The sequence below is a fragment of the Falco peregrinus genome, chromosome Z (assembly GCF_023634155.1).
Source record: "Falco peregrinus isolate bFalPer1 chromosome Z, bFalPer1.pri, whole genome shotgun sequence".
NCBI classification, from domain to species: domain Eukaryota; kingdom Metazoa; phylum Chordata; class Aves; order Falconiformes; family Falconidae; genus Falco; species Falco peregrinus.
In genome coordinates, this window is record NC_073739.1 from 1346235 (window position 1) to 1851892 (window position 505658).

The 505658-nt window shown below is 41.0% G+C and overlaps 5 protein-coding genes and 1 long non-coding RNA gene across 11 annotated transcripts; 3 read left to right on the forward strand and 3 right to left on the reverse strand.

The window, feature by feature from the left end:
• Positions 1 to 28371: 28371 nt before the first annotated feature.
• Positions 28372 to 160347, forward strand: RASGRF2 (Ras protein specific guanine nucleotide releasing factor 2). 2 transcript variants are annotated; one of them, XM_055791362.1, is made up of 27 exons: positions 28372 to 29191; positions 71323 to 71429; positions 79203 to 79350; positions 79960 to 80049; positions 81730 to 81983; positions 83438 to 83517; positions 83999 to 84192; positions 85772 to 85881; positions 87824 to 87942; positions 92936 to 93096; positions 94055 to 94121; positions 94967 to 95103; positions 98796 to 98878; positions 100926 to 101174; positions 101487 to 101875; positions 105061 to 105189; positions 106462 to 106551; positions 127390 to 127496; positions 138881 to 138993; positions 147546 to 147606; positions 148278 to 148381; positions 149002 to 149086; positions 149708 to 149905; positions 151810 to 151889; positions 153967 to 154084; positions 154835 to 154903; positions 155611 to 160347. In XM_055791362.1, the coding sequence occupies exons 1-27, from the start codon at positions 28907 to 28909 to the stop codon at positions 155701 to 155703; spliced, it is 3720 nt and encodes a 1239-aa protein (XP_055647337.1). In that variant the 5' UTR covers positions 28372 to 28906; the 3' UTR covers positions 155704 to 160347. The 2 variants fall into 2 exon arrangements, with proteins under 2 accessions (XP_055647337.1, XP_055647338.1); XM_055791363.1 differs by having other exon boundaries at positions 105064 to 105189.
• Positions 160348 to 167004: 6657 nt separating this feature from the next.
• Positions 167005 to 194047, forward strand: CKMT2 (creatine kinase, mitochondrial 2). Its single transcript, XM_005236179.3, has 11 exons — positions 167005 to 167109; positions 172105 to 172178; positions 175843 to 176015; positions 178044 to 178242; positions 179453 to 179548; positions 180383 to 180604; positions 182978 to 183063; positions 185547 to 185670; positions 189230 to 189364; positions 189720 to 189845; positions 193519 to 194047. The coding sequence occupies exons 3-11, from the start codon at positions 175864 to 175866 to the stop codon at positions 193636 to 193638; spliced, it is 1260 nt and encodes a 419-aa protein (XP_005236236.1). The 5' UTR covers positions 167005 to 167109; positions 172105 to 172178; positions 175843 to 175863; the 3' UTR covers positions 193639 to 194047.
• A 9879-nt stretch (positions 194048 to 203926) lies between these two features.
• On the reverse strand, positions 203927 to 205082 carry LOC114011802 (uncharacterized). Its single transcript, XR_008744838.1, has 2 exons — positions 204899 to 205082; positions 203927 to 204228 (listed from the first exon to the last, which is right to left on the reverse strand). It is a non-coding gene; the product is annotated as an uncharacterized LOC114011802 (long non-coding RNA).
• A 1167-nt stretch (positions 205083 to 206249) lies between these two features.
• ZCCHC9 (zinc finger CCHC-type containing 9) lies at positions 206250 to 212727 on the forward strand. The gene is made up of 5 exons (XM_005236197.4): positions 206250 to 206955; positions 208108 to 208258; positions 208521 to 208613; positions 209738 to 209806; positions 211731 to 212727. The coding sequence occupies exons 1-5, from the start codon at positions 206623 to 206625 to the stop codon at positions 211844 to 211846; spliced, it is 762 nt and encodes a 253-aa protein (XP_005236254.4). The 5' UTR covers positions 206250 to 206622; the 3' UTR covers positions 211847 to 212727.
• Positions 212728 to 216170: 3443 nt separating this feature from the next.
• ACOT12 (acyl-CoA thioesterase 12) lies at positions 216171 to 247549 on the reverse strand. 2 transcript variants are annotated; one of them, XM_055791386.1, is made up of 15 exons: positions 247299 to 247548; positions 244593 to 244662; positions 240385 to 240445; positions 239243 to 239344; positions 236901 to 237033; positions 234830 to 234980; positions 231343 to 231462; positions 229815 to 229965; positions 227983 to 228038; positions 227530 to 227590; positions 225962 to 226045; positions 221021 to 221154; positions 219508 to 219636; positions 218270 to 218396; positions 216171 to 217437 (listed from the first exon to the last, which is right to left on the reverse strand). In XM_055791386.1, exons 1-15 carry the CDS (start codon positions 247432 to 247434, stop codon positions 217303 to 217305), a joined length of 1650 nt encoding a protein of 549 aa, XP_055647361.1. In that variant the 5' UTR covers positions 247435 to 247548; the 3' UTR covers positions 216171 to 217302. The 2 variants fall into 2 exon arrangements, with proteins under 2 accessions (XP_055647361.1, XP_055647362.1); XM_055791387.1 differs by lacking the exon at positions 239243 to 239344 and having other exon boundaries at positions 247299 to 247549.
• A 4719-nt stretch (positions 247550 to 252268) lies between these two features.
• On the reverse strand, positions 252269 to 442928 carry SSBP2 (single stranded DNA binding protein 2). Of its 4 annotated transcripts, none has more exons than XM_055790187.1 (17): positions 442721 to 442927; positions 399267 to 399339; positions 394955 to 395016; positions 393204 to 393288; positions 319289 to 319378; positions 301028 to 301087; positions 297622 to 297688; positions 297360 to 297430; positions 293659 to 293750; positions 288357 to 288405; positions 286376 to 286411; positions 281677 to 281731; positions 278456 to 278526; positions 277191 to 277269; positions 274120 to 274148; positions 269133 to 269231; positions 252269 to 266303 (listed from the first exon to the last, which is right to left on the reverse strand). In XM_055790187.1, exons 1-17 carry the CDS (start codon positions 442777 to 442779, stop codon positions 266274 to 266276), a joined length of 1107 nt encoding a protein of 368 aa, XP_055646162.1. In that variant the 5' UTR covers positions 442780 to 442927; the 3' UTR covers positions 252269 to 266273. The 4 variants fall into 4 exon arrangements, with proteins under 4 accessions (XP_055646162.1, XP_055646163.1, XP_055646164.1 ...); XM_055790188.1 differs by having other exon boundaries at positions 293659 to 293726; positions 442721 to 442921; XM_055790189.1 differs by lacking the exon at positions 319289 to 319378 and having other exon boundaries at positions 442721 to 442928.
• Between the last annotated feature and the right edge of the window lie 62730 nt (positions 442929 to 505658).

The window sequence follows — 505658 nt, forward strand, 5'->3', positions numbered from 1 at the left end:
TTTTTATCATCAGTTACAGAGTACAAATTTTAAATGGGAATGTGGTATCCAGATTAATTTTCCTTTATAAATACAGCCAGGTGAAGTACCTTGCTATGGAAAGGAAGAGTGATGTTGACATAGTTAAACCTTCCCAAATCGTTTTGTATTAAAAAAAAAAAAAAGTACGTGTTGTGCGCGGTGAGGTGTGGGTGGCTGCCGGGAGCCCCTGGGGGGCAGCGCGGCTGAGGAGGGGGGGGAAATGGCCCACGGAGCTGCGGGAGAGAGCAGAGAGCCTGCCCGAGAGCAGCGGCCCTGCAGCCCCCGGGCCGGGCAGGGGGAGGCCGGGGGGGACCGGCCCGGAGCAGAGCCCCCCCGGCAGGGCAGGGCAGGGCAGGGCCGGGCAGGGGGAGGCCGGGGGGGACCGGCCCGGAGCAGAGCCCCCCCGGCAGGGCCGGGCAGGGCAGGGGGAGGCCGGGGGGGGACCGGCCCGGAGCAGAGCCCCCCCGGCAGGGCCGGGCAGGGCAGGGCCGGGCAGGGGGAGGCCGGGGGGGACCGGCCCGGAGCAGAGCCCCCCCGGCAGGGCAGGGCAGGGCCGGGCAGGGGGAGGCCGGGGGGGACCGGCCCGGAGCAGAGCCCCCCCGGCAGGGCAGGGCCGGGCAGGGCCGGGCAGGGGGAGGCCGGGGGGGACCGGCCCGGAGCAGAGCCCCCCCGGCAGGGCAGGGCCGGGCAGGGCCGGGCAGGGGGAGGCCGGGGGGGACCGGCCCGGAGCAGAGCCCCCCCGGCAGGGCAGGGCAGGGCAGGGCCGGGCAGGGGGAGGCCGGGGGGGACCGGCCCGGAGCAGAGCCCCCCCGGCAGGGCAGGGCAGGGCCGGGCAGGGGGAGGCCGGGGGGGACCGGCCCGGAGCAGAGCCCCCCCGGCAGGGCAGGGCAGGGCAGGGCCGGGCAGGGCCGGGCAGGGCAGCCCGCGGGCAGCCCAGGGCCGGGCAGGCCGTGCCCCCCGCCCGGGGAGGGCCCCGCGGGGCAGGGCAGCACACGGTGTGTGTCAGGGCCGGGGGGATCTCTCCCCGCCCTGCCCTGCTGTGGCCGGCCCCAAAGGCCCCCGGCTTCCCCCGGCGGAGCCCGCTGTGCCGGGAGGGAACTGCCGAGCGCTCTCCCTGCCCGGGCCTCGCCCCACCAGCCGGGGGTTACAGGGGCTCTGCCCGGCACCGCGCGGGGGGCGCCGGCGGCCGGCAGCGCCGGGCACCGCGGGCGGCCGGGACAGCCCGGCACAGGTGGAAAGAAGTCTTATCATCTTGATTTTGCTGTAAGGAAAAGAATAAAATGAGGTTTTGTAATCTACGAGATAGCTGAGCCTTTCCAATTTTTCCAGCAAATGAGGGATTTTTTGCAAAATTACGCATGTCAGATGAATATGAATTGTAGGAGATTGCATTAGCCTTTCCAATATAGAGAACTTCGTGCAGAAAAGGATGTAATTTTTTTACCTGTCATAAACAATTGCTAACCTTCAAAGATTTTTTCCAGATTCTTCAGATGACAAAGCATCATTTAAACAAAGTTTCTCTGCCACTCAAATAGCAGCAGTAAATACAAGCACCTCCTTCCAAAGTGTGCAGTATATTTATTTAAACTGTAAGACCCAAAGAAGAAAACCAGGCTTTCAAGGTGTAGTTACACATGCATGTTTATCTATCTGTGCCACACATTGAGGCATAGTGAATCTAATACTCCATTATTAATGCACACAGATGCAGTGCATTGAATCTAAAGACCTCTGACCATAGTGTTCAAAGAGAATAAATGAGCCATTATGAAATTTCTGTATGTGCTAACTGTGCTTGTAGTAAGACTGTCTTTGCCCTTAAGGGAGCATTCAGGCTACACTCTGACAAGAAAAAAACACCTGGATGCAGCCTGAAAAAAACAAAGAAGAAATAGCATTAAGTGTGGGGAAATTGACATGGGATTACTGGCCTGCTCATACCCTCAAGTACAAAGCAGTTATAGCAGGCTTTTCTCTTAATGTCTGTGATCATTTTGGAAATAACTTTTTATTTTAGTCCTGCTCAGTTCAACATTGGGGTTTATGTTGCTATCCTGACAAGGTGTACTTTAGAAATGCAAGCTAATTATTAAAGCTACTGTTTTATTCACTGCTGATGATTATAATTCCTACCAGATACGTAAACAGTTATCACCATTGAGAATACACTATAAGGAGATGCGTAGTAATATTAGATGTGTTTACTGCCAGTTTTGGGATGTATTTCTACCGAACCATGCAGTAGAGTGCAGATTTATCTAGACCTTGTTCTGTTGATGAGGAGCCGCCGTGCTCATTAGCAGAGTGTGTGCCATGTGAGGGCAATCGCTCTGGGATGTGACAAGTTTGGAGCTCACTTGGGTATGTTTGTGGAGCGTGAGATTAGGCATTGTCTAGACAGGCAACCAGATGGACATTCCTTGGCTTTTGGTAGCATGGAGTGCAAGAGGGATCTAGAGAAACAAAGACCTGCTGGAAAACAGGGAAAGGCATTAATTTTGTAGGAGGTTTTTTTCGTTTCTTTTACTGTGGTAAGTTGGTACTTCTGTGTGTGTCACAGCAGGAGGCTTAAGAGAGAGAAAGATGAGAGGCTTCTCTTCTGTTTTCCCTTTTTTTTTTTCTATTCTTTTAAATTCCAGCACGCTTAAAGACAATTGTCTTAAAGGCACTTTGAATTACAGTTTTTGTAGTGGTACAATCTTGGAGATGTGCCCTATTTTTAAACCAAAGTAATAAAATTTGGTCTGTGTGCTGAGTCAGCAAGTTTGATCCTGCATACTGATGTCTACTATGCTAAAGAGGAGTGACCCGTACTTAGATGCTCCTTGGTTGTAGTTGGAATTCATGCTAATCTTGAGTTTGCCTTCAGGAAAGGAATGTCTAAATCTTTGTCTACACATTAATATTTTCGATACCTGCATAGAGTATTGGCTCTTATTGCCTATGCCCAGGTTATTGATATTGTTAAAATTTAATATTGATGTGTAAAATACAGCTATCTGCCATACCTGAAGGTACGGTCTTCAAAGTAATAACTTTTGTAGTTTATGGCTTTTACCCGTTTTCTTAAAGGCAGTGTTTATTGCTTTCTTAAGCTTTTTAATTGTTTTCTCTCTACTTAAAACTTTTAATGCCTTTGTGCATCTTGCCTGAATGTGTTGCCTTTAGAAATCAGTGCCACAGGTTAGCAACAAAAACTGGTAGACCACTTTGATAGAAGAGGAGAGAGGTCTGGGTACACTCTCTCTGCCTTTTTGTATTTGGTTATGTAAGAAGGTTATTATAGAATCTGCAAAGTGAAATACATTACCAGTAGCGATTACCTTTCTTACTGGCATACATCTTTCACTGAAGTAATTCTCAAGAGGATATTTCTTTGTATTGCAAAGTTTTCCAGAAGTATTTATAGAAATGACATGAATTTACCTACCATGTAAGTTTACAACATATACAAGTGAATTTAAAGATCACTGAAATGTCAGCTGAGTCAGGTATTGCAGTAAGTCTGTTCACTGCAATGAAAGTAATGTTTTATTTATTAAAATCTAATGGTAAGTAAATCATCCAAATATTTCTACTATATGTAAAATTTAGTGAGAATTTCATTCAATTAATTTAACTTCTTAATAGTTCTGATATAAAAGCGCTTTTCATAGGGAAGCACGGGTCTGGTAGATTGCGTCGCACTGAGAGAAGCAGGACTCCATCCCAGACCTTGGACCACACTGTAGGATGCCTATTGGAGGGGCTCCCCTAGGCTCACTCCAGGTGGCCATCGCAGTCTCCTCGAAAATCCTGGCAACAGTACCAAGTCTTGGACAGCAATCTGAATTCTGAACTGCCTGTCTCCTTCCCCCCTCTCAGATTCTAGAGCATATGAATGGAGTGGATGGTTCTTGTCGCTGTTTCATTGTTCCTAAACAAGAAGGCAAGCTGAATTCCACAATCTCAGCATAATTTCCCCATCTGTTTTCAAAGCTTTTCTCCATCTCCATGCAAAATCTCCAGCAATCAAATCCAGATCAAATGTCTGTCAAATCTAAATTCAGTTCTGGGGGACAAATTTCATTCTGCTGATCTGAATTGGGAATTTTAAAAAACCATGCAGCCACATACAGCCAGAACCCAGGAAGGGATTCACGGCTGAATAAGGATGAATTCAGGACTTAAATTTCAGCTGGTAGGTAAACACAGGGTTCAGTTCTGGGACTGCTTATTTGGGTCTTTGGCCTGTGTCAGTCCAGCGCTGTTGACTGTTCTCATTCTGTAGCTCAGTGTAGGAGAAGCTGCAGATTTGCCCAGCTTGGAGGGGTCCTGTACTAAGAATTCTCTTGCCAAAATTATAGAACTCTGCTTTTCTTAACAGTGTACAATTGTCATTGTACATGGCTAAGCATGTCTGGTGTGGAAATCCTCCCCTTGCTCGAAATGTTAGATCAGTTTCATCTTCCTCAGCTACAGATGGACAAAGTCGATGGCTTCCTTAATTACATTATACATTTTTCTCCTTGTCTAGCCATAGAGACAAGTAAGAAACAAAGGATGTTTTCTTAATTTCTTAAAAATCTTTTCAAAAAATGATTGAAATGATCATCTTGTTTTATAAGGTGTGAGTCCTTGCAGGTCATGCTGTTAACTGTGAAATGGTGTGTTTGTCAGAGGCTAAACTGCTTTAAGTCATAAGTGAGCTGTAGAGAAAAGGATGACTGCCTAAGATACTATTCAGGGGAAATAAACAGTGAACAAGATAAAACCAGATATAGAAATCTAAGAATAATTAGCTGTTCTAAGAATAATGGCATTAGGAAACAGGATGGTTTCCTCCTACATGGTGTCAGGATTTGTTCAAAAGCGAGCAGGCACCAGTTTGATTGATACTTTGGCTACAGTCTTGCTAGCCAGCAGGTGCAGATTTAGATATAAGATTTAGAGGGTTTGCCTGAGGCTGAGTTCTGCAGTGAGCCCTTGCGCTGCTGCCCGGGATGTCAAGCGCTCAGTCCGCATACGGTGTCAGGAGGATCAGAAGTAGTCACAGGAGACGGAGGTGGTGCCTGGTCTTGCGATCTACGTTGTTGCAACCACAGCTTACGAAAGCTGAACCAAGTCTAGGGCAGGAAGCCCTGCTGCTGATTTCCCACAGCAGCCCTTTGTCAGCTGGTCCTTAGCAGCCAGCACACGCATCCAGTTTGTCACCTAATTTGCTCGCTGCGCTGTGGGAGAGGGCAGGAGGTAAGTCTGGTGGCCCTTTGCAAAGTTGTGGGTCACATGCAGGGCTGGTCGTTTTGCCACTTGGGAAGAAGAAATAAGGAATTCTTGCCCCATCCTCAGTCCCGCACAGGGACAGTGAAGAACAAAGTTTAGCCCTGAAATATAGAAGTTAGCCAGTCTTTTATATACATATATGTAAAATAATTTCCATTGGGACGGTTTTCAAATACTTATGTTCTTTTGAACTTGCAAGGAATCTGTAATAACATTTTGACTGCCCTCCTTCCAAAACTTTGCTTGTAGGTAAAGGTAATTTTTCAGATATTATAAAATAAGGTAATTTTTATTTAAAACATTGGTGGCTGCACCTAGTAACAATCATGAAAAAGACTTCTGATTTTAATGAAGTTTCTAACATTTTCTTCCTTTTTTTTTTTTTTTTTAAGCAGTCCGTTAGTTTTTATGACTTTGCAATATGGTATAAGAAAAAGGGTGAATCCTGGGAAAGAAGGAAGTGGAAAACACAATGCAGAGCAGATTTTAAATATATAAATAAATATAAATAAAATGCACAATCTGCAATAAGGAAGTAAAAATCAATGTTGCTTTTTACATATAATAATCCAAATATCTAGAGTGACTTAAAACTCAGCGTGTCCTGAATACCGGGAAGATTACTAGATATAATTATCTCACTCTTATGTAACACAAAATAAAAGTTGCAGTCAAGTACTGAGCCTTTCCTTCTGCCTACATATTGAAAAATTTCTCTTTACATATTCCTCTCTGCACCAAGCACTAGAAATTGGCTATCGTCTTAAAGCATTTAAGAATATCTCGTGCATTGTATGAGCACATATTTATAATTCTTCTCATTCAGAGGGGGGATCATAATCACAGGGCCGTGATGCTAATCACGAGAGGCAAGTATCACTGAACTTACCATGAGGGACTTCCTTTTGCTGGAAGGTTTGTCAGGGTGGTGGACCTGTAGCTGCTTTTACATGGCTGTTCAGGACCATCTCCCTCAACTTCCCCCAGGGCCCTGCTCCTCTGGCGGGACCACACCACTCATCAGAGGAGAGGGAGAGCTGGAGGGGAACGCTGTCCCTCCCTGGACATCCACGTGGTGAGTATGCGGGATGCACGGGGGCAGAGGGACCAGGCTTGTGCCCTCCCAGGTTTGGGTTGTTTAGTCAGCTGAGATTCCCACTGCGGGGGAGGAAGGGAGAGGGGAAATGTCTTTTCTGGGGTATAGAATGAGTTGCTCCACCATGGGGAACAAAAGCACAGATGGGATCCACAGGGCAAATATTTGTTTTGCGGTGAGAAGGCTAAAGATCATTCCTTAGATCTCTATTTGGATGTGCTAATTTGGGCAGCTTGTCAGCCCCCCTGTGTGTTTGAAACATCTCACTCACCATCAGTGTAAAAACAAGTGCTTCAGTGAGAGCAATCAAAGGGGGGAGTAGAGGCAGGGGCGGGCGGGGGGTAGTGGTGGGTACTTAAGGAGAAGGCCTTGAAACAGCGTTTTTGTCTTGGCTGAAGTCAGCCAACCCAAAAAGTGCATCACCGGGGAGCAGTAAGACTTGTAATTTGGATTTTTTTCAAAACTGGTCTCAAAGCAAGGAAGTTTTAATAATGCTAAGCACAGAACACCAAGGTATACCGGGCTGGCTTTTCTGTGCAGGCCAAGAATATTCCCAGCTATTAGACTGTCACATTGCAAGCAGCGTGGTGTCCCGCGGGACCACCCTCTTTCCAGCTGGTTGGGATCTGTGGTGTTTATATTCTCCTTGGTTATGCTTTATGCGCACTTCAAGTTAATCTCATTTCATTGTGGCTTGCTGTGAAAGTATTTCAGTATGAAGTGAAATACACTGTGCTCTATTTGCAGGATGTTACTTGAGCAAAGACTGTATTAATGCAATGAGTAGCTATATTAAATGAGCTGATCTTCTATGCAAGTTCTTATGCTCGATAGCTTCCACATAGGAAAAGAAAACTTTGCTAATCCTTTAATTAAATTTGCAAACTAAAGCTGTGTAAGCCTTTGACACTTAATTTTTTCGAGAAGCAATTAAGTCTTAAATGTAAGCTCAAGCCCGTGGCCACCGATACATTTAGTCTGTCACTGTGTTAGGCCCAACCAGGCAGCAGGCTGAGCAGCTGTAGCTTTCCCCCCCCCTCTGCCCCCAGCAGCAGGAAAAAAATCTCCACCACTTTCCCAAGTGATCTGTAGCATGCAGAGAACATGTATGCAGCTGTGTGCATGGCGCGCAGATTTTACCCATTCCCACAGAGCTTCATACAGGTGTGTCTTAATTCCCCTGTGGATCTCTTCAATGCACCTTTGCATCTCTCTACCATTGCTGCCGGATTCCCTTAGGACATCGCTTTACTCCCCCTTTTAACACTTCTCACCGACTTTGCAGTCTGTTCCTTATACCCATGGGTTGTTTCTCAGCCGGTGTGTGCTACAACCACTTCATCTATCGTTGCCTATAATTTTCCTTCTTCCTGATAAAGGTGGAGGATGTCCAACAAGAAATAACAAAAGCCCTTGGTCCTAGACGTAAACTTTCCTTTATACAGCAGCAGCCCGCAACTAATTAATTCTCCCTCCAGTAACCAACTACAGGTGCTTCAGTGGAGGCTGCAACAGTGCTCTGACTTTCATATTTCTGATACTTTAATGTAAAAATATTTCAGTACATTCCTTCATTTTGCTGTTCTTCAGTGTGTTCTGCAGCTTCTCCTCTCTCCCCCAGTTTCTGTGAAGACCTGTCCACATGCCTTATAATCAGATGCAGGGTTGATGAGACCAGTGACACAGTAAACAAGCTTCTTGGCTGCAGGGATCTACTCCCTGTGGACTGGGAAATGCTGGACCACAGGTGTGTTTCCCTCTTTCCAGGGTGAGTGACTTCATTGCTACCTGCAGCTTCTTAGCAGACCCTCAGTTCTGAAAGTTTAATATTCAGGGCCCCTTAAAAACGTTCTTAGAGACTTTGGCAAAAGTTGATTTAGATTCTAGGTTAGAAATTGGTTTGTTATTTCCCCTGTGTTTCACAAAATCTCAGCTAGCACTGTCTATATAGCTTTTTCTTTTTTTAACTTACGCATTTAATCATGACTTCCTTCTATATTTTTGACATGTAGGTAAGAGAACCACAGGGAGAGGCATTTTGACTCTTCCTCTATCTTTATATAGTAATCCTTTAACACTTTGCTTCTTTGTTTATCACCATCGTATTGGAATAAAGGATTATCTGAAATTGTATTTTCAAGTCTCAATCTCACTTGGTTTCTTAGTTTCAGATCCACCAGATTTTGAGGTAAGTTGGTAGCAGGTGCCCTAGTGCTGTACATTGCTTTCCCTTAACTTGCTTGAGAGGTCTCTGTGGGCACTGTTAAGCATTTAAAACTTTCCGCTTTCATTTCCTGTCCCGTTACCTTTTTGCATCATAGACGGCTGCCTTGCCAAGCACTCACTGAAAGTTGATTTTTGGTTTTCTAAGTTGTTACCATGGCCAAAAGCTGGCTAGCTTCCTATAGCAGACCTCAAAGTGAAGCTGTCTATTAACGTACAAATGTAGCTGCCTGGTGTTAGGGAGGGGGTGGGCTAGGTGATGGGAGGCACCGTGTTACACTGAAAAAGCAGGAAGGAAGCTCTGAAGCTGACGAAGCACACCAATACTGTGCATCACTTATCAGGGAACACTGCTCCTACAGAGCTTTCTGCTTAGCACTGAGCAGGTGGGCACTTCACTAGGCTTAGACACAGGCACAGCCGTGGAGAAGGGGAAAAGGTGGCTGTGGAAGTGACATGCAAGTTTATGAGGTTGCTAAAACCCCGTCTTTCCCTTAGGAGATTTGCAGTGGCTTTATGTGTAATTCATTGCATGTAGAGGATATGTTTTCCCCAGTTAAGACCACGTATCCTGATACAAGATCTGTGCATTGTATTCTGACTGGATTTGCAAGTGAGGAAATGATTGCTTCTTAAAGGACGTAAGGCGATATAACCTTTTCTTTGCTGGCAACACAAGGCACAAGTATCAGAATAGTTTATAACATTCCAAACAGGGAGAGGAGGTGAATTATTTGGAAGAACAAGTACTGGTCCTGCACCAGTGTCAAAGTAGTCTTGTCACAGGTTATGAGCTAAACAGCGTATGTGCTGGTGAGTACTTGCCTTAGAGGTTTACAGGCTGTTGCAAAGGAAGTTATTGACGTACTTAATGGAAAAGTGCACTTTTTGTCGGCCGACTCCATTCTTCTTTCAGAAACTGAGGGCTCTACATTCTGTACATGGCTTTTCATGGTCCCAAGACAAGCACCAACTTTGGTCTGTGTTATACTTATGAAGAAACCGGTACTTTAGGTAAGAGTTCACACTGCTTTGGAGTTTACAGTTTTGTGACTGGAAGTGATTCTCCTGAAATAAATGGGATTATAAATGAACTGAGAGAACTGCCTTTAAGGAAGATACTGCATTTTCAACAAGTGCCACCAAAAAGCCATGAAAACAGGATATTTGTATCGTACCTCTATTAGACTCTGTAAGTCCCTGCCTTACAGATGAGGCTGGGCAATTTCAGCCTGGGTCAATCTTCTGACACTCGTTCACACATTGTGAATACGTCGGTACATTGGATCACAACCCTTCACATGCGAAGGACCACTCACAAAAAGATTTTTTGAAGGTTAATTTCTAAGGCTTTTGCTACCGTGGTTCACTTGTGTTTCAAAAAGTAGACATCTGTGTGAAAAAGCAAACTAGATTATACTGCACTGATGGATTTATTTACGCAGTAAAATTCATACTCTGTCCCCAAGACCTGCAAGTTTTGTTTCAGTGTTGTGACACATCACAGCAGCCAGAGGTGGCAAGGATTTAGTCATCTGTGCTTCTCGAGTCCATTCCAGAAAGAGGACAAGGCTGAAGGTTCCTTTTACTCTCAACAGACCTCCATGTATGCAAGCCTTTTATGATAAGTTTGTCCCTGCCTCTCCAATCTGCTAAGTAGCTTCAGTGCATGGCACATTGATGTATAACATTTCTGAGCACTGCTGCCTGCTTTAAGCTGTGTCATGGACAATACTCCACTCCTCGGCTTTAGGGGCCCAAGATCCCTACTGCTTCTTTAACATGGCCAACAATAATTCCCACTGAGAGACGGCTTGTCTATTCTGATTGTTACCAAGGCTGCTTTTTTCCACCCCCCCTCCCAATCACTAAGAATTCATATTGCACTGTAAACAAAACATAGTTCAAGGATTTTTTTTTTATTCTGAATGGCAAGCAGTCTTGTTGCTATGTACAAAGTGAAAGCTTTAACAGAGCACTTCATTATGACCTTCACAGAAAATACTAAACAATTGTAGCTAACTCTCGGCTGAGGGCTGTATATGTACTGCAGCAGCTAACTGTTGGCAGAAGCCTTCACCTCGCACACAAATAGTAGGCAACAGTCTGTCAGTCACCTACTTTCAGAGTAGATATTGTTTGGATAGCATTGGCAGCAATTTCATATTTGTGCAAACTTGTCAGGGTAAATCTCTCCCAGGTGCACAGAATGAGTATTTTAAACATTCATGTAAGCAACAGCATTACTGACTGCTTAGAGCCCAGAAATGGAGTTTGCCATCAGAAATCTAGATCCTTTTCTCAAGACTGCTCTTCACTGCTCATTCATCTTGGCTTCATTTCCTCCATCTACAGAAAGGGAGACAGTGCAGGCCTAATTCAGGGTGGCAATGCAATGAATGTTTAGCGTATGGTTTCTTGTGGCATGCCTTGCGAAGTGGAAGGAAGCAGCTTGTAAAGGCAGTAGTGTGCATGGATAAAGGTTAATCGGGTAATTATTTTCAGCTGCGAGCTAGCTTACATAAAAGCACGTTATAACAAAGAATACTTTGCGTCTTTATCTCGTCTAATTCTTCCACATCACTTTTCATGTACTGAATGATAAAAAACTGGGACAAGATCCTCAGAAGAAGAAAATGTTCAAACATGCTCGCTTGGTGTCTGCTCTTTTCTGCATGTAAGTTATCTTTGTAGGTGTAACTTCTTTCCTCTACCAGCAAGTGCAACAGTGCAATGTGCTTTGACCAGTCTAACAGTCAAGAGGACCAACGATCTTCTCCAAAAGACTGATCTCCAAAACCAGTTGCAGGGTGGGAGTAAGGTATGTAACATGTAGCATGTTAGAAGAAACTTCAGGTCATATTCCCTGCCTCTACATTCTGTCTCTTCTGCCTCTTTTTGAACTTATTTCAGTGAATACTGAGGGTGGCAGAAAAAGGGGGCAGTCGGGGGGATGTGATTAGTTGTGACTGGCAGGAGCAAATCTCATTCTTCCTTCAGGCTAGTTCTGCCAAAGGGTCAGCGTTCTCCCCATGGTGCAGTGCTTTTGACAAGAGTCTGTATTATGCAGCAAGTAATTTTTGTGCTGAACGAATGGCTTTTGTGCCAGTAAAAATGCATGAACATAGACAAAGGAATGTAGGAGGAAAACTAGGACTGAATGAGACTTGAAATCAACTGTCCTGTTGTAACAAGAGTCATGGGCTTGGTTTGGTCCCACTGAGAAGGTCAGATGGGACCAGTTTATCTCACTATTCCTGCTGAAGTATTGTCCCTGATATCACCTTGCGTGCGGCCCACCTGAGCACAGCTTGTTTCCTTCCACGATAAGCCATGTTCTAGCTTATTTACTTGCAATGAAAGTCAAGATTTAATCACCACTCATATCCAAGACCTCCTAAGTGGCATAGTGAGCTCTTTGCTCCTGTCACATCTAGAGAGTTGGCCCTTAAGAAGGACCCAAGGCAAAGGCCTGGTTTCTCTGGGAGGTGGATCAGGAGCAGCTCTGAATCATGAAGTGATGGGGAAACAAGGAATTCAGAATGCTGCTTAAAGGGTCCTGCTGACATCCACATTTGTTGCACAGCAGCTCCATACTGCTGGAGAGAAGATAAAACTCATTATCTCATTGCTTTACATGAGGATAAAAGTCCTGTTGTTAGGTCTCTAACTTGCATAATTAGATGTATGATCTGTTGTGTTCTCAGTAATTTTGAGAGCCTTACTCTTATTGATGTTTTTATATATATGAATGAAAGAAAGCCTGCCTCTGCTTTCATGCCTTAAAAAAAAATTGTCATATTCATCTCTTGGGAATGAAGTCACTTCTCTGGATTTGTGGAGTGGTCAGGACATAAAGCAGCAGCTTTTCAAGGCAATAGCTAATATAACACCTCACTTGTCCCCACTCCTCAGTCATGAATTGTGGTGAGTGCTGTGTAAATCAGGAAAGAGACAGCTGCTATCATGGCGAGGAAATAACTGCAGGCTGAGCCAGCCTGAGCCCACGGTGAAAAATGCTGCTTCTAAACAAGCTGTTTCAAGCAGTCCTGGGTGACAAAACTTCCAAGGAAAGAAAGGACATTCATGAGAGGACAATCTGCTTTCTTTAGTGCTCAGGACAACCACTAAGGAGTACATCGGGAAGGATTTATCCAGGATGGGACTAGGTGGAGCAGTCCCCTTCTTCCCAGAACTAAAGCTAATCCATGTTATCAAAGCAGCACTTGAAAAGGAAACTCACGACATTTCTTTCCTTGGTGCCTCTGTCTCCTCTTGTCGTGCATTTAGAGCATCAGGTGTTGTCTTTGCCGGTAGGATCAGAAGATTGGACTTTCTTGTGCAGTGCTACCTCCTTCAGGGCCTGTACTGTTTATATTGTGGTCATGTATTTTTTGCATGTGAATGGATGCTCTTGTAGAAGATACAGAAATTTATTCAAGGTGGTGTTCTAGATTGTGGTATTTTTAAAAAGCACACTGCTTTTTCTGCAGAACTGAAATTGTGATTAAAAAATACAGGTAACATCAGTAATAAAGTAAACAATAAATACAGAAGGGGACAGCTGGAAGCTACATATGGGCAAAGTACATGAAATTAAGTTTAGTTTAAACAGACCACAGCACTCATGGAGGAAAATTTCTGTAGCAACTGAAACTCCAATAAACATTTACAATACTGTTTAAGCTCTACTACAAGAATATATGCTGACATTTTTGGTTTTTCACTTTTCTGGACTTATCTTTCTGCACAGCTTTAGTTCTCAGATTTCAGATACCAAAACCACATTCCCCCAATTAACAAATCAGCTTGTTTAACTTGCTGAGAAGATCCACAGATGGATTATTTCAACAAAAGACACAATAACGAGATTCATTATAAAGGTCACAACTGAAAAAAATTTACTCTTTCTTTCTCCTGGTCTCAAAGCAGAATCTCACCACTTCGGTTAGCAAAGCTGATATTACTAAATCATGGAGGGGAGTTTTCACAGCGAATAAAGGGCTGTTAACTTTTTTTCAGCATACAGAAGATGCAGCATCTTATAACTCAGCTGAAGTTGTTAAGAACTGAAATCAGCTGATGCAATACCATCTCAGGGGTTTGAAGATGAGTTTTTAATGCAGTCTGCAAATAGAATCGTGTTGATTTATTTCAGAAACAATGAAAAAAATCCATCTACTCTTGCTAATAAAACCACAGTATATCCCACTACAGTTATGGGCTTCAAATTATATTTATTTTTCACAAAATAAATTATGTCATGTTGTTAGAGTGAACAATAGTTATTGTTGGGAAGTAGGGTTCAGATAAGTTGTACAAACAACACTTCCTCCCTTAGATTTTCCCAAATTGGAATTGCAGATTGTGGCCTGGGGACAAAGTGTACCCTGAGCTCTTGAAGCAATGGGAGATTCAGTTCTGTCTTGTTTCCTTGAGCTCTCAAAGGGTGTGAAACTGCCTTCAGCAGACCAAGCCCACAAATGTTCCCCCGCTTGCTTTTGTCCTGAGCCGGTCCTGCAGGAAATCAGACATTGTTTTTAGTGATGCTGCCCACGGGTACTTTGCTGTTCTTCAGACAAGGTGTCTGCGCAGAAGCAATTATAGCGTGGGTTATACAAAATCATCTCCCCTACACAGTCTCGTAGCTGCAGAGCTCCTAAGAGGGGAACTGTGCCCACCAAAGCCCTGACAGAGCACCTTATACTCTCAGTTCAACAGCACAAAGGGCTTGGGTCTTTCTTTCTGTGTGGTCCTCAGCAGAGAAACAACCATTGAAACAGTGTCTGCTGGACAAGGCAAAACATCTTCTGGATAGGCTAGTCTGAGTACGAGTGTAAAGCGTAACAGCAACACCGTGCTCTCCACTTTTATCACTTTCTGGTTTCCCTGTGGGCAGGGACCCTCTGGCTGACAGTAACTCTGGACTCTGCAAAACTCTCCTCTGCATGTACTGCTATGAAACCAAATCAGCAGCACAAGCCTTTTCTTATTTCATGAATAAAGCATATCAGTAATCAGATTTTCCTTTCTCCCCATACGGCTAAGCAAGAGTAACAGAAAGCAAAGAGTGCTGCACAGACAGGACAAAAACCAGTTTCTAATGAACATCTGATATGCAAAAGTGTCAGGTGGTCAGCTGGAGGCGTAAGGCTGTAGGAGGAGTCCAGCCACAAAGGGACTGTTTAATTTTCTAGATCAGTTTTTCAAAACCTGCTTGTGCATTTAGGGAATTTCCCAGAGGGAATGAGGAAGAGGAAGAGAAGCTGTTGGAGAGCATGGCTGCTTCTGCCTGTCCCCTCTTGCTGTCAGGTTTCCAGATGACGTGAGTGTCAGGAGTGTCTTGGCACTGCTGCTGGGCTCCAAGGAGGAGACAGACACAGACACTGTTACTCACGTTCCTTGAAATGGTTATTGGGGTTCATTTCACCCCCCATCTATGTGTCCGTCTCCCATCTGCTGCCAGAAACATGCTGGAGAAGAGATGGCACAAGCCAGCCCGCCGTCATTTTTCAATTCTTCAGACACCTGAGGTCCCTTTCCTTATGCCTTTTCTTGTCTTAGGCATGTGTCCAGCTGAACAAAAATCAGTCAGTGCAATGGTTTCTTCTGCAGATATTCACAAAGCTTCTGCAGAACTCTATAGTGTGGTTGGTTGTTAGCCATTGCCCTGTAGTTCCAGGAAGGCATTTTAATCAGTTAATAAGTAAACACTGTTCCTTAAGTAATAGTTACTATCTAAAACCCCTGTGGACCAATTATTCTTGCTGTTCAAAGTCACCTTGAAAGTTATTGGCAAAAGAAGGTCATATACCAACATCCTCTCACTCCAGCTGTAATTTGACTGTCTCATGCTCTTGGGCCTACATGAGACAAACACTAAAGTGATGTTACAGAGACTTATGCCAACTTTCTTCTGGAAAAGCGTTATTATTAAGTCTAAGATACGCCTTGTGAGCTGAATTCACTGAGGTTTCCGAACAGAAGCTTTTATTTGAAGATGAAGCCGGTGCAGCCAACTGTGTTTGGACACCGTTCAGACAAGAAGGAAGAGAGACAATAAGGTCGGGTGTGGAACTGCAGAAGTCACTCAGTCCTGCACGTGCTCTGTGGCCAGAGAGTGCTGAGTCTTCAAATGTTTTTAAAATTTATATTTGGCAGGGAGGTTTTATTGGTATTTTGTGCAGGTAAGGGTTTTATTTGATTAAAAGCAGTGGTGTCCCCTCCAGAAACCTACTGCTCCCATTTCAGAAAAGGTGCAGTTGCACAGTTGACTTAAGATCCTGTAAGACACGTTGCGGCTGGTGGAAGGTGGTGTTGTCCTCCCACCCCAAGCCCTGAACTACCTCTTTTTTGCATCAGTGCTAACAACTGAGTGACTGCAAGGTAAGAATTACTAACAGTTTTATTGCTTCCTTAATTTTCAGGCAGATGAGCAAACTGGACCAACTTACCATACAAGCACGGGACTGCTATTGCCTAAATAAAACAACTAGTAAAAATGTGTAGCTGGGGTAGGGGAAAAGAAATGGGCTAAAATGAAGGTAAAACCACTCTTTTAAAAAACAGTGCAGTATTATTTCAAGTTATGTTGAATGAAATGTTATCTCTTAAGTGACCTGCCAACCTTGGTGGCCTCAGGCTCCAGTCGCACAAGCACATTTGCCAGAAACACATCTGTGCTGCCAAGAAAACTGGTCCTACTCTTCTCTTGCTCCCTTGCAACGGCCAAACATTTATTTGAATTTGGGGGACATGAATTGCATGTCCCCAAACCCAAACAGTTTGGAAGTTGTTTTTTTTCCTTCTAACGTTACAGCAACAGTTTATTCTATAATCTGTTTTAGGTGGCAGTTTGCAGAAAAAAGATCCAGAGCTCGTCATCAATCATAAACTGAATATGAGTCAACAGTGCCATGCTGTTGTGAAAAAGGCAGACGTTAGATGAAGCTCTGTAAGCAGGAGCGTATACTGCAAGACAGGTGACGTCACCCTCCCGCTCTCCTCAGAGCCGTCAAGGACTCGGAGCGAATGCCTTGTCCAGTTGTGGGCACCATATCAGAAGAGACATGGACCTGCCAGAGTGAGACCAAGGTAGGGATGCGAGTTACCTGGAAACAGGTCCAAGGAAAGACCGTGGTGTAACCTGGAGAGAGGCAGACATGGCAACAGTCTTCTGAAAGGTAAAAGGCAGCTGCAAGAAGGGACCAGCCTGCTCTCCATGTCCCATTGTTGGTATGGAGGGACAGGGACTTAACGTTTCAGGAAAGAAGATGGAAGTTATACGTTAAGGGATAACCCCTAAAGGTAAGGTTAGCTAATCACTTGAATAGGTGGTGTGGAGCATCTGGGAAAAAATCCAAAGTCTTGGAGACCTCTGAAGCTGGGGAGATAAACACCAGTAAGGGATGATTCTGGCTTTGCTGAGTCTGCCTAGGGAAGAGAGGGGATTAGCTTTTTAAGTCCTTCTAAGCTCTGTGAGTTAATGGTATCCTAGTTAGTGTGTACCTGTGGGTGTTTATACATGCATGGATGAACAATATATTCCTACATCATGTAAAATAGTATCTCTGTGGTTTTGCGAGTATTGTAACAAGCCCTGTGATTTCTGTAGTCAGAGAACATTGCAAAGCCCCTTCTCAAAGGTTAGAGAGTATAAGTGATCTTTTTTTCCTTTTTTTTTTGGTCACAATAGGCAAAAAGATTTTTTAGCTGCTTAAGGACAAAAAGATCATAGGGTAAGACAGGAATGTGATGATGTGCATCTTTTCTGTCCCTTACAACATTACCTAAATGATAAAACTGCCTTCTGAACTAAGTTACCTGGGTCTTTTCAGCACAAGCTTCACCCCTCCCTTCAAGAATTTGAAGCAGAGAGGTTGAGAGGAGAGCCACACGGTCTATTTTTGCTAATGAATTTTATGTTTTTTTGAAAGATAAAAATGAGAGGAGGACAAGGAGAGCACTGATAATTGAATGCTTTAAGTCAGGACTAGCAGTTAGTGACAGACAGCATCCATCATTAATAGGCACTCAGCCTGCCAGCGCTACAGCAATAGAGAGTCCTCATCGAAAGGTCTTGGCAAACACAGTTCAGAAGGGCCACCCTCTATTCACAAGGTTGGTGAATAGGTCTGTTTGGGGCTGTGCCTACAGATTATTTAAGGCCAAGCAGCATAAGCCATGGCAGGGTCATGCTTGCAGAGACTTGCACAAGTTTGTAATGTGCAGAACCAAGGAAGATGCCACTGAAGATGCTGCTTTTGTAAAAGAAGGGGGGCAGAGTTGCCACTTGCAGTGACTGCCTTTGCCAGCTGGGTTACCTCCTCAGACATGGATGAACAAACAGCACTGCCTTCCACCCCAAGGATGACTATGATCTGGCTTTTCCACGTAACCTATAAACAGGCTGCATCAAAAACAGTATTTTATTTTCCAGGCCCTTGGAGTCTTTATGGTCTCCTTCTCAAAAACAAACCAAACCTCTCCTGATGGAGGAAAATGTGTTACGAAGTTTGTACACATGTTTTGTGGACGTGTGCCTAAATGCTACTACATACTGACTGATTCATTTGGGGGAGGCAGGAAGCAGTTGTAGCTCTTCCATCCATACGTGACACGCTTTGCTGCATTATGACATTACACCTCTACTGGCTGCATTTTTTTTTTAATTCTTTTTAGTTTGAGCATATGATTGTCTTTACTACAAACTGCATTTAGCCAAAACTTTCAATATAATTGATTACAATGAAAAATGTGTTTGGGGAATAAACTCTTGTTTCTAATGCAAATAGATTCATATTTCTGCTCAGTTTTTCTGGGTAGATAAGCACTGCAGGAAATCTGTGCATAGCTGTATTTTTGTTTAATTAAGAAGATTAGCTCAAAAAAGGGTGTTTCAGAGGTAGAAGAATAAATGGACACTTTGAGACTTTACTATCTTTCCTGAATATTTTCTTTCTGAACTGTTTTGCTGTATCTGGGAAGAAAATAGCAGAGAGAACAACAGTGACTATCACTAAGAAGTCCGAATGAAACCAGCGTGCTGTCACTTAGTACTTTTGTTTGGTCCTTGCCTTCCAAACTCCCTTACCTAACTCCTTTTCTTGTCTGTTCCTTAGTTATGCTAGTACTTCTAATTTTAACAGCTATTCTGATGTATATATGTTAATAGACTTACATAATTTATATGGTACATCCCAGTAAGGCTGACAATGTACAGCTCACAGCTCAATTCAAGCTAGAGCAATAATTCAAGAAAGTACAACATAAAAATGGTGTGAAGAGAAATGAAATCAGAACAATACTTTTTATATAAATTATATAGATTTCATCTATATTTCATATCATTCTTATGTAATAATGCAATTCTAGTCATATCTGATGGCTCTAATTTTAGGCAATTAATATCTTTTAACTGTTATGGAAGAATGGAATTTTGACACAAAAAGACAGAGTGACAAAGAATAATAAAGCCACCGTCTTTATCTATATCTATCTGTATATAAATGACATATCCAAATGTCAGTCAATCATTTATCACAGTTATAAAGTATTCCCGCAGCCACAGATGAACAGGCAATTGCAACATGATAAAATTAGTCCAACTGTGATGGCTGCCTAAAGCTCCTGCAAGCACGTAGGTAGGATTAATCATGTAGGATTCATTTCATTCCTACCTACAGAATAAAGAGCAAAAATCAGCAGGAAAACACTTAGCACATTTTGCTTTTCAAAATTAAGTACTGTCACTAGTACCATAGATGGGCTGGAACAGGGACAATGAGATGCTAAATGCACCAGCCTAAGCCTGTTCACACTCGGAGGACTGCCCAGGGGAGAGTTTCTCCCTTTTTTTTTGAGCTTTACACCAGAGGAAGATGGCTGTAAATGGAAGGGAATGTGACTGAACAGATGTATGGGGCATGCTGACCTCTTTCCTCTCATTTCTGTTTCCCCATCCCATAGCTGTATGTGTTACCAAACTTACTAAAAATGGACAGGCTGCATTATTTACATTGCCTACTGACCAAATACCAGATAACAATACAAAGATAAATGAGCAATCATTTACTCTAGTGGAATTTTTTTAACTTAGAGCAGGATTTGTCCTAATTACTATCTTTTACTGAATATGAACCAGTGACCTGAGGGCATAAAGCTCTCTGTCCCATTACTAATTCCATGAGCCATTCACTTGCCTCACTTACAGCATTTTAAAAGCTTTTCTGAAAAAGAGATTGGAAACCTTTCAGTATGTGGCTGTTGGAGGAACTGAGAGGAATAACTTGGCATTATTCTCCCCTCCTGCACAGACCCCAAACTCTGCAGCTGAGCTGGCTGCCTTCTTTTGATGCTACCTGAGAAACACATAACAAAACTCTTATCAAAACAAATTTCAATACATCTTATGTCTGCCAAGAATGTGTTCTATACTCTAGACCTCTCATTTTCCTGTCTTTTGATTACACTGCTTGTCAACTTGCATTACAGATGAGTAACACAGAAATATAAAGACATACCCTCCAGATGAAAAAAATTCAGTTTTATAGGATGAACAAGCTTAATCATACGTAGTAATAACATCAGTAAGTGATAACAGCTATACTATCCTAGAATGTTTCTTAAATCCACCCGAAGTAACATTTAAAAGAGAAATATATACATGAACAATTAATAAGAATAACTACAATCCATACTGAGGAAGTGTATATAATACACATACATAATAGAAAGCTTTCTGCCAAGAATCTTAGAAGCTGATTCTTTAGGATGCAAATTAAACTTCAACGGAAGTGCCCTGGAGAATTAGATGGGATGTATTTTCCTTCTACAGTCCAGCAGAATGGGACAACCTGTCATCTGAAGCTCTTCCAGTGAACTCTCACTGACATAACTCAAAGTGCTTTACAAATAAGTTCATGTTGCTTATTCCCACTGGACTGAAACTAAAGCGCAAGGAAATGCTATAACATCTCTAAGGCCAGTGGCTCCCATTTTGGGGGAGAACCAAAGTGTCTTGAATTCTTTATACTGGAACTGACAGTATTTTTTTCTAAAGCTGTGTTCATAAAAACAAATTAAAATCTGTTTGCCTAGCAGCAAACATTTTAAGGAAAAGATAGTGTTTGGCACATGTTTGACCTCAGACATTTTGGAAGAATTTTCAGATTTATAAGACCCTTTGACTTTTGCAAAACCAAACCAAAAATGCCTAGATGTTCCAAGCTGTTTAAATGGATGAACAATTTCCCTTACCCATTTCTTCCCCAGAGTTTTGGAGAAAAACTTTTTTAAAGATTTCTGCACTGAGCACAATTAATGATGGATATTTTTTTTTATTATTATTATTTTTAAACTGGGCAAATATTTCTCAACCACTCTCACACTGTAGGCTTCATTACCTTACTTTACCTGTATTGTAGACTCATATACCTATAGGATATGTTAATTCCAGATCTTTGTTGCTTTTCCTGAAGAAGACTCTAAGGCATTATCTAACGAGCCTTTCCTAAATTCTGTCAAATCAAATGTGATAGCTGTACCTGATCTATATATCTACACATATGTCAGAAATTTAAAATTATTTCCCCAAAGCCATTATATACCACAGCAAAAAATAGAAACAGTATAAATCAGCAAAAGAAATGTTTCATGTTGCCTCTTTCTTTGGTAAAAACAGAAATAATCTTACTGAAAATTCTCAAATACTGTAGTTCTAACTTTATCATTGAGATAAGAAAATAGGATGTAAAACTGGAATCAATATACCTTTCAGCTCCCCTCACTACCACTAGTATTTAACACAAATATTGTGTTAATGCTCAAAACAATACAGCTGACGAAAGAAGGCGAAGAAATATAACAGTAACAGGAATGGGTGAACACAAGTTTATTTTTTAAAATGGTAAAATTATTTTTCTTTTACTTTCTTACTACTTGTTCAAGAGCAATTTACTAATGAAATAAATCATTACTTATTTCTGCACTAAAAAAGACCAAATGTATTTTTACAGGCCTTTTTCACTTCAGCAGGTAACAGTAGTGACTTTGTGACAAGTACAATAAATGTTACTTTTTGTATTCTGTTTAACAATATATGCATTCATATGAGGTGCGATTCATATACTTCTACCTTGGAAAGCATTCCACTGTAACAGATGAAGTTACGAATTTTCTGTATGATGTTGAATAGAATTGTAGCTGGATGTTGTTTTGACTTTTTAAAATTTGTATTAAGTTTCTCTGAGCTATTTTTTCTCCTTTGTTCTTTTCCTTTTTTTAAAAATCTTTTTCTTCTTTTCCCTGGAAAAGTATACTCTAAAGCTCCCAAGCAGCTACAAAGGTTATCAGCTCAGAATCAGAACATTAAATCTGGACCAGGAGGAATGTGCATTAGCAGCAGTGGATCAGCAGCCAGAAACATACCTGCTATCCACTTCCCACCTGACCAAAAATCCCTAAAACAAACAGCGGTTGATGTTAACCTTAATTTCTTTACTCTTGTTAAGCAAGACTGTTACTTGGTATCTTTTCGTTTGCATGAGTGGGGTGATAACATTGGTGCAGATCACTGTTGTCAGGGCTGCTCTGCCTACAGTCTTTTTAAGATACTTTTTTCCTGCTGTTACACACATTTTTCTCCAGGCATTTGTACAGTCCCAGCTGCATCCAAATGGATTCATTAAAATGGTTTTCAATATATTGCATCTGTATCAAATACAAATGCAATGTTCTCATAAAAAGGCATTGTCTCAGAAATTTCACGATCTTGAGATAAATGTGGGTACCCTGCAATGTTTGATTTCTATTAAGAGAACAGTGCATTCCATTTCCCATAAAACTGATTTTTATGGTATATCGGTCTGCCTACCTACAAGGTAAGGTGCTGTACTTCTGAAAGCTGCTCAGCTGCATAATACATTAAATGTCTCTTTCAAGGTGACTATGGGGAATGTTACTTCTAGTTTATCAAACCTGTTTCTATTGAATTATGCACCCCTGTGGCAGATTATTTGCAGGCTTTATGCCAGATGGATACAATTCTCTGTATCAGTATCGAGCCTTGTAAACATCGCAAATTCTTCCCAGGGTTACTTACTTATTCCAGATGGCACCCGCTGCGCTCTCTGTATCTTTCTTCCAATCTGTGTGGCTTACTTTTTCCCAAGAAATGAGAATGCTTTAATATTTTACACATTTTTCCTATTTTTATGCCAATATGTGAGAATATCTTGACAGAATAAGCAAAAAGTGATTTGCATTTATACTCAGTTCACATTGAATACCAAAAAAAGAGAAATCTTATCCTACTATGTCTTTTTAATTCTGAAGTAATTTTCCCAGTTACCAAGGGCTTTCTGAAACTTAGAGTAATCATAGTCTAGTGTCTGCTGAACCCTTTACTTGCAAGAGCTCAGTCATCAGGCTGTCTCTCTTGACTCACATTTGGAGAACATTATGAAATCTGTGTTATGACATGCCAATGTCTTTGGAACATTTAAAGTACTAATTTAAGCTGTCTCCCAAGAATGTCGAGACAGTTTCATGCTTTGGCTATCTGTGAGCTGTAGGACAATACTGTTCTTAAGGATACTGCACTAATCATAGGGTCTGTGAAATTCTCATTACACAGCTCTCAGAATAGGGAAAAAGGGAGTAATCTCTACTAGCTTTAAAAATCAGGGCTCAGCTCTGACAGTCATATTCCCACCTAGTGAGTGCGTGTCTCAGTATGAAAGTTTTAGTTGTGTGAAGAAAGTTTCAAAATACTATTTTCACTATGCTTTGCATCATAAATCTGGAGCTTAGTTTACATCTGTTGTATTATATGAAGTACTTCTGGAGCTTTTAATTAACTGAGTATGTCTGCATATCTTCAAACCTTCGGTCAGCAAGCTGAATACTGGCTCTTCCATTTTAACCCCAGCTAGCAAAACTGCTGTCTCTGGAGTGAAGGAACCAGCTGAAAATAGGCTTATGGAGAAAAGTTTTACTTCTGTCTTTTCTTTCCTGTGTGATTTTAGCACTGATTTGGACTATCAGCATTTCCACATGTGAAATACCTCTTCCTTTTGCAGTGTTATTCTTCACCTAATCCTTTCACTTCATGTGCTCTGTTGAACTGACCCTGCCCAGCTCCCCTCTCCCCCTCCCACATTGTCGTGTACCAGCTTCCTCAGTCTGCCCTGTGTATTGGTCTCTTCGTATTGCAGAGTCCCACCCGTACACCCAGGGTCTCTGTGGGTGATTTCCACCCCTTGCCAGCCACCTGGTTTGCCAGCCTTACCCAGCAGCCACGACTCTCATGCTCTCTCACTCCCAACTTTGTCTCCTCCACCACTCTCTCTCCACCACCACCTCCCATAACTCCTCGCTCTGCTCCTCACTGCTGGGATGCTCATGCCACCTTCCCCAATTCCCCAGCCATTCTTAGCCCTCACTTACACTGGCTTCCTCTGCTTTTTACCTACCATGCTCTCATTACCATCAGTCTGCCAACCAGGCTGAATTCTTCCACAACCCGCCTGCTTCTGCCTCCTGCCTAAATAGTGCTATTTCTTCAATTTAATTGAGTCCCTTGGTTCCAGCTTTTCTGTGTTGTTTTTTTCCCCCTGCTTTTGATTTTCTCCAGCCTGACTGTGAGACAGCTTCTGCCATGCAATTTCTTTTTCCATTTTTTTCAATAGTCCTTCATATTTTTCCATGCTGTCCCTGACCAGATGCAAGAATTCCCCAATGACCTCTACAGACACACCGAACTGTTTCTTTCAAAAGTTCCTCTAAAACCTCCTTGTGCTATTCTTCTCCCAAAATCTCAGCAACAAATACGCTAGTTGTGTACTGAGGACGCTGCCTGTCACAACAGGCAGTGCATTTACTAGTCCTTGTACTTCCCCTTTTGACTGGCTCTAGCAATCTAATCTTACATTTCGACTAAGTTGTTCCTGGCATGGATCCTTTTCTGGCATTTATGCAGCATTTAGCACAAAGAGGCTAACACATTAAACCATGATGGTAACATCCTCACCTGCATAATAGGTAAGTGGTGTGCAGTTATCTGCCTTCTGCTGAAATCTCCCACTGAAAGAAGTGGTTTCTTTGTTCCCCTTCAATACGGCAGTAAAAATCCTTTCCTCAGAGTTTTCAAATCATGTGAATCAGTGTGTGTGGAGCTGCAAAACAGCTAGACAGCACAGTGTATGTTGTAATGAGATGCTTCTGCTATGTACAGAACTACCATGCTCCTTTTTCCTAAAAGGAGTGCAAATGCTCTTCCTTGGAAAGATGTGCAAATGGTATCAGAGGTGCTACCACACTTGGTGTGGAGTCGCTGTGAAATTATCCTTGCTGCCACTTTGTGGAAGACCTGGGGGGAGGGTACTGGCCTGAGATTCCTGAAGGAAGGAATCTCATGAACACTTGTTCCACCACCTTTCTTGTATGACTGAGGGACATGTGTAGTCACATCTCTTCCACACAACAGCTGACCCCAACATTTGCTTCCAGTTGCTAAAAAATAAGTAGCCGTGGGGAATGAACTACTATGACCTGGTACAGCCAATGATTTAAAATCGGTTAGCCAAGACAATTCTCCCCAAAAATGTCTAGGTAAAATAGGAAAAGGAAATCCTCTCAAATGACATCAAAAGTTAGATGCAAGCACAAAACTGTTTGTAGTCATTTAAGAGGAGAATGATGAAAGGTAAATGACATTTCCATACACATGAGAATATCCCATGATTTTCAAGATATTCAGGACTTCCTATACCAGTGGTGTATAATGTGTTTGAAAATTTTCCTCCTTTGTCAGATAACTAAACCTTAGCTGAATATTATAAATAACTTTCAAACAGCCAAATCATACTCTGTGCCTTAAAAAGTAAACCATTATGTCAGCAGAACTGTGTAAGTAAAATTACAAATAAGATATTCACTCAGTTCTACTTTTCAGACAATATGTAAGAGGAGATATCTAAGTATATCCTTAGTGAAACCCGGCTTCTTTCCCGTAAGATATTGTAGCAGCTGTTCAACAGCTTAAAAAAATTACTTTGGTTTTGATACATTACCTTGACATGAAAAGGTAAATAACGATTTACTATCCCAATGTAGTGAAAAATAAACATTCAAACTGTATAACATCAAGCAAATACGTACAAACTCAGACATAAAAGTGGTAGCATAACAACTTTTTCCCGTTTTAATCTATTTTTATTACCATTACATTAATAGTATTTTTTTCCAAGGTGTTTTTCACAATACAGACCTAAATTTTACATATTTCCTGAAACAGATTTTTCTGTAGCCTGTCACTCAGAAGAGTGACAACTCACTGACTCGCCCCCCAAGCTCTCATGGTCACTTCTGGGTAGCAAATCAACAACGGCACTGTCACACGACGCTGTGTATTTCGCTCCTTATGACAGCTTTGAACAACATGCAACAGATTAGTTTCCAATGGAAATTTCAAGGTAAATGTAGGCTAAATCTGTTGAATTATCTCAGCTGGTATGTGACCACAACTTTCCACCACAGTTTTACAGAAAGCTCTCTGGGGCCGACAATGACACAACACCTGGGAATGTGGTTTTATAAATGAATCCTCTGGAACAAAAATACACAAAAAGCAAGGGTTAGTTGAGGAGGATATAAAGTACGCTTATCTGTACATTCTTTTTTTCAGAGGCCTATGGAATAATTTACATCAACATATTCCTTTACATCTGTTTGCACATATAACTCGACCATGTTCATACATATGAATTTGGTCTAGAATTTCTTTTTAAAAAAACACAAACAACATCTTTTTTATTGCTCATAATGAAAACTTTTTTTAAAAAAAATCATATTTACTTACATGTGTTTAGCTGTATAGCAAAAAAACCTAGGTTGTGCTTGTGTAAGAATGATCAAGGAGTAAAATATCATTGAAAGAACTAGATCATACTTTGAACAATAAGGCACAGGAATTCATGACAAACTGATGGTTACACAATCAGTGCTCACCGTAGTGAAGGGGAACATCACATACTTCGTAATTCCTATGGATTGCTATGCAATGACATGGTCAGCCTTTTCAGCTTAGGAAAAATGCCTGTGTGTCTAGGAGAAAATGATGTTGTAAAAAGAAATCCTCTCCTTTATTTAGTAGTTAAAATTTAACTTCTGTCATTTATTTTTAGCATGTGTCTCAGGTGTTGTGGTAGAATAGATGGTGTGCAATCATTTCTGATTTATGCAAAAGCTTTATTAATGTACACATTATGTAAGTTGGGACAAAAACTTGGCAAAGATAGGTTCTTGCTATAGCATTTGGTAGTGATATACGATGTGCTTGTTTTGGAAAGCACTAACTATCCACTTAAGTGTCAAGTGTCTGAAAACTCTTTTGAGTTGCAGTCTGTTTCTTTCCCTGTTATCTCATGAAATTTCACACACTGAATTAATACTGACTTGCATAGCACTAGCTGAGTGAAACTGAACTAAAGATGCACTGTAAGAGGCAAGTAAGAACCCAGTCACTGAGATGCATAAATGTGAGTTACTTCATGCATGCAAATCTTCCAAATGATCTCCAATCCCTGTCCAAAACCTGGACTTCTCTGGACACCATGTGTTAACCTCAAGTTCCACTGTGTGAAGAAGCCACAAGGCACACTAGTTAGTTCCAGCAGGATTTGTGCATCTGTTTTTTCTAATATGCTGTTGTCTGCTGACAGGATGAGAGCCTTAAAACTCCACATGGGTCCGCAGTTCCTGTAAATAACACTCAAAACCATAATCACTGACAGAGCTCACATTGGCAGTGTTTTCTAGCCAATTCTGTGCATTATACAGCACTCCCAGTACTGTAATTTTCACATTTTTGTTTGAAGAGTTAGTAAGAGAATCAATTTGCTTTCTCACCTGTAAGACTTGTGAAGCAAAACAGGCAGAAAGCTACATATGCAAAATACATTCATAAATGAAAGAGTTTCAAATGCCTGTTCGTGAAGGAAGCCTAAGAGGAAGTTTAAATAATTCGGTAATTAAAGGTGCAGGGTCCTCTAGTTGGTAGAAATTTCCACATCGCTTATGTTTTATACCAAGCAATTCTTGATACCAGCTCCTTTGCCAGTGCTTATTTTTTATAATTAAGGTCTGCTCATACCTCGTTCCATCATCCTGACTGCAGGAACAAACCCATGCCCGCTGCTCGCCTTACTAAACTCGGTGTAAAAATAAACCCGAGTAACTCCTCTCCAAGCACAGTGCGCACAGATTTGCTTTTCGGCATGTGACGAGCCACCCTCTTCCCTCGGCTGTCCTCGCACACTCACCCTCCTCCACCCTCGGCAGCTGGCGGCTGTCCTCACCCGCGGGGCGGGCTGGGCTCTAGGGATGCTGGCTGCGCAGGCGGCCTGCCCGGGGTCCGGGGATGCTCGCCCAGGACGGTGCGGGGATGTAGTTGCTCGGGGTGAAACCTCCTACGGCCCTCACCCCCCCCCCCCCCCCCCCCCCGCTTTTAATCAATGCGAACACCGGGTTAAAAGTAACCGGTCTCTGGTGTTTCTCTCTTGTATTTCACTTCTTGCTTTTGCTTTAGCTCGCCACGCAGCTCGAAAACGAAGTTCCCGACGCCCGCAGCCGCGCTCACCCAGCCCTGCCGCTTTCCAACATTTTCGCTCAAAGAATCCGAAAAGCGAAAACTATCGGGAAACCAACCGCAAGTCCCAAACCACCCGGCGGCTCCCGCCCGCCCCGTCCCGTCCAGCCAAGCGCCTCGCTGCCTGCAGGTGCCCCGTCCGACCCCCCGCCCCCGCATCGCCGGGGCCGTGCGGTTCCTCCCCGCCCCCTCCCCACCCCCCCCGTCGGGCGGCAGGCGGGCGGCCCCGCGGCCTGCCGGAGGGAGCGAGGGAGGGAGGGACCGGGGCGCTGCGGCGGCGGCTTTGCTCTTTAAATCGCTCTCCAAAGCGGATTACAGCTGATCCCCCCACGTCACGCCGGAGCTGCCCGGGGGGCAGCTCGCCGCCGCCCGCACTCCTCCCGCGGGGCGTCGGCGCGGGGGGACGGGGACGGGGACGGACGGGACGACACAGACGACACGGAGGGGATGCCGCGGCGGGTTTAGCGGCGGCCGCCCCCGGGGGGCGGGCGGATCGCGGGGCGGGGGTCGGGTGCCGCCCCGTCGGTGCGTGCCGGCGCCCATGAAGCGCTGCCGCGGCGCGGCACGGCCGGTGCGCTGAGCGCCCGCGGAGGCAGGCGGGCGGTGCGCGGTGCGGTCAGCGCCCGGCGGGCGGCCGCCGGCTCCCGGCCACCATGCAGAAGAGCGTGCGGTACAACGAGGGGCACGCGCTGTACCTGGCGCTGCTGGCCCGCAAGGAGGGCACCAAGCGGGGCTACCTGAGCAAGAAGACGGCGGAGACCAATCGCTGGCACGAGAAGTGGTTCGCCCTCTACCAGAACGTGCTCTTCTACTTCGAGGGAGAGCAGAGCTCCCGGCCCGCCGGCATGTACATGCTGGAGGGTTGCAACTGCGAGAGGGTGCCGGCTCCCAAGGGCTGCGCCGCCGGCAGCGCCAAGGACGCCGCGCTGGACAAGCAGGTACCGCCGCGCCGCGGGCAGCCCGACGGCCGCCCCGCTCCCCCTCGCCCGGCCCGGGCTCGGCAGCGGGGCGGGATGGAGGGGGGAGGCAGGAGAGGGGTAGGAGGCAGGCGGCGGCGGGGGGGGGGGGGGCGCAGCGCGGCGCTCGCGCGGGGGGGGTGAGGGGGGAGTCGGGCCCCGGCCGTCGGTGACGGCGGTGACCGCCCCCGGTCCCCAGGCCCCGGTGAGGGGGGTCCGAGCCGCTCCCGGAGTGCTCGGAAGAGCAGCAGCCGCTTGGAGAGTGGCAAGGCCAGCGGCTTTCCCGTCCTGTCTTAATGACTCTTCCTTTCTCCCCATCATTTTCTCCCCAGTGTCTGCACGCCTTATTTCAGTAGGGTGTCCGGAGAGTAGCATCTCACAAACTAGGTGTTAATCATCTTGATGCCGGTGCTTCTGCGCTAGCAGCTACACATTTCCGGCCAAACTCAGTGAACAGAGTGTGCGAGGGGCCAAAGTACCAAAACGGTGCAGGGGGGCTCTAAGGAGGCACCGAGCCCATCCCTGGGCAGCCGTGGTGCTGCTGCCTCTCTTAGAGATGCTGTGAGGGAGGGGTAACGGGCGCTCGGCTCTCCCCTGGGAGCCCCTCCAAGAGCCGGGCTGGTGGCTGGGAGGCGAGGATGCGTGCATGCCCTGATTTGCAGCCTGCGCCGTTCAGCAGAAGCCGGCAGGTTCTTCGCCGCGCAGGTGTTGTGAAGCCGATGGGGCTTGTGGTAGAAATGGTGGCACAACGCTCGAGCCAGACCTTGCGTGGCTCTCATCAGGCGAAGAACGCTGAAGGCTTTGGTGGGGTTCGTTCCCGTGAGGGGTGATGACGGCTCAAATCACACCACCCGCCCCGAAAGCTGATCGGTTTGACATGTGTGTGCCTAACGAGCGAGGGGTTAAATACTATCTGTGCGTTACATAACCAAGAAGGAGAGGGCACTGTAGTTGTTGAGGGTGGATATAGATCGGGTACCTTAACCACACGCCTCCTGTTGCCTCATGTAAATTCTTGATCTTACTCCCTGCCAGGTTGAAATTTGTCTGGATCTGCATCTGGCATGCCCTAGTACCTTTCTCCGTGAACAGGAGAAACCAAACAGGTGTCAAACTGGTTTGGAAAAGTTTGGGTGGCTGGCTGCAGGCATTTCCTGCTGATTGCGAGAAAGGGACACAGCCCTAAGTCAGCTGCTGAAAAAAACAGAGACATCTGCATGCTGCATTAGCATGACAACGTCGCAAGAAGAGCTCAGAACCTTGTCTCATGGTTGTGCTTTTTTTTTCTCACGTAGAACAAATACTTGTGTGCTCAAGCAGCCTTTGAGACTGCTTAAGCAAGGGAACTTTGGGAAGTTGGGATGGTTGCAGTTATGTCACATTTGTCCATCACATTCTTGTGGCTTTGAGGCATATTTTTATAAGCATTGATAAATGAAATACTGGAGGATTCCCTAGATGAAATTAAACATGACTATTTCTCTGTCTGCTTTATATTGGCTTAGTATGCTTGTTTATCGGTAGTGTAGTTAAACTATGGCTCGACTAAGAGAACTGTGTGAAAACAATCCCTTTCCGTATCTGTTCCCCAGGAATCTTAAGTTGTGCTTTTATAGTGATGAATGTCTGAGTTGCTTGTAATTACATTTAGTGCTGCAGAGGCACAATAATTACAGGGGGTGAAGCTGAATTTTGCTTTGCTTTGAACATCAACTATATCAATGTTTTTAACAATAGTAGACTGCTATTAAAAAAGGAGAAGAATGCTTCATTATTTTTTTTTCAGGGGATCCTAGTTTGCATTCTCAACACAGACCATCAGAAAATGTCTCTTTACCATTCACCTTTCACTTGATGCAGAATAAAGTTTTGAGTGTTTGTAGTTTTTACAGATGTTTACAGTGCAGCCTTGTTTGTATATTCATATAGACATAAACCTTTGCTAAAGTGTACAGAAAACTCCCTTAGCAACTGAAACGGATCAATTGCAAGAAAAAAGAGAAATATTTGAAAATTAGACAGCTCTTTTTATTATAAAAATGTCCTCATATTCTTACAGGTGTAAAGTAATAAGCTGTGAATGTTCAGTTTATTAACAGAGGAAGACAACGTTATTTTAAGCAGATGATAATGAAAACTCAGTGTTCTGCATGGTAACTATTGGCAGTGTGAAAATACTGCCTAGGTTTAATTTGCTTTGATATAACCACACAAATGTAATAATGAAATGGGAATAATAAAAAAAAAGAGCTCTGTGTCGCTTTTTGAAGAATCAGAGCTCACTTGTCCAAAAGAGAGAGAAGAAAAAGAGAATCTCTTTTAGTTTGGGTTCTATTTACCTAGGTAATTTAGACATTAAAGTGATACATGCTATAGAGTGACACAGATGAGGGAGAGAGAATTAATCACAGGGGAGAACCTCATCAGCATCCTTAGAGTGGATATTTGAAAAAGCAATGCATTTTCTTTAAGGTATGAAGATTATGGAAAAAGCATGTAGAACAGGTAGACTTTGTTTTCCATGTTTGCAAATCCTTTTAATTTTAGTTTGAGTTGTTTAAAGGTTGCTTGTCAAGTCATATGCCAGATAAGTACAGTGCTGAGAAATTGTCAGAGCTCAGTGGGTAGGGTGTCGGAGCTGTGCTTCCCTATACAGGAGACCGTACTTTGGTCAACAGATGTGTTTAGGTTTGGGTGTCTATCTCCCCAGAAGCCCAGCAGCTGAATGATTTCACATTTAACTACTACTGGTGCTGTTGTGCCCTTCCAGCAGTCAATCACAAAGGGACATTGAAGCATCACAGGAGACGTACCACCGTTTTGTGGAAAACATCAAATGCCTTTGTAAGATTTGCTGAAATATTGAAGTATTAAGAGCTTGAAAAAATGCAATGATAGAATGCACTTTTTTTTTTTTCCATTAAGATATTAGTGGGTTTTTTTCTTTCTTTCAGGATATTTACTTCAAAGCAAATTCTTTTTTAAAAGTACAGTACCTTTCTCAATATTAACAAACTGCATAATGCATGAATTAGCTGATATTCTGGGAATATGGGATGAAATTAAGTTTGTTGCAGATATTAAATGATTTGTAGGGGGAGATTTTATTTTTAAAGAAAAGTGTTTTGATCTCCCTCAGATTTTAGAAGAGTTTTTGTAAATGCCGAACAGGTGTTGCTGTCCTCTCTGGTTTCATATTTTAGAAAAAAGACAGGTTTATTGAAAGAACAATGGGGAATAAGATGAGTTGCAAACCAGAAGATTAGGACATGAAAATACTACATGTGAAAAGCTTAAACTTTTATATTAGTTAAGCTGCTTCTTCCCATAGGAACCTTAGGCTGTAAACAACTGCAGCTCCCAAATCCCTCCGCTCCAACAGTGGCAGAGCTGATGAGAGTGAACTTCAGCTTTTCTTTCAGAAACTCTGGGAAGAGAATGGCTTTGTCTCAGTGAGTGGCTAGGCTCTTTCAAAACCGAAGTAAAATGCCTAAAAAAATATGCTTTCTGCAGGGTTTCATAGGAGACTGGTGCTTGTTATCCCGCAACTTCACAGGCAGATATTTTTTTTTTTTAAAGACTATTGGAAGCCCGTGAATAGAGGAATGTAAATATTATTACTATTGTTGTTGTTGTTATTATTGTCTGCACTGGGAGGAGATCTGTATGTTTAGTTTCTTTCATAACTGTGGATTGAATACATGGAAATACTCTGATACAGTTATTAATAACTGTCTTAGTGTATTTAAGCTTGTCAATGTTATACAATTTGAGCAGAGACTATTCTTTGTATCTTGCCTGCAATAATCTTCCTCCCACTTAGCAAAATTAAATGCAGTATTAAGTCCATGCCCCCACAGATTAACAGAATCCAATTATTTGAATTTTTTCTGCTTACTGTAGCTTTATTTATTTTATAAAGGACACGGTGATTTTCTGGTGTTTGAAACCTCTTTATTTTACATACATTCCTTGAAGTGCTAAGGCAGGCACATGCCACCACCAGCTTTTGCTGAACCTCTCTGCTAATTCAGGGTATATAAAACCTAGCAACAGCGCTTAAACTCTTCACTTTTATTGGGCACCCGCCACCCCCAGTGTTGTTCAGCATCCTGTGTCTGTTAGATGTAGTAGTGAGTAGCTGGTGAATAGTTTTATCTTTCTGGTGAGATAGCTTGCCACCTTCAGGTGTAGTATTTTTCATAAATCTTACTGCGTGTGTGTGGGCAGGTAGCTCCCCAGGATATTCCAGTGCAAGGGTCCACCAGAGATGTCCATGTTTTAGAAATTCCCTGCAGCATCTTAAAAATAATAGCTGACTTTGTCTTCTCAGTGCCTGAGAACAAAAAAAATTGTTGGATTTTTTTTTTCCTCCAAACTTTTTTTTTTTTTTTCCTAAATGAACTACCTTCAGTAGAGGGAGTGAGTTAGAAAAAGGTGGCCAGTGAGAAAGTTTTAAGATAATAGTGCTATTGGGGTTAGTGTTTTTGTAAGACCTCCTCATGAAAGAGTGCTTAAACAGTTCTTTCGTGGAGACAACTTCAGGGTAACTAGCTCTTGTTTGCTTTCCCAGGTAATCCCTGTCCCCCTGCTGTTGTTCAGTCACAGTCACGAGACAGTACGGTTTGTGCACACATCCACCTAATACATCGGTTCAAGCTGTTTCAGCATGCATTTAAGGAGTAACTGAAAAACATGTCACTGACGTTGTGCTTAAGGCAAGCTGCATTGAGTGGTGGCCTCTGGCTCTTTGTGCAGAACTGTGAAGTGAATTTACAGTGTGCTTTCTGGGCTAAGGCAACACGTGGTAAACAAATAGAAAAGTATAGCCCTTGTGATCTTTCTAGGGACTGAACTTTGCTGTTTGATAAATGTGTTGTGTTTACCTGCTCGCTTTAAGTAATGAAACACATTTGGGGGATAAAAAGAAGAACAGAAAACCTGATGGTCATACCGATTGCTATTTTACTAAAATTTCAAGGGTTAGAACGAGATGCTTAAAACTTATGTCTCTGCTGTAGTGTTATGAAATGGGCTGTTTGTAACTATGCAAAATTGGGGAATGAACCCAGCTGACCTGTGGGTTTTGGGTCGATCTTGCATGTTTTGGCATGCCTTCCTCTTGAAAGGTTAGTTAAATCCACACAGATGTAGCTGGGAGAAAATATTGGTGCTGTTCAATAGTTTAATACTAAACCTTTGACTACCTTAATCCATGTCAAGTGACTTTAGTCAGGAGCTGGAGACTGATCTGTTGTCTTCTGTTCTGGAGTGTCGGTCAAACTTGAGTGCAGAAGGCAACAAAAGACACCGCCTGAATATGTGAGACTAAAGAGTAATTAGTAAAGAACACTGGGACTGGTGGTAATAAGACCAGATTTTTGTGAGTCAGAGTAGTATTGAGGAGAAACCAGAGGATGAAGTCTACTTAACATTTCTCTGTGAGGTGTTGTAAGGTCCTGAAATACTACAGTATGCTTTAACAGAAGTGCATACTCCTTAATTGAGTTATTGGAAAAATAACTGGATCCCAAGGCAAATGATATTTGGCAAAGGCTTGTTTGCGGAGTTGCTGGGAAATCTTTAGCTAACAGGTGAAATGTCAGCCAGGGAAAGACTGGAAGCAGGTTAGAGCTGAATTAGAAATGTATCCCAAAGCATAAAGACCAAAAATGTCACACAAACACATTTTTTGTCACATCTTACACATTTTGTAAGATTTACATGTTCCACCTTCTCAATCTTGCATGAAGGCTATGCAAAGTGACTGCAACCTATGTACAGCAGTGTAGCTCACACTGATAATGTGAATATCCAAGTTACATTTAAAATAAAGTATCATAACATTTTAACACAAATTTCATTCTTCCACCAGTCTTATAGCCAATGCTGCTACTTTTTAAATTGTGTCTCCTTTCTTAGCAGGGTTGTATCGATTTGGCTTGGTCTGTTTAGTTCCTCAAATCGAAGAGGAAACTTGTAGAAAACAAAAAAATGATGAGGATGAAAATAGCAAGTCAGTCCCTGATCTACTGAATTATTATACTTCATTTGTCTTATTTTGCCTTTGTTTAAAATAGATTTGGTTTGTTTCTTCTTTATCATCTGAGCAGACTGGTAAGGCACGTGCCTGGTTTTCTGGTTGCATGTTATCCATATTAATTTCTCACCGTGTACCTGAGTAGAAGATGCAGGCAGACCTGGTTCTATTTCTGTAGTAATATGATATCATTATAATAGTCTTTACGTATTCACATATTATGTGTTACGATGTCATCACTAGTAATATAGCAGCATTTTTTTGATCCACTTGCTGAGGATTTTCCATCCTGAGAGTCTGTGTGTGCAGTAAAAGCTGTCATGGTTGCTCAGTTTGGCCACATACGTTATAATTACCAGTTCTGTTTTGCCACTTGCAGCATGTCTACAATATTGAGCAGTTTGTGCAAAGGGGGAAGGGACAGGGCATGTTTTGGTGCAGCCTATTATGGTTCCTGGCATGTATGTCCATACTGCATCTGGAGCAACAACAATGTCCAACCTGGTTGGTAGTGCATAATGCACAGGTGGAGAGCCAATGCTGCAAGACCCTCTGCCCGCATTGCGAGTGGGGCACTCCAGGCAGTGTCGCGCTGTATGCCTTCCACGTACAGTGCAGCAGATTCACACCAAAAAGAACAGTTTTCAGTGCAGTGGATCATTCACATAGACCTCATGGAGCTGGTGAAGAAAGATAGAGAGGTCTGAAAATATCAATCCACTGCTTTTGGCCATTCTTAGCAACAGATTTTTGCTTCTAGCAGTAGCACACTTCTCTAGACCCACCACTTCAAAGCAAGTTTGGTACCACGGCTGCTGCGGAGTCTGAGGCAACACAAACCTGTTTTTCAGTGTGAATGTTCCAAGTGTTCGTACTTTGTGCTTCCTAAAGTGGTGATGGACTGGCCAAATTTAGGTATTCTTTCATAGACCTGCTGGTGGGGGGTGGGAAGTGGGTAGATTTCTGGATTGAAAACAATGTCGATATTTGTTTGTTGCCCGATTGTTGATCAGCCACAGCAATTCAGAAAGACAGTGTTATCCGCCTCTTCATATACTTGAAGGAAAATGAGATTCCACATAGTACCTCTTCTCATTTTTTTTTCTGTCTACCAGCCATTACTGATGCTGAAGATTGATTGAGGGACAGGTTTTTTTTAACACTGTGCTTCTGCACTAGATGTCTAGGAACATATGCTTGCAATCTAGCTTCCAATGGTTTTTTTGACTTAGCAGTCCCATAAGGTTTTCTGTTTGAGGTACAGAATCAGTATATATAGAAGCAGAGGCTTCCCCAATTCAGTGCAGCCATTTCAATATCTCTGTTGTATTTTCCATGAGCTCAGAACTAACTGAATTTTATTAGGAAGTGTTTATAAACTGCCAGCTTTTAACTGAGCTATATTGTAATAAACAATTTAACTTCCACTGTTCTACAGTGGAAGCATTTTATCCCGCCAGATCTAACCAATTCCACTACTTCTTTTGAAAAAACTGATTGTGTTTTAAGCATTAAATGCTGTAACTATTGAAAAGAATCTGGAATTATATTCTCATGTTTCTTCTCATGGCACTCTGGAACCATGACTTTTGCCTGTTTTTGCCCTTTGAGTTTTTGACTGTCGTATGATGGCTGTGTAACAGAGATTACCCGCTGCTTGAGTTCTGCAGTTTTCACCTAGCGCAGCTTGAGTTCCTAAATGGCTGCAAGATTTCCATTGCGCTACAGCTTGTCCTTTGCAATCTTTTGAACTTGGCAAGCTTGTTATATTGTTTTTCCAAAAATGTTGTGCCTCTATTTAGCATTCTTTGAATAAATTATAAATTTTTTGTAAATGTCTATATACTTTTAGTAGTGTAGGATGCTGCTCCTGCAACTTTAGGTGACCCATGTCATCTAGATCCCACTGCAGACAGTGAAGTCCTAGCCAGTACAGTCAGTGCAGTCTAGAGAACCAGTCACCCCATCCTGAATTAGGTGTTGGCATAGGTTAAACTGAACAGACCTTACTGACTGTAGTGATTGAATCTTGGTTGATTGTCATGTGAACTGAGGTGCCTGGCTCACATGTGGACACCTGCATTCCAGGCATCTCGGGTAATGTGTTCTGCTGCTGTCACAGTGAACATGTGTTGGTTTTTCACCCCGCCAACCATGGGATTTGAGTGTTCATGGTAGACAATGTTCTGAAATTTGCCATGCTGGATCCTAAAGCATACTATGTTATTGGTGGGGTTTGTTTGATGTTTTAGGTGTATGGTGGATCCTGACATGCTGGAAGTTTAGGATGATTGCAGGTGACCTCTGTTTCTTTTTCTTTCTGCTTTCTGTTCACTTCCTCTCCCTTACACAAGTTGTTTCTTCTGTTTCAGCAAATGCCAAAGATTTTATAGCCTCTGAAATTGTGGAGATCATGTTCAACAACTTCAGTAGAGTCTCCGTGATGTTCTCCAGAATAAAACCAGGAATATACTTTAACCCCATGCATCCATGGATGCTCATATATGACAAAAAAATTGCAACCATCTTTTGCACTAGTATTCTCTTCCATTTGGCAATTACAGAATGATTTAAGATAAATATTAAAAATTATTCTTCCTAATAAGACTGTTGGGTAGAATTTAAAATTTAAGGGCCACCTGCAAAGCTGCCTTAAGAGAAAGGTGGAAGAAAAACTGACAGGAGAGTGAAGGAGTGCAACATTGATATCTGTGCAATGTCATCACTAATCATGCAGGTATTTGTGTGTACAGATGAAAGGAGCAGTAGTAGATGGCACTGACGTGTTAGTACTGCTACTGCATTTGATATATCTTAATTATTTTTACCTATTCTTAGGGCTTGACCAGGAACACTGAGCAAATGAGGACTGCTGGGATGGTACTGAGGCTTGTATGTGTAGTTTGCTGGGTATGTTTGTTGGTTTTGTGACTGTCGGGTCTTTTGGTTGTAGCTTTCTTGCCCCAAGAAGTATATGGTGACTGAAGGGAATACCAGGTGAGCTGAGGAACAGTGACAGGGAGCCGATTCATAGATTCATAGAATGGTTTGGGATGGAGAGGGCCTTTAAAGGTCATCAGGCTCTGGAATCTTCCAGACTTCCGCAATCCAGGAATCTCAGTGTTTTTGTCACAGCAGATGTGAAGTGTCACACTGGCTGGAGAAGTACATCCCTTCTCCCTCTGGTGGTTATCCCACAGCTGGATACTGGCCAGCTACTGCTGCCAGTGTCAGCTCAGTGCAAGGTCCCAGGGCTGGAGCAGAGTCTCTGGTCCTGCAGCTGCTCCTTACAAGCATGTGTGTGTTTCCTGGCTTTTCTGCTTTTCTGCAAAGTCCGAGCAGTTGTGTGCACGGAGTATGTGAATAGGCTGTAGGGATGCAGGATCGAGCACGCAGCAGCCAGAGAAGGACAGAGTTAAGGCTCCTTGAGCAGCCCAGCAGTCACTCACTCACTCCTTCTTTGCTGTGATGTGCTATGCAGTTTCAGGAGATCTGTTTCTTTCCTGGGACTCCTTTCTCATGAAGTATTCTAAAGATGAATGGTGAAGGAGGTAATTTTCTGTAGGTCTTTTCTGTTCTCTGCACACACACCCCCCCAACATTTGTCATACATGAGGCATGAAGGTGCAGGAAGAGAAAGATGCTTTAATGGTAAAATCGGAACACCACCTGTAGGAACTGGATTCTGTCTTTTGCTTGGGATCTCCTGTGAAAAATTGCACAAATCACATCCACGAGGCGTTTTACAGTAATTAATCATTCCTTGTTCAGGGGACCCAGCTTGGCACAAGAGTTAGGCATGCAAAAGTAAAACTATGAAAGTAGTGGTTAAAACAAAAAAAAGTGCCATTTCAATACCAAAGGCCAACATTCTTTCAGATTAGGCATCCGAACTGAGTTGCATCTGAAACTGCTGGTTTATGTCCTAACCATATTTGCAGTAATTCCTTCTTACCTCACTGGCTGTTGTGAAAATAAATGCATTAATTCGAAGGAAGCATCTGAATGACGTCGTGAGAAGTGTCATAGGATATCATGTAAGAAGTTTCTGAAATCTGCTGATTTGTGTGCGATACATAGAACGGGGAGATGTGCATTCAAGGACCAAGATAAAGCAAAATATGAAATCGTGTCTCATATGTGGTAACTGAACTAGGATCTCCTGAAAGAAGAATCATATAATAAAATACTGGAATAATTATGCTTGCACACGTGGGACTAAATTAACAATGCACAAGGCACCTCAGATGTGTACCTGGCTTGGTAATCTAATGCCAAACCCTAGAAAACCAACAAACAGACAAAAAAACAAACCCCAAACCCAAACAAAACAACAAAGACAAACACAAACCGCCACAAAATCAAAACAAACAACATGAAACCGAGGTACAAATGCATGTGAAAAAGTGAAGCTTTTTGGCCCACATGCTTTGTGTTACAGAAACAACGAGATAGAGACAATCCGTTTTGGTGCAGATTTGTTACTGTAGTAGGAGTAAGCTTTCAGGCCCCAGACTAGCGTTTTTCTCATAGTTTTGCTGCCTACTGCGGGTGGAAGTTTCGTAAGTGCATTACTTGGTGGCCTGGGGGGAAGCCTAGCTAGCTGATGTCCAGTATTATACGGCCCAAAATGTGCAGCGACCTGAGAGAGCTCCGTCATCAGCAGTCTGAAAATCGCGGACCTGCAGAGAAGTCATGTCTGCACCACGACCACTAATGCTGATCCACTTTAAAGAGAGATGCTCTTCCCTGAACGCTGCACTGCATTCTTGTAGCTTAGCAGCAGATAACTTGGCTGCATGCCAGCGAAGTGAACAAAAGTAAAGGCAGCCGCTCAGATGTACTTGACAATTCAGAGTAATGCCAAGTGGTTCCATGTGAAATAAATAAATAGATTTACCTTTCGTAGAAGGGAGGGAAAAAAGAAAAAAAATTTTTTTTTCTTCCCAGCTCTTATTTTAAATAGTTTTACTTAAAGATCATTGACCTTCTGCAAACACCTCTTTGATTTTTTTTTTTTTTAGTTTTGTTTTTACTTTTTTGAAGACATCTGAATGTGCATGTGTCTTGCGTGTGTTCATAGGCTGGGAGACACAGAGTAGAAGGATGGTTGTTTGGGTTGTGCACGTCCTGGGTGCATTTGTTCGCCTGGCTCCCTCGCTCCCTGTGGCCTCCTGGTGAATCGGTTAGGTGACTGCCTTACTTTGGCAGAAGTAAAACAGCCCTAATGATGCTTCCCATCTGCTAGCGTATGGATAACACATCTGCATGGGGATATCTGCTTATCCTTCAAGTATTTTGGGGTGTTCACCTGCAGCTTAATGGGTGAATGCAGTAGTGGTTACCAGGTTAGTCATGAGGTACCATGTGCATGTTTCTGCACACAGGAGAAGCACATGGTAGGACCTGAGAAGTGCCTAATCCTGGAATTTACAGCTGGGGTATTCTTTATATAATTAATTACTTCATTTCCCTCTGCTGCTGGGATCTGTCGGGTACACCTTGCGCACTTGTCCTTCCAGGCAAAATGCTCTTGACCTCAACTGTACAACTTACTCTTTCAGGCAGTTCAGTTTTGATGAATGTAGGTGAAACTGGAAGGAATTTCTTCCTCATATTTTTTTTTGTGAATAACTTATTTGTAATTATAGCAGGTCTTCTTAATACTGCTTATGCTACGGGGGTATTTCTCCTCTGTCAAGACCTACAATTTTTGTAATCATTGAAATGCATTGCTAGTGTAATAGTATATGGTTGTACACACATTTTCTTCATCTTTCTGGTGCCCTCCTCTCTGAGCCTTTCCCTTTGGTGTTTGCTTTGCCTTGTGTAAATTGCAGACTGCTTTTGTGTTGTCTTCCTGGTCTGGTTTCTGCCCCACAAATGTTAATGAAGTGCTTCTAAGCTGCCTCATGTGTGCAGTGCTGGGAACACTGTATCAGTTTGATTAGCCTCTGTGCACCTCTCGTTCAGATCATCCTCGGAGATGAGCTAATGGGGTAGCAAGAGGGAACACATGAACAAAAACAAGTACGTGTGTACGACTTACTTCATCGCTTGTGTCCTTTCTCATGACTGCTTAAATGCATTGTGTCCTACTTGTGCAACTGCTTCAGCAGCTTCCAGGGTAACAACATTTTATTCCATGGTCTGCTGAGAGATCCTGATTTTCTACTGTTGTTTTCTACCTGGGTAGAGGAGTGTAAGCAACCAAGTTGTCTTATTCTGACAGTGGCGCAGTGCACAGGAGGTTACTTAAATAACAAGAGTTCATGTACTTGACTCGGCTTCCATGCAACAAGCATGGAAGAAAGTACTGTGGTGTGAGCCCCGAAGAGCTGTTGTCGAGTGCGCTCCAAGGTGTGGATTATGCCTGAGAGACTATAGCCGTAGTATTTGTAATCTCACTGAGAGTCATTCACCTTCACGTGGCTTCTCACCTGTCTTGTGCTCGCAGGATGGTTTCCCATAGTGGACAACATTGGAACCACAGTCCTTTGTGATTTGGCCCCTTTTGTTAGCTCATGTCTTAGCTACTTGGTCTTGCTATTGCCAGTGTCCCATACCTTTAATTTTCTGGGTCAGGTACTAAATTTCTGGGGTGTAGGGAGTGTGTAGGACCTGAGGTGGTGACATGATGAATTGGCTGTTTGACAAGTGTAACAGTAAATGTTGGGTCTGCTTGAAATGGCTTGTAGAATAAGCTGAATGTCCAGAAGGAGCTGTAATGATTTGCATTGCAAAGGTCACACAGCAATTCCAAGTAATTTTGAAAGCAGTTCTGATTTTTCTTTCTAGTCTTGTTTTTTGACCTCTCTGGTGGAGTGTGAGATTTGTTAAGTAAGAACAGCAAAACAATGCCGCATCCCAAGGCATCTCATCTATTTGAATTGTGTTTTTTCATCTTTCATGATATGTGTAGATGTTTGGACTTTGCCTTCTGAGTATAATGCCTCTATTTGGTAGTTATATGCAGTAAAAATAGTTTACTCAGTTTAATTTAAAAATTCAAAATTTTCTGAATTCTTGAGTGACTCAGGAACACAAGCTTCTTTGACTTTGAATCCATCCATAGCCTTTAATGGTATCTTGATACAGTCCAGTGGTATCCAAGCTTTTTGCATGAGTGAACTTCATGTCAAAGGCTTGAAGACTTGAAGGCCGTAGAGTGGTCATGGTGACTAGAAGAAGTTCTGAAGACTGTGAAAGAGCAGATACCACTCATCTGTTCAAAGAGGGCAGAAAGGAAGATCTAGGGAAGTACAGGCCAGTCAGTGTCACAGTAGTGCCTGGGAATGTGGTGAAGAAAATCCTCCTGAAAAGCATTTCTACACGCATGAGGGCAAGAAGTTGACTGGGAGTGGTCAGCATGGATTTACAAAGGGGGAAATCATGCTTAACCAACCTGATCTCCTTCCACAGTGAGGTGACTGACCTGGTGGATGAGGAGAAAGCAGTGGAGGTTGTTTACCTTGATTTTAGTAAAGTCTTTGATGTTGTCTCCCATAACATCATCATCGTAGACAGCTGACAAAGTAGGGGTTAGATAAGTAGACAGTGATGTGGACTGAAAACTGGCTGAATGACCAGGCCCAGAGGACAAGTAAAAGATGTTGTCAAACCTTACCCAGGACATTTAGTTCTAAGACAGAACTGTTGGCCCAAAAAGTAGGATTTGGTCTTGTTTGTTTGGGTATTTTTTGGGGGGTTTTTTGTTTTTTTGTTTTTGTCAGTGAAAACTGCAAGGCTTCCCATTTCACTTTCTTACATTTTCCTTTCTGTTTGTTGTCAGGAAGGAAAATTGTGGGTGAAAAGATACGTGCCAGGACATTGTTTGAAGTTACTCTACAGTGATCGGTCTTACCTTTCTTTAAAAGAAATTTACTATCAGCTCAGCACTTTAGCTGAGTGTATTACAGCTCACCGTAATAAGAATCTGAATTCAGGATTTCTACAAGTTTTCTGGAAAGTAAAAAGAAGAAGAATCTTGCTGTGCTTGTGATGTGCTTTTTTTTTCTTTTTGCACACATTGGTGCAGTGTGCATGTGACATGTATGTTCTACTTCAGTTCTTTCCTGTTTTCTGGGGGTGTAAGAGAGGTTGTTTTCTTTTTAATCATTTCCCATCTGATTTAAATTTGAAGTATTCATTCTGGTTTGGCAAATATTTAAATTGTAGCAGGAAAAATCATGCAACCAGAATAAATTTAACTTTAAACTTTTTGCAATAATGAGCAGAACGTGGTATAACTGTTGTTGACTAAAGCTGAAGCCTTTTTTCCTTCTCTTGAGGTATTTGGAATATATCCATAATTCAGCATTTATCTACTTTTGTTTGTCTGTTTTCTCCTTGTGTTGAGCAGGAATAACGTTTACAAAATGCTTAGTTTTGCTGCCCTGGGAAATGTAGCATAACTTGGGGTCTTCTTCAGGCTGTGTTTATTATAGAGACAGAAGGAAAGAAGGGGAAGTAGTTGTTAAACTTTAGTATATTTAAGAAACTGTCAGAATGGCTACTCTTGACTCTAGTGCATATCACTTTGTTACCCTTTTTCTTCCTGAGTTTCCCCTTATTTACTTGTCAATACTGTTCATTCAGGTGGCTTTTTTTTTTTTTTTTTAAATCTTCACTCCCACCCCCCTGCCCCCAGGGATATATTTGGGGAATTACCTATCCAGTAGTGAAGCTGCATAATGTATAAAAACCAGAACATCCCTCAGCAAAGCTAAGCATTGTGAGGGTTTATTCCTGCTCCACTTTTATAAAAATGCATGACAGGCAATTCTTACATCAAAAGCATAGAAATAAGTGTTTCTTCTTTGCTGTGTGTATATCTGATATAATTTGACTGGAGTGGATTATTTAAACTAAGTGACTTCAGAGTTTAGACTCTTCTAAATATATCAAGTGGGACCAGGTGCCTGATCTGCTTTAATACTATGTACCTTTTATTAGGGGTTGATCAGCTGCCATTTCCATTTATATTTCCTGATGTTCTTTCTTGATTCAAGGTTATTTTTAAGTAACCCAGCTCAGGAAGGATATGAGTGGGGTGGGGTGCTGTGGGAAATGTGGACAAGTAATGGAAAACATATTTGGAAGAGAGTTTTGGGAGCTTCCAAAAAAAGTGTATTCAAAAGTAATTGACTTGACTGATTAAAAATGCTTATCAGAATCAGGCTGCCCCCCTTAACCTCTTAAAGCCCCCTGAATATAGCTACAGCAAATTACTTAATTATCACTGAGTGATACTTACATCGCTAACAGTATCCAGTTCTGCATATATATATATATAACCTGCAGCTTTTATTATAGGTTACTCATGTTGTGAGAATGTCAGTGTACGTTAATTTTTAGCTTTGACATGGGGTATGTCAAATCTCCTTAGAACACCAGCAGTCTTCCATGAACTGTTTGAGAAAAGCACAAGGCTACTAAGGTAAAAATACGGAAAAGTTTCAGCCTCAAATTGTGTGTGCCCTCTCTTGTATTTAACTTCGGGATTACAATGTGGCACAACAGAGGTTTTTTTAAAAAATAAGGACAAAACCAGCAACTAGTATAGTGAGACATTTAAACCCAATTTTGTCACCAAGAGTGGGCATATCCTGTTTGCAGTATTTATGCTGAACAAAAAGTGTCTCATAGAACAAACTTTTGTGGTTAAAAGCTGTCATTAGACTATAAAACCCCTTTCTACCAGAAAATCAAGACTGGCCTAAAAAGTCTCAATTCCTTTTCTCTTTCCTTGTCTGGCCCTTTTCCTCCATCAGGTAGCTGTACTGGAAATCTTTGATCTCTCACTGCCTTAATAAAGCCTTCTTTGACAGGCAAGAGTAACTGCAGGTTTTTATTATGCAGCTGGTATTAGCTGTTCCTGATGCTATTTCGTCCCAGTAACTGAGAAAATATGTGGTATTATAAACTGTTCTGTGATGAACGGATTCATGTGTTGGTCAGAGCCTTGCTACCCCTGTGCTGCTTTGATGTCATTGTTCCGTTGGGCAACCTGTGAGTTCATCCCTGTTCCTGGGCGGGGTGGGGGTGGGGGCAGCGTTGTTTGTGTATATGTCATCAAAATAATCCCAAGTACCCTTAGCAAATAAACTCTTCCTGTTAGATAGCAACAGCAAATTTATTTAGCAGGTTGGATGCATTTAAACCTGTAGCAGCCATTTGGGTATCCAGAAAGCCTTGATCAATTTCAGTGCCCTCTGTTAAATAGTCAGAGAAACTAAATTAGAAGATATTGCCTGTACGTGGAGAAGCCAAAGCTGTGTAACTGTAGGCGTCTTAGAGCTAGGCATGCCTAGGTTACCATACATAGACACAGGAAGGCACAGTAAGATACAGCAGACATTCCAGATTGGATTAAATGGAAGTGTTGGCACCTGTTAGCATAATAAACACAGCGTAGACGGCAAAAGTCCTTGTCATCAGTAAAACAAAATACGCAATATGGACTTAAAACATGAAGAGATGCACTTTTTCCGTTGTTGACATTGTTACTGAAAACTGCTGAGGATATCCTTAAACTTCGCTGTTGAAATGCTTTAAGAACTTATGCTGAATTAACTGTTCTTGTGTACTGGTTAAGCAATATTGGCTTAATTTTTGGAAACATTTGCTGATACTGGCTTGAAGTTGTTTCTGGAGCTGGAATGTACTGGGGTCTGTAGGTGAATTCAAGTGTTTTAAAAATATCTTTTTGTGTGTGTTACTAAATATGACATAAAATTTAATATACTCTGTATTATTAAATATATTAATATTTAGAGCTTGGCAGTAACCTCCAAAGTTTTGGAAAAGTTCTAAGTTATGTTTCCAAAGTAAACCTTCTTAACTGTCTCTCATCGCCTGGAAGAGCTCCTCCTTGCAATCCTGAAAGGGACTTCGTTGAATGTGCTTCATTAAATGCATTTTATGAAGGTTTGCCTAAATAACTCCTGTCATCAGGGACTTCCAGATGTGCTAGTAATGATGCCTGCTTATTGTACTTGTCACCCATCACACACTCAAAGTTGTGCAGTGTTTTTCAAATTAATATATAACTTTTTTATCCCTAACAGAGGTCTTGTTTTAAAAATAAATGCTTGCACATCTTCTTTATGGTTAGCCACATTACTAACAAGCCAACCAGGTTTTACAGAATCAGTTGACAACCAGCAAGAGTAATATGATTGCTTTAAGTATATACTCTCATAAGTCTTGAAAACTTACATTAAAATTGGTTTCCTAGTCACGCACCTACACTCAGATTGGAAACTGATGTCTGGTGCCTTGCCTGAGATGTTCTGATGGTTGCAGAACATAGATAACTGACAATTACGGCACTCTTACCTAGCTAAACATTTCACAATAAATAATAAATCTTTGAGGTCCCCCTTCTGATTTCCTGTATTCTCGTGAGGTATCCTTGTCTTGATAGAGGGAAACACTGCTGCCTTTTCTTAGTTCAGTGTGAACCCTTGCTATTTTCTTGAGACTGTATTGATACCCGAGCCATTAAGGTACTGACCTGCATTGTATATGAGAGCCTTTCGGTGCTGAGGGTTGCATATGACTAGAGACCTTCCATTTTAGAGTATTTTTTTATCATAATAGATGATTGCCACGTTTCTGTGGTGATGTCATGTGGTGCCATTTGTTGTTACCAGATAATGTTTACGTCTTGACTTCATAGCCTGAAAGATGGATGAGGTCAAGAGTACCAACAAAGCTGTGCAACTTGGTTGTGTTTACATGGCTCAAGGCAAAACGCGGTGTATTTGGTTTAGCTCTGTGAGCAACGAGATTTATCATTGTGGTGCACAGAGGACTTCTTTTAGAAATGTTTAGGAACAGAGAGCGCTGGACATCTTCTGAAGAGATGGCACACATTTCAAATATCAACCCTGGGCTATAAATCAGACTTAATTTCATGCCATTCATAATTGTGACGTAATTCATTTTACAGAATGCTAGCTTCGTTCTTGTAACAGTAGCAAGAATTGAGTATTGATTATGTCAATGTAGGCTTGACCACCATAGGTCAAAAGTTCGAGCCCAATCTCCATTCTTAATGTTGACAGCTGGTGGCTGGGTAAGTGTATTGTAACAGGGGTCTGTGATGCTTTACACAAATGCTGCCTTAAGCTTTAGCAACTCGCAGTCCTGAGCTTGAAGCTCATGCCTTTGCAGTTAATAGACATTTTTGTTCTCAGACTTTGCCAAATGCCTTTTTGAATACCTACATACTAACTTCTGAAGTCTCCAGTGGCTGTTGCAATTAGTTTGAGGGCTCATACATGTTATTGTAAAGAAATACCTTTTGATTTTTATTCAGCACCTTAATGTTGTACTGCTCGGGGCTGATGAATCTCCTGCAGCTTTATGCTGCCGTGTCTGACCAGTATCAAGGCACACAGCGTCATGCAGCAGCGCACGCGCTAAACCTGGGTGTTTGGTGCACACAGATCAACCAAAATGCTCAGCACTGATGTAGAGAGAAACAGCACTGATGGCCTCATCCTGTTTCTCACTATGGCTGCTCAAGATGAAGGCCTGTTAGTGGGAAATCCTATCTCTTTGCAATGTGGATCCCTCGAGAAAATGGCCTGGACGCAGTTTATCCAGTGGCTGGCTCTTGGATCCTCTTGCCTGCAGGTCGCTCAGGCACAGAAACATGGGCACACCCAAGTGGGTCTCTCCACAGACCCCCAGACTTTATGGCCCTGCCAGTAGTTGGCCTGGACCTTCTGGCCCCTTCAGTATCTTAACTGCTGTGGTTGTCTCACTCACAGAGGCTCACCTGTCCTGCCCAGGTCACTTCTGCATTGATAGCTGGCTTGGCTGGTGTGGGTCAGTGCTCACTGGCAGTCATGTTAATCCAGCTGCTGGCATGAGCCCCTGTGTGGTCTGTCATCCAGCTGACGGCCCTTGGAACTCGATACGCACACGTGCGCGCAGATACGGTCACCTCATCCAGGAAAACACTTAGAAATGGAGTTTAAGGCAAAACCAGGAGACACTGTGGTGATCAAACACAGCGCATGGACAGGCAGATGTACTGGCCAGACTCACCCCTTTTAGCAGCTTATTTCTTTATTTTCCCATGCTTAGTCATCCCTTTCCCTGCCTCTGGTTCCTTCTGCAGTCATCCCATAATGAGTTGTGTACAATCCCAAAACGCGCTTCCCTGCGTCCCGTAACAAGTGTCCTACTCCTGTAGGCACAATTCTCATCCTGCAAGGTGATCTGGACGGCCTTTCCACTCACTTGTCTGGAAGGGTTTTTCACAATACTCTTTCCAGGCTGCAGTATTCCAGCATGTGTAACCATAATTGTACACATCCTACACCCTTCAGTTTCAGTGTTTTTCACTGCTGTTCTCTGTAGCAGCTCTGCCCTGTCCTTTCTGAGGTGGGGAGTCATAGAATCACAGAATGGTTTGGGTTGGAGGTGACCTTTAAAGGTCATCTAGTCCCACCGACCCCCACCCCCTTCCCCCCCCAGCCCAGGCTGCCCCCAGCCCCGTCCAGCCTGGCCTTGAGCCCCCCCAGGGACGGGGCACCCACAGCTGCTCCGGGCAGCCCGGGCCATCTCACCACCCTCACCGTACAGAATTCCTTCCCAGTATCTTACCTAAACCCACCCTCTTCCAGTCTCAAACCGTCGCCCCTCGTCCTGTCACTACAGGCCCTGGTAAAACATCTCTCTCCACCTTTCTCGTAAGCCCCCTTTATGGATCAGGAGCCCACCAGAAGGTCTCCCCGGAGCCTTCTCTTCCCCAGGCCGGACAAGCCCAGCCCTCCCAGCCTGTCCTGACGGGAGAGGTGCTCCAGCCCCCTGACCATCTTCGTGGCCCGGCTCTGGACCCGCTCCAGCAGGTCCGTGTCTGTCCTGTGCCGAGGGCGCCGGGGCTGGGCGCAGCGCTGCCGGGGGGTCTCACCACAGCGGAGCAGAGGGGCAGAGCCCCCTCCCCCGCCTGCTGGCCAGGCTGCGGGTGACGCAGAGCCCGGGGTACAGCCGGCTCTCTGGGCTGCGAGGGCACGTTGCCGGCTCAGGTCCAGCTTGTTGTCCACCAGTTCCCCAAGATCTTCTCCTCAGGGCTGCCTCAATCCCTTTGTCCCCCAGGCTGCACTGATACTGAGGGATGCCCCGACCCACGTGCAGGACCTGGCACTCGGCCTGGTTGAAGCTGATGAGGCTCACATGGGCCCACTCCTCCACTGCCCAGGTCCCTCTGGATGGCATCCCTTCCCTCCAGTGAGTCAGCTGCACCGCTGAGCTTGGTGGCATCAAGCCAGGATGTGCCTAGCACTGAAAACTTAGTGTAGCCATTTATATACACTATGGCATAGGGCCATATTGTGTGTTCCTCCCATGCTGTGCCCAGCATGTCTTCCTGATCAGCACCAAGGCACAGACCTGGGGTTTCTCGTTACAGCCCCAGGGCCTGATTTGTGCATAGTCAGCTCAGGGCTTATTATCCTGCATGTGAAGCACAGATTGTTTTCCACCATATACCTCTATTCCTTTTTTTTTTTAATTTCAGCTGCAGTTTTAAGACTCGATTGGTTGTACCCTAAAGCTTTCCTGTAGGCATACAGAGGCAGTTTTTTTCTGTGCTACCTTAAATAATCCACTTTGGTAAGAAAACTTTGTTTTGGACATAAGATGCTATGTTTGTTTTGGGGTTTTTTTGTAGAGGAAGGATGACGTATGTGTTAAGAAAATACATTATGGTGTAATTAAATTATTAGTTATTGGTTTTACTATTTTTTTTTTTACTATTTACATCTACATTTCCATAGCATGACTCAAGTTCATTATATCAAATAGGTCTTAAACTAATTCTAGTTTAGGTAGCAGTCTAGCCATAACATTACTAGATTTTGTGTGACTAACTTCCTGGGCATTCATTCAGTGTCAATATGTGCTGATTTACTTTTACTATAGATGGCTATTCTGAGCATTTCCTATTTTTTAAAGTATGTAACAAAATTTGGCAGAAGTCCACTATGAAAATTTCTTGAACCACAACACGAAAACCTCACTGCTAAATGGAAAAGCTGCTAGCATGTAGTTTTCTGTGTGTTTTTAAACAGAAATAAGGTTAAATGCATGTTATGCACACACAGAAAAATGTATTTACCTGAAAAAGTAATGCACCCTTTTGTTATGAAACTATATTGTGTTTAAGTAAGTCATGGTGTGGGAAAATAATTCTTTTGTAAAACTGACATATTTCAATTTTATGCAATGTGTCTGATTCACGTAAATGACTGGAAGAATCTTTTGTCTGTCATTGCAGTTCTGAATAACGGTCCTGTGTGTGCAAACAAGCACCAAAGTGGCGGTAATCCCATGTCAAAAATAGTTCATTAGCTACAGTGCTAAGTCTTAACAGTAATCATTACTAGTCTGACAAATGATATGACATAATTTTAGTTGTGAGCCGAAAGCCTCAGCGTGTCATTCATGTGTGTCTAATACATGAGCAGCAAAGTGCTTTTTCTGAGGTGAATGGTGAGGAGCCTGGGAAATTTGAACTAATTCTAGTTGAAAGTATAAGGCAGTTAAGCAGCCCCCTCAGGACCAGATTTTTGTTGCTGTTGTTTCAGTTACCTGCTGCAAGAATTTTATGATCTGCTCACCTGAAGCGGGCTTTTTTTCACAGTGCCTTTCAGGTCAAGGCAGCGTCAGTGAAGGAGAAGTTTTCGCCACACCAGCATTACAAACTCTGCCTCTGCCCCATAAATAGTTGGTTTTTTCAAGCTCTGGCACTGTGCATGCCAGAGTGGAGCAGCATGCCCTTCTGCAGTGGCATGAGAGCGCAGGAGTGCTTTGAAGTACTCTGTCTTAATTATGGCCAGTATCTGTTCAGCTGCCCAGTACCTGTTCAGCTAGTGCGTTTGGTGTTCCTCCCATGCTGTAGCAACACTGGCGTGTGGGGATTGTAATGGGCTAGGAGTGGCCAAGCAAGATGCTAGCATGTGCTTGCTTCACAGGCTGCCCTGCGTAGTCCTGTGGGGACTGAGTGGCGTGAGTAGCGAAGCCTTGTTGGTCTGGGAAGTGCTGAGTAATACGGTCCCAAGTGAGGGAAGGAGATGAAGCTGCAGAAGCTGCTGAGACCACCACTGTTGACTGCTTTATGACTTGGTGTCTGTGATGAACCCAGCTGCACATCCCAGCTGGGTATGACATGTCTGATGCTCGTGCTCTTCGGATATTCTGGCTTATGTATCAGCTGTTAGGCAGCGCTGGAGATGGGTTACTGACCTAGATGAATACTTGCTTTGGTGCCAGTACAGCCATTTAATTACTAAATTGACTCAAACCACCAATATTTTTGTCTTTAACAATCTTAATAAACTGATACCCATTTTTTTTTAAATTTCTGTGATTTGTTTTATGAGTCAGCCTAATATGTAGCATATATCGGTTACTTTAATATTTAAGAAGGAAAAAATATTATAGCATGTGTAAGATACAAAGTTTCTTTTCTTTAATGATGCATATTGCATCATAATTATAAAACATGTCTATTGATCTGTGTTTGCAGTTGTTAGATGTTTTGTGGTTTCTTTTTTCCAGAGGTAATACATAAAATATTTAGTACCTTTGAATAATGGGTTTTCTTTCTTGTACACTGAATAAATAATGAATGTGAAGTTTTGGCACTTCCTTTTTAGTTTTTGCAATTCAGCACGTGGTGTGAACCGTGAGCTCCAGGCTTTTTCCTCAAATCTGCATGCAGGTCGTGTCAAAACCTTTGATGGTAAGTAAGGGCAGGGTAGAGCGGAGGTGGTGCATGGAAGGGGTTGAGCAAAGAGAACAGTCCTTTTCTGTGCCAGGACCTTTAGCATGCAGCGGATTTTCAGTGTCTAGAAACTTGTTTGGGAGTTAATGCAGGGAGTAGGAAGACCGAGAAGAAATAATGGGTGATGCTAATTGGAATTGCATCATTTTAACCTCAGGGTAAGTGTAATCAGGGTCAGATCTAAAGGCCCCAGATTCCTCTGCATTTGGTTGAAGTTTTGCCGTTTATTTCACTGATGATAAGGTTTCAGCCCAGCAGTCATAATTTAGCCAGCTAAATAAGAGGACAGATTGCAGGAGTTAAACACCCACTATTCTTAATTATTTCAGTACAGCCAAAAGTGCTGTATGATCAGTGTTTAACAGAGACATTTTCTTCATCCCAGCTCTCCGTCTAGCTATGTAAATAATAGCTGTATTTGGATTACTGACCTTTTTAGCGGGACATGGTGTTTTCTTGTTTGCAAGCCCCAAATTATACTGGGACATCTGTCACCTTGTTATATTGCACACTTGCCTTCAGCTTGTTTTGTTAGAACTCTGCCGTTTAACTACTTTAGCTTAATGACATTATGATTACTTTGCTGTGTACTTTAGAAGAGCAGGAATAAATTGCTTTGCAGTGTTTCAAATCTAAATGGCTGTCATTTAGCTGGAGCAATGGTATAGACTGGTACTAGTGTTGTGGAAGGTAAAAAAATGATCCGATATAAATATTTACAAGAGGTAGGTCTCAGTGGTAACTTGAAATATTTAAAAAGCAAACCTTTAAAAATGTAGAGAGCTGTGACACTGCTTTTAATGTTTTGCTCAACAATCCAAGTTGCTGTTGTAATAGAAAAACATCACCTTTTTAATGATAGAGAAGTAAACATGGTTCACTGTGCTGCAAGAACAAATTAGGTACATTCCTCTTGAGAAAAGAATTGTCTTCTTGCAGCGGTGGTGGTGCAAGTAAAGCATTCACATACTGTGTTTCATAATAGCACATGCCTTTGTTTTAGAAGTATTGGAAGGAAAGTAACTTGCATCTCAATCACAGAGTAGCCACTGACAGCAGCCACTAATGGCAGCCACTGAGAGTTGTGTTTTGGTGATTTTATTGCCTGTTTTCTGGATCAGCTTGTTCTTCCCCATTTTTCTGAATCCTTTAAGAACCTACAGGTAGGTGCGATCACAGGTAGGATAATAGATAGGTGGCTAATTTCAGCCAGGGTGGCAAAGCCTGTAACCACAACATGCGACTGCTTGCTGCGCCCACAGTAACAGTTTTGTAACAGTTTTATAAAATGTCTTTTTGCTCAGCAGTTTCTGAGACAACTGCAGCTTGACTTCATAGAGCCAACAATGTTTTGTTGTAAAGAGAAGGAGTGGGAGCAGAACAGAAATGATCCCCTGGATCTTGTCGACTGAGTTAAAACTGGGCTGTGTGCTTATTGACTGCATTTTGAATAACCTGGAGGCAGAAGGTGTGAAACAAGCTTTCACACATCACAGCTTACACTGGAGCTCTTCGCTTACAGCATCATGTTCCCAGGCTCACAGGAGGCTTGGGTCACTTGGTTTGCACTCACAGTTCTCTGTGTCCCCGTCCAGCACCATCCACAACTGAGCCTTGTGGACTGCAGCATGCTGTCTAGTTCGGCATCTTGGTGAGGATGGTTCTCTCTGTATTTAAGCAGTGAGGAATTAAGGTATAATTGAAGGTTTTGTTCCCTCAAACAGTTGTACAAGGGTGATTGCCAAAATCAGAGTGGTACCTTTGCTTTGGGTAGCATTGTTCCAGGTCAGTTCTCTACGGTAGGATCCTGCAGAGCTTCATCACAAAATTCTTGAGGGAAATTTGTCTATATATGATGACAGCGATGGGAATGCCATTTGAAGCTGGAATTCTGTTGAACCAGTATTCTCCCTCTTCTCATTTTTCTCCCTGACAGCAGCTGGCAACATCATTCATGTTTCTGCATCGGGCAAGTAAATTCACGCAATAGTTACACCACATCTTTTTCTTACGCAGGAATACAGAACTATAACGCTACAAGACAGTATGTACAAGAATGCACTGTATGCATCTCTATGAAAACAAATGTTTCCCGAGTTCAGTGTTCAAAATGTGAACTTCAAGTCTTCTAGCTGTAGTTATCAAAAACACTGTAGCTAATTCTGCATTGTTTTCATCTCTGGAATGATAATTTTAAGGGCCTGACATGGATCGTTTTGAGCGTTTCTTTCTTCTCTTTAAGAAACATGAATGAGGTTATCTTTCTGACACCATGTCAGGCAGTAGAATGGCAGTCTCCATAATTACTACATCTGCAGTAGAAGTAGTATCCCATTTTTATGCAGCTGATACAACAAAGAAGGTTGTTAATTTTTTTACATTACAAAAGTTAGACGCAAGGTGTCAGAAATAGAAGTGTAAGAACAAAAGCAAGCAGGATAGGAATCCAGGGAGGGTTTCTGTCGATGCTGGTCTTCAGCTTTTTGTTAAACTTATTTTGCATGAGAAAGGTAGTCGCAAAAGACCTGAAAAACCCTCATTCAATGTACTGCATTTCCCCCCTATGTGACTGAGTACATAGCTTTTGGCTGGTTTGATTTCATAAATCAAATTATCTGCTGACCCACAGTGAAATGTTTGGCTTTGAGCTGAGTTACAGTAAATGCCATTGGTCTGTAGGGCTATGGTGGCTCAAAGAAGCCAGGTGTGGTGCCTCTTACTTTTTCTTGTATATCTTGGCTCCCCACTGCTTCCTCTGCAGCGGAGAGCCATGCATCCTGGCAGACATGCGACTGTACACCCATCGTGGAAGTACAGCCTGGATAAGGAGTACACCTGCGTGGAGCAGGAGCTGCGTTACAGTTCCCTTTAGGCATATACAGGTTGATGTGGAGCAGGCTTCGAACAAAGTGGGTTTTGCTTGGTACATCACAATTAGCTGGTTCAACACAAAGTGCTAAAAGCCTTTGTTTTGTTTTGATTTTATGTTTCTGAATAATACTTGGTATGATAAAACATTAGAATTTCCTATAGGATAGAAAGGTGGGGGGTTGCCCTGTTACTACCTTCCACCCCTCCCTTGGCCAACTCTGGTATAAATCAAAGCAGAAATCTAAGCAATATTTTTCCTATTATTATAAATATTCTTCAGGAAGAGATGACTTAAGGAATATTTTGTCCGTGCTGCAGAAAAATGTGTTTTCAGTAAGAAAGTGGGTGAGGCTTTTAACTGACCTGAAAGCTGTAGCTGATTTCTTACTGTATTTTGATATTATGCCTGTTAGTGCAGAAAATTATGTTCTTTTATAGTTTCCTTAGTACTGGAAATGCCTGTTTACTTGTAATCAGTGGCAAAACTGGATAGCTTTTCAATCCTTATACACTGCTGTATGTTTCTATGCCTTTGAAAAGGATAATATTCATGTGGGCTACAAAGCTCCAAACATGAGAGGATTGTGAGAAGAGAAATTGAATTTCTGGCATAGTTTTCCCACAACACATTCCAGTGAGTTGAAAAAAAAAACAATAGAAACTGTTTATATTTAGATGCAGCTATTGGTGGTAAACTGCTGCTCAGATGTTTTGGTTGAAACTGATGGCTTAAAGACATGGTGGTGGTTTTCAACGTGTATCTTTTTTTAAAAAGTGATCAGTTTTGGTTAAAATTAAAAGGAAAAGAGGCAATTTATATTTTGTTTTAAAGGAAAAAGAATTTCAGTTAAAAATGAGCCATTTATGTGCAAATGGGAAAAAGAAACGTAAAGCAAATTGAATTTCAGCGTTTGCCATGTGAATACTTATTTGATTATTCAGGCTTTACTACTGCATTACATAAAAAATGTGAATCATGAATATAATTTTGAGAAGCTCCAGTAGAACAGCAGAGATCATAACGTCTAAAACTTAATATTGGCAGCGCTAAAAGAAACTGCAATAACATCCTTTGAAATTATTCTGTATGTATTCAAGCTGAAGCTGCTTTAGTTGCTCTGGTTTATTTGCTGTGCTAGATTTTTCAGCAATTTTTTATGAAAAGTGTTGTGAAACAAGCCTAGTAGAAAGCAGAGCTTTACTTAAAAGTTTCTGTGATTGTATGGCAAGTTCAAGGTTTAATGAACTGAGCATTTCTGTCAAACTGGCAAGAAATCAATAACGTTTGGCCATTAGTCTGCTGCAAAGGAAGGATCAGGATGCTGTTTTGCATTTCTCAAGCCAAGGCTTCATAGGATTTATTGTGGAATAGCTACAACGCTGCCGTCATGGGAGGGTTTTCCTGTTCAAAGATGATCTCCCTCAGGAACTCAAAATCTCTTTGTTTATTCAGGTTAGCTTGAGAATGGTATTGCTGCTGGGGATATGGCTTGGTACAGGAAGCAAAATTTGAGGTTGCATAAGAAGGAGAAACATAAAGTACTTGCTTTGTGGAAAATGAGCAGAAAATCCTGTTGTTCTGCCTACAATTTACTCTTTTCTGGGGGAGTGAAAGTGATGCCTGTACTTTTCTGCCCCCTCTTCCTCAACCATTTTGTAGCTATCTTCTCCACAATGAAGATGCCAGCTCAGAATTGCTCTCCGTTCTCACTGTCACCTGCTTTGCGCAGGGAAGTGGCGTTTGACCAGCCGTCCTGTGTATGCTTTGGAATTCTCGGATCCTCAGCAGGACCAGGCTTTACTGCTACTCAGGGTGTGTGCAGGACAGCCTGACAGTGAAGTGGCTGGATGGAGGTGACAGGGCCATGGTCACTGAGCCCGAGCAGCACCTAGGACTCTGAAGCAGAGCTCTGCTTTGCCCATGGCAGCTTTGTTACGAGTCTGCACTTGTAGCTGGTGACTTCCTGCAGAAAGCATTTAAGGAAGTCTGTAAAAGAAAATGATATTAATTTAAATGTGTGTAATACAAAATGCCTTAACAAACTGCATTCTGTAGAGAATTAAAGCATGCTGCATGCACCTTGTCCTGAGTAACAAAACAGAGCTTGATCTCAGAAGAGCTAGCAATGACCCTGCTCAAACGCTGATGCAATCCAGGAGTTGTGGAACATCTGGAAACGGCTCAGTTATCAGAAAGGTGCTTCCAAAGGTCAGTGTTAACCAACACAGTGCCAGAATACTCTCATCAGATGGAAAGGAAACTCTTGCCTAGCATGAATAAAAAGGTTCTTCAACTTTCCTGTCAGGAATCCTTTGGTAAACACTTTGTGCAAAAAAAACATCACACCTGTTTGCTTGACATCCAGAATTGTCATAGCATCATAGCCCTAGAGGAAAAAAGAGCTGATGAAAGTGTATTATCAGTAAATGGATTTTTGCAAGTAGTTCTGTAACTCCTTTTGGTGTATTTGCTTTAAGCCCATTTTATTTCTACACAGGCTAAAACCTGTGTAGCACACAAAAAGATTTGCTTCACGCTTACAGCTTTGTTCATGTCATCTCTGAAGGGGGGAGATGCCTGCCATCATGTTACACAGCTGGACAAAGATAGCATTTATTCGAGTAAGTTGAACAAGCTGTCTTTTCCTGAAGAGGTGGCATTGATAATGAAATGATACAACCTGGGCATCCCTAGCCAAAGAGGGGCAGTGGGAGAATTAATGTTTATGCCTTTTGCAGGTTTTTGCCAGGATACATGTATCTTGCAGTGCTTTGATGCAGTTAAGGGCATGACAACTCTAGCATCTTTCTGAAAAGATTTTGGTGAGCCTTTCTTCCCCACGCAGACTCTCCTCAAAGCAAGCTGCAGATAATATGACCCCTGTGTTAATGAACCTGGTGAGTTTTGGGGTGTAAACTTCCTTATTGGAGGATGCTGTCACTCGAAAGAGGGAGAACAGATAGGGATCAGTTGGGAAACGTCCACTTCCTTGTTTCCCTCATTAAGGCAGTCCTTGATGATGGTGTCTTTGAAGCACTTGACTTTGGAGTGGAGGGGAGGAAACACTTTCTTACACTCAGAGGTTCAGTTAAGGTGCTCTTGATGTTTGAATGGACAGGAATTTTTGAATTGTTTGAACAAACCTGCCAATGGATGCTAGCGGTGGTCCAGTAAAATCTGTGGCCATGTGTGAATAGAAGTGTGGGTTCCTCCCTGCCTTGCCACTGCAGTTTAAAAGAGTAAGAAATACATCATGGTTACTACCCTAAGTAGCTCCTGTTGCTCTCTTTGTACAAACCTTGCTCTTTGATTAGTGGTGGTGGAATGAAAAGTGTGATTGAAACGAGAGCATTCACAACCGATGTTTAGGGGAACCAAAATCCAGGCATTCTCTCAAAGATGTGAAATGTTTCTATCATCACAGAATATGAGTAATTGTTTAATTACTTAAAAAGGAAACTTTGCCATGTCCTTTGCTATATGCATGACACTCATTTGGGTGAAAAATTGGGTATAATGTGTGACTGAAGTACTTCACATTGCATAAACTGTGAAATTTTTGTAACTAGCAGCCAATTTATTGAATGTATCACAGCTAACATGATTTGAGAGGTATTGGTGAAAACCTGAAAAGAAAATGTACTGTAGTTGCAGCTGGGTAAATTGTTGAAAACTGTATGTTTGCTTAAGTGGGTCTTTGACAGTAAATGTTATAAAGTATGGATTCCATCTTATTACTATTGGTTTTATAGCCTGAAAATAATTTTATTTTACACAAGCCATGAACACATTTCAGCAGTCTCCAGCCAGATTTTGGAAACCAGTTTTCAGCTCCCTGCTTCTATAATACAATTCAGTTCTTACACTTCATATAAAGAGCTAGTGAATGGGACACTTGTCAGTGTGAGATTTTAATTTATATCTGCAAGATGGGTTATTTGATTAGATTTTTTTTTCTTTTATTGGCACAATGTCTAAACAGCTTCATCAGTTAAGGAAATTTCAGTGAATCCTTGTAGAAAACCAAGGGCTGACAGTGGATAGTCAGAAGTTGAAATAATGCCACTGAGGATTAGGGAAGAATTGTCTTATGGACGGAATGATCATGACTGTTGCTTGGCCAAGGTGAGGTGCGTTGGATTTTATTTTTTTTTAATTGTCATTGATGAAAACTTGGTCAACTTGGAGGATAGCAGTTACAAGAATATGTACAGAAATGTCACAGAAATTTGATCCAAACGTTTCTTAGTGGGTGCAATATGACAGGACTCAGCCACTGGATCTTTGATGTCCTGCGACGAGGTAAACATTTTCTTGCTCTCTGTATCTGAGTGTACCCCATTGTCCTGGTTTCAGCTGGGATGGAGTTAATTTTCTTCTCAGTAGTTAGTACAGTGCTGTGCTTTGGCTCTGATGTGAGAACAGCGTTGACAGGGCACTGATGGTTTTAGTTGTTGCTGGGTGATGTTTCTACTAAATCAAGGACTTCTCAGTTCCTTGGGCCCTGCCAGCCAGCGGGCTGGGGGGGCACGGGACATGGGGAGGGGACACAGCCAGGACAGGTGACCCAAGCCAGCCAGAGAGGGATTCCATACCGTGGGACGTCATGCTGAGTATATACCCTGGGGGAAGGAGAAGGAAGGGGGGACATTTGGCATTATGGCGTTTGTCTTCCCGAGTACCCGTTACGTGATGGAGCCCGGCTGCCCTGGGATGGCTGAGCCTGCCTGCCCGTGGGGAGTGGGGAAGGAATTCCCTGCTTGGCTTGGCTTGCGTGCGCGGCTTTTGCTTTACCTGTGAAATTGTTCTTACCTCAACCCTGGAGTTTTACATTCCTTTCTGATCCTCCTCCCCATCCCTCTGGGTGAGGGGGAGTGGGCAAGCGGCTGCGTGGGGCTGGGTTGCTGGCCGGGGTTAGACCACGACGCCCGTACATTCAGGTGATTTTGAGACAGAGCAGTTCAGACCCTTGCCTGGTGGTTTTGGATGTCCAGGTGTGCTAATAAGTTTTGTTCCCTCCAAACGGATACTTTCTTTCTACTTACAGTCTTTAGGGACACTGTTGGGAAATGTAAATTTAATACAGAAATGTTTCTGTGTGAGTTGTGGTGGAATCCATGGACTTCTTGAATGCCGTTCCTTGGCCTCCTGAGTTTGGTCCATGTGGGTAGACCAGCCAGCACTTCTTTTGGTGGAGTATGGTGGAATATGAGTAAGCAGAACGTGGAGGTCTAGGTAGGAGAACACGCCTCTGGTGTTGGAATGATGTCCTGTTGATTAAAACTATATTATGTCACTTTCCTTCCCAAGTTTTTTATTAGGTTATATCCAGGCTCCAACCCCTAAGGCTAGCTAACCACAGGGTAGGGCTGTCAGTGAGCGTAGTGGCACCAAAAAGACATTTCTCCATGTCATAAAATCATTTGGGTTTGATAGGGAGTTTTGAAAACGTTGTATGTGGCTCTTTTCAGTGGTTTTTCATTTTCCAGCAGAGCCTTGGCAGACTTTGGTGCTGGTGTGTGACTGTACCAGTCTTGTCCCTCATCTCACAAAATACTGCAGTTGCTTGAAATTTTGAATGTTTGGTTTTTTTCTGAAACTGTTTATAGATAGAAATGATTATATATAACAGAGATATAACAAGGTCTGGAATGTGCTGACTTCTTATTCTTGCTTCCTTATCATATGTTGGCTCACTTCAGGGAGAGAAACTCTGTTTATAGCAATCTTGAGTTGAACTCATTTACAGCAGATCTATATTTGGGCATCTTTGCACATATCCTTGTGTCTAAAATGGGCACCATAATTCTTACCTGGTAGAGGAGTTAGAAGATTAGTTGCTGTCTGTAAAGAGCTTTAAAAATGACAAATCCTGTGTTTGCATGTATTCAGAATATATTAGGAAGCCAGCCAATTAATCTGCTTCCTAGAAATTAATACTTGCTCTGTAAAAATTGTTTATGCGCATATGTACGTGATATGGGGTGGGTATACCTTTTTTCTGGGTTTTATTTTTGCATATATTAACTGAGAAAGCCAGGCTCCATTCTTGAATTACATGCTGTATGGATGCAATCTCCAAAACTGAGGACTGTTATATAATTTCATTGTTTACCTGTTTACTCATTATTTAAAATGAAGCTGCATGTTTTTGCAGTAAAGGTAATTTAAAACCTAGAAGAACTGAATGGAGTCAGGTGGATTTTTCATGACATTTTATGTTAGGATTGATTAAGGAAGGTCTGTGTCTCACCTTGATCCTGTATGCTTGATGCAGGAGCTATCTAGTGAGCTTTTTCTGGCCTATATCACATAAGTCATCAGACTGGAAGGTTATAAATGTCCCTTCTGGCCTTTAAAGTCTGATCTTTTAATTAAAATACAGGGATGTCTTTTGCAGGGCAAGATAAATACTAAGATAGTTCATAGCTGAATTCATGTGGAGGAGCTGTGCATCATTGGATTTCAGACAAGAAAGTTGGGTAGCAGGTGCTTTGTCTGGTGTTTGGACAAGGAGGGAAAGGCTTTCAGAACATGGAGAAAGGTTAGGGTTGCTAGGAATGGTGAAGGAATGAGACGGGGTAAAAAAAGTACAAACACAAAAAGGCTAATTCCTTGTTGTAGTTTAGCCTCAACCAGCAACCAAGTACCATGCAGCCACTTGCTCACTCCCCCTGCCCTTCCCCCCTGCTCTGCCTGGAGGGGGAGGAGAATCTGGTAAAAAGTTAAAACCCGTGGGTTGCAGTGAGAGCAGTTAAGTAATTGAAATAAGGTTAAAAGAGTAATAACAGCAACAACAGCAGCAATTGTAATGAACAGGAGAAGGAGAGGGAGGAATAAAATCCAAGGGGAAGAAAAAGACCGGAGCGATGCACAGTACCATTGCTCACCACCCACTGACCGATGCCTGGCCAGTCCCACAGAGATCAGCAGCTCCCGGCCAGCTGCTCCCAGTTTATATACTGGGTGTGACATCCTATGGTAAGGAATAATGTCCCTTTGGCTAGTTTGGGACACCTGTCCTGGCTGTGTTCCCTCCCAACCTCTTGTACCTCCTCAATGGCAGAGCATGGGAAACTTGGAAGGTCCTTGATTCAGAGTGAGCATCACTTCGCAGCAACTAAAACATCAGTGTATTATCAACATTATTCTCATACTAAATCCAATACACAGACTGTGCCAACCTATTAAGAAAATTAACTCTGTCCCAGCTGAAACCAGGACATTCCGCAAACATACATAAAACTGCCACCGATTACAGTATTCCCTGTTGTCTCTTTCTCTCCATTTCCCTCATCTGTCCTTTCTTTGTCACTGTAAACAGCACAGTTTTCTACTAATACAGCTGTATTGTGCTTAGTTATGTGGTAGGGCTGTAATCTCAATACCCTTTGGCTGTGCCATGCCTGAGGAGGGAGCAGAACTTGGATTAACTTGAATGTTCATTCCCTCCCCCTTGGCCCCAGTGGAAAGGCAGCTAATGACACGCAGGAGAAATGGAGGTAGCAAGTGAGGAGCTGTGTCCCCAGCCTCTATGCTGGAAAGGGTATCAGGCAACAAGTGGTAGCTAAAATTTAGAGGTTTGATAAACAAGTGGGATCTGCAGACCTGAGTGCTGTGTCCTTTTCCAGTGCTTGGGAAGGTGAGAATCCTAGGAATGGGATTGAGGGCATACAGTGGTAAGCAGGATGCCTCCACTGTTAAGGTCTTGGGAGAAATTTCTTCTGTCCCTTGGTTTAGGCAGGTTTGATTTGGCTGTGGTTTATAGAGAATACTTTTCGCTTTATAGAAATTCAGTCTACAGAAAGTATCTTCAGGGCACAGCTACTGCATCAGTCACCTAAGGAAGTCTGATGTAGAGATGTATCGGTGTCAGTCCCAGAAGACCTTACACATAGGAGAAGGGTCTAAGGATATGCAGGAAAGCAGCAGTTCTGGGAAGGCTGTGAATGTTTACTAGTGAATATACTGCTGTTAGGATGCAGCTTTTTAGGTCCCCAAAAAGTTAAATGAGGGGCTTTGTGGGTTGCTCTGCCAGATGCGAGAATGGTGATACAGCGCAAGTCCCAGGGTGGCTGCTGAAAACCTTTTAGGAGACCTGTCTCCTATAGACTTCCCAGCAAAATGAGGTGCACTTAACCCGACTGACCCGACTGTCCTCAGTTCCAGTCCCGTACCTTCATTACGTACCTTCTTTCTGTTCAGTGCAAGGCACTGGAGACAGCAGCAGTCATGACTGTTGCAAGAAGACGGAAAATGTCCTGCAGCTAGGTGATGCACGAACTTCTAGGCAGGCAGCTTGTTGTTTCTGGCAGGAAATTCTGACTGGACAGTGTCAAATGCATTTTGAGACAACAGTACCCATATTCAGTTTATTATTAGCAAATAGTTTAGCTGTGCTTACTGTGTTTTGTCAGTTCTTGTAGGCTTTACTTTGTGAAATTTCCTTTTGTGTGTCAGAGTTTTTCCCTGTTGATAAACTGTTGCTGAAGTACAAATGGTGTGATTGCAAATAGAGCAGATGGGGCCATATTAGCTTGATTCTTTCATCCATGAAAACAAATGCTATAACTGTTGTAATTTGGCATGATTTGGTCAACAGAGTTGCAGGCGAATTAAGGTCTGCAGTGACCTTTCTGTATTCCTTGATTTCTGTTTTACATGTGCGTTGGGTATGGTATTTTTTTATTGATATTGTAAGAGTTTATAAAACGGTACATTCGTGTATAATGTCCCTAATCCCTAAACTACTGATTGCATGTTTAAATATAATGACCTCAGAATGTTGTTGCTTTAGGCCCAGACAGCATTTGCAGAATGGCTCAGGAAAGTGATTCACTGTCAGATGGCAGAATAGATTTTATGGAGCAGGTTGTGACTTGATTAATCCAATATTGGTTAAAGAGAGAAGACATCAAGCCATCTCATCTACCATGCAATATAGGGCTTGTATACATATATCTATATACACACAGTATATATTTGGTCAGCATTAAACCAAACCCAGAACAGATACCTCAGCCCATCTCTAAATCTCCTCAGTGTGGGAAATGGAGTTCCAAAACAATGCCTTCTAATGTATACTTGAGCCTTGGCAGATAAAAGCCCTGTTGTCATTTACCCCTAGAATTTTTTTCCTGTAGTCCTGTTCAAGACCAGATTTCTATCTGTCAGGGGTAATGGAGTAATATTAAGATGATAAAAAACCCTCAGTCCCTGGGTGCCACCACAAGGGAACACAGAAGCTGAAATACTGCAATGGCTCTCTACCAGTTTTGCAGATTACCTCTTTTTGTTTTTTTAAAGATACGCAAGAAAAAACCAGACAATTAGTAGTAGCCAGCACTTCATGAAAATGCCAATGTATACTGTTTATAATAAAGTGTGAAGCAATTTGAAGAATTTAAGACTCACAAAATATCAAGTGGAGTTTTAATTAGCTCCCATAAGACTTAGAAAGACTCTGAGTGGACCAAAGGTCCACCTAGTCTAATATCCTATCTCATATTGTGACCATGAGGACATGCCGAAGAAGGCATCAACTTAGGTTCGTATTTTACTTTTCCTTTCCCTCTCCTCTGATACGACTTTAATGTTCCAGGTATTTTCAGCATCCAGACTGCTTGAATTCTGAATCTGTGAAGTCTGAGTGTTCACTAGCCCACAATGTCTGTACAGTGAACTCTTTTAAGGCTCCCTGCATGCCATTGACACTTTCTGCATTTACCACTTTCTTTGTCAAGGAGCAACACTAGTTTACTACCAGTTGCATGAAGAACCACTTTCTCCTGTTTATTTTGAAGCTGGTTTCTATGAAGTTCATTTAATAGATTATTTATTATTATTATTGGAAGAGAAATAGAGCAGTGGATCCCTATCCATCCATTCCATATCTCGTGTGATTTTGTAGACCCATGTTGTATCCCCAGAGTTGTTCCTTCCATTGTACTGAAGAGTCTCAGCTTTAATTTTCATTTGTATGGCTGATTTGGACAGATGCAAGCCTTTCCATACCGCTTTAATCTTTCCCTGAACCTTTCCTATTTTATGGTGCCCTTTCTGAGATGGGAGGTCCAAAGCTACTCACAGTATTCAAGATGTTTTGTAGCATAACAGCCTTGTCTGCTTTGTTCTATTTCTTTCCCATTTGTCTCTAGCTCTCTGGTTTGTTTTTTTGGCAGCTGCTGGCATTGGGCTGGTGTTGTCATGGAACTTACTCCAGGATCTTATTCCTGAGTGGTAGTACCAAGCACAGAGTCCGTCTTTTTCACATGCAAGGCTTGAAAAGTTTTTCCTCATGTATGTCACTTTACATTTGCATACAGTGAATTTCATCTGCCATTTTACTGTCCAGTATCTCAGGCATGTTGCAGTTCTTCATAATAGGTTCTCATCGTTACTATCTCGAACAGTTAACAAACTTTGTCATTCTTTGTAATGCCTGTTCCAGTCCTCAACATAATTCGCTGAGGAAGTCCTTTGGTGACCTTGCTCCATTGTAAGAACTGACAGGTGATCCAGTATTCCAGCTGTTGTTTCCTAGTTTTTTATCAATTTTTCGCAACCCCCCCCCCCCCCCCCCCCCGATTTATCCATGGGGGGACATTTTCCTTCTAAGTCCTAGGTGCTTAAGAGTTTCCCTGAAAATCTGTCAGAAGCATTTTCAAAAACACATCATTGTAATCCAAATGCTTGGTGACCCCTTCAGAGAACTTCACTTGGTTTAGAGGGGTTGACATCCTTTTACAAAAGCCATATGGACTCTTCCCAAGTACATCGTATTAATTCTGATGTCCGCTAATCCTGTTCTCATTATAGCTTCTCTAATTGGTGTGATGCAAACATGAAGTGTATTGGCATTCACCCTCCTGTCATTATTCCATTCTCATGCTAATTTAACAGCAATGGGCTAGGGATTTCCTGCCAGTGCTAATGGTACAACAAGTCTCTCATCAATATTGATGGCTGGAATTTTCTTTTGAAATTACTCTTAAAGTCCTGACTTGGATGATTAAACCAAGGCTGTGCAGTAAGTCACTGAAAGATCAGGAAACTTTCAGTGATCTAGCGAGGTCATGCCACATTTAAACTTTAAAAATAGTATTTTTATAGTATATTATGAAGAAAATTAAATTTGTTTTATGCTTAGTAAAAAAAGTTTAGGGAGAGGTAGTTCATTGGCAAGTAGCTATTACCACACTATAATTACTTACAACCCACACTAAAACAAAATTTGGTAGTAACCTTGGAGTGCTTTGAAACGTAATTTAAATGTTAATATACAGTGCTGATGGAAGGATAAGGTAACAAACCCACTGTTGACACATGCATAATGTCTCCAGTGACATGCATAATATCTCCAGTGTGAGTTTTTCCATCCGGACATTCAAAGCTCACCAAATTTACAAGGAGCTGAACGCAGGAGCTTGCAGTAGGAATTGTCAAGCAGCGTTATTATCTAGGGTGGCAGCTTTTCTGCCGGTGACGGGTAGCACCACCACCATGGGAAGATGAGCACTTACTCCTCTTGGCCCTTCAGTGTTTCAGTAACTGAACTGTTGCAAGCAACACCACTAATTCAGAAATGGAAGACACGTCAAGTTACTACAACTGCTGGGAGGTGAAAAGGAGTAACTAAAGAAACAGATGCAGTGATAAAAGTTATCAAGGAGCAGGAGTTAGGAGACAGGATAGGAGATTTCCTTTGCAGTTTCGATGTGAGGTGAAGAGAACGAGCTGTGGGACCGCCGCCGTGCGTTGGAGAGTGCAGTGCCTCTGTCAGTGTGACTCTGACTTCATAAACAGCAAATGCTCATCAGTCGCAAAGTCACAAGGACAACGACATTCTGCTGTCGGGAGATTTAGTCTTGGGGTTTCTGTGTTGGTGGAAGCTTTACCTCAATATGCCCTAAAATCACTGTTTCTGTTATGATTGGCATCGCTTTTTGTATTTGGGGGGGTTTGGTTTTTTGTTTGTTGTTGTCTGGTTGGGTTAGTTTTGTTTTGTTCTGTGGGTTTTTTTTTTTGTTTTTTTTTTTTTTTTTTAACCAGAACAATGCTTGTTTTTCCCCTTGGAAAGTGTGACAACTTCAGAGCTTTTCCTGTCTTATTTTGAAGACAGCCATTATTTGGGCAGTTTTATAAGGACAGAGTTATGGTGTGAACTGCTGTCAGTGGGGAGCTCAGATAATAATCAGTGTACTCTGATATAGGATTTCTGTCACCCAGGGTCTTAATCTTCTTCCAGTCTTGTCTCTGAAGTGGAGGTGACCATCAGCCCATTCCTTAGTCTTTTCCTTTTCACTGTAGGAAGAAACTCTGATTAGCATTAGATAATGTCAGAGAACTGATACACAACAATAGTTTTGATGCATCTTGATCCTGTTGTTCTTTCCTTGACTGTCAGTCAAGACAGTGCCTTCATACCCGTGCAAGGTATATGAAACTTTCCCTCCTTTTTCCAAGCTTTACTTTGGAGAAATCTGCCAAAGACATTGTTATTAAAATGAAGTCTTACCATTTTGCTTGTGCATGCCCGGTTACTGAAAAGACACCTTAAAATGAAATGACTGAATTTGTTTTATGTCAAAATAGAGAATGTTCATTTATCTTCTATGAGTTGTTGTGGTTTAAGCCTGGCTGGTGATTCAGTGCCACGCAGCCGCTCGGTCACTCCTCCCTCACCCAGAGGGATGGGGGGGAGAGATGGAAAGGAACGTAAAACTTGAGGGCTGACATAGGAACAGTTTAATAGTTGAAACAGAATAAAAACGAAAGAACAGTAGTAACAATGATGACAATAACAGTTATAATGGAAAGGGGAAGGGAAAGAATAAGACCCAGAGGGGAAGGAGGAAAGGAACACGTGGTGCACAGCTCAGCGGCTCACCGCCCGCTGACCGATGCCCAGCCAGTCCCCGCGCAATGGTGCACCTCCCTGGCCAGCCCCCCAGGTGCATATACCAGGCGTGACGTCCCATGGTAGGGAATACCTCTCTGGCCAGTTGGGGTCAGCTGGCCTGGCTGTGTCCCCTCCCAGCTCCCTGTGCCCCTCCGGCCTTCTTGCTAGCCAGGCCTGAGGAACTGAAAAGTCTGACATCAAAGCCAAAACACAGCACTGTGCTAGCTCCTAGGAAGATAATTAACTGCATCCCAGCTGAAACCAGGACAATGCATCTGATGATTTTCAGAATAAACAATAATAAAAAAATTGTCCAGCTGAACCACGGGCTTAACTTGAAACGTGAGTACCTGCCCGCTAGTCCAACAGACATGATGAGTGATAGTGAAGGTAATTGGTGTGAATGTATCCTATAGTTCTTAAATACTTATTGTCATCACTTCAAGAAACTAATAGTGCATATGCAGAAAGGTGGGGTTTACCTGTTACTGTGCTGTGGGGATATGGAAACCGATCTGTTTAGCAAATTGAATGACAGTGCTAAAATTATATAGGTCTATAAATATATATACATGTGTGTATAGGCCCACTTACATACAACATCAACTTGAAAATCTAATAATGCTTCACAGGTGTCATCTTATTTTCTTGTAGTAAATTAGTTTTGTAAATGAGTAACATTTATTTTAAAAAGAGAATTCAAGGATGACTTAGAGATGAGATTCTTTTTAGAGACTTATGATTTTTTGCTTACTCCAGGGTTTACTTCTGGCTAAATGATGCAATAGTTGATACTGATGCTTGAGTGCAATAGGCATGTTTGAAGGGGGTGGAGGATTTAGGTTATTTTTAAGTTAGCATCTGAAAACAAATGCCTTTTATGATTTAGCTTTGGGTCCAGTCCTACTGTAGTAGCACTCTAAGTATTATTTGAAATTGTGCATTTTCTAACTAAGCGTTTAGATCACACCTATCACCATAGTAAGTGCACACCTCTAGGTCTAAACTCTGTGATATGGGATCACTGCAAGTCTTGCTCAAAAGATGTCTGAGTTATCTCACTTTAAAAGTAGGGAGGATTGTGATATCGTCTCTCCCTTCAACTTTAATCCCTACACAATGGGATTAAATGTACTGCTTGCCTACACTTCTGTCTTCTAATTTTATATGTAGCAACTTTCTGAAACGCAAATAACTTGTTACATAAAATGTGGCTCTGAACAGTGTGATTTATCTTTAAATATGCTTTTAAAAATAGGATATTCCAGACTATAAACAGAACACATTTGTGTGTAATTTTGCTGCACTTTTTACTGTCCTGTAGGTTGTTTTCAGCTGCAATGTATTCTAAAATTTTTTATCTGTCACTGCTGTAGAGCAACCTGTGGACCTGATTAAATGTTTCTTTCTATTTGTGGCATTCAGGTTTAAGTGATATGTGCTGTCAAAACCCCACAGTTTTATAGGATTGTCTTTTAAATGATTTATTGATCTTTGTCTGTGCTTTGGAGTTGCTTCATTTCTGAAACTTGACAGATCTGAGCCTGAACTTTCCTTGTGTAGCCTGTTAAATGTGAATGCTGCTTCTTATTTTGCCTTGTTTCAGTTTTGTTGGTCTGTTGCTAATCCTGCAGTGCTTGTGGTCTTCTGTATTAAAAGTGTTTTGTATATACATAACGATGCTTAGTAAATCAATATAATGCACAAATGAATAGTTTTCCTCTTTATGGAATGCCATCATACATAATCATGTTACCTGAAAAGAAACCAAACATATGAATGTACTCCAGACACACAGAGGCAGCTGGGTTTGGTAAATGTGAGGTCCCTAGGCACAAACCTTGATGCAAATGCAGGTGCGCAGACAGTGCTAGAGCCATTGCAGTGAATCCAGTGCACCTGGGGTGTATTGAACCTGCTCTGTGCACACTGCGCAGGTTGTGTGTGTGCAGCAGGCTGCCACGTGTTTCAGAAGGGGCTAATAAATGGCTGAAATAATCTCTTTTTATATGGACAAAATTAATTATTGGCGTTGGCAATATCTGCAGCCAGTTCTCTGTAGGTAAAATTTCATGCCTTCTGTTTCTGTTTATGCTTGTGTTCCTCCTGCCTTGGAAATGGCTTTTAATTCTGAGGTGGTTTATATTTGCTTTGTCTCCAGCATGGTGTTTGGCTCAGAGAGGCTTTTTCAGCCGAGCTGTAGGTTTGATGAGGAAGGCAGAATGTTTGTTGAAATCACTTCAGGTTTCTTACTGCTGTAAACAATGGCTAACGGTGTGGGGGAATTCAAATTACATACTTTGCTTGCTGACTGGAGCGAGTTCGAAATTTGCTCTTAGACCCCAGGAAGTATATACCCAGTTATACTTGATTCCCTGTTAACTGGGATGAGGGTGGAAGAGGAGTTGAGAAGTTCTGGGTAGTGAAGAGAACTGAGTGAGCTGGTGCAGAGATGTTTAGCTGTAAGAGCTCCCGAATCACATCGTAACCAATAACCAGCTGGTTTTGTGTGTGGGCAGGTCCTTCACTGGTCCCTCTACCTGTGAAACAGCTGGCTTACTGGTTAGTGCTATTTAAGGTGCCTATGGAAATTACAGGTGTGCATTCAGGTAGAACATTTTCTCACCTATTTTCTCCTGAGTTGGAAGAGTTTCATTTTCTGCCTGGCTGTAAATTAGTACGCAAGCTATGCAACATAAGGTTGTAAATGACCAACCTTGTGAAATGGGTTTTAAGATAGATGAATGGGGGTTCCCCTCTCACCACTAGGTATTACTATTTTTACTGCATTCTGAAAGTAGCGAAACTTTCCTGAAATTCTGTGTTCTGTGGAACACACCATGGGCAACATCCTGCATGTGAGAAATGACATCAAGAAATCCGACACTTCTTGTGTGAATCACATTTTCTTGGGAAAACAAAAAGTTGTTGCAATGACAATTATGGGTGAAGCTTCTTGAAAGAAGGGCAGAAACTGTTTGGGGAGTGTGGTGAATGAGAAGGCACACTTCCTTTGTTCTTTTGGAAAGGTGAGGAGATAAGCTAGAGCCAGTGCACAGCCTGCATTCTTGTGAGGAAGCGGTGGCAGTTCCAGACTTGGTATCCCATGCTGGGCATCTAAGAAAAAATTTAGGTGAAAAAATGCAAGGCAAAAAGAACTATAGACACCCCACTACAGTCACACTGTTCTATTTGACTGTGGAAGCTGCCTAGGGAATTACATACCGTTGTCTTGTATGTGGGAGCTTAAGAACAATAATGGTAACTATCATGAAAGCTATTACCTTGATACACAGGGGAATATGTTAAAGATACAGTTTCAACTTCAATCCGTGTTTCATGACTAACAGCCTAAAACACATCTTCATAGGCTGGCAATGCTTTGGGCTGTGTTTAAAAAGTCACACACACACATATATATATATATTCTTAATTTTATGTGTCTACTCTCTTTAAAGGAGTTTCTGAACATTTTTTCCCTTATTCTAATTTGCAGCATTACTTTACTGTTCTTTTTGGCCATGAAGGGCAGAAGCCGCTGGAGCTCCGTTGCGAGGATGAAGTTGATGGGGATGAATGGGTAGAAGCTATTCACCAAGCTAGGTATGAAACCTGATTTTTAATCCTTAGCTCCATTTTATTGTAAATAAATTGATAACAATTTGAAAATCTAAGTTCACTCTCTAAACAGAAATGAACGTTACAGTACATTAGATGTGTATAGCTTCAGATCATTGGTGTGTTATAGGAAAAAATGCCTTTATCATTCATGCTCTTATATCACTGTATTTTATTACTCATGAGTGATTGTGTTCCAGTTGAAATTAGCTCAAGAAGAGTTAGTCCTGTGTTAGAGGAATGAAGAAGTAAGTGATATGCCAAATGAATAAAGGAGTGTTTCTTAAAAAGCTCTTATACAGAAATAAATGTAGGAAAGAGGAGGTCAAACCATTACAGTGCTAAAGTGCAACAAATAACATTTCAGCTTCAAAACTGAAGTCCTGAACAGCAATCAGTCTTGTGAAAAGGGACGTGTTTATGACTTCCAGCCATGCAGTAATCTTTCCCTGAGAAAAGGTCTGTGTGGCAAATGGGCAAGGTTTACCATATAATCTAAATGAAAATCTTATAACTGAAGGTTTGTGAGGTGGTTTGTGAAGAAAAATTTCTTTGCTGAAATGCACTTTCTCCAGCCTCCTCTCATAGACGCTCACCTCAGCTCATCTGCAGTGCCATGGTAACGCGTAAGGAGCCAGGCAGTTTCTGAGTTGCTTAGGACATGAGCCATGTAAACAGAAGTGATTTTGCGTTATAACTAAAAATGAACACCACCAGCTAGTAGCTTTTAATTTAGAACACATGAATTTTCAAGGCAGAACTTAACAGAAAAGTAAGCCAATGCTAAACAAGACACAGCTGAAAATATTAAGGACTTAAACTTGCTTAGAAGGAGCTAGTTGTGAGGTCCCAGGCAGGGGTGATTGAATTTTGACTCCACCAGAAAGATCATGGCAGCCTTCAGAAGGCAACTGGGTCTCTGTTGTAAGGAACATCAGTATTTTTATCTCCATCCCTTCTGCTATTGGACTTTTTCCTCATTAATTGTGTCTATCTGAAATGACACTACTAATAATATCAAACTGTGGACATGACTGTGAGAGATGTTCTCAGGGCCCTATGTTATTTTTTGAGATTTTCTTAATCTGCTTTTCTGTATAGGTCTCTAAATTTCTTGGGGAAATTTTCCAGGGATTTGGACATGCCTTTTCTTGTTCTAGTATTCTTTTCAAATACCAACAAGTGACAAAAAGATTTTTGAAATGTAGTTGCTAAACATAGAATGTTAGTACACTACTGGTGGTTACCCCATTGTTCTGATGCTTTTCTACTTGACTGAAAGCTGCTTTTGTTTGTTTACATGGTGTTTAGCAAAACAACTTGGAGTTGCATAATTAGTTATTTAACTATTGGGTCTTTTACCAAAAATACATAACAAAGAAGTGAAAACAGTTTTAGACTATTGCAAAAGATTTTTCTTCCTAACTTAATGAAAATAAAACAGATTTGCTTCAGGGATCAGATTTCGCTTGCATCATAATTCAGACTTTTCCTGAAGTTCATCTGCATTTTTGGCAACTTCTTCAGTGTCACTGTTCATTTGAGGCTAGCCTAAGACATTTCTGACCCTTCTCTCGGGTTTCTGTTTTGGATTGCTAAATGATATTTTGTGTAGCCGTTTGAATATATACTTTTTTGTAGTATCTCAGGTGTCTTATGTAAAAGTTCTAGAAGTTATCGAAAACATCCCCTCTACCCTTAAATTAAAAACAGGCCTGGGAACATCCTGTTGTGTGTTGAGTATGATAACATTTGCAAAATGGAGGTATTTAATTGCTTTCTGGTGGGTCTCATCTTCATTAGTAGCTGAGACAAAGTAGTTGGGTTTGGGTTTTGTTGTATTTTTTTTCTCTCTCTCTTTTTTTTTTTCCTTAGATTGACATATACAAAATCTACTTTTGGATTGCTTTTCATGACTTTTTGCCAAATACATTTTTGCAGCCATCAAAATACCTTCCTTTTTTTTTTTTTTTTTTAATTTTGCAAGTTATAAACTGTTGGAAAAATAACATGATCTCACTGTGCCCCATGTCCCACTCTGGATAAAAAAGGTATTTTATTTGGATGCAGATGCGTAATTTCTTACTTCTGCTGTGGCATTGTCCATCGTTTCTTGGAAGATTTCACTGTGGGTGGGATGCTACTGCTTACCATTTGGGGGGTGTTGTGCACACTCTTTGAGAGCTTGACAGGCTTTTGTGTGCTGCAGGTAGATGCTGGCATTGCTTACGTTCCTGCCCATAGTGTCCTCTCCTCCTTTAGGAGAGATTGTTTGGCTTGTGAGCTTTCAATGGGAGGTGCAATTCAGGATATTTTAATGGGACTCCATTGTGAGCTTTACATGCATACCTGCTTTTCATCTCTTTCCATTTTATTTGAATTCTCAGTGCTTTGAGTTCTCAGTAATATCCAGGGTGGCAGAGCAAGTTTTGCTTTTTCTGAGTTACATTTCTGGGCTGGAGGATTTATTCCTGGCAAATCCTAATTCTTCCATCAGTGACTGCATTTGGAAGTCCTGTTTTGGGCTTTGTTCCAGAACTTGTTCTCTTATGAAAAAATCTGTTTCACCCTTGATACATGGAGGTGGACTTTTCACCTTTTACAAATTCTATGGTTTTAATGGGGTTTTTTGCTTTTAACTCAGAAACTTTTTTGCTTCTTCTTTTTTTTTTTTTTTTATATGGATGCAGTACTCATCAAATTTCTCAGCCTTTTCTACTGTAGCTTATTGGAAAGTCTTAAATTAAGTGCTTCGGGCTGTAGTTTCATATATGCTTCAGTCCTGCATAAGCCCACATTGCTGCTGAAGGAAGCAGCTGTCATTCTCGTAAGTCAGCCATTCATTCCCACACCTTTACCAGCCCTTCTGTCATGCAGGCACAAGTGTGAACTTAATTGGGAAACTAATTTGCACTAAAAGGAATTTAGTTTTGTTTATTTTTTGCCAGCTTACTTTTAATCTGTCTCATTCCTCCAGGTCTGTTCGCTGCACATCCACGCAATACACCTGTGTTCGCTGCACAAGGGAGAGGGAAGCGCATGGGTGGGATGCGGGAAAGCACAAGTGCTGAGCAGAGGGAAAGGTGGGAGTGCTGCTTTCAGCTAGGTCTCTGTTTAAGGCATATGAAGAACTACTGCCCTCCAACCAGTCATTTAAAAGAAAAGGAAAAAAAAAAAAAAAAAGAAAGGCTTGCTCTCAGGTTTGTTGGCACACTTCACTTGCTAATGCAGGGTGTATTTCACATAGTATTTTGCAGGCACTTGTAAGCTCAGTATGGTAGCTCAGAGCTGCCTGGAAGCTCAGAGCAAATGCCTTGCTGCTAATGCCTCGCTGTTGGAGAAGCTCCATTAGCTGAGGCTTGGTGCTATAATAACCAAAATTTTATAGTTTCTAGTTTGCTGGGAATGAGGCAGAGAGAATTTGAGTAATGCTCAAAACATGGGAATGCAGTCTTGTATCTGCCTTCCGAATGCTATCTAGCTAGATGCACAGAACAAAGTGATTGGGGTTGCCAGAGCTGGCAGCTTTGTAGAGGTGAAGCTGTCACTGCTCGCTATACATACCCGGGTTGAACCAGAAGTGAGCCTGGGCATGTAATTCCAATGCAAACAAACACACAAATGTACACACAAAAACAGCTGGCCACATGGGTTCGCACAGGCAGAAACATTCAGCACTCATGCAGGCACAGACAACACCAACAGCCTCATCCTGTTACCCTCTCTGACTGATCAGGAGGAAAGTATGTTAGTGGAAAAAGAAGACAGCATTCCCCTCCACACCCACGTGCTCCTGGAGTAAGCCATTCCCCAGCTGACAATGGTTTGGGTGCACAAAACCTCCCGTGCTTGTTGGGGCCACGCCTCCAAAAGACCCTTTATTCCAGTTTGTATTTCCCTGTGTCAATTAAAAGAATCTTGTAGTAGAAATCGTTTGGGGTGTGGACTTCTCATGCTTCTTCATGTATCACGCAGTCCTACACCCACCTACCCACCCTCCAGTCCCTGTTGCTGTAGTTGTTCACCAGTCCAAGTGCCATTTCCCACCTGTTTGACTGGAAATCAGCAGACACCTCTTTTACACCCTTTCTAAACAGTTGCCCCTGCGTATCTGAAAGCCCATATAAATTCTGTATCTTGTCATAAGCCCCAGCCCTGCAACCCTCACCATAGCTATCCTTTGATATCCTTTATCATGTTGGAGTTCATTAAAAGTTAATGGTACTTGTGTACAGATGGTCTCCAAAGTCACCTTGGTTAGAGTCTTATGGATGGATTGCATAAGTTCTATTGCAACTTTTACTGCTTCCATTCCTACAGTGGTTGTTAATATGCCATTAGACTTTAAAACGCGTCTGGAGACTGTTTCTCCTCTGTTAAGGAGTCCTATAGCTGCTTGAAGGTGGTTAGTATGAGCAGATCTAGACAATTTCTTTTGCCTTCCAGACCCCCAGAGCCATCTTGCCTGTTTTTCATAAAGAGCTGGTTAGGTTATGCATTTTGCATTTCAAAAGGGTGATTTGATATGACATAAACAGTTCTGGCCAGGTCCACTGCCTGGTTCTTTCAGCTGCCTGAGCAAGCTTTAGTAGAATTAGCATAGCGTGATCCAGTGAACCATAATTCTGGTCTGAATTCAGTGCAAAAATGAACTACGTTTGCTGGTAGCACTACTGGAATCTTTGTCTTGGTCTGCTACCACAACCAAAAGACCCTAATAATAAGGCACTGGTTAAACTTTTTCCAGTTTTCCTACATTTTCTGGGCATGTCAGCTTTCATGGGGCCTAAACAATGCATAATTTTTCTCAGGAATTTCTTCATTTCTTCCAGTCTCTGTGTGGTAGGCAGTGGTCAATCAGAGCTCAAGGTTGTTGAAGTACCTGTTTTGGGTCCTGTCTCTACAGATGATAGTAGGAAACTGGAGCAGCCTCAGTTTTCAGAATTCTCTGTCTTTGCGTCTCACTACATATTATTACAATATTACAAACACAAATTTGTAGAATTGCTTCTCTTGATAAGATGTTAATACCGATCCATAGAAAGCTGTGATTTACAGCAGTTGCTTCTTTGTATCAAACAATATCCAAGCCACAGAACTAGATCCAGGCTGGCTGCTTACAAGTTGTTTTATGAATTTTTCATCTTCCTTTGACATCTGAACACTTTGGTACAATTTTCCCTAACAAGGGATTTGTATACATGTGCAATCGAGTCACTATTGAAACTGCCCTCTTGGAAGGCTCCTGGCATCGTGCTGGCGTACAGGTTAGCACTTCAGGCATGATGATCTTTAACTCATCCATACAGAGAGATAGATGAAAAGGGCTGTTGGAAGTATGTGAAGCTGATTCCATAATCCTATAATTTTCCTTTCCCAGAACAAGTAGCAGTTTTGAAGGAGAAAATGGATAGCCTATTCTAAGTTAGTGTAGGTGTACACAGGCTTTTCTAATTAACTGCTCTTCATACTGCTGCTTATGGGAGTGAAGGAAATGTTTGGTTTCCAGGATAAGACTGACATTCTAGACAGCCAAAGGCACCAATTAGGCAAATTGCTCTTTAAGTACCTCTCAAAAGGACAAAAATTTTTCAATCTTCCATAGCAAAGTTCTGGTTCTGTTCCCTACTAAAGCAAGACTGTGGAAATCTGGCTTAATGCATTTAAAGAAGCTGAAAAATCTAAATGAAGTTTCTTCCTTTAAAGGAGGAAAATAAAAATCAAAAAAGTGAAAGAAAAACATTATGTCTTCAGTCTTACGTCACCTCTCCACTGCAGCTCTGTTCACCCTTTGTGATTCTGTATCATACTATTTTCTTCAGTCTCCAATAAAAGTAAAGCCAAATCAGTCAAATTCTGTATTGGAAGCATTTAGTAGAAAAGTTTAAGAAAATTTTGGAAAGGATAAATAGGAGAAAAGGTCTTGTCACCTGTCTAGATCTGGTTTTAGGTAGAAGAAACTACTTTTTTATATTAAATGTAAATGAAGGTGGTGCTGTAGGAATACGTTTTCTTATATATGTGACATGTATTTTTATCTTTGTAATATCTCTAGTCATTGTAAAACAACTAGTGCTAAATGTGTTTCTAACTCAGACACTATATATCATATGCCAATGTATTTTAGGGTGCAAAGAGATTAAATACAACATTCTTGCAAAACAAGTTCATTATTGAAATCTCATGCTTTATTACTGTTTATTGCACAGTTAAGATATATGGATGGCTTCATGACAGCTTTTTTTTGATGTATGTTGTTTTACTTGTTAGAAGAGATGCCCTGAGCTTTTTTTGCTATTTATTGTTTACTGTTGCAGTAGTCAAAATATAACAATAAATGCAATATAATTAAATTCATTTCTTATTCTTTTTATAATCTGTTCAAGGAGGATAAACTTTTGCTTTATGATAGCTGTGGGAACTAACTGTAATTATTTTAAATCTAAGCTTCCTTTCCAGGTTAAAGAGTTGAATTTAATAGCTGTTCTCAAGATTGCCCCCCTCCAGTATATAACTGCACTAATACTGATTGACCTGGAAGTAAATACGTACAAAAAAAGATCACCTGGAGAGGATACACATTATTACATTTTTAAAAGCCTCACAATATTTAATAGCAAATGTTCATTTTTTTAATGAGTGCTGTAACAAGCAGAAATTTAAAAGGAAAAGATGTGTAATTAAGAAATTCCTTCTGCCAAATCCTGTGCTAACTCGACAGTGGAAAGAGATATGATAGTCAGCGTTTTCCCTGATAAATTGTAAAATAGTAAGAGGTTCTTTCTCAAAGATTAGGGCTTCATTCTGCTATGTTTTGTTGGTCTTTATCTTGTAAAATTATTTAACTGTCAGAGGGGCAAGCTTTCTGAAACCTAGGCGAAGAGGCAGTGTGTGTGTAGATTTTGCTGAATCAAGGCCAGTAAACAAGCACGTGGCAGAACTGTCTGTCTTCTGCTTAAATTACCTATGTGAGAGAGACTGAATCGCGTGAACGAACAGTCTGATGAAGATGTTGCCTAGGAAGAAACTAATTTCTCTACCTTAAGCTGGAAACAGTATTTCTAGTGTGATCCCTGTCACTGCTCTGATTGTGACATCTAATTGCATTAGGGATACTTTCCCTTTTCAGGAAAATACAAATCAATGATGGTTTGCCACCAAAGAGCTAAAAGAAGACTGACACCACAGTTCCTGTTACTAATCAGAACAAATGCATTTATCTGAGTCATCTCAAAGTGGCCTAAACAGTAAACTCGGTGTAGCAAACTAAAACAACAGTTGTGGTGGGAATCCTCCCATAAAGAGATCTGACAGGTGGGGAAAATTATAAATAGTTCTGATGGAGGTGCCAGATGCTCCCCTCCAGTCGTCCGAAAAGAAGGGGAAAAAAGCAGCCCTTAAAATAAATAAAATAAATTGAATTAAGAGAATTCTTTGGCTTAGCCTGAGAATTAGAGGCTCATAAAAAGATCAGTGCCGTTGTCTTGTTCTTGGTAACTCGATACTGGGAAACTGGGTACCCCTAGCATCTGTGTCTAAAAAGGATATTGAACACTGTCAGTTTGGTTGATTTACAACCAAGCTTTATTCATTATATATTAAGCCAAACAAACACGGTTTTGCAGGTTTCTTATCACTGGTGCAGTGTTTACGCTGTCAATATCTCATAAGGGGATATGGAAGAAAATACTTGGCTATTTTTACTAACGTAAATAAGTAAAAACATATTTTTACTAACATAAATGTTTTCCCTCATAGCTATTCAGATATTCTGATTGAAAGGGAGGTGTTAATGCAGAAGTACATTCATCTTGTCCAGATTGTGGAGACTGAAAAGATTGCAGCCAACCAGCTCCGACATCAGCTTGAAGATCAAGACACAGAAATTGAAAGACTTAAATCTGAGGTATGTGCCACAGCCATCAAGAGATCATTGAATTATAACATTTTGCTGTGTGCGTTGCAATAATGTTCAGTATTTCTGCAATATTTGTGAAAATAACAGAACCCAGTTAGTATGTAGTAGACCCCTTGTGAACCCTTGGCTAAATATTTTTCTTACAAATACTGGGGACTGTTAAACTGAAGAGACTTGAAGATGACACACTCCGTTGCAGTATGGTTGCCGCTGGCTGCACTGTTTCCTACTGGTTGTCACACCAGGAGCTTGATCCTTGACACATTGTCTTTGGCTGTGACAGTATTGAAAACGATTTCAAACTGCTGTATTGCACTGAATGTTAAAAATTTTCTTGCAGTCCTGAGCTGATAAAGTCTGAAAGGAACACTTGGTTTTGAGAGGAGAACCAGCTCTCTTCTGTTCCTTCCTCCATCTGCATCAAGAGCCTTGCTGGTTTTCAGAGAACTGTATTCAAGTCCCTGTGACCAAATACATGCTTGTCATTCCGTGCAGCTTTAACAGGCTTGAAGAAGGGAGAGATGTTTTTCTGTTAGGTCTGTAACTAAGAGTTTCATTAACTTAAGAAAGCATTTAATGAATGGTTGTTTTTGTCAGATTATAGCTCTCAATAAAACGAAAGAAAGAATGCGACCTTATCAAGGCAACCAGGAAGATGAGGATCCAGATATTAAAAAAATTAAAAAGGTAAACATGCAGTCTTCTGTGCTCAAGAGGAAATGGGTGGGGGTTGCACTCCTGCATTTTAATCTGTCTAGTTTTTTCCTCATTTATTTATATTAAGTACAGTCAAATAGCAAGATTGCCTTTGCCCGGCCCGTAATTAAACCTTTTAAATTACTTCAGTTTCCTATGGTTCAGTGCCACATTTATCCCATAGTGTATTTGTTACTTAAGTATTCATTTTCACTTGCAACGTATATATTTATTTTCTTAAAGAAGCTGGCACATTGCATTCAATTGCCTGTGTTTGCAAAGACTGAAATTAAGCCATGGGTGATACCCTGTGGGAGTCAAGTGTATAGTGACTTTATACTCCTTTCTTACAAAAATACTTATATATATTTCTAGTAGGAGAATAATATATATTCTGTCAGTGCAGCTGGAATATTGACAATGCAGAGAGTAATCTTGATTTAAGTTGTCAGCTGGTCTGTTTGATGGTGATTGTTTCAGGAGACGATGGCCAGCATTTTTAATAACAGTGACAGAATTGTCCCAACCTGTATGGCATTTACATGTGCAGCTTTTGGTAACATTGCTTAAGGCTGGATTTAACCAGTCTCCAGAGCTGTGCCCGTCACTGGAATTCATGCTTGAAAATGTGGTCCTGTATGTGTCACCCTTATTCTCACAGTGTTTGGTCTCTTAAATTGCACAGTATTCTTTACAGTATGTGGACTTAGTTTCTCACTTTTTCTGGGTCACACAGTCTGAAGGTCAGGGTCAGCACTAAGCTGGTACCCTTGTGTGAATTTTCCTTTTCATGTAGATTAAACTTTGTAATAGAGCTGGAAATGTCTCTTTTAGTAGGAGTGCTCTGATTCTGTACATAATTCACTGCATTCTACATGTTGATTATTTTGACAGATGGGCTCTTTTTTTTAAAGTTGTTTATTCAGATTAAACTGCTACCAGTGAGATTTTGTGTTTCTCTCAAGATGAATGATCTTCACATCAAGATCAGGGCAAAGACATACTGAAATTTTCTGTGACCAGATGCAGACCTTTTCTCTAAACTTTAATGCACTTGTAACTTCAGTGGATATTATGCTTAAGTAGATTTTCCCGTGACATAGAGATACTTTTTAAGAATGCCAAAGGTTTCAGTTTCTAAGCAATATATTGATACTTAGCTTTAAATACACATGCTAAGCGGTATCTATTCAGAACAGAAAGCAAACTGACTTTAACAACTATTTTAGAGTTATGTCAATAATGATATTGAGTCTGTCTTGGAATGTGTTACCTGGAAGCATTGCACAATGCTTTTGGGGGTATAAAATAAATGTGTAAGAGGAGGTAAAAGGAGTTAAAAAAACGGCACAGTGCATAGGACAGTTGTGCTGATAGGAAGAGTATATGCAAAAGCACACCATTTGAGCTTGCAGTAAAAGGTACCTTGATATGTACATGATATCTTTTTGATCTGTTTCCTGGCAACAAATATGACCAAGTGATTGTGGGAATTTCATTAACAATGAGAAATCTAAAAAAAATATAATTCAGGAACGTATATAGATCGATGAGGGCAACAGCCTTTTTTTTGAACACAGGCATTTCATTTAGAGGTTTATTTCTACAATGAAGAGCTTATGATAAGTCACGTTTTTTCTCATTCTTCTTTTCTGCTTGGTCTGTTTTTAGGTCCAGAGCTTTATGCGGGGCTGGTTATGTAGAAGAAAATGGAAAACTATTGTCCAAGATTATATTTGTTCTCCCCATGCAGAAAGTATGAGAAAAAGGAATCAGATAGTTTTTAACATGGTGGAGGCTGAATCTGAATATGTACATCAACTTTATGTTCTTGTGAACTGTTTTCTGCGGCCCTTAAGAATGGCTGCAAGTTCAAAGAAGCCACCTATCAGTCACGATGATGTTAGTAGCATTTTCCTTAACAGGTATGCGTTTTTTTGTTTGCTTTCAGGAATTCCTCTGACCGCTTCTTCCCTGCTTCAGTTTGTAGTAGTGAGGTCTGACACTTGGGTTTTTTGCTGTGGTGTAAACGATGTCACTGAGGTAGACCACGTTTCCAGGGGTAAAAGGCATCGTGCTGTCAGTGATGCTGTTTGAAACCAGCAACACCTCTTTGCCTCTTACATTCTATTTCTTCCTCTGCTAGAGGAAGAAAAGGACGAATCATGCCTCTTGGGGCTGTTCTCATAATTTTCTGTCACCTTCCCTGTTATTTTTTTTCTCTTAAGAGAGGAAAATTTGACTTAGTGGCCTCATATGGTCCGGGTAAGACCCTGAGGATGAATAAATCAGATATTCTATTTTCTGTTGTCCTGCCTAAGGACCTCCTTCCCTCTCACTTGTCTTTTCATATCCTACAAAAAAGAATTGTTCTTTTCATTAAGCATACAAATACTATTGTGATGAGTAAGTACAAATAAACCAGCAGGCATCTAACATTTGATACAGGGCTGGGGTTGCATCCAAGTCTACCCCAAACTTCTAAGACATAAACCACGTTCCTTTAGTTACGAGACTAGTTTCCCTTTCATAGCTCATTCACAATCACTGTACTCTTTATGGTTTTTCTTACAGCTGGCATGTCCCCTGCTGCTGTTGACCTCATAAACTAAAATACAATATTAAGGTTTGTGTTGTAGGAAAGTTGTTAAGCTTCAGATTTTAAACAGCAGCAAGCAAGAATGTAGATGACTACCACTGACTTCAGGTTTCTGCATCTTACTGGTCCTCTTAAACTATTGAATGCATTGTCAATGATATTCTTGGAAAACCTATTAATTAAACTGTGTGGAAAATGTTATTTAATAGGTGCTTTTATTTAAAAGAACTAAAAAGAATATGCTTTCTACACCAAATACTGCATATTTTTTAGACTATTGCGCTAAAAATTGTGAACAATGCAGTAAAAGGGGGCCTGCAAGAAGGCTGGAGAGGGACTTTTTACAAGGGCATGTAGGGATAGGGCAAAGGGCAACAGTTTTAAACTGAAAGCTGGTAAACTTCAATAGGATTTAAGGAAGAAATTTTTTAACACAAGGGTGGTGAGTTGGCCCAGGCTGCCCGGAGCAGCTGTGGGTGCCCCATCCCTGGGGGGGCTCAAGGCCAGGCTGGACGGGGCTGGGGGCAGCCTGGGCTGGGGGGGGGGGGCTGCCCGGGGCACGGGGTGGGACTGGGTGGTCTTTAAGGTCCCCTCCAACCCAAACTGTTCTGTGATTCTATGAATAAGAAGCACTTACTTCCATAATAATAACTGTCTTCTGTTTTACCCTAGCAGAGTGCAAACCATACTACTAACCAGGAAGAGATGTTTCTCTGTGAATCATTAATCAGAAAATAAAACCTGAATTGTCTTTTTGTCTGTTTAATACTTGTTTTTCAGTGAAACAATCATGTTTCTTCATGAGATATTTCACCAAGGCTTAAAAGCAAGAATAGCTAATTGGCCTACCTTAATCCTAGGTAAGTTACTTTATTTTCTCTAGGAGGATAATGTTCATATTTATTTGAAATTACAGTAAGGTTGTGTTCTTTGGGGTTTTTTTTTGAAAGACAGGACTTTTTTAAAAAAGTCCTTTTTGAATGGAACATATTTCCACAACTAGTATTAGTTGTGCAAGATCTGGTGTAGTGGGAGTCCCACATGGGCAGTAACGACCACCTTCCAGTCCGTATGTGAGAATGCCTCTGCCCTAGGCATTGGTTAGACATGGGCCCCTGAATTTTTGGTGATATTTTCTGATTATTAGCTAATCAGAAAAAACATGTGTTGGCAGGTGAAAGAGCCGAGTTTAATGTTTCTAAAATCTCAGTATATTGGAAACAGCAGTAACAGAAGTGATCATAGTAATTCACTTCCATAGAACATAGTATTTTCTTTAAAAATATGTTTCAAGTGATGGGTAGCTGGGAAAAAAAAAAAGCATTTCTTGACTTTTTCTAGCTGACTTATTTGACATTCTGCTGCCAATGCTGAACATATATCAAGAATTTGTTCGGAATCATCAATATAGTCTACAAGTACTGGCAAACTGTAAGCAAAACAGAGATTTTGACAAACTCTTGAAGCAATATGAAGCCAACCCAGCATGTGAGGGGCGAATGCTGGAAACTTTCCTTACTTACCCCATGTTTCAGGTAGTCTCTGTATATTTTTTGTGACTATTTGTTTTTAATGTTTGATTGCTTAATTTTGTGTTATTGACATTGCGATTGATTGAATATTCTTCTTGCTAGAATAAAAATACTCTCATGTAAAATAGTTTTGTTTTCATTTGTTTCATTATTATACTGAAACTCTGCCTGTAGAGGTCTTTTCTCCAACAATACTGATTCATCTCTCTTCAGAATCTTATATATGTTGAAGGGGAATGTGGGATGAGGACTAATGCCAAAAGAAAAAAACCTGAGAAACAATTATTGGACTTCTGCCTGCTGCAGGATTACGAAGTGGTCCAGAGAGGGATAGTATGCCTGGTATAGCAAGTTCGAGCAGCCACAAGTATTTTACTAGGAACACGTTTTGAAACTTTCCTCCCACTTTGCTCTCCAGTGACTTGGTCTTTAGAAAACAAAAAATACATTGCTAAGGTTTTGAAAACTTTATTTATCCTCCAGATATTTTTACTTGATCTGCCTAGATTAATTATTTGCAGCTGTTTTAAGAGGTCTGTGAAACACTGGTCTGATGGTTTTGTGTCTTTTACATTTAACGTACATTTTATGTGTTTTTTTACATTTTACTCATCAAGAGAATAGCGAATCCCCTCCATTTGTTCAGTTACTAGCAAACTGTGTTTAACAAAACGGGGGGGGGGGGGGGGGGGGGGGCGGGGGGGGGCGGGGATCAGTGACACTTTTATTACTGCTAGTTATTCATATTAGCCTAAAGGGCCATTAAGCCCTGTAATAATATATTTTTTTAGCTTTGAGCTTGTGTATTGTGAAGTTTTGGGATTTTTTGGCTGAGTTGAAACAAGGTCATGGGATCTTAGAAGGGAGAGAGAGGGTCTTAGTCATATGAGATGGAGGGTATCCTTGCTGATGACTCTTCATTTCAGCTTAGTAAGAATTCCTGTCTCCTCCTAAATAACTTTGATTCTGTAAAGACAAGGTATCGTGCAGTATCACTTGGTTCTGGTTACAAGACCTGAAACTGCTTTAAGTAATAATAAATGGATCAGGGTCCTTGTGCTGCCCTGTGGCCTTTAATAGTCAAATGCTGCATGTTCTTCAATGTCTATTAGTGCAATGTGAATTTTATCTAAATGCAAACAGGTCAGCTGACATTTTCAAACCCACAAGAAATTTAGATGCACATATCCTATTAACATTTAGGGTAGGTATGTGTGGATCTCCCAGTGAGTTGTGAAAATTTTCTGTATTGGCACTTGGATAGCGGCATGAAACAATGAAATTTAATGGCTTATTTGTGGCTACCTCTGATCTGATCTTTTTCTTAAAATGTAATAAATGGATTTTGTGTTTCCTCAGACTGAAAACATCCATATGCATATACAGTCTCTGTCACTGGAAAGTTCAGTATTTTTGGCGGTTGTTATATTTAGAATGTATGTATAATCATTTAGCTCTGGATATTAATTTATAAAAAGCCTATGTTTGCAAAACTTTTTTGACCAAGGTAATATTTAAGAAAAAGCTGTATTGGAATTATTCCTTTAAGGGTTTACTGATTTTATATCTAATTTGTTTTAAGATTCCTAGATATATTATAACACTTCATGAACTTCTGGCTCACACACCACATGAACATGTTGAGCGAAAAAGCCTTGAATTTGCTAAATCTAAACTAGAAGAACTTTCAAGGTAGGATTTTTCTGCCTTATGTTTGATAATAAAAGTTTTGAAATGAAAATATATTTTCTTTATTTTGGTTTCGTTTTGTTCTTTTATATTATTTTAAAGAGAAGGATCAAAACCAAAACAAAGACAGTGAAACAAACCAAAAATACTTCAATCTAATATTTTGGCTCTCTCTCTTTTTTTTTTTTTTTTCCTCCTTCGCTAACATACATCTAGAAGTGTCTCCTTGTGTTTTGGGTAGGGGAGAATAGGAGTTGCTATAGGAACCACCTACTCTTGAGTTATGAGCAAACCAATTTTCTTTACATAGAGAAATATGTATTTTTTTTCACAGTTTAAAGAAAAAGGGCTTTTCTGATACTCTGTAACAATGGAAATCAGTCAGGGTCCTGAAAAGTACTAAGTTCTCAGTCTGTATTATACTTCATGTGTGTTAATGAAATAACTGATTTTGATATATGCTTCAAATAATGTCAGATAAACAGGACTAAAGATACATTCTGAGAACTGGTCAGCAGTCCCTGTAGAAACCTGCAAAGTGAAGCTCTTCCTTGTCTCAGATGTTCCCCTCTGTCAGCCCAGTAAGAAATTTGGTTGTTCTCCCTGGGAAACACAGTTTTCTTCTGTGAACAAAGAAATGCTGCATAAGCTCCAGGATATAAATCTTGAGTTTCTGGATTGTTCACCAAAGATGTACCTGGAGAATATTCAGCTGTAAAAGAGGAATCACTTTATAGCTTTTGTTAATTGCATGCTTTTGACTGCTCACTTTTCTTTTTCTGTTAAGACGAAGTTGCTACCTTGTGGAAACTACCCTTTAATTTGGAGTTTGTTATTCTTCCCTTTTTGTCCTGCTGTGTCTTGGGACAGAGGCAGCCTTCTGAGTCAGGTCATGTCCCACCTCTCCAAGCTCTAACTTCTTACAGAGTTGGGCAGGCAGTATCTTTTACAGAAATGTCTTGTGTTCGGCTCCTGCAGTGTTCATCAAGTTCTGCTTGGTTCTGAGGCCATCTGAAGCAGAAAGAAGTAACATCTCCTTTCCACTCAAGCAAAGGAGAGAATTTCTCTGGGCAGGGTTATGTGCCTGAGCAGATCAATTAGCTTTGACTTGGCTTTACCTCATGAGTCAGAGTTCATTGCTGATCCAACTAATTCATCACTGAATGTTCAGAACTGGAGTCTGAGACTGATGGATCCTCCTGTGCTTATAAGGCAGGCAGTGTAGACCATAAGTATAAAACTCTGGACTCATTTCCATCCCTTTAAGATAGTTCTGAGGGAAGAGCTTTCAGGGACTGCACTCTGGTCCCGGTTTGGGAAAGTATTATACATTGTGACACCATATAAATTTCTGGATTGGTTTCAGCCTTGAAAAAAATCTGTATTTCTCTGTTTAAGGGGTGGATGCCTATGAAAAAAAGCAGAAGAAAGTAGGTGGTGAGCCGTCAAGGCTGTGGTTGTTATAGGAAGCAAGGGGGAAGTGAACGGTACATTGAGATGTAAACGGAAGCAGAGCAGGATGGGAGCCCAAGGCCATGGGCAGGGACTCTACAATGTATTGTAACTAATACAGAATTCCGGGGAACACTTCCAGGTTTTGGAAGCCTAGTCCACGAAGGATCAAGAAATAATATTCTATCAGCTGTGAAGGGTTTTTAGCTTGGTGGCGTCTGTCAGATATCTTTAGGAATAGCCTAAGAACAAGTCTGGTGAAATTGGTTCCAGCACTGGAAAAATGAAATTATTTGAAAGGGATGGAAAAAAGGCAATAAACTTCCTCTAGAGTGATAATGTGCTTCATGGGTATATCTGTTTTGTAGCAGGTGGCAAAGGACATCAGCTACCTTCTGTGTCTACACTGTGTAAGTGCAAGCGAAAACAGATGCAACAGGTGCAAGATGCATTTCAGGGGAATTTAAAGTGCATTTTGTATTGTGTCTAACAGGGTGATGCATGATGAAGTGAGTGACACAGAAAACATCCGGAAGAATCTAGCCATAGAGAGAACGATAGTAGAAGGCTGTGATATATTACTAGATACCAGTCAAACTTTTATACGCCAAGGTAAGATATTCATCTTTAAAGCTATCTTCTGTTGTAATCATGAAAAAATTGCGTTAAAACCAGCAGGGTTCATGTTGCCATCACTGGGCAGGTCACTGCACTGGGGGGCACAGCTAACATCCTAAGACTGCTCATGGTCCATGGAGGGTAAGTCACAAAATGTCCTGATGACAAGTAATTTGGGGCTGTAGTTGAAACCTCACTTCTGTGCTGTTTTCTTCAGGAACCGTGAAAAACAGCAGCACATGAATGGTAAAGCACCCATGGGACAGTAATGTACATTCTGCTTGAGCTGTGATCTTCAAAGGGATGGAAATTACCTACAGCTCCACAGGGACCAGGACTGCCTGGTCAGTTAACGTGGCAGTCCCAGCTGATACCAACATTTGGGCAAAAGTGCAGGAGAAGCCTGAAGCTTTGTCAGTGTAAAGTGATTGCTAGGAGAGAAAAGATCTGTCAGTTGTCCCCATTTTTCTGGGTACTTTGGAAACATCTCAAATTGATAGTGCAAGCACAGATATAATACCTGAACATACTCACTTTGCCTCTTGAGAGATGCATTTTTGAGCTTTAGTGGAAGTTCAGAATAGCTATAAAAAACATTTCTGCAAGAAGAGATCATGAAGAAAAGGCATTCTGTTCTGCCGGGAATGTAGGACTACTTGTAATATATAGTGGTTACCAAATGAAGAGGGGAAGAGCCATACTGTGTCCTTTTCTGTCTATTCTTGATGGTTTTGGAAACTCTTTCTATTGAAACAGTTGTAGCAGAGGTGGAATTTGTTGTTAACTTCCACAAAATTGTGTTACAATAACTTCTCCATTTCAAATAAGTGTCACTTTTTAACAGGAACTGGTTGCGGTTCTTGTTTGGTAGGGTTTAGGTTAATGTTAAACCAGCAAATGTGAACATTTCATAATTGAAGCTTATTTTTCTCCTATCTAGATAATAAATTAATTCTGGATCATTTAAAACATGTTAGTGGGTTCGTATACAACTAGTACAGGTCTATAGCATAGGGTAAAAGCTTCTTTATGTCCGAAAAGTGTTAAATGTATTTAGGAAAGGTTAAGAATATAAGTCAGGTGCATCCCTTCATGAGACCTTTTCTAGATAGCCTCAGCAGAATATTTTGCCTTTAATAGAGCCATATACAGAGCTGGTAATTAATAGACTTTGTATACATTTTGAAATCTGTTCTGCGGTGTTTCTGTAGTCATGTGGCCAAGCTATGAAACTTTCTGTAATAAATTCCATGATTGATTGTACAAGTCACTGTTAAATTACTTGATTCTTCAATAAATATCTGCATTTCTTATAACTGAGGTGTTTAAAGCGAATATGGCTTTAGAGAAAAATACAGATGGACTTGTTCCATGCATTTTAATTAAATTTGAGAATTTTTTCCAAGATGATTACAATATTTGGTGTTTATATATTTGTTGGTTTTTTTCCTCTTAAGATTGACTGGTATTATTTGTGCCCAGTGTTTCATCAGTAAAAACTTACTAATTTTCTGTAGGAATTGGTCCGAAAAAGTTTATTGTTGGAGTGTTAGACCCAGGTCGAACCCATAGTTTAAGTAAATTCAATTCAGATTTATTTCTGGGCGTACATTCAAAGGACAGTGGACAAGACTGTATGTCACAGAAGGCTGGATCACAGCCTTTTGGAACATCCACTGCATGTGATTTTGTGTAAGTGCAGAAACCTGAATAGAGCTGAAGTAATGCAGAGCCCATTTTCCGTTCACCTCTTGACAGCAGGGTCACTTTTACAATGATGTCCATCTCTAATTTCAATTAGGCTCCTATTCCGTGTGTCAATCAGTATAGATGGATACAGGAAACCTCAGCTTAAGAAATGAGAGAGGTGCCTTTACCTTTGTTCAGGCTTTTCCCGTGAGGTTAATTACAAGTTGGCCATATGTTACATGCTTCGCTTCTCTCAGAAGAGATTGATTCTGTTGAGTTTTGCAAATTGAGACCATAGGAACTATCTCTGGCAGTGCTTTGCAATGTAAATTGTGGATTCCCCTTCAGGTTTCTTGGGGTCTGCTTTTCTCTGTCTCTTAGATGCAGACTTTATTGTCAGGCATACTATAAGTCATGGCAGACAATTAAGGAACGTTTTCTTTAAGAGTCTAAAGGAAACACAGGGAATCTCAGTTTTCAATCCAACAGTGGCTGATAACCAAGACAGCTGGGCATCTCAAGGCCCTTTAAATGCTTCCAAACACTCTGTCTGATGTTCCTGCCATCAGCTGCTATGAATTTACCTCTGTGGATAGATACGTAACAATTACAAAATCATAGACTAGTAGAAGTTGGAAGAGATTTATGGAAATTATCTAGTCCAATCAGACCTGCACAAAGCAACATCAGATAGAGCAGATTGCTCTCTACCACGTCCGGTGAGGATTTGGTTGCTTCCAAGGATGGAGGCTTCACAGCCTCTCAGAATGAGCAACCTGTTCCAGTTTGACCATCCTTATGGTAAAATAGAAAGACCTCCAGAACAGAGAAAACCAAACTGAATTTTTAAATCAATCAATAATAATTATTTATCAAGCAATAATAATAATTAATAACCAGAGGCTAAAAAATATTTTCTTTTAATAGAATCTTTTGTATTTTTTGAATTGAGCAAAGGCTGATAGAGTGACTGTTCTGGCAGTTTGAAGTACTGAAAGTGCTTAGGTCTGTAGCTGGATAAAAATTCCTGAGATGGCGCTGACTGTCCAAACTATACTAACAAATGTTCTAGCATTAGCCTCACTTCCTTCTTGCAACTGTACATTGGCCAATTGTGACCATTTTTTTTCCTTAAGAGGAAAACTGTAGTAAAATGCATGGTGGCCAAATGCCAAATGCCATTAATCGCAAAAGCTTGATGAGAATGCATGAGGTCCTTGTTTGATGAGCCATACAGCACATATAGGAGATGTGTTTCTCCTGTAAATACTGAGTATCAAAGAGAGATAATGCAGTCCCTCTTTTCTGCATTTAAAAAAGCCCTAGTTTATTTTGATTTACCTTATTAAATGATAACATTCCAGCTCCATAGAAGAACACCATTTAACATTCTGTCTATTTTAGCAGCATAGAATATGGTATTCCTGAAAGCATTCTAATGAAAATTAAAAACAAAAACAAAACCAAAAGGCTATCTGTAAAGCTAAATTTGTAAGCATTATCATATTTATAGATACTATTATTCTAAGAAACAAAACATACAGGTTGGATATTGTTACCCTAAATGGTGGAGGAAATTTCAGGATTAAAAAGACACTGAGAATTTTCTGATGAGAAGTTTCTTGGGAGTTGCTTTGTGCACGCTCCTTGGTCCTGCAGTGTGACCTAGGGACAGTCGGTGTAACATGGAAAAGTCACCATTCCAACACATGGGAATGATCTCCTTCCCGTTTTTCACAGCTGAAGCATGTAGGCTGTTTTGTCCAGGGGAAGTGTACAGCAACCAAGAAGTATTTGTGGATGTTGGTCAGAATTTAAGTGAATCTAAAAATGTTGCAGACCTTTGGAAATTAGTTCTAGAGTATAAATTTACTGCACTGTTTTGTTGCAGTGACACAAATCACGTTGTACACACTTAGTTTAAATGTGAAACAGCTGTCAGAGAACGCTGTTCTGTTGCAGGTTTACTGGTATGTATATTGCTATACCAGACAGTAAAAGTTGTAAATATATTAATAAATTAAGGCTAATTAAATACGTAGAAGAAGCTTAGTGCAGAAAAAAGTAGAAAAACAGTAGCTTTCTCAGTTACCTTAATTTCTCTGTTTGTTCGCTTAAGATTTTGTATGCAAACTTGGAACAAGATAATTTTTTTGACAATGTAGAGTAAGTATTATTAATTTAATATTTCACGGATAATTTTCTTGCATTGTGTCAAGAAGCTGCCACTAGTCTGAGCTTTGATATAGCTCTGCTAGTCCAGTATCTTGGTGCTTCTGGAAGAGGCAGGGCAACATCCATCCCCTCATGCTTGTTTTGCTGCTGTTGCTTTCTTTGCATCACCACTGGTGCTTTTTCAGCCTTGCAGTGAGGCGTACCAGGGAGCTAAGTCAGCTGCTGCTTTGCAGCATTAGTTTCCCGCTGGTTTGGATCTATTAGCTAGCTAATGTTGGAGTAAGGCAAGAGCCAGTGTAAGGGTGATAGTAAGGATAGATGTGTGGGAATGAGATTAGGAGGTCTCTTGGCTGCCCTGTCTGGTACCAGTGAGTTGTATCATAAAATCCTTCTCTTTGATACATAGAGGAATTGCACTTCACCACCAAATTTAACTCCAGATCCAAATTCAGAAGTGATACACATGGTGATATCAATCTGGAAAAGTTGGTCAGAGACTGGTTTTGGAAGAAGCAAAGCTGTCCCCAGTCTGGAGTTCTGCAGAGCACAAATTCAGACTTATGTAAGCAGGTTCAATTTAGTTCAGAAGTGTTTTACTGGTAACACATCTTAGATGAGCTGTGGAGCACTGAAAATTATGCAGTACAAGATAAGAAGAAGAAGTATGCTTCATTTCCATCTCTCTTGCACATAGGCACACACATATACACAAACTCTTTTCCTTCAAAACCTGTTTTTTTCATGCTCTTGCCTTTTTGGCTTCTAAGTATATTTGGCAAGTCTAGCCGCTGTCAAAAGTGCAGTGTGCTGTTCAAGTTCATCTTCTGATCAGTGTACTATTAGTGTGTTTAAACTGCATAAGAATTTGCCCAAGATCTAATCCTGCTGTGTACGTAAGCATTAGTCTAGACTGTACTTGTTTGAGTCTATCATAAAAAAACAAAGTGAACTTGTGCAACAAAAAGATGTTTGAGTTGTGCTTAAAACAGATGCTGATGTATACTGATATTTACTAGAGTGAAAAGTTGCATTAATTAATAAGATAATATTCGATGCATTAACGCTTTAAACACTGCCTACTAAATATTACTGTAGTACAGTAAATTTGCATCTTTATTATCAGGTTCCCTTATTCAAGTCCCTTCAGTTGAGAGGGGAAAACTTAGCAAAGTTCGTCTGGGATCATTATCTTTGAAGAAGGAAGGAGAAAGGCAGTGCTTCTTATTTACAAAACATTTTTTAATTTGTACGAGAAGTTCAGGAGGAAAACTGCATCTTCTCAAGGTACAGACTTTACATTGTAACTCGATTTACAAAATGAGAACAGCTTCAGTGATACTATTTTATGGCTTTAACCTGAGATGTGCATGTGTTGCTATAAACAGAAGTGAGGTGATGCACAGTAGTTAACTGCTTTGTCTTCTCATTGCATGTAATAGAATTCAGCCAAAGTTCTTACTAACTACAATTTTTTTCCTAGAACCATGTAATTCTAATAGGCTGGGGGTCAGAAAGAGCACATCTGCGTGTATGTTTGTATAAGCTAGTACTGAATGTAAGTCAGTTTTCAATGCATAAATCAGCCAGTACCACCCTGTGGAATTATCAAAGAATTTTTTCTAGAGCTTTAATAAAATTTATTTTTAAAATCAATTCTCTTTTCCTGAACAGCACATTCTCTTAAACTGAAAGCTGTTCTAAGAACACTCTTGTTATATTTGCTGAGAATTAGGCTTTTGTAGTGTTGGCTTATGAGTTGACAGGATGGATTATGTTGAATAGAACTTTAACTTGGCAAAGACATTTCTGACTGGTTATGTGCTCTCTCACTTTGCACCCCTTAAACAGTTCAAGTATTTTGCAAAGTAAATAGAGTATAACTGAACCTTTAAAAAAAAATCTTGTATGTATTTGATTTAAATTCAGGAGAGGATGAAATTCTAGTTACCTTTTTTGAAACTTGTGAACAAGTCTGTATGTGGGATAAATTATAGTGTGGTAAAACTGAAAGAAATTTTTTACATTTGAGTATATTATTGATGTTGGATTAAGCAAAACTTTATATTTCATCTATCTGAGTTTAGTTCTTAGGCAAAATATGCATCATAGAATTGATGAATCTTCCTCAGAGCTCTGAGTAAGGTGAAATCTTAGACTAAGGTATATCAAATTTTAAAGATAACTGTATTGACAAATGTGAACAAATGTCAAAATTTGTGAAAAATGTACTTTGTTTTCATAGACAGGTGGCGTTCTGTCTTTAATAGAGTGCACACTGATCGAGGAGACAGACACGAGTGATGATGATTGTAAGTTAAATTCAGCTGTTTGCAGTAATTGCAGTTTCTAGTTTCTTAAAATTGGTACCCTTTGTTTACTTTTCATAAGAGCGAATTGGTATGTTCTCCACTTTCATGAAACCAGAGGAACACAGTGTTAAACTGATAAAGTAGAATGGGTGTTTTAATAATGGGCATGGTGGCTTGGCTAAGGGTTTGTTGTTACGTTCTTGCTCTTGACAGCCCACATAGGATTTTCAAGTACACTGGCCGAAGGAATGTGACAAATTATTTGCTGACTTTTGTATACAACTTTACCCAGAGGATCTCAGAAAGAAAAAAATATGCCTTAAAAGAAGAAGCAGATAATTGCATTTCTTAAATACACAGGGGTTGAGAGAGTTGGCGGAATTAGTGGAAAGTTTTTCTTTTGGACTCCTTACAAATCTCGATGGCAAGCTTGTTCAAATGAAATAACAAAACACAGTCCCAAGCTGATTTTATTATTACTCATTTTGGCTTCCTTCCTGCAGTTCTAGGCAAGTTTTACAATGGAATTGTGGAAGTAGTTTCATTCATTTCAGTGATACTTCTAGTATGCTGAGAGTGTATCAGTGAGAGTGTTAGAATGACTTCAGCCGTATTCGGTATCTTTAAAACCAATGTGTAGCAACTCCCAATATTGCATGTTTGCAACTGTTTTTCTGTCTGGTGTATATGAAAAACAAAAGGAGCTTTGGATCCCCAATTGGATTAGCTTTTTGTCAGAGAGATATTTTAAAGTAACTACCATTTTAAATCAAACCACTAATTTCTTTGTCTTATAGTTTGAAGTCTCACATTTTGACTTTTTCTCCCCTGCTCTGGCTATAAAGCAAAAGGTTCTGGACAAGTGTTTGGACACCTTGATTTCAAGCTTGTAGTTGAACCTACGGACGCTCCTCCTTTTACTGTTGTCCTTTTAGCCCCATCACGACAGGAGAAGGCTGCATGGACAAGTGATATAAGTCAGGTAGCTTAATGCATTCTTTACCTTGTATGGAGATCTTAGTTTATTTTGTACTTCTGAAAACTAATTGAAGAGGATTGTTGCTTTCTTGAGGGCTGAGGTGCTGTAATACATATGAAAACCCCTTAGTGTTACCTGCTTTCCTCAAAATTCTGACTTTACATTTGAGTCATCGGTGAAATGTGTTTCTCAGTGAGAGAGATGGATATGTAATACAAAATTGTCAGTTCACAAACGTAATACTAATGGTAGTAATTTTTATATCTAAGGAGAGCCCGTCCAGATATGTATTTTGATTTGAGAAGGATAGTACTTGCTTGTTCATAACTTAAACAATGAGAGCCCTGAATGTGAAAATGATAATCTACCACTTCAATAATCATAACCCATGCAGTGAGAAAATAAGATCACCAAAAAGAGTACTAACAAACTATTACATATAATTACTAAGCATTCTGACAGTGTGCAGGAACTGTCTTTATTGTGAATGAATAAAAATGGGGGTTTAAAATACTTTAATGTCAGGGATAAAAAAAAAAGAAAATTGGTGCTTTTGGCTGAAGTCTTAATAGACAAACTTTTATTGGAATCTCTGGGGAACAAAATTAAATGCATTATGAAAAATCTGAACTTTCAACTAATCAGATCTGAATTAAAGCTCTTGCGTTTTGTTTATGTGTGCAACTAGCAAGTACATAGGTATCTCATAGTTCTGAATTTGAGTGCTATCCTCTATTAATGTCAAGAGAAATAGTTGATTAGACAAATATCACTGTGGAATTTTGATAGATTTCTAAAGATGCTGCCATTGCTGGCAACATCTCCAGATGAATTATCTTCATAATGAGTAGAAATTGTTTACAAATAAGTATTCTGAGTTACTTTCTTCTGGACTAACTTTTTCAAAGGACGAAAATACAAAGATAAAAATCTCAGAATATGATGCAGCTTAGCGCGTACAGACAGATCTGGTTGGAGAAGTTTTTACAAAATGGATTTTCAGTAAATTATGTTCCATTGCAACGCAGAAGCATTGGAATTATTTTCCTGGGGAAGAAAGACTGTTTTAAGAGCTGCCCAGGAACATGTGACACCCAGGGATAAGTCCATTCTTAGCCTAAACAGTAATAAATTTAAATGAGGTCATCTGCAGCCCATGTAGACTAGAGATCACAGTTCGGGTCTGCCGTCAAAGGTCAGCTCTTCTCCAAACCACTGCAGCTCCAAACAATGCTACTGTGGTGTTCAGGGAAGAGCTGGAAAGCTCCACAGCTGACTTGAAAGCTGCGTGTCTACAAAACTTGGAAGTGTCTTAGCAAGGTGGATGGTAAGCACGACTAGCTGCATACAGCTGAGAGAGCAAAGGGTTGGCCAGACTGCCAGGGAAACGGAAGGGTTTCTCCCTTGATTCCTCTTTGAGGAAGGGGAGATTGCCCAGCTTTTGAAGACAGGGGTATTCTGAAGAGATACAGGGCTGACAATTAACAGGAGCTTATAAGTAAAAGCCTGAGAAAATGGAGAACTGTTAGCATTGTGAGGCTGGAAAAGCTTCTTCAGCCTTAGAAAGGCAGGGAAGCAAGAGAAGCTGAGGGGCTAAGCAGCAGCATAAAGAAAAAAAGGAGTAAGAAGGGGCACAAGATGTGCAGACTGAAGAGACATTTGGGGCACAAATGGGTACCACTGTTTACAAATAGCAATCAAGTTGGTTGACTTAGTGTTTATATTGCTTCTGGAGAGCAAGGAAGAGGAAAGTTAACGCCTGACACCAGTCTTCTGCTGGAGAAAGAAAACCTGGGGTGAATATTTGGATAATCCATGAGAACAATTGAGCCCACTGGTCTCTTGAAAACCAAATTGTGTTTCTGACTGAACCCTTTGCCAGCAGAAACGTTGCCATAAAAAATTACTGAATTGCCTGCCCAGAAGGATTTTTTGGTTTTAACCCTGTCTATAACCCTCAAGGAGAACATAGAAACTATGCTAGCAAAAAGGGCATACAAAACGTATTTTTAAGTAAATGGTATTTTCCTGTGCTTACAAGTTAAAAAAAGTATACATGTAATTGCTGTTCAGTCACAGCACTTGTCTTGGTGTCCAGAATTCTGCATCTTATTACATTATATATGCATCAGACATAAAAATCATATTTATGTATCTTTTCCTAGTAAGGCTTCTTGAATTTATGTTTCTTTTCATGCAAACCATACAATTCTCATGAAAAATGCATGGGTTTTGTTGATGCTGAAGAAGCCTTCCCTATTCCAGGTTGAGCTTGCTGTCCATCGACCCTAGATCCCCATTACACTCATTCTTTAGCTAAAATAATAGTGTCTGTCAGGGAAGTGATAAATGCCAGGCGTATGCAGGCTGGGGATAACGGTGCTGAATTACCTTGGGCAGTTTCATGACTGGTGCTAAGGGCTTCTTTACAACATTTAAAGTTCACATGGGAGAAATGATGTTTTTATTAGATGTGTTTTTCTCATTGCTTTTAGGTAAAAATTTGATACAACATAATGTGAAATGAGCTGCACCTTTCAAATAATCTTAAATACCTGAATTTAAAACCACATATAGCTACACAGATAACATTTTAAATGTATAGCTATATAGATATATTTTAAACCCAAAGAGGCCTCTGATTGTATTGTTTGACCGATCTAACATAGATTATTATTTCGCTGTGAGATGTTCCAAAGCCAGCAGACTCTGTTTATGTATGTTTTTTGGAAGCTCTTTTTATTGCTGTAAAGAAATGGTGAGTTTTTTTAAAAAATACATATGTAGGGTACTTGATAACTAGAACTAGAAAATATTATAAAGACAAGAGTCCTGCGGTATTAGGCAGAAGGTACTTGTTGCAGAGTGTATAAGCCCGGTTCACTGGCAGGCTCTCTGCTGACTTCAAGAGCAAGGCTTGTGGTGCTGTGTTAACTACATGAAAATACAAACCAGAAAATAATGGTGTATCAGCACTGAGCTGCTTTGAGGCTTGAAGAACGGCTTGTGTGCCCCTAGTCTGTAGGCTTCTACTGGCCACAGGACAGCCTGTAGTTTGTAAAGCAGTATGTGTTGCAGCTGTGACCCAGAAGTGTCTTTCCAGCTCCTGAAGCCCAAAACATTTATACAGGATTTCTCAAGGGAGTCCTTGGACAGTATCCTCATTGCTATATTTCGCAGCAGTAGCACCACTGGAATTTGTTTTTATGAGTGTGTCTCTAGAAGCTGTTTATATTTCTCTTTGGTCTTTTTGCACAATGTAAAAGTTAAGGTATTAGTGTATCCATTTGTGTATAAAGTATTCTAACTTTCTTCTGGTATTGGTTTTTCAAGCTTAACACTCCCTCAGGAAATGCGAGACATTATTTTTGTTCAGTTTTGAAGGAACTCCAAAGGAAGTTTTACTGCTAACTCAAAATACTTAATCATTTGGAAACAAGGACACTGAGCTGTATACCCGGAGTGTGCTGGTGAAGGTGCATGGACTTGCAGATGTGCAAATCAAAGGCAGAAGACTAGAGAAGCAAGTCCACCATGTCTTGCATGTCTGTTTTTAGTTTATGAAAACACTTTGTAACCATCAATCCATAACCTGTAAAAGCTATGCTTTAACCTTACAGAAAAATGTGAAGTGTGAAAGTAATCCCCTTACCCTGTGTTTTGATTTTAACAGTTTTCAATGTTCGTTTTCACAGTGCATTGATAACATAAGGTGCAATGGTTTAATGACCATAGTGTTTGAAGAAAATTCTAAAGTCACAGTGCCACATATGATCAAGTAAGTGCAGCACTTTTTTCCCCAGTGAACAAAATAATTTGTTGGGGTTTTTTAATAGACAACACAAAAGAAAATATGTGTTTGGAAAATAAAACCTTTTAAGTTATTTTTTTCATCATTTTTGTGGAAGGGAGTTAATCCTATCCCCAAATATATTTTTTCAAATCCCTTTCTTGAAATGGTAGGGATGACTCAAAGTGGTAAACCCAATTCACAGTAGTAGACTACATAAGATCAAAGCTCAGATTTTTCTATTATTTGTGAAGTTGCATTCAGTTACACTTCAGATGAGTAATTTTATTCTCTGATAGCTTTTCTATGTCATACCATCCATAATTTTATTGAATATATTTTAAAATGTCTTCAAAATTTAGATTACTGCAGACAGGTTTCATTTTCCAAGGTATTTTTCATATTAGTCGAAATTTTTCTTCTCTTTGTTTCTCTTATTTTTAAGAAAAAAATATTTTTTCTCATAATTTTAACTCATCACATTAAGGTAGCAACATTATTCATAAACCTGCTTCCTTCAGCCTTGGATTCTTTAATTCATTTATTGTAAGAAGTGTTTTTTATTCATAGACAGCAATTTTCTGTACATGATTCCAAGTTTTTAACACTGTTTTACCTCTTGGACCCTCTACAGGTCTGTATTTACATGAGTTTTACACTATTATCTAATATAAATACTAAAGAATAGAACAATAGGGATAGAAATCTCAGTGTTTTCTTGCTTACTGTTATCTGTCATTAGGCTGTTTCTCTGATTTTGATGTACTCTGTACATGAAAATTTCTCAAATGCCTCTTCTGCAGTTGTTGCGTCTCCTCTCTTTGTATATATTTAGAAATGAAAGGGAGATAACATCGCTGAGTACACTGTTAGTGCATGTACCTTTGATCCCTGTAAAGAAGGCATTTTATTGTCTTCAGTTTCATTCCAGGAACTCTCCAGTGTGTAAAGACTTGTTACCTCCTGAATGTTAAAAACACATTAATCTGTTTTCAGATTGTAGAGTACAGCAAGGTCTTAATCCCAACGTCAGGAGAAGGGAATCTTAATTCTAAAAACCATATGGGATCTCAACCACAGACACAAATTTGGTGTTCTCTTTCTGAGAGTCTGCTCATCTGATTTTTAGCACATATTGACTTTTAGAGTCAGATGTCTTTGGATGAAATAAAAACAGTTTGTCATTTTATGAGGACCCAACTTAACAAAGAATTTTCTTGTTGTTTCTTTTATGTAATGCAGAAGTGTGTGGAATATCTTGATGCTGTATTCTAAGAAAATCCAATCATGTTTAATGAAAACATCAGGAAGCATAGAAGGATGCTTTACTTAGTAACTGTCCTCTTTTCTTACAAACTAAGCCTTCAACTAGATAAAATTAAGCAAAACTGAATTCGGAAAAAAACCATCATGAGTAGTGTTATGTAAATGATTGATTTTTGTTTTGATGTCCAAACAAAAGTTCACTGAAACAAATCCTCTCCATGGTTTCTGCTTTGAAATTTTAGATGTTTCATGCTGTCTCCTTTTCCTTTTTCAAATGAAAAGTAATTCTTGGAGCCTGAGTGCATGTGTTATCTTGCAGGTGGGCCTTAAGTTTACCTAAAGTTGTTAATTTTGCTGTCTTTTTGCTAGAGTCCATTAGTTTATTCTGTATATCAGCAGAATAGATGCCAAGCAGTCCACTATTATTCTATAGGAAGCTTCTAGTAATGTTGGACTGCAGGCCACAATAGCCTGAAGGAGGTAAGAAGGGACAATTGTGCCTCTTGTTCCATTTAAGAAATTTAAGCATCATTAATAGTTTCATAGACTTTGAAATGTAGATTAGTCATTTGCCTCAGTTATGGCATAAAATATAACTGAATAGAAGCCAGTATCACCACAGATTAAGAGCTTTCTTGTTTTGATGAGATACAAGAATGCATATATATATGCTGCTTTGATGTTGACGGGAGCAGCTAAAGTGATACTACTACTGTACCATAATCACTCTTTCTTTTTGGTAAAATTTCTACATTTGACTTTTTTATAGATCCGATGCTCGTCTTCATAGAGATGACATCGATATCTGCTTCAGCAAAACACTTAATTCCTGCAAAGTACCCCAGATCCGTTATGCAAGCGTTGAGCGCCTTTTGGAGCGGCTGACAGACTTGCGATTTCTAAGTATTGATTTCCTGAATACTTTCCTACATACTTACCGCATATTTACTACTGCAGCTGTGGTACTGGAAAAACTTTCAGACATATACAGACGGCCCTTCACTTCCATTCCTGTCAGGTGAGCTCTGGGGTTTTTCCCTTCCATCATGGATTTCTTATGGAATTACTATGGTGTCATTTGTTGTTAGGGTTTTTACCATGATTTTCTGTTATATAAATAATCTAAGAAGAAAGTTCTTCCTTCGTAAATAGGATGTAAGTTTTTAGGTAAGTCTATCTCGGCTTTCTGCCCAGGTTTTGATGACTAAGCATCATACAGATTTTGCAGTGACATGCAGATTTGCACAAAATATGTTAGTAAGCATTTTCACTTAAATCTGTTCAGCGTTTGTTATCGTCTGTTGCCTTTTTTTTTTTTCCTTACTCTCAGGTCTTTGGAGTTATTCTTTGCCACCAGTCAGAACAACAGAGGAGACTACCTGGCTGATGGGAAGTCACCGCATCTCTGTCGCAAGTTTTCTTCTCCTCCTCCGTTGCCACTCTCCAGAACTTCCTCACCTGTCAGAACCCGAAAACTGTCATTGACCTCACCACTGAATTCAAGGATTGGTGCCCTTGACCTGTCTGCTTCATCTGTGGCAAGCAGTCCTACCTCGACCTACAGCCCAGCCACCTCCCCACCACCAACGGGTAGCAAAGTACCCCTGGACCTTAGCAAAGGGCTGTCCTCACCTGAGCAAAGCCCTGGCTCCGTAGAGGACAGCTTGGAGAACCCTCGTGTTGACCTCTGCAACAAGCTGAGGAGAAGCATTCGAAGAGGTATTATATACCCACAAAATACTGAATGTTACTTTTGAGAAATAGGGTAGCCTCTAAGGTAGGCTTGGCTTTTATCACGTTACCACTGAGAAGTTCTTTCTCATGCCTTTTTTTTACTCCTGATCACCCTAAGTTGTGGTGTGAAACCAACTACCCTGTTTTCTCTTTCTTCTCTAGTAGAAGCTGCACTGTGTTGTCCGTTTCCACCACTTTGTGGCTTCTCTGTAGGAAAAGCAGTATGGCAGAATAGCCTTCTCTGTTGTGGTTCCTGAGGTGAAAGGTTTTCAAGTTGTACCATACTACAGGGAGTAAAGTATGAAGTTAGTAAGAAATAGGGGTATGAAGACCTAACAGCTTTAACTTGTTTACGTAACAGGGCTAGATTTTCCAGGAAGGTTTCATCACTAATCCAAACAAACAATTTATGTGATACACTTGGTACATTGGTGACATTCATGCCACCTGGTTGTTATGTGTCCAGAAGTTAAATTTCTAAAACAGATTAATGTGCAAATGCCTGTTTTCCTCTAGGGTTTGTGTAAGGCACCTTGGAATAGGTACTGCTTCCAGTGTGCTAAAGTTTGTTGATGCAGACTTCAATGTAGGCATCTAGAATGGGATCGTTGTACTTACAGATAGCAAAGCAAGAAAAGTAGCTCTAATCCCATAGGATGCATAAGTGCAGGCTTATTTCTCATTGCTGTTTGGGGATGGAGGGATGGTGTTCTGAATTGGAATAGAAGCATATAGTAATTTTTTGTGTTGTTGTTACATTAAACAGAAAATGAGGAAATAAAAAAAATGCTATTTTATTCCTAAAATTCATGTTTAGAAATGGTCTTACATGACCTGGCTTACAGTCTGAGGAATTTGAGCTGTAGGTCTGAAGAAAATGTTGCACAATTTTACTTGCAAGTACTGTAACAATGAAAATTGATATAGCCCAAGAGGAAAGAAGGAAAAGATTACCAAACATATACTAAGAAAAATATGATTGAAGCATTAGGTCTGCTGCTTACTGATGAATTGAATTAAGTGGCCTGGTAAGAAATTTGATGTTGTATTACGCAGAGGAATTGTTTGAATGTGGTCTACTGATTAAGAAAAAATCTTTGTAACAGGCAGGTTAGCCAGGTTACATTATAGGAGTCTATACTTGCCCATGCTTTATGCTTTCCTAAAATGCCTGTTGGCTTACACTTAATCATTGTATTTCTGTATGCTGGATGTTTTCAAATTAATAGCATAACAGATTATTTGTATGTAGAAAATACAGTATTTACTGTGTAGAGTTGGGCAAATTCTTCTTGTGCACTACTGTAACCACATTTAAATCAATGTAATAGCACAGCACATCCCAAAATACAGGCCATGCATTAAAATTAATTCTATACAGGCAACTGCAGTCTTGGGTGTAACTTTTTTGCTCTACAGCGTAAAGTAAACCAGTAATGAGTAGGTTATTCTGGACTAGTATTAGCACTAGGCATTGTTGCAGAGGTATTCTGATTTTGCATTCTAGTCTGTCAAAACTGGAGGTGTCATCTGGGCAGCATGAGGAACATTTGCAAAAGGCAAGAGCCTCATATAAATGCTATATTGCTGTCTGTACAGTGTCTCCAGTCCCTTTGGGGATCTCCTGCTGAACAGTTTGCACTCAGGTTGGAGGAATTTGCAGCTAGATAGCTCTGTATTGCAGGGGTATGTCCTTTTGTCACCCAGCTGCATGTAGCATGTTGAGGAAGAGGAGCAGGTTTAAAAAGAAATGTACGAGGAGAACGGAAATGTGTAGTAGGAGAACTACACAATGCTAATCTGCATGTTTCCTATGATACATAGTGAGTTTCTAGGTTTGGAGGCCAGTACTGCTTAATTAGGAGCCACCACTCCATCATAGTTAATACTGTTGCTCTAGTACTGCTGGATTTCCAAGAAAACAACTATGTCTTTGTCTAAATCAAATGTAACTGTACAAATCCTGTTCCACAGGACATATTGCTATGGTGATGGTTGCTCTCCTTGAATGTTGTCCATTTACGTCCTGGAATTTCCACCTTCTTTGCCTACTTCCAAAGTTATTGTTGGCTTTCAAAGTTTCTGTTTTCCAAAGTTTTTCTTTACATATGTTTTATACGTTCAATGCTTATGCTGCAGGTGCAGTTGTTGTTCATATCAAATGTAGGATATATTTTATGAGCTTGTTTTCCCTCATTTCAGAAATAGTATTTCTACCATTTATTTTTTATTCTTCTGGTAGGAGAACACCTCCATGGAGTAATCTTCTCTCCAGTGCTGTTGGGCCATTTCATGGGGCAGTTTTTGATTAGATGTAGTTTATCTATTTTGAGAATAATCAAAAGGATTGTTTTCCCTAGCTCATATAAAACCTGTGAGTTCAAGTATCTGTATTACATATGCATTTCTCTGCATATTCTGCTGACTTAAAGTGCAGTCTTATCCAAGTTATTTTTAAAACTGACAGCTTGGCTGGTTTTCACCAAGTTCTTTGTTTATGAGCTTTTGTATGTTTATGTCATTGCTACAAAACTTTCCCAGACCTTTAACTCCATCCAGAGGAAAATCATTGCTGGGTCTTCTTAATGCAAAAGTTTCATGGAAAGATCCAGAAGCAATGCTGTCTAAAACAACTACAAGCCACAGATTAAATATAAACAACTTTGTGTTAAATGGTATTTAGAGGTATTAGGTTGGTATTGAAACACTGGTATTAAGTGCTATTAATTAATGGCCATTTTTCAAACAATTAACTTTCAGTGAAGCCCCCTTTCATGTACAGATTCTTTTTTATTAATGCAGTACAGCTCAGATTGTTCAAAGCCAATAATTTGCAAATTTTTTATGTTTTGATGGTTTGATGTCTGTAAGCTGGGAGTCCTGAATCACACATATACTCTATAATGTCTGCAGAGGGACTCATACCAAAAACAAACCAATGACTACACTTGGTGTTTTAAAAAAAACGTATCTTAAAGACCCGTAGTTCTCTATGGCCTCTTGATATTTTTAAAGAACATTTATACTTTATAAATACATTCATAAGAAAAATATTGGTACATTAATTAACAGAGGTTGTTACATATTAATTTAAAATATATAATATACTTTATAAAGAGTTGTAAATTACGAATGATCATACCAGTATTAATATATATTCTCTTTTAAAGCAGCAGTTCTAGAATCTGTGTCAGTGGACCGGACAATTCCTGAAAGCACTTCAGCAGTGGATACCACAGAGCTTTCCCCATGCAGATCCCCTTCAACACCACGTCATCTCCGCTATCGCCCACCAGGAGGTAAGAACCTGATGTTTCTTGACTCTATCAGTCACTTTAAAGAGGTTAAATGCTGTAGCTGTAATCTTTGCAGGATACTAGAAAAGAATTAACGCTTGAATAATGTCAGGTATTAAAAAAACCCAGCCTGTTACAATGTGAATTACGCTGGTTAATTTATATAGTAATAACAAGAAACTTGGAAGTGTATCGGGACGTTGGTGTGAAGAAGTGTTCTTACATACCTTGAGCAGGATGTGCCCAAATTCAAGACTAATATTAAATCAGTCATATTCTCACAAAACTCTCAAGACCTTGACAGATTTTTTTGTGGCTACCAAGGGGACGTATTTTGGGCACCATACATACATACGCAAGACCCGTTATTGTCAATGGGGAGTGACTGTGTCTGTTTCTTTGTATAACACTGAACATTTACAGATGGTGTCACATTATTCACTTGAAAATCTGAATAAACTGCTCAGTTGAAGAGGAAAAGTGAGAGCTGGAGCTCCTCATACAGCTCTCACATGGCTCTTTGAAGTCATTAGCTGAGCTGTGAGCTATGTCTGTGAACACTGAAAATGCTGCCATCTCATGCAAACCAGGTTTCTAGGCACTTATTTCATGCCTGGGATTAAAACAACAAAAACAGACCGGAGTCTTCTCGACCGTTAATAAGTTGCTGAGACACTTTAATTTTAACCAATAGTAATCTTCTGTTATTGGGCATGTTTATGGTGAGATGGCAAGATTTGGGAGTTGGAAACTGGAGGGAACAGTGCCATACTATCTGAGTACTAGTCAGAAACAATGTTCTCAGCACTCCCTGTAGAGAAAATTTGATAAATTTTGCCAAACTGCACTCATCCTAGGCAGTGACCTGGGAAAACATGTGAATCTAGTTATCAGAAGTTGGTTAACATGCTTAGTTCTGTAACATGATTTTTTATTTAGGTTAATTTTCTGCCATTTTTGGGGGGGGGGGTTTGTGTTTTTTTTTTTCTTTTTCTCTTTGATTACTGCTTGTTCCTTACCTTGACAATGTCATAGAAAAATTTTTTCCATAGCAACATTAATTATGCTGACCTGGAAACAACGTAAATCATGAATATGATTATGGTGTTTTTGTTTCTTTTAATATAAAGTCCTCTGGCAATGAAAACATAAAATGTTCACAAAGTATAAACATTAGTGAGTATTTTAAGTACTATTGAAGTATTATTGTTGCTTAACTTGAAAAACACAAGTATGTAGAAGTTGTTAACTTTTATCTGTCTGTTCCCTTCACAGTACAAACTGCTGACAACAGCCACTGTTCAGTTTCTCCTGCTTCTGCTTTTGCTATTGCTACAGCTGCAGCAGGGCATGGGAGTCCACCAGGTGAGAAAAATGTGCCATATGAAATAGAAGTAACAATAACATATCTAGGTCTCAGAAGGCGAATATTTCGTAAGAAATCTGAGTCCTAACTAGCCTCTGTTTTTTTACTTTAATCGGCTGGTGTTTTGAGTCTGAGATCCTGCCCCTTGCGTGGACATTGCAGTACAGCATTCATAGATAATTGGAGCCTTGGCTCCTAGTTATGTGGTTATTATGAAAATATTTTTAATGCAGCACATTTAATTAATGGTGAAACTGACCCATAAGAATGACTAAAACAGCTTAAGACAGGCCATTCAGGTACGTCCACCCTGTTGCATTTTCCACTGTGGCAGTCTGGAAGTTTTGGCCGATGAAGCAATTTATGTCCCGAAAGAGTCAAATAATCTTTTAGGCAGTTTATATACCATCCTGTCCTGGGGAGTTGCCAGCAACCATCACCATGTGTACTTGAAAGAAGGAAAGGATGAGAATGCGTTCAGAAATATCTTCTAGAACAAAACATGAATCCTAACAGATGAAGACTGCATACTGTACTACATAACCTTCAAGAAACTCATATGAGCTCTGTGCCTTTGTTTTGTGTCCTCTTAAGTTGATTGCCAAACTGTTCAGTGAGATTTTGAACTGTCATGGTATAAACCAATGATAGTTTTTCCTCTGACTTAAATCAGAATTATCTGCTCATCATCTATTGGTTGAATTCTTGTATTCTGTCCTTAATGTTAACCTGAAAGATCAATATGTCACACATATGTAATCTGCTAAACAACTAGATATCATCTTCCTTTTTTTGTATTTTGTTGGGGTTTTTTTTTGTATTCACTTACAATTTAAGATTTTATTTTGAAAATTGAGCTTTTTTATGTCCAAGGTTGGTATACATAAAAGCAGTGGTACTCAGCTAAATTACTGCAAGTGTGGACTATATATTCCTTGGAAAACAGCAATGTTGTCTACTGACTGGAGGTGCAACTTAAAATATTTCATTTAAGTTTAGAATTTGCTTGCTGTCTTGCTGTGTACCCTTTGCCGTATTAATATCTTCCACGAACTGAGTCCTGTCCGAGATCATGTTACAAATAAAAATCAACTTTTTTAAAGTCCACAAAATCACTTTCACTTTGCATTGACACTCAAACCCCACAGTTCCATAGTTCTGCATAGTCCAACTGTAAATTAACCCCTGCCTTTTTTCCATTGTAACTGTTGGAATGTCAAGAAACTGCTTTGAAGACCCTAGTCTCAAAATCAGTCATGAAATTCTATGCAAGTCAGTACTTCATCACCAGTGAGTTCAGTGGATTTTGTACCCAGTGTGTCTAAAGCTGTGGTCATTTGCTTGATGGGTGAGTAAGCATCATGAGAAAATAATTTCTGGATAAACACAGATCAGTGCTCCTGTTACTCTTATGTACTTCCTGTGATCTTTAGGAGATCACAAGAGAGTAAAGTTCAGGTTTAGGAACTTTATGAACCTGTCACAAACATGTATTTAGTAAACTTTTTTGAAGTATGAATATCCTTTGCCTTTTGAATCAGATGACACTGCCAAGGAATCAGTGACACATTTTGCTTTATGAATTAATTCCAGTGTGTTTCCAAATTGTTCAAAAACTGCAGTAAGAGTGATAAATAGTTTTTTCCCATGGGACCAATTCAGTTAAAAACTACTGCTTTTGTATTGTTAATAGCACAGCTTTTCAATATTTGTCATATTGAAGTATGAGAGAAAATCTACAAGTATGCAATCAACTGAGGGAGTATCAAAGCATGAGGATGTTGAAAAAGGAAAAAACATGTCTAATATTCTTAAGTACTTTTTTGTGTAGCTGTTTAAGCTGGTTCTGCATAAAAGGTCATTCTCCTGGGTGATGTGAAAAACAAGGTTCTGCAGCAAATCTGACAAGAAAAGTGGGTGGTGGGGAGACTCAGGAGACTGGCAGCAGCAAGGCTGTCCACCTGTAATCAGTATGAAAATTCAAGGCTACAAACCACAGCTCAAGCCGCTGAATCACCTGTTTTGTAACTTGATGCAATTAATCATGCTAGAGGTGGTATTACAGTTGCAGAGTCATGCAGTTCAAATTTGGGTAATTCAAATAATTTTATTTCTTCCCCATGTATCTGTTGTCATTATTATGTGGGTTTTTTAAGTAATGTCTTTTTTTCCCAGTGGACTCCTGTCTCTTTCACTGCATAGGATGGACATGATTCCTCAGTGAATCAGGTCTGGGTAGTGAATGAGATTTATGCTTTTTTTTTTTTTTTTTTCAGCTGCTCCTTGGCCTCACTGCTGTAGACGTGATGTGTGCCATTTAATATACTCCTACATGGAACATAAATAGAATGGCAGGTGAAATTTAGTGTTGAGGAATGCTAAGTGATGCTCATGAGGCAAAACAGTCTGAGCTCTGCACCTGCAAGGATGGGCTCTGTGCTGGGTGCTATTGCTCAGGATGAAGATCTGAGGATTACAACAGATAGTTCCCTTAAGTGATCTTAGTGCTCAGCAGGAGCCAAAAAGGTGAAGGAAACATCAGGAATTACTAGAAAAGGAACAGAGAACAAAGCAAAGAAGATGATTATGCTACCACAGTACAAATCCAGAATTTGCGTGCATCTTAAAGACTATGTGCAGTTGTGATATATCCTGTTTGAGATGAGAGGATGAGAGCTAAAGAAGGCTGAGAGTTTGCAATCAAGGTTGAGTGGAAGTATGAAGTGGCTTCTGTGCATTTTAAGTTTAGAGAAGAGATAACTTGGAGGGTTGGTGAGAAAGTTCTGCAAAATCATGAAGGTCATAGGGAGAGTCAGTAGGCGTTGCTTGGTTTTTCTAATGCAGGAGGTAGGAGGGATCAGGTGAATTTCATGAAGCCAAGGTTCAAGACAAACACAAGTTTTTGGTTCTTTGTGCAACAAATAGTAGGCCTGTGAGATTCTGCTAAGGGTCATTGTGAAGAGGAGAGACTTAGCCAGGTTCAAAAAGTGTACAGCTACCTGCAGGCAAGAGTCGTTAGTATTTACTAGACCCGCAAACTAGAACAGGTGCCGGAGCTGAAATTGGTTGTAGCAGAGTATTAGGAGGTGAGAGTAATCTGTGTGTCTTCTGTTCTCTCTGTTTCCTGAAGCCTTCTGGCTTCTGGCTTTTTTTTTTCTTTTGTTTATTTGTTTGTTTGTTTTGTTGTGTTTTCCCAAGGTGTGCTATCTTAGCTCTTCTCAAACTTTCCATCTTCCAGTTCTGACTGTTCAGGGGTGCATTGAGGCAGTCAGGTTAACAGGCTCATTGGAAAGCCCTATAGTCACACATTCTACCAGAACCAGACATGAAGAATATTTAATAACTCCCATGGAAAGTGCTGGCCATAACATTTTAGAATTGCTGTCACCACGCATGTGGTTAAGTTTGTATACTGGTAAGTATGCAAAGCATCCCAGTATGATGGCTTTGCATATCTTGTGACAAGCACCTAGGGGAACACTGCCCATGTTGTCCTGTCTGCAGGCTGCATGACACCGCAAGTCACTTGATGGGAAGCCAAAGTTGAAGGAGTTGAGGATTTTGCTCTGCTTTAGGTATTGCTGCACTTACCCCTTAGGATGCATCCTGAGTGCAGTGCATATTGGCGATGTTCTCAGTCTGCTCCATCCCCACTGTGTGGGGATCAGTGCTGTGCTTCAGGGACCTTGACGATTTTTGGGGCATCCTTGTCTGTTGGGCTCATGTGTTATGTGGGTGCACGTGAGGTATACATGTAGGGCTAGCAGGGTCCTAAGAACAGCTCGTGCTTGGGTTGCCCTGCCACCCTATATGGTGCACTAGTTTATTAGCTGCTGAAAAGGAGGTGCTGGGCACTACAGCATTGCTCTGCAGCATGCAGAGCTTCCTGCACTATATGGAACCTTTCTCTGAATCAAGATGGTTCAGGTTCTTATGCCCTTCAGCAGTTTCCTTTTAACTTACTGGTTTTGTTGCCATTAATTTTAGTTATTTTACAGGTATCTGCTTTTACGATACCAAGCTATACTGTTTGTTCTATTGTTTAGTCCATCTGTCTAGTTAAATATTAATCTCTACAAATCTTAAACATGGTTTAGTCTATTCTTTTCCAGAAAATCTGCATATTACTTGTTTATTTTAACAGCATGATAAATAAAAATAAGAAGTGAAAGTATACAAAGTTAAATAAGTCAAGCCAGTTGCACAGCTTGGTGCCTGCATGAATGATTATGCACAGTAGGGATGAATAGAGCATGCTGTGTCTTTTACATGTGCTTTCTCTTTTGAGGGATGTGAAGGATGGCTGCATGGCTTATGGCTTGCTGCCATTGTAGTGCTCTGTCACCATTAATAAGTTGCTGCACATCTTCATTCTCTTCCCAGTTAATAAAAATAGGATAATAATACTAACACTAACACTTTTATAACATAGAAATAACAGGTCAAATCATCTTTATTCTCCAGTATTCTACAACTTTCTTTCACAGCAATAAACTGATTCTTCAGCAAAGGGAAGCGAACAAAGTTATGCAGGCACCCTCCTCCAGAACAGTGAAAGGTACCCAGTTTTCATGACTGAATGTAAAGTAGTATAATCTCAAATTGTTGATACAGGGACATGTATACCTTACTTACTGTGAATTACCATCTCCCTTCTGATGACTATCATTGCTCCTAGCACTCCTGTTCATCTGCTTACCTCTCAGCGTGGTAGATAAGCCCTGAGAAAGCACAAACATATGCCTGCTCAGAGGCATCACTTACTCGAGCTGTTTCTTTCCCCACTGTTCATATACCTCTAGAAAATTGGTTCTTGATTTCTGCTTGAAATCAGTGACAGCTTCCAAAAGTGGCACAGAAGTTATCTAGCAGTTCTGCTCCGATGTCTGTCTTATAATATGGAAAAGTCCTACAGAAATTTTAATGATAATGGTCTCATCCTAACAAATGTCCTGCTAATCTCTTCCTTTGGCTTTGCAAAGACAGTTAGGTAGTACTTAAGTGGAACTCCAGGGAGCTGCAGTGAGCACCATCTCTTCAGGAGTGATTTCCTGCTCTTCTCTGAGAGTCTTGTCACACAGCCAGTGTCAAAAAAAGGAGTGAGACTGGTAATGTGGGAGAGGAACCTCCTGCCAAAATACTCACCAGTCATTTGTAGTTTTGCTGCAAAAATCCGACAGATGTTACAGGAATTCAGTAACAGCATATATATATCTCTATATCTATCTATATCTATATATCTATATCTATATCTGTATAATGTATACAGCACCCACACAAACTCTAGCACTAGATAAAAACAATTTATATGGAAAAGCATTTCTTTCATCTGTGGCTGGTAGAACTTGCAAATTTCCCTGGCTTCTCTTTGTACAGTTCTTTCAAACATGTTATGGCTTTTTATCCTCCTTAACTTTTTATGTCTGTTGCGCACAGAATTGGAGCACTCTGTCAGGATCAGTAAGGTATCATGCACTGGTTTTTAAAGAAAAAAACATCTTTTGGTGTTCATTTAGGGGAAGTGCTTGCCCTGGGTCCAGGTCCTCATTAATACTCATAAACTATGAAGGTGCTTTGTTTGACTAGAAGAGATTCAAGGTTTACTTAAAATCTCCAAATAGTTGTGTGAATGAAGCCAAATTAGCAAAAGAATGCTGTGTTGTTTTTGTAAATAATGAATAAAATGAAAAGTACTTACATAATCTTAGCAGCCATACAAATTTCTTCTCTGTCTGACACAACTTGAAGAAAAATAGATATGTTAAATCGATTGTTTTATTTTGAAACAGTTCTGCTGAACATGGGCTTAAAGGAGATGGTTTTGACAAAAACTTAAATTCAAGATCTAAACTGATTTTGTGTACTTTTAATATTTTTTATACTTGTAGCAGGAAAAGATACTGAACGAACTTTGATAAGCTTTTTTCTTCCTCAGCTCCAGTTAGAGACCAAAAATCTCCCAACATGGAGAGTAAATGTGAGACAAGAAGCAAATACTTAAACCCAAACAAAGGGATTGTTCCCTAATGAACATAGCAGCTTTATTTCAACAGCTCTGTCATCCGATTTTGAGCTGGGTATGTCAGTGTTTTCCAGCACGCCACATGCTTCAAAGCTGCCTTCCTCCTCCTACAGCATGCTGATCCACACTGTGGAGAATGTACCATTTCTCACAAGAACAAGGTGACATGTTATGGGAGAGGGTGGGGGTGGGATGGAAGCTTGTGGTTGGCAGGAGGGCCTGGCTTCTTTAGGATAAGCATTTGTTTTTTAAAACACATGTGGAAGGGAGAGGAGAGAGTGAGAAAGAAGTAGGGGGAAAGTATCTCTGACAAATATGATTTGCACGTAGGAAAATCTGCCCCATGCTAGCAAGGAGGAAAGGTGGCTTTATTGTCTCTGATTTTAGTGATTTAAAGGAGCAATCCAAGTAACAGCTTGAAGCTTTGAAGCATCTACACAAAAATGAATTGCTTGTATACTATCCCTTTCAGTTAATTGACTGCACATATCTTTGCTCCTAAATTACCTTTGACTTGAGTTATTTACCTGGGTATTGTTCAGGAGAGAGAATTTTTCTGAAAGCTTCTGCATTTTGCAGCTTCTGCCCTATCGAGGAACATCTCAAAAGGTCTCTCAAACAATCAGCCTGCAAAACCTTTCTTATGCAGAGAAAGTGCAACCAGCTCCTTCTCTTTTCACAGATCCACACTGGTGGTTCAGGGAAGCAATCTTAATCTAAATTGCCCTTGGTTTTAGGCTAGCAAAACTGATCAGCCTGTTTACCAGACCATTTTCTGGTATCATCTGCTCTTTCATAGCTCTTACAATCTGTCTGCAGAAGTGATCAGACTGTCCTTTGCAGCTGGAGCAGATTCTCAACAAAGCAAGCGCAAAAACTGCTCTGTTAATCTACTACTTGCAGCTGCTAAATGCCAGCAGGATCTTCCTTCAAAGCAATTCAGTATGCCTGGGCATTCCAAAGTACCTCCTGGTGCCACTTCCATGTGCTGCCACTGAGTAGTTTCCACTGTTGAAAATGCATTTAGTGCAGTCTGTGCGTTCTGGATCAATGGTCCTGCAGTCATGTCACTGTCTATGGAGGGATCGAATTCCTTTCTTAGTCTTAAACCTTTTATAAAAGTTATTTAGATGTTGCTTTCCACTGATGATCAGTTATGCATTAGTGCATTAATTATATGCTAAGTTATGCATTACTAATGGAAAAAATACAGAGGGAAGTGTGTAATCCTTTTACAGTGTAAATGTCTGATTTATTTAGACTTAACTATTTTTGTATCCTTGATCACTCTCTGAGATAAAACTTTGTAGACCCTTTTTGAACTTTGTTGGACCATTTCTGATGTAAACCTGCCAAACTTCGATTTTAGAGCAGTTAAATATGGTTGAGAGTAAATGGTGCGGAAATACTTACACGAAAGCGTCAACTATAAGAGCCAGTGATTGATGGGAAAGTGTCAACTTCAGGAGCTTCTGAAATGAATATGGGAAGTCCTTATCTCCTCAGAGGTGCTGCAGGAGTTTGTCTGCTGTAATATACCCCAACTGTAACAGCAATAACAAGAATAAATGGACTTTTGTAAATTACAGCTATGGTTTCCAGAATGCCATACTTCTTGAAAGCTGCATAAGCACTGAAGCTGGGCATGATGAGTCCTGTGAGCTCTCAGTCTGACACACTTTACCCCTGCTTGATTACTGTCACAGTATTAGGTGGGTAAAAATTAGCTAAAACTAATAATTCATGTTTCGCAGAGATCTCGATTACACAGTGGGCCATGTATAGGCCTCTCCATTCTGGTAAATCAGGCACAGATTGGTAAAGGCTGACTGCTTATTTTAAAAGACCAAAATGAGAAAGTTTCACAGAAGTTTTTAGCGAGAGCTACTGAGCTTATTTTAGGTTGTGACCAGTGGTGCTATACTGCAGTCATTCAACTACTCGCCAGCTCCCAGCGTGACAGTATTTTTGTTTTGTTTGTTCTGGCATAAGCACTAACTAGAGTAATGGAATGACACAGCTTGTGCCAAATGATACAAGGGAGATGAGAGCCTATGTGCACGTTCGCGTGTCCCTGTGCTTGTAGCTGTGTCTGTGACTGTGCCAAGGGGAGGCACTCTAGCTGTATGTACTGCTGCGAGGTGCGTTCAGCACTTAAGCTGGATAATGTGACCTGGGAGATGTACCATGCAAAATAATGAATGCATACACTCGCAGTGGGATCCTCTTGATCCCTGAAATGGAAAAGCTCGTAGAAACACACATTATGCTTTAAACTGATACAGTATTTCCTCAGTCGTTACCGTCTTGCACACGGGTTGATGCAAGTACATAGTTCCACATTCAAGGATATCAGCTATACTGTTCAGGGAGTATTTCCCTAATTCTGAACAGAGGAATAATAAAGTGGCGTTACACAATTATATTTCCTGAGGCAGACATTCTGGAGTAGGCAGCTGAGTTAATATGGAATTTGGTGAAGATCAGAATTAAGCAAGGTTTGTAAAGGAAATTACTACTTTCTTTTTTCCATCATGAGACAGCAGGCAGAGATTTCCTTGCTAAGATGAATGTTATGTGAAGGGTGAGCGGTGTCTGACGGTGATGTTGAGATGGATTCTACATTATGGGGGTAGCTGGGTAATGCACTTCTATGTAGTGCTGTACGAAATGCTTCAAATTACATTAGTGGTTACAAGCTAACCTTTGGAAAAGTAAATATTTCTGTCTGGCTTTGTACATAAGTATCCATATTTAAAGCAAAATTGGAAAATGTGTGTCTTTTTCTAGTTGATTTTGAGCATGATGCCATAAACACTACTGTTAGTTACAGTAATTTTGCACTCCAGTAACTTTCTGGGTTATAACATCTCATTCTCTGTAAAAGCATTGTGGATTTTTTTCCTTATGAAGCCAGACCTGAAAGAAAAGAATTGTGATGGTGACACCCCAATCAATAATCTGGATGCAAAGAATTTCATCCTTTTGAATCTGCAGCTTATCCCAATGCGACTACTTGTCACAAGTAACTTGGCACACCTGGGTCACAAGTATCATGAAGACTGTTTCTGAGCGGCTGGAAGCAAACCTCAATTCTAACTGTACTTCTTCAGGTCATGGGTTCCCACATGGAACTTCGGGATTGAAGTTGAGAGCATCTAGCCTTCTGTTAGAGATAGGAGATGCCATCAAATCATGCCTGAAATTGCTGTTTCAGGCATGCTTATCGATCCTGCTTGTGGCATGACCCTCCCCAGTCCCTGCTTTCTATCAGGAATCTCAGATGCCTAGTTCCAAGAAAGAAAAGAGTTGTTGTAGGCTTTGTTAACCTCCCCTTTATGCAGGACAACCGATTTTTTTACTTCTTGTTTTTGTTTGACTAGTGGCTCTAGCTGGGAACTGGGAAAGTGAGTACTAGTTCCCTCTTGGGAATAAATTTTAATGAGATTTCCAGACATGCAGATTCAGAGAGGTTTGATAAGCATTGAGGCTTGAACACTGAACCTCCTTGGAGTTGCCCATTTCAATTAAAAAACTCCAGGTGGGAAGTACTCATTGACTTACTCTACAGCTAACACTGTTCCCCATTGAAAAAGCTTGTGTAACAGGTAACTGCTGGCGTAGACCCAACCAGCTCTCCGTCGTGGTGGCTGGACGGTTGTCAGGAGTTGCCCAGATGTCGTTACCAAAGTAGAGATGGCCAGTGCTAATGTTGCGACCAGCCCGATGGGCCAGCTGTGGTATGTGGTATCAGCGGGGCTGGTGATGAAGCCCCAGCACAGCAGAGAGGCAAACTTGCTTTCTGTTCCAGGCTGCATTTTTAACACTTGTTCAACATGTTGTGTTTATGAGACATTTGTGTATGTTCTTCTCCTGACTGAGGATATTTTATTGAGAAATTGCTAGCAAAATGAAAATAGAGATTAAAACTACTTTGTTTGGAATCAGCCTTCTAATTCAATAACCCTCAATGTTATTCCTTTCCTCCGTAGTGCATTTGAAGAGTCTTCTATTTTTGTTCCTGAATTAGGAGCCCTTTGAATTTAAAAAAAAATTGTTGCTTGGCAATTTTAGATAACTGGCTAGACATTCATGTTCAAACTAAGTTGAATCTTCCCTTGCAGTTTTCTTAGAGCAATAACTTTGAATTAAAATGATGGCTTAAAAATGAAGGCTAGTTTATGTCTCAAGTGATCCCTGCGCTTGGGAGTTAAGAGCCTGGGGAAGATGATTCCCACCCCATCCACCCCCCCTGCTTTAGCAGAAATTTAGGATTCCCTTATTTTTTATGTATTCCTCTCTCTTGAATTAATTTCTTACTTTAGTTTATTAGAGGAGCTGACTACTCAGGAAAAAAGTATTTGCGCTGGACATTTCCTGAGTTGCGACGCTGTGAACAATGGGTTTCCTGACCTATTGCACTAAGTCCTGAGCAGGTGAAGGGAAAACTCTCTGTTTCATAGACATGTGCAAGCAAACTGGCACTGAGAGAAAAATTCCTTCTTCATCTAAGAAAGGAAACTAGTACCGTCCCTATTCCTGCCCCCTGCCCCTAAATAGGTCAGAACAATCCTACTGCAGCTGACGAGATGGGATGTGTTGCACATGCATTTTCCAGTGGTTTAATTGAGCTTCTCTTGCAAGCTCTTTGGTGGTATTTCCTTCTGCTCTCCTACGCCAAGGAGGAGAGAAGCTGGAATGAAGCTGTGACCACTGCATGCAGGAAACTAGCCCTCGTATGTTGACGTTGCAAGTAGGGAGTTCAACCATCTTTGGGTTCCTAGCAAGGGCAGGTTTGTTTAGCTTCCCTATTGTCTTACTTACATTTGGTGCACCAATGGAGAGCATGGGGTTGGGAGAGAAGTTTTGGGAGGACATTTTTTTTTTCCTTTCCTTTTTTTCCCTGAGTCTAAGCATTGCTTGCATAATTAATACTTGTTTATGCTACTATTGAGTTGCTTGATTTGTGGCCCAATCATAAATGGTCTGGAAGCTGCCTGTGAGATGGACATTTTGTTCAGAGATTTTTTGTTGACAGATACACATCCTGCCAATTTTTGTTTTGCATGACGGTCAACTATCCATTCACAGATGGTCTGAAAAATGATACATTTGGCTCATTGCAATTATCACCTCCTTTCCATTTAAACTTTACTCCTATGGTCATAAAAAAAGCTAAATAATTTTGCACACTACTTCCTGTAGCTTACGTAAAAAGCCCAGACCAACTAAAGGAAAAAAACTCGAAAAGCATTTTTTGTTGTTTTCTGTTTCTAGCTACTTTGCCATAGACTTTATTTTAACCTTTCCTTTGTGGCAGGGGACATTTTAAAGGTCTGAAAGCTTACTTTGAATAGTTCTTAAAATGATTGCAAGAGTTATGCAAAAAGTAATCTGCTATACTCTTCATATTGCTGATAGAGCAGGTTGAGAGTATAAGCCACCTGTAATTAAAGAAATCACGGGCTAGGGATCACTTGAAATGCAAAAATACATCAGCAGGTAAAAACTGCTTTTGTGTTCCCTGAAGGCTAAGAGACAGCAGGAACATGGTCAAATGCATTTGGCTGATGTTCAAATTCAAACAAATATCAGCTGCAGCGTTGCCATTCTTGTCATTATTCATAGAAGATAATGCAAACAATACTGCAGTAAAAAAAAAGTGTCCAAGGTATACTAGAACAGTCACAAATATAATTGTTAAGATAGGCTATTCTAAAGGCTTTCCTTCTTTGTCAATTGTTGCCTGTAGTTCTTTGATATAAATAAGTCACGGGAAAAAATTCTGCTGTCACATTCCACATTTGTCATGATATTCTGCAATCTGTAAACACAACTGGCAACAGCAGCCTTTTAAATTCAGGATCTGTTCTTTTCTTGGGATGTATCTATAAATAAAGGAACACGATTTGGATGTTTTCGCCTAAGACTTCACTAGAAGAACTAGGACTAGGGGTTTACACATGCATGCACACACATACGTGCCTTGTATGCAAAGAAATATGATTTTGAAGAGGTGTGCAGGTACACCAAAATTTAACATTAGGTTTTGGTGATGACATTAACTTCTTGTTGGCTCTCTTCGTTGTGGATGAAAAAGGAAAAGAACAGGATACTGTCCAGTGGTATGGAGTTACTGCTACTTAGATTTGTGAAAAATATATCCTACAAAGTGCAGTAGTCTAAAGCTCCAGATACTCATCCCTGGTGTTGTTACAACATACATAAATGCTAATGCATGCACATGTTGGTTTTTTCTGTCTTTAGTAGAGAATTGAGCAGTGCTGTTTTCTCTGAGCCCATGTATTTATCACAATATGCCAAAAATAAAAATGCAGTCTTGTATTGCTGCTGAATTTTAGTTTAAAAAAAAAAAAAAAAAAAAGCAGACTCTTTGGTGTTTTTTACTTGTAAGATGAGTTACAGATTTTTTATAACAATTTGTGTGACTTGTAACTGCAAGTGTGTTTTCAGTTTTTAGCAATTTTTAAAGATTTTCTTCCAAGTGTGAGACTGATATGGTCTCCTGAGACAATATCTCACTTAAAAAAATAGAGAATTCGTGAGTGTGTACCAGTTATAGCTATAGCAGTAACCCTGTTTTTAAGGATTTTAAAGAACAAATTTTCAAACTTGAACAGTTCTTTGAGTTTAAAGGGATATTTTCAGTCTTTGTGGTACTCATGTTTTAACCATATCATCTCATAGATAACTGTAATTCTCAGAGCAACCTTAATGTTATTATTAGGAGTTAGAATAGTATCTTCATCTTAAGCATATTCTTTAGCCAATTGCCTTTTTTTCCCATCCATTCAACTAAAATTATTTTGCTGGGCTGTACATTTTTAGACTTTTGGATTTAGTTCAGCTTTACAGCATAATCATGACATAACTGCTTTATCTCGATGTTGTGTTCTTTAAATTTCTCTGATTAGAAAAAGCCTTTCTAAAGCAAGAGTCATTTAAAAATAGTTTACCAACCTTTCCCTTAAATATTTTGCAGAAATTAAACAGTCACTCTAGCTCTATCTGTGTTACACTATTGTACATCAGCTGGTGCATGTGAATCCATGGGATTTACCTTACTAAGACTATAATCCCTTGACTTGATTTGATAGTTAGATTGTGTTTGTGGTGGAGGCTTTAGGTAGAAGAATCAAATACCTCCTTGGAATTATTTCTGACGTGCGTGGTTACAACAGGGATTTTCAGTGTCATATTTCTTAGAATAAAATAATTTCATATGTCGCAGGGACCAGTGAAAGTGAAATTAAAAGCCTGAAATGCATTGGACATTGATTTCTTCTGCTTTTTAATAGTCACTTCTTCTGATGCTATATAGCTTTATAACACCTTATGAAACAAACTCAAACCTTGGCACGGTCAATGGTTACATATACTTCTTTCTTAATCTGAGGTAGTCCAAAGATCATGGCTAGACTTGATAGCTTCTACTTTCAAGCCTCAAACTGCTCATACAACCTGCTCCATTGTAAATCTGAATGTGTACACTTGACAATTACTAAAAAAAAAAAGGAAGAACTGTGTTACTGACCAAAAATGCTGTTTTGTATGCAGTCAGTGGGAGTTCATCATCTTTATGCTTTTTTTTTCATCTCATTTAACATGGTCTTCTTTTCTAGCTCTGCTGGAACTTCTCCAGTTCGTCAGTTGGCTAGTGCATGGCAACCTGATATCATAATCAAAGAAATGAAAAGGAGAGCAGAATCACTGGCAGTTTTGATTTCTTATCAATATTAGGCCACTTGCTCTTTTGACGCATTCCTGTGAAAATGTGTGAAACCCAATGACTTGCTAGGGAACACATGACCAATTAAGATGGGTATCTTTAAACAGTCATCCAAACTTTTGTAGGTATGTCAAGGAAAACTTTCCATGATTAGTTTTTTTGTGCTGCATATATATTAGCGAGGCTTTTATTTTGTGCTGCATATATTGAAGAGGCTTTTTCAGTTTTAATCTGTGGATGAAAACTGCTCTGCGCCAAGCCTAGGGTTTGTATTTATTCTTTATCCAGGTCAGAAAGTAATGTTGGTGTTTGCCAAGCCTAAGCTTTCAGGATTTGAGCCAGGCTGGATCATGAAACTGGCCTACAACCCATAAGCATATTTATCAGAAGAAAGGAAAAAACCCCAGAAAACATTTGACACTTTTTTTGATTATTTGTTGTCTGTCTTATAATCTGTGAATGTTCCCCTTCCACTTCCTTGGGACTTCGTGGGGTTTGCTGTGACCTCCTCAAAGGCTGGAGTGCAATTTTCTCTTATGTTAGATCCTAATGCAGCTTCAGTGCATGATTCCAGAGTATTTTAGTGAAATTGGCACATAAAATCTTCTGAAATAAATCTTTTTGCTAAGGAAGACACCAGAAACTTGTTGAAGTCACTCTTCATAACCTCGAACAACTTACTCCTAAGTCTTGTGAACAGAAAATACTTTTTGTGTAGATAAACATTTAAAAATAGATGTTTCATCAAACCTTTTGACAAATTAATTACTGTGGACAGGAATTGTGCGCTGCTGTATTAATATAGGAAAACAAAATGCAGAGAATACTGTAACTAGACTGAGGGGTTTTGACATCTTAAGTGAAATAGAAAAGCAAATGTGGATAATTTAATTTCTTCAACATACACAGTGCAGAATTTAACATAATACAAATTTACCTCTTGTGGGAGGTGGATTTTAAAGAGGAAATAATGTAAATTGCTGATAGAGTCAGGTTTGTTCAGTAGAACAAGAAAAAGTGCAACAGGATTTTGCTCTATGGATTTCTTAGTAGCTTCTGAGGAGAGGGTCTGTCTCACACTGACATGTGATGAGACCTTTGGATCTGGTCCTGGGTGCAGCAGTTCCAAAGGTGGAAATGCTGATGCATCCTACCTGCAGGCATTGATTGCCTGTGGTTTTTTGCTTTATGAATAGGATAGATAATGACAACTACCAGTGAAAAATGCTTTAGGCTATCACCGAAGAAGAGGTATCTATGTACAAGGTATTGTCATAATTTGTCTGCAGATGTTGAGATTTATGTCTATTCGGTACCTTTTTTCTAAATCTTTGGTAATAGTGGAAGCTATAAGAATATTAATTTTCATTATAATGCAAACAGGAAAAATGTCTCAAGGTGAAACTGGATTTTGCATAACATAATCTGAAGCCAAGTACATGAACAGTGATGAAATTATATTGAAAGAAGTAATTCACTGAAACTAGCAAAGCTGGCAGGTTAACATTGTGTTTGACAGACTGTGGTAGAAGTTCTGCATCACCGGTATGTGAAGAAACTATTTGTGGAAGCAGTATGTACTAACCTCAACAGATACTGGGGAAAAACATTACTTAAAAGCAGCACCTACTAAAGCAGCTGCCCACTAAGATGATTAACGATTGGAAATACTGCTGATATTTCTAGTGTAGAAGGATTATTTCCTTCAGGAGAGAAGCAGATATTCACCGTGGAGTATTTCAGGTTATTTCACCATGGGGTCGGGATGTGGGCAGTTCCAACCAGAATCCTAATTAAAATACTGCAAAGGTTGGCATCCTAGTAGATGGGACCCTTCACCTCTCTCCTTCCCTGGAACCATAGCAAAGATGAACTTAGGAGAAATCATGCCTACTTTCCTGCTGATTTAAGCGTAATTTGTGCAGTTAGCCCCCAAACTGCTCGGTGCCAAGGGTAACACGTGATGGGAAGGACCGTTCAAAACTGCCCCTTTTAAAGATTCATTCCACATTTGCTTCTGGATACATTTCATCTGAGGCCTGGGCCAGGGGGCTGGGGCAGGGGCTGGGGCACCAGGCCTGGGGGTGCGGCTGGGGGCTGGGGGGGGCAGCCTGGGCAGGAGGGGGCTCAGGGGGGACCTGGTCGCTCCCTACAGCTGCCTGGCAGGGGCTGCGGGCAGCGGGGGTCGGGCGCTGCTCCCGGAGAACAAGCGACAGGGCGAGAGGAAACGGCCCCAAGCTGCACGGGGGGGTTAGCTCGGGTAGCGGGGAAACGTCTTCCCTGCAGGGGTGGTCAGGCCCTGGCACAGGCTGCCCGGGGAGGTGCTGGGGTCACCGTCCCTGGAGGTGTTTAAAGCCTTATAGATATGCTTAGGGACATGGTTTTGTGGTGAACTTGGCAGTGCTAGGTTTTACGGTAGGGCTGGAAGAGCTTAAAGGTCTTTTCCAACATAAATGATTCTATGATTCAATGATTTTATTTTGTTGATCTTTCAACTCACCTAGATTTATGGACTACATTGGTAAGAGCGCCACGAAGTACAAGTCATGGAGATGAATGATATTAAACTACGGACTGTATAGTCAGAGTTAAAAACTGTTCCTAGCTCCAAAACGTGTAGGAAACATATATGGGGAATAATAGAGCAGATGCAGCAATGCTAAAAAGTTCATGGAAACTGTTCAGTAGGACACTTTCTGAGATACGCCTTAAAGGTGTGATGAAACCCTTGTTCCTTGCAGATCAACATCTGCTGTCCGTGGGTCAGCACCTTTTGTTTTAGCCACCTACTAGGGTTAAACAATGGCAAAATTTCATATTGCATACTTTGGATAGTCAGTTAGTGCAGGCCCAGTTTCATCTTTACATATGGACAGGTGGAGCAGGTGATGTGGGGCCCAGAAAGTTCCTGGCTGTCTCCTGGTTCTTTGCTGTAGGCAAGATAGCTTGGAGTTCATGCCTGGCTAGCACCACTGCCAGCTGTTTCAAAAGGAGACAGGATTGGAGGATTTGGGCTACCTTTTGCGGCATAGACAGCAGCAGACGCATGGGTTATCCGTAAGTGGTGACATGAACATGCAGAACCAGATAAGGTTGTATACTGGGCAACTGGAAATATGCATAAACAAGTGGGCTTTGCATGTGGAATAGTGCAGTTGTGGTGGTGGCTTAGGGTTTTGTTTGGAGTTATGTTAGGAGAGGATGTGGTGGGCAGAAAGAGAGAGGGGGAAGTGCAGAGCAGCAATAGAGCTGATGTGTTAAAAGGAGTTTGCACTGTGAGAAGTGCAGGGAACACCAATGGCACCACCAAAGTTCACCGATGCTTGGATAGCTTCTGAGTGGCTTCATCAGATCTTAGTCTATGATCATCTCCCCTTTGCAGTTTCTGTCCCAAAGTCCATGTGGCTTTGAAGGTTACAAGGAGCAAAAACAACGCTAGCCAAGGACTTGATTCTCCAAGTTCCTTCTTCTGTATTAATGCAACTGTGCAAATAAGTTTGTATTGGGCTTTTTAAAATGTTTTGTTTAGAACTTTTCTATTAAAGTTAGAAGACCAAAAAGTAACAATACTTACTGATCGCACTTGTTTGCAGCTGACATTTTTTCCTTTTTATTGAGTTTTGTAAGATCCTGAAATTAATACCACTGTTCTGTGCAGTTTGAGTGTACTTGAGTACATTTGATCTTAGTTGTTTTCACCTTTGTGTTACTGAAAAGATCTATTCAGTGACTGTAACAACTACTGAGATTTCTTTTGCTTTCACCTTCAGTATTCACTAACTTTTCTTTAGGTTAATAATATGACATAATTACCTTAGTACCAGGAATGATACAATCCAGTGCTTTAAATGGTTGGGGGTTTGGCTGTTGCTATGCTGACTGGAAGGGAGCTGACAGATGAATTTTGAATAGATTTGCTGGTTATCTATGTAGGTATAACTTTACATTAATATAGTTTTCTGATACGCAGGTGAATACATCAAAAAATGGTTGTCATTGTCTATAATTTTAATGAAAAAAATGTGTCTAAATCCACTCAAGCTTATCTAGTGAATAGTAGCAGTTTTTAAATAACTTTTATTTTATGACTAATCTAATTAATTTGTGCCCAACGGGCATTTTAATGATGTGTGGATGGTAACCCTTTCTACTGCATGCTGACAGTCCTGGTGCCCGCTTCGGTCACAAGTCAGTTCAGGATTGAACCGCCAAGAGCCAGCGATGTCCTGAACACCACCATTCACCAGGTTCACAATTTGCAATGGCTCCTGGTGGTAGGCCTAGAGAAGAGGATCATATGCTTCGCTTCTGCAGATGTCTCAACACCGGTCAGTGATGACTTGCACACCTCTGCCTTCAAGAAGGGCAGTTCTTCATCTTCATTTCTGTTGTAGTGCAAGTTTCCAGCACTGCCCAGAACACTGTCACCACTTTTTGAAGTGAGAGTATAGTAATTCCCTTTGTCCTGAACTGCTCCCTGTTCCTTCCATCCCCATGCAGAAGGATTTGCTTGAGAATAGCATGGTAGATCGTAGTCGAGGAACTGAGGCAGAGGCTTCTTTTTCTGAATACTGCAAGTCCTAGTAGCTTTGGCCTGTTCAAGCCTCAGTTGCCTCAGGAAGGTCCAAGGACTCCATGTGTTATTCTCCAGCGTAACTGGCTCTGGCTTAGGGCCTAATTCTGCTGACCTGTTGCCAGAGCTACTGAATCTGGATCCTGTCTGGAGTCTACCGTAGCTCAAAACAAGTGCTGAGGGAAAGCCTTGAGGTAGAGCCAGACATCCAAATGGAAGGACGCTAAGCCAGTATATAGAGAATCGTGGGTATTCCACTCCATTCCATTGCCACAAGAAAACAACATAAACATGATTTTCTTCTAAATCAATCTGCAGATTTAAGTCTTGGACAGTGAATGTTGCTTGAGGAATTTTAGATTCTTTTTTGTTTCTGTAAAGAACAATAAATTATAAATGTTCTGTGAAGAAAGAAGGAAATACATCCTGGCTTTCTGAGCTGTTTGGTATTTCAGAATGAGGTCACAATGGAGTTAATTGATTCCCAGTTTTATTTTTAAAAACTTGTATTTTGATGGTTTAGTTATTTATTTGAAGTCTTCTACCTGAAGATGTACAATGAATCACCCACTTGGAATAAAATTCACATGTGCGTTTACGTTCAGCTAAATTCTTTTCTTACAAAACTGGAGGTCTCTGTTTTAGGCTCAAGGCATCAACATTAGGTACTGACGGTGTGGATCTGAGTGAACATGTTGCTTATTCTCCTCAACAAGCTAATTACTACTTAAAAATTTATGAAATTCTGAGGACCACAGAAGTTTGTGGAGTGATCTCTGGAGCTTTTCCTTTTTCCTGTCTTGCTTTTTTTATTCTTTTTGCAGCTAACTTAAAACTGTCTCTGTAGGCTTCTTTCTGTTTTCCTTCCACCTTACTGAGACATCTTTCGCTTAATGTTACTTCGATAAAGACTCCACTGTGTTAATATATAATTTTCATTGTGACTTTCATTGCTGCAATTAAGTGGCTAATTGAATGGTTTATAATGTGTATGCCTAATGGCTTCTGCAAGAGGTTAACTGTGAAAGGCATAGAAAATTAACACACAAAATGTTGCCGATGTTACCTTTTACTGAGTAAAGCCTCAGAGATTTTGTTTACTTTGCTGCTTATGGGCAGCGAAACTCCTGAAGATGTTGTAATATGAAACTTCCTTTGCCATTGAATCCTAGATGTCAGCTGCAGTGTAATATGCCATGCTTCAAAAAACTTCCATGAAATGTAAGCATAGAAAATACATTTGGGTTTTGGGGTCTAACCTGCTGTAGAACATGTAAGACTGCAGTTAAAATTTTCTGTTCCTTCTTATCCTTCCAAAAATATAGAGCAGCAATTTGGATTTTTTTTATTGTCTTTCATAAAAATACAGCAAAACTAATACTATCCTGCAAGAATACCTCTAATGGGTTTGTCACAGAATAAAGAGAAGTTTAATCTGCCTTTGCTATTTACAGTAATTCACAGGCTTTAACAAAGCCTTATGCCAAAAAATAGTAAAGTACTGCTCATATGGAAGGGTGCTTCCAGCTGTCCCCTGGACTCTGCACCAAGTGAAATGGAAAGCAAAAGCAGCACAATATAAGATCAAATCTAACAGAAGCTTAGAAAAATGTAAAGTTCTCAAGTCTGTCTTCAGTTACCAATTTTTTAAAAAAGTCAGTGTTTTAATATAAGACTTTTGTTATTATTAAAATAATGTAGTCAGTTTATCATATTGTATTTATGACAGAGCTACAGCAGAATGAGAAGAGAAAGAAGCAATAATGTGAATGTAGGAAAAAAAATTTCTTGTTTTTAAAACTATTGATTTGTAAGTAAATACTGATGACTAAAAAAAAAAAGTTGTCTTTACAAGGTGTGTGGGAAAATGCTGCATTCGCATAGCTTTGTTTTCAGACAGCTGGGGTTGTAAATGTGTGTGCTGTATACCTTCCCGCCTTCTTGTCACCCCCGTGGTAAAAAAAACAAATAGCTTATTTGAACAATCTCTGTTGACTAGTCGAGCCTGTAAAATACTGCTCTTAAGAAGGAACCTTTCTTGTGTCAGCCTTCTCTGTGTTTAAACTAGTATCCTCCTCTATTTCTTTACCACTTCTGAAATCTACCACTCTCCTCTTTCTATGTCATACTCACATTCCTTCTGTAATCTGCTTGATTACAGGCCCTGTACATTTTTGGTCTGGTCCTGTTATTTTTTTCCATACGGAAGGGAGACCTTGACGTTAATGAGACAGGCAAAGATTCTTCATCTTTCTGAAACTGAGTGCTGACCCAAGGAGGTGTCTGTATTAGTTATGATGGGCAAGATTGTATTCTACTGATCTTGCAGAATTTCAGCAGTCTTAAGTGGTCATATTTGAAAGTCTATATAGGTGCCTTTCCTTTTATTACACATAAGTGTCCTATGAGGTTTCAGTTTACCAAAGTTACTCATACCATATTTGAATTTTCGCTGCAGCCATTAACTTCAATATGTGTTTTTTTCCGCACAGGATTTAACAATTCTGAACGCATGTGCGACAAAGAGTTCATAATACGCAGAGCAGCCACGAATCGAGTCCTAAATGTCTTGCGCCACTGGGTCTCCAAGCATTCTCAGGTATTCTCCTTCTGCACCTCTCTCCTCTCCAACTGCAGTAAGTCTATGTTCTCCCTACAAAGTATTTTTTAAGCCGTGCTGCTGTGGAGTGTTGCAGAGGTCAAACAGCCTGAAAACTCAGTGCTAGAAGGATAATATGGAAAATTAGCTTGTAAAAAGATACTGTTAAGCAAGTGAGTAATCCTTCATCTAGCCTTGCAAAGCTCTCCTGAAAATACCCAGTTATGACATTATTCCTGGTAACATTGTGTGTGAGCGCTTTACTGGTGTAATGTGTGTTGAAATACATACTGAGCAGGTTGGATTAACCGTTCATGCTACAGGCAGCGTGGCTCCGTTACTTTGACTGTGTTAAAATACTTGTGTTTGCATACAGATGTTTGTTTATTTGTTGTGAATCGCACATGGAAAGATACACCGGTCCTGTTGATCCCTCTACAACCAAGACAGGAGTGTGGGTCTGATACATAAACATAAAACTGTATTGACAGAGAAGGGAAAAAAAGAAGTCTGAGTAGCTAGCAGAAGTTTGCAGATAGAAATGGCCTTTAAGCTGCCAGGTGAGACAAATGTTGGCAGATTTTGGCATGTATGTAGAAGTCTAACAGGAGAATTAGTGAAAGAAACAAAGGAGGAAAGGAGAGAAAGAGGAGTAGAGAGAAAGAAGGGAGGGAGGAAGGAAGGAAGGAGGGAGGGAAAGAGAAAGAGTGAGAGCATTTTGGAAGCCAATGGAAGATTTTTGTACGCCTTGTATAGATGATACTTCACAGCGGTTGTAGATTGCTTTGTCACTACATGCTGGTAATCAAGACCACTTGATCTAAAAAGGGTTTATTGAACAGCTAATTGCAGCGATGTCAAACTGTCCTATGTTAAACTCAGTTCCCTTTTTTCCATGTAATGGGTTTAATTTCCATAGAGCTTAAGTTTGCTAGAGAATCAAGTCAGTAAGAAATGCCTAAGTGGGAAAATTGGCTGTGTTTGAAAAGCTGAACAGCCCAGATGAAATTAATAAAACCTCTCCTGGTATCATGGGAATGATTACACATTTTGAGTTATTGGAAACAATCTATGTAGACCAAGATTTCTTTGACTACTTGTTAAATAAAAATCGTTGCATGACAAAATCTTGAGCTGGAACTGGAACAGCAGAAGTCTGTTATTACTGTTGTAGAGTACAGTACATGCTTAGTGTGTCCTTGCTGCAGTTTGTGTTAAGTGACTGCTCTGAGTTGAGTTGACCCTCTATGCTAATTAAAAAATGGTTAATTAATGTAATTGTGAAGATTTTGGGAGTCATCAGACTTTTGTCTGCAGTAGGGATCTACAACTAGTTACACTGAAGTTTAAGTTTCAGAGCTGACCCTGATGGTGCTGTGATGATTCTCTATCATAAGTACAAAGTAACTATGAAGAGTGCAAGTGTACTCTGTCATTCTAGCAATTTACCAAAAATATACTTTCTCTCCTTAAAAATAAAAGCGATCTTTGCTTCCATTTCAAAAGTACCCATGATGTACAAAACTATAATATTGTCCTGAATACTACTACACCTAATTTTGCATAATGTTTACAATTAGTATTCTTTTAAAAATATTAAGAGGACAAAGATAATACATAATAGTTCAACACTGCATTTTCAAAGGGGAAGCTGTTATCCGGACTCCCTTGTCTCTCACTGCCTTTTACTTTTTCCATGGCAACAGTGGCAGATTTTAATTCTCTAGCTCTCTTAAGCCAGTATTCCAATTTAGCAGATATTTTAAAATGCAACAGCTTTGGCACCAAAAGTAACAAATGCTACAACAACAGAGCATGTAATCAGCACTTTGTGGTGTTTACTTGTGAAGCTAGGGAGAGAGAAAGGACAGAAGACCTAAGCAAACCAGAAATGTCTGACTAGTTTCTGCCAAAAAAATATGGGACAGGACTGCTTTAAGGAAGACAAGTGAAGAATTACTGTCTGGCCAAATAGCATGTAATGTTGGCAGTAAAGATGTATAGTCCTGGGAGAGCAGTAGCTCAGAGCCTCATTTTACAGTAACAACACAAACTGCAAGCCAGAGAACCTTTAGCCACCAGTGTCTGGTGAAGAAATGCTTATTAGATTTCCAAAATGACAAAAGAATATAAGCATTAAAATTCTATGAGATCAACAGACCTGCCAAAAACTTTATTACATTTTAAGGTATTTGCATCATTCTCTGGCCACTTAGTGCATTTGAGCAACCTTCACCTTCATCAGCAGCCAAGGACAGGTTTTATTCTCTTAAAAAAAAAAAAAAGTTAACAAAATAAATTGGCTTTGAATTTGCTTTTGCTGCAGAAACTGCCAGCACAAAATACGCAATTTCTGTCCTCCGTGGGAGAAGGTTCTCCCATTGTCTGGTAGACTCTTCTCCTTGCGATGTGCCTGAGATCCTTCTGGTCATTGCTAGCATGACTATAAAAGGTGACCTACTGCACACGTTTTTTTCTGCCAAAATGCTATTTCCTTATTAATAGAAACAAAGAAAAGCAAAGACGCTATATGAGGAAACTGCAGGGCTTTCTTTAGTTCTCTTTTTATGGTGCCGGATGCTACTACAGGTGTGCTTAGTGTTGTAGCATGTGAATAATTCTGCAGCATAAGTAACTCTGGTTTTATGCTTTCTGATCCACAAACAACATTCAGGCCTCTACATGTTATTTGTCTGCCTAAATTATTGTACTGATTTATTGTGCTGTAATGCCCAGAGCACATGAGGTGCTGCACAGTACCTAAGAATGTGCTTCATTCAGAAACGTGTGCAACGTAAAGACAGTAATGTACAACCATATGTTAAAAGTGCTCTTACATGTATCATCCCACCTAGTTAGTCCCTACCCTCTACCCCTTCCCTCTGGATCCCTTTGGCTTCCTTCAGTGTGCTGCTCTCAAGTGTATAATAACATGGGTCAGGGTTAGTGCATGAACTGAGGGATAGAGAAATCTTCCAAACAAATGGTTCAGAGCCTTATTTTTCCTCATTTTTCTCTAGCAAATCCAGGGTTTGGAGGAGCTTTCCTCTGCTGGGTTATGGAATGAATTGACCTCCTACAGTATCTTGCAACTGTGTCAAAACCACAGTTGTAGATGGTTTAGTGTTGTGGGTTGTTTTGTTTTTAAAGCATGTATTTTTTAAAATTTATCTGAGTATTTAATCTGACAGTATTTAATATGTAAACTTGTCTGTTGCCAGAAAACAGAATCAACAATTGTTAAAATTAACAATTCAGCCTATTCAGTGAAGATATGCTTTCATAAAACAGTTTTGTTATCTTGAAATCATACTAAACAATGCTTAGAAAAAGAAATAATTATTTTTTGAAACTTGGGTCGTACACTGTAAAAGCCTCACTCAAATTCCAAGTAAATATATAGTGGTAGTGCCAGATCTGCAGCCCTGTCAGGAAGGCAGAAGGAGCTAATTAATGTCTCCAGGAGCTCACAAGGCACAGATTAAAATTTGGAAAAAAACATCCTGGCCTAATGTGACACATTTTGTTTTTACCACACTGAGCAAGAGGAATCAAACCTGTATTGCTCATCAGCCAACACCAGCACAGCATGAAAGATGGCTTGTTTAGGTTTCCCAGATTTTATTATTTACATTTTTCTTCTTTTCCTTCCCTATCCCTCCTCTTTTTTTTCTCCTATACTTCTGTCTTTTTCATTCAGCTACCTACAAGCCAACAAAGCTTTCTTTTTGCCCAAAATAACAGCAGAATGTTCAAGTTTACATTTCATTTTTAAAATGTAATTGAGAGGAAGAGCGTAGGATTCTCCCATTGTAAACAACGAAAACACAAATAACGAGGCAAACAGTCATTGTGAAGACAAGGGTGTTGATGGGAACAGAAGGGGCTCACAGGGATAGTACTCCCACTGACTTCTGCAGTGATGGAAAAGTAGGAAGGGAAAGGAAAGCCAAGAGGAGGAAGTCTTGGTGTGATTTTCATTATCCCAGTGAGGTCTTGCAGCTTCATTTTCTGTTTAACAGTACTTTCTTGTCTTTTAATCTAAACACTTCATGTTACAAAACCAAGATTTTTCTGCTTCTGTGGCGAGCAAATTGAAATGGAGCTTGTCCAAGGAGAAAGCTTTCACATCTGCTGATGGAGAGAGAAGCTGGTTTCTCCAGACCTCCCAGTCGTGAATGACAGCTGGGTGCTTATTCCCATTGGCTTCTTTGAAGATCTTAGCTGGAGTGAATTGGCAGATACTAACCCTCCTGCAAACTAGATGGCTGCCAGACAGTGTCAGAGAGTTACGAGGTTACCACAAGACCTGGGGAGACCATGGCTTGAAATTTGAAAGTATAGCATCCTGGCTTGTGTCTGAAACACTGCAGCCAGCAGGATGAGGGCAGTGACTGTGCCCCTGTGCTCAACACTGGTCAGGCCACACCTGGAATCCTGTGTTCAGTTTTGAGCCCCTCACTTCAAGAGGGATGTAGAGGGGCTGGAGCATGTCCAAAGACAGGCAATGGAGCTGGGGAGGGGGCTGGCAGCTGAGGGGTGTTTGGTCTGGAGAGGAGGAGACTCAGGGGGACCTGATCGCTCCCTACAGCTGCCTGATGGGCTGTGGGCGGGTGGGTGTTGGTCTCTTCTCCCAAGTATCAAGCAACAGGACAAGAGGAAACAGCCTCAAGTTGTGTCAGGGGAGGTTTAGATTGGGTATTAGGAAAAACATCTTCATGGAAAGGGTGGTCAAGCATTGGACCAGGCTGCCCGGGGAGGTGGTGGAATCAGCATGCCTGGAAGCATTTAAAAGCCGTGTAGATGTGGTGCTTAGGGACATAGTTTAGTGATGGACCTGGCAGTACTGGGTCAATGGTTGGACTTCATAATCTTAAAGGTCTTTTCAGACCAGAACGATTCTATGATCTCACACCTGGTGCATGCTTTGCTCCAGCTGTGAAGTAAGTGATTTTCTTGCTCATACTGATGAAGCTGTGTTAGGTTTTCAACACAAGGTTTTGCAGATGTAGTTATTGAGTATCACTTAGGGATTATGGAGGACACGTGTATACAAAGACTTGTTCAAGCAAAGATGATTTCAGTTAGTTAAAAATAGCGTACATGAATTGGTCAATTCCATTTGGTATCTTGGAATAAAAAGTAAGCTAAAAATTGCTTTATATGACCCCCACTTGTTTCATGTTTAATGCCATAGAGTAATGAATATGATGGCTGTCAAAGTTACAGTAAGTTTATTGTAGAAATGTGAACAAATTACAGTTATGCCAACATACTGGTTGATAGCAAAATATGCTGCATTATAACTACATTTCAAATAACTGTGACCTGTGGCCTCTGCCTTGAAACAGCAAAGAAATTTCTGGGGTTCTTTCTGAAATAAAGAGGCACCATGATGCAAATAGTGAATTGAAGAAACAGAGAGGTTGCCCCAGAGAGAGGCAGGGCAAGAGAGCCCTGAGTGAGCCTTCCAGCATGCTGTTGGTCACTTAGTGAAGAAGTCCAGTTCGCATAAACTTACGCCCTTTGCAGAATACAGTTATGCATTGAATAGTAATGCACTTAATTGCAGCTACGCTCTGTCCAAACATTGTGGAAGTGTAAGGGTTTGCTATACCATGACCCTTCAGGGAACATGAGTCACCCCCAGAACAGCAGCCAAGCTTGCATTCAGTCAAACTAATTAGGAGTACTCTGCACCCACTTCTGCTGAAGCCTGACAGGTCCTTCTTCACTGAGGTCTTTCTGCAAAGCTGATGAATGTACTGCATCCCAGGACTTGGAGGCAGGGATGTCACATTTCTTATCTGTCCTGAACGCTTTAATCTGACAATACATAATGGCTGGATTCTTCTTTAAAGGTTTCTTTGTACTACAGGATTACACAGGGCTTAGATAAGCAGTGGTTTGCATGTATGTGCTGAAAATTACTCAGTCATGCTATTAACATAGCTTGCACTTTTAACCTGATTATATTCCATCAGGAGTGACAGGCTAACACTGATACTGTACAATCAGGACTGGCACTCTCTCCCAAATGCTGACCAACTCTTTGCACTTGAAACAAACTCAAAGACAAAGCTGTTGTCCTTTCCTTGCTTCTTGAAGTAAGCTAGACTTATTTCAAGTTCTGGGATGAATTTCCTTGATAGACAGTTATATCGTTTATCTCTGCCTTCCACATGTGTAAATGCTCTGTTGCAGGTGAGTTTATAAACATTTCCCACAGCACAATTATATGTGATATAGTTAGTGTGCTTTTATGCTGGAAAATTAAATATTGTTGTAGAGGACTGCAACACTAAATTAACTTCAATTAACTCTGATAGAGTTTGATCTGCTGTGTTGTGGTGTAACTCTTGCTGGCAACCCAGCCCCACGCAGCCGCTTGCCCACTCCCCCTCACCCAGAGGATGGGGAGGAGGATCAGAAAGGAATGTAAAACTCCAGGGTTGAGGTAAGAACAATTTCACAGGTAAAGCAAAAGCCGCGCACGCAAGCCAAGCCAAGCAGGGAATTCCTTCCCCACTCCCCACGGGCAGGCAGGCTCAGCCATCCCAGGGCAGCCGGGCTCCACCACGTAACGGGTACTCGGGAAGACAAACGCCATAATGCCAAATGTCCCCCCTTCCTCCTCCTTCCCCCAGGGTATATACTCAGCATGACGTCCCACGGTATGGAATCCCTCTCTGGCTGGCTTGGGTCACCTGTCCTGGCTGTGTCCCCTCCCCATGTCCCGTGCCCCCCCAGCCCTCTGGCTGGCAGGGCCCAAGGAACTGAGAAGTCCTTGGTTTAGTAGAAACATCACCCAGCAACAACTAAAACCATCAGTGCCCTGTCAACGCTGTTCTCACATCAGAGCCAAAACACAGCACTGTACCAACTACTGAGAAGAAAATTAACTCCACCCCAGCTGAAACCAGGACAGGTATACAAGACTAAGAGTCACTCCACTGATGCCATTGAAATAATTATCTCTTTACACTTTGGCATGAGAGTGGATATATTAAAATTGTAGGGCGAAACTCGTGTATTTAAAAATATTCTAAATTCCTTGTAAACAATCTTTCAGTAGATTTGTCTTCCCTCCTGCACCTACCACTTCCTTCCCTCCCTCCAGTGTTTTCTGTAGTCCTTATCACTGATGTGCTCAAATATAAATTAGGTTCTTCAGTTTTAGCTCCCTTTTATTTGTCTGGGTTATTCGATATTTCTTCATGTTGTTTAGATGAGGAATATTTCCTCTCACTTAGGAAGATTTAAGGAAAGATGGGAGGAAAAACTTCTACTGTTTCTCTGAGCCCGTGTCAAAACTTGAAAATTATATTCTCTGTGTAAACCGCCGATAGTAAATCTACATATTTCTAGTTGTACCTCACCAGCATAGCTAAGTTTCCTTTTTCTTGCTTTCTGCTCCTTCTGCTGCAGTCTCTTTTCTTCTGGTCAGTGATTCCAAGTCCATCATCCCCTCTTACTTTTTTTTCACTCAGGTGAAATAGGTTGCTTTTGAAGCACTTCTCATACTGCAGCACAGCTTTCCTATCTTCTCCTGGCAAGGGAATGTGCTTGCACTTTAAAAAGAGAACATTGCTGTCTAATTCTGTGCATGACAGAGATAAACAGACTGGTTATGTCTACTTAAAATGTAATCATGCTGACTTTGGTGCTCTGTAGTTACAAAGCAGGCCTTTGCTTTCATAGTGCAGGGGGGTAAGAGCAAAATTATTACACTTCTTTCTGTTGCTATAGTCTTCTACTGCTGGAAACTTCAATAAATGGTACTGAACATGGTGCACGGTGCTTTTGGTCAGTTGGGAACTTCATACGTCCTATTCTTATCCTACGATTTCCTTTTTCCCATTACTGGCAGTAACGGACTTAAAAATAAAAGTTTAAATTTTGCTTGGAAATCTTCATTAATTTCTCTGCTTAACTCAAAGGAAAATCTGAATAAGAACCACAAATCTTTAGGTTAACATGGACTCCAAAATATGAGGTATGTGGCCTCTCACAAAGAATTAGACCTCTGTGAAACTGAAATGTGCCTGCTGGAAAATGGAGTGGTTCTTGCCTGCCTGCCTGTATTCCTTCTGTGATACGTAAATCTCAGCTGAAAGTCTCTTAGAACGTTGGGGTGGTCTAAGATGTGCAGCAATTTAAATGTAAGCCAGGATAGCAGGTTTACTCCAGCTTGCCAGCCTTCAGTGCTGAGGATGGTGGCAGGGTCTTGCTGCAAGTCCTTCCAATGGCTGGAAGAAATAGTGAAACATATTAACAGGTGATACAACAGAAAAATGTCACAAAAGTGGTCTAAAAATTCCTGTCGAGGTGTGGTACATGTGTATATAATATATCTACATATAGATCTATGTGTGCCCATACTATATGAGTATATATTCATATATAACGCCCATAATACAAATAGATATAATCTGCTTGTATTTATTATTATACGTATTATTATAAATTATATTTGGAATTGGTTGCTAAGTATTTTGGTGTTTATATAATTCTCATGTTAACCTTTCTACATAGTTAAGTATATGTACATGTTTAAGTGCAATGATTTCCCTAGATTTTTTGTATATTGCTCATCACACCGGAATCTCAGTACCCCCTAATCATGAACTTCAATGGAAAAATAGAATAGCTCTCCAGTTTTCTTCCAAATCCCACCTTTTTTCATTATTTTTTTTTCTACTCACATTGTAAGAAGCAGCTGGCACATTGCTATAAAAAAAAGAGTACCTCCAGGCACAAAGAGATTTTGAGCAGTAAGACAACAGCTGCAGAAATTGCATGGACATAGGGCCAGGTCTGTCCCATGGGAAGGTTGTGCTGTGGGTTGCGGTCAGGCTGGTGTGGAGGAGTGACTGCCTGGGAGTGAAGGAATTACACAAACCCATCCATCCTCTGTCTATAGTCCCTAACCAGTCCCTGTCATCCATCGTAGTTCGGGGTGGCTATGCTGATAGAGGGTCTAGGGCTTCTCATTTTTCTGAGGTTAGAGAAGTGAGTCTTTCCACTATGAACTTTCTTCCAAAGCAAAGCCAGTGTAATTGTAGAGGAAAATAGCCCTAACGCTAGGAACTAAGTTTTTGTATAGTTTGCCAACAATATGAGTTTCCCCAGTGATTCCAGGACTACTGTCTTGTAGAGGTTACTCAACAGACACCTTTTGCTATTAACATCCAATGTATCAATTCTCATCACTTAGAAGAATTAGTTTGTAAACATGCAAAAAATGGAAATGCCTTTGTTTTTACCGAGTCTGATATTCATAGGTGAGGTTGCCCCATCCTGTTTAGAAAAGAAACACCTTTTAAGTCTAGACTTTTTTGGTCATAGCTGCAATAAAGAAGTCTCGAGGAAAAATACCATGTAATGAAAATAATCAACCAATTATGGTTTGAAAAGCATACTTGGAGATAAAATCCTTATCATGTTGTTGTGATCTGTCCATTTACAGTGGCAGGTAGAGAATTTTACCCAACATGCTGAATGGGGATGTTAGACTTGTCAGCTCTTGGGTACCTTTTCTGTTCTTTTATGGTATTTCTGTAGCACAACTAGCAAAGATACCAGACTTCTTTTATACAGTGTCCACCATCGAGCCATAGGACAGACAATACTAATATTAATTACACTGGTTGCTTAAGCTTGTGCAGACTCAAGGTTTCTCCTTTAACTAAATTTTGATAGTTTCATATTCCAGTGGTTGTATTTTAAAAATCATTGGAGCTAACCATACTGTCATTAGTTTAGTTACATTCCTCATGGTTTCACTAATTAGTCCCATCTCCACACCCTAAATAAATAAATAAAAATATCTGTCTTCTTTTGCAAACATGCTAAAACAGTTCCTAAAGAAGGCATTTTTAACAATGGCAATAGAAAATGTATTTATAAAACAAACACGATGAGTACCCAGAACTGTGAGGTATATGCCTGATACCCCACCCAAACTCTTAACACTCCATGGCTTCCTGTTCTCCAGCATCCTCTAATACAGACAACCATCACAAAAAACTAAGACACGTATGCTAAGACACATATGCTAATTGGTGTCAACATATGAATTATATGTGGCTAATGGCTCAGGTGAGAGGACTTTAGAAGAATGAAAAGGGGATGCTTGTAAAAGGAGAGAAGTGCCCAGGGCATTGCTGGCAGACAGCAGCAGGGTATTCCTAAGTGCTGACATTTTGAGCAATAAACTTTCTCAAAAAGTGCTGTAAACGTGGCTGTGACACCACCTTCCTTAACGAACATGAATTCTTGCCTTCATCTTAAGTATTTAGTTCCTTTAGGAATTAAGCATCACTTTCCTTTTTAACTTTGGGGGCACTCTGATGGTCCCACATCCCCTGAAGTGAAACCCATGGTGCGATGGTGTGTGTCTTCACTGGGGTGGTTCTCCCCAGAGGCACCCATCTCCTGGCATCTTGTCAATTTAAGAGCCTGTCACAACAGAAGGGGTTGTAGCTGGTTTATTTGGGAAAACGAAACACACAGACCTTGCAGGGAGGTGCCAAGTATTTCCCATTTTCTGTAACTTCATGGCTTCTGTTGCCATGGAAGGCTCCCAGGGGCTTGCCGCAAACATGGTCCTGCTTGCAAGCAACTGTGGGTTGCCAAGGAAGATCTGTGATGCAGTAGATGACTGAAGGTTTTGGGTTTAGTTTTCTTATTGAAATGCTAGCTTTGACCTAAATAGAAACATTTTTGGAGCCTACTCCAAGAGTTGCCTGTACATTCCCACCTTAAAGCTCGTACATTGTTCTATTATTTGATTTTCCCCAGTATCAGAGATCAACAGTGTGTTTGTGTTCTTGAATTGCAGCCCTGTGTCAGGTATCAGTCTGCCTCAGAAGTAATTAAGATGCTGAAGCCCTTAAGTGCAGTGCCAGGGAGCACTAGTCTGATTTATCAAGCTTATTAGGTTGAGTACTCCACTACCTGGAACAAAAAAAAGCAGACCTTTCCAAAAGGATGAGTATGAGATAAGAATTGCCGGAATGGGAGGCTGATAAACAGACAAACTCGAGAAGAGTGAAAAAAACCCCAGTGTCCAGCCTTGCTAGGCAGCGGTCTCAGTAGTGCAGTTACACAGTTTTTCTGCTTTTATAGTCATCACTGGAGAATTTTTGTGGGTATTGGTGAGATGCAGTTCTTACTTCAGAAGAGAAAGGTTAAGTGATTTGCCCATTTCCACACAGAAGATAAAGGTCGGAGGAGGAAATATATTACAGCCTTTTGTTTCTCTAAATATTTTCAAACCTAATAGCAAAAAACCCTTCAAACAAACTCACAAAAGTATACTCTTTCAGTTATTTGGCCAACATTGTTAAGACAAAAGGAGGTAAAATTGTTTTCCTTTGTAGGATTTTGAGCTGAACAACGAGCTGAAAATGAATGTGTTAAATTTGCTGGAAGAAGTTTTGAGAGACCCTGACCTTCTGCCACAAGAAAGAAAAGCTACTGCAAATATACTGAGGTAAATACATTTCTAGTAGTTTAGTATGTTAACTGCAGCATGTGAAATAATTAGGGGATCATGTACCATAGAATTCACAGCATTTGGTTTTTCTCCAGAGTTTTTAATTTGGAAGGATTACTAAGTGTTTTATTAGCTATAAAACAGAGCGTGTTTTAAGTTTCATGCATAAAAATACCTGTATTAGAAAACTTTGATGCAGAGCAGCTTGCAGCCATGGGTTCAGTCTTTATGCAGCAGGGAAAAATGCTGTCCAGTAAAGCCACGACACCACTCACTGTGATACCTTGAGGAACTTCTGCCTCAGTAATGAGCCATCCACTCTGCTCAGCGGACAAGAGGCCGTTGATAGCCTAATGTGTCATGACATCCTAACAAGACCGTGCTTGCACCTTCCTTTGTGTTGGCATCACATCCAAAGTTCTTTGGATAGCTTACAGGGAGGAATTCTTGTATTAGTCCCATGAAATGAAAGATCTTTAAGCTTCTGCATTAACTATTTAAGTCAGGGTTAGAACACCTTATTTTGTTACTTAGGGTTGGTATTGCAGAGTTAAGTGTCTTGTCATGCCAGAAAGACAAATCTTCGTATGCATTTATCAGTGAAAATAATTGCATCTACTAAAAATGAGTGTTTTATAGCCACTGATTTTCATGTAAATTGTCCTACATTGCTAAGGAGCAGTAAACATTTAAAGACTAGGCAGTGTTTAAAATACGATACGATGAAAAAACACAGATAAGTCTGTGATGTGCTGTGTTAGTATTTTTGTAAATATTCTGCTGGAAACCCAATAAGGGTGCAATAAATGCAGTATGTCTGAATTTTCTACAACCTTTTGACAGGTTTCCCCATCAGATACTTAAGTGAAAAACGAATGAGGGGCAAGTTATTCACTTAGGAAGGAAGAAGTCAAACAAATTCAAGAAACAAAGATTTTTTTTAATAAAAGTACTTCATGTCAATGAGATCATACTTAATTTTTACATAAATAAAAATAAACCTCCTTTTTAATAATACTGCATGTGCTGTTATTCCAAGTAAAAGTAGTAACTTCGTTTCATGTATTTCCTCAGAAGAAACAGCAAGCAAGAAGAGCAAAAAGGATTAGGATAATGGCTTTTAATAATACGTGTGACAGCAATTGTATTAGATTTTTTAATTTAATTTTTAATAATTATTATTATATTTATTAGAAATAGTGAGGAAAATTACCAGAAGACCTTTAGCTTCTTAAAAAAATAGAAGAAAATAAACCTGAATTGGCTGTTCCTGGCAGAGTAATGGGATAGATTATGGACCTTTAACATACAACTTTGTTAGCAATTCCTCTGTACAGCTTCCAGTTAGCCAATTTCCATTAGCTGTTGCATCAAAAAGTGGGACCTTGGTAATTATGTATAAACCGTGAGTTGCCCCCATTTGCATCCTTTTACTGCTCGTCTGTGAATTGGTGGATATTGTCTGTCCTCTCTTCCCTTCTAGCATGTATTACTGTGGCATCTTGAGCACACTGTATATACTAGTGAATACAACTAATCAGGTATTTCCAGTAAACATTTTTCAGAATTTTTCAAAAAGTCAGACTAAATTTTTGACCATCCTGTGAATTTTCGCACTGTATTTCTTTTGGAAAAAAAAAAGAAAGGAAAAGTTAAATTCTTAAGAAGTGAAAATTCTGAAAAAGTTAAATTTTTGAAAACTGAGAAATGGGGAAAAGAAAATGCAAAAGGGAGGGACGTGGAAAAAACAGTACTCAAAAATAAAATTTTAGAAAAATGAAAAAATGTATGTACAGAAATTGAACAGAAAGTTAATTAAAAATTAACTCATTTGAAATATTTTGTAGAAACATTGCATTTTTTTAAATCCTTTTTTGTAGTCATTATCCTGACAGTATTTCTGGAACAGATTATGGCACTTCACAAGCAGGCAAATAAAGCATGAAAAAATGATCTGTCCAAGTTCTCAGTGGGAGTTTCTGTTGGAAATAGGTAGAGAATAAAGACTTCCTCAGATATGGTCCTCAGCCAAGCCATCTTTCGTCAGGCTTTGCAGCTGTATACCCCAATGCCGCCAGGTTTTTCAAACAGTGTGGGTTGATTGTAGATTTGGCCATACAGAATCATAAGTACTTGGTTACATCCCACAAACTAGCCCTGGAAAACGAGCCATCGGTGGTGGCTTGCTGTGCAGGACTAGTCCTTTCGACTGAGTGCATGGATGTCCCGCTTCAGAATGAGGCATGAAATTTAAGCCTTAGCTAACATTGGCTATCAAAAATCCTTTATTGCTTTTCAAGACTGGCAATGCTGCTAACATATATGCATGCTGGACAACTTGTGTGTTAAATATTTCAATAGTATTTCAATTTCCAATCAAATTTCAGTATGATTTCAATACTATTCCAATGGGAAATCCAGTAAGCAGCAGTGACACAGTACTGCTGTCCCAAGTGTTCAAAAAAACTGCTGTGTTCCATTTCCAGTAGCAACCATATTTCATTACCAGCTGAAATTACTCCTATGTCCTATCTGTGGGTTGATTACATACACAAACAGCCCATAAACTTTCAAATAAGAGTTGTAGCATAAATAAATGTTCAGATAGAAGCTCTTGCATGAATACAACTGTAATAATTTAAACTTTTGTTAAGCTGCAGTCAACAGGACATAGGCTCCAAGTCAAAAATATTATCACATAAACCAAACTGTCCCAAAGACTTAAAGCTGAGTGAAACTGTGATCTGAAGCACTTGGGCTTGTTCTCCAGCCACACAGGAGGTGATTATCTGCCAGGCATGTCAAATTTGTTAACAGTCAGCTGGTAAGGAGAAATTAATTTTTGAGGAATGGGAACTCCTTCAGTAACCTTGTGAGAAAGAGTGTATTGGAGCAATTCTGATTTTGGACAAAAAATCATTCAGCTGGAATGAAATACACAAATGTGTCATACATCTCACACTTTCACTGGAAGGAGGAGCTCTGGTTCATAAATCACCTCAGGAAAATGGGTTGTCTAGTAATTAGAAGTGGTTTCCAAGCTTTAAAAAAAGCACTGTAGTGACTCCTGGAGATACACGCCCTCAGCAAGGCTATATAGTTGACTGAGAAAAGGGCATTACAGGATTTAAGGAACGATCTGCAGTTGAATGTAGTTGTTTGCATGTAACTCTGTTATCTGTGGTAGTGACACAGAGGTGTGTGTTCCTTTACTCTTCCACGAGCCTTCATTTTTATTGCACATCATTAAAATGGGAATATTTATAAGTTTTTTTTTTAGAATTATCAACTTGGTAGTCCTCATCAGTGACCTGCTGTCCCGTGGGGACTGTGAACACACACTTCACTTCTGGCTGCCTCAGGAACCGTCTCGGCCACTGGGGTATCAAGCAGGAGTCCCTCTGGTCCTCCAGTTTCTCAGCTTGTTAGTGGATTCAGAGGTGGAGCCAACTCCAGACTGTTCTTTGAAAACTTGATTTTCTTATAATCCAATATATAAAACCGAGGAGTGCTTTCTATCAGGAGGGTTTAGCTTTTCTGGCAGGTTGAAAAGGTCCTTGCTCAATTCTGGAACCAGTTTAGTGAAGAATGAGAAACCAACAGAAGCAGAAGAGACAGTATCCACATGCCTGCATTCTATCTGACCATACATGTATGAACCTAGTTGACAACCAGGTTTCTAGTGCCAGAAGAGCAAAGTTTTTTTCTATATTCACACTAAAAGCAAAGTTCTGGTGTAAAAAGGATATGGTGACACGGGAACGGTGCTTTCCCTGACATTCTTGCATGATGCCTCCCATGGTGCTGTGGCCAGTTGTGGAAGTAGGTCAAAGCAAACACTGAACATGGGCTTCTTCAAGCGGGGAGAGTTCTCTCTATTACTTGTCTCTGAAGATTACTAATTATTGTAGTAGGGACAACCAAGATTGTCTCCCTGGACCAAGAACTGCTAAACTTTAAGCAGACATTCCCATACTGCTCCAAGACATAGTGAAGAGGCACAGTGTTCAATATCAGTGACCTCTCATACCATTGTTTTCTTTTTTCTGCATCAGATTACAGATTTTCTGTGATTTGCCAACATGGCAGATTATAGTCAGTGGTCTGAATATTAAGAGAAGGCCTGTAATAGAATAAAATTTTTTCTTGAGTTCCTTGAACCATCCATAGGTTACAATGACAGGGTGAGGGGAAATCACAGAGGTGATTTCCTCATTGTATTGACTTAGAAATACAGGGACCTACTGTGTCTAACTGAAGGACCTAACCACAAAACAAACTGTAGACAGCTAATGAAGCACTCCTTCCAAGGCAACTGCCCATCACGAAGCAGATTATGTCCACCAAAATGATCTGAAATTAGTTATCCTGACTGTTCCTCCAGAGGTCATAGAAGACACCTTCGTTTCTCAAACAATTACAGAACATAAGCAGTGACTTTGGAGGACGTAAAGCCCAGCCTGGAAGTCCTAAAGGTATCGAGAGTCTTTCTTCTTGTGGAAATGTGTAGAGGTTCTTCTTTTGGTTCAGCTACCTATGTCTGGTTTGGAGAAACGCTGCTTGGTCCATCACCACCACATACCTGCTTTGGAAAGATGTTATCTTTTTTGTTTTCTTCTAGATGGAGGGCTTTCATCTAATACTACTTAAGAGGAGGACTATAAATTACCCACCTAGACCTGGAGGTCTTTTTTACTGTCATTAGAAATCAATTGGAAGATTTTTGGCAGCATACTTTCTATGTGCAGGCACAAATTTGTCATAACTGGAAGTTTTGGTGAAACTCATTCAAAAGGCTTCTCTGGGACAGGTTCAAAATGGGAAGGAGGGGTGAGCCAGTTGACATGCCCCTCATGGAAACAGTCATTCACCCAATTTCTAGGCGAGTGTCATAAAGCAGGCTTTTTGCTTCTTCTGAAGAGGTGCTTGCTGCAGGCTTTTGTATCTAAAAGGGCTTGGCATAACAAAACAGCGTCTGTCAGAATTCAGGTTTGCCACTAAGTCCTCACCGTAGGTCTTGGCTTCCCTGCATTTCAGTTTTCATAGTCTACTCTGGAGTCTGAAAAGCAGAGCAATTCAGAGTTAGGTTAGAAAAAGCATTTATTGTCATAAATTCAATGTTCAAACACTTGTGGAAGAAAGTTTATGCTTTCTGAGCCTGCATGTGGGTTATTTTCCATGGACTGTCTCCTTGAAGGACATTGGGTACAAATGTCTCTTTTTACAAACTGATCTAGCCTTTGAGTCTATGTATGCATATGTACATATAAATTTCTCGGAAAATCAGTCCCTTTGTTAGCAGAGATTAGAGGAAGAAGAAAGGTTGGGTTTTATTCCGAAGAATTTATGGTCAGCTCTGGGAAAGACTGTATAGAATATGAATGGCAAGGAAAGTGTTTATTGAGAGATACTGAGCTGCTTCATGCCTTCTTGAGTCATCAAACAGAACAGCTGGTGTTTTGTGCACGATGAGATTTTTGTTGAATGGACTGACAGGGTTTCTCTGCAGGGTAAAAAAGCTGCTTTTTCTTTTTTTCAATATCTGTTCTGAAAGCTAGGCAAACCTACTGAAGTATGTTTTGCTTGAGATTTTATAAGCCTTATTTACTAACCCCTGAAATCTAGGTAAAATTTCATTGATGATGAAGCAAGGTGTAAAGTTCAGAGTGAACACCAGTGAATAACTTCAATAAATTGTCCTATCTGGAGAAAAAAAAGGGTGGTTCAAGAACGTTCCTCCTTCTTCTTCTTCAGAATCAATGTAAATGAAATCCAGGGATATGTAGACGTCAAAATTTGATGATGACAAATTTTCTGCCTTGTATGATCTCACCGGACAATAAATTTCAGGCTTTATAACTTACACCAGATTTCAAAATGTTTAAATAATATTTCATGTACCATAAAAGAATGAGGAGACAGATGTTAATAGCTTCCACTAGAAAATTATTTTAATATTTTATAATATTAATAGATTAATAATTAAGTGAGAGATAGGTCTAATTTTAGCTGCTGACTCTAAGGATTAGAAAGTTATTCTGTATATATTTAATTCCTTATTTGTAAGGATAACAATGGATGTGTCGGCCCATTCAGTGCTCCCTCAGAGGGGTACTGTTAAACAGTCCAGCAGAATCTCTCCTCACCTTTGCTTTCTCTCCTAATTCTTTCCACACGGACCTGCACTTCTTACACAGCTTCCAGGAGGTTCTCCAAGGAGTGCGGTAGGAACTGCCCAAGCAGAACGGATCAGCTCAACCTAGCTTCCTGGACCTCTGTTGAAACTAGGTATCCCACAGCTGCCAACAGTGCAGACTGAAGCAGAAGTTACTATTGATGCTATCAATAATTAGCTGTATCATGTCTAGAGATTCGTTGTCCTCTGCAGATGTAAATGTGAAGCATTTACGGATAAAAGCAGGATTTTTTTTTCATGGGAGCACTGTGGAAGCACCGTTCATCTCTTTAGAATGAGGGATTGGAATTCTACACAAATTGTGAGATGTCATGTTAGAGAATATCAGGAAGCAAAGGTGAGGGAAAGTTAACTATTTTCAGCCTTTTGAGAATCTAATGTTTCCTATTTTATTTTTTATTTAAGCAAATACAGTCATTTCTGTATCAAAGACAAGAACTCCAGCCAATATAAAGTTATGTGTAAGGAACTCAAATGATGAGTTTACGAGATTGCTGAGACTACTTGGTGGTGAAGGGCAAGCCCTCTCTGGTTTTTTATCGCCAGGAAGCACATGCTCTTGTCATACGACAAACAATACCTTTCTGCGGGCAGCCAGTCGTGAGTTACAGCGGAAGATAAGCAGCTTAGGAAAGACAGATTGCCAGTCTGATTCCAGTTGCCAAGGCTGCACACCATTATTATCTGGAGAAGAAGCTTAGGTTTCTCCTGAAGCAGACAATCAAGACTTTGCACGGCTTGCCCATGAGACATAAGGTGTTTCCAGCTCCTTTAAAGAAAGGGACATTTTGTGTGGATTTGATAGGCTGAAGGTGAAGACAAGGAGGTTTCTTAGATCCTTTCTCTCTGTATCTGATCTGCTTTTAGCCAATTCTTCCAATTTGGCAAACCAAAAGGAAACCACAGCAACCCACAACAGAAGAACCTAGTGTACTAAGCATTAACACTTCCTCCCCACCCACATAGTACAAATTCCATATCCTACACTCATAGCTAAAGTCTCCAGGCAATATATTCCTTTTCTTTTAACCCTTTCTCCAGCTGGTATGTGGAAAGTCTGTTGCTACAGGGTGCAAAAATGAGGAATCGGAGGGACCATGAGAAAATACCTGGTGCAGTTGCAGTGCTTTCTGGAATGACCGGTAGAACTGGTTCTTCTTTGAAAATGGTCGTCTAAACTTTCCTTGAAAATTCAGCTGATGAGTACTCTACAACTTCTGCAGAAGTTGCTTACCTATGCTTGCAGTTGTAAAAGGAAACTTAAGGTTGAAACTAAATCTCCTCTGATGCGAATCAGTCCCGTGGCTTCTTGCTGTGTCGTTGGTGTCTTTATAGGCAGTCTTTCACATACTGACCTACTGTTCTTTCTCCATAAACCTTCTATTTCCTACGTTACATAAATCCAGTCTGTTCAAGGTTTCATTCAGTCTTTATTTTCCAAATGAAGGGATAAGATCTTAGAATTATGTGCCAAGATACTACAGTAGGGTAAAGAGGGTTTAATGAATGCTTACTACTTCTGCTGCATTCATTTTTGACCCATCACTCTGAAATAACACTAATAATCACAAGTTTCCTGTAGCAGAATTGGAAGCTCGGTTTACTTGGATTGGAACACTTGTATTACTGAATGCAAATCATGTACTTGGTACAAGTAAAATCTGCTAGCAGTTTGTTATTTATTTCAAGACGCAGCTCTTTGTGTGGGACACTGAATAGGACAGTGTAGTGCCAGTAAGTAAGAACACTTCCCAGTGAATCATTGTTTTATGCATGCCTATTTTGCTGTCTTCACTTCTCAGATGTTGATTTTTCAAACATTTTCCCAAAATACTATGTAGCACAGTATAAAAATCAGCGAAAAGGCCTAAGATGTAATTTTCCACCTTTCACTTTCCTAGGATTATTCAGGATAGTGACCTTCTGATTAAATATCATTGTTACTGTACTGTGGTTTTGCATTGCCAGTCTAGTTCTTGAAAAGGGAATTTTTCTTTGTCCACCAAACTCATTTGCACTAAAGTCGGAGTGGGATAGATGTAGAAAACTTGTCACAGTATAATGAGCAAGTAAGTACAGTGCATATTGTCGTTGACCATTCCACAGTATATGCTGGTTTTAGCTCAGAGGTTTTAAGCCTCCATGACTATCATTTTACCTTATGTCATACCATTTTGTACACTTATACTTAAAACAAGGCATGATATTTTAGGCAATAGATTTTTTTTTTCATTTACCTTTTCAATTGCATTCTTAGATTTTATGTAAACATGATTGCCAATCTGTGATAAGGTTTTCTCATAGCCATAGACAATTTTATTTATATAGAATGTTCTGCTACTTAATTTTTCAGAGCTCTTTCTCAGGACGATCAAGATGATACCCATTTAAAAATAGAGGATATCATTCAGATGGTAAGTTTATCTTGAAATTTAAACATAAATACTCCTATAGAAATATTGTGGTTTGAAGTCAGTAAAATGTAGCACAACTGCAACTTTATAACCCTGGACAGAAATACTGTTCTTGTATATAAGGAATGTACTTTTCATTTTAGAGAAAGTAAAAATTTGGAGGCGATGTCAAAGATGAACAGGTCAAATGTTTAGAATTCGGATTTAAATCACATGATTAAAAAAAAAAAAGGGGAATTATATTAATATGTATGAAATGATAAGTACCTGCCATCTCAGCCACCATCAGAACCGTAGCTGGCCTTGACTGACAGTGCCCTCCCTCCAAACTGTAGTCACCACCATCTCATAAGTGCGTTGCATTAATCTGAAGAAGAGTATGGGCAAGGAACTAGGTACAGAGCGATTATGCGGAAAGGAACACAGAATGCGGACTTTATTTAACCTGTGTGCATACTCATGACATGGTATGTGGCTGTTTTCCTGTGAGTTTCCAGCCCAGTGTTTACCCTTATGTTGTTAGCAATCTTTCTTAATTCTTATCTCTTTGTAGCAAAGAAGTTAATTACAACTCTGTGTTGAAAGTTCGTATGAAGTCCTTTAATACCCTGTGCTTTGAAATGTCCTTTGATGCAAAAAGAGATCATTAAGTGTCCTCTTTATTTCTGCAGTCAGATTGTCCAAAACCAGAGTGCTTTGAAACTTTGTCGGCAATGGAGCTTGCAGAGCAAATAACTCTTTTAGATCACGTAGTTTTCCGAAGCATACCCTATGAGTAAGTGTTCTCCTACGAGTGACTGAAGTGAGCGCGGTGGCTGAGCGCTGACTGGCAGTGCTAGGTACTACATTAATTCATGCTACTGACAAAAAGGTTTGCATACTTAACAGGATAATATCCTTCGGCTGTTTCTATTATTGACTCTGAGTCCCCTATAGTTTGATAGCGTTTTGAAAGCCTGAGTTCTTTGCCAAGAAAAAAAATCTGTGGTCTAAGGCTCTGGGCTAGTGAAGGGTAAATATAGTATGGAAGTGCTGAGTCTCCAGGGGGAGAGTGTCAGATCAGTTTCATTCATACAGCAGTTTAACATGGATATAACCACGTAAGCTGACAAGACCAATTTCAAATAGGGTCACAATACTGAAAAGTAGGATGGGGGGATTGGGGGAGGGGATTAAAAGAGTATTAAATCTGCTTTATAATATTTAATTGCTACAGACACCATTAAAAAATGGTATAGTGAAATGCTGGAATTAGTGGAAAGCTGTGTCAATTGGCTTCTAATAAAATGAGGTACACTTGAAATCCACTTAGGCTACAGTTACAGGCAGAGACTCTGTACTGTGCTTATTAAGAGCATTTTTGTTTGGTTTTTTTTCTCTTTCTTCAATGACTAGAGAGTTTCTTGGGCAGGGCTGGATGAAAGTGGATAAAAATGAGAGGACACCATATATTATGAAAACTAGTCAACATTTTAATGATGTAAGTACTCTTAAATATAGATTTTTCTGGGAACTCGATTGACACTATGACCTCTGGAAAAAAAAATACCTTTTTTCTTACAATGTGATGTAACTTCTTATCTAGTAGTGACTGAATGTTAAGTCTTTTTGTGATTAAACTTTTAAATCAAAGCACATGAAGGTTCTAATTTTCAAGAACTGGTACTCAGCATTTCAATGGCAATTTGACAGAGTAGAACATTTTAAACTGTACTACAATGTTGCTTACAGAAGAAACTAAATTTTCCCCAGAGATTGAAAATATAACACTGAATCTAATTAACAAATGCTCCTTGTATCCCCAACCATATCTATGGTCTTTACCATTTTTCTTGAATTTTACTGAGAGACTTCCCAAACAGTTTTATTCCTGTTGGCTTGGAGATACTCCCTGTTGCATCTCTTGCCCTTTTTTCATGTCATCATTCCCCCCAACACACACACTTCCCTACAACACTGTTCTCAATTCACTTTCTCTGGTTTTGTTAAGAGCTGTAAGTTCTGTTGTGCATTAGGTTTTTTCTGCCTTGTTCACTAAATAATTACATGTTGAAAGGAATTATATTTAAGTGTCCTATTTTTTTCCTCTTTGTTTGGTCAGATGAGTAACCTTGTTGCCTCCCAAATCATGAATTACGCTGATGTCAGCTCCCGGGCTAACTCAATTGAGAAGTGGGTAGCAGTAGCTGATATTTGTCGATGTTTGCATAATTATAATGGTGTGTTAGAAATCACATCAGCCTTGAACAGAAGTGCAATCTACAGACTTAAGAAAACTTGGAGTAAAGTATCCAAACAGGTAAGAAAGATAATGATTAAAAGTAGATTTCTTCTAGATTTCATTCACCAGTATGTTCAGAGAACAATGTGTTCAGACAGAATTCCTCCCATAAATATTTCTACTTTTATAATACTCTGACTATGTGCTGGAAGCACGGCGTAGTACTGATGTTTAATGTCAGGGTCTTTTGTGTGACATTTATCCTTTTTTTTTTCTATATCATTAATTAAATATCTGTGGGAACAAACTGATTTCAACAGAATCAGCAGGTGCCTAAGACTATGACTTGAGCCTGAAGTACTGAATTATTTGAGAAAACTAGATTTAGACATTTTCAGATACACATATCTAGGTGGTTGCTAGCTATAACTAAAGTCAGCTCAGGTGTCTAAGCTAGGGGCTGTATTTCCCTGTCTGTGCAGAAAGTCAATAGGAAGGCCAGCACTCCTCAAGGTGGTGAGTTTTTTACTACCCGGCAGAGACTGTAGACAACCAGCCTTCTTTCTCATTTAGTGTCCTAGTTTAGGTGCAGTGAATACCTCCCTTTAACCCTTACCGTGCTGCTGAGACTGTCACGGCATGTCTAAAGCTGGGAGAATGAATGCCAGTTACAAAAACAAGATGCAAAAAAAAGAGACTAGCCAGTATAGAGTATCCAGTCTTTTATGTTCTCTGTTTTAAATGGCTTGGAGAAATTGGTTGAATGATTTAAATAGCATTCTGCTCTTTCAGAAAAAGGTTAGTATTTTAGTATGGTGGAATTACAGAGCAAGTGAGTTGGTAGGACAGAGCCAGTCACTTTTAAGTTAGGCAGTATTTGCATACAGAGTTTACTCCAGTTGATTGGAAGATTTCAGGTTGCTCATTTTAAATCTGGCTAATTGACATGGAAAAGGTGGGCTTTTATCATTGCATTTCCTCCTCCATATGTTTCTGCAGCTTTTGCAAAGCACTAAAGCAGCCAAAGCAGTGAAATCCACTTAAAATACATTCTGACCATACTGCCTTCTCTAGTCGGCTTTTTCTCAACTGCTTTATAGTTGGTGCTACGTTTTTTTATTTAAAAAAAGTTTAAAATAATTTCCATGCAAACTGTTATATAAGAGTTTACCCCCCAAAAGTTTTTATGTTTAGAATTTGTTTGATGTTTAAACTTCCCGGTTAAACTAAAAAAAACCCAACAGATCAATGGTGTTGCAGTACTCCAGTACTTATTGGAAACCCAATCTGATTGTTTCATCAGCCTGCTATTTAGAAAAAAAAGAAAATGTCTCTTTCTGCCTAAAGCTTTCTCTTAATTGGAAATTCAGTTTCAAAAATTACAACTTTGTCATGATTCTCTATACTGTCTTAATTCTATAACATAAATAGACTGAAAAGCAAATTTATTTCACTTATGAAGTAACCAGGCTCTGATTGATGCCCACTGGAAGTAATTTGTGCAAGGTATATATTCAGTAATGTATTTTCAAATACATACTCAGGTTTTATCAGAAACTTTATCAAAACCAGCTTAGTGCATGCTGTAAGACATTAAACGTCCTTTACTGTCACATTTCAGTAAATGCAGCTGAGGATCCTCAGCAACATGTAAGATCAGCTCCTTAATATTCTTGTTTACACAGTAAACTGAATTGCTGACCATTACTTTAATGAATATGTGGTTTTTTCCTGAATTTGCAGGCTAATAATATTAGCATAGATACAGGTTCTGTGTATCACTCAAAGGAAAATCTTTAATGCTGCCTAATCTCCATTTTCAGAAGTGCGCTAGGTACTACAATAAAGCTAAATTCCTAATGCCTATGTTATTACTTTTGAAAATGGAGTGAAGATGCTAAGTGAATTACACCTTTTCTAAAATCTAATCCCAGTCATTTATGTGCAACAGCAGTGACATTTGTAATGCATTTTCTTTCTAGACAAAAGCTCTCATGGACAAGCTTCAGAAGACTGTATCATCTGAAGGAAGATTTAAAAACCTTAGAGAAATGCTCAAAAAGTATGCTTCCCTACACTGTACAATTGTGTTTTTTATAAGCAGTGGATAGTACACATTAAAGATTAATTGGCTTTGATTAAGCCTTAATATAATATTGGATAATATTTTTCCCTAATAACTTTTTACATTCTGGTTTTATTCTATTTGGTGTTATTGTTTTGCTGAATATCCTATGATTTAGCGCCCTGATAGATGAATATAGTATCTCCAGAGAATTACTGAAACAAATTAAACTATTAGTCTGTGTGAGCATTCCCTGTTGGGATTTTACTTACACGGATAAACTTTTTCAATAAATGTAAAGCCAGATTTATAAATAAAAGTTTGTATTCAAAAACAGGATTCCAAAGATTCCTTGTTCTAGATAAGAAGTCTAGGATTTAGGACTAAGCCTGAGTCACATCGAAGATCCGTTTACCTCTTTATCTTGTTTCTGACAGTGGCCAGTAGCTGATGAGAGGAACATAGTAACAGGACAAATGGACGGTGATATTTCCTGTCCTGTAGCCTCCCAGTCCCCTGTAGTCTTCCACTCTGGAAAGCAGCCTGCCTTTTTCTTACAGTAGTCCTTGAATATTTTTTTCTTTAATTGATTTGCCAGATTATGTTTGACCTTATGTGATTTTGGTATCCAAAATAACCCATGGCGAGGGTTCTACAGTTTATGTATTGACTCCAGCTGCATGCCTACAAAGCTTGTATTTTTGCAATTTATACTTCTGCAATTAGAAGTAGGACTGAGTGGTACAACCACTTTAAATGATCTTGAGAGAAACAGAGAATTGAACAGAGAATAATTCCGGGTACATTTCAAAATATATTTTTTCAATATATTCAATTATTAATTCAATAGTTCAAGTTAGTAAATTTTTACTTTAAAAATATTGTTGGGGACCTAATCACTTTTTAAAAAATGTTTTCACTCACAGTATATGAACAGGTACAAATAGAGCAGCTGTGGGTGCCCCATCCCTGGCAGGGCTCAAGGCCAGGCTGGACGGGGCTGGGAGCAGCCTGGGCTGGGGGGAGGGGGCCCTGCCCGGGGCAGGGGGGTGAGCTGGATGGACTTTAAGGTCACTTCTACCCCAAACTATTCTATGGTTCTATGATTCTAGGTACTCCTATGCACCTTTCAGTTAATGTTTGCTTGTCTGCATACAGCAGTCATCCCCATCATACAAAAAATACCCAGAATGAGGTGCAGTGCTAAGCATTGTCAGCAATCTGCCTAAGTTAACAGTACAGCCATCACCCTGTGTTCTTTTTATGCCACAGCTTCAGAAAACCAAGTTTGCTACTATTCCTGCTGAGGCAAGAATCAGTGAGTGTGGAGCAGTGATTATTGCATTAGGGAAGCAACAACAATTATCCCATTCCTCCTGTCCCTGCAATAAAAGATATCCCTGTTCTCTAGGGTCTCTATTCCCAGTTTTCCAGATCATCTTTGCTACCTCTCTGTCTTTCTCTTCCTTCTTTTGTGTTCACTGTTGAGAAGGCCTGAATAGACTTTGAAAGAATGGTATACACATATGTATGCATACAGATACATACACATATGTGTATGTATAAATAGGTATAATTACATGCATGTGTATACATATGTATGTATATATATCTCCACACTCGTGCAGTGCATGCATGCACACACGTGCAAACATGTACCCTTGCTATGCTAGACTGCTCACATGACTGCGGAACATCGACCACTCCCATGCGCATTTTATCTTCTGTGTACGATCTATTTCTGAGATTGCCTGTGAGCCAGGATTGAAATATGCTGGGAAGTGTTCTCTGATTCCAGAGTTTACCTGTCCTTCCTCTCACTCCATCACGTTACCATTCTGCCTTTTACTAAAGGTTATCAGCCATTAATATTAGATATTGGACAGAATACATTGAATTTGTCACAGGCAGAGCAAATGCAACTCAAGTGAAGTCGGAGAAGCTATTTGTCTTAGAAATGAATGCAGCCTGTTGATTAGAAGTATGCTAAGTAATAAAGAATTTGTGTGAGTTATAAAAAAAATTAGTATGCGAATTTAGCTACAGGAAATTGTGCTGATTTCTTGTTTCACAGTTGTAACCCACCTGCTGTTCCCTACCTTGGAATGTACCTGACTGACCTGGCATTTATTGAAGAAGGAACACCAAACTTCACTGAGGAAGGCCTTGTCAATTTTTCCAAAATGAGAATGGTAATTTTCTGTTCCTTGTGTGATTTCCCAACAGGTGTTTAATTGTGTGCGTTAATTATTGCTTCAGTTATAACTCCTTTGAATTTAACTTCTAAGATGTACACGTGTATTGGCATCATGCAAGATAGGTAGCTATATGAAAGCAACTACTTGACTTCTATCACCACCTTCTGGTAAACTGAGTATTTTTACGGGGTGAATTTGCCTCCAATTTGTTCTCTGAGAAATGGCAGACAGAAAAAAAAAGCCATCCAAAGCTCATGAAGGAGCAACAAACAGCTTTTTGAAATAACCAAAATTAAAGGGATGTTTTGATTCAGCAGAAAGCAGTAATCACAATCTTCATATGTGCTAGGATCTATCTAAAAAGCATTTTAAAGGTGATTTCTCGCCGACTACCATGTAATGTTTTGTAACAACTCCTCAGAGGAAAGCATGGAAATTTCTCTTCTAATCTAAGCTTAATGCCCTTCTGATGGCTACACGTTGCAGCAGTCACTCAAGGCAAAGAAAGAGAGGTTATCAGTATAGGGAGAGGAGAGACAAGGTGCTTCACTGGAGACTGACTGAACAATAAATGGTTAATTTTGGGAAATTAAATCCTCGGAAGCTTTAGGAGATCACCTCTGCCCTTCTCTTCTCTCCTCCCAGGATAAACTGTGTAATTTCATGCAAAATTCTTGCCTTATGTGGCTTAGCTGAAGTCAAAATGCATTTGTACTTACTCATATACATGTATTTTTTTTAAAGATCTCACATATTATCAGGGAAATACGACAGTTCCAGCAGACCTCCTACCGCATAGAGCATCAGCAGAAGGTAAGGTTCTTCTTAGGCATTGTTACCTACTAATGAAATCAAAGCTGTGTTGGCAATTAGCTATATGATACAGCTGTTGTGGGAGGCTAAAACCAATGTATTCAGCTCACATGCACACAGAGGAGAGGACAGACAGCAATACGGACAGGTACTCTGGGGCTGTAACACCCTCACCCTGGCAGAAACTCCATCGACATTGTATATAAAAGCAATTTTTTTCCTCTTTCTCAGGAAGCTGTCTTCGTGGGTCTGGGGTATGAGGAAAGGGGTTCAAAGGGAAATGTGTTCTCCCTGCCTAGCTGAAAGTGTAATTCCCCAGGGAATCCCAGAATCCCAGGATTAGGGGACAAGGGATGGCCCAAGCATCTACTGATGCTGTGTGCATCCTGCAGTTCTTTTCCTCTTGTCCCTCATGGGAGTGATGAAAATTTTCCCAAAGCCGGTCTTTGCTTTCAGAGAAGGTTTCATCTCAGACTCCAGAAGAGCAACACGGGCTTAGGTAACCTGGCTAAGGATTTGCCCATTCCTAAGAGGCGGCACTTAATTCCTACAGCGCTGCTGGTGCACCATTAAAACAAGTTGTTGTTTTGTAAGAACATAACATGAGGGATCTCAGGATCCAAAGTGGGCTGAAGCAGAAAAGGAAAGCAGAGAAATTTGTGTGGAAGTAACATACAGTCTGTTCATCTGTGTTTTCTCCATTCCAGGTCACTCACTACTTACTTGACAAGACACTCATCATAGATGAAGATACCTTGTACGAGCTTTCCCTGAAGATTGAACCCAGACTCCCCGCCTGAAGAGCCAGCTTTGCCTCAGAGTCTACAGAAGGCTTTAGTACAATGAACAAAATCCTGCATGCCATGTTCTAAAGACAGCAAGGGAAATACTGTGAAGAACACAAGCTCTCTTTTCCAGTAAGAGATACAGAGCCTCAAGGATTTCCCTCTCAGGCAATGAAAACGAGCATTGAAGGTGGAAGGCTAAAGATGCTTCCTACCTGGATTAAGCGATTGCTGCTTTGCAAAGATAATGTTTTGCAGTACAGAGCATGCATTTAATGGAAAATAGGAGACTTTCCTGTGAATGGGTGCTCATTGTAGCCATCTCATGTGACAAATTGAAAGTACACATTTAAATGGTGGTAATATATTCAGGTATATTAAGATAAATGAGCAAAATGAGATGGCTGTGATGTCGTCTGGGTTGATGTCTAACTATGCGTTCACTGAGGCAGTAATGTTAGTAGTGTCCTCATACTCTGTTAACTTCATTGAAAAAACAGGATCTTAACAGTAATCTACTATCCTGGAGTGACATTAAGGTAACATTTAGTATCTTCAGATCTGCAGTTGTTCAGAATACTTGTTATACATTTAATGCTACCCTTTATAATATGTTACCTGCTTTAAACGTCTTGTCAGCCTTTTCTAAGGTGACTGATTTTACCTGTAAATGAATTGTAACTATTTTTTCATTAACATACAATGAGAGTATTTAGAGCATGGAGAGCAAATGAGCTAGTTGAATAGCTGTAAATAGTTGCCAGCCTTGCAAGCTTCGTCTGGGAAGTACAAGGTTAGGAGCTAGACCTCAGACTCGAGAAATCCAGATGTGCAGTGAACGGGGTGGTTAGTCATGTTGCACACAGCCCTGGAAGAGGCACTTTATTTTTCTGCACCTCCTGCAGCTTCTCTGACAAGTCAGGCTACGGAGCACTTTCTGGACGCACTGTGGAGAGAAACACGTCTGGTCTGGCAGTGGGCAGTGATCAGTGATGAACACTAGGAGTTGGAGTGACAGTTCCATTTTGTGTGGAATCAGTGGTTTGAAAAACGTCTATTTTTTTGTTCAGCCATTCAGCACTGACTTAACTGTAAAATTGTTCACAAGTGGCAAACTTTGAATGCCAGAAAACACAAACTGTATATTTTTATCTGAGCTAGTAATTATCACTTGCATATGGGCATATGTTTAAGAAAATGTGCTATGTGTAAATGTTTTCAAAACCTATGCTTCTGTGACATACCAGGTAGATAGATGTCATTTCTACAGCTAGTTGCTACTTCCTGAATTTTCCTGGTCAAGGGTGGCCTGCTGTAGCTGCATGGAAAGTGAGCTCAAATGCATGCTGTGAAGTGCATCATAGTATAAAACGCAGGTATTAGCACTGTTGAAAAAAATTGGCTGGAAAAGTGTCCTTACTTTTCCAATGATACTCAGCCAGTTGAAGAAATAGGGCTATATCACTGTATACCTCCCTTAAGTCCTCTCAGGGAGATAGATGTTTAAAACAGATTGTGACCTAGGCCTATTTGATCTGACATTTGTTACCACAGTCATGATGCTTCTTAACGATGGTGATGAAAAACGGATCTGCCTGGCTTGTGGTTTTTGTCTTTATTTGCACTTTAATTATATTGCTGGCCCAGCCCAGAGCTGCACAATAAATTCCATTCGTTCTGTCTGAGTGTAATTGCTAGCATCTATAAATGTACCTTAGCAACTGTAAATTTCATTAAGGTTCTTCACCACAAGGACCATCTCTTTGTAAATAACTGCATGAGGAAACATCACAGATACTGGAAAATTCCTTGATTAGAAAAGCAGACAGCAACAGAAAAGGAAATTCCAGAAACATTTTAAATAGTTCTGGTTAACGATTGCTGTAGAAATGAACATGGAAAATGTTACTTACAGAAGCTTTTTACTGTCAAAAATGTGCTTGTTCTTTTCACTAATGACTGACAAGAAGCCGATTGCATCCTGATGCATGATACAAAAGAAAAAAAAGCATGGTTTAATGTGGACCACGAAACCAGCTTACTGTGTCTTTTCTATACAGAAGCAGTAGTAATTGCTTATGCTTATGAAACTGTGGTTTCATAAAACACTTTGAAGTAATAAAGAAACAGGGAAAAAAGTGGTCCAAAAAGTGGTTTCTTAACTTGGTTTTACTGTTTCTCTGTTAAGAAAATGTGTAACAACTGTCAGTGTCAATTGACATCTGTTGTATGCTACTAACTGCTGCTTTATCTGCCTGTACCCTATTTTACCAAACTTCCTTGATGTTCTTAGGGTTACAGGGTACAATTCTTCATCTTACTCTTTTCACAGTTTGTTGTTTTGTACTTTGTGTGTGTATATTGGTTCTTCAGAGTTAAAAAAAATTCAATGCATTTTAACGCTTGCAATATGCAGGGGTAGTGCTGTGCTCGTGCTACAGTATTACATATGAACAGAGAGGAAGGCAAAGGATTACACATGGTTTTTTTCAAAGGTGCTGAGCATCTCTATCTTTAAATCAGTAGACAATGTGATAGTTCAGCCCCTCTGGAGAAGCATATACTATTTATATGCCAAAAGTTACCTCTTGGGTCAGTGGCACAATTTATATTAGAATCACTAGAGTAACTAGACACTCGATTTGTGCTCAGAGTAACATAAAAAAAAAAAAAAAAAAGGGTTGCGGTCATAGTAATGTTTGATTTGCTGCTGACTGAGATTAACGTTTTTGGTTGGGGATACAATGCATTCATTAAAATACAGGAGGTGACCGCTCAAAGAACTGAGCATGCATTTTGCTATCTGTGGCACTAGCCAGTGTTGCAACCCTAACCAAAGCTGGAAACAGCTGTTCTGCAGAAATCCTACACGGCGAGCGTAGAGCAGTGTGTCTGCCCCGCAGTCGGGTTGTGTACTTCACGTGTAAGTGGCCCGAGTGCCTCTGCTACAGTACTGCCGCAGTGTTTGAGCTATGGCAATAGTTAGTAGGCAGCAGCAACCTGCTTTATGTGAGGCTTTGCCTAGTACATCTGTATAACCAGCTAGTGCAGTGGTCTCCCTGTACAGCGTGCAGGGATTGTGGAGCTCCTTGCTACCAGCTTCTCTGTGCCACTCCACCACAGCCATGTAATAGATAGAGATAGAAATCCCAGTCATAAAACACCCACTGTTTACCTATGGTGTTTTAGGGAGGATGTCTCCAAGTGAGGACTTTGTCACTTGGATCTCGCTGTCATTTAGAGTCTTGTCCATTACAGCTTTTATGCCGTGGAAGCAGAGCTGACTTGCTTTTCTGCAGCTGGAGCTGAAAAAGCCCAGCTGATTCAGGATTCGTGAGAAAGAGAAGGGCTGAAGCGCCTATCTACTTGCCTTTCTTAGCTCTTCGGTCCTGCTGCGCCAGCCAGATGCAGCAGCAGTTCTCACACTGGAGGGGCTGCTCCCTTCGGCACTCCCCGGACAAAACCGCCTCTTGGTGCACGGGCTGGCTAGCCACAATGGGGATAGCATATTTCACCCACTGGTTCAGCAGTGGGCACACTTGCCAGCAAAGTCCGAGGGGAGTTTTGCAGTATTTTTTTATTGCATCAGTAGCAGCCTGGATTCAGCCCATAGTTATCTGGGAACCTGGGCAGCAGCACAGACACGTCCCCTTCCATGTGACAGCACTTGTGACGCGCTGATACAGGGTTAGAGTTGCCTTCACCCCAGCCTTCACGCTCCCCCGTTCCTCTCCTTCCCCCGCTAAATTCACCAGTATTGTTAGTGGACTGAGCCTGTGATTAGTCATCATGTGGAAGAAAACACAGATCCGTTGAATTTACAGTGGCCGTAGCTGTATATTCTGTCCCTTTCTTTCAGCTAGTCCTGTCAGACACAAACGCGTAGCTGAATAGTCGGAGATGATTCTGGGACTGATCACCCTTACTGAAAAGTAAGGAAGAGGTCTCTGCTCTTTCTGTTTTCCTAGTTCTTAATTCTTATTATTGTTCTGTAGGATAAAAAGGAACTTTGCTATTTGAAGTATTTATTAACTTTAATCATGTTGATTTTTATTTCAGGACATGTTCATTATCCCAAATCTTCCTTCATCATTATTTATTTTAAGGGTTTTACAAAACATTGTTCTGTTTGTATAGATATTCAGTCTTTCCTCCTTTCACTCGTATCAGTAACGTTAAACTGAGAGATATTATTTAAAATTCTCACCGATAGAGACATTTTTACCCACGCATAATTGTTATTCATTAAGGGCAAAATCCTTCAGACCTCATTCTGATAATACCTTAGGCTTCACCGAGAGCTTTTCGTAAGTAAGCATTTGGGGATCTGGCTCTCAGCTATTTGCCTGTTACAGTTTATGCCTCCAAAGGTCAAATGTCTCTGTGTAGGATGCTTTGTGTCCAATATGCTGCTCAACTATGGTTGTTTTGTTGTACCTTTACTTTTAAAATAGTCTCTGAAGTTTTGTTCTTTAGGAGAATAGATGTATGTTTATTTAAGAGATGTACCTATAACATGTTACTTAGTGCACAATCCAGGTGTTTTTGCATGTATTGTAACTTATCTTTTGACCTGAGGTTATTGCTTTGTATTGTTAGTAATGCATATCAGGCAGGGTGTTGTGCCTGTATGCTAATTAAATATTCTTTTTTCCTGGAGTTTCGAGAGTCCTTACCAGTGTCTGTTTATTTTTTTACCCCTAATGGTGAATAATTAAATCTACTCCTTAATTACTGAGTCTTTTAGAGAAACATGGGAGGGGAAGGGACAAGCCAGTAATAAAAAGGGCAAAAACTGGAGACAATTCCGCATCTCTATGGAGAACAAATGGTTTGAATTACTGCATTTTACTCTTGTAGCTGCTGTGGGCATCGTTGGGGATAATGCTGATTTCAACTTGGAACAGAATTAATCCTACTTCATAACAGAAATTCTGGTCCACAGTGAAGTGTACAGCACAAATAACTAACTTAAGACATGTAACAGCTTAAACAAGCAGCCACGCAGCTCATTCTTCAGCTGAGGAAAGCCTCTCCTCTTCCATACCTCCGTTCCACTTATAGGAAGTTACAGGTAAAGGTGGCGTTTAAATATCATTTCAGAAGATGTTTAAGGACTCCCCATTTCAATAGACTATTTCTTTAAGCAAAAGGCAGTTAATTATATAAACAGACAGTAAATAACATTGTCCCTAACTTCTTTGTCCGGTTGTTCTGCATTTGGACTTTTGTCTAAACGTACCTTGGCTGGTGTCGTACCCTGGATGTAAAGAAACAGTATAGCCACATTTTATACCCAAGTAAACACAGAAAACATCTTAGGTTTCTAGGTATGGTATGTCCCTCTCTTGCAATAGGAAAACAAGTCACATGAGGATAAAATAACTTTCAAATTCAGGCAAAATAGTTGATAGAGTGTAAGACTACAAAGCCAGGTGTCCAGCTTCTGTCGTATACTAATCAATGTTCACCGCTTTACTTTGTTGAACTGGGTGATTTCTATCTTTAAGGTAGAAAAATGCCTATTTATTTCAAGAACTAATACATTTTAAGTAACTAAAGAGTAATGGCACATCAGGTCTGAGTAAGATGGAGATAAAGCAAGTGATGTATTTGTACCAGCATCTATTTGATACTCTGTGACCTTACAGTCACATTTTCTGCCATCTTTTTACATTTTTGGTGTTTCACATAAAAACAAATTGACTGAGAGCACAACTTCCTCTTGAATTTGTCAGATATTTTCAGTGCAAGGAAAAAAAATCAAAGCACTTGCCAAACAGCTCTGTTTGAAAGTACTGCAGGATAGTTTTAATTTCAAGTTGTTTTCCCCACACTTTAAACCATTTCTTTAACCTTATGTCAAAGATTTGGCTGGTTTTTGGCCATGATCATAGTAGAATCACAGAATGGTTCGAGTTGGAAGGGACATTTAAAGACCATCCAGCCCATCCCCTGCTACAGGCAGGGACACCCCCTTCCCCCAGCCCAGGCTGCCCCCAGCCCCGTCCAGCCTGGCCTTGAGCCCCCCCAGGGACGGGGCACCCACAGCTGCTCCGGGCAGCCCGGGCCATCTCACCACCCTCACCGTACAGAATTCCTTCCCAGTATCTTACCTAAACCCACCCTCTTCCAGTCTCAAACCGTCGCCCCTCGTCCTGTCACTACAGGCCCTGGTAAAACATCTCTCTCCACCTTTCTCGTAAGCCCCCTTTATGGATCAGGAGCCCACCAGAAGGTCTCCCCGGAGCCTTCTCTTCCCCAGGCCGGACAAGCCCAGCCCTCCCAGCCTGTCCTGACGGGAGAGGTGCTCCAGCCCCCTGACCATCTTCGTGGCCCGGCTCTGGACCCGCTCCAGCAGGTCCGTGTCTGTCCTGTGCCGAGGGCGCCGGGGCTGGGCGCCGCGCTGCCGGGGGGTCTCACCACAGCGGAGCAGAGGGGCAGAGCCCCCTCCTCTGACCTGCTAGTCCCACTGCTGGTGATGCAGCCCAGGGTATGGCTGACTCTGCGCTGCAAGGGCACATTGCCAGCTCATGTCTAATTTTGTGTCCACCTGCATCCCAAAGCCCTTCTCTGCAGGGCTGCTCTCAATTGATTTAACCATGAGTCTGAACTAATATCAGGTATTATGCAGGACCTGGCACTTGGCTTGGTTGAACTTGATGAGGCTCACATGGACTCACTCCTCCAGCCTGCCCAGGTCCCTCTGGATGGCATCCCTTCCCTCCAGTGAGTCAGCTGCACCACACAGCCTGGTGTCAGCTGCAGACTTGCTGAGGGTGCGCTCGATCCCACTATGTCATTAATTAAGCTATTAAATAGTACTGGTCCTAATATGGACCCTTGAGGGACACCACTGATTTCCACTTGGACATTGAGCCATTGACTGTAACTCTTCAGGCGCCACCATCCAACCAGTTCCTTATCCATCCAACAGTCCATCTATCAAATCTGTATCTCTCCAATTCAGAGAGAAGTATGTTGTGGAGGACCACGTCAAAGGCCTTACATGGGCCCAGATAGATGACATCCGTAGCTCTTCCCTTGTCCACTGATGCATTCATTCAATAGTAGAAGACCACTAGGTTAGTCAGCCATGATTTGCCATGCTGTCTGTCTCTCCTCAGCTCCCTGCCTTCTATATGTTTTGACCTGTCTTCCAGGCGGATCTGCACAATGATCTTACCAGGCACAGTAAGATCATGGATTATTCTTTAAGAAGTATTTAGCAGGGGGGTGTCTGTTTTCTACTTTTTAGTATGTTGCAAGAAAACAACTAAATAGCTGTAAAATTATGGACTCACTGAAATGATCAAACCACCAAGGAAATCTGACAGCACACAACCCTTTTTAATCTTAACCGGGAAAAAAGGGAGGAGGCTAGCTGGGACCAGCTGTTCAAAATCCTCAGCTCTGTGAAGAAAAAAATGAAATTGGTCTTGACTGTGCAAAGGGAATGAATGAGAATTGTGAAGACTGAACTGTGCCTTGAAAGTTATATTCTAATGTTCTGGCCCTGTCTGTGTATAGCCTCGAAGAAGTAGCATTTGAGAAGAGCAGATTTTTGCTTTAAATTTTCAGTTTTGAAGAGGACTGAAAAAATCACTGGTGTTCATTCCAACTCCCTGGCAGCTGGAACAACCCTGTACATGTGGGTTGGTTAGTGTAGTAGCAGAAGCCATTTAAAATGTGTTTTCCTAGAGTAGCAACTCCACTGTGTAAGCCTCTTTGAGTCAGACACCACCCTACCACACTAATGCTTATGGTGTCCGTAGGCCTAAAAGATGGGTCAGAAACGGCAACAACTGCTAAAAGCTTGTGTTCTCTCCTGATGCGCTTCCTAGAAGACCTTAATTTATATAGATTGGACACAATACATATAAATCATGTCTAGTTCCTAGAGTGTTTCATATAAATCAAAAGTAGTAACTTTTCCAGCCAGAGAAGACACAAAGTCTCATCAATGCTTTCTATTCCACCCTAAATCTAAATATTTTATTTATTCCATTTAATCTGCTGTTAAAATTTCATTTGCAATGACTGAGCCTTGTGAAAAAGAGCAGCTTTTTTCCTTCTCTAACCATGCCTGCTGGAGTTTCCATGACAAAAAATGCTTGATCAGCATGGTGGAAAGATGGAAGGTGGCCAGAGTTCAGTGTATCTGTGTGTTTGTTGCCTGTGTTTCTCTAGTTAATATTCTTCTGAATTCCCTGATAATCACAATCTCAGAACTGATTAATTTTGCCATTTTGGTACCCTTGAGAAAAAACAGCATTTCTGTGAGATACAGATACTCTTTTTCATTTTTTAAATGAGACAACACTTTGCAAAAATGTCAAGCAATAGCAAATTTTCAAAGGGCTGAAATTGTCTGAAACAGAATTGTTGACTTTTTCACACACCATGATCTACACGAGGTAATTCCTATTTTCAGTCTTAACTCTCTAATTAAAAACATATGCATTGAGATACCATCCAAAGCAGTCTGCAGGACAGCTGGCAAAAATAGTCTTATCACTTTTTAGGCAATTTTGCTGAAGGTCATATGATTCTGTTTTAAGGATTTTGGATATTCCTGCTTTTCCAAAGGGCCAACTCCATTTCTAGGAAAACCTTTTCTCCTCCCTTTGGCCAGAAAACACACTGCTAATTACAGAGAACCTTTCCTATAGTATGTGGTGGATGTCCTGTGAAGAGCAACTTCAATAACTTAAAATAATGGGTTATTTTTAACAGGTTGGTTGGATCTAGTTGAGCTCTCCATTTAGTAGACACAAACTAGCATCTCAAAGCGCCTTTCTTCGGGGTAATCACAACCACAGGAGGTCTGTTCTGTGCCTACTTGTGCGCTTGGTCATGGGTAATTTGTGCCCATGCTTAGCACCAAGTACTTGCTTAAATTCCATGAACTTCAGTGGGATGTTAATGGTTGAACACCACCTCAAAATGGAATTTTCTTCCAGTTTGAGACCTCAGTGAATGCATATACTCTACCTAAGTGGATATTGAACATTCACAGTCACAGTGAAATCTCAGTAAGAGGTCTGGTAACCATTTGGTAAACAGTTATATTTATTCCCAAGATGGTATGCTTCACTACCTTATTCTGTCTTTAGGAATCTTAAGAATTAAAGATCCGTTGGACTTGAAAACCAGTGATTGACATTGCACCAGGGGCAAGACAACTGCCAGCTTATAAGGACATTGCGTGTTTGGCAGCTCTTTGCAGCTGTACAATAGCAGAGCTCTGCTCCAGCAGCAGGAGGGTTGGTGATTAGTGTCCTGGCAGGCTCTTCAGAACAAACATGGCATCTTCTAATTCCTAATTTGATACGTATTCTAAGTAAGAATAACTAGGCTTATAATTTATGTCCTGATCCCTTTGATTGCTAATAAATTATTTCCCACATATGGAAATCTGACTTTATAGACATTTTCTTTGACAGAAATGTGCTAATCAGAAAGGCCTTCCCGTAAAACAAAATTACCTTCATTTGCTCTGTATACGTAACTCCTCTGCTTAGCAGCTCCCAGAACAAACTCCAATGGGGCACAAATTGTTGCTGAATTTCAGATGAACTCCCTGTGCAGGGACAGAAGGCATTAATATGGATAGCAACTGAATTAACTCTCAGCTACTGCTATTTACCCAGCACAAGCAATGAAACCAAGACAGCATTTTAATTGGGAGATTTCACATAAATATTTAGGTTACATAGTGATGTGAACGGGGCATTATGTAGCATCCCAATTGTTTCTGTAACCGAGTTCCTCACAAAGCAGATCAAAGAACAGTAGCAATACCAAACTATTTTTTAAGTATTAACGGTATGTTCTTCAGAAATCATAAAGGAACTTGCTAACACTCTTTGCCAGGTGTTTGTGGTGTTAGCTAGCAGGCTGAGCTTTGTTTGCAAGGCACCTCCGTCCATGGCACCACCTACTTCGAGGTGAAGGTCTTTGACTGTTCAAGGGCTTTATGAAAAAGGCTGCCTTTAGTCACAAGTTTAAAAACGAGGTTTGTTTTAAACTTGTGACAGAGGGATGACAATGGCCACCACCGAAGTGTCAGTACGCAAAGCTCTGCATTAAATGCAGGCTGGGGGGGTTACAGCAGGAGGAAAAGATGTGACACAGCCACAAAGAAGCTTTTGCTGAGTTTGAAAGGAAAAGCTGGTTTCTGTTTACTTTGCCAGTTCCTGCACAGGGGTGGATTTGTTATGCTCGTATGTCTGTACTCATGTTACCTCAAGAGATCCTCAGCTGGATTATTTTTTATTTTTTTCAATCGATACCAGAAGCATGGTGTTGCGTTGATAAAAAGCAGGTGTGGTAGAGAGGGGGTGTTTCAAATACTCGGTAGTCCAGATGCATTGATCTGGAGTGGCTGTTTTGTTTTTAATTACGGTGGGCATGCATGGCTCTCATTAACCCAAACAAGTCATGACATTTTGGGGGAGAGATGCCTGTGTTTTGTGACATTTCAAAAATCTGAGATCTGGGTTTAGGAAATTGCTGTGTAAGGAACTGTTTATTCAAATTGCTATTCAAGCAATAGTCAACGTACAAAGGAACAAGTATTTTAAATACTTGGATTTTCAAAAGCTGCACAGAACTGGCCTCTGTGTTCCTGTCAGCCTTGATAAATGTTCAGATTCAGTGGGAGCAGAGCCACATTGAAGAAAATGACTATTATCCTTTGCTTTCCGAACCATCCTGTGTTCTTTCTTCCCCCACTTTACCACTATGTAGCGATAGTAATTTTAAATGCGAGGCTTCAGATACTGTTCTTTTTACATTTCACATTTCTGGACCCCTCTGCCTTACAAAGAGTTAAGACCTGACGTTGTGAATTAAAAGGTAAAGGGAGAACAAGAAGTGCCCACTGTGATCTCAGCTCGTTCCGGGGCCTGCTCCCTGCTCCGACCCATTTCCATCGGGGGTGCGTGCAGCTGGATTTACCCTGCTCTCCATGTCTCTCAGGAGGCGTTCAGGCAGCCGAGGCAATCTGGCACAGAAGCTGCTCTTGACCTTTCTCTTTTTGGCTGGCACTAAATGGGCCCTTGGGGGTGAGTCGGCAGAGTGCACCTTGTTGCAGTTAAGCATCTGGCCAGCCATGTGCTGGCATGAACTCTTTCCCCCTGAGAAATATTTGAAAGACGAAGTTGCCATCACCCAACTGCTATGTGCCCCCCTCCAACCACATCCCACTCACATCCTCAAGGGCACCCTTGTGCGAGCAAATGTCACTCACCTAACCCCGTGAAATAGGATTGGCCACGGCAGCAATTATTTTCATTTCCCTCACCTCCTTTTCCCCCTCTCATATTACCTGTGCTCCTGTCAGCACACCAACTCATTGCTCCCTTTACACTCTGGGCACGCTGCAGGCAGCAGGACGTCTCTACCTTCAGCTTCAAGGTCAGTTTAACTACCTATATTGCTTTTCTAGCCCAAACGGTAGCATTTCAAATATGAGGGTTATTAAAAATGAATTCAAAGCACCACAGGATGTGGTGTAATTTGGCTATAATTTATTGATTCGCATATTACCTGGTGCAGGAAGAAATGTGTCAGCCCACTGTGCAGCTGCTTCAGATGCTGACCCTTCAGTAACAGTTTAAGTAAGGGGAAGATAAATCCCTTTGCAGATGTGTAACAAGTTCAGTAAGTTTTTTGTGATTTTGATTGTAGCTCTCTGCATCATGGAGGTGAGGGGTTTGTACTGTAAAATAGCACTGGATTGATTCAGAAGGGCAAGCACTCCCTGCACCTGGGTTGGGCTTCGGCAGGAAAATTTGAGCTCCTGAAGTCTCACCAGGTCAGGTCTGACCAGCCAGACCTTCAGCTAACAGAAATCAAAAATCATGTCGTTACTAAGCTGTAGTTGTCTGATATATGAAGAGTTGCATTCTTTTCCATGTCTTACCTGTTTGTATGAATCTATTCATAGATTCTTAGTTTGGATAATTTTTTTTTCCAAATTATTAGATTTTTGTAACCATTCACTGACCTCTGGCATTACAAGGAGAAAGAAACTCATAAGTAGTTGGTTTTCCATAGAGATATTCCATGCTGTGATTAAGGCACAGTTAGGACAATATCTGCACTGGCATTGTTTCTGCACTCTGGAGACTGTATCTGAAACACTGACTAGCCAAAAAAGTTCAAGTGTTGCTCAAGGTGAACTATGAGAAACGGGATAAAACCACCAGTATTGCTTCATGAGATTTAGTGTTTTAATTGATATCTTTATCCTCTGAACCTGTAGTGTGATACAGCAAACCAGGAGCAATGTAAACTGTTTGCTGGGCATCTAAAAATGGTCTCTCATGCATGTAGTCCCTTATGACATTTATTGCAGATGTTTCTAAGCTGCCAGCAACTTCCATAGATGGGCAGGGAAAATTTTCCACTGGCATCTGTAGGCTTTAGCTCAAGCTAAAGGACTCAGAGGAATTACTTCTCAAATATAAAAGACCAGCGTCCTTCTTCCTCCACTGTGTGAAAGTTCAGCTCACTGCAGCGATGCCATTAGCAAAATGGCTTAACAGTTTAAGATGTGCGTATACGTTGTGTGTGATTATAAGCCCATGTGAACTTTAGCTATGACTGCCATTCCTCTAAAATGTCACCCAGGATCACATGCTGTAGCAATTAATATCACCCATGACACAGTTCAAATATTTAATCTAGTTCTATTTCTAGAAATGTCATTGTAACCCTTGTACCTTCCTTCCCTCCTTGGCTAAAAGTACGTATGCTGCCTAGTCCAAGATATAGGATAACCAATACTTGCAATCAAATACTTTAAGAGGAAAATGGAGCTGACAACTTCCGCTTTAAAAGAAGTTCAAGAAAGTAAAGAATTGATAGCAAAAGCATCATTCTTTTTAATATTAAAAAAATAAAAAAATTAAAAAGTAAAGTTCACAATTTCTTTGAAGAGTCAAGAGGTGGATCGTGCGTTGCTGATGCTTCACTCGCCTCTGAAGTTCCCAGGAGGGATGCAGCAGCGTCACATATGTGCAGATTACAGTATCTTCATGTGCAATGGGACAAAGCCTAGGCAGTCCAAGCATGGGGGTAGCTGTGAGTCAAATGTCCTGGGGACCCTGTGCAGCCAGTGGCCAGAGCAGCAAGGGAAGTTTTGCTGTGTCAGAATTTTCTTAAGTCGTTGATTTGAAAGAAGGATCTTTTTAGGAGTGGTGAGGGACCTGCTGTACAAAAGCCGTATTTCTTCTGCAGAGAACCTTCAGCTTTAATAGAGGCCTTAATCTGGTTGCATCATGAATAAGAGGGAGAACTGGCTTAAGGCCCTGAAATAGGCATTCTCCAATTTTTTTCATCCCAGGGTTCAAAGTGTGGTTATAAACAGCCCCTCCACCTTAAACGATACTTGCCATCCTTTGGGCTTTTCTCAGCCAGCAACAGATTTGCAGCGGACTTTTGTTAAATCTTGCTGCTGGCTTTTGTCTGCACCTTCTGTGCATGGTAGTGGCAGATATATTAAGACACAGTTCTCAAACCAAAATACACTCCTGGCAGATATTAATGTCCTGAAGGCTGGTTACAGGTAGCTGAGCAGGTCTGGGAGGGGGCAGGGAGAGGAGAAATAGAGGCTATAACCTCTAAGATCATGACCTTTCAGACTCGTTTTGCTGATTCACTGGCCATAACTCATCACGGTGTATGGGAATACTTTGGAAAAGGCAATGCAAACCTGACTCTCAGTTTGTTCTCCCTTTATGGTGCTGACATGGTGACAGAATGGGAATGAAGAAACCGTGTTTTTGCAGACACTTAATGCTACGTGCTGTACAGCCCTGCGGCTGTTGCTTTAAGTCAGTGTTGCAATTACTCCCTCACAATTAACCACGACAGATATTGATCCTCAAGATGACTTGTAATGAATTAATCAAAGCTGCTCAGTGTAGGAGGGAGCCTGGTGCATGGAGGTTATGCAGCAACTGTTTGTGAGCCAGCTGCTCTGCGTGTCTTCTCTCCTGTTCAATAGTACTCTTGCTTTCTCCAAGTGGTAGTGCAAGTACAGAACTAAAAATCCATGCAGGTTTAGATGCAGCTAATTCTGGTTTACGTGTTACTTAAGTCCAAATTCACATGAAGCTTGAGGTACACTGAAAGAACTTGAAAATTCCGCAATGTTGGTGTGGTTAATAAACGACTTCGCAGCGAAAAGGAATTTAAGTAGAAAACCATAAATGACAATTGGGAGCCATTTAGGAAAACTTTATCAGTACATTCAGAATCCCACAACAGAGGGGAAAACCCCCCTGCTTATTAGGAAGCATTCCAAGTTAAAGGGAAAGTGAAAGTAATAGTAAAAAATTTGTGGGACTGATAGAGTCTTCAGTTAACCAGATTCCTGCTATTGCAGACAACCTCATCGCATAATCTTACTTGGGAGTGTATCTATGCCCGCATCAGAAATCGTTCCCTAACTGACACGATCAGGAAGCTCCCCAGGCCATGCTGAGGAGCTTCCTGCCCGTGGTTCAGGGAACTGTGTGACCCCCAGGACGTGACCACAGGATGCACTTCTAGTGAGCCACTGTGGTCCCAAAGGGCTGATATGGTCTCTGAATGCATATGCTATTTAGCAGAGAGAAGTTCTGCTGCTTCCATGCTGAGGACCTGGTACGACCATGAGTGGGACAAAAGGACTTTTCTGGTATCAGGAGGATGCTGAGGATGAAAGAAGATGGGAAGAGTTCAGGGTAGAGCCAGAGAACGATGAATACATTTGAAAATATGATAAAATACTGATGGAGAGACATCAAAAAGAGCTAGTTATTAAGCAGCTACATGTGGAACAAATAAGGAGTAGAAATTATAAAAGTAGCAACAAAGGTCAATGATTCAAAGTAAAGACAAACAAACAAACATAGGCCAGAAATAAGATAAGAGCTTTATTTATTTTTTTAACTCAGGTTGGCTAACCCTTGGATCTCCTTCACCTTCTCCAGATCGTACTCTAGAGACAGAAAAATGCCTAATGCAGGTGTTTTCCTTCCAGCACACCTGATCAGCACAGGCAAGGGCTTGATTCCCTTTCAAGGGTTAAAACTGATAATCGCAAAAGCTTTTCTGATCTTGAAAAATTACTCTTTCCCCTTCCCAGCTGCACTATGGTAGCACTATAGGCATTATTTTCTATCATCATGAGCACAAAGGAAGACCCTTGGGAAGGTCCTACAAAAAAGAAGTGTGCACTTTCGTTTTTTAGGCTGTGCAGTGGTTAAATTTCTCTGATGGAAGTGAATTTTTTACAGTGGAAGCCTAATAATAGCCTGCAGTGAAACCTGAACCATGACATGATATTTCTGATAAAGTGTTCTTAGAAAAACCTTATGCCTTTAATGACACCTTTGGCTGGGGTAATTACTTTTCTCAGAATCCACAGAGGTGGTGATAGTGCAAACTTATTGTTAGGGCAGGACGATATTTTCTGTGGGGAAAAAAACAGCTTGACTCTGTTAACGATTTGAGGTCAGATTTGGCAAATAGCTCTGAGGAGAATTTTTTTAGTTTGAGACCATTCCATTCAGACTCTTTCAGAATGGATCTTGTTTTAACGTTTATCTTGAAGCAATGCATTACTTGGAAACCGCGCTATTTTTAGATGGAAAAAAAACGAAAACCAAAACAAACCCATCTTTTTTTCCTGTCAAATAAATTTTATTCATTATGTACTGTCATTATGGAAAAACTTTTTTTGCTGAACTTGTACACCAGGTTTTTGTGCAAGTCTGTTTGTGCTATTTCGGCTGTATGTGGACTGTCGGTAGAAGGCATGACACGGACTGTTTCTGCTGCATTATTATAAGCATTGACATTCAGAACTACAGCCCACTCTTGTGGCAAGAGGCTTTTACTGAATCAGGAGTTACATCATTTTGACAAAAAGGATTACAGTCGCCTTCCCACAGCAGTCCAGAGGATGTTTGTCTTCTCATAAGAAATTCTTACATGTTCCTGTAGACCCTTTCTTTGCATTTAACAGTCACAAATGATGGTCCCTGCAATGGCAATGCCATGCTGCAGTCAAAAGGTAAGGAGCAGAAGATCATGCCAGCTGTCATCTCCCAGTTCCTGCAGGCAGCAGCTGCATGATGCTATGATTGATGCTTGTCAGGTCGCCTTCTCAGCAGTCAGTTTTTCTGCAGAAGCAATGGGGTTTAAAAAGCTGAAGCACTTACCAGTAAAGACAGAAACTGAACTTATGCTTATAGAACAGCAAAGTCTGGGGAAGAAAATATTTGAATGAGGTGTGCTGGGCTTCGATTGTAAGAAGAGATGTGTAGTTATACAGATGGACGTTTGGTTTTTTTTTTAAAAAAGCCTTCTTACTCTGAGGGGTTTTTTTTTATTATTTTTATTTATTTATTTATTTAGGTAGTTAACCTGTGCAACCTGTGGCATCTCCAGTGTTGGGCGCTTCTTAGAGCTGTTCGAGAAGCATCTGTCAGGTAAAGTAGAGCTTGCCTTTGTGTAAGGGAAACCTTTTCTGTGATCCAACAGCCAAGAATGTTCTGGGGGACAAGGCATGCAGCCACAATAGAAGATAACATTGCCAACAAGAAAAATACTTGTGTTACAGGACTTTATTAAAACTCGAAGAGGAAAAACATTTTATAAGCATAAAATCTGCCTCTGATCAGGTGTCCAAAAGTCAGTCGTCCTGTCCCAAAGGTACAGATGCATTTAATGTATAGACCCTGAAAGGTTGAGAAGACTGCCGATGCTGCCTGGACAAGCAGGAGGAGCAATGAAACTGTCCATGCTGAGAGGGCCTGCTTTAGATATCAGAGCCTGACATTGCACGTCCAGTCAAAGACGGACATCAGCAAGAGTAAGGAGGGGGTGTCATCCCAAATCTGGGTGCTTCACCCTGCGTGCAACAGCCGACTCACACACGGAGCCCAGATACTTGTTCATCACACCTCTGCGCAGAGCTGGGTGCTCGGTGGTACATCCACAAAGCTAGCCCCTCTCTTAAGGCCCTAAAACAGTTTATACACTTGGAACAACTGTTTACAATTACATTTAGTCACAATTCTCACTGGTTCTTATGAGCCTTGGCTTTACTTAAAGGTACGGTGTTCTTTTTTTTTCACCCCATGTTCTGTGGAAAGGGGGCTTTGTTATTTGGGCGCTCCCTTTGCTCGAGAGTGGATCTTTTGCTATGCTGATTGAGATAGTTCACACATAGTTAAAGTAATTTTCTGTTTAGTACCATTAACCATTTGGGTTTCCAGCTTATCTTGTTGTGCCCCAGCTTGAATCATTCACGGAGTCTGCTCCTTCTGCCAAGGCCATGTCCTGAACTACTTGCAAGGGTTTCTTAACATCCTGTTTTTCCAATTCTTTTGACCCCTTGCTTTCATTATAAGTATTTCTTTAAATTAAATAGTTCTTGTATCAGGGCTACTCATACTCATTCAGCAGAAGTAAGGTACTACATGCCTCTATTTCCCAGATCAGCCGTGGCACAAAGCCTTCACTGTTACCAAGGAAATATCTGTCCTTCTTCCAACTGGTTCTTTTTGCCCCGGGGTTCATCCATTTCTTTTTCCAGGTGGTCTATTTCTCCTTCTGTTCACAGGCTTTGATTTCTGTTACAAGCGTATACCTCAGACACACAGTGTAGTTCAGCCTGAAAGTCAAGGATGCCCCGCTACCCGCAGACACCCAGGGTACCGTTTGCACACCTACGTCCTGCCCAAGGTTTGCTCTGCTCAGCTGCTCTCAGGATCAGGAGCTCGCTTATCCAATAGCTGTTGCAAGGGCAAAGCAAAGGATACAGGAAGCACTGAATCAACAGCTAAACAACCTTCAGCTCTTAACAGCTTCAGTGAGCACGGGTTTGTCTCCCAGAGAAATCACAGAGAGCAGCTGCTATCATCCTCCACCCTCGCAGAGCCCCCATGTGCTTCTCAGCTCCTCCAGAAGAAATTAAGGCAAATGCCTAGCAAGGAGCGCGCTGTGCTTACCTTCCAGTCCCAGACCACAACATCAAGCTGATCCAAAGAGGAACCTTCTGGCTGGAAATTTGCTTCTATCCATTGTGCGTCCTTGATCACTGGAAACGGCTCGAAGGCAGAATATGCAGGCAGTCAATCAATAGCTGCTGCTATGAAGGATGGGACTTTCCCCTCACACTGCGTTAGTACAAGGAGCCGGGGTTATGTGAGAACAGCAAACAACAAAGTGCAGCCTTGCCGGCAGATACATGACATGGCTATATATAATGACCTGTCTGAGGCTGTTAGCTTTACATGTTGGGCTGTGGTACACACCGTGGTCCATAGGTGCATGGCTCTGGTTACTTCCGAAGCATCATAATTATTATACCCTTGTCCCTCACACTTCTTTCTAAATGCATGCTGCATATTCCTCTAATTTAATCAGTTGTACAGACTAGATTTGTCCCTTAAAGTGACTTAGGATTCAGAAGCTCCCAAAAAATCCAAGCTGGTGGAAATGCTGATGAGCGCCTGGGGTCATTGAACATCTTTGTCTGCCGGGTTATTCTGATATGGTTTCTAGCTCCCGGGACAGGATTTTGACTGCTAGTCAAGTCCTTGCAGTAAAGATGGCATCTGTGGAACTACAAATACATAGAGCAGCTGTGAAAATACATGAATTGTTTCTAGACACTTTAGTATGACAATAATAGTTCTGTGCAGATTAGTCATAAGCAAATATTTCCATAGTGTAGGATGGGGATGCTGTACTGTGAAAAGGCACAAGGACCACCTGGTAGATACACAGAAAAGAAAGCAGCACAGAAACCTCCATCACAAACCTCATATTTGGTTTTGATTTACAGTCAAATATTCTCCCACTGTATTTCGGGAGGGAGAAATCCTGTTGCAGTCACCGAGAGCCTGCCCTGCAATTCTCACCTAAATGAATTCATAGGTGGAGGGGAAACACCCCCAGAGATAAGACAAGGCTATGGCTGATGATCTGCCTCCTGTCCCAGCCCAGTGTCAGTACACATTTCATTATACCCTAGTGCTGTGCAACTGATTCTTGAGGAGCTGGAATAGCTGAGGAAATTGCAATGCACTCCTAATGGGGGCAAAAAAATGCCCTCCCAGTGTGGTCTCTCCCCACTTCTGTTTTAGGGGAATTCTTTCAGTAAAAAATAGTGACATTTCTCTCAGTCAGTCAGCACCTTTCTCTGAAAGGGAAGTCAGATAATGTATATTAAATTTCAAAGGCACGGAGAAGACAGAGTAACAAACTTCAGGGACAAAATCGTTTAAACAAGATACAGGACATGAAACAAATGATTCTCAACTTGAAACAAATCTGTGTTTCTCATCTCACATATGTGACTAAAGCCTGCTTTGCGACATAAAACTGCAAGCAGATGGGAAGATCTTTTCACTGAGTGAGAAGACACAGATGCAACATTGCATTTGTCTTTGGACAGTAGTGTAAAATTTGAAGAAGTACATGGTTTGGGGCTAACTAACCCAGATGTACATAGAATTTATTGGAAATTAGAATACGTTGTTCACTGAAAATAAAACCAAATGCTTTGAGTGGTTAGTTTCACCTCTGAAAGAATGGAAAAGAGATTGTGTAAATAATTAATTTTTTTTACAACTTTGAAAAAAATAACAGAAGCAACATATCCTGGGAAAAAGGTCATGTTTTCTTGCAAATCTTCCATGCCCATTTCCAAAAGATGATTTACCAGACTCCAGTTTTAAGAATAAGCTTCCGTCAATGACACAAGTCGGAATTTGTGTCCTTTATTTAAACAGGGGTTATACCTTCCTGAGGTCAGTGGCTGGCAATACTAGTCAAGTTGTGGTTCTTGGAAAAAAAATTTTCATTGCCTTCTTCAGACTTTCACAGAACATGCCATTTTCTTTCATAGACTCAAAGATCTCCTGTACTCCAGACATAATCCCAGTAGAACTAAACAGAAAAAAACACACGTATAGAAATAGTATGTGTAAATACTAATCATTTTCCTGAATATACTCATAAGTGCAAATCAATAATAAAAATAAATTTCTTCTATTACAGGGCTACCATTTAAAATGAGGGTTTACTTGTCATTTGCACTGCATGAGGACATATGGGTTGACGTTGGGCTGTCTTCTTTTCCAGACATTGTATCCTTCCAGAGGAATGGCTAGCACCTTCTGTCGTCTCCTGGCTGGCCGTGCAACCACAGCACTTTTTGCAGCCGCGGGCACAGGGGTGCTAACCACCGGGTACCTCCTCAACCAGCAAAATGTGAAGGCTGCTGTGCAGGAAAAACGGAAACTTTTTCCTCCAAGGTAAGGAGTGCGGGTTAGGCAGTCAGCTGAGCACAGAGCCTGTTAACTGGGCTAGGAGCAATGTTTAACTCTTTGGAGGAAGAAGATCCCTATAAAGCCGCAGAGCTGTCATATGGCCACGCCATCTGTGTGTCTGTCCATGGGCTGGGTGACCTGAGAAACAGCACCCTTTATTGATAACCCCATTTTTAGATAGCACCAACAATGTCCTTCAAGACCAGAAGGCAGCAATGTGAGACAGTTTCAACACTCAAAAAAACCCAACCCCACAATATTGCCAACAAGGACAAGCCTAAGAAATGTTTCACATTTTAGGCGAAGCACTACATTAGTCCTTACTTTATCCCATCAACTGTCAAACGCTTTTCAGCTCAACCTGTCGGACTGGCTGATTGTATGGACTGTACTGTTAGGAAATGGGAAAATATGTTCGTTATGCAACTAGTGAAGAAATCTTCCATATAACTGCTGTACTTGAAATAATCCTAATTCTGCTAAAAACTGGTTGGCTGATGATTAGAAATTAATTATAGACCTTTGTAGATTGACTTTGCTGGCTATACTTGTGTAAAACAATATGCATCAGGTTCTGACAGATCTTTTCTTTTATTCCAACCCCCCTCCCTCCCCAGTACTAAATATTATCCTAGTTAAAATATATTCTTATAGAAATAACAGAGTTGTGCATAGGTAAGTCGTTTTCAGTAAAAGGTAGATGTGGTCTGACTCAGCTGCAAAAATGCCCTGCTAAAACATAACATCTTTATTTTCCCTAGCTTAGTACACCATGCAACTTTCTGTAAATAATAATGACATCAAAGCAAACTCAGATACTGTAGAAGAACGAGTTTCCCAGCTGACATAGGTCAGACAGTCCCACTGAAGTCCGTGAAGCTGTGAGAGCAGCAGGGCTCAGAATTACAGAGAGCTTCTTCAGCTAAACTGAATTCCCTTCCTACTTATGTTACCGAGATCTCGGAATGAAGAACTTACCAACACCAATGGGATGCAGATAAGCAGACACTTCTTTATTGACGGCCGGGTGCGTGAGCGAGTCCTCTCACGATCAGCGCACACCAAGCTTCAAAATCATACACCATATATAGAACTTATTCATCCATATTCATTAAATATTCATCCATAATCATAATATTTCCCGAAAATCTTTAACATACCCTCCTCCCAAATCTGATTCTGCGCAGTAAAGGTTAGAAAAGTCTAGAAATGGGTCTGGGGTACGATTTGGGTAGGTGGTATGTGAGTCGGTGGTCACGATCTCCTCCTGCCGGAATTACCTGCTACTAAAGTTCACGGTTTCTTGGCAGGTAACTACAAGCTGTTCCAGTCGACTCTCCCCAGTTCCCATCAATTCTACATTCTGACATTTCAATGCATTCTTCCAGTCTACCTGTAAATACTGTATCCAATTATCTTCAATCGTCTTGAATCTTAAGTCTGTTATCTACGTTCTAATCATTCCCACTAGGTGATTCTGACCTATGCTTTTGGCTTTGCTGCAGGGCTGTACAGAGGATTTCATAGCAGCTTTTGCTGTGCAACTACTAGTTTCATTAAAATATATTTCTTATTCCTCTATATTTCTATTAAAATGATTTTATAAAATCAAAGTTAATTAGTTCCAACTTACTAGCAGATCTGTAACATTTAAACAAAACAACATTAGAGCTCTTTTATTTTTGAATAAAAGCATCTCAGAAGAGATTTAGTGGGCCTTAGTACACTTTCAGAGCTCACTGGGATCCATTTTCCTGATGGTCCCAAACAGCAGAAAGCTGCAATTGCCTGTCGGTGCGGTGGACCACCGCTGCGTAACGTGGGGCACTTTCAGTGAGCTGAATCTTCCTCCCTTCCCAAAATTCAATGCAACATATCACCCGGGAACTAATTATACTTTTAAGCCGTGCTGTATACTCTGTACCTCACGATCCCTTTCATAGCTTCATAAACTGTCACGGATTACTTTTCAAAGTTGCCACATTAATTGCTTGGGATTCTTCTTCTCTTCAGTGCAGACTACCCTGATCTCCGCAAACATAACAACTGCATGGCTGAGTGCCTCACACCAGCCATTTACTCCCGGCTAAGGGACAAGGTGACCTCCAACGGCTACACCCTGGACCAGTGTATCCAAACTGGGGTTGACAACCCTGGCCACCCTTTCATTAAAACTGTGGGCATGGTTGCAGGTGATGAAGAATCCTATGAGGTAAGACGTTTCCACAATACTGTCATATCTGGTTCGGTTTTCATAGTATTGTAGACAAGAGCTTATTAGACGAAGACAGATTCCCAGTAGGGTATGTCTTCCTAAGATAAATTGTATCCCAAGGAATACATAAGGGGCAGGCCACGTGCATAAAGATGGTGGTTTCCCTACTCTTCCACATTAGGAAATGTATGAACACGAGGCGTTACTACAGATGCCCGCTCTGCTGCAACTGAAGTGAATAAAATAGACCTGCCTGGGAGCAGCTGCTACCTGGCTCCAGCAGCTGCCCTCCTTCCTATGACTAAACTCAGTTTATGGTAAAACCATGCAACCCTGATACACACAAAGGTCATGTGGAAATTTCATTGTGGAACAGCAGAGGCAGAAGCGAAACAAAAATGTGTTCTGCGAAGTGCCAGATATCATTAAGCGATGGTTTTTGGATCATGACGAAAACCGAAGACAGACAGCATCAGCATGGACAGGGTTATTTAACTCTGGAATAAGGAGAAGGGGTAAAGAAAAGAAAATCCTTCTTTTTATTGACCTCTGCGGTCTGCTTCCTTCAGTCTACCTACAACAGTACCTATTATTATACAGTCTCCTAACAGCATCCCAAACACTGGGATGCTAAGGATGGACTGGGACATCTGGCATTCTGGACTACCAGCTCCTGTGGTTCAGCTTACTTACTTAGATGTGCCACTGCCACTGCTCCTCATCTGCACGAAGGTGTGCTTGTGATCAGTGTTGACACACCTGAGCCAAGTGGGTCTAACAAAGACTAGTATCCCACGGCAGTGAAGACATAGGGTATTTCTGCGTGACATTCCTGCATGACCTAAACCCAAGAGGTAAGCTGCTGTGGGACTCAGTGTGTGTTCTGGTTGGTAATACCTCCTGAAACCTAATCTGGTTGCCTTGCCACCACATCCAGTACCTGTCTGTGGTAACTAGAGTAAACTTGTCACCTAAGTAAGGTGCAATTGCACCTTCCTTCTGTTGTGAAGACAAGCAACCGCTACAGAGCACTGCCTAGGTCAAAAGCGGCCCCTCCTTTCATATGTACCCCATCTGCGTTTGCAAAGCTCCCTTCACATCCGTCACCCAGGAGCCTGTGCCAAGGGAGCTTTTTTGTGGCTGAAGCTTGTGCACTGAAGCATTCTATGATGCTGCAGACTCTTTCTAGATTCTCTTGACTCCGTAGGTGTTTGCTGACATTTTTGACCCTGTCATTAAAGCAAGACATAATGGCTATGATCCACGGACAATGAAGCATCACACGGACCTGGATGCATCCAAGGTAGGACTGACATAAAATAATGAGACAATAAAGACTCAGGGCTGCTGCTTACAGTGATGATATTGTATGCAATAGCAATATCAATACAATAGCAATACAATATCAATATCAATACAATACAATACATATGATACTATATCATATACATACAATGATATTGTATGCAATATGCAAAAAACTTTTCTTTTTCATGATCCAACTCCAAAGATGCTAATTTTAGGGTTAAGGAAAGTGGGATGGCACTCATGGCCCTATCAGGAAGACAGCTGCATCGCTGCCTTGTTCCTGGCAGGGGGACCAGTCCCAAGTGTACTGAGCATTTGGGCCACAGTCTCACTTGGCACCATGGGTCTGTTCACGAGCTTACAGATAACCATGTGTCTAAGGGTTGGAACGAAAGCAGGAGTTGTCTCCAATACACCCACATACATGTGATCAAATGTTACCTGCTGCTTAATATTTCCTTCATAGTTCAGCTACACTGTGGTTTAGCATCTTTTGGGGCTTTCATCTTTTGAAGGATCTTCCTTACCTGGCCCCCTGCCCCATATTGATGTTTCCAAAAGCCATGCATCTTCCTTCGTATTTCATGACTGTGAAACACTAACTCTGCCACATTCATTCAGTCCAAGAAACACGCTGTTCCTATAAAAACTCTTGGCATCTGAAACTCTGAGGGGCTCTTGGTATTCCAAGTATACGTGATCTCATGGAGAGGTCATCGCGCCTGAGCAGGACGATGCCTGTCTTTTTGTACGGTGGGATTTGGGTTTTTTGATGGTGTGCTACAAGACAGGGAGATGTGTGTGAACGAATAAATCACTCTTCCTTCAGATCACCCATGGTCAGTTCGATGAGCGCTACGTCCTCTCATCACGGGTGCGGACCGGCCGCAGCATCCGGGGCCTCAGCCTTCCTCCTGCCTGCACCAGGGCAGAGCGAAGAGAGGTAGAGAATGTCGTGGTCACCGCACTCGCTGGGCTGAAAGGAGACCTCTCTGGCAAGTACTACAGCTTGACCAGTATGTCCGAGAGGGATCAGCAGCAGCTTATTGATGTAAGTATAGCCCAGTGCTGACATCACCTTCATTTACTCTCATTTATCTTAATCTTCATCTTTCTTTGGGTTACATGCTTTCTTTCCTGTGTAGCTGAGCAGGATAATCACAGCATGAACACAGCAGTTAATGGCCTGCCAATATTTTTAATGTAATGGAAAATCATCCAGGGTCTGTATTTTGCCAAAGTACATAACTGTGCAGGTCTGAAATGTGGAGTTATATTCCAGATAGCAAGGTCTGTGTCAAATCCAACGTACCTAGCTGCTGCCACACCTTTGGACAAATAACAAATTTTTTTTTTGCTCATTCCCTTGAGCAAAGCTTGATATTTTCTAGATTAACGACCATTCTAACTAAACGTACTACACTGAGATAAGCATTCCCTATTATCTGTGTTCTAGACTGCTGGGGTGGGGGGCTTTGGCTGTGATTTCTTCATGTCAGAACTACACTGATACTAATTTCCCCAAAATGGCTGTAGCTGATCGCACCCAGGTGACCTTTTTCCAGTCCTGTAACTATGTTTAAGGACTTGAAGGATCAGGCCCATAACGAGAGTTTTCATAGTCATACAGATGGAAACACAAGGATTTTCATCATGGATTTTTTCGCAGCATGTGACATGTCAAACAGACCTTGAATGTGCATTTTAAATATCCAAAGGAATGGCTGTACCCTGTTAGCTTTATTCATGGCATATTAATCCATAACATCAACCAAAAGGGAGCTGATGAAGTAACCTAACTATTTATAGCCCTGAAACTAGGTGTCACAGTCTGGATTAACCAGGAGTTAAGAATTTATGTAAGGTCAGTAACTTTTTTAATTGAATGTCCTTGGTAATGTGTTTATTGACAAGATGTTGATGACCTATTTTAGGTTTTATTTCCTTGCCTTTTTCAGCAGGACAGAGCTCCTCAGAAATCAGAGGTCAAAACAGGAGTGTGGAGAATATAATTCCTTCATGGTTTAAGGCCAAATCCTTTGAGAAGTGGAATAGGCTTCACCATTTCACAAGCATTTTGCCTTGTTTTGTTTGTTTTATGGTAATTCAAACTTAGAGAAATCAAGGCATTGAATGTTGTCACTGCTTCCATCTTTAACTTGTACCATTGCTTACATCCTCCAGTACTTTAGGATCTTGAACCTCTGGTATCAGGCGTTCTGCAGCTTTAATAAGCACTATTCGATCTCGGTGAGGCCAAATCAGTGCTAGCTGAATGGCATTCAGCACAGAGGGCATTTGGTATTTTGCAGAACCGGGGCATATGCACGTAAGGTAAACTAATGGTGCTCACCTGTTTTCTGGCAAAAAGCGTCATACTTTTCTTTCAAGTAAAAGTGTCTAGTGGAGTAAGCTGAGGAAGGAAGTGTTGTGTCCCTGTGATGAGCAAAGAGAACTCTATACCTCTTCCTTCTGCATGATTGGGGTTCTGGCTGCATCATGTCCATCAGAGGGTATTCAAAGATGAAAAACTAGAATTCTCCACTAAAGGAAAAAAAGAAATAAAGCATATCAAATTGTCTACCATGTCATATTTATTCTGGATAGCTTGTCTCACTATTCTCATTTAAAGTCTGGATTAAAAAAAAACACCACACACACACAAACCCCTCCACACAGCATTTGATATGACAGTGTTTGAGGAATTAAGAACTAATAAATTGTCAGCATACACATGAAAATCAAACGGTTATTTGCTTTGGGGAAAAAAATCGTCTCAGTTAAAAAACAAATCTAAATGATCTGGAATGTGGCGAGTTGGTGGCACAGCAAGTGCTACATTTATTAAATCAGAAATAGCATCTCTGTTAAGGAACAGAACAAGTCTATGATTCCAAAAGGTCAAACTCAGCACTGATTTAATTCCTACCTTGACTTCATGCTCAGAATAAACTGCTAAATCTCTGTGCTGGAGAAACAGCTTTTCAGAACTAGCATTTTTTCTTTTTTTCCCAGTCTTTAAGAATTCATTGCCTTCTCCTACCCTACAGAAATACGTCTGTATGTAGAAAATATCTCTAGTGTTAGCAGTCAGGTCCCTCCCGAGTACCCATTGGTGTGTGGATGTGATACTAGGTCCCCAATTCCTATTCCTCCCTACATTTGAAAAATGTTTTTGGCAAAACGCAGTCATATTACCAGTGCCACTGAGAATCTGTAAGGCTCAAGAAAATCACCTGGGTAAAGTGATTTTAGTTTTCAGAAGAAGGAACCAGATTTCACAAGCTGTACTGTGTGATTTACTTGTACATTGATTGTCTTCACATAAAATGTATTAGACAGTGTTATACTGCTTCCTTGAATAAACCTGAATTTTGTTCTCTTTTCTCTCTCTCTCTCCCTTTGGCCCCATTTCGGTGTCCAGGATCATTTTCTCTTTGATAAGCCAGTGTCCCCCTTGCTAACATGTGCTGGGATGGCACGTGACTGGCCAGATGCCAGAGGAATCTGGTATGTTGTGTGACATGCAGAAGCTTGTGTTGTGTTTTAACGATTGTGTTTCAAACCTCCTTGCTTGTCCTAACCTTGCAGCCATTCTGTCCCTATACTCACAGCATGTTGAGTTTGCTTTGAAGAAAAAGATTGCTTCCTTGCTTAATTTAAAAACAAAACCCCAAATCCAGTAATGAACAACAGAATGGGTAAGACCTTTATATTCAAGAAACCATCATCACTATCATTCACACAACACAGCATCACAGGCGTGGCTCCTTCCTTAGGTTTTTAGCTCCATTTTTTCTTTTCCTAGATAAATGTTTGATTTGGGAAAGAGCCCGTGAGTCACCATGCAGTGGGCAGAGCTGAGGTTACAAAAGCAGCTCTAGCACCAGATGGTAGCCACGCTGTCAGCTAGGAACCATTGGCCAGCCGTACAGCTGCAGGACACTGCATTGCTAATTCATGTCCCTCTCCTTACTGTCAAGAGGCAGAGTGTTACTTTAATTCCCAGAGCTGAAAGTAACACTTTCTTTCAAAATGAATTGGGCTAAAAGGAGATACAGAAGTTGGATTTCCTATTTTGTTCTAGGTCTGTTCCTACTTTTACAACACACTTGGCCTATTTTGTGCCCAAATGTGGTAATTTCTGTGGAAAGAAAGGGATAACAGCTCTGAGATCAGTGCACACACCTGCTAGCAGAGGATGGGGGCAGCTGTACAGTGCATAGCATCTGCATCCATCCTGGTATATTTCCAGGTGTTACCAGATGCTTCAGTTCTGAATACTTAGGCTAAAATCATTCTAAGGAACGACCTAGACTTTCTCCTTGCCCTAGGCAAGCTCAGCATTTTCAGAGAGGATGGACTTTATGTGGAAAAAAACTCCAGGTGTTCTCCAAGCAATGTCTGACAATACTGGCTCATGTTCAGAAGCATAGCCAGTATTACTGCCAGGGGATAACGCCATTTCTGTCGGGGAGCAGGCACTGTGAAAACTGATGACCTGCTGGAAATCCGTGAGGATTTTTTTTTTATTTCACCAAGCTTCAGATTAGTTCCCTAGTCCCCACCTAAATCTGAGGAAGAGGAGAAGCTGAGGCTTCCCATTCATTGTGTCTACAAACAAAGAGGAGAAGTACCAGCAATATGATTACTATCCAGGGATCTGATTAAAACAGACCCGGTTTTTGGCTTGACATATGATATCAGGCAGACTGGAAAAGAATTAGCACAACTGGAAAGTATTTCAGTAAGCCACAATTGGAAAATCTGCCTTTATCTTGCAAGAAATTGTCAGAAAGAGTACGCATTCTGGAAATTATTTTCCTTATAATGATTGCAATCCTGTCCTTGTTACAGGCTGCAGAACTATTCCCACTGACCTCACCAGTAGCAATGGCACAGTTTAAATGCACTCAGCATGGCCTCCCTCCACGTTCCTTAAAACAATGGGAAGACCTTGTTAATTAAAGGGGGAGCTGAGTTAGGCCAACCCCAGACTATCTGGACACCCCCCCCCCTTGAACATTTGTACGGTACTGAAGAGGTAACCAGAGCTCAGGTGAACATAATGTCAGGGCACAGGATGTTTACACCTGCTCAGCGCTACACTGGCAACCTCCAAGTGCCAAAACCAGGAGGTGCAGTAAAAGATCAGCTGAAAGTCAGGCAGGCTCTCAGTGAACTCAAACTTTCAAATGTAATGTGTTTCAAACCTGGTAATATTCCACTGTTTGTACAAATGAGTCCAATCCCATCCATCACCTTCTATGTGCTATAGAAAGGTTGTAGTGGAAGACAGAAAGTGGAGAAAAAGACAGCAAAAATGGCCTCAGCTTTGACCTAGCACTTAATAAACCTAGACACAAGTGATCCGTTTGAAGCAAGAGTGAGTATCTTCAGACATTTTTATCTTAACTGACAAGCCAGCATCAGTAACGCACTGTCCAGAAGCAACGTGCAGCTGCTGTCCTCGGACATGTAACTTGACTGATGTGGCAATGCAGTGCTACGGAGCAATAGAGAGCACTGGGATTTGGTTTAGGGGAGAATACAATTACATACGGACATAGTGCTTGGCCCCCCGTAGCCTGTAAATGTTAGGTTCTTTTACTAGGTGCACAACCAAAACCATCCCTTGTGACAAAGGATGCAGAGCTTGGTTTCCCCCTTTGCTGCACCTTCCAGCTGTGCTCATGCTAGAGGACAACACATCTTTCCTCACTTAGTACTGTGGCAGCATGATGTGATCAGAAAAACTGCTCTTCTCACTGTGCTCGAGAAACCCATATAATGCGTATAATACCATTGGCACGGGGGAACCAGCTGTGAAAGCACCTCAGATCCCTAACTCCACGGAACAATGTTATTTTGCCATGCTTAGCCTCTCCACAGCCCTGAAAGATTGTGATAAAACTAAGGATACTGAGAATTCTTTTTCAAGGCTTGTCTTTTTGAAGATATTTTTTTTTCTTTTTTTTCCCCCTCTCAACCAGGCATAACCATGACAAGACATTTCTCATCTGGATTAATGAGGAGGACCACACCAGGGTGATCTCCATGGAGAAGGGTGGCAACATGAAACGGGTGTTTGAAAGATTTTGCCGTGGTTTAAAAGAGGTAGTATCTCCATGAGTTTATTATTCCTGTTTGTTTGTTGTTGGGCTGTTGTCAGCAGTGCTCACTGTGGTTCATACTGAATTGACATCTCCAGGAGCAACAAAATGAAGTAACACCAGTCCACATAGCAACCCACACTAACGCAGTTAAAAGAAGGAAACGTGGGCAAATTGCTAGCTGAGTTGTAGAGAAAAATAAATAAAATGTCTTTGCAGCTTTTTCATTAAAATACTAAGCACAGGCTGACTAAAGATATGTCCCTTTTTGCCATTTTGTGCCTGTGGGCTGTGGGAATTCAGAAATCGAGCATTTAATTTGAATTGCTTGATTTGCTTGAATGAAGAATTTATTTGGCCCAGACTCATGAATCTCATCCCTGACGCTGGGAGCAGAGTGGATGCTGCTGAGGTTGTGCACAGGACTCAGGGCTTAGGGCACCTTCGCTCACTGCCACTTCTAGGGAGATATGGGATTTTGTGATTAAAATACTAAGAACTGACAGCCAGAGTTCCAGGATTTTATTCCAGTCTAGCTATTCACAAAGATATGGAAACCTTCATGAGATGGTGTGGAGGTTAGAACAGTTTTGTCTAGACAGTCCAGGTATGACTCAGGCTGGCTCTGGGCCCAGTGCGGCCCTGTGTACTGGTCTGGTATAGAAAAAACCGCTTTAACATAGATTGTGTCCCACAGGCAATGTCACAGAATCACAGAATGGTTTGGGTTGGAGGTGACCTTTAAAGGTCATCTAGTCCCACCGACCCCCACCCCCCCCCCCTCCCCCCAGCCCAGGCTGCCCCCAGCCCCGTCCAGCCTGGCCTTGAGCCCCCCCAGGGACGGGGCACCCACAGCTGCTCCGGGCAGCCCGGGCCATCTCACCACCCTCACCGTACAGAATTCCTTCCCAGTATCTTACCTAAACCCACCCTCTTCCAGTCTCAAACCGTCGCCCCTCGTCCTGTCACTACAGGCCCTGGTAAAACATCTCTCTCCACCTTTCTCGTAAGCCCCCTTTATGGATCAGGAGCCCACCAGAAGGTCTCCCCGGAGCCTTCTCTTCCCCAGGCCGGACAAGCCCAGCCCTCCCAGCCTGTCCTGACGGGAGAGGTGCTCCAGCCCCCTGACCATCTTCGTGGCCCGGCTCTGGACCCGCTCCAGCAGGTCCGTGTCTGTCCTGTGCCGAGGGCGCCGGGGCTGGGCGCAGCGCTGCCGGGGGGTCTCACCACAGCGGAGCAGAGGGGCAGAGCCCCCTCCCCCGCCTGCTGGCCAGGCTGCGGGTGACGCAGAGCCCGGGGTACAGCCGGCTCTCTGGGCTGCGAGCCACGTTGCTGGGTCATGCTGAGCTTGCCCACCAGCGCCCACAAGTCCTTCTCCTCAGGGCTGCTCTCAATCCGCTGTCCGCCCAGCCTGTGTTTGTGCTTGGGATTGCCCCGACCCACGTGCAGGACCTGGCACTCGGCCTGGTTGAACCTCATGAGGTTCGCACAGGCCCAGCTCTCCAGCCTGCCCAGCTCCCTCGGGACAGCATCCCTTCCCTCCAGCCTGTCGACCACCACCACGCAGCTTGGTGGTGTCAGCAAACCTGCCGAGGGTGCGCTCGATCCCACTGCGAGTGTCGCCCACAGAGATGGTCCCAGTACTGACCCCTGAGGTACACCACTCATCACTGGTCTCCACTTGGACATCAAGCCACTGGTTGCAACTCTTCAAGTGTAACCATTCAGCCAAGTCCTCGTCCACCGAGTGGTCCACCTGCCAAATCCATGTGTCTCCAATTTAGAGGCAAGGATGTCATGTGGGACAGTGTCAAACACTTTGCATAAGTCCTGGTGCAGCCTTTGATATAACCTAACAAGGTGCAGTGGAAGAGGTGATGTGGCCAACACTATTCTCCACTACTCTTGTCCACATGATTCCTGGATGGATTGCCATAGTACAGGAAAGCCTAGAAGTTAAGCTAGGGAAGGTTGAAATGGGCTTGAAACTGTCTCCAAGACTCTAAGAATATTCAGGCTGCATAAAACAAGTATTTCTCCTCATTGGGATCCTTGGCACACTTACTTCATCTGAACGGTGGGGGAACAGCACTTACCTCCATCACACACATTACTCTTCCTGGGTATGGAGATGCATATTGGGCCAGCTTTGGACCACTTGTTTTATTCAAGTCACCTCGGCAAAACAGCTTCTCTGGCTTTCTAGAGACATCCCTGTCTCAGAAAATCCCCAGCAAGTGTAGAGCTAATATAGCTGTGCACCCCTTCCATGTCACCTCACAGCCCTCAGCTGAAAAAAAAACCAAGGCCAAGCAGGGACAGCAGGGAACTACAATCTTTTGATTGTCGAAGCAGAGAAAGTTCAGAGTATCCATAGGGAAGTTTGAGTATGTGGTGGGTTTGGGAGCACAGCATAACAAAAGTACTTAATGTATAGTTCTTTGGCACTGTGGTGGTTAACTGGGACCTGTTAGGCTTCCCAGGTATACCCATATACCATGACCCCAATGACATGGCTTGCAGATGCTGTCCCCAGCTTTGCCTCTGCTCCTGCGCTTAGCTCACATTCAACAGAGGTGGACCTAGGGACCTGGCCACGGGAAGCGGCCAGGCAGCTTGGGGAACTGCAACCAGGGCGGGTGTCTGAGGCAGGACATGTTTCCCACCATCAGTTCTGCTGTCCTCACACACTACAGAAATGATGTTAGGAGAGTCCTTTACTCTCTATCCTTCTGCAGAATGGAAGTATTCACCTATATTAGCAGATTTGTAGAGGTCTTATGATTATGAGCTAGTTTATCTGCCTGATACAGCTCTGGAGGAGAACTGAATTGAGGCTGTATTTGGATCACAGAAGTAAGTCCACTAAGTGTATGTGTGAACAGAGTACCATCCTATTCAAAGGTCGATAGGCCCTTGTGATTTTTCTGCGGATAATTATTTCACTCCTTTCTAATCCGATCAGAGATCTACTAATGAAAATCATAATATACAAGCTATGTTGTCTCCTTATAATGGAAGCGTGGCTGTTAATACTAGGCATTTAGAAGTCAGGTGTCCTCCTCCAAGAGTCATGGCATCGCCTTGAAAACTACTCAAAACACAGCTTCAGCTCTTGTTGTTTGCTTCATAGCACTTGAGTCCTTCTGGCTTGCGGGTTGCAAATTTGTTCCAAAAATGCCAAGGTTAGAAACGCATGGCAAAAGCCATAATTCTTATGTGAAGATCTGGCTTCATGGGCTAAGGCTGAACCAAACCACCATGACAGGGAGCTTTGTGATAAAGTGACAAAGAGTCTGCAAGCTAGTGATCATGAGAAAATGATGAAGAAATCCTTGTAATATGCACTGGGGATCTTGGTACTTGATAAGTGCAAACATTTGCACCAGATCTAACCCAGACTGTACTCAGGTATAAATTTATGCAACTTTGCTGGTGTTAGTGAAGTTCATCAACATAGATCCATGGTGAAAAAAATCTCAGCTATAAGCAGACATCTTAAAATACGACATTTGTATGCTGCCTTTTCCTTTTTGCTTTCTGGCTTTTTTTCCCCATCATAGGTAGAAAGATTAATTAAAGAACGGGGCTGGGAGTTCATGTGGAATGAGCGTCTCGGCTATGTCCTGACCTGTCCTTCCAACCTGGGAACTGGTTTACGTGCCGGAGTCCATGTTAAGCTGCCCAGGCTTAGCAAGGTATATAAGTCATTTAAAAGACAAGTAACATAAGTCAGCTCTTATAATTTATAAAGGAACAAATGAGAAATGACAGCTTACAGTGGCTGCACTAGCATGCTGTGTAACAAGGTCCCAGGGATAAAGCACAACTAAGTGAGCGCACTTTCATTCTGCAAATTATTGTATTTGTTATGGAAATTAATTGATTCTACAGACAGCCTCCAAGATAGGCTGTAATCCAAAGACTGAGAAAACTGTCCTGCTCTACCTGTCTTTCTGGAGATGCTATTAAGTCATGGTTAATAGCATTGCAACAATTCAGCACAATATGCAGGATAAAGACCAGCAAGCTCAAGCCTGTTTCTTCTGATAGGACCCCAGGTTTCCAAAAATCCTGGAGAACCTGCGTCTGCAAAAGCGTGGCACTGGTGGAGTGGACACTGCAGCTGTAGCAGATGTGTATGATATCTCCAACCTGGACCGCATGGGTCGTTCAGAGGTAACCTGTTCCTTTTTGGTTTTTTTTCTTTTTTAGCTCAGATCTGTATTGATCTGAGACAGTTTCCCTTTGGCTGGGTTCACTCTGCTGACCTCAGTAGAGCCATGGCAGTTTTTACTCCTGATGGCTTTGGTCCAATGGAAATGTTTAGTCAAAGATAAATTATCAACCTGCATGAAGTGCTTGACAAATATTCCTCTTACGGCCATGAAGAAAACCAACCATGAGCAAGTTCCATAAATGTGGATTGCTTGCACCGCGAGCTGAGGATCTTTGCTGAGAGCATGCAGGTGCTGGAGAGGTTTGGCTTTGGTAACAGACATCCCTCTCAGGATGATGTTTCTCAGCATCACAGCACAAACTCTTGGACTGGCCTGCCTGCTGGAGTGCCCAGCTACGAGACTGGTGTCTGGCAGTCTCTGCAGTGCTGGACGTGAGATGTTTATAAGTTGTACTGTGGGCACTGAGCTAGCTACTACACATAGGGTGATACCTGCTGTACCTGCTGCAAAATGCTGGGGAAAGAAGCAGGGATCAAGTCCTAACCCACCCATGGAATCAGGCACAGAAAGCAAGACTGGTTTAGGGTGTCGTGTTCCTTTTAGTATGGTCATGCACTTTCACTCCAAAGTAACCAGGGAGGAGGTGTTGGTACCGTCTTCACGTGTCCTATGTGGCACTGAACAGAGGACGTGGGAAAGCTAGGTTTAAATCTGGACAAAGATTTAACTGTCAGCTCTGAGCCCTCCCAGCTGGGCTGTAGGCTATGATGAGATGGGTTTGTCTCAGGCATTTTCTTTGAAGCTATCTCAGTTTGAATGAGCATTTGTTGTGCCAGAGAGTGGAAATGACCCTACAGCCTGGTGGTGCTGCACTCTCCTGGGAGAGTCAGGTTGCAGACTTCATTCCAATTTCATATTTAAAAATATGAAAACATATTAAAGCAGAACAGGTCCTAAGAGCAAATCTACTGGAGCATGGAGGAGAAATAGCTGTGTCAAAGAGTCGCAGCCTCCTTCCACCGGCCTTCTCAATTCCTGAGCCAAAACCTTACTCCAGGTCATGGGCTGTACGTCTGTGACACTGCTACAGCTTCCCTCTCCTCACCAACACCAGGGCTGTGTTCACCCTTGCCACGTCAAACAATTACGAGACAAAAAGTTACATTTAGACCCTTTACGTCCAGTGATTCAAGCACTCTGCCAGTAGATAGGGAACATTGGTTCAAACCTTCTGCCAAACATTTCTTTCACCCCCCAGGTGAGTGCTGTAACCTCTCAGCTATGGTCTGCCGGGCAGGCCCTGGTGGGACGGATGTCTCCTGAGGACACTTTTTCTCCACTAGCACTGCAATACGTGATTTGGGCTCACATGCCACCTGCTTGTGCATGTCAGGTTTTGAAGGGCTGCCTGCTTGCCCAGGAGCAGAATTTTAATTACCCTGGGATTTTGCTGCCCCAAGTTCAAACTTGATTGCAAAGAAAAAACATGCTGCCAAGGTGTGTCTATCCAGAACAGCACAGCACTGAGAAGCTCTGGCAGCTCAGACACGAATGTGGTTTGGTCCTGGTGTTGCAGCCCAACACTTGAGTTCAGCCTGACTCTGGGTAGGTTTTCGTAACACAAATATAAAGCTCAGATAATGCACCTGGGTTACAACTAGATTCAATCTGGTCCACAGCCAGCCAGCTGGCTTCCCTTCCTCACTTCCCTTGGGTTTTCTGCCACTGGGACAAAGCCAAGTCAGGTTTTCCATGCTTTCTTATTCAGACATGCCCTTGAATGTCTTCAAAGCCAAGGGGCATATGGACAGGGGTTTGGAAATTTTATATTTTGGAGTTTGATGTAGGCAGCTAAGTTTCTTTGGATCTAGATCAAAATAAGTAAGAGTGAAAAACTATTAAGCCGTATTATTCACAAGAGTATGTCACAAAGACATCTACTAATACCTGAAGCATCATCATGTGTGCTTTATGCTAACACTAATAATACAAAAGGATTACAGGGCATGATTAATTAGTATGAGTTCTGCTGACAGATGGCCTAAGCCTACAAATTTTTGCTTATATGAAGGCTTCCACTGAAGTCAGCGATGCCTCATGCAGCAAGGATTCAAAGGATCAACCCAATAGATAAGATCCAATCCTTATCTTGAAGATTTTTGAAATCTAAATAAGACAAGACAAACTCAAGGGGATAGAAATGTTTTATTATAAGACATATTTTTTTTCAGTACATAATAAAATAAATTCCATTATGTGGTAAATGTGTTTGCAGAACTGAATTATGTTCCCAAAGGTGCAAGATAAAATTGTTTGTATTTTTGCTTTGTTTCATTTACTGGTCAATGAAAACTTAATATGAAATTCCTTTTCTCCTGGAGGCTGCAAATTCAGATCTCTGATTTCCCAACACAGCTAGCCTGTAAAAAGCAATAAAATAAACTGCTAAGCCACTGAAATGCTTTATAGTAAAAACAAATCCCTTGAAAATGAGCAACTGTCACAATAAAGGGACAATGGGATTTAGTCTTTGCATTTGGTTTTAACAAGCCAGTCATTGAAGGTTGCTAATAAACCATTTCACAAAGATTAAGAAAAATCAGTGCTATAGCTTGCTGGCTAACAATGCCACGGGCCTGTGGTCCTTGCATGTCACCACCTGTGGAGAAAGTCTGTTGGGGACATGGCACCTTGTAATCTTCAGCAACTTTGAAAAAGGTTACAAAGACACCACAACCCTCTGCCATATGGAATTGGAAATTTTGGTGCTGCTCTGAGCCTGGAGCTCATCCCACCCCTGCCAGTGTAAATCAACAGCTGAAAACAAACAAGTGATGAATGACGTAGAGCCAGATTGAGTTGAGTGCCTCTGCCCCAGAGATGTGCGTCCGGGGCTTGGCTAAACCACCTCAGCAGAGCTAGCATGCTAGCAGAATGAGCAGGATGTCTTTGCCTGCTGACGAATCATCACAGCAGTGTTCATGGTCGTCTGCGGGGGAACACATGGTCTTGACCCATGTCTGTGAAGAAGAACAAGACTGGTTTGACAAGCTTTCTCAGGCAGTCTTACTGGCTGTGGCCAAACGGGTAGTCTTACCACGCTCCCAGTCCCAGCCCTGATAAGGACTCCAACCCCATGTCTCCAGCAGGACTCAGGGACAGTATGAATCAAGGCACTGAGCCCCTGTCTCCCTCTCCTTGCGCCTCTCCTTCACCCTTGGATGCTGACTGTGGGGATCACAATGCACACGCACCCCTGGCTATGCCAGGCATTACTTCTCAGCAAGCATCTGGGGGGGATCCTGCACCCTCATGATGGTCACATTTGAAATAGGTCTCTCAACTCAGGCCCAAACATTTTTTTTTGTTTTCTTTGTTCCTATAGGAGTACAAGTAGAGGCAGAATTTGATGGAAATAACTTAAGGGGCTTATTTGAAAAATTTTGTTGCTAGCAATCCAAACTCAGGGCAAACAGGAGAAAGGAATTACTATGGGTTTCCACTTGACCAACGTGACCCACATTCCCTGTGCCACAGGGTGTGCGATCTCTGTTCTGTGACCCTCCTTCAGCTTTACCTGCTGTTGTTGCAGTATGAGCCAGTTTTCCCTTCCTCTATTCCCAGCATTAGCTGAAGCTTTTATTCCTGTTATTATCTTCTTGTTGTTGTAGGTGGAGCTAGTCCAGATTGTCATTGATGGGGTCAATTATCTAGTTGACTGTGAGAAGAAACTGGAAAGAGGACAAGACATCAAAGTGCCACCACCGTTGCCTCAGTTTGGCAGAAAGTGATCTTGCTGATGATGGTGGCAACTGATGGTAAATACAGCTGCCATTCTGACAGAAAGGCACCTCTGTACATCTCTGTATAAATACCTTGTGTAATAAAACACTACCCAATACCTGATGTCTCCTTAGATCCCTGGCGGCACTGGCAGAAACTAGTCTTCATGCAGCTTTACTAGGATACGCCCAATACAACCACCTTGGTACACTCTTCTGTGGGGACTTCTTCCCTTCTTCCTTGGTTGGTGATAAGCAAAGCACGACCTCAGTAATGCAAAAAGCACAAACCTCTAATGCTACCCTGCCACTTACGGTCATACTTACGAAGTCTCTAGGAGAGCATTCTCTTTTCATTCACACACACCTCTCCAGTGACTGCCCAGGCAGCCAAAATCTGCCAGCCTGCTGTGAGGTGCTCGTTGCTTCTTCAGCAACCATTGGACACCATGGCGAGTTCAGCAGTTAACCAGAGCAGGCAGCTGCACATGCCTTCAGTCTCTGAAGTCCACCATTTGATCTGCCATCAGGAACCCAAAGGTGTCTCTGCATGGAAGCTGTCTCTTTGTTCAGGCCTGGTCTGCACACAAAATTCTTTACCATGTCATCCCAAACCCTGAGACTTTTTCACTCCTGGAGAACTCACCAGATCACTTCTCAGCTGTTTCCCTCAGGCATCACTTCTGGCCTGTGGCACTGGGCTGCAGCAAGCTGGCCCAGAACCCAGCAGACAGATCAGTCTGCTGATATTCTGCATCCAGTGCAAACCTGTCTAGCATGGCCTCTCCTAGTCTTCTCCTGAGGTTTTCAGGTTCGAGGTAATGGGGCCAGGCTCAGCTAACCATCACTAGGATGTACTGCCACTCCGAGTAAGATGCTCACCACTACATGGTGGAAGCAAAAACCAGCAGACACTAACAATCCCACTGATTCCTTCTTTTCTGCGTATTGAAACATACTGAGTATTTCACAGTAACCACACTAAAAGCGCCAGCTTTCAGTAAAAAAAAAAAAAAAAAAAAAAAGTCAAAACATGCTGTGATGAATGTACTGTCTGTGTTGCTGTTGAGTTGGGAGTAGTATCAGCAGAAAATGTTTCAGGTCTGTGTAGACAGCAAAACGACTGCGGTGCCCATTGCTACTGTAGGTATGGTACATCTAGGACATGCAGACCAGTAATGTCTGAACTGGTGCTCTGGAGCCAATTGCAGCACCTTGAGCTTACACCTCACGCAGTGTAAAGTCTGAGAAAACATTGAGAAAATGTGTGTTAGTCCTAGTTCAATTATCATGTGGTAGGAACTCCCTTAACAAAGCATCTTCACCTGAAACCTCTCAGCTAGCATCTACTGTACAATGGCAGCCTGGTTCAAAGCCCCTTGAGAAGGTTTTTCTGTGAGTCATATCTGAAGAGCTAGATAGCCAGGCCATAACCAGTTACAGACTAACAATCACAGTTGGAAGATAATTGAAAGCTAGATGGTGAATTAGCAGCTCTTGGAAATCAGCATCATGGCATGCTCTTCTTTCCTGCTCAGGAGAGCTGTTGCATATAAAGTAGGTTGAAGCCTCCGTATGATTGCTGCTTCTTCCTCATCAGTGCTGGGTACATTCCCTAACGTTTTGCTACCAGCTTTCGAGCTGGTGGTTAATAATAGTAATTCTGGTGGAGGGAAAGAAGCTTCTGCTGATTTCACATTGAAGGCAAACAAAACCGGAAAGACTTCACTATTAGCTCTCCAAAACACTCGCTCCAAAACACTCAGATCAACACAAAATTCGATTGTGGGCCAAATGAGCTCAGATTATAGCCGCTGCTTGCTTTCCTCCTATTGGCATGCAAACTGCTGCTAGGCAGTGGTATGAAGTCCAGCTGGCAGCCGTTTTCTGAGAGCTCAGCATTCCTGTGGGGTTGATATTGGAGCTGATGATACTGTTTTAATACCTTTAATAATGACCTGGATGATGATGTGCATTACATGGTCAGCCAGTCAACCTCTAGTGCTAAATAAAAGGAAACTGCCGGTACACAGGACAGCAGGGCTGCTCTTCAGATGGCATTTCACTGTAGAAATGGGCTGACAGAAATCTCACAAAGTTCAACAGAGGCAGAGACCAAGTCCTGCACCTAGGCTGGAGCAACTCCATGCAACAGCACAAGCTGGGGAACAACTGGGTGGAAGGAGCTTTGCAAAGACTTAGGGTCCTGGTGGGCAGCAAGTTGAACATGAGTCAGCAGCATGCCCATGCTGGGCTATATTACACATGTGTAGCCAATAGCTTGAGGGACATGATTATTTCGCCCCCCTTTGGTACTTCTGTGACTTCATCTGGAGTACCACGTCCAGTTTCGAGCTTCCTCAGTACAGGAAAGACAGCAACAAGCTGCAGCAAGTCCTGGAAAAAAGGGCCAAAAGAGCGTCAAGGGGGCTAGAGCATGATGTGAGGCTGAGGGGGCAGGGTTTGTTTAGTCTGGAGAAAAGAAGGCTAAGGGGAGATCTTACTTATGTTCACAACTGTCCGCATCAGAGGATGCAGAGAAGACAAGGTCAAGACTCTTCCTGGAGGTGCACAATGACAGGACAAGAGGCAACACACACAAGCTGGGACACTGGAAATTCCAGCTAGATGTTAGAAGACCTTTTGCACTATGAGGGTGGTCAAGCACTAAAACAGACTTGGAGACACCCAAAACTCAAGGAACAAGGTCATAAGCAATCTGATCTGAGTTGACCCTGCTTTTGGTGTTGGGTGGGGGTGTGTGGGTGGGATGGGTGGGGTGTGTTGGACCAGATCACCTCCAGACCTTCAGCCTACATAATTCTGCAATCCCATGACTGAATAGATTATCGCAAAATGCCTGCAGATGAGCAATAAGGCAGTGAAACGCCCTGGGCATTCTGTGCTCTGACCAGACATGGAATTGTAAGTCTGCACAAAATACAGACACCCTGATACTATTTGCCATCTGCTACAGTTAAAGTGTGGCTTTCTCTCTATTGTTGGTTTCCAAGTGTGTCCTTCACTATCAAAATACTCTTCCTCATATGGATTATTTTGCAGAGGCTTGTTATCTGCCATCTACATGTTTCACTTCTGTGATCTTCCTCGCTCTCCATGACCCTTACACTGCTCGCAAGATTAACTCAGTTACTCCTACAACATACGCAAAAGACTCATTTCCACATATTAACAGGTAGGATTCATGTGACCAAACAAGCTATTGAACAAACACATACTGCCTGGAGCTCTTCAGTTTTCTGTTAAACTGTAAAGTCTATCCATCACCAGAGGGCTGCATATGAGTTGTCAGTACAGAAAAACAGCAAGACAGTGGGGGATTTACTGTAGCACTGCCTTTTCACCCAAGAAATACAACACAGTGTGCCTTACAGCAGCAACAGACTGGTTGAAGACTGACCTACTGTGGTATCTCTGATTTTTGGCTTTATTCCATGCACTGGTGTTCATATAACTCATGGAAAGAGCAAACAAAATTCATGCCTCCCTAGGAGGGTTCCCTGTAATGAAGACTTTGGTAGGCAGGACTACATGCATGGAACTGTTTTATTTGCTGAAGCCTGATTTAAAAGCTTAAGACCCAAGCCTGCAGCTATGACAGTTGTAATTGATTTCACTCACGACACCTTACACCTAAAATCATTCGCTGTCCTAACAAAAACTGACTAGACGGACTTCGAAAGTTCACGAAACTGTCACTCTGACAAGGTTAATGCATACCTGAATAGACCTGAGGTAATTTTCCTCTGGAAATATCAAAAAAAGGTAGAAGATAACATGGGGAACAACTTGCAGCTAATATTTATATGCAAAATTACTTTACTAGTAAGACTTTTTGGAATGTAATTTAAGACCTGCCAAAATAATTAATGTTCATCTTTCTACTGCAATGCCTTCTACAGTTTGCTTTCAGCTTAAGGCTCAATTAAAAGATTAAAGACTTTAAACAGCCATTTCTTTTGCCTGCAAATATGCCTGAAGACATGACATACACCAAAGTGCACCAAGTATAATACAGAAGTTCTCCCAAGTCAAGTCTTCCAAAAGGCACAAACATACATACATCTACTGCACAGCATATTGATGCTGACTGATACTGCATTTTTAAATGACTCAGTATAAATTATTATAGAATAAAACTGGGCTTCTAATGAGAAAATACCAGCTCTATTACATATTAAGTTTCTCAGTAGAGAAGGGTAATGAACATATTTTCTTCACCTACCAATTTTTGTGGGAAATCAGATGGATCTGAGAGCTTCTTAGACAAAAGGGAAAAAAGCTGATTAATGAAGCCAGTTAATTTCAGCTCATTTTGTGCACACACTTATTCTTGTTTGAAATTAAAATTTTGTCTGTAAGTTTTCTGTCTATACCTTTTTTAAAAGCGTCTGTTTCAGCTCTTGTTCCAGTTTTGTAGCTCTGCTTTCTGAACCAGCATTTCCTCTCAGTTATATTGATGGTCATTTGGCAACGGGGACATTAACAGAATTTTCAGGAAAATGTATCCACCTCATGGACACCAATGATAACCACACTAAAAATAATTAGTATCTGTATTTTTAAAGTCCAAAAAGGCCCATATGTTCAAAAGACTACCTAGCAGGCCACTGCATCCAAATGTATGCCAGTGAATTGCAGATAATCCATTCTCCATTTCTTAATTCTTTCATATCTTCAACACGAGAAATTAAAACTTACTCTGTGATATTAAGATATTAGTTAAAATGTAGTGCTGTGTCATATAGTCCCTGCCTGTGTGTTTCTGAAAAATCAAAAATTATATGAGAAAACAGTGTTTCCTTAACAGGCAGCCATCAAAACTAATACCTGGGAAAATTCTTGTGCTATCATGACTATGTGCATATCTAATAATCCTACTTCACTTGAACCATGTTTCCCAGATTTTAATTTTGATATAGAAATAGTAACTAGCAGGGCTTCTTTGCAGTGTAAAGCAACTAAATAAAATACCTGACCACAGGCTAACCTCTAAAGGATTCAGTAACTCGAGGCAGTTAAGCACTTGTCTAAATATAAACCTTTAAATATGTGAGTTGATCCAGCAACATATGTGAGTTGATTAACCAACACATTTAAGCACTTGTTAAATATCCCAAAAGAATTAGAGACACAAGCAACACAGACTGATGGAAATAAATACAGGGTGATGGGTCAGCTGAGCAGGCTTACTGAAAGTAAGGCAGCCTCGGCTGGAGCAATTTATATCCATAAATATTTAAGATTAAATACATTACATGTAATTATTTAACACAGACAAGAAAGCCCCTCTCCCCCCCCCCCCCCCAAAAAAAAAAAAAAAAAAAATCTGTTCAGTTTATGGTGAACACAACAAAGTGAACCCCTGTACCGGAGCCCTCAGAATACTGCAGACATAAAAGAATTAGAGCAGAAACAGGACTTACTTTTTCCTTTATCTCCCCAGACTTAAATTGAAATTAAAACAATGAGGAAAAATTCACCCTGACACTCTGGCAAATAGTATGAACTATCCAAACAACACAGGCAAAAAAAGAGTGAACAAAGATACCATCAGTCATATGTAAGTACAACTAAAGCCTCTTGGATGTCTTCAGCTGACAAAACTTCCCTTTTTGGTGTTTGAGGATTATGAACATTATCAGTCAGAACAAAACCAAAGTCACTTGTCAAGCTTCATAAAGAACTTGATGCTGTGACACATTCAGCTTCACGGTTGTACCTGTATCAAACACCAGACCACAGGGGACATCTTTGTATTTCTTTTCCAATTTAGTACAGTCTTTCTTCGGGCCCCCAAAATGCACCTGCGTCATCTCAGTTTTGTAAAGGAGCCAAAGCACTACTGTGAATCCTGGGGTTCGCAGGCAGAACATTTTCCCTTGGTATTCCTTCACAATTTCTTACCATGGCATTCTTCTTGTTCTTTTGCATTTTTCACTGCCCTGAACCTACACCACAGACCCTGCCTAGCATCTTACCACTGCCACTTTTTGAGTCAGTCCTCCCAGATTGCCATCTTCCCAAGACATGCTTCTTTCAGATGTACTGTTGTGATCTAAGAGGACAACTCCCACAGACATGGGCTGAAGAATGCCAAGCCAGGCCTTCAATTATGTGATTTGATACAATAATGGGTGAACCAAAAAAAAAAAAAAGCGTCTTTGAAGGAGAGAGAAGGATTTGCACATGCTCCTTTTTCCCTGATTACTAACATCAAACGTTTCAAACCACAATACTCCACAGCATTCCATCCCAAGTTACCAAAGATGCTACGGGATTCACTGGTCCCGATTTCCAATTCTGTTGTCTCAGATCTTCAAAGCATTTCATGTTTGTGATGAAAGAAAGTCTCCTAAGAGAGGCATTAAACTGTGCTGCTGTGAACACTGCTGTGGATGGATAATTTGCTGTCTTTTAGTAAAATATGACAAAAAAGGCAAGAAAATTTTACAATTATTTGTATGACTGCTGTCTTGCTCATTTTTTCACTGGCTGCCTGTGTACAGAATTCCCAGCCAACCAATGTCAAATTGGAACAATCCTAAACCAATGCAAATTTAAACAGGTGTGGTCACTTTCAAAGAAGTGACCTTTGTGGGGGAAATACTGTCTTAGTGATATAGTAGAAAGGTAATAAACAGCCTTTACCACTGCCTGCAAAGCTGGTCAGTGATCCTAAGGGCCACTGATCCTGCCCAGGCACACGTGTAAAATTTCACACTGAAAAAACCAACACGTTTAATACTTAAATTCAGCAGAACAGAAAGCAAGGCAAGTCCCTTCTCATTGGTCTTGCTTATGCTGTTCTTCAGCTTTTCTCTACACCCATTTCCATGTCCAGCACGGCGACTGATGACCTGTCTGTTGTGAGCTCAGGAAGGAGAAAAGGGGAGGCTGCAGCCAAACAAAAGCCTGCACCGAAGCAAAAGCAGAGAACAGCCTGTATGCACCAGGAAGCACACTGCTGTCTCCACTCAGTAAAAATAAGCTGATGGACAGATGGACATAGATAGACAGATGTAAATCAATGTATGTGTGTGCGTATTTTCTTGTCATTTGACAAGTAAATCAGTCCCCTGTAATACATAAAATTAATCCAGCCACTACACTACATACAGATTAGCAGGCACTTTACTCCAGCTTTTAAAAAAAAACAACCTAGCAATCATTTAAAAACCTTCTAACACATCAATACACAGCTAATCATGACTCAGCCTAAGAAATACATGCATACATATGCCTGAAATATGTGTGAAGTGTGATGCCCATGGGAACCTTGATTGCCTTTATCTTCCCTACCCTTGGGCCATTGGCACCTGTTCTAGTAGTCCTTTCTGGCTGTATGAATCAGCTTTGGCCATGATTTCTAATCCACAGGCTTGCTGGCAGCACATTGAAAGAACAACTGGCATCTCATGTTGAGGGTGAACTAACCACATTGACAAATTAGCTATTTTTAAATGTAAATGAAAACCTGATTTTTTCTGATTTTATTTCCTAGCTTATTAACAGTGGATCTCAAACGCCGTTGATCAATTATTCTTACCTGCAGTAAATGCACTCTGATTATTCTTAAATCTGTGACTGCTCTTGCTGGCAATGAAGAAGTTTAACCGCGAGATCCGACGCACGCTTTGTGCACATCTCCCTCTAGTGGAAGCAAAGCTCCGGAAAATCAGCAAAATGCAGCAAGGCAGTTTCTCTAGGGAGATGCAACTATTAAGGGTAACTAATACAGAACGAACGGTGCCCAGCTGTCCGTGCAACATCATCTCAAGATTACCAGGAAAAGTAATGGACATCTAGTGAAATGCTAAAAGTACAAGAAGCAGAAGACTGTCTTGAGAAAAAAAAATCTTACTGGATTTATAAACATTTATTTAATTGCTATATATAGTCCTGGAGATTTACTCTGTGAATCTTAAGGGAGTAGTTCGGAGACAGCAAAATGTGTCATACATTATGTTTCAAAAAGCTATCCTCTGAGAAAGCTGTAATTTTTTCTGTATTTGTTTTTTTCAGCTGAAGGTTCGAGTTGGCTTCACGGCTGCATGGTGGAGGTAGGGACTACTTCGGTGCCCCAGCATTGCTCTTGGTGGAAGATAAACCCCATCTAGACAAGAATGACGTCACTGAACAATACAACCATCTAAAATGGCATAACTGCACCAGCACTGCTCCCCATCTGCAAAGAGTCTGGTGTACTGTGAAGCACGCTAGTGTCAAAACTGCGAGTGCAGCTGCATACAGGGAGGAGTCAGCAGAGGCCACCGGCCCAAGGTTAGGACTGTCCCACGCGCACTCAGCAAGCCACCAAGCAGGCTCATCAGTGGCAGTGCTCCAGCCTCTGCCATCTGCCCTTCCTTGGCTGCACGCCAGCAATGTCGCCCTGCGCTGTGACGGGAGCACAGCACGGCGCTCCCCTACACACCAGGGTACAGGCGCTCCGTCTGCACTAGCTGCAGTGCCTGTTCACCTGCCCCACTCTGAGAAGCCGAGGAAGCAGCTGGCCCAGAGAAAGGTGCACATGGAGAGCAGCTCCTGCCACCCCTCACCATCCTCCCAGCTCCTTAGCCTGCATGTAAATATAATGTAAAGTGTAAAATCCCGGTGTAAATGCCCTTTACACAGTCTGGCCGTCCAGATGGATGGAGAGGGATGACCAGCCACTGTGCCCTGTGCATGGCCACCAAGGGCAGGGACAGCCCCCTGGGCCTCCTGGGCACAGGAGCTGCCTCAGGGCTGGCACCCCCAAAGCCCTTCCTCCCAGGGGTGCTGGGCAGGGGCTGGGCTGCGCGGAGGGGCTGTGTCACCCCTGTGTCACCCCTGTGTCACCCCTGTGTCACAGTGCTATAACCTGGCAACACAGCAGTCACAGTGCCCTGGGGGTACAAAAGGGGCATGGTTCAGTGTCTCCCTGCCAGAGCTGGCCTGGGGCCGGCATGAAGACATAGGAGAAGAAAGCCTCAAGGGGCCGGTGGGATTCCCTGGGGTCTGAGGGAGGGAGACTGGAGAACACTGGATGAGGCTGCTGGAGCTTCTCTGCTGCAAGGGCAGATTCTGGCAGGGCCATGTTCAAAGTTCATCTGATGGATGGAAATCTCGCTTCTGCCTTCAGGGAGCAGACGCAAGCCCCTCAGGGGATGAGAAGAACCACCAACACCTGGAGGTGCCCAAGGCTATCAGGTCTTTTCAGCTGGACAGCCATGGCAACACCAAGGGAATATCTTCTTGAGGAGCACTGCAGAGCTCGCCATCCTCATTCCTCATGAAGCCAGGGGCAGTGGCCATGAGTTATGGGATGCAGAGATATTGCCAGAAGTCCCAGAGCTTTGGAGCACGCACTGGTGCCCTGCCAGGCACAGGAAGGATTCTTGCCCCCCAGGTCGTTCAGGCCAGGGTTGTTTGGTCACCCTTGGAAGCTGGCTCTGGGTTGAGGTAGAATAGGGCTTGGGCATCTCCCGGGAGGCGTGCCCAGCCCATGGGACAAGGAAGCAGGTACTGCTCACATGCTCAGGGAACAGCCGATCACCCGCGCTGCCTGGGGTCAGGAAGGAATTTTCACCCGGGGCACGCTGGCACTGGCCCCCGGGGTTTTTTTGCCTTCCTCTGCAGCATTGAGCGCGACCACTTGTCAGGGCTCCTCGGGTCCCTTGGGCCAGGTCACCGCCTGCTGCTCATGCCCCATGAAGATGGCCTCTCATGCCCTGCAGCTGGGGGGAGGAAGGTTTTTTTTCCCCCGCAGCGGGCAAGCAAGTGTCCCAGCCCAGGGTCTTTTTGCCTGCCTCTGCAGCACTGAGCAGGGCCCCTGGCCAGGGCTCCTTCGGGCCATTCTGGTGAGGTGCCTGCTGCTGGTGCCCCACGAAGCTTTCGAGGCTCCCGGGGGGTGGGGGGCAGGGCACAGCATGGCCCCCGCGGGTTGCTGCTTTTCCTCTGTAGCACTGAGCACAGCCCCTGGCCAGTGCTCCTCGGGGCCCTTTCGGCCAGGTTCTTGCCCACTGCTCTCACACCCCCGAGGCACCCCGGTGCCCTGGCGCTCTGGCTCTCTTGCCCATCGCAAGCCTTGGCAGGAGCCAGCTCTGCTCTGCCCTCGGCTCCCTTTCCTCAGGGCTTCTGCCTGGTGCCAAACAGTGTCTGCTTGGCAGGGCTTCAGGCTCGCTGCCCCATCAGGAGCTGCCCCTTTCCAGCTCTCCCCGCACGTAAGGCAAGCGCAGGGCAGGCATGAGATCACTTTCCATGCATCCCTGGCCAAGAAGCACAGTGGCAGAGCACGTTTCTGAAGGCAAAAAGTGTGCTTGTCATCAATACGTGCCATACTTTGGAAAATACCCTGTGGCACCACAAACCACCTTCTTCTTCTTGCTCTTTTGTGTGGTGAGTTTCAGCCCTCATTCGTGAAGCTCTCACTCTTCAGCAAGCAGGCATTGCTTGGCCTGTGTCTCTGCTGCTTCTTTCCGTGGCTCTGTGCCTTTCCTTTGCCAGGCTGCAAGGGATGTTTTTTCAAGCTGAACTGAGGGATGCACCAGCCTGCTCCTGGCTACACGTGTGTTGTCTTAATGCTTGTGAGCATTGGCTCTGTAACAGATTCAGAAGAATAAAAGAAAATCCTGTTTCCACTTGTAACCTTTGTGATTTGTGTCATTGAAAGCATTTTTGGAGCCAAGGAAGCCCTGGTGTTTCAGGCAAATAACAGTCACATCGTTGTTATTAAACCTATGGTGAACACCAGGAACAGAAGGGAACAGAACTGTCATGCTGTGCTGTGCCTGGAGTGAGAAGCTGTGAGCGGGTCTGAGGGGTCCCTCCAGGAGGGCAGCTCTCTGCAGGGCAGGGCCCAGGCCCAGCCACGAGACAGGGGCAGGCATGGGCGCATCTACAACATGGCTCAGGCAGGGACTGAAGGGCCCAGGCTAAGCTGAGACACATCCCCTGTGTCCTTGGCAGGAGACGGGGTGCTGGTGGTCCCAGGGGAGGCCAGTCCCAGCCACTGAGGGCAATGCACACCCCCAGGACCCTGGCACAAGTAGACTTGCACAGCTTGTAGGCCTTCCTTTTAATGATGTTTATGGTTGCCCACTTCGGAGACAAGAGTATTAGGCCATGGACATCTGCTCTGAGGGAGTACTACTGTTCTCAGGATACTGTGGTTTAGCTTGTTTTTCTAAGGAAAACAGCTCAGGCATTTCTGAAAATTAGTTCAAGTAGGATAAAAAAATCCACAGGGAAATGAACAGGTATTGCTCACCTCAAAAGGATTTGCAGCCATTTAGTTGAAGAGCACATCCTGCTTCAGACTGAGGGCTTCATCTCAGCCTCCCCAGGGTCAGACATGTGGGGTTTTGCCATCCTGTGGACACCCAGTGAAACTGGATTAACACAACCCTTTCACAAAAAGCCCATCACACCTGCCCTTTGCAAATTTACCTGGATGGTCAAATGATCTGGATATGACCCAGAGCTCTACCCCCATCAGAAAGTATGTGCCTCCTGCCAACAAGGTGACAGAGGCAATGCCCAGGCTGGGACGTGACTGCCCATTCAATCCCTTCTGCTAGTGCAGGGCTGGGAAGAAATGTCAGCAGAGATTTCCTCAGTACATACTGGTAGGGAAAGGAGGTAGGAAGAAAATGACAAGAGAACAGAACAGAATAGTTCAGCTGGAAGGGGTGTACAACAGCCATCGAGTCCAAACTGCCTGACCACTTCACAGTGATGACCAAAGTTGAAGGATGGTTATTAAGGGCATTGTCCAAATGCCTCTTAAACACTGAAAAGGCGTGGGACATTGACCACCTCTCCAGGAAGCCTGTCGCAGGGTTTGACCACTTTGAGGAGCAAGGAAAAAGATGATCAAGAAACAAAACAAGTTTTGGACTTCTTTCCAAGAGGACGACCTCACCACAAGCAGGGTAAGAGCGTACGTCCCTCAGTGCATCGCTAAGGAGTGGTGAGGAAATCCTGCGTGTGCTCTGTACATCTCTGCAGCGTGCATGCAGAGCGAAGCAAAAGCCTGTCTTTCCCCTCTCGCATCCCCCATCCAAAGTAAAGCTCCCCGGGCGGCACAGGTGCCTGCAAAGGGCTATGTCCCACAACTCCGTTTACCCCTGCGATCAAGTTAAATGTCTGGAAGCGGGCTAGGCAGTTCGGAGTGCCTGAACACACTGCAGGTGCACGCTCGCACTAGGGGCACATCCGTTTCAAAGAGGCCGTACGGACAACGGCACACACGCTAACGAGCAGGTGAGGGCTCCACGGCAACAAGCGTTTCGGCAGCACGGCTGAAAAGGGGGGGAAGCAGCACGACCCCGCAAGTGCACTACGGTGACGGGGCGAGGCGGAGAGCCGCTGCCGGGCCGGCGGCCGGTGCGCTGTGCCACGGGGAGACGCCTGCGGCCGCTCCCGCGCGTTCGCCGTCGGACGGGCCCCGGCAATAGCGCCTGCACCTCCCTCCGGAGAGCGGCTCCACCTCACCGCCCCAGCCCCGCACAGCCGGGCCTCAAGATGGCGGCGGTGCGGCGCCACAGGGAGCGGGGGCGGCGGACGGAAGTGACGTCATGTCGGTCCTGCGACACGCCCGCCCTCCCGCAGGCGGCGCGGCGGGTGCGTTCCGCTGCACTTCCGGCGCGCCGCTCTGCCGGGCGGTCTGTGCTGCCGCGGCGGGCTCGGGTGAGCGGCCTCCCCGCGGCCCCGTGGGGCCGGGCTCTCCGCCGCCGGCACCGGACGGCTGCCGGGGCGCCCCTCGGGCGGGCTGAGGGGGCTCGGCAAGTCGCCCCCCCCGCCGCCGCCTGAGGAGGCGGGCGAGGGGCCGGGCGGGGCTGAGGCAGCGCGGCCGCCCTGTGGGTGCAGGCCGTGCCCTGTGGGAGGCCGTGGGGCGCTGCCCGGGGCGCTGCCTGCCCCCTGCCCCACTGACCCACTGCCTGCCGCCTGACCCATTGCCTGCCGCCCCCAGGAGCTGCCCGCGCCGCTGCCATGACCAGGTGGGCCCGCCGGAGCGGCGCGCCCGGCGAAAAGGCGCTGGCTGCCACCCCCTGGGAGCAGATGGTGGCGCCGGGGGGCCGCCCCGTCCCTCTCTGCCTGAAGAAGGAGCAAGAGAAGAGGAAGAAGAAGAACAGAAAGAAAAAGGATTATCTGAACGAAGACGTTAACGGGTTTGCGGCGTTCCTGAGGCAGAGCTCGGCGGGTGGCGAGGCGGCCGAAGCAGCCGGCTCTGGGCTGGACAAGGAGGTGGCCATAGCCTTGAAAAAGGACAAGCGGCGGGAGAGTAGGAGGCTGAAGAGGCAAGAAATGAAGAAAAATGCCATGGTGAGTTTTGTCTTGAGTCGGGGGGGGTGGGTTTGCTGGTCGTGGCAGCCGGTTAAAAACTTGGGAGACGCTCTCTGGGAAATGGGGAGTCCCTGGGCTCTGCTGGCGCTGCCAGGAGGCGGTGCAGCGAGGAGGCCAGTGCCGTACCTGCTGGACCCATAGCGTGTACTAAATGGCGTTTCACGTTTATAAAACGTTAAGCAACCCGACTTTGAAACAAGCAATGATATTCGGCTTCAGTCTTAGCCTTTAGCATGGCTTTTTCGGTTTAACACTGTGCTTGCTAGCTTATGATGGATTCACAGCCCCTCCTGTCTCCTGGGTGAAACTAATTCAGTGCGTTTCTAGATGTAATTCGCCAGCACAATGTTCCTGCTTTTCTGGGGCCTCTTTCTGCAGTGTCTTCTGCTTGAGAATTGGAGCGAGATCTTTAGCAGACTGTAATGAGACTGTCTAAAAGGAGTTCTCTCAGCACGGACTTAAATGCATTCAGCATAAATTTGTGCTGAGTGTAACTGGCAACATAGTAAAGAGAGTTACTACTAATTAACCTGGGATAGCCAAGTTCTTAATGAGTAAATCATAGGACTGGTGCAACATTGCTTGTATTCACCTAAGCACTTACTGCAGTAGTACTTAAAAATCTTGTGGAGCTGTGCTGTACTCAAAATAAGTGTTGTCGTTCATCCAGAGCACTTGGTTGCCAGTGGGTGAATACCCTATACGGTGATGTTGGTAAAAGGAGAAGAGTACCCATAACGATACAGTTTAATGGCATAGACCACTGACAGTTGTTTTGTGATTGAGGTATAATACCTGTTCTGTCAAGCTGTTTGGGGAGAAAAATCCCGTGATATGTTTGCCTTCTGAAAAGCTGGAAGGCCTTGTTAGACTGGAATTTTCAAGTCTTTGAGGGCCATTCACAAAATCTTGTCTTTTTATGTTAGTGTAACCACAAATCTCAACATTGAAGGTGCATATCTCATAGTACACTCAAGGTTTCAGCCATGAGAAATAGTGGTCTAGTAGAAGTCTACTGGCTACAGGTGGTAATCTGCTAAGTAAATTCTTTAGTAATCTACCTGAAAACACTGTGTTTTGCTATGCTGACTGTCTTTGAAAATGCATATACCTTAATTTTTATTTTCAAAGGTATGTTTCCACTGTAGAGAACCTGGCCATGGTGTTGCTGATTGCCCTGCAGTACTTGAAAGTCAAGATATGGGTACAGGAATCTGTTACCGGTGCGGATCCACAGAACATGACATCAGCAAATGCAAAGCAAAAGTAGATCCAGCGGTTGGTATGTCTCAGAAGTTTGTATTTCTTGAGATGCTTTGGTCTGAGTCTTCTGACTACTGAAAGAAAAGCCTTCCGTTTTAGTAATTTAACTGTTTTGAGGAGATAGGTTAATACATTTAACGGAATACAATATTAAAACAACGAACTTGATAGTGTAATGTTTATAGTATGAGTGTAGTAAAATATTATTATAGTGTGTTCACAGTTGTCTGTGACTTTACAAAGTTTTTAATGTGGATCATAAGCTGTGTGGGATTTTGCAGGGGCATTTCCATATGCAAAATGTTTCATCTGTGGTGAGATGGGGCATCTGTCAAGGTCATGTCCAGATAATCCCAAAGGATTGTATGCTGAAGGTGAGTGTACTAATTTACTAAAACCAAAACACATTTTTCATACTTAATGGATATGGAACAAAGTAACATTGCAAGCAAATGAGGATCTGACTGAAAGGAATTTCTGCATATTTTTTACTGTTGGTAAAAGCAGATTAATTCTAGGGAATTCAGAATATTGATTACCTAGGGCTTGCTGTTTTAATTGTAAACAATGTTAAATGACAATATGAGATGCAAAGTATGTGAACTTGCTGGTGATTGCAATATCTAGAGGCACACGAAGGAACAAAATCATAATAGGCTGTAGGTACATAGTGTGTATTTGTATGTACGTATACTGAAAGTACATGATAAAAATGTATTCTTGTACTATAGCGTAAGACTTTGGGAGTGGTTCACGCAAAACAAGGGCTCTCACTAGAAAGAGGACATCTTCAGTTTAAGAGAATTTATTGAGAAATGTGATCCAGGTTTGAAGATTTCACTCAGAATCTGCTCTGCCCTGTTTTGCTGTTGGCACTAACACATAGCATTCTGTCTCCCAGTATAAACTTGAGGTCTGGTAAACTCAAAAGGGTGATCTTAGAGCACAGTTAAATTGGAAGAAAAATCACTTTACTTTCAATGTTTGGATTATGAGTGGAATTTATATTTTGTATCACAGTACCTCAGTTGGATTTCCTGCCTCTCAGGAACACCTGTTAATTTAAGAAGTTCTTTGAGTATGGATTTCAGCAGAATTCAGCTTAGTTTCTCAAAAAGAGAGCTTCCAACAAATCAGAAATATTCAGTATGTGGTGACTGGAATCTGTAGTATGTGATGCTTTACAGAGCAGTATGGTTACAAACAGCTCGCTCTGTCTGTCAGAGACGCGGAGGCAGAGGAAGCTGTCTTTGCAGGCTTCCAAAGCTGGCTGCGTATCCGCTCCACAATGTTACAACGTTGTGCCAAGGACCACAGACCTTTCCATAGGGACATTTCCTTTTCTGTAGTGACAACCTGTAAATAAGTAGAATGAGATTTTTCAGTATACGAGTGAGAGCAAAGTAGTGTGGGAGGGTCGGGGGTTTTTTTTTTTGGGGGGGGGGGGGGGGGCGGTGTTCATGATTTTCCCAGATGAGCAACAACTTCCTCTTACCAGGTGGTGGATGCAGACTTTGTGGATCTGTGGAGCACTTCAGAAAAGACTGTCCGGAAAAACAGAATGCGGGTGAGATGCAGGGGAGTATACAGAGTGAAATTTGAGTGCACAATTAAGTAATACTTACTTACTGCTTTGCCCAACTTTGGTCAGGAAAAAAATGGTTTGAAAAGAGAACTTGCAAATAGCAAAGGTGACCTTCCTTTGGGAATGAGTGCTTATATTAAGGGGTATGTGGAGGAGGCATTACGTTGCAATGCAAAACTTGAACCTTCCTTTAAAAAAAAATAATGTAGCATGTGGGTTTCTGAAGATAATATGAGCTAATATGTATTTGTTAGCCAGTATTTATGCTGCTATTCATAACTTAGCTGTGGAACAAAACTAGTTTCTTCTTTTGATGATTTCTCTTTGAAGTGGTGGAACGAAATACAATGTTGGCTGCAAGGGGGTGGTACTAGCAGCTTGTAAAAGCTGCGTGTGCAGGCAAATGTTCCAAGTCATTCAAGACAGGAGAGAAAGAGGAGTCAGGAGATCTGTCCATCTGGATTCACCAGCTAATAAAGCAGCTTGCTTGCATGTTCCTCGTGTGGGTGGGAAAAGTATGTTATATATACCAAAAAAGCTGTGCTAAGGCAGGCAAAAGCGTCAAACAGGTTTGAAGAATGAATCTGTTGCTGAAGTGGTGACTTGTTTGTGCATTTTTCTACTTTGTATGGCTTATAGAACTTTTGGGTTAATAATATACCATTTCTATGGTATCTATGTAAGAAATACTTGTGGATGCAATAGAGGCCTATACTTTAGCCATTTTCTGTATCTGGTCTTTCATAGTTGCATCTGAGACCGTATGTAACATTCTAGATGTGTGCTGCTTTGCTAGTTTAGAGCAAGTGAGATTGAGTCTTAACTGGTATGGTGGAATTTTTGATATGAAAAGACTCTAAAATTTCCCCAAACTCACCAGCCACAGCAGATTGCTGGGAAGTGACCACTCAGATGACTGCTGAGTTGAAAGTTTGTAACGTAGCCCTTGTTGGATTTCTGCACACCACATGGATGGCAAACTACCTTTGTGTGGTTAACGGTTTCTGTAAATCAAAAACCTGTACAGATGCAGTAGGAGAAAAGAAATATTTGTAAGGAACAGTGTTGCTCAAAGCTGGGCCAGCTGTTGCAGGAAATGGCAGACTTCAGCTGTTAGTGAAGTCCAGTGCAAGTCTTTCTGCTCTTTGGTGGTAAGGTTCTAAATTATATGTGAAGCAGAACTGGAATTTTTTTTTTACTTCTCTTTTTTTTTTTTTAAGTTTTATGTCCATAATGAAGACTGACAGTTGCTGTTAATTTCTCAAGGGACATCTTAGCCTTTACGCTAATGTTTCAAAACTATTATTGCTGGTTAATATTTTAATTAGTTGGAACTGTGACACTATTGGTAAGAATTGTAATACTCTTTGGAACAATTTTGCATCATGCAAAGTACTTTTAAGTTACAGGAAGACAGCTGGTAGCTGCAAAGAAGTTTAGGCACTACTTGTTTCTTCAGGTGGAATGACTTGATGTGAGTTGGGATACGGAGATTTTGCTCTGTTGTGTCTCCTCAGGCTGAGTTTTTTCATCTATAATAGAGAGGGTCTCTCCTCGACTTATTCTGAAATGTTCATCATAAGAGTTATTTGGACTTCATGTGAGAGCTAATGCATCATTTGCATACTAGTTGAATGTTTCTTTGGACAGTCCAATAGGAAAAAAAAATGTAGTGATTTCTGAACCTTGACAATCCGCATGGGGGAAGAAAGGGTGTTTACAAAACACATTTAAAAAAAAAAAAAAAGTTTTGTAAGGAGAGTTGGATTCAGGGCCAGAATGACATGGACAAATCTTTGGTGAAGTAATAACAGGCCCTTTGTGGGTCAGATCTCCCTGAAATGCAAAAGTTTGATGTAATGGCAATGCTTAGCCTTCCCGTAACCTCTTGTGTCTCACTCTGCAGATCAGGTTACGGTTGGACGATGGGCCATTGGAATGAGTGCAGATTATGAAGAAATTGCAGAAACGCCAAAGGTGCAGAAACCAAAAGTGAAAGTACCCAGAGTTGTGACGTTTTGAAGGCCTCTGCTCTAACCTGTGGTTAGCCTGCACTGCTGCACTCCAGAGTAGTGACTACACAGAGTGGATTGCTGGTTCCAGAAGATCAAGCAGATTGCTGCTGCTAAACTTTTTTTTTTTGTTCCCCCTTGTTTTTCCAGTTTGCCTCCCAGACTCACCTAGCTTACTGAAAAGCTGGGAACAACAAAAGTACAGCAAGTGGATATTTTATTTTTTCATATCTGCCAGAATACAGCATTCCCTCTGATTCACGTTCTCCCTTACTGCTAGCTGTATGAAGAGGGAAATTGGCTGCTTCTTGTAACAGGGACCTGGCTGCAGTAATCAAACTGGGAATGTGTGTTTTATCATGGGGTTTATGACCACTGGATTTCAGTGGTCAGTGTTGTCACCTTAAGAGCGCTGCTTTTAGTTATCAGAGGTGAATACAATTACACTGATCTTACTAAGACTGTTTCTTTGTTTCTCTGAAAGGGATTGTGGGTATTTTCTAAAGAGTCTTATGTTCTGGTTGGGTTTTACCTTCTCCTTTTAGAAATAATCAGGCCTTCTGAAGGCTTCAGCCTGCATTACAGAGTAATAAACAACAGCCCTGAGGGAAAGCACACGGCGATAAAGCTATTGCTGCTGAAGAATTAATTCACCCTTTCAATGACAGTGGCCTGATGGCCTTTGTGAGAACACAGAAGGAACACCAGGTAGCAAACGAGAGGTCAGGACCGAGTTCTGAGGTGCTTAGGACCAGCCACTGCAGCCACTGAAACCATAGGTTTGGAACATACTTTTCTTACAGCAAAAAACAAATACAGGAGTTCAATTGTTCAGATATATTTTATATTTGTACTTTTTAATTATTTTTAATAAAACACTGCTGAAGAATATACTTGCTCTTAATTTAGGTTTCCTGGTTCTGCTCTGGATACAAAGGCACATTAAGTTGACTAAGAGAGGGCATGTATTTATCATTTTTATAATAATCAGGGCACACATTTAAATGTGGAAGAAGAGTGGATGTGAATGAAATCAAAGATCAGTTACGGTGTTTTAAGTAACTACTGGATCAAAACTCAAAGCAGTATCACTTTAATGTGGACATTTTGCAACATACCTTTATCCCAGTTTAAAAATTGTTTATTTACTCATAGGATTGAAAGGGGTATTGTTTAAAAAGCATCTTTTTAGACTATTTCTTGTCTTCAAAAACTCCTTGATATTGTAATGTGTTCTCTTACCCGTAGGAACTTGAAGCCATTCGCCTTTACTTTCCTAGCAGTACAGTACTTCCCAGATAAGGAGTTGGTAGATGGTGTGTGCCTGCTGTGGTTCCAGAGTACAGCCTCTCCTCCTGAGGAAATGGGCTGCGGCAGGTCCGTGGCTCTGAGTAACGTGTGCTCACCCAGTTGTGCTACTACAGTGTGGGGCAGAAGTGTCCTCACTGACGGGCTGTCTGTCAAAACTGCTAAGTTGTGTGTTGTACGACACCTAAGTTGGAGAAAAAGGAAATTCGTTAATCCCACAGCTGATCACTGTCACTTCTGCTTGGTGAAAGGGACTGTGAAACCAGGACAACTGAGATGGCGGTTGTGGCAAAAGAAGTCCCACAAGAAGCGGTGGATTAACCTTTGTTCTCAAAGTGGAGCAGAAGCAGGGCATGCTAGCATCCAGCTTGCCGAGCTTCTGAGCCCAGCCTTCTCTTCATCCTCCTTCTAGTGCTCCTCTGAAGGTCAGTGAGCCTAACAACCACCGCTGGGTAAGGCAACCTTGTGTTTTGTACCTGTGGCTTTGATCCGTCTTGCGCTATGGAAACACTTGCTGGGCTCCTACACGTGACAACTGCTCTGTTGTCCTCTGAGGGGAAAAAATGGACTTCTTCAAACTTGGACAATTGGAGAGTACAGTCTCTGTGAGAATTACAGTGTAAAGGCAGCAGCTGTTTTCAGGTAATTGCACATGTGCTTGCATGGGGGTGGAAGCACGTATGCCTCCCTCTTGTCCTCTGCTTCAGTGACTGCTGAGGAAAATGATGCAGGCACTGAAATCCTTGCGCTACTCTCATAGCTGCACTGGTTAGCAATCTACAGGGACTTTTGGACAAAACAACTTGTTAAATGTACCCACTTACCTCTTTTTACATTATTTCACAAAGGGATGTGTAGTTGAAAGCTATTTGAACAGCACCTGTAAGAGGTGCTGCATGTAAAGGTGCACTGTACCCACACATTTCAGAAGCTGGGCGAATAACTGGAGTTTCAGCAGAGTAGTTTGTGTGCCAGAAACCTGAATCTTAAGTTGCACAGAGGCTGGTAAATACAATCCTTGCTCTGTGTCAAAAAGACCTTTCCCCATACACCCCCAAAGACATGTGATGGCTGCATCTGGAGCATGGCCCAGCTTTACAGTGCTTTGCACTACAACGGCCAAGGTCCTGGTGTGTGGGGCTGCTGTGGTGTAACCTGGGCCAGCAGCTCAGCCCCATGCAGCCACTTGCTTGCTCCCTCCATGGTGGGATGGGGAGAAAATTGCAAGGGTAGAAGTGAGAAAACTCGTCACGAGACAATGACAGTTTAATAGGTAAAGCAGAAGCCACGTATGCAAGCCAAGTAAAACAAGGAATTCATTCATTGCTTCCCATCAGCATCATCCCCAGGACAGCAGGGCTCCATCATGTAACAGTGACATGGGAAGACAAATGCTGGGTGTCCGTCCCGCCCCCCCCCTTCCTTCTTCCTCCAGCTTTACATGCTGAGCATGCTGCTATATGGTATGGCATATCCCTTTGGTCGGCTGGGGTCAGCTGTCCAGGTGCTGTCCTGGCTCTGTCCCCTCCCAGCTCCTTGCTGGTGGGGTGGGGTGAGAGGCAGAAAAGGCCTTGGTTCTCTGTAGGTGCTGCTCAGCGGTAACAGAAACATCCCTGAATCACCAATGCTATTTCCAGCACAAATCCAAGGCACAGCCCCAGACCAGCTACTATAAAGACCATGAATTCTATCCATTCCAGCCAAAACCAGCACAGGGGCAGAGGGCAGATCTGCTCATGCAGGCATGAGCTCAGCAGAAAGCTAATCATTCAAAAACGCCAAATAATGTTCTCCAGATAGCCCCTGCAGTAGCCCCACAGCTGAGCTCAGTGTCTAAGTGTCTCTAAAAGGCAAGTTATACTCTGCGCTGCACAGGCAGCCACCCGAATAGTTGGTGTGAAATGCTTGGCACAGGCAGTGTTCGGGCTCTTTCTCACTAATGCGGTGTTCAGAGCTCAACATTAGGTGTCTCTGTTCACTAAAAATTGGGACCACAGAGACTTAACACACCCACTCAAGCGCTTGTCTGCAAACAGGCGTGGGCAGGACTCAGGAGAGCTGAGCTCCTGGTCCACAGAGGGGGTCTGGACCCTTCCACTACCAGCCAAGCCAGGAGGCAAGCACAACCTCGGTGGTTTGCATGCTCTGGAGGGGGCTGCCTTGAGGCTGTGAGTCTCACTCCCTGGACTGAATCGCACCTTACCCGTGTGATAAAAATGACGAACCAAAATCAGGAGCTAGATCTAGTCTCTCCTCCATAGCCAAAGACCTGGACCTGCTTTACTTAATTAGTAGTCCAAAGATATCCCTGTGTTGTGTGGCATACGGTGGCCAGCCTTCGCTAGGCATAGCAAACAGCAGCTGTATTCACTAATGTTTTGGTTCAAGACTGTACCCAAGCTAAACTAGTCTTGCTGAGAGGCCAGGTGACTCATGGTGCTAGTACACCCAGAGGGCTTCCAGCACTCCCTTTGGTTCCTCTTCTGCTGCACATGGCAGACATGCCATATGCAAAATGTGCTGGCCTGCTGTAACCTGTAAATGGCTGATAAAAGCTTTGATTCGGTTATAGGTTAAACTGAAGATGTGTTCAAGTGGGAACTGGAGAAGACCCCTAGAGCTCTTGCTCTGCTAATTGGGAGACTACAGCAAGATAAAATGGCACTGCTGTGGTTCACATGCTTTGATTCTCTTAATACCCCCATGTTCATGTTACGATCCAACTGCTGATGATCATACTCGCTTTTCTGAACAAGGCTCTTTTGAGCAAAAATAAGAGCAGAAAACAAAGCAGACCCACCACAATAAAACCTTTGAAAATATTCTCCCTTTTCATCTGTGAGGGAGTGGATCCAAGAGCCTTACTGTTCTGCATTTATTCACCCCTAGCAGAACAGTCTTGCATAGAGCTTGCCAGCTGGAAGGTTACAGCACTTCTGTAGGAGGCCAAGAGTCCCCATCATCACTACAAAGCAGTCTTTCTGGAACAGTATCTCGAGTCATTTCAGAGATACCATAATACAGGATTTGCAACCTCAGAAACAGTAATTTATTGGAAGTCACAGATAAACTACAAGTATTAACAGATAATGTACAAACATCAGTGTGGTGGATGCCAGGTGCCCACCAAGCCGCTCTATCACTCCCCTTCTCAGCAGAACTGGGGGGGAAGAAAATAAGATGAAAAGCTTGTGGGTCAAGATAAAGGCCATTTAATGAAGCAACAGGAAAAGTCACACGCATGGAAACGAAGGAAAACAAAAGATGTTACTCTCTACTTTCCATCAGTAGGCGATGTTCAGCCACTTCCCAAGAAGCACGGTGTCAGTACATGTAGTGGTTGCTCCAGAAGACAAGCATTCTACATAACAAATGCCCCGCCTTCCTCCCCCTTTCTCTTGGCTTTTATATCTGAGCAGACACCATATTGTTTGAAATATCCCTTTGGTCACTTTGGGTCAGCTGTCCTGGCTGTGTCCCCTCCCAAGATCTTGCTCACCCCAGGTGAGGGGGGGAATGCTGAAGAGCCAGCCTGGGTGCTGTGCCAGTGCTCCTCAGCAGCGGCCAAAACACTGGTGTGCTGTCACCACCTTTCTAGCCACCAATACAAAGCACAGCGCTGTGAGGGCTGCTGTGGGGCTCAGGCAGACCCAATACAATGAGCAAACACTAACTTATGTGGGGTGTAATCAATTTATTATTTAGTAGGTATGCAAGAACCTGGACAACCAGGTCAGAGCACTGGATAAGCTACTTAGTAGCACCACATCTCTTTAAGTTACACAGGATGGTATTTACTGATTTAAAACTGACTGGATGGCATTACGTGCGATATAACGTTAAAATAGTGAAATGGTCTCATGAGATACAGTTCTACTTGGCCAAGTTCCGCCTCCACTTATATGAAATCCATTAATGCAATCAAAAGCAGAATCTGTCCCTTCATTTTTCTAAAATTAAAAACTGAATTTAGAACCTAAAGCCTAATCTTAATTTGATAGAAAATGCTTGTACTAGATATTCTCAGGATCAAGCCCAGTATCGACTACATGATCCAAAGTAACTAACCTGTAGAAAAACGATCAACGTACATGCAGGAATATAAACCAGTACTGCTTGATAATCTTTAGAGGTCTCTTCAGAAATCTGTTTTTAACTTCAGCACTTGCTGTCTTTCAGCTCCAAGAACTTTATACATTCCAAAGCAGTGTCTTCAATGGATTTTGATGAGCCAGTAAGATTTGCAGCTAAATACGGCATAACACCTGATGTCACTTGATTGAAGTAACACACCTGTTTAATAAAAAATAAATGAAACATAAAAGCCTATGGATTGCAATACTCAGCCACTTTTTTGCAAAGCCTAGATGAGTATTTATGGATGCAAACAGAATCACATAGTGCTGCTCAAACTGAAGGCAATAATTAGCAAAAAGAGCATGCCTTTTTTACAGTACTTTAGTGATTTCAGTGCCCTCACGACTGCCAGGTCCTTGAGCATCTGTAGGCAAGTGTACACAGCAGTGCAGCAAGAAACATTATGTGTAACCTGTTAAATGTATGTGCTTTATGAACAAAGCTGTTGCCTGAAAAAAGAATCCAAGACACTGAGAGCTGCTGACTGTTGTCAGAAATATATTTTCTTTAATGAAAAAGCTACAGCCTTCCCACAGAAAAGAACAAAAGAGGAACATTGCCATTGGTCCCAGAGATGGGATTCAGATTGTATAATTTCTGACATAAGAAAGTTAAACATTTAGTCTGAGAGAATTCCTTGGACTTCCACTGTAGTCAGTGAAAAGAGATGGACACTACCAGAGACTATTTTAATGCACACTTTCTAGAACAATATTTTAAGACTTAATTAATTACTCTCTGGATATGCCTGGTCATCTCCTGTGCTTAGTTTAGATTTCATTCCTAACATTCAGATCAGCCAAAGTCAGGCAAGTTTCCACTTTGTGGAATAAAGAATGTCTTTATAACCACGCTGAACTCTGGGGAAACTGACTCATTCTTCTGTTGTATTGCTGTTACTGTTCTAGACTGTCAGCTCAAATGAGATTATACACACATGTAATACTGCAGGAAAGGAGACACAGCTGAGGTCTGCAGAACTACTCACTGTACAGGAGCTGTTGCTGTCACTGTAGATCTGGAATCCGGCACAAAGGATTTCACTTCTGCAGTATTCTTCAGAAGGTGGCATAGATGTGAGGGTAACTGACTTAACGGCTACTATGTAGGGTTCACTGCAGGACAAGGGGAAGAATCAAACATTTCTTCAACTATTAAAAAAGATACATGTAAATGACTACAGAGTATGCACAAGCTATACCAAACGTCATTTTCATATGAAGGCAAACAAGCTCCTCTGTGTTTACAGATGCAGGTTAAGAGATTCAGCTCTCTTGAGTCACATTAAGGCTTTATCGCAGACTCCAGTCAAGGGGACTTCTGTGGAAAGCCACAGAACAATCATCCACAGACAACACCTTTATTTTAATTTATCCCGCTCTCCACAGCCCATGTTTACGGAACCAGTGCCTAGGAGCAACTCTTACTAAGAGGATTTACAGTGTGGCCCCAGCACATGTAAACATAATTCAGTTACCAAAGGGGGGGGGATGGGGGGTGAGGTGGAGGGAAAGCAAGCACAGTACATAATACTGCCTTTTACAAGCAGTGTTCTGTTAACATGAAGAATTACTGAATGTAAGAAATTAAGCTGAAAATAATGAATGATAAGATACAACAAATGGTCCCATTTATCCGTGTTTCATTATGCAAGAACAAAAGGAAATCTAATGGAAAAAAAATCAGTGTATGTTAAACTGATCAAGGGACATTTTAAACGAAATTCAGCAGCAAAATTTACAGATACAATAAATGTGTCACACCGAGGTTTCAAGAAAGGCCAAACACTTCCTTGAATTACATTAAATGGGATTACAAAGTTATTTAAAACAAAGAAACAAACCCCCAGTTACGTGCTTCAGCACAGACAGGCCTTCTGGGACACATGTTTTTCCAAATTGCCTGCCTGGAATTCTGGCCTGTTTTCCCTAATGATAGCTCACTCCCTAAGAGTCACTATCAAAGAAGCAATGCTGGACTACGTTACCAATTTGTGATCCTCTGAATTTTCTTCGTTGCACTTTCACATTGCAAAACAGATCCGATTGTACAAACTCAGGCATTAACGTAGCTATTATAATATAGCTACGTTATAGCTATATTTGTAATTTCTTACAAAATAAAATATAATCTTTTTCACCCATGACAGGCCCAGATAAAGGTCAACAGTACTCAAACCTGTGGCTCCAAAGTGATCACAGTTAAGACTTGAAATTGCATACTCACCTTGGCTTACAGGGTTGCCTTTGAGATACAAGAATCACATAGTCTCTGGGTTTATGGCCAGTGATGGGTGGAGATGTAACATAATATATTTTCTCATCTTCATTCACAGCCTGTAGGACCTCACAAGTTCTGTAAATACATTTAACACACACATACAGACCCTGCTGTCTGCAACAGCATCTCTTAACGAAATACAGTACAAACATATATACCATCCTAACATCAAGGTTAAAATTTTCATGTTCACGCAGCAAGGAAGAGAGAGGAACGCAGAGTGAAAAACAGGTTTTCTGCATCACCTCATCTGACATGACTTTTCTGTCCCACAGAATTGTTAAAGAGGTGCTGCAAGGTGCTGGTGGAGGTGCTTAAAAGCCTATGTTCTGCATACTGTCAATTCCTGTTTGGAATGACATTAACTTGCAAGCTTGCTCAATGACCAAACGTTGTCCACCTGGCATAGTATAGGAGAGACAGCCAGTAAACATTTTATTTGAAGTTGTGTTCTACTTCATTCAGATGGGACCACCTGGGTAGGGCACAGTCTTTCACTGTCTTGAAGTACTGATTGGTCTCTCTGAGTTTCCACTACAAAAAACCTCATTTTTTTTCCTATACTGCCTCAGCAATAAGCACAGCTGAGCCAGTATTCCATTTGACCAGCTAATCAGGCTTCATGGTAGTCATAAGAAAGCTGAGATTTCTGGCTGTAGATATGGGAAATCAACATAGTATTTCTTCAGATTTGATTTGTTACAAGCCAAAAATTCAGCACAGATTGTAAATTTTCAAATATCCTTAAGCTTCCACTTTCACCCTCTGATAAAAATCCTTCAGGATAGAATGACTAACTGAAAAAAGCTGCTCCTTTAAGAGTATATTCATCAAATCAAATCAGTATCATATCAATTCAGTTGTCTCTAGTCATTATTCTACATCACATAGGGTCAATAAAAAGAACTCCGAAACACCTTTTACAGCAATTCTGAAACCCATTCTAATTCAGATACACTTTATAAGATGTTATTTTTCTTAAATATGCATTCTGAGGAACCCCATTTCTTGATTTCTTACTTTGACTGTATGATGAAGCTAAGCATCAGTGCCCTAATCAATACAAACGTGAAGGAGTCCACAGCTTTGCCTTACATCTTACAGAGAGCATGCACAATATATCCAACTCAAGTTATATACAACTTAATGAAGTGAAACCTTTTAACACACGTATGTTCAGGCATGAAATTGTGTTCCTTTTAGAAAAGGGCAACCTCTGTCCCAGTTCTCTCTTTTGACTGTCCAGGGCAATTGGGCAAAATCAGACTAAGAAGAAGTAAATTTTTATTTTTAAGGTACAAATACCCAATACTTTAACTAAAGAATATTTAATGTCAACTTGTTACAGGAATTTCTTCTTAATTACATAGAAAAGTGCCAACATCTCAAAAAATACTTGTATCAGAAAAGGTTAGTTGTCAGTGGATTCGAACAGTCTCAAAGAACAGTAAGTTCTTACAAGAAATGTTTGTCCCATTGTTGGCGGAATCTGAAGTCAGACAAAAGGGAGAAAGCTAGATGTGACGGTATCTTCACTTGCATTTCAACTTTGAGTGACAGCATATCACCCTCCTCATGAGTCCATATTTTTATCTGAAAAAAAGTGAAAAACATATTAAAACCAAAGAATGATTACTATAAATATTTTAACACAAGCGTTCCATGTATAGGACTTAAGCAGATTTCCTCAGGAGTACCTATGACACTGTATCTGATAGATGAAAGGCAGATGAGTATTGAAGATTAGTTTTACATGAAAATACACAATGTAAAATTGTGATTTCACACAGTTTTAATTACACCTGGTTAGAACAGCTGAATTAGCTTGCAAGTGGAACTGAATGAACTACAGGCCAGTATAAATTCTTTCTCATGCTATGCATATATAGTCTTTAAATACCCTTCATACCGAAGTTGCCTTGGAAAAAACTGAGTTATTTCAATGTATTTTTCTTCTGTCAGGACCATGTAGATGTCATCAGTTTCACAAACAACAGAAGATCCACTTGGGAATGAAGGTAAAAGCCTCTTCTCAGCCTTGCTACGGAAAGTCTCCTCACAGAGGGCTCAGTTCACTAACTCTGAAAGCTGGTGGAGCAATGTGAGGACCTCATACAATTCTTTTTGTGAATTTGGCATCAGTGATTGGTGACAGGAGACTGGACTTTTTAAACCTGGGCAGGTCAGCAGCAGTCCAGAATTCTACCATTTTCTTAACCCAGCCCTTCCAACTGGTTGAGTTACAGAAATATGGCATAAATACAGGACAAGAAGTAAAGGTAACATACAATTTATTAGTAAGGAGTGGAAGACACTTTATTGAGGTAGGTTTATGTAAAGTATCTAAAGGTGATGTCTACTTAAAGCTTTCCAGAAACTGGAAACTACAGACTAGAATCCATTGAATGTGACACTAGTGAGCAGCAGCAAGCTGGAGTGAGGCCGCACTAGATGAGACGAGTGTCCTTGCACTATGTGTGAGACTATCAAAATAACACAAAACAAGCAACTTCTCTCCCTGCCATACGTATTTTGGAACAAATACAGCAATCCTGCACATTGCAGCTTTGGAGAGCTTATCTAGAGACATCCAAAGGGGACCAGACTTTCACAAAAGCACTTTCTAAGATTTAAGAGGCATGATTTTGGATGATATATGGGTTACTTCCTTGATCCACCTTTCCAACCCATGCAGTCCAGTAGCTTGTCTTTAATTAGTAGTTAGCAGTGTTCAACTACTTCAGCTCCCTTTGTCCATGCAAACCAGTTGGCCTATGCCACCTTCCCCTAATATGACTCAACGTTTCCCTATCCAAGATTTCTATAGGTTTTTTTCCTCCCCTATTCTTTACTATGAAGCAGAGCACGCAGAGTTATACTGAAAAGTTATACGCAGAACATACTGAAAAACTGTTTCAAAACTACTACTTTTACCTCTCTTGTCCCACGTTTGCAGTATCTTGTCTTGATTATTTTGGGTCTATTTCTAGTCATAGGCCTAAATGCTAACACAGAGAATTCAAAAGGAATAACCTGTATATAACAATGTACACACAATCCTTGCAAAAGAAGGGCTTGTTCGTGTTCATAAACCCTATATAATGGAAGTAAATGGGTAGAAGAGAGTGCTTAGAATTAGTAGAATTTATTCCCAACTTTTAATCTGATGTGCTAAATCGCTTCTCAAATCCTAGAAAGTTTTAACAGAATTTATTTTTAAGTGATACAAAATTTGTAAGCTTCATCACCTCTGTTGCTCTTTTTTTTTTTTTTTTTTTTTTTGCTATATCGAAAATTAACAATCTTTTGGTTAACAGCGCATTTGTGCGACAAAACAAACTTTGTATACTTTCATATTTTCATGTTTTGGAATAGGGAGAACCGCCAACTTAATGCAGTAAGCATCTTGCTGAAGTAAAGTTTGGCGTAAAACAAAAGGCCTAAAAGCTTCAGAAACCAGCTTCAGGATGCATGGATCAATATTGCTGTAAGGCATAGAAAAGAAATCATGGTGTCTTAGGAGTCTTCTGGACTTGAAAAATCACAAAACAAAGTAGGAGGTGCAGCTGTCAAATCATCTCTCTGCTAAGTGGACACTGGCAAGGCTAGGTTATTACTGTAGGCCTGCAAGCCTTGTGGCTCTATGTCAAAGAGCTCACAGTGCCACTTACTACCTTCAAAATCTGTCAGTCAGCTTGGGGTCATTCTAGTTCCAGGGAAAAGGGAACAAATTCTCTGCATATAGAGAAGCACATGCTGCTTTGCAAAACCTACCTACTAGAATATTTCATCCCAAAATGCAGTTCAGTCTAATGTCTTTGACGGTCTCCTTTCCCATAGTACAACTGCTTTCAGGCAGAGCACTGATCAGCACCACCTGATTCCTACTACTTGTTCCTTCAGTTTCTCCCAAGAAACCATTTCATGAGCACTGGAGAGATCTGTTTGACTGAAGATGCTGCTACCCATGCCTGTCAGAGAAGGCTACGTAGTTGTTCTGTGTCTATGCTGCTGTGTACCCTAAGCACAAGGGTTAAGAGCTGGTGCATGTGCACAGAGAACAGAAGACTGGTATGATGTGCGTGTGCTGGCCTGCAGTGCTTAAGGAAAGATGACGTAACGTTCTGAGCTAGATACAGTTTCTTAAGGGATACTCCCTTGTGCTCATGTTTGCAAAAGTGACAAAAGTGAGCATGAAACAGTGACAGGTGAAACAAACAAATGTTTGTCAAGATAGTAAACTTTATTAACTGGAGCTGGCAGAAAGCCTTCTTGGAGCTGCATCTATACCACTTAGGGATTTGAGCACATATCTAAATTTGACTGGAGGAGCTATATAGGTAAAGTCCAAGATCAGTTTCACTCTCGGTTTCTTTACCAAAGAGCAAATCTAATTCCCCTAGTGCATTAAATTAGAGGTAAGCACACAGTCACACATGGAGACAGGCGTGCCCTCTGCCTACTGTTGGCATCCACACTTGGTCAGCAGTCTACCTCATGCCTGCAAGTAAATGCTAAATAAGAAAGAAGACTTACTAAGTGGATCCCTGCCACTTCTTTGAGGAACATCTAATGATTGCAATGCCAAATTCTACAGAAATTTCCATAACAATGGGAATGGATGGCTATCCTCCACCCATTGACAACATCAGTGTGATTTGCATTCTATACCCTGCCCGAGATTTTGCTGGATTTAAGATGAAATTAGATGAAAGAACAGCTAAAAAACAGCTACTTACTGTTTTCCACCAGGTATTGTCTAAGTGGCTTAGAAGCAGATATTACTATCAAGATGATTTTAAGATATCCAAAAAGCGGAGAAAGTTCCAGACTCCAGTAATACTAGAATGTACCTGGTGGCTTGCTGAGAGAGAGAAATAGTATCATGCTGTTTTAAAATGTCATCCATGATGTGGATTGGTTTTGGGTTTTTTGTATGAAGTAATTTCTTCACAACATTTGGCGCTGGTTCTGTTACAGGTTTCCAGCATTTAGGGTAAAGAAAGAAACTGAGATTGTGGCAGTGCCGGTGGATGCAGAAAGGAAGTTTCATATGGATATTAATACAGTCTTAGCAGAGGCTTGAAAGTAATGTTCAATGTTTCAGTTTGATTGTTCAGGCTTGCTTTTTCCACTGTGAGTGCTGTCTGTCATTTATTTGGCACAACAGTGTTTACTGAAAGTTATTAACCACTGGAACAACCTACACCTGGAACTGGCAGACTTGCTGTCACTGGATTTCCCTATGATTGATATATGCTCTTACTCAAGTAGCTTACTGATTAGATGCAAGAATCAGTAAGTGAATTTTCATAGCCTGTGACATGCAGGAAGTCAGACTGAAAGATTAGTTACTAAAAGTAACAGCCTTTTCTTGTCCCCAAACATCTCTCAATCTACATGATCTTAAAGTAATCTGCCAGTCACTAACTGTGTTTTAGAAACCAAACATTAAGAGATATCTCTCCATAGTTTGGAACACATGCACTGCAACTAGGTTAAAACTGAGTTTTCCCAGCTAAATGATCTTGCTATTGGTTTTCTTAGCAACATCTTCCTATCATAAAACTGGCTTACACAAGCCTTAAGATTTTGAGCTTATAGTAGCACTGATCGATGAACAGAAAGGTGCTTTGCTTTCAGGCTTTTTTATTTTTTAATAGAAAAAGGGCAGAAAGGAAAATGTCTGAAAGGAAAAACATACATAAAAAAGAATCAACTGGTTTTCTAAGAAGACAGAGACTGAAAAATAATGCATATAAATTGCTGCCACCTGCCGGCTGGCAGGGCCCACTTAGAACCACCACAAGATAATCACTGCTACTTGGGAAACATCTCCCATGCTGCAAAGCTGGTAAAAACAGTATATTAAGACTGCCATGCACATTTTTGCTTACCGCAGTGACGTTTGACGCACCACAGATCATCAACAGTACCGCCTAAATAAAGACATCCGAGTTTGGTGTTTTGCTGGAATCAAACAATTCAGCAAAACCACAGAAACGCGTTAGTTGTGGCAAAGAAAACACCTCACAGAAATGAGGTACAAGTTTCTCTTTTAACACTCTCCTGTGTGTTGCTTAACAAGCTCAACTGCTCAGTTGCTGGCAAGCCTGTCCTTTTGGGATCCCAAGTCCTATGTTCACCAGCCATTCAGACCATCTTGGAACTCCACCATGGAACTTCCAGGTTGCACAGCACTCTGGACAATCAGAGATTGATTTGCAGCATTTCAGGGAGACCCTCGGAGTTTCGGTTTTCAGCCCTAGCCACACTAAAACCAACACTGTCAAGCCAATGTATTTATTTACAGATGTAAAACACTGCTTTTCTGCACCCATCTCTTATGGTGAAACATAACTTAAGTGGCTGTGTAGCTGTTCCACAAATATGCACTTACATCATCCAGTGTACGGGTTATTTCCCATCCAGGTTTTGCTGCCAGGTGTGTCAGTGCAGCTATATTGCTGTAACTCACATATGCCTGAAACATAAGATACATTTCTGAAAACAAAGGGGTAAAGGTACATTTCATGAAACACTGCAGAAATGGGATGCTCTTTTGCTATTATTACCTCTCAACCGCTAAAAAATTGTGTATTTTTCCATAAGTGTTTTCCTTCCAGAAAACACAGTCCAGTAATCTCTGAATTAAATGCTTTCAACAGCTAGATTACGTGCTCACATGGTTGTCAGCAAAACAACCCTAATTAAACAACAACTAAATATTACTTTCAGCTTCTCCAATTATAAAGGAGCGCGGAAGAACTGTGACCACAACAGATAATACAGGTAACCTCTCAGACCACTAAATTAACAGTTTTGTTCAGCTTCCTCCTAAATAATGGAAATCTACTAGAAAATTAACCTCTTCATCGCTATCAAGCTGTGGTCTATCTTGGCAATTGCCTTACACAGCAGGGTCAGAGCAGAGAAAGTGCAAATTTATCCATTATTTATGCTTGACTACAGTGGATAGAGTTCTCATTTAACCACTGTATAAAGAGAATACAGTCTTAGAGTCTTTATTGACAGGTTTTAATCTAATATTAAATAAATCTTTAAGCCATTTTTATCATGGTGTGCATATTTATATTTATTGTTTTCCATGAAAGAAATGCTGCTTCAATGAAGATGCCACTGTTAACAGCAAATCACTTCCTGCATTAAAATTCTCATTTATTTTTTCAAGCAACGGGAAAAGACCCAGTAAAATTTCTGGGAGCCACTGAGATCTTAAATGCAAGGAAAATTTAACCACAAAAAAATCACACTGGAACAAAATTTAGGGTGTCTATAAATCCATCTAAATTCAGATTCACCACTATTCATTACACGACACAGGCACATTCTATGGCCTAGCACATCCCAACCAGAAACACATACCACTTGATGCAGCATATTTAGGAACAAACGTATGTTTTCGCCTCTCTTTCCCATAGAAACAAAGTTTACACGATTTCACGGTTCATCTGTCTGTTGATATTGCCACGTCTTACCCCACACTTCTAGCACTTACTAAATGGTCTCCTCACAGCAATTTTTGAGAAAGTCAGTGGCTGGATAAAGGACAAAAACCCACCACCACCACCACCACACACCCCTGATTCCTCTATAGCAGTATTCAGCTTTTTAAAAAACTGGGGACACTGGGATATAAATCTGCAGGAGACTTTATAGCTCAGCTGCTTAAGGGACCACTTGCTAAAAGAGTCTGTCTTTTAAGTTTTTGTTTGAAACTTATTCTTAAATCAATAGTGAAGAATCTACTGTCTTTTTTTCAGGAGAAAAAACCCCACATTCATTTTATTACATATTTATCCATTCTTCCATAACTATCATAACACTTAAGTGCAGAATGTCCACTTTGGAAAAGGATATAGCCTGTACAACTCTTTTACACATCCCAAAAGAGTACAAATACACTATTTTATGCAAGTAAATAATAGGACATGGTCTACGGATTACCTGGTTGCTTCTCTCCCAGGGATCAGAAGGTTTGTCTTGTTTAGCGGACAGCATGCATTTTCTAGAACAAAATTAAAAAGAAGAATAATAGCATGAATTGGTTCTTCACACTTTCTTCTATATGTGCTAAACCAAATAACTTTTATAGGCTCAAGTGTCTTCTAAATACTTTACAGGAATTTAATCCATTTTTTGTTGCAAGGCAGGTTTGCAACAACTCCTTTTTCTTCCAAGAAAGAGAGGGAAACAAACCAATCTACAAAACAAAGTATTTTTGAGACAAATAGCCTCCAATAATTTCAATGCAACTCAGGCAAAATTACTTGCGAAGTTAACCAACATAACTGTTATGTTTGAGGAGACTTTTGACTACTTAACAAATGATCACTTTTTTAGAGGATATATTAAAAATTCAGTTTTCAAAACCATGTTCTCATTGTAACCCAACAATACCTGGTTAATCGAATTCTCCTTCGGGCAATAGCTCCATGATATCGCCTCAAACCATCCTTTATAAAAAGTAAACCAGACAGTAATGCATCCAATTATTTTAGAACACAGTCTAAAAAAAGAAAACTAAAAATTATTTCTTTTGTCCATTGTCCATTACAGATGGACAAATGCCAGAGGTGTATTACAAATAAATAAAGAATTTTACTCTGTACATTGGCCTTTCCCCAGATTAACCTGAGTCAGTGGTTTACTTTTGACGTGACAATATTCCTTTAAGTTTGCAAAAACAATCTGATAAGAAAATTGTATCACAGGAGCATATTCCTCTCTTTTTGGTCCTAAACCAGTGGCAGCTGGGCAGTGCACCACACACATTCTACTATTTCTAAATGTGACAGCCACCAAATAAACTACTAATCAAATTCATCATCATCTGAGGTTCAAAGCATGAAGGAAGCATGGAAGAATTCCTGTTTTAGTGCACATGGATCTAGGGCACAGAGCAAGCACTGTGCAAACAGAGATGATCTGCCTTTCAAGCTGGCAAGTCTTTCTCTTCCCTTATTATTACTCTGCCAGGGTGAATTTTTTGAAACCCAGAAGTGACCCTAGAGCATACATCACACCACACTGTATTAAAGGTCAATAGGGCTTGTAATCTTGAAGGACATGCCACTTTGGAAAAGCTTCCTCAGCTTTTAAAAGCTGACATGTAGCTTCTAGAATAAGAAGAATCTCCAGATTAGTGCACCTCAGCCTTCTTGAAACCAAGGACTACCTAATATTTTTAAAGACATGTCTTGCCTGCTTTGTAGAGCACTGCCATAGCAGCTGTCACTTTCAATCAAATGGCCACAGAAAGTTTGAACTACCTTGAACATATACTAGTTTTCCCAGATACATTTGCTTTACTCTGAAGGAATGGGTATACATGTTCTTGTCTTCATGCTTAGCTTGCAGATGCCTCTCTAGGCAGGTCTTTAAGGGAAGCACTATTTTTCTGACAGGAGCTAAGCTGCTATGGTTTGGGGTTTTTTTTTTCCTTTTTTTTCTTTTTTTTTTCTTTTTCAAGAGGAATAGTCAGTTTTTCCCCTAGGAACGGCCTGAAATGGGCAGCAGTGAACCTTACTGCCTCAGCTAGCAGATAGGACACCTTGATCTACTTGTCGCCATCTTATAAAACATAAGTTCCCTGATGTTAAATATTTGTTTCATTTCTTTATATGCTGGCTCTCTAAAAATCTCGTCATTAATGTTAATGACAGGTGACATCACAGCAAATAATCAATAATAGTATTCAAACTGCTCTGTTTCATGCATCACTTTCAGGGAAACACCTGCAGAGTTCTCCACATCAAAGGAACTGGAAAGCCCACCCACATCATGGGATTTGATTCCTACAGACGTGTTTATTAACTCTATTTCTTATCTCCATTAAGGGCTTATAAATATAACTTTGTTCACTGAACACTTCGAAGTTTCATCTACAGTCAGTGGAGATTACACAAGATGGACATAGACAGGTGAAAAAATCTGCAAAAAGCAGATTCTTCTTCCCTGTCCATCAAATCACTACAGAATTTCTAATGATTAGTACCTTCCACTACACCTCTCAGATTTGGATGGCTGAAGTTAACAATGGCAAATCTCTCAAAGGCAAACATTTCAGTTAAGAGTTTTTCTCTTCTGCAAGAAGATGCATTTCAGTGTCCTGCTTAGTCCTTGCTTTCCCAGCAAGGTTATAGTGGCTGGATGTGTGACATGCAGTGTTCTGGGTTGGACCACATAAACTCATGTATGCATTCATCCTACTCCTGAGGATGAGAGCTGACCTTTGTAGTAGGTTTTATTCTGGGGAAGGTGAGCAGCTCTCCTTTGTCATTTACAGTGTTAAAAATGAGAAACGCGCTGTTAATATGCCGTGCTTGGTCCTTGATCCATTCTTCACAGTTATAAGCCTCAACACGGACACCAACCTCCACACTGAAATAAAAGTTTAAATTAATTATTGAGCTACTACAAGCGATACAGAAGCAGCCCTGAGACATACTAAAAAGAGTTGCTGTATACCTTCCTATGTGCAGGAAGTCTGACTCAAATACCTTCTGTGCCATACAAAATAAATTGCTCAGTCTGAACAGACACATTTCAGAAATAAAATAAAAGGTGGCCCTAGTTAAATAGCATTAACAAAAAGAGCAAAAATTGAGCTAAGTAGCAATATACGAGCACCAGTAAAGCATACTGTGAGAACAGACAGCAAAAGTGAACAGGATGATACTGCTTTGACATGCAGCAGAAGCATAGTATGAAGGTAATACATGCCCTGCTAGCACTCTGCGCAGACCAAATACACCTACAAAGAAAACAGCTACAGAAGAGCAATGCCAGGATAGCTTTTGTCCCGTGTACAAAATTTGGAAAAGGAATTACTTTAGCTTCTGCCTTCTCGTGGTTTGTCTTGCTATACTTCTTGCAACTTCTGACTATGTCCGCCTGCTGGAACAGCGCTCCATCTAAGTTGCGTCACACCCCTGGCATAACCAGAGGGTCTGTTGATCCAAAGCGCAGTTCCTGTGCATGAGGAAATAGCCTAGCAGAGTGGTGCTACCCCTTTGGCAAAGGTCAGACAAGAGCCGTTCTCTGTGAGGCAAACACAACAGTAGCCCTAAAACTGCAGAGGAGACAGCAGATGCATAGAAAAGGGAAAGAGAGAGTAACTATTAGCAGGCAGAATCTGTACAAGACTAGTCAACAGGCACACCACGGAATTCCAGGAGCACATGTTCAGCATGTTTAGAGCTATGTTTCATGCATACAGTGACCATATACTCAACTAAAGGTAAAATTTCAGCATGGGCTGTAGCCATTTATCCCAAAATGCAACTGGCAAAGCCTCACCTCTGCATACACCCAAATGAATACTGGGAAGAAATAAACAAAGCATGAATTTTGCCAGTAAAGAGCAATAAATAGAACCCAGATCTGTCAACCCATGCCAAGCCAGGAAGACCCTGACAGCAAGCTGGAGTATTCTGAAGAATCAAAGCTATAGGATGAATTCACCCCTTCAAAATCCCTGAACTTCAGAGTGATATTTATAATTTGAGTTTGCACGACTGGGATTTGATTACAAATGATCTTAAAATAGAAAGTGAAAATCAGAGAATATTTTTTTCTTAAAACTTTCCCTGAGAAAAGTAAAACAAAAGCACATATAGACAGATAGTTATAGATACAGACATCTTCCTCAAAACTCCAGCTGAAAAATCATCATTCAATACCACAAATCCTACTGACAGCTAGAACTATCCAGAACTCCCTGGAAGTCAGGGAAGACAAGCAGATGAAGAGCTTTACCTATTCTGAAATGTATTGTTCACAATTGCATTGAAGACAAGGCGGTCACCCACGACGGATGGTCCCCAGAATTTAAACATATTGACTGATTTCAAGATGGGATATGAACGACAAAGGCGGCTGAAAAAGAAAGCAAGAGAGAAGGAAAGCAAAGGTGTTAAAGAACCTCCTTAGGCTTGAAGCGAGTAGTGATTTAGAGCAATAAGGTTTGCACAACCTAGAAGATCACTCTGTCACACCAACTTATTCCATAACCCACTGAAATACAGTTACTATGTTCAGCTCCAAGAGCATATTAATTCAATCCTCAGTCATAATAATATCACCTATGTCATGCTGTTTCATTCTCAACACACTTTACAAACACCAAATAATTAATTATTGCTGTTTGGTATTACTTTCTTTTGGAGCCAGACCATGAATCCCTTACCTACAGAGTAACCACTTACTTCACAGAGTTTCATTAATCTCTGTATGATCACTTGGGGAGTAGGATATTGCTCAGTACATAAAAACGCCAGATCATAAAGTCTTTTAAACAATGAAAAGAAACCTGAGCAGAAATGTTGAGCACCAAAAACAGTGTTCAAGCAAAGCAATGTCAGTCTATCTAGTCTTTTTAATATTTGTATTTTTTTGCTTGTTTGTCAGATGTTTTCTGCTAGCGTTCTATGAAATAAAAATCTTAATATAATTTCCAAATGCACAGTTAGATTTGGGTTTTTGGTTGTTTTTTTTTTTTAATTTGCTCTGTTTTACTAAATTATGTGCAGTTCACTACTGGTGCTGAGCTGGGAAACTCATCTTTGCACATACAAAGGGATAGAACAATGTTGAACTAATGACATGAATTCAGAAACACAGAACTGTTGTCTGTATTTCAAAGGGCACAACAGTGTATTACAAACACACAAATCTTAGTAATTCTGTTCCTTTTGTTCTTCAAATTGCATAGTGTGTCACCTCAGCTGTCTTTTCTTATTTCAGACCTGATCCTGCACTGTGCTCAATTACATATAGTCAGGTACAGCTGGGTTGTCCTACTGGATCTCTTTGAACTGCTAGGGAAACAGGCTGTAGCCACTCTGGTAAAACTTTGCAGGTCTAGTGCAGAAGATCATGACAGGCAAGTAGCCCTCCCATGAGTGTGCTAGCAAAGCTGCTCTTTGGACCAGTACAGTGGACAAACAGATATATACCTGATCAAACCCAGTTATACTGCTGAAGGAAAAGTTTTGCAATACTGTATCTTCTACGCTAGGGACTTTCAACAACTCATCACTTCTCTGACCTTCACAGATATTCCAGAAAAAAGAACCCTGCAGTCCAGATACAGCTTAAGGGTTTGTGGAATTGGGATCTAGTTTGCAAGCTCTCTGTAGTGGGCAAAAATCAGGTTTCTTCAGCAGTTCTAAACATAGTCAACCCCCGACTCTTTACTGGAATTTCTGTGCATCACATGAATAGGGAACAATATACAATAATGCCATTTATTTTTAGACTTTGAAAAGACATTCTCTCTCCGCATGCATGTGTGCGAAACTCCTCACTAAGAATCACATATACACATCTGGGAACAGATTTTTCATTGTGCAGTTTTTCAACTTGGAAATACAGCTTTGCAGTGTTCCTAGATTTTAACTCGGCTGCACTCCGCAAACTAATGTACCAGTATTGTTAAATGCACACAATTATCTGTAGCTAATTAATTGACTGGTACATCTTTTTAGTAGACTAATATATTCAAATGACTTTGTAATTTCATTAAGAATAATTTGCTCTTCTGATCTAAAATGCTAAATGGTGATGTTATTTGCAATGTTCACTATAAAGATGCAAATACAGGAGTATTGAAATAAAAGGAACAAAACAGAAATATGGCCTAAATATTCCATTTTTCCTGGAAAACTATGCCCTGAATGCTTTAACTTGCAAGTGTAAGAAGTAAGAAGGTACAGATCAAAATAATGTTATTCATATTCAAATGGCTTTATTGCTATCTGCAAGATTTTCATTTACTGTCCAGCCAAGTAAGTGGGGGTGGGAAAGGGAGAGGGGAGAAGGAGGGTGAGTAACCTTTAAAATGCCCTTAGAGAATCATTTGTCAAGGGTTAGCCCTCCTCTTCAGTTCCTCCATCAGAGTTTGTGGTCTGTAAGGTAGCAACTCTTAACTGGCACCTTCGAAGGTCAGGTTTAATTGTGATTCACCTCACAAAAGGTTTGTAGCGAGACTAGCTATTTCTCATGCATAAACTACAAAATCTCTGTTTTCCACAAGCCTCTGTCAACAGCTATTATTTCTGAAAATTTCAATACGACAAATCATGTTTGACATCTATTACCTCTGAGTTTTTACAGTACTTGGTTTGCTGATATTTTCCTTCTCCTTTTAAACCTAAATGTGACTCTCACTAGGTAAAATTTATGAAATGAAAACAGGTAAATATTGTGGACAATATTATGGCAAAAATCTGAAACAATCCCTTTGAAGCCAATGAAATGACACACCAGGGTAAGGTCAGTGCATTCTAATGTTACTAAAACAAGCTGTTTATCCAACCTCTAAAGAAAAATCTGTTGTTATCAGTACAACTACTGGCTACAAATCAAAACTATATGAATAATTAATGGAGAAGTCATTTAATTATTAAAGTTAAAAGGCAAAAAAACATTACTAACATCCCTGCAGTGAATTAGGTCACTTGGTATGTAAGGAGAATTCAAAATGAAACTCAAGTGTTGCTTACAAAGAAGCTTTGTACAGCGTCCAAGAACAAGGAGGGAGAAAAACAACAGCTTAATTTCAGGGGAAGAGAAATTAAATGAGTTTATCTCTAGGCCACAGTAAGAAGCAGCACTAGACAGTGTCACAAAACTACTTATATAGTTATTACCTGAAGATGTCAGAGCCCTTTAAACTGCTAAAAATATTACAACCCATAGTATGTGGGACTCTGAAAAGTTGTGACTTGATGATGATTATACATCCATTCTGTGTGCACACCAACAACACAGGATCTGTTTCTTTTGATCCTTCTTCTCTGACTTATTCTTTCTTCTAGCATAAGGAACTGCAGACTAAGATTTAGAAGGCTGTTCATTTTTGGATATCAATTGATACAGGGTCAATATCAGTTTTATCCTGACTTAACAACTATGCTTTTAAAACACTGCACCAACTATGGGGAGGCCAAGTTTCTATTCCTATGTCCAATGCTGACTTTCTGCAGAGATTCTCAGGAGGATAACAGCTTCTTTTGCCTTAGGGTGTGCATGTGTAACAGAAGAATAATATTTGACTCCCACAGTGGTGTGGGGTACTGTGGGAACTGTACCACATAAATAGTTCAAAAGCCTCCTTCAATCCGAGAAGGAAGAAGTCACAAAGGCTTGGGTCTGTTTTTTTCATAAAATAAATCCCTGTGATATAATATTAAAATTACATCCATTTACAACCATATGCAAAGACTATGATGTAGAAAAGTACCTTGCTGAAATACTTGCCACTGCTTCCATCCAAGCCATGATCTGGCCACCAAAAGTGTTTCCATGATGGTTAGCATGAGGAGGCTGGACAAGCTCAATACTCTGTACATAAGTAAGGTCAGTTGAAACTGCACCTTCCTCTTCAAAGATAACTGAAATACGGCAGCAATGTATTAATGAATAATTTCAACTAGTAACTGACAACCAAGAAGAAAATACCCCTGTTACTAAAGTGTGCAATTTTCTCCAGGCACAACAAAAAGAACAAAGAAAGAAAGATGCAGAAGACCTCTGTTCTTTGCAAGGGAAGCAAGAGGCTGAAGATTTGCTCTGCTTTCCAAAAGACGTTAAGAAGTGGGGAATGGTGCACCCCACAGTCGATCACAGCAGAGTGATCCTTCTCAGCTCTCACTATATCCTTTAAAGCTGTGTCAGAAGCAGTTACGGTGAAACCTGGCTCGCTGTGAATGCAAGCAGCCAGCAGCGTCAGCACATGCTTGTGATTATTCATGGTTGTTGCTATGCATGACCTCTAACTGATGCTGTCATAGCAGTTTATCACTTATTTAAATGCCTTTCATAGACTTTGACTACCACGCGTGATAGGCATCTGTGCAAATGTGTCTAATTAAGGTTAGAGTATGACACGATTATTTCATAATCTCTTACAAATCTTGTGATTACCAGAGACAATATAGAACACACAAAAGAGAGAAATATGGGATCTGAATCAGTAACCACCTTCCACTATCTGAGCATTTCCAATTCCACTTTCAAATGTTTAGCCACACGTCCTCACGCTAATCCCCGTTTTTTCAGTTCTACTTTGCAAGAACAGATTTAAGCATGAGATGACAGCAGTCATTTTCAAAGTGGGCATCTGCACTAGAAGCTACTTGACCTGAATTGTACTTTTGACTTTTGCCATAATTAACTAACTTTATGATTATATATATATCTATGTGGGCACATTTGACTAACTCGCACTTTGGACCTACTTAAGTTTTTGCGTAAGATTCATTCAGGAGACAAACTTCCCTTTCTGGATATGATTTCTACCTATTTTGTTAACTGGCAGAATTTACATGCACTATTTTCTTCTCTCTTTCCCCTATTTTGCTTGTTTCACCTCTTTAAGGAGGTGAATCAGTGCTAACAATGATATCCTTTGAGGAAGTTTCCAGACAAGGCAGTGGAAACAAAAGTCATCAACCTCTGATTTGTCTTTCGTGGTATTAAGCTGTCTCCTGTGGGACAGTTACCATGAAGACAAATAATTTGTTTGCTTGTAGCAAACAAGTCTCTTCCGTTCTACACAGTCTTATAAAATTGTTAAGACTAGAATTTATATTTACAACAGGTTTAATCTTTCTTCAGTAAACCCACATAACGTCTGTTGTTTATATACGGAGTTACGGCTCAGATCTTCCAAATACCAGCATATTTCTTAACTGTTGTGAATAATTTCTTTTGCAGGGGAACACAGAAACTTTTGAGCACAACTGTCTTTAAGAACAAGGTAAGTATCAGAAATAAAGAAAAACCTGTTTCCCCTCTCAGTTATTCTGATTTGGTCATGAGGAGCTTAAATCTTTTTTTACCTGTTTTGACCTCCACGTAATGAAGTTTCTTCTGCTTGTTGGGAATGATCTCACAGCGTAAGCATAGTTCTTAGCACTTTCTTGCAAAGACACAGCCATAAACCTGAGTGAATTTTATCCTTCTATCTACATTGCAACTAGTGTCATAGGATTTTATTATAGTGCTGCAAAGTTCTGTGTAAACTGTTAAACCTTACACATACAACCTGCATGAAGGCCTGCATTTCACATCTATTTAATGCATGCTTGGCCTTCAATCCTGCATTTTTAAATCTGGAATTTCTAAAAGACAAAGAAATACCACTCTATTAGAATACCTCCCTTACATACCCTCAAGAATCTGGCACACACTTCTCTACGTGATACCACAATCCCAAGGAGCTCTACTCAGATCTTTTGTCTGCTTTCTTCCTCCCTTCCAGATGCCCCTAAGTAATTTTTTTCATCTTCTATGCTGACAACAGTAATCACCTTCCTTATTACTCTCCCGCATTAGGTTCTGAAAGAGCTGTTCATAGCCCAGTCGGATTCTTCTTCTCTCAATAGCCAGGGTGTGCTCCAACTGGTCTTCCGTAGACAGAAGCTTTACAGGATCTAATTCAATCTATGTAAATGAAAAAAAAAAAAAAAAGGTTCTGAATGCCATAATCATAACAAAGTGCACTTTGAACTTAAAATGGCATCAGCGTTTTCTACAACCTTTTGCTATCAACTAAGATGACAAGTTCTATTAATACACACAAGTGCAGAGTTAAAAGTGCAAGAGATTCTGCATTATCCTTTCAGAATCATTTGTTAAAATTCAATGACAAAGTGCTTTTAGCTTCCAAATACAAACATCCATGACAGCACACACAATTTAAGGCAGTTCTCATTTAAAGAAGAAAAAGGGGGGAAAAAAGAAAAAAAAAAAAAAAGGAGGTCTTAATACGAAGCCTTGAGTATTGAATTTTTCTATCAGAAAAATAATCCAGTTGTGCTGATCAGTGGTGCAGTCTACAGGAAATCATTTCCCAGAGCCCACTCCTCCTCCCAACACAAATAGTCCACTCTGGCTTTCACAATTCACTCCATAGTCACACAGCCTATTCATCTATCTGAGGACCAGTTTTCAAGAAGCACTGGTTTTCTGTGGGTGAGGAGGAACACATGAACACTCAGCGCTTGGTGCAGCTTCAGACTGTAGATTTACACCCAAAATGCTACTTGAGCCCAGACACGCACCCTTCTCTTGCCCAGATCAGACCTTCTTCTCCCCTAAGTGCAAATTCCCATGTACGTCAGTTCAATGACAAACTGACTCCATACCTGTATTGGCTTAAGAATATTATTACATTTAGATAAATACTGCAGAGGTGCCACAGAACAGTCACTTGTGTGATTTGTCTACACGGTCTGGCCTCAGAAACCTTAAAATAATGCAGAAGCCCTACAAACAGACAAATTCAACATTCTACATCCTGCAGTGGTTGCTGCTAATATTTTTCAATCTTTGAGTCTTCACTTAAACCCTCTTGCAGTTTCCTCGCTTCCTTTCTGGCCCTTCTCAAGAGCTTCCTTTTTTCAGAAGGCCCAGCCAAAAGATTAAAATGGGGAGTACGTACTCTGGCTCTCTACACAACTTTAGCAACAGTTCAGAAAAGTGGATTTGGAAAATGTTCTTTAATTTCTCCAGGACTTTAATTTGTGATGGAATTTGAACTGAAGCCTCAGACTCCCTCTGGGGCATTCCTGCCTTAAGCCTGATTTTAGTTAATCATCACCAATTTAATCCTGAATTAACCTCCCTGGAAATGTGGGCAAAAGGTAACTAGGTTGATGCCATGAATATGATATCAAACAATAACTTATACTATATTAGTGCTTTCAGGTTAATCAATTTAGTCACTAAACTTTCACAGACAAGCCAGACTTTAATTTTGGTAAAACTGTTCTGATTTGTTTCTTCTGCAAACTGTAGTATATCATTGCAGAAAAGAAAGGAGAAATTATTGGATGTATTAATTGCTCATGGGATGACTGTTCTCTGCCAATCTGCAGTGGATGTTAAAAGGGCAGATGCATTGTCATAACACATTGAATGAAACAGGAAACTCATATACATGATTTTAGTCACTCATGTTCAACACTGTAGAATATTACATAAAAACTTTATTAAGAGGATCTGAGGAATATTTTGCCTTTCTTGTATGAGAAGTTGAAAAGAACTGTGCCTGTTTGGCACAGCAGTGTTTAGGCTAACAGTACCGTGACTGATTTCTAAATGCCTCCAGGGAGCCAAACACTGGGGAGAAGAAATAAAATTGGCATGAAAACTAATTAACATAAATGGCAAAGAATTAATTTAGATGGGAAGCTAGCTTAAAAATAATGTCTTCTATCTGAATAGTGATGTCTGAATAACCTCCTCAAAAGGGGAAATGAAGGATAAAGAAGCCCCACACCAATATGCTTGCAGATTTCAAAGTATATAGGTCAGTTTCCGAAAAGGAGAGAGACAGTGCAGACTCACAGGGATCTCTCTCCTAGTGCTTGCTTCTGACAATATTGCAGCCCTTACAAAGACACCAGTTCTATTACTAGCAAATGTGCAAGAGAAAGTAGAAACAATAAAAAAAGCCTAACAATTTCAGAGCAGAGATATGGGGGAAAAAAATAGCTCGATGAAGTCTGGACTTCATGCCGTTTTCCTATTACTGAGCAGAGTAGACAGGTATGAACATTTTCATGTGTTTCACAAGGAGAAAAGTTGGATTATTTCAAAGAAACTCAGTCCCAGTAACTTCAAGCACAGAAGAAAACAGAAAGAATACCTTTCCAGCACCCAGTGGTTTGGCTACGTATGTTGCATATGCCACACTCGCAATTTTTTCAACATTAGTCAAAATGTCCTGTACTATAACCTTGATGCCAACCTACAAGGAAGGAGGCAGTGGAGGAAGAAGACAAAAAAAGGTATTTACATCGTCAGCTGAGTTGAAAGAAAATGGTGCAGTATTTATAAAATTAATCACATCCAATCTTTTAAACCTAGAAGAAAAAAGGTAGGAATCCTACTCCGCTATCACTAATATATCTCTGACCACAAAAGAACATCACAAGATTTGCTGAGCTCTGAAAAGCTTTTTAGTACAACTGTGTATGTCTGTCTAGCATCACTTGTAAGGTAAAATAAAAAATTGGAAAGACACTTAGATTTAGGTTTATGGATATCTCTTTCCATTTACTTGTGTGCCGTTTGGAGTTCCCATCTGAACGTTTCTAAGATCTGTGTCAGCGAAAAGTCTGTATAAAGGTGTAAAACACAGTGGAACACTTGAAGGTGAAACACTGTATTTGATCCTGGGAAACAAGCCTGACGTGCATCAAAGCTTCTGATTTTTTTTAATTTTTTCTACTTTTTAGAACCTTTTGGAATACTTTCTCTGTGAGATACATCACTCCGACTAGTACTAATGAGAATTGGACTTGGGTGCAATGCAGAGAAAAGTACCTTTAAGGCTCAAATCTGATTTCAAGTGAATGGGCAATGCATTGCATACTTGTTACAATATGAAGAGTAAGAATATGCATACACCTAAGATAAATATTTTGGTATCAGAAGTTTCAAAAATACTTAGAACTCCACCTATTCAGTGGACCCAAGCTCTGATCTAAGACTGCTTAGAGGCCAATAGCTTTGGACTGGATCAACACCACTCCTGTCCATTACACCTGCCAGAGATTTTAAGTCTTCAGTGTCCAGGTTCTAATTTGACATGGATGATTTTACAGGAAACATGCAACTATAACAGTTATTATGAAACCAGAATTTCATTAGGCAGTGTCATTGTTCAGATAGCTGCACAAAGCTCCTTCTGAAGCAAATAAGACTGGACCCATGTTGCATTCCTCCACTCCTCCCACCTCTCTCCTAATTTAAATATTGTTAGGAATAAGAGTGATGATCTCTTACCTCCATGCTGGTTTTGAATGCTCTGTTCACCTTTGCTTTGATGGTAATAATTTGTCCAACCCTGTCAAGACAACAGCATCGTATGGTATATAATCATGCAGCTTAATAAAGGCTTGAACCTGCTCCTCCAGGTATTCCTGATAGTAGTGAAGCAAATCTCATTAATCAGTCTGTCTTCCAAACTGTACTAAAAATGAACTGTAAAAGCTTTGGCTCTGTTATTCATCAGCCAGACTTCAATCACGCTCAATAGTGATTTTAGTCACTCAGAAAACTGCATAAGCTTAATACTAGCATTCCCTCCTCTTGCTGGTGTCTGTATGACATCAAGTGTGCTCCAGGCCCCAGGTCCTCCAAGAAATTTTGGCCTAGATTCTGCTTTAGCTCAAAGGCGTATCTTGCTGGGAATTACACTAAATCACTGAGTATATCTAGCTGCAAAACCACACAATATATACTCCATGTGCCTTCTCCAGCATACAGATACATGCATATCAGGAAATAACCCCAGGACAAAACCTGCTCTTTAACATCTTTGAAGGATGGGGAAAGAGTTCACATTCCAAGCTTTGGCCAAGAACAGGGCTGCAGCACATCACTTCTGTCCTAATAGCATACCTATGAACAACTACTCTTCCCCATTTACCTACACAGAATACCTAAACACAGTTATTTCTTTTTACCTACACAGCATCAACTTTAAATGAGAAAATAAATTCTTTCTTTCTGGAATTTCTAAAGTACCTGCATATATTAAATAAAATACATATATTGTTAACAAGAGTAACCCTTGTTTTCAAACCCCTAATGCTTTAACACACAGAAATGCTGAAAGGGTGGAAAGAGGGCTGTTTCCCCTACAGTTGTCTTACTGAGCAGAGCAGTAAAAGGACACGATGTGCATGGTAAGTCAGAACCACAGCCAAAACAACTGGGCATCCAGCCACTACCTTCAGGGAATTTAAAACTGACTTACAGCTGCTAAAGATCAGTCCCAGAGCAGGCAAAGTACAGCTAGCTACATCTGAGACCGCAAAATATACCTCAGACCACTTGAGCACCTGTGAAACAGGCATTTACAGCTCAGGATTTGGCAGAGTTATGATCCCAGTTTATTAAAAAAAAAATCTTTACCATTTATTCCTAATTTAATTAATAGAGTTTTGACACTTAAAGGTAAGGCTTTTCTTAAATTGCTTCTCAATGCCAGAACTTCAAATAAATTGTTACCAAACACTAGAATGGAGAAGAGGAAACCTGTTTCTTTACAGTATCAGACAGGAACCACCAACTACACAAAAACTTTCTCTTTTCTTGTTCACATTCAAGAACACAAGTGGAAGCTTTTGAGTAGACAGAGGAGAAAAATGTTAGAGGAGAGAATTAAGACCACCTGCAGATACACAGCCCTCATTAGCTTTTGAAGAACGTATTCAGAAGTCTTTCCATCATCCATTGCAAAGAAAAAGCACAATCAATGTAATAGTTCTAAACTGCACAGCTAAGAGAACCACCAGCTCATTTACAAAGAGGAGAACATGTTCAGAGCAGTACACAATTATTTATCTTTAAGTTTGGAAAAGAAGTTAACATTATGGTCTCATAAAAAGGCTTTAGAAAGCTTAGAGACAGAACTAAGTATTCTGAAACACCTCTGAAGACTCTCTTATCTGTCATAAAACTCCCAAGAGGATTACAGTAACATGGCAGTAGAGGTAATGACAAATACAAGGTGAAAAAAGACAGAATATATTCACTAGATAAACTGTATGATTGAACACAACACATGCTGATAGTGATTGCAAGGCTTTCCTCAAAAGAAGGAGAGTTCAGAGACTCTACAGATGTTTGCAGAGGACGTCATGGTCTCTGTCAAGAACATCGTGATGCCAGACTGTCCATGAGGTCCCAGCAGAGGCTGCAGAGGTCTCAATCTCAGGCTTACTGGCAGGGTGCTATTCTTGCGTACAAAGATTGTTCATTTCACCTTTGTCAGTGACGCTGTCCTGGTGACCTCTCTTCCTCTGTGTGAGAACATTGCATAAGAGAGGTTGAGAGAGGTAAATTTGGGTCTGTCCACCTTTGAGGAAACTGCAGGGTGGGAACACAACAAAGCTGGATGTGATCTCACTCAGCCTGAGATGCCAGGACGGCAATAAGGTGGGCTTGGACTTCACAGACATCAGATACTTTGACTGATTGGCTTGTGCTCCAAGCAGTCTATACAGCTGCACTCACATTTCATTGTAGAAAAGTGTCCTCCAGGGTCCGTGGCCATATCAGAAAATAAAGGTGTCAGAACTGAGATGGTCAGACAGTATGATGGGGAAATGTCTTCTGATATACTTTCAGGAGCTGCTTCAAAATTACGTGCTTTACATTGTATCATATATTCTGACTTTGGACAAACTGATTTATTTAAGCCAAGAGAGCTGATCAGCTTGGGTATTTAAATAGATACCTAAGGGCAGAAGCCACAGAACACCACGCTTCCACTCGTAACTGGCAGAAAGCTTTTGAAATATATCAGAATGAACCGAGTATGATTCAAACTAACAAAATTTAAATAAATGTTATTTAAAATTGGATGTTCTTACTACCACTGAACTGCTGCATATTAAAAGAGAAGGAAGAGGGATTTATTTGTTATCATGACATAAAACTGAGTTTTGCCATACACAGATTTGTGGAAATTTCCATGTCAACTGAAAAGAAATATGCATAGAAGAGTTAATCCTTACAGAACATTTTATAACCTGAGTTAGGTAAATGAAACCTTACAGCAGGCAACTTACATCTTTTTAATGTACTACAGTGAGATACAAGAGCTTTCTTATTTAAGCAAGATGTTTGTATATTCAACAAGATCTGGAAAAATTTAGAAAATTACACAGTGAGCTACAAACAGGTTGTTAAAGATGACCGGAGGCTGAAAAATAATTACTGAAAACACTTCACGGTTACTAGGTTTGTACCCTAAATCCTTGTTAAAAATGAAACACTGGCACCACAAGTAGAAGGAGAACTAGAGACATATTTGGAAACAAATTTGGAAGGAAAAGTATTTTCATTGTATTCTAGAGGCTCTGTTCTGCTCTCAGAAAACAAAAGAGAAAATCGCTCTGAAGCTACTGAAGTCTGAAATATTATGCCTGAAAGAAAAACATTACCCTGATTTCACTTGTAGGACTCTCTGATTACAGTTTTCACAGACAGGATTTTCTCCTAAGGACAAAATTAAAAACACGTAATAACTGCAGGCAGGACAAACACTTCAAAACTAATTTTGTAAAAGAGACCAAGAAATTCTTTTGAGTTCTAGATTCAGTACGACTGTGTTCACTTCTTTGTTACTGGTTATAGCTCTCATCCTAATGGTCACTACTCTACAAATTTGCTGTTCAGAAGTGCAAGCAGATGCTTATTTTACACTTGTGTACTACAAAGTTTTAAACTGACATCAGCTGTACACCCAACAGCCAATGTTGCTTGGTTCACAGTCAAGACAACTGCATGCGCATTGGCCTCTGTAACCAGGTCCATCTTACCTAAGCACTCATTAATTTCCCCATTGCAAGGTGTAAAACCACACAAAATCTACAAAGTAATGCCTCTAAGTTTCTGTAAATACACGGTTTAGGAATAAATGTGCTATTTCCTCTTACATTGTCTTTTATCCCTTGAAAGATAATGAAAAATGGTTATAAGAAAAGTTAAGTCCTGTATGATTTTGTAGAGTCAGTCAGCATTTGGTGATCACCAATGCAAATCACTTCTGTTTTGGTACAAGAACTCATTTTTCTAGAAGAGCTGAAAGAGAAAGATGGTAAAATATAAACCCAAAGAGCACTTGCAATAATAGAAAAACACAATAACTGTTATAGGTATGTAGTCCTTATTTAACAGAGATAAGTAATGGCCTGCAGCATTCACTTTTAACTAGAGCCAAAGGTCACTGGCTCATCAGTTTCTCACCTGGCGTCTAGGTTGCCAAGTCAAAGTAACTACAGTTTATTTTTGACCTGTGAATTTGATCTGTTTTCTAGGTGGGTCACGCTATCACAGATAGAAAAGAGCAATTCTGAGACTTAACTCTGTGACCCTGGGGTTTATTGGCCTGCTATCTCAGGTTTTATAATGCCTCAGTTTATCTCTGCCAAATAAGAATCTCTAGAATGTAAACACTTGACTGTTAGCTGGTTTTGTACCTGGCAGCCTCTTCAAACTGTATGTCATCCATAGACGCTGTCACGCAAGACACACCAGCATGTTTCTCAGCTTCAAAAGAGACACATGGGCACACAATTACCACATTGCATTTTCCGCAAGCTATTCACCTATATACTTGTGCAGAGGCAGAAATGAAACACAGTAGATCCCAGTTCCTCTTTTGATCACCCTAATGCAAGTCTGCAGTGGACCCCTTAGAAAAAAAGAATCTAAGTAAGATTAAAGTTAGTATTTACCATGAAATAAGGGTAACATCAGGAGATGAGACTAGATGACAATAATGATCCTGCTCGGTTTGAAAAGCTCTGTTTAAGGTCTTTCTCTAAAAATGAACATTCTGGTAAGAGAGCACTAACAAGCGTGTTGCAGGACAAAAGGAGTCACAGTGTTAAGAAGTCTACAGAAATCTCTGCCATCTCCCTCAAAACAGGCTGTTGTGAGTATCAGCTATGTTAAACCAGTGTAGAAGTTTCATGTCAGTTGAGGATTCTCAGACGTGAGAGAAAGATTTACTGGCTTATTAGCATGGTCCCGGCAGTGGAAAGCAGGTAAATACATGTCCTCAGCACTGTACTAAAACACAGGACTTAAATAAAAACAAATACAAACAAGATTTAACAAGTAAAACCCAAGTATTTACTTATTGTAAAACATTTGTAACAGAATTTTAACAATGTTCCTCATCTCCCCCTTTGTCTCCCTATCGTTTATGAAAAATAACGCACCCTATTAGTACTAATTATGAAAGTTAATCTGGAGAAAGTAATCATCTTTACTATTAATAATTAATAGTCCAATAGTTATCTTTTTAAAGCAAGTTATCGTGATTTATTATTTATTTGACCGTAGAACCAGGAATTCCAAGTCAAAGGCCACCACCACACTAGGAGCTGTTTAAACACAGTGAGCCCCTGCTCCCAAAAATTTCCTGAGTGACAGAGGCAAAAAACAGGACTAGCAGGAAACCTAGAACACAGCCCTGTGCAGCAGGGAGGAGTTCTCACTCCCAAGCAGCCCAGTGTTTTTAGTGAGCATCACAAGAAAAAACTTGAAGGAGTTAGAGGATGGTGCAGGAGTTGTATCAGTATCTGAGGAGCTCCCTTTGAAAATATGAAGGTAAAACACATGAAGGCACTTATCAGAAACAGCAAACTGTGATGAAAGGGAAGAGGTCACTGACAAGTAAGAGGCTGGAGTCACCACTGTGATAGATAATGCAAAGTGATGAGTAAGATGGTGGTAGTCATAAATAGCCTCAAAAGCGAGGAAGCAGCTAGCCAGGTGGATTACACCTAAAGCAGCAGGATATGAAATGAGGAAGGTGCAAAGCCTTGGCAGTTGCAATGGTACCAGCTGGCACTAATGTGGGAGAAAGACGGCAAAGCCAAAGAAATCCCTGTCTGGTATTTTGAGTTTGCTGTGACACAAAAAGCAAAGCGAGGAAAGATGTTAAAAAACCTTTGTGTGCAGCAGGATTAGCCCTGTGTCATGAATGACTGCTGCTGCTCTAAACCTAACCAGGTAAAAGCAACCATGAAAGTGACCTCCAGTAGCAGATTCGCAGCTGATGAAGATCATCACAGCTTAACCAAAGTCCAGGGACCAAAGACAAACCATTGTAGCAACAGGGTTCTGCCGCTTCAGAGCACGGACTCGAGTTCAAGGGTTGCAGAGATCAGTTCAGGGTCTCTTGACAAAAAGCAGTGTTAAGGGGTAAATCACTGACCGGCTGAAATCAAATGAGTCCTTTGTGCTAAAGTAAGTCTTAAAAAAAATGTGATCATACTGGGAAGTTGCTACATGCTAGGTAGTTTCTGGGTTATTGTGTGGGGCAAGTTCTGCAGCATCCCAACTCTTTCTATATAGGAAGAGTGGGTTACGTAAAGCTGCACTGAGCGCAGCATGCGCCTACGCAGTAAGCGCACCACGGTCACCATGTTGCATGGAGACGCCATCCAGACATGAGTTCCCCAAATATACCCGCTATTCTCTGCAAGGCTCATTATGGACTGCTAATGTATGCAGCTGTACTTGGAAACGGAGTTCACCGACAGCAGAGATGGCAGAGCCTTGGGTTTTCTTAGGGCTTTAGATGAAGCTTCTGCTTTCAGAAGTTCGCTGAGGAGATTTTAAAAAGTTTTCCAAGCTGCGTGACACCAGACACAGGGTAGCTCTGCACGCTGCTGGGGTTTGTGGTCGTTGGTTGGTTTTTTTCCCCACCCATGCGCCAATATTCTTAAATTAGTACTCTTCTTTCTTCCAGTATTTCTGTCTCCCATCACTTTTTCCCCTTCCCTGCCCTCTTTTTTAAATTCTCCTCATCCTAACCGCCCGCGCCACCCCCCTCTTCGCTCACCGGAGAGACGCCGCCCCCAGCCCCGGGGCTGCCCCGGGGTGAGCCCCCGCACCTCGCACGCTGCCCCGGCTGCGCCTTCCCGCCAGCCGCCCCCTCCCCCGGCTCCCCAGGGCAAAATGTCGCCTCCTCCTCGCCCCTCACAGGAAATACGGGGACAGGGCCACCGCTTTTCGGGAAAGGAGAGGCTGCCGGGCACAGCCGGCGAGTTCAAGGCGCGTTTCTGAGGGGACCGGGGGTAGGGGGCACAGGGCGGTGGAGGCGCCTCTGCCGCCCTGAGGCGACGCTCCCCCGCCCGCCGCCGCCCCCTGCCCCGCCGCCGCCCCGCTACCTGCCAGGCAGGCGGTGGCGTCCATCCACTTGAGGAGCTGCCCGGCGCTCAGCTCCCCGCGCTGGTTGGCGTGGGCCGGGAAGACGGTCTGGCACATGCAGACATCGCCGCCCGCCGCCGCCCCGCGCCGCGCCATGGCGCCGCCAGTGCGGGGGGCAGCGGCGGTCGAGGCTCCCGCGGGCACGGAGAGGCAGCGCCGCCCGGCCCGGCCTGCCCGCTGCCTACCGAGCCGGGGCGGGCCGGTCCCGCCCCATCGCCCGGGGCTGGGGTGGGGAATCGCCGCCTCTGGCGGCGGGAAGGAGCCGCCGGGCTGAGGGGAGAGGGGCCCGGGGCGCGGGGCGGGCAGGGTGGCTGCGGGCCGTGGCTGCCCCGCTCCCGCCCCCGCGGCTGCTGCCCCGGGACCTGCGGCCGCCTCGGGGCCCGGCCTCAGCCGCCACGCTGGCGCGGCCACTGCGAACCTGTGCCGGTGCCACTGACGGGGTTTGGTGTGTGCATTCCCACTGAAATATTTATAATCTGGCTCACTTTTTTCCTTTTTCTTCTTTCCTTTCTTTCTTTCGTTTTGAAGTCTTGCTCTCTCGTGTTGTCACCAACGTGACAGCCCGACAGATGGGCCCCCAGGGAAGACACACTCCAGTCTCCAGAGGCTGGTGAGCCCCGTAGGAAGTTGCCACGGCCTGGTGAGCCACTGTCACTGAGGGTACGGACCTTTTGACACCTACCTGGGTGGCCGCAGCCCCAGTCACGTATTCCCTCAGGAGTTCTTAACTGGAGACCTCACAGAGGGCTCTTCCTCTTGCCTCCCCCTCCTCACATGGCTTGCAAGGTCCTGCCGGACATTGCTGCTCTGCATACTGTGAATATACAGGCACTGCTGAGGACGCGTAGAGCAACTGATTTTGAATCAGTCAGTGTGGTGGGGTGTCCCCCCCTCCCCTGGGCTGCCCTGTGGTCTCGGGAAGCCCTGTGAGGGCTCAGCCCTCTGCACCCAGTCAGGCCGCACCAGCAGCTCTTGCACAGCCCAGGTGGGGAGCGGCACTGGCCGCACCAGGAGCTCCTGTCGCCTGGCCAAGGTGGGCAACGGCAGCGGGAACCATCAGTCACCCCCCGACGGCCTTGGAACGCTCCTGACCTGAATCGTAGCCCGAGTGGAATGGTACCGTTGTTACTGGAACTTTGAAAAATTACTGACCCAGATTGCGGCCAGAATGGAAATTTATGGATGACTACAGCCTACCATGTTGCCATACCTATCTTAGTGTCTGTGTGAACTGATTTATCTACCCTATGGCAAGTATAGGGTGAATGTTGCCATCTTGAATCCGTAATTAAGTCATGGTTGTGACTGTAGTAAATCCTATTGACTCACTTTGTAAATTTTAGTGATTAAGTGCCGCTAAAATCTTGTGATCCACTTTAGATACAAACCCTTGACCAAGTCTGCCACTAGGACTGGATCTAGCCACACCTAAACTCTATCAGGAGTTTAAAAAGCAAGGGGGTCTGCTCTGAACCTCATGACTCAACAGGAGGGTCTCTGACCCATTTGCATCTTCTTTGGTCTGTCTAAATCATTCTTGCTCAATTCTAACTCCTACTTTCCTTTGTAAGTTTCATCCATGTAGTAAGTGATAAGGTGAACCTTGTCAACAAACTTTTGTTAGGTCACACTTTTAAAAATCCATATTGAAAGTATTCTGCGAATAATTTTGTTGATGATTCTGCAAGTGACCTAAACCACCCATTCGCAACAGTCAGGAAGGTCAATCCATGCTCACTGGTTGCACTTGTCAGCTGTTGAAGCAGGGCTGGTGGTGGAGGAAACGTTGCTTCAACGTAGCAAGAGTATGCAACCTCTAAATGGTCTTTAAGGATAGACCATAAAACTTGACGCTGTGCTGTCCCCCACTCCAGGGTGTTGTAAATAACATGGTTTTCAAGAGAGCAGGAGCAGCAAGATTCTTTTCTGTAGGCTTTCCTCTTTATACTCTAGCTACAGCATGTTACCCACTATTACAATGACAGTTTTCACATGTTTATTAAAAACATGCATAAATTAATTTATATCATGAATAGTCACTCATTTAAACATTGTTAAAGATTCAGCTTTAACTCGTAACAACCAGGAAATTTTGAATTTTAAGCATCCTGACTCACCAAGCTAGCGTTTCTCAGTGCAGCAGGGATTTTCTTCCCATGTGGTCTGTTACTATCATTGCACTATAGCAAGATCTCTGTTTCGTCACCTACTCTTAGCAAGCAACAGGATGGCTGTACCATTACACTTGTTCCATTCCAGAGGATGCTGGCTCTGAAAATCAGCATGTTGTGCTATTCCCTAGATTCATTTCTATTCTGGTTTGTACTGATTTCTCTTTCCTTCTTTGACTGGTTTCTCTGAAGGGAAGAAACAGACTCTCTTGGAAGTGGCAGCGGCATCCCAGAGTCTTGCTACCTGAACAGGATTTGTAAACAGTGTGCAGCCAGTATTTTCTCCTTCCTTGTTTGCTCAATCCAGACGACAAAATCTCAGGTATCTCCTTCTTACACCATGTATCCTAGATCTTAGAAGGAACAGTCTTTAAACAGAACTGAACATTTTTCCACTTAAAAAAATAAAATAAAATATATATATATATTTAATTTTGTGTTTTGCCTAAGCCAGTAGTTTGTTAATTTGTTTTCAGGTTTACTTTGTCACACTTGTTGACCAGGATTTCTCCAAGATAATGCTTACTTGGTTTTTCTTCACAGGTAGTTTTCACCTCCATTAAATATAGTCCATTGATCAGGTGTTTGGCCCATAACACAGTTTTCTGCTGTGAGATTAAGAGCTACAAAGCTGTTAGTATCACAGAGAAGTAAAAGTAAAATCTAAATCTGCTCACATCTAAAACTTTCTTAAGAATGTGGAAGATCACATGCTTGGGGTGAGTGGTCAGCAGACCTCTCTTAGGGTGCATGCAGGAGTTGTAGGGAAACAGAAGAGGCGAGTTCTCTCATCTCCGTTAGGGAAAGGGTAAGCTGGTATTTGAAATACACACCTCAGAGATGTACATACCTCCTGATTTCAAAGGGAAGGATGTTAATTTGAAATATGTCCGTGGGAAGCTGGAGATGCCCTCCAGGAACAAGAATGGCCACTGAGGATCCAAATGAGCAGTGCACATCCTTCCACTGCTTTGGACACTTGGCAGCCACACCTGGAGAGTGAGGTGAGGGAACTCACAGCCTAAAATGCCCTTTTCCCAAACAAGCCTGTGCTTTTGTAAGCTGCATTTCTCCTGCCCTCCAGCTCCTCTTCTTGGACCCTGTCTGCTGAGGTAACAGACTCCAATATCCATCTTCCATTTGGATTCGATGAATACTTTCTCTGCAGTCCCTTATACTCCTTTGGCTTATTACACAGTCTCCACTGGAGTAACCGGGTATTTTACAGCCTTTGGTGTATTTGTCCTCAGAAAACACCTGCAAGGTCAGTATTGTTCTCCTTTTACAGCTGAAAGTTTAGAGAAGTTAGGTTCCTGGCCCAAGATCACAGAGGACATCTATGCTTTTCAGTAGTTTCCCAACTGAGAAGTACCTTCTGTGGCACAGTAGCCTACACCAGCACCTCTGGCATGACCACCAGATGAAGGTAGCTGGACCAACATTATGTGATGAAAGCAGTGTCTGGGAGGCATTTTTGTGAACCAACAGATTTTTCATTATTGATGCCTACTGTGGCAAGAGGAAGAAATGGTCAAAGGCAAATTCATACATCACTCAGTCACTGACTTTGGTGAAACTGTTCTCTTGAAATGAGAACTGGTAGTGAATTAAAGTGAGCTCAACTTTAAAATTTTGGTTAACCAACTAAGAAACTGACTTCCCTTCAGAACTGTTGCTTGCTAATGCAGGTTTTAGAAGTTTTTGTCAATAAATGATTCACACTTAATGGCTTGAGGCTTCTCCTGCTGAACTGAATTAGTGAAACCAACAACAGGGGCAGAACTGTTTTAAATACATTTAAAAAGAAAACCCAGAATGGATATTAGGTTATCATCTCCCAATAACATGCATTTGTAATTGAAGCAATGTAACTGGAAAAGCTTTGTGCAGCACAACAGGGTATCTCACGAGCGCTGTGAAGAACAAGACACAGCACGATGCCTGTAAAGGAACTGTGCCAGAAGAGGTAGGGCATTTTATTAATAAAAGATGAGCTCCATATTAGATCTGAATAAATCTTCTGTAAAGTAAAGCCATTAGCACTAGCAAGAAGTACTATTCAATCGCACAGCATACAGACAGCTAGGAGCCCACTCAGCTAATAGCATAACTGCTCCAGACCTGCATTTCATCCAAGTTAGGATTTATTCTGAGAAATGCCACAGAACAAGGTGGTAGCGAAGGAGGTCTGATTAAGAACTGAAATTCCACAGAAACCTGTAATCTAGAATTGGGTTTTGGGTTTCCACCAAAATTCCTTCTGTATTTAAACATGCGCATGCATGACTGGAGAGCTTTAGCATTCCTTGGAAAATGACAAACTAATGTGGTAATCGTGATATAGTTAACCCTTTCACAAATCTTTTCTTACCAATGAAATCAGCAGCTGTAGGACACACCTCCAAAATGCATCTTTTTGGTAATGTTTTAAATACACATGTCAGTTACGGCAGCAAATGAACTACAAAATGTTGCTGTGTATCTTTGTTGACTATGTACTTCTATATTCTTGAAACAAACATTGCTGCCTGAAGTTATAAATGTTTCAGAGATGTGTATGCTTCTTTCATAACCCTAGTTATTCATGGAAATAAAAGGTGGGGTGTTATTTGACACAGCTTGTGAAAATACAACTACTTCTTGTAAAATGAAACTTTATTCTAAAATGTATCCAAAATTGCAAGACACAAGCACCATTAAACAGATAAATAGACATATATTTATGTACAGAGAGCATCAAAACACAAAACAATTGTTAATATAATTCTTATACCATTTTAATGAGTATCCATCAATAAAACTTTACAATTTAAAGAAGACTTTTCAGTTGCAAAACAGTTGTAAAATCATATGTATAAATTATGTTTACTACAATTCCAATAACAGAGGCAAAGTAAAATACAAAAATAATAATCAATACTGCAAATTCAAATACAAAACCCAAAGTAATGCTGCACAGGTACATATGTACACTGGATGAATTCATGCAGCTAGGCAGTGCAACAAATTAATTGCTGAGTTTAACTTATCACAAAATGGAACAACCATGTCGGCACACAGAAGAAAATATATTTTTGTAATAAATCATAGTGCATTTTGAAGTTAGACTTTATAAAATGATTGTTGAGTGATATACTTCTAAAATCCCCCATGTGATCTGAGCTTCCCCAACTCCTCTCCTGCAAAATAAAATACAATTGACAAAAGCTAAACCCACTGTAGTACAGAGTCTGATGTACTGGTACCATCTTGATTTTTTTTATTCTCGGTATCAGATTTGTTTGCAAATGTCCATGTCCACAGGGACATGCATTACTCTTTGCTACCAAAACTACATCTTCCGCGCTCCAATGCTGTCTCCATAAACTGAATCTCACATGATGCTTAGACTGCACTGGTTTAAAGAAATACAGCTGAGCCTTGAAAACAGAACTCTTAAACCCCTATGAAGTACAGAGAGAGAGTAAAATGGAGGATAGAGAGACCTTGTTATTCCTGAAGCTCCTATCCCTAATTGCTTTAATTACATAAACACAGATTAACGTAAGAGGCTTTTATGGCTTGGATGAAATTTCTGCTGATTTGCTGGGCAAGTGCAAAGCCCGCGTTTCTCCACAGGGCTTGCCTTTCACAGTGCAGAAGGCTACAGACTCTTTTGGTTGGTGAAAGGAAGCCTCAGGTAACTACATAGAAAAATACTTCTGTCGTGAAAATGTATTCGAGATAAAGAAACAAAATCAAAACAGAACCTCTTGGAAACTGCGATTTCTTGTGTAGCTATGATACTAAAACATGGCTGTTCACCTTTCAGTTCTGTGTTGGTTGGTACATCATGAACACACAGATAAAACAGGTTCATACCTCACTGAATATTACTGGTTAAGTGTCAAAATCAGATGAGATACAATTACACAGTCTGACACTTTTTCCTTAAATCTTAAGTGATAAGCACGCTCAGTGTTTTCACTAGGAAGTTACTGCTAAAATGCTACATTTCTTTGCTGAGAAAACTTGAATTTACAGCAGCCTGTAAACTACTGAAAAGTTGCTCCCTGCATCCTTTGTGCTTCCAAAACCCCCTTTCAAGCCATTGTTAACTTCCAAGTTAACGGGAGTTTCAAGCAAAAAAAGGGATGCAGAAAAACACCTGTATTGTGTAATCAATGTAGCAATTTATACAGCAGCCTATCTACATTTCCAACATGCAAGCACGTGTAGAGAGAAGCTAAGAGACAGCATGCACTGCAGCGATATGTCATTGTGCTTATGTCTGGTGAGAATACTATGGCATTTTCACCTGGGAAAACATAAAACATTAGCCCCAGAAGACTCAAATAGCCAGTATTAATAAAGCCATCAGCTACTATGTAGTAAAGAACATCCCACAAGAGGGAAGAAGTTTGTCTGCTTGTAGCTTATAGATACTGAAGCTGAAGAGAATTACAAAGGCACAATACAAGCCTATATTTCTTGTAAATTATATATAGTCATATATTTTTCTTCATACCACTCAAGATACCAAATGGTAAAATAATAACTGAAGATACAAACGTTAATTGAAAGTTAAGCACTAAAAATAAATGACTCCTGGAGAAGACAGCTCATTACTTGCTATATTTCTACCCTTCCTGGGTGGTGAGCTTGTCCAGCTCTCCTCCATTGGCTGACAGTACCCATCTCAAGACATCCAAGAACACGGTGATCCACCGAGAAAACTGGATGAGTGTCAGACAACAGACAGAATGGCTTTATGCATCTGAGAAGTTGTCAGTAAGTGGCTGCCACAGCAAACTTTCTCGCTGCAACTGTTTTCCCTGTGGCCCAGAACTCACTGGGAACCCACGAACAGTAACTGGACATTCACACCCATTTTCATGCAGAAATGAGGCAAAGACAATGTGTGAAGGTAACATTTTGGTTAAATTCGGCACTCAAAATATTGAACAGCAGAGCAGGGATTGTACTAGCACATCATAAAAAACTATTCTCAATTTTTCTATTCATAGCTACACAAGATGCAAATTATTGTCAACACTGAATGACTCACAACTCGGAAAATAAAGCAAATGTATCAGTACTGCTCCCTTTAAACTCACAAAAAATTACCCTACTTTTGTGTTGTGAAGTTACACGGCAACTTCAGAGGCAATTACTGTTTCAGGCTCAGCTGTGAGAATGCGGACACTTCATGAAGGTGAAAAGTTACAACATTTGCATTTTTTAAACTTCAGCTGTTTCTCAGCTCGCCAACAGGACTGTACATCTGCTGTTACTCTTTTGTATTGGCAGTTAATGGAGGAAGATATCAAGTTGAACTAGAATAAGGCAGGTGTATGGTACAAGCCTGAGGTGGATCCAGCTATAAATGGGCTTTGCTAATTCACAGTCATTTGCTGTCTGCAAAGATCTGGTCTTGGTCTATCTGAAAACCGGACACTTTCCTCATCTCCAAACCAGCATGTGAAATCATACGCATTTACTGCAAGTTTACAAACAAAGCCAAAAACCAACCCATAAACTGCCATTACTATCTGTATTCTCAATCCTAAATTAGGAGCTCCTAGATTTATTCCTGAAAGCTCTCGGGAAAGGAATCTTTAGCCATCCCTAGAAAGTATGAACATTAGTATCTTAGTTACAACCCAACAGCTGAATTTAAAAGCAGCATATGCTATTGCTGGTGTTGATTCATCTCTGCAATGGTTTCTTCCATGTGTTGCTTTCAGTGAATGAATCAGTGCAGGCGAGGAGTGAGAGAGAGTGCCCACTTAGGAAAATAAAGGTGAGGATTTATTTCTTGGCAGACGTAAACCTTCTAGAGATGTTTAAACAAGCTACTTCAAGTTACACTGAAAGTAAAGACAAAGAAAATAGCAACTATGGGGCAGACATCTTGTGTTTGAGATTGAAGGATTCTGAACCTCATCTGGAAGCCACTCAGATTCAGGTTCTTAGGAGATGTATTATTCTTACCCAAACCAGGCTCAAATGAATACATTTCTGTGTACAGGCATGTGAAACTAAAATAAACGACTGGATTCATTCCACCTAATTGTAGGCCTTTAAAAGCATGCAGGATTCATCAGTGGAAAGGGCAGTTAATGCCATAATACAGTCTTCCAGAGGCATCTGCCTTCTGTCCCTCCTCTGACAAGGAAGAGACCTTGGCTGGTAATTTTTAGGCAGCTAAAATTAGGGTAGGATGAATCAGGCCACAGTGCGGAGCAGAAAGAGGCCTGGTACAGTACTGGTACAGCCCTCCCGTTACAATGCACAGCCTGTGACAGCCTTGTCTGAGGCACCAACCCAGCTGTGCTTTGGGGGTTAGTGACCCACACGTTCCAGGCAGCTCCCCAGTCTTGAAGGAACTTTAAAGAGAAAACAGTGAGGCCAGATTTTATGACCTGGTTTCCCTTGCTGGGTCCTTCTACGAGGCAGCTTCTCCAAACACCAGGTTCCCAGAGCTGTGGCGTACTGGCTGTCAGAAGCACTCCCTGAGGGGAGGCTTTCTCGATACACAAATGCACACAGGGTTGTATTTTGGTGCGACAGAGCTAACACCACCACACCTCTCAGCACTTCACCGGCTGCGGAAAACAGCTGTATATTTCAAAAAGGAGTTTGAAAGAAGGGAAGCCTTCAGGGGCAGGTCTGACATCTGTGGTACAGATCCTTCCAAGGGCTGCAGCTGGCATAGTTGTGATCCCCCCAAAGCAAGACCCAATACCATTTGGGAAGAGGTCACTGTCAGGCAGCGTGTTGGACCTCTCATCAACATACAGACCACTGCCCTTCTGAAACCATCCCTGAAACTGCTTTTAGAAATTACACACAAGGTCCAGAGAAGTTTGCAGCTGGAGTGGTGACTCATCCTAACAGAACACATGTCTGCCTATTTATGATGCTGGGGGAATTTTGTAACTCCATGCTTTGGAACTCTTTCAGTACGGTATGGATTGGCTCTTGGTGGTAGCTGTAGATAATGAAAATGAAGAACAGGCTGAGAAGAAATACAGCTGTTCTGAAATACACAAAATCTGTGAGATCCCCAATATCACCAATATTAATGCTTAAGGTCAGAGGCAGTATTAAGTTTTGAATGTATTTTCTACATTAATATTTGTATTGACAAATTTAATTCTTGCTGGTTTGGAAAATTACTGAGGTTTTCTTAACTTCCAGAGACAGGGCTTTGGACATTAGTTTCATTTATGATGTTGAAAGTCATTCTTTGTCTAAAATATACCTGCCTAATGGTTTAAATGTAACCTGCAAATACTTGGGATTATGGAATTGCAATTGCCCTGTTGTTCTCTATAAAGGGCTGAAGTAATCTGTACAAACATTCTTTGACCTTAGAAATACAGGGAATTTATCTACAGATTGGCTTGGAAGTGTGAGGAACATTTATTGCAAGTACTCAAAGTCTTACATTAAAGGGTGAAGGTGCAAAGTCACTAACAAAGACTGCCTTTATTCAAAAGATTAACCTAGTCATTTGAACTATCAATAAAAACACAGAATTTACAATAATCCAAGTAAGAATCCCCTTCAACTTTCCCAGCTTTTTCACATTTCCCATCATTGTCTTTCAGTCCAGACAGGACTTGAATTTCTGATGTCAGAAACAGGCAAAGAACACGCACACGCATTTTCAGGTCTTTGTGGTATATCACAAAATACTAAAAAAAGAATTCAGATTATTTTTCTATCTTGATAAACAGACAAAGAATTAAATTCTCCTTAAGACATTGCCTCATATAAAGCCTGTGGCAGCCGGGGGCAAGGCCACAATACGGAGGCAGTGCTTTACTCCCTGCATACCCTTAGAGATGGGTTTCTGTCCTGGCACTGATGCAGTTTTAGGGGTGAAAAAAGAGACACCAGAGGAAAAGCTAGTGTGTCTTTGCTCACTTAGTGCAAGGAAGCCTGCAGGCTGGCAGTCATCCTTCTGGAGTGGTCTGCTGAGGTCTCGCAGCCTGTCATTGTCAGGGGACAGCAAGAGGAGAGACTTTCCCTCCTGTTCCCTGCACAGGGACTGATCCCTCAGGCTTGCAGGCACCTGCAGCTGGAAAGCATACACTGCATACCCAGCACGGAGCCACAAAATGTGCTAACCTGCAGCTGCCTGTTGTCTGCTAAAATCCAACCCCAAGCTCTCAGAAAGGGTATGAACTGGGTCGAATTCTCTTACATTTAATATTCCTGTAAATGGCTTCTATATCTGCTGTTTGAAATAAATTCTGAAACCACTAAGCGTGCTTAACAAAGCTTTAACTATATGTAAACAGCAAGTTTTGAGGACAGAACAAGTACTGTTGCAGTATAGAACACACATGGCTGTACAATCAAAAGCCACCTCTTGCTTCAAAACAAGAATTTACAGTAGTAAGCAATGGTGACAAGGTTTCTTACACAAAACCTACAGGAATTTACAGCATATGCATGGATTACTGAGGTTATAATGCCAGCAGTAGACTACACAGAGTATCTTGTGCAATGTGAACAAAGTTGACAATAGTTTACCAATGCTTTACATAATTCACATAAATATGCTAACCCACCAGCTATCAAAACTTCCTCCTCTTCCCACCAGAAACAAGTGTCTGCCAGCTGCATGTATAGCAATCCATTAAAGAACTGTGTTTGTTTTGTGGTTTTAGGCAAACAGGCACAAAACAGACGCACTGCAACATTTTTGCAAGGGGATACCTGCCACAAAAAAAACAAAAAAACAGTCCTCAGAATTGGTCTCTAAGCATATACAGCACTGTGATTTACACTTACCAAATAGCCACTACAAGCCTAAAAAAGTTTATTGTATGGACCCTTTTTATCCTTAAAAAAATCCAGCAAAAATTTCCTTGATTGGCAGCTAACAGAAAGCTCCAACTTCCACTTTACTCATGCCACTCTTCCATGTCTGTACTTCAGTCCAAGTTTAGGAACTTGTATTCTCTTCCTTAACCATTAATGTAAATGTAAATCAAATCAAAACTAGGAGTTAGTCAAAAAGATGAAAACAGAGTGGGGAACAGCTTATACCTGCTTTTGAACATCATGTTTACAGACAACAATTTAGCAAGTACTGCTTTTCTTTCCCCCTAAACTGTTGGACACGCCCTGTGCTCCTGCTAGAGATGGACTTTTGACATCCACTGGAAGGGCACCTGCACCATCTGTAACAAAAGGTGTGGCCCGTGGGTATCACAGTCCCTTGTCCACAACCTGCGTAGATCAAGAAACCCAACCTCTCTGCTGCAGGACGTGCCTCTGCGTTAAAAGAGAGCAGCTACTGAATCCTAGCTACCAGTTCCGCTGCTAACAAGCTTGTTACCAGTAACATGCTTTTCAAACTCTCCTAGTAAATTATTGCTTTAGTAAATTTCTACCTCAATGAAACATCCTCTGTGTGGATTTTACCTTCTTCCAATCTGCATGGCAAACACCAGCTTTTGTTTCGAGCTGTTTTATGACATGGTTAGAAATCATGAATCTGTGAGATGCTAACCTTCTTAATCTCCAGCAGTAAGAGCTCTCAGGATATTGCACTGCCACTCCTTATTTGTTGTTATGCTCAATGCCTCTAATGAAATAAATTCTCTATAGCAGAGCTCTGTTTACAGATGTGAATGACTCTCCATATGTTTACAAAGTAAATTCTTCTTATTTTTGTGCAAAGATCTGGCATGGTACATTTAATGGGAAAATCCAAACAACAGAGAAGAAAACATGAAGATTAAACAACAGAAATAAAACCTACAAATATCCAGTTCATCCAGTGGATAATTGGGCTCCTCAAGGATTGGAGCACTTGTTCCACACCAGTAATTCTTCACTTCAAAAGCAAATACTGATGATTTCACTGTATAGGGACAAACCTAGGTTTGGTCATGGTTATTGTTATAATTCCCTCCTAATCTGAGGACCTGTATATATCTCTGTAACAGACCAAACTTCTAAATTGTATGGTCTATTTCCTAGTGCACCCAGGGTATTGAGAAAATGCATCATGTTTCAAAATCCCCATGTTTTGTGCTGATTCCCTATGAAAACTAGTGCTAAAGTGCCAAAATTTTCTCTTAGCGAAATTAAGCTTCTTGTCTCGGCATCGTAAAATCTTAAGGGAGCCCCAGGCTTAACTGCAAGAAGAACTGTGCAAGTTCTCAAGAGAACAGCGAGGTAGCGTACCAATACCTTGTTTCTGAGTGCACACTTGGCAGATATATTACCCAGTCCTTCATTACCAGACCCTGTGAAGAAGCCGGGTCGCTTGGTTACTCTTCTTAAAAGACGCAACCACAGAACCCTGCACAGCTAGGGAGGACCTTGATTCATCCATGAGATACAGTGAAAACATGGAACAGACAAATGAAATTACTGTTTGTCAATTAGGCTCTTACAAAGTCATATGTATCAGATGTTAAGCAATCCACTTTTGGCAATGTGGAAGGAGCTTTCAACATAAAGTCCAGCTGTATTATTCACAGCAACTAGGCAGTAAACCTTGTTTTGATCCAATTTCCCCAAAACCACAAATTTCAGCAAATATTTATGATGCTGAACTCTAATAAATAATTAAAAAAGGTAATTTGTTTTCTTGATTTCTTTTCCACATAGAAATTAAACAGTGGCTAGAAAGTGACCATTTCAAATTATAACTGAAAACTGCATTTTTATTAAATGTGAAAACATGTACCCAAGAAAACCTTTATACATTTTTATGGCAAGTTTTCCCATTACATGAGAGGCTTTCTTACACATTTTAAGCTTAAATGAAGAAGAGTGACTAAAGAGAAGTTTGGACTAAAATTCCAAAGGTGTTAGCTATGTTGAGGAAAACTATGGCTGCACAGTTGAAAACAAGATGGAAGGACAAGTTCACAAAAATAGCTCATGTAGGAGTGAACGAACAATGGTCTAATAAGTTAAGAAACAGAAGAAAGCCAAATCTTTTCTGTATATAAGAAACTATTGATATATAAACATGCTCCTGCATTGGTAAAATCTTTAATGTCTGTTTAGGAAAGACTTAATTTGAGCTTCTAGACTGTCCATGATCAAGCATGGTTCTAGCATATTAGCAGTCCCACTTTCCTGAAGGATACTACTTGTATTCTTACATCTGTTTAAAATTAACTATGTGCAAGCTTAATTTCAAACAAATGTGAGTGTGTTTGCAGGATCAGAGTTTTAATGTGCTGAGCAGACGATCCATTTACTTTCTCTAAATTTGTCACTTTAATTTGTTTCTAAGATAACAACACTGGCAGACAATTTGCATGCATGCACTCAAAGCGGTATTTTAGATAAGGACTTCTTTCTTGTTTTTCAGGTTGAAGTATCATTTTGGTAATTTCAGCACATCCTCTGTATTTTCTCTATGTACTCAGTTTATACACCTGCCAAATAATGCCACACCACAGATAAACTTCAATATTTCACCCAGATCAGGGTGAAATGCTGCCAGAATAATGAACTCATGTGAGTGGTTTCATCAAAGTTTCAGCAGGGCAACTGGCAGGAGCAGCAGCATATAGGACTGAGCCAATAATGTCTGGAAAGTAGAGGAAGTTGCACAGACCAAAATTTAAATCTAACTCATTTATTTCTGAGTGTACTGATTTTTTATAGTTGTTTCGTATCATTAAATCCTGAATTAGGTCTTAGTGTGATCAGTTCGAAGAGAAATGAGCAAGTTTTTTTGGGTTTTGTTTGAAGGTGTCCTTTGCCAGGATTCCCATCCTTAGGGTCAAGCCAAACCCAAGCGTGTTTGGGACAGAAGTCATGCTTTTATCACCACTTAGAGTGAATAAAAGAAAACCAAATTTACCTGTACTGATCCTTTTCTTTTTTACATCATTAAGCTCTATTAAGCGTTCTCCAAGTGCACATGTGTAGGGTCAAATCTTGAAGAATCCAGTCCACATGTAGCAACCACCACAACAACAAAGAATCAAAGCTGACTAGGAACAGAAGGTAACACTTAAAAATAATTGACTGATCTGAGAAATAGAAATCAGTGCAGCATGTATCAACTGAAAATTCATTTTGACTGGTAAAGGGAAAAAAGAACAAAATGTTCAACACTGAATACTGTAACAGCTGGTCCCTCATTAAATTACCCATCTAATTCCAAATCATCTTTACATCCAGTATTTCATTTGCTAGCCACAGAACAGGGAAAAATTCAAATGATTTTTAGGCAGCTCAAGAAGCTGTCCTTCTGACGCATGAATTGCTGTCCATGAAGAAGCAAGATGCTGTTCACCTCTTCCTAATTTGAATTATTTAAAATAAATAACTAGCCTACATATTTCTCATTGCATATTCCCATTGCAAGGGAAAGCAACAGCTGGATGTCTTGGGACACAGGGCATTTAATCCTGTATTAAGGGGGGAAGTCTGCTAAGTCTGAGAGTTGTTACTGTCTCTAAATACATGATGTATTGGTGATCTGTGCTCTGCAATCAGAAGGCTTCCAAATCAAAAATGGCAAACGTGGCCTCAGCCACAGGCTGACGGATGACCCTCTGATCTGGGGACCGTCACTCTCAGGTGCCTCCGAGTCAAGCTGAGGCACACTCATGTCACTGGGCAGCATACGGTGTGTCAAAAGACTCGACTCAAGGTTATTGCCACACTGTTTACATGCACCAAACTCACTGTGGAGAGGGGTAACACGGAGTGCAACTGCAGTTCTTCCTCGTGCTTGGGCAATTAAGAAAATAATGCAACCCGTACATGCAAATATCAAGGTATTTTTTAATGCACATCAGGCCACATGCTTTACACGTGACTCATACGGCTTCCTCCTTGCCCTAAACCCTTTTCTTGTCTATTCAAGACTTAGGCATGGAGATAAAATCTGGGTACGAATACTCCTTTTCATAGGTTTTCATAGGTAAAATACGGGTTTCACTATGAAATTAACAAGTGAATCTCAATTTCAGCTGATTTCTACAAGGCCAGGATATTTGCCAGAGTTCTCACAGTATGAGAGACTCACTACTTCTGCTACTCTAAGATTTCATCACTTCTGTTTTTAAAAAGCATTACTTTAACCTTGCCTGAAAGACCCATTGACAGAGGCACGATCTATATATGTCTATATGAAAGGGAGGAATCTATATAAAGACCCAGTGTGGAAAAACTACCCTGCACCACTTAAAATAAAATTCCTGCCACAGCTGGACAGGTTCTGACCTTATCAATAATGCTGTTGCAGCAGTTACACTACACACAGGTATCTAGTGCATTAGTAACCTAATGAGTAAAAAAGGAGTAAAAAGTCACTCCTTGGAAATAGTTTTTCTTTCCACATTAATACTCTGGATATGATGAAAATCCTGCAAGTATTTATAAGGAAAAGAAAGAAAACAAATGAAGAAGCAAAAAGCTCTAGGCATATTAAAAAAAAGGAGAGATACTTTGAATTAAGTTGAGTATTTAGCATGTAAGATTGTTTTCTGATGGTTCAGCTGCAGAACCTCTGTATGCTTATTATCACCTGATCGCACCAATGCATGTGTAAGTAACTTTACTCATGCATGCATGTAAGCATTCCCTACAGAAAGCAAAATGATTTGGTTTCCTTCTATCTGATTAAAATTCTAACAATATGGGGGGTGGGGTGGGGGGTGGAACTAGATGATCTTTAAGGTCCCTTCCAACACAAACCATTCTATGATATGATATGCAGTGAGCACTCAAGCAGATCTTCCAGATCTAAAATTCTGCAAGCTTGCACATCTTTTATTCTACCAGTCTGTGGGGCTACATAGGTACGAGAAGTGCTGGACACACCACGTAGCTTGCAGTGTTAGGGCACAGAATGACAGGCCATGAGAAGCAGGGCCTGGTCCCATTCATTTTGAAGCCAGGAATGTATCTACTGAGATTAACGCTGCAGGATCAATGCAACAATGTTTAATGACATAAATGTTTTGGAAAAGAAATGTAAAGGGGAAACAAAAATATGCTGGCAGTAAGAAAGATTGTATAGAAGGGAGTTTGATAGAACTACAGAAGAAAAATAACGTGCCTGAGAGGATGTTGTGCTCTTGCATATAAATTAGAAGAACGTATTTTGATAATGATATTCAGTATCTGTTGGCAGTTCCATTTAAGGGGTTCCTTTGTGCAGGTTCAATTTAATGGTCAGACTTTCATCCTTAACGGGTGCCTGTAAGCTAAAATATTGCAGATAATGCCAAACACAGAAAGAAAAAAAAAAGGTCTCTGATTAACACTAAGCCCTGATTCTGCTTAATTTTACCACAGTGTGAAGCTTCAGTGGCGGCACATACTCTGTCCTGTAAGAGAGCCCCCAGCGATGCCCCCATGGGCAACTGTTGCATGGTCAGCGGACACAATGCTTGCCCGCAGGAGCCCCAGCTCAGTGTGGACAGTATGGGGGTTTCCCCTGGAGATACAGAACAGAGCCCAGGTGCACCCAACAGTTCAAGAGCTCACTTGATGGCACACTGACTTGGTGTGTGAATGGACTTTGGCACCTGATGCATAGTCCAGACATCCACCTGTCTTAAGTCCAGTAGCAGTGATATCATCTGACTGAAACTGGGCAGAAAAAGAGTTCTAAAGTCCTTCTTAGAAGGCTACCAAGGATAATACAGATGTCAAACACGGGCTGCAAGGACACCTGGACTATGCAGTGCTTCTGGGAGAAGCCGGGGTGCACTAGGGACATAGCCACTGAAACCAGTGGTATTAGTGACAACGGTGAAAGGTCTACATCTGATTTTGGGTTTTGAAGTAGTAGGGGCTTCTAGCATCTTTTGAGACAGCAACAATTTTCCAAAGATAAGCAAATGAACACATACACTTCATAATCACTGGGAATAAAGTCCACAAAACGATATAATGACTAACTAGTTTATCTTTACAACTAACAAAGTAGTTACTATTACTGAAAAGTAATGCTACCAAAACATAACATAATTTTAAGCCTCCAAGAGTTTCATCTTTGAATGCCCCTAGCAAGAGAGTAAAAAGTGTAACACATTTTTATTTTCATATATTATATATATAATATATGTAAATAAAAATCAGTTAGGAGATTGTAGTATTCCTTATATATCCTGTTATGTGCAGCTACCATCACAACAGGCTCATTACATATGCTGCTCTGTCACAAGTTCATGAAAAAAAAATTGCCTTGCAAGACTTCATGGACATACCACATCTCAGAACTGCTCCTCCTATGTAAGTGGCTTTTTTTTTTTTGTTCGGCCACTTTGTGTCCACATTGCCGATCACCAGCCTTTTGATCACTATGCAGCTGAAAACTTTTTGTTGTCTTGGGGGAGCTGGAAGGCATTAGGAACTCAATGTACCCTAATCTTGGTTTTAGAGCTTTGCCTGAAGAGATATGGGATTGCTTCCAGAAGTATTTCCTTTAAGACCATATGCCTTTTCTCCATTCTATCCCCATCTATCAGGTCTAATAAGCTGACCTTCTTATAAATTGGCCCAGACCTTTGTTGCTCTTCCGTTCATGGCAAAACAGAAGACCCTCACAAGGCTAGTAGTCATAAAAAGTTCACTCCATCATTTTGGCTCAAAACCCCCAGACTGTTTACTGGAAAATTCTGGGGGAATTCACTGTGGTAGATGTGGTGAAAAATACACACCCAAGTAGCTGGGTGACCTGATTTTCCGAATGGGCTTGGGAACTACTGTTTATAATTGGGACCATGCGTTGTTACAATTCAGTTGAGAATCACAGAAAATGGGAAACATAATGAAAAATTGTTAGGAAAGGTTTTGGTGATAAGGACTCTACTGTATTTCCACTAACTACCACCCCTACAGAAGATCATGCTAAATAGAAAACTCATTTCAAAGGGCAGAAGAAGCCCTGACACTTTATTGCTAAATTCTATAGCAATTGGAGCTCACTTAAGTAACCTTATAGTATTCTATATAAACTGAGAAGCTTGTATCAAATTCAGGCTTCCATTTAAAATAGATATTGCAGATATTAGGCTTCAATTAAAGAAGAAAAATAACCTTCAGTGCTTCTTTTTTTCAAGGCAAAGTATTAAAAAAAAATCCCCATATCAGGTGAAAATTATTAAATTTCTCCAAAAAATTAAGATGAGCTTTCTTCTATTTCTTGAGACAGTACAGTTTGTGATTCACAGGGTAACTGGTATCAAACACAAGTTAATGAAAGCTCTTATAAGCAATTTTATTCCTAACCATAATGGCAGACATTTACAAAATCAGAAGAACTTATCATTTGAGTTCACCTTAAAAAATAACTTATAAAGCAGTGATATATGCAACATAAGACAGTTCAGGAGGGGAGATGGAAAGCAAATTTTAATAATTAAGATGTAAACGTGGAAAAAAAAAAAAGATGGAATAAAAGTCCCTACTTCTACTTAAGATGTCACGTGATAATATTTTACAATGTCCTGCAGGTCTATGTATGTATGTGTGTATTTCTTTATCACACACACACACATAAACATTAACCCACACATGTACATACACAAGTAATTGTTTGCAGTTCCATCTTGGGCAGTTCTGTTACGTCACTCTTTACAGTTGTCTCAATCATGTTTGGGACCCACTTTCTTGACAAAACGGGGGAGATGGTAGAAAAAAAATGGTGGGTCTGATTGTGTCTGAGATCCTTTTGTTAAACTGTACACTGGGACGAATAATTTTCTTCTGCAGTAGCTCTCTGAAGAGGGCCAACTCACTGTGGTCTTCATGGCGACACTTGTTAATGGATCACACACTCATTGTCATGCTAGGGGAGTACTGAAAAAAGAGGAATCCACATTTTAACAACCATTTTCCCTCTCCCAGGTAACTATAACCGCTTCTGGACCATGGAAACAAGTTCAAATGTCAACATACTCTTTGCACCTCCTCTTGAGTTTGTACTGTAGCAGCCCGTAGTTCAGTTTGTTGTGTCACAACTCCTGTTATGCTTCTCTCACTATGCAAAACCACAGCTAATGCTGATAAAGCCAACTCCTTCAAAGACTGTTTTGGCATTACCTGGGTGGTGTGATGAACCAACACTTTGCTTATGCCTTCCACACCTTTTCCTGGTCAGTGTTGGCTGCTGGGGGGAAATTTTGCTAGGCAGGTGGCTCGTCTCAAGTAGACCAGCTGCATTCATGGTTAGCCGGACCACATAAATATTTTGGAGAGCTTTTTCTTATTTTATGGGAGGAAAGAAGTAAAGATACGTGTGACTGGAATTAAACTAGGCTTTTGGCCTGTATTATTCTGTATTATTGATTTTAGGAAGCAAGCTGAATGAAGCGAGGATCAGTGGTCATTCTCCTTTATGTGAACCAAAAATTCAATCACCCCTTTACATTATTATTGTAACACAAATTGAACTACAGCCCTTATACAAGCTATAGTTGCCCTCAAGTTAGCAGTACTTCATTACGATAATCAATGGGACAGCACAATGCCTAGAAGTACGCATCTGTATGCTTTATTTGTTTTGAAATCGAAAATTGTGGACTGCAAAAACACTTAATTTGGCCTAAAACCTTGTAAGTAGAGGGAAATGTTCAAATGCAAGAAGTATAGGCGTTACGAAAACTGGTAAGAAAACCAGAAAGATTAATTTGTCTTTGCAAAAAAAGTTATGTAATAAAAATCCTGCCAAAGCTGAAGTTTCAAGCTGGACATTTCGACGTGCCCAAGCATATTAGAAAAAGCATTTTGGACGGGTCTTCCCTGTCATGTAAACTACATGGACTACCTGGGTAAAGTCTATTTTGTCCATTGTCATGTCTCTGATGGTTTGTTTGCTTTAGGGCTTCCTCCTATCATGTTCTGCTGAGCATTCCCACAGTGGGCCAGCAAAGCTGGTATGATCAGGCTTATTTTTAGCCACAGCCAGGGACCAGCTCAAACGCTTAAAGCGAAGCATCCATTCAAGTGAGTTCCTGCATCTGAGCCAAAGTACCTGGCTAATCACTTCAAGGAATCAAAAGATGATGTAAAGGTGTTTTGTGATTTTGAAATTATTATTAGCCAAGCGCTATTCCCCACTCCCAACCAAAACTCCCAGTGAACAGCAAATTTGCCTGAGGGAGGACTTCACAATAATGCCTACTCTAAGTAGCCAAGCAACGCAATATGAATCAGAAGGCAAGACATTTTCCAAGGACCACAATGCGAGTTGTGTTAGAGAGGAACTGACACCCTGAAGTAGACTAGGATGTGTACTACGTCTTATGAACAACCTTGAGAAAACAAGGAAACAGGTTCTTCCAGGTAGGAAAACACCACCTAGGAGCACCTAGAATCCACTAAGTGTCTGAGAACAATGATTTGCTTTTGAGTACCACTGATGCCCTTCTTTCCGTGACCCTAGTTTGGTGAACTGGCCTGCCTGCTGGTCAGACTGCCTGCCCTCGGTACAAAGCAACACATGCCAAATTGAGAGTCAAGGATTACCATGACCACAGATCACATTTCATGGAGGTTCCGTAGTTACTGGGTTTTTTTGTCAGATAGTGAAATATCAGCCTTTTTGGGTTGTACACACCAACTTTCTCAAGTACTCCACATGATTTGAACATGTGCCCTGTTTATGAAGGCACCAACAGCTAACATGCAGAAGCTCTTCCTTTTTACCAGTTGAAGCAGAAAACCCCAAAACCCCGAAAATCTGATTCCCATGAAATTTTCCACGCAATTTGACTGGTTTCTGATCTAACAGAAACCGTTCAGTCATCATAATTGCTAAGCTGAAGTTCACCACTGGCATAGTTAATGAAGTTGCACTCACTTCTGGCAGCACTGATTTCCAATAAGCACAGAAGTGTTGAAGCCACTCAGCACTTCTGAAAAACCAGGCCACTCCTATTTAGGAACCTAAATGTGGATTTAGAAACCCAGCTTCAGGCATATGAGTATGACAGTCCTGTAGTCTTGCTTTGTAACGTATTCTATATCCTGTTGTGTGGCCTCAAGAAAAGCAGTCTGCATTTATAAAAAGCATCATTTTCCCCAGAATGAACACCAGAGGGAACCTTTGCTTTTTCTGGCTCTAATAGCGCACTGCATCTTTGCAACATGCAATCTACTAGCACTCTAACCGTACTTCAATGTAAATCCTCCTCTACAAGACATTCCCTGCAAAACACGTAGTTTAGGAGTCAAAGGTTGGGCAACCACACACTGACACACTCAGCTGTAAGCATCTGCCAACCGTATGTACTTAGGCTGCTCGGATATTGCCTCACAAATGCCCACTGCGCGTTACCAAGTATGTGTGGTGTAATTTTTATGGCTCAACAGATCTAATTTTCATTGACAAAGGACCTCTTAATCTAGAAAATTCTAGAGTCTCTGCGGTAAGTCTACACATCCCAGATTTTCCAGTTTCAGCTCAACTTCTAGCAGTCTTTTGCACATTTTTTTTGTCAAATCAATACTATAATTTTAGAACCTAGTAAAAAACAAGTAAGGTACAGTACTGCATTACAAGTACACTAAATATCTGTTTGTTCATTGTTTTTTTTAAACAATGACAGAGATAAAGATTCACAAAGTGAAAACAGACACCATCACCCCACACACACACCCCCCCCAAACAGGTAAAGAAATACTTACGCTCTCACTCTGAAAAGGGTTTAGGAAGTTTCCGCCCATCTCACCGTCATCCCTGGGAGTGCCAGGCTGATTACTCATGCTCATATTACTGGGAGAGTTCTGTCAAATAAGATTTTAAAATAGAGATTAAGTGTTGAAGATTTCAGTTCTTCTCCCAGCTTCACCAAGTGTGCCGAGGACACGCTTTAAACGATACTGCAGTGCACTAAGATGTACTGTGCAATGCAGTGGGATTTTCAAAGATGGAAAATAAGCCTCTGCAGGGTTCTGCATGATTCAGTCACTAATTTTAACCTGTCAGGTAGTGTTTTCTTCCCTGAAGCAAGAATTATTTGCCTGTAATCCTTGTTTTCAGGTTACAGTCTGCATCTTCTGCTACTGAAGTTGAAAAGCTGTAAATGCCTGCCACAGGTGTATGAGGTACTGTCACTACATTAAGTCATGCAGTCAAATTCAGCGAAGTTCATGATCTTGTGCCTCGACATATGTGATTTACGAGTATGTACTTAAAGGTAGACATATGGACAGATCTGGTCTACACAGACCTCTGCAAAAACCTGTGCCTTGGGGTTCATGGCATTCACAGTTTATTAAAATACAGTTTCACAAGCAGTTCACAAGCGTGGCTCAAGTGCTAAACCCCTTCACTGAACGCAGCTAATAGGGAGCGTTAATGGGTAAAAGAGATGACGAGTTTTAGATGACGGGCTCCCAGTAACAGCTGGCCACTAGACTGGGCTCACAGGCGCTTTCGGGACGAGCTTTACTTTTGTTATTTGCTTGCACAGAGCACAATGCAACATCATTTTAAACAGCCTTTTCAGTGTCTAGGTGTAACTGAAATGCTAACAAACAATAATAATACAAAGGCTTCTGAAAATAAATTCCTTTTTTTCACAGCAGTGCACAACCACCTCTCCAATGTTTAGAAAATGCTTTCAAGATTCAGTTACTTAAAGAAAGGGTGAAACGAGGTAATTGTTACAGAAATTATTCTGATTCGACAGCTAATACGTAATTATTGTAGACACTACAATTAGTTAGGTGTTTTTGCGAAGCTGACTTAAGGTACCCTACCATGCCTGCAGCATGAGCAATTCTCTTTCCATCACTGTTAAGACTCCTACTTAATTAAAATCCTGACATGGTATATCTCTTAGCATACATATTTTTTCTTAAAAAAACCCAGTTATTTTGCACTTTGAAAATACCTGCATGCAGTCTTCATTTAGTTTAATTAAATCTGCAATAGGCCAAACTTTGAATGAAAAATTGCAAACATTAAAAAAAGAGAAAGTCTCCTTAATTCCTTCGCACTTTCCTCAGAACTACAAAGGCTATCTATCCTACCCTGGCACTTTAAAGATGCACGCTGGAGTGTTCACTGAACAGAAAATAAGATGGGATAGCTATGATTTCTGCTTCCCCTTGATACTATATTTCTGCATGCTCCTCTTTGTAATCATGAAGTCCCATGTTGACCACTGCCCATCATTTAAATATTGCAGCATATTCCTCTGCTCCACCGATTTACTTCACCTCCAAGGAGAACAAAAATTGTTGTTCTCAGATTCACCAAATACCACAACTTAAATCAAGTTACTTTCTTGCTACAACATTCACAGACTGGTATGCCTGACCACTGACATAGCGTCCGCTTTGTATTTTGTATGGTTAGTGAGAGGCTGCATTTATGTTTTCACCGTATGTCCTTGAAGGAAGACCACCGTTCACAGCCTGAACGGGCAAGTACGCATATGGGTTCAGCCTGGTGTATTTATTTGCACTTACAGATTAAATATAAAATCAAATGTAAATATAAAAAGCAACATGCAAGCGTAACTCTTTTATTAGCACCTGAAATGTAGCTTATAGAGTTGGGTCAGAACCCCTGCCTTAGCCCTTTTGCTTTTATGAGAGTAGTTCACTGCTTCTGAAACTGTGATCCCCGTATCTCCAGAAATCACTGGACAACATGTCCACCAAAGAGAACTATAAGCCTAACTAGGTGATTAACATCAGATAAGTAAGTCTGGTGTTCAGTGAAGTTAGTATAGGAAATACTAGGGATCCACAGCTTGAAAAAGGTTGAAAACTATTGCTTTCGTTCAACCACAGCTACCGTACCTTAAGCAGGAATTAATTCAGGGAAGTCCTGTTGCCTGTGTTACATGGGAGTTCATACTACGGAACTGCACCAGTCCCTTCTGGCCTTAAAATCTACAAATATAGAAGTTTTAAAAGCACTAAGGCCTTGTCACATTTATTTTATATGACAATCCCACACTTTTTTTCATTCCTGTGGATTTACCCCTATTTTATCTCACTCCATGTAGCGCAAAGCTTTGAAATTCTGCAATCACTACAGTATGCCACCCCAAAGGTTCAAATTCCTGACATAAACAGTTTTATAGCAACTCCTCTGGGCTGATTTTATGGCCAGTATGGGGTCTAGCATTGTAGCACTAGCCGAGTTTTTCCAAATCAAGTATGTCTTTCATGCCTGCACGGATTCCATGGGCACTGCAAGAAACACTGGTTATTAATGTTTATTTAATATGCATAATTTCAGTTCACTTATTTCCCTTGTTTCAATCTACTTCATAAAAACTTCATGTTTTGCCATTCAGTCAATTAAATTAAAATCTTCTCTAGAAAACGTTGTTCTGAATGCTGTGAGCTGCGCTGATTCTACCAAGACTGGATTAATTTTCTACAGCTCCTGGGAACTGATAACCTGATCCCCTAAAACGCATTTTACTCCACTGAAGACCTGTGCCTGAACACCAAGCACCCCAAAATGGTGTTAACGTCAGTGAACAACTTCTATCACTGCCAATCTACTTGTGAAAAAGCCAGCCGCAAGACTAGCTGGTGATGTATGCAGGGAGGCTGTTGCCTCAGCAAGAACAATCCTGGTAACTGTGTACAAAGTTGGAAAGCAGATGCATCAACCCCAGGAATCGACTATTCCTTAGAAGCAGAACATTTCCATCCAAGTTTCAAAAGCATTATGTACCGCTGCCTACTCAAAATCACCAGTGCTACCCAAACGCTTACTGCTGCCAATGAAGTGATGCTACCAATATTGGGCAGGGCTACTCAGAAAAAGATAAAATGGTGTAACAGGACAACTCTGTTACTTCCACAGTTGGCAGCTTTTTCCTTTAGTTATTAAAAAAAAATAAACATGCATCAAATGTGATTTCCATGAGTTATTTATTAAGGTGAACAAATTACAAGACTTCCAAGTAAATTTATGGATCTGAGTTTTCAGAGCTCCCAATACTTGTATTAGTGCATACACAGATACTTAATGCCAATGATTTGAATACGGGCTTTTAAAAATAATTCTGTGGCAAGCTCATGGAAATATTTTGGTGGTTTTTTTTTTTCCTTAAAAAATGCTGCAGTTTGCAATAAAAATACTGACAAAAAGTATGGGCACTGATTTAAAAAGTGCTGTACACTCATTATCTCATTGGAGGCTTTTACTGAATCCCTCACTGCACATCTAAGCACGGCGCAAACAAGGCAACATGGTCATTTCAATCCGTCATTTTACTCTCTGCAGAGCCCAAAAATGTTACGGACCTTAAAAATGTATAAAAATATGGATTGCTATAGATGCTGCTCCTTCAAAGGAGGAGCAGTGGTCTTGGACACATCTTGCTGAGGTTCTCTCTAGGCAAGATATACACCAAGTACGCTGGTCAGGCTACCCCTCCGCCATACCACACCGCCAGAAGGCCACAAACTGGGGAACTGTACAGGGTCCTCCTCCTCCTCTTTGGATAGAAAAACATGTATCACTAAGTGAAGAATGATTCCTGCATTTTGAACACTTGGAAGTGTATGCTCAGCAAATTCACACTATAAACTTCTGTGTTAATCCATGGGGATTTGGGCAAGCATTTTGTTCCCTACGTGTTGGCATCTCCTCATAGCTCCCGAGAAGGGACCTACAGCAAGGTCCCCAGCATGACTGCAGCACGGGCAGACCTGCCTCTGACAGACTGGAAACGGCAAAGCCTGCAGCGGGACAGATCTTGTGTCAGCACCGTGGTACCGGTTCCTGAGGCAACCGACACGCACTGGTGGCTGACACGCTCAAAACAAACGCATACTTCCCTCTTGGAAGACTGTTAAGAACTTCGCTGCAAACAAATGAGTTACAAAATTTTAACTGAAACAACCTCTTCATCAATTTCTGTATTTACAGATCAAAAGTATGACAGTGCAGGGAGATGACTGCACTGATGTATTAGTGTCAGTCAGTTACATCTGAAGATGCAGAGTACAAAACAGTGTTTTGCAGGGGACAGATGTGTGTCACTTTATCAATACCACATCAGCTCGTTAATTTCTAAATTAAGGATGATAACTTATGTAGTTTTATTTCGAGGGAAGAAGTGACACATTCAACCACAGGATTATTTTCATAGATGCAAACCCCCTGCAGTTTAAACTCACAATCATTTCCAACTATTTTAACAGCTGTGATGTGAAAATCGTGCTTCTTCTGAAACAACTTCTTAAGCTATCTTTTAGGAACTTATACTAATGATTAAGGTATTAACATTGCCTTACAGAGGTGACAAAAGCAATCACACACTGCATAAATGTTACATCCTAATGATATTTTCCCCAAATTTACATTTAACTAAAATTGATTATTAGAACTATATTCACTTGTCTTAACAGTATGGAAGATTATAGCATAATCAATCAGATCATGAATTGGATGTAATTAATCACATTCATTAATATACATTATTACACAGTAGGGAATAAGTGTATTTATACTCCCTATTGATTATATGCTTTTTAAAATCTTCAGTTAATACTATATTCTGTCTGCATAGCCTCCAAAGAGTTGACAAGCAGAATATGTAGACACATAACAAAAAGCTTTGTAACAGAGACAAAGAAAATATGTTTGCAGTGAAACATTCTAAAAATTCTAAATATTTGGTTAGATACTCACTTTGGAAATACTGTCCATGTCTCCTGAGCCTTAAATTAAAACAGACAATCATTCAGTTAATTTTGAGCTGAAGTCAATCTCAGAATTTTTTCCATAGTAAATGTATATAACTATGTATATAATTATATAAAAATAGTAAATATAGTATAACAGCAGTATTTTAGAACAACCAAAAGTAATTACAGTCAGTATTGAATATGATTAGCCCCTTCTCTGTGTAGATACCTGGTGCGAAAAATGAGAAAAGAATGAAGGAACACACTTCTGATCTGTATCGGTTATCTGGATGGCATCCTTTCAGGACGAGACAGCCCAGCACAACTCAAGAAACTGTATGTCCAGCCTCTCTGTCGTTTTAGCCATGGTAGTGTATGGGTAACACCGTTAATCTGGGGTATATCCACCAATGGGAAATGTTGCTTCAGCATGAGAAAAAAAAGCAAAATCATGGCTACCTAGTCAAAGTTGGTATTTCTGGGGAAAAAAAGAGCACTACTATCTCTAAGGTCAGCTGGAGGGGTTTCATCAATGTCTTTGCTCCCAGAAGCAGAAGCCTACTGCTGAAATTGGCTGAAGTGGCATCAAGTTTTGATGCATTACCAGTACTGATGGTGACAGTATCTTCCAGAAGAAAGCAGACGATCCTGCGACCACAGTAACAGAAACCAAATAAAATTAAATATAATGAGTGCAAGACTATTAAAAATATTTTTTTTTTTACATGCTGTAGCCCTCACTCACAAAAAGCCAAGAATAAAGGAAATAAAACTTTTGGATGGATGTATCAAGAAAAGCATTTTTAGCAGCAACAAACAGTAAACAGTTCTGGTCACCTATTTTCAGGAAAGATAAATTCTAGACGAGTAGCAAATACAAAATTAGGAGAGTAACAGAAAAAAACAAGAAAATGGAGTTGTGGGAGAGACTGAAATAACTTACTATACTTAGCCAGGCAAATTAAGGCTGAGAAGGAATATGATTTCTCTCTATAAATACATCAGATATGTAAATGTTATGAAGAATTACTTTGTCATACACAGCCCAAAGGATAAATTTTGGTGGAAGTCAGGAAACGATTTCTTTCTAACCATCACAGCTGTGAACAGATATCCAATAGAACGCTTGTGGTCAAAGAAGTTGAAGTTCAAGATCAACTGGGACCAATTTATCCATCTGATTATGTGATACAGCTCCCAACTGCAGCATGGAAACAAATATAGCAGACGCCTCCCAGCCCTCCTCCCCTTAAAGAACTCAGGTTCCCGCTTAGGTATGAAGTTACCCCTATAAAGCAGTCATCATTAATTTGACTAAGCACTTCATCACTGTCACTAGAGAAAGTAACTAGCCAAATGCCGGTTACATGTAAAATCCTTCCACAGCTGTTTCAATTTATTTTTTTCTTTTAACTAAGAAATAATTTTCAGGCTATAGAAAGTGAGAGGAAAAGATGTGATTACATTTTACATAGTTTTTCATTTATTTGAATCTAATGTAATGTGCATCATTATTAATTAAAGCAAAAATCCATTTTAGGATTGTAATATATAATAAAGAAAGGCTGTAAAATCACAAAGTGTCCTTATGCAAAATAATCTAGGAATTTTAGGGACATGCTTTCCTAGGAAAAAAGATAAATCTATTATGAGATAAGATGCCTACTGCTGAATTGTAATCACTCAAAACGTGTTTGCTAAATGAGGTTTGATGGCTTAATGCTTTTTCTCATCTCGTCATAGCCTCTTTGAATTTTTCCTTTTGTCATACCTATTCATAATTGCTGTCTCACAGCCTCCATCTTTTGGGCTACGAGCGATAGATCTCCACCCATGATGGTGGTACGGACTTGAACGGTATGGACTTTAGGTTGGTCCATGCCTGGGAAGGTTCACAGAGCTTTTCTCTGGGGACAGAAGCAAGGGGCAACATTGGCAGCTTGGCTTCTGCCCGCCTGACCTGTGTCTAGCTTGCCTGAGCTTCTCCCCATAAAGGAAACCACTGCTCTGCGCAGTGTTGCTGGTGCCTCTTGCGAGCATCAGGCCAGCTCCCAGATTTAAAAGAGAACGTTGCTGGTGGATCTGGGGGACAGAAGAAGTGTGCTCTCAAGTCTTTGCAGCCCAAGGTTCCCCCTGCATCGTTTCCTGCGTGACTGATGGTGTTTGGTGCAGGCAGATGTGAAGTGTAACACAAGAATTGTATTCAGAGCTACCGGCCTGGCGTTAGCGTATGAGCAGAAATAAAAACAAGGTATTTATCCACCTTGGGGGTATGGAAGAGGAAGGCATAAATGCAACTTATTTAGCTGTGGCTTGTTTCTTAAATCCCTTTCAAGTGTCTATCACGCTTCCAGCAAAGTGTAAGAGCAAAGAGTTTGCCGGGATAGTCAGGAGATAAAGCCGTGTGTGTATTGCAGAGTTGTGCAAGGCTTCTCCTCTAATATGAGCCCTTCAAAAATCATAGTGTCAGACGTCAGGCAGTACGCTGTTCCTCCTGTCTCTGCAGGCCCTGATAAAAATTCATGTTCTCTTGGGTGCATTAAAAGTTGGCACCTGTCTCAAGCTTCCAATGGGGATGGAGTAATAATACTCACACTTAACAGACACATGGCTAAGTACAGAACAAATGAGGATACCAAAATGTTGGGATAAAACCAGCTGAACATATACATCAAAATATGCAGAAACTTACTCTCAGGTAATTGGTAAGAATGTGCAACAGCATGTCACAATGACACCTTCCCAAGGTTTTCAAAGAACAAGAGATGTAAATAATAATGGTTTTCACCTCTATGTTACTGTGATGGTATGCTTTTATACTGGTTTTCATCAGCTGGATTAAAACTATACTCTCTTATATAAATGGAAGATAGCATTTTTCTTCCAGAGGTGCATGATGTATGCCGACTCATATGCTTAAAAAGTATCTTAATACTTCTTATTGATGTATATACAGCTTTTTCAGTTTTTGAAAGATTTTTACATAAAGGCTTCTACATATGTCAGAGAACTAGTTGTAGAAAACGGCACTAGTCATTGAAAATTCACAATGTTTGTAATATTTACTATCATTACCTAATGATCCATTCATATGATGTGAATCCATACCACCCAGTCCACTCATAGGTCCATCTGATCCTGGCCCCATTGGAAACTACAAAAGGATGAGACATTAAAACCTGGTGTTACTGCACAATTTTCTGTGGATAATCTAATGAGAAGAAAGTATTTCTCAGGAAAAAAAAACAAAAAAAAACAAAAAGCAAAAGTGAAGAAAAAATGCACAGTCCCAGCTCTGAGTGCACAAGTCAAGTGTCTTTCATGTCAAGACTGCAAAAAACATCACTGCTTTTGTTCACCTTTTCCAATGCTGCCTTCATGATTTTTTTTGGAAACTCTCACTTCTGGAGGCTGGAATATAACTTAGGAAAAATTTATTATTTACTTGAATACTTTGTGTATGACTTTCAAACCTGCTAGTGTCGACTTAGCTCTACTCCCACTGAACTTACAGGTAAATTTATGATGCTTTTCAATATGTAAGTGATTGATTAACAGCTTTCAAACCCCGTCTTATCCATACTGACAGCTGGACTACCCTGCAATACCTCTGTAGCATGAGCAGTTGCTGCCGATTTCAGATACCACCCTTAAATTTAGTTCTCAAAAACTTAAAGACATGAATGTTATTATAAAATTTTGTAAAATTCACCGTGTAATCGTTTAGCATATCTAAATATCTGTATTTTTAAGTTCTACCTGCCTTTTTTTTCAAACAGGTGCTTAATATGGATCAATATTAAATGAAATACGGTTGTAAACAGAGAAATATAACAAAACTGAAGGCACACAGAAAGATCAGAGAAGAAACAAGTTCTGCCCAGTAATCCATTCTTTTGTCAGCTCTACAACTGCTAAAATTTAGGCTACATTAGTCACATGAGACAACTGTTATCAATAGGTTTCATTCTTAACATCCACTAAGATAAACAGGGAAGTTTGTTTCTTCTCAGAAGCATCACTTTTAGCTTTTTTACAGAACGGCAGGGCAACATTATACTGGGTCACTTTCAGGAATTTTCTCCTCCCTTTTCAAGGCTAGATACTATTTTGTAACCGAAGTCTGAATGCTGTGGGAGCTAATGCTTAGGGCTATCTCCTAAGATGACGTCCTATACACAGAAGTCTGTTGCACCCTAGTGTGACAAACTCTGTCGTCCCCTGTCACCCATAAAAATGGAAAAGTTAGTATTACTATAATGATAGGTGATGGAAATGTAGGGTTTGGATTAAAAAAGGCTGTATAATTCAAAGAAATAAATAACAAGATTCATATTTACATTAGGTCTGTTGGGTCCAGGTGGCACTGCATTCATTAAAGTGTACATGTTGTCTCCAGAGTTGGTTGAATCTGTAATAAGAGATTATTTTAAGTACTAATATATACCTTTCAATAAAACTGCTCACCTAATACATTTCCTGTAATTTTGTTCATATTATTCCTGTGCCTGAATCACTGATACACAGTGGCAATATAATGGAAGTCTTCATTCCTTTTCTATCTATTGCTACCACACAACAGAGCTATGAAAAGAAATAATTGCAATGGTCCCTAAGTGACTACTTCTAGACTCCAGTTTTATGCATGACTATTAAAAGGTTTATAAATCATCAAGTATCTGTAACTATTTAATTCCATAAACCCTTCTTCCTGGAGTTCCAAATTACTTCACTCATCTTCAATACTCTCTATAAAACAGGAGTTTCTTTCTTATCAATACTTCCTGTAATTTGTTTTCCATCTGTAATAAATGATGAACAGCTTCTCGTTATACAGACTGCAAGTTAGTATAGCACGTGAAAACTTTTTATTCTCATCCATGTCAGTCTGTTTGATTTTGGATATATCTAACTATTCAGCAGAACATTGTGCAAAGATCCTCACTCTAAGGACAGCTTTAGCTGATGTATCTTCATGGTACAGTGCGGAGCAATGCTTCAGAAAAAACTGAGTCCAAACCAGCAAAACCATCCTGGCACAGCCTGGTGCTTCAAGCTGCTAAGTTCTGCCAAGAGTTTCACGGTCTTGCCAGACACTGACAGAGCTATATTGCACCTCAGTCCTTTTCATGCAATCAATTCACAGGGACTTCAAGGGAGATCACCTCTGGAGCTGAAATGCAGGAGTGAACCCAGATAATTCTTCTGATTGAACTTAAGAAACTAATGCCTAAGAAATACTAGTGGCTACAAATTACTCATTCTCATCTGCAGCTCAGCCCCACTGCTAAGACACAATATGTCTTACAACCTTTCATCAATATTCATATGAAAGGCACACACACACACACACACACACTCACCCCCCCAGCAGATATAGTAGACAAATTAGGCAAAAACCTTTCCCAAGAGAACTTGACAGAGATAGGCTGTGTAACGAAAAGGTTCCCTGAGAGGGGAACAACCTAAGGAAAATCTAAATACATCCCTAAGTGGAAGGCATGATTTAAAAAAAAATATGAGTAACTCTGGGAAATCAGTACATCTATAGCATCTGCAGAAACAATAAATAGCTTAGTACTCTGTACCTAGAGCCTCCAAAAGACCATACCACCTTTTTGAACCAGAGTTTTGAGATTAACAACAAACAGAAAAAACACTGCTAAGCTGTGATTCCTTTTCCGAGACAAGGTAACGGGGGAATTTTGAGTCAAAAGTAGTGAAAACAAGAAAGTCCAGATCCCTGAAATGTGTTGGAACTGGGAATGCATCCCGGCCTCCCGCAGGAACGTACTGCTGTGTACACTGGGAAGTTAAAATCAAGGTTTTGTCCATTCCTTGATCTTTCTGAGACAGTTTTCTAAGCGTTAATTTACCTTGGTGAGTAAATAATTCCATTATACACAGAGCACTGTGTATCACTAGAACATTCAAATACACTGTTTGAGAAAGACAGGGAAAAAAAGCTTTTTGCCTACAGAAAAGTCATTTTTAGATTCAGTGAGGTAGGCAAAAAGTTCTTCAACCACCAGACACTTTCACAACACACATCCCTGGCTCTCTGCATGTTCTGCTGGCTCATGTAAAAATACATGCGGGCTGGGTGGGCCATGGGAACCCTCGGAGCCTGGCTGTCTCAGAGGCAAGTAAATACCTTTATAAAACCCTCAGGTGGCCAATTTCTAAGTGTTTTTGTACTTAAGAAAACAGGGCCTTAAAACATCTTTTGAGTCTTTAACTGAAAATGGGAACCACCGTCACCAGAAGCTTTACCTGCGCTGCACACAGACAGCCTGATGTGCCGTAACTGCGGCGTGCTGGATGCTTGGGAAAGTGCAGGCTGTCCATAGCCTTTATGTTAAAAGATTCTCACTTTCAAATGCCAGCTTGCATTAATTAACTTTTTTTACCAATGACAGGAACAAGGAAGCCCCACACCTCATCCTAGGTTGCATTTTTTTAAAACCCTGGAATTGTATTTAATGAAGGTATTATATTGGTGCAAGAAGTTCTCGCCAGTGAGGGAACTCCCCACCCTCTTGTGCTGTAGAGGACAACATAAGGACATTAGGACATAAGGACTAAGGATGCTGTAACATCACTGGAGTGAATGGGTCCCTGTTAGCTGGTGAAAGCAAGTTACAAAAGCAGATACTGGCCAAAAGAAGTAGCTATTGAATACTGGGTTACACAAGTTGTAATTAGCTTCATTTTAGTGGAATTCTGATGACATCCATGGGGGAGGACAGCATTCTCCACATCCTGCAGTTCCACCTTCCTATCAGAATCTTTGCAGAACGTCAATGGAGGGAAATGCTGACATCTATCTAGCTGACCATCTTTAAGCCTTGGGAAGCTAGCTAGCCATCCTGAATCTTCCCACCCTCCTCCTTGTTTCCTCAAACATTAGTAGGAATGTGACTAATCTTTTGCACGGCCAAAATCGCCATGTGGGCTGAGCTGCGAGACACAGACCGTGTTACTTAGGGCAACAACGGGGCAGCTGAAGTTCTGGGAACAGATCACCGGTAGGACATGGTGGTGGCTCCTGTGGGGCCATACTCCTCCACTGCAAGACAGAGGACAGCTGGTCCGGCGCAACCTTGCTGTCAGATGACACAGCTACGGGAAGCAGCTCATCACGCAAAGCCACCTGTTAGTCAGGTCTATCCCATAGGATACTACAGGGACGTTTCACCAGATTCAGAAATCTATTTCCAAACTGGTGGAATTGTTTCAAAGAATGATAGCAAAAGCAAATAAAGACTGCGTCTTCTTTCATTTTTAACTTGCTATTGCTGAGATTGTGCAGGAAAAGATGGGCTCAAAAGCCAAAGAAATCAGTTGCCCTGAATTGCAGAGATACAATGCTTTGTATTTCTACAACACAGCTGCAAGAGAGAGGAAGGGAAAGCACATGGAAAAAAATTATACTGAAAGTATAAACCCAGTAGTTTACCATTACCTGATTCTTTATCAAAATGAAAGTCTGAAAAATAATTTGTGTACTTCCTAAAATGCCTTATAATTATATTTTGTCATTCTGAGTACATTTCAGTACCTGCAGGGCTAGGCATGATAGGTGTTCCTGGTGGCCCTCCACCTCCTGGAGGACCCTAGAGGGAGTAGAAAATGTCAGTTAGCATGGAAGGCAAAAACATACTACGGTAAAAAACAAACACAGTAAAAAAAAAAAAGTCTTGCGAATGTCATGAGTCACTTATTTGGTAAAAACATGCACATTTTCTGATAAGCTAGTGGAACAGCTTGTCCCAGACTAAGACTAGGTAATTGGTCACCAAGCTCCGGCACAGACTTCTGATGCATGTAGGTATACAGACTCACGAATATCCATTCGTCAGTAATTCTGTGTCATGCTGTGAGTCACACAAGAAAATTACTTGGAGCAGGGCTTAAGACAGTTATATTTAATTCCCTCAACCTCCTTTTATGACCGCTGTTTTTTTCAGCTGGCATTGCTGTTTTGTTGTACTCTGTTCACAGTCAATGGCAGGCTAACCGATGTTTCCTAAGCACAAAACAAGGGGGTGTCCTGTGGGGACAGAAGAGCCTAACCACCCTCAGAAAGCTTTCTTTTTTAGGCAGACTTGCCATAGGCATCTTCATTCTGTCTGTATAATAGCCTACATTTTTTTTAAGAAACATCTGTACACAGAATTTCTTCTCAAGTTAATGACAAATGGATTTTAGAAGTCAGGATAATGCTGGGTACAGCTGTATCCCTTGCCTAGACTGCTAAACCAAAGATTGAAAAAAAAAAAAAACACCCCAAAAACCCCATCAAGGAACATCTATTTTGTTAGTTTTAAGTATTTCTGTGTTACAGATCTGTTTATGACTAAGAACTGCACATAAGCTGCTCTGGTTGTTTAAACAACCTTTTTAAGGTTCTTTAAGAATCTTTCTAAGAATTTTATTCTAAACACCCAAATTGTTTTCTAAGAACAGAACTGTAACATCCTGCTTCCCATGTTTGTAGATCCACTAATATTTTTAAGTAATGTGAAAAACTACCAAGATCCAGTTTGGTAAAAATATCTGTGCCAACAGAAGTCAATAGATACTGACTTCCCATAGAAAAATTACACATATTGCTACCAACAGATGATTATTTTCATTGCCATATGACTTACTGTATTTTTATCCCTTTTGTTACACTTTAAAATAGCAGATACTGTTCCAGACAGGAATATTTTTCCAGTGGCACTGAATATAAAGGTTTGGTTGTTCCTGTCTGCTGACAAGCTCTTTGCTGAGATTTGCTATAATTCACCAAGATATTTTGGAAGGAGGCAGAGAAGTCTTGGATTTAAAACAACAGACACTGTTTCTCCATGGCCTACTTAGTAACATTTCTTACAAAATGTTTAGCAATAACATACTAGAAAACACCACTTTCAGACAATCAAAGGCAGTAACATTCTGATTGACGCCACTCCTCTGCAGGTTTGTACAAGTAAAATACCTGCATGGGGACGCATCCCTGCCTGCCACCTGGTGATCAACCTGACGTTAATTGTAGATGAAACAGAAAATCTTGTACCCAGGGGCAGCAGCACATCCCTGCAGTCAAGTCAACAAGTATATAACTTCATGCCCTTGTTACAGAGCTCACCTACCAGTTCTTCACCTTGTGCCTCCCCTTGGTTGTGAACTAAGCAAGGTCACCAAGTAGAGTCTTTTATAAAGCACGCTAGAACAAAGGCTTGCTCCGCCATGAAACCCACAGACCAGCTTATAAAAATCCAGGCATAACCACAACTTCAGTTCGTACTGCCAGCAGCCACATAAGCTTTTTGCCCTGCCCAAATCACAACTGAATCAGAAATGAATGTGTTAGGTCAGGCTTGCCAAAGCTGTCTGAAAGACGTACTCAGCCCTCAGCAGTGAGAAACTCCCCGTTGCTGCTGAAGAGCTACAGACTCCAAATTCAAAGGGACCTTGGGTCACATCGATGACCCTCTAGGCATCATAGGCTATGACTTTTTACCCAAGTACTTGTGCACTAAGCTCACTAACTTGATTTCGTTTTTGATTGCATAAAAATATGTATTTTTCAGCATCACATGAAGAGGTGTAGAATCCACTACCTGGTCATTTATTAGAAAAGTTACTTATCTTCACTACTAACTTCTGCATCTGATTTCAGATTTGCATTTACACTGTTTGTATATTGTGTTCTCTCAGAAAGCCTCTTGGTATCAACTCTTTTCACTCTGAGAATATATTAATATGTAATGGAATTATTTCTCAAAAACTGTCCAATAAACTAACCAGATTAAGCTCTCAGGGCATGTAGTTCCAGATCACAACCCCTTTGGCTAAAAAGCTGCTTGAAGAGCTCTACAACCCACACCTAGTCCCCAGACACCTGCTCTCTTGGAAACCACTGCCCCCAGTTTTGCTTATTTAGCTGTTTGTCCGCTGGAGTTCACGCGTTCCTTTTCCAAAATGTAGTGAGCCTTTCTGAAGCACGACTAGTCTCTCAGCATCAGCCAAGACATGCACTGCACAGGCATTTATGCTGGCAGAAGAAGATTTCAACACCTGGCCCACCTCAGCTGCTTCACCACTATCCTCCGCCAGTGGCTGCCTCAGCCAAGCTCAGCTTGGAGCTCCCTCTGCAAGTGTCCCCCCACTGATCTTGGGTCAACTGAAGTGCTTCAGCAAGGACCTGGTTCTCTAAATGCTTCAGTCAACCTCAGTTGTTTTGGACGAAGAGGGTAACTCATCCAAAGAACTCTGGAGGCAGACCTGAAGGAATGGTAACCTTCAGCAGGAGAGTGAGGACAAGGAATCAGGCAGCAACCCTTCCAACTAGCGCCGCTGCAGTTCACAGAGCACATCTGATCAGAGGCTCAGGCATCTTCTCCAATAACTCAATCTTTTGTGTATTTCATTCTTGCATCTCTTGCACATCTCTTGATTTCCCTTCAACGTTGCCAGCTAGATGGACCATTCCGGCATCAGTTTCATCACTGCCACTGAAAGAGGTTAAATCACCTCTTTACTCTTTCTCCTATCTATACACTGAAATATGGCAATACCCTCTTTGTCCAAGCCGTTTATCCTAGCTGACCTTTGATGCAAGTACACCAAAACAGTCCACTACTACAATGTGTGTTTTACTTAGGTTTGCTTCTTTAGAATATTTTTTTTATAGTATCTCCTTTTCTAGTTTCTTAGGATTTCATACTTTTTAAAGACAAGAATATGAAGTCAAATATTCAAAAAACATCTTAAAAATCTGCAAGAATAACTGATCGCTAATGTCTAGGGCAAAACCAACACAGCCTCTTCCCAACATAGGGAAATCTATGAAGTTCTGCATTGAAAGAACTGGTTTGGAGATCAGCAGATTTGGAATGTTTCCACTAAACATGTGGCAAAATGAGTCCTACAGTTATGGACACTTCTGAGAATCATAAACTTTTTCACAGATAATTGTCTAAATAAAGGACAAAAGAAACTGCTTTTGTCTAAACAAAACAAACTCATCCTTTAATCCATCCTTCAGCTCTAGCTCTGCAGCAACATCCCTCTTACAAAGACCAAAAGTAAGAGAAACCCATAGGCAGCACAAACAGATCAAAAAATACTGGTGTACTGTCTCCACGGTGAACAACCTGCTATTTCCACATTCTGAAATAGCTTCCGCCTTTGTGCCGGTTAAAGCCACCACCTTGCAGTTGCCTAACCTTCAGGTGATAAAACATGGAATATCAAAACAGAGATCTACCGAGACCTGACCGACCCACAGCAATTTGGCACCCAACATATACATGTGTGTATATGTATAAACATATATACATGTACATATATATACAGACACATTCTAGACATATATATTTCTCCCTCGCTACCCTGTGACACCAGCACTAAACATGCGATAGAAACAGATGAAACAACATGCCTTAGCAGAGTACATCAGAAGTACAAATAATCTAAGTACAACAGTAACAACAACAATAAAGACTCTAAAAACATACAGTTAATCTCTTGGGACAGAGACAAAAATCAGCAGTATATACTCCAACAAAAAAACATTTCGTTGATAGGTAAAGTGTATTTGTTAAATGCTAGGGAGAGGGTCAGCATTTTGTATTCTTTTGAATCAGAGCTTAATGCTGGACCTACTACAAAGTTTTAACTATTTCATTCTAAAGTACAGACCAAGAAAAAACAATACCAACTAATCCATAATAAATTAAGACAATGTCTGTGAAATGAAGCCATAATGGACTATAAAGAAAAAAAAAGAATTTTCAAGCCTTCAGAAGTTAATTATGAAACTAAGTATTTCCTTTATAATGTCAGTTATAAGGACCCATTTGTATATCTTCGGGGAGATAAAAGCTTGGTCTAAATTCTTCAAACACTTTTTTTCTAAAGAAGTTCAGAAACTCACAGACAACATGGTGTTCCCAAGAAAGCTGGGGGGTTTTTTGTCTTTCATTATTGAAGGCATTATATTGCATAGGTTATATAAATGTTCGCTGAAATAAACAGCACTCAGGGCAATTTTGACCAGACTGATAATGATTTTAGTAATGAGCATCAACATATGCACAGTAGATGGCAAAAAAAAACCCCTAAGTGCTGATCAGATGATCAGTCTCAACCAATACACAGGGTTCTTCTTAACATCTGGACAGCTATTTCTTTGCCTGAATAAAATGTAACATCTAATAAGATATTAAAAATCTTAAAAAAATACAAACACAGACAAGTGTACTCACTACATAGTTCCCAGGAGATGCTGAAGAATAAGGTATCTGTAATGTCAACAGAAACAAAATTGTAATTTCTTCTGCAATGAGATGGAATCCATACATACACTTATGTAGAGCTACAGGTTAACACTTATTTGTTTATTCCTACGACATGCTATTGTTGTCAAAACAAACCCCTCTTCTTGACATTTTAAGTATGTTAAAGTCCAAAACTAACAATATAGACACTACCAAATTTAATTCCCAATATTTCAAATAAAAACATTTCCGTTTAAGATTACTGTGCCCTGGAACCCCCCCTAATGAAATTAATATGAATAACATAATTCACGTATTTAAATGTCTGTAGGCTGAGGTCTGATATCTGCTCTCCATTTTTTCATAATAATTGAGGCATGCCTTTTTAACAGCCAGCATCACTCTTCTAAGACACCAAATTACAAGGTCCAGTACAAATCCAGTTCTTGCATCTACTACAAGAGTCTTCTTATTCTTATTGCAGAGCCACAGTAAGGTCTGTAAAGACTGCAGGCTACAGTAAAAGGTTAAACTGTAAGATTACCAAAGTAATATGCTTTATAAGGTTTATAAACTTAAGCTGCACATGCATTTCAGTCAGTAGGACTTCAGAATCACCCAGGCATCGACTGAATTTGTATGTTCTTATATATACATAATCTTGATTAAAATCTTGCCTATAAAAGGAAAAGCAACTGTCTTATATCTTTTAACCTAGAAGATATAGTTTTATTTCTTTGCATTATTCTTTTTTTTTTTTTTTTTTAAAGGACAGTGTTCTGTTTTCATTTAAAATTCAATTGTGGTATTTGTTACAGAAGACACCTGGAGAAATCCAGATGCCTGTGAATAATCCGGTTTTCTTCTTTATGATAGCCTTTCCAATCATTCTCGCTACAGGAGCACAGACCAGTGCTATTATAGGAGGACAGGGTAGAGAATTAAGCAACTGTACCAACAAAATACAAAATTATGTTGTAGCATAAGCATCTTACATGATTATAGACAATTTCTCAGCCAACTCATTTTTACAAATATGTCTATTACTGGGTTTCTCAATTAATTTCATAGAATGAAATTATTTCAACTATCAGTTCAAAAATACTCTAACATCCATTTTAGCTGAGTACATTGAAAAGAAAACTGAGAAAGTATTTTCAGCTAGTTTTTCCCCCCAACTGTCATCAATAGAATTAAAAAATCAAAAATTGATAGCAACAGAAAGAATGAGGCTAATCTGTTAAGCCAGACGCATCTTAACCAACTGCCAGCACTAAAAAGGGACACATTTTTGTATCAATGATGTATGATCACTGAATGAAAATGAAAACTTTACCTTTGTGTCTGTTTACCAGATGCTGTTGTTTACATGGGATGCCTCACTGACCTCCTCTTCCTTCAAGCTGCTACTACACTACCTCATTTTGCAGTTGTTGCAAAGAAATTCAGTGGAGTGCACTGCTTTTTACAGAAAGTATATAAAAACGTCTGATGCTTTGCAAGCAACTACTCTCTGATTCCAGATTCCCTAGTTAAGAGTGGAAGATGTGCTTCTGTTATATAAAATAGGTGAGTACACGTTGAGCTGCAACTTAGCAGGCTGCGAATTCTGTAGAGCTTGCTGGCCAGACAGCATCGACCTAACTTGTCCTACTTGCAGGATGGAAGCTGAATGTCTTTTAAGTATATCCCAGCATAACCTTTGTGTTACGGAAGTGTTGTAACTGATGTAAAGATGCAGAAGTGTTGTGTGATTATGAACAGAGCTGGATATTCACAGGTCAATGAGCTCTCTCTTCAGATGTGCTCTGCACTTGTACAAGCAGTGCGTCAGGGTTACAGGAAAAAATATAAAGCATGCAGTATTGTATTTTTTGAATGAAGTGGAATTTTTTGTCCTGTAATATTGATGAGAAATGTTTCCCTAAATATAAGATGATGTCTGATATATTTTAAAATAACTACTTACAGAATTGGCATTGGTGGGGTTTGGCCAAGGTCTACCACCCCCAGGACCCCTGTAACAGAAGATGAAAGATGAGACACAGAACAATTCACATCTTCTGACCAGCTCTCACAGAACATATCAAAATATTCTGTTTCCAGAGTAAGGAAGGAGATGGCTTTTTAAAAATTAAAGTGTATTTATAAACCATAACTACATCAAGCTACAGTGCTATAGCAAAATTCTCATCATTGCACTACCATTATAATTTATTCAGTTTATGAGATGATTGAAGATTTTTTTTTCTCTTATTACAACCCTGCCACTCACATTTAAGGCACTTCAGTTCCTGACTCATTCTGGTAGCACTGTACCCTTCAGGACAGGACCTGCCAGAATGGCACCATAAGGAGCCCTTCCCCAGAGGCTGCAGCGGAGATGGCACTGTTTTGCACCGGTCCCAAGCATGTACAAATTTAGGAAGTGCCAGATATTCCCCTTTTGTATTCCCAACGGAACAATTTGAAAGACATTGTAAATTTGGGTCTCTTGAAGTGCTTTCCTTCTGTTCACACAGAATTCACCTCTGCGTTACATAGATGCAACATTTTAATACGGCACAGAAGTTTTGCAAAGATAATACGGCACAGAAGTTTTGCAAAGAGTGAAAAGTAAGTTTCCAAATTATTTAAGTTCTCATGGAGACTGTTTTTCCTTGCACTCTGCTAACCTTTTTTAAAATATTTGGAGTAATTAGCACACAATCCACAAAAGTCTGCTTACAGTACAGACAAAGGCAGAAAGGTACTGCAATAGAAGTGTAATTTCAGTCATAAAACCAAAATTCCTTCCTGGAGAACTGAGGATGCATGCATTTATTGGATCTAGAATACTGCAAGTACAGTAAGGTTTCATTAGTGGAAGTGATGCTAGTACCTTATAATATGTTGCTATAACCTGTTAATACTAAAAATATTAATACTAAAAATAATAACATATTAAAAATTGAAAACATGACATTTTATACACAAGGTTTCAACATATGTTTAGACATGCATCTAAAAAGTTTTCTACTTGACTACATTATCTCCACAGAAGACCCAGAAACACGAAATTTATCATACAGCAGGCAAAATGGAAATTTCAAACTTTTCAGACATTCTCATTACACTTGGCCCAAATGGTGTGTGCATGACTAAGTGGCAGCTCCCCACCAGGAGGGACAGGAACATCTCACAGGGAGAAGACCTGTTTGATAGAGGCACCTCCAACACAGCATCACAGGGGTACTAAAAGCAGAAGGGAATTGGGAAAGGTGAAAAGGAAAGCATATTCTTCTCACAACTCTTGCTGTTATTTTAAGATTCTCACTCTTAGTTGAGCTCAGAAAAATAGTTTGGTGGTTAGGCTGCATCTTTTAACAGTCCTGAGGGAACCAAGCCATATGGGAGGTAGAATCTTCATGTTTACAGTCACAACATCTCAATAACCGTAATTATTCCTGGGAGCATTAAGAACTCCTGTTTTTTTATAAATAAGACAAAACCACTTTTTGAAGGCCCTGACAACTGAGAGGCACAGCGGATGACAAAACTTCTCCATATAAAATGGCATTTTGGCCTCATTAACTTTAGAAAAGCAACATTACCCACCACAGCATACCAGACATGGAGAGCGATTTAAATACAGAGAAGAAAGCAGGCTTTATTAATGAGTTCAGGAAGTTTTCTATTTCAAAGTCTTGCAAAACTAAAAACTACGAAGTAGGTATGTTGGGATTTAACATTTAGTCTTATTTTTTATTACATTGTTGATGAAACTATAAAGAAATTAGCTCAAACAACCGATTGAAACATAGCAAGTGAAAATGGATTTATTTCCAATGACATTATTTTTGGAAGGTTGGAAAACAGGAATGTAAGTGAGGGTCTTTTCTGTCTTCTTCACCGGGAGGAGGGGAGGCAAAGCAAGCAAAGTGACACAGCGTACTCATGCTCCTCACATCAAATATTCAGCAATTTCTCCTCTGCCAACGATTACGAAGTCAAATATAAGATGTTCTTGCCCTCCCCTTTCCCTTTAAAAAGTTGTTCTTTTTCCTATATATCATATTTGGTTTAATGGATCTGCTTTTTCAGAGACATCAAGAATATCTGTAACAACACTGGAAGTCTGTTTTCACCAAAAATCCTGCACTTGTTTGTGTGACTTCCAGTAACACATATACTGCTAGCAGAAAGCATCGAATGGAAAACAGCTGTGACCACACTATAGGTTAATTCTGAGCTACAGAGGTATCAAAAAGCTGACTCAGATACATGACTGAGTTAAGGTACAGCAACATGGAAATTCAGACAAGCCTTATCAGGAGGCTGGGAAACTCACCTTTCATCTAAAAAGCTGTTGGAATTTGCAGATTTACTGGAAACCATGGACAGCGCTAAGTATAGACTCAGAAAACACTGCAGCAGATTCTGCTGGAAAGCCATATGGTTTTTGTGGAGCCAAACGTTACCGGCTTATAAAACAGACATGAAAAAAAAAAGCTACCTGCATTTTTTTTCAATGCAATGCAAGCAGTTTTTCTGCACTTTATTAAATGTTTATTTTGGAAGCATCAACAGAGTCATAAAACGTCATTATGAACATACTGAGTCCAAAATAAGAGTGATTTGTGACATATCTATTGGTATGAATAATTACAGCTGCATTTGATCCTTAAAGCTAGCCTTATAGCATTGATCCTAGTACTTGAAAAAACAAAGTTTGAAATTTCAGTTTCCCAAGGGGCAGATATATTCAATCAGGAAATTAAAACATCTAGATGTGAGTTTGTGAATTGAAGTTAAAAAACTCACATTATTTTTCTTTTCAGGCGTGACTGAGGTACTTATTCTTAGTACTTGACCGAGCACTGCAGGTCACATGGGCCATTAAGAAGTGCCAGTGAAACCTTACACTGCCCCCTGAAATTTGCCATTTTGTTCCAAAGAGGGCTTTTTCCCCACAGAGAAATAAAGTCTTCCTAAAAACAGCTACACTGAGTTTCAACTTAAAACCTTGCAGCTAAAATAAAGTTGTTTTGTAGAAGAACATAGGCTATGTATCAGCTGTTTCAAACAGTAATCTAACAGGGGTTAGTTAATGATTGAGCAAGCAATTATTTAGCAGTACTACATTTGTGGCGTATATGCTCCTGGACTGAAATACTGTCTATGAGCTCTCAAGCTGACTGCTGCCATTTTTGACAATAAAGAACACTTTTTCATCCAGAAAAATGTAAAATTCTATTTGGCAGATATCCTGCTCTTAACCAAAAGAGCTTCCCTTTGTGTTTTCTGAGCAGAAAGAGCTGGATTTTAAATGGCAACTGTTTTTTGCAGAGTACATATTTTTGTATTTTCACATTGCCAAAAATCCGAAAGCTTTGAACAGTGAAAAATTTTCATGTAAGAAAAAGATACGGCGTTGTAAAGACAAGTGTACATTACTATGAGCCAACAGCCTTATGTATAGTTACCCTGTTTCCTAGAAATGTAAGTACACTAAACGACTTACATTGCTATTTCTTAGAACTACATTAGATAAATTGTAAGAGATAATATGAAGAAAGCATTTAGTTGGGTCCACCTGTTGCCACTGCCTGCCAGTTATCCTTGGATGCACTCAGACTGACCTAAATGCTGTAACTGGTGAGACGAGTCTTCACTAAGGTTTCTGTGTAAGGACAACTTCAACAGTAGCAAAAAAAAATATTTAGACAGGCATGCAATAATGGAGCTCCCTCCAATGGTCTGCGATTCGGCATGTAACACCGGTCGGGGCAGGATATGCTATATATAGCATAATATTCCAGTACTAGCACTTTGGCCTCCCTTATGCCTTTAAAGTGCATTGTAATAAGCAACAGGACAGTACAAAGTCTGGTTTAAAACCAAGAAAGAGTATTCTGTCCCCACTTTCAGCCAAACTGGAGCAGAGTTTGTAAGGAATGTGCAGGAGTAATAAGAGTATTACTTCTTATTAGTAATAATTAATTATATAATTATTACTAATAATACTAAATTACTAAAATACTAAAAATACTAAATTACTAAAAATAATAATTAGTAATAAAATAAGAGTAAAACCAGGTATCTATGATATAATGAAAACAAGCATATATAAATTTTCAATGTGTTATCTGTCTCAATCTGATGAAAGCTCAGTCCTGAAAGACAAAGGTGTAAAAGGAGTACGAAAAGCACATGTTCTCTTCTTTAGGTTGTAAAATCATTCTAGTGTCTTGATAGCTGGGCTGCCATGCTGTCTTCTGTGACCGCTGTGACCATCCCAGAGTTTGCAAAATGCTGGTTATGAAAAAATGTACTAACTTCAGTACAGGTAGGGCCGTGATACAAGAATGACTTGGTAATCTCTGGTCTGTGGTATGCTAAAGGTTAGTATAGCAGCCCCTTAAAATCTGCGCATCTCCTAAGAGTGAAATCTAATACAAGGAGTATCTTACTTTTTTTCCAGGCTTACCTGATCATGTAAGCGACTCCAAGCAAGTGAAAGATTGACCTAAACTGCAGAAGACTGCTCATGTTTGGCTACTTGCTATACTAAAATCCTCAACTTAAATCTAACCTACATTAGAGAGACTAAATTTACATCTGAAATTTTTCTACACACTTATAAAAGGTTTTCCTTTGACAGGTACGAAAGGCATAATACACTCCCATGACTAAATCCATGCCTGGAATAAATCAGTATAGCTTAACTGAACTCAGTCTACACAAGGTTTTACCAAATAATGATCCAGTCCCAGAAATACATAGAAACACTGAAAACCTTACACTCCTATCTGTAATGTTCTTCTATCTGTCTGGAGTGGGAATAAATGTAGTTATGGAAATAAAAACAGCAACAGAAAGAGAATCATCAACTCTTCTTCTTTGAATTACGTCTTTTTTTTATAAATAGTTCTACACACTGGTTTTATTTTGCAGAAAAGAATGATACTTGTACCACTCTCTACAAAATATTTAAGCAATAAAGTAAAAACACAAATGTAAATAATGTCATTTTTTAAAAAAATGTATACAAGGATATGTTGGTGACTGTACCGACAAAATATTCCCAGTACTTGAACTTTGACCTGTGAAAGAAAGTATTTGTACAGGAGGAGAGTGCTGTGGGTTCACTTTCTTAAACTGCAGTTATTAGTCATCAAACCATGTTACTCATCAAAGCATGTTCTCCTTGTCTTATGTATCCCAAATGTTACTTCTACAACGAAATAATGATTTTTCTAAATACTATAAGATTTTATTGTTGTGCTTACATGTTCATTCCAGGCATCCCCGGGCCACCTAAAGCATTCAGTGGGGGTCTCATTGCACCTCCATAGTTCTGCAATGATAACCAAGGGTCAGACTACCACAAAACAAAAAAACAAAACCAAAGAGGAGGGGGAAAGAAAGGACAGCAGGTTAATGATATCCCTACGTAACTGCTGACTGGACAGGCCAATGTAATTCATTCTTTCAGGTGTTTCCACTGTTGACTTAAAATAGTAATATCGTTAACCCCAAGAAGAAAGAATTACAACAATAGATAGACACAGACATATATCACTTTTATAACATACAGCACAACTATTACATTTCGAATCAGTCAATTCTAATAAGTCTATGGTAACTAATATGAAAAAATATTTAATAAGATAATGAACGTCATAGTGATGTCAACAAATGAATTGCCCAATGCCTACAAAATCTGAATTTATGCTCTGACATTATGACAAAAGTTTAATTGTATTTATTTGTGTGAAAGAATAAATTATACCTCTTCTTATTCACAGGAATACAAGAACATTCTCTCTCACATCATAATGCACTCCCTATTCTGTGTTAACCCCACTATATTTTTCTGATATTTCAAAAGTATGGATAACAGTGAATTCTTTAAAATGAAGAGCTGTGCGTATTGCAAGGAGAAGGGGACCAAGAAACTATTTATTTAAAAAAAAAAAAACTAGGTCATTGTTGCAGCCTATTTTCCAATAATAAACACACTACTTCATGTACAGTATACTAAAAACTGCATAAACTATATGATTTGGGCACATGGGTGTTCTCTGTATTGGCCTGAGTTACAATAAGTCACCAGTGGGAGAAATCCAACAGTGATATTCAAAGCGTGTGTGTGGTGCTCTTCCTCTTTGACTGATACCAAGTATCCGTTATCTAGAGCTGATCTAGAACTGATCTATATAATTAGGAAGGGAAGTTCTGTGCCCGGACTTAAAATTTTCTTTGTCGTTAACAATCCTGAAAGCGTCCCATCAGTACCTGGCTTGCAAGAACAGAGCCAGAGGTTGCAAACTTGTCCTCTTCCAGACCCAGCAGTGCCATCTGAAGACACTATTACGCACAGCTGCCGCCCATCTACCACTGCTCATTCCTGCCTTTTCGTGTGCAGCCAGCAGACCAACTGGTGCGCGTGCTCAGGTGGAAGTCAGGCAGATTAACTCACACCGCCTGTTTAACCTAGGTTATCCCAGATGATTTTGCCTGAGGAGCTCCTCTGTCAGAGCTGCAGGGCAGTAACTGGTGGGTGGTTAGAGCAGGCTGGCACAGTAACGTCCCCAGCTGGCACTACTGGCACTACTGGAACACAGTCTGACTGCAATAAGACAGCGGTTCCGTATCCATTTTATTTCATTTTCCCATTTTGATGCGAAGGACCGAGTCATTCTCCCTATTCAGTCTGCCTGGTATCTCTCCTCTTTATTTTAATTCACGAATCATTTGTGTGGGACGGGGTTAAAGATCTCTGTGGAAACCTGCAGGACCGGAAGAATCCTAATCAAACATACTTCTACCTCTAATTACTGCCAATTCTAATCAAATCTACTCCTTCATCCTAAAATAAAAGTACTTTCATTAAGACAAGCAATAGACATGTTCCTTCAGCTGCAGCTAGGCTCCCTGCAGAAGTTAGTGCCCCAACGCCTTCCTTACGGCCCTTTAGTCACAGCCACCACTGCCACTGCTCATCTCACAGTTCAGCTGTTCAGTAAAGTGCTCCCTAATATCAGGTGGCCAAAATGAGCCGTATTAGACAAGAGCTTTTTTTTTTTTTTCCTGAAGTATTTGAGATGACTCAATTCTTCTTGACCAGAAGGCCCGCGGGAGCGTGTGGGAGGCTTGTGCGCAGATAGGAAGGGCAGGGGGAAGCAGCGGCCGCAGGCTGGAGGTAGTACCCCATTCACCTAGCTCAGCTACGGCTTGGAAAACAGCCTGAAATCAATTCTTTGGAGCTTTTCAGAGATTCAAGTATTTACAACTACCCACTGCTTTTTGCTTCGTGCTATTCAGTTTGAAACAGCCTAGAATCATAGAATACAAAACGGAGGTAAATCTTCCCTAAGTTTTCAAGCATATGCATGCTATACTTGCTATACTGGATGTAAGCACTTCTGTATCAGCACGTTAAGCGTTCTGCCAAGTCAACTGCCTGTGCAGGAAGGCAGCAGAGCCTCCCACTACAGGCACACCTAAGTCAACTTTACAGCACTGTAGCATGAGGGCATTAAAAGTAGGTGTGAAAGATTCATCAAATTTGCTTTTACAACTGCGTTCTGAGAGGATCCTAAATGCCAGATACAAAGATAGATGACGATCCATTTATAGAAAAGATTGATTTGCGAACTTAAATTTTGTGTAGATAAGCAACATTTCCCCCCATTTTAAAAGGAGGTTCAGTACAAGCGAGAAGAATCTTACAAAAACACTGGATTTTAAGAGACAGCAAAAATGGAAAAAATTATCCTTACAAAAAGTGGCATGAGATTTGCCTGCTGTGTGACTAATGGTGCTGCATAAAATATCAGCTCAGCCTCACACAGCAGCATTGCAGAGCTTCTCTTTCTACCTCCAACAGGCAGGTGGTAAATATACTTCAGTGCTACAGGAAAAATAACAAAAATATTTAATAACGGTTTGTTGGTCACACAGCAGATGTTGTGTAGAACTGCACAACTGGTTTCTACCAAGAAGACCCAAAATTGTGAAGACAGCTATGAACAGATTTGAAAGGCAAAGCTGTTTAATCATTTAAAATTCAGTTGCTAGTCCAAGGAACAAAGAAGTCACTAGAGAGATTATCTGAAATGGGGAAGTAAAAATGCAAAGTGTGGGCACAACAAGCACACTGTAAAACAAAATACTGGCAAAACCAGTATGAAACACCACCGCCTAAATTTTCGCTCACTTAGAGAACTGAAAAATACAGAATAATCTTTTGGATTCATATTTCAGGTATGCATCAGAATTCATTTGTTTTCTACCTTAGTTTACTGCTGAAATGTAGCAGTGACAAATATCCACTCATACTTTCACATTTTTGAAGAAAGAGCCTGTGAACAATTATGACCAAGTCAGCACCATGGAAAAGGCTGATTCTTGCAACTCAAGGTCGCTTCACTCCTCAACAATGGAGCTGGAGAGACGCTTGTGATTGACAAGGGGGAGAGATGGCAGCACGAACTTCTCACTTTACACTAGCATACACCAAAAATTTAGATCAGTATCAGATGAAAGAAAAACTTTACGGAATTTTGGGGGGGGGTATTTTTGGTAGAAAGAGTTTGCCTAAGTTAGAACTACTGATCCTTTCCTCCCTAACAGCATCATCAATTAGGCTGGGAGGATGAGGAAACACCTACTCGACCCTTGGTCTCCCTTACAAATGTCACACTTTGGTTACAGCATACAGTGGCTGCAGGACCAAAAACTTTTCTGAAACAAGCAAGTTAAGGGATTCTTCTTTTAATTTCAAATCTTAATTGAAATGACCGTTTTTTTCATTTTAAACTCTGTACAGCTGCAACTTTCAATTAATTTTTGTATAACAGGAAGTTTATTTTCAGATGGGATTAGAAGAACAAGTCCTGGCCATCTTCAAGCGATGGAAAGCCAGAGCAAGACAGTGTAAGTATAGGCCCATCAATAAAAATGGGTATCGATCTGTGGAAGGTACCTGAGGTCCTAATGGAACCATTCCTCTCGGAGGAGTCATTCTCTGCATTGGCCCACCCATGTTTGGATGCCCTGCAAATAAAATCATGTAACTTATAAAAACCATGCAGTACACAAGCACCTTCTAGAACAACTTTAACAAATCATTTCCTTATAATTAGCAAAAAGCTTGAAAAGCTGCAGGAAGCTCTGAAACAGAGGAAGAAAGATGCAGGTTTGAGAAGAGAGTACTTTTGAATGGTCCAAAAAATTATTTCATTCACCTTGCTGCCGTGTTGGGTCCATCCCGCTAGGCAATAATGGCTGGCTTCCTGGGACACCTCCAAGTGCCTGCAGGAATAGAAGTCACATGTCAAAACCATATAATGCTTTGAAATTTATGTTAAAGACATAATGCAGATTTTTTATTTTCCAGATGTTTATTCTGAGTCAAGAGTAATGTGGAAGTGTTTCATAAATGCCCTAACTAAATGTCCTAAGTGCCTAACTAAACTGAAGTCTTGCGTATCCTACAATCCTAACTATGGATTTGCATGGACAAAGTCTTGGACTTCTGTGGAATTATGTATAAATAATCTCCAAAATGTAATTGCCTAATTTGCTTTTCCACCCCCCAGTACTTTTTTCACTTTAGCTTACCTATTATTTAACCTTCAAACACCACCTTTTTCTTGGGTATGTGGCAATTTATCCCCAGCTTGTATTGCTATAGTTTTCCCTTTTAACCATTATTTTAACATGTCCTTGCAGAGGTCAGGATGCAGACACTGATACTCTCTGAGAGTGAGCCGTAACTGAGCCAACCACACAGCATTCACAGAGTATGGTTAATTAGGGCTGTGATGTGGGGGACATTTTATCTTCCCCTCTGCCTTACTCTTGAAGGGCATCAATGCCAAGATAAGCTTATTGTTCATCTATGGGAGATAACAAGAGTCAGAAAACTTGCTCCTAAATCTTGCCTTCAAGCACAAAACTATATTGTGTTGTTATTTTACCCTAGGTCCAAATCAAACACCTTGTTTTTATGTTCCCCCCCATTAATATGCCCTTTGGGTTTATAGTAAGTGAATGAGGTTTAAGGCTAACTTCTATAGTCTTCTACCTATAGTTCAGCCAACTACAAAAAATGTTTTTATGAATGGACCTTTGTAGCTGATCCACTAGGTGCTGCTTAGCACTTCAAAACACCACCACATTTCCAGAATGAAAACACATCCAGAATGAGTAAATCTATTGTTATGAAAGAGATCTACTCAGGCAATACAGCTATTGCTTACTGTGGGAATGGATAAGATATTCTTGACCTGGAAATACTCCAGCAGTCTTGGATACATACAAAGGGCAACCTATCTGCAAGTATCATACGGTTTGTTTCCGCAAGAGGTAGGAAATAAATGATTAACATGCACATTGTTACCTCAAAGGTAATACAGTTCAAAAGGTGTTGCACTGCAAGAGCAACGGAATAAACAAATAATCTGAGACAATGTCATTTGAATCTGAGTTTTACATGTACTTCAGTGGCATGAGGTCTGGACAATACAGAAGAACCATATGTGAAATGCATGGAGAAGACTCAAATAAAAGCAAAGCAGGAACTACCAGCAATGGCAGGTGACACGCAATGACACAGAGGCATTTGCTGCTGCGAGCACATGCAGCCGAAGACTTCGCTGATGCAGTCATTACTCTGCGGACCAGTACGTAAGAAACTGCGGCTCCTTTGTAACATACTATAGGACTTCTCCAGAAAGGCCCGTGCACATGCACAGCACCGTGCGTTGCCAACATCAAATACCCTCACAGGGCTCGATCTCACAGGACATGATCAAGTGCCGGAGGCAGCTTAGGGGGACTCATGTGGCCCTTAGCAGGTACTAACTTTCCTCGCTACAAAGCCCAGATGTAGTTCAGCTATGCCTACAGAGCAGTTAAGTGACTGGGTAAGTAACCCTTACGCAGACTGTGCTGTGCATGCACGCCCTGCGTTACCCTTCCCTGCCTAAGAGACAAAACCCCCATCGCAAGACATTAAGAAACAGAGCCAACAGTTGCAGTGGGAATTTTAACTCTGTTTTTTACTGACTTCTAATGAAAATTTCAGCCTTAAAGCTGCACTACAATAGCTTATTGCTTCCACACACTGACCACTTAATCTGTAACTTAAATAATGGCAGTATTAAATAATGGCAGTATTCTTAAGAACAGGAATTTATGAATGAGGCGTAAAGTAAATGAATTGCAAGAGCTCTAATTCACGAGCTTATGTGATTATGTTACAGCTCTGAACTGAAAATATCACAATGTAACAAAAAAAATGCTTCCATAACTAAACCTGCAGGTTGGCAATGCTTTCGCAGCACTCATCACATCCATTTTATACCTGCCAGTATTTACAGTGTTCAGAAACACAGAAACGGAAACAAAGCAATATGTGAAACCCAAACAGTGCTGCGTCCTTGGCTAAGATACTACTGAAAGGTGCAAACATCAGGAAGATACTCTGTACTGAGTTACAGTATGTCTGTAGCAAGTATTTAACTGAAAGGCTAATGACATTGCACTCTTACGTTGTCCCTTGACGATCACTTCGGCAAGGTTAATTAAGTCACCCATTTCCCTTGTGAGGAAGTGGCTATGGTACAGGTAACTTAACCGGCTCCCAAACATCACCGTGCTTGATGTAGAGGAATATCTGAAGAAGCCCTGCCACCCAATATATCCAGATCACTAAAATCTAATCTTCAAACCTTCTGGCAACATTGCGCCAGAGCTGAAGATGAATTTGTTGACATTATGTTATACAGATATAAAATGGACCAAAAACCCCCATTTCATCTACCCTATCAACCTTTCCCAATATTGTAAACGGCCCAGTTTTTCTTCCAGTGCTCCACTGATATTTTTCTGTCTGCTTATCTCTAACTTTTCATCTGCTGACAACCACTTTCTTCTCCTCGATCTGCACTACGGAGAACTTTAAATACAAATGCTATCTGCTTCCAGAACCATCTTTTCACAGATAGGCCAGTAAAGGTCTCTGCTGACGAACACCAGCTCATTACTCATTCCTGTTAGGCTGGCATGCAAATCCTTTGATGGGGATGAGAGAAAACTGGGGATTCGATGCTTTTGTAAAGTCCTCAGAGTGTCTGTAACAGCCATAGAGCACTTCATGGTATCCATTTCTCACAAATAATCTCCCTATTTACTATTAAATAAACATACTTCATATATCCAACCAAGAATAGGAGTGAGTGATGCATTTTACATAGAATTAGCTAAAAACACTCCCAGAGTTAACTGCTTGATGTGGCTAGGAAACTTCAGAGGGTGTAACAGTTATGGGGACATTCTGCCTTCATCTCAAAGCAATGCAGCACCACGCAAGGCAGCTCTGCAGACTCTTCCCTCTGCAAACGGGCTCGATGCAGAATAAATTTGGAGTTGTAAACACTAACCAAGCATAGTAAAGCAAGCTGGGAGTGGCGTGGCCACACCTAATCAAAAATAACTATTTAACGATCAGATAAAATGGGGTGGAGAGGGACTGGAGTGAGTTTTGTAGCCAACAGGTTATTGGAACTATTGGTAGCCAACATTCCCTGTTCCCACCGCTGTACCATTACCCTGGACCACAATGGTACACCAGTGATAAAATCTTACCTGATTGGGTATTCTTAAAGGTGGCCTTGGACCTCCAGGGTACCGAGGGGACATGAAAGGCTATGGGGAAAAAAAAAAAAAAAAAAAAAAAAAAAAAAGAAATACTGCTAAATAATTCAACTTGGCATGGAAACACCACACTGAGTCACTGGAGGTGTGGCTTGTGCCATGCTCACACCTCAGATATCCAGCTTAAATACTTCTACAGAGCATTTAGTGTATTATTCCACAATGTTCAGCACAACTACGTAAACTTAATAGAGTCTTAGTGCATGCATCTGTCAAAAGATATTACTTAAAACTTTGTTACAGTAATCGTGAAGACTACGAACAACTTAATGCATTAACAGTGAAACCATTCAGATCACATAATCACACTTCCATAGTTTCCACTGAAGAAGGGGGAAAGACAGAAACCCTGGAATAGAAAACAAAAATGTTCTTGGGAGAGTCAAGAGGTAAAGTAACAGCCTAATAATCCACAAATACTTCCCATTCACTTTTTCAAAATAATACAGTAAAATGCAATACAAAATTTAACCTGTGAGGGCACAGATTTCAAGTTTCTTTTGTAAATATTTCAAACTTTGGTGGTTCCATTAACCAGGATAATTCAGTGATGCACTCCTTCCATCCCTCTGTATTTAACTCCATGCTCACAGAGTAAATATCCTCTCTGAAAACCAAATTTATACCCAAATCCCTCATACCATCCTGCAACTGGTGAGGTTCTAGTGACTCTTGGCTACTACTATACTACTTCATAGCTCACAAACAAGGTCAGTCCGTTACAATATATATAATAATTATTATTTATATTATTTATTATAATATTATATAATAATATTGTTATATATAAAATATAAAATATTACAATAAATGGCAGTGCCAGAAAATACATTTAGCATCTCTACTTATTCCACCCAAAAGCATGACAATTATCTAGAAATCAAAAAAGCCGGATTAGTGGCAAGTGTGAGCCTACAGGAAAAAGGCACAAAAATCTGACTAAACAGATGAAGAGGCTCATTTTGTCAAGCAACAGTACCTGTAACTCCAGAAGAAAATGAAGTGTTAAAAGTATGCTTTGACTGTGAACACAGGGACAGAGACTGATTCTTTACATTGTGAAAGAGGACCTCGCTTCTGTTCATGACAGTGCCATGGAGACAACAAGAGATAAGGAAAGGAGTGTGCCAGGACTTCCCAGCGGCATCCTCTGGTGACGAATGCGCTGCTGTACGTTTAAACCCACTCCTTGGAAAAAAACCAACTATACATACATAGGCATCATCTAGTCAGCTGTAGCTAAGGACCACTGGCAGGTCACCACAACTCTATGATCAACATCACTGTTCTACAAATGAATGGCACATTTCAGCTCCATCAGCAGCACTGCATTATAAACTAAAATGCCAATGATCATCAATGCTCATAACCCATGTATTAATAGTAGCAATATCTAGCAAAAGAATTATAATTATTTTACTAATACTTAGTGATGGAAATATTCCTATGATCTTGCATTAAAAAAATTAACGGAACCCTTCGCATCTTAGAATCAGATCAAAACTGAAATAATGCTACCGACACAAACATGCACTCAAAACAGGTACTATAAAGCAATTTAAAATACAGAGGGTTTGCAAACTACAGAAGAAAGTTCAATGACATTTGTGAAAATATTACTCTAATAAAAAAGGTATTTGAAATTCTGTGCTGTGTAAGAGTGAGGGTTCTACATGCCCACTCTCTGCTGGCGAGATTATCTGATATGAAAGAAAGAAAAAAAGGCTTGTGCATGTGGTGAAAGCTGTAAACATGCAGGCCCTTGTAAAGCAGTAAAAGTGCAAGGAAATTAGAATTTCAACAACTTCCATAAAGGTCAGACAAGTGCATTGTACGGAGTGCAGCACACTCTAGTTAGTATCTTGGATTTGGCTTACCTCATTCAGCAAACGAGACCTTAACTTTATTTACAGCTGTACAGCTCATAAATGGGAAATCAGCAGTGTCTCTCAAGTCAACCACATCTTAATGTAGAATCACACTACTAATATTAGTATATAATAGTGTGTTATTGGCACAACATCTGCTCCTTTTAAGTAGGATGGAAACATGCTTGTCCTCTATCTTCCCAGTGGGTTCACCTCTCTATGTAGGTTATAAAAATACCTAAAATCTCTTTTTTGGGTATGTTTTATTTAAAAAACCGAAACAGATACTTCACTGCAAAAAGGAGAGAAAGAGGCTTACTCATATAAAGTCACAATTTCACTTTTCAGAATGTGACTCACATTGTTGCTAATGCTTGACAATTACAAACCATATTTTGGGGTATGCTGTGCCACTGAGGTCAGTAGCTGCTTCAGATTTTTGACAGGTCCTGGTTTTGGCTGAGGTACTGTTGATTTTCTTCCTAGCAGCTGCCACCGTGCTGTGTTTTGGATCTGGTGTGAGAATAATGTTGGGAACACGCTGATGTTCCAGCTGTGGCTAAGCAGTGCCCACCCCGAGCCAGGGACCGTTCAGGATTCCCGTGCTGCGCCAGCGAGGAGGTGCGCAAGGAGCTGGGAGGGGACACAGCCAGGACAGGTGGCCCCAGCTAGCCAAAGGGGTATTCCCAGACCATAGAATGTCCTGTTCAGAATATAAACCGATCTATCAGCTGGCCGGGAGCTGCCAGTCGCTGCTGCGGGGCTGGCTGGGCATGGGTCAGCGGGTGGTGAGCAGCTGTGCTGTGCATCACTTGCGTTTCTTGGGTTTTATCCCTCTCTTTTTCCTTTTCATCACTATAACAATTATTATATTACTATTATATTTTACTGTGTATTAAACTATTCTTATTTCAACCCACAGGTTTTACCTTTTCCACATTCTCCTCCCCAACCCACTGGCGGCACAGGGAGTGAGCAAGCAGCAGTGTTGTGCTTAGTTGCTGGGGTTAAACCGCAACAGAAGGTCTGGATCTAGGTAGGTCTCAAGTCTACTTAATAAAAGCCTCACAGAGTAAGTCTAGGATTCTTCTCTGAAATTATATATGTCATGATTTTTTTTTTCCTGAGGCACTGTTCCCTAAGCAGGCATCAAAACAGACTTACAGACTCAGTCCATCTATCCTTAACTGACTTCTTAGTTCATTAACTACAGGAGCCCCTCTGATACAACTCTGTCTTACAGGAAGGTTTATATACTGTAAATATTTATATACCTATGTATTCCCCTTACACATATTTGAGGAAGTGTTTAAACCTATTCCTCAAGCATCTGAACCCAAGTGGAACTGCAATGAATGACTACATCTAGTAAATTTCAAATAGTTCCTATAGTTCTTGATGACACATGGATACAAACACTGCACAGTTCTATAGGCAGGAAAATATATAAACAACTGGGAAGCACAACGAATGTTTGGTGAGTATCAATAAAGGTCCATATAGCATTGCAGAAAATGGTGAGACAGTGATGTTCAAGAACAACTCTAAAAAATGTTACGCTCTTTTGTACCAATATTTAGTACTTTGTTTTACCACAAAAATTCTACCATTAAAAAGAAAAACATAAATATTCTTGGTTTTGTGCCAGTTACTAAACTTCTCCCTCTGCACCAACGTCACGTTTATCCACAAAAAGTTCTACTGAGATGTATCAAGACTACAAAGAAATTCAGTCAAACGTTCAAATGAAAATAAATCAAATATGAACAGCTTTTCACCGCATTGGGAGCATTTTTTCCCAAGCCTCTCACACACTCACATTATTAAGCACCAGGCATTCTGGAGGACATGAACTCAAGCAGTAGGCATGTTTTGTCACATGTTGTTTCACTACATCCTTTGCAATTAATAAGAACAACTGACATTTACCCTCCAGTCTAAGTTTTACTTTATTGTTCGAGTTGTTGAATTGACCATGGCTTAGGAAGGAACCACCACAGACTTATATTTCTTACAATTAGTAGCTCTCTTGCCTTAACTTCTTGGAAACTTCTTCTTCCCCTTCTCTTAATGATATTGCAACACATACTTCACAGAAGTAATGGGTTCAAAATACGGGCACTAAAGTAAAAACAGTGACCACAAGTTTTGAACTGGTTGGCGTAGCACCAGCCTTCTGAAGACAAAAAATAAATTCTCTGCGTGTTGAAGACTCAGACATATCTGCCTGCTCCTTCAGCCTCGTGTCAACTCAAAATTCAGCATCTTGATAGTTGAAAAGCTTTAATGGATCCCCGGTCCTGGTTTCAGCTGGGATACGACAGACTCCTGATTGGTCTCAGAGTTCAGCAGGGGGACTGGACAGATGCCATGCCAATGAATCAAGTACTTCCTTGCTTACCCCAGGTAGCAGGGAGGGAGAGGGCTGTCGGCAATGCAGAACGCAAGAGCCCTTCTACTCAAGGCTTACAGACATGACTCTTCAAACAACAGGGTAAATTTAGAAAGAAATAATAAAGCTGGAAAAACATGCCAAAAGATAGGTTTAATTTTTAAATCTTATTTAAGATGTAATAATGCAGCAGTAACTTCAGCTATCAGGTAGGAAGAAGACAGGTGGTATTATCTCCTAGAGCCCTCACTGTGCGAAAGGATGTAGAGTACTCTCCAAATCATGTACCTGGCATTTCGGAGCCAGATCTTGGTTAGGACGTTGCAAAGCCTGTCTAAGGGAAACCAGTCTCTTGAAGCTGATCTGACTGAGGAAGAAGGGTATGACCAGCGTGGCTCCATCCCACAGTAATTTCCAAGTGCTGAAATGGCTCTCAAGGGTTTCCAGTCACTACTGCAGCCGTCAAGTCCCGCTAATCCACAACACGGACATTACACTGAGTAGGAGGAGGTGTAAACAACACTATTGTGCACTACCCTAAGCTACAATTAACTTCTCAAATGGAGTTCAGGAACTGGCACATATACTAACGTATTAAGAAAAGAAAAAAAACCCCGAAACAACAACAAAAAAAACCCCAAAACCAACCAAGCAAACACCCACCCACCCCCCCCCAAAACACCCAACCCCAAAACAAAAAATGAAACCAAGACAAAAATCAGCAAAAGAAAAAAAAGAACATGAAGAAAACAAAGTAACAGGCAAGAAGGTCATATTTAACCACAACTTAGATGGAGATGCCACCAGCATTTGAAATCATGTCACACAAACTGCAGCAACTGGAGAAGATTCTGGTAACTCTTTCTTTTGGAGAACAGCCAACTAAACACATCTGTGAACATCAGTATATTGTAATTACCGCCTTCAGGAACAAAATTCAGTAATTTGGTATCACAAAAGCATCTTGGAAGGCTGCTGTCATACAGCTGAGACCAAAGGAATACCAGCAGAAGCTTCTGCTGAACCGGGTGACAAAAAGAAGCCAGGGAGGAAAAACCTTTTGTGTATAAGTCACCACAGAATATATGTATTTATCAACTTTAAAAGTGAAAAATAGCCCCCATCTAAAAGGAGAAAAGTACTAAAAAAGGAAAAGAACAAAAAAAACCCCAAACAACTATGAGAGACTACACAAAACAAAATCAAGGTGTGAAATGTTAAATTTTGTAAGCTCCCTGCTCTTCCTTATACCATCCTATCATGTCACATTCTTAAATACTTAAAAAGAAGTGCAAAAACCTGAATGATGGTGCCACACACTCCAGCACTTTCTGTTATATTCCTGAAGAAAGGATCCAACTGTGTGCAGGGAGAGTAAAGGGTATCTTATAAACTGTGTGTTTAATATAATTTTGCGAGTAGTAACAACGTAAAAAGCTTGTAAAATAAGATTTTCCTTAACCCCTGGGAACACAAGGGGACAAGCAGATAATGTATTTCTCTGTAGGGAAGTCTCTGAAGAAGCAACATTGAAGCACAGTAGTCTCCCTGCCATCATTTTGATTCCAGTGTTCAGGACAAGTGATTTCACAGAAAATACCCACCAGGAAGCTGGTGACATAAAGGCACAGAAGGTGGCATGTTTCTCTGCCAGTTCTGCAATTCTTACTCTGTCTGTTTTTAGCTGTTTGGGTGACTCTAGAACACGGTGTGTTTTAGTTTTCTTGTACTTAATACTGGTGGAATAAAAACATGTAAAAGATGGTGTTCTACTAAGTATGACAGATTTCAACAAATCTTGTTTTTCTTTGAATTTATTTCCCTTCCAAAAGCTGGGAATATAATTTCCTTGCTTCCAGACTAGTTTTCGGGGTGTGGGTCTGTGTGTGTGTGTGTGTGTCGCACTGACATTTTAATTCTTTTTTCACTCATACCATTACATTTATTGACTACGTCCCACATAAATTGCCGTTTACCAAATATACAATAATCCACAGTCAAACAACTAATCCTGAATATTGCTGACATTTCAATTCGTATTGAGACTGAATTCCTAATGAGATTGAGTTTACCATAAATGTCCGTACCTGTTCCATTACATACATAGTACGTGATACCCTGTGACTCATTATACTGGACAGCGCAACCTCAGGTAACGAGCACCCCCCACCAGGAAAACAAATAAATGTAGTGCACAAAGAATTACTGCCGTTAGTGGGCATGCGCACATCTGCTAACTGTAAAAATACCAAGAGCAAAAATGCCAGTAAACAAAGCTCGGGCTGAGGAGAATAAAATGGAATTAATACTGCTTGAACAGGAGAATCCTGGCATGAAAAAACCCACCTTACTCAGTCAGGGTTGCTTAAAATAACAATGCTCGTTGGGCTTCACGTTCACAGCTTCCCAGCTAGGTGTACTAAAAGGACTCTTCAGCTCAGAAAAATATGTATTTGTCTGGTCAAAGCAGGACAGGAGTACGTTTTCAAGCGCACCTGGTTTAAATGCCTACAATAAAGGCTGGTGCAGAAAGCAGGGCAGTAGCTCAACCAGGTGTCATCCAGCCAAAACAGACCCTCCGAGGCTGACTGGTTTGCAGCTGGGTGACCTGCTAAGCGTGATGTGTGGAAGCCCCAGGAGGGATGTGCCCAAGATGGGCAGTCCTACAGGAGATCCCACAGAGGGGAAGGTGTTTGACATGTCTCAGGGGCTTCAGCACAGTGTCAGACGCGCTCAACCAGCCACCAGCAAGTGTGCTCACCTGGACACCTCTGCCTGCTGCGCACCTCTCCTCTGCCCCAGCCTGGGGCAGCACCACCCTGCTGCAGGGGCAGTGGTGGACGGTGGAGATCAGATGGACAGACAGCATCATCTCCAACAACAGCTCTATCCAGACCTGGAAGAGGATGCCCATGCCGCACGCTTACCGCATTTCACATGGCTTAAAAAAGCAGAGGAACGGGTTCTGCTTGCACCAGGCAGTGATCTGCAGGGCTCCCAAAAAACACCTCTAAATTAATGGGTTGAGATGCAAACAAAACCAAGTGACAACTGATCTTCAGCGTTTTTTTTTTTTTTTTTTTTTTTTTTTTTTGGTAACCTGCATTATCAAATTTAGAGCAATCTCCTTAGAGTGTGTATCTCAATACCCAGAGAGGCAGATGATGCTCCTAACTGGAGCACATCTCTTAGGGGAATAACGAGAGCACACCACAAATTAAAAAACACAAGGTGAAACATAGTTTTAGCACTCAGTATAGAAAAGGACTGAAATGGTATTAATTGCTTTGGGTAATTCAGTCACCGTAACCAGCACAAACTCTAAACACTACTTATCACTAGGAGCTGAAAACTGAACCACAGAATTAATTTGTACACACTATGACAAATTATTTAAAATTAATTGTGCTATTACTTGAAGAGCAGGTATTGTGAGAGGGTCCAAGCTGCCAGCATCAAGGTCATAAGCCAGATGGGAATTCTCATAATGACCGAATCTCTTCATTTATTCACTTAAAAGACAAGAAGGGAAACCAAAAATCTTTGTTCTCCTCTCATCCATTAAAAAATGAAATCAATTGCCAAGTGAGATATTCTGCCTCTGAAAATAAATTAATACTCATTCTTTTTTGGTTTTCAAACACAATTTCTGGTTAAAGGGAGTGTCAAAAAACTGTATTTGTGGTTGAAATGGTAAGAAATAAGACTGCCTGATATTTTTATTTCACTTTCTTACGGTAGCAGTACTGAAAAATGACTGGGATGTAACATTAGTGTATCTCCTCAAGACTCCTGTATTTTATAAAATGGTTTAGAGGTGCTGTACAACTACTGCTGGTGTGTGTGCTTCCACTCTCACTGAAATGGGGTTTTGTACTCTTCAAGAATACCAGCGGTGAACCATAACATATGTGTGAATTGAATTAATCGAAGTTAGTTTACAAGTCATATACTTGCATTTATTTAATTTCCTCTATGTTTTTTTTGCGGACATCAATGGCCATAACAGTCACCACAGCATGTAAGACACTCTTCATTAACACATTTTAATTCTAACCAGGACTAAACTAAATTAGCTCTCAAAACAACACTTGTGCTGGCACAGCCTGCTGATAAGCACAAACATGTAACTTACCCTCTGTGAAGCTCAGACAGGCTATCATCTATTTTTAACAAAAAATTATTTCCCTATTCAGCTGCACTTTACTGTTAAGTACAAACCTTTCTTGTCTTCCTTCACCCCCAAATGGCTACCAAAATGCTAGAGGTCTTTGTTTTATACTTTGCTAAAGTAATTCAGAGATTTGGGTTACACACTACACATCTCGCAGTTTACTAGCAGGAGTCAAACTACCTGTTTCCACTTACACTATTTCACATAAAATAGTGTTGGACTCTCAGCACTGAGCCTGGATTTCTCTCTGCATTGGCCCTTCCTGATAATCAAACCTATTTCCACGAGTAAGTTCTTCTCTACGCTTCACACGAAGATACCTGAAAAAATAATGTATGTATTTATGGTTTCCTAAGAGCAGCCCAACACGCTCCAGTAACCTCTAAACAGCTACAGTAAGAGGTTTGATTTAATTTAGAGTATAAAGCAAAACTAAAGATTTTTTAAAATAATCAAAAAGCCTTCCACCAGACATCCATCTATTCACATCTAAAATGCCAAAAGCTACAACAACACTAGCATTTCTGACATCCCTGGTCAAGAATTACAGGACTTACTCCACCATATGACAGAATATTGCAATATATACCTTGCACACTCTGCATAGGAAAATGAAGAAATAAAACCTCTTAAAAAGCAAAATAAAACAAAACACAAAACCTTTTGTCCTAAGCAGTTCTCTGTGATGCTAAAAGCAGGATCTACCCACACACCTGGGTACTTCTCCAGAAGTTTGAGAAAGTAAGTAGTACTCATTCGGATGATCAATGAATCAATGATCTTTAGGAATTGTACTGTTATTACATCTGCCTCACATGCTGGGAAATATTATCTCATGCTCAAGAAGATTTAGCAAGTGGGAGAGAAAGCATCTAAGTTCTGCACACGGTATGTAATGGAAATTGTGAAAGAAACAGAATTTTAGAAGGGCTATTACCCACATGCATTTTAAACCAGGTAAATAGGTTTTACATTAATTTTTATTAAATGTAAATACTACAGAAAATAAGAGTATTTCAACCCTGACAAGCTAAAACTAAGACATCAAGAAGTATCACCTATTTTTAAAAGATAAACTTTGCTTTTAGAATTCCAACATCATACACACAGATCACTAAGCTTGAGAAAGCATTTTCTAACACTTAGTAAACCACCTAGTTACCCCTGATTATGATATATGATTGATTTTGTGGAACAACTTTGACAATGACAAGCTGGAGCTTGTTATTCCTGCTGTTATTTTTAATAAATATATTATTTCAAAGCTACATGCATTATCATCATCCAAGGATTTTGGCTTCAAACCCAAGCACCTGTGGCTCATGTAAAAAGCGAGAGTCAGACTACGACAGGAACTGAATTAACCTTAGCAAAAGGAAGCATCATATATAAATGACAACCCTTCTGCTACTCTTTAGCACCACTTCAGCAGCAATGTATTGACAGTTTTGGCGTATGGTCAGTACCGTTACATTTCTGAGGTTTCTCTCACAGATAACCTGAATTTTCAGGGTAAGGTTATGAAGTTCAAAACAGACCTCCTAGGTAAACGACTTGTGCCCAATTCCAGCTCTTCCTTTGCACCACTCTGTAACTAGCTGTGGGTCTGCAGCTGCTTGAGATGTAGATGTAGAAGAGGAGGCTGGGGAAGCGTGGGCTCAGAGCTTATTTAGCTACTCAAGCTGAGCAGTTTTAATTTGTTCCAACAGTTATGAGCAGTAAAACCATTACCACAACTGCAGGACAGTATTATCAAAGCCAGCAGATGTCGGACACCTTCATCTTTTTTGATTTTGACTTTGTTCCTGGTATTTAAATGAACAAAAAAGAGAGGAACACACACAAACTACTTACAGATCTTTCTAGATGCTAATCTCCTTTCATAGAGTCTAAAAAGTCAAAATAAGGTATAAAATTAAAACATTTTAAAATACAGTATGATCCTGGCAATGACAAAAATGCACAGATCCCAATTCTGTGAAGAATTAGACATATGCGTAATTTTATGCACTTGAGTATTCCCAGTGTCAGTCTGTTATACTGGGGTGGACGCATTTAACAAACAACAGAGATTCCAAAAGTACAATAAAATTCTTCTTACTGACATTAAATATATAAAGGAGGGGGGGGGATCCCCTTTAAATTCTATTTTGAACACTGTTCAAGGCCCACCAAAGCTGCCAAAGCTGCTAGCTTTACTCACAAGCTGTATTTGTAGCGCTGGTGACAGTGCACTCACTCACAGTAATACTTCAGCGACCCATGGGGCTTTCCAAGCTTCTGTATCTGCTCTGCTCGGGGCCCAATTCTGTAACTTTCCCTCCTTCACCTGCAATTATCTCATTTTCCCCACTGGAATTTAGGATGGGCATACACATGTAGCAAATCTAGCTAATTTTGCAGTCAAGCTCCAGGTGGTTCTTAATGATTTGTACACTTCTTAAAAAAAGTACAAGGTAATGCTGAAAAAGTGAGGAAAACATGAGGATCAGCAATGAAAGGTGCTACCAGGCAACTGCGTGGGTGTTAGGGGAAGACAAAAGTTGAAACAGTTCAAAGGGATTTAAAAAGAAACAAAACATTTTTGAATCAATATAGATACGTATTACGGTACTGCAAAGACCATCCTGAGAGATGCCTGCATCTTCTAGTTTTAGTCATGTAATTTAGCAGCTGGAATTAGGAATCCTCATTCCTTGTACAAAAAACAACCCCTGGGTGAACAATTCGTAGAAGCAACACAGCCACTCCAAAATGGCTTTAAAGGGACGCTGGAGGATTTCTCCTTCCACATCTTCCTTACTGCTGGATGTCTGTTCAAATGAGCAATCAGGGAGGATGTTCTGCGAGCATGAAGGGGCTGAAGCAGAGCATCACGTACCCAGCAGATCCCTGGCCAAAGTAATATTTTCAAAGGTACTAATACATATGAGCTACATTAAAGTGAGCCACAAGGACTGAGCGGAACTACAAATGCACTGGTTTAACCACAGCTGTTGTGGAATCAGAGGAGATGTAAAGGTGCCATCTGTATTTCTTTGGGAGACTTCAACAAGTAACTTCTAAAAAGGAGCAGATATTCTACACTGCCCCTTGGGAAACAGCTCAATTACCATTTTGCTTGCTAGTCTCCTTGGGGATAAATAGCAAAGATTTAACTGTTTTGATCAAATGCTGCATTCATCAAATCCATAACACAAGGTCTATTTTTTAAAATGTATCATACCATGACTTTACTACAAATATTGTAAATATAAGTATAAATTTAAATAGTACATTATAAAGATATTTTACAGCCTTACATAGAACCTTACGAATCTATTTTCTTTTTATATACAAGTAATTCACTATTTCTGTTTCAAAACATGAGCGGTGCGTGTCGTTACTGATTTTTAAGTCACTACCTTACTTTGCTTATTTTCACTATCTACATGCTCTTTAAACTTTTTTATATACCAAAGAGTAATGCTAGGCAGGAAAAGAAATGGAAAAGGTCTTTTTGCTCCTGTCTCTTACTGTAATGATGCTCTCCTAAAGCATTAGGTCAGCTCTACTAAAGCACAAACCACCACCTCTGAGGACCACGGATTGAGCCAAAAGGCGAATGAACAATTGCCACTAGATGGCAAGACAGCCCTACATTACATTGCTGGGCTGGGTTTGGGCTGGGTTGGGTTTTTTTCCCTTTATATAAGAGCAATATGTAACACTTGTATTTCAAACATGGTGTCGACACATTTTTCCCCTGATGTTCCAACTACATGTGACGATCACAAATCGGTGAATGAAGCAAGCTACTTGAACGATGCCGTTACAATATACATGTACTATTGAAATAAGGTTTAGCAGTAAGCTTTTAACAAATTTGCTGGGGGAAAAAGGAAAGCACTTAAAAGAAAGAGCAATTTTATGTGAAAAGGTATAGTCAGTGCAGAATCTAACTTTTTAAAAAATTACCAAGTGAACTGTCAATCAGCAAACAACCTGCTTCCTCCAAATCTCAGTTGGCACTTGGTGAATTACCTATTCCGCAGTGTCTCTTAGGTGAGTGAGGTACAAACCCCAAGCTGTTGCCTGCCTGGGTGCCTTTAAAAAACAGACAGGTTCCTTATGCAGATGCAGACATGGCAAACTTTTGTCAACCATGTAATAAAAGAGATGAACATAACTATGGTTAGAGTAAATACACATTTTAAAGTTTCCTGTAATTGCAGTGCAAAAGTAAGCGGCTAGGGTCAGATATTCAGCAGTGCTAGCTGCCGCTAACTTGGAGAAATAACATGAATTCCACTGGATGAGAACCTCAGCGCTTCCAAGCAACCTGGTCTACAGAAGGTGTCCCTGCTCACTGCAGGGGGGCTAGACTCAGGTGACCTTAAAGGTCCCTTCCAACCCAAACCATCCTACGCTTCCAATTCTGTGTTTAGGTGTGTTAAAAAAAGAACAGTAACTAAAATGCAAATAAAATAATATGAAAACAATACTTTCATTCTGTTTAAAAATTAAAAACACTTCAAGTGAACACATGCTCTAAAACCTCCCCCTTGCCTCTGTTTATTTGCTTGCTGAAGCTGATACTGGCCACAAAGATCAAATAAGTAGTCTGCAAAAATACAAAGGTAAAGTATATCAAATTTTTTAGCCAGTTGAAAATCAGTGAAGAGATGGATGGAAATGGGCCAGCACTTCACTATCCAAAGAGTAGCGGTTCGCCCCTGAACACAACCCTCACACTTCACATGGGCACACTGGTGTGTGGCCGTGGAACAAAAGCGTATCGGGGCTTCAAAATTCCCATGATGGTATTTCCAAATGTTCATGTCATTAATTTTCTAAATGCATACGGCACCATGATGTGCAAGTATGAAACATGATTTTTTGCCAATCTCACTGTTCTCAAGGAGTGCGGCTAGTACTGAACGCTTTGAAGACCTTGTTCTGCCTGTATCTAAGAGGGCTTTAACAAGCAACACTTCCATACTGCACAGAACCAACTGTGGAGAAAAATGCTGGCTGTCCTCAGGACAGAAACTGGAAGTAAGACTGGATGTGAAAATCTGAGTCTTTAAATTCTTGACCTAACCCTCTTTGTTCAAAAGTGGATTAATTTAACTCACCATAAGTGAGTTTTTTAGAACCTCCTGTAAAGCTTTGCTGATATTATATGCACCCTCTAACAACTAGACACAAAGGTAAATAATTACTACAGTATTATTCAGTGATCTGGCTGCCCTACTATTTATTTCAGTATCAGACAGGACTCCAAAAGCAGGGACAAATACTAGGTCACGTTGACCTCTGTGGATGGCTGTATGAAGAAACTAACAACAGAGTAACTCTGATACTAAAAAATGGCATAGAAAATGTCCTAAATGACTTTTATTTTATTAACGTAGTAGCTAGATGCCTTCCTCACAGGGTAGCTCCATGTATGGGACGTGGTCTAGAGGGGAAAATGGGCAATTGTTGACGTAGTTCAAGACCCAGACTGGAGTTAGATAAGCATTTCAGGAATGTATACAGCCATCTTACCCTTACAGAGTCTAATACCGTTTTACATGAAGAAAGAGAATTGAGATCACTTACCTTGCATTAACCAGGAAAACCATGGGTAACTTAGAAGGAATTGCACATCACTTTTTAGCATCCAGGCTAGGAGTCTGATTCCCAACCATTATCCTTCTCTCAGGCTCCATATTTAAGAAAGCAATTTACCAGAAGCAAGACATCACCCTCACTGAACTGCACTTGACTGGTTATTTCAGCCTGAGACAAAATCAACTCTAAAGCCTGACTAGGTTCTCCTATCTGGAGCTTAAGAGTCCTGCATAACAGGAACTATTGTCTTCGTTCCTTCCGTAGTCCCATACACTCAAGTTTTGCTGCTAGTGAACCAAGAACAGATTCAGTTACTACGTAACCCAGTTTATTTCCAGAGTATCACCTATTCTATGTACTGAAAGAAAATGACACACACACAAAAAACCATCGCTATGAAATTTAAAGTTACATGAAAATACAGGCACACCAGTCGATGAAATTGAGACACATTCTAACTGTACATAAAGCTGTTTTCTTGACTTTTCAAATTTCACCTTTGACACTGTAAACAATTCTCTTTTTTAAAAAATAGTATGATTTAGTTGATGATAATAGTTGTGCACAACTCTACCACCTTCCTTTCACTGTATCACTGTAAGGCATTCTGGCCTGTCAGCACTGTAGTGATCACCATCCATCACCTGAACTGAAGTATAAAAATACAAGTATAGAGAAAGATACAAGGCAAATTCAACTGCTGGCTTCACAGCTCCACCTTTGTGGACTAGACGTAGAATGCCAGAGACTGCTAATTAACATCAGTGCTCGTGGCCTACACATATGTGGAAACCTCATCTCACAAGTGCGGAGTTTTACCAGATACTGTCTGAGAAACTATGCTTCTCCCACAGTATTCTACCTCCATGTACTATACTAGCATACTGGATTGTTTTCTTTTATGAAAAATAAAGTGTATTTATTTTCTTTTATAAAAAATAAAGGTCACAGAAACAATGCTAGTGGTCAGCAGTGCCAATAAATCTGGAACGCAGGTGATGTTTCCTGGTTCCCAGCACGGTCCCCACCTAGGTTGTCACCTTCCCCTGACCTGTCTGATAAGAAGCAATTGCAGCAGCAAGAGCATCCATTTCACTTACATCCCAGTTGGTGGTTAGTGCTGCGTGCCAAAGTGGAGCTGCACTGCAAAGCCAAGAGCCAGGGCTGATGAGAAATGAAATGACTTTAAATCGTCCAGCAATCCTGAGTTAGCCAAGCAGAGCTGGGAGGTAGCTGCTGTCAACAGTTCTAGCTTAGGCCAATCCAAACATTTTGAGAATGTTTGGCATGATAAGGCACCCTTATCATTCCAGGATGATCTTCTAGATACATTTTAGGTTGCAAAAAGCTCAAATATTACAGTGTGTTTGTAGTGCAAAGTCTTAGTGAACTAAATAAAGATATAAGCACTATTCTCCCACTGTTACTATAAGCTTCTGACTCTTAAAAACCAGAAATTTTCACGTTCTTAATCTAGAAGTGGTCTAAATTCCAAACCGTCACTGAAAGAAGACCAGCAGTTCATAGAAAGGCCGAAGTTCGTCAGTATTTGGATCAAGACAGATGAACGTATTTCCTGTGATTTGGTTTATTCTTGTGACCAACTGGGATCAGAGGAACTGCAGAAGAGTATACAGAAAGTCATAAAAAGAAAGCAGCTATGAAGCAAGTGTGATCATGAGTTTCTCTGTCTTGCTTGTCATTTCACCTGCCTTTTATGGCAGCAGATGATGCTCCCCAGTTTTCAAGGTTCATACACATGGCTATGTCTGCCGGTGTTGTTTTCTTGTCCTGAGATAAATTGACATTGGTAAGGTTCAGGTCTGTCTGAAGGTGTTACAGCCACATATTAACTGCTCCTTGACAACACTCACTTCAGCAACACAACGCATTCTCATGGACTGTCTGTACCTATGTGCTTTATACACACCTTGCAGTTTCAGCACACGGGTATGTAATTGACTGGATTCTGGCTTAGCTCCCCTTGCTGGGATTGCTCCCAACCATATCAATGTATCTGCTATCGAACTTGCAGTTGGATTTGCTAACTAGCATGTTATGTCTTTACATATATTCTTAAGCAGATGACTACAGCAAAAACTAATGATCTCCCGGAAAATGTCTGTTCTGTTGACAAGGCCATTCGACTGAGGAAAGCAGATCTCTTATCAGCTAAAACTAACTGTAAGGAACTAAGCTTCAGCACCACCACGTCAGAGCGAGACACGATGGCACAGACCCAGCAGTTTCAAGGAGAACCAAAGGGTGATGTCTGGAGGAGTCCAGACCAAACTGTGCGCTCTGGGAACGCACCTTGCAAAGCTGCAACTCACTGGCCATGCTGTTGAACTGATGGTAGCTCTGATTAATGTCACAAACTGTAACATGGAAAATGGATTTTCCTGTTTATTTTTGATCCCAGGCCTTGCAAAAAAAGCAGGCTGTTGGTGGGGCTTCAAGTAAGAGTGAAGTCAGACACTGACAGACAAGGAAGGTTTACCCATACTTAACTTCCTATCATCTTGTCTTTCTTTTAATTTTAAAGAACTAGAGTGGCTAGAAGTCTTTTCACGCTTCTAAAAACAAAACTCCCACACCCTCCTCATGCAAAAGCTTTAAAATAGCTACTTTCTCCTCTATACTTCACATACTTCTCCTATCTGTGTCCCTTCCCCCTCTTAATTGTCTTCAAACACAATAGAAGAAAGTAAGTTTAAACTTTAATTCCTTTGACATTAGAACTGGAGTGGTCGGCTAAAATAGGAAAAAGTGAAATATTTATACAACATTAAATATTAAGATAAAATTGTTTGTAAAAACATCTACTTAACCAGCTGTTCAAAAAACCGAAAACAGAAATAAAATAATTAATCAGTTCTGCCAGCTCCTGAGGATTTTGTGACTGGCAACAGTAAGATATTTTCTACTTCACATGCCAATTACCTCTTCCTTCACGTATTAAAAGCCACACCTCAGTTTTTGAGTTGATGAAGGAACGAACACACTCATGCCAGGTTCAGGGTTTCCTTATGTAGGTACCAGTACTGCAGATGGCAGTTTTTCCCTCGGTGGGAAGAGGAAGACCATAGAAAGATCGCTGTCACTTACAGACAGTGTAAACAACGACTGCTGATATCCTGCCATTTTTGTACAAACCATCTGGATAAAATAAAAAAGTTCTGTTTTTCCAGATGAAGTATGCTTCTTTTGTCTATGTATCTCAGGGAAGAAAGAGAAAGACACTGGTCTCTGCCTGGATTTCAGTACTTGGTTCTTACAGAATGTCCCATCACAATGTTCGCCACATCACAGTTCTGGAAATACAGGTTGTTTCTTTCACATCGTGAGATCAAGTATGCAAAGTGGAAATCTCTGTTCCTCCTGAAGATCTGTTTCAATGCTAGAGATGCTGCTACTTTTTCCTCCTGCTGCACTGCCGCAGCTTGGCAGTGTGGAGAAGAACAGCCCAGCTTTGGTGAAGGGGAGATGCAAGCTCGCCCACAGGAGCAGTCTCGTCTTGAATTACAACTGTTAGGCTGGCCTTGCACTAAAAGCTGCTGGTTTTCCACCACAGTATTCTGTACTGTTACTGTCCAAACTGCTTACTGGGTAGTGAGTTTCATTTATGACAGAACTTAATAGGAGGAACACACGGTCTAAACCCTTGGCTTGTTTTCCTAGGCATTAGGGCTGGGATATTCAGTGTGCAATGAGATGCTCAGTGGGATATTCTTAATTGCCTAGGTCTAATTCCCACTGAAACCTGAACGCCTTAAAAATCTGGCCTGTGGCTTTACCACAAAGCTAAACATGACCAACAATATTACTTTAAAGTTTCAATGCAATGTGTGTATACCATCACAAGAAATTTTTATAAAATTATGTTCAAGCATTTCCAGTTTCCACTCATTACCTGGCACCACTTCTTATCCTTGAAATTCTGAAATGAGTTGTGCTGTACTATTTCATAAATGAAATATCTGTCAGTCAGAGAGAACCCTTCCTTTCCACCTCTTCATTTTTGCAAAAACATAAACTCTCAAGTATAGCACCATACAGTGAGACAGAGATTAGAACAGGACCTTTTCTACAGACTTGTAAACAGTATTATGGAGGACTTTCTATCCTAAAATTCCTGTAACCGTAATTTTTCTTAATACCTGAAAAAAACCCGGTGGTACAGGACCTACTGGCATGCCATCTCCTGGGGGAATGTTTCCTAGCACTGGACTGGGAGCTGCTGCAGCACTCTGAAAAGAACAAAGGGAGAATAAACCTTTGTCATTGCATGGTAGGCATTAAACTCCAAAAAAAAAACCCCAAACCAAAAAAACCCCCAAAACCTGACAGAAATGCAGAAAGTAATTCTCTGGATATGTCATAATGCCACTGTTCCATCTGAAGGTAAATTAAAATTGTATAGTGTTTAGTCTTCATTTAAACAACTATAATGATTTGTTAAAATAATAAATGCATGTTGAGGGGAAGGATGCTAGAGATTGCATGGATATACAAACATGCATCAATTAGATAAATCTTGACTAGATTTAAAAAAATACTGCATCTGAGTTTGTCTATTTATATACAGATGTGAATGTAACTTGCACACTTTTTATTGTATTATGTGTATAAACACCCTCACACATCCGCAAGGATATACATACAGCATAAAGAATTTATGCATCTTATCAGCAGTTTCCAAGCACTTTAAAGATAATTTCAGCAGACTCTAATATTCTTTCAGAACTACATCAAGCTTCAAAACAGGGTTCTGTTACAAACAGTACAAGAAAGCAAGCTCGTGGTTCTGCTGGTAACGCTTATGATTTTACCAACCCCCAAAACAACCACCGTGACAAATCAGAAGAATTCAAGCTACGTCTTTGGAAGAGAACAGAAGAAATGGATTTCTAAAAAGTGAATCAGAGGATGGAGTTAGTTACCTTTGCAAATCCTTCAGCTGGAAGAAGCAAGGGAAGAATATTGCTTCTGGCAATTTACAAGCAGGAGATCATCACAAAAAGGGAAGCCAAACTGTTATTGTTGTCATGTATTGGAACCTCAATCACTTTTAATTTCTAGCAGTCTTCCTTCCTGCAATATGTTTCTGTAGGGCATAAGGCTGAATCACCTATAAATGCTCACAACCTTCTGCAAAAGTACTCAGGCACACACAATGTACCGAGAGCCACACTTGCAGCCTACTAATGACCTGCCGATATCTGCCCTACCGAATACGAATGGCTTATGTTTATTAACTTATCACTCTCCTGTATGCTCACACTTGATATCCAAAAGATGCAGATCTGGAAACTGCACTTCCAGGTGTTTGGCACACTACCTAGGAAATTAAGAATAATGCTGGGAAGATCTGAAAACTGGCACAAAGAAAGGCTGACCTTTTTAAACCAAGCAGAAAGGAAATATTCAGTTCATGACCACAGATTTTTCAAAGGCTTAAGCTGTGCTGTACAATCAAATTTCTGAACAACTCGCGGTAGCATATTTAGCATCTAGGCTCTGTGTTCCTTCCAAACAAAAGTCTAAAACATATCATCAAAATACAAAGACTGCAGAAAGTGCTGGCCTCAGAACTGAGCACAAGACTTCTGACTCACTAGAAAACACTGTAAAATAAAGGGTCTTGGGCACTATTTATGCAAAGATCTGTTCTGCAGGACCTGTGTTAAATAAAATAGTCTTTAAATGCAATTGATAGAAAAAGCCAGCCAAGTCAGCTGGATATAGCAAACACTGCTGAACCATAATATATTCTTGTGAGAGGCTACCACAAACCAGCCAAACCAATCCCTAAAGCTGCAGCAAATACAGACGGTTCTCCACTAGCCACTGCAATTCTTTGGGCACTGCCTGAAGTTCACGACACCGGAGTACGATGCTGCTTAATGCATGCAAAACCACGCGACTCCCTGGAAGGTCTCAGGTGCTCCCCTCAGGTCTGTCACAGTCTCTTGGCCTCCCAGAGAGGGAAATAAGCAAGTGGTGTGAATGCACAGAAGTAACTCCTGAAGAAGAAAATAATTTTGTTACCCTTTCTTTCTCTTGCATGGCTTCTGTGACTGTCTGCTAATTACTTCCAGATTATCTGCATTTCCAATGCAAAACAGAAGAAAATGTTTTCAGCTTTTTTTTTTTTTTTTTTTTTTTAATCAAAATTGATTTATTTAAACTGAGCATCGGGTAACAATGTCAAGTAAACTCATGAATAGGTGCAAACACAGTTTGAGTGAAGTATGCTGGATCTTATTTCCATAGGTACAGGTTTTCTAGATGAAGAATGACAACAGTAGCATCACTGATGAAGAAAATTAATGATGTTAAAAGCCTGAGCATCTTAAAATGTCCAAAACAGCCTGCACTGCAGTCTCTGACTAAGAAGGAGTAGCCCTTTAAAAGGGCACCAATAACAATGACACTTAATACAGTGTCATCCCTCCTTGCACACTAATTCCTGATTGCCCCTATGCTACCTTAGCTGTGTCCATCTATACTGCCCGTGTAATACGCACTGTAATACGTCCAGTGGAGCTGATGCTACAGAAGAAAGCATCTGAACAGATCATAATAAGTCACTGGGCAAACACATCTCAACAGTATGAATTCAGACAGGCAAAATACTGTTAAGTTGCAAGATCTTGGAAGAGGAGCTAAGCAGCACTTCCTCTGATACATGACCTCAGAAGCCTCCCATTCCAGGTTCCCTCCACTCCTGCTCATATTAATTAAACTATACCAGGCATTAATGCATGTCAGAGTGCCCTAATGCACTCAATGCATCTCAGATATCCTTCTCAACTGCAGCCTCTGCCAGAGCCCCCAAGGTATGAAAGGACGCTTGTAAGAGGAGGAGGAACGACCTCTCAGGATGCAGTGCTCCTGTAGGGATACAGGGATCTGCCCCTGCTGAGTTCATGCCCTGCTGAGCTCAGTTTCCCACACTGAAAATTACTTCAAAAAAGACCAATGGTAAAATATACTCAACCATTTTTAAAAAGAGAGAGAGAGAGAAGGAAATAATGATTATTCTAAAACAGGGGGAAAAAAGGATTAGAATTGTATTTGTTAAGATCTAAGTTAGCCATTAAACCTCCTAACAAGGCTTTGTAAGAAATATACCTAAAGATAACATTTTCATAATTGTCTCAATAGTGGTTTGTGGGATTTTTTAAAAACATGTATTTTCCCCCTTATTTTTAAATCTGACTTAGCCCTGATACCAGAGGAACCCAGCTTTGTTCCTCGTTGAACCTCAAAGATGCGCACAGAGCTCTCCCGGAACGGTGACATGGGCACAGGCAATAGACATAGCAATGAATGACCGTCAGTCCACCTCACACGTGTAATGAAACGCATTGTTTTCAGAGGTGCTGCCGATTCCTGGAAAGGGGATATGGCCCCAAAGTGACCACTTTGTAGGAGGAATAAGTTTTGTGCAACTTTGTTGATGAAGAAGAAAGGAGCCAGATGAAGCCAACACGTGAGGCTGGAGAGCTTCTACAGCCTCCTCAGAAAGCCTGCTGAAGGCTGAAGGACTGAAGTCCCATTCCAGAGAGCTGCCCTGAGGGTGGCCAAAAGATCTGAGCGGTGCTATCAGATGGATATCATTTGTGATGATGAGTGGGGAAGAAAAGCAAGGTCTCGTGGAGGTGATTACACAACAAGTGATCCAGACTGATTTACTCGGTCTTGGTTCTCATGGTTTCTGGAGAAAAAGGTCTCAACCAGAAAGGAACTAGCTCTTTGCTTCAGGCTAGCTACTCAAAATTAAATTCCTTTACTAATGCTGGCCATTTTTTGATTGTGGGCCATGATGTTTCAGGGAAGTGTTCAATGTGTTGATTTTAACTGGCCTAATTATTTCAGACTTGATTACACCATGCAGTTCACAGACATTTGGGCAAAACTCTCTCTGCTCTGTGCTTCTGAGTGGGAAGGGGGACAGAACAATGCAACGTTTTAGTGGCCATAACAGTAGGTCAGGTTTACTGACATTCGAAGTACCTCTTAATAACTGTAAAAATATTGCAGTTACAGGCATTCTGCAATAGTCCAGTCTTAGGTGTTACAGAAACTTCAACCACTATCTTTCATTATGTAATATACTGTTGTGGGTTTTGGGTTTTTTTTTTCTTTTTTCATGTTTGTTTGTTTGGGATTTTCTTCCCTGATGGGCAACAAAGTCCCAAAACCAGAAAGAAATCATTTTGGTGTTTTAGGTATATTACATTTTCTAGTTTGTGCTATCCAATTAATGTTTTAAGAACTTATACCAGGTAGATCAATAAACAAACCTGCAACTGCTGCACTGAAATATTCTTTCTTATTCTATCCTGATGAATTATTCAATTCTTTTTTCACAGTCCCACAGCAAACCATAGCTTCTTTTTGCATGTATTACAAGTTGTTCGTCATTTATACTTCCATTAGTTTGACATTTTAAATACTTGCAATTTGCTTCCTCTGCTCTTCATGAAAAGATGAAATAGGAAAATCTGAACTGCCTAATAATTTTGTACAGTGTTACCTCCTTAAAAACGGAAAACTGTATTTGCTTTTGTAGCTAAAATACTGTATTATGGTAACTCTTTAAAATTATCAATTAAAATAGTGTACTTGAATGAAACTTATTGTGGTCATTCTTTGCTATACCCAAGCTACTCATGACAATGTGAAAATAGATGACCATACTAAAAAAAAATAAAACTAGCCATGATTTAGGCTGGTTTTCACAATAAAGAAATCACAAAGTAAATGAAAAACAAACAAACAAAAAAGGTTATTCCATTAGCACAGTATCTGAAATATAAAAATCCAGAGAGAATTCTCCAACACATGGGTCATTTTTTGAGACTAACACAAGAAGTGGTTTATGATGGAAGCTCATAGAAGAATTCCATTTGCAGTCAAATAATTTTACAAAGAAAGGACTTGGCTTTGTGTACAAAAATCCTCATCCAGCTCATTCACTAACCCAGGCATTTAATTTCAGGTATTTTACTTAGGGCAAGACATCCTTACTTTTAGCCAAAGTAAGAAGTTTATCATGACACTAAAAGGATATTTCTAACTTTTTAGAAGTCTACTTGATGATGGGTAAGAGAAGTTGGACCTCACATATATGAGAGATCCATGGCCATTCTTGGCCACTCAATTCCCTCATCATCCAAGTCTCGTCCATCAACCTCCTCTACATCAGCCCTAAACCTGTTGAGTTAGCTGGACAGTCCTAGTTCCTGCTGAATTACTGGAGGTGGTGGCTACCCACTTCTTCAGCTGCATCAAGCATCAACCTAATCCCTCCTGCTACCAGCTTATTCGGAGGCAGTGTCCTTGTGTTCTGTCTTCTGTGGCAAAGCACGAGCCTTTCACTGGTGTGTTGTGCTGTGAAGACCACACAAGTGAAGTCCCTGCTGACCTGCAGGCAGGGACAAGGTAGTGCCTGCAGATGACACTGAACTACTGGCACCGGTGTCGATGATGCAGGCAAGTTGAAACCCCTGTCTTAGAATTTAATGATGCTAAAATGGCCATGAAAGAGGAAGAGAGAGCAACACTTTATTGACAGCACAGCAACAGTGCCAGGATGAAGGAATGGCATTAATAACTCTGGTTTGGAAGGAAGTGTGGAGATAGACCTAGTAAGGCAGAGAGGCTTGCCCGTGCTGTCAAGTGTGCTAGCCTGAGTCTCTCTCTTGAGAAGAAATTATTTCTATTGGGAGTCTGAAACAGTTAAAAAGTCTTTTTCCCTTCTTAAAGATGTTCCTCTCACTCTGTGCGCAGATGCACTGTGATTTCCCACCCTCCACACCACCTCCCATCATATAGCACAGGCAAGCGACGCGTGCCTGCGAACACTTTACTGTCACCCTGAGTTGTGACCCTTCCACATACTGCTGGGAGCAGCAGCTGGTTGATGCTTCCATGGGTAATTTCCAGGCTGACAGAGCCTCTGAAAGACAGCCCTTCGCCCCTGATATTAGGGTAGAACCTGGAGGGGCACTGCCATGCCTGCCTAGAAGGTTCACACTTCTTTGCTGCACAGCTTGATGCATGGTGGGTGTGCGATGTACCACGAATGCAGCAGTAAAGGCAGGCCAGGGCGAGCACATGGAAGTGAATTAGCAGCATCAGTACCATTACCTGAAAATTTTCATACTGGTAAAATTTTGTAGCGCAAATATGTCTCCAGAGCATTCAAGAAGAACAAAGCTCCAACTGCCCTTGTGAGTCCTACAAGCTGTACAGTCTGAGCAGAAACATCCTACTGCAGAACTGGCTGCAAATTACTGCAACTGCATGTTGGATGCACTGTTTTTCTGGGTTCAAGGTCAGGAAAAGACAACCAAAAACACCCAAGAAATTTTGTGTTTATGCCAGATCTCGGAAGTCGGAAGCCTAAGCAGCACTTGCTGGAAGTACTCTATGGTGCAGGAACTCGTACTTCTCATACTCCTTTTGCTGAAACTCTAATTAAATGATACAACTGAAAGCTTTGCTCTTGATTATTCAAAAATTTTTTATCTGATTTTATGTATCAATCAGTAAAAAACTGCTAACATACTCTGAAATAATGTAAGCAATGCCAGACATACTGTAGCTTCCTTCCTTCTTTCTGAATCCTGCCTCAGAGACAAATTAGGTCATGAGAATTTTGGCAACATTTTAAGAAACAATAACACTTAGATCAGTTTCTCTGAAATACAGGATTTTTTATCATGAGTGGTATTTTCGTAAGACATCTACTACAGAGCAATTCCAAGAAACAGCTGTATTATACATGCAGTATCACTTTACATTTCGTCTAAACCTTAACGTGACTAAGATGTATTCACTCCTCAAGTTCCAAGTACTGAAATACAGATACAACTGGCACTTAATGTGGTGTTAAGGATAATTTTGATCCTGTAATATTTTATCTTATTTTAAATCATTATTTTTAAAAAAATTTAAAATTTATTTTAAAATTAAAATATTAAAAACCAATTATTATTTTATTTTAAAATCACTGAGCTTTCTAACCTAAATGAATTTAATTGTCTTTTTAAAGTTATGGTGTCAGTACTAACAGAATGTATTCATATATTCATATATGCAACCAAAATACGCATTAACCAGACAAAAATATTCTGTCATGGAGTACATGAATACGATCAGTTGAATCAAAACCACTGCAGAAATGTTCAGCATCTCAGGTTAGTTTTGTGTATGTTCACATGACATTAATGCACAGGTAATTTAAACAAACTGAACAGTGAATGCCTGAGGATGGATATGGAGGACAATACAGGGAAACCACAACCGCTGCTGGTACCAAGTTTGAAACACTGATGACAGCAGCATACTGTTGGCAGAAAAAGCAGAAAATGTTTGATTTTTGGTAGATATCTCCTTGAAACCCGTGCTGAAAGCTCACAGTGATGCTAAGCATAAATAAGACTCTGCTAGTCAGTTGATAGCTCTGAGATGAATGTACAACTAAGTTCATATGAAAGTCAAATGTCTTTCCAAATCAGTATTGCTTAATTCATCACACCCAGCGATGCCAATTAAGAAAACTGTAAATAAACCGGAACAGATGACATTGGGGCCATGATGTTTAGCTGTGACCAGTCCCTGATGCACCAAAAGTGCAATACTGAGAGAAAAATAATCCAAAAGCCAACTGTCTATTTTTGTCACCTTCTCATACCCTCCTTTTCCAAGCAATTTTATTAAGTTAAGCACAGTTTTCTGGTTGCTTTCCAATAAAGGCATAGTATATGTAACATACCAAAAAGCTAACAACTTATTACTGACTTGCTGGTTATTATCTTAAAGAACACCTTCTAATTCACAGCATTTCGTGCCTTCTCCAGCTTATTACAAACAAACAAGAAACTAACTGAACAGACACAGCAAAGCAAAATTGTGTATTGTGTTTTATCACATTTTACTGAGTATTTTTGATAAAACTATGTTGTCCTCTTTAGGAGAACACTTTAAAAAACTGTTCTTTCTCTTTTTTTTCCTGAGGATGAAGGATAAATATTCAGTACTACTTTTTCAATTGATGAATTTAGGAAATTACTGAAATCAGGGAATTTAAATTTATTTGTTTGCTTGTTTGTTTTTTTCTGGAGAGAAAAATGATGGATGATTACTATTTCCAACCATATTCATCATAAGTTTAATTTCTGGTCATTGAAAGCTTCAAGTGTCACACATACTGTAGCCAATATTGTAACACCACAAGCAAATTCCCATTTGTAAACACTTTATAGCTTGTAACTTCTGAAGTATTTCTAAGCCATTAGCTAGTTACTGTAACAGTGTTTCATTATTGTTTTACCTACCATAAATCAGAGAAAGAAATATTAAGAGGAACTATGTTGATTAACCTGTAGAAACCTCCTCATTTTCGCCAGGATAGAGCATACTACTCACCACTCTGAACCAAAAAATTAAAAAAAAAATTAAGTAAGCTGTTACAGGGCCTTTGAATGCTCAGCTGTACACAAAAGAACCATAACCCCTAGGCTGAGCAGCCATGGCTTATGTAAAATGAATTTAAGACTTGCCCAAAAGGGTAGACTCATGATACTGTCAGAAACAAGCCATTTGAAAGATCTGGATAGCAAGACCTAATTAATTCTTGGTGTAGTTCCATTGATATCTATTTGTCTAAAACGTTTTTTTTTCCCGTTCTGTATACAGGAAGGCATTCACAGGACAGCAGTAGTCTGAGAAGTGTAACTGTAGGTGGTCATAGTGCTATTCCTTCTAGCTTCTCAGTTTTCCTCAAACTGCAACTCCTTACAGTTTGAGCTGGACTCTGGCACTGTATTTCTGTTCACTCCATCTTATACATTGTTATCAGCGATAAACAATACATCGTTTCATATAATAATAAATTAACAGCCAAGTTGTATATCTGTTATCAGGAAAAAAAAAAAAAAAAAGACAATTATTTTTTTGTGGGGGTGCGGAATTGGTTTGCTCAGTTTACACCAGCAGACCTGTTTGCCCAGCAAAGAGCAAACCTGCTGACAAGGACAGTATGCTCCAGGACTCCATCCGTTCCTCCTTCCCCAAGAAATAATCCTACTCAAAAAACAACCTCACTGTAAGCAAAGCTTCCCCGTATCTGAAGTAGGATTACAGTCTGTTTTACTGTATCCCAGTGCTCAGTCTGGGGGGGTTTCGTTCTACTTAGCTGAGATAGTGAAATTCTATTACAGTACTGAAAAGCAGGTATAAGGTTGGAAGTACACTCTTAAGGGTAGCAGCAATTATTTTTAAGGAATGCTTTGCTATCGATGAATAAAACAATTTCCGACTCTTGCCAAAAGACAGTGTTTCAGTCCTGTCTCTTAGCTGCTGTTTCTTGGATTATTTAGAACACAATTTCTAGTCAAAGATTTCTCTGAAGTATGATTATAAAGGAAAGTTATTTTAAAAAGAACCTTTACTATTCACCGTAGGTAGTAAAAACACTACTATGCATAGGTATCAACAGAATGTTCACTTAAAAAAAAAGTGCGAAAATAATTTGTGTTTTAAATATGGAGATAAAGTATCAAATTCCTGTCCACTTTATCAAAACTGAACAGAACCATACTTAAAAGCTGAATACTTGGATTTTCCTATGTCTTTATAAAGACACAAAAAAATAGTATTTCAATTAATGTTTTCAGACAGTCCTCTAGGAAAGTAAGGGCATTGTTTCAGCCTAACTCAAAACCCTGTGTTATTTAAGTAACATACACCTATGTACAAAATCAACACACCAAAGGCTAGCCAGCTGAGTTATGTCACGCTTTTGATAAAATGCAACAGTATTATCGGATTCATCAGTAATAACCATGCTGCTGACAAGTTAAAGGCACTTGAGGACACAAAACGTTGTTGCTGCAGCTTGAAGCCAAGTTGCAGTGATATTTCAATGAAATGACTTCTTTCCAGAAGTGACACTTACACCCCTCCTCCAGATTCCCTGGAGACCAAGACTGCTTCGGTCTGCTAGCTTAACAACCACAAAATACTCGATGTGCTATTTTTTCTACGCTGCACCTCCAGACCACATCTTTGTTGAGTAACTGACATTGAAGGCCATACGTTTAACCTACTGCCTTCCTCATCACAGGAGTTTGGATGAAGATGTGCAAAGACGCTTCTCCTAAAAAGCAGGCAGCAGGAAACTGTCAGAGGAAATTGCTTTACTTACATGACTGTGACACGTTACATGTGTCCAACCAAATTTTTAGGTCTATCTTACCAGATCGAAGCATTGCTTTTACGTTTAAAATTGCTACATTTAAAACTGCAACTATCATCTTTTCTCAGTATTTTCCCCAACAGTTGTTGGGGTCCTGGTAACAGGACTGCAAAAAAAGAGAAATACTGCTGCAGATTTTTAATACACACAGTGAAATACGGCTAGCTCCTGAAATGATTATTCCGAGTAATTTTAAATGGTGACCGATCATACAGCATCCTCTACAACTGCATCAATGATAGGTACCTAAAACTAATTTTTAGAAGTAACAGTGCTTAGTCCGCCTATGAGTTTGAGCAATACTCAGATGATCACTGTGCTTAAGCTGTGTGACATAATGCACAAAGTGGGCTGGTCGCTGCTAGTCTTTTCTTCCTGCTTCAAACACACTTCATTTTGGTCTGTGGATGTTCCACAGAAAACTCACATTCGGCACAATTCTGCTAGTTAGGCCAGTATGACAAGTATACTAGAAAACTGTAACTTTCTCTAGTAATTAAGCTGGTTGGCACATTGTCTTTTGGTCATTTAATTAATCTACTTGTTAAACCAATTTTGGTTTCCAAAGCTTTTAACATTGCGATAGCATCATATTCCAGTTCTCATGCCAGTACTCCACACAACGATCAAGTGCTCTCCCATTTTAAGAATACAGTTTAATAATAATAAGATTGAAGTTTCTCTTCATCTCTGTGTCTTTTTCAAGTTATAAAACACAAATGAACAAACATGCTGTGAGCTTAACGACCAAATTTTGATTATGAAATACAAAGTAGACCAGTCTGGGGTTATCCCTGTGTCACCTGGGAGTGATTCAGCAATCCTGGCAACATATGCACACCTTCAGAAAACAAACAAACAAACAAAAAACCCCAAACAAAATAAAACAAAACAAAAGGAAAGCCTGTAATTCCTTTACTATCCAAAATGAATTTTTGTCTCCACATTCCAGCTGGCTGGAAAAGCAAGCATACGCGCAAAAAAATAAATTTGATTTCAGAAGAAGCTGAACTGCAGTATCTCTTCATGGTGAAACTGCTCCTCTGCACAAGGAATAGTGTATTTGGGTGTTCCTAACTGGACCTTCATGTCAGGAAATTCCTCATTAATAACCGCTACTAAAATACTAACTACAGAAACATCTCTGTCTTTCTCAAGGCTGTGCTGTAAATGTTATCACTCTGTCCTAAAACATGAAAATACATGACCTCACAATATTGCAATATTGACAGCACATTTTCATAGACAAAACATACTGAAGCAGCCACTGGATTTTTTGAACATTAGCACCATTGTTGGTCGAGTTAGCGGTATATAACACAATACAGGTTTTTCTTTAGAGTCTCTAGCCTGCACTTCATGACTTCAAAACCAGTGGCATTTCTTGTATACACAGGTGCTGAAAAACAAATGCTTAATTCCACAACAAGTATGTGTTCATTTTAAGACGCCGAGAGACCTGCAATTAAAAAAAAAAACAAACAACTACACATTATTATTATGCTTTTAAAGAGATCTCTCTTTCTCTTAAAGAGTGAAGCTGTTCCCTAAACATCTTTAACTTAATTCCATAAGCAGAAACATCATCACAAGGCAAATATCTCCAGGAAAGTTACAAGCACCTGAAAACTAAAGATATATGCTGGAATATCTCAATTTCCATCTGACACTGAGTGAAGCCTTTAGGAATACTTCCCTACCATGCAGGAGCAACTAGCTCAGTGAGACTCATCCCCGCAGGCTCCCTCCACAGCCACCACAAAGACCAAGATACTCAGAGAAGTGTCTTGGGTTTTAATTAATTTAATTAAAAGACTGGAAGAGCGTTACCTTTCCCCAACATCTACACAAAGGATGTGCAGGGAGATCAGCCTCACCGAGACTGAGGTTCGCCTTTGTGAAAATCCTCTGTGCATTCACGCATTTTGAGTTTAACTGAAGCACTGCATGCAATGTATGGTGCACACCACTTACAACAAAATACAGCCCACTAGACAGGGCTTTTTAGACATGCCTGTACCTTGGGTTTTCAAGAACAGTTATGCAAACAGAATGTTTAGTTTTTAGTGTTTGAGCCTGAGAAAAACATCGCCAGTTTGAAGGAAAATACGATAAAGTTAAAACTCGGGGAAAGACAGCCTGTAAAGTATATAATTTTTCTCTGGTCATTTGAGGATCTATCCTTGGATAAATGTAACTTGTTGAGCACAAAGTTAACATCTCTAAGTGTCGGAACAGAATTAAGTACTGGGCTTATGAAGACCTAACATTTTCATATGGGTGATTATTCGCTGTAACAGTTATCTTGGGCAGTCTACCAGTAACACAAGCCTGACCTGCTAGCCCATGGGGTATCAGAACTCAAGAAAGAGGCATCCATCCTTACTCAAGGGACAGCAGAGGCAGAGGGCTCAGTCCTGCGGGGACCTGCCTGCGTAAGGCTTTTTAGGCATTCTCCTAAATGCTTCAGCACCTGAAACACGTTACCTGTATCTGAGACACTTTCTGTCTGGAATGGTGGTCTGATGCACATGCCCGAGACTTTTATTTAAACTGGGGATATGGGTAAAAAAAACCCATAAAAAGAAACAAAAACTTAAAACAAAAACCCTCCTCATAAATGGCATTTGAAACCCAGCAGTTCTTCTGCTGCCCCACTGAGGAAGCCAGGCAGAACCACAGTGATCATAAAGTTAAATACAAATGGGTTACAGAAAATACAAACCCTAAATCCTGCCCTTTCTCTGGGAATTACACACAGTGCCTCACACTAGAAAACAAACCTGTTGAGCGCCCAGCACGCACCCCCACGGCTTGCTGAGGGCTTCAGCTGGGAACAAACAGCCTTGCTGGGAAAAGTCCTGGCTTTAGCCGTGACTGAGCTCGCTGGGTCCCCAGGTCACACTGTGAAGTCACACAGGGGAAGCCCAAGTGGTTGTCTCAGGTTGCTTCTCCTCCAAGAACTAATTATTTTATACCCTGTGGTGTGAAAATCCATAGCGGTGATACTGAGAACTTGTGTTCTTTAGGGTTAACTAGCTCCTACAGCTCTTAAACATAGCTGTGAAATTTCCATCTTTTGCTTATTTTGTTATTAATGTTCTTAAGTAGTGCCCAGACAGACACTGGCATGGCCCTTCCTCCATGCTGCCAGCAAGCCCGGGACATGGGGAGTGAAGTCAATCCGCCTCCTCTCCTGGAGGGATGTGGATTCACACCCACCCTCCACTTGTGCAACCAGCTATCCCACCGGGCTAGTCCCACCCTCCTGCAAACTGTCGGGTCACTCACACGGAAAATGCCAACATTCACAGTGTCATTTTAAATACGTATGCTATACAGGGAATGAGAGACAAAAATCCAGCTGATTTGACTGCCAAAACTTCTGCTTTACCATGTAATTCTTCATTGCACCCCACGAAAGGAAAGAAATACCAGCTAAAACCAGGAATGTGGTATGAAAAATTCCCTTCACAAACCGGCAGGATTGTAAGCAGCTGGAAACAGTCAGGCACCTGTCATAAAAAACAGTACTATCCAACCTTGCCTGCAATGAACATCTATACATGCATAGATTGCATATAGACACAGATTGGCTTTAAATGTGAGTTATGGGTACGCACATCTTCACTGAAGATGCACATAGTATGGGGAAGGAACCTTTATGAAGTAAAGCAGGTATAAAACCCATCATTTACAGAAATAAGCCAGGTCACATAACACCAACCCAAAACAAAAGGAAGCATTTTCCCAAGCTGCGTAACAAAGTGTGTGAGAGTACACCCAACTGTCACGGTCACCTTTGCTCCAGCACAGTCCCACGCTGACCTGAAAGACTAGAGATAAATGTTAGTAGTCACTGGCTGCAGTAACGCGTATTCCACTACACATAAAAAAACTGGTTTCCTCCTCTTAGCAAACACAGGGAGGCTTGCAGGAAGGGACGTACAGATCGATCCAGTTTAGCTCTGTTCATTGAAGAAAATTATCTGAAGTGGAGGAGCGCTGCTGGACAGCCATGTCCTACCTAACACCTCCCAGTCTGTAAAGCTGCTGGAAGTTAGTTTAAGCTCAGGTTAAACCACCGTAGTCCAAATACTATGCAATGTACAGGCTGGTAACAAGAGAAAATAAGAATCAAAAAAAAACCCTGAAGCCTTCTCCCCATCCTAAACTGCTGAATCTATGACAGTCAGAGACATTTTCCCTCTCCACCCTGACTCCAGCACCTCTTTCTATGACACTGTTTCTCTGCTCTCTGATACAGAAAACCCAACCATTTCTTCAGCCACGTTGGCTAATTACAGAGACCTGGCTGGTCCAAAGTACTGTGCTACCAGGAGGTAATATGAGCTACGAATTGCTGAAGAAAACCAGAACTCAAGCAGTGCTCCTCACCATCAGGTAAATAGCTTATATTATGTTGGGGAAGCTGGCAGTGGCAATACAGACTTTTTACGGGAAATTATACAGCTCTTGCTATCTGCTGATAAGATTCACATCAGTAAGTGGTGGAGAGCTGACATTCTTCCTTCAATCTTAAACGGGGGAAATTTTGACAAAATAAGACCCACTTGTAAAAGTTAGCAGCTGACCTGCCAGATACAAGGTTTACATTCACGTGGTGTTTTGTTAACAGAACGAGGGAAATGCAGCATTTGTTGGGATTTCCTCTGAGCAACAGCCAAGGCACGGAACTTTATAAAGTTCATCTATCTCATAATTTCTTCTTCCTCCTCACTTCCAAGTCTCTGAATCCCTAGAAACAACTCGAGGCTTTTCACTCCCCCGGGACTTCAGCCCATCTCGCAAAAATAACCAGGTTTCTGCAGGCAGAGGGTCCCACGGGAGGGATACCCGTGTTTAGTACAAAAGCTGACAAAACTGAGTGTCAGGTAAAAGCAGATAATTAAGTAGTACTTCATTTAACTGCTTAATCTACCCAAGCAGCCTCAACATAGCAAGGGCTGACAAAAGGAACAGGATGCAGATTTCTGGGACGGTTACATTGGTTCTTTTGCAAATCACTTCAGCAAAGTTTAAACCTGCTAACCTGCATGCTTGATGCCCCTCATGCCCCCAGATTCATGCAAAATGAACAGCTACCACAATTTCTTTTCCTTATGAGTACCGTTCCCCAACGATGCAGTGTACCATCATGTCTTCGCTTCATGACAGCTACTTTCCAGGGTCTGCTTTCTCAAAAAAAGGTCTGTTTTCTCATTCTTTGTGATTTCTGCTCGCATTGATATTTTGCTAATCAAGATCATGCGCAATAGAGGCTGTTCTTGCTCTCTAAGCGCTCTATTTGTTACCTCTTTAAAATGGATAACAAGACCACCACCTCCTCAAAGCTGCCCACAGTGTACAGAAAGTGCTTCTCACAGCTTGCAAGCAACAAATATCATCCTGGGTTTTTTTTTCTCATTCCTGTCATCCTATTAACCGCTTCATATCAGCACTAAGGTATGAATAAGGACAACATCACAAATATTCATGGACACCTAACACTGTCAAAACAGATAAGCTGGTCAAAGAAAACAATACTGGATTTTTTTGAAGACTTGGTAAGAAGCAGGTTCAAGAGATACTATACAATAAAGTTTCAAGTGCAGGAATATCTAATTCCTACTCAGGTATATTTCATCTGCCCTCTAATTAAATGTTACCACTCCAGCCCTGAAATCCAAGAGAAAGGTGCAGAGTTTGTATAGGAGGATGATAACCAAATGTTTATTTTTTTTCTCTTAGTGGCCCCATCTTGGTGTTATTCCTGCATAGGCTTGCGTTCATGGCATACTGTATATATAGCAAGAATCACATTTAGCGCATCTATTTCAGGTCACTGAATGTCTAGCTACAGCTAAGACTGAATGAAACAACTTGCAATTTCCCAAGTGAAAAGCAGGCCAAAACTCAGTTGTAATTGTGTGAAGAGGTGACAAAATCCTGGGTTTAAATATATGCAATATGAGCCTGGACAAAATGTTTAACTTCTCAGCCTGAGGTAACATTGTCACAATTTTTACCAGCCAGAGCGATGAATTTATACAGCCTTCCAATTATTTTTTTTTAAATCCTCCTTTATGCACAGAACAGCATGCAATTTTAGCATGACAATGATATATGCACACTTGATAACGCACCGTAAAAAAACAGCTCGCATTTTATTGCTTGACTCGGTGTGACCATTGTTAAATCCTTCTCATCCTCAACAGCCCTGAGCTCTATCAGCACCTGCTCCTGTGACGTCTGTGAAACGCTCTGCTTCTGAGTGCGTGGGGAAAGAAAGGCTTTAAAATTGGAAAAAAAGAGTGGTTTTGCCACAAAGCACCAAGGCAAAATTACAAGAGGCAAGGGTACGCTGCTCCACTTTTTTAAGTTGTGCCATAGCTGGCGCATGAGGAGGAAGATGTGTGTGCCTGCGGGAAGGCTTGGAGCATGTTCAAAACTCCAGTTCTGGGGTACTCTTTGCCAGCACCTGCAGAGCTCTCCTCTGATGGCAAGGGATGCTGTTGAGACCCATCTGCAAGGAACCGACAGAGGTGTTCCCTTCACCCACCAGCAGCTGCAGAAACCGCACCTGGAGCCTGGGAGGAGGTTTATTTCGAGTGGCCTTCAAAGGTGAGAGGAGGAGAGTGGAAGATGGCAAGGCAGCCTAGCACTGACAGCAGGGGAGGTAAAGGCAAATGGTCCATCTAGTACAGCTCTGAGTCACCTCAACCCTCACAATTTAAGAAAAAGAAAATTGCAATGCAGGGCAGAAAGTTCAAAATACATCTGCAAAGCGTATTTTAAAACTGCTTGTTGGTCTCAAAACTATCTTGTAACCAACACTTCACCTCAGAGATGAAAATGTTTTGCACAGGCAACCCTCCCCCCTATGCTTTTTAGGCTGTTGCTTTTGGCTGAGGCCACTGTTACCACAGGAAATAAAAATTATATTGCTCAGGAAGGAAGCTAATGAGTTTCCCCTCCCCCAAATGCCATTAGACACTTCCTGAATAAAGGAGAAGCACATTAATATAAAGAACGGCGGTATGCAAGCAACCAGAAGCTGAGCCTGCTGTATGATTAAAGCTACATAGAGTTTCTGGATGGAGAAGGACTACCAGGTCAGCTACTCTAACGCACCGCCACCATTACCCTGGCTCATGATGTCTGTGCCAGAGTGTTTTGTCCATTCTGCTTTTAAATGACTCAAAAGCAGTGATGCTTCCATCACTTCCTCTGGGAGAACACGCCAGGCGACAGAACAACTCCTTGTAAGGCATGTTTTCCATGCACTTACTTGTGAGTTACTCCGTTCATCTGTTTTACGGTTTTGAATTTAGGGCCGCATGATAAAACCCCAGATCTGGGCTTTTATTGTTTGGTTTGGTTTGTGGATTTTGGATGTTCTTTAGACTGAGGGATTTCCCAATCTGGGAAATATCCACAGGCTGAAAAATAAACAAAATACCAAACAGCAAATTTATGGAGGTTCAGTGACTGACACTACTGTGTTATTAAAGTTCAGCATTATTCAGCTTTAAAAAATGCAGTAACTTTTTCAGTGAGCAGAACGTAAATATTTTTGCATCGACCTATGTTAAAGAAATTATATTAAGGCTTAAGTAAAAATCGTCAAGTTTTCCATGTAGCTAATCTGTATAACGCATTTTGGACTCTCATTACTTTAACTCATTCTTGCTGTGTTGTTGTTATTTTAAAATCGAGTTACTGTAGGTAATTTAAGGGGTGATTCTGCAAAAATGTAAGCAAGTGCCATTTGAAGGAAATAAAAATACAAAAGAGTGAAGTTTTGCACCTGTTCAGAATCTTCAGAGGAAGAAGCCTTCCCTGTAGAGGAGTATCCTTTCATTAATAGTTTGACCACAAACACATAAAATATGAGTTTATAGCTACTCAGCATGTGTTGGGCTTTTTTGACTACCTCAGTGTGACCACCAGTGAAACCTGTGGGTGTGTTTCCAGGATAAATGCCCATGTGTTGTATGGCATTTCATGTCATCTACAATGACCTCTTGGTAGGGACAATGGCACTGTGTCCTGTCTTATCATCTTTCCAGTATTTTCAAGACAGTACCTTCACAATTCACTTTTTCTGCTTACTCTGTTTTCACCTCTTCTTTTTTTTCTCTTCAATAAATTGCTTCTTTCCTTGCCTTCTTTACATTCCTCTCAATTCCTCGATTCTCTTCTGATTTAGTTTAGTTGCTAAGATATAATATGATGCTAAAAAAATTAACCACATTTTTGAGCTTAACTCTTACAGGCAAAAATGAATGGGGAATAAAAGTGCCCCTAGTGGTACGCTCTCTGGGCCATAAGCACAGCAGCACATAGTCCTCATCAGAAAAAATTAGATAAAGTTAATGAGGAAAGAGCAACTGCTCGCCACTGCTTCTCCCAGTATTTGTATTCTGTAACTTCTGCATCTACAGACTGGCTTAGAATTATTTTACATGCCGAGACGTAATTTCAACACTACCTAAAATGTAGAAAACAAAATAATTAAGAGCTTAACTTACATAATTTTAATTTTACACATCCTCTTCCTAGTGTTACAATACATGCATTATTTTATTGTACTTATACTACAAAATGGGACCATTTCATAATCACGCTAAGACATTTTAGAGTGCATTTCACGCTGGGATCTTAACATTTCACCAGTAGCTGAGACACTTGGCTTTTCGTCTTCCAGGGAAATTAAGACACGGCAATATGCCAACATGACACAGTGCCTGTTGAGTCTCCAGATTTAATTACAGGATCTTATTTTTTAATGAGAAATCACATGAGTCCCTACACTGTGTTTAAAACAACAAAAATGTGTCACTTACTCTGTATTGATGAAATTCCTTTGCTACTCATTGCAGATAAAACGCTTTACTAGTGATGCTAGTGTACAACATTTAAGAGAAAAAAAGAAAACCTTTCTTTCCGGTTTGTTCACCTGTTCAAGAAGTACAGCTATTACTTCCAGACGAAACTAGCAGCCTTTGACTACAACAATGCTGAACACACCTCCAAAAGTGTTTTGAACAGCAAAACAAGTTTAAATTATTGAAGATAATTCCTCCATGAGGTAGGAAGACAAGCTGGACTGAGGCCAGCACTACTAGTCAGTTTTAACCAGGTTTTGTTCACCGTGACCCCACCTAAGCTGGAGCCCTGCAGACCAGAATGCCTTCAGACACTGCAGTGTGGACAGGAACAATCAATAACTCACCACCAGCGAAATAAAAAATACATACATGCATAAAAACTTTCACAACCTTTACTCTCCATAAATGAAATGTTAGTGAGTGATTCCATTTCAGCACTTAATTCCACAGAAAAGCAGAATAACTCTGCAAGGAATTAACACTAAATTAACCAAAAACTGTCTTATTTTTTCCGCAAAACTGATTGCTTTTTTTATGTTTGCAACACTCAAAACATGATATACTGTAACGTTATGCACATATACATCTGGCTGAGCATGTTTTTTCACACTCCTCATAAAGCCTGTCATTAATCACCTGCCAAAGATCTAGCAGTTTGCAGCCTCTTACATAACAGAGCCTCTGCATCTGTGGTTTCTGATACCAGCATATTGTCCTTAAAGCAGTGTAAACTGCAAATACACAGAACATTTCCCCGCTATTTTTCTCCTCAGTTGTAGCTAAGCAAAACAAAACCTAAACATCACACAAACTCCCAAATCATTACCCACTCCTCAACAACCATTTTTTCTTCCTTTAAAAGCCAACAAACATTACCTCAAACCATGAATATATACTAAATCATTCAATTTGTCCGGCTGGGTGTGGGTTTTTCTGATAACATGTTGCAAAGCCAGAAAAAGGGACTGAAGATCAGCCCAAGATTAGCAAGGTATTCAAGTAGCACGGGCATCTTAAAACCACCGTATCCCCCAGGGGACAGCCCTTTCCACCTGCCCTGCAGGTGATGCTCTGAGCCTGCCAGCCCCAGTCCCAAGCACTCAGTTCTCTGCTGCAGTGAGCAAACACAAACTGTAGAGCCAAAACATAAACTCTGCATCTCCAGATACAGATAAATTACAATTTATTTTAAAGATGAGCATCAAAGACAGCAAGAAAACTTTATTTTGATCTTTTTGTTATTTTGATCTTTTTTTTTCCTCTCTTGCTAGAAAAGACTTCCTAATGATGAAATAATGAAGCAGTAATTACTCTCACACCCTTATATTATCTTTCATTTCAAGTGCCCTGTCATGCTTTTTGTTCAGAAAATTGCTCCAGTATGCTATAAAAAACCAGAACTGCTTCAAAATCCATTCGAATTCAGTAATATTTTTCATTTTTGGTGTATTGTACTGACACTATCACTTAATATCCATATGAAGAGCAAGTTTCTTTTCACCTGGAGATCCCCAAAGCGCTGGGCACAGTAATCGGTTTATCTTTAAGATATTCAACATCTTTGAATTTAAGATGCGAATATTCAAAAATGCCTCCCACACCAAACCTAAAGATAGTAATGTTTCATTCCCATTGTATATTTTGAAATCCAGAGCTGGCAGTTCTGGATTTCTGAATTTCTGAGTGCACTGTTTTTACTTCAGAAGATAGAAAAGACTGCACAATGACTTCATCACAGCTCAGAAAATATTTTTAACCATTATTTAAGATTATGTTCATTTCCCCCTCATACTTTTTACTCCATCTCAGGGGGAGACCCACCTCTTCTGTAGCACTTTAACTGCTATGTAAGGCATAAACAGAGCATTTATGTAGCACTAAATCACTGTTTGAGGTTCATATGACACAATAAAAACCTTTTGAACTGAATTTCCAGAACTAAGACATCTAACAGTCCTGAAAAATTGAGCCAAACTGAGGTTAACTACTGCAGTTAAGACTTTAAGTAACACAACTGAAACAGAAAATCCTAATATTTAAAACAAATATATGCTGTTTTTACAGGGTTGTTCTAAATCCGTTACAATACTGTGAGGCAGTGGCACGTAATGGTTATGACTACTGCAGGTTTATAGCAATGGCTATTATAACAATAGATATCCGAGGTTTAAGAAACCAAACAAAAAACCCACCCCAAAAGTATCATCAAAGTGAAATTAAAGGCTTTCCTGACGTGTTTTCAGAAACAGTAAACCAAGCTTCCTTGAGAAGTCACCACATAATTACATGGCATCTAACAGCTACAACCTCTCACATCCATTATGTATTTAAATAAATAACCATTTCTTTGCTGTAGTAATAACAATGAGGAGCATCTTAACATAAATCAGCAGCCTGTACTTGAAAAAAAGAAAACAAAAAAAAGTAGACCATGCAGGATATAAGCTCTCTGGGGACGGAGGAGGCCTTGTGTGTTAACTGTCAACTCCTTCCCTCAGCAGCAGGAAAGGAAGTGTTAAGGGTGGGACATCACTTACGCGTCTTATTAAAAAATGCTACAGATCACAGTGACAACAACAAAAGAACACCCTATACCATGGGCAGAAACAAATCTCCTTTATGCAGCAGGGAGAAAAATGAAAGCCCTCTAATTACTGTATTGCTGGCTGACACATGAGGAGAGAGTGGAGTAAATGCACTCACCGTGTAAATACACGTGTGTAAGGCTGGACTTTTGGTACAGCCTGGTAACAAAGCGGGCTGGGGGTGGGGAATCCCTTAAGATAAAATTCTTCCAAAGAAACAGAGCAACTTTTAAAAGTTAAAACCTTCCGACCATTTGAGGGAACAGAGTGCACTTACGGCCATCCACAGTGCTTACCTCTGTGCCAGCTAAATCTCACTTAATGGGATTTAAGTAAATTTCATTCAACATTAAGTTATGTTGAAAAACGAACTTCTTTCTCTAAAATTATTTATGACTTAGAAGTCACTCAGTTACTGAGGTCGCAGGTCCTATGCGACGCACCTGACAGCAGAGAATAACCAATCCTCCACGTCATTTGTTTTCACTGAAGTTCGTAAATGAAGTTAGAGGTTAGGAGGTAACTATAGGAAGATCCAAAGAGCAGCTCTGCATTGTCTTAGAGAAACATTTTTGGTTCAGCAGCTTCGCATCTTGGTGTAACTTTTCTTCTAGTTTTAACAAATGTTAATCTGCCTGTGACAGACCTCCACAGGCCCCCAAGCAGCAGTTCTTGCCTGTGGTGGTTTCGTAGCAAGTTCAGAGAGATTTCCTTTCAGAACAGGCTCCTGGGTTTCAAGACAGCTTTAAAGATCATATTCATTTCAAAGACATTCGCTTGAAATCTTTGTTCCTGGAAAGAATAAAATCTCTGTACCATTTATCTTTACACCATCAAAGGCACCTTCAGTTGGATAGGCTGACAACCGTGGCCGTTCCTAGGTTTGAGCACCACCAACGCTTAAGGGTTCTTTCTGCAGAATCAATGAGGACTTGAAGGTCTTTGTGAGCATTAAAAGACTGCACATCCCACAGAATCTTCTCCAGATTTTTGTTCAAGAAACTTGGAAGTAACCTCATTTGAGAGGATTAAGGGATAAACTTCAAGAATTATGATGAAAAGACAGAAGAACGAAGCAGGATTTTACCAAAACCTGGCTCTGATTGATCATCACACTACAGATACCTGTTCTCTTCTTCTGGGAGAAGCAGTCAGCTAACCCACAATTCAACTGAGACTCACAGAAGAATAAATGAACACGTTGCTCTTCAGCCGACTTCAGTGGAGGCAGTCAGCACTGAAGTCATGCTCAATTTTTACCAATTTCCATACAAGAAAATTAGGGTGAAACATGCATAGCGACATATAATTCGCATAGTGAAGTATCTCAAGGTGATTGCCGCTACCTCAAAAAGAGGGCATAAAGAACTAGCAAAGATGACAACATCGCCAGTGCACAATGACAACTGCAATCCCATGAACCTCTACAACACTCTTAAGAACGTGGGTTCTTGCTAGGTCTAGTCCAATGCCTCTGCTCACAGCAGAACTGACTACAGCAGGACTGGGTCCAGCCAGGTTTTGACCACCTCCCAGAATGGAGGCTCCACAGTCTCACTGGGGAACCTGTTCTAGTGGCCTACTACCACCACAGCAAAAGTTTTTTTTGTGATGCCTACACGGAGTTTCCTGTATTTCAGTTTGTGTCCACGTATATTAACTCATCTCAATTAGCAAGATCTTGGATTAATTTGTGATTAACATTCAAGTTACAATAGATACGCATTAAAATGAACTAAGCACTGTACAATGACTCCAAACTAGTTTCAAAAAGGTATCTCCACTCACCATGTGGTAACACTTAAAAAATTTAATCAATTCTATATGATTGACTTTCATCTTATGCAGAAGAATACATGCTAGTAAAAGAAAGTCGTAAATGCTAGTAAAAATAGTACTTCAAGAGTTTCCCTGGGTAATAGGTACAATTCAAGCACAGTTTTTGAAAAGTCATGATTTTTCACCAAACTTTCAATAGAAATATACCAAATAGACCCATGAGCACAAAGCATGCCTGTTGGCCTCACAGAGACATTCCAGGGCTGCTTGTCCAGCTCAGAAAGCTGAATCCAAGCTCGAAAACAGAGGTGAGGCCACTTGTTTACAAAAGATTATTTTACTGTTGCATCCTAAAGAGCCTGTTCTTTCATTATTTCTTTTTCAAAGGAATTCATTGGTACTCCACTCACCACACACTCTGAAAACAACCAAGGTGATCGGGGCTCGAAGGCTGAACAGTGGGATGTTTCAATGACCAGGAGGTACCTGGCCCTGTCATCAGAAAAACTGAAGAATTCAGTTTTTTCCTGTACACTTTTGCTTCAAGCAAAGCCAGAAGGCAGTACAGCGTGTGTGTCAAGTAGCCTGTCATTTTGCAAGCCATGCATGTATCAGCACTCAAGTATGACACATGCATGACTGTAGAGCCACCACACCTGGGGTTGAGTAAATCCCTAGAAAATACTACACAAGCTCATAGTCCAGATTTTTCAATGTTTACAGATATTCTGCATTAACATATCCCAATGACAGCAATTCTAATCAGACCGATACAATCATGAAGTGACCAAGGCTAATCAGATAAAACTAGCTTGGTTTAAGCCAACCTGTATGTCACTTCGGACACTCTCTTAGCTAGAGAGGTAATTAATGTACCCCAGAAACACTTCTATCTACTGCTAAGGTGTGCCTATTGCTATGGATGCAAGCTATTAGCTAGTGTCCATTCGTTGTAGTTACTTAAAAAAAAAACCAAACCAAACCCAAAACTTAACTGAAGGAAGAACAATAGCTCAAGTTAAATAATTAATTAAGTAAATAAATACTAACACATCCATTGTTAAGAAGAATCTTACCAAGCAAAGTTCCAATTCAACAATGTTATGATATGATATGACAATCTAAACACAGAAGAAAGAAATGAGCCAGTAACTAAAAACATTTTCCAGAAAAGGATTGTGGAGAGATGAAGATTACATAAGCTTGTAAGTAAGATGGAATAGAAAGTTCTTAACCAATTCTAAAGAGAGGAAGGTAGGAAGAACTCCTGTAGGTGTAAAACACAAAGGACAAAGAAAAATGTAAGTGTGCCCAAGATTATTACATCATCAGTAGTGTCTTTTCTTCATTATTAAGCTTAATTTAGCAGTTTAATTTAAAGACAAGTTTAAACTTTAACTGAACAGGTATGAAGTTGCAAAGCAAGTGCTAAAAACGCAATTAGAAAACATTATTCTTAGATTATTTTAAAAATGAGCTTCCAGTTATCACCTACTACACTTACTCTTCCAAGCCTGCAAAGTACGTGAAACACGTGAATCCCTGATAAATAACTGAAATGAGGGCTTTTAGTGATGCTGAAACTTAAGTTACAACAAACTCCTCACAGCTTAGGTACTGTGCTAATTGCTGTATAGGAACAAGTACAAAAATCAAAGACAGAATCCACAAGATACTCTTCTCACTTGAACAAGCATTACCTTGTTCAAGCCAAATCTGCAATTCACATCTTTATCAATCAAATAAATTTAAAAAAAAGAAACTGAAATCATACAACCCTTGACAACATCTGAAGAACCTTCATAATGCTACAGAACACTCAAGAAAATATTGGGGTTTGTGCCAAGGACTCTTGTACAATGACACTCTGCAGAGTCATGCTTGTATATGTGATGTACACTTTCTGTAGCTGTAGAAATGAGGGATCTTTAACAAAACTGAATTAGATGGAAGTCTTCTGAAATACAGAAAAGCAGCTCTCCACCTCTAAACTGATATATAAAATTACTATTCTACTCCCACCAAATGAGGTCACTTGCAGTGTTATACTTAATCTATTTTACAGCTATGTAAGAAAATACTTAATTTAATCACCATTCTATACATGTACAGAAATCTTATTAACAACAATGGGAATTTCACATCTACACATCTACAGGAAGAAATATATCAATTGAATCAAAAGGATTTGGGACAATGTCTTGTGTTACTTTTTTTTTTTTTTTTTTCTTTTACACAGTATCTGTGCATGCTCCTTTTCAAAGGCTGTGGAAACAATTCATAGGTTTCGATAGGTCTCAGTCGATGAGCAAAGATTAAAAATAAATACGGTTCATTCGGACTTTTGAAATTAAAAGCCCAGGCTCACACTGTGCTTTAAGGCAACTGCAGCACCCGAAGCTGCTTGAACTTACCTGTTGTATTGAAAAAATTGATTAGAGGAGCACAGACTTGGAAAAAGATTATTTGTTTCCAAGTTGAATGATAATCAGCGCAAAAGAAGTGCCAATACTTAATCAGTTCCTCTTAATATTGGGCCCTTCCAATCTAGCTGTCCACTTCAGCCACAATAAAAGGAGGCCATCAGGCAAACAATTTCAGGTTTTCTAGGATTTAACCTTCTGATGCAAGATAAGCATTTCCCTTGTATTGGCAGCCCTAATGGCCGAAAACAAAGACCATTATGGTGATGATTCTGATCGACAGAATTTCTCATGGAGACGGTACATTTCTCATCAACCAGTGCCTTACAGGAAATTTACAAGGATAACTGTGGTTCTCCAGCACAGGTAGGATTTTTAAAAGAGCTTAAAGAAAGGCATGCACACAAACCACATCTACGTTCTGGTAGTCCACTGAGGAGGAGAAAGCAGGGACTTGATGATCCTTATGGGTCCCTTCCAACTTGTGATATTCTATGATTCTATGTGGTTATTTGGTGAACTCAAGATTTTTCACAGTATAGTTCTTTCACAAAATCATAATGCAATTTAGAAACAGGTTTTGAGCATTCTAATAAGGCATAATTTTTTGTTGGCGCATGAGTTTTTATGAAAATCAAATAATGCTGCTTTTTCAATTGCTCTTAAATCAGATTTCTAAAATATCAAAACATTTCTGCTTCCACTTCGATATTCACAATAGTGAGGTACACCTGTAAGGCTACCAGGTGAGTGCAGCCAGAAAGGGTTAACATTTATTTTAATGTTCAGATGTGGCTGCATTATTTTATTAACCAAAACAAAACATTGACCTAATCGCTGCTGAATAAAAAAGCTCCTGCCCATCATTTCTGGCCTCAAAAATACAAAACAACATGTTGTCATGGAAACCAATCTATCCCAAAGGTATGCTACATTTTGCTAGGTGCAAATTATACTAGTATCCCTATTTCCCTTAATCGTAGAGACAAATTCTTTGCCATGTCCCGCATCACGCTAAGCACGGCTGCTGTTCTACAAAACTAAAACCAGCCTGATTTTTTAAACAAATTACTATGTGATGTTAAGAAATACATTCACAATATGAGTTTTGCTAATACCTGAAGTTACAGAATCTTCAAGCAAATATGAAAATGAATGGCGAATCACAGAAGACGGCACAGAACACCAAAGAACTGAGTATCGCAAAATGTATTTTGAGAAGAATCTTGAGTGTTCATGCTAGCCTTTGGCTAATCTTCTGACACTTTCAAATGGATAAATCATTCCAATTAATTTGTGGACCTAAATGATGTGTATTTACTACTGACTATTATGCATTTGGTACACTAAGTTCAAAACCTTAATAAAACAAAAGTTGAAGAGCTTTAATAGCAGTCTTATTTCTATAGAGAAAGTTCCCTGTTCACAGGATGTTCACAGGAATTCTATGTTAAAGGCTGTATTTCATTAAGACTTCATTGCACAAGCACAAAATTTAATGACACCTTCATGGTACTTCCAGTCAAATTTAAAATGGGCTGTTGTTCTGGTTTAACCCCAGACAGCAACTAAGCACAACACTGCTGCTTGCTCACTCCACTGCCATGGGATAGGAAGGAGAACGTAAGAAAGGTAAAACCCATGGGCTGAAATAAGAACAGTTTAATAACCGAAATAAAGTAAAAGTAATAATAACAACATCATCAATAACAACAATAATTGTAATGAAGAGGAGAGGGACAGAGGCCTACAACTCAAGGGGAAAAAAAACAAGTGATGCACAGCACAGCTGCTCACCACCCGCTGACCCATGCCCAGCCAGCCCCGCAGCAGCGACTGGCAGCTCCCGGCCAGCTGATAGATCGGTTTATATTCTGGACAGGACATTCTATGGTCTGGGAATACCCCTTTGGCTAGCTGGGGCCACCTGTCCTGGCTGTGTCCCCTCCCAGCTCCTTGCGCACCTCCTCGCTGGCGCAGCACGGGAATCCTGAACGGTCCCTGGCTCGGGGTGGGCACTGCTTAGCCACAGCTGGAACATCAGCGTGTTCCCAACATTATTCTCACACCAGATCCAAAACACAGCACGGTGGCAGCTGCTAGGAAGAAAATCAACAGTACCTCAACCAAAACCAGGACAACGCTCAAAATCGCCCTCTAAATTAGGTGTCAAGTTTAAAACTTATGTCAGGTCATGAGAACTACTTCTAAGGCAAGAAAAAAATAACAATTTATGGAAGTTGTTCACTAGACATAGACACTCCGTAAAATATTTTTTTTTACATAACTGTAACTATCAAAATGAATAATGATAATGGTGGATTTCTGTTCCACAGTTTCCTCCCTTTCTTACAGACACTCAAGAAACCTCAAATGACGTTGTAAATGTAATGACATATTTTGTGGAACTGGTTTAACTTTTTCTTTAAATAATAGTTTAGATGCTCTGTGAGAACATGTACAGAAATATAATTTCAAATATATTTAAAGATGAAAACCTGACACGGTCTGCTGTTGAAAGCTGACTTTTGTGAGACTAATAAAAATTTTAAACTGTAGGATATATCATTCCCAAGTAAACTACAATGCTTCAAAGGTAACAAATTAAAAATCTGACCCTTCAAACATTCTGCAATTTTGTAAGCCTGTCTTGGAACAACTTAAAACTGGAAAAAGTTTTACTGAAGATTTCTGCTGGGTTTTCTGAAGTCTGTGAAGTTCACTTATGGGAATGTCTATCCTAGGACTTGAGAGGCATACTAAAACCAATGGAACATGACGCGTTTGTTGTTGCTGAGCACACAGACTGGATGTTCTTTGGGTGGTATCTAAACAAATGACATCTCTTTCTCCCCACCCCCCCCACCCCAATCCTTCATCTGTTTCTCTTTCATGGCTATTAAAATAACTTACTTAGTACTGTGGAAAACACCGCTTCAACTCAGGACTTCCTAGTAGTTATAAATTACTCTAACCCTTTGTAAAAGGAATAGATAGATAACCTCACCTATTTTTTCTGTATTTATGCAGCCACAATCTGAGACATGCAAAACCATTAATCACATATGGATAATCTATTTCTTTATTAATAACAAGACTTGAACAATCAGCACACAGAACTTGTTACGGAGATAAGAGTCTACAACTTGCTGATATTTAAGCTTCTACATGCACCTCACTGGCCCTGCCATAACAGGTTCTTGGGAGAATATACAATAGTCTTATCAATTTTATACTACTGCCAAAAAAATCCCAGCATCATTGTTTGTGCAACAATATTCAATACTCTTGACAACTCCATGTCAAGTATTGTAAAGTAACTTCTACAGAGTTAACATTAACAGTGACTGAAAAACTGTGCCATTTCCCTATAAACTCAGGGTAAGTGGTGAACGAAAGAAAATTAGAATAAGAAGAGAAGCAAATTATCTGGAGCAAAGGAGTACTGATGGCACTTAGAAACATTGTATTTCCTCTGATGTTATCCTTATTTTTAATTAAATGGTTGAAACATCTCGTCTCATATTTATTTTTCTGTCTTCTGCATTCAACTCCATCTGCATTTTCAGCTTTCTTCCTAGCTGGTTTGTGCTGCACTTTTTTGTTCCAGGCTAACTGTATTTCCACACCACACCGTGCCTGCTAAATTGGAAGAGTACAGAAAGTCTTTCACCACTTCGCAGAAGTGGAACAGGAAATTTTCAAGCATCCCTGATCAATACTACTTGCCTGCATGCAATACCGAGTAGTATTTCCTTAAGCTGCTAACAGAACTTCGGAATAGGCAGTATTACTTAGACAAAGTAACACACAGGCAATTCAGTGCCACCTAAACTAAGGCAGAATTAAAGTTGTTCAGAAAGTCACAGAATCATGGAATGGTTGAGGTTGGAAGGAACATCTGGTGATTACCCAGTCCAACTCTGGGGCTCACAGCAGGGTCAATGAGAGCAGGCTGCGCAGGTCCATGTCCAGATGGGTTTTGAATATCTCCATGGATGGTCTCTACAGCCCCTCTCAGCAATCTTATCTACCTTATCACCCTTACAGTGAGGTCTTTCTTATGTTTACAAAGAATTTCCTGTATTTCAGTTCACACTTCTTGCCTCTTGTTCTTTCACCGGGTACCACTGAGAAGAGTATTGATCCATCTGCTTTAGTCCCATCAGCTACGGGACAAGATCCCCTTAAGCCGCCTCTTCTCCAGACAGACCTGTCCCAGCACCCTCAGCCACTCCTTGTACAACAGATGCTTCAAGCCCTTATTAACCACCCTCGTAGCTAGCCCACTGCTGGACTGACTCCAGTAAGTGCTTTTCTTGTACTGGGGAAATCCAGAACTGGACACAGCACACCAGGTATGCCTCACCAGGGCTGAGCAGAGAAGGAGGATAACCTTCCTCAGCCTGCTGGCTACATCTCCCTGGCTGCAGTTGGCTGCCTTCACTGCAAAGGCACACTGCTGGCTTATGGTCAGCTTGGTGTCCACCAGGATCCCCAGGTCCTTTTTGCAAAGCTGCCTCCCAGCTAGCTGGTCCCCAGCCTGTACTGGTGCCTGGGCTAATTCCTCTTCAACCATTAGGACTTTTCATTTCCCTTGGTTGATCTCCACCACATTCCTAAAGGCCCATTTCTCCAGTCTGTCAAAGTTTCTCTGAATGCAACACAACCTTCTGGTGTATCAACCACTCCTACTGCTTTTGTATCATCTAACACTTGCTGAGTTGCTGAGGGTTCACTCTGTCCCACCATCCCGATGACCGAAGAAGATGCGTACGCAACTTCATCAGCTTCCCAGAAATGGAGGTGAGGCTGACTGGCCTGTAGTTCCCTGGATCCTCCTTACTGTTCTTCCCATAGACAGGAGAGGCATTTTCTTTCTTCTTGTCCTCAGGAACCCACCATGATTCCCATGGCCTTTCTGAAGAGTGGCTTGCAATGACATTGGCCAGCTCACTCTGTGTTTGTGGGTGCACGCCATCAGGTCACACAGACTTCCAGGTATCTAGTTTATCTAATGTTCCCTAACTCGATCCTTCTCCTCCAAGGACACGTCTTTGTTGCTTCAGACCTTCCCATGGCCATCAGGGGCTGAAGACTCCTGAAGGCAAGTCATACCAGTAAAGACCAGGGTGAAGGCGGCATTCAGTATCTCGGCCATTTCCTTGTCCTTTGCCATCGGAGCCCCTGCTCAATCCAGCAGTGGGCTTACCTTTTCCAGTCTTCTTTCTGCTGCTGATACCCCTTGCAGAAGCCTTTGCTGTTGCCCTTTGTTCCCTAGATTTCACTTCAGCACACGAAGTGTTTCATTTGAAAGCAGCCATATCACGTTTGCTATTTAGCAGTTTGAAAGCAACAAAGATTGAACTCCTACTTCTCCCTGCACACAGCAGGCTTTCACGATGAATTAAATTACCACACTAATTGGTACTTTCCTTAGAAACAAGATGAGGGAGGGGTACTGCTGCAAATACTGCACGCTCTTGTGCACCACCTCAGAAGCTCTAGAGTGCCTGAAGAGGACAAAGCAACCAGAAAACAAATCATTGCTTAGTGGAGAACAAAGGCGGTTGACATCAGGACTTTCGCCTGGCTCTTCGTCTGCCAGAAGAAGAGGTAGAAGATGTATTTGAACTACTTTTCTCCACATCTGTTTTAACCTAGTCACTTTCATTTTTTTCTGATTCAAGTAGTTAATCATTCTACTCAATATTCCAAAGTATTTTAAGCATTCCCGGTCTTCAGGTGACTTTCCCCTGAAGTCCTGTTATGACTAGGTCATAGTTTGTGCTGATAATGGGCCTCATAACAAGACAGTCTGGGTCACTTACAGAAGGCTTAGGTATTTTTGCAGAAAGCTGTGATGCTCCCTACAACCTGGATGTCCCAATACTTAAATATGTTTTTAATAAGTTGTTTCCCATGCCTGGGAAAGCAGGGGGGTGGAAGAGGGAGAAAGTGCAAGGGACCCATGGAGATAACACAAGGGATGGCAGTCTATTATGCTTCACAGCAGGGCTTTCTGCTCTTTCACTGGCTGCTAGCTTACGAATGGCAGGCCATTTCTGACCATTTTGTAAAAACCTGAGCTGCAATTATTTAGACTGCAACTGCTGCATCTTTTTTTGGGGGGGTGTCCTCTACTTCAACACAACTAGAGTATCTTAAAAATTTCTGATCATCTGTGGTTTCCAGTGATCAGTTACGTATGTTTCTTATTGCCCTCATAAAACTCTTCTGTATGCTGAAACCTTCACCCATGAAAAAATGTGGCATCTTTAGAAAGTTTGTATCTTTGCACTCCAAGGGGAAGCGTTTTTATCCGTGCCATACAACCTTGCATATTTATTGGCTTGAGGCTTGATCTATTTGAATCATAATTCAAATTGTCCAAATGTTCAAAGTGGCTTACTTTCAAAATGTGTAACAGCCAACTGAACTGAACAAGAGACTTAAACACGGGGTGGGGCACCTAGACCAACAATAACTGCCAGGTTTAAATAATTCTTAGTGCACTTATCACCTTCCTAGCATGTTGCTACTGCCAGCATTCAGAAAAGGTTAGTTCTGAAGAATTTGAAACAGTAAAAATTGTTGGTGCTGCAGATTTGCACTGTAATCTATTTAGGTTTGTAATAAAAGTAGATTTCTGTGGGACAAGCAGAACATTGGACTGTACAGAACAGCGCTACAAGAGTGCCGGTTAAAAACGGATGGATTTGGGAAGCAGAGGTAAGAAATATATGTATGATAACATGAAAAGGGGAACCAGTCAAGAAACCAAAAAGAGGGACCAAAACGCACATTTCTCAAATGTAAGCTGCAAACCATTTTCTTTTCAATCAGTCTCATGGAAGCATTTATGAGCTAGCCCAGCAGAGTCAGCAGGCACAAACAGCAAAATATTGTGAAGACATGAAGTTAAATTCATTCATGCTACTCCTAGACAGTTTATTTTCTTTGACTGTGATAGTGACCAGAAATAATCAAAAACACTTTATGGCATTAAGTTGAAACTTCACTGTTTTGCAGAAGTATTGACCCTAAATCTTCTTGCACCTTCATCCAACAAAGAGAACAAAAGACGTTTAAAACCAAAATCCAGCACCTAAACCTCTTCTTGTCAGGGGCTTTGTGGGTTTTTTCCCACACTGGTAGAGTAACAGCTGCTGCTGAATATTTTTAAACACAAGAGGATTTCTTTTAGCGTTGCTGGACAACATGGCCAAAATTTAAAGTGACAATAAATTAAAGTTTGTTATTGTCATAATGGCAGCATAATGTGTTTCAATGGTACTTGGAGACTATGTCTTCTGAAGTTAAAATTAATTACACCTGTGCTGTCTATCACCCATTTATTTCAAAATTATCACCTCTGGTGAGGTTCAAAAAAATCCAAGTTGATCTCACCTATAAAGTCTGTATTTTTAAATTAAGGTATTGCCTCGAGACAAAGCATGATGAAAATAACATCATCACCTAAAGCAACAGAACATGCAGCAGCAACTGACACATTTTTCAGCACACCATGTTACAGCACTTTGCTTTACAACCACTGTTTTAGGTTTATTTCCGTAATAAATGATTACTTACAAGATTTATAATTCTGTTTCAAGATAAATATGGTAGGAATAGTTCCCTTCACAAGTGACTACAAGATTGCATCAACAAGCAGGTCCCTGCTGATATTTTTAACCACTTAGGTCTTGATGTTCTGATATCCAAGGTGATTTCACATCAAACTCAGCAAGTACCTTTTTTCAACATGATCTCAGAGTAAACCGAGTCAGCCTGATTTCACCAGCTAGACAGCAGAGCAAGGGAGACAAGCAGGATCTAATACACTTAGTACAGATGCAGAAATACCTGACTGTTGCTCACGCAAACAGCATTCAGATGCTGTCACTTAAGCTGTCACTTAAGCTCCCTCTAAATTTCCATGGATTTAAATTGGAGGAAAAATTCTCCAGCTTTGCTTCTACCTAAATGCAAGATTTTGACAAATACATATACTTCCAAGGCTCTAAAAAATCCCTCTGCTCCAAGTTGAATAAAACAGCTGTACTTCTACAGGAGTACAGGAGAAAATTTCGTGGTTACAATCCTACAGACCCACAACAGGCTGAAATTTTTGCTAAAATGTGCTACTTAAGTAGATGGAACATCACTGATCTTGTTATAACAAGGAATCTTTAATGAAACCAAGGTATCCCAGTACTTTTGGCAGCCTTTGCCAAAGTTCAGATGTCCACAAATAGCTACCTTGAGTTGCTGAAATGGTTGAGTGTTTTAATAATAGCATTATTTTACATTTTTCTCATCAAGTTGAACGTAAGAATCAAAACTGTGTAGAACACTGGTAAAGAACATCATATCTAAAATGGAATAATTTAGAGAGCTGGAGATTGTAAGTGATGACAGCAAGAAATACTAATGCAAATTATCTGCAGCAATCTCAATTAGGACTTGTTATTCTGATATCAAACCTTACTTTATGATTGTGTGCACACATTTTCATTTAATCCAACCATGCTTTATGCTGTATACCTTTACACTTATATAGCCAAAACAAAATAATCTGAAAATTTACATGACTTCATATACATATATATTTATAAACACACACCTCTCACTCATATAGACACAGTTCAGTATAATATTACGCTTTACTTCTAGGAGCATACACTACACTGAAAACTGGTAACAACTGGCTGTGAAGTGTTCAGAGGCAGAATTTTAGCACTGTAGTTGTTTTTAATGTGTAAGATAAAATGTAAGGAAGTCAAAGATGAAGGACTGGTTCAAAGACAGCAAACAAAAAGACAGGAGAGCTCTCTGAGATATGATTCCCCAAAACTTCTTTAGCAAGCTTATCCAAAGTAAGAAGAATTGCAGATTTGTGTGGAAACAAAGAACGATGCCTGACAAAAACACCATTTATCCTGCTGCTGAGTGGCTCTCCTGTGCAGGCTATCCCAGGGCTGAGGACAGATAGCCCCTTCAAGGTCTACTGCTCCAAACTCTCGCTGCTGCCCAGTCGAGTTTTCCTGACAAGCACATCACGTAAAATCCCTCAATATCAGGCAGGTTAGCCCAGAAACAGTAGTTTGGTCAGTGTGAGGCAGCCTGAGAGAATAGGAGAGCATGCGGCACACTAAAAGTAATACCTTCAAGGTATTACACAGAAGGAAATCATCTAAATAAAATTAATAAGGGCCAGGGATGGGGAAAGAATATGCCCTTTTTTTCTCTCTGCGTCTGCAGTGCAAAGTGGACGTACAATTTAGTCACTTGAATTCAGCAGACAGCTCAGACAGCTCCCACATAAATCTTCCTTGAAGGAACAGAGTCATGGATCTTCACGTATTACACAGAAACAGTGATCGATGAGAACTGATATACCAGCTCCTTCTTCAGGACTGCTTTTCTTTAGGCTACATGTAGCAACAAAGATAATATTTAATTTGACCAAAGAGTTATAAAAATTATCCTGTGTCTGCACCGTATCTATCCAGTGATACAGCCCCTTACTCATACTTGCTTTATAAGCAGCCTGTCTTGCCTTTCCTGTAAAGAAAATACAGTAAAATAAAGAAACGCAATATCCAGTTGTATCTTTTCCTAGGTTAGAATGTTACTAAGTCCAAACTACATTTCATGAACGGCCCACATTTAATTTATTTATTTTTAAGGAAATAAATCCTAACTACTTCCTTTTCCTTCCATAAATTCTATACAGCTTGAAACCATGTCCCCAGTTTCTTTCAATTATTTTTCTTCTTATTCTTAAAATCTATAAAATTGTTGATTCTAGCAATGCTTGCAGTGCTAGTAGTGTTATTGGTAGTGAGAAGAAATACCCCCGTTTTAAGATTCCTATAATATCACAAAGTAATTTAGTTTGGAAGAGACCTCTGGAGGTCATCTACTTCAACCTTCTGCTCAAACCAGTCTGACTACAGCCGGGACTCTGGGAAACCTGTGCCGGTGTCTTATCACAGCTGTAAAAAGATTTTCCTTCTCTTCACCTAGTGTTTTGTACATTCCAGTAAGACCTTATTTAAGTCAATTCATCTAGCAGAAATGATTTTTCAAATAATTTTCACATTTCATTTTCACTATTTATACTACCTGAAAGTATATGAAGCGTAGTCTGTGTACTGCATTTATGTTTTTGGTTTTTTTCTTTTTCAATTAGAAGAGGAAATTGATCTATTGTACTAGAACCTTAAACTTGGTGAATACATCGAGTTTAAATTTAAGTTTAAGTTAAGAATAAGTTTAAGTTGACAGGTAAGTGTATGAGCAAAGAGCGCAGAGTCAGCTGTGTACAATGAAGAATCTGGGAACCGTCATATAAACTCCTGGTAAAAAATGAATGAAATGCAGAAAAACAATTCCCTCTGTTTATTCAATATTATTCAGTTTTTAAGAAAAAAACAGCTACTTCCGACTGCTAAAGACTACAAAAAGTTGAGTGCTTTTTTTCTTTGCTATTTGCTGTCCTTTTAAAAAGCCCTATGCAACTTCCAATGCTGTAGCTAAAAAGTTTAAAAAACTGACATGAAAACATAAACAAGGAAAAAGCCGTTCAGTAGTCCTGCTACACCCCAAATCAAAACGTCTGAAAAGAGCACAGGAACTAGCTCAGCGGTTTCAGCAACTGCAAAGTGTGCTGGAGGCACCACCACCGCTGACTGGGCACCTGATGGTGTTGTAGGTACCACCCAGGCACAACAGCCTTCAGGGCAGGATGCCCTTCCTGAAAATACAGTATCTTCCACACTCTGTGCATCTCAGTCTCAAATTCAGCTGCAGAATAAGCAGCAGAATTATGTTTAAGATCATTCTGATTTCTTTTTTTTAATATTCCCTAAATGCCATTTGAATAAAATACCAAACTTACTAATCCACAACGGTAGGGGACAGACAGTTTCAGACTGCAAAATATAACAAACCCATCCATATATTTCAAGTTTTTCATGAAACTAACAGAAGGCTTCAACTGCACTGATTCCATCCAAGGTATATCTAAGTTGAACTTAAAATCTAATTTAACTGGAAAGAAAACAGCTAGGTAAAAACATCTATTAAGATTTACAGCTCCAAATCAAACAATTAATAAATAAGATTTCTTAAGGAAACTTACTGTTGAACCAAAGTATCTTATTTTCTTTTACAAAACCTAAAGAAATAAAATTTCTGGGTATTGTATGTTTGTGTAAGTTAAGAACAAAAGCTATTCAGAAAAAACAAGTGCACACAAAAATCTCCAGTGGTTATGCTCCCAAGAAGCCTGAATTCTCTGCAATGATTCCTCTTGTCCTACCATATGCCAATTTTTGGCAGCTGTTCCCCAACAATTATTGTCAGTGCAGCTGATCTGACACTGGGATCTTGCTAGCCATTACACCTCCTACAATCTGCAAGCATTAAGCGGAATTTTCTTTTTACCATCTTCAAAGGCACATTTATGTTTTTTTAGTTTTTACATCTTTAAACGAAAGGAACTGATTAAATGGCTCCAACATGAAAATTTATTGTAAAGAGCTTCCAAACCTAATCTTACTAGTTTTGTTTAAGGACTTAAGATTACAAAAGAACAGGACTGTAAGAATTCAGTACAAATTCCTTGCAAATTCTGGCCTCACAGACATAAGTGCAAGTTTCAATGTCAGCCTGGCAAAGACTTCATCTCTTGATTTTGTGCTAAAATCCATCTAGAGTGAAAATCTTGTAGTTGGACACTATAAAACAGGTTAGAGTTAAATATGAACATGTAGACAGATGGACAGATGTCAGAAGCTTCAAATGTTACCATTTTTGTAAAATTAAGAAATTAATTACATATGGCACTTTTCTTTTGTTCTGATCCGTAAATATTAGGCAAAACTGAATTAAAATTCACAATAATAAACTTTTTTCTGGTAATAGATCTACATATGTAATTATTAATGTCATACTATTCAGATTCCCCTAGTACATAAAATGAAATATTTTATGAATAACATGAACAACTCATGTTTTAAAGGATAACATTTACCGAGACGCTTAGGAGTTGTCCACGAGTTCTAAAGGAGAAGAACATGGCAATTTTAGAAAAAGAAAAATTTACATTCTAACAGGATCTTCACTGCAATCTGCCACCAGAACCTTTCACTGCATTGCTGTCTTTGTCACACAGGACAGTGGTGCCCTGCTCCCCAAAGCTGAAGAGTAGCAGTAAGTCGCTGTGAAGAACTGCTGCTGATTCACTGACCCTGTAGAGAGAAAGCCCTAAGCACTGCCTCTGTCAGAATTACAATCTCTTTTATTCACTACACCTCACAAAAATTTAAGTTGTAACTCAGAAAGTTTTCCAAGTAACAAAAATTAAAGAAGGTTAAATAATTGTCACAACTCTTCCTACCCAAGCCTGCCTAACAAGGTCAAGCCCATGTCAGGTCCATCAGAGATAACCTGCACAAACCCTTTATTTGAAAACTTGAAAACACAAGGAAACTGGAAGTCAGAACAGGCAGCACAGAACAGGCAGAAGTGGGAAGTGACATATTATTTCCCACTATGAAAAGCACTGTCTGCATATGAAGAAATATAAACAGGAAAATCAGCGGAACTTTTGCATTGTGGTTTACAGTGCACGTGCATAAACATGGTCTAAAGCTTGTTTCTGTGAATACATGGGCTCATACTGCATTTATGGACATCATGTTCTTATAGGAGTGCACCAGTAAAATTCGGCAGTTTCATGAAGTTGAAAAATCTCAGTAGCGAAGAGAAGGAGCAGAGTGTCACTGGTGGGGAAACAGATGGATAGGAGGACCCTCAAAGGGATTAAGTTTAACAAGTGTAAACTCAAGATGAATAGCACACCTACAAGATGTGCTTTTTTAAGGAATCAAATTTATCAATCTCTAGCAAGATAAATACATAATAACAAAGAATGATTACGAGATCATGAAAGCCAACATAAATGCAAAATTTTAATTAATTTTGGTAATCATAGGAAAACACTGCTAATTCAGAAGCCATTGGTGAGATCCCACTTGGGACACTGAAAACTCTGACCATTCAGTCTAAATAAAATTAATATGATCTGGAACAGAACTGGAGAAAAACAGGTATGACAACTGCAAGGTGGGAAAAGCTTTGGCTGTTAAGTGGTAGTGGGGATCTAATTAGGCTTATACGGCCATTTACTGAACATGACTATTTTCATAATGTACATTAGGAATACTGGTGGAACCAATTTAAGATGCTGCATGTTCAGATGGAGTATATTCTGTTTACTTTGACATCTTTTGAAGAAAAACATCTGTGTAAAATGAAACTAAAATTAACATTAAAAGTCTTCCACATGGAGCCTCTTTTCTGGTAGTGGGTTGACAACAGGTTCACCCAAACAGTATTACAAAATCAGCAATTAAAATGAAATGAAATAAAATCATACTAACAGAAAGGTTTGTACTGGCTCCCATACTTTCGCAGTAAAGTGTAAAATGAGTGATTCTATCTCCTCCGTATCTGCCACTTCCCTAAAACGTTGGAAAAAATGTTAAAGGTGTTCATGCCTGTGTTCATATACTGCACTATTTTGTAACAGTCTTGTGCAATATGGTCATAGGCTCTTATGATCAAAATAATGCCAAATAAATTCCTAGCAAACAGAACGGCAAATATTGTTATACTTCCTTTGACTTTGATCAGGCTACACTGAGCTACCCTGGTTGAAGAAGAACTTTTCCAAAACATTAATGTTAAATCATGGTTCCAGTAGTGCAGAACAGAGAAGAAACAAAAGACTGAGAGACAAAAAATAAGGTAAGGTTTTCTTTGCAAATTACAGCCTAAGCACTTTTTCTTGCAAGTTAGCATTGAAATTAGATTGCTTCCCTCAGTGCTTACCTATAACATATATATAATGCTAATGATTTATGTTCTTTCATATTTAAGACTAGTAAAAATTCAAAGCGCCTTTAGAGGCGGTAACAGACACAGACCATTTTACAGGAGCACAAAAAAGACAGAGCAAGTTTGGGGGAAAAAGTTCACAGGGCAGAACAGCGGCAACACAAGGTGCTGAGAGGGAACCCCAGAAGTCCCAGCCCTGCACCCAACCCTTATTATCACACTCCCTCTGAAACTGTAGGTTGAGTGCACAACGCAAGTATCTTTAGGCTAAGAACTGGAAAATGCCAATCTCCTGGCTTCATTGTTCAAGGAAGTGTCGTTACATCTTTGTATTTATGTAACGCACACAAATCCTCTCCTACTTAATTTTGAACACTCATGATGTAACAAACATGTACAGTCACATACAGATTTTTCAGATCTACATCTGTGTACATTCAGTTGCTAAAGGCATACAGCATATTAATTGCATCAAGGTGTTGCAGAGGGGCACGGGTCATGAGATGTGCCTACTGCCCTGGCGAGCAGCCCGCCAGAGGCAAATGCATAAAAGCTGGCTGATGCCCGCTGAAGTAGAATGCAACAAAATATGGACTGGATTGAGTGATCAGAAACACTTGAAACTTTAGACTGAAACTCCTTGCTTATTGTCATGACCCGCAGCAGGCCTGTATGTAGGACAGCTGATTATTTTTCATCCCTGAAAACCTCTGCTCGGTTGCAAGGACCCAAGCGAACAAATCATACTTGAACAAAACTGGGGAGGAAAAAAAAAAAAAAAAAAAAAAAGCAATCATGTTCAACAATAGAGAGGAATTTATCTTGACGTCACATTTCATCCACAACGCTAAAAGATGGCATCTGGTCATTTTAGGATGATTGCTCATGGTGCAGGTCAGTAGAAGGTATTTTAGAACAAAAGGATTTCTAGTTGTGTAATAAAGGTACATAGAAAAGTGGAAAATTCCACTTCAGAGAACAGGAGTCACTTAAGAACTGTGAGGTTCCAAAAGCCAGAGAATGTCCTTGAATTTCAATATAAATCTATGATGTTATTTTCTAATTTAAAAAAAAAAAAAAAAAAAAAAAAAGAAGTAACAGCTAATGCTGGAAATCCCATGAACAAACTGATTCTACATTAAATGTATTTTACATATTATCAGAAAATAAAGTCTAATTAAATAGTTACTTCTTTCTCGAAGATGAGACACAAAACACAAAATTATATGTACTCCTGCTATTTTAAGAAAAAAATATCAGAATTACTGTACAATGTATGAATGATTAGCAACAGCAAAAATCCCTGCTGTAAAATCCTGGTGAACTAATGTATTTAAGCACGTTCTACAGTCAAATTTCCCATAAATGATCAACCGTAATCAAGCACTTTTTCTTTCTCGCCTTCACTCACAAGGCACCACCTCACCTCTGCTCTCAAACAGACTTACTCTTGAATACGCTGCCTGCAGTTACTTTAAATATTACACTGTAATTATGCAAAGGGTCTGTGCATTAATATTGCCTTTTAAAAAAAAAAAAAAACAACAAAAATTTCCTTCCCCTGACTAGAAATCTCTTTCTTTTCCATTCAAAGCAAGCTGCTAGTGCAAAATATAGAGCAGTATTTTTAAATGCAAAAATATGAATGTTTTCATAGAAAAACGAAATGATCAGACACTTCTTCAGACAGTGAAGAAAAATGTGGTGCGGTGCTGCATTATGTCAATGATTGAATTTGATCAGAAAATACCGTACTTTATCTTTATAAAAAGTAAGTTTTAAGAGATATCAACTGTTGGCGCAAACCATCAGTGAAGGGTTTAAATGAAAAATTGTATCACAGTAAAACTAGAAAATTTATTTTCTACAGTGAACGTTAAAAATGAATTTTACACTAAAATTAGGTGGCTGTACCCCAGTATCAGAACCTTTCCGTGCTTTCTGTTAGCTGAGGCTCTCCACAGAAGAGCATCCTGTTGTGTGTACACAGGCAGACTTGAACTCTGAGCATATTCAAAACCTCAAACCATTAATAATTTAATAGGCTAAGCCACCACCATTATCAAGCAACTGCACGTAGAGTCTTTAGGAAATTAACCTCCTCCTTCACCACTCACAATCCAAACAATTACTCCTCTAGTGTACAAACACCAAAATTACTGTCGCTTAAAAAAACCCAAACTCTGTAACATGTAATATTTGAAATCTAGCTCACTGTGTAATTATTTCCCATAACAAATACACTCTTTGGAACAACTGTTTAGAATCCTTCCCAGAAAACATAATCCCAAGCCAAAGCTGGTTCTGTATTAAATATGAATGATCCAAACCCCACTTGATGTTATCATACGGGTACGTACAAGGAAGCTGGAAGGATGAAAATTTGTAACAGCCGTATCAGAAATGTTGAGTTTGAAAGAAGGGAAATGTGCTTCCCGTATGCAGGTTACAGGCAGTGCTACTGTCAGATGTCAAGCTAACATTTGCACTCAAACTCATCATGCTGAAACTCTGTACTGGCTTTTTCTTCCCTTGAAGGAGAAAGGAAAAGAGAGCTCCTGAGAGCACATGCTGCTGCCACTGACAGACCTCTGAGGTATCCCTCGCTCCACATTCTGCACCATTTCTTACTGTACACACCATATGCCAGCCAGAAATCGCAGTTTTCCAGTATTTTCAAGAGAAAGCATCTTCCCAATTATAATTCTTGAGAAACCTGAAAGCTCTGAAAAGGCTTATTAAGCAAGTGAACAAAACTATTTATATTGCTTACTTAGTGTAAATCTGTCAGAATAGAAACTAACCACAAAGTAACTTCATTGCAGAAACTTCGTATTTGATTTCCATATTTTTCTACAGAATTCATAGAGAGATGCCACTTCTATGCATGTTATAAAACGTTGTACAATAGGCAGGTTAGAAGCTATTTATTAGAAAAGATCAGAATTAATTTTTTAGGATTTTGACATTTTAACAGGACTTGATATGGCGTGACCATGAAATATTTGAATGAAATAAAATCTAATAGCATGGGAAAAACAAAAATAAATGTGTATCTTGAAATTAAACAGGCATATTCTTCCACCACAATGGTTTTTCAGAATTAAATTATTCCTCCACTTTTAAAAACTATTTCCGTAGTAAAAGTAATGTAAATTGACAGCAATGGTGGGGAATACTAGCATGTAATTAAACAACATTCTCCTTTAAAATTTGCTTCAATAAAACTATACATACAATTATCATAAATTTGATTTTACTATCAAATAAGCCCTCATATGTAAGACACCAATAATAGAAATAAACTCAAACCAAATACACTATTCCAATCTGATGTTGAAATCCATATTTATTATTTGATCTTATATATATATTCAATTGTTTTGTACCTCTTTTTCAAATGAAACAGACCGTTCTCATGCGTGAGAGCTCGCTGTACTATAAAAGAATATCTGGTAATTCAAACCTACAACACTGAGAGTCTGAAAACAGTACACTTTCACACAAATAAACTACAATGATCATAACCCAACTAACTTAACTGTTACAAAACAAGTGCAGTTATACATCTTGAAGTAGGTCCTGCTTCCACAGTACACAAAGCTAGCATGCACCCACTTTTAGATAACATTAACAGAACGCCTGTTGAGTGGATTCAGCTTTTTTAAAGAATTTTAAGTTTGAATAATCGAAGTACAAAACGTACGTGCCCTCCAGTGTATCTGTTAATTTTTTTAGGTGCCATACTCCAAGATCTTTTTAAAAAAAAATCTCTTCAGCACTGAAAAATTAATCGAGCAGCAAAGTACTTGTGACATTGTCTTAGAAATGTGGTTGAAAGACTATAGCCAAAAAAAATACTTGACAAGTACTGGATGCCTGATAATGCATCTGAGGGATATGACGATGGTATGATACAGGACTATGATGAGGAGAGATGCAGCTGGCTGGAGATAAAAGAAACGACAGCCCGTGTACAGTGACAGAGGGTCAAGCAGCAAGTACGAAGAATATGGAAAAGGAGAAATAACTCCTTCTGTAAAAAGAGAGAAAACAGAAGGAGAGGAAAGAAGAGACACATCTGTTAAAGTAACATTTTCTTTGCTTATAACTGAGCAGTGCTGTTTCAAAAGCTGGATCAAGACACAGAGAATCCTTCAAAATACAGACTATAGGACAAAAAGCTTACATCTCTGTGATCGTAAAAAAACAGTATTTAGCCAGATGTTAGTCTTTTGCTGCACACCAATCAATGCTGCTGGGGAAACAGAATGGACATGAGAACGTTCTAGAACCTATCCTGTCTCTAAAGGCGACAAAAAATTTGAAAGCAAGCTGAAGGCAGAGGTGAGGAAAGTTGATCGTGGCATTGTACTTCATTCTGGTTTTCCAATGTTAAATGTTTGCCTCATCTCTGAAGTACGAGACTTAAATATAACTTTCTAATATTTTTATACCAACCATTCCGGATGATGCTATTATCTCCCAAAATGTCAAACCTCTTGGCATCTGGAACTCTAACTTTCAGACTTTAAATGGCAAAGCATCCTAGAGCCTAAATGTACATGGTGAGAAATCTTTTCCTTTTATCAGTTCTACTTTCATAATTTTAAAATTTTATTCATTAGGTCTTTTGTTGTGAATAGCCTTGAAAATAATTATAGTTTTAATAGAAAAACACTGATTATTGCATTGCGCCACTCCCATAAAGCCACAGCCTCTCGCAACCAAATCCATTCATTATAATTCACGATGAACTTAATGCTCGTCCCACCTCTAAGCTCACAAATTTAAACCCTCTGAACCCGAAGGACTGGTGCTATGCCTTATCAGTAACCACTCAGTAGGTGAAAACACTCTAGTAACCAAGATTAGATCTTTGATTTTAACCACTTACTCTTGATTTTTCAAAAAGTTTATTAGTTATGAAACAGATAACACTGTTTCACATAGTTACTACTTCTGCAAAGAAAGCAGTCGTCTTGATCTCCAAACCGAAATACAGGAATAGGACAGTTTTGGGAAAAGCACGAGTTGAGAAAGGAAATAAAACTACCTGTGTAAATGTTTAGAATGATTCAGTCTGTGGATACAGGCACTCACATACATTAAAACCTTTGATCATAAAGGGTTTACCAGTCTCACTGGAGCATAACAATATCCAACAGCCGGAGGTTAAAGTTATATTGTTAGAACTGAGAAGTATTCAACGCTAAATGCCATTGTCTACAAGTCAGGATTATTAAACTCTAAACTCACTCACCAGGAAAGGTCATGGGCTTAGTACTGGCTGGCAGCTGTTAAGGTGAAACCATGGCTTTTTTAAAAAGTTGGGCTCTTTTCCACTTTGAGAAAAAAAAATGAGCTTGTGTGCGCTGGAGCCTGATTTCCTCTGCTTCTTTCCTTCTTTTGCCCCAGGGAGGACTGCGTTGCCCTCAATGTGCTTGCAACACCTGTAAGCCTGCACAGTGGCACCAGTCATAACACAGTATCATCCTTAATGGCTTCTGTTGGTTGCCTTTCAGAGCCCAGGAGCAATTAAGAACACAAGCTGGGCTCACGCTTTTTGTCCTTCCCTTGTCACTGAGGCAGGAGAGGCTGGGTGTGACAAGAACTGATGACCACTGCTCTGAAGTAACACTAGCTTTTGACCCAGCAGAAGGGGCGAGTGACACTTCATGGTCTGAGACAGCCAGGAAGGCAGACTGACACCTTTAGTCTTCCCTTCTGCTTTTAATTTTACCTTCATCGATGTTCTGGATCACAGTTACACATCAACACACAGTACAGAGGTCCCCACCGAACCACCTGGAATGGCCCAGATCCCCTTCCCTACTGTTATAGTTCGTTATGACAGCTAAGTATTTTACTGGTTAATCCTAATTTTTAAACAATGCAATATTTCTCAGTTTAGCTTTCCCAACACTCCTAATTAGTTTGCAGTCTGTTTTTAGTAAACTTAAATTGTTTTTATTAGTTTCCTACTTTTGCCCACATAATCTTCAAAATCCATTCTCATGCTTCTACTTTTCCCTTGAACAGTTCTTGCTGAAATTGACTTTCTTTACCATTTACCTCATGAAAATTTGTCATATTTCTATATGTTTTTGTTTGAAGAACATTTTACACTTTACTGGTTAAGCGTCCCATCTTACCTTTTACTTTTAAGAAACTGCTGGTGTTCTCCCAAATAACATCCACACCATGTCTCTAGTTTTTGGGTTTTTTTTCCTTTTACCTTTTAAACTCAGGGTCCTTCTGACTATCTATGTCATGTTGTTTAAATCACTTCCTCTAAAGCTTAGTCTCCTTCTGTGTTGCCTTTTGGTTCTGTACCTCCCCCTAGGATGCTGAATTTAATTACACTGCAATTACTATTAAATTGGTGGCTCAGCCATTCCACCTTAAATTAACTTCAGTTCACTATTTAATATTAAATTTAGAATAATGCTGGCTTTCCAACTAACTGTTCTGAAGAAGTTCTTTCAAGTGCTAAAAAGCCTACCAAAAGTTTTGTGCTAGTCACCTACTTTAATTCTAACTGAAGTCCTGCGTTATTACATTAATTCAGACAAGACTGCACACTCTTCAGCTCTTCCTCCTGGTAAATCAGTATCCTTTTTTCCGATTTATGTCTGATTATGCAGCATATTTAGTTTCTTTCAGTTGGGGATGAAAAACCAAAAACTAGTGGCTTTAAATCCACCAGCTAACAACGTCTGTAAAGAAGTAAGTAAAACTTGAATAAAATAAGCATTGCTTGCACTATACAAGTGATTTCAACTCCTTTCACTTCCACACAGAAATGCACACCACAACTGGAAATATGGCCAAAATCCTGTATACACTGGCAATCTTTGCCTCATTAATAAATTTCAGCCTCCTTTAAGGCTTTTTTAATTTGCAATGACATCCTGTGCTTACTGTTACCTATTGTTCATTGTTTGCACTTTAATAGCATACTCAACCAAATCAGAATTTTACTATGGGAGACATCATATAAACAAAAAGCAAGAGAGATTTCTTACCACAAATAATTTACAGCTTAAATAGAGACAAGAAATCTGAGAAAAGGACAATTATGCCCAATGTACAGATCACGAACTGAGGCAGAGAAATCAAACTATCTTCAAACAGAAATTCTTCGTCAAAAGTTCGGCATTTTCCTCAATTCTCCCCACTCTGCACCTATGTGGATATATACATTTTTAACTACAAGAATATCCTTTTTTTTCTGGAGTGGAAGTGAAGGAATAAAATGAAGTAACTGGAAGTCTTCCCTCTATCTCTGTCTTTTGTGTACTGAATGGTTTAATGCTCCATAATAACTTGTCATAAAAAAGGAGTCAAACTGGATTGCCTGTGTGCAGGAAGTTACGCATGTTTATCTCCTCTGTTAAACAAGAACAGTTTTTTGTGGTATTTCTACAACATTTTGCTAATATGCTGATTTTACATAGAAAAAATGAAATGCCATAAAAAAATTACACATAATCATCACACAGAATACAGGTATGCATGATACCTTGATGCAAGTAATTGATACGTCTCTCACCAGCAGTTTATTGATGGAAAAAGAGTTCACCAACATACACAAGAACAGAAAATGATGCATAGCAACAGCTGAGTACCCTCCTTTATGGCTTGTAACATTTACTATTTTGCCATAGAACTTAATGAAACTCTTATACCCAGACTACTTGGAAAGACCAGAGACAACTTTCACTGCCTTTTTTTTACTGTCTAAATTTATTTCTGCACTCTTTGATTAAATACGTGTTAGAAATGCAATTGTACTTTGTGTTCTTTATTCTGTATGCTGCATGACAAATACATGTACTGTAATATACGAAATCCATATATTGTTGATTCTTAAAGGCCTGATCGTGCATTACAAAGGGAATTGGTCACATACACATCAAAGGCACCGATTTTGAAACTGGAAACGATTGTATCGCTGGCAATGCCAAGAATACCTTCACAGAGGACTTTACATATTTTTGTATAACGCAGGTATCCCAGAAGGAATGTGAATCATCAGTAACTCAACGCAGATGTACCTCCCGATGAACTAACTAGTGTAAAAGAAACAACAATATGAATTCTCCGAAGTAGAATTCTACTTCAGTCTTGCAAAGCTGGTACTGTTAGACTGCACACTGCATTTAATATATATCTGCATATTTATATAAGATAACCTCTTTGATATCCCCATCTCTTTGCTCTAAAAATATTCATAAATACAAGCTTTTACACATGCATATACACCATTACGTAGAGATTTTCATCTCTGCCCCTACAGTCAGGTTAACTGCTGCCTTATCTAAAGACTGAGAAGTACAATTCAGTCCTACTAATGTAACTGAAATGTTGCTGCTCCACTGTTTTTTTCTGTTGTAGAATGGTAATTAGAGGAATACATAGGAGTTTATTTCCCTCTCCAGTGTAGCAAGAGAAGGTAGGTCTTCCCTTTGCAGAGGAAAGAGGTATCTAGAAATGGCCACAGAAGTAGGAAAATCTGAGAATGTCTCATCTGAAATACAGTGATAATATGATTTTACCTGAGATCTATCATTTAGTTTATTCAGTGGACCATACTTTTATATTAGACTGCTGACACTGTTTTTCACTTGACTACTTAGTTCTCAGACATGGCAAGCCTTAAGCTGTGCATGTTGTTGGATGCTCACAAAGGACCAGGGAAGCATCCTACTTATTCTTTACAACCTCCAGAAAGATGTGCCCACCTTTAAAGTTCAACAGAAAGCACAGAATCTATTGCAATTGTTTGTCTGCTCCTTCACAGTTTAGGAAAAAAGGGAGTAAAAAGCTCAATTTCCATCTACTGCTTAGTTCATAGGTCTCCAGCTGAGTATTTAGAAACCACACTTAAGTTCTGCTTGGGATTCTTTCGCTGTTCTGAACACGTCAGGCTTGGCACCACTTATGACAGGATGATTTTCTAAATACTGAGGTCCCTTTGACCTCGAGGAGGACACAGAACTGACTGCAGCAGGCTGGCTAGTGCAACTGTGCACAGGGAGTCATGAGAAAAGAGAAAACAAAATAAAAACATACGTTCAAATCTCCCTTCCTGAAGAAGGTAAATTGCTTTTCTTGAGATCTTCTGTTCAGTGTGAAATTACCATCAAAGAGGATATGGAAGTTATCACTTAGATGTAGTAATATTTTTGCAGACACAACTATCTGCTCGCTGAATCTCTGGGAGAGAATTTACTTTCAGGTTGTATCATAGTTAACTGAAGAGGTTAAAGCTACACTAAAACAATTTTATTTTTTTTAATGATACAGAAGTTAGGATTTTTCTGTTATTACTGTGTTGCTACTCTACTCAGACAAGGTCTTCCAGATCTACATAGAGAGGGATAAAAAAAACATTTTTTAAAGCTGCTGAGTGGAAAATATTTTCTTCTTTGTTTATTCTTTTTTTTCCTGTGCTGTACATGAGGATGAACATCCAGGGTATTAAAATAACTCAATCATTGTTTTAGAAAACAAACATGTACACCCTAGGGGAATAATCCTTCCTGAATTTCTTCCTTAGATCTATCCAGATCCAGTCCTGAGAACTCTGTTTCTCCTACAGATGAGAGAGAGGAGGAGATGCACATGCTCTTGCTTCTTCGCATTTAGGTTTGGTATTTTTTTAAATTTTTCTTTGATCTTTGGACTTGCCTGAGGAGGAATTTCACTGCTTAAAAAAATACTCTTTTCCAACTTCTCCTCTTAAGTAAGGAGTATTAGTCTTCCCATCAATATCCTTGCTGGAAAGTAAGGACAAATCTAACCAGATTTAAGGTTTTCCGGCACTTATGACACAGCAAAGTTTTGGACACGCTGCAGTTGTGTTTGAAGGGCGATGGCCGAGGTTGACTGGGGGTTTGTTTGCGTTCTTGGGAGACACAGGATCACCTCACTCCCTTTGTGTGGAAGTGGTATAAAAGTGGCAGGCAAAGTCTCAGAGGACAAAAGGACAGTTTGTTCCTCTAGAGTAAGACTGGTTGAACTGATTTATAATCAGGGCACTTGCAGCTGCAAAGAATGAACTGAAAGAAGACTGCTGAATTCAAATGCAATAAACTTCAGAAAAAAACCTCTAATACACTAAATACTAACTTTGTATTCTGTAATAGCATTGTTAATGATGCTAACAAGACTTTCTCTGAGAAGTCTGAAAATACTTAACAGTATTAAAACCAGAAAAGTGGTTAAATCACAAACAGAAATTAATCTAAAATTCCAAACCAATTTTTCTACCATATCTGAAGCACATACCACACAGCAGTGAATTGGTAAGCAAGTTCCTAACACAAACAGCATATTAAGTAACAGCTAGAATTGTTCAAACTTAAGTTACATTAAGTACAACAATATTTTCAAAGTCATCTCCACTTGGGTTTGTGTCATTCTCTCAACCCCTTCTCCACGAAGCTGCCTACTTCTACCCCTGCAATTTAAGCTTTCATTGCACTGTTACCTCATTTGCAAAACCATTGTTTGGATTATTAAAGACACTACTGATCAAACCTCTACTTCTAGAAATTTTTTTGTTTGGGAATTCAGTATTTTTTCAAAAAATACACTGATATAATGGGGTATGTCCTTGAGTCCTCTGATTTATTGTAAACCAACTTACTGGCACATACATCTTCCACGCACCATCTTTGGTCATAAGGCTTATTCATTCTCCAGCCTAAGGAGCTGCAATATTAATGTCTAAAAATCTCTCTCCTGGGGTTGCCAGCTTTTTCTGCACATCTTATCCCGCCCCACCCCACCCCACCCCCGTCCATCTATTACCTATGAAGTTATCAGTTGCAAGGTCTGAATGTTTGCAACGTTTGCAAGTAAAGAAGCTACATATATCCAGGAAAATCCATCTTTTTCTGCCTAAATGGAAAAACAGTATGCACTCTCCTGGTTTAAATATTAAGAGCTATTTCATGTCCAAAGGTTTTGCCTTATTACTGCCTGACCGTACCTAAATCATTCTTTACTATAATCAGTTTTTCTCTGTTGTTTATACATCTGACCTACATCCGACATATCTTAATAGTTAAAGAAAGACTTTGCGGGCAGGGAATAGCTCAGATGTGAAAAAAACCTAACTAAAATAACTTTTAATAATAAAATTGCCCACACATCACTACAGAATAACCTTGAGGTTGTTCTAACATTTCTGGCAACTAAATCTGACCTTGCTAGCCCTGTAATTGGGAGATATCAAGATAACATACATGAGTGCGCAAGTCATGGTGCATCTCAGAACAAATGCTGGAATTGATGCTGGTATCAAATTTCTCAGATGTAATTAAATCTTCTTTCAGCTTGAGTAGAAAAAAAGGAAAAATTTACTAAATTAAACCAGATATGCTTTTTTAAAAAAATTATCTGCCAGTTTATAAGTACAAAGGAAAATGAACAAAAGGAACAATTTATTGTGCCTTGCTCAGTAACTCAGATGGTGAAATGGGGAGCACTTTGCTATTTACTCTGCTTTTTGGGGCACCATGTATCCTAAGTCTCTTTGTCTTTCAAGTCCTGTCCCTCTCCACAGTGTCTTAAAGGACTGTCTCTGATGGTAGGGAAGGTTGAGATATCTGTGTACAGCTTGTTCCCAGGGGACACAGTGGCAGCAGCTCAGAAGATGATGTGGAACAGAAGCTAATTAGACTAGAAGTTCTGGGAAAAGAGTTTGTTCAAGTACTGCATGTCAAGTCGTCCTCTATAATGTCACATCAAGACCAGACATTTTTTGCTATTTATATCGCAAGTATAAAGAGGACTACACTGCCCCAAAGAGAACATATTCTTCCTATACAACTCCAAGCACGACTGCTTCTGAAGAAGTCCAAAACTGGTCTTCCTGAGAAGACAAAAATAATTACACTGTCAGGTAAATATTATTAGTATTAGTTTTTCAGCTGCCATAATAGCTAGGACTATAAACAGATGGATACAGAGAACCAGGAGAACTCAAGAAAAACATGAGAAAATACTGATCAACACCTAGGCAGCAGACAAACCAAATCAGCAGTACATTTCCTTGAGAGAAAAAAAAAAAAAACAAACAAAACATCCCAGGCAAACAAAAAACAGGTCTCACACTGAAGTTCTAGGGAATAATCTGAAGAATGGTAACAAGACTAAGTCTGAGGACATTCAGAGAGCTTCCCTTCAACACAAGGTGAAAGCACTGGAGTGCCTGTCTGAATATCTGTGCGGGAAGGGCAAAACCAGTATTACGGTAGGTGATGAACTTTTGATTACTGAGTGGTAACAGAAGAGTGTGATCTCTGAAAGGAATGAAAAGAATCAGAATTGGCAACCAACAGCACATAGCACAGAAAGTGAGCAGCAAGTTAGAAAAAGGATCTTTACTCAAGTATTCTGGATGAACACTGGTTAGCAAATGCAAATTTTTCAGGGCCAGAGAAAAGCCCAATTCCATAACCAATACACTGGCTAAGCACAGAGACAATTTTAGCTGTGTAGAAAGACAAGAATGAGAATATATACAGCAACTGAAAATAGGGCAGATCTCAAAGTGTATCTGTTCATAATAAGAAAGACAAGGCAGAGGATACCAACTTTAAAAGCCTGGGGACCAAGCAGAAAGTCTACAGCTCCATGCAGTGAAAGAAGAAGACAGCAGAGAGAAACAGAAGATACTCTTAAGTCTCCAGTCAAAAAACGCTTGGAAAGGTGCAAGGGAAAAGCTAGGATATTGATTTGGGGGAAAAATGTTTTTAAAGGCATAAATAGGTATAGAGTTGTAAAGCTAGTAGCTGAGTTTGTGTTTGGAACTGAAGGAAGGTTGAATATACCAAGAGGAAAAAGAGCAGAGAGCTGGTGAAAAGGAGAAAGAGGTGGCAAAAGGATGAGGAAAGGCCACCATTCAAAACACTGAAACGCATCAGGCAAGACAGGAGATGAAAGAGGTGAATACATAGCCAAGTGATTAATGGCAGTGAAGGTGGGACAGTTGAATCGACTCGAGCAGTTCAAGACTTCCCCTTCACTTTAACTTAAGAGGTGAAATCTAGATCTGAGAAGGTCTATCATGCCTTTGAAGGAGAGGTACCCCATCCACACGCAGTGAGAGATGAAAAGCTGGTGGCAGACAGTAATGTAGCTGAAGGGAAGGAGTATCAAGATTTTTTTGTGTTCTTAAAGATAAGAGGGACTGAAAAACTGTAGTTAACAATCAGGTGGGAATGGAGATTAAGAAGAGAAAGGTAAAGAATTACACAAAGGATGCAAGAGAAAAGAACTGAAACATTGGAACAAGCAGGAGGAGAGCTAAAACGCCTTCCTGAATCCATGACAGAATAAAACCGAACAAGGAAAGGCAAACTAAAGGAAAGAAAAGGTCACTACATTATTACACTATTATTATTTTCAAGAAGTCAGTGAGATACATGGACATCAAGACTTCAGCAAGGATCCAAAAGCAGAGAAGAGCCAAGTGAGATGGCAAGTATGGGATCTGTTTATCTCCGAGTGTAAAGCTGTTCAGTGGCAAAGATGGCAGAGCTGGAAAAAAAAGGGAGATAAATCTGTAGCAAAAGGAAGTCGGGCTGGTCACAGGATTTCCAGTAGAGATACTGTGCTACATGAGAGCAGGACTGGAGGAAGCGGATGTTGGGAGACTTCCAGGGCCAGCAGTTGGGGGGTGGGGACGGGAGAGAAAAAAATGAGGACAGCACAGTTTACCTAAAGGGTCCGCTCAAATACACGGTTAGAGAAGAACAAACCCAGGAGGCAGAACAAACAGAGGTCAGGGTCTGCAGTGTCTGCTCCCGCCGAGAAGAATCTGCAGGGGATTTGACAGGCTCTGCCTTGCTCTCAGATTGAGGGGCGGGGGGGCTGGGGCCGGGAGGAAATAATGGGTGAGCATGCAGAACGCTGAAATGTTAATTACCTTAAAATATTAATTATCTCCGGGAAATCCACCCTTTGATTTGGGGAATCCCAGCTTCTCAATGGTGTAGAGCACATCTGTGCAGAACCGGAGGCTTATGAGGTGTTTCTGCATGCTTAGGATACTGGTCCCTTCACCTCAAAGTGGTTTTGATCCAGTACTCATTGCAACAAGTTCTCAACAAGGCTAGTGATTTTTCAGTCTTCAGTTTCATGTACCAGCAAGCCAACATTCAAGCAGCTCCAGCTCACACATCAACCACACAGTTGCAGGCTTAAAATACACACCTCCTCCTTCACTGATCATTAGGAGCAGTAATGTAATACAAATTCTGCAACATGTAATTTACATGTGTGTTTTTAACACATGTACTACTGAAAGATATACACTCAACATTCTTTCACCAATTAAAATACTGAAATTAGAGACAGCTCCATTTTGAGACATACAGATTAAAAATGCCTGCATTCATAAGATATTTACATACCTATGTTTAGACAACTTGAAAATCTAATTCTAATCTTACTGTAGTGCAATCTAGTAGTCAAGCCAATATTGGGCTTAGGGGGTGTGTGTGGTGTGTAGGGGTGGGATTTTTTGAAAAAGATCTTTAGAACTACCTCCAACATTATTTTTTCAATAATCACCTTGAAAATTCAAGTTTGGGTGCAGCAATGCTATTTTTTTTTGAAGGAGAAATCTATACAATACCATTACTCATCCTGTTTAAAAGATTATCTTAGATCTTGATCAATTGTTCTGGGAGTCTAAACTGCAGTCTTTTCTGCAGCCTCCCAATCCTCAAACGATCTTGCAGCAGACTCTCCAAATCTCCACTACACACTACAGTGGTATTAAATTAGCAGGCATGCAAATTAACCAAATCCTAACAATTTACATCCTTATTTACTTCCTAGTCCACCTGAAATTCCCAATAATTTTGCCACACTACAGGACACTGGAGTTGGCTAGACAGCAATAGATTTAAACATTTTTACAAATGAGATTTCATGTTATGAACACTGTTTCAAGACCAGACCATGCACATTTATTGTACAACTTAACAAGCAAAAAGGGCGTTTATAATAAACAGCAGATGAAAGCTTTGTTCCAGAAATCAGTACAAAAGTAATGCAGTATCTGAACTACTCAGTACAATTCAGCATTTTACCTTGCAGCTAAAAAAAATAATTTAAAATGTACTGTAGAGACACAGTGTGTGCTTACTGCCTATCTTCGGAAATAAAAGGAGAAAAAAAAAACAAACACTTGAAGAACTCAAATACGGGGCAGGGAGGAAGTCAGCTACTTTAAGCAGCACATATAAATTTTGGGTTTGCTGTTTAATTAAAAAGCTACCAAGAACTCCACAGATGAAAACAAACAATGAACAATACAGTTGTACTTCATCTATAACTAGCATAGAAATGAGAAGAAAAACATTTTCCACAGTTTGACACTGGATATGGGGCCCATTTCTAAATTTCTTCCATTCCTTAACAAGGGTTTAACTTCGGCAGCTGCAGCAGTACAAAAGCCCCTCGACAATATGAAGCTGAAAACTGCTGGGCACCTAGAACAAAGAATACTGGCAGCGCTGTTCAGCTCCCAAAAGAGTACATTTAGAAACCAAGTAACTGGAAACGAGACTTGAACCAATTCTATGGTTCATCAAACATACGCAATATGTTGATTCTAGTGCAGTTACAGGCAATGAATCTAAATGACTGTCAGGTCAGGATTAAAAATTAAAGCAGAGGTCTTGGCATGTCAGGAACTGATGTTGTTTTCTGAAACAGTCAGTAATGCCAGAAAAGGTTTGGAGGGAAGGCATAACACACCATGAGGCTTCTGGTGAAAAATATACAGGCCTGTACGTTTGCCTTATAGCAGTTGTGAACCAAAAGGGAACATAAAAGAACTTCCAATTAAAAGGAGGGAAAAAAAAAAAAGGGAAATAAAAAGAAGAGGAAAAAATTCAAAAGGTAAAATCACTTAGCACTTGGAGGATTACCAGAAGAATGGTGACAGTGGGTTGAGAAAAGGAAGGAGGAGAAAAGACTTGCAAGAAAATCTGCATGTTTTGTCAAGGCTGATAGCCAGTTTTCAGTTGTTTGAGAATGCTTGAAAAAGCAGCACTTCAGTCCTTTTTTTATTACCATTTTTTTACAAAATACCAACTAGCTCTACAGAAAGCAAAAATACAATTTCAAAAGCAGAATCAGCAAGCTGAAGGGATTTACCCTGTTGTGCACAGCCCCATGTGCACAGGTTCAATCTGAGTTAGGTCAGTTGCGCCTGTGCAAGCTGGTATCATCTGGCTGATACTAGGACGGCTTATGAAAAAAATGGTTGGTTACATCACTCAACACAATGATGAGACATCTGTCTGCACCCTGCAAAGCTAACATAAAAGTATTACCTACACTTACCTTAAAACAGTTTCAGAGAAGTCAAAATTAAGCTCTCAAACAAAGGTAGATAAATGCAGAGCTCTAACATCATTAAATATGCAAGAAAAACACAGGGAAAAGAATAATCTGTGCCTTGGCTTATTTATTATGTGCACACACAAAGGAAAGTGCTCACAGTGGTCACTTCATGTTTGTATTCCAAAGCATTATTTTAAGTCTTTTTTCACTGATCTGTAGAGGAAATCATTGCACTAGAATCAGGGAAGGGGGAACCCAAGAGCAACTCATATAACTCGAGCTAGTTACTTAAATCAGAACTACCAGCTTAAATTCCTGAGCTTTACAAAATACTCTTCTTGCTTAAACACTACCACTGGTTGCTTTCACAGTAACGTCAATACTAAGCAAGACTAATTTTTTACTTTAGTCCATCTCTTTCTATTTATTATTAAAACAAATAAAAGGAAAAATACTGGCTTTTTTGTGATTACGGAGCCTTCTTTTGTATTCCTCCACCATACATTGGAAAGGACATCTCAGTGAAAAATTATAATCTCCTGGAAGTAAAATGGACCCGAAATAAGATTGCTAAAGTTAAGTTTGGAACTACTTGTAAACTAACACACATGAAAACTTTTTCTTGGTGCATTGCTCAACATTTTTTAATATTAAAATGTATTTGCATGCATATATTTAGGTATTTTAGGGTTTTTTTCCCCTTAAGTGATACAATGAAAAGCTAAACCAAGCTAAAGTTAGTAGAAAACTCTGCTAATGGACTGGTATTTCCAAATAATGTATGTTCTTTCTCCACACATGTAGAGATCAGAAGTTGACAGAACCTAGGTTACTGGAAACACTGTATTTCATAAGCTTAAATGTAAGAGGTGATTTCTACCACCTCCTGCTGCTTGATCAATAAACTAACATAAAAATTACAGCTCTACAAGCAGGCATTTGACTGGCTTGCCAAAAATAAGCAAGTTGTCAATGTGACAGTAGTCAAGGGCAGAGTAGGCTGCAGTACACAGCCCAGCAGCTGCAGAAGTGCCCCGGCACAGTGGGGTTCAGGGGTTAAAGAGCTGTGCCATGTGCTCAGCAGCTCACAGAAAGAAAGGTTAAATCATGAAACACCTCCAGGTCTACACTAACAGGGGTGCCGGGGCTGCCGGGCGCCGCCGGGCCCCGCCGCGGGCGCTGCCCCCGTGCCCGGTGGAGCCCGTGGCCGCCGGCTGCCAGACGGGCCCGGCGCTGGCCACGGCCCGGCCCAGCAGCCCCGGCGGGAGCCCCTGGGGGGCAGCGCGGCTGAGGAGGGGGGGAAATGGCCCACGGAGCTGCGGGAGAGAGCAGAGAGCCTGCCTGAGAGCAGCGGCCCTGCAGCCCCCGGGCCGGGCAGGGGGAGGCCGGGGGGGGACCGGCCCGGAGCAGAGCCCCCCCGGCAGGGCAGGGCCGGGCAGGGCCGGGCAGGGGGAGGCCGGGGGGGGACCGGCCCGGAGCAGAGCCCCCCCGGCAGGGCAGGGCAGGGCCGGGCAGGGGGAGGCCGGGGGGGACCGGCCCGGAGCAGAGCCCCCCCGGCAGGGCAGGGCAGGGCCGGGCAGGGGGAGGCCGGGGGGGACCGGCCCGGAGCAGAGCCCCCCCGGCAGGGCAGGGCAGGGCCGGGCCGGGCAGGGGGAGGCCGGGGGGGACCGGCCCGGAGCAGAGCCCCCCCGGCAGGGCAGGGCAGGGCCGGGCAGGGGGAGGCCGGGGGGGACCGGCCCGGAGCAGAGCCCCCCCGGCAGGGCAGGGCCGGGCAGGGCCGGGCAGGGGGAGGCCGGGGGGGGACCGGCCCGGAGCAGAGCCCCCCCGGCAGGGCAGGGCCGGGCAGGGCCGGGCAGGGCCGGGCAGGGCAGCCCGCGGGCAGCCCAGGGCCGGGCAGGCCGTGCCCCCCGCCCGGGGAGGGCCCCGCGGGGCAGGGCAGCACACGGTGTGTGTCAGGGCCGGGGGGATCTCTCCCCGCCCTGCCCTGCTGTGGCCGGCCCCAAAGGCCCCCGGCTTCCCCCGGCGGAGCCCGCTGTGCCGGGAGGGAACTGCCGAGCGCTCTCCCTGCCCGGGCCTCGCCCCACCAGCCGGGGGTTACAGGGGCTCTGCCCGGCACCGCGCGGGGGGCGCCGGCGGCCGGCAGCGCCGGGCACCGCGGGCGGCCGGGACAGCCCGGCACAATAGGTAATAACCAAAGAAACAACTTCATTTCAGAAACGTTTAAATAGTAAATTGCTAAAGTTTTCCCTCCAGCTTCTTCAAATATTTTTTTTTAAATACAAAACCTGCATGTAGAAAGAGAGAAAACTGATCATGATAAATAGTGACAATCTGTGTAACCCCTCCTCTGCGTGCAGACCTCCCGATGTCACACTGGTGAACGCCTCGCTAGTGAAGCTCTGGAGGGATCCAAACTGGTTCCTCAGGAGATCCTCTGAGTCCCTCTGGAGCACGGAGCTGGCCTGTGTGAGTCAGCTCCACACATGCTCTTGGAAGATAGTCATAGTAAGATTCTGGAAAAGTTACTCTAAAATATTGTAAACACATAGAAGACTTAAAACCTGTATCATCAAGTTTAGACAGTCAACAATTATGCTACTCCATTTTACTCTGGCAATTTGTGCGATACCGATTAAACAGCATGGAAACATCTTTTTACAGAGCAGCCAAATGCTTACTGGAGTTGGTGAGCCACAGGGCTATCAGGAGTGTCAGGTTCAAAACTTCCTTCTCTTTCACACTAAGGAACCACTCTCAAATGCAAGAAGCACTAAAACTATGGGGAAAACTTGAGGAGGCTTTAGGATACATCTGGTGTGGCAGGAACTTTAAGAAACATGTAAAATGGACACATTTTAGTTTTGCAGCTTCAATAGCTCCATGGTTTGCTTATTCAGCAAAAACAAATAAGTTACTATAAAAAATGCAATCTTCACTGACAGAATTATTCTTCCAGGAGAAGACATAATATACATGTTTAGGTAATGGTTGTGTGTAACTGTTACAACACACAGAGAAACAATAATTCAGTTTCTGCTATTATCAAGGCAGCATCCAAACAACTGCAACATTCGCCAGGCCCCATTTAGTGAAGTTGGAACACACGTTCTGACACAGCTTCTTGTCATTAATACATAGGAAATCCAATATGTGAATGTTTTATGATCTATTTCTTGAAATATTTCCTTTGATCTCAACCTGAAATTCTGTGAAAACTGTGAGTAATCTAAAGAAAGAACAGGTTTACTGTAACTTTTCCAAACCAAGAAGTTCCTGAAAGAGACAGGGTATACCATGTCTCTTACATGACCAGTTTACAGAGTCCTTTTGGTTAATCCCCTATTACGTCTGTATCAAAAAAATACCTATTTGTGAAGAACTAAGATATACTACAGACAGTTGTATGGACTGAGCCATAGCTTCAGACAGTAAGCCCCGAGCTTTAAAAGGATAAATATCCTAATGCCTATACATGCACTCTGTCTCTTAAATAGGCAGCCTGATTTACAATGGCTGGAGCATCCCTGTAGTTCATCTCACTTCAGTAAAAGCTGCTATAAACTGCAGAGATTCTGAAGGGGGGGGGGGGGGGGAGTGGGAAGGGGGGAGAGAAAGAAATAAAAGGAACATGAAAACAAAAAATAAGGGGGGGAGGAGACAAATGAGAGAGAAGGGAGGAAAAAGGATGGACTGGGAAAAGGGAGGGAAAAAAGAACACACACTCACACACACAAACTACCTTTATTAGCAAGAACTTGTCACCAACCTTTAGGCACACACAGCTGAGATTTAATTAAAATTTGTCAAAATCAGAATCCAAATTACTAGCTCTTTCTGCTCCTGCTCTCTTTAAACATATCTTTAAGGCACGTAACAAAAACAGAGGTTTTAACCATCATTCAAATCTAGGCTCTATGGTAATAACGTCAACTGGGCCATTTCCAGCTAACATTATTAACAAATCATCCCCTGCTCTTTCTGCCAGCACTGTTTTTTAACCAGCGTGGGCCTGACTTACACAAAATCCCACTCCCCGCGTACAGGAGACAGGAACCTTGTTAACATCAATCCCTTGCAGCTCATAAAAACAGAATAGCTGGGGTAACTGAAGTGTACTGCAATGCACATACTGTCATTCAACTACCTTTTTGTTTATTTTTTACAGTTGACTTATTACGTAGTAGTTGACAAATTAAGAAGAAAGCACAAAATAAACATATCAAGTTATGGGTTTTTTTCCTCTTCAAATCATTTTGTAGTTTTTAAGTCACAGGCTTATTTCAACAGTAAATGCACAGTTTCTTAGGGCTGTCTGATCCACAGCAGCATTGACTAACCCAAACTGTCACGGACAACCACTTCAAAGACTGCAACAGAGTTTGCAGAGGGTCTTCTGGAAGGATGTGAAGGTTCCAGACAGCATAATTTGTGTGCTTATCATGGGATTTAAATACAATATATTTGAACATAGGTATTTAATTAAAAATACATTACAGAAAAACCTTGCTCTACCACCACATAGCTTGAGAGATGTGTCACTGCTACTCAGCCCCTTTTCTCAAACTCAAGATTGGAGCTGTTTAACTTTCATTTTTCTTCCTAAAAGCGCCAGGTTTTAGGGGTTCTGCAGTTCGGTGCTTGGACTGTAGTTTTTCTTGGTACAGCTCCAGAAACCAGTCATTCCCAGAACTACACTAGACAAACATTTGTACTCAGCTTCATGGGAAGGGTAGTGGTGACCACCACTTTCCTCAAACAACCGCTGGGGATCTCAAATCTCTGCTCTTCCCCTACAAAAGGCCTGAAAGCACAGTCAATCTCTCAGTAACTACAAGCTCATGCACAGGGTTTTTTTTCTGTGGGAACCTTGCTCCACAGATGGCTGCCCATTTCTCCAATTCCATTTTGTAGGACAAGAGGATGATAAGGGAGAAAGAAGCACAATGAGTGCAAGCACGGTATTTACAAATACAATATTTAGGCTACTTACAAAACAGTGGTGCCAGCCTCTAATAATGCTTCCAGTATGCAGAAGCACTGCATCGTCAAAGATTACTTTGGCCATGGTAGTTGAGCTAGCTCACCCCTTCCTTTGTCCCCCTCAACAAAACGCAACAGTTCCACCAAAAGGAACAGTACTGTTCAAACTTCCACTCTATCTACCCATCCATTGAGAGGTATCTCTACAAACCCTCAGAGAGCCATTTCAGCTGAAGGGTACGGGGGGGGGGGGCGGGGAAAAGTTCGTCCCAAAGCAAACACCTTGAAACACCTTGGACAGACAATTCAGCTGGAACTGCTAAAGTTTAAATAAATTTTAAGTAGTAACTAAAAATAGGCTTTTTGAAAAAATCTTAAACTAGAGATTCCACTTCATATAATATTTACCATATTGTAAGAAAACTGGAAGTTACACTTGTTTGTGTGTTTTAGTGGTAATAAAAAATGTACATTTATTAATTACAAAGTTTCTAGAACTACCACTATGAGATGACAGCTAGTAACAAGGCAGAACACCGAAAACCTATTAAAGACCTCTTTTGAAATTACTCTCTTAGATACACCTCCTATACCATATTCTTGTGGTAATTTGGATTTCAGGAAACTGAATATAAGCAATGTCAACTTCACCAGGGAAATATCTTTTTTTGGTACCTAATAATTTTCCATCATTCACTCAGGTCATGTTTTCTAAGCAATCAAGCAGACTAAAAAAGATATTTCTGAAAAATAATGAAAGCTTAGATCCTTGTGCAATTTAAGAAAAACTATTTAGGGAACTGAAGCTTCAACAAAACCCTCCACATACTGTAGTGCTGCAAAAAGGATTAACAATACCGATTTTATTCCAGGAAGAAGAAATTCTGCAAATTACCAGGAAAGACACAGGGATGTAAAGGACCTCCCTTTTCTCCTATTAAAAGGAAAAGGAAATAACAATTCTCCCCATGTCTCGCTGTTGAAAAGACATAGGATTAAACCTGAAACTTGACAGAGCAGGAAGAAGCTTTGCATCAAAGCCACGACTAAATATTCATGGGGGCACAGAGAATGCACCATATTAACTGTCCAAGAATTAATAGTATTCAGCTAGGTACTGGAAGTAGCCCAGCTTCAAGAGACCACCACAGCCAAGCACCAAGAAAGGCCACCAACAAAGGGAATACAGAAACCCAAGGTGCTGACAGATCCGTAACTTCCCTCTTAAAGCTGGAGGAAAAGATCTACCTGCAGACAATGAGAGGAAACCTTTTTTCTGTCTAGCACCCAGGAGGCCAGAAGATCCCATAAGCACTCAAGGGACGGCCATCACACAGCCCGAGAAAGAACAGCTGGTAGGAGGCTGATTATTTTTAACTTCATTTTATCTTTCAAGGAAGGAGGACAGTTACTGCAAATGCTGAATTAAACTATCCAACTAGCAGGAAGTAAACTGTTCTAAATGCGTGAAAGGCAAGGCAGCAGCTGGATCTGACTCAGGAATGGTAGGAGCTATACCCTTGTGATCCATCAGTCCCCAATCCAACACATGTCCACCATATAACAACAGGGGGAAAGCAGCTGAAGCACAAAAAATAAAGCAATTGACAATGGCAGTCAGAAAACACCATGTTGTTGCACACAGAATAGCATAAAACCATTAAAACAGTGGGAAAATAAACAAAGTACTTAAATTAACCACTATGATGAAGTAAAAAGCTTTCTGCAGTGATATATAAGTTGTCCGGGGAACCCCTCTTCAACAGTTTTGTCCCTACAAACAGCAATTTTGAGGTTTTCTTCACAGAACAGAGGGAACTGGAAAAGGGTCTCTCTGCAAACAAACATGCAGGGAAAAACAGACTAAAATTAATACCTGGTTTCTGTATTGAGAAATAACTCTAAAGTTGGACAGTAAACAAGAATGACCCACTGTATTCACACCATTTCCTATGCTCCTGATACTGGAAACATATATGTGAGTTTGATGACAGTATTCACATACAAAATGCTACTTGACCATGAAATTATTCTCCGGATTAGGGCTGAAGTCCCTGATCCTGCCATCAGATCTGTACAGGCAGATCACAACATCTGTGTAGACCTGTGATAAAGTCAGTGAGGTCATGCTCCACAGGGATTCAAGTGTCTGCCTTTACAAATCTCACTGCAAATCTTACTCATGTGAAATTGATTTATGAAGTATAACATCATTCTCCAATATATGCATATATCCTATCTGTATATATCTCTGCTTCCCTCAAAACAGAAAAGATATTAAAACTCACCTCATGGATTATACTCCCTTACCTATTTTATAGTTAAAACACTTTGAACATTTCATAGGCTAAAATGTAAGTTTCATAATACATTTATGGAAATTGGATCCAAAAGCACAACTGGAAAATGTTTTCCAGATTCTGTATGGCTCAGAACATAATATTTATCATACACCTTACCTTATAAAGAGCTTTGTCTTCCTCCTCCTATGTCAGAGTAAACTAGACAGGTCATTCATCTCTTCCGGTGTAAATTATGCAGAGTACTACCTGCTTGGCAGAGTAAATTAGCCTCTGATGGGTTACAGACTGCTACATTTCAGTTTTGTTACAGGTATCCTCACTAACTGGCATAGATCTAGTTTGTGGATGTTACCGTGACAGCCCTATGGAGATTCCACTTAAGTTAAGGAGAGGTCAGGATAAACGGCCCACGATGCCAAAGCGCAAAGCAGATTTCCACCTTGAGGCAAGCTTAGTTTTGAGTCTCCTTGATTATGCCAGAATCTCCATTTCTCTCTAGGTACACATGTATACACATATAGTTTTTTCTGCAATACCACACACTAGAATTAAATGCTCTATTTGTATACATTGAAGGTTTTCATATTTTCACTGGTGAAGTTCACACAATTAGAATGCAAAGATTTCAAAACAAGAAACAAGATTTCAAAACCTCATTTGCAAAACAGATATTGTAACATGCAGATCTGCACATTTCTTGTCAAGTAAAACATTCTGTGCAAGCTTAAGAACCCATGTTAGCACAATTGCTTGTAATATTAAGGCATTAATTTAGTAGGAAATTCAAAAAGACTATTATCTGTTCCCTGTGACTCGTGTTATATAATGTGCATTTCATATTTAGTGTAATGTTTGGATGTGACAGTTCTAGTCATCCATGGATATCCATGTTCCCTCAAGAGGCCTGCCTGCCTCTCCTCCTCATTACTTCATTTTTCACCATCTCTCATAAGGCATTTGTTGTTCAGCTGTTAAGAGCTGCATGCCTCCCACAATTTGTGATCTTCAGGATTCATCTTTCATCATATTAGAGAGCAGATGGAAGTTGTAAGTCTTTGGTTTTTCCAGGCATGTGTTAAGCAAGTCTGAAATGACTCACTCAGACGTATTAACAGGGCAGCCGAGCTTATTACAAAATCTGTGTTTGGCATATTGTGCAAAAATAAGACTCTCGCTTTCACTTTTACTTTTTATGAGGCTAAAGAAGAATACTTTTAGGCAACGTGCATCAAATCTAGCCAAAATCTGGTGTCAGAGAGAAGTGCTTTAGACCAGTGTAGTACTGGCTTGCACTGTATTCTTCTGCACTGTATTCTAGAGACAAACGCATCAGTACATACAGATGCACACATGGAAGGCAGCACACACCTTTCAAGAGTTCTCAAAATACCCTCTCATAATTAGCTCAGAGAGAAACCTCACGAGCTAAATTGGAACTGCTCAATGCAAACACTGAATGGAAGGTTACCCAAATCATTTAGCGTTATAAACAACAGACAAAATCCTGATACGGAAAAGCATCAGAAGAAAGAATACCAAGGGCGAGGAGAAGCGTGCAGAGGAAGTGGGCTATTGCAACGCTTCAATCCAACATTTGTTCCCTATTGATCAAATTTTTGTTCAGTACTTTATTGATTTAAATCATTATGCACAATCAGTGTTAATGTCAGGAGATCTTTAACTCTAAATTCGGAGCATTTGTTCATCAATTTAATATTCCCAATGTTACTAAGTTACAACTTAACCTCCTTTAATAACTTTCTGGAGCACTGTAAAAACGTACTGTGTATGCTATGCAAAGAATAAGAATGGTCTTCAGTATGTCAACAGTGGTAAATATCATGTTTTTAAATACAACTACTGAAAAAAGTTTAGAAACAGGACATTTCTCAATACATGCTACTTAAAACTCATGGTAGGGTGTATCTTCTCATTCTAAAGAAGCAAAATACATTCAAAATAAGCAAAGTTTCTACAACTTTTGAGGGAATATCCACAAAGTTTACACTTTTTTAATATAAAATTATTAAAACACACATCATGAAATGTGTATATGCATAGGAAGTGCTTCCATTAGTAAAAGAAAAAAATATTCTCTCTCCGTTGAAAGCTTGATTTTGAGTTCACTCCAAAATAAGTTTGAAAGTTAAACTGTAATACAACTTTTGCTGCAGTAGCACAAATAATCCATTATAGCAGATGAATAAAAGAAAATTAAAATTTTAATCAGCAGTATTCTATTCCAAATACATCAGGAATGTTGCATTAATTTTTACACTAAGATACATTTAACAACATCACTCTGAGAAATGGCTGAAGTTAGTAACTGTTCATCAGGACAACCAAGCAGGAAAAGAAAATGCAGTATCCTGGGATTTCCATTGAACTGATCAAAAATTTCCAGTGGAGCCTTATTCCGGGCAATAATGTATGTCACAACTTTAGAGCAGATGTGCCTTGGTTTTATTTTAATTATCAAGAAAGCCCTAGACTTCAGAAGACAGAGAAGTGAACTCATGGAGACATCTATGAGGGACAAAATTATCTAGTAATTTAAGGGTACAGCTATCAACATAAAGAAAAAAATAATCTAATAACCTTATTTTACCTGTGTATTGTAAAAACTAAACTACTCGGGAAAGTTTCAAAGCAGCCTGAACATTCCAACTACCTCTCTTAGTCTCCTGACCTCTACCTCATCCTGTGCACTCCACATTCTCTCTTAAACCACTGACTTCTCTGCCAACTTGTTGAACCTTTACATATTCTCCCTGTCCTCCAAGCGAAAGAAAACAAAGGTTTGTCTCAGTTCATAAATTTAGCATGGTTTTACATATAGTGTATATAAATCTTTTTAGTGCTCTATTCTGAATAAATACTATTTTTTGCACAGAACATTCCCAGAAAACCTCCCCTCATTAGAAAGGCTGTTATCTCTTATTGTTTTCAATGAAAATGAAGCGTAAAACGGTTCTTAGAGAAGAGGCTCTCTTTCAACATGTCCACTGCCTCCCTCTGGGAACCATGAAAGAGGAGCTAAACTGCCTTCAAGGGAGATGCCATTCCTTACACTGTCAGAAGCTTCCACTTATCTCTAACTAATTAACCATTTTACTTCTAAATTCTGAGAAAATTAAATCTCCACTCAAAAGAGAAGTGTTGAAATTTTGGGGAGGAAATGTTGCTTCTTCTCTCTGAAACAAATGGCTTAGTCCACACATTAAAAGAGAAGCACAGCACAAATTTATCTGTGAAATTACCTCTATAAAGAGGAAAAATTATGTTGACTGTAAGCAACAACACATTTCTGTATCAGAGCTTAAAATTAGCATTTGTGACACACAGTAGTTCAAATCTAATCATTATATTATCCAATAATTTATGGGAAAGAATAATGAAGGAGGACGGTAGGAGCAGAAACAACCACATCTTCCTTATGCATGGAAAATGTGAGAATGAGAATTCTGTTGGGGAATTCTTAACAGAAACAAAAAGAAAATAAATCTGTATTTTCCTGCCAAAGAGGTCTCTACAGTCCAAGAAAAGTACCAATTTCTCAAGTCTGAAAATTTCTGAAGTGCAAACAAAAACACTTCCACAGGCTTGGAGATAACAGCGCAACACTTTGAGATACATCTATAAATATGTGGACCAAATCCCGACACAAGTCAATGCAGTTTTGTAGAAAGCGATACCTACTTTGACTGGGGGCTGGAGCATGCTTTCAATTAATTCTTTCCACACAATTGCATTAAAGAACATCTACTAAGCAATAAAATTAAGGAGCTGAAGAGACTGAAAAAGTTAAGCTTGCCGGCGTACAATTCTGCCAATACCATCGTACAAGACGCTCAGATTGTGAGCCACACTGTCCTCTCCAAACCTTCCTCCCATGAAGACATTCACCTCATTTGATACTGGTGTTCCTACGCAATTGACAACTGAAAGATAACAATTCTAAACATTTATCAGGGTTTTTAGGTTTACAGGTTTTTGGTTGCACATATGAGAAAGCCAAGGACTCACCCCCTTCTGAAACACATTAACAGAATTTTCTGCACAAAATGTGACTTATTAATTGTTCATTTTGTTCTTCAAATAGACCAGTGCAATCTTAATGATATGGATTTACTTAATGTGTTCAGATATGGAATTTCAAAGTAAATGCCAGACTTCAACGGTTGGCCTTGATAATCTTAAATGTCTTTTCCAACCTAAATGACTCTATGATTCCTTCATCTGCTTTTAGCTTTCCTATCTTAAGAATACATTTTACTATGCCTATACCTGAACACCGGGAAGTGAGACATGACCTCTGTGGAATGAAAAAAGCAGTAAAGGCATTTCATTCATACTTTAAAATTAACACTATTTACACAGAAAGCAAAGGACATTGTTTTAACAACGGCGGGATGGAAGAAGATGCTTTTCACTTCCATGTTTCTTATGGAAAGAATGCTATAGCCACTTAAAAAAAGTTTTGTTAGTTTTAAGAAATAACCTATTCTCCATGTGGATACAGGCAGTATCTACTCTAGTAGGAAGAATCACATGTCTGAAGAACGTATTCTGGAGGCGAAATTAGGGACACAGCGATGACCAGTAAATATGTAAAGGGCCTTCCACAAGTCTGCAGAACTCATGTAAGGAATTAATAGGCGACTCAGACCAGAAGCTTTGTTTTAGGTACAACAGCCCTTGATCATTACTGAGCAAAGCAAGCCAAGCACAAACTATGCAAGGTACTGCATATGCTCCTCAGCCAAAGGAAATCACACCTACCCACAGAACTGTTCCTGGGAACCTCTGCCTTTAATGACAGCCCATGGGACCATGAAGACTCTCAAAAACAGAGAAGAAAGCAATAGAGAGGTTCTCCTGGGTTTGGAGGAAGGCTACCAATTGCTCAGAGATCTGTAACATGTTCATCTCATTCACAGACCCACACATCTCATGATCCCATCGCAATACAATTTGGCTTTTGTCCCAGGAGTGACAATGAATTCAGTATTTTGTAGATTATGTCTGATCCCTCCCCACACACCACCCGCTGTACTTGTCATCTCCTGCTCTTCCACACCTGGGGATGACGGGGAGCTTTTGTTTCCATTTCTCTTTTCAGCAGAAGGAGTTAACATGCGTTCTCCACAGAAACAGACAGCTGGAAACCAGACCTAGAATTCAGTTTTCAGCAAGGAACCTGGCAGGCCCTAGAAGGCACAAGCTGCCCAAGAGCTAGGCTGCCTGCAGAAGATCACAGTAGCAAGAACTAGGGAAGGCAAGAAAATCAACAGCTAAAACAAGTTCTTCCAACCCTGATAACACAAAAGGCAGAGAAGGAGGCCTGAAAAAGACGTTGACTGCTGTTAGGCATAAACCAGACCACCTGAGAAATACAAGAAAACACATTTTCAAAAGTTACCCTGAAACAGAATAAGTTTTCATGTGTTTTGATCAACAAAAATCTGCGCGTAAAACACTTCTGTGTGGGTTTTGCAAATAAAAAAAGGCAGTTTAATGAAACTGCTTTATTTAATGAATAAAGCAGTTCTAGTTGCAGAATACAGCTTCGCTGTGCTATAGGAACATAAGGCTTGAGATTTATGACCACTTCCAACAAACATTTAACGACACCTTCAGAGAACATCTTCCTACGGGCCTTTCATGGTAATTTTCAGTCCAAAAAAGACGTAAAAATATTCATAACCCCTCAGATTCTGAGTACGGCTAACATTAATCAGGGGGGGTGGGGCACTAAGAGCAGGCAAGTGCCTCCTAGTTCTGCTGAAGGAAGATGGGTCCAGAGAAGAAAGCAGTAATTTTTTTACCATTAAATATAGCGATAAATGCAGAGATCCAACTTTTCTAATGAAAGACTCACCAAGAGATTGATCAGTCATCTTTAATGTCCAAACATTATGCCAAATAACTTCTAGAAATACTTCATTTATATCACCGTGATCTTTGAAAGGAGTGATCTGGACAGAACTGATTTAACAACCTTCAACAGGTAAAGCTAAGCTCCGCATCATACAGCTCACTATTAAAACATGCTAACAAGCCAGGTGGAAACACGATGCCAGCTTATGAGACTGTACAGTCCCCAGGGCAAGGAATGTGCCCCTTTTCTCACCCTGTAGATTACCTGGCATTCTTTTGGGAGCCATAAAAACCAACAAGAGACCCTTATGCATACCAAAAGTGTGGAGCTGTGGAGAAGACATTAATAAAACCTCACCTGGAAAATAATCAAGATTTTACTATAGCTGCTTGTGAAAATTAATGGACACCCTCTTTGTACCAACACCACCTGGAAGAACTTCCATTGTAAGGAGGATGAGAGAGGCACAGAAGTTCTAGACTGTAAAAAGATCTTTGCTGTTACGTACAAAAATCATCTTGTAAGAAAGGACTTTTCAGGTACCACCCCTCCAAGCCCAGGGTCGAGAGATGTTAATGAATGGTCAAGACTGAGGAAGAGGAGAACGGTCACTTGTGGCAATCAGAAGTTCACTGGTAGGGGTGCTGCTAAAAATCCATTCCTCTCTGAGGAATCACAAAGTTTACATTTTATTTTCCTTTTTGACCCAGTATGTTTTCAGCTTGTGAAGAAGTAGAAAGACAGGAACAAGATGCACATTGGAACCCACTTCTCTCAACAGAGGACCTCAGTTCAAAACCCAGAGAAACAGGATCTTACCTAGAGAGATTAAGAGCTCTCCTTAAGACAATGTGAACAAAGAAAAAACCACTCTACAGTGAAGACTAAGCTACTACTACCAAAACACCTGCCATACTAATAGGCCAGGTAAGCGAGCACAAGTTTTGTTTCCTGAGTTACCCAAAATGTGAACAATTCCTAATTCTAAATCATTTATGTTAAAACTTCAAGGCCAGAAGCTATCTCCCTGATCCAGCACACAAACTTTCATGACATGCATCTGTCTTTTCAGGCCTGAAATATGTTATATATAAATGTACCCAATGAGTTCAAAACCTTGTTGACTCAGAAGAAAACATTCCAATTGTGAATCTCAATAGAAAATAAAAATAGAATCCCTTTTAGACAATACAGAGGCGCTGAAAATACCTAACCTCAGGATTAGCACAGGCAATCTTTTTAAAGACAGAATAGGCCTTTGGTCTTCTATTTGCTGGATATTTAGTTAAGATGAGCACTGTTAGTACTGCAACCAGTTACAGCCTCCACCTTGACAGTCACTTCATGTTCTTGCTGTCAGACATGAAAGATTCTTCTCCTCTCACTAGCTCGATAAAAATCAGAAGCTGTATGAGTACAATCTGAACACAATGAAACAGTACCTTCAACCCCTTTCTCTGCAAGAACAGCGATGCTACTATATAAAGAAACCTGTAGACACACACACATATACATATGTATTAGAAAACTTAAATAACAGTTACCTAAAAGAATTTGGGTTTCCTGTTTTGCACAAGTAGTCACGAACAGACTCAGCAGCACAGACTGACAGGCACACACACAGGGTAAGACTCATAGGCAGAGATATTAGTTGTACTGAACAACCAGCAGAGCACATGTTGAAATATGATGGCAAACTAAATAATGAAATACACCTCATCTCTCAAAAAAGCATTGTCTGAGAAGGTTGGGGGAATCAAATGGTATTATTTTTGCAACTGCAGTTAACATACTGTAAAACTTAAAAACCCAAATCTTTCTGTATCCATTTTATGAGTCAACCTGTGTGTGTTCCAGACCGACTCAAAACTATGTTGACTGAGGCAAGAATATTTCACAAATCATTAAATCATCTGCAAGTTCTTTCCTCTTCCATCAGACGTTCTTAAAACTTTCTTCACAAAAGCAGAGACAGACAAGGTACGGGTTCAGCTAATACAGCCTGCTTAGTGTTAAAGGTGACACATCTGGTGCAACCAGACCATGCGCGCCTTCACTAAGAATGGTTTTTCTTAGTCAGGTAGAAAACAAACCCAATAAAAAATTCTGAATTGCTAACATGAATTAATAAACAAGCCTTGTGTGCTTTTTGTACTTACAATTACACTTTTCAGATACGACAGTACAGCTACAAATGCTCTATTACTTGACCCAAAATGTGACAGCAGGGTTTTGATTTACCAGACCCCTCCAGGCTGGTGGAGGAGCCAGAATCCAGCAACCAGCCTTCTGATGGGCTTCACTGACAATGGAATTCTGACCCCTCTGGAGTCAATGGCAAAGCACAACATGGGTCAGGATTTCACTTAATAAATATTCATCTTCCTCTGCTGTGAAATATGCTTGGCTGTATTTTATAATGATTTGTCATGTTCTTTAATATGACCATACAATACACTCATGAAATAATCAAGTACATATAAAATTTAAAAATTATGCACTTATCATGACGTAGACTGTCTTACTACCCAAAAAGCACAATGCTAAGGAGCATCATGAGTTGCTAGATATTAGATGAGTTCAACTGTGACAAAAATGCAAAAGCTAGCTTTTCCTGTCATCTTAAAAGATTAAGAGAATGGGTTTTAGAAACACCTGGTGAATTAATTTCTGAAATAAACCAATTTATTTCTAAAATAAGCATTCATCCTGTCTTAACATAAGATTGATGTGCATATAGAAGCCTACCATGATTTTATTTTTCCTTCCTCAAACACAACTTTATCCAGTAACTTAAAACGTTCAGACAATTAAAAAATTGTATCACACACAGAACTCATTTGAGTATTTTCTCAGGTTGTTTGAATTATGACAATACACATTACAAAGCAGACAGAGCGGAGCAATAAGGCCATGTAATATTCCAAGACTTGCAGAAGATGTGATGCTAAGGTGATGCTAAGACAATTTTTTTATTTGACATTATTTTGATTCATCTACTCAAATTCTTAGTATACCTCAAAATTTAGACTCAAGAGTGAACTTACTGATCAATGAAACTCATTCATGAGTTTGTAGAATTGTGGAACCCGCTTCTTTTTAGACTTCCAAGTACTTTTCCACCTAAAATTTCCTCTTGCTGATCATTTTGTTTCAAAATTATTTCAGCACAACATTTTCAGGTTCCAAATTCTTGGGTTTTGCTATACACGTTATATTTTGAGAGCACAATGGCCCCACTGAAGTCAACTCTCATCCTGTGAATTCTGATGTCCACAATTTAATTCACCGATGTCATTCCTTACAGCCATAAACTATTCCTGTAAAACTACTTCTCCTTCAGTGGGGAATTAAACCTTGTTCTAAAACCCAGGATTAAAAACAACAGCTAAATATTGTATTCTTCAACAACTGTATATTTAAAACAGAACAGGTAAAAAATATTGCAGCAATTGTACTTGGAAGTTACATCACTTTTAATTTGAGGACTATGCTTTACCAGGTTGGTTGACCCTAACACCTCTGTGGGTGGAAAACTTCCTTATAACTTTGCTCCTCTCTCTGACACACTTTTGTTTTCATTAATTACGACTAGTGATCAATGTAGCTCAGACATGACTGTGCAAAATTGCCCAGGCTCCTTTACCAGTTAGCCTCCTAATCTAACCACCACGAACAGGGTATTAAAGTGACATTGGTCTCTTAAGTAAAATATGCTGAACAGTTCTAACTGTGTTGATGGTGCGTGTACAATGTAAATCACTAACTGGAAATAAGGCAAGATCACCATTAGCTCATATACTGCAGGACACTAAGCCATTATCAGATTATGACAACATAAAATGGAAAATGGGCATTTAGCTAACTCATTTCTGTTTTTCCAAATTTGTGTTTGAAAAACATTGGGCTATGGCAGTCTAACTTTAATCTTACCTGTAAAAATATTTTTCTGTAGAACTAGAAAGTATTTCCAAGACAGATGTGCAAAACATTCAACAGTTTCAGAGTTGTATTGTGAGAGAGTTACACTCCCTCTTTAGAGTACATCAACATCCCAAAGGAACAAGAAACTCAGAGTGGTCAGCCTCCTAAGGATTTTGTCAGTAAAAATGAAACCACCAGATAGAGAGGAGCTGACATATTCTTGGACCAGGTGATTTTGCATTTAACTTATTCTATGATGCCTAATTGTTTATTATGCTGATGAAAAATACCTACTTCAGGATACAAAAACATCCGAAGAACAATCACACTTGAAGTCAGTATCACCCCGACAGAAGCCTGGGGATTAATTCCATCTACTGAACAGCCTTTTCTTTAGCACCTACAGAATACGGGTATTTGGACGGGACATATCTGTGCTTCCACCTGCCCTGCACCTTTGTGACCAGCCTGATGTGTTCATGGCAGGGGAGACAGGACATTCCTCATTTTGCATTAACACAAGGGACAGCTCTTTGATCTTCACGGCGGCCTTCAGGAGCTATCCATATGGTGCTGGGTAATCAAAGAATCAGGAAGTCCTAATTCTAAGGGCATCCCCAGAAAACTGAGAGGTTACCTATATATGACTGACATCTGCATTTTTGAGCCACTGTAGTGCAGGAATGCTTCTCTGTCACATTTATACATACAACTAATGGAAGCGTGGTACATACAAAACTTACATAGTCATGAAAGGCTTTTGCTTCACTTGAATGTTCACATGTTTCTCGTCTTTCTGGAGCTGCACAGTAGAGATCCCAAAATACACTGCAAGTTAAGAAGTTACAGAGGTGGTGAGAAAATCATTGTAATACCCATGCAGATTTTATGGTGCGTGCACACCACACACACTATATTCATAGACAGAAACAGACATATCACTTCCTTGCCAAGGGATGAAAACACCTCTATGAAAGAATTAAAACATCTATGAGCAATCAAGTCCTACTATGTGACTCTCTGAGGCAAGCAGTGCTGTATTCCTTTAATACCACTGTAGTAGAGACCAAGAAAATAGTCTAGCATACAAGGTTTAAGAGTATAAAGCATATAACTGAAGCTCTGGATTTAACCTCATCCCTCTGGCAGCTGCTGCAATTAACTTCCACAAAGCATGGAAAGGGATGAATTCATAGTATCATGAAAAGACAAGAAACTGGAGAGAAAACTGGGAGTTCTTCCAAGGTCCAATACTGTGCTTTAAACAAAAGTTCCCAGAGAAACAGGTGTGTGGCCAAGAGTGGGATAGACGGGAACGTTCTTGGGTTATAAAGATGGAAAGGATATATTATGGTAGTCCCATCAGCCTTCCCCCCAGCCCATTTCAACTAGAGTTATAACACAAAGTTTCTGAAATGAAATTATGTGTATGCTAGAACAATCAAAAGAATAAAATGTGTTAGTTTCATAGCGTTTCTTCATTGTTTTAGACTTAATCCTTTTGTAACTTAGTCCCACACCATGATCAGGAATTGTGGGCTATTTGAGCACTCTGCTGCAGACAATCAAAATTAAGGATAATGTAGACATCAAGAGATACAAGGGACATGTTCTTCTTGCCAGGCTTCCATCACATAGCTAAAAGCTATGTGAGAAGGGTCACTGAAGAATATGTCACCTTCCATGCAGCTGTACAAATCACCTGGGTTAGGATGGGACTTCAAAAGCTGTAAATTCTTGTACTCCTCTCGTACAGTCGGACATAACCACTGTGATTTTGTATTCTTTCAAAAACAGCCATATTGGATCTATTCAACTCACGTGACAACTAATAAATACCACGGTTAAACAGCAATGACTTCGAGCACTCCTTTCTCCTTGGGAATTCTACACACACAAATGTGTCTCTGCACAACAGTATATATAAGCAAATGGTATCATGCATAAAAAATTACAAGTCAAGCCCATGTTTACCATCTTCTGAGATGACAGAAACTGTGTAAATGTAGACACTGCAGCACCAAGCCCATACTAATGCATGCTGCCTCTCAAAAAGGCTGGTAGCCTGAGTTCAGCTAATTACTTTTACATGCCGTTCCTGTGACTAGAATGTCAACTGTAGACTGAGGATGCTCACATTTATAGTCTCTATACATACTGGTTTGTTTTTTTCCAAATGCAATTATTTAAGATATGTAGAACGTTCTCTTAAATGCAGAGTTTACTGGAAGATGGTGAAGAAAAAATGCGGGCCACCTTCACTCAGAGGGGTCTTCTTATCAATGCACTATGCAATATTTGTTTTCCTGTGTCTAATATCGGTATCTTTTTCTGTATCTAATTTTCCCTTTTTTTCATTCCTTAACAAGAAAATGGTTCTTGATCCTCATTCTAACATCCCTTTACAATGTTCACCCGAATTTCTTGCTTCCAGCTGCTGGAACTAGCAATCAACGTGTCAAGAAAATAAGAGGAAAAGAAAATCGATACTTACCACCACCAGGAATGCAAAAATCCTGGGGGCTCCCCCAGTGTGATGTTTTTTTCCCATCTTATCTAAAACGAAACAATAAAAACGAGGAGTGTATTTTTGTGATCATTGTGAGTAAAGAGTGTTACATAATTCATGCAGACAGCAAAAAGAGAAGAAAAGATTTTGTAGTTATGAATGGCTTTATCATCATCAATCTTGGTGGCCATATTACTTTATTAAACCTATTAATATAGCTGGTACTTAAAGTAAGCTTTTTTTATTCTAAAAACACATGTTTTTGAATATTAATTTTTTTAGATTTTGAATACGATTTTATAAACGACATATTTTGTATCACTTCACCACTAAGGTATGCATTATTTTAAGGTCAAAAATGCATGATCAAAAAATCAAAGTGTTGAGAAGTACCCTTAAAATGATCTAAAAGAGTTTCCAATTTGCACTGAAGGAAACAGAGGAGACACAGAACTAATCTTACTGATTCAGCAGGTGGCAGTCTTCCTTCCCAACCAACGCCAGCCCGTGTTTTATAATCCTCAAGGAGCGCTTTGCTGTTAGAGGTGATGTGGCAACTACAAACAGCATCAGTTATAACCCAGTCTCCCACCACGCAGTGAAAACGTAATGCTGGTTTGGCTCGGTTTGTCTGTGATGGCAGCCTCTCCTGAACAGCCACACTGGCTGTGGCTTCTTTCCCACCTAGGAAGCCTGGTTTGTTTAACACTCTTTTCAAAGGAAATGCAGAGTTTAAGAACTCCTACCCTCTACTTCACACCTTCCTTGTTGATCACCGGTTAGACAACATAATGCACAGTGACCGCGTTCTGTCTCACTGCAGTACTTCCCTAATATTGTATCTTCACTACAATCGCACAACTGTTTTATTAATGCTACAGTCATTAGTTTGTCCTTAACTACAAAATTAAACAGTTTGGACTAGAATAAAGCCTGTGTAACTGCTTAAGGAGCTCTGTTGCAAGTAACTGGAGGTACTGCAGAAATCCACATAACACTGTACAGAAGAATGTCTCCTGTTAAAACTGGGTGGAAACTAGGGCGTTGCATGCACTCCAAATTCCTCCAGTTACAACTACACACAGCACTATTTCCTGTCCAATTTTGTTTAAAAAAAAAAAAAAATGTTTAAACACAAACCATATTCTGCTCTTAAGACAGAAGCAATGGCTGACAAAAATAGGATTATTTCAGAGAAATGCTTAAACAGCCTTAATATAAAAGGCATTTAAAGATAGATATATATATAAAAGTACATAAAAGCTTACTATAAAAGTTAGATACAGTGTTCATACTGCCAGAGGCATTGGTAAAGCTGGCATTTTCCAAAAGAGACTAAAACGTTGGTTCTTGAATCCAACTTGATTTCCACATCCAATTCTTAAAAAATTTAAGCAGGTACAAGTTCTGTCAATAGCCTGCAGGAGAAGACTATGTAGTTCATACACCTAAAAATGTTCTTCGCACTCCATACAAAGTAACCTAGCATAATTTCGATGTATTATACAAATACAACTACTCAAAAATAGTTTTGCTATTTAAAAATTATTTTTAAAAGGTAACCTCGAGGCATTATCACTTCTGGTCAAGCTGGCAGAATGAACCAACTGCACGACGCTTAACCACGCCATCACGATGTAACAGTAGTTAAGATACAAAAAGCATCTTTTAAAAAGCTTCTGCTTAACTGCTAGCAGGTAAAAATATTAATAAAAATTAAAAACATAAATAAAAGCCAAAGCTACTACAAAGTTATTACAGACTCTTCAAATAGACTCCTCTGAGGCATGACTGCTCCTCATATGCACTGGGAATGGCCTGGAAGGACTCGTGTTATCACCAAGAATACACAGCACCTCTGAAAAGTTTCAAAAGCCCTTTTTTCCCTTACAAAGGGGCAAGCTCTGCCTTCTTTATAGCCACCCTTTAAGTACTGGAACACTGTGATGAGTACCCCCAGCCTTCTCTTCCCCAGGAAGAAAAAACCTGAACTCCTCCAGTCTTTCCTCACAGCACAGGTTCTCCAGCTCTTTGCCTGGTGCATCAGTTCTGTGAAATTCAAACTAGACGCAAAGAATTACAAAAATAATAGCAATACTTGGGACAGCCACCTCTAAGTTATTTAGTAGCAGAGTGGATTCCATGATATCCAAAGCTTGCATTTTCCTTTTCTTAGTTTTGTCCCATTACTCTTAGCCATGTTCCCTGGCAAATCTTTAAGGAAGGACTCCTAACCTTTGTCATTTATACATATATAGATACCACTAACTGCTATATAGCTCAGACTACATATGCTTACTACTTTTACACCCCAGCATGCAGTTTTAGAGCTACACTCCCAGCTATTTCATCTTTAACAAAATCCACCCAAACTGTAGAGAGGGTACTGAACCCAAACAGCCATGCTTCTTAAGGAGCAACCACACCAACACAAATTTCCTCCTGTGTAACCTGGGTGTTTCCTCCACCTTAAGTACTCTCACAACAAGCTCACTGTGACAGGGCAGTTGTTTCTTAACAGCCTTGAGCCAGTTGTAACTTTCATTAGATCAGAAATTTGCCAGAAGACATTTTTAGCACTTCTCTCAACTGCTGTTCTCTTGTTTTCATTCACGTTGGGTACAGAGTCAGGGTACAGCTGTTTGTGGTTTACCATTGTAAAGAGCTGTTTGTGCTTTTATCCTTGCCATTTAACTTGTGTATCTTAGTTTATTTCCTCCAAGCCATATTATTGTACCATTTTCTCAAGCTGAACCTGTCTGCCCACATACAATTTTTTTCAGGGTTCTCCATATCAGTGATAACGCCTCTGGTGTCAGATAGAACCATTCACAAGTACTGTCAGCATAGTATTTACCCTTCTGCACTGCTAATGAATGAGGTAAATAAATTCACGGCTTTGTGTGAAATGTAACAGACACTTCGTAACAGTCATTATTTTGTCCTTGGTCTGAGTTTACCAACTTTTGGCTAGTATGAGTCTCAATTTGAAAGATTTTATGCATTCTCATATTACATTCATTCAGACCGGAGAGTTTCTCTGTAACCCAAGACTGAATTAGTTTTAAAAGCTAAGCTTCAAGACCCTATATCGAATGTTTTCTAGAAACCCAAATGTCATACTAGTTATACTGCTGCCAACTCCTCATTTTACAAATTTATCATAGAAACAAAATAAGCAAAATGAATCTTGTGCAGTGTATTATTTAAAATGACAGCTGTTTTGGGAAAGCCGAAATGATACTCTCCATTATTTTCTCTTATTTTTCCATTGCTTTACCAAAGAGAAAAAACAATTGTCAAAAACATACTTTAGTATAAACAGAAACTGATACTATGGCAATTCTACCCCTTTTCCGTATCTCCGCTATGTGAATTTTCTAAAGCATCACAAACAATGCTCCGGGTTCTCATACCCTGCTCTCTCACCTCCAAAATGTCATCACCAGCATAGTAACATTATTAGGTTTTGGAGGGAGTATCAATTGAAGCAGTAAATTTACCTAGTACAAATCTTGCCTATTTTTTTCCTCACTTCTGCTCACTATTCAACTGTTATAATTATCTTAAATGTTCTCATCAAAGAAAGACTAAAGACAATAATAAATCCAAAAGACTTCAATATGTTTGGCATGCAGGTATTTTTGTATCCCAGAGTAATGTAAAATGGTGGAGGAGACATAATTTACCTCAATCTGCAAAAGAGGTATACAAAGTCTTTCAAAGACTATGAAAAACAGTAACTATTTTGTATAGGGAAGAATTCCACTAGCAGTTGAAAGCATTTAAGAAACAGGACCTAAATGGTTGTAGTCATAATGGATTAGCCAGATGAAAAGAAGTGGTTAGAAGCATAATGAGAATACAAAGGGAGATCAGCAGTACTTAAGAAAACAAGAACTGCAAGCATATGACAGTAGGATGTAAAATACATGATCACTGTGTATTTTGGAAAAGTATATAATTCACAATTGGAGTTATCAACAATAAGTTAGACGGTCATCAAAAAAGAGTACCGTTGATGCATTCTCTAACATGCACATTTATTACAGAAAACAGATTAATCTTTCCCCGGTGTGGCAGTAAATCACAGAAGAGGAATAACAAACCACAGCAAAAATAGTTACGCAAAGGCATGTTAAATAACATGGCAAACTGGCTTCCGCAGAATCAGAAATATATGCTGATCAACAGATAGTCACAGTTGTCACTGCTGTTTACTCTAGACCAATGTATATTTATTTCACTTGCACACACTGGAGAGTTGTGTAAGGAAAAAAAGGATGGGGAAACATACCTCTGATAAAAATGTCTGGGCTGATTTCTGTGCTCCTACATGGAGCAGATATTCATATACGTACAGTGCTAATCTGAAAAATAAACAGAAATGACAATATTTAGTATTGTGCATTTGTTTGGTCCTCTTCTTCAGAAACAAAGGATTATCAGAAATTTGAGGTGCACTCTATCGCCCTTCACAAACCACTATACACTGAACATGTCAAATCTATTACCTATACCAGAATTTTTAAACTAGACATGTAGGTCAATCTGAGCAGGCGTGTTTAAATAGTAATTAACTGAGTATTATTAAAGCCCAAAATTACTTAATGTCAGTATTTTAAATATCTGGACAAGTGCCCAGTGAGGTAACAACCGACCTACTGCTGCTCTGTATTTGCCCACTCTATACTGTACATACAACATATTTGTAAAGCAACACTGATTATTTTTCCAGATGGCATTTTTTACACGTGGAATGTGTCAAGTTGTTAGCACACTTGAACAATAGCCTGTGTTTATTCAAAGAACATGCAGACTCTGGGCTGCATCTGGAAAATCCCAGCATCCATCCATGGCATGCAGTCCAACCGCATCTCTCAAGCAGAGTGCAAACAGATTTTCAGATTCATTCAGACTTGTGCATCTAGGAGCTCCGATGACAACAGAGCTACAAACGACTGTCACAGCTCCCGAAGGAGCTTCCCAAAACCTGATCTTCAGCACCCAGGCACATCTCCAACCAAGTCCAAAGAGCTGGAATAAGGATCTCACTGCAGAAAGAGGACTCATTCCCCAAATGACTACCCACCACAACTTGGGCTAGGAAGGCCTGTTCCACTTCCCAAAACAGGGGAGCAGCAACAACAACCAATTCCTATTGATACAGGCTACGTAGACAAGATGTGAATTAGAAAAACAAAGAAGTAACACTTCCTACTGCTCAGCTGACTCTCCAGAGAGGCTCCCGCCTGTCTGCGTGTTTCAAGTCTTTCAAAATGAAAGCTCATTTAAAAGGATGATTTAATAATAATGCCTGGAAATTGTCTATAAAACATTTCAGTTCAAGAAGAGAAAAGAAAGTCAGGCTGTGCCTCTTTTAAATTTGCTAGCTGTTTTTAAGAAGTAAAATGTATTTGCATGCATTTAGCAATACACCACTATTTTTACCTGAAACATTTTACTATTCATATTCAAAAAAATGTAGAAGCAAAGAATATCTATTTTCCTGTTACTGTTCAAAATGTTATGCGATATTAGACACGATAACTGTCATCATGGCACTGACAGAGTAGTAATTATTACAATAACCTATTAAGTGTGAGATTTTAAAATCTAGGACTGGCATTCCATAAAAATCGTTTGCACCAGATGTTTGTAGATGCAATACACACTACTTGACTGTCTCTCCAACTTCTAAAGCAAAAATGTACTTTTTTTCCTTAAATTAAAAAAAAAAATATTTATATTCAAGCATCATTCAAGTGACTAGTTTTAGTTTGAAACTTGAGAAGGGCTGTATGCACTTTTTAATTCCAGTATTTTCCAAAAGTTACTTACTAGTTTGTAATGTGCCATATCAACAAACGAAGAGCTCAGTGTGCTAAGCAGAAAGCACTTGTTTCTTCTAATGGAGCACAGTATGATCCAGCGCTTAACTGAAAGCAGCTCAGAGAGGACACAGGGATATGTGCCTTTCTAAGTACTGTGGAGAAAGAGAGGACCACATACTCCCTAGCCTCTCATCCTCTCATCAGTTGTGCTTTTGCACAATTGCACACGTAAAAAAAAAAAAAAAAAAAAAAAGTAGTCACATCTTGTTGACTTAATTCTTCCCAGTTCAACTATCATTGATTTTTAAGCAATAAATGGTTTTAGACAAAATCTAAGACACTAAGACACAGAAGACGGAGAGGAAGGACTTTTTTACAGCAGCCTAGATGACTCGAATACCCAGGAACACTCTGAAGTATCTCATCTGTCTTCCAAGATTCCCATTTTTGTTCTTATCAAAACATGAAGCCTGCCGTCCAGATAAAGGGATTTGCGTGATCATATCCTTTCTGCCCCACAAAGGAAAGTGAAACAGCACAAAACCCAGGATTTTACTGCAGGCTCACAACCTCCATAGGTCTGCCATCTATTGAAAGCTTTAGCAAATACTGCACCATGATACTCAAACTGACAGCGCAATACTTTAATATTGAGACAGATTTGTAAGTCTCATCCCAGGACTCGTGAGTCTACCTGCAAAACACGGCACACACAGCCATGCTCCAGCACAAGTCAACATTGCTACCCTGTGCCTGTCTTTGCTGGTCCAAGAAAACAAAGATATTTCAACGCTGTGAAAAAGATAGCCCTCAGATTTTGACTTAAATTCACGGGATGTGTTAATTGAGTGTAATTAAAACTGTAACAAGATCTCCAAATCTTTGACATGCGTTATTACATCTTGGTCTAAACATACTAGCAGTGAAAAGAAATGGTGCAACAACTGTGTTTATTAAGTGGAGGAGGTAAACATGGCAGATTTCAGAAAAAGAATTTAAAAATCCCTGGTTTAGGATACCAAGTTGATCCAGCTGTGATAAATGAAAAGCAGGACCATGCTAGCAGGGGGACTGCCTGGCTTCTGACAGGAAAGCTGGGACCACCTTCCACAAACAGATGTGAAACAGAAGGCACAACACAAAATAACCTGATTGGGTCTTATTAGATCTAAATCACTAGTCCATCCCTAGTTATTACGCTGTCAAGAAGTCTTCACAGAAGTTAACAACATTATAGCTTCATTCAGAAATAAATGCATTTACCACAGAGATCAAAAGGAAGATACTAATGTTTTACTGTGTTAATTGCAGCAAAAGTGGAAACTGATGCTCTGAGGAAAGACAGCACAGAAACCCAAAAAAGAAGCGACACTGTATAACAAGGAGCATTAATAGATAACACAAACTTTAACTAGAGCCTAGGACTAGAATAAGATAAAAATTAGGCTACAGTACAAGTACGTAAGATCAACAAATTAATAAACTACGTAACATCTCAGCGGAAGATTAAGCAGATAATACTGAGATGGTCTTCAACACCAAAGGACTTGGATCTGAAGTGGCATTTTAAGCAACAGTTTTTACTCATTAAACTGGTGTGAGAAACCATGTAAAAGCAGCAAGGAGACATATGTCAAATTTTCACATTTGCATACTTGTTGACATCCCATCAGTAATGTGAGGAAGAAATATTTCAAATCAATTTGTGACAGCGCTGAAGTGATTTTTGTTAAGATATGCCACAGGCCGGAGTTCCCCCCTCCCCACCAAGATGATTACAACACACATTCACCTATGGCCTCGTGATATATTAACTCTATCTAAAAAAATAAAAATAAAAATTAAAAAAAAGTTACTGTCTAGCTCTTACTGCTACAGTGCTCATTTTGCGAACCTGGTGCATTTTGCCAGAAGTTTCTGCTCTAATTGGACAATGCATTCATATATCCTGCAAGTATCTACTGAACTCCAAAGGAAGAACCATTTAAGTGGTTCTAGTCAACCAGTTATCAGAATATTAACAGGTAATAAACAGTAATCACTCTAACTGTGCTGTAGAAACAAACTTCTTACAGGTTAAGGTGGGAAGACGCAATTAGCTTAATCAGAAATTGCAACCAAAGCTTTGCAGCAGTATGTCCACTGATGAAAACGAGGTGGTAAACTTCCCCAGTTCCAAGTCAAAAGATTAATCTTAACCCAACTTCCCATTCAAGGCAGTGAAAATGCAAAAGCACCAGGTGCACAGCAGCTTGGGTACTGAGTCACACTCCCTGCTGAACCCCAGCAAGCTTCACTGACTGTATGCAGGGTACTCAATCTCTGCTCAGATGAACACAGGCCTGTATTTATACAGATACTTATTTATACAGATATTTCTAAAGATAAGTTATTATCAAAAAGTCTTTCAGAAGACAACTTGTCTATACAGGGTAAAAGAGTAGTATCTTTGTTCCATTACATAAGACAACATGTACTGAGAAAGTTTCTGTCTCTTCATCTAAGTCTGAACTTCAAGTACCAAGTTTGGTTTATTGTTATTTCTAAGGAGACAAAGAGCAAAAGGAGGATGGTTACATTTTTCCATGAACTTCAAAAGCTGGGCTTAGAACAGTACGGAATTGCTTCTGCTTTCTCTTGAAAGCTGCCCAGTAAACCTGCCAGAAGCAGGCAACGATTGCACACAGCTTCATGCAGTTGAGAAGAAGGGCAGTTGCTCTCATTGTTTTATTAGCCACATGTCATAACTAAAAATGTATGTAATTTCACTGTGGGTACAGTGGCGTATAACCATTATCCAGAAAGCTGTAAAATCAATGTGATGGAGCAAGAGCCTGCAGCTCCCCAGCCCTGGCAGCGTGTCAACGCACAGTCTGGGTACCGTACCGGCCTTCTGCAGCACTGACAGTCAGCCTACCGCTATGATAAGCAATTGCTGCCTCATCGCCACAAAATCTACAATGGTGAACGACTGCACATCACAGAAATGTCCCTAGATGCTACCACCTCCTCTGCCTGCAACAGATATTATACTGTTAACATCTGATGCTAGATGCTATAAAAAAAAATTTAAATAATTACCTATAACAGGAATGTTCCAGACCTAAGCATCACCAATATAGATCTAGCATTTTTGGATTGCTAAGACTCAATTTTTTAAAACTATTAATGTATGGAAAATTCTGCATATGACACACCATCCAGTTAACTTTTGTTTTTTTAAATAATAACTAAAAAACACAACGAAACCCAGTAAATCAATATCCATACATAATTTTTACTTTGTGCGAAGAAGAGCAAAACAGCTGAGCAACACGTAAAAGTAGCTCCATAGAAAAGATCCTAAATGTTCCTCTGTTTCAGGAGACTTGTAGTATTCTAGAATCACTTCTTAGACCTATACAGAGAAGCAGCAGTTTTTTTGTTTGTTTGTTCGAAAAGGTATATAGACTTCACTTCAAATCCAGAGACTCCTAGGAATCTCACTAATTTAATATCCAAAATAAAAACCTCATTCTCTGGAACAGGAGAAAGTAGTGATGGATCCATATTTTAAATATAATACAACAGCTAAAAGCGTCTCAAATTTGAAGTTTCTTGAACAAATTTTCTTGAATCCATCAATCAGATCAGTATTTTAAAAACTGCTCTGTAGCTCTTGACGGCGAGCTAGTTTTTCTAAGTTTCAACTAAGGACAGCTAACTATTTTTTTAGAAAGTTTCATATTTTTAAAAGACATGTATGCCGAACTACCCTTTGACTGCTATCTGATCATACTGACAGTCATATTCCTCCCTCCGTCCCTCTCTCCCTCCCTTATATGTTTATAAGCTAATATAATTTTCCCCTGTAAATTTTAATACATTTTTTCATATATACATATGTACATACATATAATCGTTTCCTATACATCTCATCTGAGATTTAGGTAATTCCATCTGCCGTCAGTTATTCATGGTAAGAGAGGACCGGGACAAGAGACCACACGGGCCATGCTAGGTGCAGAAGTGCTTTGGTGCGCAAAGCCAAACTCGGCCGAGGCAACTGGTGCGTACCTCCGCCCAGCTTCCTGGAAAACTGGGAAGATCAATCCGGATCCAGCATCAAACCTGAGCTATACTCAAGAATTTAGCTATGCTTTTTTCATCTGCTTAGGCAGGTACATTTAACAACGGCCTCGACATTACATTTATCTGCATATGCACCCACAGCACGTCAGCTCTCCCAAGCATGCTGCTTCACCTACATATAATTTACATGTTGGTTTGTTTAGCTTGAGGCCAGCAGACTGCTCTTTTTATGCCTGTCTACTGGGTTTTTTCCAGCTCAAAACATAATCTTTGTTAATGTTTCTGCTCTGTATTCTATCAACAATGTGATCAGTTTTCTTAGAAATACCTGGGTATTAAATGAAACCCAAACATGGTCTGTGGAAACTGTATGTCCCAAAGGAGATAACTCTATGTTTGTTCAGCTATGTGCACTGCCTTTTCTGAGAGCTCCCATCACAGCCCTGCAAACACAGGCAACATAAAGGGTATGTATTCAATATGATTCATGTCCATTTATTTCTTCCTCTCGCTGTAGACAGCAGAAAACATTCTCCTTGTATGCACCTAAATATCTGCACCTTATACATGGTGCTATAATGAACAGCGGCCTCAGTGCCTTCTTTTAGGCTAACGGTACTTTCTGAATACATTGATCCTTCCCCTTGTTTATTCCAGTTTTACAGATAGCAGAAGCCTTCTCCTACCGTGATTCTGGGCAGGTAGACCCACCTCTGGTCTCTCTTCCACTTGATTGCCTGGCTGCAAGTATGCCTTGTTAAGTCTGGTCACCATCCTCTTGATTATATATACTGCTTCAAGTGTTAAAAACAGTGGTAACCTAGTTAAGTGCCCTTTGCCTCTTTTAGAAATTATGGCAGGGCTTTTTTTTCAGTTTATCTGTACACTTGCAACTCACATATTCTTTGTGTTCTAATTTCACATGCTCTTACTTCCAAACCTCCTGTAGAGTTCAAGCACCAGCATAACTACTTCCAACAACACGTTAACTTGTGCACCAGTATATAACCAAACATTAGGAGTTATCCAGTATCCACTGAGCTTTTTCAAAAGATCACAGATAGGTGCTGTGGTGGTGTGCACCACCATACTTAACGGTATGATTTTACATATTTTCATCTGCTAAGGATGTCTTGGTTTGTGCTAACACATCACACTGCAGAGCGTTCCCCACTTTACTTTCATTTGACTCTGGTTGAATTTCATACTAATTTTTGTCTTGGGTCTCAGCTCGTAGAAATTACTACTGATTCAAAGTACTGCAAAATTACAACACTCTTCAGTAGACTCCATCTTGAATGGGATAATTTCCACTGATTTCCAAATACTTCATCAAAAGGTAGATTTTCTTGATGACCTCTAGGTTTTAAAACAAACAAACAAACCCGCCTACAAAAAAACCCACTTTTGTCCTTCTTGCACCTGTGTTCTGCACATACATTCCTTCACAAGATTTTCAGTAGAATTTCACAGCCTTCCTAGGCCATGGTTAAGAAAGAAGTAAGGCTTATGCACCTGAAAGTTTGTCTGTATTTTTGCAGCCATATTTGCTTGTGTAACAAAATAATATACCCTCCTGCAAACCTTAGTTCTCTTGGGCCACTAGAGCTACAGCATTATTCCCACAATATTCCTATGTGAAAGCTGATGAATATCACAAATGTATCAGCAGCTGCAATCTTCATTGCCTTACTTTCATTTGAAAATGACAAATACAAATGAAGACTGAAACATCCTGAAATTAATTCACTTTGTATTTTCAGTGTTTATGGAGCTTCCCTGTGCTCTATGCCTCCAGCCTGCTCAGGTGCCATTTACCTCTGCTTAACAGATCCTGTTCCTGTAGCCGCCTCTCCCCCTTCCTGCCTCCCCCAGCCTGATGTCACCAGCCTAGAAAGCTGAACCATTTGGATATATCATTCCTTGAAGTCACATTACAGACAGTTCTTTGCTGTCTATGCGGGCTGAAAGACGGTCTCCCCTTCTTTATCCCCTGCACCTGGTGACAGAGGAAGCAAGACAAGCTCTTTTCGTGCCCTGGCGACCTGCAGAGACAGAGGCAGTAAAACGCCTTTATCATGTAATTCTCAGGGTTGTCCAATGCAAAGCCAATCTGCTGCTCATGCGGCCTTTGTCCTTTTTGCTCCTCATTGAGGGCAAGCTATTTACACTGAAATACGCCAATTCCCTCCCAAACAAAACAGAAAAAGAAGGCTGAATTCACCCAACACCCCACTGACACCGGGGACCAAACCCATCCTCTTCTAAGTACTCTCTCATTTCTTCTCCCCTTCCCAGCTAAGGGATTAGAAAATTAACCCAACCAAAAAAAGTGAGCAGTTTTCTGCTCGATGAGTGAGCTGAAGCAGCCTACCAAGGGCAACAGCAGCCACACAGGAGCAGCAAGAAGCTGGAATGCTTATTTTGGCAGTCCTGGACTTGCTAACACAGCTCTGCCTGCACTGTCAATTCCTTCTCCCAGCTAGAATCTTGAATTTCGTATTTTATGAAAATGTATGTATTTTTAAGGTAACCTCTAAGTAGTTTCTTGGGCTTAAACCATATAAACTATCCAACTTACCATAACTATAAAACATACTAAACGGCAGCTAAAAAAATAGTTTCATGACAAAACACACTTTAAAGTGTAAGATAGAGACTTTCATAAAAATGCATGAGATTCCACCTCTTCCTGATAATAAAGGTGCTAACCGTGGTCTTCCCTGCTGCTTCCAATGGAATATTAACAGGTTTTTACCTATTTTTTTCCCCCGGTTTATAATTTGCTATAGTTAATGAGTTTAATGCAATGCATCCTGCCCTGACAGTAAGCAGAGCTAGCAGCATAGAGCTATTACTGTACGGAGAGTCACTGGTAGAGCGTAGCACAGACATGGTCCTTAGCAAAATGCAAACTTTAAAGCATTTTTATATATAAAGTTATACCACAGCATGAGCAGGTAGTATACGACATTTCCTTGTAGACTTCAAACTCCTTTTACATATGACAAAAGGTTGCTTTAAAACCCTGTATCAGCAGAAACCAGGCTGACACTGACCCAGGGCACTGCAAACACCAGGTTCCACTGCTCACCATTTGCCACTTGTCACCCACTGTACTCGAAAGATAACTTAATTTGCAAAATCCGCCACTGACTGAAATGTTTTAAAATCATGTATGAAGAAAAAAAGACATTTGTATTTTATACACCAACAGAAAAACAGTGACTGGCTCCTATCCAGCGCCTTGGTAGCACGCACAGGCTGCTGACAATATTGCTGTACAACTGGTGCTTCAGCACTGCTCACCTACAGCACAGGCAGATGATACCTTTTCAAGCTACAAGAGTTAGAGGTGCTACCGGCTTCAGCAGTTTGTGGTGGTCTTTCAGGTGTCAAAGTGCCTCCACCCCACAGTGAGATGCACTACAGAGTACTGGAGGTGCTGGCAGCCTGCCTCAGTGCAGGGCCAGCCAGGCCACCTCTGATCAGCTCCAGCAGCAACTGCAGCCACATCTTACCTTGCACAGATGCCAGCGAGGGGTTACCATGGCGCTGTTGTAGTAATAGCTCCATGCAGTGGAGTAATAGTATCTTAAAATATTACAGCTGTTCCTAAAGCAGCTGCCTACCTTGAGGCAGGAAGACGTCCCCTGATCACAGCAGCACCAGGACAAGGCTGAGAAGGAAGGGGAAGCACGACTGTAGCTCCCCAAGGATGAGTTAGACTTGTCTCAGATCCGCACTGACTGGACATGCAACGCCCAGCTGTCCCACAAATCAAACATCATGTAATTTGATTTTCATTCATATGAAGAAAACAGTATTTCTGAGTATTTGGCTCCCAGACGAACCCACGTTTTCAATAGCAGCTTTCCCAGCTCTTCCCACAGAGTATAGATTTAATGTCTTATTAAATACAGTGGGTGGGTCCAGAACATTGAAGATTACCAGGAATCACTGCTACTGAAACCTAAAGTCCTCTCTTCAAGGCTGCAGGGTGAGACACTAGATTAGAATCTCACTTGTGGAAATACGAAGTGCACAAGTGGAAGAGGAGGACCCCGATGAGTACCACTGACAGGCTGGAGGTCTCACACTGCTGGTTTCCTTTGTGAGAGCCCTGATTAATGTCAGCCGGATTCCCACCCGCCCCCACCTCCCCTTCTTTTACAGCACATCACAGTTAAACCCAGTTGCAGATAATTAGTCAAATAAAGATTGTATCACTCCTTCCCACTCACTGCCTCCTCCTGTTAGGTTTTTAAACTCTGTTAAGAACAAACTCTGTACTTGGAGGTTGGCAGGACGCTCCAAGAGCTCCCTTCCAGGTTTCACAAACTGGCATGTTACTGAACGAATACAGCAGCATGGGTATCAATGTCCCCACAAGCTGATGGGGCTGACAACTGGTAACAGACATGAATCCAGTCATCTCCCTGGGAGGTCATCGAGCTGATCCTGCCCAGACTTTTGGCACAGCCATATGGCAACCCACAAAGAACAAAGAGCTGAAGGATCTGGCTTCAGTGAGCAGCATACAGCTGTGGCGCTTTCCACTGCCCACAGATCTCCTGTAAAAGGCTCAAGGTTTTGGAGAGAAGACATGTGAGTTTAGTGGCTGGATTAGATGAAATCCATGTCAGACTTAACTCACAGAATCCTTCCTGAACTTCATCACAAGTTTCCTGCTGGAGCCAAACAGTCAAAGACTAAGTATAACTAATACTCCGGGGATGGCAGGTTATCTCAGTGGCAAGCTGAAATAATGAACATCAGCACAAAAGAATAAAACAGTAGACTTCCAGGAACCACAACCAAACATGAAGCAGAGAACTGGTCTCATGCAGGAAGGGGAGAAAGCAAGGATGAAGAGACAAGCAATAACAAGTCACCTCATGAATCTTACGGGTATCATATGTGATGAGAAAATTGAGGATGAATTTCCCAGAGTATCTATCTAAAAAGTAATGGTGGAAAGTAATGAATGTGACTGACTATGAAATGGTAACATTTCCTTCTGGAGAGATGTAGTTCTGAAAGCATCAGGGTAAAGCTAACACACCTCAAAAGTCAAAAATTCTGGGAACTGGTAGAGTTTCTTCAAAAAAAGATAACCTGAAGGAAAAAAGTGCAAGACAAACATCAGGTAATTCAGACTATATTAAAAAACTCAATGGCAAATATCAATGGAAGACAGACAGGAAATTGTAAGAGGTTACTCCAGCTGCATCAAAAAAACCTCACTGGTCCAAGAAAAAGGTGCAACAACAACGAAGAAAGTAAAGGCACATAACAGTATTAAGGAACAAGACAACCACACAAGTGACAAATGCAGAAAGGCAAAGTGCCAAATGAGTTTCAGTGAGCAAGAACACTAATAAGGCAGCAAGAATGAAGCCTATACCGCAAAGGAACGGGAATTCCACTATTCAATGCAAGAAGTGTGTAAAGCACTGAGAAGGTAGAGAAGTCTGAAGTCCTGGTGCATGCTTTGTTTCTACCTCCACAAAACAGCAGAAGCAATCATTACTACTTAAGTACAACAGGAATACACACAGCAGGAGAAAACAAAAGGTTAAAGATCAGCTTAGCCAGACAGCTGTACTACAGGGAGAGGGCTGGAGCACGTGGCCTCAAGAGTGCTAAGAAATGAGCCAAAATGTTTTCTGAACTTGGAAGAACTTAAGAGTCAAATGTCTTTTGAAAAGAAAAAAAGAAAGGGCCCAGGGATTTACACCCCACTCAGAAGTAATCCTTATCACCAATAAATTTCACTTCTTTGGCCCAGATGAGCCACGAACATGACATTGGCTCTGTTTCTCAAGAACAGATCCCATGAATTCTACTTCAGTAAAATCCCAATCCCTTCTCTGATAGAAGATTCAGCCCTGCGAGACATGGGGAAAGCAGAGCTCTACCTCGGGGTAAATCGCGCTGCCCTCTGCCAAGAGAGGCATCCAGTGCCTGCACCTCGCGGTGCCCCACGCACGGCAGCTTTTGGTGCAGCACTGAGAGAGGCCGTGACCAGCCTGCTGGTACCAGGCAGTGTTCGTTGGGTTGCCAGCATGGGGTCACCAGTGTGTATTACTTTTCCAACGCCACTGCTCTGCAAAAGCTGAAGCGTGTACTCCCGTACTCCTGAACACCTTGACAATGCAGGTATGAAGGGGGGAAAAAAGTAAGCTTTTTCTAAAGCCCATCCCCCTCCTCGCCCAGTTCAGAATGGCTTCCTGTATTTGTTTTGGGGGATGGGTCATTGCCTTTGGATACTTTGTGATTCCAGAGCTGCAGAAGACACGATGACATGAACTTTTATGCAGTTCCTTCATTCCTTCTGAGCCAGTTTCTTTGCAGAGGTCATGAAGGCTGCCTGCCTGCGTAACAGTGCACTGAATGGTACAGGCTCAAGCCACATCAAACAGCTGAGGCCGCCAGGAAAAGCAGCTTTCAAGGGTATACTATTAGTTTCCCCCTTCCGAACTTCGGGGTCCAGCAGATGGCAACTAAATATCCGCCTGAACCATAAAGTTTCCCTTCCAAAATGGCAGCTATGATGCTAGTCCCTGGTAATAATCACAGCAGGCTTTAAGACTGACAGTAACGTTGGGTGAGAAGTTCTGCACAGGGGACTGGGGTGGAAGAACTCAAGGCATTTCTCTAATAAGAAAAACAAAACAACAGCAACCACCCCAGCCAAAAGACAGTCTTTGTATGTACAGGTGTAAGTGTACGTACAGAAATTTGCAGTACACATAAACCAGTCCTGCAAAACTTCATGTACAGTACTCCTTCTCAAATCACTGCCATGTTCACCCACAGGACGACTGCACACAATTTGATATATCAAACCTACCAACTGCCATATGGCTGCCAGCCCTGCAACACCTGTCCGCTAAATTCTCACACATCTGGCTAACCTGCTAGAAGGGTTTAAGCATGTGCCTGCTACTCCTCCCCTTGGCCGACAGACATGCTGAGCAGACAGCTGGAGGTAGTCTCTTGCTGCTCCCCAAACTGGATCATGGCCAAGAAGGATTAGCCAAGACCCTCCGCTTACTCAACATTTCCACTCAGCTACAACTCCAGATAAGCTCAAGCACCCACCCGCAAGCTACAGTTCATGCATGACAAGTTTGCTGAGTTTCAAGTCCTCTCTCAAACTGCCCAGAGGATAGCCTGCTACCCAAATACATGTATTTTACAACTTTACAGATAATTTGCTTAGACTCCAAACTGAAAGTTACCAAAATATTTTCTTTTGAAATGCAGCTCATAAAAAACCCCATAGTTTCAACATCCTCCCTCATTTTTTTATCGTGAAAATACTTTCCAAACAGATAGAATTTCATCAACAGAAGGGAGAGATTTGAAAATTTGGCTAACAAAGAGTTGCTCCACCAAAAAAAAACCCCAACCAACCAACAAAAAACAGCAACAAAAAAATACCCAGCAACAGTAAAATCCTGCAGCTGTGAAGCTATACAACCAAATGTTTGACCAGCAGTCTAAATAAACTTCAGTAGCAAATCTCAAAATTGCTTCTACTTGCTGGTCTTTGGAAGGAAGAAACCAGACACTGGACAAAAGGGATTCAAAGTATTTGATTCCATACTGACTGCTCATGTCTAGTGGAAAAATTTATACAGTATTGTCTTTCCTCTTAATCAAAACAGGGGGGAAAAGCAAACAACTTCTCATACAATCTCTAGCTAAGCACTTCTTATTTCTAAATTAAAATACAAAGGACATAAGCATAAAATAGACCGCAGTTCTACCACGTGCAATTCTACACAGTGGCTGCAATGCTTTTACCAATTACAAATTATTTCTGTACAGTACATATTCAATTCAGAAAAGGTTATCTCACATTTGGCTCACACTGGAAAATAGAAAATTCCATTTTCTCAGTTTTTTAAGTAGGTATTACTAGAATAGGATAACCCATACTGGATTCAGTTTTTAAGTTAACTTCATCGATACCTCATAGGCAGGCAAGTCAGTAAATACAGAATGTAAGTCAATGTCATACTACCAAGATGCAATTGCTGCGGCAGAACAGTAAACAGTCAAACAGGGGGGCTTCAACACGCCATCGACAAGGTTTCAAGATGCCAGGAGCTGGCACTGGAAGGAAAACAAAGATGAGGAGGAAAGAAAAACAGAAAAGGGGGGGGCCGTGGTCAGGACACGGGGTGGGGGACACTACCAAATCCAGATGGGTTCTTCGCAGCCGAACAATTTAAGCTTCCAGAAATGAGTATCAAGGCTTATGCTTCAATAAACTGATGGATCCCAACACTGCACACCTATTAACATAGCTGAGTGAGTCCACACCTGACCCCAGCTACAGACGGGAGTTATGGGAACACAATTCAAATCACTAAGATCCTTGGGGACTACCATCAGTGGCATACCAAGCGTAGCAAAGGAGTATGTAGAACTGTCAGTCTGTGACCAAAAGGAAAAAGATAGTGAAGATGTCTTAATGGACTCAAAGCTTTACAATTTAAAAATACTCGTGAACTCATGAGCTTTACACAAGAACTTTAGGTATGGTAGTTTGTTAAAGACAGTTTCAGAAGACATTTTCCAAAATATGGTCAGTGATAAAGCATTTTACCTACCACATTCTCTGTAGTAATAGTGCAAAAAAAGATTAGCCTTTAAAAGGTACTCAAAAACGCTTTATTTAATGTAAACACTACTTTGCCTATTGCCGAGTTCCTGAGCAGCATTTTTAATTTCTTCAGTGACATTTTAAAGATTTCTGATCAAACTGCTTGAGAACACAGAAAAGTTGATTAAAAACTTGCACAACTTTCACGTGTTTTTTATTTCTCAGTTGAATATGAATATTAATATTCAGCAAATATTTATATTTAAGATGTTGTTTACACACTATTTGAAATTTTCTTGAGCTATTTATATGGTTTAAAACAGATCTAATCTCAAGCCACAAAGCTACACTCACACACACACACTGCAAGATATTCTATGCTTCATTTATTACCTTCATCATCCTTTCTTTATTCTCTAGGTTTGTTACCAGGAAAAAATAAATAACATCTTGAATTACTCCAGAAACTCTTAAAGAGAGTATTCCAATGTAAAAAGCAGTAATCTGCTCAGCATATGAGTTACAAATAGCAGAGAGCAGGAGATCTATCTTGCTGAACCTTACCCTAAACAACACTACCTGAAGAAGCAAGGGAAAAGAGACTTACTTTTCTTTTTATTACTGTGTCTTCTTCAGTCTAGCAGCATTATCTCTACTAAGCTGTAATGAGATGTTAGTACTACCAGGGGTGGGAAAAGGGAGGAGTGGGAGCTTTAAGACTCCTCCAAAGATACTGCGTAAGTTGCTTCAAGTACCAAGTGATGAAAAAATCTAGCGAGATTCTTTCACTCTTTCAACCAACTATGTATTTCTTTTTACCAGCTTACATAAATAAATCAATTTATGCTTCCCTGTTTCATGTTTTATACACGGAAAATAAGGCTGAACACATCAGAATTTTTCAGACACAACCACTTCACTTTAACAATGCATAGTGATCAAATTAGTACGAAACTGTAATTTTATGTTACATAAAACTTTCAAATGGTAAATTAAGAATATGCAACAAACTATACCCTCTTTCAGCATGTACATGCTTTTTCCAAATAAACGTTAATTCAGATTTCTGAATTACTGTGAAGAAAACTATGAGTGAAGAAAATTCTATTAAACTTGCAATGAATAGCATTAAAGGGAAAAGACAGGCAACACTTGTGATTCATTACTGAACTTTCCTGTTTCTGTGTTAACTGTTCCCTTGAAATTAAATGGGAGTAAAAAACCCCCAAAATTTCACTTCTCACAAAAAAAACCCAAACAACCACCAAACAGATTAAATCAGTGGGCTTACAAATCACTGTATTTTTGTGGTACCATGATAGCAGAATGATGTTTGCAAAACAGACTGTTTGTAAACATAGGCAAAACGGAAAAGGTTGGGTAGCACCTGTAGAGGTTGAGGAACTTCCATCATCGGAGGTTTTCAAGACAAGCTAAGTAAAGCTCTGGCTGACCTAATCTGTTCATGATGGACACACCTCAAGGAAAACAACTGGACTACAGGACCTCCACGGGCCTCCTCTGACCAACATCTCTATGTTTTTATAAACTGTTTCCCAAGAATGCCTTTGCATCATCTTCCCTCTTACTTCATCACATACAGCTTGTTCAGTATCCTACTGCTCCACGACAAATCCAATCATTCACAGTTGAGTCTTGACTTCACACATCTCTTCGATCACACATGATGCTTCTCTACAGAGCCATTCCAGCGACAAGAAAAATCAGCTTACAGAAGGGAGGATACAGCAGTGCGACTACATCAGGGAAGAGACTCAAATCTCCTCTTCCACCAAATGGCTGGAGGAAACCTCATCCCAAACACACATTAGAAAAGGGTTTCCCAAAAGTCTAAGTGCTTAACATCCTTCAGATCTGTCTCACGCTCAGCAGAGACAGACCAAACCAGAGAAAGGACAGACTACACCTAATCAGAATGAAAAAAAATCAGTTATCATTAAGGAAAAAAGGACTGGGAAGGAGCACTATGAAGAGCCACCTTCCCCACGACGGGAAGAAAAAGCTTCATGATATCTCTGTCATATTAACGTAGTACAATCTGAAATTTATCTGCAAGAGATTCCCTCCTTCGAATAAAAGAAAAAAATTAGAAATAGATCTCACAAAAAAGAGCACACATATACACAAATCTGCATTAAATGCAAGATTTGCATTTTCATCAGCAGCCGGCTGCATTAAAACCAAAGATAAACAAAACTGCCTATTTAAATACAGAAATTAATTTTCATTAGGAATACCATTTTTAACTCTCAACCTGACTCAAAATGTACTCAAGTTACAATACCCTACTTTATCTTCCAAATTATTGATGCTCAACTTGGTCCTATGTCTACTTAGAAAACATACAAATTAAGTTTTTTTAATTTCCTTTTATTAGTATGTTACAAGAAGACAGCTTGTCAGCACAGCACCAGACATTCACAGCTCTGGATTTCACTGTCACCTCAGAAAGCCAACCCTGCTTCATGCCCTCCTCAGCAGAGTTCTACTAGAGGACTGGAGTCCTGGAATTATGTTCAGTATTAAATATAAAGTATTTATAAATCCTTATTAAGTAAACTAAATGTTTAATATAGATTTTAACAAAAGGTCATTTGTTACGGATTTTAGTGCAGCAGTTAGATAAAACACTGTCTTTTAACACCTTCTACTGTGTGCTTACTGCCATATATAATGCACACTCTTCATGCCTGTAACCTGTTTAATAACAGACATTAATTATTTATTAGCCCTCTATAAACAATTTATAAATGTATCCTTACTATAAAGCATGACTGGACTGGCCTTCACTTCCACAACCAAAAGAGTCTGCAGTATTTTAACTGCTGCATTAAGAAGTAAATTCTTACAAAGAACTTAACAGTGATACACATTTTACGATATAGAAATACAACCGAATAGCATATCCTACCATTTATCTCAGAATTCAGTAATATGCAGTGGACTTCCCAAAAACATATGTGACTTGGTTACAATGCCACTGTAAGTGAAACCAGAATCATGTTTAGGCACAATAAAAAGATACTTTTTATACCTCTGTCATGCAATTACTGAATAAATTTATTTTTTCAGCTTGGGCAACTAACAACCCAGTTTTGTGAGGACAGGAGGTGCTATCCAGGCAGGCTGCCTTCGTACTCCAGCACCAATGAACCGAAGGCAAATTTTAATACCAAATTCCTGGCAAAAGCGTGTCCATATGCCAAATTCTTCTGAATATCCCACCCTCCAGCTCTGTGATTGGCATCATTTCAGGTAGGCAGCTAAAATGACAGGTTGGTACCCATGTATCATTTATAACACTCGCATACAACCTCATTGCCCCAACACTGGACTATGACCATCTTTTGTTTTCCTCCACACTGTTCAAGACATCTTTCCTGCTTCTCTGGGTCACCTGCCATTGGCACTACTCATCTCCAGAACCAGCGGCTCAGCACCAGGGTGCTCACATGCAGGTAACGCTAGATGCTGGAAAGCCTGCACAGCCACGCTGCTACTTCTCCAGGCACATACAGGTTGGACAGTCTTAGCAGTACTCTTTTTAACAGGATTGTCTCAGCGAGGCTGCCTAGGATCTCTTGCTTGCTCAACAGGGAGTGAAAATTTTAGGAAAACTGTGTATTTTGCCACTCTAGGTTTTAAACACAGACTTTGGAAATAGGACTGTATGTTAACTGAGTGTCAATCTTCACTTTCAGAGTAGCTGACATTCTATATATTTTTAGCATTAAAATCAGTTATTAGTTTTAGTATGTATAAAGCATTCTGTGACTCCTGGCACTGCACTGACTTGCTTTTACCATAAATGTTGTTATTCTTACATGAGAATGGCATTGAATTTAAAGCAAATACAGCATAGCAAAATGCAAGAAAAGTTGCTTAATAGCAAGACACAAGGAACAACACTTTCTTAAGTTTTCAAGATCACTGTTTGCACCTCCCTTCCCTGTTTTTTTTCTGCAACTCAGTAAATGAGTAATCAACCACAGCTTTGTAACGGTGCTTAGACTTGCAGCATGTTTTTTTTTTATTAAACTTGGAATTTTCATTACAGAAGACATCCTTTCTGAAAAACACTAGTAGATCTAACGCGACCTAAGCAAACTGTTGGAACATCAAATCCACGTGTCAGTGGTGCTACAGGTGTCACTTGTGCTGCCCACCTTTGAAAGCAAATTCTATTGAAGAACAACAACCAGCCGCAAGTGAGACCACATGCAAAAAAAACCCCAAACAACCAACCCAGATATCAGGAATAATGCAGCATGGCCTCTTAACTTGTTCCCAGCAGTCTGGATTCATTCAGGAAAGAGACACTGCACCAGGGAAAATAAAATACAAAAACTAAGGCTGGCAGTGTAAAATTAATTCATGCAGCTCAAGATTACTCATCTATTTTAAGTCAATGAGAAAATACGAATCACAAGGCTGCTCTTTGTACATATGAAACATGTCTGTCTTAAATAATGTCTTTTTCAGACCTAAATTCTGCCTTCTATGTACCATCTCAATGTGAAAGCAAACAGATAAAAACAAGTTCTTGCCCATATGAAGTTCACAGGGAAGCTGACAAAGGAACAGCTACATAATTGGAACAGAAGAGTAAAGTCTGAAGTTCATAAACAAAGAGAGACTAATGATTGCTTTATAAGATATGAGAGGGAAAAGGAAAACCACCAACACAGGCGACAATACCCATGTACATTCAGGTAAAAAAAACCACAAGGGAAGTACAGACACTGAGAAATAACCACAGGATTACGCACAACATTATGAAGCATTTAAGATCCTCAGGTCAAGACAGCCTAAACCGGCTGGACAGCAGTACCAGGTGGGAACTCAAAGAGCAGATACAGAGCTCACAGCAGCAGGAAAGAACGCAGCACTAACGTCATGACAACACTGGGGAGGCAAGGAACTCAACATCCTCTGCTGACCTCTTCTGATCTCCTTCTACCAAGGCAAATTCAGTGCTAATACAGCAGACACAGGTATGCAGAGCACACTGGTGTATTCATAGATGATCATACCCATACCGGTGATGTAATCTTTTTATTGCTTGGTCAACAAGCCAATTCCAGGTGGAATTCCGAGTCACTAAAAAGGTCTTCAGCACTCTTCAGGGTGATGAATACAACTTTCCAGCACTTGATCATGCAGCTATCCAGTCCTTTGAAGATCAGTCCCTGGAGGTATGCAACTCTGACTAGCTTTGAAGATTGTCCTTAAATTATAATACAACAATCATACATGGGGAAAAAGTTGCATGTATGGGAATAATAACTGAACAAGCGAACCTGAGATAAAGCAAGTCCAAGTGAAACTCAAGACAACCCCAGCAGATCAGCATAGTTAAAAGCTGCTCATTATTTTGGAATGTGTTCCTCTCACAGTGCTTCTGACCTAAGCAACGTCCTTGCTTTTTAGAAGATGGCTACTCAGTGGTTCCTCATTGCTCTCGCTCTCCAAGAGACCTCAAGCCTTGCTGTCATAATCGCAATAAAAGGTAAAAAGACTGCAAGTTAAAACCCAGGGACTCAGAAGTCTTGTGCCCCAAAGAAAACGACAGAGGGCCAAGACCTAAAATTATATGCCCTTGAAAACTGTGTAAGGGACAAGAGGTAGGTAAGCCTGTAACTGCATCAGTCAAGAAACTGCAACAGATGGAGAGATGCACTTGGAAACACATTAATCTCTAGTGTTTTCTGCCAGACTATGAAGTCTCTCTTCATCCCTCAAAATGCGGAAATGGGGCAGAGGGATCCAGAGTGGGGTGGAGGGTGGGAAGGAAATAGTTGGAGACACACAAGTTCTTGCTAGGATTAAAGTAAAAGAAGTCTGTGGCCCTACAGAGCCTGCCTTTATGTAATACTTCCAATGGGAATCCTGCAATTTCCCTAACTCTCCCTGCAGATGCAACAGCCATGGAACAGAAAGGTAATTCTTAATACAATATTTTTTTTTCCAAAGTAGCTTGTTACTGGCATCAGCCATCAGACTGGATTTAAGCCCCACGAAGTGTTGAAATTTGATGGTGAGCAAACTCTGAATGGCCCTTCACCTTCAGCTTCTGACGTTTACCTTCTACTAGGCTTTTTGCCAAGATCTCCTTACAATCACAAAAAAACGTTTTTATCAACAGGATCTGTTATGGCCAACAATGGAAAGAAAGGCTCTCCTCACAAAGCCCACACCACACAACCCCCACCTCCACACACAGGGAGCAAAGACCCCGCTGGCACACAGCAAGATAATCCTGGCTGTTGTCACCAGGACCACAGGTTTCTTGTGTGGCAGTTTTGACGGAGGGGATACAATTTGTGCCACACTCGCTAAGTGGTGATGGTACAGCCCAGCTCCATGGAAAGCAAATACTAAAGATGAGTGATTCCCATCCTTATTCCTATAGGTCAGTGCTCTGACAGCACCCTGTGGGTGGTTGGGGGTGGGGCGGGGGGGTGCTGCTCACTGTAAACCACACAGCACACAGCCAGTTCACTTTCAGACTGCATCCCCCAGATCCAATCGGTCATGCTCCACTTACCCTTACACCTTGCCCAAGTTCAAAGTATGGTGACCACGCTCCCCCAAAAGAGAAGGGGAACTCACAGGCCATCCCCCACTTCATCTCCCTTCCAGACCTGCCAAGGGCCACCAGGAACAAGCTCCTTCAAAAGTGCTGGCTGTAGGGCTCCTTTTTTTGCAGAAAGTGGTTTTCTGTGTTTTGCAAGCACACTCAAGACCTGCTGGTAGTTTTGCTATGCCTTGATCTCCTTTTTATCATTTACACACTCCTGTGCCAAGCACTACAAAAGCCAAAGGACCTGCTCCTCATGCCCTGTCCATAAAGCCTTCTCCTCCATTGCTGCAGGTGGCTCAGTGTTTGTACTCCAGTAGCCCTGGGGCTCATCCCCCGGCCCTGTGTTTGCTTATGCCCTGTTACAACTTTTAGACAAACTGGACATTTTCTTATGACTACTTCAGAACACTGTTTCAGTCAGCACAATGACCGCAAGTATTCAGGAAACCAAACCTTGTACTTGATTCGGTTATTTTCAACACAACACTTAAAAATCTATGCAAAAAAATCACTGTCATCTCTCAACTTCATTGGGAGGATCACTTACTGAAACAGAGACAACTGTTTTCTCAGTACCTCTATTTTAGCAATCTTACCTATTAAGAAAAATAAGCCATTGCTTGCTTGTGAAAAACTTCACGTGAAATTCAAGAGGAAGGCAGCATTTGCTACTCTATGAAAGTTTGATCACACCTCTACAGTGACAGTTTCATTAAAACTTTGAAATATTAAGAGTATTTTCATTTATTCTGCAAGCAAAATACAAGAGCTAACAATAATTTCTTTTTATATTCATCCTTAGACATTACTGAAATAATTATAAGGGAATGCAAGCATTTATCTAGAGGCTGAAATTTCTCGTCATTCACCTCAGACCAGAATGATCCTTTCCGTTGTCTGGAAACTTTCAAGGTTTTTTTTTTTTTCCCACTCAAAAGTCTGTAAAAGAACTTCATTTAACACATTAGAAAAGGTAAGAGAATATGTTACCACTTTCTCATTTCAAGATGTGTCAAGCCTTCCCCAAAAAAATGTTTAAAAGTATCTATGTGATTTTTGTTTCATGAAGTTACTAATCTCTGTTAGAGGCTTGATACAACTGCACTGTTGAAGTTTGCTATGTTTAATACATGGTACATCAAATGCCTAGATGACCTATAAAACTTAGGTGGGTTTGAACATAACATGGATGGTAACGTGCTGAAGTGGTACCACCATCCTCAAATCAAGCTAACACATACATACATACACAAAAACAATCAAACAACAAAAAAATCCTGTCATTGAACTCTCAAATTAGTGTTTGTGATTTCAGTCTCAAACTCAAAGATTCAGCACGCTACCCTAAACAGAAAACAGGTTCCTCTAACGCTTCTATTCCATGTATTTGTGCATTAATTCTAAACCAACTTTTCACAGCCAACTGGCAGCCCTTTAAGCTGTTGCCTTTCTCTTCCACATGCATTCTCCCACATTTGCAGGTAAGAAGGGAGGATTAGCCCCCCATTGGGTGCTTTTTACACTTCATTCAACTTGAACAAGGCACAGAAACTTTCATACAGGTAGGTGCAAACTTTACAACATCAAGACTAAATTTCAGGTCTGGAACTGAGTATTAACAGGAGACACTTGGTTTTATAAAGCACTCCAGTTCCCCAAACTTGAGTTCAGCTTGACCTGCCCTGTACCAGGATAGGAGACTATCTCCTATTTATTCTACATGGGCTAAAGGGTTAGGGCGATGCTTGCATGTGATTTGTGCACTTCACATTAATACACACACACAGTCGTAAAACTTTATTTATCTATTTAAAATCTCTACTGGTTTTTGTAGTGGTCAAGTTGCTATAGAGCTCTGTTGTGTTGTGTTGTGCTGTGCAGGGAAGCACAGCTTCATTCCTGCTCTACTTATTTCACTCCCCAGGGCTGCCATGAGTACAACAAACGAAATCACATGGATGGTGATCTTGTCAGATCTCATAAGCGAAGCGAAAGTCGGCCTGGTCTTTTTTACAATAGGAGATCTCAAATCTAAGCTTGAAACAAGACTATGAAACTTCCTGTACACTGAGCTGAAGTCACTCAGTGCTGCTTCTCTGTGTAACATCTTCCTTCCCTCCAAGTATTTCACTGTATTGCTTTTTCAATTCAAGAAGGACCATTGGAAAAAGCAGTTGTACAAATAGCAAAAATAATGAGTCAGCTGCTCAGTTTATTTAGGGTCCCTGCAACTCACATGGCAGTTTAAAAGAAGTTGCACAGGAAATTCAGTCAGCAAAATAAAAAAAACCTTATTAGGACTGGATTTGCAAAAAAAAAAGTCAAGAAATTCCCAACCAAGATGCCAACAGTGTAATTATACTAGCCTGTTACAAAACAATTGAAAGTAATGACATTTTGACTATACTTACTAAGTGTCAAAAAGCTTAAGATTAGTATATAGTTAAACTGATAGTCCCACTGAGAAGACCCGACACAGACTAGACAACATACTTGAGGCGGTGGTGGTGCTCCACAGCTTCTCAGCAGCATCAGTCACCTTGGAGCAGACAGAATGACAGAGGAAAACAACAGCAGCTTACCTAAAATTACATTTTTAAAGGTGCATAGAGACTGTCCATGCAAAAAGGCACAAAAAGCAGCTGATACCTAGGGGTACAACACAGAACCTCTGTCCTTAAAGGGCCCCACAATTTACAGATTCAGAACGGTAAGTTTCCAAAAAGTTTATGCTTATCAAGGGAAAAATCTCCACAGTGCTTAGTAAGTACAGGCAGAAACATTTCTCCAAGTGCTTTGCGAAAACAAAAAAAATGGTGCACATGTATTAAACTGGATTCTCAAACAGGTATTTAATCTAACTACAGAGGGGCGACTGCCCAATCTTGACGAGGAGCAGGGGAATGAGGAGTAAAAAAACAAAAAACCCGAAAAGGCAAAATGAAAACAATGACCAAAACCAAAACAAAACCCACACTAGACATCAGACTTAAGGCTTCAGCTTCGCAAACAACTACTGCAAGATTTGAAGTCCCTAAAGGAATAGCGGAGTGGTGAAGAGCTGCTGTAACGGGTTGCACAGGGCTGCTGTAGACTTGCCAATACGTACTTGTATCCAGCTGGTCCCAATTAATAAGATACATCCTGGTGGTTCCTGCAAGCCTTTCAAGCGGCTCTAACATGCCACAGACCAGACTGGCAACCAGAGAACTCAAGACAAAGACTCTGCATCGATGGCACAAAGTCATCTCCCTGCTCTGCAGAATTGCATCAGATAATAGCTAAGTGGATAGGAGTAGGGTAATGTAACTCATTGCCACTTAAAAATAAACATCTTGGAGGGAATAAGGAGAAAAAGGCAGTACAGACAATTCATACCCAACAAGAAATGCCATTTGATTCTCATTTTAAACTGAGCATGATTTCCACCATCTGCCCCTCTCACCCCCACTTCCCTAGTCCTACAGAGACACCTCTGCAGTGTTTGCTGGACTCACTATATTTCACCAAGGCAAATCAATGTACAACCAGTAAGTTTAACAGTAACAATATTCTCAAGGAAATCTGGATGACTTATTTGCCTAAAGAAGGTATTAGTCCAGTGACCCCAACAGAATTACTATTCAGACAGATTATTATTTTCAATACAAAGAAACAGCCCCATCAAAGCAACAAGACAGCTTTTCATCTTTAGTCTGAAACTGTGTTAAGAAAGCAGGGGCAGGCAGGGGGGGGAGTTATGATAGTAGGATCTGTGAAATTATGGTTACAGTGGTTCTTAAAGGCAAAAAGGTCAATACGAAGTATTTTTAATATTTTCTTTCAAAGTAACATTCATGTAAATTTCATGGAAGGGTAAGGTTATTCAGAAACTTGAAAATGCTGCGTATGCAAGATGTGCCAGCAAATTCAATATTCGGAATATTAAAGAACTTCATCAGACCATAAGCCAGGCAATCAATGAAACAGCAACATTAGTAATATGACAGAGGATTCTACTGCCTAAAAGATACTTGGAAAAAAGAGGAACAAAGGCAATTTCAGAGAATTTATATTTCTTAGTGCGAGTTCCCACTTTACAATTCTCTGCTCTTTTTAGTTTATTTACTTTCGAGTGGTTTTAAGCAGAACATCAATTCCATACATTTTTCAATATCAAACACCACCTCCTAAAATGAAGAGAAAGATTCAGTGAGAACATAGCTTCAGCAGCATCAGTCAGAGCATGGAGCAATGACACTGATACAAATACTTCAGACCAGGACTCAAAGTTCCCCCAATTCTTAAGAGTTTAGATTCCTGGGAATAAGTGCAGGCAATTTGGCAAGCACGCTCATGAATATGTTAACTCACAAGAACGATCCATCCACCACCACCACCACCCCCAAAGGTAATATATATCGGGGAAAACATGTAAAGAGGCTCAAATGGCTAAATATCTCAGGCTAAAAATATCAAGAACTCCCTCAAGCTGGAAGCTGTTTGCAGAGCCCTGACAAAAATAAGGAACCAGGACAGCATAAATTCTTTCCCTTCCCTGCAGAAAGTAAACTACATCTAGAAGGAAAGTATTCAAAACATAATAAAAGAGGTGACTCACCCCTATCAACATACAGTACACACTGGAGGGAGTGGCGGGGTGGGGGAATGGGGATGCAACCTAAATCCTGGATGCAAACACCAATTCCCTGCCCCAGTGAAACACACAGTTCCTGCCCCCAGTGCTGATGTGAAAGGGTGACTGCAACAACTTTGTAATCAGCACAGTACTCCTGCCCTGAAGGATGACCTGTGGCACTCCAAGGTCTTCAAGGAGTAAATGACTGCTCCTGGAGCCTTCTGCGGAAGTTAACTCTCCCTCTCAAGTGGGATGCTCCTCCAGAAGGCTGCTAACACCTACAGCAGGAGCTGAAAGGCTATAGATACTTCAAATTAACCTCTTAACTAATCAGATTTCGAGACCCGGGCTGTATTCTTTATTTCTTATTTATTTTCCAAAACGATGGTGACGTAGTCAAATGAGCAAACCTAGAACAAGATGAGCCAGCTTTGTTTTGGGGTTTGCAGGTATGCCCATGGATATCACTCAGTTATTTCATTTCTGTGAGCAGGCAGGGTATTGAAAAGCAAGCACAATCCACCTGTATTTAACAGCCTTCCACACTCAGAATTCTGAGTAGAGGCAGCCAGAAGAATTGGCTCATGTCAACTATAGAAGAAACACAGCAACCTTTCAGGACAACTAAACCAGTAAATAATCCACAATGGTATCACGTTACTTCACTCGGGATGGAAAATTCTTAAAACACTGGAGGAACTGCATAAAGAGCAATGATCTTGCTAAAGCATATCACAGTCTTACCGTTTTGTAATCACACAATTGAAACTTGTACATCACGTTGGGTCATATGACACTAAAGACACTCAAATGCTTCTGCAATTTTTAGAACCATCTGAAGTACCTCCTTCTACGCAGCATCTGACAGAAGGATAGCATGCTTCCATGCACTAATGTCTCTACTTGGAGAAACAGAAACTCAGAAAAGAAAGAGAATACCAGGGCAAGTCTGCTGACCTCCAGCAGACACCAGTTGACATCACTTACATGAATGCCCAAATCACTGAAATGTACTTAATTTTACAAACTGCCACTAGGAAATACTCATATCCCAGCCACTTCAGGCAGTGACATTCTCGGACCATAAATTACAAATACAGAATATTAAGACACAGAGCATCTGTGGGTTGGAAAATGAATTTACTGAATTTGAAACTTTGAACATAAAGGAACAAAAACGTGACTATTCTGTAAGGATACCTCAGCATCTTCACTGAAGGAATGTCACAGCATAACTCACAGGTTAAATCACAACACTGAATGTCAGGATCTTTTCTAACAATTTATAGAACTAATTTCTCACTTTTATGTGTTGGATGAAAAAACACGCAGAGAGAAGCTGATAATTTTCCTATGCAAAAAAGCTGGTTGGAGAGGGGATGGGAAACCTGGTCCAAGGGGCACTTCTGAGTAGCCAGGCACAACATGTATTAGTGTAGAATACACGGCACTTTAATCTTATGATCCTTAACAGCCATACGGCTGTGAAGCAAAAAGGAAGACAACCTCAATACTTAAAGATGGATTCTTTATTGTTTCAAAAAGTGGAACATCTGGCCTGTCCTCTTCAAGTGTTTATGTTTAGCTAAAATATCTGCTGCTAACTTAAAAGCACAAAAAACAAAGAAGCATAAACCTTTAGGGCACAAAAGCTTCTTCTTCAGGTCACCTGGGCTGCCAAAAGGGAAGAAAAAAATTTTTTATTCAAAAGTTCTATTCAAAAATTCTATTCTATTCCATGAAAAAAATCTTTTTTGGATAATCTTGTGTCAGTTGCTGGGGGACTATCCAAAGAGACAGAGCGATGGAAGTTTTCTGGAGGAATCAGAAGCTTGTTTTACCAGATAAGCATCAGGGGAGTTGTACATTCCTAGGCAGAAAAAAATACATAGACTGCTTTTGTTGTTTTCAGATGCTCTCCTTCACACTGCTCTAAACAAATACTTTGCTTTAAGAAGTCCGGTTGTTGGTACTCCTGCCATTGCTCCCAAAGAGAAGTAAATCACAACTGCTGAATCTAAAGTCAGCCTTGGTGAGGTAACCGCAGTTATTACACAACAGACCATATGCGGGCCATAGGTAGGACACAGTACATGTTCTATACCAAGAGACCGGACAAGAGCATAAGGATGGCACTGAATCAGCTTGGAAGTGGACCAAGAGTGCAGTTAGTCTATTAACTCTGAAAATGCCTCTTCTAATTCTATTCCGTATTTGAATCAAAATAGTTTGTTGTTGGGTCTTTTTGTGATCAACCTGCTTCTGTGATTCAATGCGTGCAGCTGCCCATTCTAAGGACAAAGATATTAGATTGCCTTCCAAGCTTGCATATGTACATAGACCTATACACACAAACACACACCAACACACACAACGCAATATGGAAAATCAGTACACTAAATTTCAGACTGGGAGAATGTAATGGTCATCTTTCTTCAGTTATGTTAATTCTTTAAATATGCTATTGGACTGGAAAACCAGAAATTCGAAGAAAGTCACAGGCATGCTAAAAAGTAACTGTCATAGAAGTGGTTTTAAGTTTAGCTGAAATCCATAATTGAATCACAAAGGCAAAAAGATTATGAAAACATTTCCATTTTGATGCTGCAGAATATACAGCAACAACTTTGCCAAATTACACCACTGGTCTCTTTAATCTGGTTTCTTGTTTCCCTTTACAGCCCCACTGGAATGCTTCAAAATAAGGTGTTGGAAATCCTGGGGCATATATGACACTGTCATAGGTTAGGTTTCTTCGTTTTCCTCTATTAGTTTTCCACTTGTATCCCAAATTAGTGACACAATCCACGTAGAACAGAATCCAATTTTGTGCTGAAGAGCATGCTCACTTAAGTACACAACCCTTTGTACAAGGCAAAGCTCTTCTCTGTAACAATACACTATACCAGAGAGAGCCTCTAATTATGTTTTGTCTATTGGATGTATACACTGTGAAGAAGAAATTAAACAGAAACTAACACCAAAACATGTTCCTAAATTTTGTGGTTTCTCTCTGCTGCACTTCATCATCCCTAGTCTTGCACTAGCAAGGAATTCCCTCTGTGCTACCTTCTCTTTTGCTTTGCCCACGCTATCTTTTAACAAACACTCCCAACTTGTTTCAAAGCCTGTGACCATGCCAAAAGACATCCAGCTACAGGACTTCAGCTTTTCAAGCACTTCAGCCATGAAAATGAAGATTGGTGTAAGTGTGCTTCCGTAACTAGTGGGTAACCGTGCACTGACATGACATGGGCAAAGCTGGCTGCTCCAACAAGGTAGGAAACAAAGATTTTTAGCTTTGGGTGATGTCTTGAGTATTTTACCAGTGCAGCTTACTAAGGATCGAGATGGTATTCAAGAGGGAGAAACAAGACTAACTGTTGCATCACTGTCAATCTTCCTGTAGTCCTTGACACAGCCAGTAGGTTTTGGCCAATGCTGCTTGACAGAAGTGTTTGCAGGAGAGGCTGGAATACGGAACAGGAACACCCACAATCTGCTGTAGGCATGACTATGTATTTTCAATACGTTTGTTTGGCTCAGTCTAAATATTAAAAGCAGAGTCCTTTTTCAACTTTCTGGAGTGCTTCGTAAGAGTTTTACTAGACAGTAATGAAATACTGCTCAATTCAGTTGTATTGTTGTACAAGGGAAAAAAAACCTTATAGTTTTATGACACAAAAAAACCCTATTATACCTTTATTTTTTTTTAAATGAGAATTGGAGACACAGAATTGGAGACTGACACAAGGCAACTCCAAACTTTTTTTCCTCTAATTTTGAGTAATGAACTACAGAATTACAGGGCTGTTTGGGGAATACTGTGTAAGATTTACAAGGAACTTTCTCAATTACTAGAATTAATACTAATATACCTGCATTCAGCATTCCAGTATGACTTTGGTTTTAATCATCTATTTAAGATGTCCTGCAAAGTCTTTCAAAATTACTTTTTCATCCATTCTTTATAGGCTCCCCAACTACAGCTGGACAATTTAAGTCTTGCATCTTCAAAGCATAAGATACAGCTTTCTTTGTGTTTTGCTGCATTATAGTCTCTCATTTCATTTGTAAAAAGATTTTAAAATATGTAGAACTAGGTCTGCAGTTACACACCTACAGATACTGGTCTTGTAAGAGTAAATATCTTTCTTTCATAAAAAATTAGATGTACAGACAGTAAAATTAAAAGTGACACTGAATTTGAGGAGCTGCAGCAGAAGTCAGATACACCAGTATGCTGCACCTTTCAGATCTGCTTGTCAAGCATATTACCATATACTAGTGGCATATTTCTGTATTTCTCACTGCTCTTCATCTTCTGACTAGAAGCTCTCCTTTATCTTTTCCAGATTTTTTTTCTTTTACATACTGTCCTGTGTTCAAGCTTTAAGTGTTTATTTGTTGATCACTTACTTTTCCTATTCCAACCCAGAAAATCAACTTTCATTTATGTTACCTTACAACATGCGTATGAACACACAGGAAAACAAAACTTAATGCCTCAGGCCACAAATATATGCCTTTAAGTTTTTAGAACATCCTCTCCATTTATTATACTCTATACAGTGGCATCATCAAAGTCTTTCTGACTTGCAGAAGGGAGCGCATCCCCTAATCTGAACGGTGGCAGGAGGCACTGGCAGCTCTGCTGCCCATCACCAAAGATGACTGACTGCTGGAACAAACTACCAAACTGGTTTACCAAAGTTTAGGAAGCACTTAAGAGAAAATGCAATAAATTCAGACAACTTTTCACTACATTACTCAAAGGCCTTTGACTTGCAATTCACATTTCAAGGCAGATTAAACAATATATACCGATTTAGGAGGGCTTTAACAATAAATAATTAAAGGGCCAGAACAGTTCAGAAGACTGTCAATGGGAGTTGTAACCTTCACTTCTAGGGAAGTTTCAGACTAGACAGGGGAGCTTCATTATTCCCGATACCTGATAAAATTTCATTAACTCACCCACATTCCCAACCAATAAATAGCACCTATCAACTCACCACCACCACTTCAATTCCAAGGCTGACCTAAGCAGGAATAATTGGAGCCATCCAAGACTGGCCCCACTATTTGAGGATTAGTTGGGAAACAAGAACAGTAAATAAAACATTTAGCACAGAGAAAACAAAGGGGCTTTGGTTTATCAAAACTTGCTGTTGCAATTACAAGGATCTGATAAAGCACCACAACTTCCATAGCAGAAGCATCAGGTGGCATCCTTACTTCTGGCCTCATAAATCACTAATATTTACAACGCAATCACACAGCCTGTCAGCCATATGATCCATTTTGTCCTGAGACTGTCAAGAATAACAGATTTATTAAGGAATTATAGTTCCATTTCTGCACTCAAGTATTTTCTTCAGAAAGTACAGCCCTTCCCAGGGAAAGACCAACGTGACAACACAGGCTACCTCAGGCTGCCACTGACATTGCTGTAATTTTTTTTTAACCTATAAAAACAGCTTCCAAGACTAGCACTGCAACTTTTTAATAAGCATTAAATTGATTACCACAGAAAATATAACTATTTTACCTTCCTCTAAGTACGCAAAAATACTTTATCCAAACAGTGGAACATTCTTAACTTTCCAAACTCACTAGATGGATTTAAAAACGCATCTACTAGCAACAAGGCATTTTCAATATCAACATAAAAAAATACTGCATGCACTGGAATTTACATATACTGGTAATTTATTGCTGCTGCATTTTCAAAACACTGGCTTCTTTCTAGAAAAGTTATATGGGTTTGGTTTTAAGGTGAAATCTCTCCCAAGTGTCCAAGGCACTGAAAATAAAATGAAAGTCAATATAAAACACGTGACACTGTGTAGTCAGTACCTTCTTACATTAATTTCTTCTTCATGATTGAAATTCCCTCTTTCAAAGACAGTCTTTTATTTAGGAATGGAAGACAGCAAAGAAACAAAATAGCCAATCTGAAGTAGCAAACCAGCATTTTCATTGGCAATTTAGGCTTGATCAATCCCATCGAGAGTTTGGGGTTACCATCAAGGGTTGTACTTCAAGAAGAACCACACAAACTTAGCAAAAAGTATTGGTTATATCATGGTCTGCTCCCAGTTAAATGCTTCTGCCTGAACAACTGAACTTCACACTGAAACACAAGCCCAAAGGCAGACTGAAAACCCTGACAAAGATGGGATCAAGCAGCCTGTGAATTCAATGCTAGGAAGCACTGAGGAGCCAGACAACTCTCACAATCCACAACCACACCTGACAAAGCGCACCTGCCATCAGAAGCGTGATTTCCGATATCCAGATTTTTACACCATATTTGCAAAGGAAACAAGGTGGGGAAAGAGCATGCTATCAGTCACTCTGAAGGAAATCCAGTCAGTCACTGCTCTTCAATGCATCAGTCCAGCTTGAAACTTAAAACCCAAAACTTCCAGTATACCTGCCTGAAGACTACAAGCATTCTGAGAAACCCCACAGAGAATAAATGGACACTATACATTCTGCTCATTTACATTTTGACTGTTTTATCACAATAAACACTCTCCATCATTTATCATCAGCCCTGGCTCACCGGGGAGGTCCCAGCAGGGTAGGGGTTGGCCAGTGTGACACCCATCTGCAGGGAGGGCTGGAAGGAGGATCTGGGGCCCTACAGCCCTGTTAGCCCTGTCACCTCGGTGGCGGGGGAGGTTATGGAGCAGATTGTCGTGATTTCCATCACCTGGCACATGCAGGACAAGTGGGGCATCAGGCCCAGCCAGCGTGGGGTTGTGCAAGGCAGGGCCTGACTGAGAAACCCGATCTTCCGATCTTCTGTCACAAGGTGACCTGCCCAGCAGTGACGGAAAGGCTGTGGATGCTGTCTGTGTGGACCCTAGTAAAGCCTCTGACACCATCTCCCACAGCATCTCCTGGGGAACGCGGCTGCCCCGGGCCGGGCCGGGGGTGCCCTGCGCTGGGTGAGGGGCTGGGGGCGGCGGTGGCTGGAGCCCCCTCCCGCTGGCGCCGGGCGCAGGGGGTGTCCCCAGGGCTCCGTGCTGGGGCCGGCCCTGGGTAATGTCTGTGCCGACGGGCTGGGCGAGGGGGACCGAGCGCCCCCCGGTCCGTGTGCGGGTGGCACCGGGCTGGGGGCAGTGCTGCCCTGCGGGGGGCAGGGGGCTCTGCAGGGGGGGCTGGGCAGGCCGGGCCCAGGGGCCGAGGCCCCCGGTAGGAGGCCCGAGGAGGCCGAGTGCCGGGCCCTGCCCCTGGGTCACAGCAGCCCCAGGCAGCGCTGCAGGCCTGGGCCAGGGGGCTGGGAAGGGCCGGGGGGAAAAGGGCCTGGGGGGGCTGGGCAGCAGCCGGCTGGGCGTGAGCCCCCGGCGTGCCCAGGTGGCCAAGGCGGCCAGCAGCGCCCTGGCCGGTGTCAGCAGCAGCGTGGCCAGCAGGGCCAGGCAGTGCCCGTCCCCCTGCGCGGGGCACTGGTGCGGCCGCCCCTCGGGCCCTGGGCTCAGGGCTGGGCCCCTCGCTGCAGGAGGGACGCAGAGGGGCTGGAGCGTGTCCAGGGACGGGCAGGGGGCTGGGGCAGGGGCTGGGGCAGGGGCTGGGGGGGCGGCTGGGGGACTGGGGGGGGCAGCCTGGGCAGGAGGGGGCTCAGGGGGGACCTGGTCGCTCCCTACAGCTGCCTGGCAGGGGCTGCGGGCAGCGGGGGTCGGGCGCTGCTCCCGGAGAGCAAGCGACAGGGCGAGAGGAAACGGCCCCAAGCTGCACGGGGGGGGTTAGCTCGGGTAGTGGGGAAACGGCTTCCCTGCAGGGGTGGTCAGGCCCTGGAACAGGCTGCCCGGGGAGGTGCTGGGGTCACCGTCCCTGGGGGTGTTTAAAAAACATGCAGGCGTGGTGCTTAGCGACATGTTTTAGTGATGGACTTGAAAGTCCTGGGTTAATGGTTGGACTTGATGATCTTAAAGGCCTTTTCCAACTTAAATGATTCTATGATTCTATGATAAATGAAGCTGGTTTTCCTAAAAACAAGATGTGGGTGGTCAAAACTGTGTGCAAACTGAGGTTTGGAGGAGCCGATGACTCACACAAGAGGCTCAGGCTGCTCTGGTCACTGGGAATGAAGGTACAAAGGGAAGAGGAAGAGGAAAGGCTTCTGGGGATCAGTCATAAGGAGGGCATCACTGTGAGATGTTTGTCAAGTTGATATACAGTAAACCAGATGTTAGGCTGCTGAGAAAAAAAAAAAAAAAAGAAAAAAAAAACACAAAAAAGAGGCCCTGAACTTAGCTCTTCAGTTGAAACTCAAACTCCCACAACAGTGTAAGTTAGTTTAACTGCACAGAAAAGCAACCAAGATACAGGCAAGCAGAAATGAGCCATGCAACGTCCCTGTCTGACTGTCCAACCACTCACATGATGAGCAGGAGTCAATACTTTGGCATGTCTACACATATTACATTGGTCTGGTATTGGAGAAAACAAAACTAGAAAAAATCTCAAGAAACCAAAAAATCTTAGCATGCCATACCATGTATGAAACACATATTAAAAAAAAATATAATTCATGCAGACATCAGCTGGACTATCAAAAAATATACAGAAAACAATTTGAGAAACAAGTTATAAACACCTTCAGAATACAAAGATAAGGAAGAGTCAACATTATCTGTCAAGAATAAGACCCTGTCAGCTCAGTTTGGTTTACCTGGAAGGGAGACTGTGCAGTAGGTAAGGAGGAACACACGGATGGCTTACTAGAAGTTAAGATACAAGAGTTTTGATTCTTAGCCTATCATATGACGTGTATGTAAGCAGTTAGCTTTCACGAAATCAAAAAAATGGTGTAGTCACGTGAAAAAAATAATGGAAGAGTCATTATGAGTATATTTCTAAAAATGAGAGAACGTTTCAAGAAATTTCTTGCTATCCTAAGCCAATTCCATTAAAAGACCTTCATTAATCAGTTGTATGTAGAAATACGGAAGTGTACATGGTAAACTGGGAAAGATTATAAACCCTTTTGGGGACACAAACAAAATAAGGGCAGTAAATAAGAGAAAATTTAATACAGACAAATGTAGAGTACTATGCTCAGGAATAAGAAATCAAATACACAAATATGAAATGGGGAATAATTGGCTAGGCAACAGTATTGTAAAAAGAACCTGGAAGGCATGTTGACTGCAAAATGGATGGCTTAAAAAAAAAATAACGAAAAACAAACAACAAAACCCAAGAGCAACGAAACCCAGGCAAGTGTTCTAGGGAATATTAGCAGCAATATTTTATATATAAAACCTAATTAGTATATATCATCTCAAAAGAGAAGTAATTATTTCATTCTGCGCAGTTCCATGCTCTGATCTGGACACACTACTAATAAGGAAAAAACAAAAAACGAGTCCAGAGGCAAGAATCACAGAAGGTTTGAAAGGAAAAAATGACCTATGACAAAAAATTTCAGTTTATTTTTGTGGTTTAGATTTTTGCATTTAATGAAGCAAGAAAGCAAAAACCTAGGACGCTATGGTCTTGACTACTGCCACCTTCCAGTTCCTTAGTAAAGAACATCTTATGTTCTCATCTGTTACTTCCCTGGGACTGGAAGGAATACTTTAGAGCCCAGAAGAATGCACAGAGGTCATCAAGTTTTCTGAATTAATGTGTTTCTTGCTATCTGAGGAAGAGCTTCTCTTAAGAGTTGAAACAACAACTATGTATGACCTGACCACTACTTCAACAGTCTGGACTAAACAATCTCAACTGAGCACACACCAGAAAAAGAAACTTGAGCTTCAACTCAACCCAGACCACCACTCCTTTCAGGCCTATATGTACACCAACATAGCAGGAACCAAGTAGCCCTCATCAGCTAAGACAGCTGGGAAGCCTTGAAGTTGTAGCTATCAAACATCTATGGTGAAAAAACATCACCTACCTGTGTTCTTGCTGGTGCCCAAAAAAAAGGTTTGCAGAAAACTCTTAAAAGCAACTATTTTGAGCACTTGCTAATTACGTGCACTCACAGAGTACCATGCTAGGCAGTGCAGGACTGTGCCCTCTTCTGCACTCTGAGGGTTCATGGAGTGGCACTACCCAGTTACAATGCTACCCTGAATTATACAATCATTTATTTGTAGTCTCCCTCCCTAAGAAAAGCAGGCTTTCGAGGTCATGCTGAGTGTTACAGTAAGTACACAACTGTCCACCCTGGATAACTTCTGAGTTCATTTTCCACCTCCAAAAAAGAGACAGTAGTCTCAAAGATCAAAAAAAAACCCCCACATTTCTACAAGTCGCTTCAGCTATTTGCTTTCACAGAAACACTGCAGCAAGACCTCAAGAACAGAGATGTCCAGAAAATGAGGCTTCAGCTGTTCTCTAACTGATGGGACTGCTTGTTTCCATCCTGCTCTGGACTGAATCACAGTCTGTCCGAGGCAGATGCTGTGTGCTGTAGCGGGGAGATGGCAGACTCTGGGGTGGCAGGGACCGTGCTGTAGATGGGTCCTTCTGAGACCACCTGAAAAGGTCCTCCATCTCTGAGTGTGCCACAGGATGGCTCTGTGTCGTAAGCCACTCAGCTGAAACAAACCTTGCACAGCAGATGAATCATTTTCTGTTCCTAACCTTCCAGATGCCCAACATGATAAAATGGTATCTCATCCTTAAAATGAGTGGAAGAAGAGATGGTGGAAGTTTTATGTACACACCAGTGGTTTGTATAATGCTCCAAAAAAAATCCTGGGCTACACAGCTCAAACTGGGCACCCAATAATCAGCAAGTATTTTTGCTTTTTACCTTTCTTGTGTTACTGCCATTTCCAAAACTGGCAAGCAGGCAGGAGTGGCTTGATGCATATTTTTAGAGGTTTGTGAAACTCAGACACTGTGGTGCTGGGCACCAAAGAAACAACACATTCTTTCTCTACGAACAGCTGTATTATGAAACAGCAAGGCAGCCATAAGGCACATACCGTATGGCAGCAAAATAGCAAATTATCAAATAGCTACTAATTATGAAAACAATGCTTTATTCTGCACAATAAAAAACCCAAGAGTTTTTTTTCCGGAAGTTAAAAAAAAAAATATTAGTGAACATGCAGATGAGGACAAAGTAAGAACAATGCTTAGTATATATCCATATTTTCCAAGTCAAGAGAATGTTACTGAGAAAGCAAGTACAACACCCAGACATTGCACTCTGACACATACAGACACGCTATTCCAGCTGCTTCTGAACAGCAAATCCTACCCTTCCCTCTTAAAGTTCCGACATCTCATCTGAGCTACAGATTCTAGGACTACCATAACCTCTCTGCCATTTCAGTCAAGTCCAGTATTTCATACGTGTTTGTACATTTTATCTTGTTTTATCATTTTATCCCTTGGTCTCACACATTCCTTTGCTGCCAGCAAAGGAACGGTCATTTTCTAGCACTTGGAGGGACAGTATGTTCCTCCTAACTTAACAAAAATCTTCCACTTCCTGACCTGTCTCCTTGAAGGAATCACTGTCCTGGCTCTGCTCCCTGTTTTGCACCAGGTCTATTTTCCTTGTCACGATGCACCAGCTCCCATCCAGATCTCTGATCGCAATGCCAGTCCCTTCAGGGAGCAATTCTTTGTCTCATCTCTCTGGACTGGCCATTTCCACTCCGCTTCATCCTCCTTCAAGAGCCAACCCCCTGTTAGCTCTGTGTCCTGGCATCTCACAACTGCAGCTCCAACGGCTCGGCCTGTACTTGCACTCTCCTTCCCAACAACACCCAGCCCCGTTTCTTCTCCCCAGACCGTTCCTCTGAACCCAGTAACTACTGCACTCCCAGCAAAAATGAAACATTCAGCGATTACAGTTAGTAAGCCCTAAGCATATGCAAATTGATCCTTTTGAAAAGGCTTGTATCCTGGCTAAATTCAGATGCTTTGCCATGCAAATAGAAAAAGACACAACCCTGGAATAAAATCCCTCATCCCTTCTCAACTAGATTTCAAGTGTTTCAAAGGAGAGGAGTACTATTGGTCTTCCATGGTAAAAGTTATGAGAACTTTTGAAACATTGGAAAACGCATTTTTTACTTTGCCTAATTTTCAGAGTGAGCCAAAACACTTCAGCTGAACTGTTTAACACAAAGAAATTAAATAAACCAGCACAAGGCTTACATACACCATTATAATTTTTCCACCCAAACACTGAAAGTTTGGCAAAGAAAATCTGGTTTGGCTACTTTAATACTTGTAACTCTATCATATGCCTATAATTTAAGCAAAATGAATTATTAATATATGCTGGTTTCTGTTGACTACTGTCTCCTCCAGCAAGATTTAATTACCTCTTAGGCAAGCCCGAATGATGCTCATTGTCATCAAGAGTGCATCTGCTGTACCCAGTGGGTCTGAGTGGGCTCCAGAAGTCCTTGCTCTTTAGCAGCAGAAGTCTGCTCAGCACTACAGAACCCACAAAAGCTAGCATCAGACACCTCATGAAGCTCACCATCCAGGAAAAAAAAGCACAGGACAAAACACTCAAACCTTTTGTGAGCAGACCAACTGTGTAGAGGAAGCAATGCAGAAACTGAAGCTTCTTTTTTTCCTTGATTCTTGTCAGTCCAATGAAGTCCTTAACTGTATGGAAACAAACACCCCTGCTATAAGCAGTACACTTTTAAGTTTGATATGTATTTCAGGGCACCGCTATACTGAAGTTACATTTCTACGGTCCACCACACCTACCCTTCAGTCTGTCAGTGCCTGTTAAACCTCCACTGCAACAGTAGTTATTCTTAGTGGTCTGAACTGCAGCATATACACTATCTGAAACACCTTCGTATGCTGTCTAAGATAACTGTGCAGTATGAGAGAGTACCTGAAGCACTGTGATCATTAATAAATACTGATAAATACTTACTATCTCCAGAAAGTTCCCTTCTGTGCTCTTCTTTAATAAAAAGTATATTCTTCTAGAATGGTTAAAAAGTGTTATGTCCATAGACTCCCAGAGCAGCACACCTGCAACTTTTACAAGTTACACCTGATGGATGAAATCAGTGTATAAACATTAAACCTAAATTCTGTAAAACACGCTGGATTACACTACCACCAGAGTATCTTTCACCACCTGAAACTTGGAAAGCTAGCTCACCGTTTCCCAGGGATAAGCAGCAAATTGATCACTGAAGCCAATTAATTTTAATCTGCCTTTTATTTTTATGTAGTTTACAAACATTACAGTGAAAAATGTAACTTAACTATGTCAACTCATGCAATGCTGTCTTTCCAAATTTGGAAAAAAAAAACCCCAACAACCAAAACAAAACCTCACAAAAAAACCCACCAACTAACAAAAAAAACCCTCACAAATATGTCTAGAAACCCACAAATCCTCAGAAGTCCTCAGAAATCTGTTTTCCTAAACAGCAGCAGAATCAAATACAGAAAGCACTGGTGAGTTTTTCCTGTTTACAGAGAACCCTATTGGCATCAACAAGAAAATGACGTATAAATTTCACTCCACTTTCAACTTTGGGAAGAAATGTCTATGCACCCACATATAAAGGAGCTGTACATCCAAATGGCCAACCACCCAAAACAGAATTGAGAAGAAACTGCAAAGGAGACCTCTTCTTTCTTCAAAGCAACAGCAAAGTGGAAAAGAAAAATGCCCATCTTCCTCCATGTGACCAACTGGCCAAGATCAAACTTAGGTGGCATTTACAACTAGGGTCATGCAAAAAAAAAAAAAAAAAGGAGTAAGAATACCATGACAGCAGCCATCAAGAATTCTCACTTGCTCTACATCCTCTCCCAGACCAAGCTGAAAAATAATCAATAACTAACTCTAATGCTTGCTTCTATGTTGTTATTTTGATCATGCATCCTTTTATATCACAGTAAATCACAGTCCCTAGTCACCCAGTTAGTTTTTAAGCAAAATCTGCAGGTCTGCTGAGCTCCACCAAGGCAACGGCACCTTGCAAAAAAGACCACTTTAGAAGACCATTGAAGGATTAACACAACTGAACACAAAACAAGTAAATCCCTTCAAAATTTAGTTTTCCTTAGGATGTACATTCTTTTTACTTACTTTTCTACACATATTTTCTAACTGAAAACATTATATATAGAGTTCCACTTGCAAATTACTATAAAAGTCCTGTTTGAGAATCTATGTAAGATTTGTACAGTCTGGTCCTTCTTTCTCCAAGATTAAGTTCACAGAGTTTCACCATTCAATGAAATGTCAGCAGGTTCAAGCTCCTAATCTGAATTAATCCAATTTTAAGGCATTGGGGGGGGAGACCTATTTGCTGTGAAGAGATAACAAAAGGGGATGTTTAGAAAATTTTGGTCTTTTTCCTTTTACAATGTAGATGAGCCTTATTTGGCCCCAGAATAGCACAAGTGGTGGGACTGCTGCTGTTTGATACAACTTTCCCATCCTTTATGCGATGGGAATGGCCTACACCCAAAATTAAGTCACAACTGTTATAGAACTGGAGGAAGGGGCACGACACCACTTGAGATTTTTTTTCTCTCTTTGTCCTCTTTGCATCTCACAGGTTATCATATGCCTTCATTCTCAGCGTTTTACCTAGCTGTTCCATACTGTACTTCTCTGGCATAAAAGTACATATTATTTTTCCCAAACCCACCTATCCACACTTCGTATGTGTTGTTAAACTACATAATACAGATAATTTACCCAAGGTCAGGCAGAAGGGACAAAGAGAAAGACAATAAAACGAATGACATCTTTGGAACTGAAAAATTGCCAAGGGCTACTACAAATGACTTGCCAAACTTACTCATTTTAATAGAAATTACATAACCTCAAAGCACATAAATATCAAAGGCAAGCACTAAAGTGAGATACAAACATACCTGGCACTGGACTGATCTGTAAAATATATCACATCCTTAATTACAAACAACATCTGAACAACACACATTTTCACACCCTAGTCCTGTCACTAGCACACACCCTCATGGGGAAGACACATGTTCCATATAATTAGGCCATCCAAACCTGAGGTAGTGTATTTTTTTTTCTCAGTTTATTTCCTTAATTATTACAAGTGGATTTCAGAGATCAGTTACTGGCTACAAATTTTAGATACTTAAAACCTTGAGGAGACACAACAGAGTTAAATTACATGTTCTGTTCTAAAAACTTTCAAATTAAACCTAATTATAATCCCGCTCTTCTTGATTAAATAAGTACTTAATGTTTCAGTCAAATGTATATATTTTCTCTGTGGTTTTCAAATTAACACAATCGCATGCAGAAGTCAGACCTGTATTTTTTTAGAGATTTAATTTGATGGCAACTTTTTTGAGCTGAACAAAAATTCATGCATCACCTTGGGAGAAGCACTGCATAGTTGTAAAACAGTGTCATAAGAAAGAGAAAAAAAATGTAATCACAGCTTTTTGGATGTCAGAAAGAAAGCATATGAAAATGGCAATGATGTGACCCGATCTACTAAGAGGAAATTTGAAATGATGTATTAAAAAAAAAAACAAACAAACAAACCTGGAATTTAGACTATATAATGGTATTCCACATCATAAACCAAGACTTCAGGCTGCTTTTTTTTTTTTTTTTTCTCATCGAAGGACAATTGCTGGCAGGGAAAATAAGACGACTGGTGTTTCTAAATTCCCAGTTGTGTTTATCTGTAACTAACCAAGAAGTTACCCATCTGTCAAGTCCATGATTTAAAAGAACAAACCATTTCAGTGTTTTGCGTGAAATAATCTATCTCTACATGAGGAATTCAAATTTCCAGCTGTTAGTTATAATGAGCAGGAGACAAAGTGTATTTAAATGGAACAGCACCATCTAGCAGGCCCCCCATAACTTTACTTAGCAGGGCAGTTGCTACTTGGCAATAGGTCAATTTGGCAGGCTTGCCCTGAAAATTATTAAGCATTTTCATACCGCATGAAATATTATGTGCTTTATCGCACCACAAAGCCAGAAGAAAAATCAGCTACAATGAAAGAAGACTGAAAACAGTTTAAAGTTTCAGCGCTAGGACCACAGCAGTTGTGTGTGTGGCTCATGTTGTGTAGTTTTTGCTAAAGCAGAATTAAAAGAGCCTGATCCTCATCCGATCGAACAAACATCAGCCCTACAGATTTGTTTTATTTAGTCCCACACTGCGATCCCATTGTGCCCTTTAGGAACTCCCCAAGTGTACTGACAAACACCAGCTACTGTATAGCACAAGAAAATCTTTCAACTCCATAATCTTGCTAAATGAAACAAACAGTGCTTCCACTAACCCCTTAAGCAATTATTTTTTAAATTATTCCTATCCTGGGAGTAAGAAGTGCCACAAGTTGATTAGATTTTAGTGCCCAAGTTGTGTCTCCCACTCCATCTTAGCAACTAACATTCCATGTCCGTGCTGCCTGTCTTCCTCTACCCTTCCATTGCAAAGTTATGTGTGAAACTCCCAAACATAACACTTCAGATTTCCCCTAGCATCTCCCTCTTCTGTAGCAACAGAGATGCTGGCCTGCTGCTGTTCCAGGAAGCATGCGTGCCAGTCTCTGGAATTAGGAAGTCTCTAAATTGCTGTAGAAAAAAAAAAAATGAACCCAAGACCCAAAAACCCAAACCCAACAAAAAAAGAAACTTTTAGGTGAAGATTCAAGACAAACCGCCTGAAGGTAAACTCATCAGCCCTGCGCGGAGTATTGAGGCTGATGTTGGATGCGATTCTGGAGCAATGTGATTTTTTGCAGCAGATGGGTGCAAACCTGGTTTCTGCCCGGAGGTCTCCATCTCCGGACTCCTTCAGCAGCCTTACCCCGACCCTCCCCAGCCCGAAGCCACCCCCGATACACTCCCTCCTCTCCTCCCCCTCACTCGGGCTTGTCCTCCCCCTCCACCGCCGCCGCCGCCGCCTCCTCCCCGTGCTAAACCGGCCTCGGTAACGTCAAGAAGCTGCCACTACCGCACAACTTAAAGAGACGCCGTCCATTCCAAAAACTCGTTTTCCTCCCGCTTCTTTCCCGCCCGCCCGAAGGGCAGCGCAGGGCCCCGGGAGGGAGGCACCCGGCGCCCCCCGGCCCGCCCGCCGCCCCTCCGCACCCCGCCGCGCAGCAGCGGGGTCCGCTCCGCGCCGCGGGTCCCCGCCCGCGCCCCGCCGCCGCGCGGTGACACGGGGAGGGCGGCGGGAGATGAAAGGGACCCCGCGCCGCGCAGCTGGGCATTTTATCCGCGAGCAAATAATGAAGCAAACAATAATAATAATAATTAAAAAGTAGTTTTCGCAGGCTGTTTCGGCACCAGCCGGCTCCAGGCCGTGGGGTGCGAGGGAGCCCCGTCGCACACCGGTACACCCTAAAAAAAACAAAAACACACCCGAAAAAAAAAAAAGCGGGGGGGAGCGCCCATCCCGGCACCACCTTTGTTCGGCGGGGCGGGAGCCGGAGCGCGGCGCCCCCCCTCCGCCGTGCGCCCCGGAGAACAATGCGCCGCGGGGTCGGGGCCGCCGGGCTGCGCGGTCCCGGGGAAAAGTTGCGAGGCGACGAGTTGGGACGCGGCGGGAGGCAGCCCCCGTGCCCCCCGTCCCCGGGCCGCGGCTCTTTGTTACCCAAGTTGTCCCGGCACCCTGCGTCGCCGAGCCCCGCGGAGGGCCCCGGGGACCGGGGCGAACTGGGGGCGGGGGGAGCGGGCATCCCGGCGCCGCTCGGCCGCCCGCCCCCGCCGAGGACCGGGCGCGGAAGGCAGGCGGGGGGCGCCCGCCGCGGCCCCCTCGCCCAGCCGCCGCTGTCCCGCCGCGGGGACCCCCCTCCGCGGCCCCCTCCTGCCCGAGCTGCGCGGCCGCGGCCGCCTGCCCCCCTCACGCCGGCCCGGGCGGCGCCGGGCCCCCTCGGTCCCGCCGGCCGGCCGGCCTCCCGCTGCGCCCGCGCCCGCACCGCACCGCCCGCCCGCAGGAAAGTTACTTTGCGCGCAGGGTCGGTGCCCGCGCAAGGCGCTGTCCGCCGGCGCGGGCCGGCGGGCTGTACTCACTTCTCCCTGGCCTGGCTGTCGGACGGGACGCTGCTGTTGCTCTTGCCTTTGCCGTACATGCCTGCAGAGAGCTCCGACTGTCACGCACCTGTCAACCCATCACAGCCTCCCCGGGAACAGCCCCGTCACCATGGAGACGCTGCCACACACACATCCCATTGGCCGGCCGGGCGGGAGGACACGCCCCCCGCGCGGTGATCGACAGCCGGAGACCCCGACGGGCTGCTCCCTCCTCGCCCCCCCGCCCCCTCGGCTCCTCCTCCCCCCCCGCCCCCCCCGCGCTCTCCCTTCCCCGGCGCAAGGGGGAATTAGAAACGGTTCTAGAAGGATTTTAAACAACCGGCTGTTCCGAGCGCCCGCCACCCGCCCGCCGCCGCTGCCGGCGAGGGAGAGCGCGGCGGCGAGCGGCAAACTGCGGACCGGACTCTTTCGGCAGCCGGCGCCGCCAGCCGGCCCGCGGCCTGCCCGCCCCGCTCCCCTCAGCCGGCCGCGCAGCGCAGAGCCGCGCTACCGTCCCCCGCGGGCCGGGAGCGCAGCCGGTGCGCGGTAGCCTCTGCTAGCCCCACGCCGTCCCGCTGCCTTCGCGGGGGGGGGGGGGGGGGGTCGGGCGGCAGCCGCCCCCTCGCCCTGCCCCGCGGTTTGAGGGCCGCCGACACACACACACACACCCCGCCGCCGCCCGCCCCGGACCCTCCCGGCTCCCCAGCGCGGCCCCGCTCCCTCCCGCCCGTGCTGGCGCCCTCTCCTCAGCTGCTGCCAACACGAGTCACCTCGGACCCCAAGCCTCGCTCCCCGCCTCGTGCCCCCTCAGGGCCACCCGCCAGGCCCGCGGGGACCCCCGAGCGCCCCGCACCCCTAGCCGGGCACCTCCCGCGGGGACCCGCCCGGCGGCCCCGTTTCCTCAGCGCCGAAGGTCAAACCGTTCCCCCCGGGCAGGGCCAGCGAGGGCAGGGCCGGGCAGGGCCGGCAGAGCCTCCCCGGTCACGGGAGGGCCAGCCCCGGGCGGAGGGGCGCCCCGGCGGGGACACGGCCGCGCTGGGGGAGCCGGAGGGCGACCTGGGCCTCGCGGGCCGCGCTGAGGCCAGCCTTTGGCCATTGGGGGCTGGCAGGAAACATCTCCTGAGCCAAAACAGTGTGCCTTAGAAAAGCTTAAGGGGGGGGGGGGGATCGTCTAAAGAAAATTCAAGGAAATGCTTTGATTTTTTTAAAGGTACATTGCAAATAATTCTGTGCTCTAGAGAGATGATAGGAAGAGAGCAACCACCGGGAACATTTATTACTTGCTTTTTGTAAAGTACCCATACCCAGGTCTCTGATTTTGGTTTTTTTTCTTTTTGCTGCTGAAGTCTAATCCTGAATTTTGCAGATGTTGATACCTGCTTATCTCTACAAACCTATGACTAATCTTGTAAACCTACTCACGTGTGTAAGCCGAGGGAGCTTTTAGTGTTTAATGTCAAGCCCTCGGAGCGCTTTTTTTGGTCCAGCCAGGTTGTAAATATACCCATCTCCCCATTGTGTTGGCAGGCAAAGGCCAGGAACAATAAGCACCACGCAAAATTTGAGGAGGAAAGTTGTATGAGGCATAGACCACCAGCATCTGTTTATCATTGCTGGAGCTGCAGGGGAAAAAACATCCTCTGGATTTCGAGCTGCTAGAGTGAAGGGAACGGTTGGTGAGGTGAAATTGTTGGGGGAGGATTAAGAGAGTATTAATGAACAACTGGAACAAATTAGCAACAGAGTAGCAGAGACAACAGGAAGGAACAAGAGGCTGAAGAGTCCGAGGTGCTGGTAGCTGCACATAGGCGATTCCCTATCACGGCGCGGGTCGTGTGGGATGTGCACTTTTGCAATTTGCTGCAATAATTCATCAGATTAAAGCATACCACAACAAAAAAGCCATTTCGTGCCAAAGTTGCTTCTCTGTCTTGGGCTTTCACCCCGCTATATTTTTTGTATTAACGGGTCAGTGGGAAAGAGTGGTTGGCGTGGGTAATGAAAGAAGTAAATTAGGCTTTCCATGCAGCCTGCTGGCAGCAGTCACCCCGGCCTGCACATTGTAGGCAGGACCGGGGCTCCAGCTTGCAAGTTACGCCAGTGAAACCAGGGGAAGGACGTCAAGCGAGGTGGCAACAGCGGGTTATGGTGGGAGAAGAAACAAAGTGGGAAATGGCAGGAGAAAACGAGGGAGGAGAATGGAAGGGTAGGAGAAGCTAACAGAGGAAACGAAGGAGGTGAAAATGACCGTGGGTGAGAATAAAAGAAGGAAACAAAGTACAAGAACAACATGGGGTGAATTTGGGTGGTAAAACGGGGTAAAGACTAGGGAGAAATCTGAGAAGGGCATGTTAATGAAGCGTGAACCAGAGGGAGGTATTTTGCCCTCATTCCTACTGAATAATGCTTATGTGTCTTGTACCATGGAATTCAGGTGGAGGCTAGGCATGTGACTGACTGCATTCAGTGTGAACACGGGTAACAGAAAATCGTACAAAGAAAGAACAGCAGAGAAGGTATCAAGAAAGAGAACAAAGAAGAACTTGGGTTGTGGGTAAAATGTGTTAAAAAAAGAGTTGCTGACAGAAGGAAGAGAGTAGTTAACACTTTGGTACGGTATCAGGGATCATCGTAATCCAGAGTACAGTTTTAACCTAGATATTTACTTGCCCTTGTTGAAGAGCCATTATCATCAGATACGTTGACTGTCTCCTGTTTAAGGCTTTGTGCTGCCACCCGTCAGCCCTAGCGTCAGCATGACTTTCATTTGAAACTGGTAACGATGGAATCGTTCCTGGGCAAGGCAGTCTTCTTTGCATTTTCTTCTTTTTCTCCCCTGAGAAAAATTGCCTCAATAGTTTTCGTTTGTTTCTTTGTGGTTTAAAGGGTGGGGGGTTATTTTGAGAAGATGGCTATGTCAGTGTTGTGTCAGTCTTGTACGGGGAAAGTTGTGTTCTGGAAAAGGACAATGCTGAAGTGTTTCCCAAAAATGCAACGATAAGACTGCTGTAGTGTCCTTTGGATATGCATTCCATGACAAGATTTTAACAGCCAAAAATGCTTTGTTCCTCTTTTTCATGTGATTTATTTGCAGTCTTGTGATTTATTTTCGTCTGAAGGACTGCAAATGCTTTGCATGTTCATAGATCAAATTGTGATTTGGGGCAGAGTGGAATGAACTTCGAGAGGGTAGGGATGGACACTTGGACATGAGCAGGATGGCTCTGTTCCCAGTAACAGTGTTAAAACTCATTCTCTTTACAGGTCTGGTTCCCAAGCTACCATTAACATTCAGGTGATGACTTTGTAATTTTGCTTAGAGATCCTTCAGTGGAAAATACAGAAATAGTGCTAGTACTTATTTATTATGCATATGAAAAATAGAGCACAAAAAGGAATAGGGTACTTGTAGGACTCTGCTGTAGATTTGCCAGGCTAATGTTACAACTGCCTTTGCAGGAATGCTATCATGGTGTATTATCTATCAGCACCACAGAAACAAAAGGTTATCACATTGATACAAAAAGTTCCCTTAGTAAGTGGATAAATTAACAGGAAAACATCCAAATAGTCATGATTTTTTATGTGTTATTAATTCTTTCTTAAAGTGTTTATACACGTATAATATCCGTGTATCTGTGCCCTTGCTCCAATCATTTTGACCACAAACACTGCTCTTAGCAGCAGCAGTTATATCTCATGAGGCCAATAGTGTAATTAATGAGATTTGAGGTACAAATACTGAGACAAATTTAAGTTTCTAATATCAGAAATGAAGATTCAGTCTTTGTTAAGAAAGGGGATGAGGGGTAGCTGTACTTTAAAGCTTCTCAGTCCGACACTGGAAAGGAATTCACAATGTATTTTTAGAGTGTTATAAAAATCTCTTACATAATGCTGATTAATTCTTAGGTTTTAGGGAAGAGCACTGGGCTTTGTGTATGAGTGTTGACCAGCTAAGCCATTGAAAAGGGCTGGTTTGGGCTGGATTTTTTTTTTTTTTAACTTCTTGGATACAGAAAGCTGCAATTATTCAGTTATTACAGGATTTTGCTTTTGTTTGGGCGTGTATGAATATTTTTCTGGAAACTGCATCTTATTCTTGGAAGTCTTTATCATTTTAAAACATATGTTATGTTATATCACCCTGTCTGAGATATAGGATAGCTACAAACTGGGTGGTTTTGGTTTTTTTTTTTTCCCTCTCTCTTACTGCAGCTAGTTACGTTATGGCTTAACATTAAGAATGTCTGCAGTGAAACATTACTTGTGTGGCTGTGTAAGACTTACTTAAACAATGTAACATATTACAGAATCATGATTTTCCTCTTACACTTGCAGTAACATATACAACTACTGTATAGTTCTGCCCATTCTCTTGGTTTTCAAAATCATCAATTAATCTAACTGGCAGGTTTCACACAGCTCTTAACAAAAGAGCTATTCAGGAAATTGAGTCAGTAAATGGTACTACCTTATTTTAATTCTACTTATACGTAGTTATTGTTGTGTAGGTGGAAAGATTTTTTGGACAAGATATCATGGGAAAGAGACGCTTTTGTCTGGTCTTTTTCAACAGATACGTGACAAAGGCAGCTTTGAAGCCTTTCTGAAGAATCCTTCTTTCTTTTGTAGGATGTTTAATCTTTCTGTGGAGTTTCTAACTATGAACCTCATTCTGCAGATTTTCATTCTGGTCACAGGGCCATGATCTCATTGCAGTTACAGAGACATGGTGGGATAGCTGGCATGACTGGAACGCTGTCATGGATGGCTATTCACTTTTTAGGGAATGCAGGCCAGCAAGGAGAGGTGGTGGAGTTGCCCTTCATTGGAGTGGGCAACCGGGCTGTATCGAGCTCTGCCTGGGGGTGGATGCAGAACAAGTTGCGAGCTTATGGGTAAGGATTAAGGGGCAGGCCAGCATGGGTGACACTGTCGTGGTGTTTGCTACAGGCCACCTGATCAGGAAGTCGATGAAGCCTTCCACAGATAAGTGGATGTAGCCTCCTGATCACATGGTTCTCATGCAGGACTTCAACCACCCTGACACCTGCTGGAAAGCCAATACAGCTAGGCATGCACAGCCAACGAGGCTCCTGCAGAGCACTGATGATAACTTCTTGATACAGGTTGTGGAGGAGCCAACGAGGCAAGGTGTGCTCCTGGACCTTGCACTCAAAACCAGGGAAGGATGGATTGGGGGGTGTGAAGGGTGGGGGCACCTTTGCTGCAGTGACCGTGAGATGGTGGAGTTCAGGATCCTGTGTGGAGGAAGCAGGGCAATAAATACGATTGCAACCCCGGACTTCAGGAGAGCTAACTTTGGCCTCTTCAGGGACTTACTTGGAGGAATCCCATAGGTCAGGGCTCTAGAAGGTAGGGAGCTCTGAGACTGGCTGATATGTAAGCATCACTTCCTCCAAGCTCAAGACAGATCCAACCTTATGAGTAAGAAATCAAGCAAAGGGGGAAGGAGGCCTGCATGAATGAGGAAGGAGCTCCTGGCAAACATCAAACACAAGAAGGAAGCTTACAGAATATGGAAAAAGGGACAGGCCACTTGGTAGGAATATAGGAAAGCTGTCAGAACAGAAAACAGAAAGGTCATGGATCAGTGCATCCTGGGGGTCGTCTCTTAAGCATGTGGAGGAAAAGAAGGTCATCAGGAGTTATCAACATGGATTCACCAAGGGGAAATGCCTGACCAACCTGATAGCCTTCTATGATGGAAAGACTGGCTGGGTAGATGAGATGGATGTTGTCTATCTTGACCTCAGCAAGGCTTTTGATACTGTCTCCCACAACAGCCTCGTAGGTAAGCTCACGACATGTCAGTTACACAAGTGGACACTGAGGTGGGTTGAGCTGGCTGAATGGCAGAGCTCCGAGGGCTGTGACCAGCAGCACAGAGCCTGGCTGGAGGGGTCAGTGCTGGGTCCAGCCCTGTTCAACTTGCCCATCGGTGACCTGGGTGAAGGGACAGAGGCACCCTCGGCAGGTTCCTGATGACACAGATCTGGAGGAGCAGCTGACACACCAGGGGCCTGCGCTGCCATTCAGCGAGACCTGGGCAGGCCAGAGAGTTGGGTGGGGAGGAACCTCATGATGTTCAACAAAGGCAAGTGTAGGGTCCTGCACCTGGGGAGGGACAGCCCCGTGCACCAGCACCGGCTGGGGGTGACCTGCTGGGGGGCAGCTCTGCAGAGCAGGACCCGGGAGTGCTGGTGGGCAGCAAGATGCCCATGAGCCAGCAGTGTGCCCGTGTGGCCAAGGTGGCCAGTGGGATCCTGGGGGGCACGAGGAGGAGCGGGGCCAGCAGGTGGAGGGAGGTGACCCTCCCCCTCTGCTCCGCCCTGGTGAGGCCGCATCTGGAGCGTGTGCCCAGTGCTGGGCTGCCCAGTTCACCAGAGACATGGAACTGCTGGAGAGGGTCCAGCAGAAGCTACGAAGCTGATGAGGGGCCAGAGCATCTCCCTTACGAGGACAGGCTGAGAGAGCTGGGCCTGTGTGGCCTGGAGGAGACCGAGAGGGGATCTCACCGATGTCTACAGATGTCTTAAGAGCGAGTGTCAGTAGGACAGGGCCAGGCTCTTTTCAGCGGTGCCCAGTGACAGGACAAGGGGCAACGGGCACAAACTGCAGCCCAGGCAGTTCCACCTGAATACGAGGAAGAACTTCTTTGCCTTGGCGGTGGCAGAGCGCTGGCACAGGCTGCCCAGAGAGGCCGTGCAGGCTCCTTCTCTGGGGACATTCCAACCTGCGGATGCGATCCTGTGCAACCTGCTCTAGGTGACCTGCTTCAGCAGGGGTTGAACGGGGTGATCTCCAGAGGTCCCTCCCAACCCCAGCCCCTCTGTGATTCTGTGATTCCTGTGACATACAGATGAGTGAGAATTGCTCAGGTGAGTGAGATGAGCCCTAAGTCATTACTTGAAAATGAAGACAGGAGGAATGTATGGGTCACAAATGTGAAACAAAAGCTTTAATTGTCCCTCTTTTCTAGTTGGGAGGAAATAAAAGTAATTATACCTCAGTGGGAGAGAGGGATGATCCTTATGGGTCCCTTCCGACTTGAGGTATTTGATGACTTCTATGATTCTAAGTTTCAAAGAAAGACTTACTAATAACCTGTTTGTCACCCAGGTCTCCTGCTGGCAAGGGCACTCTCTTTCCCTCTGTGATACCTTTCACCAGTGTTTCTGCAGTGCTCCTGGATGGCGTTTGCACCACCACACAGAGCCCGCGCTGCTCTGCAGTGTTTGGTTGCCTGAATGTTTCCTGCTAAAGGACACTTGTCCTGTGAGATGCGGAGAAGCTCACTGAAGAGTGCTGGGGACATGTTCCAGCACAGAGCTACAGGATAGGGAGAGGCACTGCTGTACGCTGAAACCAGCTGGAGGAATTCGCAATCTGCCAAAGTTACTCCTGCAGCACAGTCTGTCCTTGCTTTCTCACTCTCATTCTCCCATGAAACCTAAGTTGTGGCCCTGCTACCCCCTTGCACTTTCTTTTTCCAGTGAGAGCCACAATCTCCTCCTCTCTTTAGAGAGGAAGCGAGGATGCTTTGCAGCCTCATGTTCCGCAGTTCATCCATGAAGGGGCCAGGAAGAACCTGAATATGTTCAGCTTAGAAATAAAACTTGGTAAGAATAAAACTTGCATTAGTTTATTGCTCTCACTGACAATGATACAGTCGCTTGCACATTTAAGTAGTCTGGCTGGCAGTTTGTGTACACTTGCAATTCAGAGTATTGGAAATTATCTGTAAAGGGCACACAGCCACACAGAGCCTGAATCTTAGTTCATACTATGGAAAAAAATGTGTTTGTGAGTACTGGTTTCCTCCATATTAGCTCTTACAACATCATTCTCTGGTGTCTTATGTGGTTTCAGATCTCCCTGATGCTATTACCACCAGCGGGGCTTTCACAACATCTCTTGCTAGCTCTCACCCACAGATGCTTATGTACACACAGATGCTTATGTACATGCCTTCTCTGGTACTGGCTAAGGGCTGAACTCATGTTGCCCCTCATATAGAATAGCTCAGACACAGTATCCCTTCTTCCCGCAGCCACTTATTTTCACTTCTAGAACTGGAATCGCTACTTTTAACTGGGTTAAAATGATGAGTGACATACACGTAAACACCCACAGCATGTGGTTCTTTGGTTAGCATGGCTAGAACTGGCTGCTTTAAGCCATCTGACTGAAACACTATGTTACCAGACAACCCAGTTGGGGGGGGGGGGGGGGGGGGGGGGGGGAAGAAAAGAAAATGGTACATAGCTCAGTTATTAATCATTTGAAGGACAGCTGAAAGTCACCATTGCTGGTTCAGAGACGTGTCACATCAGGAATGTGATTCTTTGTGCTGTATGTGCCAATAACTAGAAGAAAACCAGCTTGACAACCGGGCATATAGGTGGCTGTGAGGCTAAATTGGACCCCGATCCTCCACAAAGCTCTGCATGGGCAGATCTATCCTTGCGTGATGTGGGTGCAGGGATTTGTGAGTAAATTCTTTACTGCTGTAGTGCCTGAGCTGCCAGTTTTAGCATTTAGTGCTATGCTAAAAAAAAAACCCACCCCAGAAATCACATTAGCAGAATCAAAACTGCTGTTAGCAGAATCAAAATTGCTTTTATTTTCAGGGTCACTACACTCAGCAATATGTTACAGAAAAAGGCTGAACCCAGTATGAAGTTGCTGATAATTCCTGAGTTGGTTTGACATATGCAGTCTGCTGTCGACTTCAACAGGATTATTTAGAGCATTTGTTTCTTGTGGTTTTAGGATTAGTCAAAGCGCAATTTTGTGAAGTTATACCGATGAGGTTGCATACTGTGGGCTGTAGGCCTGGAGCTACAGGCCTTGGGTTGCACAGGTGTAGCGGTAGAAAGACTTTGGCTTTAGCCAGCTGTTAACCATGATTACTGCAAATAACCTCTTCAGAACTCTCAAGATTTTTTACATTTATTAAATTCTGTTCACAAAAAAACAAAGATTCCCAAGCAAGCAGGAGCACTCGAAGTGAAGATCTGGGAAAATAAATGGCCAAAGCTATCATACTGTGACAGCTTTGGCAAACCTTTACACAGTCTTCTAAAACAAACACATGTGATGTTCTATTCTCTGGGTAGGTCTTTACATTAGAAGCTCATACTTAACACAAAGATGAATAAAATGGTTCTCTCTCTCCACATATTTACTGAGCATATATTGGTGAATTGTCATCCCAGTGGTGTACCGTATCACCCATGCTCTATCAACACATTCAAAACATACAGCAGTTCTGTGGGACTTTTCTGCCTTCTTTGATGTGTATAACTGCGGGAAGATGGAGATCATTTTGGCCTGTATTGCAGGCTTAATATTCAAAGGAGCTAATTTCTCTGGATCTCAAGAATCATAGAAATCAAAGTATATATATGGAGGCTTGCTCTTCTTTTCAACAAGTACTAACTGTGCCAGCGGACTCTGATAACCGTCTTACTTCACTTGGTTTCAACACCAGCGTTTGAGCTTCTTCTGCTTTTTATGAGCTATCTGAGGTTTTCATGTTCAGGTAAGAATAGTTATATTGAAAACTGGTAATATTTCACCCTGTTTTGGACCTGGGGCCCAAGGAGAGGGTGGTGATGATTAAAAACACTGGCACATACCAAATCAAAGTTGTATCAGATATGACTGATTGTTTAACAGTGGGCCAATAGCAGTGTTAAAAGTAAGGAAGCAAACCACAGCATTACTCATTAACTTGTACTTATATATGTTTCATTTCTCTTAAACTTCCAAGAGCTCACAGATTCATAAATGAACAAAACCATTACAGGAATATAATCCACAGAACCTTTCAAAAAATCCAGCAAAATAACAAGGAAAATTGATCAAAAATTATTGATAGTGTAAGAAAGAAAGAAAGAAAAAAAAAGATAACATTGCGTATTTCTCATGCAGGCTTTCCCTGAACCAAAAGTAGACAGAACTTTTTTATTTCTTGTTTTCAGGTAATATGCACAGCAGAACTTACCTTGTCAATATCCTTTGGCTTTGGTTTCATGGGTAACTGGGAGATATGAGGAACTACAGCAAATTCAGTCCCTGTTACGTGTGTGTGTTACAGGCACAACTACACCAGAGGGAGGGACCAAATAGCAACCTTTTTGTTCTAGGTTCTCTACAGGTAAAGAAGGGTAAAACAGGGTTATAATGGGGTATAGGCAGTGTCACAGCACCAAGGATGCACAAGCCTGGGAGGAGAACCCTTTGACTCTAAATATCTTCTGTGATAACAGTACTGGGGGATTGTGAAGATAATTTGCTACTTAGGTCCATCTTTGGCTCAGTATTTCTTGGTTTCTATTTTGAATAGGCAAACAGGTAAAAGGCAAGCATCCCCTGTAATGTTAACACATGAATATTATTTGAGAGATTTGTTCTGGGTTTGTGCAGCAGATTGTTTTGAGACAGAGACTTTTATAGAAACCAGACTATTACTTTTATTCTTTGGCATTTCCATTTATAAAAGCTACTCATGTTTACACACGCACGCACACACACACACACACGATATTGTTCATATATATTGTTCATCTGGTAAGGAAGAAATAAAAAAAGAAATTGATACCACTCTGCATATGTGTTCAAAAGCTTAGTGAATTCTTCAAGCTCTGCTGTGGATCAGATTTCATGAAACTGAAATAAAAAAATCCTTTCTTACCTCGTCTTTGTGTGTTCTGAGGTGGGTTTGTAAGGTTTGAATTACTAGGTAATCAACAAGAAGTCTCCTTTTTATGAGCCTGCAGCTGGGAAATGGACAGTTTAATATTAATGGAAAGAACAAACTCTCCTTCTCCTTTCTAGCCCCTTTCTTCTCTGTACTTCTGCTTCATCATTTTCTTCCATAAGGTCCCTACCCTAAAATTGCCTTTGTGGAAGTCCAGGATGTGCTACAAAGCAAGAATAGAGCCCAATTTTTCAAAATCCTGTTTACTGACGTCAGTGAGTGTCATATGACAGTAACTTATGAATATTAAGGATAGAAAAATCTAATTCATTGATGTATCTGCAATTATTTATTCAACTAAGAAACTAATATTACGTGAATCTTCAGGCTTTCATTCTGAAATACTTTTGAAATACTCTGCCATCACCATGCCAAAGGGAGGTATGGAAATAATAACTTCTGGCTTCTAAAGGTAGAAAAATATTAAATGTTTATTGAAAATGAATAGGCATAAATGAATGAACTTTAATAGAAGTAAACAGTGGCACAGTGTCTGTAATATGGTATATATACACACCTCTGCTGTCTGTCCAGCATATTGATGCTTTAAAGCATCTTTAAAGATGCCACTGAATTCCTTAGTTTAATGATGTATCTAAGAAGGTTCTGGATAACACATCTTCCACTGCTGTTCGCTTCTAGATCTATTTTGGCTTCACTTTCAAACAAGTTGAGCAAGAAATTGAAATTAATTGCTGAAGTTTAACACAACACAATTTTTTTAGATTAAAGGACACTTATTTGTATTCCTTCTTATTTAAGCCAACTGCTGGAAATCCAGTGTGATGAATGAGAGAGGACAACCCCAATGCAGGGTCTCCAGAGACTGCTAGGTCTAAGGCAAACACAAAGTTAACCTTCTTTGGGCTTTCTGGCACAAAGGAGCTCTTTGCACACAAAGAGATGTGAGAGCCTGTTGGGAGACTACAGGAGTCATGGGACTGGACTGAACGGAGAGCTCAAAAAGGCTTCCTGCTTCTCCATTTCTGGACATAAAGGGTATCTTCGAATAAGTACCCTTGCTGATGATTCCTCTGCTGTTTTCTTGAGTTACGCTTCCCATGTCTAAGTCTGGTGGCTGAACTGAATGAGTTCCTCTCACCTCTTGTTTTGGCCTGTGAGAGGTTTGTTTATGCAGGCAGAGTGGTTCTTATGGTTGAAACCACTTCCTTTCCCCCCAGGTAGTCTTTCTGTCCAGTGAAGGGCGATACTGTGGGTCCATGAGGAGAATCAAGTTCTGGTCTGAGCAGCTGGAACAGGGAAGGTTACAAAGTGAAGTCCTGGACAAGGAAACAGAGATGCCTTAGGGCTGTATTAGAAAGATTGTCTTCTCCCATCTGTTCTCTCCTGTTGAGTTCTCCACATACTTACTGCTGGTAGTCTGGCTGGCATGGTAGTTTCCTAGGATATCTGAGTAAGAAGCCTGAAATTTAAGATTACTTGTGTTATTTAAAATATCTTTCTTTTATTGTTTTTCATACCCAAGGTCAAAATTTATAGCCCAGCTTCATGACGCTTACCTGACCTGTGGTAGCCTTTTTCCCCTGGTGATTTAAAACTGGGCTTGAGAAGCAGAGATGTTTTAATTTCTTACATCTCCTTTTATTTTTCTTTCGTTTTTCTTTTTTCTTTCTTTTTTTCTTTTCTTTTCTTTTTTTTTTTTTTTTTTAATTATCTTCCACACTTAAACCCTGCCCCAGAACTTTCTTCCAGCAGCACAAGGTATGTCTGACTCGTGCATCCCAAGGCATAGATTTCAGGGAATGAAGGAAGATGTGCATTTTTCATGTGACTGTTGCTAATATACAAAAGTGCAAGGTAGGAAGGCAGCCTTTGAGAAGCTCCTCCCTGGCCTGGAAGAGCATCGTCTGTGATTATGACAACTTACTTAATTCCAGAAATGGGTAAACATACAGGGATGTGGAAGGGCATGTATGTGAAAGAGGAGGACTTTGTAATCTTGCAAGCTGGCCTCAGGGGTTTTGGTTGAGAAATAGACAGGAGTTATATAGAATTCCCAGAATACAGCTGGTGCACCCATAACTGCGTTGGCTGTAATAGGATTTTTTACTGTGCTAGGAATGAAATATCGGGCTCTCATTGTTACCTTTCCTTGTGCAGCTGTAAAGAATTTATTTGTGAGTTTTACAATATCCAGAGGTGGTTCCTTTGTACCCTTTTTCAATAAAGTTGAAATGCCAAAAGTTTTTTAGTTTCTTATTACTCTCTTTGCCCAGTACAAAACCCTTGTAGCAATCCTGAGACTGGCACATCTGTCCTATCACAAACCTTTTCTGAAACAGACCATTTAAATTTTCCTGTATATCTGGTCCTTCTAATGCCATTTTTAGTTAGCTTCAATCTCTTTCAGCATGTTGAGTTCAACAAGCTTATGCCAGACCAGCAAGGCATTTATTAACGTTTCTGAAAAGCTAAGTTATTTTATCTATTCTTGACAAAACTCTGGGTCATACATCAGTTTTTAGACATCCTCTGTTCAGTGTATTGAAATTTCTTGTAAGCCTGAAGTGTTCCATCTCAGAATAGAAAAAATGTCATATATGATTGTGGGGATAAAAATGTTTCACTAGAAGAGGGTATCTCAATTGCCCAAATACTCAGGAATCAGGGAGCCATTTCATTTCCGTATGCTAGCTTGCTCCCTGATCTTTCTTTTGTAAGACTACCACTCTTTGAAGATTGGCCTTCCATTGCCTTAAGTGGAAGCAGAAGTAGGCACTTGATGTGACTTCCCAAATACTCCACTTTCCATCATCAGTCGGTGGATGCTCATGAGAATTTTTCTGGATTCGACACTGATGTTTGGGTCTATTCAATTCTGACAAACATAGTCCCTTTTTTGAAAAGTTGTCAGTATTAAAGGTAACTTTTATCTTAATGGGAATGACAAATTATTCCAGCAAAGAAACACACAGTAATAAAGAGAGTCAATTTTAGATTACATTTCTTTTTCTCCCCACATACTGATTCCTTAAAAACAAATTTTAAAACATACCTTTATTTCCACTCACTTTATTCCTCTTTCACTGTCTTTTATGAATCCCCTTTCACCTCCATAGGTGCTCGTCATGCCTAGGGAAACAATAAATGTTAAATTCAGATGTAGCCGGTCTGATCATGTTGTCTGTTCATGAGTGAGCCTCCCTTTGGAAGGATCATGGTGTAGGACTGAGCATTGTTGCTAGGGAGTTATGAAATAACAAACTTCAAAATTTTGGAAGGACATGAGGTGGAGGAAGGTGGAGGTGAAGAAGGAAAGTGTGGAGAAAATCTTTCTCTTAACCCCTTGCAGTGAATCTACCACATGTATAAATACCTCTTCAACAACTATCACCCAACAATCTCCTTCTCATTCAAGAAGTACTTGGGCAGATAGAAGTCAAAACAGTAAGGGAATAATAAACTGTTTCAAGATCCCCACATCAGGCCTGCTTAAAAATAAAAAAATGTGTTTATAAATACTAGCATCCAATGGAGTGTTGCCACGGGTTTCCATGGTTTTGGCAGTATCTGACTCCTAACACAAATACAAATGTCGTGATTTGTTTTCCATCCCTTCTGATGTCAATGTAAACAGTCTTTTGGATAGATTTGGATATTTCTCTGCATGACTATGAAGCCTAACTCAACAGTATTGTGTTAGTTTATGAGAAGCAGGAGGGGAATCTGACGAGTTTAGTGACATTGTCCAAGCTATCTGAAATATAGAAACCCTCTTATGTAATGAAAAGCATATTAGAGCTTAAAATATGTTCTATATTCATTGTTTAAGTGCACGTTAGAAGCCAACTATGTCAAGACTTGAGCTAAAAATGACCAAGCCGAAGTGAAAGGCATAGAAATACTCAGCATGTTTCGTGTAATTCACTAGCTAAATCTTCTGAAGCTATTGAACTGTTTCTTCATGTTATCATGTTTTCTCTCAAGACTTGTGAGAAAAGTCAGTTCGTATAGGACCATGTACAATACTCGGAGAAGGCAAGACTCACTCCGTTCTTTCCTGTTCAAGAATAACCTCATGCATCTTTCCCTGAATATAAATATGTATCTTTGCTCTTGTCTTGCGATTGAACTAGAATTCAGCCAACTGCATTTCCCAAGGAAGCCTTACAATCAGACCCAAGGTAGCAAAAGCATTTGTTTACTGCTCACAAACTGTTAAAATCTTTTGAGATAGGTTTTTAAGCCCATGTCTTTAACTGATTTACTGGACGTAGTTTAGGAGTTATTTTTTCAGAAACAGTTTGGGCAAGCAGATGAGCATAAGTGGGTATCACATATAAAACTTGCCTGTTTTACTCTTCTGGGTGCTACACTTGTGAGAACTCAGGGGCCAGTGTGCCTCATGATGAAGGATGCTCTGGCATACCGTGGGCAGAGCAGTATTTCTACGCTTGCCTATAGGCCTGGCTCTTAATTTTGAAGTCTAGTCACTCTGTGCTCAGCTAACAACATTGTTTACCACAAAAGGTTCAGCAAAAACTACTGCTAAAATTGCTCAGTGGTCAGCTGTCTTTCTCAAAATTAATTTTCAGACTGAGTAGCTGCCTGCTGTGGGGATGTTTATGGCAGGCTCTCTCTCCTGACTGCCAGAAGTTGCCTAGGACCTTTTCATGCACAAGCAACGCATTTTAAAATATTCATTTGCTTAGGCACATTATTATTCTAAATGTCTTGAAGTTATGTTCTCACTCTTTGTCACCATAGAAATCATTATACAATTACTTACCAAAGAAGGACTGCCTGTGTATCTGCGCATGGGTGCAATGGCTCTCCAAGGCACTGAAGAATTACTTGACTGCACAGAAAAGACCATCTCTTCACTACCTAGGATCTAGCAGAAAAGCAGCAGCCGCCAACCCGGCTGACCAAGCACGTTTTGCAAGGAGCAGGTAAGGCAGGCTGTGGGCACATCCTCTTCCAGCTGCAGCTTTACCAGCTGGAGAAACCAGCACCGTAGCAAGGTGCCCTGTTGCTGTAACCCCTCCAAGGGTCGGGCAGGCAACCTGGTTCAGCATGTGCTGCTTAAGCCATTTTAGTCAAAGCAAGCTATTCCCCAATTACAGCATAAGCCATATAGATGCAACATAATGCGAGCAATGCTGCTGTTTCAGCTGCAGCAGAGGACCTGTGGGCAGGCGATCTCGCTGCACTTGCTTGTGCAACAGCAGCTCAGGGCACTTACCCCGTACAAAAGCAGTATGTGGGTCCATCACACTCGTGTTCACCCCTTTTGGCAGCTTGAATGTTAAGTCGGGATGCCGAGCACTTCTGCATCGTTCAGCCAATATTCAAGGAACAGTTATTTTACACTTTAGTCTGCCAGGATGGTATTCTGTTTTCCTTGCTTCCTTCTTTTGTGATCACTTGATTGAGCTGCATGCAGCAACACACCAGACTCATCTTTAAGGTAACTCCTATTTCACTCAATAGCATACAATGTATTCACTCTCTTTAAACCTCTTTCAAGTTCAATTTTGATTTCTGCCCCACTATTATATTCTTCGGTGTTTTGTCTATAGATATGACCTTTTATGAATCTTGGGTTCAGTGCCCAAGTTCCTTACAAGAATTATTTTCTCTGAGCAGTACCTGCCTTAAAGACACTGAAGAGAGCCTTTTCAAATTCAAACACATAAAAGCAAATGAGAATATAAAAACACAAAATGCAAACACAAAAATTCAAACAGAAATGCTTTCCACAACTCAGTGGAAAGCAAATGAAAGTATGAGGCTTTTGATAGGGGAAAGCAATTGCCTAGGAAAATAAAAATTATAAATCTTTAGAAAGGAAGATTTGAGGTGTTTTTCATGAAATAGGGAGAAGTATACAAACAAGGTCTTGAAGTTCATCAGATGCTGTGCTAATTTAAGAGTCTTGAATGCTAGACATTGTCTGTTATGCAATTGTGCGTCTTCAAAGTGTCTGTTAGGTTGGGGCTCTAAAGGAGCAGAGATGTGCCAGTGGAATCTCAGGAGCTAAAACCTTGGAACTTAGCTTGCTGATGTGATCAGGGGACATGCAACCTGTCCATCACCTGAGACAGGGGCTTGGTGTCATGGTGAGAGTCACGTGCCACCTTCCTGGAAGTCAGTGAGAAGATTGTGGTTGTCCTGCTCAGAGTGCTGCAGGGACAGGGGATAATGAAAGCAAAACCCACCTGCCTTGTTGGGAAAAGGGTGAGAGCCCCTAAAAGGATGTTTGTCTACCAGGTAAAATAAAGGAGACAGAGATCCTGAAAGAACACAAACTATCCTAAGACTGATTTGTTCCTCTGTGTCAAGGAAAAGAGACACTACACCGTTATATAAAATATTCTGCTGTGATTTTACATTTCATCCTGAAGGCATCATCCTAAGAAAAAAATATTGACAAACAGAGGTAATTTTAGAGAAGAAGCAAAGCAAAATGTCCAGATGCTGCTGTGATAGAATTTATGGCTTTATACACACACACACACACACACATATATATATATAGCATAAATAGCTTGGCTAAAAGGCAACCATGGGGGTTTGGCAAGGTACCAGCATTTAGAGCCCATAACAATACAGATACAAATGGCCTTTACCAGTCAATTCAGGAATACTGCAGCTGACTCCAGTAGGAGCTTCCTGAGTGAAAGATGGATCCTTGGGGTTTATACAGAGTAGCTGATTGTGGAGAACGTGGTATCACTAGGCAAACTGGGTTGAAATCAATAAAATAAATAAGTAGTTGAAATAACGGGAAAACTAACAGTGAATGTCCTATGACATTCTCAGAAGAAACGGTAGGTAGCTCATCCATCAGAACATTTACATCTAATTTGGATAAAACCTCATTTTTTTCACATGGATTCTCCTGGCCCCTGCCAATTCCTTGAAAGCTCACAGGAATCTCAGAGGGGTTTGGTTACACCTCAGCAGAAGACAAGCCCTTATCCACCCAGTAGAAAAATATTTCTTCTGGCTATCTGCCATGTAGGAACCAGATCTTAGCGTTCATTTCAGTTCTTTCTCTCAGTTTCTTGCGTGACACCTCTCCTTTCCCATTTGCTTTTCATGCCTTTGCCCTCATTGGTAAGGGCCAGGTCTGCAGCTGCGGAAGAGCTTGGTTCGTGCCGTGCTCCACAGAGCCTCTTCCCAGCAGCATCAATCTCCATCAGCTTCACTTTGCCAGAAGCACTACTGAAAGTGCTTTGGAGCATCCTGTGTGTTTTGACTGTGCAAAGCAGGTTAACTCTATCACCTAGTCAGGGCAGATTTGGTCATGCAAGCTTCCAATTTGTTTATCCCTGTTGAATGGTTAATCTTTTTTTAAATACTGGAAGCTTAAATCAAAAAATCCACTGCTTTCCTAAGACCTTTTAAGTCAACTTTCAAAGGCAGTCTTTTATTGCTGGGCTATAAACCCCTTTACAGAAGGAAAGCTTTAAGTCTGAATATTAAAGTGTTTAAAGTTCCTTTTTGGATTGTGAACCTATTATTAAAGCAGGATGGAAACTAGTTTGCAGTCGGCCTTTTACACAGAGCATCCGTACTGCCAGAGTCCAAAATGAAGTCACTTTTTTGGAGTAGGTGCTGACCACAGAAGACTTAGAAATGCCACTTGTAATTAAAAAACATTGTGCCTGGATCCTTCTGTCTTTATCAAGGTTAAATGGCCACTGAAAGCAACACAAGTTGAGACTGAAGAACGACAGCAAGCTCACGTCCTCTACTTTCTAAGATATTTAACTGTTAATGGATGCTAGGGAAGCTTTGGACATTTTGTACGTTTCAACAGTAAAATGGATGCAGTTTCCTCTGACTGTGATAGTGATTGTAATAACAGTTAGTGCTCTGTGAGGCCAAGCAGAGCCACCTCTCCTAGTCCCCTTCTCTGCGCCACGTGAGATTGACTGTCAACCCTTCAGCACAGACAAATGCGTGAGCTGTTGTTGCAGCTTTCTTTGTTTTTTCAGCTGTAGCTGTTGTATTTCTACTAATGCCTTGTCTACTTTATGGATCAGAGACTTTTATCTAGCCGTCTGGAAGGGCTTAGCACAATGCAGCCCTGATCCTGCCTGAGATATCACAGTATCAATACTAATTGCACAGCATTTTAATTCTTCAACACGTTATGTAAACTAGATGGGCTATGTTTAGTAAAGGATGTATGCAGGCATCCAAAAAAAAGGATACCTTGGGACTGAAGTGCTAAGCAGAATATTGTGGTCTAAGATACCCTCTTCCAGCTGCCATCAGCTATGGGCTCACAGGCCAGTTCCTTTTTGACTCAACATTTTGTCGGGCGCCACATAGCCCTGTTCGACATCTCCCGCCTTAACTTCCACTGTGCTATGGAAACTACGTGTCTTTCCATCCAGGCTCCCTCCACTGCCCCTGGAAAGCATTCTCAGGGACATATTACATAGGATCAGACCCTTCCAATAATACAGCTCTAGCCACATTTTTTCAGCGTATTGCAGGGACAGAAGAGACCTAGCTAGCTGAAAGATAGACCGACCTCCCCACATGCCCAGAAATACATGTCAGCTTCCAGGAGTATTGTGTAGAAAAGGTGAGTATGACCCTGCAGACTAGTGATCAGGACATCTGCCTGACTCCCAGGACGCTTTCTGCCGCTTGCTTTCTTAGAACATCACCAGACCAGAAGGAAGAACAGTTTTGTGGGCACAGTTCAAAGCTCCAGATCTCCCCAGATCTGTTGACTGCAATCCCAAGGGATGTCACCAGCCAGGAACTTGGCTACGGTCTGGGGCTCCGTGCTTCGCCCAGCAGCCCCTGGGCTGACACCCGGTCCTGGGCTCCCCTCCTGGGGATGGAGCTTAAAAGCCACACAGATTTTTTTTTTTTTTTTTTTTTTTTTTCCTTTGCACAAACAGTCTATCACTGAATTCTTTGCAACCACATCTTTTTAGGGGGATCTCCATTTCATCATAAATCTTCTTTGCCCAAGTTTAGATTCTTTCTAATAAGGACTCCCGAATGTGCTGAATTTGGCATGAAGTTATTTTGTGCACTTAGCAGACCACAAAGCAGAGGAGAAATGCCAACAGCTCATTAACCCTTCTATCCCCTTCCTTTTAAACATATTCATTATATCATTTACCAGTGCAGTAGAAGTACTGCAGCCAACTGTTAGGAAAGACTTGAGAGTCAAGTATAGCATCCAGGCATCCAGTCCCAGAGCTGCTCAAGTGGATAGCAATAGGGAAATCATCCACTCGGATGCAGTTGTTCCTGCACCACACTAATCCATAATTCTTCCCAGCTGAAGAGCAACCTTTAGTTTTTATATTTTTTTCTTAAAGGCATCCGTAAATCTGCGTGTCATACTCATTATCAAGTTCCCCAGGTGACATTTCTGGGTAGTTTACAAAACCCCAACCTGAAAACAAGAGTAAAGCTGTGGGTAAGAAATCACCAGTGATTTCTGATCCAGTGGTGGTCAGGGAGTTTTGCAGATGATCTTCAGCTTCTGTCACCAATGGCAATGTCTTTAGAAATATTACAGCCTGCGACAGGGGTGGAAGGGCTATGAATAGTACTAATACCGTACGATTTAATTCCGGTTTTGTCAATGAATCAGCAGTATTCAGAGAGCTGTAAATCCTTGTGATTTTTGCTCTCAGCCTGCTGACAGTGCAGGATGGCGCGCTGAGCATCCGTGCTGTGCTCTGAGGGGCCTTTCGGCGGACACTGTTGAGCCAGTGCTTTGTTGAAAGGGCTTTGCATTGCCGCCATCAGAGCCAGGGTCAAGAAATATTCCTCAGTGAAGCAAAATCTAATGTAATGTTACGCAGCGCGGTTAAGGACCCTGCATCGTGTGCGTAGGTCTGTTACACTAGCTAAGAGCATAACGAAACCGATGCCTGGTGCCCCTGAAGGTACAGCAAGGCCACTTCTTGGTTTTGTGGCGTTTGCATGAAGGTAGCGTGTATGTCTCAGCCAAAGGTACAGGCTTTTTAGTGTATTTTGACCGAATGTGAAAGTTTCTCTGTTCCCTTTCGAGTGGTGGAACGTAGGGATGGAGACAAGGAAAGGCAAAAAGCACGGGGGTAACTAAGGCCCCGTTTTCTGCAGATAGGTAAGGCGAAAATCACTAAGGAAATCTGTATGTTATTAGCTGGCTCAGTTAATAAAAACTGAATATATCTGACACATTTAACGGTTTAAATATCTCTTAAAACATTTTACTGGCAAAATTTTAAAGCCATAGATATTTCTGCGCTGAGCCATGGAACTGTGAAGGAGTTGCCTCGTGATGTTTTGTGCATGGAAAATGTCCAGAAAGGCAAAAAGGGCAGCTTTAGGTATGGAAAACAATGGAAAAAATCCTGCACGTGCTGATACTTCTTTATAGAGCGCTTACCTTTGTGAACTCACACGTACACACTTTGTGCAAAGCTGTTTCATGCTGGAGGAGTAGAGTAAGACGAAACTAGGAGCAGAACGGACTTTGAATGCAGCAGCCGTAAGAGGACAGTAGGAAGAAAACACTAAAAGTCAAGGATGCTTTCAGGTATGAAGCTGAGATAGGAGATGCTATAATAAATGCACAGAAGTGGAAGAAGGATGGTCATATGCTCGGATGGGGGAGGTGGCACGGCTGCTGAGCTCTGGGGCATCTGTCCAACTTTACTGTTATGTCTGCCACACTGTTCTTCCCCCGAAAGCTACCAAAGGTGACACCACTGACCAGCACACAGTCAAGGGGCAGAACTACCATTTCTCTTCCCACAGCTATCAACGTGCAACCAAATACTTCTTGATGGGACAGAAGTAGCGTGTGTGGTATTGTCACAGGGCTAAAGTCACCCAATTATAGACGTTTACCTTCACCAAACGGGGAATTCAATGAAACCAGCCTCTCTGCACCACGTTACCAGAAAGGAGCTGAAGAACAAGTTGAGATTCACTGATAAATTATGGCCCATATCCTGCTACAAACAGCGCCTTAGCATTTGAAATGCATGATAGAAAACTGTCCTAAATGATCACTGACCTTCAAAGAGAAGGGGGAAGAAAGCCAGACCCAACTTGACAATATCTTCTCTGAAGCAAAAAACCTATATTTAACTGGATTCTCATGAAAGATCACGTGTGCCACAAGAGGATAAATTTGGAGCATTCTCAGTTTCAGAGTGAATATTTTATATAAACACACTAAACAGTATAGGAAAAATGCAGTGCTCTCCACAACAGTTATGCTCAGTGAGCTAAAATAACAGACTGGGCCAGATCTTAGTTCTAATTCCCAATGCAACCTATTCTTCAGTATAAAGTCTCCTGAGAGATACCTTACGTAACAGGAAATTGTGGATAATCACAGAAAATACATCAAAGCCATTTCAAATACTTCTAACACAAGTATATGCTAAATGCTGGGGGTGGGGTGGGGGTGTGGGGAATATGCATATTAGCATTTAGGTTTTTGTTTTGTTTGGGGTTGGAATATTTATTCCATGAGCAGGGTTTCTAAGTTTGCCAGGGCGTGGAGGTCTGACCAGTCTGCTGTGTGTTATATCCAGACTGTAAGATCTCAACAGGAGAGCACAGAAAGGGAACAGACATAGCGGATCAGAAGCAGTCAGGGAACATTAACTGCATACATGCATAATTATTACTACAGTGACCTGATGGAAATTTTGCAAGGATTTTGAAACACTACTGTGTAAAACCAGGAACACGAAGAGTGAAACCCTTCTCAAGCCTTTCTTGTGTTTCCATACACATGCTAACAGATAGAAATGACAATATTATAAACAGACATTAATTCGTAACAGCCTCTCAGATTTCGGCAGGGATTTTCAAGAGAGGGTAACTGAGTGCTTTGAAAATGGTGGAAGACTGCAGTGGTACATAAAATCATATTGGATGTTATACCAATGTAGCCTGTGCAGGAACATCTGTACTAATAACAAAATGCAAGAGCAGGGGACTCTTACTGCCATAGCCTTCGCAGTCTGTGTTGTGGATCCATCTATCCGTCTCTGTATACGTGTCTGTTGATTTTCCATTTTATGGAAGTACTGTGATCACTTAAAGGTGGAAAAAGAGAAATTCAGATTTATCAAGCAGGTTTTTTTTTCAACGTGGTTCAATGGTGTTGAACACTGCACACTAACTTAGTCATAGCGCGAGGTCAGAGTTGAGAACTGTAGGTTGTGGAGTTTTAAAATATGCTGAAATTAATGAAACACAATCCACTGATCCATGGTTTTATGCTAGCCTGTCTCAGTGTAAGGTCAAACTAGAAGTTTTGTGACAAGAGGTATAGGTCTGACTCTTTTTGCTTTGCTGCTGACTTAGCTGGTTAGCTAAATAAGTTTAATATAACTTGTAAAATCCACCAAAAGAAAAAAAAGTAATCTGCAAATTTAGGTTAAAAACAAAAGTTATGGTAACATAAGTGTCTCTAAGTTTTGCAATAATCCTCCAGTACTTTTGCATCCCAAAAGGCTCCAGATGTGACCAGCCACTGCAAAATGGCAAGTTGTTTATCAGCATTCTACATTGCAAACTGGCACCTGTAATTTCACTCTGACTTTGCATCAGCAGAATTAAGATCTCCAGGAAAACCCTACTAACACAGGTTTTTGTGTATTAATGCATAAACATTTACAGTAAAACGCCCTGTCTGTCACCCTCAAGGTGAGGTATACAGCACCCGATTCTTCCTCCTGCTCAGCCGGGTGTTTGCAGCGTGATCCGAGTGTTCCTCTCTGCTGGGTGTTAAGGGTAGCTGTATCAGGCAAAAGAGAGAAAATGAATGTAAACCAGTTACCGACAGCACTGTTATTAAACACTTGGATCCTTCCCCATCTTTCCGTGAGCTGCCTTTTTAAGCTGAGCGCGCTGCAGACAGGCAGCCGGGCAGTGGGGCTTGCCACTGCCCACCCGGCTGGGCTTGCTGGGGCAGCGCTCATCCTGTATGTGCTCACCAGATCCCATGAACTCTGCTTGTGCCAGTAACCTCTACTGGTATGGCCATCGCTTTGAAGAGAGAGAATGGGGTCCTGAGCACCTGCCATCACTGACAAGTTGCAGCGGGGGGAAGGTATGGGGAGCTCGAACGCTTGTGCAGAATTTGAAAGTTGCCTGGTTTTGATTGTGCTCCCTTCCTGGTCCGGTGTATTCATGGCTTCATTTTGCTTTGGGAAGGAAAGCTTCCTCCTGATTACTTCCTTCTAAAATTGTGTGCCGCCTTCTCCACTTTTACAGGTGATGAATTCTGTTGTTAGTAAAAGCTACAAAATAAGCCATGCTACACTGAAGGGACAGATACATTTCCAGAAAGTCACCTCCTTATTTGTGAGAAGCACCTGTCAATTAATATGCTTAAAAATATCACCAGAGTTATGTAAGATCTTTAAAAATTCTTCTGCTTGTTGACTCTGCAGTACTTCACCTATTACTAAAAGTAATCAAGCCTCAATATGCTTTAAAATAAACTCAGAACCGCACAGCCCTAATTTAACATAAGCAATAAATTCTTAACTTCTTCCCCTTGTGCATAATTACTCAAACCTGTCCGTATGACACACAGCCTCATCTTGCGCTAATGATCTTGCTGCAGTGGTGAATCTGTGTCCCCGGTCAAGCAGCCTCCGACCATGGTACTGGTGTTACTGACCACGCTATCATTCTCCACTGACGATACATACGTGACGCTGTTTACAATTTATTGGCATTCAGACGGCAATGGCTGAATGAACTCCGGGCTCAGCGTCTCGCATTGGCTGCCCAGGGTCGTTCCCGTCTCCCGTCATTCTGCTTTTCTGCTGTTTTTAAGAGAAGACTCTACGGCAATGACTCCTCTGGAGCAAGTTCTGGCAAATGCCTTCTTTGGCGATAGGTGCAGCTTGAGGGTGAGAGGAGGACGATTTCAGGGAACATGGGTCTCTACTAGGAGCCACACATACATCCAAGTTACAAACAGCCTAAGCGCAGAGTAAATGCACTGCTTATGGTACTTGCCAGTTTGTGCTGTAAAACGCATTTAAACACAGTGGGATTTGTGTAATATAAATATTAAGACCTTCATAGCTACTGTTTAATATACAGTGTGTTAGAAGTAATAAAGGTTTTCTGGCCTCAATTTATAGAAGATACTGAAAGGGATACGTAGTATTTTCTTTTTCAGGATATGATTCAGGCCACTGAATTTAATGAGACTTTTTCTTCTGTGAGCTTTGGATCAGGCTTTAAGGCTAAGGTTTCTAAATAAAATAATTTAAAAGAAAACACCCACCACCACTTTCTCATTCAGCACACGCTGGCAGATTTTTAGGACTGGACCTCTGGTGCAGGAGCACCTATTTTTGTGCTTCAGGCACTCCGGGAAAGAACCACGAGCCATCAGGCACCTATTCTTTCTGTAGTCCTGCAACTTCAGTAAAACCAAATACATTTAGACCGATGACTTGATTCTCTCATCAGAAAGATATGCGAGCAAGACTTGTTGTCTGTCTTGTAAAAACTGCATGCCACTTGTACATGCATGTGTAGAACTGTTAAAAGATTTTACAAGATACACGCGAATGTGTGCCTGCTTATCTAAGGAGAGAAGTGAGCTCAACATTTAAAAAAAAATCCACCCTCTAGCCGAGACTTTGCCTGCCACGTTTTAGCTGTGTGTTCTGTTTGAGGCGCATACTCCCACATCCTGAGCTCTGAGAGGTGAATACACTCTTTAATTTAGAGTGAAGATTTAGGAGCAAATTCTACTTTCATTTACATCATTAAAATCATAATGAGGCTGTAAATCAGGGTAAGAATATGGTTGAGGTCGATAGGGTTAGATGGATTTCAGTGACTGTAGAATTTGTCCATTTTAGGTGGGAATATAAACCAGACTAGCCAAAGTACAGCACTGAAACAAACAACGCTGAAAGAGAAAGACTTCACGTTCTTACTGGGATCCGAACAGGGTAAGAACAGCCCTTGGTTTTGGGTCCAAAATGGTTTCATTCATCCTGAAAAGAGATAATAGTGAAAATGTTTACTAAATCACAATGACCAGTACCAAATATGTTAAACTGGCCAAAAAATAATTTACAAAGGTTTCAAATTCAATTTTGTTCTGAAAATTCCTTGATCGAGTAGCAATTAGAACTACATTTGTATACTTCAGGGTTTACAATTTCCTTTAAACTACTAACAAAACTTAACGTATTTCCCAAGATATACCAACACAATTACATTTTCCAGTATTTCTTTTTTGTAAATAGGCTTCAGTATTTCAGATATTATGTAATGTGGAATGATCTGGCAATGCGTATGGATTATATTCGCTGAGAGCTTTGGCTATGCATGGACAGTGAAGTTGTTCTTGTATTTGAAATTGAAATATATTTAATTATGCCGAAATGCAATCTGAACTTGCTTTTTATTCTGTGTTATTCGTTGAGAAAAACAAAACAAAACAAAACTGCAGTCGGTAGCACATTCTATCTTATGTAGTTATTGCTTAATAGTTTTGTAGGTGATGCATGTCTAGGATGGTGTTGTGCGCCCAAGGAGCTGCCATTTCGTGAGCTGATGTTGATACGGCATGTCCCAGATGGGGCTGATTGTATTCCACCTCCTTTTTGCAGTCTTCCTCTCTTTTCCTGGCTCTGTTTTGCAGTTAGCAGTTTTCCATGCTGTTTGAAGCCTTACGTGAAGTTGTTTCATAGTGTTTCAGTACAAGAGAGCAGAATTTGGAGGCTGAAAAAGGTAGCCCACCCTGCATGCCCCATCCAGACCCCTGGTTGACATGTAAGCCTCCACCAAGCACAGGCTATGGATTCAGCCTCTCAGCTGACCTGCAGCCAACTTGGTTTTGCATTCTTTAAAAAGACATGCAGTACTTGCCAGGATATACAAGAAAATAAAATAGCCACTAAAACAGTAGTTGTTTTTATTGGAAATTATTAAAACAAATAGTAGCGTTATCATGTATAAACTTTAATACTAACATTTTAGAGCAAAATTATTTCTGATAATGAGTAGAAGCATAATATCAAGGCTCATTTTGTCTTACAAATAATATTAATGTGAACTGATGCAAGTGGTGAGATTGCCTAATATAATTTTGCTGACACAAGACATGTAATGAGAATCTATGGAATAAGGCGTACAAACCCATTGTCTTGTGAGCGAAGTTCACGTCTTCGAACTGCACAGCAGCAAATCTGTGATTTAATTATGAAGCTCTTCCCTTACAGGCAGCATTAATTCCATATACCACCAATGTTAATTATGTTTATATTAGAGAGACACAAACATAATTATTTTTTTTTTTACAATGTGGAGAGGTTTTAGAAAACAAGATAAAATTCTACATAAGATTTCAAGCCTGCAAGAGAATTTGTAGGTAAAGAATTACATTTAAACAGACCTGAAAATTGAAACTCTTAGAAATTTTTTCCTCTGTTACATATGTTATGATCCCAGTTCAAAATTCTATGCTGTCTTTGAAAACTGCGCAGTATCTATTTTCTTGCATCCTTTGATCTGCCTAACAATGTCACAACACATCCCAAAACTCGAAATGCAGACTTTAGGACTGACTTATGCAAGGGACAGCATCTAAGGGAATGGAAAGGTCTGAGGATTTATGCTACATAGTTGAAAGTGCATAATACCTACAGTTCTTGAGAGTCAAGTAAGTGATCTGCAATGCCCTCTTTCCGGTCACTATTTAACCCAGGAGTCAGTAGTTCCTAACTAAAACCATGTGTGTGCATGGACATACTTCCTGATTAAATGATTACATAATAAAACATACATGAAAAATAGTAAAGCTTATAGTCAGATTTCTAGTAAGATCATTTACATTTGTCAGTCTGAAATATATTATTCAAGAAATTTTCTAAATACTTACTTAAAATATGCTGTTTCTATAAACAATCCTAACAGTAAACCTATTAGCTAAAATATTCACAAAAGGTAAATGAAAGGAGCGTGGACGCGACCAAATCAAATTCAAATTTCTGTCTCTAGTAAACACTTGCAGAAGCATTTTTAAAAGCATGTTTCTAGCTCTATCTCAGAGTCCCTCTGTGATAGGCATCAAATATTCCAAAAACTTCTAAATACTGTTTGTTACAGAATTACGAAATACATAAATATACATTTGCTCCCAAACAGCAACAAAAGAACTTTTGTAACAATAGAATGATGTAAGGCGGTAAAGTCAAGCGCTCAGCAGCCAGGAGGAGCTGGCATGAGTCTTGCCTGTGAAACCTTAAGTTACTACCCGTAGGCACGCTGATGCAATCCTGCAGGACATGTACATAGGCTAGGTTTTTTGAAAGACCACCTGCTAATTCAGCACACAGAATAGATTTACAAGCTAATGAATATTTATTCAACCTCATTTTTCAATATATCACCACAGCCTTAAGTATAGCATACTACAATTTTTTGACTCTATTGTAAAAACAGAACTATTGACTTTCTCCTAGATTTGCCTGTGGTTTTGGTCTCTTTATAACATCTGGTGGCACAAAAGTATTAATCAATACATTTTGAGAACAACTATGAAAATAACAGGGGTGCAAACTGAGATAAAGAGAAATTAAAAATGAACACATGCTGTTGCACAATTTGAGAATGTCCATGTTCTTTCTTCTGACAAATTAGCATTTTTATTATTCTGTATGTTCATTTCCATGAAAAGCTTAAATTCTACCTAGCTGCCCCATTGGGTATCTGAATCCAAACTATGCATTTGCAACCCCATCTCCTTTTTGGCTGCTTTCTACCCTAGAGATGTCCACAGCAGAGAAAGGGATGCATAAATTTTCGCTGTTAAGGTTATTTAAGCTGGTCTGCTTCTGCGCATACCAGGAAACACATACGTCTTGTCAGCACAGGCAGTATGGCTATCACAGCCCTGTCAAGACCTGCTGTCTAAATATCTCTTCACTTAACCTCACTTATATATCTGGTATATTAGAAATCGGAATGACTGGCTAAACCTGTGGCCAGAGTCTCGGGAAGGCATTCTTAATCACCCATCTGCCATTTTCTAGAGGTATATGGAAGGCACTAAGGACACTTTAGTAATGCAGGCTGGGATCTGACACACAAAAAACTTCCCATGAACAGTGCTGTTTGATGCTGAAAAATCACAATATTCCAAGACTTTGATGTCTGAGGGATGACACCTCTAATAGCAGATTGCCTCCTAGTGCCACGCTAAGGTAATGACTGAGAAGACAAAACACGAAATCACCAATGCCAACAGGTATTTTCTTGTGAGTCCCGCACTTAATCAATGGGTAAATTTCTTACTATTACATTTTCTGCCTGATTTTATGGGTGGATCGTAATTTTCAAATAAAGAGCAAAAACTATCTTAAATCCACCTTAAAAAAAAATCAGAAAGACCATTCCATCCATCCCCCAAAATATTATTTCTGGTTTCTGTCATGAGTTCAGGAAACACCTTGTTTTAAGAATTCTGTACCAGGGACATTCTGCATAATCTTTTCTACTTTAAACTTTAAATGATCTCAATCAACCATTTATTTTATCTTTTGGTGTAATAAACCATTACTGCCTCTTTATATATATAAATGTAGGGGGGGGGGGGGGGGGCGTGAAGAAAATATTTGTCCTAGGTCCTTTTCTTTTTCTTCTGAGGTTGTGTTTTGGAACCACTACTCCTCCATCTTCTTTCCAGAAAAGATATACATAATCTATACTTCTCCATGCTTGCTTGGCAGAAGTAAAACAATTTTTTATCTCCCACCCTTCAGATCTTTCAGTAAGAACAGTCAAGTGAATTTCACACCTCACACAATTGCAAAGGAATTACAGGCACATTGAGAACACTTGACTCCGTTTGCTTCCAGGATAATGTATTTTTGGTAAGAAATAAAATTTACAGTATATAAAACATATCTTTGCAAATGGAATATAGCAGCATAAGGGAACATTATATATATTCCACTTTAAACATACATTTGAAAAAACCAGAAGAGAATGCCCAATGTAGTATCTAGCAGCCTTAGACAAAGGAGACGGAATTGCTTCGTACATGGCTGCATGTGCTGTGCAGGGAACAAATGCAAAGGGGTGATCCGCACAGATCAAAGGGGGCACAACGCAAGTCATAATCTATCCAACACTCACCTCAGTTTACACAAAGATCCCCATGATGTGGAGCAGATTTATCTGCACCACTCCACTTGCCAGCTGTAAAGAGGGAAGCATCGTAAGTTAAAAACATCAAAGTGTGCTGCTGCGGTGCCCCAGATTGCATTGCCTACTGTGGAAACTGCACAAGCCTCATAATGGAGCCTGTTCTGTACAGGGAGAAGGAGCAAGCAGCTCTCCTGTGCAAAGAGGAGTAAGGAGCCCTGAGGAAAGAAACAGGCAGGAATGTGGTATATTAAAAAATTAACCGAACCAACTTGCAGAAGTTACTCAGATAGCTTCTTTCATTCTAACTGTTACATGTATGAAAATTCCTATAAGATCTCTTTTGAAGTGGTGCAACCATCTTGCACAAACAGCAGCAAAAAAGTCAGGATGAACGCCGCAAATAAAGTAGCACTTTTACCACTGGTGCAATTTCACTCCTGTCAGATCCTTAATAAATTTAAACCCCTTTGTCTCAGAAGCCTGATACAGCACAAGAAGCAAAGGGAAGGAACCCCGAGTATCCATGGGAATTAATGTTTATCTTTGGAAGGTCAAAACCTATCACAGTTTCAATTTTCAACTTAACATGGGGAAAGAGTTCCTAAAGTTCAGCTCTTTAAAAAACCTGTAATAAAACTGTCTACAAAAAAAGTTTGACTTGCTCCCGCAGGATTCATTATTTCCCAAATAAATGCAGCGTGGCATTTCAATATGTTTACATTATGACTTCACCAGTTTTTTTAATGTATTTGAAACGTAATCGTATTCTATAATAGTTAATGGCAGGTTTCTTTTTAGAAGGCATAATAGTGACAGTGGTCAGACATATTACGCACTTCATTTGAATAAGAAAAAGTTTGATTTGCTTGCATTACAGAAATTGTATTTTACCGTCATTATCAAAATCACATTATTTAAGTACTGCACAATTTTAATACCAAATTATCCTTTCACAGAAAAAAAAAATCTGTGTGGTCAATTACAGCGTATTAAAATCCTGAACATCATTTTCATATTACATTACAAATATTTTTTGTGCACCGGTTCTTCACTGTAGCTTTACTGTTTCATCAGATACAACCTCATGCTTGAGATTTACAAAACAAGTCTGAATCGGAAAGAGTATACAGGAGATACTGATACTGGGGTCTGTTAGGCTAAGTATACGTGTTAATCATCTGTGTTCTATTATGCTTATCTTTCTTTGGATTTTTGGCTAATTTTCCAGGGCCAGAATATTAACAGGGTTTTTAGTATGCGTGGATTAGGTTATTATATCAGGGGTAGAATAGCTAAGTGGGTGAAACCGAAGAAATCCAGTAAAAAGCTGTGGAGTTGTAAGTAGTTTCCAGCAGACATGTTGCTGCTTACTCTGCTAAGGCTCGGTGCAGGGAAAAGCACTGGGCCTACAGAACTGGATGGTTTTATTTGCTTGAATTCTTGGGTGAATCCGATTGCTGTAGGTCAGTTATTAATGAGGATAAAAAGGTTAACGGAAACAGGAGATGCTGATAGTCCAACACTTCATGTCTGTGAAACGTATGTATTGTCAGATAAAAACAGTACTCCTATCACGCTGATTACAAAATCAGATGATTTTCAACACATCTGAATTTAACCGGACATTGTTTTAGTAGAGCGTAGCTACAATATATAATAGATGTACACACAATGCATCAGTGTGACTGTCTAATTTCACTAGTTATAATTAGACATTAGAAATGGCGCAGCATCCAAGCTGATGCTGTTTCTGAACAAGCTGCTATTGCCCTTCTCATACAGGATATCCAGGCTTGGGTGAATTTCATTCCTGTTCTTTTTCTTGGTTGTTCTGTAAACAAGCTAGCACAGTGCCTGGAGTCCAGTGACAAGCATTCCTCCTCATCTGCTGATTTTTTTTTTTTTTTCTGGTTTATTTTATTAAAAAAGCTGCACCATCTGTATGTGGTCAAAGAAGGATCAGGTCAAATACCAGGAGATGAGGCCGAAAAGACATAGTAGAAGAGGCACTACAGGACTGGTCTCTTTGAAATAGACAGTTAATGATATGCCCCCATTAGCGCAATGCAATAAAGATCTACAGAGCAACAGAGCTGGTGCTGTGTACCTGATGTCCACAGGTGTTTTTGCAGGGGTTCACTTAAGGCTAACCCAAATCTGGTCCGTGGACAGAACACTGTATTGAAACAAATTGGATGAGTTCTTAGAGTGCATCTTTTGATTCAGCTTTATCTGAAAGGAAACTATTTGTATGCTTCATGATGCAAACAGAAGAATGGCAAGTAAGGATAATTAGGAGAACCACTTGAAAAGCAAACTGGTCTGAACTAAAAGTGATAATGCAGATGGGCTCTTCAGGTCATTCTTTAGCGTGCATTTCTGCATCTTAGTTATCTGTGCTTTCTCATATCTGAAAAGGAGACATGGGCTGGAATAAAGAAGCAAACTTCTTCAGTCTGAGTAAATGCCTCTTGAACATGCTGAATTTCAGAGCAGTGTTCCTGAACAATTCCATAACTGCACAAGCATTAGAGTGTTTTGATTTATGTTATTAAAGGAATAGGTCTGAACAAATGGATCTCCATTTGCTGTAAACCAGAAAAACATTAGAGTGGTCAGGGCAAATAAGGACAATGGCTATGAACATCGAGCGTACGATAATGTTTTACATTTTTGATCTTAATGTATGTCATGTCTGGGCAGTTGCTGAAAAATTAATATATCTAATAGCAAAGGGAACATACATGTAAACCTACAATGATTAATTAGTAGGATATGATAAAAAAAAAAGGGGGGAAATGTAGCTTGTAGGGAAAAAGTGATTTACCATAACTGTTTGGGTATAGCTGATATCCCTAACTGGAAAAATCATGTCCTCACTAGGGTGTTCCATGGAGGAACTGATACCATTTCTTCATAACAGAATAGGGAAGCGCATGGTATCAGGGATGGGAACATATTTTGGAGTATTCATTATGTGCTGTGTAATGTCCATACACTTTCTTTTAGCTGGTATTTTATTTACTATAAATATTAACCTTAGTGTTGCTGTACTGCTATAGAATCCCCATCGTTCAGTGCCCATTGCTGTGGGGCAATGATGAAAAGACACAGGCAAAAAAATGGCTCTTGTCCCAAGAACCTTAAAACCCAATAAAGTTACAGCTAGCTGTGACACCTGACCGGGGGATTTTGGGCTCGTTGCTGCTCTACGCTGACGTGCTGTAGTGTTTTAGCCCATCAGCTGCAGGCACCATCTTAACCAGTTTGCCTCGGTAGTGTCCCCAGTCTTGGTACTTTTTTGACCCACGACCAGATGGAGGGAAAGGGACTCTGCATATTCTTCTTTGGCACATTGCAGACCAAGAGGAGAAAATAACGAGATTCCACTGCCAGAGTTCAGCCTTTTAAACTAACAGAACTGTAGGTGTGAAAAAAATTATTTGCATGAAGACCATGGGAGATATGTGATGTCCTAATTGCAAACAAAATCCAAGCTTCAAATACAGTTCTATAGGAAATTACCATTTTTTGTATGTATAGGAAGTATTTAACTTCTGGTAGTTTAGGACACATTCCAATCCAACCATCCAGAAAGGCCAAATTATACATAATAAATTATTGTTGAGAAAGAGGTATCATGTTATCTGTCTTGTCCACAGCAAATTATAAAGCTATTCGAAACCACAAATGTTGAGTTCTTAATCAAAGAAACTACTTACAATAATTTTACTACAGATATTTATATAGCTTTGAGGATGTATGTTCGATGGAAAGATGATGAAATGTTTTTATAAGATCAAATGTTATTTAAAAATTCATATTGCTGTATGTCTTGAAATTGTACTGGCAAATCTTTTCATTTTTCTCTCCTGTTCAGTATTGCCATAGGCTCAGTACTGTGGTCTTTACAAGCAAAAATACCATGCATGGTTTGCCTATATGATGACATCGGGGGGGGGGGGGGGGGGGGGCGGGGGGCATTACAGCAGCCTCCAAATAGTAAAGATGACAGTGAGATCCTGCTTCCTTAATCGAAGTCAGTGTGAGTTTTGCCTGAGGAAGGTTAGGATTTGGTCCCTGAAAATAAGATAATGAAACATAACTAGGAATAATGGGGTGATATGAAGACACGGAAAATGTAGGTTGAATATCATTAAAATCTTCCTGACAGTGAGCTCTATTATACCAGGGAATAATCTCATTGACTTCAATGGGAGAACTACCAGCGTAAGATCTGAGCAAACGCTGGAGTAGCCTTGGTCCTCATCCAAAACCCACTGACATCAGCGGGGATATTTCCATAGACTTCAGTGAGGTTTGGATCAGGCCCAGGGTGAACAGTGCAGCTACGTTTGCCCGAACCCGCACAATTCCGGACACTTTTTTCCATCATTGTTGTGAATAGTTGTTAGATGCATCTAAATACAGGCAACACATGGTGTTACCGGTTCATTTAAGCGTAGCTGAAACTGATCAGTTTAAGAGGCATCTTCCATGTGGTGCAATGTAAAGAAGCTGTTAAAATTACCTGATTGCTGTTGTTCAATCGGGTAATTTAAACGGAGGCCACTATGAAGAACACAGGTATGTAATAAGGCTGTACTGCATTGCCGGCTGGAGCTTATGTACTTGTAACACAGGGGGGTATAGAGGCTGGGCATTATTTGAATTAGAAATCTCTGATTTTTGTTTTCCTGCCTATGAATGCAACCGGCAAAAAAGCAGGGAAGCTACCAGCAAGGAAGCACCAGGCACAGGATCAGATACTTGCAGAATAGTGTGAAGGAAAATTGAAGAAAAAAATCTTTTTTTTTTTTTCATTCATCTTGTGTATATTCTTTGTAAACAAACCAGATCATGCCAGAGTTGCCAGCTCCTGCATCTGTTTCTCTCCTCACAGGCACAAGTTGCAGGGTTATAAACTTTAGCTACTACCTGATTCAAGAAAGGCAACAGACTAATTATTTGTGGCTTATGCCTTTGCACATGTAATTTAAGTCACATGTTGTTTTGTAGACACTAGTGATTAAATGTATTTTAATATCGGCTGCCACTGAACCTCAGTAAAGTGTCACAAATAACAAATATTAAGAATAAAATTTCTTAACAGCAAACATGCTTTTGTCCTTTAGTGAATTCCCTGCGCCTGGGTATTCTTTTCAGCACCTCATACAGCTCTGCAACCTAGCCATATGTTTCTATCCTCTGCAACAGACTGGCAGTCGCTTACATGGAGGTTTCTGCTCCTCAGTAAAGTTTCTATTAGATCACGGGCTGCGTTGTGGACAGGAGAGGGGAAGGGAAGCAAAGAAGAAGGCCCAAAGCTCATCAGCTTTTCATTCATTCATTAATACATGTACCATGGTCAATGAGAAGGAGCTCTGGAGATCTGTGGCACTCATACGAGACTAATATAAACAGATTAAATAAAACTACTGCATTTGTTCAGGTAAATTTATTAAAACCTTGGAATCTATGTACAGGGAAAAATGAGTATACAACTTCTAAAATTTTAACGTGCAGCAGTCATTGGGCTGCACAGATTTGGAGAGGGTTTGCAGTAGCTTCAGTATGTTGATCCGGTTACTGTAGTTTTTCATTATTGTATTAGTTTAACCTAAAGCAAAATGACTGAAAAAGAATAGGCAGATGAAGACAACCTGAATTGACTGGCCCCACCTCTCCCACAATAATTTAAAGGTGTTCAATCAGACAAGTCATAGGAAATACGTGGAATATCTTCTAGACAATGCTGCTGCCTCAGTGCAGAATCAGTTCCAGATACATCGTTCTGTATATGTGGTCCACCTAACTTTGTTCTAGAAAACTCTAGTGAGGAAGACTTCATCCTAAGCTACCTATTCCAGTGTTTCTCTGGCCTTACTGTTAGAAAAATTTTCTTAATACCTAATTTTCATCTCCCTACCTGCAATTTAATCCAGTGAACATGGAAAATAATGCATTGCCTTTCTTCCACAGCTAATTTGTAGGCATTTGAAATTTCGTACCATGCTTCTATCTTCTTCTGTGTAGACCACACAACCCCATTTCCTTTGCTCCTCCCTCACAGATGAAGTTTTCTAGTCCTCATTCTCCCTGCTCGTCTCTTTACTCTCTCTAGATTGTTATCAAACTGTGGAGCACAAGCTTACGCAGAGTATACCAGGGGAGGCTTTATCAGCACCGGGTAAAGCAGAAGGATTGCTTACCGAGTTTTGAGGATGACATTCCCAAATATATATCCCTGAATAGTGTCCACATCTTTTTGCAACAGCCTGATGTTTTTGAGTCTCGTTAAACTTTGTTTTACTACAACTCTAGTATTTCCTTCTGCAGGACAAAATCTATCCTGTGTGGCTGATTAGTACTTCCTGGGAGTGAAATTTTGCAGTTATCCTGACTGAATTTCAACCTGTTTTTCAAAATTTTCCTTATTTTTCAACAGAGTTTTGAATTATTGCCCTGTTCTTGAACATGACTGTTGTGCCTTCCACTTGCTGTTATCTTCAGATGACAGAAACGTTTCCGTTTCTTTTTCTATTATCTAAGTCATTACTAAAACTGCTACATAGTATTGGACCAGAAAAAAAATCCAACGTGGAACCCCATTTGATATGTGTTTCTACTTTAATAATGAACCTCTGATACCTGTGCTCTCAAAATACATTTTCAGTAAGATGTTTAGTAGTTTCATGTAGCCATGTTTCTCTACCTTGCATGTGAGAATGATATGGCATAGTGACAAAAGCCCACTGAAGTCAAAGATGTATGACGTCTACTGCTTCTTCCTATTCTTGATGCCCGTTACTCCATCATGGAAGAAAATTAGATAGGTCTGACATTATTCACTCTTAACAAATGCATGTTGGCTGCTACTTATCTCTTTGCTGTCTTTTAGAAGCCCATAAATAGTTTAATTAATTGGCCCATGACTGAAGTTGACTGTTTTTTTGTGAGTTTCTCTTCTTTCCCTTGTTCACCCCTTTTCAGCAGTCTGGAACTCAACCATCCTGCATTGCCCTTTCAGAAATAACTAATAATAATGCTGCAATTGCCACAGCTAGATCTCTAAATAATACTCAGGCTGAATTTCACCAAATGCAACCCATTTTAATACAGCTCATGTTTTTCAGGTATCCAAGACTTTTTTTCCCTACCAACTGTAGTCTTAGTTCTTACCCCTTTATCTTTAGTGTTAATTGCTTCTGTTGTCTGATCGTGGGGTTTGTTGCTGTTAAGATGAAAAAAAAAAAAAAAAAAAAAGGCTTTTTTAGCATCAGTATCTTTTACTTTCGTTTGAGAAGCAAACCAACTTCCTCCATTGATTTTCTTCCTACTACAATGCATTTAGAATACCCTCCTGCTATGCTTTATATTTCTCATTAGTTGTACCTCATGTTTTGTCTCAGCCCTTTCAATTTAGCCTCATGTTTTTATCCCTTTTTTTTTTTTTTGTAATTTAACCTAGTTTCCAACTTCCTATACTCTCTTCTTGTGTTTTAAGTCATTAAAACACTCCTGATTTAACTGCATTAATTGCTCAATGTGCTTCTGCATTGGAAGAGTTTACGCTTCTGCCTTTAATATTAACTTTTTAAAGGAACTGTCAAATCTATTGGATATCTCAGACTTGTTTCCCAGAAAATCTTTGTAATTCCATGTATTTATTGAATAATGACTTCTTGATGTCCACTGGTTTTGTTTAGTCTTCCCAGCTTAAGGACTAGGAGGTCTGACATTCTACGGTCAGTCTCACCCAAGCTGCTTTACATCTTCACATTCTCAACCAGTCCCCAATGGTTGGCTTGAATAACATCTAGAAGAGCTTCCTTTTTTTCCCCACAACTCTGTAAAATTGTTTTCAATGCATTTCTAGAACTTGCTGGTTTGTGTCCTATTTTTCTTGTTTCCTACCAGATGTCCAGAGCAGTTACATTTCTGCATTTCACCAAGTCCAGTGCTTTCACACAATTGTATCAGTTTACAAAAGCATCATTCACTTAATCTTCCCGCTTCAGTGGCATACAAAAGCCTATGCTGTGATGGTGCCCTCATTTTTTCCTGTTACTTTCACCCACAAACTTATACCCCACCTATCTTATCTCCCACCCTGCACTTCCGAACAATTCTTGTATAATCCTCATATGCAAGGAAACACTACTTCTCTTTTGCCCTCCCCACTCTTCCAGAGCAAGTTATACCCTTCCATATTAATATTCCAGTCATGTAAATTACTTGAACAAGTGCCTGCTATGCCAATTAACTTGCAGTCTTCATCAAGCCCTGAGACTTTCAGTTCTTCCTGTTAATACCCCTACTTCTTGCTGTACAGAATCGCAAGATATTGAGTAGATGCCTTCACCCTCCTCCTTGTCCCTCCTGTAACCCTGTTATCAATATCCCTAGCTATTCTACTTGTAGGCCTTTGAGATGAACTTCTTTTCTAACAAACGCATGGATTCTTGTAACAAATTCTCATTATTTCTAATTTAATGTCCTCATAACTGAGGTTGCAAGCCTATGCCATCCCAATTAACAAAGACAAATCAGAACAATTAATTTTAAAGATGCTTCCTCCTCTCCAGCTAAGTTGCAGGTGGCTGGAAGCAAGAAAGGGAAGGGCTGGCTAAAACAGCAGATCAAGTAAACTTGGCAGGCTTAAAAAGGAGCCTTCATACAGAGGAAGTTTCTTGTTCAAGGGAATCAGACTGACACATGGAGGAATGTCTGGGTTACAACCAGGAAGGTCAGAGGTCTAGATAATATAAATAGGTATGTAAACTACTTTTTGGAGGCTTTTCTTCCCCAAATACCTTATTCCACTGCTAAGTAAGCAGTTCTTTCCTGAATTCTGCATATTACTACAGCAAACGGGAAAATTTTAGGTTTCATGGAGGTTCAAGTACATTGGCCACGACTGAAAGAAGGATAAATGGGACTTCTTCCAGGATGGGCTGAAGCATTAATCCTGACATTTGGGGTTGCACTGACTGCTTACTGTCCTGCCCTCTGTAGTCATGCCTGGCTGTGGGCATCAGTCTCACAGCCAAGCGGCTTACGCCATGCATCAGTACTCAGCGTAAGTCAGATTCAAAGCCTGAGACATTCTGCACCTACACCTGAGCTCCTCCGCACGCAGAAGCCATCTGGCTTTTTCAAGACTAGCAGCACAGCAGCGAGCCGATAGGTAGGCTTTACAAAGGATGGGGACTTAAGCAGATGCTTAAACCCCAGACTAATATAGACCTAGACCAAATCTGGAAAACAATACAGATGTAGACTGAAGCCAGTAAAAAGGTACAAATGCACTGACCTGTAGCTCGTCTGATTCCTGGGCAGCTCACTTAGTCCTCTGAGGGCAGCCCACACCATCAGTTCAAAAAGGCACGTCAGTGGCAGTATTCTGACCTGGCCACAACTGTCATAAGGGGCGTGAAAAATAAATTCTGACACTGCCTTTTCTCTACTTTTTTGAAGATGGATGATGCTTTTTTTCTCTCGTTTTTCTGATATTTGCACAGGGAGATAATCACAAAGATTCCTTTAAAATAATGTAATGTTATCAGAAGTCATCAAGAACTCTACTGAAAAATATATAAAATAGTAGGCTGAACTAGGGGCTAAATTGAGAGGTGATTTTTGAAATGCTTGTTAAAATTAGGCCCAGTTTTGAGGAAATAATGAAAATGTGAAAATTTGTGCTATTTCACAATATTAAAATTCCCTGGGTTACTGACGCTCCACAGATACTTAGGGAAGCTATTAGGAAAAATTTGGGGAGACTTAGGAGAGCCTTTCAGCATCTTGTGAAAGCACATTTTCTACCAGATGTTTTTAAAGAAAGAAAAAAACCCACCCATATTTTGATTCCATTGAATCATCAGCTGCATGAGAATCTTTGTCTTCTGAAAGTGCCTTAAGCACTTTCTCTGGATCAAATATTAAGAGGAACTTATATTAATTAATATCTTTTTTTTTTTTTCTTTTTTTTTTTTTTTTCTGTAGATGACAGAGACTAGGTTTGGAAGCTTCTCAGGAAATTTTCTAACAATCTGGGAAACAGGTTCCCATTTTCTGGGATTTTTCCAGAACATTACTAGCTAGAATATGGTAGTGGTTTTAAGATTAGGAGAAGATGTTATTCATAATGCAGAACCCTCCTTGTCACAAAATCATGTGAAAAATATCAAAATAATACGTCCTAATGCCACTGATAATTACCTTCACTTAGTAAAACCAAAAGCAAATCATACTCATGTGGAAGAATTTGCTTTCTCTCTACTCAGGCTTTATTGAAGCATGGTTTTCAAACTCTCTGTGATGATCACATGCATAATTGCTGCTGTTGCTGTTTTTCAATGCTTCCAGTTTATGTTACATTTCTAATAAAACCTGATACATAGCAGTTGCCATGAATAAGCCAGCATTTAGCAACAATGACCATATCCTGGCATCCGGAATACTACAGCTATTGCCTACCAAAAGTTCAGAAGAAAATATGTGGGCGACTCAGATGCAAACTGAAAACTGGAGGGTCTTTCTTCCTGAGCACCTTCGAAGGATCTTTGGTGGCAGAGATGCCAAAGCCAGCGTAAGCAGCTCCCCAAACCCCTCCAGCTGCTTCTTCCCGCCCCTGGGCCGCCCACAGCCGAAGAAACAGCTGTGCCAGCACAATGCAGCAGGGCGGTACGGTACGGGAACAAGGGCTGGGAATGGGGAGGGCTGCTTACAAATGCTGAGGAAATGCATGTGGTGGTGGTGCACAGCACTTAAGTTCCTTAGGTCGTTTTAAAACTATCTCCGTTCATTCACTCAGCACAACGACCCTGCCGCTTTTGCCCATCTCTTCCTGGGGGCAGCCTCAGGAGAATGGGAGGATAAAGCACCCCATGGCCAACCATGAATTCTTGCCTAACCAGTCCGTGGCAATGATTAATTAGTGTCCAAGAACACTGCTGAAACTTCAACCGGTGGGTGAAATTACAGAACCAAGGCCAGTAGAAGACAAACCTCCTATGGACACTAGAGCAAACTCTGAGTTGGTGGAAATGTACCAGAGCATGCAGCACACAGCATTAGTTTGGTGGTGACAAAAGGTGAGTAGCCCTGTCGCCCTTTGTAATCACAGCAAAAATCTCAGTAATGAGTAACCAGATTGGATAAGCAACAGCTTTGTGCCCTGTAGCAGTGGGCTGAGTTTTTAAAAGTGCTAAAATGCACATTTCTGTTGTCTACCTTGGCGTAAATATGAGCAGCATAGTCAGATATACTGAAAAACACCCTGTTAGGACTATTGTTTTCAATTCTCTCTTGTTGTTTTTCACTTGGTGTAAAGATGGGTAGAAATCAGAAAGACACTCTTGGCTGCTCCCTGACAACGCTGCTGTGCATCTGTCTGACACAAGGGTGCAGACCCAAGACAAGTGATAGTGGGCAGGACCAGCTGGACCAACGGACGGCCAAACGACTGCAGGATGGGGGAGGCAGCGGGCTGTACGGTGGCAGAAATACAGCTGGCCTTTAGCCAGTCATGTCAACAATCCTGCCAACGGCAGCCTGCAGAATTTCTGCAGGCTGCAGACCAGGATAGCTGACAGTAGCTGCTGTCCTGCGCACAGCGGCAGGCAGGCCGTTGGGTACAGCGTTATCTCAGGCTACCATGGCTCTGCTTGCCGGTTTCAATGGGCTGACGGCCCCACCTATTCCATTTGCTCTGTCCTGCGGTGGGAGGAATGAACGCAGGTTGTGCGTAACCTTTGCCTTGAAGTGTGGTAGGCAGGCACTTCAGTGTGGTGGAAAAACCTCATCCTAGCCCTGATCACAGGTGAAAGCCATAACTGTGAATTTAGAGCGTGCTAGCCACTCCACGGTAACAGCTTGTGTGCACATTTCTGCTTGGGGATAAAAGTGAGGTAATTCAAGGCAGCTTAACCCTCATTTTATACATGCACACAGCCAGCTCCACCACAGGAGCTGACTGCTGCAAACGCACACCCTAACCCACCCTGCAGTAACTTGCGCTTCCGTATCCCGAGGTAACCTGGCCTAACACTGTCGGTGAGACTGTTTCTGTCCCGAAACAGAGATGAATTATTTCCTAGCCATCAAAGTAAAAGCCAAGTTTGTAAAATCAGAATCTGTTACATGAATAAATGTTTTGGTGGATGTAAAGTGGGTCAACACTAGTCTCTCAGCTTGAGAAACCCAAGTCATGTGCACCAACACATGTAATTGAAAGAGTATGTCTCCATGGTAGGTATTTTCTAGCAGATGAAAGTGACCACACAGTTTGAAACAACTCATTAATCTGAAGTTTCTTCTTAGTTCAAAACAAACATAGGTGTATCATTTAGGAAGCAGATCTCCTATTCTCTTCAGTTCTTTCATCTGTTTCAGTAGTCGCTAGAATCAGATGTTTCAAATAAAAGTTCAAGGAACCATCAACAAAGATGTGCAGTAATCTGCCTAGTATCTGTCTATATCTCACTTGTTTATTCTCAGATTGAGTGATGATCTGGAACCTGAGGTTTTATAACTCCTCCGTACATGTTTGTTTTAGTTTATCTGTTACAGTTTTGACTGTTCTTGCTACTCATAAAAAACATTGCTTTCTTTTGTAGCTTGTAAAATTCTTGACCTCAGTTATCTATTGTGGCAACGTGTTCCCCCATCTAAAATCACATGGCTTGGTAAAATGTTTTATTTCGCTGGTAGTGAATTTGTAAACTTTCACTTTCAGTGACTGTTCCACTGTCCTTATGTATCAAGCAGTGGGAACAGAAGCTCTCAATTTTTTTTCTGCAACAAACCATGAAATCAGCATTGGCATAGCAAGTAAGTACAAAGTGATCCTTGTGCAGACATAATTGTCCAAAACGCTGCCTAGCTCCTGCCAGAGCATCAACAAGATCATATATCTTTTGGAAACAGTATCTTAAAATGATTGATTTTTAGTTATGAATAACCCTTAGAGGCCCGGAAAACACTAAAATATTCAAAAGGGGTCCCACGCTCCCCCGTAACTTTTCAGTTGTGCTATGCTAGTTTCTACATGCGTAATATGAAGAATTGTTTGGCATCAGGCATTAGGACTGCCTACATGCAGTCCACCAATTCCTCATAAATAGCCAGACCGAAAAGCCACTGCAAAGAGCTCCTCCAAATGTATGACTGAAGCAGTGCATGTCATAGCTTGTGTCTCCCCAGCCTGAGAAACCTTTCTTTCCAACTTCAGATTCCTGAACTCAGGGGTTTTATGTGCTTGATCACTGTGCTGTGGCATGAAGACTTAAAAATTATTTCTTCTCATGACCTTCAATATCTTTGAAGATCTTCTTTGAGAGCTTCCTAAATTTTCCAGATCAGACTCTTCCCTATCTGAACTCCAGATACTGGTCCAAGTGCGACGTTATTTGTGCATGAGAAAAAATTGGACATGGAGCAGCTATACGCTTGGAAGCTATTTGCATGAAAAAAAGAAGATGGCTGAAAACAGCCAAGGAGCTAATTCTCATGAACGGCAACTTGAGCGCTTGCAGTAAGTCTCTAAATAGCAAGACCAAACGTTAATTCTTCTGAGGTTGTAGAAAAACTTGAAAAAAAGAAAGAAACATAATTCAGTTTTGTATAGGTTGCAGTAGCAAGGATTTGGCTTAGAAAAGCCCTTGGTTAGTACAAACAAAATACGTACAGGTGTTTCATCAGGATTAAACAGGAAGGCTGAGTTAGGGTAATGGGTGTATCTGAGTTAGGGCAATGGGCGAGTCTGAAATAGCAAGGCTGAATTAGAGTTACGGGCACCCATCTGTTTGATAAAGCAAATGTTAAAGGTACCACATGTGAATCCCTGATCTCACTGAACCCAATGAGAATCCTGAACAGGTATTTCAGCATCTGGATTTCATGTCACCCTACAGAAAGGGGAAGAGTTAATGTTGGTATATATGTGTGTGTGTCAAATCAAAGTGCTATCTTTGCTAGATAGAAAAAGAAAATAAAATCAGGCATTAATTAGCAGCAAGTAGTGGAGCTGGGCAAAGAGCTGTGTGGAGAGTACAGCAGGAAGAGCAAAGTGGACCAGTCTGGAAAAAGCAGCAGCCAGAGCAGAGTTCACAGAATGATATAAAGCGATAGGCTGGAATAGTGAACCGTCCTGGACAGGGAATTAAGGAAGAAATGAAACAGGCCAGCTTGCCAGGAGGCAGCAGGGCTTACTGGAGAGCTCTGATTTTAATGAGTCTCTTGCAAGCCATGTTTGCAGGATGTCAATAGTGCTCATGCTGCAGTTTTTATTTTTTTTATGAATAGACATCTCTGTGGCAATGGTGAATGCAGAAACGTTGCCAAGGTCCAAAACCGTAACAGTTGACACCACACCTTCAGATGATGAAGCTGTGACACAACATGGTAAAGCATGTCATGACATTCAGCAGTGGCTGATGTGGTGATGAAGTATCAGCATACTGCAGTTACTGGCAACCGTTAACTCTGCTGATAGCGGGGCTGATCTGACATGCCGACCAAAAATGTGAGTGGAGGGGTAGCCTCATCTTTAGTGGGAAAAACAAGAGTGATGAAATGTTACTGCTCCCTGACATGAAATGCCTCATAAATGTGTGCTCAAAGGTAGGTCCTCACGTTCCTGCCTAGGAGCCTGGTCTTCAGAAGGTGCTGTGCTGCTAAGTGGGAATTGTTAGATACTGGTCATTTTTTCAGTTGATTAACTGACCTCTGAGCATGTGTCCAGAGAATTACTCTCGGGACCCAAAATGCTGTGCTTTCAAGGAGGGCCAGCGCTGCAGCCCATCCACAGGCAACGACCTCCAGGTCCACCAGGACCAAGCAGACCTCACCACGGCCCGGTGGCAGGGGCCCGGTGGCGGGGTTTCAGGTCCCCGGCCAGGGCCAGGGTCAGGGCCCAGGCCGGGGCCGGGCTTGGGGCCCCTAGGCCGCGGGGACAGCCCCCGCGGGCCCGTGAGGAAGGACGGGACCCGGGAGAACCCGCCGCCGCCGGGAGGGTGACCCACCGGCAGCTGCCCCGGGGGGCGCGGCGGGGACGCCGGGCAGCCCCAGGCCCGGGGGCTACCGGCCGCCCCAAAGGCCGCCGCGGCCGCCCCGAACTTGGCGGCGGGGTCCGACGGCGGGCCGGGTGCCCGGCAGCCCTCTCGGCCAGCGATCTGCAGCGTGAATCAGCCCTCGCCAGCAGACGCAGTGCCTTCCCTGCGCCTGCCAGTTCCTGGAGGAGGAAGAAGGGGGGGGGGGGGGGGGAAATTAAAAACCCCGCAGGAGGAGGTGCCCACCCCCGCAGCCCCCCGACCCCTCCCGCCTCCCCCGCTCGACCCCGGCCCGGTGCTGGCGGCCGCTGCCCACCGGCGCGGGCAGCATGTGCCTGCCTGCTGCCGTCGCCCCCCAGGCCCGGGCAGGCAGGAGCCGCGCTCCCGCTCCCACTTCGTCTTGGCAGGGCACCGCCATCAGACGGAGTGGGAGGAAGAAACATTAACTCCAGCAGCTGTTTCTTGACCCCGGCTGTCAGTCTGCCCGAAAACACGTTCGGGGTTTTTATTATTTTAAATTCGGAGAGTCCTACCAGGGGGCGGGGGGCGCACACTCACAAAGAGGGAGTTTTTTGAAGGGGGGAAAAAGTTGGATCCCAACCCCCCCCCCGCCCCCGCCGCCCCTCTCCTCAGGCGGCCGCGGGGCTGCGCCGCAACTCCCCGCGGCCGGCCGGCTCCCCCGCCCGCCCGGCGCGCGCGGGCAGGTGCGCGGCACACGGGCTCAGACCCCCCCCACACCCACACCCACACCCAGACACACGCGGGCACAGACACCCCCCCCCCCCCCACACCCACACCCAGACACAGACACACGCGGGCACAGACCCCCCCCCCACACCCACACCCAGACACACGCGGGCACAGACCCCCCCCCACACACACACCCACACCCACACCCAGACACACGCGGGCACAGACCCCCCCACACACACACACCCACACCCACACCCAGACACACGCGGGCACAGACCCCCCCACACACACACACCCACACCCACACCCAGACACACGCGGGCACAGACACCCCCCCACACACACACCCACACCCACACAGACACACGCGGGCACAGACGCCCGCGCGCGCGCGCAGGCACACACACACTCCCCCCCCACCCCCCCCACCCCCCCCCGCACACACAGAGCCAGCGCTAAGAGCCGTAGCTAGACTACAGTAATTCCCCAGCATGGGCGGCTTGAAACTGCTCGGGCTGAATAGCATTTGCTGTTCCGTCCCGGCGGCCGCCTCCCGCCGGCCCCCGCGCGGCGCTGCCGCTGCCGCTGCCGCTGCCGCTGCCGGAGTTGTGCTGACACAGGCTGGCTGCCGCACCGAGCCCGCCGCGCGCCCCGCGCGCTCCTCCCGCCGGCGGGAACGGGCCGGCCGCCATCCCGCGGGACGGACGCGGGCACGCAGACACACACACACACAGAGACACACACACACACACAGAGGCGCGACGCCCCACAGCTTAGGGGGTGCTTCCCCACCACCACCCCCTCCCCCCCGCCGGCAGTGCGCGCGGGGTGTCCCATGGGGTGCCCTCCTGTGCTGCGGGACGGGGGTGCTGTGGTGGCGGGGTGGGGTGAGGTGGCCTCTGAGGCGAGGCGTGCAGTCGGGTTTTGCCCATTAGAGCTTTTGTTTTGGTGTGTCTGTGGGGTTTAGGGTTTTTTTTTTTTACCTTAATACGTGGGGAAAGTGACGGTGCTCCCTGGGCTTCCTGCTGCATTAAGTGGGAGAGGGCAGCCTGGCAAAGTCAGGGGTGGGGTTCACGTGGAGGCATCGGCTCCTGCGGTGGCCATCCTTCAAACAAAGAGAGGTGGGGAAAATGTCGGTCCTTGCCTCTTGAAACTGAGCAGGAATGAGTAGTGCTATATCTATGAAAGTGCACATACACACGGGGTGTACAAGCAGGTATGCTCACACCGTTGTTGTCAGGCAGGCCAGGGATTTGAGTCAATGCCTTCAGCTCACATCGGACCAAGGTTGCCTGAAGTTGCTTCTCATAATCTTAAAGGTGTGGAGGTTTCTGGAGGTGTTTTTCTGTTGGCTTCCTGCCCTCCGAGGCCTCTGAAGTCTTCGTGAAAGAAGGATTAACTCATTGCAGGGCTTAAAATGCACATTCCACACGCACAGCCCTTTACAGTGCTGACCTCTTAAAAATAAGGGGCTTCTTTAGCAGTACCATAACCTGGCATACCTAAGGGTTGCGACTAAAGGGAGGAAGGAGAGCAGGCAAAGTGCTAACAACTTGAAACTATTGGCAATGGCTCTTTTCCCCTGACTCATTTATGCTTTACAGCACTGGAGAGCAGAAGGCATGCAAGCATACCTGCACTGGTGCCCTCATCTGTATCAAGAAAGCCTAAGAGGTAGAAAGCTTTGGCCTCCAAAGTGCCAAACATCTGTGCAGCTCACGCTAAGGAGGTGCTCAAAGGACATGTCTGCCTCTCACCGAGTGAGAAGGCCCACTTGCTTTGGAAGGATACGGTCCTGGAAGGGAGGAATCACAGTTGTGTGTAGTAACCCGGCAGCTCACAGCACACCGAACTTGTATTTTCAGTCTAAACTGAGCATCTGTCCATGGCAGTCTTGTGGTATCTAATAAGGGCGCAGCAGTGGTTCGGTCCTCCCCAGCAATCCTAATATGGGAAAAGGAACTAGGAGGAGGAGGTGGATATTGAAATGAACATGCCTGTGGGTGTTTGTGCATTGGGGAGGAAGGTGTGGAGTGCTGTGAGGGCTGGCTGAGGGCAATTCACAAAGGGATGGAGCAAGACATCAGCTTTACTTGCTGTGCTCTAGACAATGGGTGATTCGTCCTGATCAACTTCTCAGACAAAATGGTAGTTACATGTGCTATACTAACTGTAAAAAAATCGTGAACACGTATGTTATAGATTGATAGAGGAATGTTAACCTTAAACTGGCAAACAGTATTTTTCCCATTCAGTAGAGAGGGAATACTTGTATCTGACTCCTTAGATCTATACAAAGCCTCCATATTTTCGGCTGATCAAACAGATATGTTTTAAGTTCCTCTACACTTGCTTTGAACTGGTGAATAGCTGTGTTTTGTTTTGTTTGGGTTTTTTTTAATAAAAATTGTGATTATACAAATGAAAGATCGCTGATGTATTTTGGAACGTCTGGAGCTGCCTGAACAAAAAGCAGAGATGCTTGCACTGTTTTTTAAGAAAAATCTGACCATCCTCTTACAAAGTTTCTGGAAAATACTGTGTTAGTGCCTAAGATGATCATGCTGACCTCCTATTTTTCTTTTCTGGGTTGTTTGGGTTTTTGTTGGTGGTTTTTTTTTTTTTGGGGGGGGGTGTGTGTGTGTGTCTTTTTCGTTAGTACAGTTGTGTTCTGGGGAAAAGGAGTTGGCATTCCTGTAATATTTTGCCCACAAGTGCTTCTGACTCTGCCAGCTGTGGCGTGCAGGTGAAATGTAAGTGACAGGGTTTCAGGGTGAGTTTCAAGATACACAGACAGGTCATTTTCACCAGTCCCTATTTCTAACCATAATGAACTGCACCAGCAATGAAAACCCTACCTAGTTTTTAAAAGCTTCAAAAATTGCTGACTGACTCAGGAAAATAATGAATGTGTGTATGGCTGTACACATTTGAAATATGCACAGTTTCATATTTTTGTGATACTTTTCCTTGTTAATTGCATTTTTCTCCAACATTAATTGCCCAGTTTTAAGTGAAAGGTATTAGCCAATGTAAAAACTCTGGGCACAGTACTCATTTGGATTCAATTACTTGTAAGTGAAATTACAAATTAATTTGCAAATTTTGGTATCAGATGCCATAGTGTAGGGCCAAAGTAGGACATCCAAGTACAGAAGGTGTGTGGGGCTGGATGCTGGGGATATTGAAGATGTATTGTTAATTGAATATTTTCTTGGAACGTTTTATCACATTTTAAAGTCACATCTTAATTACAGGTTGTAATTATATGATTTTTATTCCAAAGAAGTTTTATTTTAAAGCCTGCTTTAAAATAACGTCATGTGGGTAACAACCCTTGAGTCACAGAACTGATAAGGAATTCATTTGGCTTTGGGATCTTAGTATGTACCTTCCCATTGGAATGAGATACCCACATGAACTGCAGCTAAGGGATTGTTCCATGTGATCCTTCAGCTGTATTTGATTTTGTGTTACTCTAGTGGGACTGCTGGTCTATTTAAATACCTAACCTTGTGAGCTCTTCAAGCCTCTGGCAAAGCTGATATTTTCAGTCCTTTTGACTTCTGCTGGAACCAGTGGTGCTCTTTGCACATAAGGTGGCTGGTACCTTGATGGATTGGGCCCTGGGCTCTCCTGAGTCTGTTGCCTCAGTTGACTGGAGTGGCTCTGCCATTAGGAAATCTATGGATGATATAATGCTTTAGCATTGCAGATAAATTGCGACTTTTGTGTGACTTCTTAAATCTTCTTGGAGAGGCACAAATTATTCAATCAAGCTGTTTATCAAAGCTGTTTCTGAGTGAGGTCTCAAGACATACATTCATCATGGTGAAAAATTTCCTTCTGAGACTTTTAAGGGGGCCCTTCTCTAATCTGTACCTATAGAAGCATTTTGGTAACTGAAAATGAACGACTAAACAATTTCATGGTTTCATGCATGCTTACATAGTATATAATGTCAGCGATTGCTAAGATGACCCATTCATTCATCTAAATTTGCTGAGGCATCTTAGAGGCTGCCTACGCAAATTTCTCTGAAAATGGCAAATGAACGCCTGTACTCTGACTCCACCCACTCACCACCATTTCGTTTGCAGGGCACATGAACAGAAGAGCAAAATTTGCTGTTTGTACACACAAGGCGGCATAACTTGTGCCTGCACAGAGGACGCTGAACTAGCCAAAATTCAGATTTACTTGTTATTAGTCACACAGATTCCATGACAAATTTTGGTAAATTTAGTCCGACTTGAGGTAAACGGGAAAAATAAAAGGAGGGGGTGGGAGGGTGGGGAAGAAGGAATAAAAGGTAACCTCAGTGTGATAGTTTGTCTTCTGTACTCTTGGTTTGTATACTCCCATTGCAGCCTGACTTGTAACAAACCATGTAAAGTATCTCCCTTTCTAACAAGTGTTATAAGCTGGTCATCAGCTCCAGCTGAGAGCAAATTCACACAAGGTTAACCAGAACAGGTAATCATGACTTTCTTGTCCTTGTCAATAGTTAGCATTTAAGTGCACGCCTTTTCTTTTTCCCTTTATCTAGTATTTCCATTTAAAAAGCACTGTTTAAATGTTGAAATAGTATCTGGAGTGTCTGGAATATTTTGATACTGAATTGCGTGTTTAGTATTCTCAGTGAGTAACTTTTTAACTCTTCTTACTAAAAACACCCAGTTATATATGTATTACTATTTCCTGCAGGGTTTGTGTTATGCATATTTAATAATCAGGCAGGCGTAGAGAATGTATTGTATGCGAGTAAAGATAAATCTGGTGCAGCATGTTCTGCACTAAAAAAACCCCAGCCTGGTAATGGTGGGGTAGTAGATGCAGCTACAATAAACAGAAAGAGTTTGTGCATTACAGTCACCGTCCACAGTTAGCTGGTGTAACGATTTAATACACAGATGAAATGAAAGTAACTGGAAGAAAATGCTTTAATCTCTTCAGAGTGCAACCAGTGTGTATTCACTGAAGGCTAAGTCCTATACTCCTAATTCAGTTACAGCTGAAGGAAAACATCAGAATTGACTGCATCGTAAATAATCAACTAATGTTTTAAAGAGTCCTCAGAATAGTAGGTATGTGTTACCTGGTGCTAACTAGGTAGTGTCCAAAATGTCTGAAATCAGATACAGTTTTTTTCTAAATCTAATCTGAGCTATAATCTCTGCCGTATTTTACACAAAAATTGCTTTTATTTTAACTGCCTTGTAACTGTAAGTGCATCTTGTGCATATTTCTAATCCAAACCCATTATTTACCATTCGTGAAGGTGCTAGTACAGTATCTGGGCAGAACAGCAATAATCAAAAGTCCATGGACACAAGGCATCTTTGCAGGACCCTATGACTGAAGCTGGTGACAAACCACACACCGCCACCCCACCCCACCCCCACCCCCCCGCCCCGAGATCTCATGGGTACAGGATCAGTTTTCTAAAAATACTGTGGTAATACAGATAAACAGAAATAATAATAGTAAAAGGGGACATGAGTAAACAACTGGAAAAACAAAGTGTTCCATGGCCTACGCAGATGAAATTAATGTTTTTCTGAAGTTCTCATGCTTACTTTTTGTTCTTCCCTGCAGCTGATAACCATCTCTATGATGTTTTGTGCAAGAGTAATTTTATGTTAGTGTTGATGCCAGTTTTAACCCAAGAATAGCTTGCCTTAAGTTGGAATCTGTGGCTGTTTTATAATGTGTATCATGTTTTTACATGTTCAGCAGCAGTGCTAATGAAGGTATGATATGCAGAGGGTGTGCTAATTTTATGTTTAGCAAAAACATGTATAATGCTTAGGTTTGAAAATGAAGGTGGTAAAAACTAGATTAATGAGGTCTGGATAAACCATTGCTAATGGATTAAATTATAATAAATACTCAGTGTATTACTTTTTTTCTAACAAAAATTGCATTGTATTGTCTAACTGTTAGAGAGATTTCTTAGCCTAGAAGGAACAAATGCTGAACAGAATAATTTGATAACTTAAGAGTTATTATCTCTTGAATTGCTTTAGATTTGGCCAGCAGTTTATTTATTGGTACAGTGGCTAGCAATCTTCTAGTCATGAATCATGGCAGACTATTTAAGTTACCTCTGTGGACAAAATCTTAAATCTTTCCCTCCTATGGCAGAGCTTACAAAATGTTTTTGCTCACTGTTTTAGGAAATTACTTAAATAATGCACGAAATGCCCATTTAGCATGTGGCTTGATTCATTAATATATACAATAAGAAAACATAAACATTGGAAGTGTGGCTTTAGCATTTCCGTAGCTCTCTAAAACGTGAAGACAGTCAGCAAATGAATTTGCTAGGAAACTGAAAGCTATATTCATATCCCACTAATGATACAGGTCTCAACCACAGAGCAAAGGAAGGCAATAGTGACCGCACAGTCCCGTTACGTCTTCGTAACAGTCGTTACGTAAGGTAAACCTTTGTGCTCACTACCTCATTAATTATTATTGTCTGGGCAGAGGCTTACTGCTATATTCGTGATGATGCATAAAACTAACAAACATCCAGCTTGTTCTGTTCTTTATGCACTTTCTCTGTTTGCATTTCTTTTAGCTCCACAAGTTAACAGTCATATTAATCTTAATTTCTGTTTGCAATAAATCTTACAGAAGACAGAGGAGGTAAATATGGGAACTATTAAGACGCAGCTTCTGTCAGGTAAGTTTTCTGACTATTGAAAGCATTTCAATATGTAACATATGTCAGAAAATTTTATTCTGAATCCTGGCTGCGCGGCTGGTGAGTTAGGGTGCCACTTTGGCAGTACTTGGCTCCTCTGATCAGTCAGGGGCCAAACCTTGATCCAAGTGTTGAGCGATTTCAGAGACTTTGTGCACCTCTGTTGCTCAGATACGCAGTATGACCAAGAACTTTGAGACTGATCTTGAGAGAGTCTCTTCCCTGCTGAAAAAAAAGGGTCGTGATCTACACTTTGTTGATCAGAAGAAGGAGAAGGAGGTCTGATGTGGGTGATGTCTGCAGTGGCTTCAGGAGGTGCAGAATGGCCCGTTGCAGGAGGAAGGTATCAGTGTGATGCAGTATGAACAAGGACAGTTTTGCCAAGAGACTGAGTCTCTGTGGTAGTACCAGCCCATGCTAATGGACAGCAAGGTAGCCTGGTGGAACCATTCTTCAGTTCAGAAGTGAACATGGCTGTCCCCTGGAGCAATCTGGAAAAGGTGATTTTAGAATAGTGCAAAATGATGTTTTCATATACTTCCGTGTGCTAGTGCAGCTCGCACAAACTGTAGCTGGAGTTACAGTGTAATACACCAGAGCTAAATGGCATGCCACTTGAAAAGCACTCTCAGTCTTTTGCCTGTATGTTTTTTGAAGGAGTGCTGTGATGCTCTCAGGTTGCATGTTAAATGTGTCCTAAAATTAAAAGTGTTTTGACTGATGATGAGAAAGATTAAACCTGTCATCTAGAGCCAAGTGTAATAATACAGGGATAGGGAGCTTAGCTAGCAAGCACATTTAATACTGTGTTTTGATACAAAAACGTAACAACAGTTTAAAATGTCCAAATACTGTTCACAAAAGCCCTGTGAGAGCTAATTCATTCTCCATAGCCTTGCAAGCATTCATCATTGGCTGCCACCCTGCTCAACCTTAGCTTTAATTTACTGTTCTGTGGTAATAAAACAATGTATCCTGCCTGTTCTGTATTACTAGTAGTTAAAGGCAAAGATGTAAAAAGTTCTCCTCTAAAGTGAGGTACATCAGCATAGTTTGTAGGTGCACTCCTGCTGAAACCAACTAGTAGAGTAAAGGACTTTTGTGAACAGAATTACACTGGTTGATCTGATTGGTTCTCAGAAATGTGTTGGTTATGTAATTACGTAGCTATTGCAGACTGGCATGCTCGTATTTATAACTCTTCTGAGTTACTACTATAATTTTTCTGCACCATTTCGTGTGTCCTTCATGTTTTCTTTTTGGCGGGTGGCAGTGGCAGGAAGTGGTTACTGCTGTTGTTAGACTGTTAAGTCTAGATATTAGTATTTTTGGCTGGGGAGAATGGCTGTAACATCACCAGACTTGCATAGATCTATGCAAGTATTCTAAAAATGTACATGTTGTAAACTGGGAGGGAATAATTAGAGCATGGAAGACTGTAGCTGGTGTTAAAGAAGCAGATTACTCAGTTGTACAGAGTAAATTGTATTCCCTCTAAAAAAAATTAGCCGTGTAGGGTGTAATAATCACAGACTCATTTCTGGGAGCTGAGGAGGAAGAAGTGAAACCAAAGCAGAGCTAGTGCTGCTGTTTTTTAAAACAGGGTCTGTGAGGAATTTGGAGAAAGAGAATGTTTGGGCAACATTTTTTTTTTTTTTTTTTGCCTGAAGAAGGAGAGAGGAGGAAAAAAAAGACTAAGCCAGTTCCTTTAAGTTTTTTTGGAAAGGGAATAGTTTAGAACTTCTGCTCATTTTCCTGGAAGAAAAAATCCTCTTGATATGTTAGGAGGTCTTTTTTCTTGCACATTGAGGAGGACAGCAATAAAAGAGTAATTCCTGAGGGACCCAGGATCCCCCTCCCCCAGCTAGCCCAGACTTTTCTTGTGGGTTTGTGCAAGAGCAATGACAGTACCAGAAAAGAAGTTCTTGATTTTAGTCCCCCTACTAAAGTCTTCTTGTGTTTTTGGGCTACAGAAATCATGAGGAGATAATAGGTGAGCGATTCTGAGAGGTTGGAAGTGACAAATCGGCTCCCAAAACGACAATGGGATCACTCCCTCCATCTCTGGGGCTCAGGTTACCCACCAGCTCAGGCTGTAGCACCACCCTTCCTCTGGTCTCATTGGAAAGCTCTGGTGCTTGAACTGCAGAGCTGCCGCAATTCAGTCACAGGATGGTTCTCTCTTAGTTTATCCAACACCTTAGTCTTTGTTTCCGTGGAGAGGGTTCCAAGCCAGCCCCCTCCTGTGATTACCAAACTCCTTGCCTGCGAGAACTGCGTGCCCCTGGTCTCCCGCCCCTGGTCTTTGCCTGCATGCATCTCTTCAAGCCTCTGCTCTCTGAACTTTCTGTTCTGATGTATTCTGTCCCTTCTGTATTTCCCCCTAATCCAGGCCTAATACACTCAGTTCATGTGTTTTGGTAACTCTGAGTACTAGACCACCTATTTTAAATGTATTTGTGTTACTAAAGGTTTATTGTAAGTGGTGTGGTATGGATAGTAACTTCCTCTGACCGAGACAGCTCCCGCTGACATGTTCGGTTGGTAATAACTTTGCCAGTCTTCTGGCTGAAGTTTTCCAGGCCAGTTGTCCACATCCAACTGAGACACATAAACATGCTTATCTATCAGTTAGGTGGTCATGTGTTGTTTTTCACAGGCGCTCTCCCCTTGTCAGTGCTCAAGGTGGACAGATGAACTGTGACTTGTAAGAAGTGAGGATGTTTTCTGTAGGACCTGTAACTCATTTGGTCTGGAAGGTAGAAGGTATTTGGCTGGTGAGTCAGGATGTTGCTAACACAGAAAGGATGCTTTAATGATTAAAACCATTGAATGCTGCTCTGTTAAATCCCATGACCGGGACACAGTCCTGTCACGGGATTCATATGTGACATGAAGTAAGGAATTTAATCAAATTTATCACAGGTGGTCATTGTCCATGCCCTCCTCTTTTTCTAGCTTCTAGACTGGAGACTCTGTGACCTAATTTGTGGAAGCTGTGAGTGCTCATGGCTGCAGACAAAATCAGAGGGGACTGTCCTTGGCACATATAAGTTCTCTGAAAAAAAATGAAGTCCTAGGCACAGCAAATTAACAGATATCTCTGGTTTTCTTATGTGCACCACAGTTCTTTCCTATGAAACAGTGTACAGTCATGGGAAGTACTGCCCCGTGTCACACAGGGACTGTGAAGACACCTCTGATGAAGTGGAATGCTCCCTTTATGAGACTCCCCAAAAAGCAATTAATAATTCAGTCTCCCAAACAGGGCTTAAATTCTGTACAGTAAATCAGACCTGCAAGAACATACTAGAGAATGCAGAAAAGCATAAAAAGTGGTAGCTGCTCACTGAAAGAATGTCATCTATTCTGGGCTCTGAAAAAGTGGGCAAGCGCTGAACAATTCAGTCACTAATGACTATAACAGAATGCTGATCTGTAAGGTGGGCAAATCAAAGCTTAATTCTGTATTTTGTGACTTTTGAGTACTTGACTTTGCAAGTGTAATGATATTTTAACATATTCTTTTGGGTACAGTGTGTGTAAGTGCTGATAGTTTTGCTAATACAAATATTGCTCTTCAGAGGGCCACTTCACTAGTGGGAGGGTCACTTAAAGTCCTGGGCAAATCCCCATTTTATAAAAGCAAAAAAATAATAAACATAAAAGTGCCCAAAGAAATAAGCCTCTATGTAGATTTTAGTCCCTTAGCAATCTTCCTAAAATACTAAAGGGCACTTCTCCTTAATGAGGCCAACACAAGCAAAATCAAAGCAAAGATTCCAGAGAAAAGTTCAGCTAAAATAAAACCAAAAAGCATTTTCAGGTTGTTTTCCAAACAGTGTAATTCAGGATCTTATTTTACGTATTTTACCAACATCTCATTTAAAAACTTACTTGGAAGTGAGAAAGGATGCAAAATTTTAGGGGCAGTTGTTTTTTTACACAGAAGCTAAAAAGTCCAAAGGGAAGAAAATGCTTAGGAATGTGTTTATATCAAAAAGCATTTTTTTTAATTTTTTTAAATCTTTTTTATATTTATCTTTTTTATTTTTTTATATATTTATCTTCTTATTTTAAGATTAAAAAAAATTTTTTACCTTATCTGGAAAGTAGCTATTGCAACCTTTTAATGCAAGATCAGCACAAATATGAAGACAGAGATAATGCAAAGGTTAAGAGGCTGGTTTTGCTTCATATGGCAGGGTTTGGAGAGACAGATGCAGTGATTTCATATCTGATTGAAAACTGCAGCTTTTCTGAGGAATTATGTTTTAATCGCATAATAAACAACTGTACAGTAAAACTGAGGTCTGTGACAAAAGTCTTAAGATGTCTGAATATAGTGGTATTTGTGCAGGAGTGTTACACATTCCTATAGCTCCGAGTGCTGACAAACACCCTGTCACTTCAGATAACAAAAGTAACTCCTCGGCTTGTAGGATAATCCATGCTGGAAAGGGACTTCACAAGGTCTCTAGTCCTACCTTCTGCCCGAAGCAGGGTGGCTTACAAGATCAGAACAGATTGGTCAGGGCTTTTCTCAGTTGGGTCTTGAAATTCTCTGAGGCTGGAGACTGGAGACTGGAAAACCTCTCCAAACAAGCTTGACTGTCCTCATAAGGCAAAATTTTCTGCCAGTATCTAAGCCAGAACTTCTCTTGTTTCAGCCTATGGCCACTATATTTTTTAAAAGTGTGTTTTAATTGGATTGCAAATTATTATACCTGACTCTCATTGATGACATTTTCAATAAGTACATAATTTCAGCTGTAGCTGAAACTGATTGATGCTAAAAGTGATTTTAGTATGGAGTAGTAAATTCCTATGATTAAAATGTTTCAAATTCCAAACAGAATTGTAACACTAAAATAGAAAAATCACTGGATGATAAAATACGTTTGTTTGCACCATTACCGTAAATGATGAACAATGCAGGTATTCCCCAATGAAAGTAAAACTCAGCAAAATGAATTTAAAAAAAAATTAAACAAGCTCAGATTTGTACAAACTTGTCCTGCACACACCTTCAAGTAATATTATGTACTGCTGTGATCAAAAGAATCATCTGCAGTTTCCATGATACCATCATTTTATGACTGGCATTTCGTATTCTAGCTCATGGATACAAACTTTGAAGAATATGAACAATATCCCATCTAATGACCCTGTGTTTTTTATATTCTCTGTCTCAGCATGCCTGCTTGGTGAGAGGCTTTCTTCTTTCTAACAAGTTTCTCTCAGTACCATTCAAGAGGTTTGTGACATTATTAGTTCACAGTGACAGAAGACATACGTGGCACTGAAGTGCTCATTAAATAAATCAAAAAAAGAGCATAGAATGACTAGGAAGGAGACATTCCCTCACACTGTCAAACTTCTCTCACTCATCCATCCCATTAGGCAGCAGGTCAGGGCTAGAGTAAAGTACATGTAGGGCATGTAGGACAGAAAAGTTCCCGTTGTGGAGTATATGCCTTTTCTAGCATACATTTCTGTGGGTAAAAAGTGAGTCAGAACATTGCAGCATTTCAGGCTACTTCTTTATAAAGCTGCAGGACAAATGATGTCTAAAACACGTAGTGAGACTTGACTGCCTATAACCAGCTGCTATAGATGCTATAGTTGCCTTAAAAAGACTATTCACAAATAGTAGAGGATAAAGGGATCTATACTTACAGGATGGATACATGCTTCAGAGGTAAGACCAAGTGCCAACAGAGTAATGAAGATTATGTTAAGCATTACGCTGTAACCACATGCCCTGGAATGAATGATTGAGCTTCTTAAATGGTCATGCTAATGTTTTTACTTATGAGTTCTTACCTGTAGAGGTATGGTCTCATAATTACTGTAATTACAAGGCTTATGAGTCTCATCAGTCAAATCACCTTGCTCCCTCAAGACATTCTCAAAATTGCTATCTGTCTGATTCCCACACACTAAAAAGGTAATTCTGGAGTGAAGTTTTCAGACTAAAAAAACAACCCAAACAGTCAGAGGAAAGAAATACGCAGCTATGTCGTTCAACCCTTTACACAGTCACAGGTTTCCTTTCTAAGCCCCTGCCACGTCGTCCCCACCATCCACAGCTGAATCACTGAACCCCTCTACCTCGGGTTTGCACACCACAGCATGTACAATTAGGTTCTGGTGACAAGCACCGTTGGTGTAGATTGCTCACACTACGTAGTGAAAATGACTGCTCATAGTTTTCTTAACTGGTATTTGAGTTCATGTCAGGCAAGAGATGGTGATGGAGAAACATCTAGCTGTAGTTCCACTCTTGGTACTCTAATAGCATCAGCTACAGTACTGGGAGCTGCACTAAAGGGGTTACACTGGCACATGTACTCAGGAATCAGGTTGCTGAATATTTCTTGGTTTTTTATTTTTTCTTTAAAATTGTAGAATGGTTTGGGTTGGAGGGGACCTTTAAAGGTCATCTAGTCCAGCCCCCCCTGCTGTGGGCACGGACACCGCCCCCCAGCCCAGGCTGCCTCCAGCCCCGTCCAGCCTGGCCTTGAGCCCCCCCAGGGACGGGGCACCCACAGCTGCTCCGGGCAGCCCGGGCCATCTCACCACCCTCACCGTACAGAATTCCTTCCCAGTATCTTACCTAAACCCACCCTCTTCCAGTCTCAAACCGTCGCCCCTCGTCCTGTCACTACAGGCCCTGGTAAAACATCTCTCTCCACCTTTCTCGTAAGCCCCCTTTATGGATCAGGAGCCCACCAGAAGGTCTCCCCGGAGCCTTCTCTTCCCCAGGCCGGACAAGCCCAGCCCTCCCAGCCTGTCCTGACGGGAGAGGTGCTCCAGCCCCCTGACCATCTTCGTGGCCCGGCTCTGGACCCGCTCCAGCAGGTCCGTGTCTGTCCTGTGCCGAGGGCGCCGGGGCTGGGCGCAGCGCTGCCGGGGGGTCTCACCACAGCGGAGCAGAGGGGCAGAGCCCCCTCCCCCGCCTGCTGGCCAGGCTGCGGGTGACGCAGAGCCCGGGGTACAGCCGGCTCTCTGGGCTGCGAGCCACGTTGCTGGGTCATGCTGAGCTTGCCCACCAGCGCCCACAAGTCCTTCTCCTCAGGGCTGCTCTCAATCCGCTGTCCGCCCAGCCTGTGTTTGTGCTTGGGATTGCCCCGACCCACGTGCAGGACCTGGCACTCGGCCTGGTTGAAGCTGATGAGGCTCACATGGGCCCACTCCTCCACTGCCCAGCTCCCTCTGGATGGCATCCCTTCCTTCCAGTGAATGAGCTGCACCACGCAGCCTGGTGTCAGCTGCAGACTTGCTGAGGGTGCACTCAATCCTGCTGTCTATGTCACTGATGAGGATACTCAACAGTATTGGTCCCAGTATGGACCCTTGAGGGACACCACTCATCACTGGTCTCCACTTGGATGCTGAGCTTACATTGTTGAGTTACATTGACTGTAACTATCTGGACACAGCCATCCAGCCAGTTCCTTATCCTTCCAACAGTCCATCTTTCAAACCCATCTCTCTCCAATTTACAGCAAAGTCTGCGTTCACTTAAGCATCATGTAGAGTTAAGTAGTTCCCCTGGCTATCAATGCAGGAATTATTTAGAATGCAAAAGAAATCTTCTATCCTACAGGGAACAGCTGTATGCTTGATTTTGAAAGTTCAGAATTGCCTTATGGCTAAATATGTGCATGTGTGAAATCCAAAATTTGTGGAGATGGTGGCTGTTTAGCCCCAAAATACAAAAAAGAAAAACAAGAGAATATGTAAAAGAGGAACATAAAGAAATGTATCCTCTTTCACAGTCCCAAAGAATTTGTAAAGAATTATTGTCTTTTGAAAAAATACTGGGTAAATTTTGTATCTAAATTCAATTATTAAAGATACCTTAATTCTGCTTTATGTGCCTAATTACTGCCTTATTGAAACTAACGAGGAGGGGCATCCAATGAAGAGAGAGTATGCTATAAATAGAAATCCCAACTAGAGGGCTGCTAATGGAATCTTCATGATACTGGGTAATGTAAACAAGGAGATAAACTAAAGAAAGTTTTAATAAATGAAATGTAGGGTATTATAACTTTCACTCTCTCAGTGTTATATCTCATTTATGTCTGACTTTACATCATCCATGGAACATTTATAGTTAAACCTGATTTGTGACAACCTGAGATTTATAAATGTCATCCCTTTAGCCTTTTCTGGATTGAGTTGCAGATACTCCATTTCATGAAGTACTAAATGTTTTCTGAAAAAGAACATTAGCTACAGAAGTAAAATTGCCTTCTTAGGAGCAGCCAGGGGACTTGAGGGCAACGTGGGTTAGTTTGGACCTTTCATCTCTAAACAAATCCAAATATGGCAAATCTTCAGGTACTTTTTGATTACATAATTCTTAAAAAGTCTCACTCGTATTGTCTGCAGTAGGCCTTTATCTGATGGTATAACCAATAATAATGAGACAGTAGGGACCTAAATCTGGACTTACCTTATAATTGTTGTAATCACTGGGACTGTGAATATGGTTACAGGATTGGGCCCTTAAGTTACTATTTTACAAGGTTTTATTTCCAGTACTTCTGCAACATCTTGCATCTTGTTTCAGATACTGATACAGGAAAAAAAATCATTAAGAAAATAAACATTGTTTGGTAGGAAAACCCTCCCTAAGCTCAATTAAGTATTCTGCTTTTTACTTAATATCATGTCTCAAAATCCTTCAGTTCCAGTGGTCTGGTTATTTTATCATCCTGCCTTCGATACCCTTTTACTCTGAATGATAATGTACATTTTAATAATAATTATGCTTTGATTTTCTATACACCCATGTTTTCACTTGAGTGTCTGAAAGGGCCTAAAGTACTGTTGAGTTAATCTTCCAAACAAGGATTACATTATCATTCTCATCCTCATTCCACTGTTAGATGAAGGTAACAGCAAGAAGCAAGTAACTTGCCAAAGGTAACAGAGAGTGGTAGTGGCAGAGATGGAGGCAGATGTGAGCTAAGAATGGATGACACCACCCTCATCATTATCCCCCAGTAATTCTCCAGTTGATAAAACAGGGTACAGCAGCTGTTTCTCAACTTCTGGATACCTGCAAAGAGCTGTCATCTCCCAGGGCACTAACCACCGCTTTCAGCTGCCTCTGTGTCAAAACATTTTTATAAAAAAAAGGGAACATATCTACCAGACAGACAACATTTGGAACTGCTATTGAAAAGGTACATGAAAATTATTTTTATGTAAACAAAATGTGTCCACCCATAAAGCCATGTTGTTTCACTGTGAGCAGGTAAGGGGCCAGGAAAAGTTACAAAGTGCGGTGATAAAGGGGATTAAACAGAAAGTGACCTGGATTTGTGTAAGCCTTCTGGATGGCAAACAAAAGAAACAGGGCTGGGAAAACACAGCACTCCAGTTCTGCTGGGTGGGTCTCATTTGAATTGGTGCTTGGGGGTGCATTCCACTATTGTTAGACATGAAATTACTACCTCTCTGCCCTCTAAATTACAAATCCCGTACAGTATGTATACATTGTACATTAGGGATCTACAATTTAAATTTACATCTTATTTTGGCTTTGCTTCTTGAATTTGGCTGTTTTTGTGAAAATTCCTAGGAAAAGAAATCTGTCTCTTAAACATGATTTAGTTTGAGTCATATCCAGTTAACTCTCAATTATCTGTAGACAATATGTGCCAGATGTGGCCCATTTTGGTATAGAGCTATATGTAAGCTAAATGCTTATAAGCTATATTTTAGCTATATATCAGCTAACACACACCATCACTACCCCCCCACTAAATCCACGTCAGCTCTGTGCAGCTCCAGCCACAAATCTCAGCATTGTCCTCCAGCCACACGGAACATGGGGATGCAGTTGCTTTTCTGATTCTGTGTGGACCTATCCGGCTGACACTGAAAGGTAGCTGGTAAATCCGGCCAGTGGGAACCTGATTCCTGCACCATTGCACTGTGCTGCTCTGTGCTCGGGGAGGATGCACTAGCTCTGCAACGTGTACCTGGTCTGCAGGGGTTTGGAGCACCATACAAAAGATACCTGAGAAGTTCAGCAGAAGTCATTTCACCTCCAGTTCTGGGCCTGGGGTGGCTGCACTGGATCTCAGTTATATCCCAGCACGGTCACACGGGTGATTTCAGCCATGCGCCACAGTACCTGGGTTATCTGGGTTTGTCATTTGTCATTCAAAACACCACGACTCCAGATAATGGAGAGTAATGGCTGGACTAAATTAATTCTGACATACCTTCATCGACTTCAGCAGAGTTACATCGGAGGTGAATTTGGCCCATGGATTTCATTGCTATGTTAAGAAGCTGTCAATGCTGTGTACAAATTAGGGGAGCTGACACTGATGAGCTAGTGAAGCTAAAGTGTGTTATTTCACAGTGTTATTAAATAAAACAATCCCATTTCAGTCACAGTCATAGAATCATGGAATAGATCATATAACCATTTAGGCTGGACAAGACCATCAAGTCCAACCATTAACACAACACTGCCAAGTCCACCACTGACCCATGTCCCTAAGT

Coding starts and splice junctions, on each gene's coding strand:
- ZCCHC9 (XM_005236197.4), top strand. CDS start 206,623: ATGACCAGGTGGGCCCGCCGGAGCGGCGCGCCCGGCGAAAAGGCGCTG. Junction 208,259..208,520: donor AAAAGTAGATCCAGCGGTTG/GTATGTCTCAGA, acceptor GGGATTTTGCAG/GGGCATTTCCATATGCAAAA. Junction 209,807..211,730: donor TCCGGAAAAACAGAATGCGG/GTGAGATGCAGG, acceptor CTCACTCTGCAG/ATCAGGTTACGGTTGGACGA.
- CKMT2 (XM_005236179.3), top strand. CDS start 175,864: ATGGCTAGCACCTTCTGTCGTCTCCTGGCTGGCCGTGCAACCACAGCA. Junction 176,016..178,043: donor CGGAAACTTTTTCCTCCAAG/GTAAGGAGTGCG, acceptor TCTTCTCTTCAG/TGCAGACTACCCTGATCTCC. Junction 180,605..182,977: donor ATCAGCAGCAGCTTATTGAT/GTAAGTATAGCC, acceptor TTCGGTGTCCAG/GATCATTTTCTCTTTGATAA.
- SSBP2 (XM_055790187.1), bottom strand. CDS start 442,779: ATGTACGGCAAAGGCAAGAGCAACAGCAGCGTCCCGTCCGACAGCCAG. Junction 319,379..393,203: donor CAAAAGCCTTTCATGACTAT/GTAAGTTTTGTA, acceptor TGTTCTTTTCAG/AGTGCTGCAGCAGCTCCCAG. Junction 277,270..278,455: donor CTGGACCCAACAGACCTAAT/GTAAATATGAAT, acceptor ATCCTTTTGTAG/TTTCCAATGGGGCCAGGATC.
- ACOT12 (XM_055791386.1), bottom strand. CDS start 247,434: ATGGCGCGGCGCGGGGCGGCGGCGGGCGGCGATGTCTGCATGTGCCAG. Junction 229,966..231,342: donor AACAATACATTTCAGAATAG/GTAAAGCTCTTC, acceptor CTTTTATTTCAG/TGTGGAGGTTGGTGTCCGTG. Junction 217,438..218,269: donor ACAGCAACAGCTCCTGTACA/GTGAGTAGTTCT, acceptor TTTATTAAACAG/GTGTGTTACTTCAATCAAGT.
- RASGRF2 (XM_055791362.1), top strand. CDS start 28,907: ATGCAGAAGAGCGTGCGGTACAACGAGGGGCACGCGCTGTACCTGGCG. Junction 94,122..94,966: donor AGACACGAGTGATGATGATT/GTAAGTTAAATT, acceptor CTGGCTATAAAG/CAAAAGGTTCTGGACAAGTG. Junction 101,175..101,486: donor TTCACTTCCATTCCTGTCAG/GTGAGCTCTGGG, acceptor CCTTACTCTCAG/GTCTTTGGAGTTATTCTTTG.